General features: G+C 41.3%; 2 protein-coding genes, 1 long non-coding RNA gene and 1 other non-coding gene across 5 annotated transcripts; 3 read left to right on the top strand and 1 right to left on the bottom strand.

Annotated features, from left to right (window-relative positions):
- The first annotated feature begins 2,730 nt into the window (after positions 1–2,730).
- pfdn4 (prefoldin subunit 4) lies at positions 2,731–18,900 on the top strand. The gene is made up of 4 exons (XM_078418983.1): positions 2,731–2,774; positions 12,184–12,291; positions 13,232–13,372; positions 15,607–18,900. Exons 1-4 carry the CDS (start codon positions 2,751–2,753, stop codon positions 15,736–15,738), a joined length of 405 nt encoding a protein of 134 aa, XP_078275109.1. The 5' UTR covers positions 2,731–2,750; the 3' UTR covers positions 15,739–18,900.
- Positions 18,901–223,896: 204,996 nt separating this feature from the next.
- On the top strand, positions 223,897–480,983 carry LOC144604686 (docking protein 5-like). 2 transcript variants are annotated; one of them, XM_078419332.1, is made up of 8 exons: positions 223,897–224,132; positions 350,923–351,030; positions 374,989–375,103; positions 377,567–377,686; positions 381,159–381,348; positions 418,624–418,759; positions 458,622–458,742; positions 477,932–480,983. In XM_078419332.1, exons 1-8 carry the CDS (start codon positions 224,067–224,069, stop codon positions 477,994–477,996), a joined length of 921 nt encoding a protein of 306 aa, XP_078275458.1. In that variant the 5' UTR covers positions 223,897–224,066; the 3' UTR covers positions 477,997–480,983. The 2 variants fall into 2 exon arrangements, with proteins under 2 accessions (XP_078275458.1, XP_078275459.1); XM_078419333.1 differs by lacking the exon at positions 350,923–351,030.
- LOC144604733 (U6 spliceosomal RNA) lies at positions 236,537–236,639 on the top strand. Its single transcript, XR_013548773.1, has one exon. It is a non-coding gene; the product is annotated as a U6 spliceosomal RNA (small nuclear RNA).
- Positions 294,477–325,321, bottom strand: LOC144604687 (uncharacterized). The gene is made up of 3 exons (XR_013548759.1): positions 325,270–325,321; positions 296,553–296,635; positions 294,477–294,505 (listed from the first exon to the last, which is right to left on the bottom strand). It is a non-coding gene; the product is annotated as an uncharacterized LOC144604687 (long non-coding RNA).
- Positions 480,984–576,716: the final 95,733 nt, after the last annotated feature.

Here is a 576,716-nt window from a genome sequence, read left to right as displayed (position 1 = left end):
TTCGCTGTAAGGCAGCAACTCTACCGCTGCGCCACCGTGCCGCCGTTAGGAGACATTCTTTCATAACTGAGTTGAGAAGAAATTTCAACTAGAGGGCAGTGAATTTTTTCAATTGTCTACCCAAGGAGACCAGTTGCTAGGTCAGTTCAACACAGAGATCAAAACATTTAGCAATGAAGGAAATAGGGTTAGTGGAGCAAATGGCCACGAAAGTATACTGTTCGGAGTGTTAAATTATGGATTAGGCATGTGGGGCCAATTGGTCTATTCTTGGTTCTATTTCTTAGGGGAAGATTTTGCGGGCAACCCAGTAAAAGGGGCAATAGCTGGCAATGAATAAGCAGAAATACATACCAATAACTTATCCCTAAGTCTGCCAAATGCACTATTATTTAACATCAGAATGTTATATAAAATGCAGGGTCATTAAATGCAATGGAATGTGCTAGGAGATGCTCATTGTTGAAGCATTATTCAAGATTCAAGATTCAAGATAGCTTTATTTGTCATCCAATATTGGACGGAATTCAGTCACCCACAGTCCAACAATAAAAGCATTAAATAGGCATTAAAATTACACAACCCCAAAAATACACAAAAAAAGAAACATCCATCAAAGAAACATCCATCACAGTGAGTCTCCTCCAGTCCTCTCCTCACTGCGATGGAAGGCCACAATGCCTTTCCCTTCTCCTGTGGGTGCATTTCAAATGTAACATTTGTAAATGTAACAATTCTTGCTCAAAATAATATTCAGGCCAATTTGAGACCCCAGCAGTCCTTCCAGGTGAAATAGAGGTTTGTGTGCACCTCCTCTAACCTCATCTACTGCACCTGGTGTGGCCTCCTGTACATCGGAGAAACCAAGCACAGACTCGGCAACTGTTTCACGGAACACCAGCGCTTGGTCTGCCAAGGCCTACTGGATCTCACCGTTGCTAACCACTTTAACTCCCCCCCCCCTTCCTATTCTCAGACTGACTTTTCTGTCCTTGGCCTCCTCCATTTCCAGAGTGAGGCCACATGCAAACTGGAGGAACAGGACCATATTCTGCTTGGGTACCTTACACCCCAATGATAGGAACATTGAATTCTCCAATTTTAGGTAACCTTTAACCACCCCTCCCTTTTCTCTTCCACATTCACCCATCCCCCTTTTTCTACCCCCGTGTCCCCACCTGGACTCGCACCTATTTCTCCCTCCCCCCCCCCCCCCCCCCCCGATCTACATTCCTTCCTCAGACTTCACAAATCGTAATTATTAAATCCTTTTGTGTCACAAATTCTGTTTTAATCTCTGGTCTTTGTTCAAAGCATGTAATTATCAAAAGGGGTGGGACAATGGCGCAGTGGTAGTCACTGTCTTACAGCACCAGAGACTCAGGTTCAATCCTGACTACAGGTGCTGTCTGTACGGAGTTTATGCGTTCTCCTCGTGATCGTGTGGGTTTTCTTCGGGTGCTCTGGTTTCCTCCCACACTCCAAAGATGAACAGGTTTGTAGGTTAATTGGCTTCTGTAAAAATTGTAAACTGTCCCTAGTGTGCAGGATGGTGCAAGTGCACAGGGTAATGACTGGTCACTGTGGACTTGGTCATCCATAGGGCTTATTTCCATGCTATATCTCTAAAATCTAAAATATAACCCCCCCCCTCTTCCCCCTTTCTTTCTCCCCCCCACCCTACAATCAGCCTGAAATGTTTATTGTCACGTGTATTGAGGTACAGTGAAAAGCTTTTGTTGTATGCTAACCAGTCAGTGGAAAGACAATATATGATTACAATCGAGCTATTCACAGTGTACAGATACATGATAGGGGAATACTTTTTAGTGCAAGATAAAGCCGGTAAAGTCCGATCAAAGATGGTCCGAGGGTCTCCAATGAGTTAGATAGTAGTTCAGGACTGCTCCCTAGTTGTGGTTGGATGGTTTAGTTGCCAGATAACAGCTGGGAAGAAACTGTCCCTGAATCTGGATGTGTGTGTTTTCATACTTGTGTTCCTTTTGCCTGATGGGAGAGGGGAGAAGAGGGAGTGGCCAGGGTACGTTTTGTCCCCGTTGTCACCTATCCATGGTCTCCAGAGATGCTGCCTGACTCATTGAGATACTTTGTGCCCTTTTTTTTGTAAACCAGCATGTGCTGCTCCTTGTTTCTGCTACTTGGATGTCCTGATTGATTATTGCATGGGATTATTTACTCAGCAATGCTATTAAAATGCTGCTCTGCAGCCATCCGATGTCTCAAGGCACTTCTGCTCAAGGGAACCCTGTACCTCCGGGTCCCCTCAAGGTTCTCCTGAAGGGTCGGTCCCCTGTACCTCTAGGAGAGGGTCACCAGGGATCGAGGACAACCAACGATGCTATTGCCGAGGGTGGCCAGCGGCGGCGCTGTGGGGCTTACTTTATGTCGGCATAAAATCCCTTTAAATGGCCATCCTTTTAAACTGGCGTTTAAGTGCCATTATTTACTGAGAACTAAAACTTGATTTTCTGCCTGTTGTCGGTGCAGCTTGTCTCGGGGCAGTTTAAAAAAAAAATCCGACGGTTGATCCGCGAGCAGGGCCGGGGAGCTCGGAGACGGGGCGGCGGCGGTGACGGTGACGGCGGCGGTGACGGTGACGGCGCGACGGCGGTGACGGCGCGACGGCGGTGACGGCGCGACGGCGGTGACGGCGCGACGGCGGTGACGGTGACGGCGGCGGTGACGGCGGTGGTGACGGTGAGGGGGAGGGGGAGGGGGAGAGGCGGGAAATGGCGGCCATCATGAAGAAAACGGTGAGTGGAGGGAGAGGAGAGAGAGCGACAGTGCAGTGAGGGGGGAGAGAGACACGGGGGAGAGAGGGTGCAGTGAGGGGGGAAGGAGAGAGAGAGAGGGTGCAGTGAGGGGGGAGAGATACATGAGGGAGGGGGGGAGAGTGCAGTGAGGGGGAAGGAGAGAGAGAGAGAGGGGGTGCAGTGAGGGGGGAAGGATTGAGAGAGGGTGCAGTGAGGGGGATAGAGAGAGAGAGAGATGGGGAGAGAGAGTGCAGTGAGGGGGAAGGAGAGAGAGAGAGAGAGAGAGAGAGAGAGAGAGTGCAGTGAGGGGGGAAGGAGAGAGAGAGGGTGCAGTGAAGGGGGAAGGAGAGAGAAAGAGAGGGTGCAGTGAGGGGGGGAGGAGAGAGAAAGAGAGGGTGCAGTGAGGGGGGAAGGAGAGAGAGGGTGCAGTGGAGGGGGAAGGAGAGAGAGAGGGTGCAGTGAAGGGGGAAGGAGAGAGAAAGAGAGGGTGCAGTGAGGGGGGAAGGAGAGAGAGAGGGTGCAGTGAGGGGGGAAGGAGAGAGAGAGGGTGCAGTGAAGGGGGAAGGAGAGAGAAAGAGAGGGTGCAGTGAGGGGGGAAGGAGAGAGAAAGAGGGTGCAGTGAGGGGGGAAGGAGAGAGAGGGTGCAGTGGAGGGGGAAGGAGAGAGAGAGGGTGCAGTGAGGGGGAAGGAGAGAGAGAAAGAGGGTGCAGTGAGGGGGGATGGGGAGAGGGTGCAGTGAAGGGGGAAGGAGAGAGGGTTCAGTGAAGGGGAAGGAGAGAGAGAGGGTGCAGTGAAGGGGAAGGAGAGAGAGGGTGTAGTGAAGGGGGAAGGAGAGAGAGAGAGATGGAGAGAGAGAGAGATGGGGGTGGGGGTAAGAGAGAGAGAGAGATGGGGAGAGAGAGAGGGTGCAGTGAAGGGGAAGGAGAGAGAGAGGGGGTGGGGGAAGGAGAGAGAGATGGGGAGAGAGAGGGTGCAGTGGGGGAAGGACAGAGGGGGGGGGGGGGGAGAGAGAGAGAGAGAGAGATAGAGAGATGGGAGGAGAGAGAGAGAGATGGGGGAGAGAGAGGGTGCAGTGATGGGGGAAGGAGAGAGAGAGAGATGGGGAGAGAGAGGGTGCAGTGAAGGGGAAGGAGAGAGAGATGGGGAGAGAGAAAGGGTGCAGTGAGGGGGAGGAGAGAGAGATGGGGGAGAGAGAGGGTGCAGTGAGGGGGGGGAGAAGAGAGAGAGAAGGGAGGAATGGGAAGCAGATGGTGAGAAGGACAGGAAGGGAGGGCCAGAGTGTGAAAGGGAAGGAGGGAGGGGAGGGACAGGAGAGAGGGTGGGGAGATGGAAAGGAAGAGGGGACGGAGGAAGAGAAGGAAGGAGAGTGAGGGGAGAGATGGAGTGGTGTGGAGGGAGAGAAGGAGGAAAAAAATGGGGTAGAGAGGAGAGAGAGAGAGGGGAAAGTGGGGAGATGGGAAGGAGAGGAAGATGGGGGGAGTGAGTGGTATGGGTGGGAGTGAGTGGTGTGGGGGAGAGGGTGGAAAGAAAGTGGTGGAGAGGGTAGGGGAGGAAATAAGGTGGAGGTTGCAGAGGATGGGGAGAGGAAAGGGGGCAAGAGGGGAGACTTGTGGGGGAGGGGACTGCGAGGGGGTGGGTGGGAAAGAAGGAGGGGAGAGAGTAAGAAGGAGGAATGGGACAAGGGATGGAAGCAGAGAGGAAAGGATGAGGGGGCAATGGAGGGGGAGAGTGGAATAGGTGGAAGAGTTGCTAGGGAGTGATAGGGTGGGAGATGGGGTAGGGTAGAGGGTGGGAAAGGGAAGAGAGGGTGAGTGAGGGATGTGGAAGAGGGGGGAGGGGAGATGGGAGTGAGGGATGAAGTGAGAGGAGGGGAAAGAGAGAGGACAAGGGAGTGAATGGGGAAGGGAAGTGAGAAAGAGGTTGTGAGGAAAGGCATTGTACAGCGTGGAAACTGGCCCTTCGGCCCAACTTGAATCATTATCCATAACTCTTTTAAAGTTAATAGATTTGTTTGCTGGTCCCAAAAGGCTTGCCCATGTACACTTCAGTCATTCGCTGTTCCCAATTTCCTAAGAACATATCAAACGTTGTCCTCTCTCTTATAGGACGCTCTACATATTTCCTGAGAAAACTTTCCTGAATGCATTTGACAAATTAAACCCTGTTTAAATGCTGGGACTGTTGAGGCCCAGTCTATATTGGGAAAGTAAAAAAAAAACTATTGTGACAACTTTTATCAGTCTTGCAACTGCCTGCAATCTCTTGGCTTGTTTGGTCTTCTAATTTCTGTTGACTATTTAGTGGCCTATAATACACACCAAACAAGGTAATCATCCCCTTTTTATTTTATTTCTCAGCTCTTCAGATATAGCCTCACTGGGCGAACCATCAGTAAATTGGACGACTGATGTGACATTCGCCATGATCAGTAAAGCAACTTGCCGTCCTCTTTTACCCCCACATCTTATTCATTTGTAGCACCCATACTTGAAACATAAGCTGTCAGTCCTGTCCCTTTCTTATCCAGGTTTCCAGAACAGCTACAATATCCCAGTCACACGTCCCCATCCCGGCCCTGAGTTCATCCACCTTGCCCGTCGACCTTCTTGCATTAAAATAAATGGAATTTAATCCCAACAGTTTTTCCTCACTCCCTTCCACGCTTCTAACTATCCAGTCAATTGAACGTTATAATTGAACGTTATATTGACCTCCAGCCTCCCATCTGTCACGTCGTGCAATGGATCCCATGCAGCACCAGCAAATCTCCCTGCCAGGATATTGGTTCCTCTCCAGTTCAGATGCAACCTGTCTCCCCCTTGTACATGTCACCTCTGCCCCAGAGGAGATTCTAATGGTCCAAAGTCTGCACCAACTCCTCAACCATACATTTGTCTGCCTTATCTTTGTTCTACCTGTAATAGCATATGGCACCGGGAGTAATCTAGAAATCACTACTCTGAAGGTCCTGCTTTTTAACTTTTTGCATAACTCCTTGTATCCATTTTGCAGGACCTCCCTTTTCCTAGCTATGTCATTTTGTGCCAATGTGCACAATGCCTTCTGACTATTTACCCTCCTCATGAGAATGTCGCTTTGAGACAATCTAGACCCTAGTACCGGGGAGGCAGCCAACCAGCCTGGTGTGAAAGAGTGATCACACGCTTAGTTTATGAGAGGACCACTCGGTTGTCCGATAACAGGAGAAGAGGAATGGGGGGAGATAAATGTGAGGGAGGATGGGAATGGGGAGAAGGTAATTGGAGGGAGTTAAGAGAAGGAGGGAGAGGAGGAATTGAGAGGGAGGGGAGAGATTCTGAAAAGTTGAGTCTTCACCATTTTTCAAAAAATCATTTTCAGGTTAGCAATAATCTGGAATGATTGAGCCAAAATTTCCACACCCTTTCTTTTTGGCTGTGTTCAGTATGTCATTAGCAAAGACTGCAACCACATGTTCCTAGATCAGTTCTAAAGTGCTGAACTGGTGCTGGATGTGGAGGGATGGGTAACTTGAATCATAACTTGCACATATCCGTATGTAACTGTACAAGTGAATTCTCTGGATGTTGTTCCCATATTTACTTAATAAAATCTCGTACTTGCAATCAACACAAAATCTGGGCCATTGCTGAAACATGCCAGTTGCTCAGAATTCACAAGGAAAGTTATGTGAATAAAGACCGGCAATCATTGGGAAGAGCACCTTTCCATGTAACTGATTCACAAAGGGTTCTGGAGTCAATAGTGGAGTCACAGTGCAGAAACTGGTCTTTCCGCTGACTAGTTAGCACGCAAAAAAAGCTTTTCACTCGTACCTTGGTACACGTGACAATAAACTAAACTAACTAGCTATCTGTCAGCACCTGGACCAGATTCTACTAGCCCCCAGCAATTCATGGTGCTGATCAGGCCACCAAGCTCAACCTCTCAGTACTGAGCAACTCCAGCCTTTGTCAGCAGCCTCTGTAAATTGCAGTGAAGGTGACTCCACATTAAGTATTTTGGCAGAGTAATCACCATTTCATTCCCACAGGAGCACCAGGTTCCTGGCAACACTAGTACAGGAGTGGATGTCATTTTTTTTTTAAAGCAGTAGAGAAGCATCTACCTGTGAGTCTGCAGACTCCAGGTCCAGGAGCTCTATAATGAATCAGAAGTGTGTCAGTTGACAGTAAATGGTGTGCCAGTGAAAATGATAAAAAGAATTTAAACAAAATGAAAGGTGCAAATTATTGGACAGTCGTAGAGCCAGAGTCACAGTCAACCCTGCAAGTCCACACCAACCATCAAGAGCCCAGTAACATTAACCCTACACTAATTCCATTTTGATCTTCGCACACTTCCATCAATTGCCCCCAGATTCAACCATTTACAATGTTAAATGAAGCATCTGCTGTGGAAAAATTATTTGTGCTGTCAAAATGACAATTTTTGTACTCAGTAGCTGCCGGTGGAAGTGAGAGGTTGAATTTAAAGTAGGACTTCATGGTGTCAATTGCTGATGAGCCTGAAATGGAATGTGAGTCTCAGCATTTTATGAGTAAATGGAAGAGGAGCCACATGCAAAAATTGCAGTCTACAGTCTATGTTGAAATAGTTGTAAAGCATTTAAATACCTCTTGCCCTGATATTGTTGAAAAATAATGACATTTCAGTACAGCTCACTATCATTAGTTGTACTGCTTGAATATTAACTGTGCAGCTGTATAACACTTTGGTTGGGTCAGGTTTTGAGTATGCAGTTTTGGTCGCTGCATTACAGGAAGGATATGGAGGCTTTGGAGAGAGTGCAGGAGAGGTTCACCAGGTTCGATTAGTGGGTATTCGCTAGAAGGAGAGGTTGAGAAAATTTGGATTGTTTTCTCAGGAGCATTAGACTCTGATAGAAGTATGTAAAATGATGTGTGCCATACATAGAATCTCTTTCTTCGGGTTGAATTGTCAAATAGTAAAGAGCATAGTAAGAGACGTGATAATTGAAAGGAAATTAGCAAGGCCAATATTTCAGGTGCCTGGAACTTGCCACCAGATGAGATGGTGGAACCATACAATAGGACCAAGAAAGAGGCATGTAGTCAAACATATGAACGGGCAGAATATGGAGGAATATAGACCATAAGCAGGAAGATGGAATTAGTTTAAACTGGCATCATGGTCTGCACAGATAATGTGGGCTGAAGGACTTGCTCCTGTGCGATATGTTTTAATTCCTGCTGATAGGGATTTCATATTACTGGATCTTGCACTTAACTTTTCTATAAATTTCACAAAGCTGCTGCATTGATGCATTGAACCATTCACAGTGTTCCTGAAGTAATACCCCATTGTTAATGATGGCCAGTGAATTTGGCCTATAAAGTGAGCAAGAACCTGTGGAATCTCAATCCATCTGGTAGTGGATTGGAGAAACAATGAACTACAGATGCTAGTTTACCAAAATAGACAAAGTGCTGGAGTAACTGCGGATCAGACAATGAAGGACATGGATAGGTAACGTTTCGGGTCGGGACTTTTCTTCAGAATCAAAACTTCATCAAAGTAGGCACACCTTGAGCAGATTTTACAGTGGAGCAGTCAAAATGTAGAAACAGGAACTGCAGATGTTGATTTACAAAAGAAGACAAAGTGCTGGAGTAACTTTGGAGAATTTTTAAAAAAAACTTTAAATTGATGTATTTCTTTATTTTTCACGATCCCAACTTAATGTTGACTTCAACTACTCAAATTCTACTTTCATATAGTCATATTCAAAGAGTCGTACAGTGTGGAAACAGGCCCTTCGGCCCAACCTGCTCACATCAACCAACAAGTCCCATCCATACTAGTCCCACCTGCCTGTGTTTGGCTCTTATCTCTCTAAACCTGTCCTTTCCATCTACCTGTGTAAATGTTTCTTAAACATTGCAATATTAAACCTTCAGTTAACCTTCATCATTTTAGTCTTTCAATCTCATTACTTGGAGTGATACACTAAAAATCCTGTTGTTCAATGTACTCTCAGATGTTTTGTTCATTCACCAACCCAGAAACATGAAGCTCAATAGTGTTGTGGAAATGGTATGTCCTAAAACATTGACTTGGAATACAAAATGAAGCGTTGCATTTTACAGTCGACAATTGAGTTTCTGATACTGCATGGTTGTTAAGTAACCGTCTTTATGTATCTAATGTGGGGAAGTTAGATTCACACTCTTTACCATATTCCACAGACATAAAAATGGGGATGCAAGAGACTGCTGATGCAAAATCTTGAGCAAAAATCAAATTGCTAGAGGAACTCGGTAGATCAGGCAGCATTTGTGGAGGGAAATGGATGGCTGACATTTTAATCTGGACTCTTCTTCAACACTGAAGGGTCCTGACCCAAAACATTGTCCATTTCATTCCACAAATGCTGCCCTACCCACTGGATACCTCCAGCAGTTTTATTTTGTTAATAATAATGGGGATGTTTTATTAGAAACATAGAAAATAGGTGCAGGAGTAGGCCATTCGGCCCTTTGAGCCAGCACTGCCAGTCAATATGATTATGTCTGATCATGCAGAATCAGTACCCCATTCCTGCTTTCTCCCCCTATTCCTTTATTCTGTTCGCCCTAAGAGCTATATCCAACTCTCTTGAATACATCCAGTGAATTGGCCTCCACTGCCTTCTGTAGCAGAGAATTCCACAGATTTACAACTCTGGGTGAAAAAGTTCTTCCTCGTCTCAGTCCAAAATGGCCTACCCATGTTCTGTGAGTGAATATGGCAGAGATTTTTTTTTAAATCTGATTTAAATTTGTTCGTAACTAAGGATAAAAACATGAAGTTCATATATCCAATGGGATTCAACTTTAGATGCAATTTTAGCTAGACAAGAATAGGCAACATTTAGATCATTACTTTTGTTAAAGCAAAGGTTTTGCATGGTCTACCTTATAAACTTCCCTTAAGGCTCTTACCAGAGCTGTAACACTTCCTGGCAGGAAGTGTGAAGAGGATCACACAATGTAGCAGTGTGGAGACTTGCGCCTCAACAACTTATGGGGAGGAAAGTAATCGGGGAGGTGTATAATGGTTGGGGTTTAGTTGGGAAGAAGAGAAAATTCACACTGGCAAGATGCAATGAGTGAACAATTTTACCAGACAAAAGGTACAGATAGTTCTCTGAGACTGCTGTCTTGGAAATCGGGATGTAATTTTTCATTTCCAAGTCCCAGATCAATATTATGTAAGCCCTTGGTTCTGAATGTAGTGCTGAATGTTATCACTGGTACTGGCTCAGAGGTATTGACAAGTCTGCATTTGTAAGAATTTTAGCTTATCAACCATTACAGAAGTGATGTATTTAGTGTCTTAATTGAATGCTTTCACGATACATTGTCTGTCTTTTAGAAAGGTCTCCAGTTTTGTGGTAATTATTCCGTTTTAGAATTGTGCAATTTATTTCAATAACTAGGTTTCCTGATGAACTTACTTTTGTTTTAGTTTTTTTGATTTTAGGTTTAGAGATAGGCCCTTTGGCCCACTGTGTCCGTGCTGACCAGTGATCCACCTATACTAACATTATCCTACACACACTAGGGACAATTTACAGTTATACCAAGCCAATTAACCTACAAGCCCATGCGTCTCTGGTGTATGGGAGGAAACGGAAGATTTCGGAGAAAACCTACGAGGTCACGGGAACGTACAAACTCGGTACAGAGAGCACCCCTAGTCGGGATGGAACCCGGGTCTCTGGAGCTGTAAAGCAGCAACTCTACTGTTGCGCCACAGTACTGTTTAACATATATAGATAGAACCTTTGAACCTCAAAATTACTGGCTGTATATATTGGGGTGACACGGTGGCGCAGTGGCAGAGTTGCTGCCTTACAGCACCAGAGAGCTGGGTTTGATCCTGACTATGGGTGCTGTCTACGGAATTTGAACGTTCTCCCTGTGACCGCGTGGGTTTTCCCTGGATGCTCCAGTTTCCTCCCACACTCCAAAGACGTACAGGTTTGCAGGTTAATTTGGCTTTGTTAAAAATTGTAAATTGTCCTCAGTGTTTATAGTGTAGGATAATACTAGTGTATGGGAATTGCTGGTCAGCACAAACTCAGTGGGCCGAATGGCCTGTTTCTTCGCTGTACCTCTAAACTAAATTTCCTAGCTAGTGATACCCTTTTCGTGGCATGGGTTGGTCTTATTAAAATTATAATAAAAGAAGTGTTACGGAGTGATATTGAGATGGCAAAGCTTTAATTTTTAACTGCTTGGCCAAATCTCTGGGTGACAGTGTGGTGCAACAGGTAATGCTGCTATCTCACAACACCAGTGATGCAGGTTTGATCCTGACTGTGGAATTTATTCTCCTTGCAGCTATGTGGGTTTCCTCTCGGTGTTCTGGTTTCTTACCTGTGCCAAAAACGTGCTAGTTAGTAGTTTAATCATCTGTTTTAACCTACCACTAGTGCTGCTGGGGAGGTGGAAGTATCTGCTGGGAGTTGATGGACATCAAAGAAAGAATAAGCTACAGGAAATAAGTGGGCCAACCTTGGGCAAATAGGCACACAAAGTGCTGGAATAACTCAGTGGGTCTGAAGGGCCTGTTTCTGTGCTGCATGACCCAATGACTCTAAATTCAGGAATGGGACTGATAGCCAGCATGGATTGATGACCAAATGGCCTCCTTTGTTGTTAGGCAATAATGAATTATCATTTATCATGTTTCCAATTCTGTAACTTATTGAATATCCATCTCTACTTTCTCTAAGATAAAACCTTGCATAAAACATCACATAATTGTGCAGTTTGCAAACCTTATTCTCATCTTGACTGAAATAATCTAGTCTCTGAGTTAGAAATAGTCAATTGAATTTATACTTCAGGTATTTGTAATTGTATTGCAATTGCTTTTGTCTTCATTACTATGCTGAAACTGTTGCTGTTAGCTGTCTGCAAGACCAAGATTTAAGGATTTCTCCATCATCTGTAAATTTTCTGTTTCCAATAACTGTCCCTTTCATTTGCAGTGAGCAATTGGACATTCCACTGCGCACCAGAAACAATCTCTGTAAAAAGCATGCATATTGGATGTGGAAGTTACTCGGGCTTGAAATATTGAAAGCTTTTGGGACTCCAGTTTTTCAGTAATTAAAAATTTAAAAAAATGTTTTAGTTTTTTAAAACTCTCATTGTGCAGAGCATTTACTAGATATGGTTTCATACAAGCACAAACACAGAGGGATGATATAAGCTATCCAGCATCCTGCAAATGTACACTTTTGTTGATTCATTAGTTTGCCTTGAGATCCAACTTGTCAGATGTTCCCCACTAAATATTGCGTAAAGCAGTTTAGTTGTCTGGGTGCTTAAATCTGCAGCATTGTTTAAGTGAAATGTGTGTATAAATTAACCATGAAAATATATTTTGCTTATAGGCAGTAGAAGATGTTAATGTCACCTTTGAAGATCAACAGAAAATTAACAAATTTGCAAGAAATAATAACAGGCTCATTGAACTTCGGGAAGAAATCGAACTGAAAAAGGTAAAAGCAGACTCATTCTATTCAACAAATTAAAAATGTTTGAAATATTATCCTGTATGCATAAATTGAATCTTTATTAATTGGCACAAATGTACTAACTGAGTAAATAATTTTTGAGAGTTAATGATATTACATTGGTTGCTGTCATTAAAAATTACAGTGAAAAGAACACGACAAGTTGAGGTGGGAATTTTGTATGTTCCATATTTAACTCTATGCCTAGCAGTAAAGGAGGGGGTTGGGGGGTGGGGGGTGGGGGGCAGGGTAGTATTAGAGTATTAGATGTGCTACAATGCCTGGACTTTTGGTTATAGTACAGCAATGTTGAGTTTTATTGAAATGAGCAACCAAATGGCAGTGTCCAATGCACATGCGAGAATCTCATTCATCTTGGTGCTACGTTGAAAGTGGCTCTGTCGGACATCTGTATCCAGCCCCCATTGTCAGTGCTGCTATACAGTGATTTTTGAATAGGAAGGAATTTAAAAATCCTTGTGTTGGTGCTATTTAAAAAAGAATCCTCTGTGATTCTGCCTCTTCTGTACCAGGTTAGGATCACTATTCTCATCTAGGTTGAAAAGATGATTAAATATTCCATGGTTAATAATTCAAAGCATCTTTGACTTTGCATAGAATTTATCATGTAAAGGTGGTGCTTTGTTTTGGAGATAAATGTTCTGGGAGTAAATATCTAGTAATATGGTAATTCAGATGCACAACCTGAGCTGAAGAGTTTTCTAATTGTTTACCACCGCGTTAGTAAGTTTGCAAATAAAAATCGGGTGTGCCTTCCTTAAATGTGAACAAATCATTTTGGGACAAAATTTATTGCAAAGAAACCACCATGGAAATACATTCACACCTTTAGTACTCCAGCTTAAGCGATTATTGTACATGCTTTTTTAAGTGTCATTGATACTCCTTTATGTGATGAAATTAGAAACAGCTACAGAACCTAGAAGATGCATCCGATGATATCATGATGCTTGATGAAGATGCTGTGCTGGTTCCGTACCAAATTGGAGAAGTATTTATTAGTCACTCCCAGGATGAGACACAGGAAATGCTGGAGGCTGCAAAGGTAATAAATACCCTGGCTGCTTGGATCTTACTCTATTTGGACAGAAGTTAAAATAAATATCTGTATGTAATTACTGTAAATTTATGGTCTGATAAAGCTGAACTATGCAAGTGCAGTTAAAATTGTGGGGATGCATTGAAGGATTTTATTTTCTAAATTAATTTTAAAATTTTAGACCACATGGATGCCAGTAAGTTGTTTAATTTAGATTATGGGCTAAGAGTAAGAATGGACATGAGAAAAATTTTAACTAAACTTTTCAAAGTGCTTTGCACTGTCAATTTAGAATGTTACTGCAGTTGTTATGCAGGCAGCCAAGTTTGCTAGGTGGTACATTCAAACAAATAGCAGTGAAATGAATGGAGAACTCCTGCCTCATGCCCCGATTTCGAGTGGAGAGCCAGTGAGATTGCATCCTCAGTTGGCCTGTTGTGGCCATAGGCAAATTGTGCTGGATCCAGCTTCTTGTCAAGGCAGGAGGTGATATGCGCCATAACCAACCTTTCAAAGCATTTCACCACGACGGATGTTAATGATGCTGGTTGGTAATCATTGGGACCCTTTTAAAGTAAGTGTGAACCTCAGACCTCAGTAATAAAAAGTTGAAAATGTCCAGAAAAACTCCAACCAGTAGGTCCGTACAGGTTTTGAAAATGCGGTCAAGTATATCATCAGGTCCAGACGCTTTCCGAGGCTTCACCCTCCTGAAGGATTTTCTGATGTCGGTCTCTGTGACTGAAATTGTAATACCATCGGGACAGATTGTGGTAGGGAGGGGAGAAAGCTGGACTGGGCTGCATCCACAGCTCTGCAATTTATTGTGGTCTTGGACTTTCATCTAACTTTATCATATCGTAATTTATTAGCCAAGTATGTTTTGCAACATATGATGAATTTGGTTTGCCATACAGTCATACCAAAAAAGCAACAAGACACACAACTACATACAAATTTGACATAAACATCCACCACAGCGGCTCCTCCCCATTCCCCCACTGTGATGGAAGGCATTAAAGTCTTATCTTCTTTTCTCCCGCGGTCGGGGGAGTCGAACCATCCACAGTCGGGGCGATTGAAGCTCCTGCGGCCCGCGATCGACACTCTCGCGTCGCGGCGGTCGAAGTTCCCGCGTCGCGGTGGTCGAAGCTCCCGCGTCGGGGAGGTCGAAGCTCCCGCGGCTTGGAGCTCTCGAAGTCGGTCTCTAACCAAGGACCGCGAGCTCCACGTTGTTAATGTAATGCATCACACCCTCATCGCAATCAATCTGAAGAAGGGTCCTCACAGGAAACATGTTCTCCAGAGATGCCGCCTGACCTGCAAAGTTACTCCAGCATTTTGTGTATTTGTTTGTTAACCAGCAACTGCAGTTCATTGTATTCCCATTAGAACAGAGAGGTTAGGCCACAGCTGTTGGACCAAGGACAGTTTGGATCACCACACGATAGGAAGAATGTAATTGCACTGGAGAGGATGTAGAAAGATTCATCGGGATGTTCCTTAACATGGAGGAGTGTCGGTTATGAGGAGAGATTGTACAGGCTGGCTTTGGTTACCTTGAAGTGGTGGAGGTGAGGTTGAACTGACACTATTCAAAATTATGAGGGTCGGAAATAGGGTATATAGTGAGAGATTTTCCCTGTAGCAGATGTATGAGATTTAAAGGGGATATGGGGAAGACATTTTTCACGCAGCGAATGGATAGAATCTGGACAGCATTACCTGAGAAGATGATGGCGGTGGTTACTCTCACTATTTAAGAAGTATCTGGCTGAGTACTTGAATCGCCAAAACATAGAAGGCCGCTGACCAAGTACTGGTAAATGGTATTAGTTTAGATGGATATTTGGTGTTCCGCAAGGTCATGGGAGACCAAAGGCCAGTTTCTGTGCTGTGTAACTCTACAAATCGGTTTTGTTGGTTCTTATTTTTCATGCATAGACAGAGACCATCATCATGCCAAAGGTGGTGCTACCTGACAGTCAGAAGACCTACTTCACCACCATACCCGGCACTCCACCTATCAGCTATAACTGGCAGCATTATATTTTGTTTGCCTTGGTAATAAAGTGACTCAATATTATTAACTCCTCCAGCTTTGTTTCAGACATTGAAATAACTCCCCAATTTCTCTTCACTGCTTTGTGACCCCAAGTAAATGGATCTAGGTTTTCAATTAATATGGCACTTTCATTTCTTAACTGTACCCTGACAAGAGTCTCAACTTCATTTTTCAGCAAAGTCTTCAAGAAGAGATCAAGGCTTTACAGTCTCGTGTGGAAGCCATTCAGAAAGTGTTATCCGATCTTAAAGTTCAGCTCTATGCAAAATTTGGAAACAACATTAACCTTGAAGCAGATGACAACTGAGCTGTTTATTTTTACCAGTCACATCTCATTCAGTTGAATGATTAACTTTTCAGATTGGACAGCTATTGCAGTTTGTTTTAGGAAATGGCAATATTAAAAAAAAAGTCATCATTTTGTTAATTATTATGGGCCTATCTTTTAACATTTTTGATCTACAGCTCCATTTATTTGATAGAAAATCTTTTTATACTTGCTTGCACTCGTTATTTATTTGTTACGGTGATTTCACACTTTTGAAATGTCTGTAAAACATTTAGATTTGAAATCCTTTATTAGAAAAAAAAACCACGTTCATCTACAGCATCACACTCGAGTCTGTTATTTTGAATGCAGTATTATATGCAGACGGTCTCCATTCTAGCCAACCTGCACAATCCACCTTCCCAATAAAATAATTAAGTTGTCACAATGCTAAAGCCTGTGTATTTGAGCATAATTGAATTCCTTGATTTATTATAATATCATAATTTGATGTGGGTACGTTATGATCTTTGAAACTTTTACATTTATGGAGAAGAAGAATTAAAAATCTTGAATATTACTATACCATCCATCCTCGAAGGTATTTATTTCATAAAATGCTGGAGTAACTCAGCAGGTCAGGCAGCATCTCGGGAGAGAAGGAATGGGTGACATTTCGGGTCAAGACCCTTCTTCAGACTGATCATCCATCCTGATTTATCAGTTAGTACTTTGAAGGAGCAGTTGCACAGTTATTCTTAGATTGTACAAACACAAGTTAAAAGCTTAGTTTTCTTGTCTTTTGTTCTATAAACCTGTGACTGGGGAATTGTATACACTGGACAATTGACCTATACATAGTCCAGCTTTCATAAAAAACAAGATATATTTTCATGCACAACTGGAAAATTATAGCCATGGTATTAAAATAACATTGTCATTAGGATACAGAATCAGCAGAGGGATGGAAAGGGCTTAACAGTGTGAGCAGGAGTGGCCACAGACAAGTAGAACTAGCAACTGATTTAAATGAAATTTGCATAAGGAAAATTTAATTGTTTCATTAAAAATGCAATACTGTTTACTTCGATTGCTCCCTTTGGCCAAACTTTTCAGTGGGAATTTCTCAGTAGCCAATAATTCACTTTCTTTGCAACAATATAAGTTAAGTACCTACCCAACTGACCTTCCAACTGGAGGAAGAAGTCCTTCTATATTCTCCCTCTGAGCATTCTTCTCTATTTCAATATATGTACCAGATCTCCTTTCAATGTTCTGTATATCAGCAGGAAATTAAGCTATGTTTTGGAAGGAAAGATTGTCTTCCTGAGTAGCACACTTAACGTGGAAGTGAGAATTCAACACAGAGCATAAAAAAAAACAGCATAGGAATAGGCTCTATAGCTCACAATGTCTGCTGAATATGATGCAAGATAAACTAATCTCATCTGCCTGCACTGGATCCATATTCCTCCATTCTTTGCATATCCATGTGCCCCTTAATCATCACTGTCATATCTGTCTTGACTATCACCTCTGGGGGTGGGTTACACGCACTCACCACCCTTTATGTAAAAATACTGGCCCTGCACATCTTTAAACTTTGCCCTTCTCACCTTAACGCTATGCTCTCTGGTCTTTGATATTTCCAGCCAGCAAGAAAGCTTCTGATCCTATACTCTTATCTATGTCACTTACAATTTTGTTGACTTCTTTCAACCTTCAGCTTTCCATTGAAAATAATTCCACTTTGTCCAACCTCTCCTTGTAGTAAATTCCACTTAATCCGCACAACATTCTGATAAACTTCTGCATCCTCTCCAAAGCCCCTGCTTCCTGTAATAGGTCAACCAGAACTGCATGGAACACCCCAAATGCACCTTATAGAACTGCATCATAACCCCCTGACTCTTATACTTGGTGCTCAGGCTAGTGAAGTGAGCACACCATGCACCTTCTTTACATCTACTTGTGTTACAATGAGATATGGACCTGGACCCCAAGACCCCTCTGTACATCAATGGTATTAATAATCTAGCCATCAACCATATAACTTCCCCTTGCATTTAACTTCCTACAGTTCAACACCTCACATTTGCTTGGATTAATCTCGCTCTGCCATTTCTCTGCCCATTACTGAAGTTGATCTAAATCCTGCTGTAAACTTTGACAGTTGCTTTCGTTGCCTATAATTTCTGCAATCTTGGTGTCTGTAAACTTACTAATTAACCCATCTATATTTACGTCTAAGTCATTTATATATATCACCAACAACCCAGTACATATGTCTGCAGAACTATATTGGTCACAGAATAATACCCTTTCACCACAACAGTCTTTCTTCTATGAGTATGCTGGTTCTGAATCCATATAACCAAGTTACCGTGAATCCCATACATCTTAATCTTAAGGCCTAGATTTAATGCAAGGATCGGAGTGCCTTTGTTCTGTTTTAAGGTGCAGGTGATGATTGATTTTTTTAAATTTCAAACAGGTGAGAAAGTGGTTCCATTCATAATCATTCGTTCTTTGACACCATATGGCTGCTAGGATCTTTTATTTATTAGAGCTGTATACTTTGTAAATAATTAATCTATGGGTTGGTGAACCTCACATTTAATTATGCTGTTCTAGATTCACTTTTTTCCCCAAAATATACCAGTGGTTACTGATAGTCATTTATTTTAAAAGTTCACAGTATGCCACAATGAACTTAAAATGTCTATTTTTTTTATTCACTGTGACGTATTGTGGATATCTTAGATAAATGACCAGTTATATAGAGAAACAGAGTCGGAGTTGGTGTAAGCCATTCAGACTTTCTAGACTGCTCTGCCATTCAATAAGATCACAGTGGATCATCCGAATTCAGTACCCATTCACCTTATACACCTTGATCCCTTGATCCCTAGAACTCTACCCAAGCTATTGAATAACTGATTTGGCCACAACTGCGCCTCTCGTGATAAAGAATTCCACTGCTTCACCAATCCATGAGTGAAGAATCATTTTGGCATCTCAGTCTTATATGCCTTACCTGCTATCCTTCATCCAGAGCAGTCCTGAACTACTATACCTCATTGGTGACCCTCGGACTATCTCTGATCTGACGTTTCTGGCTTTACCTTGCACCAAATGTTATTCCCTTATCATGTATCTGTATGCTGTAAATGGCTCGATTATAATCATGTATTGTCTCCGCTGACTGGTTAACACGCAATAAAAGCTTTTGACTGTACCTCAGTACACGTGACAATAAATAAATTGAAACTATCCCCCCAACCCTCCCCATTACTGGATTCCCCCACCACCTCACTGTATCTATCCTGACAGATCCTGTCAGGGTTTTAGATGTTTTGGTGAAGTACCCTTGCATTTTTCAGAACTCCAATGAACCCATTGTCCCAGGGATCAGGCTAGTGAGCCTTTCCTGCACTACTTCTATTGGTGCTCCAGAAGTGAATCCTGCAGTACTAGCCACCATCTGCTACTTCAAAAAGGAATCTTCATCTCCACTATATGCTTCCTCTCTATCAACTAGTTCTCTGTCCATGCCAGTATACTGCCTTCAATACTATGTGTTCTAATTTTGTTCACTGATCTCTTCTGCAAGACCTTCTAAAAGTCAAAATGCCTTCTTTCCTAACCACTCAACTAGTCACATCCTCAAAGAATTCAAGTAAATTTGTCAAGTCTGATTTTTCTTCCGTGAGTGCACGTACAGTGGCAGAACCTGTCACCGTTTTCCAAATGCTCGACTATTACATCTTTCACAATGGATTCTGCATTTTCCGCTTTATCAATGGCAGGCCAACCAAGCACTGTTTTGTTGCTCTCATTTTTGTTTACATAGTGGGGTTACATTTGACTATCCAATTGTTGAAACAAACCCGGAGTCCAGTGATTGTTGGAAAATAAATTCCTGGAGCCACCTCCTTAAAGTCCCTTTAGACAGCGGTACCTGAAAGATATAGTCCTTCTGTAGCCTCACAAAGCCTGTACAGCAATCTCAGCCTTAGTTGTGAGAGGCTTTGAATGTCATGAGGTTGTAGTCACATACAAATTAAATATACCATACAATGTCGGGGCAAGTGCTCTATCAGGGACCCAATAAGATGTTGAAACCTAATCAATCATGCTGGTATTAAAATATCACTTTGTACACTAGGAGCTTAATTCCTTCCAATAATTACTTCGAAGATTTAGAAAAATACCACCAGGAACATTTCAGCCCATAAGATCTGTACCGAACGATGCCAAGATAAACTAATCTTAACGCCACTATTGCATCTATCTCCTCCACCTGTCAGCACATTCCAGGCGGCCACCACCCTCTGAGTAAAAAATGTGCCCAGAACATCTCCTTTAACCTTTGCCCCTCTCACCTTAAAGCTGTGCCTTCTCATCTTTGATATCTCCACCCTTGGTAAAAGGATATGATTCTTTACCTTTCATTATTTTATATACTTCTTTCAGGTCCACTCTTAACCTCTGATATTCCAGAGAAAACAATCCAAGTCTGTGTAAACTCTTCTTATAGCTAAAACCTTCTAATGCAAGCAGCATTCAGGTAAATCTCCTCTGCACCCTCCCCAAAGCCTCCACATTCTTCATGTAATGGGGTCACAAAAACTGCATGCAATACTCCAAATACAGTCTAAACAAAGTCCTATAATGCTGCATCATGACTTCCTGACTCTTATACTCATGGCCTACCAACAAAGACAAGCATACTATATGCCTCCATTACCATTCTATCTTCACGTGTTGCCACTTTCAGGGAGCTGTGGACTTTACCCCAAGATCCCTCCATACATCAATGCTGTTAAGGGTCTGTAACTTTCTTACATTCAAACTCACAAAGTGTAACATCTTGGATTACTTGCTTGGATTAAACTCTATCTGTTATTTCTCCTACCCATTTCTGTAGCTGATCCACATCCCACTGTATATTTTGCCAGCTTTCCTTATAGTCAGCAACTCCAGCAATTTTGGTGTTAAATTAACTAACCAACCCATCTATATCTATGTCCAAGCCATTTATATACAGTATATCACACACAATAGAGGTCCTAGCACAGATCCCTGCAGAACTCCACTGGTCAGAGACATCCAGCTTCACTAACAACCTCCCACTACAACTCTCGGTCTTCTCTTGGTCAGCCAATTCTATATCCATATGATCAAGTTCCTGTGAATCACTGTAAGCCTACCATGGGGGACGTTATCAGATTACTAAAATCCATGTAGACACCACCCTACTCCACCACCCTACTCTCATCGATTAGCTTCGCCACCTCCTCGTAAACTCGATCGAGTTAATAAGACATGATCTGTTGCGTAGAAAACCCCGTTGACTGTCCCGAATTAGCCTATTCTCTTCCAAAATGGGAGTAAATCGTACCATGAAGAATTCTCTCCAATCAGTTCCCTCCCACTGACGTGAAATTCACCAGCCTAGAATTCCTTGGATTCTCAAAGGTAGTGACAAGGAGAAGAAAATCAAGATAGATCGTCCACTTGGGATGGTCACCAGAGGATAATTGCATTTCTCTGAAATGGGGTCTACCATTCATTCATTGGGGTCTGCCATTATTGACATAGGGATATTTTTGGACCCCCTTCCTGTTTGCTGTTTGTTCATCATTATTCTGGACTGAATGCGGCAGCACTGAAAAGCTGTCATCCAACAATTTGGTTCTGTGGTTACTGTGGGTATTGCATGCTTGCATGTCACCCTTCTTTGCGACTTCACCAAATTTGGCACTCCATTTTTTAATTAAGTATATTTTTTCTGCACCCTGATTTTGTGTATAAAATCATGAGAGGAATAGATCAAGTAACCACAGTCTTTTGCCCAGAGTAGGGGAGTCGAGAACCTGAGGGGTAACTTCTTTACACAAAAGGCGGTGGGTGTATGGAATGAGCTGCTGGAGGTACTATCGCAACGTTAAGTATTATTAAGTAACATTTAGACAGATACTTGGGCAGGGTAGGTTTAGAGGAACATTTGCCTCGTGTAGGCAGGTGAGACTAGTGTAGCTGGGGCATGTTGGTCGGCGTGACCAGGTTAAGCTGAAGGGCCTGTGTTTGGGCTGTTTTACTCTATAACTCTATTCAAAGTACTAATAGGAATAGCTTCTTATGATAATACAGTGGACTTTTTAACTTTTAAACATCAATTTGTTTTCATACTATTTTTTGAATAGGTTGAATGGTGCCATTATGTGAGAGAAATTCAGTACTTTTTATTAAAATTGCTAATTCCAGACTTATTTGTGTCAATTAATGTGAGAATATAGTAGATGAACTCTCATTAACCATGTTAAGATACACCCTAAAATATGCAAAAAATAATTAATCATTGATTCTGTGAAAATTATAGTTCTGATTGTTTTTAGAAAATAAGCAAATTAATTGTTTTAGTTCAAAATAAGAAGCTGTTGGCAAAATGTTTGAAAAAGCCTCATTAATGATAAAGAAAACACAAGAGTCAGTCACTATAGAAATGCAATAATGAACTGTTAGTGTTTCTGAAACATCTAACAAACCACTTAACATATAAATATCGGAAAGCTCATTAACGTAGGCGTGGAACGTGTAGCTTAAATGGGAAAAGACTGAACGCCAGTAAACAGTAAAATAAAGTCATTCTACTAATCAGCTCTATTGACCTCCGACTTGAATGTTTCAGCTACACTTATGATGGGAAATGTCTACATTATCTGCAAAAACTGGGAGGTAACTATAGAACTATGTCAAACTCTGTAACAATCGATGGATACGCTGGATATAAAATAAGAAACACAGTTTAAAGAACAATCAAAAAGTAAAACAAGAGCATTTTTTTTAAAATTGACAGCTCAGGGCAAATGTGAGTACAATGGAGAATTGTAGTTACATGTTTAAAAAATGCTTTACTGTCACAAGCAAATTGAGTCAAGAATGTTGTTTTCAAAGAGGAAAAAAACCAATATTGTATGATTTATTTTATGTACATCATGATGGGGGAAGAAATACATTCTGCATCCCAAAATAAGGTTGTTTCATTCGTATTCATTTAATGAGCAATTTGAGATCTAGCACTTGGATGGTGCTGGGTCCATGGGGATTGTAGGACACGGCAGGATCTGTAGTTTGTTGTATTAAGTTATTAGCATTGGGTACAGTATAGTTTTGTTGTCACGAATGAAGCATGACTAGCCTGTAATTTGTACAGAGTATCCTCCAGTGAGTGAAAACAAGAGAAATGCTGGAAATTATTAGCACAGTCCATTGTAGAGATAGATCAAAATCCTGATTGTAGAGGGCAGGAAGCTGAGGCATCATGTATGAAAATTCTGCCATATAAGGGAATGGTCTTAGGCCTGTAATCCAACATCTATAGCAATATAATATTTCTACAAAGCCAGTATAAATGGGCTGTTCCCCTCAATCCATCTGCACAGATCTGCAATATTTATGTAGTATCAATTCAAATGCTGTGCTAGACAGGACAAAAAATTGTTGATGTGATACTAAAACAGGAAAAGTCCTTCCAGAGTATGTGCCAAGTCATATTGCTGCACATTTCACAATAATAAACATGTTTACCTTACAGTGAGTGTGCTGTATGCATCAATTCTTGTAGGGCATAAGTATGGAGACAATGGAGCCTAAAAAGTATTTTTGTTTATTACAGATATCTATTTCTTTATCACACCAGTTAATTCAGTTCTACAATTTGAAGCCATCAATTCAGTAGAAGGCCCAAGTTGCAAGAACTAAAGGGATAGCATAAATCCTGAGTCTCAAGAGACTTTGAAGCCCAAAATCTAGATTGCAGGCACAACCACTCAAGTTATTGCCTACATTCGTTCTGATTTGTTGTATGGCGGAATTGTTTTCTAGTGTTACAGAGTCATTATATCGATTGCCATTTGCCCTTCTGGCAAATTTAGAACAACCAAACTGATTGATGCATATCTTAAAGAGCATTTGCAAAGTTATTAAAGTTTGATTTTGCAAGCCCATGAAAAGGCTAATCTATAATAAATATAGATCTTACTGCAGAAAGCTAACCAAGCCTGTCTGATGAAAGAAAGCAGCCATGCACATCAGACTAATGATTTTTATCTGCATTTCATTAACTTATCGGATAAAAAGAAAACACCATAGCAAATACATATTGAATGCAAACTGGTTGACATTTAATTTTTATGGTCATGCAGATAAAGGCAAATAAAACGTCAAAGGAAGTTAAATTTATTAGGAGAAATCATACGTTCTAAGAACATTAGAATTAAATATGACCTTGATATTGTTATGCCAGAAAGTATTTTGTTTAATACATTTAATCTGTTCAAGGCAATTAAATTGGCCAGTAACCACATGTACAAAAAATAATTATGTAAGGTCGTGGTGGCATAGTGGCTGAGAGAGCAGTAAACATTTGCCTTTATTTGCTGAGCAGTAGATTTCTATCGTATGTTAAGCTAAATAGAATTTCTGTACTCTAAACCTTGATGAGATTGCATACATAGTCGACAGAAAGCCACAGAAGAGGTGGATTTCTTGTGCAGTTGATTGCTATTAAGAACATCGAGAACAACTTTCCATAAACATTAATGACCAAACCTATTCTTATCAGGATTCCAGTTTTCCACTTTCTGTTGCTGCTTATTATTTAGTGCAAAATGATTTTATAACTCCATGTCATAGTTACCTGACATAGTCTGCATTATATATACATAGACTTTTTAAAACCCATCACCTTGCAAAGTAATTAGCGATGATATTAAGATGCGAATGTAATAGATTATTTAACAACAATAGTTTCTTAGTTTGCTACATTCCTAAAAACAACATTAACCAGCTCTCACGAACATAGGAACATTGGCCACTCGAACTGACCTATGTTGTGGAGCATCATATTTTCCTTCCTGTGCTACATAACATACATAATTTTCTTTCACTGTTATCACTAATCATGCCATTTTTGTTCTGTCATAAAGGAAAATTACTTATTTACACCAATCTGCAAGAATATTAATTACCCTCACAAACGCTCCTTAACATTTAGTTACAATGCATCTGTATTAAAGAGTAGAAAGAAACCAAAATAACTAAGATACAATCAAACTAGAACATCATTTCAGAATTTGAACTCCAAATATAAGATCCCATGGAAACAATTACAATGTGTCCATGAGGACCAGTTGAAGTCCTCCTGCTTTAGCTTTGTCATCTGGAGTTTTTTCATATGGTTCAGTGGCATTAATCCCAAAATCAATACCATGTTGTTACAGGAGTATTTCCGGCTGAATTGCAGCCAAATGAAAACAGCCCACTTTTTAATTAAGAGCACGTACCCCAAAACTCCAAAGCGATAATTAAGCTTTAATTTTCATGTAATTCCAAAGAACTGTGTTTATACTAAATTAAAACTTTAAGAACTTTAATGAATCCTACTAATGAAACTCTTGAAAACTTCCCCTGTGTAATAAAGATGTGATATATCTGAAAGTCAATTGTAACTCTGCCAATGTTTCAACAGATATTAACACATTTAGATCTCCTCATAAATTAAGTAGTCTATTTATTTTATTATCCTTGGCAATTTTCCTTTTTATCCTAATTTTGTGAATCAATAACAATATATCATGTCATATTAAACACCAAGTCTGACCCAATCATCAGACACCCATTTACATTGATCTTACTTTCATCCCATTTTATTCTCCCAATTTACCTTTCAATTCCCAGCAGATTCTAACACCCACCAACACTGGAGGCAATTAATAGTTACCAATTAACCGACCAACCTGCATGTCTTTGGGATATACGAGAAAATTAGAGCACCTGGAGGAAATCGATGTGCTCACAGAAACAAACCAAACTTCTCAGTTAGTCCTGAGATCAGTTTGCACCCAGATCACTGAGATGTGAGCCAAAAGCTCTACTAATGGCACTTCTGTGACACCATGCAGTTACATCCCAAAGTTTTATGATTATTCTGTCTACCTTGATGTTTAATGTTCAATACTATTCCATTCTTCAATTTACAATCTAACGTTGAGATATTATAATTTTTTTCTGAGAAAAGTTCTTCCAGAGTGTTAATAATTCAGAGGAGGCTACATATAATCTCAGAGCTCATACTTTCTTGTTTAATGTTCTCCCATTTACAAATCCATTAATTCAGTGGTCACTCCAACACCAATATGGATATTTGAAGAACCTTTTGGAATGATGGGAATATGTAATTCACAATTGTGTAGATATTTGATTTAGTCTTTTGATTTCAGTGCTAGAAGCTGAAAATGTTTCATGATAAAATGGATCAAAAACGTTGCAAAATCTTGCACACTAATAACTGGCCATTTGTTTTTACATTTTGGCATTTTCCTCTTTTCCTAATTTCAAGGTTAGTTGGGTCTCAATTGGTTTATTAATCCGACAGTAATTGGAAGAACAGATATATGAAATCAGTAATCATGTAAAAAAGGTGAAAGAAAGAGGGTAAAAGTATATAATTTGAAAGGAAAAGAATGGCAAAATGCCTTCAAGACTGCTAAGCCAGTACATTCCCTAGGTATTGCACAATCAGTTCCATTTGTTTCACCATGCTATTCCTCCTCTTAAAAATGAGATAATAAAGAACTTTATACAGTCCCAATCTGCAAAATAAATACAACACAGATTGGAATACTTAGCAGACCAGGACTTTCTGCAGGGTAAGAAATATAGTTAATGTTTCAGGTCAGAGAAGATGCAGAATGCTGGAATAGCTCAATGGATCAGGCAGCATCTCAGGACAACATGGATAAGCGGCATTTCAGGTCAGGAACCTTCGACAGTCTAAAGAAAGAAGCAGTATCTGCAATTCTTGTTTCTTCAATATTTTATCAGAACACTCTAGTTTGGCTTTTAGTTCAGCATGAACATCTCTATTTTCTCCCAGCAGATAGAATCTTTACTTGATAACTTTTCTATTCCAATAAGGCGATATATTTTTGCCTTGTCCGTGATCAAATGGAGAGTGTGTAAAGCAAATGATGGTAGCTGAATTGAAATCTGGAATCTATGCACAACAAAATCAGCATTCTTTAATGTTACTAATGTGCTGATTAACATAGAAACACAGAAAAGAGGTGCAGGAGTAGGGCATTCGGCCCTTCGAGCCAGCACCGCCATTCAATATGATCATGGCTGATCATCCAAAATCAGTACCCCGTTGCGACTTTTTCCCCATATCCCTTGATTCTCAGCCATAAGAGCTAAATCTAAGTCTCATTAAATTGTATATCTTTTGTAAATAAGTTGCAATAAATTTGAGGTTTGCACAGTGCTGCGGCGGTAGAATACCTGCCTTCCAGTGCCAGAGACACGGGTTCAATCCTGATTAGGGGAGCTATCTGTCTGGAGTGTGTACCTTCTCCCTGTGACAATGTTGGTCTTCTCCAGATGCTCTGATTTCCTCCCACATTCCAAAGATGTGCATGTTTGTAGTTTAATTACCTTGTGTAAATTGTCCCGCGTGTGTAGGATAGAACTAGTGTATAGGGCCTGTTTCCATGCTGTGCCTTTAAAAATATATAAAAAACAAAATATGGAAAAGTTTTCTAATGATTGTCACGCACTCTTTGCATTGAAATGGGGCAAATAAATTAACCTTAATCAGTGTACTGCTGAGTGTAGGTACAACGAAGTTGGAGTAGTACAGCATAATTCATTTGATTGGTAATGTCTGTCGATTCTGATGGAAGTCCAAAGGACAAAGGAGTACGGAGCCCCCAGTACAGAATGGATGTGGAGGCTATGGAAAGGGTGCAAAGGAGGTTTAGCAGAATGATGCCTGGTTCTGGGGTATGAGCTACGGTAGACTTTGATTAAACTTGGATTGTTTTCTTCGCTGGAGCACCGACGATTGAGGGGAGACTTGATTGAACTATATACAGTACAGTATAATTATATGAGGGGCATATATAGGGTAGACAGTCAGAACCATTTTCCCAGGGTGAAAAATTAAAGTAAGAGGAGCAAAGTTTAAAGATGTGCAGGGCAATTGTTTTTTAAACAAAGGGTGGTGAGTGCCTGGAACAAGCTGCCAGGGAAGGTAGTGGAGGAAAATAACATAGTGGCATTTTCGAGGCTTTTTGATAGGCACATGGCTGTGCAGGGAAAGGAGGAATATGGATCATGTGCAAGAAGATAGGAATTGATTTTGGCATCATGTCCATAGACATTGTGGGCCAAATGCCATGTTCCCATGCTGTACGTTCTATGAGTCAGGGTGTTTGTATTAATTTCTGAACAGAATGGAAGCAAACAATGTAACTTCAGTCCAGTTAAAACAAACACACAGTGACAGGCTGTGATCGAATGACTATGCTGGTTTGTTGATTGAATAGAAGATGCAAGAGGTCTGATAACATTAACTTGTTTTTTTATACATTGGTTGAAACCACCATCTATACTGAATTAATGATCAAATAATCATAGGATTTAGAACAAGAAAGGGGACAAATGGCTAATTTATGTCTCCTGAGGTGGTGACAGGATTACCTTAAAGATTGCATGGTATTTCATTGTGGGTAATGCAAAACTAAGCAAAAGGTTTTAATCGTTCTATGCTAAAAGTGTTTTGTATATTCCAAAGTACCTCATGCACACAATTTAGTTTAAAAAAACTTGTAGTGAAATCAGTCAAATGATCCATGTTATTAATTTTCCATTCATTGCTATAATTGTATTAATGGTTGCTAAATTTCACTTGAAAATAGCATGCTTTATAACCCAGGCAGTGAAGGCTTTGTTTATTGATATGGACTTGTAGTATTATAATTGTTAGTTGCATTTTATATTGGAATATGAAGTGAAACAGTTCAATAATCAATAAGTATGTTCGTGGGAACATTGGGCAATTTTTCATCTCTGCTTGCTAATGGCAACTCTAACCAAGGTCATTAGAGTTTTTCTTTGCTAGTAGATTGATATTTTTAGTATCCTTTGCCTCGTTCATTTGCTTTTTTTCCTTCCTCTGTCAACATTAGTTCTTGATTTCTGCAAGATTTTCTTTCACAAGCTTTCATGCTTATCACATGTCAGCCAGTATTCCCTAATCAAGAAGGCAGGCTTGTAAATTATTGTCAATCTTATACTTATTCTTTTCATGATCGAACTGCTAAGAGGAGTTTGACAGCTGGGTGAGGTGACTTGGATTTGTTCATCTACCATGATAAAAGTATTTCTTTCATTTCTTTGTGCCACCTTCATACAATTTGGTTGAAAACAGAAACTCTTTATATGAAAATTGTCTGGAATAGTCTATAGCTTAGAAGCCTGGTAAATACACTGGTGCAGAATTTAATATAACAGAACTTTTATTTGTTTAATTTGGTTCCTCTTGGTAGTTGAAGAATATTGGTCAATTCTATGAATTGTGTAGTGACCTAGTTTTTCTCACTGATATTAAGGAGGTCCACTAATTTACTCTTCTTTTTATATTTTATCTCACTTGTCCGATATGGGTGTATTTGCTATACTTGTTTGTGGATAACACACCAGTAGAGTGATGACACAGTGGTGACACAGCAGTTGAGATGGTGCCTTACAGCGCCAGAGACCCAGGTTCACTCCTGACTACAGATTCTGCCTGCATAGAGTTTGTACGCTCTTCCTGTGACCGCATGGGTGCTCCAGCTTTCTCCCACACTCCAAAGATGTACAAGCTTGTAGGTTAATTGCCTTTAGTAAAAATATTATAAATTGTCCCTGGTGTGCAGGATAGTACGAGTGTTTGGGGACCACTTGTCAGCACGGACTCGGTGGACTGAAGGGCCTGTTTCCTGTGCTACATAACATACATAATTTTCTTTCACTGTTATCACTAATCATGCCATTTTTGTTCTGTCATAAAGGAAAATTACTTATTTACACCAATCTGCAAGAATATTAATTACCCTCACAAACGCTCCTTAACATTTAGTTACAATGCATCTGTATTAAAGAGTAGAAAGAAACCAAAATAACTAAGATACAATCAAACTAGAACATCATTTCAGAATTTGAACTCCAAATATAAGATCCCATGGAAACAATTACAATGTGTCCATGAGGACCAGTTGAAGTCCTCCTGCTTTAGCTTTGTCATCTGGAGTTTTTTCATATGGTTCAGTGGCATTAATCCCAAAATCAATACCATGTTGTTACAGGAGTATTTCCGGCTGAATTGCAGCCAAATGAAAACAGCCCACTTTTTAATTAAGAGCACATACCCCAAAACTCCAAAGCGATAATTAAGCTTTAATTTTCATGTAATTCCAAAGAACTGTGTTTATACTAAATTAAAACTTTAAGAACTTTAATGAATCCTACTAATGAAACTCTTGAAAACTTCCCCTGTGTAATAAAGATGTGATATATCCGAAAGTCAATTGTAACTCTGCCAATGTTTCAACAGATATTAACACATTTAGATCTCCTCATAAATTAAGTAGTCTATTTATTTTATTATCCTTGGCAATTTTCCTTTTTATCCTAATTTTGTGAATCAATAACAATATATCATGTCATATTAAACACCAAGTCTGACCCAATCATCAGACACCCATTTACATTGATCTTACTTTCATCCCATTTTATTCTCCCAATTTACCTTTCAATTCCCAGCAGATTCTAACACCCACCAACACTGGGTTGAGGGGAGACTTGATTGAACTATATACAGTACAGTATAATTATATGAGGGGCATATATAGGGTAGTGTAGCGACCATAGAGAATGGTCCAGGTCGTCGAACCCTCGGATTGGCCAGCGAGGTCACGTGTGAACGCGACCATGGGGATTGGTCCAGGGAGCGACATCGCTGATTGGCCAGCGATGTCATGTGCGCTTTTGGCGCCCGAAATAGGAGTTCGGCGAAGTCTTCGAAGAAGACAGTAAGTTTTTGATGGTTGTCCTTTACCTTGTTGTTTAACTCTGTATTCGAATATTGCGGCTGCAATAAACTTCTTCTACAACCAACAAGTTTTCGGACTCGCCATATTGGTGACCCCGACGTGATCTGGACGATCACCGACTAAGCAGGAACCCGACGCCTCGTTGACGATGACCGCGCCGGGCACACCGGAGTTAAGCGCGGCAAGCGTTCACCTTCCGTTGTTTTGGACGCACGCACCGCAAGCTTGGTTTATCCACACCGAAGCTCAATTTCATATAAAGAAGATATCGGACGAATCCACGATGTACTACTACCTCGTCAGCACTCTATCGCCGGACACAACCAAGCGCGTGATGCGGTTCATCGTGAATCCACCTGCGGAAAGCAAGTACGAGGCCATGAAGAAAGTATTACTGCGAATCTTCGGGTTTAATAAGCATGGTGGTGCGGCAAGACTTCTGCACCTACCGGATCTTGGAGACCAACTGCCTTCCGTCCTCATGTCCGAAATGATGATGCTAGCCGGTGAGCATACGGATTGCCCTATGTTCGAACAGGCATTCCGCGAGAGACTTCCTGAGGATGTCCGACTGCTGCTCACGGATTGTTCTTTTAAGGACCCCGAAGCATATGCAGCGAAAGCGGACGCGCTCATAGCGGCAAAAAACAAGGCAAGCGGTTCGATCAACAAGGTCTCGACATCAGTGACCACGCCACAGCGACTGCAAGATGGCGCCACGTCTCCCGCCAATTCTCCGAAAGCCCGCCAAAAAGATCCGCACAAGCGCGGCTGGTGCTATTATCACCTACGATGGGGTAGCGAATCCCGCAACTGCCGCTTGCCTTGTACCTTCGCGGGAAATGCCTCGGCCGATCGTACATAGGGGCAGTTACGATTGGCCAGAACCGGCGCCTCTATGTCCATGATCGATTCACGGACACAGAATTTTTGGTGGACACGGGAGCCATCGTCAGTATAGTGCCGCCGACCGACCTCGAAACCAGATCGGGTAAGACAGGTCCCACCCTCATCGCGGTTAATGGCAGCCCAATTCGCACTTTCGGTATACGGAAGATGTCCCTTGTGTTAGGCCTCCGCACGTACGAATGGCCATTCATCATAGCCGACGTCAAACAAGCGATCCTGGGCGCAGATTTTCTCTGGGCTTTTTCACTGGTCCCTGATGTCCACGGTAACGACCTCCGACCCTCCGCCGAAGATGAGCACGTCGCTCCGACAATCGCCTCCTCGCCCAGCCCTACTGTCCAGGCCGTCGTCGCGGCCCCCGACTCGTATGCTGAGATTCTGGCAGAGTTTCCAGAGCTGCTCATTCAACGTTTTGACACGCCTTCGGCCAAGCACAGCGTGGTCCATTACATCCGCACTGAAGGCCCTCCCGTTTTCGCTCGGGCCAGGAGACTACCGCCAGACAAACTGGTGGTGGCACGGGCGGAGTTCAGGAAGATGGAGGAAATGGGAATTGTCCGTCAGTCTGACAGCCCGTGGGCCTCGCCGTTACATATGGTCTCCAAGGCATCTGGGGGGTGGAGACCATGTGGCGATTATCGGCGTCTCAATGCTGTCACCACGGCTGATCGCTACCCCATACCGCACCTACAGGACTTTTCATCTGGGCTGGAAGGAGCGGTGGTGTTTTCCAAAATCGATTTGGTGCGAGGATACCACCAGATCCCGGTGCGACCGGAGGACATACAGAAAACTGCAACGATTACTCCGTTCGGGTTGTTTGAATGGTTGCGTATGCCTTTCGGTTTAAAGAACGCGGCACAGGCTTTCCAACGACTGATGGACCGCGTGGGCCGGGGTTTACCCTTTTTGTTTATTTATTTAGATGACATCCTGGACGCCAGCCCCTCAGTGCAGGAACACCAGGCCCACTTGCGGACCGTGTTCCAGCGGCTCCAAGACCACGGGCTCATTATCCAACCCTCCAAATGTCAATTCGGCCTTCCTGCTCTTGATTTTCTTGGGCACAGAATTACCCCTGCCGGCGCCTCCCCTTTGTCCGAGAAGGTGGAGGCTATCCGGGCATTTCCCAGGCCCACCACAGTAAAAGGGCTACAGGAGTTCGTAGGCATGGTTAATTTCTACCATAGGTTCGTTCCGGCAGCTGCGCGAGTCATGCGCCCGCTTTTCCAATGCCTTGCAGGGAATCCGGTAGAGTTGATATGGTCCCCGACCGCAGAGTCGGCTTTTACAGCAGCTAAGGCAGCCTTGGCAGACGCCACCATGTTGGTCCATCCGAGCCCCTCCGCCCCCACGGCCCTGACGGTTGACGCCTCTGACGTGGCGGTGGGCGGGGTTCTGGAGCAGCAGGTCGGTGGCCGTTGGCAGCCTTTAGCGTTTTTCAGCCGGCAACTAAATTCGGCCGAGCTGAAGTATAGCGCATTTGACCGAGAGCTTCTGGCTCTCTATTTAGCTGTTCGTCATTTCAGGTACTTCCTCGAGGGCCGCCCATTTGTGGCCTTTACGGACCACAAACCATTAACATTTGCTTTTTTGAAATTGTCTGACCCATGGTCGGCCCGCCAGCAGCGGCACCTGACTGCTATCTCCGAATTTACCTCCGATGTCCGTCATGTCGCGGGTAAGCTTAATGCCGTTGCTGACGCCCTGTCTAGACCCGCTTTTCCCCCTATTTCGGCGGTGGACTGCGAAGTGGATCCCCAGGAGCTTGCGGAGGCACAGCTTCTAGCGGATACCGTTTCGGCATACCGGTCCACCACTTCGGGATTGAAGTTGGCCCAGGTAGCTTGTGGGTCGGAAGGCACAAAAGTCTGGTGCGATGTTTCTCTTCCCCGTCCCAGGCCGGTAGTACCGCCCTCCCTTCAGCGCCGGGTTTTCGATGCCATTCATGGGCTGGCGCACCCGTCCATCCGCTCCACCTCTGCCTTGGTAGCAGCGAGGTTTGTCTGGCATGGCCTACGGAAACAGGTAGCGGGTTGGGCACGTTCCTGCGTTCCCTGTCAGACCGCTAAAGTCCAGCGCCACGTCCAGCCCCCCGTACAGGATTTCGAGGTCCCAGCAGTTCGTTTTTTCCACATCCACGTGGATTTGGTCGGGCCTTTGCCTTCCTCCCGGGGCTACACCCACCTCCTCACGGTGGTGGATCGGTTTACCCGGTGGCCAGAGGCTTTCCCATTGTCTGATATTTCGTCAGCGTCTTGTGCTAGGACTTTGGCCCTTCATTGGGTAGCTCGTTTCGGGGTCCCGGCAGTTATTACCACTGACAGAGGGCCACAGTTCACTTCGTCCCTCTGGGCCGCGCTCGCAGAACTGTACGGTTCCAAGTTACAACCCACTACTGCATATCACCCCCAGGCAAATGGACTCGTAGAAAGGTTCCACCGTCAACTTAAGGCATCCCTCAGTGCAAGGCTTGAAGGCCCGGACTGGGTAGACCAGCTCCCTTGGGTTCTTTTGGGCATCCGGACTGCTCCTAAGCTAGATCTCGGTGCGTCGTCCGCGGAGCTAGTATATGGCTCGACACTTCGAGTACCCGGAGATTTGTTTCCGGACCTTTCAGACCAGCTGCCTACAGTCCCATCGGTGTTAGCATCTCTCCGGGAACGGGTGGGCTCCCTGGCCCCAGTTCCAACTTCACGTCATGGGTGTCCCATGGTACATGAACCGCCTTCCCTGAAGGACTGTGAGTTTGTTTTTCTGCGAAAAGATGCCCATCGCGCCCCGTTGCAGAGGGTCTATCAAGGGCCGTTCCGGGTTTTGCGTAAGGGAACGGCTATCTTCACCTTAGACATGTGTGGCAAGAGTGAGCTCGTCTCGGTGTCCCGGCTCAAACCTGCACATTTGGATCCGGATCAACCAGTCCTGGTCGGTCAAACCCCTAGGAGAGGCCGACCTCCGTTAGTTCCGCTCAGTCCAGGACCCCCCGTTCCGACAGTTCCTCCAGGACCCCCGTTCCGACAGTTCCTCCAGGACCCCCCGTTCCAGTAGTTCCTCCAGGACCTCCCGTTCCGGCTGTTCCGCCAAGTCCGGAACCCCCGGCTCCTGTGGTTCAGGCTGTCCCTCTCCGTACTCGTTATGGTCGCGAAATCCGGCTCCCTGCTAGGTTCCGCACCTCGGGTTCTGGGGGGGTCATGTAGCGACCATAGAGAATGGTCCAGGTCGTCGAACCCTCGGATTGGCCAGCGAGGTCACGTGTGAACGCGACCATGGGGATTGGTCCAGGGAGCGACATCGCTGATTGGCCAGCGATGTCATGTGCGCTTTTGGCGCCCGAAATAGGAGTTCGGCGAAGTCTTCGAAGAAGACAGTAAGTTTTTGATGGTTGTCCTTTACCTTGTTGTTTAACTCTGTATTCGAATATTGCGGCTGCAATAAACTTCTTCTACAACCAACAAGTTTTCGGACTCGCCATAGTAGACAGTCAGAACCATTTTCCCAGGGTGAAAAATTGAAGTAAGAGGAGCAAAGTTTAAAGATGTGCAGGGCAATTGTTTTTTAAACAAAGGGTGGTGAGTGCCTGGAACAAGCTGCCAGGGAAGGTAGTGGAGGAAAATAACATAGTGGCATTTTCGAGGCTTTTTGATAGGCACATGGCTGTGCAGGGAAAGGAGGAATATGGATCATGTGCAAGAAGATAGGAATTGATTTTGGCATCATGTCCATAGACATTGTGGGCCAAATGCCATGTTCCCATGCTGTACGTTCTATGAGTCAGGGTGTTTGTATTAATTTCTGAACAGAATGGAAGCAAACAATGTAACTTCAGTCCAGTTAAAACAAACACACAGTGACAGGCTGTGATCGAATGACTATGCTGGTTTGTTGATTGAATAGAAGATGCAAGAGGTCTGATAACATTAACTTGTTTTTTTACACATTGGTTGAAACCACCATCTATACTGAATTAATGATCAAATAATCATAGGATTTAGAACAAGAAAGGGGACAAATGGCTAATTTATGTCTCCTGAGGTGGTGACAGGATTACCTTAAAGATTGCATGGTATTTCATTGTGGGTAATGCAAAACTAAGCAAAAGGTTTTAATCGTTCTATGCTAAAAGTGTTTTGTATATTCCAAAGTACCTCATGCACACAATTTAGTTAAAAAAAACTTGTAGTGAAATCAGTCAAATGATCCATGTTATTAATTTTCCATTCATTGCTATAATTGTATTAATGGTTGCTAAATTTCACTTGAAAATAGCATGCTTTATAACCCAGGCAGTGAAGGCTTTGTTTATTGATATGGACTTGTAGTATTATAATTGTTAGTTGCATTTTATATTGGAATATGAAGTGAAGCAGTTCAATAATCAATAAGTATGTTCGTGGGAACATTGGGCAATTTTTCATCTCTGCTTGCTAATGGCAACTCTAACCAAGGTCATTAGAGTTTTTCTTTGCTAGTAGATTGATATTTTTAGTATCCTTTGCCTCGTTCATTTGCTTTTTTTCCTTCCTCTGTCAACATTAGTTCTTGATTTCTGCAAGATTTTCTTTCACAAGCTTTCATGCTTATCACATGCCAGCCAGTATTCCCTAATCAAGAAGGCAGGCTTGTAAATTATTGTCAATCTTATACTTATTCTTTTCATGATCGAACTGCTAAGAGGAGTTTGACAGCTGGGTGAGGTGACTTGGATTTGTTCATCTACCATGATAAAAGTATTTCTTTCATTTATTTGTGCCACCTTCATACAATTTGGTTGAAAACAGAAACTCTTTATATGAAAATTGTCTGGAATAGTCTATAGCTTAGAAGCCTGGTAAATACACTGGTGCAGAATTTAATATAACAGAACTTTTATTTGTTTAATTTGGTTCCTCTTGGTAGTTGAAGAATATTGGTCAATTCTATGAATTGTGTAGTGACCTAGTTTTTCTCACTGATATTAAGGAGGTCCACTAATTTACTCTTCTTTTTATATTTTATCTCACTTGTCCGATATGGGTGTATTTGCTATACTTGTTTGTGGATAACACACCAGTAGAGTGATGACACAGTGGTGACACAGCAGTTGAGATGGTGCCTTACAGCGCCAGAGACCCAGGTTCACTCCTGACTACAGATTCTGCCTGCATAGAGTTTGTACGCTCTTCCTGTGACCGCATGGGTGCTCCAGCTTTCTCCCACACTCCAAAGATGTACAAGCTTGTAGGTTAATTGCCTTTAGTAAAAATATTATAAATTGTCCCTGGTGTGCAGAATAGTACGAGTGTTTGGGGACCACTTGTCGGCACGGACTCGGTGGACTGAAGGGCCTGTTTCCGCACTGTATCTCTGAACTAAACTAAACTAAAAACTAAATAAGTGCTTTAATGCTGCTAATCCTTTAAATATTGTCCCATGTGACTAACTGCTCCCTATGCAGCAACGATGTGTTCAGGAAGTTATGAGACAGATAGTTTATTCAAAGAAAGTCGCAATAAGAATTCTGCCATATGTGCTATATGATCCTTCATAAGTACTTCAGTTGATTGCTAGAAATACCTCCTACTTTCCAGTATCTTAGAGAATGAGAGACCCTGGGACACTATTGATTTATAATTGATTAATTTGAACAGGTTCAAAATTCCTATGTGGCATACATGCGAGTTCATTTAAAGTTAAAATTAAAAATTGGACCTGAGGTAAAATGATCTGCTCTCTATTGCAGAGCACACATGCCAATGCTCAGACATCCATGCTTCAGAATGGATCAGCAGTGCAACAGGACAGTCTAACAACTAACAACAGTCGGAGAACATGTTAGAGCTTAAGATGTTTATCTTATTCATCCACAGCACGGTTTAGTTTCACATCGACCTTGTTCATTTCTGGCCCTCATCACTCCTCAAATTCTTATCCATGTTCATCTAACTTCCAGATTTGACTCTTCCAGTTTCCAAGTTGTAGCCATATCAGATTTCACCTCATAAAATGTGTCCGTCTCCAGCAGATGAATTCTGCCCTCAGCCATGTACTGCTCATTTATCAGTGCCTAATCTCAGCCATTAACCATCTGAGAACTAATGCTTTGAATTCAAAATCTTTAACTTTGTTCACAGCCCCCTGTTCAGAATCACCAACAGCAGCTTTAGTCCTTAGTTCAACTTCACACGTATCATTTCATTATTTTGTTTTACATTAGAGATCCCTCAACTATCTTTCCTACACTTTAGAACCTCTTGCTCAAGTATCGTGGTTTAAAGCAAGTAGTGGTTAATTGCTGGGCTAATCTATCCTAATGTAATTATTGTGAAGAAAGGCAAATGTTTTTTTTTTAATAACAGTATAACAGTATAACAGTATAACAGAGCTTTATTTGTCATTCGGTACCGAGGTACCGAACGAAACTACATAGCAGTCATAAAAAAAAGAACACAAGACACATGACCCCAACACAAACGTCCATCACAGTGACTCCAAACACCCCCTCACTGTGATGGAGGTAACAAAACTTCCACTCTCTTCCCCACGCCCACGGACAGACAGCTCGTCCCCGACCGACCTGCACAGTCCCCGCAAGGGGATGGAAGTCCCCGCGGCCGAATCGCACCGGGCACTGAAACGTCTCGCGGCCGAGCCGGGCGATGAAAGGCCTCGCGACCAAGCCTTGCGCAGCTAAGTCCCGTGGCCGAGCCGCACCGGGCGATGTTAAGTCCCGCGGCCGAGCCGCACCAGCGATGAAAAGTCCCGCGGCCGAGCTGCACCGGGCGATGCAAAGTCCCGCGGCCGAGCCGCACCGGGCGATGTTAGGCCCCGCAGCCGAGCTGCACCGGGCACTGTTAAGTCCAGCGGCCGAGCCGCACCAGCGATGTAAAGTCCCACGGCCAAGCCGCACCGGGCGATGAAAAGTCCCGCGGCCGAGCCGCACCGGGCACTGTTAAGTCCAGCGGCCAAGCCGCACCGGGCGATGTAAAGTCCAGCGGCCAAGCCGCACCGGGCGATGTAAAGTCCAGCGGCCGAGCCGCACCGGGCGATGTTAGGCCCCGCAGCCGAGCCGCACCCCGCGCCGTGAGGAAGAGAAAAGTTTCCCCCACCACCCCCCCACCCACACCACCACCCCCCACACATACACAACTAAAAAAAAATACAAAAACCATCCCAACACCGACACACAACAAAAAAAAAAGGAAAAAAGACGAACAGACTGCTAGCGAGCCGCAGCCGTTAGGCGCCGCCACTTCCGCATAAAGACCAGGAACAAGATAAGGCAATGATTACTTTTACTTTAGTTTAGAGATACAGTGTGGAAACAGGCCCTTCTGCCCACCTAGCCTGCGCCAACCAGCGATCACCCCGTGCACTAGCCTACACATTAGGGACAATTTACAATTTTATCAAAGCCAATTAACCTACAAACCTGTACCTCTTTGGAGTGTGGGAGGGAAACGGAGCACCTGGAGAAAACCTACGTGGTCACAGGGAGAAGGTACAAACTCCGCACAGACAGCGCCCATAGTCAGGATCGAACATGGGTCTCTGGCGCTGTAAGGCAGCAGCTCTACCGAGCCACCGTGCCACTGTTACCACCATCAGGTAACCCCTCTCCCATTCTTCTAAAACAACAAAAGCAAGAAGCGTGACTTATCTCGTATCTTTGACTTTGGAAACTGTCCTACAAATATTACTGAAGAATTATCAGATGCAATTTCAATTCCAAAAAATATGACTTTACAGCTCCCGAAGGTACATCTGCCATTGATGGCAAGTTTAGAATTGGATTTGCTCAGGAGGCCAAATTTAGCTGGAGAAAGGTAATCTCATCTTCTGGATGCTGGAAGAAGTCACGGCAATAGGGATGGTCAAGATGCTTAAGTGATTTACAAACAACTTTGAAAATTGAGGCATTGCCTAAGTTGAAACTCATGCAGGCAGTGATGGAGGAATTCAGTTGCTGGATTGATTTTTATCTGAAGACAATGATATAATAATTGGATGATCTTCAAGATCTTTTCTGCAATTCCAGTTTAAGTGTAAAATGTTTGTAATTGTACCATTCTTTGCACTCTGATATATTTTACTCTTTTGCTTTGTCGCATTGTTGTTTTGATATGCTAATGCTACTGTGATCAGCAGTGTCATATTTTATACTACTCACTCCACTTCAACTGCCAATGTATAGTTCAGGAAGCTAAATTGGATGTGCTAGAGGTGGTATTAAAAGCAAATATTTTTAATGCATAACAGCCGACAGAATTAGCCCCACTAGCTCCCCGCCCTTTCCACCCCCTACTTTCAGTCTGAACAAGGATCCTCATCTGAAACATCAGGTACCCCTTTTCTCCAGACCGACCCGCTGAGTTACTCCAGCACTTTGTGTCTATCTTCCCAGTCTGATTTCAGTCTGATTTCAGTTACAAAATAGCGAAAGGTGTGAATGTGAGACAGAAAACTGAAAGAAGGAGCATGCTCATTAGCAAATTAAGAGCGTGTTCAATTAGCAAATTAATTTCAAAGATTCCAATGGAGGTAGAACATGAAAAGCAAAGAAATTGTATGATGTTAAATGAAAACTTATGAATGCCAATGAAGAGGATTATTGAGGGCATCCTCCTGCAACCCAGAGGTGCATAGGTTAACAGGATAATTGGCCACTATATATTGCCCATAGTGTGGAGATGAGTGGTAGAATTTAGACAGAGTTGACGAGAATGTGGGGAGAATAAAAGATGGGATTAATGTAGGATTCATGTAAATTGGGGTTGATATTTGGCACAGACCTGGTGGGCTGAAGGGTCTGAATCTCTCTAAATGTCTTTGATACTTAACTTGCAGGCCATTAATTGGGTTTGGCAGTGTCAGTGCAAGAAGGATAATTAATAATGTCAAATCTATTTCTCAAGTCACAGGTAGATCATTCAATCATTTGTCTCATTTCTCTGTGCAATGTGACACTGATGTGTAAAAATACGCCCCAGGTTCTGTTCCTCGGTGAGATGGTCCTGTGGTTTAGAAGCAATTGTTTGGAATGATATATGTGTCCCTCTGAATTCAATTAAAATCTTCATTCAATTAAAAAGAGCTCACAGATCATGTCCCAACTCTTCTCTCTGGCTGTACTTTGTAAGTGTACCCTGGCTTTGACCTTTTGCAATGTCTCTACTTCCTCAGTCCTTACCATCACACCGTGACACTTTTTAATTTCTTAACACGCTTTATTTTAAGTTTATTCAACATTTTTGTTAAAGACTATTTAGATTTCATCTGGCATATTATACTACACTTTGGGCATTTTGTTTGAAAAGCTATCCAGTGATTGCAAAGATGCAAAAAGCATTTGACAATGTTCCTCATGGTCAGCTGTTCTGGAAGCTTAGATTCCATGGGATAGAGCAGAGCTAGCCGACTGGATAGAAAATTGCTTCATGGAAGGAAGCAGAGTGTCATGGTGGAAGGTCCAGCCTGTGTCCTACATCCTCCCATTATTCACTTGTTTATTTAAAAGCCTCTTAAATGTCTGTGGTTTAGAAACTATTGATTGCAATGATAAATGTATCCCTCTGAAGACTTTCATTCAATTAAAAAGTGCTCTTAAAGGATACTGAAAGTAAAAGTGTGGGTGTCCTGTTAAATTGTGCAGCTGCAGAACAAAGATGGGCTTTGAAAACCTATTCTGTCTGTGAGGCAAATTTTGGAATAATGAGTGAATTTCACCCAGAAAATGGCATTGCTCGAGAATTAATGTTATTGCAAACACGTATAGCTCTGGGAATTGATTTCCACATACGGAACTCACTCTGGAAAGTGCCCTGTTAGATTTTTGGAGAGAAATAAAATGACCTGGAATTAATCATTACAAAAGACACAAAGTGCTGGAGTAACTGAGCGGGTCAGGCAGCATCTTTGGAGAGCATGGATAAGTAATGCTTCAGGTTAGGACACCTTCATCAGACTGATTGTGATGGGGCAGGGAGAAAGCTGAAAGAGAGGAAGGGCAGGACAAAGCCTAATGTGTGATAGATGGTAGATGATAGATGGTGAGGGTTTTTAAAAAATAGTTTAGTTTAGTTTACTCAACCCACGGAGTCCGCACTGACCAGCGATCATCACGCACTCTAACACTATCCTGAGTTAACCAACCGAGAGGCCGATGGGTGGACAAAAATCAGAGATGAAAAGCCAAATGGTATGGGATAAGGATAGAAGAAATGCTAATTTCGAAGGTAGAGGAAGGAATATGAGTGGACAGGGAGGAAGAGGGGAGAAATGGATGCATATCTGGGTTGGGCAGAAGGAAGTGGGGAGGGGGGAGGGAGAAGGAAGGTGGCTCTCTTGAAATAATCATTATTCCATTTCATTCCAAACAAAGAAATCAATCAGCCATGCTGAAAATAGCTAGGAATAAATAAAACAAGAATCCCGGGAAGTGTCGGAGATATAATCTTCGGGCAATACTCAAATAAACTGTGTTCTATTCTGCTCACAAAATGCATCAAATTCAAATGAATGTTAACTTTTTTGCAATATTTCTGTGAATAAGGTGGCCAAGTTGAACTTGCATACAAAAAAAGATTTTTAAGGAAATAAACTGTTCGCCATGAAATTACAACATTGCTAAGGCTACAGAGTGCATGTATTAACCAGGATACAGCATTGAGGACTGATGATGAGAAGGTAGTGGAGAAGGTCCTTTATTGAGAACCAAAGTTGTATTATCTTACACTTATCCTTTGCCTGCGCATCCATTCTTCTCTGGTCGTGTTTCTGTACCTGATCTAGAATCAGTAGGAAGATTCACTGGTGTGTGACTGCCGGGACATTTGCAAAAGTTAAGAGTCTGCCACAGAACCGAACATGTCTTACTGAGAGCTGCTACTTCAGAGCGCCAAAGACCCGGGTTCGACCCTGACCTCAGGTGCTGTCTGTGCGGAATTTGCACATTCTCCCTGTGACCACATGGGTTTCCTTTGGGTGCTTCGGTTTGCTGTCACAGCCCAAAGACATGTGGATTTGTAAGTTAATTGGCCTCTGTAAATCACCTCGAGCGTAGATGGTGGATGCAAGAGTGGGATAACATAGAACTAAGATGAATGGGTGATTGATGGTCTGTCTGGACTTGGTGGGCGGAAGGGCCTGTTTCCATGCTGTATCTTGCAATCAATCAAACATGCAAGTTATCATTGAGAATACATTGCAGAGGCAAGATTGCTGTGCTGAAATATTTTTGTTTGCTCATGAGTAATAAAGATCTGGAAGTCCCTGCCTAAGAAGATGCTGAAAACGTGAACCCTCAGCATATCTACAGTGTCTCTCGAACACAGCATTGTAGGATCAAGGTTAACTTACTGCTTTACTGAGATGGCTGATAAGGCCAATATGGGAACCACAGACTCTCCCACACATGGGCCAAGAGATGGCTGAGGGGCAGGTAGGTGAGTAACATTCATGATTAGTACATGTATCAGAAGTTATGGGGTGAAGGCAGGAGAATGGGGTTAGAGAGATAGATCAGCCACGATTGAATAGCGAAGTAGACTTGATGGTCCGAATGGCCTAATTCTGCTCATATCACATCTGAGCTGCTGCACTCATTTTATGTTAACAATCAGAAATGACCTATTGCGCCTACTCTCTGATTTACATAAACCTGGGTACATAAACTTCAACTCATGACAATTCTTCACTAAAAGCTTTTCACTGTAAGCTTTCACTTTCCACAGTAACCTTCAATGTGACACCTTATCAAAAGTCTTCTGAATATCTACATATAGTGGTTCTAATGGTTCCTCTTCACCTTCACCATATGTTACTTCTTCAAAGAATAGCATGTTGACATTGGATGATTACCATGAATTTGTCCAAGTGTGCTATTTGCTTTCTTGATAACTGCTTGTGACATTTTCCTATCTGAGATGTTTTCTCATCGATAAATGTTGCAGGCTAATTATCCTGTGGTTTCCTGCTGTCTGTCTGTCTGTCTGTCTGTCTGTCTGTCTGTCTGTCTGTCTGTCTGTCTGTCTGTCTGTCTGTCTGTCTGTCTGTCTGTCTGTCTGTCTGTCTGTCTGTCTGTCTGTCTGTCTGTCTGTCTGTGTCTGTCTGTCTGTCTGTCTGTCTGTCTGTCTGTCTGTCTGTCTGTCTGTCTGTCTGTCTGTCTGTCTGTCTGTCTGTCTGCCTGCCTGCCTGCCTGTCTGTCTGTCTGTCTGTCTGTCTGTCTGTCTGTCTGTCTGTCTGTCTGTCTGTCTGTGTCTCTATCTTCCCTATCCCTCTCTCTCTCTCTCCCTTAATAGTCCAGGGTGGACAGGATGACCCAATTGGCCTTGATCTGCGCAGTACACTTTGTACAATTCTGTCTTCCTGTTTCTCATTGGGGTTAAAAGTAGTCAAAAGTGCTGGGCCATCTGATGGATTCATTGGTTACTTATGAGATCTGTAATGGACCAGTGTATGAGCTGACACACTAATGCAAGTCGGGAAAGAGATTGAAGCAAAAGTAACAAGCCGAGGGACAATTAAGTGACAATGACATCAATGGACGTTGTGATGGATTTCCATGCGCACATCTGAAAACGGATTTCTCAAGACAGCTGGCAAGGTTACAGCAACAGGGTGAGAACAGTTCCCCATGGTAAATCTCAGACCATGTCTACTACTGAACAATTATCTTATTGACCTCTACAGTTTAGAAATTTTGTTTAGAAAAGAAGAACTGCAGATACTGTTTTATATCAAAGTGCTGGAGTAACTCAGCAGTCCAGGATTCTCATATCTGAAGAAAAAGGATAGGTGACCTTTCGGGTTGGGACCCTTCTTTAAATTTATTTGTATGATATCCTCTTTGGTTTAATTGTCACATGCCATGGATTTAGTAGTTGATTGCCATTTTTAGTTTAGTTTTAATTTAGAGATACAGTGTGGAAACAGGCCCTTCAGCCCTCTGAGTCCGCGCCAGCCTGTGATCCCTCACACTAACATGATCCTACTCACACTAGGGACAATTTACAATTTTACCAAGCCAATTAGCCTACAAACCTGTACGTCTTTGGAGTGTGGGAGGAAACCAGAGTACCCGGAGAAAACCCACGCAGGTCACGGTGAGAACGTACAAACTCCATACAGACAGCACCCGTAGTCAGGATCAGTTCAGTTTAGTTTATTGTCATGTGTACTGAGGTACAGTGAAAAGCTTTTGTTACGTGCTAACCAGTCTGGGCCACTGGTGCTGGAAGGCTGCAACTCTAACGCTGCGCCTCAATGCGGCCTAAATTTAATTGAACAATTTTTAAAAGTACAGAAGTAATTAAATTTGCCTTCCAGATTTTCTCTCTGCTTGTCCCACCAGCCGGGGCTCCAATCACATTGTGATGCTGCAGCTATTCGTTCCTCCTGTTTGCTCTACTTTATTGACCCATTTTCCACTGAAATTTAAATGACTGACTCACTTACTTGGCACAAAGTGTGTCACTGCAGGAGATATTGCTTTGGTGCCGTGATGGAGCACCAGCACACCCAAAGGCAGATTACAACATCACAGCAATGACAAAAAGCATAAATATAAAATCAACTCCGAAGAGTTATTGCACACACCAAGCACACCAAAGCACCTTTACGTGCCTGACACCTAGTGGAGTGGCTGGGTATTGGCAGATAGGCTCAAACAGGCGTTGAACACATTTTATCTACATTTCAAGACAAAACTCAAATGCTTCATGGATTTTGTGTTTTTATGACTGTTGGCAGATCAATTTCCCTCCCGGGAAATATCGTATTGTATCATTAATAACTTACTTCAATAGTCAATGCAGGATAAACAATAATTTAAACTACCAAGCAGGAAAATAGGCTGATGTGTGAAAGGACTTGTGCTATCCAACACACTAGGAAAAGTTTTGGCCATCGCTGCCGGCTCTGATTTGTTCTGTACCTTTTCATACATCTGATTCCCTCTCCCCTGACTCTCAATCAGAAGAAGGGTCTTGACCCGAACCGTCACTTACTCCTTCTCTCCAGAGATGCTGCCGAACCCACTGAGTTACTCCAGCATTTTGTGTCTATCCTGTAACCTGGCATCTGCAGTTCCGTCCTAGACCCGAAAAAAGTTGGTAATTTAACAGTTTATTGGTAAGCGCAGACCAGAGGTAAAGGAGAGAATGGAAACTGATTAATATCCACTCATGTGATAAAGAAATGGGGAATGTCCTGATCTTTCAGACAGCCCTTTATAGCTTCCAGACCTGTACTAACTTTACATCAAAACCATCACCCTGTTTTCTGCACCAGCTAGTGTTGGATTAACTAACCATATTTCCCCTGGGCCCATCTTTAGGTTTTTTTTTCTCTTAGATTGCCACCCCCTCTTGTCTTTTAATTCTTCCTGATATCCATCTTGACAAAGACCCTCTTTCTTGCTAACCCTCTCCACTCAGCCTGCTTCCACTCTCAATAGACAATAGACATTAGACAATAGACAATAGGTGCAGGAGTAGGCCATTCGGCCCTTCGAGCCAGCACTCTCCCTGCCTCTGTGTTGGCTTAACAAGTATATCAGGTCAGTCAACATCTGTGGAAAGAACAGAGACAATGTTTCGGGTCTGAGATTTTGCCAGAACTGAGAAAAGGTGGAAAAATAGATTTCAGTCGTAAAGGTGCAGGAGAGATGGGTAGAACGAAGGGACTACCTCTGGGAGGATGAGACAAAATTAGTTCATGTGGCAGAATCTGATGTGCTTCTTTGTGTTACATGTTGCTAACAGCAGGGTTGTGAAATAGGCCCTGCATTCTGTCATAGAATGTTTATGCAAAGAGAAACTTTGAGCCACAATTAGGAATGGGTAAATGACAGAAATAGTCAATTCTGATACAGATAGCAAAATAACAGTTACTAAAAGCTGGAGAATTTGAGTCATTAGACTTTATAGATATGGCGCAGAAACAGGCCCTTCGGCCGACCGAGTCCGCGCCGACCAGCGATCACCCCGTACACTAGCACTATCCTACACACTAGGTACAATTTTACAATTTCAATGAAGGCAATTACTTACAAATCTTGTACATTTTTGGAGTGTGGGAGGAAAGTGGAGAGCCCAGAGAAAACCTCTGTGGTCACAGGGAGAATGTATAAACTCCGTACAGAGAGCACCCATAATCAGGATCGAAAGCAGTCTCTGGCATTGTAAGGCAGCAACTGTACCACTGAGCCAATGTGCCACTCCAGTCTGAAGACTGCAACATGCCCAGACAGAAGATGACGCACTGTTTTTCACTCTTATGCTGGGTCTCGTGTTGCCACAAACAGGTCAGGGTTGGGGAATTAACATGTTTCCTCATATGACAGTCCCGCCGTCCCGGGGATTAACCTCGTGAACCTATGCTGCACTGCCTCAAGAGCAAGGATGTCCTTCCTCAAATTAGGAGACAAAACACCACACAATACTCAGATGTGCTCTCACCAGGGCCCTGTACAACTTTAGAAGGACCTCTTTACTCCGATACTCAAATCCTCTCGTTATGAAGGCCAACATGCTATTAGCTTTCTTCACTGCCTGCTGTACCTGCATGTTTACTTTCAGTGACTGGTGTACAAGTACACCCAGGTCTTGTTGCACTTCCCTTTTTCCTAATCTGACACCATTGAGATAATAATCTGGCTCCTTGTTTTTGCCGCCAAAGTGGATAACCTCACATTTATTTACATTATACTGCATCTGCCATGCATCTGCCCACTCACTCAACTTGTCCAAGTCACCCTGCAACCTCCTAGCATCCTCTTCGCAGTTCACACTGCCACCCAGTTTTGTGTCATCTGCAAATTTGCTGGTGTTACTTTTAATTCCATCATCCAAATCATTAATATATATTGTAAATAGTTGCGGCCTCAGCACCGAGCCTTGCGGCACTCCACTCACCACTGCCTGTCATTCTAAAAAGGACCCATTTATTCCTACTCTTTGCTTCCTGTCTGCCAACCAATTATCTATCCATGTCAATAGCCTACCCCCAATACCATGTGCTCTAATTTTGCCCACTAATCTCCTGTGTGGGACCTTATCAAAGGCTTTCTGAAAGTCCAGATGCACTACATCCACTGGCTCTCCTTCATCCATTTTATTTGTCACATAATCAAAAAATTTCAGAAGATTAATCAAGCAGGATTTGCCCTTCATAAATCCATGCTGACTTGGACCAATCCTTTTACTGCTATCCAAATGCGCCATTATTACTTCTTTAATAATTGACTCCAGCATCTCCCCCACCAGTGATGTCAGGCTAACTGGTCTATAATTCCCCGTTTTCTCTCTCGCTCCTTTCTTGAAAAGTGGGAGCTTTGAAAGCCTTTGATAAGGCATTTATGGTTTGCCAGACCAAAAATGAGTGAAATCCAGTTACAAAGCTGTAATTCTTCATGTCATTGTTCTACAAAACTGTGACTCTTCATGTCATTGTTCAATCTTAAATTTTCTTTTCAACTTCAGTGTTATTCATACTATACAAATACATGTGAACAAGCCTTGAAACAAAACAAAAAAATCAGAGTGTCTAGTGAGCAAATGGGAATAGAGCAATGATTTCTAATGTTTCACAGTAATTAACCAGACAGTGGTACTGAAAATGGAAGCTTTAAGCATTTTTCTGCTTACTGGTTTAAACCTTTAAACCATCATTGCATATTTCTTTATTTTATTGAAACAGCTGAAGTCTACTTATCGGATTAGAAAATAAGACACCATATGTATGATTTGTGTATAAGAAGGGTTTTGCTCCTGTTTTGAAGTGTTTTCCCCCATTTCTGGCTGAGGTCCCACACAATGGAAAGATAAACCAGGCATTTCCTGTCATAATTCATCTGAGTCAGGGTTACAGTTTCCTGCTTTATATCATGTACGTGTATTTCTGATTAAACGAAATAAATTGAAAACAAAGGGTATAACCTTTCCATTTTAACTTGCAGTGGAATAAGAAGCATGACATGCAGCAAGTTATGAACCATATGTGATTTGAACTGTATAAGAAAATAACTGCAGATGCTGGTACAAATCGAAGGTATTTATTCACAAAGTGCTGGAGTAACTCAGCAGGTCGGGCAGCATCTCGGGAGAGAAGGAATGGGTGACGTTTCGGGTCGAGACCCTTCTTCAGAAGATGCTGCCCGACCTGCTGAGTTACTCCAGCACTTTGTGATTTGAACTGTGCTCACCTTTCCCTATTGGTTTCACCACCACAGGATAACTGTTAATGATTTCCAAACTGGTGTGAACTGTGGCCCTATTCCTGACTATTTGAATTTTGACCACAGAGTCACTCATTTAATACTCCCCTTTTGCCCCCCTGGATTTCCTCATCTCCGCAATTCCTTCCTCTCTCCAACAACTTTTCCCTTCCAACGCTCTCCACTTTTCCTTAGTTCAATGGCATCCAAATCAGTCCCAATCCATATTCCAGGAGGCAGAAACCAAATGAGATGGAAGCTGCACACAAAAAGCTAGAGTAACGCAGCGGGGCAGGCAGCATCTTTGGAGAGGAGTGGGCGACGTTTCGGATCGAGGCCCTTCTTCAGAAACTGCAAGATGAGCAAGAAGCTGCTATCTGTGAACACACAGGTTGCATTCTATCGTTTGCTAGTGGAAGAAAACGATGATGGTAATTTCTTAAAGTGAGAATATTGCAATTTTTTTTAATTCTTGGCAATTCCTGATTTGGCACAAAAATTGATGCCATTCATTTACCAGGCATGCCTTATGCAGACTGGGCAGGACTAATGCAGACTGCCTTAATCTGGCTTTTATTTACTATGAATACTTGGTACTTTGTTCTCTTGTAAAGAATAGGATCAAAATGCAAGTAGCTGAAAAATTCACTTCACAAGCTTTCCTCCCGCTCCAGACTTTATAAATTATTAAAACTCATATTGGAACATAAAATGGACATGATGCTATTTCCAAGTGGCAATGCAAATCTTAGCAGCATACACAGCACACTTATTCAAGAAACATATTCAAGAAACATTGTAATATAAAATTTACAAATTTAGATAAAGTCTTTTCCTTTTATTTACAGTTGGCCGTCATCTGTTGTGTTACGAAAGACCTCATTCCAGTTTCTGTGACAGAATAATTAATGTTCTACTTTTCTAACAAACTCTGCCTATCTCTGTGTTTCAAATGCAATTTTTTTTTCTCCTGGCATTGGGCATGTGATCTGCTTCAATGTTAATTCACCACAGCATGAAGCACACTGAAACTTAATTGGACGTTCTAAGTGCTCTTTTGACCTTTTTCACAAACTAAGCATGCACATCATCCTTATCCATCCCTTCTTTCCTCAGTGCAAAATAATTGTGCTCTCTGATGACAAATTTCACCTAAGATAAATGTCTTGCTAATAAAAACAAAACGTTAACAAGATGTCAGGAGCCAAATATTCAAAGCTGCTTCATGAATCTGTTTAGTGGCAATTAAGTGCTATCTGGAAACTCAGATGGCCACGGTGTTACAGCAACATTGAAACTATTTTCTCCTCTGCAGGGGAGTTTGCTTTTGCTTTTGCTTTGTGACTCAGATGACAAAGCCACAACTGACAAAAAACTCATGATTCTACATCAGCTTGTCACTGGTGTGAAAATGGAAATACTTCTCCCTACAGCGATGGAAATCAAATGCCAGATCTGATCAAGCTTTCTCAGAGAGGTTGACATTTTATTAGAGGAGCAGAGAGAAAGACTTTTGTAAGACTAAACTACCTCGTGCACAAACACCTTGTAAAAGTAACAGGCTTTGCACTTCAGAGGATTCTCCCTTGTACCATCTCACCACCTCCTCCCACCCAGCATTTCAGCTGATTTGGGCAAGTTGTGACGACATCTCACAGAATGAGAAAGAAATTCTTTCCAACCGTATTGCAAACTTCCCCTGTTCCCAATTCAATTACATTTTCAAGATGATTTACATTACTGCCTTCAAATCTACTACTTTATAACCGAAATCAAGAATAAACCCTTGCCAAAGTAGTTTTTATGGTACATTAGTATTTGGATACATTGACACCAATATACCTTCAAGTATTTTGTTATTTTCATGCAAATTAACCCTACATCCAAATGCATAAAAGCATTATTCTTTTGAGAAGTGGGTACATTTAAAACGGTGGTGCTGGTATGACTGAACAACAAGGCATTCAGATTTTCTTATATGATTTTGATTGTTTATGTTATTCTAACATGCTTATGTTACTCTCATTAACTAAAGGCGTTGCCTGCGATTTCAGTCACAGGATGTCAAGTTTAGCTTAGTTTGTTTAGAGATACAGCATGGAAACAGACCCTTCGGCCTACTGAGTCCGTACCGACCAGCAATCACCCCGTATACTAACACTATCCTACACAACTAAGGACAATTTACAAATTACAGAAGCCAATTCACCTACAAACCTGTACTTCCTTGAGATGTGGGAGAAAACCTGAGCACCTAGAGAAAAACCCACACGGTCACAGAGAGAATGTCCAAACTCTGTACCGACACCACCCACAGTCAGAGTCAAACCCACACATAGTAAGGAATCAAACTTACCCATTGTCAGAATCGAATTTGAGTCTTTGGAGCTGTAAGGCTCTACCACTGTGCCATTGTGCAACCTTTTCGAGTTAAGAATCAATAGTCAGGAGAGCTTAATTGTCTCATATACCGGGATTGGAATAATAAAATTCTTACTTGCCACAGGTTTACAGGCACATTAAAGCATCAAATCAACAAATAAATATACAATTAAAAAAATAATACAATAAATCATAGTTATACTAGATAATCAGACCGTATTAGTGCACAGTATACACTAAATGAGTCCAGGATTTCTGGGTCAGTTAGCCCCAATAGGGGTAAATGGTCTGACTATTTTTCATATCAGACCCTGGTCAGTTATTGTCTCAATACAGAAAAAGATAATTTCTTAAATAAATTGGCCGAGTTTAAAAACGCAATTTTGCAGAAAATTCCCCTTACTATTCATGTGAAATACAGTCCAGTAGAGCTCCAGTGTGTGGTAGGCTCATTTTCTAAATATTAATTTGTTACTCAATAGGGTGTAATGAAAATAGCAATAATGTTTTAAGAAATGAGGGTGAACATTAATATTGGTTTATGGTACTTTGAGAACTTCCATGAAGCCTTCTCTATTATTTTAGTAGATATTTATCAGTTTTATAAGTGCCTTGGGATCAAGGAAAGAGCGGTCACGTCGCGGTCCTGTTTCCACCAATCTATCCACCACTAGGCTCAAGAAGCTCAAGAAGCACAAGACGCCATTGAATGCAGATGCCGAGAAGTGTGTTCAGCTTTGGCTGAACTATTTCTAATCTTGTGATGTGGATTCGATAAGAAGATAAGTGCCTTATACTTACAGTGGTCTTCTTTAGGGTTCCTTTTATGGTATCAATCAAAGATCATAAACCCTGTTCAAACACACAGGAATTAATTAGACAGAAGGAAGCCATGTGGACAATCATCTCCATACTGGGAAAATATAGACTTTAGTTTATCCAGCTTTTCAGCTCTTGGTTCATAGTCCTGCAGCTGACAGCCACACAAATCTTCCTTTCAGTCAGAGAGTTCTAGAATCCCTTCACACAATCTGTGAAATAATTGGTTTTAATTCCTCTCTAATTTTTTAACCAATCTTTAATATCTGAGCTCAAGAGAAAAAGGGAAATGGGTCAGTTCAGTCCACCCAATCTAAGTTTGGTTTCTTTTTCTGGAGCACCTCGTTCAGTCCGTAGGAGCGATCTTGAGCTTCCTGACATTTTAATTCCCCAACCCTGACCTGTTTGTGGCAACAAGAGACCCAGCATAAGAGTGAAGACCAGTCTTCTGCTGGGCATGTTGCAGTCTTCAGACTGGAGTGGCACAATGGCTCAGCGGAAGAATTGCTGCCTTACAATGCCACAGACCCCTTTTGATCCTGATCACGGGTGCTCTCTGTATGTAGTTTATACGTTCTCCCTGTGACCGTGTAGGTTTTCTCCGGGTGCTCCAGTTTCCTCCCTCACTCCAAAAATGTACAGATTTGTCAGTAATTGCCTTCGGTAAAATTGTCCCTGGATGTAGTGTATCTGGACTTTCAGAAAGCCTTTGATAAGGTCCCACACAGGAGATTAGTGGGCAAAATCAGAGCACATGGTATTGGGGGGAGGGTATTGACATGGATAGAGAATTGGTTGGCAGATAGGAAGCAAAGAGTAGGAATAAACGGGTCCTTTTCAGAATAGCAGCGCCGTAAGTCTCGGTGCTGGGGCCGCAACTATTTACAATATAGATTGATGATTTGGATGATGGAATTAAAAGTAACACTAGCAAATTTGTAGATGACACAAAGCTGGGTGGCAGTGTGAACTGCGAAGAGGATGCCAGGAGGCTGCAGGGTGACTTGGACAGGTTGAGTGTGGGCAGATACATGGCAGATGCAGTATAATATAGATAAACGTGAGGTTACAGCTACTCTGTGTGAGGCTTTAGTCAACCTGTCCTCATACTACAAAGAGGATCACCTAAGAGCCAATCCATCTAAAACCCAAGTCTGCGCCTTCCACTTGAGGAACAAGTATGCAAATCGAAGGTTGAAGATCATATGGAATGGAGGCAGATAGGAGCACTGTGACAATCCAGTCTGTCTCGTTGTGACTCTTAATCGATCTCTGACCTACAAAGCACATATCACCAAGCTTAAAGGAAAAATCAGTTCCAGAAATGCACTTCTTAACATGCTGAGAACCTCAAAATGGGGAGCAAATTCTAAAACCAATCGATCAACAGCCCTGGCTCTCTGCTTCTCCACTGCCGAGTATGCCTGCGCAGTATGGGAGCGCTCAGCTCATGCATGGAAGATTGATCCTGTGCTAAACACAAGCAGTCGCTGCATCAGTGGATGCATGAAACCTACCAAGACTGACAACATCTACCTACTCTCTGGCATTGCACCTCCTGGAATCAGAAGAGCTGCAGCCAGTCAAAAAGAACGCCTCAGACAATCAGAGAATGAAAGACACCCCCTACATGACCACCCTTTGCTATCCCAGCGTTTTAAATCACGCAGAAGTTTCCTCTCTTCTGTCCATCCCCTGGACTGCAGTGCATCGGCTAGAAGGCTCAAACTCTGGGAAGAGAGACTAGAGATCTCCGGAAGATATTCACATGGCAATTGATGCATCTGAGAAACTCCTACCAGGTTCCGACCAACCGTGGATAACCTGGCGCAGTCTCAACAGACTGCGGACATGCATGGGGAGGACATGCTGAAGTGGGGATATACTGAAGATGCGGCAGACTGCGAGTGCAGACGGGGCCTCCAGACTATGGAACATCTCCTGAGCTGTGACATGCTGCATGACACACGCACTGTAAAGGATCTTGCAGAGTCCAATGACGTGGCACTAAAACTTGCTCGCTATTGGCAAACTGTTGTGTGATGACACGAATAAAATCGGGATGCATCACAGCATGGTTTGGGATCAAGACCATCCAAGACCACAAGAAATTACAAAGAATTGTAGACGCAGCCCAGGCAATCACGCAAACCAACCTCCCTTCCATTGACTCCCTCCACACGTCACACTGTCTTAGCAAGGCCACCAGCATAGTCAAGGACGAGTCTCACCCCAGACACTCCCTCTTGTCTCCTCTCCCATCAGGCAGAAGGGTAGAAATGTGTACCTCCAACTTCAGGAACAGATGTTCTCCCAGCTATTATTAGGCAACTGAAAAATCTTATTACCAACTAGAGAGCAGTCCTGAGCTATTATCTACCTCATTGGAGACCCTCGGACTATCTTTAATCGGACTTTACTGATCTTTATCTGGCACTTAATGCTATTCCCTTTATCCTGTATCTGTACACTGTGGACGGCTTGATTGTAATCATGCATAGTCTTTCCGCTGACTCGATAGCACGCAGCCAAAAACCTGTACGCTGTACCTCGGTACACGTGACAGTAAACTAAACTAAACAAAACTAAAGCTTTACATGTGGACACAAAATGCTGGAGTAACTCAGAGGGACAGGCAGCATCTCTGGAGAAGTGCGGGTCGAGACCTTTCTTCAGAAAGCTTTATATGTTTGGTTTGTGAAGCCCAAGCTCTGTGGAATCACTTTCTGTAGGGGTACTTAGGCTTACTTTAAATAAAACAATGTCTCACAATTTTACGCTGGTATATGTTAAAGTGCTAACTTATTACACGGTTGGATTTTCTTTCAATATCAATTCCGAATCCAATGTATTGTTTATAGGTTCTACTATTAAGTCAGAACAGGTAGAGAGAGTGGTTGTGTAAGGCACAATTTTTCCCATGTCCCAGCTACACTAGTCCCATCGGCGTGCGCTTGGTCCATATCCCTCCAAACCTGTCCTATGCATGTACCTGTCTAACTGTTTCTAAAACGTTGGGATAGTCCCAGCCTCAACCACCTCCTCTGGCAGCTTGTTCCATACACCCACCACCGTTTGTGTGAAAAAGTTTCCTCTCAGATTCCTATCAAATCTTTTCCCCTTCACCTTGAACCTATGTCCTCTGGTCCTCGATTCCCCTACTCTGGACAAGAGACTCTGTGTATCTACCCGATCTATTCCTCTCATGATTTTATACTCCTCTATAAGATCATCCCTCATCCTCTTGTGCTCCAAGGAATAGAGCCCCTGCCTACTCAACCACTCCCTATAGGTCACTCCCTCTAGTCCTGGCAACATCATCGTAATGTGTCCACTTTCAGGAAACAATACACATGGAAGCTTCTGCAAATGTTAGAAGACCAAGGGTTTAGCCAGAAGATAGGCATGGATTAACTCAGCAGGACAGGCATCATCTCTGCAGAGAAGGAATGAATGACATTTTGAGTCGAGACCCTTAATACAGTTGTCAGAGGTTATGGGAGGGAGAGATAGATCATCCATGATTGAATGGCAGAATAGGCTTGATGGGCTGAATGGCCCAATTCTACTCCTACTCCTTATGACATGACCCTTCTTCAGACTGAGAGTCAGGAGAAAGGGAAACGAGAGATATAAATGGCGATACAGAGAGATATAGAAGAAAGAAATTAAAGATATGCAAAAATGTAATGATGAATGAAACGGTGCATTGTTAGCTATGGGCTAGGTGAAGAGTTATACAGACAATGAAATTCACCAAGATGCCAGTGAAACTAGTACAATGACTGATGTGGGGTGGGACGGAGAGGGAGGGGATGCAAGGGTTATTTGAAGTTAGAGAAATCAATATTCAGACCGTTGGGTTGTAAGCTGCCCAAGTGAAATATGAGGTGGGTTTAGCCAGAATGGGGAACTGAAGCAACTCAGCAATTGTTAAAAAATTGTATTGGAGAAGGTGGTAAGCTTGAAAGCTGATCAATTTTTGGCACCAATTGATTTGTATCCAAGAGTTTTGAAGAAGATAGTTTCTGAAAAACTTGTCCTCTGATTTTTCAAAGTTCTGCAAATAACGTAATTGTTCTGGCGGATTGGAGGGCAGCAAATGTGACCCCATCATTACAGAAATTAGGGAGAGGTAAAACAGAGAAGTGCCAACTTGTTGGTCTAATCGGCAGAAAGAAAAATGCTGGGATCTATAATGGAGGATGTAATATTAGCACACCTCGGAAAGAATAATTTGTATTGAGCAGAGCCAAGAGTAATCAATGAAAGGAAAATCATATGTTACCAATACACAGGAGTTCTGGAAGGATACAACTTGTAGGAAGGTGAAGGGGGACCAGTGGATGAAACCTTTTGAGAAAGTCTGCACAGGAGGTTCATCAACAAAGTTAGAGCACGTGCAATTGGAGTTAATACAGTGACATGAGTTGAGTATTACTTAACAGATAGAAAGGGAAAAGTTGGAATAAATAGATTGTTCTCAAATTGGAAGGCTTCGAATCGTGGGGTACTGCATGTGTTTATGTTTGAGGTCTGGCTTTTCAGAATCTCTTTCAGTGGTTAGGCCGAGGGGGCCAAATGTTGTATTTCTAACTGTTATGATGACACTAAACTCAGGTGGGAGTGTGAGCACAGAGGTGGATGTACAACGGTTTCAAGGGGCATATGGACAAGCTGAATGAGTGGGTGAAAACGTAACAGACATGAATGGAATGTAAAAAGCGTGGGAGCATTCAGTTTGCTGCACACAATGGAAAAGCTGAGTATTTGCTACGTGGTGAGAGATTGACTCATCTGTTTCTTAACTGTACTTTGTTCCTCAATGATGTTATATGAATGCTTCAAAAGGCTATTCATCACAAGGATCTGTAGAATGTGGCAATTATTCCATGAAGTTTTAAGGATTACATATTGAAAACAATTTGTGCCTCAACCTCATAAATGCTAAATATATTTCAAATTGAAATTTATTTTCCAAATAATTAACCAAAGCGTAAAAATTATTTATGGCTCCAAGTTTGGAACCAGTATTTTGATGCTATTTTCATTTCACCCACTAGGTGTCATATGGCAGCAATTTATGAAAGAAAAACACTTTGGACTTTAAGCCTGAACTGTGACTAATGTTATAGAAGAATCAAACCAAAGCAAGGGATTTGCAAAATAAGTGCATAGGTTCACATTAATATAGTTATCATAATCTTTTAATTTGTGTTTCACAACCAATTTTGATTAAAAACTTCATTACAAGTTCATTTTCCATATTGAAATTAATAGCTTTGAGCCAACAATGCCTTTTGGTTTGTAGATTGTTTTCAATATTGATTCACTGAGACTATTGGAATAATATTTCCATTTAGATTGTGTTACAAAAATAATGTTTTATTAATTACAATTTATCGATTGTTCCCAATAAATCTTCTGTTTAAAAGCAACAAGGCCACTTGGATGTCCCAACATTTTCGAACTTAATCAGGCAGAAACGAGGAATTCCCGAGAATAGGCTGAAATGCAGACTTCCGCTTCGAGTAGGTACCAATCTCGGAGGTCTGTGCTGAGCTGATGTGAAACAGTACAGGTTTCCTCAGTTTTTCCAGCATGTGGGATGGCACAGAGGTGCAGCAGTAGAGTTGCTGCCTTACAGCGTGAGAGACCGAGGTTCATAAGATCATAAATGATAGGAGCAGAATTAGGCCAGCCTACTCTTCCATTCAATCATGGCTGATCTATCTCTCTCTCTGAACTCCATTCTCCTGCCTTTTCCCCATAACTTCTGATACCTGTACTAATCAAGAATCTATCTATCTTTGCCTTTAATATATCCACTGACGGCCTCCACAACCTCCTGTTGCAAAGAATTCCACTGATCTGGATATGGGTACTGTCTGTAGGGTACTGACTGAGTAAGGTGGGTCTAAAATTGTTGCGCTATCATGTACCGTTTTGGCTGTAGTTCAGGAACAAACAAATAAACAAACGAGAGTTTTAGTATATAGATAATGTAAAATAATACATGGTATTGAAAATACTATCTTCATAAATAGTAAGCGATCATTCTGCTTTACCTGAATATTGGACCAAGTCATGAATATTGTAACAATGCTTTCGGGAGTATGTTGCTCTTAGAGTCACAGAGCCAGACAGCTCTTCATCCCAACTTGTCCATGCCGACCAAATGCCCATCTAAGTTAGTCCCTTTTTCTCGCGTTTGACCCATGTCCTTCTAAATCTTTCCTATCCACGTAACTATCCAAATATATTTTAATTGCTGTTATGTTGAAATGTGGCCATGCATGTGGTCAGGGTGAGGTTGGTGATTCACCTGCAAATATCAATATAAATATCAATTCAAAATACCATCTCAAAATATCAATGACCGCATTGCCGACGCACATAATAGCAAAATTAATGACCCAGTAAACAGTGTTCTAAATATTACTGGAGACACAAGAGACTGCAAATGCTGGAATCTGGAGCAACAAACAAACTGCTGGAGAAACGCAGCGGATTGAGCAACATCAATTTGTTTTCTGTGCCAAATTTCATTCCTTCCTTGAGGTTGAGTTTCATCTTGATTGCAGAACAACTTCACCTCACAAAGTGATTAAGTACCGGAAGTTTACAATGTTTGATCTTTATTATTCATGATCGTGCTTAGACCCTGAAATATGGTGTAGGAAGGAACTGCAGATGCTGGTTTACACCGAAGATAGACACAGAATGCTGGAGTAACTCAACGGATCAGGCGGCACCTCTGGAGAAAAGGAATTGGTGACATTTCGGGTCAAGACCCTTCTTTAGACTCCTGTAATATTGTTGGATTTAGCGTGAATAGTTTATTATGTATCTATGTATAAGTTTAATTTTATATTTCCATTTAACATTACATTGTTACGATTGATATCATCTAGTGCCAATATATCTAGCAATGAAACGGAAATGTTCTTCCTTTTTTTATGGCCCCACCACCGCCGAGGATCCCATTGCCGTCGAAGCTCAAGCTGTTGCCGAGGCTCCCGCTGCCACCACCGACACTCCCATAAGCACCGCCACTGAGGCTCCTTCGGCCCAGACAGGCCTCTCCGCCTGGCTTCTCCGCAGTTCCCTTGGAGGCCTGTGGGGCGAGTCAGGCCTACTGGGGCGCGTTCCGGTCGTCGGTCGACGCTCCGGTCGTCGGTGTCGCGGTTGTTCGGCGGGTGGATCGGGCCCGCACAGCTCCCTGGGACATTCCTGCCAAGCGCACAGCTTCGCTCACCACACTCATCATCTAAACATCGTTCGGAGCAGATCAGAATGTCAGGATCAGGTATCCTGTCATGAATGAATCATCTTTTGATATCCTGAAGCCTTTTTTTTTAATCATCTGAAAGGTTCAGATGAAGAGTGTGATGGAATACTCTTCACATGCCCTGATGAGTGCAGTTCAATTAACACCCAATATGTTTAACTCTATCCAGGGCAAGCAACCCTTTTCCCTGGCTTCCCATTAATCCAAAACATTAATTCACTGCACCATTATTGCAGTGTGTCTGTAAAGGATCCTCGCTGTTACTTTCCTAAGGCCATTAGAGTTGGACAATAAACAATGGACATGGCAAAGATGCCTACGTGAACAAAAGGTTAATGAAAATAAATGTGGCTAAACCAGCGGGACTCTTAGCTGAAGACCATTAACCCTTGGAACAGTCTGGATTTTGAGATGATGCTTACAGATTGCGGCACCAGTTCAAAAAACAGTTGCTTTATCATATCATATCATATATATACAGCCGGAAACAGGCCTTTTCGGCCCACCAAGTCCGTGCCGCCCAGCGATCCCGGTACATTAACACTATCCTACACCCACTAGGGACAATTTTTACATTTTACCCAGCCAATTAACCTACATACCTGTACGTCTTTGGAGTGTGGGAGGAAACCGAAGATCTCGGAGAAAACCCACGCAGGTCACGGGGAGAACGTACAAACTCCTTACAGTGCAGCACCCGTAGTCAGGATCGAACCCTGAGTCTCCGGCGCTGCATTCGCTGTAAAGCAGCAACTCTACCGCTGCGCTACCGTGCCGCTATTTGAAAAATAGCGGGTAACTTTGTAAATATGCATCATGTTCACTAATCTCTGGATATAGTTTTGATCAATTTTGAAGATAAGGAAGTGGGTGAGAATGAATGGAATTGACCAGATTTATTTTGTTCCCTAAGAGTTACATGACTGTGGAGGGAGGGAACACTGTGGGTCCTGATGCTTATTTGCATCACGACAGTGGGACAGGCTCAATGGACCATCTGCTTTTTTCCCCCTTGTCCATCTATCCATATGCATGTATTTATGCTAGGATATCTGCAGGACATAAACCAGATGTACTTCAATTGTCAGCTGTTATCCTCTGTGCATTGTGTCTCGGAAGACATTTGAAGGCACTCGGCAGAGAGGAGGCGACATGGATCAGACAAATCCATCTGGACCTCCTGCTGCTGATTACGTCAAACCATCTGGCTTAAATTCTCCATCAAGTTAACAAAATCTTCCCATACTTTATAGAACAGAGCACTGGTGCTATTCAATTCAGTCTGACCGGTAAGACCTAGAAAGAGCAAAGCACAATTAAATCTCTATTTTAGAACACACATTGTACAGCTGTCTGCAGCTCAAAAAATGGAAAGTGCAACAATATATACTGAAATCAAATTAGAAACAGGAATAAAAACGAGTGTTGTCGGCAGATCAAACAGCGTCTGAGAAGGAATATTCAGGACACACTGAGCAGGTCAGGCAGTGTGTGTGTGTGGAGGGAGATAGGGTTAAGGTGTCAGGATGATGAGATTTCAATTGGAACTGCAATATGTTGGAACTGAAACAGGTTTTAAGTAGCAGAGGCAGGGGGAGAGGTGAAATGAATAAAATGGAAGTGACTGTGATCGGGAGAGATTGAATGACAAATTGCGTTGAAGCTGGCTGGAAGAAATTGGTAAAGGTTAATGAACAACAAAAGGCGCATCTAGAAGAGTGTGAATAGGAAGGGGTGGGGGTGATTGACATCTGAAGTCAACAAAAGGGAAGGGAGAACCTCCCAGAATGTTGCAAATATGATAGATAATCCAGGAATAGTTGATTAACTGAAATTGTTGAATCCAATATTGTGCGCTGAAGACTGTCATGAGTCCATCTGAGGTGTTCCTAGTTGAGTTTGCATTGAAATTTGTTAGGAGATCAAAGACAGAGGCATTAGAGGGCTGGGTGGTGCATTAAGGTGATGGGTAGCTGGAAGTTTAATTGCATATTGATCCCACTCTGTTATGCGTAAGGCGCAGCATTTACAACCATTCTCAAAATTCACCCAACTCCCTCATGTCATTTCCTCAAACCCACTTTATAAGCACATCCAATGTTTTATTTCCACATACGTGTATCCTCGCATTCCCATTCATACATCTGTTTCTCCAACTCGTTTTGATCCTTGTACAATTTGATTCCTCTCCCTGTTGATGAGCCTCACCCAATGTGTCACAGTCACTGCATAAACACAAGTCATGAAAAGAACATAAATGCACGTTGATTTGCCTGCTGAAAGAGCAATTTTCTTAGCATAATGATGGAATGGGAGTTGGAACATTTCTGATTTTCCTGTGGACATTTGCAGAGGAGAAAGTGATGGGGGTTCATAATGTTTCAGCATAACTTGGCCATCAGAGTTATGGGTCACCCCACAATAACTTGTTGATGGAATTAAATATTAGTAACCCACCTGTCTTATGCTTTAGCATTTTAGCCAAGTGAAATAGGATTAGCTTGATGATACCAACACTGTAGCACTCTACCCAAAACAGTGCTTAGTTTCACTTGCTGATTACTGGTGAGGGACATAGGGTGGGATAAGACTTGTGTAGAAAAGAACTGCAGATGCTGGTTTATGCCGAAGACAGGCACAAAGTGCTGGAGTAACCCAGCAGGTCAGGCAGCATCTCTGAAGAAAAAGGATGGGTGAAGTTTCTTCAGACTGAAGACTGAAGGGTTCCGAGCCGAAACGTCACCCATCCTTTTTCTGCTACCTGACCCGCTGAGTTACTCCATCACTTTGTGTCAGGGGTTAAGGGTAGGTTGGTTATAGAATAGTTTTGTGTCCCTGGAGTTGTAAGGGGATGAAGGGACAGTGGCAATAGAAATGTTTTTTATATGATGAGTGGACCAACTATCCCAGCGTGACCCATGACAGCTTCAGGCTTGGTTTTGGTATTGGTATTGGTTTATCCTTGTCTCATTTACAGAGATACAGTAAGAAGATAAGAGGTCAGCCATTGCTGAGTTATGCTTGGAAATGTTTCTGTACACTGAGAATTCTTAACTCAAATAAAGTCCCATGCAAAATGTGCAGTCGTCCACACACGATTCAAAAGGAGCTAAATCTAGGTTCATTTGCAGATTTAGATTTGTTTTTAGATTTAGAGATGTAGTGCAGAAACAGGCCATTCGGCCCACCAAGACTGCGCTGACCAGCGCTCCCCGCATACTAATGCTATCCTACACACACTAGGGAAAATTTAGAATTTTACCAAGCCAATCAGCCGACAAACCTGTATGTCCTTGGAGTGTGGGAGGAAACCGGAGCTTCTGGAGAAAACCCACGCAGCTTCACGGGGAGAATGTACAAACTCTGTACAGACAGCACCCGTAGTCAGGATCGAACCAGGGTCTCTGGCCCTGTAAGGCAGCAACTCCATCGCTGCACCACAGCGCCGCCCACAGATCTTCAGGAATCTTTGAGCATTGCTTCAATCCAGAGACCGGCTTGTTACATACACAGAATGCATCTGTGTTCATTTTCCATCAAAGGCATGACAGCCTCAAGGTAATGATCATTGTTCATATATAGCGTTACAAATACGTCAATGACTCGCATTATACTCCCCCTTCTCATGGTCTAGAGGTGATGTGCATACAGTTACATTTGTGTCTGTAACTCTGGTCTCTGCTGCTATGCAATGCTATGCAGAAAACAACATTTGATGATAAAAATAGAGACTATGGATGAAAATACCACGGGCGAGGAATTAAGTGGAGACACAAGGAACTGTCGATGCTGGTTTACTAACATGCAGGTTCTCCAGATATGCTGCCTGACCCCGCTAAGATACTCCAGTATCCTGTGTCTTTTTCTGAGGTATTGAATGTTTGCAAAGTGACAAATGTAGTTATTGCATGGCTTTTTCTGTAATTCCCACAATTCATTGGTTGGGTTTATCACAGATGCCATTTGCTTTGAATGAAGGATGATCCCTTTGTTTCCTAGCAACCATGCCTTAACCTGCTTAGCATAATAAATAGAAGCAGGAATCATTCCTTTGTTCCTACCCTGCTATTCCGTGAAGTAATGCCTGACGTTATACCTTGATTCATTTGTCTGCATTAATCAATATCCCTTGATCCCACATTTTATCTGAAACTACTCATCTCAGAATTGAATATTCACAGATATTCACAGATATTGGCTGCATCCGGTCGAGCATTGTAAAGATTCTCCATCTTCTACGGTAAACATTTCTCCTAATCTAAATCCTGAATAGCCAATCCCTGATTTGGAGATTGTGACCACTGGGTTCTAAACAGTCCACCAGGATAAACATTATCCCTGTGTATATATTTTGGACGGTTCGAGGCAAAAAAAAACAAAAAAAAACAGGTGAGACAGAGGTTCACCTGCACCTCCTCCAACCTCATCTATTGCATCCGCTGCTCTAGATGTCAACTTATATCGGCAAAACCAAGCGCAGGCTCGGCGATCGCTTCGCTGAACACCTGCGCTCGGTCCGCATTAACGCAACTGATCTCCCGGTGGCCCAGCACTTTAACTCCCCCTCCCATTCCCAGTCTGACCTCTCTGTCATGGGCCTCCTCCAGTGCCATAGTGAGGCCCGCCGGAAATTGGAGGAGCAGCACCTCATATTTCGCCTGGGCAGTTTGCTGTCCGGTGGTATGAACGTCGACTTCTCCAACTTCAGATAGCTCCTCTGTCCCTCCCTTCCCCTCCTCCTTCCCAGATCTCCCTCTGTCTTCCTGTCTCCACCTATATCCTTCCTTTGTCCCACCCCCGACATCAGTCTGAAGAAGGGTCTCGACCCGAAACGTCACCCATTCCTTCTCTCCCGAGATGCTGCCTGACCTGCTGAGTTACTCCAGCATTTTGTGAATAAATCGATTTGTACCAGCATCTGCAGTTATTTTCTTATATCCCTGTGTATAATCTGTCAAACCCCACAAGAATTGTTCATGACTCAATGACATCAGCCCTCATTCTTTGAAACTGTAAAGAGTATATTCCCAACGTTATTAAAAAAAAAGTTCCTGATGTTGGGGGAGACCAGAACCAGGGGTCACAGTTTAAGAACAAGGCGTAGGAATTTTTGGACTGAGATGAGGAAATACCTTTTCACCCAGAGAGTTGTGAATCTGTGGAATTCACTGCCACAGAAGGCAGTGGAGGCCAATTCACTGGATGTTTTCAAGAGTGAGTTAGATATAGCTTTAAGGGCTAATGGTGTCAAGGGATATAGGGATAAGTCGGGAACGGGTTACTGATTTTGGATGATCAGGCATGATCATATTGAGTGGCAGTGCTGGCTCAGAGTGCCGAATGGCCTACTCCTGCAACTATTTTCCTGTTTCTATGTTTCCAATCTCCCCATTCAAGCAATCAGCTGGTGAACTGTAGTTGGAAGTAAATTCTTCATTAGGTAGGAGAACAGACCAGTAAACAATATTTCTAGTACATGGTACACAGTACACAGTCAGAAGAAGGATCTCGCCCTAAAACGGTATCCATCCCTTTTCTCCAGAGACGCTGTCCGACCCATTGAGTTACTCCTGCTTTTTGTGTCTATCTTTGGTTTAAACCAGCATCTTTAGTTCCTTCTCACACAATATTTTAAATACAGTTTAACCAGGGCTCTATATAATTAAAGCAAATATCTCTACCTTGGTACTCAAAGAGTATTCAGTAATAACAAAATCTCCAGGTCTCTACCCGAAACGTCACCCATTCCTTCTCTCCTGAGGTGCTGCCTGACCTGCTGAGTTACTCCAGCATTTTGTGAATAAATACCTTCGATTTGTACCAGCATCTGCAGTTATATTCTTACACTAAATCTCCAGGCTAAGCTGGCAGCATTTCTTAGTGTTAAGGATAGCAATTTTATAAGCCCCCACCCTTGACAAATAAGCCTTGATGGTGATTCCCCCAAATACACGAGTGGTGGATTCTTCATGGCGTTTCGAGGTGGAGCACACTAGCATGTTGCAATTGCCAGTAACAACTGGTGGGGTTAATGTGCTGACTGGATCTGTGCCACTGGTGGTGAGCTCATTCTTTTTATTTGATAGGAATAGTTGAATCAAAGTGGGGAGGTGCATGGTCTTTTTAGTGTTTTCGAAATAATTGAGTTCTAATCATTCAAAAAACAAAAGGGGCTTTCTGCTGTTTTACAGGAAGGGATTCCTCCCACTCCTAAACAAAGACACTTGTAAACACATAAAAGCCACAAAGTGCTGGAGTAATTCAGCGGATCAGGCAGTATTGCCGGAAAACGTGGGTAGGTGACGTTTTGTGTCGGGACCTTTCTTCAGACTGATACGTGACCTATCCATGTTCTCCAGAGATGCTGCCGAACCCACTGAGTTACTCCAGAACTGTATCTTTTTTTTTTGTAAAGTAGCATCCGCTGTTCCTTATTTCTCCATTTAAACACAAACACACTTGCACTGACACACACATCCACACAAAGAAACACACGGACACACACACATACACACCAAACAGATGTAAATGCCCCAGACAAATGCACATACACTCATATACACACACGCATACAAATACACGCACATATACACATAGTTGCACACATGTGCACACACATGCACACGCCTACACACCCATATGCCCACACACACTTATATACACACCTACGTATACACCCATGCACGCACATATATACACGCACATACATACACCTACACGCAGACAAGAACATGCACATACACACACATACACACACATGTACATGCACATACACACACTCACACACACAAATACACATATACACACACACCAAATTACACGCACAAACACGCATACCCCTATACATACACATACCCACATGCAAGCACATGCACATAGAAACATAGAAAACATAAAAAACACATGCAGTAGTTGGCTATTCGGCCCTTCTAGCCAGCACCGCTATTCAATATGATCATGGCTGATCATCTAAAATCAGTACCCCGTTCCTGCTTTTCCCCCATATCCCTTGACTCCCTTCGCCCTCAGAGCTAAATCTAACTCGCTCTTGAAAACATCCAGTGAATTGGCCTCTACTGCCTTCTGTGGAAGAGAATTCCACAGATTCTCAAATCTCTGGGTGAAGAAGTTTTTCCTCATTTCAGTCCTAAATGGCCTACCCCTTATTCTTGAACTGTGACCCCTGGTTCTGGACTCCCCCAACATCGGAACACTTTTCCTGCATCTCGCCTGTCCAATCCTTTAAGAATTTTATATGTTTCCATAAGATCCCCTCTCATCCTTCTTAATTCCAGTGAATACAAGCCCAGTCGACCCATTCTTTCATCATATGTCAGTCCCGCCATCCCGGGAATTAACCTGGTGAACCTACGCTGCACTCCCTCAATAGCAATAATGTCCTTCCTCAAATTAGGAGACCGAAATTGCACACAATACGCCAGATGCGGTCTCACCAGGGCCCTGTACAACTGCAGTAGGACCTCCTTGCTCCTAAACTCAAATCCTCTCACAATGAAGGCCAACATGCCACTAGCTTTCTTCACTGCCTGCTGCACCTGCATGTTTACTTTCAGTGACTGATGTGCAAGCACACCCAGGTCTCGTTGTACCCCCCCTTTTCCTAATCTGACACCAATCAGATAATAATCTGCCTTCCTGTTCTTGCCACCAAAGTGGATAACCTCACATTTGTCCACATTATACTGCATCTGCCATGCATCTGCCCACTCGCCCAACCTATCCAAGACACCCTGCAGCCTCATAGCATCCTTGCACCTCACACTGCCACCCGGCTTTGTGTCACGTACAAACTTGGAGATGTCACATTTAATTCCCACGCAGGCATGCACGCTTGCACGCACACACCTACACACAGGCGCACGATATGACTGCAATATGCCACTGCAGGCCATGTCTCACAGGAGAACTGTGAACACAGGTAGCTGACCATTAGCACCCAAGTTCCAATGCATTATGTTATTAAGAGAGTCAGGGATTATCTGTATATTTTTATTAAGTTATTTCCATCTGAAGTGTTAAAACCTTTTTATATAAGATATCTTAATTTAGCTGTGGACAGCTGGGTTAAAGTGGGGCCTTGGTTGCAAGATAAGGATTGGCATGATTAATAGTAATGTAAGCAATGCTGTGCGGGATAATTACACAAAAATAAATTATAAGCACGGCAGAAATGGTGAAAATAAATAATGGAGATGAGTAAATGTTGTGAAGATTACAGTAAGTGTCAAACTAGTGGATGAGCACCGGCATATTTCAGCAGTAAGTCATCTCAACTGTTTAAATACTGATAAGGATGGGAATTGTGTTTATAATAGTAGGCTAGGTTAGAAATAGGGAAAAGATGATGCCGGTTAATTTCCTGTAATTACTATGTACTTTGAGGAGAAAGCAATTACGGATGGAGCGAGTTTTCTGAGTGTAAACAGATTAAGTGAAAGTAAGTTTATTAATATGGTAATCAGGTCCTTTGATGTTCATGGAACACAAAAGGATATATATAATCCCCGATTAGTTGCTCTTCATCCATTATCTGTAAGCATTTGTTGAAGCCACATTCATTGTTCCGAACAAGAAGAGTACCGTTGAAATTGCAATGATTCAGACCTTTCCACATATATTGTGATGCACCTCAATGTTTCTTGAGGTGTGTGACCCTTAACTGTGCCGAATGGACACCTTTGAGAATGAGAAATTGTTATTTGGGAAATCATGCAGCAGTAGAGTTGCTGCCTTGCAGTGCCAGAGACCCAGGTTCGATCCTGACTGCGGGCGCTGTCTGTCCGGTGTTTGCACGTTCTCCTTGTGACCGTGTGGGTTTTCTCCGGGTGGTTCCGGTTTCCTCCCACATTCCAAAGACGTGCAGGTTTGTAGAACAATTGGCTTCAGGACGTTGAACCTAGAGTGTAGGATAGAACTAGTGAATGGAGTGATTGATGGTCGGAGCAGACTCGGTGGGCCGCATGGCCCGTTTCCACGCTGTATGTCTGAACTAAACTAAAGTGCAGAAGGTCTTTAGATAGTCCCTCTGTCCCTCCCTCCCCCCCCCCCCCCTTCCCAGATCTCCCTCTATCTTCCTGTCTCCACCTATATCCTTCCTTTGTCCCGCCCCCCTGACATCAGTCTGAAGAAGGGTCTCGACCCGAAACGTCACCCATTCCTTCTCTCCCGAGATGCTGCCTGACCTGCTGAGTTACTCCAGCATTTTGTGAATAAATCGATTTGTACCAGCATCTGCAGTTATTTTCTTATACTAAAGTGCAGATGGTAGTTTGTACCGAAGATAGACACAAAATGCTGGAGTGTAAATGTTGGAGACCTAGCCTGAAGAAGGGTTCTGACCCAAAACGTCACCTATTCCTTTTCTCCAGAGATGCAGCTTGGCCCGCTGAGTAACTCTAGCATTTTGTGTCTACCTTCTTATATCTTTATCTCCTGGCACAAATTGTGATAAGATCAAGAAAAGTGATGTTCAAAATGATGTGAAGCAAATCACATTTCTCAGGTGGAAACGAGAATATTATTTGTGTCAGATCTGGCAGTGACTAAGACAAGGTTATGAGAATATGCTGTCTGAATTGTTGACCTACTTTAGAATTATTTAATGACTTGTTTTCACAACTGTCAGAAGGAAGACCAGGCAAGCAATTTATCTGAATCCTTTGAGTAGGAAGGAACTGCATATGCTCGTTTAAACCTAAAATAGACACAAAAAGCTGGAGTAACTCAGGGGGACAGGCAGCATCTCAAGGGAGAAAAAATGGGTGACTTTTTTGGATCAAGACCCTAGCAGCATCACCCGCTCCTTCAATCCTGACTACGAGTGCTGTCTGTACAGTGTTTGTACTTTCTCCCCGTGATCTTGTGGGTTTTCTGCAGGTGTTCTGGTTTTCCCCCATACTCCAAAGATGTACTGGTTTATAGGTTAGTTGGCTTTGGTAAAAATTGTAAACTGTCCCTAGTGTGTAGAATAGTGTTAGTGTATGGGTGATTGCTGGTCAACACAGACTCAGTGGGCCAAAAGTCTCACACTGTATCTCTAAACTAAACTAAACTAAACTAAACTTAAAGAGTCTGAAGAAGGGTTTCGACCTGAAGCAAAACTCATTCCTTTTCTCCAGAGATGCTGTCTGACCTGTTGAGTTTGTCCAGCTTTTTGTGTCTTTCTTCGGCTTAAACCAGCATTTGCAGTTCCTTCCTACACATAAAATGTCATGCTCTCTGCCCCAGTCTTCCCAGATCACAGGAAAGCCTCTCTCAGCTTGATGGATGTGAGAATTACACCATAGAAGAGGTAAGCGTGCTTTGAACTCTACTTGTGCACCAGGGGTAGCAGTAACACCTTCACCAGGTCACCCAGCTAACCTGATCCCCATACTTGATTTCACTCACATTCCAAGGCAACAGTTCCCCAAACAATTGGACATCCGATCACTCACAATAAAATGCATACACCACACACACTCACACACACGCACACACACACATGTACACATGCATGCACACACTTGGGTGTGCAGGCTTCACTCAACCAAGTGGGATCACAGGAAAATTGAGGGCTCTTTCCAATAGTCTTCATTCTCTGTCCTTGATTTCACTTGAACTCCAGGAATTAGTCTGGTATGACACAGGCCATGTGTATAGGAAGGAACTGTAGATGTTGGTTTAAACTGAAGATAGACACAAAATGCTGGAATAGCTCAGCGGGACAGGCAGCATTTCCGGAGAGAAGGAATGTGTGACATTTCGGGTCGAGGCCCTTCTCCACCCATTCCTTAGAAACATAGAAACATAGAAACATAGAAAATAGAAACATAGAAACATAGAAAATGGCGGTGCAGGAGTAGGCCATTTGGCCCTTCGAGCCTGCACCGCCATTCAATATGATCATGGATGATCATCCAACTCAGTATCCTGTACCAGTCTTCTCTCCATACCCTCTGATCCCTTTAGCCACAAGGGCCACATCTAACTCCCTCTTAAATATAGCCAATGAACTGGCCTCAACTACCATCTGTGGCAGAGAATTCCACAGATTCACCACTCTCTGTGTGAAAAAAACTTTCTCATCTCGTCTTTCTCATCTAAAAGACACCCCCCTTATCCTTAAACTGTGACCCCTTGTTCTGGACTTCCCCAACATCGGGAACAATCTTCCTGCATCTAGCCTGTCCAACCCCTTAAGAATTTTGTAAGTTTCTATAAGATCCCCCTCAATCTTCCTTCTATCCAGACATGCTGCATGTCCCGCTGAATTACTCCAACATTATGTGTTTATATTCCACAAGCTATATTGAGCTCCATTAGACCATTTGCCTTCTATTCCACCTGCTCCGTGGCCGAGTTTCCTGCTGCGGTTTCTTGCCTGGCAGAGGCGTCAAGTCAACCTGATGAAGCTCTGTCAGAGAGTCTATTGGAAAGATGCAGCTAACATCTTATGCACTCCAAAAGGTATGATTCTGACCACATTCTTCTCTCCCAAACATTGGGGTGGTAGTGTCAAATTCAATAGAACAAGCAAGAGAAAGATTTGGTTTCAATTTTTCATTGGTTTCAACATCTGAGTGAGATAGATTAAAACAAAGGGTAATATTTTGATACTTTGTTGTCATTCATATAAAAAATGTGCATATGGCAGGGGTCACAAGGGTGAAGGTTCAAATTCGGCTGCTGACCAAAATTCATCTCCATTTTACATGCTTCATGGGGAATGGATCCGCAACAGAACTAATTCCATGAAAACTAGTGTCAAACAAGGCTGTCATTGCTGCAACACTTTTCTCAATCTTTCTATCACAATGTTGCACCACATCTCCAACAAACCTTTTGTGGGAGTTTTCCACTTGCAGTGACTTCACTCCAGAACAAAGGTCACCTAAGCCTCAGTAGTTGAGCTGCTGTAGGCAGGATATATTTGCTTTCCTGCCTTTTGAGGCAGAACTCTAAGCTACTGTCAACTTGTTCACTGAAGCATACAAGAGGATGGACCTTTCACACCGCAGGACAACGGTCTTTGACTGACCTCCCCAAGTGCACCATCTTGCCCTCTGACAATGAAAATGACATCAATGGTACAATCACCTTCAAAGCACCGCCTTAGATCAATTGAAGTGTAGACCTCGTACTTAACATAGCAGCAGTGATCCCTGCCCTTTGATGTGCTTCTGAGACTGGGACTACGTACAGCAGTCCCTTCAAGACATGGGCAAGATACCATCAACTCTGCCTGCATAACATTCTTCATGTCTACTGGATGAACATGGAATCCAATGCCTCCCAGGCATCCCTAGCACTGAAGCTGCCATTGCACTCAATCAGCTCCATTGGGCAAGTCATGAACTTTGCATACATCTGCGACCAGCCCTCTCTACTAAGACACTTTATGAAGTGAAGATATTACCATGTGGACAGAGGAAGAGTGTTAAAGATATGCACAAAGCCTCACAGAAGAAAGTCGACTTTTCCAATGCTTCCTGGGAATCTCCGGTCCACTTAAAGTAGGGAAGGAGTAGATGGTATTGAGTAGATGGAATAGTATTGAGAACTCTGAGTCCATGCACAAGTGGCAGAAGAGGTCTACCAATTCAAAAACGACCTTAGATGAGGTAAGACACAAGATCAGTTACCCTTGCCTTTTGCCTTTTGCTTCATCGAGAGAAGATCCTCCATATTCCACATTGCCCATTACACAGAAAAAGAGTAATGGTAATAAATCCACCTGGACCCAAAGAAGAAGTGAATCATTATATCAGACAAATGCACAAGGAAAACAAACCTATTTGACAAACTTGGCGTAAGACAGAATGCAGAACGGAAAATTATTTCTGTGAAAGTTTAAAAAACAAAACAAGCCACATATTCTGGACATCTGAAGCAGAAACAGAAAATGCTTGAGACACTCTGCAAATCTGGGACCAGAGGCAAGAGAAACAGGGTTAATATTTCAGATCCACCTCTCATGAAATGTCAATGACCTGAAATATTAATTCTGTTTTCTTCTCAGCAGAAGCTGCCTGAGCTCCTGAGTATTTCCAACATGTTCTATTGATTATAACACTTTATTGAGCCGAACTGGATGCAGAGATAGAGGAACTTTGTTGTATTAATTCTGTATGCTTGTATCACAGAGCAGGCCTTCAATCCAATCTATTATATTGCTCAAAAGGTTTTTTTTTAGATACAGCGTGAAAACAGGCCCTTCGGGCACACCGAATCCAGGCCGACCAGCGATCCCTGCACATTAACACTATCTTACATACACTAGGGACAATTTATACATACATCAAGCCAATTGACCTACATATCCGTACCTCTTTGCAGTGTAGGATGAAACTGAAGATCTTGGAGAAACCCCACACAGTCACGGGGAGAACTCCATACAGACAGCAACCGTAGTCGGGATTGAACGCTGGTCTCTGAAGCTATAAGGACTGTAAGGCAGCAACTCTACCACTATGCCACCGTGCTGCAGTATGTATTGTACATTTATTGAAGATCGACACAAACAGCTGGAGTAACTCAGCGGGACAGGCAGCATCTCTGGAGAGAAGGAATGGGTGATTTTTCGGGTCGAGACCCTTCTTCAGACTCTGAGTCTGAAGAAGGGTCTCGACCCAAAACGTCACCCATTCCTTCTCTCCAGAGACGCTGCCTGTCCCGCTGAGCAGGGCCGTTTTTACAGCATTATGGGCCCCCGGGCAAAGCAGTGTACTGGGGCCCCTACCGTTACTCTCCCCCACCCCCCTTTCCCTACCAGCCCCCCCCCCCCCCCCTGTCGTGCCGGCGAAAAGCACTTACCGAAAAGCACTTAGCGATGGACTTAGGGTGCTACATTGTTGCAAAAAACACTTCCAGATCGCTGTGAGAAGCACTTAGTGACAGAAAATGTTGCGAAAAAAGCACTTATTGAACCTACATTTTTAAAGTAGTATTTATTTATTGCAAGTCACTTAACATACACAGATCAGCATGGGGCCCCTATGCTCGTGGGCCCCCGGGCAAGTGCCCATCAGGCCCATGCGTTAAGACGGCCCTGCCGCCGAGTTACTCCAGCTTGTTGTGTCTATCTTTGGTTTAAACCAGCATCTGCAGTTCCTTCCTGTATTTGGATAGAGGCTTTGACTGTGTGTGGTCTTTTTTATCCCAATCTCAGATCATGGAGAATAATGCAGAAAAACAGCAGCATATTTAACATATCATAATTGGTCAGGAATTAAGGTTCAGAATAATATCAATCGAAGGCACATTTTCAATTGAAAATGCATTTTGGTTTTATTTTAAAGGATACATTTACTTCAATACATATTGTTGAAGAACAGATGTCAAAGGGACTGTTGTACATCAAGCTTATTTTAACATATTTAATGTAATTCCCCAATGCTTTAGGATTGATTCCCTTGAGCCAGCTGGAATGATAACTGTAATTGTGAGCATATTGAATCCTTCGCTGTATCATTGCCTGGGAAAGGAGATTAGGCCATAAATGGACAAGATCCAAGACTACAGGCTGCTCAACCAAGCAATCTGTGAAATGTCTACCTTTTCCAAGTGATAATCCATTTCTGATTATATGGCAGATTACCAGGGTCAATGTTATCAACAATATTAAATGAACATGTCAAATTCCTGTACAACATTCTGTCAAACAGTTCGGATTTTGATTCAATTAAAATGTAAAATATTGGGATTTTTTCCCCCGAGGGGGATAGACAAAAATATTTCACTGCATTATAAAATTGAAAGTGTGATTTTCTAGGAATCCACTCAAAGCCTATTCTAGAGGGGAAAAAAAGGATCATTTTTGAAGGCAGATTATTAAACTTAATGAATTCTATTTTGGTATAACAGGGTATTACAGCTTTAACAAGAGAAAGAAATACTTGTGTTTTTGAGCAAAAATTGATCGTCAGGTCAAACATAGGAAGATACAACAGCAATCTTTATAAATTATTTTCGTCTTTATCGTTCTACCTGTTATTTTTTTCCTATTGGTGGAATTCTCAGCTCTATTACTTGTGAGCATGTTCCTGGACCTTGAGTGAATAGTCCAATTGAAACTTCCCTATTGTAAAGAGGGACTGTTTCAGGAAACATTGGCTCTAATGGAAGATGCAATTAATATGGATGGGTGCCCTTTGGTTGGTGTGGATGTGGTGGGCTGAATGTTACGTTTCCATGCTGAATTGCTACTTGACTCAATGTTCCCAAAATAATTTAACCAGTAAATGTCAGATGCTTTCGTGAAGAATACAAGATGGCTGCCTGGATCTCATCATTAGTTGGGGCATCATGTTCCAGTTGTACAAGATGTCAGTGAGGCTGCACTTGGAATTTTGTGTGCAATTCTGCTCGCAGATGTAATTAAGCTAAAGAGGGTGCAGAACAGCTTCGCAAGGATGTTGCAAAGAATGGATGGCTTGAGTTACAAGGAGGGACTGGACAGGCCCTAGAGCAAAGCAGGCTTATAAAGATTTATAAAATCTCGGTCTCGGTCAGGCATCAACGAACCAAGGTAATGATGAATCTGGCTTTGAATGATCAATGAAGGATTCCATCTATTCCTTGGTGGCACCACTTCCTTGGCACCGAATGACGTCAGTTGAAAGAGACAGTTGTATTGTCTAATATTATTTCTGAACTCGTTTGCTTGCGGTGTGTCATGTGTATACAAATTCATGAGTTCATCAGCGAGTGCCCGCAGAGGAGCAATGTTTACCTTACCCTTCACGCAGCAAATGTTGGCGGTTTCTCCAGAGAAACGGTACGCTCGACACTGAGGGCTAACCTTGGTCAATTCACCAACATCAGCAGAAAGATTTATCCTTGCGAGTCATGCATTTCGCCTTGTTGTATATCTGGCCCACTGTTCAGCCAGTCTTTCAGTTCTTTCATCTCCCGTCTCTTCGTTCCTTCTGTTTTGCGCTCTTTCTCGGAGATCCTCGAGACGTTCAGTTCCTTCTTGTTGCGTCTCTTGTTCCTTTCTGCTCCTTACTGCTTCTCGACGTCTCTTTGCATCATTCTTTGACCATCCTGCAACTCGTAGATCAAAATGGCGATGTTTTTGTGTATATATATATATATGTATGTCCCCGAAATACAGTCAAAATGGTACAGGTTCTCGTTGTGACAGCGGTTGATGAAAAAAAAAGACACACAATTTTGATTTTATTGAGTGGTCAAACTTTAACAAAGAAAATTTGAACATTTACCTCAGGAGTCATCGTTCAACGAAGCACATGGAAGTATTAGATCAAAATGGCGTAATTTTGATCTAATACTTCCATGTGGCGTCAAAGGCGCTTGAACAATTGATGGGGCAGAAAGCAGCCAAAATGGTACATGATAGCGCAACAATTTGAATGTAACTTGATACTGCACACCGCAGGCGAATGGTGAGTAAGGTGCCCCTAAAATTGTTGTGCTATTGTGTACCATTTTGGCTGTATTTCGGGAATATACATATATATATACAAGATGAGATTTTTAGTTATGTACTAGACCAAGTGGACCCACTGGGCCCAAACCTCTCCTGCATTGGTGCAGCACCCTTTAGAAAAAAATCTAAAGAATCCTTTGTGAGAAAGGTATGTGTTTTACTAGCACTACTTGTTTGTTAGGAGAAGGGGTGCTTCCTTCTAGCACAGGTTTCTTGGAGACACAAGAGATGGCAGATGCTTGTATCTTGAGCAAAAAAACAAAGTGCTGGAGATCAGGCAGCATTTATGGAGATGGACAGATGGCGTTTCCGGTTGGGACCGTTCTTCAGACTGAAAGGTTCCTCCAGTACTTTAATTTTTTAACTGCTTGCTTGTTCAGCTTTGTATTTGCTTGATCCTTCAAGATCAAGAATTAGACCTATCTAGATTGAACAATCCACCAACATATGGGTGTCTCAACCAAATCACAAGCCTAGTAAATTTAACTACAGTCTTTGTGCCTATTTCTGCACCCTCTTCCAGAGTATTCCTCATACAAACAAGGGGCACAAATCTGCCAATGTGATTCACTTAAAGGACACAAAGTGCTGGAATAAGTCAATGAGTCAGGCAGCATCTTCGGAAAACATGGATAGGTGTGACGTTTTGGGTTGGGACCCTCCCACCGACTGATTGTGGTTAGGTGGGGTGGTAGCTGGAAGAGAGGAGAGGCAGAACAAAGCCTGGCAAGTAATAGAAAGATAGACACAAAAAGCTGGAGTAAATCAGCATGTCAGGCAGCATCTCTGGAGAAAAGGAATACGTGATGTTTCGGTTTGAGACCCTTCATCAGACTCTGATTTACTCCAGCATTTTGTGTCTATCTTTGGTGTAAACCAACATCTGAGATTGCTTCCTACAAAAGTAATAGGCAGATACAAGTGAGGGGGTGTTTTGATGGGCAAAATGTTGGACAAATGCCAGAGATGAAAAGACAAAAATTTGCGAGTTAAGGATAGAAGTGCGAATTATGAAGCTAGAGTTCGGGATGTAGGCGGGATGGGGAGGGGAGAAATGGGTATGTATCCAGATGGGACTCAGGGTGGATTTTTATACTGAGTCAAACAATGTATAACTGCCAACAAATTTATCTCTGGTTAGCAGCGCTGAAGATGCCATTATGTACCATCGGCAGATTGCACTCCGCCTCAGAATTTATTTTGTTGACATCAATGGAGGAAGGAGAGCCTTGCAGCACACTAAGTGCTAAATAGTTCTTTTCCACAGCACCTTTTACTCATATTTATACCTTACTCATTATCATATTGCAACCTGATAAAGGTGTAATATGTGAGGAGGAAATGTGGACCTGAGAAAAATAGACACATTTAAATTTACAGCAAACAGTTTTGTAACTGAGGTGTATGAATGCGTAAAGCTGATAGTATGAATTTCTCATACTGCAAGTGTTATAATTCAATGAGCAAACAACCAAGTACCATTTAAACTACTGCTATCTAATGGGTTTCAGACAGGAGTTGTGTTTTAGCACAGGCGGTCTCTCTATAATTAGATGACACTAATCTTTATGAAAGAGATCTTTCTTCACTCAGTTTCTGTTCAGATCAGTTTTTACAGAATAGGCTGAAATAATCCCAAAGTAATTGGTAATAGTAACATATAATGGCCTACGAAATCGTGGCATGTGTTAAGAACCCAGCCACTTGATAGTTGTGCAACATAGACCCAAAACTGGGACAAAGTATGTTGGACAAACTGACATTTAGTGGGCCAGAGTTTGGAGCCAAGGCTGATTAGTGAGTTTGGTTGAAGATAGATACAAAACACTGGAGTCATTCAGCAGGACAGGCAGATGCTGCCTGAACTGCTGAGTGACTCCAGCATTTTGTGTCAACCTTCGGTGTGAACTAGCATCTGCAGTTCAATCTTACACAGAGTGAGTTCAGTCAGTGGTTGGTTAGGGGATACTCAAATTCTGGGGGATGGGAACCGGAACAGTAAAGATAGGTAGTGTAGGAGAATAACTGCAGATGCTGGTACAAATCGAAGGTATCACAAAATGCTGGAGTAACTCAGCAGGTCAGGCAGCATCTCAGGAGAGAAGGAATGGGTGACATTTTGGGTCGAGACCCTTCTTCAGACTTCAGAGTAAAGATAGTGTAAGAAAATAACTGCAGATGCTGGTACAAATCGAAGGTATTTATTTCATAAAATGCTGGAGTAACTCAGCAGGTCAGGCAGCATCTCAGGAGAGAAAGATAGGTAATTAGACATGGTCTTAGTTCAATTAAAACCAGGATATTACAAGGTTAATCAATGACAGATGATCCACAGATCAATGTGGTCCAATTTCCATGACAATAATACCAAATGAGTGCAACTGAGAACATTCTGTCATTTGATGTATGAATTTCATGAAAATTGCAAGTGATCTCATGCTGGGAGATGTGCGATTGAATTTCCAGAATTCTGAACCATATGGCATTGATGTGCGTCATTTACAAAACACACCTCTTGTCCACTTGCCGAGACTACTTCATTACTTGTCCAGGCTACCTCACTGCTTATCTAGGCTACTTCAACTGCATTTCCTAAGTGCCTCCACTACCAAGAAGGACAAGAACAACAGGCACATGGAAACACTGCTGGCTGCTGGATTCCCTCCAATCCACAGAATGCCCCGACATGGAAATATATTCCCTTCATTATTGGACCCACATCCCAGAACTTCCCAATGTACAGCTCTGTGGAGACTCTTCACAGAACGTCTGCAGAGGTTTAAAAAGATAAATCACCACCATCTAATGACACTAAAATGCATGGTATTGTTGATAGCTGAGATGGTTGTCAAAGATTGTAGCGCAATTTTAATCGGTCCGGCAGGTGGACTTCAGAATGGTTAATAGAGTTAAATACAGAGAAGTGCAAGGTGTTGTATTTTGGGAACTCACACCAGGGCAGGACCTACACAGTGAGCGGCAAGTTCTAATGAGTGTTGTCGAGCAGAGGGATCTTGGAGTGCAGTTACGTAGTTCCTTGAAAATGGCATTAGAAGTAGATTGGGTGGTCAAGAAGGCTTTCGGCACATTGGCCTTCATCAGTCAGAGTATTGAGTATGGAAGTTGGGAGGTCATGATGCAGTTGTACAAGACATTGGTCAAATCACATTATCCGTTTTGGTCACCATGTTATAGGAAAGATGTTGTTAAGCTGGAAAGAGTGCAGAGATTTACAAGGATGTTGCCAGGACTCAAGGGCCTGAGCTATAGGGAGAGATTTGGCTGTCTATGACTTTATTCCTTAGAGCGTTGGAGGATGAAGGGTGACAGGAGTAAATGCACATTGTTTTTTACCCAGAGTGAATGAATCAAGAACCAGAGGACATAGGTTTAAGGTGAGAAGGGGGGGGGAGGATTTAATAGGAACCAGTGGGGCAACATTTTATACAAAGGGGGCAGGTATATGGAACGAGCTGCCGGAGGAGGTAGTTGAGGCAAGTTTAAGAAACATTTGAACAGGTACATAGATAGGATAGGTTTAGAGGGATATGGGCAAAATGCAGGCAGGTGAGACTAGTGTACATGGGGCATGTTGGTCGGCGTGGGCAATTTGGGACAATGGGCCTGTTTCCACACTGTATGACTCTGATTCTATGACTCCATGACTATCTTCTCAAAGGAAGCTGAGGATGGATAATAAACGTTGGCCTGTTCATCAACAACAAATTCCATAAAATGAATGAGAAAGTAATGCACTGAAGGCCTTGGGCTTTATTAATTCATTTTTCCACATTGTTCCTCTGTTCATTATGGACTGCATAAAGGAAAATACAGAATTGGACCGAAGCCTGGTGTCAGTAAAGTTGAAAGCAATGGAGGTGTAGAAGGCCCAGTCATAATTTGCAGATTTGCCCGATCAGTAATTAATGTGGTGGAGTATAGACCTGGTATATAGAACATAGAACATAGAACAGTATAACACAGGGATGAGCCCTTCGGCCCACAATGTTTATGCCAAACATGATGCCAAGATAAACTGATCTCATCTGCCTAGACATGATTCATATCCCTCTATTCCCTGCAAAATTATAAAAGGACTGGACAAGTTAGATGCAGGAAAAAAATGTTCCCAATGTTGGGCGAGTCCAGAACCAGGGGCCACAGTCTTAGAATAAAGGGGAGGCCATTTAAAACTGAGGTGAGAAGGAACTTTTTCACCCAGAGAGTTGTGAATTTGTGGAATTCTCTGCCACAGAAGGCAGTGGAGGCCAAATCACTGGATGGAGTTAAGAGAGAGTTAGATAGAGCTCTAGGGTCTAGTGGAATCAAGGGATATAGGGAGGGCAGGCATGGGTTATTGATTGTGGATGATCAGCCATGATCACAATGAATGGCGGTGCTGGCTCGAAGGGCCGAATAGCTTCCTCCTGCACCTATTTTCTATGTTTCTATGTATGCCTATCTGAAAGCCTCAACGCCAGTTACGAGCTAGAGGTAAGTTCCATTAGCTTGTGAAGAGGAGTTGGTGCGTTCAGGTGCTAGCCTCCATTGGGGAGTTCATGTATTGGGGAGCAAGTGATGGAGAAGGATATTGAGATTGGGGATATGGGAGCATGAAGCATTAATGATTCTGCATGGTTGGTGCTAATGAGGGAGAGGGCGAGAATTGACCATAGTACACAGTTCCTTTCATTACAAAGGGGATTTTGTACTCCGGATGTCCAAAGGACAGAGGTACTATGATTTATTTTCCATGGTGTCCCAATGTTGGATTGTACCTTTAAAACTTTGTTATTCTGTAAGTGTTTGATGGTGGTTGCTTCTCAGAATCTGCTGGATAATTTTGTTGTGTGACGTGAAAATAGGCTTCTCTCAATCATAGGTCTGCAAACATTACGTGATCCTACTTATATTGCTATAAAGACATATCACATCGCATTCGGTGGGTATAGAAAAGAGTGGATATTGATTACGATATATACTTCAAATAAGATCTTGCGTGTCAAAAAATAATTATCTGCCTTGAAGATATCAATTAAAAATTATCATTCGGATTAATGTAATGACATTCTTTTTGAAGCCATCGTCTCTGAGACTGTTTGATTGAGCTCAATGTCACCAGTAATTGTTTTCTGACATTATTGTATTGAATTCTTGTATTTGTTTATTACTTTCTTGAAATATGATTGCTCACAGCTCCAGAAATAAGGTTGTTGGTAATTGCTTTCTTTCAAATAGATTCTGGATTTACAAAAGCAGGAGAATTGATAAAAGGTTATTATTGGTACAGAAGCTATCAATAGAATCTAAATTACTTTGAGGGATACATAGCACTGTGACATTAGAGTGGTTTTCCTGCAAAGCCATTGCTAACTATTGCTTTGGATAGAGTGTCTACCTCAGTAGGCATGAACTGATTACAATCTCTGCAAAGTCAGTCAGGACAAAGGGTTACCCTCTGGAGTGAAACCATTTTATATACTTTCCTCCAAATGTTTGTGTTAAGTTCATAAGTTCAGACGTTCATAAGTGATAGGAGTCGAATTAGGCCATTTGGCCCATCAAGTCTACTCCGCCATTCATTCATGGTTGATCCATCTCTCCCTCCTAACCCCATTCTCCTGCCTTCTCCCCATAACCTCTGACACCCGTACTAATCAAGTATCTATCTACCTTTGCCTTAAATATATTCACTGACTTTGCCTCCACAGCCTTTTCTGGCAAAGAATACCACAGATTCACTACCCTCTGACTAAAGAAATTCCTCCTCATCTCCTTCCTAAAAGATCGTCCTTTAATTCTGCAGCCATGACCTCTAGTCCTAGACTCTGCCACTAGTGGAAACATCTTCTCCACATCCATATCCGCATTAAGGATAAAACAATTTTTTAAAAGAACATCAGATTCAGGAAAATAAAAGGTGTGCACACAATTCAGATGTTCCAACTTTAGGAGCAGTGCATAAAAACTCTTAAATGCACAAAAATCATGGTGTCTTAGATGATTTATTGGGAGGGTTTGTCCCCTGAGAGTTTACAAATATCAATTAGTTGGATTAGATCAGAAAGGCTTTCAAGTCTGCCCCATTATTCAATAACATCAATGATATTCTTTTATATCAGTTCACCCATATCCTTTACTGTCCTATAATCTATTGGTTTTAACACAAATACACAATCTCCCCCCCCCCCCCCCGGATCAGTGAATTACGAAGATTTTCTATCTTCATTTCTATGCTAGATGGACGACTCGAACCTTTGACCATGTCCTTTAGTGCTGGACCATCCAGGGAAACAACCCCATTAGTATCATCTATTCCATTAGTCCTTACAATGATTTTATTTTTTAATGAGATTGGCCCTCATTTGGTGAATGTGAACTATTCTACTAAATCTTCATATCCCTGGATATTATTGATGCCCTCATTAAAATATTTAACAAAATATTTTTTTTTCTGATAACGCTATTAAATTGTGTTTAATAACCAATTGAAGTACAATCAAGATATATACAGACTTAAGTTAATGAACAATATTTCCACCCATTATCGAGTTACAGAATGGTGTAATTTGGAACCAGTGGCATCTTTCATTTTGTAAACAACCCTTTTCTTCTCTACAAAATAAAATAATACAGTATATAATTTGTCTTCCAAAGCAACCTATCATATTAATTCAGTATTTGAAGCAAGATCTGGATTGGTCAATCAAATATCACGCAAAAGTGAGTGGTTTTGCAGATACTGAAGATAGTTGTGAAAGATTGCAGCAGGGTTTGAATCGATTGGCCAGGTGGGCAGGGGAACGGTTGATGGAATTTAATGCAGAGAAGTGTGAGGTGTTGCATTTTGGGACGTCGAACAAGGGCAGGACTTACACAGTAAATGGTAGGCCTCTGGGTAGTGTTGCAGAGCAGAGGGATCTAGGAGTACTGGTGCATGGTTCCTTGAGGGTCGAGTTGCAGGTAGATAAGGTGGTCAAAAAGGCTTTTGGCACTTTTGCCTTCATCAGTCAGAGTATTGAGTATAGAGGTTGGGAGGTCGTGTTGCAATTGTATAAGATGTTGGTGAGACCGCATTTAGAATATTGTGTTCAGTTCTGGGCACCATGTTATAGGAAAGATATTGTCAAGCTTGAAACGGGTCAGAAAAGATTTACAAGGATGTTGCCAGGACTAGAGGGTGTGAGCTATAGGGAGGGGTTGAGTAGGCTGGGTCTCTATTCCATGGAGTGCAGGAGGATGAGGGGTGATCTTATAGAGGTGTACAAAAACATGAGAGGAATAGATTGGGTAGATGCACAGTCTCTTGCCCAGAGTAGGGGGAATCGAGGACCAGAGGACATAGGTTCAAGGTGAAGGGGAAAAGATTTAATAGGAATCCGAGGAGTAACTTTGTCACACAAAGAGTGGTGGGTATATGGAACAAACTGCCAGAGGAGGTAGTTGAGGCAAGTTTAAGAAACATTTGAACACTGACCCACTGATTTACTCCAGCATTTTGTGTCCATCTTTGGTATAAGCCAGCATCTGCAATTCTTTTTATTACCAATGAAATCAATTTGATTTGAAATTCTTTCCAAGTCTGAGCATAAATGTTATCCCTTTAATAATCATCAAGGTTGGGTTGACTTTCAGATTTACGCCATGCTTTTATGTAGACCCTTGTATCTGTAAACTCATAATGGAATGCAAAGGATGATCTTTTGTCTGATTATTATGTTCCTCGAGTGTTAATACTGCTCTGTTTCTTTTTCTTATCGCTACTCTTTAGCTTTGTAGATTTAGGGATGATTCAACAATGCAGTTGTGAGTGTCCCTCGAGGAGGCAGTTTTATTCTACTGGCAATCACGATGTATCTGTAGTACTGAAGCAGTCTTACATTGCTAATACTAATGTAATTCGTAATTTGAATGCATCCTCACATGCTTTATATCCCAAATATTGTACTTCCAAGGATCTATTACATCAAGGAGTCTACAGCTGTTACATTGCAAGGAACAATGTTGTACTTTGAGTCACATGATACAGACATGACAATGGTCAAGATTAGAGTGTGAATGTGCAGCATTTAAATGGAGTCATAAGCACACCTATAAAACAAGGTGGAAAAACATAATTAGTTTTGTCCTGCATTTAATTTCGTTTATTCAACATGGATAAATTATGCATCATGTACTTTCCCTTAGTATACAGGTTTTAGTTAAGTTTTAGTTTAGAGATACAGGCCTTTCGGCCAACCGAGTTCATGCCAACCAGTGATCCCCACACACTAACACTATCCTACACACACTAGGGGCAATTTACAATTATACCAAGCCAATTAACTTACAAACCTATACGTCTTGGGAGTGTGGGAGGAAACCGGAGCACCTAGAGAAAACCCAGGCAGGTCGCGGGGAGAACATACAAACTCCTTACAGACAGCACCCAGGATCGAACCTGGGTTTCTGTCGCTGTATGGCAGTGACTCTACTGCTGTGCCACCAAGGGTCTAACGGAGAAGCTTCAGAGAAATTGACAATTGTCTACAGTAAGATAGAGTTAAATGTTGTTCTACAAGCTCTCTTGATTATTTGCATGGATAATAGAAGCTACTGATGTAGAGTTAATTTTAAAACTATTTTTCTAGTGTTGAAACCTATTTTGTTTTTGTTCTGAAAAGGGCTGATTCTTTTTTTACCTGGTGAATTAATCATTATAATTAATGTACTGGGAAATCAGCAGAGCTTTAGTCTCTAGATACTCTGATAAGTCTATGGAAGAAGCAGTGTTGGGATTGCTAGCTATTTTGATAACATGATTAAATGGCCAAACCTTACAGAAATCTAATATCCACATTTAAACAAAAGTGCTGTTTACATCTTGTATTCCATTGCTTCAATAAGCTGTAATCAACTTCATTTATCCAGGGATTTAGGATAATTGGTCGAAGAATTTAGGGAAATAAATGTTTACATCCTGATGGTGGTGAAGGTTCTAGAACATTTTGTTAAAAAGAATGGTCAATGCAGAAACATTTATCTAACAGAGGACATATTACAAGTCCACGCTAGACCACAAGAAATTGCAGAGAATTGTGGCCACAGCCCAGACCATCACGCAAACCAACCTCCCTTCCATTGGCTGATTGGTAATAAAAAAGGCATCACAGTGGCACAGCGGTAGAGCTGCTGTTGTACAACGCCAGAGACCCAGGTTCGATACTGACTAAGCTGGCTGTCTGTACGGAGTTTGTACGTTCACCCTGTGACCATGCGTGTTTTCTCCTGTTTCTCTGCTATATGTCTAAAGTCTAAAGTAAAGACATCTTCAGTTCACGCTGCCTTGCAAAAGCCACCGGTATAATCAAGGACGAGTCTCACTCCAGATACTCCCTCTTCTCCCCTCTCCCATCATGCAAGAGATGCAGAAGTGTGAAAACGTACACCTCCCGATTCAGGGACAGTTTCTTCCCTGGTCTTACCAGGCAGCTGAACCATCCCATCACCAACTTGGGAACAATCCACACCTGCCATCTACCTCATTGGAGACACACGGACTATCTTTAATCAGACTCCAATCTTGCACTAAAAGTTATTCTCTTTATGCTGTATCTATACACAGTGGACGGCTTGATTATAATCGTGTATTTTTCTGCTACTTGAATAGTACGCAACAAAAAAGCTTTTCACAGTACCTTGGTACTCGTGACAATAAACTAAACTAAACCAAACTAAACTAAACTAAACTTGCTTTGTTGTAACACACATAAGGACTAAGAGATGAAAGGGGTGTAAAGCATAATAGCTCACTTTGGCCAGTATTACACTGTGAGCTAAATGCTTCTATTTTCCAATCAAAGGATCAAGAGACCTTATAGAACAACATTACTCTGCAGTGCACTGTGGTTAATTGTCAATTTATCTGAAGCTTGCACCTTAGAACCTGAATATGCCATAAATGTTGACCATTCTATGAATTAACTAATTTCCCTTGAACCTAGTGGGAAAATAAACAGCCATTTAAAGCTATAGTAGTGTCATCTTCCCTATTTATAATCACTGGTGTGAAGAATTATCTCAACACCTTAGTATGAAAACTGATGTTTGGAGCCGCTGACAGATATAATTCTCTCTCATGCATTAGAAGTATTAATAAATGTGACTAGTTGTTCAAGATATTTCTTCTGTTATTTGGTATGAACATTGAATTCTCTAATTTTACGTAAGCCGCTTTCCACCCTTCCCCCCCCTCCCCCCCCCCCCCCCCCCCCCCCGCTCATGTGAGACAACCTTCTGGTCTCGTGTCCTGTGCTAACTAGGAATGTCAATGCACTAAAATTTGTTGCCTTGACACAGTGGCACCTGCTAGTACATAAGCATGTGCTGGGTCCTGCACAATGTGTATGATGTCTTTCTGTGTTGGAATGTGTTCTCATCCTGATTTCTATCTTGTTCTTGGAATGGATTAATTTTGGCTGTTTAAAGAAGGGGCTCATGTTAAGAAGACACTCAGGAAGCAGCTGAGTTTGCCTTTGCTTGCCATCTGCATCTTAGTATTGAATTTCATTAGCAGATTCACAATATTTTGGATACAATTTCATATCCTGTATGTGTCAAAGCCAAGCAAATGAGTCATTGCAGGATGCGTAATTGTATCATGTTGTGTAGCGAGATTTGTTTTATTCCAGAGTGCATTTTGAGCTTTCTGGCAAATGAGTCCCACACATGTGCAAATTGAAACAAATTAGGGTGGCACGGTGGCACAGCGGTAGAGTTGCTGCCTTACAGCGCCAGAGACCCATGTTCAATCCTGACTACGGGTGCTGTCTGTACGAAGTTTGTACATTCTCCCCCTGACCTGCGTGGGTTTTCTCAGAGAAAGTTTCCTCTCACTTCACAGACATACAGGTTTGTAGGCTAATTGGCTAATAAAATTGTAAATTGTCTCTAGTGTGTGTAGGAGAGTGTTAGGGTGTAGGGATTGCTGGTCGGCACGAGGTCGGTGAGCTGAAGGGCCTGTTACTGCGCTGCATATCTCAACTAAACTAAATTCAATCAGTGAATTGGGTAAATTCCCTTTCCATTGTTGGCATTGTCCCTTCTACTTAATCCAGGCTTGTCTGTTTGACTGTTGGATACAGTTCTATAATTCTGTAAGTGGCTGTGTCTATTTTGTGTGATAATATACCTATGAAATACATCAGGATGTTTTACAATGTTAAAGACACCATATAAATGCAGAATGTTGTAGAATGCAATATCTTTGGTAGTTTCTTAAATGTAATAGCATTTCTCCACCTTTATGCTTCAGTATCGAGTTTTTAAAAAGTTTCCGGTCACATATATCTCACGTACAAATTGAACTGAGATTCCTTAGTTAGCACCAAAGATGTGATGCCAGTGAATTTAGGACGCACACGCACTTCATTTGCCAGCAATTCAATTGAAACAGAGCTGCAAATATATACATAAATAAAGGTTATAACATTTGAAAACACATAAGGGCGGCACGGTAGCGCAGCGGTAGAGTTGCTGCTTTACAGCGAATGCAGCGCCGGAGACTCAGGTTCGATCCTGACTACGGGTGCTGCACTGTAAGGAGTTTGTACGTTCTCCCCGTGACCTGCGTGGGTTTTCTCCGAGATCTTCGGTTTCCTCCCACACTCCAAAGACGTACAGGTATGTAGGTTAATTGGCTGGGTAAATGTAAAAATTGGCCCTAGTGGGTGTAGGATAGTGTTAATGTACGGGGATCGCTGGGCGGCACGGACTTGGAGGGCCGAATAGGCCTGTTTCCGGCTGTATAGATATGATATGATATGATATGATATGATATGATAAGATCGGCAATAAAATATATCAATCAGTTATTTTATACTCATTATGACACTTTCTGTTAAAGAGATGCAAGTACTTAGAAAAAGCAAGACAATTTGTTCCTAGTTTTCTATCCAAAGTAAAATCTCATTAAAAGCTCCATGCATGTGCACATTTCTGGGGAAGCAATTATTTCTCTCTGTCATACCAGACCTATTGTATAATTTCTATCAATTTTATGGCCCAATGACATTTCTTATTCATTTTATTTACAACTGATTGAGTCTTCCAAATGGTGTGACCTTAATTCAGTTCGGTTTAGTGTATTGTCACGTGTAAGGAGGTAAAGTGAAACGTTTTTTGTCGTGCACTAACCAGTCAGCAGAGAGACAATACACATTTACAATCGATCCATTTACAGTGTACAGTGTATAGATACATAATAAGAAATCATGTTTAGTGCAAGGTAAAGCTAGCAAAGTCTGATCAAGGATAGTCCGAGGGCCATCAAAGAGGTAGATAGTAGTTCAGCACTGCTCTCTGGTTGTGGTAGGATCATTCAGTTGCCTGATAACAGCTGGGAAGAAACTGTCTCCGAATCTGGTGGTGTGAGTTTTCACACTTCTATACCTTTTGCCTGATGGGAGATGGGAGAAGAGGGAGTGGCCTGGGAATGGGACCTTCTGCCCACCATGTCTGTGTCAAACATGATTCCAAATTAAACTAATCCCTTCTGCCTGCATATGATTCACATCCCTCCATTCCCTGCATATACATGTGCCTATCCAAACGCCTCTTAAAATCCATGATTGTTTTTGCTCCGTCACCACACCTGGCAGCATGTTCCAAGTGTGCACCACTCTCTGTGTGGAAATTATTCTCCTTTAATCTTTCCCCCTCTTGCCATAAAGCCAGACCCTCCAGTATTTGATATTTCCACCATGGGAAATAAAAGTTCTGACTGTCTACCATAATTTTACACACTTCTGTCAGGTGTCCCCTCACCCTCCAATGCTCCAAAGAATCCCTCCGAGATGCAGGGAGGCGTGTCCTGTACGGGCTCCTCCTCCACACCCTGCACTTCCTCGCCCTGGTCCATCGTCCGGACACTAAGTGGCGGTCGGTGTTGCCTTCCGGTCGCGAGGTGACCCCGCGGTGGGGGTCCCTCTATGCAGGGATTCTGCCCCTCTCCATCGGGGACCTGGGGTGGAAGATATTGCACCGAGGAGTCCCCTGCAACCTGTTCCTCATGCGGTTCACAGACTCGCCAGCCGCCTGCCACTTTTGCGGGTTGGAAGAGTCTGTGTACCACGTGTACATGGAGTGTGTGAGGTTGCAGCCCCTGTTCCAATATCTAAAGGGGCTGCTCCTTGCTTTTTGGCTGCATTTTTCACCCACCATCCTCATCTTTGGACACCCTGTGCATAGGGGAGAGGGTAGGGCCGAGGATGTCCTGGTTGGGTTGCTCCTGGGCCTGGCCAAGCTGGCCATCCGCGACTCACGGCGCCATGCGGAAGAGGGCTCTGCCCGAGCCAGCTGCCTACCCCTTTTCCGGGGTTACGTCCGTGCCCGGGTGGTGTTGGAGAGGGATACGCGCTATCCACGGGCACCCTGGAGGATTTCCGGGACCGCTGGGCACCGCGGGGGATTGGATGTATCCTGGATGGGGATTGTAATATAATTGTATAATAGTTTCAATTGGTATATTTGTTTGTATAATATTCTGGTGGTGGGTTCTGTTTTGGTTTTATTGTATTGTATATATTATTTTAATATTTGAATAAATATTTTTGATTTAATAAAAAATAAAAATAAAATGCTCCAAAGAAAACAACCCTAGTTTATCAAACACTCCTTACACCTAATACCATTTATAGCGGATGCCCTGACCAATAATGGCAAGTATATCATACACCTTCTTCACCACTCTATCTACATGTTGAACTGTTGAACTGTTGTTGAACTGTTGAACTGTTGAACTGTTGAACACACACTTGGGACAATAATCTAAACTGAAGATGAAAATAGTGCAAATGCTTATAAATTATAAATTATCTTATAAAATAGATTTAGGATTTATTGGTACAATTTTGCAGTTGTCGTTTCAAAGGTAGTCAATGGATATGATGCTGTCTCTTCAGAGAACCAAGCCACATAAACAACACCTGTTTTTGCATCTCTTTCATTCACTTGTTCTATATCTCTCGACGTCACCATTGATATCTCTCATTTCACTTTCCCCTGATTCTATTCTGAAGAAGGGTCTCAGCCCAAAATGTCACCCATTCCTGTGCTCCAGAGATGCTGCCTGTCCCACTGAGTTTTTCCAGCATTTTCTGTCTATCTTCTGTCTAAATAAAAATAATCTTTGGAGCAATGGACATTATTAACAAAAAACAGGGCTACAATGATCAGAACAGGTGGTCAGAGCCAACCTAAACATTAAAAACCAAATGAACAGTGATTAAGTCTATCCAACTGTGCTGTTAAGATGGTTGATATTGGAGGAGTTTTGCAACGTACCCTGAAGCTATTAGCTTAATGAAAGAATTAAAAAGACTATTTCCATTTGGAAATCTTTCATTTGGCCTAAGTCGTAGAGATGGCAATTCACTTGACAGTACACAATATATGCATACGATAATCAAAGAGATAATCTTAGTTGAGTTTGCTAGCCAAGAATTGACAGGTTCAAATTATTAATTGCAATATTGCAATCACTTTCTATACATAACATTCCAACCACGATAAATTACTCTCAAAAGTGGTGACATAAATAAATACCTCGGTGGCCCAAATAAATACTTTGGAAGGTCTTCAATAGATTCTGGTTAAGGAATTATATAATTGTTCAGTGCTTCCATTTTGGATGCAGTTTTTAAATTCAGCACAAATTGCGTCCAAACTGTTGCCTGTTCAAGGGGGTCACTTTTGCATGGGATTCCCCCCTTTAAGTACATTTGCATGTCACTCAAAGTAAATTTTGTTCTGAACCATCAAAATTGGTCAAAGATTTTTCCCTTTAAAAAAGTTTTTATAAGGGCGGCATGGTAGCGCAGCGGTAGAGTAGCTGCCTTACAGTGCTTGCAGGGCCGGAGATCCGGGAGCTTTGTCACAGAATGGATGAATAACTCTGCTGCTAAGCATAAGAGTGAATGTAGAAAGGAACTGCAGATGCTGGTTTAAACCGAAGATAGACACAAAAAGCTGGAGTAACTCAGTGGGACAGGCAGCATCTCTGGAGAGAAGGAATGGGTGATGTTTCGGGTCGAGACCTTTCTTCAGTCTGAAGAAGGGTCTCGACCCAAAAAACATCACCCATTCCTTCTCTCCAGAGATGCTGCCTGTCCCATTGAGTTACTACAGTTTTTTGTGTCTATCTCTGGCAATTTTATTTGTTCCTTCTCAACTTGAATCTCAATTATTTAACACATTTGTTCTATTAGTTTTTACCTGTTATTTACAAACAAATCAGATTTACAAAATGCAAAATCATGCTTCATGTTATGCACATCTTTTTTTTTCTTCTTTTATTCTTATAAACTGTAGATTGTTATCTGTTTCTATGTAGAAATTGAGATTAATTTTAGTTGCTCCAAGTAAGAGATTGTTCGAAAGCTGTTCAGATGATTTATGATAATCCTATATTCCACTGCTTTATTACCGACAACGGAAATTACACATATTTATTGTTTTATATTTCACCCTTAACACTATTAAGTGGCCATATAGTTAACTGATATCTTATCTTTCCTTAACAGGTAATTTCTATCAATACCACTCCTTCATCATTTAATGACTATTAATTGTGAAGTTCTATTCCTAGTCCCTGACTCATTATAAACATTTATTACTAATATGCCACGTGCTAGTCAGAGTAGGAATAGGAGGATATTTCAGATGAATACGTGGCTTGAAAAATGGTGCAAGGGGGAGGGATTCAAATTTTTAGGACATTGGAACCAGTTCTGGGAGAGGTGGGACCAGTACAAACAGGACGGTCTGCACCTGAGCTGGAATGGAACCAATGTCCTAGAGGGAGTGTTGGCTAGTGCTGTCGGGGAGGATTTAAACTAATGTAGCAGGGGGATGGGAGCATGAGCAGAAAGACAGAGGGGTGTAAAATGAGGGTAGAAGCAACAGGTAGCAAGATGAAAAGTAAAAGTGGCAGGCAGACAAATCCAGGGCAAAAATCAAAAAGGGCCACTTTTCAACATAATTGTATAAGGGGTAAGAGAGTTGTAAAAACAAGCCTGAAGGCTTTGTGTCTCAATGCAAGGAGTATACGTAATAAGGTGGATGAATTAAATGTGGAGATAGTTATTAATGATTATGATATAGTTGGGATTACGGAGACATGGCTCCAGGGTGACCAAGGCTGGGAGCTCAACATCCTGGGATATTCTATATTCAGGCGGGATAGACAGAAAAGAAAAGGAGGTAGGGTAGCGTTACTGGTTAGAGAGGAGATTAAAGCAGTGGAAAGGAAGGACATTAGCTTGGAGGAAGTGGAATCGATATGGGTAGAGCTACGAAACACAAAGGGGCAGAAAACGCTAGTGGGAGTTGTGTACAGGCCACCTAACAGCAGTAGTGAGGTTGGGGATGGCATCAAGCAGGAAATTAGAAATGCGTGCACTAAAGGTGCAGCAGTTATAATGGGTGACTTCAATCTACATATAGATTGGGTGAACCAAACTGGCAGGGGTGCTGAGGAAGAGGATTTCTTGGAATGTTTGAGAGATGGTTTTCTAAACCAACATGTCGAGGAACCAACGAGCGAACAGGCCATTCTAGACTGGGTATTGAGTAATGAGGAAGGGTTAGTTAGCAGTCTTGTTGTGCGCGGCCCCTTGGGCAAGAGTGATCATAATATGGTAGAGTTCTTCATTAGGATGGAGAGTGACAAAGTCAATACAGAAACAAGTGTTCTGAACTTAAAGAAAGGTAACTTTGAGGGTATGAGGCGTGAATTGTCCAAGATAGACTGGTGATTGATGCTGAAAGGGTTGACGGTGGACATGCAATGGAAGGCATTTAAAGGCCGCATGGATGAACTACAACAAGTGTTCATCCCAGTTTGGCAAAAGAACAAACCAGGAAAGGTAGTGCATCCGTGGCTAACAAGGGAAATCAAGGATAGTATTAAAACAAAAGATGAAGCATACAGATTAGCCAGAAAAGGTAGCATACCAGAGGACTGGGAGAAATTCAGAGTCCAGCAGAGGAGGACAAAGGGCTTAATTAGGAAAGGGAAAATAGATTATGAGGGAAAACTGGCAAGGAACATAAAAACTGACTGCAAAAGCTTTTATAGATATGTCAGGACAAAAAGATTAGTTAAGACAAATGTAGGTCCCTTGCAGTCGGAAACAGGTGAATTGATCATAGGGAACAAGGAGATGGCAGACCAATTGAACAAATACTTTGGTTCTGTCTTCACTAAGGAAGACATAAACCGTCTGCCGGAAATAGCGGGGGACCGGGGGTCTAATGAGATGGAGGAACTGAGGGAAATCCAGGTCAGTCGGGAAGTGGTGTTAGGTAAATTAAATGGATTAAAGGCAGATAAATCCCCAGGGCCAGATAGGCTGCATCCCAGAGTGCTTGAGGAAGTAGCCTCAGAAATAGTGGATGCATCAGTGATAATTTTTCAAAACTCTTTAGATTCTGGAGTAGTTCCTGAGGACTGGAGGGTAGCTAATGTAACCCCACTTTTTAAAAAGGGAGGGAGAGAGAAAACGGGGAATTTAGACCAGTTAGCCTAACATCGGTAGTGGGGAAAATGCTAGAGTCAGTTATTAAAGATGTGATAGCATCACATTTGGAAAGTGGTGAAATCATCGGACAAAGTCAGCATGGATTTACCAAAGGCAAATCACGTCTGACGAATCTTATAGAATTTTTCGAGGATGTAACTAGTAGAGTGGATAAGGGAGAACCAGTCGATGTGTTATATCTGGACTTTCAGAAGGCCTTCGACAAGGTCCCACATAGGAGATTGGTGTACAAACTTAAAGCACACGGTATTGAGGGTTCAGTGTTGAGGTGGATAGAAAATTGGTTGGCGGACAGGAAGCAAAGAGTAGGAATAAACGGGTCCTTTTCGGAATGGCAGGCAGTGACTAGTGGGGTACCGCAAGGCTCAGTGCTGGGACCCCAGTTATTTACAGTGTATATTAATGATTTGGACGAGGGAATTGAATGCAACATCTCTAAGTTTGCGGATGACACGAAGCTGGGTAGTAGTGTTAGCTGCGAGGAGGATGCTAGGAGGCTGCAGAGTGACTTGGATAGATTAGGCGAGTGGGCAAATGCATGGCAGATGCAATATAATGTGGATAAATGTGAGGTTATCCACTTTGGCGGCAAGAACAGGAAAGCAGAGTATTACCTGAATGGTGACCGATTGGGAGAAGGGGAGATGCAACGTGACCTGGGTGTCATGGTGCACCAGTCATTGAAAGCAAGCATGCAGGTGCAGCAGGCAGTGAAGAAAGCGAATGGTATGTTGGCATTGATAGCAAGAGGGTTTGAGTTTAGGAGCAGGAAGGTTCTGCTGCAGTTGTACAGGGCCTTGGTGAGACCGCACCTGGAGTATTGTGTGCAGTTTTGATCTCCTAACCTGAGGAAAGACGTTCTTGCCTTAGAGGGAGTACAGAGAAGGTTCACCAGATTGATCCCTGGGGTGGCGGGACTTTCATATGAGGAAAGACTGGATAGACTGGGCTTGTACTCGCTGGAATTTAGAAGACTGAGGGGGGATCTTATAGAAACATTTAAAATTCTTAAGGGGTTGGAGAGGCTAGATCCGGGAAGATTGTTCCCGATGTTGGGGGAGTCCAGAACCAGGGGTCACAGCTTAAGGATAAGGGGGAAGTCTTTTAGGACCGAGATGAGAAAACATTTCTTCACACAGAGAGTGGTGAGTCTGTGGAATTCTCTGCCACAGAAGGTAGTTGAGGCCAGTTCATTGGCTATATTTAAGAGGGAGTTAGATGTGGCCCTTTTTGCTAAAGGGATCAGGGGGTATGGAGAGAAGGCAGGTACAGGCTACTGAGCTGAATGATCAGCCATGATCATATTGAATGGCGGTGCAGGTTCGAAGGTCCGAATGGCCTACTCCTGCACCTATTTTCTATGTTTCTAAGTTTCTATGCTGTCCAAGCATATGAAAGATGCTGAACTTTTTGGTGTCAATGAAATTCTTAATAATTTGATATAAACTGCAAGATGTTTTTACAGATTAAGTATGTGTTATATTATCTATATACTAAAACTCTAATTTGTTTGTTTGTTTGTTCCTGAACTACAGCTAAAACAGTACACGATAGCATGACAATTTTAGGCCCACCTTACTCTCCATCATCCCTTTGGTGCTAATGGAAGAAGTTCCATTGAAATCGGTGTTATATTTTTTAAATTATTCACATTTTAAAGTTTAAATCTATCTCCTAGGGAGGGAGGGGGGGAGGGAGGGAGGGAGGAGGGAGGATAAGGGGGATTGAGGGGGATGGAGTGTGGGGAGGGGAAGGGGGGAGTGGGAGGGGAGGGGGAGGGGAGGGGGAAGGGGAGGGGGAGGGAGGGGGAAGAGAGTGAGGGGGAGGAGTGGGGGAGGGAGGGGGATGGAGGAGGAGGGAGGGCGAGGGGAGAGAGGGGGAGGGAGGGGGAGGGGGGAGAGGGAGAGGAGAGGGTGCTGCACCAATGCAGGAGAGGTTTGGGCCCAACAGGTCCATTTGGTCTAGTATCATACTAGTACTGGCCTGAAGAATATCCAGACATTTTATTGTTAATGGCCTTTGTGACTATAGACAAAATTCAAATCCAAATTTCCAATAATTTTCAAAGATATCAAGCTAAGGTTCTTAATACACCTAAGTGATTCTAACATAGCATGCAACCACCAACAAATTAACAGTAGTTAGATTAACATTTTCCAAACCTATAGGCACATGGAATTCAAGCAGAGCAAAGTATTGAGAAAAATCAACAGTGTCTTTGTACTTTACCGAGCACATTAAAACGGTTCATGTATAAATTTGCAGAGGAGATTCTGCATTACGCTAGTCATCTTGGATAAAAGCAGATATTATTTTTGATATCTCTCACATATTTAGCATCTAAATGAGCTCTTTCTGATTTTAGAACAATAAACAGTTCATTGGTGTGATTTAATTTAAATAATATATTTCGAAATGCACAGTTCAGTTTAGTTTTGTTTAGATTAGAGATACAACCGAGTCTGCAACGACCAGCAATCCCGACACACTAACATTGCCCTACACACACTAGGGATAATCTACAATTTTACCAAGCCAATTAACCTACAAATCTGTATGTCTTTGGAGTGTGGGAGGAAACTGGAGCTCCTGGGAATACCCACGCAAGTCATGGGGAGAACGTACAAATTCGATACCATCAGCATCCATAGTCAGGATCGAACCTGGGTCTCTGGCGTTGTGAGGCAGCAACTGTACCGCTGCCCAGCGTTAATAATTATCATTAGAACAGTCTTCATAGGTTCACCAGATTACATTTTGGTGATGGTGGTTTGATATATGAGGAGAGATTAAGTAGTTAACGTCTACAGTCTATCCAACTCAAAGAATGTGTGGTGATCTCAGTGGCACTGGGTGGATTGAGATCTGATGCTTCTCTGGACTGAAAGGTGTTGAATTATTGGCCACAACCATAAAACTGCTCTTATCAAGCAACTGAACCATCCTACCAATAACTAGAGACAGTCCTGAGCTACTATCTACCTCATTGGAGTCCCTTGGACGATCTTTGATTGGACTTTACTGGACTCTATCTTACACTAAATGTTATTTGCATTATTCCTTTCATCATGTATCTGTACACAGCAGATGGCTTGATTGTAATCATGTATTGTCTTTCCACTGAACTGGTTAGCACACAACAAAAGATTTTCGCTATACCTCGTTACACATGACAATAAACTAAACTAAAACAAGGGGTCAACCAATTCAAGACAAAGATCAAAGAGAGTAGTGGGATCTTTGGAATTCTCTGCCCAGTAGGTCTCGAGAAGATTAGTCACTGAATATATTCAAAACAGAAGTTAAGGAAAGGGATATGGGGTTTGAGTGGAGAATTGATGCAGAAATTATTAAAAAAGATTAGCCAAGTATTTATTGAATGGTGGAGAAGACACACAAAGCTCCTATGTCCTTATGATACAGAATTGGGTAAGGACAGAATTAAATGGAAGGGAATGACATTTCCGAAACATTCTGATGGAATGTTTTTTTGGATTTCTACATGCCATCGAGGTCATTGACCGCATGGTAATCTGGCCTAGAAGGTAGATCATTTGGGATCCAAGGTGAGCAAGCCAATTGGAAATAAAATTGGCTTAAAGGTAGGAAACAGAGGGTGCTGGTGGAGGGTTGTTTTTTCAGATTGGAGGCCGATAACAAGTGGCGTGCAACAGGGCTGGCGCTGAATGTAGGTGATGTGGTTAATAAGTTTGCAGGTGTGAATAAAATTGGTGGCAAAGTGGACAGTGAAGAAGGTTATCTATGATTACAATGGGATCTTGATTAACTAGGCCAATGGGCTGAGAATGGTAGATGGAGTTTAATTTAGATAAATGTGATGTGTTACATTTTGATAGGACAAACCAGGGCATGACTTAAATGTTAGAGGCTTAGGGAGAGTTGTAGACCTAGGGGTGCAGGTACATGGTTCTATGAAGGTGGTGACCAAGATGGACAGGGTGTTGAAGAAAGCACTTGGTACAGTTTCCTTTACTGGTCAGGGCATTGAGTACAGGAGTTTTTGACCTCATGTTACAGCTGTCAAAGATATTGCAAAATTACATATAGTTCTGGTCGTCCTGCTACAGGAAGGATGTCCTAACTGAATGTCATTAAACTGGAAAGGGTGTCATTAAACTGAAAAGGGTACAACACAGATTTCCAGGGATGCTACCAGGTCTGGAAGGTTTGAGCTATAAGGAGAGACTGGATGAGCTGAGTCATTTTTCCCTGGTGTGTAGGAGACGAAGAGGTGATCTTGTAGATATAGAGATATAATTATATTGGGCACAGAAAAGGTGAACAGTCGCAGTCTTTTCCCCAGCGTAGGGCAGTCAAAAACTATAGGGCTCAGGTGTAAGGTGAGAGGGGAAAAGTTTAAAAAGGATTGAGGGGCAATTTTCTCATATAAAGCGTGGTACAGACATGGAATGATCTGCCATAAGAAGTAGTAGAGATGGGTATAATTATGACATATAAACTATACTTGCACAAATATATGGATAGGAAAGGTTTCGAGGGATATATGCCAGGCGCAGGCAAGTGGACCAGCTTGGTTAGGCAATTTGGCTGGTGTGGACAAGTTGGCCTGAAGGGTCTGCTTCCATGCTGTGTAGCACTCTGACTATATGACACTAGGAATGAGTATGTATTTATTTTACTTATCGAACTAACATCTTTTGCCCGTATCTGCAAATCTTCTCCAGAATGTCTGTGGGCAGAAAGGATGTAATTTTAATGAGATACTCTGTCATCCTAGTTAACTCAAGGAAAAGAAACATTTATTAAACTTAAAATATTGATGAAAGAATATTCAATGCCTCTGGTTATTGTTGAACATTTTAATTCTCAGTGGAGGAAACCTAAGGGTCTTGAGCTTGCTTACCACAAGTGGTTGGATTGTGAGTAATGTGCAGAAAACAACTCATTTGGTGAGTTTAAGGGAGAACATCTCAGAAAACAAAAGACCATGTGCCCAATCCTTACTGGATTGTTCTACATAGACAGAGAGTTAACTACAACTACTGGAAGCAAAGATGTCCAGAAATCAAGCCACATAGCATTGCAACCCTGCTTTTACATATCTATCACAATTCAAAGATGATTTTAGCTGCAGTAAAGGTTTTGTGATCGTTTTTGGGTGATAAAGCACCGTTAAAAGGTTTAGTTTAGTTTAGTTTAGTTTAGTTTAGTTTAGTTTAGAGATACAGTGTGGAAACAGGCCCTTTGGCCCACCATGTCCATCCCGACCAGCAATCCCCACACATTAACACTATTCTACACAGACGAGAGATAATCTACAATTTTACCAAGCCAATTAACGTACCAACCTCTACGTCTTTGGAGTGTGGAACACCCGGAGAAAACCCTTGTAGTTCATGGGAAGGACATACAAACTTGATGCAGACAGCACCCATGGTCAGGATTGAACCCGGTATCTGGCGCTGTAAGGCAGCAACTCTGCCGCTGCGCCACCGTGCCACCCTTGAACCAGACACTTCTGATCAGAACCTCTGTCAATATGTCTGCCAATTTCACAGTGTCAGATGTGCACCAGGTGACAGCAATCGTTGTGTCATGCACAGTTCTACCACTTTTAGCATTGAATGGAAGCTGTGGAAAATGTGTGTGGTTGAATAGTGACAGGAAAACAAGAAGCATAACATACTAAAGATTGAGGTTAATTTTCCTTGGAAGAGCTGACACTGGAAGAGCGCATGTAGTAGCTGAAGAACTGCTTGCTAATTGTTAGAACACCTCACTAAATGCACAAACCAGCAGGGAGTGTCTGTTGCAGTTCTAAACCCACGTGGTCACAGGAAGAACGTACAAACTCCGTACAGACAGCACCCATAGTCAGGATCGAACCTGGGTCTCTGGCGCTGTAAGGCAGCAACTCTACATTCCTTGATGGTTCCATTTTAGTACTTTAACGAACACAATTAGGTTCCATAGACGTTGCAATGGGAACGTTGACTATTAAGATGCCCAGATGTGCCAGGGTACTTGCTTCCAATCCTTACCATGATAAAATGATGATTTTGGTCGACGGTGCAACACAAAAACTATTGTGCCGTAGTGCTGGACACCACAAGTGATTTGCAAAGTTTTATTGTCACTGGACCTCAGATAACAATTCCTCCTGATGCAATGCTGCAACCTGATAACTGTGCATTGGAACTGTTTAGCCTGCAGTAATTTAGCAGAAAGAGTCCTAGATACAAGCACTTTCAAGCCTGAGCAGTATTCAAATGTGTAATTGTTTAAATGGTAATCCCTTGTCAACTTTTATTCACAACGCAATCTGTGCAGGGATCAGGACTGAAATTACTTGATTGGATTAAATGATGACTCAGGTTCGATCCTGACTACGGGTGCTGCACTGTAAGGAGTTTGTACGTTCTCCCCGTGACCTGCGTGGGTTTTCTCCGAGATGTTCGGTTTCCTCCCACACTCCAAAGACGTACAGGTATGTAGGTTAATTGGCTGGGTAAATGTAAAAATTGTCCCTAGTGGGTGTAGGATAGTGTTAATGTACGGGGATCACTGGGCGGCACGGACTTGGAGGGCCGAAAAGGCCTGTTTCCGGCTGTATTTATATGATGATGATATGATGATGATTCCTCTGGGACTGCTGAGGAATCCCCACAAACACTGTCGGTGATGATGATGAAGTCTGAAGAAGGGTCTCGACCTGAAACGTCGCCCATTCCTTCTCTCCTGAGATGCTGCCTGATCTGCTGAGTTACTCCAGTATTTTGTGGCTAAATACCTTCGATTTGTACCAGCATCTGCAGTTATTTTCTTACACTACATGAAGTTATCTCTGGTATTTTTCATTCATTCAAAAGAATTACGATGAACTGATTAAGGCAAAATCTCCTTTTTGTGATAAAAACAGGAGCTACTCTTTCTTTTTTATATTTGTCACTATGGCACGGTGTAGAATCCACAGTGTTCCTGACTTGGGAACATTAACGTGTTGAAAACTTGGTTACAGATGAAATGTCTGAATATGCCATGGGAGTGAACGGCCTTGTTGTCAGGGAGGAAATCGTATGAAGAGATAAAGAAAAGAAGGATGTTCAACCAGCTTCCTTCACCTTAAACAATGTTTGAAGAAACAAGGGACTGGTTTACAAAAGACACAAAGTGCTGGAGTCAGACAGCATCTTTGGAGAACATGGAGAGGTGATGTTTAAGATTGGGACCTCACTTCCGACTGATTGTGGTGGGGGAAAGAAAGCTGGAAGAGAGGAGAGGCAGGACAATATCTGACGAGCGATAGGTGGATACAGGTGAGCGGGGTTTTGGATAAGCAGATGATTGGACAAAGGGCAGAGATGAAAAGACTAAAGATGTGAGATAAGGGTAGAAGAGTTACTAATTGTGAAGCCAGAGTAAGGAATGTAGGTGGAAAGGGAGGGGGGGCAGGGACAAATGTGTGCAAGTTCAGGTGGTACACAGAGAAGAGAGGGGGATAAAGACAGGGAGAATGGAAGAAGGGGGCTCTAATGGTTATAATTTTCAGAAGCAACTGTAGGTGAGGTCCATTGCAGTTGCAATGCAAAATGAAAGTCTCTCAGTAACTGCTTAATATAGGTGCATACATATACAATACTTATTATTACCTATCGATTCTTACTTTGCAGCTGAAATGTGGGATAATGTTCATTGCTGAGGTTTCCTCCCAGCTTATGGAGGTGAGATGGGGATTCTCCCCCTTAACAAAGTATCAAAGTACAAACATCTGCCATTCAACAAATACTAAATATAAATATATGAATAAGGAGACGGAGTAAGTCACAAGGGCCATGTAACCTCATCCACCTTTCGTGAAAAATATTGGTTGATCCACAAAAACCTGAGGGGTAACATATTCACACAAAGGTCGATGCCAAAGGAGGTGGTTGAGGCAGGTACTATCGCAATGTTTAACCAACATTTAGACAGGTACATGGATAGGACAGCTTTAGAAGGATGTAGGCAAAGCTGGCAGGTGAGATTAATGTAGATGGGACGTATTGGCCAGTGTGGGCTTGAATCTGGCAGGCCACACCATTGATGAGTATCAGGGACTTTCAGCTCTAAGTTTCTGACCACATATCCTGCTTCTTTACAGTGTGTTATCTCCGCTGTTAGTATAGAATTCAACATTACCCATAGTACTGGAACAAGGCAGCCGAGGAGCTGTGACATTGGCCTGTAAAGTCAGCCTCGGAACTCAGCTATGGGACCAGATCTGCTGGAGTTCCAGAGCCTCAACCATAGGGAACAACTTTGACCCGCCGATCGGTGCAGAAGTCTTCAATGAATTTGAGATCAGCTGCCTCAGGTGGGGACATCTGGGGAGGATTTCAAGTGTGGTCTTGTAATTTTGTCTGGATTAAAGGATGTGCCGGACCACCAGTTGCCAGGAAATCGGTGGTGGACCTGTAGCTGTTTTACTGAGAAATAAATGCTTCCCAGGTCAACAGATATTTTTACAGTATTAAGGGCCTGTCCCACTTAGGCGATTTTAAGGCGACTGCCGGCGACTCAGAAGTCAATCCAGTTTAAGCTTGGTTTTTAAGCAAACCGGGAATGATGTTACATTTCAAAACTCTCAAGTAATTACAGACTTGTCAATGATTTCAGCGAAAATGAGGATGCCAGAGAACCATTGAAAGGGGGTGGGAATTTTGCGATGTTTCCGAAGACGGTGTAATCCCGACCTGACTCGGCATTGTTGTGGTCATTGTCGTCGGGTAAAAGAAAATTTTGGCGATCTGCTACGACTTTGACAGTCGCCGGCAGCCGCCTAAAAAATCGCCTAAATGGGACGGGCCCTTTATTTTGCATCAAAGAATGTCACGAACCTCTGACGCATATTAAATGTAATAATGTTTGTAACACCTATTATCAGTAGAGTTTCATCGCTCTAACATGACTAAACTGGAATGATGAGTTTCCATTTTCAAGGATGCCAATTTCAGAGACCGTACGTTGCAATGTCAAGCTCTGCATTAAATCAATGTTAAAATCCCTGCCCATCCTGTCTGTGCTGCCTGTTTCCCGAAGGGCAGGAGATATGAAGGCACTTGTGGAAGATGTTCATTACCAATTAAAGCAAGCAGTTCAACAAGGTTAATTATCATTGACAATCTCGGTATGATATTGAGTTTATATATGTGCAGTTGTTCATGCATATTAGAGGCATATTCCCAATTGTTTTGCAAGGTCCTGAAGCTTATTTAATAATGTAACCAGTTGTCTTTGTCCAAACTTCGTGCACCACATTTTCTGCCACCTGCAGGTTTGTATTGAGGCTCTCTACAGGGTTAAATAAATCCACTGGCAATGTCTACCATGGGTATCCAAGAGACAAAGGTCCTTCAACCAGAAGCATCTCAGCAGGAAAGATAACATAATGAAACATTGCCAGACCCATAATTGGCCACATAATGATTGCTTCGGATGCTGCGAAGATTCTTTAATTCATTGACTCCCCACATCTTCAATAGATTTGTATTTATTTTTCTGCAGATGTGCATGATCTGACCTTTGATATCAGCCAAACCTTAGGCTTACCAAAATCAACTGTTTGGCACATCATTAAGAAGAAAGAGAGCACTGGTGAGCTTACTAATCACAAAGGAAGACCTCCACAGCTGATAACAGAAGAATTCTCTCTCTAATAAAGAAAAATCCCCAAACACCTGTCCGACAGATCAGAAACATGCTCTACACATTTGGAGTCATTTACAGAGGCCAATTAAACTAAAAAGTCACATAGCTTTGGGATGTGGGAGAAAACTGGAGCACCTGGAGGAAACCCATATGATCACAAGGAGAAGACGCAAACTCGAGGCAGAAAGCACCTGAGGTCAGTATGAAACCTGGGTCTCTGACACTGTGAGGCACCAGCACTACTGTAGATGCTAGTTGCCATTTAGTGCTGTTGGTAAAGGCAAGGGATACAGGGTGAATGGTGTCCCAGTCCAGCAAGCTTTTCAGAAAACTTCTCCCAATCTCATGACCTCTACCACCAATAGGACAAGGACAGTAGTCTGTGAATGGTAAGAATGGCTTGCAACGATATGGCCCTGCAGTAATATTTCTGTCAGAACACTTTTGCTTCTCTGGCTATTCTGTGTTTTCTTCCAGACCTCCCATGATGAGGTCTCTTTGTAAGGGATATTTGTTAAAAAGTCAGTATTTGATTTCAATCCATGTGGTATTTAAGCTGGACTATATTGCTTGATCTGCCAAAAACGTTATCAGTCCAATTACTTATGATTCCGCTGGTTGCAGACTGTATCACCGATCTTACACTCAGTCAAAGTCTGGGAAAGCTGCACAGGTGCCATCAACCATGACTGGAAAGGATATCTGTGACCTCCCTGCAAGTATGCTCAGCCATGGATATGACATGATGTCTCAGTGGATTGCCTTCAATTTAGTTCACCGTGGCATCTGCCAAAGAAGCAATCATTCCCTCTCAGGATAAAACTCTGCCGCTCGCTTGATGCCTTAAAAATGAATAAGAATGTTTCCGTTTGTGTAGTTTTTCTGTGCAGTGTATGTATGCTTAATGTATTTTTCCCTCTATCATTCATAACGTGGATGGTGTAAAGTCTCCTGTGAGATAGGGAAATGTGCAGATCCTACACATAAAATTCCCAAGCTCAAAGTGCTTCCTTCATTGAGGGACGTTAAGTAGGTCCCGGCGAGCGGGGCTAAGGCCTCTGACGGTAGGCCCGGCTCGCCCACCACGGACTCTGGACTCGGCACCGACGAGACCCGTGCCGCTGAGAGCGAGGAGAGACCTGTGAGCAACCGTCGGTGAGCAAGGAGGGTCCCGATGTGAGGGATCGCATGGAACAAGGGGGAACCTGACTGGGGGAGAGGCTGCTGTCACGTGTGGCAGCGGGCAGTAGATGGGACTATCGGTGCCAAAACATGGCGATACTTGTCATACGGTCATAAGGTCATAAGGAACAGGAGTAGAATTAGGCCATTCAGTCCATCAAGTCTACTTTGCCATTCAATCATGGCTGATCCCTCCTAACCCCATTCTCCTGTCTTCTCCCCAAAACCTCTGACACCTGTATTAATCAAGGATCTATCTATCTCTGCCTTAAAAATATCCATTGACTTGGCCTCCACGGCCTTCTGTGGCAAATAATTCCACAGATTCACCACCCTCTGACGAAAGAAATTTCTCCTCATCTCCTTCCTAAAAGAGTGTCCTTTAATTCTGAGGATGTGACCTCTAGTCCTAGACTCTCCCACTAGTGGAAACATCTTCTCCACATCCACTCCATCCAAGCCTTTGTGCACTGCCTAGATGAGGTCTGTTATATGATTTTACATGTGCCAATAAAGTATCATTGAATCGTTGAATTAAATTGGTACAGAAAGCACATTAACTACATTTGTAAATGTTATATATGGACCTGCATTAGTCAGGAATTTTCACTAATTTTGTTTCTTTTTGTCACATTCTTTTTGTTACTCGGGTAAATTGAGAAGTAAGAGCAGTTTGGTTCTATCATGGAGATATGGCTGTTCTTGCCCTTCCCCAAGATCTACCATCTACCACTGGAGATGCTCTCCTCAGAACATCCATCGTTGTTTCTATGCATGGAATATGAAAGAATAACTTCCGCTGGTGTCTTCATTCATTCTTCAGATGAGAGCATATCGGAAATATATGTTTCTTGGCATTTGAACTTGTTTAGGGAATAATGAAGATAGACATAAAATGTTGGAGTAACTTAGCGGGACAGGCAGCATCCCTGGAGAGAAGGAATGGGTGATGTTTTGGGTAGAGACCCTTCTTCGGACTGCTGGGAATTACAGACTGCTGCTATTACTGGGAATAATGAAACTGGAGGCTCAGATTCTCAATGGCTGTGAAGGACCGTTATCTATGGGCAGATCTTCAGTTACACATCCATGCTTTGACCACTCTAACTGCAGAGAGGAACATCACCATCACCTTGAACCTCAGTGCCGCATGATTGTTTCTAGGTGGTCGCAGATGGAGATGTTGCCTCTCATGTGTCACAGTCCACAACTCACAATGACATATCACAGAGACTCTCTTTAGACTTAGACTTTAGAGATACAGTGTGCAAACTGGTACTTCGGCCCACCTAGTCTGCATTGACCAGCGATCACTCCCAGTTTGGAGTGTGGGAGGAAACCGGAGCACTCGGAGAAAACCTATGCAGTCACGGGGAGAGCGTTCAAACTCCGTACAGACAACACCTCTAGTCAGGATCAAACCCGGGTCTCCGGCGCTGTAAGGCAGCAGCTCTACCGAAAAGTCCATTTCCTTTTCCTTGAGTAGTGAGCATCAGGAAGTTTGCGGACACAGATTTGCTCAGATTTCAGGCTGCTCAAATGATGATGGAGTTATTCGCTCCACAGAGTTGATGCTCAGGGCTTCTCTTATGAACCTAGACACTAGACAATAGACAATAGATAATAGGTGCAGGAGTAGGCCATTCGGCCCTTCGAGCCAACACCGCCATTCAATGTGATCATGGCTGATCATTCACAATCAGTACCCTGTTCCTGTCTTCTCCCCATACCTCCTGACTCCGCTATCTTTAAGAGCTCTATCTATGTAAATGGTTTCAAAGACGAAGATGATCTGTGACCAATGACATACGCAGTTGTTCAGTGTTTAACTCCTTCACCTCCAGGCAGTTTGCAGTGTCTACTCTTTTAAAGCTGCAGCAACTTCCAGATCGATGGTGATTGGAAGACAAAGACTTCCCATCCAGCTGTGGTTACTCTTTCTAGTTTGTATTCCTTAATGTGCTGGTGTGTTGAATCCCAACTACAAACATCAAGGACCACAATAGCTGTCAGCATTTTTTAAATGTGATTCCATTGCATGGACTACTTCGAGGGTACCCTTGCTATCCCAGCACAGCTCTGCAGATCTCTTACATTGTTGACATTTACTTCATCCTGAACCATCAGCCTTGCGCACTGTGCAGCAAGAGGAGGAGGTAGAGAAGGGGGTGAAGGAGGAAGTGGAGGAGAAGGAAGAAAGTGGATGATGATGAAGAAAGGCAATCAATAGACAAGCTCTCAGGAATAGACAAACTGTACTAAGGATCCGGTTTGAAGCCTCATCCATTACAACGGTGGTAACAGAAGCATTCTCTGCAAAATATTCTCTGCCAGTGAAAATAGTGTTGCTTATGCAATTATGATTTCCAACAGCTGTAGGCCATATTATTTCCACTTGACATTCAATGGCCTAATCATGATCTACTTTACCTTGCAGGCATTAGAAAATAATATGTTCCAGATAAAGACACAAAATGCTGGAGTAACTCAACGGTTCAGGCAGCATCTCTGGAGATCATGGAGAGGTGACATTTTGGGTGGGGATCCTTCTTCTTCGGACTGATTTGTTCCGGATGTTTCATTGCCGTGGGAACATTGGAGACTATGTACGCTGCTGGGAGGTACACTCAACTCCTTACTCCACTATCTTAAGGGCACATCAAGCATTGAAGACTGCTTTTTCTTTCAGTGCAAAACGCCATGCAACATTAGCTATCCAAGTCCATGGCTCGCCGAAAGTAGCAACGCTAATAGACATAGTGACAAAGAAGGTGTACGGTGAGCCTGGCTTCATCGGTCGGGGCATTGAGTATAAGTGTTAGGTAGTCATGTTGCATCTTTATAAAACTATGGTTAGGCCTCATTTTGAGTCTTGTGTGTGTTCTGTTTGCCACATTATAACAAGGATGTGGAGTCTTGAAGAGGATGCAGAAGTTTGTGCAGGATAGAATCATAGTCATATAGACAGAAACAGGCTTTTCAGCCCAACTTGTCCATGCCGACCAAAATGCCCCCTCGTAAGCTTGTCCCACATGCCCCACTTGGCCCAGATCAATCCAAATTTTTCTATCCATGGACATTGTCGGCCAAATGGCCTGTTCCTGTGCTGCACTGTTCTATGTTCATCATGACCACCGTTAAGCTCTTCCTAATATTTTGCGCACTTTTGCATGAATGCGGTACGTGTGCGTCACAGACCAAATGAATGGGAAAAAAATATCAAGCCTATTCTTCATTGCTGTCAGACTTGGCACACACAAACTCAAAAATAATAACCGCTTCAAAAATTACTCAGGGTTATAAAATGTGCAGAAACAATTACACCGTATCCTGATGAGGTGTGAAATCGCTCACATTATTCATCATTCCCTAGCCTGACACATGCATTGATTGAGAACAATAAGAAATAAAACTCTGAAATATTTCCATGATTTATCTCAAATACCCTGAAGGTTAATACATTCCAAATGAATTCAAAAATTAATGACTAGTAAAGATATATGAAAGACATTTTAACCAGGAACCCAGCCTGCATTTAAGCAATTTTATTATCTTTAGGTGGTTTGGATATTCACATGGAGAACGCTGAGAAGAATTGTAATATCACGACGCAAAATAAGAACTATACTGGGATACTTATTGACAAGCTACCATTATTACCATCTCATTTACTCCAACAGTTTTAAAATCTGAATTTCATACTTTTCTTTTTACCACATCATAGTTTTCAAATTATATTAAGTTCCATACCAAACACATTAATTTCAGATAGTCACAAAAACAAAAATAAAGTCATATTTCTATTAAGGATAGTTGAGAGGTTTCTTAAATACCCTTGTCTTTTTATTTGTTTCACAAATTAATTTCTGCCCTGCGTTAATCCAGACATATTCCCACCATCATTTATTACTAAAAGGACAGAATTATTGAATCAACTAAAACACTTGACTTTTCATATGGGCTCAATTCAAATCCGTACATGTAAACAAAAAGCACTAATGTGCATAAATATGAAAAGTGTGTGGAAAATCCTTTTGGCCTGTCACGAATATATTCTTGTTCAGATCAAAGCAAAATTACATCACATTCACCAAAAACACAAAGCAATAGCATCTTGTAACCCTTCGTTAACACGTTCCCAGCCAACAATGGATCATTGTGGGTTCCACCTTTCCTGAGTCACCGATGCAGGCTCCGCTTTGTTCTGTACCATCCCATACCTCTAGTTTCCCCCTCCCTGGCTCTCAGTCAGATGAAAGGTCTTGACCCAAAACGTCACCTTTTCTCCAGAGATGCTGTGTGAACCATTGAGTTACTCCAGCATTTTCTGTCCAACTTTGGTGTAAATTAGCATCTGCAGTTCCTTCTCACTCATTTTGTTTTTGTTTTATTCCACAGACGGGGTTTCCACACGAAGTCCCCAATGCCTTAACAATGAGTAAGATCATTGCTAACTCACTCAAATTCTTCTCATAGGATATGTTGACTTTGCAGTGCAGTCTGGAACTATCCATTGGCTTTACTTTGATGAGAAGGGAGGGAAATGCAATTTTGTCAGTGTGGAAGAGTGAGGAAGAGTGAGAAACAAACTGCAGATAAACTACAAATACATTGGAGGCAGAAAGGCCAGACAATGAATCCCACCCAGTAGCCTAACCCAGGTCTTATTGAGTCTGAAGTAATGTCCTGATCCGAAACGTCACCCATCCTCTTTCTCCACAGATGCTGCCTGACCCGCTGAGTTACTCCAGCACTTTGTGTCTATCTTCGGCATAAACCAACAATTCCTTTCTCCACTCTTATTGTATCTAACCCGAAATGCACAGCTAGGGGTTGTAATGGAGACAGGTATGATAGTAGTATTTAGTTAGGCACATGGATATGCAGGGAATAGAGTGATATGGATCATGGGTAGACAGAAGAGATAAGTTTAATTTGGCATCATGTTTGGCACTGTTATTGTGGGCTGAAGTGCCTGTTCCTATGCGGTACTGTTCCAAGCTCTATGTTTAACATATGCAGGAGTTGCTGTTTGCCAGCATGCAGTTGACAAATGATCTGAAACCATACTATCTCCAAGAGATTAGTTAATGCTCACCAGTTCAATGAGAGTGGCTCACAGCCCACTTCCCAAGAGACTACAACTGGCGACAAGAATAGTTAAAACGCCCGATGCGCATCAGGTCGAGAAGGGAAAAAAAAACCCAAATTTTTAAGAAATCCTTCAAAGAATCTGCCAAGGATTGATGATTGATTACATTGAAAAAAACAAGCTGAAAACTTTGCAGTCACGGAAAAAAAAGAATGGTTGCAATGTCAAAGAGATTCCTTGGAGCATATGGAGCCAGTAAACCTTTATTCTCACACTCAGTCAGTGACAGTTAAAAAATCAGTGATGGAGGGCCGGTGAAAAGTAATGAAAAGTAGCAAAGGACACAAGAGAATTAACTGCAGGAGAATTGAACGTAGTGCAGAGAAGCCTTGAGCGCAGCAATATAAATGTATAATCAAGAGATTGAACAAAATGAAAATTTAAGCTTAACTGGATAATTAAGAGGCTTAGAAGTGTGAAAATTGAGCATACATAAGGGAGAGAATGGAAATGTTTGTTAATGTAAATAACATCTTGGAAGTGGAAGATTCTTTTGTAAAGGTGCCAGCAAGCAGAAGAGAGAATAATCAGATTCATAGTGGCTTGAAGCCTGTCAAGGACAATGTTGATAGAGGCTAGTTCTGAAACCAATCAATGCTGGTAGTCCCACGGAATGCCAAATATGTTCTGTTCACAAACGTATTGCAGGAATTGGGGGGTGGTTTAGATCCTCAACTGTAAAATCAGAAATGGGCATAAAGTGCTAGAGTAACTCATCCGGTCAGGCAGCATCTCTGGAGAAAAACGATGGGTGATGTTTCGGGTCGGGGCCCTGCTTCAGACTGAAAGCAAGGGGTGGGAGTCAATGAAGAGCTGGAAGTGAGAAAAGCCCAGGACCTCGCCTCCAGCTCTTCACCCACCGCTCTCCCCCACCCTCTACTTTCAGTATGAAGAAGGATCCCGACCTAAAATGCCACCCGTCCTTTTTCTCCAGAGAAGCCTGACCCGTTGAGTTACTCCAGCATTTTATGCCTTCCTTTGGTATAAACCAGCATCTGCAGTTCTTTGTTTTAGTGAAATCAGAAAGTTACACATTTGGTACGAAGAATTAAAGAACTGAAAAAATAGTCAGAGCCAATACAGTTACCACAAAGGTTTTGTCTAGACTTTGTAAACTTCGTGAATTCTAAATGGTGCACAGTGCTATAGGAAATACACACAAAATGCTGGAGCAACTCAGCGGGACAGGCAGCATCTCGGGAGAGAAAGAATGGGTGATGTTTCAGGTCGAGACCCTTCTTCGGACCGCTGTGAATTACAGACTGCTGCTATTACTGACAATAATGAAACTGGAGGCTAAAGGGCCTGTCCCACTTAGGCGATTTTTTAGGCGACTGCAGGCGACTGTCAAAGTCGTAGCAGATCACTGAAATTTTCTTTTACCCGACGACAAAGACCACGACAATGCCGAGTCAGGTCGAGATTAAACCTTCTTCGGAAACATCGCAAAATTTCTACGCTGTCAAGTGTCACTGTTGTCCTAATTTTCGCTGAAATCACTGACAAGTTGGTAAGTACTTGAGAGTTTTGAAATATAACATCTTGCCCAGGTTACTTGAAAACCAATAGCAGTATTAAGAAATTTAATTTTAAAAGTGGTTAAATGGATTTTTGTGAAAAGTGTGTAGGCATTCTTTGAAAATGTACGGGAGATGCATATCTGGTTTCTGGGTTGCATATCTGGGTTTGAAGCCCAATTTAAATGTAATCGCTGATGGCCATAAACGTTGCAAAAATTCCCATGCTTACCTGACTGTCAAACTGTTGCCTCCAATCTACCTGCCAAATGTCCTGACGGTAAATAAATTGGTTAAACACAATTATTATATGGTATCTTGAAATGACTTTACTTATTTTAACATTATGTGCTTCTAATTGCATCTAAAAGAAACTAGCAAACCTGGGGACAGCATGTGACAGCGCCCGCAATAAGCAACGATACCTGGCGACAACCCAGCTGTTGCCGAGACATTTCACTCCAGATGATTTCTCAGCGACGCGCTGAGATCTACTACGATTCTTGGAAGACTCCTCACGATCATGCCTGTGACACCCCGGCGAACTGTTGGCGACAGCCTAGTCGCCGGCAGTCGCTTTAAAATCGCCTAAGTGGGACAGGCTCTTAAGATTCTCAATGGCTGTGAAGGACCATTATCTATGGGCAGATCTTCAGTTACACATCCATGCTTTGACCACTCTAACTGTAGAGAGCAACATCACCATCACCATGAACCTCAGTGCTGCATGATTGTTTCAGGTGGTCACAGATGGAGATGTTGCCTCCCATGTGTCACAGTCCACAATTCACCATGACATATCACAGAGACTCTCTTTAGACTTAGACTTTAGAGATACAGTGTGCAAACAGGTACTTCAGCCCAGCCAATTCATGCCGACCATCAATCACTGTTCACTCTCATTCTATGCTATCAGATTTTCTCACCCACTCCCGACACCTTAGGGGATATTTACAGAGGCCAATTAGCCTACACATCCCTAGGTCTTCGGGTCCTGGGAGGAAACGGAAGTACCCGGAGAAAACCATTGCAGTCACAGGGAGAACCTGCAAACTCTACACCGACAGAACGTGAGATCAGGATCAAACCCAGGTCTCTGGTGCTGTGAGACATTTTTCATAGACATTATGTAATCTAACCATCTTCTCAGCTTCAGAACTAAAAATTGCTAATAAAAGCAGCAATGTCAACCCCTTCACAGGATGGAAATGTATCCAATAAATAAGAACAGAGAGAGCATGACATTGAACTTGATTCAGATATTTAAAAACTAGACTTGTAAAGCATCAGTGATTCCCATGGAATAGGTGTTAAACAACAAGACTTTAAGATGAAGGCACTGATAAACAATACATCACTGGAGATGAATATGGATACATGAGCAGGTTGTTTTATCATGAGCGTAAGATACCCACAGCAGGGATTATAACCAATTACCTTTGAAGAAAATCATAATTGGTCTCAAGAGAGAGTGTGTTTAATTGAGTTTTCTACTGACAATAGAACAATGACATTCTTACTTGCTGCAGCTCAACAGGCCTGTTGACGCAACAACACAGATAATATATAATAATCAAAACACAATATATTAATAAGCGTAATACATAGTAACCATAAAAGTGAAGAAAATGAAGCCCATAGTGCAACCAAAGAAGACCATGGTTGCTGAACTTGGTGTTGTGTTGTATTCAATTGCCTGATGGATGCTGGGAAGAAGCTACTCTTGAACCCGACGGTCATGGTTTTTTAAGCTCCCGTACCTTTCCCGATGGCAGTACCAAAATGAGAGGTGGTGTGAGTCTTTGATGATATTGGCTGCCATTTGGGGCGGTGCCTCTTGTAGATCCCTTTGATAGTGACGAAGTTAGTACCTGTGATGGACCAGACAAAGCATACTACTCTCTGTTGCCTCTGTCATTCCTGAGTGTTTGAGTTATCGATCCAAGCCATGATGTAACCAATCAGCATGTGGAGGTTTCATAGTGTATTTGACAACCTATCTAATCTCCTCAATCTTCTATGGAAGTAATGATATTGATGTGTTTCCTTTGTAATTTCATCAACGTGCTGGGCCTAGGACAGATCTTCAGAGATATGCATGACCAGGAGCTTGAGCTTGAAGCTGTCGACTCTCCCCACAGTCATCCCGTGGATGAAGACAGATTCATGGTTTCCTGGCTTTCCCTTCCGAAAGTCAATAATGAGTATCGTGGTCTTGCTAATTTTGAGTTCAAATTGTTGTTCTGCTGCCATTGATTCAGATTATCCATCTCCTTCCTGTGCCCTAACGTATTGCTATTATATGTCCAATGGTGCCCTTCTGTACTGTTCTATGTTGTTCCTATTTCATGGTCATCATTTATTTTCCTGTGTATTTTATCTCTAAGGTCTAAAGTCTAAAGTAGAGTCTGAAGGACTTCAGTTTGGTGGTGGATTTTGAATCAATGTAACAAGAGAGGTATGGTTCCATGCTGCATAGACCCTTTGGTCTGTATGTCAAAGCTGGCATTTTTGCTTTATAAGAAACTCAAACCACCCCTTTTATCTGACTCTATTGAGGAGTGGATATGTTCCCAGTGGGAATATCACCCTGGTCATGTTGGTTTTGCACTATTATGATTCAGTTACATTGTATTATTGCTTATTAATTTATTGTCTTAATGAGAGATGTACATTTAGTTTTTTTAGAGATACAGCGTGGAAACAGGCCCTTCGGCCCACCGGGTCCACGCTGATCAACGATAACCCGTACACTAGTTCTATCCTACACACTAGGAACATTTTGCAGAAGTCAATTCACCTACATACCTGCATGTCTTTGGAATGTGTGAGGAAACTGGAGCACCCACTCAGTCACAGGGAGAACGTGCAAACTCCATACAGACAGCACCGGAGGTCAGGATTGAACTCGAGTGTCTGGCGCTGTGAAGCAGCAAGTCTACCACTGCGGCACTGTGCTGCCCCTCTATGTTTCATGTTAATAGACTTGTAAAGTTACAGAAAGTACGAATGTCATTGTTCCATTGGCAGTACGTACAGTATGACAATAAATACTCTTGATTCTGGACCACAATTCAGTTGATATTGTTTGAATGTTTTATGTGGGAGAACAGTATCAAGCATTCATTAATCATTCTATTCCATCCAGTCTCTAGCAGTTCAGTTAAAAAAATCTGGATTCTTTTGAAGTTTTCAAATGTTTGATGTTTGCATCTAACTGTATATTTTGATTTGGTTCAATTCCTATTTAAGTATTGGATAATGCCACATTCTACCAAGGAATCACTCCAGCAGAGATGTTGCTGTAACACAGCCACAATGCTTACATTTGCTACAGATTGAAATGGAAACCAGAGGGACAGCTGTTAGAATAAAAACAAGATTGTGATTTTCATAATAATAACGCAGAGGGTAAAGACAAAAAAAAGCATTTTAAGCAACATAAGAAAAAGAGTGTTACAAGATGAACAATTTCTCATGCAGATGCACGAAGATGTGTAGGAAAGAACTGCAGATGCTGGTTTACACTGAACATAGACATCTCTGGAAAAAAGGAATGGGTGTCATTTTAGGTCGAGACCCTTCTTCAGACTAAGAGTTGGGAGAGGGAAACTAGAGGTATGAAAAGGCACAAAAAACAAATGAATGAAAGGTATGAAAAGAACAAATCAAAGCCAGCAACGATGATCAAGGAACGATGGAGCCCACAATGGTCTTTTGTTGGCTGTGGAAAAGGTGATAATGAATGGATACAAAAAGTGAAACCAAGCAGGACGGCAGTGAAACTGGGAGGATGACTAGGGTGGGGGAGGGAGAGAGAGGGAATGCAAGAGTTACTTGAAATTGGAGAAATCAATGTTCATACTGCTGGGTTGTAAGCTGATGCAAGTGAGCTAGTAAAATATTACCATATATTGTAAAACCAAATTTATCCAAAAGAAAGAAGAAGCTGAAAGTGTCCATGTTGACCAAATTATCACAACAAACATATACCCAAGCGCATTGGAAAAATATACAATGACGAATTTATTTTTGAATGGATATAAATCAACTACTAAAGGGAAGACATGGATCAACAGTGAGATGAATCAGCTTGTCACATAGTTCTCAGCTGAAGAAGTAATGTAAACATTACTGAGCCAGATAGAGTTAGGAAAGTCTAAGTTCCTGACAGTGCCAGTTTAGAGTGAATGTGGAATTATTTTGCAAATTGGGAAAGCAGAACCCTTTAAAAATAGGAAAGGAGTGTAGTATGTTTGTATGGAATATGAAAAGGAGACATGCATGCAAGTAAAGAAATGACTTAGTTGCAGTGTGATGTAAATGTAAGTTGTGGTTATTGTTACTCTTCCAAAGAAGTGGAAATGTTTGTTCCGGTTTTCCTGGCATTCTCACAGAGTCATGGAGTCATGCAGCGCAGAAACAGCCCTTCTGCCAACTCGTCCATGCTAACCAATATACCCCACCTAAGCTAGTCCCATTTGCCTGTGTTTGGCCCATATTCCAATGAAATCTTTCCTTCCTACGTACCTGTATAACTGCCTTTTAAATTGTGTTATTGCACCCGCTTCACATATTTCCTCTGGCAGCTTGTTCCAAATACCCACCATCCTCTGTGTGCAAGATTTGCTCCTAAGGTGCCTATTAAAACTTTCCTTTTTGATCTTAAACCAAAGCTCTCTAGTTTCTGATTCCCCTACCCTGGGAAAAAAGACTCCAGGTTACCTAATCACCTCAAAATTTTATACACCTCCATGAGATCATCCCTCAGCCACCTGTGATCCAAGGAATAAATTCCTAGTCCATCCAACCTCTCCTTATGTGTCAGGCCCTTGAGTCCTGGCAACATCCTTGTAAATCTTCTCTGCACTCTTTCCAGCTTAATGGCATCTATCCTATAACAGGTTAACCAAAACTGAACACTATACGCCAAGTGGAACCTTGCCAATATCTTGTACAACTGTAATATAATGTCCCAACTTCAATATACAATTCCCTGACTGATGAAGGCCAGCATGCCAAACACATTCTTCACCAACCTATCTACCTGAAAGGCAAATTATCTAAAGTCGGAGAATTTGATATTGACTGTTATCACCAGCATGAATGGCTTACATCTGCATCTATTTATTGGGTTCTTATCTCTGTTGAAGGGGGTTCTAATCTCCTATATTTATCAACTGAACCTCTAGGAATGGAAATGTCTCATTGGGACGGTGAAAATCTTCCGGAGGTTTGATTCTGATAGGAGGTAGTGAAAAAGGTAAGCACAGGCTAAATGGAAAAAAATCCCAGCCGCATGAATACCACAAGAAAATGTAACAGCAGCACTTAAATTCTTAAATTCTCACAAAACCGTCCTGATATCTCTCAGCTGTTGAGTTTACCAATGCACGGGAAATATGGCTGATTTGGGCTTAAGCTCCAAAGAAACTTGAGATTTGAAGCGGCATGGTGGCGCAGCGGTAGAGTTGCTGCCTTACAGCGAATGCAGCGCCGGAGACTCAGGTTCGATCCTGATTACAGGCGCCGTCTGTACGGTGTTTGTACGTTCTCCCCGTGACCTGCGTGGGTTTCCTCCGAGATCTTTGGTTTCCTCCCACACTCCAAAGGCGTGCAGGTATGTAGGTTAATTGGCTGGGCAAATGTAAACATTGTCCCTAGTGGGTGTAGGATAGTGTTATTGTGCGGGGATCGCTGGGCGGCGCGGACCCGGTGTGCCGAAGGGCCTGTTTCTGCGCTGTATCTCTAAAAAAAAATCTAGAAGCCTATCTTGAGAGGGTATTGTTTGCCTTTACTAGTTTGTGTTGATTTGAATTGATTGTCTTCGGGATTTTTAAACCTTTAAACCCTTTGTATCTAAAGCAACCATTATCTTGGTATAATATTACACCCCCCCCCCCCAACTCCCACCCCCCCACCCCCCCACCCCCCCACCCCCCATCCCCCCACACCCCCACACCCCCACCTCCACCACCACAAAGTCTACATTTATATGTTGCTTCTAATCATACAGACGCAAGTTTTTTTTTCTGGAAGAAAGCATTGCAAAGAACTGGGAATTCAATTATTGTATTTAATTATTGTGAATATTTAATCGTGAAGCCTGTACATCGCTTCTGACCAAATTAATCAAAGTACGTGTGCAATAAAGGCACTTGCACTCGTCTCAAGAAATGCAAACAGTGATACAGAACCAATTAATTAACGTGACATTACACATTCTCAGTTGGGTGAAATGATGGATTAGTAGATAGTATTGAATGCCAAGCACAATAAATTTCCATGTGTGGATGGAATAGTAAATGTTGTGCTTCTCTATAGTATATGGCATTGAGCATTCAAGAAGAGACATAGGAAGATGAGAAGTGTTAGAAAATGATGTGCTTTTCCCAAAGGAGTAATCATGTTCTGTCATTATTCTTGAAATTACATTTTTCATTTTTATAGTTTACGGATAAGAAGGTGTGATAATTTCCTTCAAATTAAATGTTGAAAAAAACCTACAATTGCTTGTCAGGCATGATGACAATTATTCTTGGCTTCCACAATTTGAGAACATCTTTAACATAGTACATGGCATCTGAAAATTTATGAACTGAAATATGCAATCTGTTATTTTTCACAGACATCCTTCTTCTTAAGGGCCTGTCCCTCTTAGGCGATTTTTTTGGTGACTGCCGGCGACTGTCAAAGTCGTAGCAGATCACCGAAATTTTCTTTTACCCGATAACAATGACCACGACAATGCCGAATCAGGTCGAGATTACACCGTCTTCGGAAACATCACGAAATTCCCACGCTGTCAATGCTTCTCCGGCGTCCTAATTTTCGCTGAAATCACTGACAAGTCAGTAAGTACTTGAGAGTTTTGAAATATAACATCTTGCCCGGGTTACTTGAAAATCAAGCTTCACTGTAATAAGGCATAAACTGGATTTACTTCCAGTTTACTAATAGCTGTATTAAAAAAAAAAAAATTTTAAAGTGGTTAAGTGGATTTTTGTGAAAATTGTGTGGGCATTCTTTGAAAATGTACGGGAGATGCATATCTAGTTTCTGGGTTGCATATCTGGGTTGGGAGCCCACTTTAAATGTAATGGCTGATGGCCATAAACATCGCAAAAATTCCCACGCTTACCTGACCGTCAAACTGTCGCCTCCAATTAACCTGTCAAATGTCCTGACGGTAAATAAATTGGTTAATCATGAGCATTTTATGGTATTTTGAAATGACTTTACTTATTTTAATATTATGTGCTTCTAAATGCATTTAAGAGAACCTATCAAACCTGGGGACAGCATGCGACAGCGCCCGCAATAAGCAACGATACCTGCCGACAAGCCAGCTGTCGCCGAGAAATTTCAAACCGGATGATTTCTCAGCGACTTGCCGAGATCCACTAAGATTTTCGGAAGACTCCTCACGATCATGCCTGCGACACCCCGGCGAACTGTTGGCGACAGCCTAGTCGCCGGCAGTCGCTTTAAAATCGCCTAAGTGGGACAGGCCCTTTAGGCTTTTCCATGGGATCAATAATGGCTTGTGTCCTTTACCCCAGAACATCAATGGCAACAGGAGCACAGCTGCAAGCTGAACATCATCCGAGGGAACCCACAGAACTGGCTTTTCTCAGGCCCCTGGCCTACAGAAGCTAGAGAACATTCAAGGGCAGCACTATGGTGCAGCAGTAGAGCTGCTGCCTTACAGCGCCAGAGACCTGGGTTCGATCCTGCTGTCTGTTTGGAGTTTGTACATGTGCACTGTGACTGCGTGGGTTTTCTCCGGGTGCTCCGGTTTCCTCCCACACTCCAGAGACGTACAGATTTGCAGGTTAATTGGCCTTTGTAAAAAATGTAAATTGTCCCTAGTGTGTAGGATAGTGTTAGTGTGCGGAGTGATCACTGGTCAGTGTGATCGGTAGGCCAAAGGGCCTGTTTCTGTGTTGTATCTCTAAAGTAAACCAAACTAAACTTAGGGAAAGCCCTACGGTCTGCCATAACTGGCACTTGCAAACAGATCCGTGACTTCTCCATCAAGATGAATCAGGACGAGCTCAATGAGAGTGACGTTGAGATAAACATAAAATGTTTTTGGATTGGAAGCTCAAGGGAAAATAAATAGTTTTACAGGCAACTGAAGGACAAGTTCAGCAGAAAATTAATAGTGTAAACTGTGAGCACAGGAGGCTTCTGGCTTTCTGTAAAAAACCAGCACTTCACAGGCACATTAACAAGTTGTAGTTTTAATTTCTGTGGTAGTTAAACCGAAGCCTACCATGACATGTGTTGGCTCTTCAGTGCTGTCCAGGACACCCGCAGCCAGATACCCATTGCCCCTTCTCATCGAATGAGGTGGAGGTGGTGGAGGGGGGAGGGGCAACCTCATTGAAATGTACAGAATAGTGATATAGTGATAGACTTGGATAGAGTGGATGTGGGGAGGATGTTTCCACTAGTGGGAGAATCTCGGACTAGAGGTCATAGCCTCAGAATTAAAAGACGTTTTTTTAGGAAGGAGATGAGGAGGAATTTCTTTAGTCAGGGGTAGTGAATCTGACTAATTATTTGCCACAGAGGGGCAGGTGTAGGCCAAGTCAGTGGATATATTTAAGGCAGAGATAGATAGATTCTTGATTAGTACAGGTGCTTGAGGTTATGGAGAGAAAGCAGGAGAATGGGGTTAGCATGGGAGAGATAGATCAGCTATGATTGAATGGCGGAGTAGACTTGTTGGACCGAATGGCCTAATTCTGCTCCAATCACTTATGATCTTATGATCTTATGAGAGTCAACAACGGGGTAAATTCATTAGAGACAGAGGGGCAGTCAGAGCACACTCTTTGAATACTTTGAAGACCTCCTCAAATGTCATTCAGTCCTTAATGTGACGTCCGTGAGTCTAGGCCACAACAACCCATCCAGTCGAGCCATATCGCCACTCCTGACCAATAAAAAGTTGAAAAGGCCAATACTCAACTAAAAAAATTAAAATCAGAAGTAAAAAATAGCTTCACATACTACATCTAATCTTGTAAACGGCTTTAATCTGTTGAAAAAAAGTAATCCAAATTGGCCAGATATTTCAGAACAATAATCATGTCATAGTTTTTTGATCTTACGTTTTAAATAGATTAATATCCAATGTTCAATAAATGTGACATCAATGCCAATGAATAGACTATAGCCAGTCTTTGTTTTAATTATATTCACATTTTGTCCAGGTTTTCGAGCCAGACTGTTAATTGATTATTCATCTCTCAGCTTTCTATAAAAGCCCTGAATCATTTCATGGGCGGTAACTTCACAACTGGACTTGGAAAAGGGGCCTCTTTCATGCGAGCTCAGTACATGGTTTCCATGCAGCTGCTGATTGGGGGTGGCATGGTGCAGGAAAATAACTGCAGATGCTGGTACAAATCGAAGGCATCACAAAATGCTGGAGTAACTCAGCAGGTCAGGCACCATCTAGGAGAGAGGGAATGGGTGCGCTTCGGGTCGAGACCCTTCTTCGGCTGATGGTAGAAGATGGAGGCGCAGACAAGTCCCGAGAAAACAGATGTGGCTGTGGTAGCGAATCTGGGTCAAAACGTGGTCGTAGAGTAGTGGTGGCATGGTGGTACTCCACTAGACTTATTTGTTAGAAAAGAATTTCACTGTGCGTTTGCACTTCACACCTGTAACAATAAAAGCACCATTGAACCATTGAAGCATTGAACCATTCCATCATGATGGGAATATGCAGTGAGGTTTCCCCATCCGTCTGTCCAGGCAAGATACAGCTTGCTTCTTAGACAATCATTCCAGACCAAAGATGACTTGCTTCTAGTCCAGTTCTGTGGTTTCTGATGCGGCTGTTGATGCCAGCGTGAGATCTAGAGACTGCCACTGGTGGAGCTGGAGGTGTTGATTGGGCAGGTGGGTGCATAGTTTAAGAGGTGATGAATTCCTTTGTCATTTACATTGTGTGATTGCCAATAAATGTTCTTGAGGTTCTGAATGCCTTTTCTCCATTTTGAGTGGATTCTCACAAATCGAGGCCATGTCATTGATTTTTGGTGAGGCATTTGGAACATCCTTGAATTATCTCTTCTTCCTAGAGTGGATATGGAGCTGTGAGCCTGTCCATTGTGCCTCTGGGTGAAGAGGATTTTCACTAAAAGGTGGCAAAACCAACATAATTGTCCAGTCTTCAGGTTGTTCCAGTTTGCTACTATGAACCATTTAATGGTCTTGCCCAGCATGGCAAGCACATGCCATTTCTTAAACTCCATGTTTCATAAATCAAAACAGATATCCAAAACTAGAAAAGTATAGGGTGCTGATGGCTGACTCTAATCAATGCATCAGATCCTCTGTGATTTCCACTGGAAGATATGAAAATCATTTGTTTTCAATGGGAACTCAACCAATAAAGTCATATGTAATATACAATGAAAGTGCTGAAATTCCCACCAGTTTATCTGGATACTATTGCTTCCTAAATTTGCAACATTGTCAGCTACTAATCTTGCACTATTAATCTAATCATCTATTAATGGCAGGGAGTGTATTAGTATTAATGCTGAGCATGATTGGGCACAAAAGCAGAATAATAACAGTAATCACCCAACAATCTAAGCTGTTGATTGATGGAGGATCATCATTCAAGCAGTGCTTTTATAATTTATGACTCTATCTCTGGCCAATTAAGCGTATTCATTGTAATCACTTCCTTCTACTTATGAATTTCAAATCACTGAGGTGAGCCCATCGACATTTTCAATCAACTTTAAAATTTACCTTTTTTTTGTCAGTAAAATCTTCAAGGAAGAAAATGATATCAGATAAATTTAAAGTAGAATCATTAATAAAGTTTTGTTTGTTTTCTATCCCCCAATCTGTGTTCAAATATGATTTTGTTTGTGTGATGTTTGATGGACTGTGTGGGGTGGGAGGACCCGTTGCTCCTCCCGTGTAGTAGGTGGCACTGCACAGGACAAAGGGAGATGTTTTGTACATAGTTACCTTGGCTGTACACAGTGTGGAGATTGTGAGGTTGCAGCCATTCTAGTTGTCTTGCTGCCAGCATTGAGTTAATGTAATAAAGACTTCTGTTGTACCTTGAAGACTCTCAAGTTTTATACAGACATAGACCAAGAACACAAAAGTGGTGTCAGGAGTGGAAGACAAAGACTGTGTCCAAAGACCCAAATAAGAGCATATTTTCAGTTTTTTTTTTTTAAACATGTCTCTGCAATTCGATCGTTTCGATCCTGAGGGAGAAAGGTGGTCGTCGTATTTAATGCGCGCTGAGTTTTATTTTGAAAGTATGGCAATTACGACTGACCCTGGCAAGTTCATACCGGAACTTTCGACTTTGTACGCACCATTGAACAACCTGCGAAAACAGGACGTCGAATGGCACTGGTCCAAAGAGTGTGACCATGCATTCACCAGGTTGAAGGAGATGGTCGCCCAGAAAACGCATTTGATCCACTATGACCCGTTGAAGCCAATCTCGCTGGCTGCCGATGCATCGCCGTATGGTCTTGGAGTTGTCATCTCAGAAAGGCTTCGAACGCCAAGGAAGAACCAATTGCGTTCGCATCCAAAACGCTGATGAATGCTGAGAAAAACTACAGTCAAGTGGAGAAAGAAGCACTGGCGATCTGTTTGGTGTCCGGAAGTTCCACCAAGTTTTGAGTGGGCGACATTTCCTGCTCATCACCGACCACAAGCTGCTGCTGACTATTTTCAGTCCGGAGAAAAGTTTGCCTGTCATGACGTTGCAGCGTCCACAACGTTGGGCCCTCATCATGATGGGATATGATTACCGCATCATTTACCAACAGTCTGCCAATGCTGATGCACTGTCTCGTCTACCGATTGGACCCGACCTGACATTCGATAAAGAGGAGACAATTATGGAAATTGAGACGGACATGAACTTGCTCAACACGCGGGTCATCACCGATTTCCCCGTCTCCGCAAGGGCGGTTGCCAACTATACGAGCACAGACCCCATTTTGTCGAAGGTACGACATTTTGTCACTCAGGGGTGGCCGAACAGTCCCAAGCTGGACATGGAATTCCGCTCATTCCAGAATGCGCAAACGAAAATCTCCTCAAAGGATGCAATTCTGGTTCGCGGCTGTCGAGTGATCATTCCGACAGAACTGCGATCGCCAATTATGAAAATGGTGCACAAGACACACATTGGAATTGTGCGAATGAAGGCGCTCGCCTGCATGCATGTGTGGTGGGCGAATATCGAGGCCAATATAGCCGACCACTGCAAGGACTGTACACCAAGTGCCGAAACAGCGCCGAATCCTCCGGAAAAGTCCTCCCCATGGCCCGTCCCCGACCAACCATGGCAGCGAATCCATATAGATCTTGCCGGACCGTTCCTGGAGGACATGTGGCTGGTCGTCATGGACGCCCATTCGAAATGGCCACATATTATCCAAATGAATAAATATCCAACCACCAAAACAACCACTTCTGCGCTCAACGATTTGTTCCCCATTTGGGGATTGCCATTAACAATCGTAAGCGACAATGGACCCCAATTTGCCTCGCAAATGTTCAGTGACTGGTGCAAACATCAGTCAATCGTGCATCTGCCATCAGCACCTTTTCATCCACCCTCAAATGGTGAGGCAGAGCGGCCCGTCGGCATTTTCGAGCAAGCCATGAAACGTGCTGTAGAAATTGAAAATAAATCGAAACAATTGGCATAGCGCGATTTCTTACAGCAGTATCGAACCGTTGTAAACTGCACTACCAGTCGAATGCCAGCGGAGATGATGCTCGAACGTCAAGTGCGCTCTCCCCTATCAGTTTTGAACCCGTCCCGTAACTCTTACACGGAGCACACTCAGCCAACGAAGTCTAACAAGTCCTAATATGACATTGGCGACTACGTATATTACCACAATTATACGACCAAGTGAAACAAATAGTGCGCTGGCAGGATCATGGCTCACATTTGAACCAAAATGCACACCGTCCAAGGAAAAGAAGGACAGTGCCGATGGCATGATGACCAATTAGGAAGCCATGTTCCTCCAGCGAAGACTGCGCAGGGCCTGGCCAGAACCAAGCAGTCGGACACCCCGGTGCTGAATCATGAGGGCACTGGAGTGCCTGATTTGCCCCTCCCCTGGCTTGACGAAGTTCTACCAGACAAACTCCCTGCCGATCTGCCTGTGGTCCTTTGTCGATCGACACGTTGCAATCGTGGTCCTCCCCCAAGGCGACTCATCCAGGAATAGAGATGTTCAAACTGGAAAGAGGGAGTGTGATGTTTGATGGACTGTGTGGGGTGGGAGGACCCGTTGCTCCTCTCGTGCAGCAGGTGGCGCTGCACATGACAAAGGGAGATGTTTTGTACATAGTTATCTTGGCTGTACACAGTGTGGAGTGTGAAGTCAGATTGTGGGGTTGCAGTCATTTTAGATGTCTTGCTGCCAGCTTTGAGTTAATGTAATAAAGACTTCTGTTATACCTTGAAGACTCTTGTTTTATACAGAAATAGACCAAGAACACAAAAGTTTGAAAGCACGTTATCAAAACAATACTGTAAGTGGCACAATGATTAAGAACTGGGCTCTTGTTCTAGAAGTGTGAAGCCCAACATTGCAGCTGATGCTCGTAACTGTAGTTTGCATACCTGTGTGGGATGAGGATTGGGGGTATGGTTTTTGTGGAAGTCATTATTGGGGAAGGAAGTGGCCAGCTGTTTACATTGTTGGGTTACTAGGAATGAAAACAGCTTTGGTCAAAAATAATGGAGACCTTAATAATGTATCTTTTTTTTCAAATAATGAAGCCAATTTCTCTGAAAGTTCAAAAATTGCAGTTGTGTTGACATCAATTGACTTTGAGTTATCTGATACTGATGTTTATAGGTTAATTTTACATCACTGCAATATTTAGAAATGGAGGACAAACAGAAGCTTATTCCTTTTGGGGGTATAATAATATCAATAAGCACCAAAGAGCATTAGTAGCTATTCAAAAGAAAAAGGCATATAAATCAATTATTTGAAATTTGCCTTAGCATGATAAAGTAAGCAAAATGCTCCTCTTAGGCTGTAGATAAAGAAAGTTATTCAGGTAAATGTATGCTTATGTTGCTGGCAACATTTAAATTGAATTGTTATTATAAGTCAATGAGACAACAAATATAAATTTTCAACTTGAGTTTAATTCTTTTCATGAGAATAAGCAGAGGACTATTTACTCTGTTCAGCTCAAGGTTTGCCTGATTATGTGTGCTTCTGATGCTTTAAGGCAAATTCCATTTTCCAAAGCAGCACCGGTATTTTGGAAAAGATTATGAGAAATATTGGCAGTCCATATTTTCCACATTACTTAAAGTGTGAAATATTTGCCTGTAATGGACTATCATATTATCATGTTTGTTGTATGTGCTGTGGGTGCTCACTTGATCACTTGAGAGAGGGAGAGCAGAAGTCAGGAGTCTTAGGAGTGGTTCATGCGATCAATATAGAAACCACAGATTGCTATAGAGAAGGGACAGTACATACCTGATGGGCAGATGGGTGGCTAGTTTGTGAGCTGTTATTCATGAAATACTTTTTGTATAAGGATGTGTGTATGCATGTTGAAGTTGAACTAGTGTTAGAGCTGGTCATGTGTTTGAACATGCATGACCAAAACAGATTCTTCATTCCCAGCTCTGTCATGGGAAGAGATTAGCAGATGGACAGAGAAAAGAAAACCGGGAGCACAAGGGATCCCAGAAGGACTTTGCAAACTCATCACCCATCCGCTCCTCAAACACATTCTCCCCCATCTGTGCAAAATTTTATGGTTCACTCATTTTTCTCTTCAGACCCAAAAAGTTGAGTGGAAGTAAGCCATTCCTAACGCCAAGCGACTGAAGAAGATGATGAAGACAAAAAAAAAAAACTGTAGGTAGCATAATATGTAGGCAGGAACAGCACTTTCTAGTTTACACAAAAGGCTGGAGTTATTCAATGGGACAGGCAGCATCTCTGGAGAGAAGGAATGTGTGACGTTTCGGGTCAGGTCTGCAGAAGGGTCTCGACCCGAAACGTCACCCAATCCTTCTCTCCAGAGACGCTGCCTGCCCCGCTGAGTTACTCCAGCATTTTGTGTCTCTCTTCGTAGGTAGCATAAAATAATATGTCAAATTCTCTTTTCACAGAAGGTGCCCGATGTGCTGAACATTTCGAGCATTTTCTGCTTTTCGTTCCCTGGTGCCTTACTTGAAGAGAAAGGCAGCATTTTTTTTTCAATCTTAAATAAATGTTTATACTCGTGAAAGGTTAATTGAATTGCAAAATTACAATGAAGGTGCATTGCTTAAAGCAAGTCAATTAAGTCTAATATTTAACATTCCTTGACAATGCCTGCAGGGGAAATTACATTTTTTCTTTGCTCTGGTGGTAGTAAGACATGTTAGCACTGTGCTTACTGTCAAAAGTGTGCAATCAGAAATGGGGTTTAAAAATGAAGGTCATAGTTTGAAGGAAATAAGAGATTTTGAATGATTTTTGCATTAAGTTATTTTAATTACATTAAGATATTAGCTCTGCTTGAATGGCCCCTGGAAACCCAACTGCTCAGTAGTTCATTCATGACCAACAGGTCTATTAGAGTTGATTAGGGAGTAATTCAAATCATAGTAAACACTGACGAAACTTGCACTGATTCGCCGGATAACCTTAAAATGTCAGATGGCATGTTAACGTAGCTTAAACGTCACAATTCTTTGACAAATGATTAAGCTGCAAAAACATGCAAATAAAATCTCTGCAAAAAATGTATCCACACCATTACCCAAAAGCAGACGATTTTTCATCAGGATCATGAAGTCATTATTATGTCGCTTATCGTACAGGTCAGCGTCATTGTTAAGCTTTCTTGCCATGGATACAAACTTAATCATCCAAGTTGTTTTGTTGAGTACTGAAGTAATTACAGTATAGACTAAATCTTTGACTGCTTTGTCTTCTTACTAAGCCACAATAAACATATTTTTAAAACTTTTTTGTTACCATTTTAATAGGAAAGTGGTAACTTTACAACACAATACCAGTTCCAACCTGCTCCCCTGTTACTTAGATTAGGGGTACTTTAGCCAAGGACAATCAGAAATGGATAACAATTGGGTACTTTGCTGGATTAGTACGATATTGTCCAGTTCTTCCCCATCGTCAGTTGAAACTCTTTTTGTTTTCCTCTTCCTCTTCAGGTCATGGAGGTATTTGTAAATGATGACAGAGAAATATAACTTATTGTGAGGAGGAATTACTTTTTCCCCCGTGGTGGAGCATGTAAACATCTCCCAATGGTCGTCACTGTCGGAACAATCGGAAATAGATTTAGGCAGGGACCAAAATAAATCTACTGGGAAAAATTGGTTTCCAGTTTCACATTCACTGTTGACACACTCTCAATTTCTATTTTGTGTTGCTAGTCCTGGCAAATGCTTTGCCATACAATTCTCAACCTAATTTACAGTGAATGCATAACAATTCCTGAAGCAGGAAATTCATGGTTGTAGCATAACTGGCACTAATTATTCATTCTTAAATCAGTCCCATCAGGAATCCTCAGCTTCGGACATCTTTGGAAAGATCAAAAACAAATAAGTGCATTCAAAGAAATTGGAATAAAAACAGAAAATATTGAAAAACTCAGCAGATCTGGTCTTTGCTTTGAATATTTAAGTCTGCATCCCTATAATCTCAGATGCTGTCTGACTGTTTGTTTCTAGCTTCTAGTTTCTGTTTTTATATCCGATTTCAAGCATCTGCAGTTTTTTTAAGATAATTTCATTCTGAGGAATTGGTTTTGAGATGGAAAACAGTCAAAGCAAAATGCCAACTCACTTAGCTACCTTAACCACTGAACAAATTAAAAGAAAACCTGTATAAAACATGGATTTTTCAGCCACTGAATGCTCCTTCAATATTCCAGGTATAATTACAAACTTTTTCAAGAACCGTAATTAGTTACCTTTCCTGATGTACAAGCAGCACATATTTAATTGAGCAACTCCTTGGAAGGACTTCCTTGTGTCAGTAAACATTATTATTCAGTTGTCACAGCAGCATTGTTGAGAGCTTCCACCACATTTATTTCACTCAGGGTCAGCAGTTGTTGTGAAGTGACAATGTTTGCATTTTACTTCCCATAACAAGTCACGGGGCCCAGCAATCTGGTGTATTAGGACAGATGTCAAATCACAGGTACTACTGTGCATGTGAATTAGAAACCTGGACTTTAGTTTTGATGTTCCCAGAGCTTACTGTATTTTTGTCCTTTGGTGAATATTATTGAGAAGAGTTGAATTAAAAGTAAGATGAATGTCACTGACAGAAGCAACTGTTTAAATTGGTGGAACTACATCATTAATAAACTGTTTCATTGCATATTTTGCAAATAAATGTGATTTTCCCAGTGAATAAGTGGGACACAGTACAAATGATTAATCCTACTTTATAGGTCTGGCAATTCTTAACAGTTGGAGTCCAGGCAAGAGAGCTGCAAAAGTAATCTTTGTAATAACTGTAAGATGGCAATATGGCACAGTCATTAGAATGTGTAGGAAGGAACCACAGATGCTGGTTTACACCGATGGTGGACACAAAATGCTAGAGTAACTCTGCGGGTCAGGCGGCATTGCTGGAGAAAAGGAATAGGTGATGTTCCGGGTTGAGACCCTTCTCCATTAGTTACTGCCTTATAACTTCAGTGACCCATGTTCAATCCTGACTACCAGTGCTGTCTCATGAGTTTGCACATTCTGCCCGTGATGACGTGGTTTTCCTGAGGGTGTTCTGGTTTCCTCTAAAATCCTAAAGATGTGCTGACTAGTAGGTTAATAGATCACTATAAATTGGCTTCAGTTTGCAGTTGACTGGTGGAATCATGGGACACTGTGGGGAGAATAAAACAGGATTAGTACAAGATCAATGTAAAAAATAAATGTAATTGTTGATATTGATTTTGTTGGCCAGTCAACCTGTTTCCACGGGGTATGACTTTATAACATCTGTACAAGCTAGCCAACCTGACAAAAATGCTTCACCATACTGGGAAGATATTTCCATTGGTAAATGGACGCCACTATAAATATTTATAGCAATACTTAAGTATGGCTATAATTCACCATTTTTGAAATATTCCATAAATAGTTTGGAGCATTTTTCGAAAACGACACAACTGAAAATCAACTTTTAATTGCAACATATCATTGCAACTTAAAAATAACAAGAACAGAGGTCAAGGTATCACAAAATGCTGGAGTAACTCAGCTGGTCAGGCAGCATCTCAGGAGAGAAGGAATGGGTGATGTTTCGGGTCGAGACCCTTCTTCAGACTGAAACGTCACCCATTCCTCCTCTCCTGAGATGCTGCCTGACCCGCTGAGTTACTCCAGCATTTTGTGATACCTTCATCAAAGAATGAGGACATCTCGGATGTCCTCGAAAGGAAAGCTTCAGCTTGGGAGCAGATGTGGTGGTGATGAAGGAATTGGGAGTAGGGGGGAGCATCTATGCAAGAGGCACGGTGGAAGGAAGTCTGGTCCAGTTAACTGTAGGAGTCAGTCGGCTTGTAATAGATCCCAGTCTATAGTCTGTCCCATGTTATGAAGACAAAGAAACCTGCTTCTATCCAACAATCTGCCTATCAGGGAACCTTCTCATCTGAGGAAATCAATTGCCTGCCGTGATTTGCCTGGTTCTGTTTTCTCTCTTCCATTGTTTTCCCCCACACCCCTGCAATCAGTCTGAGGACAGGTCCCGACCTGAAATGTCACCTATCCATTTTCTCCAGAGATGCTGCCTGACTTGTTGAATTACTTCAGCACTTTGTGTCTATCAATGGTGTAAAAGTGTTTGATTTTTAAAGAAAGAGTAGAATCCATTCCCTTGTATCCATTGTCAGAAGCTGGCATTGAATGAAGTGCAGTTGGGGTCCGTTGCAGGTGTGGTTAAGTGAGGGCCGGAGCTGCGTGAGAGTAAAGTCTGAAGAAGGGTCTCGACCCGAAAAGTCACCCAATCCTTCACTCCAGTGATGCTGCCTGTTCCGCTGAGTTACTCCAGCATTTTGTGTCTACTCTCGTCTCCATTCCTGAGTTTAATGGAGGGGGTATTTCAATGCTGTTAATAAACCTACTTGGTAAAGTTAGGAATTTTCTTACGAGATGCAGCCAGATAATTAATGGTGCAATTATTTGCAAACTTAATGAGATAGTCTTAAACTATGTTAATTTGCGTCAAATAGTTACTTACGAGAGATGAGTTGCTCTGGATCTTAAAACTGACCAGAGAAAAAACAGTTGATTAGATGAAGATGTCAGATGGATTTTGAAATTTGATATTTATTCATTTGTCCATTATTCCAGGTAACATCTCTGTTTCCTCTTGAAAGTCTGGCAGAACATGTCTATGCAGACACAGTTTTTGAAGTAAATGCTCACATTTCTAAGACCAATTTTTAACAGTGAGAAAAGATGACTTTCTATAGATTGCACAAGTATTTTCATGGCATATTCCAATGTACAAAATAATTGATATTCAAGGCATCAATGATCCACTTACTGATCTTTTTTTTTGCAAATGATAAACTTCTCTGTTTTTCTGAATAATATCTATCTTCCTGACATAATGAATGATTCAACACAATTCTCCATCAGCAATTTTAAAGATTCTGCTTCTCGTCAATTCTCCCATACATCTGAATCTATATCAACGAGCTTTGGAAAACATGTTCTCTTTTGGTCCATTTCTTCCACCACACTCTATTGCACACGCAAGTTTTAAAAATATATATATAAAATAAAACAAATTCTACAAACCAGTCCTGTTTATTCGAAATTGAAGTAATCTATTGGACCCATACCCAATACAAATGAGGTAAGAGTGATTGAAATATTAAGCCAACACAACTACAGCAGCAGAATTGTATTACTAAAGTGTGATCATTTTGCAATTTATATTAGTTTTAATTAACTGGTTATTGATAGTTGAACACAAGTTCAATCCTAACACTAGTCCAGTAATCAGTATGATAAAATAATACAACCCATTTTAATTATTATAAAGTTTAGTGCGGGTTGATACATTTGAATGGTTGGATTTTGTTTCTGGCTTAATGCATAGGAAAGTTAAAGTTCAATTTGTAAATGTATTTGTGTGCCAAATTGCATGTTTTCTTGACAAGGATTTATAATAACATGCCAGAGAAAGAAAGAAGCAAATGTTTTTCTTAACAATTTAAAGAAAAACACAAGAAATTTGACCAATGGAAGGGAGACAGGTAACAATGTGAAACCCATTCTATGCTCTCTGCTACCACCCCCCTTCTTAAACTCCTTCATGTTGCTCCCCTCTCTCCCCCCCCCCCCCCCCACAACAATCACGATGGAAGCCCCACTCTAGTTTTGAATTTCCAATACTCATTTCTCTCATCCATCCTCCTTTCTATAGGTTTAGGTTTATTATTGTCACGTGTACTGAGGTACAGTGATGCCATCTGTACTAAGCTCCAATCACCGAGTAGATTTGCCAGCATCTACCCTGGACAATATTGAAAATGGCTTCCTCTCATTAAATATGAGTCATGTCATCTTTGATACTTGTGATCATGAAATTATCTCTTAATATCCTTATCTGCGCTCAATTACAAATGTTTACACAATATATATTTGCCAGATGTATATAGACATCTTCAACTTCTATAACAACAGTTGAAATGGTTTCCTTCAAGTTAGAGAGGGTCGTAGAGTCATCCAGCACGGAAACAACACCTGTGGTCCAACTTGACCAGGATAGCCCATCTACACTAATCCCATCTGCCCACATTTAACCTTTATTCCTCTAAACATTTCCTATCCATGTACATGTAAAAATATCCTTTAAATGTCTCTATAGTACTTGCCTCAACTACTTCCTCTGGCTGCTCTTCCATATACCGACCAGCCTTTGTGTGAAAACGTTGCCCCTCAGGTTCCTATTAAATTTTTCCTCTGGCTGCCTCGCCAACAGTCTGTCCTTTCTACTGTTTTTTATTATTTTAAGTATGTGTTAAAGTATGTTTTAGTGTTTCTTGGTTTGTGTTATGTAGGGGGTGGGGGGGAGAGAAATTGGGGGAAACTGTTTTTCAATCTCTTACCTCGATGGAGATGTGATTTTTCTCCGTATCGTATCTCCATCCCCACTGCGGCCTAACATCGTGGAGTGGTGCGGCCTTTCCTGGAGACCGTCCCGGCGCTTCAAGCCGCGGGCGCGGCGCAAACTTTAACATCATGGAGCTGCGATCCTTTGCCGAGGATTGACTATGGAGAGCTCCAACCGTGGGGCCTGTGGTTTTTAACATTGTTAAGCCCGCGGTCTCTGGTAAGAAGAGGCCGACTCAGGAGCTCCATGCCGGGGAGAGTTTTCAACCGTCCCGATGCGGGGAATTTCGATCATCCTGACGCGAGGGCTTTGGACAGTCGGCAGCGGCGACAGCGGATGGTTCAACAGCCCCGACCGCGGGTGAACAAAGAGGAAGATGATTGAAATTTATTACCTTCCATCACAGTGAGGAATGGAGAATCTGCTGTGGTGGCTGTTTACGTTAAATTTTTATTTTATGTGGCTGTGTGTCTTGTTGCTTTTTACTTAGTATGGCTGTATGGTAACTCAAATCTCACTGCTCCTTAATTGGTACATGTGACAATAACTTGAATCTTGAATCTTGAATCCCCATCCACACACCCAGACAGAAAAAACACACAAGTATACACACATAAATATGCACACACATACACACGCATGTGCACAAAACACATTCACATACGTACACATAAAACCCCTACACATACGCAGGCAAACACACCGCACACACAAACATGGTACACTATCTGACCTGCATGAAGAATATAAGAAACTAGATCACGTGAACCCATTGGACCCAAACCACTCCTGCATTGGTGCGGCATCCCCTCCTCCCCCTCCCCCTCCTCCTTCCCCCTCCCCCCCCTCCCCCTCCCCCCCCCCTCCCCCCCCTCCCCCTCCCCCCCCTCCCCCTCTCCCCCTCCCCCTCTCCCCCTTTCCCCTCCACTCCCTCCCCTCCCCTCTCCCCTCCCCCCTTCACCCCCTCCCACTCCCTCCCTCCTACCCCCCTCCCTCCTCCCCTCCCCCCTCCTCCACCTCCCTCCCCTTCCCTAATATTAGAGTCATGGAGTCATAAAGTGACACAGAGTGGAAACAGGCCCTTCGGCCCAACTTGCCCACACCGGCCAACATGTCCCAGCTACACTAGTGCCACCTGCCTGCGTTTGGTCCATATCCCTCCAAACCTGTCTTATCCTATTGTGAAAGAAGTTCATAGCTTAGAATATATCTAGAATATATTCTAATCGATAACTATATTCTTACTGGTAAAATATAAGAAAATGAGGGAGATATTTAATAATCTGCTCGAATCAAAGTAGCCAAAAAACAAAAATATCTCTGGCATTTGTGGTGTTTTTTTCGCTTTTTGTTTGTCCCCTTTAAAACATGCAAAACAATGTTTTGCAGCATATTTCAGGACATGACAATAAAATATCAAGAATACCAATACAAATTGTATGTGCACTTTCCTAATAAAATTAATTTTATTGTGAGCATCGGTAGTGTACTGCCACTAATGTATAGGAACTAAAATCATCAAAATATATAGTAATGGCTGAAGTTTCATTTACAGATCGGTTAAAATGACTGTGACATGAATACCTTTGAAGTGGAGGATGACTTATGAATATTTGAGTCTATAAAGTATGTTTTAAAACTTTATAATTAAGTCATGATAGAATTCAAATTTGCACAACGACTGTATAAAATTAAACTCCACTTGATGTCGAATTAAAGCCCATGCTGCATTCCAGGAAGCTTTACATAATTTCACTCTAAAGTATCATTGCATTCTAACTCTAGGTGCATATTTTAACTTCTCAATGACAAGTTCACATCACTCCAAACTTAACATTAATACAGCATCAAAGTCGTCTCTTACCACACAAAAGAATTAAAGCAGAAATGGAGACCAATAATACTAGAGTTGTAAAGCAGACACTAACTATGCAGACACTAACTAGCTAACTAGCACTAACTAGCAGACACCCAGGAAGTTGTGAATCCGTGGAATTCTCTGCCACAGAAGGCTGTGGAGGCCAATTCACTGGATATTTTCAAGAGAGAGTTAGATAGAGCTCTTAGGGCTAACAGAATCAACGGGGATATGGGGAGAAAGCAGGAACGGGGATCTGATTTTGGATGATCAGCCATGATCATCTTGAATGGCGGTACTGGCTCGAAGGGCCGAATGACCTACTCCTGCATCTATTTTCTATTGTTCTATGTTTCTCTGTCTTGTAATGAAATTGTAACCAGGAATTAGAGGCATTGGATAGTGTGTAAGAGATACTTCTGAAAATCTATCTACAAAGGAAAGGATGTGTAGACTGGGCCTTTTTTTAAAATCTTATGAGAATATTTCAAATTCTGTAATGTTTTAATGGCAGTCACACAGAGCAGTTCCATGAGTGAGCTTAAACCATACCAGAGGCCATCAATTAAAATACCTCCAAGAATTCAAATAAGCAATATATGAGGTTTTTTTTGCTCAGAAGTGCAATCTGCTTTGTCATGGGGGAGTTGAGTGAAAATGAATAAATGTGTGCAAGGAAAACTAAATAAGGAAATGATATAAATAAAGACATAGGATTTTGTCTCTGGAATTGTTATGCTGCAATGCTGAGAATTATATTCTAGAAACATAGAAACATAAAAAATAGGTGCAGGTGAAAGGCCATTTAGCCCATTCGAGCCAGCACCACCATTCATTATGATCATGGCTGATCATCCAAACGGCCCTCTGTATCGTTTCGTTCATGCTACCTACTGTACTTGAGTTTAGCTTGATTGTATTTACGTATAGTATTATCTGATTTATTTAGATAGCAGGCAACCCAACGTTTCATTGTACCTTAGTAAATGTGACAATAATAAGCATAAACCTAAAAAGGAGATGAGAGATATTCTGCCAAGAATAGTCATGGAAAGAAGAAGGGAGGCTGGATGACATCATTGTTTTGGGGTAATTTTCTGTGCCATGCCATTAAATTCTTCGTTTAGTTTGTCTGACATAAATTTCAAATTCCTAACACATCCAAATATATTTAATTGCTGATAGCCACATCTGAGATTAAAAGTATCAATTTCTCTGATTTCTTTTCCACAACCAATTGTCTTGTAAACTAACATCATTCTCAAATAATCAATTAATAACCGAGCCATACTAAAGCAACAGTGCCTGAGAGTCATATGAAATATTGAATGCCAGGATGTTTAAAAAGATGCATTAAAAAATTCAATTTAAACTCTATGACACAGAGCTATTCAATCAACATATGTGGAAGATTAAACAGTTTAAGCCTTTAGCTAAAACCTTTCATCAGACCCTGTCAAACCATCCACAATTTTCTAGTTTTTCAAAGTAAGTGACTCTAATCTATTCTATTCTAATCTATATAGTGATCAATCCTGTCATTTTTGTGATCTATTCCCAGAATGCGAATAATGTCTTCCTGTTATTTTAGGGAGCTGTTTCCACGAAGCACGTTGGGCGTGTTTGAAGTATTGCAAATGCGATTCCAAAAGCAAATATCTTTGAGAACAGCCAACATTAGAATGAGGCAACTGTACAAATGGGGTTAAAGGTTTTGATGAGAATTTGGTAACTGATAATTAGCATGAATTGATTTTAGCGTCTGTGTGCTTGATTGACAGTGACTTGAGCTTCACAGCAGTGAGTGTCCTTTTGGTAACTGATCACGATAAATAAATCGGAACTGGAATTCAGATGAATGGCTCCTCCTAAAATGTGCAGAAAGAAGGGGACACGGGAATAAAACTTGATCGGATAAATTGTTGTAGCTCCTTCATGTGACTTCTGACACATCTTTTATTTGTTGGAAAAGTGGTGACAACTTTGTCATTCGCAGTGGTACGTGGGTGTGCATGACTCATGTAAATGTACGGCAATATGATTCACTCTTATTCACACATGAAAGTGATATTTCGATAAGCGGATACTAATTTAGTTCTGACTATACCGTGTAACACTTCTGATGTACACTTTTATGTTAACTTAACCCAGTGCTCTTGGACGCTACTCAATGGAATTTATTATGATTTCTGTTCTATAAAGAGTAAAACTGGCATTTAAAAAGATGCGTGGTAGTGTCTGAATTCACTGAAGGGAGCAATGCATTATCAAAAACACTAATGGCGAACACAGAGCACCATTTTGATCTATCCCAGAGAGTAAAGTATCGGTGAATGACTACATTTTAGATCTTCACCCATTACCAACAGCATCACAATTCAAAAGTGGTATGATTAACAAGATACCTCAGCAAGTCTCTCAAGGTAAAAATGTGTTGGATAAGATGTCCTCTGTGCCATTGAAATCTCTCTGCATCTTCCTTTCACATTTATTTGAGCGATTAAGTTTATCCATTGAGGATACGAAAAACTCAGCAGCATCATCCTTGCTTGCTGTTATCTTTAGGTTGACTTCACTTTCGGACACCAACCTTCTCCAAAAGTACGGATCTCAGTTTAGAGCTGGAGATATAATTAGCCGACACGAATCACTCCTTGGTGTTTGGCCGGGAACTTTCAAACATTTCCTGCCAGTCTCATGTAAAAAAAATCCTGATTTGTAGTTTGCAAAACTAAGGATATTCCAAGATCTATTTGAGCTTTAAAATATTTATATTAATAGGAGAAGATTTAGGCCATTCGGCCCATCCAGTCTGCTCCACCATTCGTTCAAGTGTACTCTGCCATTCAATCATGGCTGATCTATTTTACCCTCTCAACTCCATTCTCCTTCCTTCGCCCCGTAACCCCTGACACCCTTACTAACCCAAGAACCTACCAATTTCCACTTTAAAACTATCCAAAGACTTGACTTCCACAGCCATCGATGGCAATGAATTCCATAAATTCGCAACCATCTGGCTAAAGAAATTCCTCCTCATCTCCATTCTAAAGGTATATCCTTTTATTCTGCGACTTAGATTACATATTATAATTATTCTGAAACTGACATCAACAATGTAAAAATTCATTTACTTTTGTAATTTACTGATAACTTTTGATGTCTTTTCATCTGTATCCACTTTCTGCACTCGGGTAAAGAGATGATTTGTGTTTGCTGCATTTTGTTGAATAATCATTTTCTGAAAGACACTTTTTGAAACCGCTTTATCACTAGCATAAGGAATTACTTGATAGGTGTATCTGTTCAGCTGGATGGTCGTTATTCTTCTGCTTCATGCAAAGTCACGAGAAAGAATTGCCCTGAAATCTTGCTCGTTTTTTTTCTTGCTTCAGAATATATTGCATGGTAAGTTGACCTTACATCGGATTAAAGTGTTTCTAGTTTTGCATGGTTCGGTGCTACTGCTTGGAATGGAAACTGGATTAATTTAAATATTAACATATTTGCATCCTGAGTTCAGGCTCCCATTAAAGTGATTTTATTTAAATGTGAATGATAATAAGTTCCTACAGAGTTCAGCCTCCCGTTAAAAAATCGACCTTGCTAAAATCAGATAATATTACTTAAGAACTGTTTAAACACAAAGTATGCACTATAACACCAGGATAAGTGCTCCACTAAGATAACTAAGCCCAATGCCAAAGTAGTATCTAAATGACCTAAGATAGGCACAAAATTCTGGGGTAACTCGGCGGGACAGGGAGCATCTCTGGATGGAAGGAATGGGTCGAGACCCTTCTTCAGACTGAGTTATGTTCTGTCTTTAGTCTTTTAGTTGCAACTCCAGAGTTTCTTTGTTTTTTTAGTTATGATTTGGCCAATTTTTAGTTAAAGTCTGCAGATATTTTAATTCTTTGCTCCAATGCCGTATAACCATTGTGCCTGAATAAATAGTTTTAAACACTACTACTGGACTCAGATCTTCAAGTGGCACCTTTGTCTATGAAACCATCCCTCAGCTGGTCTACAAAGTCCTGGACAGCATAAGACTTTAGCTGGCATCATGAGGTGATCCTGAAAGAGCCAACACAATTTTTTTTGAAAGCTGGCTAAGCTGTATCTCCTGGTGAACCAGCTGTCAAACAATCTGAATGATTGAGATGTAAGAAAATAACTGCAGATGCTGGTACAAATCCAAGGTATTTATTTCACAAAATGTTGGAGTAACTCAGCAGGTCAGGCAGCATCTCAGGAGAGAAGGAATGGGTGACGTTTCGGATCTCGACCCGAAACGTCACCCATTCCTTCTCTCCTGAAATGCTGCCTGACCTGCTGAGTTACTCCAGCATTTTGTGAAATGAATGATGGAGATAGTCTCTGACTTGAACAAACATTCAAAATCACTCAAAAACTACTAAAATCAATCACTGTCAACAAAAAAAGTTAATTTATGAACTTAGAACACACTTAAAACATTAAGGCATTTATGTTAAATCATTTAATTTTATGAGGCAAATTACCTGAATCTTGCCACGTTTCCTCACAGTTCCCCTTCATTAAGTTTCTGAAAATGCAAGTTCAATGGACAGATTTTTTGGAATTACTGGATAATTACTGGAAAATTGCAGCAACTTTCTGCTCCAGGCCTTGCCTCACAGCTTGGAAATGATTGACAAGTACCTGTAAGAATGTTCGGAGACACAGGAAACTGTAGATGCTGGAATCTTGAGTGTAACACAGTGGGCGGCACGGTGGCGTAGCGGTAGAGTTGCTGCCTTACAACGCTTACAGCGCCAGAGACCCAAGTTCGATCCCGACTACTGGTGCTGTCTGTACGGAGTTTGTTCATTCTCCTCGTGACCACGTGAGTTTTCTCTGACATATTCTGTTTCCTCCCACACTCCAAAGACATACAGGTTTGTAGGTTAATTGGCTTGGTATAAATGTCAAATTGTCCCTAGTGTGTGTTAGTGTGCGGGGATCGCTGGTCGGTGCGGACTCGGTGGGTCGAAGGGCCTGTTTGCATGCTAAACTCAACAGGTCAGGCAGCAACTCTGGAGGGAATGGACAGGCGATGATACTTCTTCAAACTAAAAATGGATTTGCAAATGCAAATGCATTTACAAATAGATACAGGATTCCCAAGTTTCCTGACAGCTATGGAGGCTAAAAAGGTTAATGTATGTGAAATAACATTGCCAAAAAACTAAGATGTGGCTATTAATTTGAAACATGAGCTGCAGTGATAATGCAACTTAAGAATAAACACGGAGAGTCGTCAAACTGTGCATCCAACTTGAGATGTAATGAAACTGCACAGGTTTCCAACAACAGGAACACATAATCTCTGTTTCAAATTGTAAATGGGGGAAAAAATATACCTTAGTATCTAGGACAACCATTAAAGAGTTAAGATAATGCTATGCATTTCAAAGGACTGTTTGACACAATTGATTCAGAGACATGAATTCAAATCCCTCCATGATAGCTGAGGAATATAAATTCAAGTAATCAAATGAATCTGGGATTTATAAAAGAGGCTTATCCTTGCCTTGTGAACAGGGACTGTTGTAATAACTCATTTGATTCATCAATGTTCTCATGGAACGGATATTTGCTGCTCTTACCTGTCCTGGTCAATACATGACCCCAGAGCTATGAGTCTGATTGACTCTCACCTTCTCCTTGGTTCAAGGGCAGTAAGGGATGGACATAAATGCCAACATTCTTGTGATGTTCACATCCTGTGAATGAACAAAACAAAAATCATTCTTCAAGACAGTCTGAATGAGAAACACGTGCATAAGATTTGTTATTCCCTTGTGGAGATTGCAAGTTAAAGTTGTGGAGCCAAAAGTCAGTCAGAAATGAGAGTGGCTGTGACAACAGTCACATAGATTGCTTTCCAAAATAGAGACAGAACAATGCTAATAGTCCAATTGCACATGAAAAGATGTCTGTGGGTTCCCTTCCTCTGACCTTGCACAGACTTCATAGCAGGAATTAGTACACAATGGTGATAATTATGACCCCTTTCCCATTAGCAAACCCTGCCGGTGAGTAATTTCAGGAATGACTATAACAGCTGAAACTCCTCTACTCCTTAAAGTGGAGTTGATGACTAACTTAAAACGGTGCTAAATGTCATTGTTCAACGTGGACATTGTTTGACTCAAGCACAGCTACAAGAACAGTGGGTGGCACAGTGGTACAGCCAGTAGAGCTGCTGCCCCTCTGCTCCAGTGATCTGAGTTCAATCCCAACATCTGCCACTGTCTACGTGGCGTTTGCATGTTCTTGTGACCGTGTGGGCTGGATGCTTCGGTTTCCTCGCATCTCCCAAAGATGTGTAGCTAGTTGGGTAAATGGCATCTGCAAATTACTGTAATCTGTTCTGAATGATTTTGCACCATTTCACTCTTTTGTGTTCCCACCTTGATCTTTGTGTTAAACAATTTTTATGTCATTGTGAAATAGAAATATTCTTGCACTGAAATATAAGTTATTGTGCAACTGTACACAGACATTGTCACCATTCAGGAAAGTAACCTGTCTGATGATGAGAATTTCAGGTTAGATTTATCAAGAATAAATCAGAACAGAGATGCATGCCTAGCTCATTTAAATGGGGAGATTTAAATCTTTTAAAGAGGAAACGTGCATATTTCATAATTGTACAATACCAACATGATCACATTTGTGCATTGATGATTATTGACCCATAGTCGGTGTTAATAGAGGTTCCTTTAGAATTTGAAGAACACAGTGATGATACATCAAAACATCTTAGTCATTACTAAATATCTTGGAATACTGGATTTAACCTTCAAAGATGAGTTTTGTTTAGAGAACTAAAATTCAAAATAAAGCCAGTAGCTCACCAGGTCTTTATTTCCAACAACTCTAATAAATAATCTATGGTGACATTCTGTCTGTTTACAATCATGTTGTAAAGAAAATCCAGAACCCAATAAAAATGATGATTGATTGCAGCCAAAAACAATTAGCTCTCACAACAAGAAAATGCTCTAGTTATATTTTAACTTAATCATGGAAAGTTATCCATTTCACTATTGTCTCATCACTTCATTTCCAAGAAATACTTTCAATAAAAGTATTCTTCGCCGCCACCAAAGTTGCAAAGAGCCAGATTTGGCAAAGATTACTATCATCTTTACATTGTGGTAGCAATTTCTGGAGTATGGGTGTGTATGTGAGATTATCCTAGAAATTCAAATAGTCATTACTGATAATCAGCGTAATTCACCTTCTCCTGTGTAATCTCTAGTAATTAGTGAGTAAGCAAAAGGCACATATCCGATGATGATAATTTGTGAAAACTTCATAAATGTAGGATCAATTTTAATACTTCTGAAAATATCATGCTTTATTTTATGAATATATAATTGTTCATGAAGCCATTCCTTCAAGAGTAAAAGCAGGATCTTAGCTTCATGCAGGATGTGGAGCATCCTGGTATCTTCCACTGTGCCATGTAAAAGTGGACAGATCACTACATCTTTATGCGAGGCTTACATAGTAGTGAATTACTAAATAGTGAAAGGCCTGGATAGAGTGGATGTGGAGAGGGAGTGAGAGATTCTAGGACCAGAGGCCATAGCCTCAGAAGAAAAGGATGTGCCTTTAGAAAAGAGATAAGGAGGAATTTCTTTCATCAGAGGGTGGTGAATCTGTGGAATTCGTTACCTCACTCGCATGTGGAGGCCAAGTCAATGCATATATTTAAGGCAGCAATTGACAGATTGTTGATTGGTACGGGTGTCAGGGGTTATGGGGAGAAGGCAGGAGAATGGGGTTGAGAGGGAAAGATAGATTAGCCATGATTGAATGGTGGAGTAGACTTGATGGACGGAATGGCCTAATTCTGCTCATAGAACATATGAATTTATGAAGGTCAACAGCCAAAGTGCTCTAGACAAGTGCCGACCATCTTCTCCAACTTCATTTTACTTCTAACATTGCCATTGTCTCAGTCACATTAGTCTTGATCTACCATCTATAAATTTGAAGACAAAACCTTGCTGGAGTCAGTGTCAAAGAGCAACTGCACAATAGAAACATCGAACTCATCCCTTTCCATAAAATGTTCAACTTATTAACTATAAAACAGTTTTTTTTTCATCCTAGGATGCTGGTTGAGAGGATTCTATAACTTGAAAGGCTGGTTCACCAGCTTGAAGATATCATTATTACTGGATGGCAAAAAATCTATAAATAACAGTCAGAAAAAGAGAAGTCCAGGCCTCAAACATTGCTAGCCAACTGTAGATAGACTTCTCCAGTGAACGACAGAGACATCTGTGAAAGATGCTGCCTCACCATTGTCATTTAAATGCAGGCCATGATGCCTTATAATTTTATGTATAACATACATACCTCAAATGGAGCCCTTTGTCCAGGGAAGATAGACTATGTGATATTATTCACCCATATGTGCTCTAGCAATCTGAAAATTTAAAGCGATTTCTGGATCTTCCATTACTAATAAAACCTGTCCAATTTTCATGCTTAGTTCCCTTGGGTGTTATGCACAGATGAACCAATTTACCGGACACTGAAACATTACTGAATTGTCTGATACTAGATATGATTGAAATGTCATTTATTCGCACAAACCTGAATTCTGTCTAGTTTTCTTAAGTGTCAAGTGCTCTCCATATACTGGATTTTCTTTTTCAACACAATGCAAAATGAGGCCATTTGTTCCCTAGGTCTATAGAGGCCCTGAAAAAAGCTAATTAGCTCTAATCACCCTTTTCTTCATTTCCTTGCACCCCTTTATTTTCACTATCCTTTGATTCATTTTGCCATTAGCCTACACTGAAAGGTATAGAATCCAATTAACCCATCAGCAGACCTTTGGGATGTGGGAGGAAACCAGAGCACCCTGAGGAAATCCACCAGATCACAGAAAGAGCATACACAATCCACACAGATATCACATGAGGTTCGGATCAAGCCTAGGTCTCTGGATCTGTGAGGCAGCAGCACCTACTGCTGTACCACCATAATATCACTGATTATACATCCCAAGATCAAAGCCTTCAAACATTTTGTCTTTAATGTGTTCCCTCCCAGGGGGTACCAATCTGCCTACTTGTAGATCAGCACTTTGACCTCATTGCCTTCTGTCTCTGGTGGTGATGTTGCCAAGGCCATTGTACCATCATATTTCCTAACTCTGCTGAGGACACTTAAACTGCCAAGAATTCATGCAATGTCAGATAATGTTTATTTTGTAAATTGAAAATCTTCTTTTTAATTTCTTTTAATGAATAATTTCACAGAATATCCTTTCACTGTAATAAAGATCATTTGCAAATACATTCAAAGAGTATTTTATGTATTTTCTTTACAGCAGAACTGTAGAGATGATTTATTTAAATCTGAAGATTTCCAAGAGTAGGCTGGTTCCTAAATATTTGGTACTCATTTAAATTATGCATGGTAAGAAGCAATGGCTCTGTTACTGCTAAAACTTGTCTCCTGGTGTGGACTATTTTTGTTCCATATCCTGAAGTATTTAAATAACTTCAACCTACAGATAATCTTTTCAATGAGCAACACTTCATATTTGCCTATCTAATACTATGATGTTGCCAAATGGTCTGTGACCAGTAAATCCTAGCTTCACCCGCAAGGTTTTCTGCTCTGGCAGTCATTTGGTAATGGGAAGGTTACTTATCCCTTGATCACAACAATGACTTCAATGATTTAGCCACTAAAGAATATGCTGCCTAGTAGCTATGCTGTTAGACTGGTTGTCCACCTAGTGGTGTGAGGTCAAAACCCACCACCCTGGCAGCCAACTTTAAATGTTATCAATAATATTAAAAGTAAATCTAGAATTCAAAAGGGATATCAGTTAAGATCCGATAACTAATAAAAATACAATCGATTTGTGAAATCCGTCTGCTTTGTGAAACTTCTTCCAGAAAGTAAATGCACCATCAATTAGATATGAAACTCATAACAATGTTCTAGGATCTTATCAGCTCTCTGGAATTTCCCAGAAGACTACTTAACGCATCAATTGCAGTTTACATTGGGCAAGTACCTTCATCACATGTACTAAAACTGTTCAGGAAGGTAACTAACTGCACAGTACTCAAGGCCATAAATTATATCTTTCTCAGCAAAGCCATAACCCAGTCATGAATAACAAAAATAGTTTAAAAATTACTCTCATTCTTTAATATATATTTTTTAAAGCCTAATTCTTTGAATACACTTTGAGTCAGATGCCTGAATATTCTCTCAGTAATTTGGTATCATAATGTACTTTGGGGCATTTTGTGGTAAAACACCTTTTGCTATTTTTGTTGTACAAACTGATATTTGCAGTGCGAGAGATGGTGTGTTTGGAGGTCATGTAATCATCAAATTATATCTTCCCTGTTGATGCCACTTAAATTGATTCTTTACAGCAATACTACTTTAGGAGAACAGTATGAATATATTGGAATTAAATTTTACCTCTATTTTATGAGCAGTAATCTGTCAGAGGAGAAATATGAAACTCAATATGCTCAATATGAAACTCAATTGGTGAAAACAACTTAATTAAAATAAAATCATACAGGTTCTAAAATAGACAGGTGAACTGGCTCATTAATTGTCTGCATTAATATGACAAATTACCCAAAGAAAGATTTTAGTTAAGACATTACTTTGGGAATAGAATGGTTTATCAGTCACATTGTGGGAGAACAAGCAACAAGAAACAGCATTGCAATTTAGTCATCCTGCGTTTAGTGATGCAAGGTCAATGTCAATTTAAAAATCATCCAACACATCAAGGAACATTTGTTGGTCTACTGAGACCATAGAACTAAACCTCAGACCAAATGAACATTATTTTAAATATTTTGTTGAAATAATGACATTTTCTTTACGTCTGAAGCAAGTTTGGGTTTGTTTGTTTTCTTTCTTAATATAAGTTCATGCCATTTTGCTTCTTATATATCGCAGTTTAACTTGTATTTCCATACTGTAGCTGCTTCATCAATTCACCAGTTTTTAAGCTGGCATCTTCAATTGGAATGTGGAAAGAGGCGCTCTTGCGTTCAACCTAACCTTGAGATACTGTGAATGAAATTCAGTTAAATATATTCACTCAAGGTCTTATCATTTATCATTTGCTCAGTAAATAAAACCTAGAACTTGTCTTTGTATTTATCCCGTATTTACTCATTCATACAGCAAGGAATTGGAATTATGCATGAGAAAAGAAGTAGAACAAAAAAAAACATGACTCATAACTGTGGAAATTTGGCTCCATTGTTCAACTAAAGATAATTAAAATGTAATTACAAAGATTGACGTGTAGAAGCGTCAGCTTGTAATAGTTGTAATAAATTGAAGATGTCTTCACAATACATCCCCGTTTCAAGATGCAACCTTGTGGGCAGCTATGACAAAGAGAAACTAAATTATTTCTTACATGGAAATATCTTTAAAACATTATTATGATTTGGAGAATAGTAACAAATATATGATTGCACAGTAATGTGGAGTATACAAATATCCATATTATCAAAGTTCAACTTCGTTGTTTCATTTTTAATAAAGCTGCCTGTGTTCCTATTAACCTACTCAAATGCCTTAATTACATTCATTATATTTTGGTCCAGCATTGTTTGAGTGGCTGGTTGAATATTGATTAGTTGAAATAAATCACTAATTTTCAGCTGAGAACAGCACAGCGGGACAGTGGCACAGGGGTGGAGTCGCTATCTTACAGTGCCAGATACGCAGGTTCGAACCTTACTACGGGCGCCGTCAGTATGGAGTTTGTATATTCTCCCTGTGACAATGTGGGTTTTCTCCGTGTGCTCTGGTTTCCTTCCACCACTCCGATGATATGCAGGTTTGTAGGTTTGTTAGCTTTGGTAGAATTGTAAATTGTCCCTCGTGTGTAGGGTAGTGCTAAAGTACGGGGTGATCTCTCGTTGACATGGGCTCGGTGGGCCAAGTGACTTATTCCCGTGCTGTACCTCTAAAGTCTAAAGTTTAATAAAGTCTAAACAGCACGTCTTTTGTGTAGATTATGATAATGCAATGATTATCTTGTAATGTCACAAGAGTGTAATGCATTGAAGTAAATTCTATAATGAGGGAGAGGGAAGGAAACTAGTATGTCAGATGGTTAATACAGAAGGAATATGAACTTTCATTGATATGGATGCTTTTCAAGCTTTGCATGATGACACACAAAACATTCCCAGACACTGGTAAATTGGTTCAAAGTTCAACATTAGATTTTTTTTTTAGATTTAGAGATACAGTGCGGAAACAGGCCCTTCGGCCCACCGAGTCCGCGCCGCCCAGCGATCCCCGCACATTAACACTATCCTACACACACTGGGGACAATTTTTACATTTACCCAGTCAATTAACCTACATACCTGTACGTCTTTGGAGTGTGGGAGGAAACCGAAGATCTCGGAGAAAACCCACGCAGGTCACGGGGAGAACGTACAAACTCCGTACAGACAGCGCCCGTAGTCAGAATCGAACTGAAAGAGCAAACAAACTGAAAGAGTTCTCCTGTTTTTCTCCATAATGTGGTGGAGGATCTTACAGAAATAGCAGCATGTCTTTTCTAAACTAGATAATAGACAAGGAGTCTGACAACCAGATGGAAGGGATAATAAAAGTGGTGGAGTGGATATCATTGAGGATGATGTGAGAACGCCATGCTGGGTTGTTGAGAAAGAAGAGGTCAAGCACAGATCCTTGTGAGACTCTGGGGTGGGAACAAAGTCATTTTAATCACACATTAATGCCCAATACTTCTTTTCTAAGACTTATCACAACACATCACACCAAATACCGCAGTGCTGCATCTCTCATCTCCATTCTCTGTCTACAAAGTATTTTTTAAAAACTATCCTGGCTGATATTCCTTGGTAATGAAAGAATAAAGGAGGACCTGGCGTAGGGGGACCACCATGAGAGAAGGGGGAAGAATAAAGGAGGACCCAGCATGGGGATGCCACCAGGAGGGAGGGGGAGGACGGAGGGAGAGAGAACAAAGAGGGATACTTTGTAACTTTGTCAGCGCCATTTATGTGGCAACTCTTTGCATACCTTGGGTATGCAAAACAAAGAAATTTACTGTGACGTCACGTGACAATAAATTATTCATTCATTCATTCATTCAATCATTCATTCATTCATTCATTCATTCATTCATTCATTCATTCATTTATTCAGTGTTCTGTCTTGGTCCTCTTAATCTCCAAATATACTCTCCCCCAAACCTATATTCTTGGTCGTATAAGAAAATAACTGCAGATGCTGGTACAAATCGATTTATTCACAAAATGCTGGAGTAACTCAGCAGGTCAGGCAGCATCTCGGGAGAGAAGGAATGGGTGACGTTTCGGGTCGAGACCCTTCTTCAGACTGATGTCGGGGGTGGGACAAAGGAAGGATATAGGTGGAGACAGGAAGATAGAGGGAGATCTGGGAAGGAGGAGGGGAAGGGAGGGACAGAGGAGCTATCTGAAGTTGGAGAAGTCAACGTTCATACCACCGGGCCGCAAACTGCCCAGGCGAAATATGAGGTGCTGCTCCTCCAATTTCCGGCGGGCCTCACTATGGCACTGGAGGAGGTCATTAATTGGGGCACATAAAATGGACAATGCAGAACAATACAGCACAAGAGCAGGACCTTTCCCCACAATGTTAGTGCAAAATATGATCTCAAGATAAACTAATCTCTTCTGCCTGCGCATGATCCATATCCTACCATTCTCTGCATATCCATGTGCCAATCTAAAAGCCTCTTAAATGCCACTATCGTAACTGTCTTCTGCACCACCCCTGGTAGCGAGTTTCCAGCACCCATCACCCTCTGTGTAAAACATTTGCACCAAACACCTCCTTTAAATTTTGGCCCTCTCTCCTTAAAGTTATGCCCGATAGTATTTTAACTTTCCCACCATGGAAAAAAGGTTCCGACTGTCTACCTTAGGACAACCCTTTACACTTCATTAGTTTATTTTCCTTCTATAATGTACAATTGTTAAGAATCCAATTTAATAACTATGCTACCAATTGAAAGCAGAGCTGCCAGCTCATATTGTAAGGGATTTCTGCGCCGAGCTTTCGCCCGACCTAAGGTCCCCGTGCCTTGCTCTGATCCCTTGACCAGGCCGTGCACACTGGTTCCCCGTGAGTGGTTCGACCCACTCACCCCTTACGGTTCTAGACACTGGGCTTAGATGCAGGAGCTCTTATAGTGCAGAAAAATTCAACCAGACCAGATTTGAAAACCAGGGTTTAAATGAAAAGGCTTTTATTCAGCGCTTGGGACTATTGTCCACGAATATTTATACATTGCTATATGACATACTTATTAAACACGTACCGAATCACACGAATACTTATACCTATGAATCATTAAACACACACAGTTCCACAGGACATATACCCGAATGCCTTTTTCTCTGAATTCTAAAAACACACAGTTCCACAAAACATATACATGAATACCCTTTTACTTATGAATTCTTAAACACACAGTTCTACAAGACATATACACGACTGTAAGATGGGGAACGTACGACGCATCGCAACATTGACCAACACGTATTTCAATACACACCCAACGTTTATTAACAACCACCCTTCCCTCTACACTAAACTATGTCCAGGATATGTAGGATTTGGAGTACATGCTCACCATGGGGCTATTACTGGGGTTACTGGCTGTTCGTTTTGCAGTATTTCTTCTCGAGTTGCGTGCCTGTTCCTCTCTCTTGCATCCGTTCTTCTTGCCTGTCGTTTCTTCCTCCTGTATTCGTTTGACTTCCTTCTGACTCTCTTCTTGCCTTCAGTTGACTTCTTCCAGTATTTCTTCTTGAGTTTAAAACCCAAAAGTCGTGGCCAGTTATACTATTTCTGACCCGTCCTATCTCCCGCCAGATCTTGGAATCTCTTTGTTCAAAAAGATATGTATGAGGTTTTCTTCTGATCTGCGCTTATGTTCGGGGATACCGGGGATGGCCAGACGGTGTAAATTGGGATTTCATTGTGAGGTGATGGGTGTTAACTGGTTTCCCATCACCTACCAGGTAGTTTTCTATGGGCTATTGTGCCCCCTCACTGAGATGAACTGTTTAGGTCGGCTTGGGGCATTGTGAGTATGCTGATGTCAGCGCCCCAGTGTCTGGACTCCGACCTGGTTTCGTAGGTTTCTGCATGGCCAATACCCATCCTTTGTTCTGGCCGTAGCTTTGCAGAAACCTAGAGACTGGGTTGTAAGGTTTTTACTTTTTGTGGCTGCTCACGAGGTCCTGCGGCCATTTTAGGACCCACGGATTGTGACATCCTTTGTTAATCTGACCGCAGCCTTTCTCCGCTATCAGCCCCAGTCTCTCGTTTAAAATGTCCAAACTGCAGCTCTTTGGTTTGGTGTTGCTTTCCAAATGAGGGAAAACTTCTCAAATCTTACAATATACAAACTTACTGTGAGAGGAACTAACTTTCTGCTTGGGACTGCTCACAGACTGAGTCCCAGATTTGTCATGGATCCCAAGATTGAGTCAGTTCAGCCTTTAACCTGGGGTTAAAATATATGTCAAGGATTTATTTTGATTGGCAAGTTGGCTCAGACAAGCCTTGAGTGAAAGTGTGTTTGCTCCAAAATTACTTCCATAATCTGCTGATATTTTTGCTTTGCAAAGTTGTGAGATTTGAAGGTAATTTCTCTTTGTCATTGATATGGCAAAACCTAAATCTTATGAGATAAGAGGATCATATGATTAAGGAGAGATAAGGGGATGCTGTAAGGTCAGGCAGATAAGGCTGGCTGGAAAAGGTTCAGCTTTACCCCAACCACTGGTGCAGCGGTAGCATTGCGCTCTTACAGCACCAGAGACCCGACTTGATCTTGACTATGAGTGCTATCTGTACAGAGTTTGTACATTCTCCCTGTTACTACTGCGTGGGCTTTCTCCCTGTTCTCCGGTTTCCTCCCTCATTTAAAAGACATACAGGTTTGTTGGTTTATTTGGCTTTGGTAAAAATTATTAATTGTCCGTAGTGTGTAGGATTGTGCTAGTGTATGGGGATCACTGAATAGCACAGATGTGGTGAGCCGAAGGGCCTGTTTCCGCGCTGCATCACTAAACTAAATGAAACACAAGCTGCTGGCTCCAGTTACCTATAGTAACCCCATGCCTGGATATTGCACAGCAGCATTCCCACAATCTTCAGGAGGGGTAGCTGACTCTTGTGCATAGAAGGAAAATGTGGAGATACCAACAACTCATTTGGGCTGCTGGGAATTGGAGCTTGATGCAAGTAGAAAAATCATCTCACTTTACAGAGTTACTGAACACGCGTGAGGGAGATAAGAGAGAATAAAGATGGATAAGCGGGAATAAGAATGTTAGAAATGTTGGACCTGTGAGCAATCATTCCAGGACGAGAGACTCCCTGTTGCAGCCAGCTTGTAATATTTTTGAAGGTAAAGTCCAGGCCCTGTTTCAATTTTTCCATCTACAAGCGCATGGGAAAAATGTTCTCCAAGTTGATGTGTACTAGTAAAATAAATCAGATTTCTTTCGTTTACATTTATCTAAGGTCTGACCAGAGAGTTTTTTATTTCAACCTGCAAAAAGAGAAGCGAAACCATGTAATAGTAAAAAGTGCATGCAATGAGATTGTAACAATGGACCAGATTTCTGTGAGAAATAACAATGGCTATATGTGTAACAGTTGGCAAATCCATACATAGCTGTGAACGTTCCACACAAATGTAGAAGTGCCAGACCTCCTCACTGTGGTCGATGTAGGAGCCTCCATGCGTGTAAAGTGGAGCACCCACTGCCCGGGGGATCTGTTAACTGAACCTCAATTAAGATAGACATGGTGTAGGTTCAGCCATCATGCAGTTCAATGGAGAAGAACAATCGCTAGAGAGAGGGAGGTAAATAGCTGGCAATTCACAGTTAAAAAAAACAAAAAAACGAATTTAAATAATGGTAATTCAATTTTATTTCCATTCTTGAAGAATATTTTTGCATATTTATTTTTTAAATGGTGGGATGTTTTTATTTAATAGCTGTGAATACATGCAAACTGTTTGACAATCTATTCATTCTGGGGTTCAACTTGAAATCAAAGACCTTTTATCTGAATCTGAATTTGAATTACCTTTATTGTCATTCAAAATGAATTGAACAAAAATCATTTGCCACGCAGCCACAACAGTACAGAGTAAAAGACACAAGACACACAATTTTAACACAAACATCCATCACAGTGACTCCTCCAGACACCCCTTCACTGTGATGGAAGGCAAAAAAAAAATCTTCTCTCTTCCCCCATGCTTCTCCCACGGACAGATAGTTCGACTTCTGCCGAGGCGACCGAGGCTTCCGACTCGAGCAGCCCCCACAAGGAGATGGAAGGTCCCGCGGCCGAGCCGTACCGGGCGATGGAAGGCCCCGCCCGTGGCCGAGCCGCGCCAGGTGATGAAAAGTCCCGCGGCTGAGGCGCGCCGATGGAAAGTCCTGCAGCCGAGCCGCGCCGGGCGATGGAAGGCGATCCAATTTATGATTGAAAGGGATCTGTGCTCAAAAATGCCCCAGTGATGATAAAGTTGGAAGAATGTTCAGGAACAACCAAGCTGCTGCTGGAAGATCTATTCTAATTTTATGCTGACCTGCAGGCAAAAAGAATACGAAAACAAAACATATTGTCACTCCTGAGAAATTCAAGCGTATTGTGATCCTGGGCCACACCATCGTTTTTTATTTCTTCATAATATATATGAAACATTATTCAATGCAATATTGATGTTTATGGTATGCACCTTCCTCATCTAACCCCATCAGCAAACCTTACATTTTCCCATTTCACTGTTTAACTCTTAAACGTATTTTTGTATTTCACCTCACCCACTCCATATGGCAGTGAGTTGCACATCCGAAATATTCTTTCTGTAAAAGTGATTTTTTTTTTGAGTTGTCCACTGGATTTCAATTTTATTTATGGCATGTGGTTCATGTCTTGCCTGCAAATGGTATCATTTCCCCTGTGTGTTCCCCATCAAAATTCTTCAGAATCTGAAAGACTGTTATCAGGTCACATCTCAGTGAGTTACTTCTGGATCAATGTTTCATGAAAGGAATTTCTGGTAAATTTCCAGTCTTTTTTTTTTTTTTTTTCCTGCTACCCCCCTTTGCTCTTATGATGTGTCAAACAGAATTATTCATGGCACCCATACTTAACCCAATGCTTATCCAGACTACCTTGCCAATCATACTATGTTTGAACAGGTAAGTTGAAATACATTTAACATTAAAACTTTTTTTTTGTTGTGTATCCCCCACAAAACTTAATCCAGATGCTTAGTCCATCTACTTCACAGATGCTGCCTGACTTGCTGAGTTCCTGTTTTGCTCCATGTACTTTGTCGTTGTTATAATAGCAATAATAATCTCACATTCACATTCAGCACATGAGGACGTTGCAAGTTTTCAGTACAAATCGATCGATTCCATTCTCTCATTTATTTCACTGTAACTTATTATTTCTTACTTGCCCAACAACTGGCCCCATCTACTCCGGAACTAATTTAAGTAGCTAATTAACCAACCAACTAATCTGTGAGTCATTGAGATGCAGAGAAAACCAGAGCACCCAAGGGAAACTTTTAGGATGACAGAGAAGATGTGTGAGCTCCACACAGACAGCACTGGAAGTTAGGGGTGAACCCAGGTCGCTGGAGGTGAGTAGTCGCAACTCAACTAGCCGTACCACTGGGCCACCCTTAATGCACCTATTTTTAGAGAGTGCAGGTTATCAGGTTAATGTGAACTGCTGCTCAAAAGCGAAGATATTGATTATCCCGCCAATGTGTTCAGTTTATCAATAAGTGTAGTTAGTACTGACTGGTTAGAAATGTTACTGTAATGAATAAGCAGTATGCCTGCCTTGTAATCAATGGGTGGTTAATTGTATTTTGTGATCAGCAGTGGTATCCGAGTTATCACAGCCCCCTATTCTTGTATTTTCATTGCTTTCTTTTTCTAATCTCACATCCACCATGCCAATCCCACTTGAAGGTATCACAAAATGCTGGAGTAACTCAGCAGGTCAGGCAGCATCTCAGGAGAGAAGGAATAGATGACTTTTTGGGTCGAGACCCTTCTTCAGATCCCACTGATACATGTCAAGGGAAAACCATTACTCCAGGCATTTTCCCAATTACTGCCTGTGAGCTCTGGTATTTTATTTCATTCTTCACATGTTTAAATTATAATGTTTTATTCTTAATTGTTTACTGTATATCACGTTGTTACTTGTGAGCAGAGCACTAAGGCAAATTCCTCGGATGTATACATACTTGGCTAATAAAATTTATTCAATTATTCAATTCAATTATTCAATATGTGGTGACCACCATAAACACCCTGATATTTTGATCGTTATCTATGTGCCTGAAGAATACCCTATAGGGCCTGTCCCAGTTATGCGACTTTTAAGGTGACTGCCGGCGACTGTCAAAGTCGTAGCAGATCGCCAAAATCTTCTTTTACCCTACGACAATGACCACGACAATGCCGAGTCAGGTCGATACAAGTTACTTTTTTTGTGAAACTAGCACCTGGCTAAGAGATTACACCGTCTTCGGAAACATCGTGAAATTCCCACGCTTACCTGACCGTCAAACTGTCACCTCCAATCTACCTGTCAAATGTCCAGACGGTAAATAAATTGGTTAAACAAAACTATCTTCTGGTATCTTCAAATGGCTTTTCTTAATTTAAAATTACGTGCTTCTAAATGCATCTGCGACAACCTAGCAAACCTGGGGACAGCATGCGACAGCGCCCGCAATAAGCTACGATACCTGGCGACAAGCCAGCTGTCGCCAAGAAATTGCGAGCAGGAAAATCTTTCCACAACGCGCCGAGATCCGCTACGATTCATTGAAGACTCCTCACGATCATGCCCGCGACATCCTGGCGAACATTCGGCGACAGCCTAGTCGCCGGCAGTCGCCTTAAAATCACCTAAGTGGGACAGGCCCTTAGGAAGCACAAGAAGGGTCTTGACCCGAAACATCACCCATTCCTTCTCTCCGGAGATGCTACCTGTAACTCAGCATTTCTCTCCAGAAATGCTGAGTTACTCCAGCATTTTGTGTCTATCTTTGGTGTCCACCAGCCTCTGTAGTATCTTCCTACACATTACTTTTACTTACTTATTGATCGTTTAATTTTGCGGTTTCTCTGCTGTTTTAATATTTTTTTACTTGAACCTTTGATATAATTAATAGTCAGTATGAGGCATCGGTAACACAATACCAGTTTATGAGTGAAGAGGATGGTTCTGAGCAACTAATTAGTTGGCTGCAGATCAGTATTAGAGCTGTGATAGTTTATCTCAGTGCCATAAAACCCTTGGAAGATTTTGTTTAGACATTCATTGTAGATATCAAATATTTCCTCCATATGGCTTCTACCCAACGTTGCGACTAATTGCTATTTTAGAAACCATGTTGATCGTCAGTCTCGAGGCACTCTCCCCATAATAAACCCCTAAAACAGAGGGATTTAAACATTCAAAATAGCAAGTGCGTGTATGAAATACGCCATCCACCACATTGAAAGCCGTCCTCTGAATGGAGCTGAGGGGATTGCTCTTTCACTTGATAAGGATAGTGCCACTCACCAGAAAACCTAGACACATTTAGAGAAATGCCTACAACCAAAGAGTTACTCTGCCACAAGAAAGGCTATACTTCAGTAACTGTTCTGCAAGCTGGACATTTCAGGTAGACACTTCCAGTATTGTCCTGGTGCACAAGTGATTAACTCCTCTTGTTTGGGCCCCGACCATTAGCCACAGTCTGGTCAACAAGTGTAGCAAGAACAGCAAGTACAGTACATCAAGAGGACATCTAGAACATGTCCCTCCCTGACTGTTGACTTGAGCAGCAGTATCTCCAGGTATGCTTCACATTAGCAATTCCTCCCATCACCTATGCACTGGATCCCTATTTTCAGATGTAATCATTTTGCGACACATACCACTTTCAATAATTTTTAATAAAGTGGGATCTATATCCATCCAGATAATTCACTACAAATAGACCAGAATGTGAGGCCAGTGCATTCTATGTTTGGGCTTTAACCATAGCCATAATTGTAACAATTAAATATTCCAATATACTTCATGTAATAGCAACGAACTGCAGATGCTGGTTATACCAAAGAAAGACACAAAATCCTGGAGTTATTGCCTGACCCGCTGAGTTACTCCAGTATTTTGTGTCTCTCTACACCTCAGTAGAGGTTTGATTGGCATAGTGCACAATAAGGGCATCTAACGTAATATCTAATAGGATGCATAGATAGAAATTAAATAACTGCATGGCAAGAAAATAAATTCAACAGTGTGGGGGAAAAATGGAGTAGAACAAACTTTTTAAAAAGCTGTAAAAATCCATGATCTAAATCCCTTACTCTGTGCTCTATTGTATCACTATGGTTGTAAAATGACTTGCACAGGACGGAAGTATTGGTTTAAGATTATACTGACTTTCATTGACTGAGAAACCTATGTGACGTGGAGTAAATGAACTGTGAGCTTTGTAGTGGACACATGATCCTTCCTCACACTACATTTTATTAACCTGAAGCAACAATATTCCTAATTTTGAAAGCTTAAAGCTGCAATCATTTTCAGAATTTTTTTATTACTCTGCTATTTTTAATTTGTGTCCATACTTTTATATTTCTATTATTTATGTTCTACTTGATATTTATAATTGTCTTCCAAGGAAGGCGGTGGCTGGCTGCCTACAGCAGCCTGGGGCTTGCCTGGAACAGCTGGAGTGCGGACAGGAGTTTAAAAATGGCGCCAAACTAGCACGCAGGACCAGCAGACTATTTTGTTACAATTGGCTAATTCGGGATGGCAATATTCAACTGGATGGTTTGGAAGAAAATAAATTCAATGTGCTTTTGGCATATGCGACAACAAAAGCACCACTGAACCATCCATCCCCTTGGCCACATTGAAGTGGCAATAAAATTTAATATATATCTGTGTAATGGGAGCTAATCAACAGAATTGCATCTCACAATGGTACTTACGAACTCCATAACATTCAACTTTTTTTATATGCCTGGAGTTTGAGATAACTATTGAGGGGTTAAAAATGCTACTGCTAATTGTTAGGTTTCTAAAATATGCTATTGCATACCTGTTAAATTTTGAGACACCATTGGTTATTTATTATGGGACTATTTAATAACTGGTGATTGCAGAACATTTAGTCAATTGGTGTCCTGCATTCCTTCCTGAAGAGTAGGCAGGGGTAGGAAACCATGTTTCCTTTGCACCAGTGCTGCAACCAAATGTAATTGTAAGATAATTGAGCCGTTGATTCTAACAGATGGAAACATAAATGGGATTTTGAGGAAACCAGCGCTCACCCAGATATTTTATCCAGAAATTGTCAGTATTTGCAAATATCTGCCTGATACTTAAAGCATACAATCTTATGAATGTGCTCAAGTGTTGTCAAATGATACTTTACCCTGTGCACTTAATCTTTCTTTGTCAAATGAAAGCTATGTTACAATGTTTGAAAGTACTCATCTGCAATATACCACTTGTGTTTTGTTGTATCACAACATTGTTAGTGTACTGGAACTCATCAGGAAAAGAGAGGTTAATGCCTTTAACTGTTAATAAAGACTACAACATTTAAAGAACTCCTGGACTCCCTCAATGGTTACATAAGATGTCAGCTAATCTTTTTCACAGCTGTTTTTTAATCCTAATTGATATAACCTAAATGGGAGCAGATGATATAGGATGAGTTTAAATAATAATGTATTTTTTTATGACTGGTCATGGAGCTACTTTAAACTTTTAAATTAATGGTTAAGTAAAGTAATTGAAAAGATTGAATGGAATTGATTAAATATGAAAGCCAATTTTAATTCCAATAAAATAAGGACACACAGAATATTGGCAATTAAATTTTGATTTGGGTGGATTTGTGCGCTGCCTTAAAAAGAAGGCTTCAGGGCAGGTACATCTTCAACAATTAAACATACATTGTCAACTCTATAGTTTGTAATAATAATAATTTAATTTTCCTATTTGTCAAATACTATATACTGTAAATGTATGTCTTTACCCAATACAATATACATTTTTAACTAAAGATGCTTTTCGGAAGCTGAAGTGGTGGAAATGTACAGGTATGCTGATAAATTAAAGTGCAGGGCAATATATAATGTCTCAGTTTACTAGAATGCGCAATCAAAATTCTTCTGTTATACAAACGCTATGATAAATAATATGAATTAGTGAATTTATGCATCTTCCCTTTGAGAGAAATTATTTTGAGAATAAAAGTGTCTTTTATCATTATAAATCATGAATTAGTTGCAACAACTTTATCAATTGATAAAGGATGTGTAAAAGTGTAAAGAGTCAATTGATATTGTGCAGATAAAAGCTGCTGGACATAAGTTTGATCTGTATATTTTCTATTCTACTCTCTTCATGAATTTTTTGTTTCTTTTTTTACAATAGATATTCATTTTATTTTTGTCTGTTGGATTCAACACTAAATCAAAAGAGAAAAAAAAGTCTTAGAATAATGGCTCAACAACTTTTCTAATCCTGAAACAATTCTGATGATATTTTGTGTTCAACTTCAAAAAATTACAAAGTTTATATTCTCAATCTTTTGTTGCCCCGCCTTTCTCATTCTGCATATTTCACCTTTTCTTTTTCTCTTAAAATTATCTCATCCCTTTTTCATGATACTCAATTTATTGTGTCTTGATATAGGTTTTGTGAGGATTTACCTTTGAAGTCTGTTGGCTTTTCAATAATTGGCTCACATGAAGGAAATGACACTGAGGGCCTTTGCTATTACAAGAACAACATACTGACAATGTTGGATGGTTTACTTCAGAATGATTAGAAATTGTCTTGGACTGTAGTGAAAATGAGTAACTAGTGAACGAAAAAACATTTTCTTATCCATTAAGAGTCCATTAAAGCTGAGAACAAATTATGATAATTTAGCTTAGTTTAGTTTAGAGATACAGCATGGAAACAGGCTCTTCGGCTCACTGTGTCCAGGCCGACCAGCTATCCCGCCATTCAGTAACACTATCCTACACACTAGGGACAATTTACAAATTTTACCTAAGCCAATTAGCCTACAAACGTGTCCGTCTTTGGAGTGTGGGAGGAAACCGAAGTACCCGGAAAAAACCCATGCAGGCCATGGTGAGAAAGTGCAAAGTCTGTACAGACAGCACCCGTAGTCAGGATCGAACCCGAGTCTCTGGCGCTGTAAGGCTGCAACTCTACCGCTGCTCCTCCATGCCGCCCTTTCATTATATGAAAAATTATTTGCAAGTAAAGGTGCTGAAATGATTTAAAAGCCTATTTCAGAATTCTCCTTATTTTCTTCAACACAGGCTTTTCCATAAGCCTGGGGTTGTGCACTGAGTGAAATGCTTTAATCCATTTAGATCTTGCAGGCTCATATAGACTTTGACTACTCCGGCAGAATTTATTTTCTGTTGCATTATTCTATGCCACCCAGTTTGCCACAGGATCTACCTCCTAGGCTGATGCTAATCTGTATTTCAATCTATTACAACAAATGTTGATGCACTTACGCATATTTAAGGGAAGCATAGGTACTCAATTTAAATTGATATGAATTATTGGAATAAATTACATAAAGTACAGTAATAACAGGAAATGATTTCTGTTCACCAGAGGCTATTGGTTATGAAAGTCTATCTTTTCCAAAGAAAACAGATAGCAACTTTCTTTAAAACAACCATATTAATTCAACTTTTTGGTGTGGCACAGGAGTGCAGCTAGAAGATCTGCAGGTCGTTTCCAACAATCTAGGTGCAATCCTAACCCCCAGCTTTGTCTGTACAGAGTTTGTGCATTTTTCCTATGATGACATGGGCTTCCTTTGGGTGCTTTAGTTTCTTTCCATATCACAAAGGTGTCCAGGCTTGTAGGCTAATTGGCCACTGTAAAGCTTCCTTTAGTGTGTCCCCTGGGACAGGGGAAGAATCTGCGGTGAGATGATGGGAATGTGAGGACAATAAAATGGGATTGGTGTACATGAGTTCTTGATGATTGGTGCAGACTTGGTGAATAAAGAGTAGAACATAGAACATAGAAGTATACAGCACAGGAACAGGAGCTTTGGCCCACAATGCCTGTGCAGAACACAATGCCAAGATAAACCCATCTCATCTGTGCACATGGTCCATAACCCTTCATTCCCTGCACATCTATGTGCTTATCTAAAAGCCTCTTGAATATCACTATCGTATCTGCCTCCACCACTACCCTGGCAGCGAGTTCCTGGCACCCACCACTCAATGCAAAAATAAAATTGCCCTGCACATCTTTTTTAAACTTTCCCCCTTTCCACTTCAAAGCTATGCTCTCCAGTCTTGGCACTTCTACCCTGGGGGAAAATGGTTTTGACTCTCCACCCTGTCTATGCTTCTCACTTTTATGTACTTCTGTCAATCTCCGGTATTCCAGAGAAAATAATCCATTTGTCCAACCTCATTTTATAGCTAATACCTTTTAATCCAGGAAGTATTCCCCCTCGACCAATCTATGTGCATATTGTATGAATCCACAACATATTTTTTGTAATGTATTTATAGTTAAATCTTTTGATTCGGATGAGGTGCATGCACATGAGAAGAATTTAGGAATTATAATCTGGAGAAAAGATTTTGGATAAAGTAATTTGGGACACTTTTGCTCCAGAAGTATAACCTACCAGAAATCACTTGAGTACAATTTGGAAGCATCGTAAAATGGGGGAATCATCTTTTACACCACATTATTGTTGCCAGCTGGTGTAAATGGTGCATGAAAATGACCCACATTATTTTCAGTGCCTGCACAAGATAGGAAATTGCCCCACTCAAGATGCCCATTTGCAACAGTCGTATCTAAATGATATGTTCGTTCAAAATTCTGATGTTCGTACATCAATGTAAGCAAGCAACAATATAATGGCTTGTGAGTTAACAACTTTGTTCCAATTCAGTGGCTTTTGTATTAGGGTGATTGCTTGTTATTAGGCAGATTCCATTAAATATAAATGGACGGTTTGTTTTGATGTCATTCATGGGCATCAAAGCTGTTGATATATGAATGGTTTTCCCGGTAAAGAATTGCTTATGATTTGACATTGGGCTGATGTCCAAGAAATTGTTTTTAGCTATATGATACTAAATAAGAAGGTACCTTTAAAGTCATCATTTGACCTGCAGCAACCTTCTTAGTGTATTTGAAATAATTCGTGAGAATGTAGAATTATCCTGCATCGCTGCAGTTCATTACACTTAGTTTAGCTTAGTTTAGAGATACATGAGTGTGAAAACAGGCCCTTCAGCCCACTGAGTCCATGCTGACCAGCAATCCCCGCACATTCTTTGATATATTCAAAGAACGATTGCTCATTGAGAGCTGAAAGGACTTGCCACCGAGCTGTCTCCTGAGAGCAGTCACTGTCTGCAATAATATTCAGCAGCTTGTACTTCAGATATTTGATTGATTTGGACTCGCGTGTAAGTAACACTAAAGAAAAGTCAGGTTTTTGCATTGTTGACAGATGGTTTCCCAAATTATTTTTTTAAATGAAGCAACATAATACAATTGTAATAAAGGCAGCATTAATCTGAGTTATATTTTGCAAGCAATCTGATTTTTAGAGAAGACTGATTTATTTAATGTGACAAATACAGACAAATAGGAAAATTGTTGTCAGGAATTAAAAATTGACAAAGCAATAAAAAATGAGTGGGTGAATTCTAAATGGAAAGGGAAAAATAAAGAGATAGCCAGGACGTTGTTGTATGTTGTTGGAGAGTGACATTTTTCACTTGAACGTTTAAATCTCACAAAGAAACTAAGTGAAAATTCATCCCTACAAATTCTACCTTTTGATTTCACGAGTTCAGATTCATATTCAGATTAGTTTATTGTTATATACACCAGGGTGCAATGACATTTCTTGTTCACATGTAGCCCGCTGAGTAAACAATAGCATACAGGTATGATAAATATAACAATAAATCCAATGAGGAGTGCAAATGAGCAGAACAGTGCAAGATTGTAGTGTAATCCTAAATACAAACATAACATGATCATAAACAAACATAATCATAAAGTGCAATAATAGAATAACCAAATGAGCTAAAGGATGTAAGAGTTAATGGTAGCACCTTTGGGAACGTGGTGTGAAAGAGGAGATTGATTTAGGAGTTTGACAGTAGTGACTAAAAAGCTGTTCCTTGTTGGTTTGGATACTTTCCAAAGGTTTGGATACTTTCTATTTGTACATTTGTCTCGTGGGCATTCTGAATATTTGCCAAAGAGAGTAAATACACGTTTCTGCCTTTGTGATCACTGCATTATCTGCTTGTATTGCTAGTGATATAGATACCAAGGAACATGAAGTAGTCGACCATTTTTACAGCAGCCTAATTGCTGAGGACATCATTGTTGTCACTCCCCCCCCTTCACCTCACTTCTTCAGGTCAATAGCCAACTTTTTGTGTTGCTGACATTGCTGAGCAGGTTGTCCTGATACAAGGTTCTCGGTCTCTTTCATGTACGTTGTCTCATCATTGTTGTTGATCCGGCCAACAACAGTGCTATTATCAGTAAACTTAAAGATTGAGTTGGCATTGTACTTGGCAATGCATTCAGGGCTGTACAGGGAATAGAGTAAGGACCAAGTACACAACTCTGAGGGGCACTAATGTTGGTCAGGATGGAGAAAATGTAATGACCAATTCTAAATGCAGAGGGTTGTCAGTCAGGAAGTCCAAAGCCAGTTGCAAATGGTGGCATCAAGGCCAATGAGCCAATATTTAGGGATGAGGGTATTTGTTATTATGGTGTTGAAAGCTGAGTTGTCAATAAGTAGCATCTTGCCAAAGGTACGCCTATTGTTAAGGTGATCAAGGGCTGAATGTAGAGGAAGGGAGATGGCATCCTCCATAGACTTTAGACTTCAGACTTGAGAGATACAGCACAGAAATAGGCCCTTCGGCCCAACAAGTTCGTGCCAGCCAGTGATCACCCCTACACTAATCTACACACACCAAGGACAATTTTTACAATTTTCCAAGGCCAATTAACCTACAAACATGTATGTCTTTGAAGTGTAGGAGGAAACCAGAGCACCCGGAGAAAACCCATGCCATCACAGGGCGAACATACAAACTCTATACAGAGAGCACCTGCAGTCAGGATCGAACCCGGGTCTCTGATGTTGCAATTCTACCGCGGCGCCACCTAGTCGTTAGGTATAACCAACCATCAATAAGATCAGTTAGTGCAATCTCACATTAACCGAAAAATAATGTGTTTATTTATGTCATTGAAAGCTCTAAGGAAGAAAATATACAGAGAAATGTCTCATACTGTTAACAGCACATCATTTACTGTATTGCCCAATTCCGGAAAATGCCTTAAACAGATCAGACAGGAAATTACAATAACTGGATTGATTACCTTGACATTTCTGGAACAGAACAAACAAAACCAAAAGTCAAGAGTCCGTCCCCTTCCCTTCCCTTCCCATTCAGTGCAATGGCAGTTCTATACTATTCCACTATTTTGGAATATTCCTACCTATTCCTATTTTTTGCCTTCAATGGGGGAAAAAAAATCGATAAATCTTAGTTTTTAAAAATGTACAACCACTGAGTTTCCACACCCTCCCAGGTTAGAGAATTCCAAAGATTGACTGTCCACAGAGTGAAGAGGCTGAATATCAGAGTACTTGTCCTCAGGCTAAGCACATTTTTTTCTGGACTGTCCAGCCAGTGGAAATTTTTTATTTATTTATTACTCTCTCAAGCCCTCATAAACATTTCATATATCTATTCTCAACTCTGTGGAGTATGCACATCACCCTTTGAAACTCTCCTTGTTGGAAGAATATTTGTTGCAGTAAATCATAAATGTACATAGTCTGGACTACTGCAACAGCCTCCTCTATGGTTCACCCTCAAAAATCATCAATAAACTCCAATACATCCAGAACTCCGCTGCCCGTCTACTCACCCACTCCCCGATCCGTGACCATATCATCCAGATACAAGCTCCACTGGCTCCCCATCCCCCAGAGAATCCAGTACAAAATCCTCCTCATGACCTACAAAGCCCTCCATAACCTGGCCCCATCCTACCTGACTGACCTCCTCCACAGACACACTCCCACCCGTACCCTCCGCTCTGCTGCTGCTAACCTCCTGTTCCCCCCATCCGGACCAAACTCAGATCCTGGGGGGACAGGGCTTTCTCCATCGCTGCTCCTACCCTCTGGAACTCACTACCTCAGACCATCAGAGACTCCTCACTCACCACATTCAAAACATCACTGAAGTCTCACCTGTTCAGCACTGCCTTCAACCACTGACCGTCACGTCACCTTCTTTTTCCTTTTCTGTTCGTTTACTTCTTTATTTAAAAATTTTTTTTTTTCTATGTTTTAGTAAACCCTGTAAAGCGTCTTTGAGTGTTTAGAAAAGCGCTATACAAATGTAATGCATTATTATTATTATTACATCTAATATTGTTCCACAAATGCATTATATAATTACAGCTCGTATTCTTATTTTCTAACTCTTTTCCAATAAAAACCTTAGGTTTACTGAAATGCTTGTTGTATTTATCATTGTAAATTTCCGTAATTAATGAAAATCCCTCTAAATACCGATCATGTTTTAGTGTTTCTATAATTACTTATATTTAAACTCCTATTCATTTAAAGAACGAGGAGGAGATAAGACTTTGCCTTCCATCACAGTGAGGGTATGCCTAGAGCAATCACTGTGATGGCTGTTTGTGTAAAAAATTATATCTGTGTGTCTTGTGCTTTTTAATGTCTACTGCCGGACCCTGACGTGGGAGGACGCTGGCGTTGAGTATTCGCCGCTTTTCCGTCAGGATAGTTTGTCTGTTTGTTTCTATGTTAATTGTTTTTGTAAAGCGCTTTGAGCATGTGATAAGGCGCTATATAAAATAAATGAATTATTATTATTATTATTATTATTCTGTCTCAGATGCAATATATTGTATGCAGTAAATTATAGATAACATCAATTAGCCAATGTTCCTTCACTTCTTGGTTTTGCTTTATTTGGCACTGAGTTTACTTTGAAGATTTTGTTTTTTTTGTTCAAACTGAGGAGTTAAGAGAGGACAGACTATTTACAAAGCAAGAATCATTGATCAGATCACACTTGACAAAGACTGTTCCCCATGTCTGCCTCTCACAGGGTACCTGATGTTGTATGAACCTGTTCAGGCTGTGCAACTCCAAAAGCCCTATTTGTATCCTGCTGTAACCTTCAAGAACGCTGGCCATTGATTATAAGGTTCCATTCACAAACTGAGTGGAGAGCCATCTTAAAGCTTGCAGTTAGTAGATCTTTTCTCTTATTTTCTGAACTAAATACATTTTCTGATTAAAAATATTTAGACAAAGATAAAAACCTGCGTCACAGCAAATGGTCTGTTTCTGTGCTGTTAAATCATGTGAAGTGAAATCTCATCTGAGTACACGCAGAGGAGATTAGTTTAATCTGCCATTATGTTCAGCGCAGAATTTGGAGGCAGAAGGTCTTGTTTCTAGAACAGGAACAAGAACATAGAATAGTGCAGCACAGGAAATAGCCCTTTGGCCCACAATCTTTGTGCCGAACATGATGCCAAGTTAAACGGAACTAGTCTGCCTGTACATGATCCATATCCCTCAATTCCCTGCACTTCCATGTGCCTCTTAAACGCAACTATGTTATCTGCCTACACTATCCCGTCTGGCAATGCATTCCAGGCCCCTCTGCTCTTTGTGTAAAAAACCTTGCTCTGCATATCTCCATTAAACTTTCCCCTTCTCACCTTGCACCACCAGTGTTGGGACAATTCCACCCTGGGAAAAAGGGAAAAGTTCTGACTGTCGACCCTATCTTTGCCTCTCATAATTTTATATACTTCTATCAAGTATTTCCTCAACCTCCGTCGTTCCAGAGAACATCTGGAGCTGCACTGTTCTGCGTTATATGTAAAGGTGCAGAACTTCTTAAAAAGAATTAGAGAATTGTATAAGCAAAACTTATCAGTAAGTTAAAACTCACAATAATTATTAGCATGCCTATTTGCCAATGTTGAAAGTAAAACTTTAAGTGCTGTGTGAACTAGTTAGACTTATGTTGAAGGCTAATTACATTGAATTTCAAGATGCATTGATTTCCAAGACGGTGAAGTCCATGGACTTCATGAAGGCCATAGTATGAAGCTACTGATTTAAATTACTTACTTAAACTATTTTAAGGTCTTTGAGAGTATCCGTATCTTTTTTAATTACAATATGGAATTGTTACACTGGTATCATTGATCAGCGATGATATTGTTTTATTAAGGTTACACCACAGTCTTCAGAACTTCTTATTGAAGTTCACGTATTTTTTTCATCAAGTTATTATTTTTTTACCATTGGCATAAACAACAAATACGATCATTCTAGAGCCATAGAATCATGGAGCCATAAAGTTATACAGCATGGAAACAGGTTCTTCTGCCCAACATGCCCACACTGACCAACATGTCCCATCTACACTATCCGCACCTGCCAGCATTTGGGCCATATCGCTCTAAACCTGTCCTATCCATGTACCTGTCTAATTTTTACTGAAACATTGCGATAGTCCCTGCCTCAACTGCCTCCTCTGACAGCTCGTTCCATACAGCTATCACCCTTTGTGTGAAAATGTTCTCCCTCAGATTCCTATTAAATCTTTTCCCCTTCACCTTCATCATTTGGTTCTCGATTCTCCTATTCTGAACAAGGGACTCTATTCCTCTCATGATTTTGTACACCTCTATAAGATCACCCCTCATCTTCCTGCACTTCAAGGAATAGTCACACATTTTAACTGATGCTTGTGGATTGCTGGATAACTTTAGTTGGATTAAAATGTTAAAACTTAGCGAACAGAATAAGGTTACAATAATGTACCATGAAGCCCGCAGCATATGGAGACAAAATAAGGAGCAGAATGGAAGACAGGTTCAGCAAAAATCAGAAAACAAAGCAGAATAATTCCAAATGACATAATTGGAAGATGGAAATTGCTGAGTTTAATGGGTACTATTGTTAACAATAAAAACACTAAGTGCCTTTGATCCTGCAGTTTCTTTGTACCTTTTTTGGTAAATCAGCATCTGCAGTCCCTTCTGGGACTATATTTTAATTTAGTTTAATTTATTGTCACGTGTACCGAGGTACAGTGAAAATATTTTATTTTGTTGCTGCTATCCAGTTAGCGGAAAGTCTATGCCTGATTACAATCAAGCCCAGTGTACAGAAACTGGATAAAGGAGGTATTAAAGGATTTAAACTTTGGAATCAGAATCAAGATTTCTAAGATTGTGAATCATTCCGAATTTGGTGAGGGCAGAGAAATAATCAACACTGAGGGATTCTGCAACATATTACATCACTGAGCCTGCATAATGGATATGATTGCCAAATAAATTTCAACATGAATTAATTTAAGGTATTATAGTTTAGGAAGAAAAATATGAAAATCACTTATTACAGTGTACAGAAATTTAAGTGAGTAAAAGGAATAACAAAATCTCTAAGTACAAGCACATACATCGTTTAAAGATGTTAACGGTAAAATAATAATAAATCAAGCATTAAGGTTAAATTCTCAAGGACAGGCATGGGAGCAAATGAAATGTAACCCTTTTTAGAGGGTACATTAAGTGCACTTAGATACATGTGTAAATGTGCTTCATGTGATTATTGAAGATTTAGTGGAGCTAAGACTCTTTTGACTCCCCTTTGTCAAGGGATAGAATTGAAAGGTAGAGCACTCCAGATGTGTATTAGTTGAACATAATTAACCTTCCCCTTGGGAAATGGTGAATGAGAGATAAAGAAGAGGCCATCTATTGGAAGGCTTTAGAAGTATGAAAAAAACCATGATAACTTGATGTCATCGGTATGTTACCAAAAAATCAAACGGAAAATGCAGAAGTAACTTATTCATCCTGAAACGATATGGAATTTCCTATCACGCTGAACAGTTGCGGTAAATAGTCAGATATAATAATTAGACTGAAGAAGGGTCTCGACCTGAAACGTCGCCCATTCCTTCTCTCCAGAGATGCTGCCTGTCCCGCTGAGTTACTCCAGCTTTTTGTGTCTATCTTCAGTTTAAACCAGCATCTGCAGTTCCTTCCTACATATAATAATCAAATATTTGGACTGGTTTCTTGAGGTCTGGATAAACATCTAGAGACTCAAGTTTAAATTCCTCCATGCTAGCTGAGGAGTTTAAATTTGGTTAATCAACTAAGCTGGAATTTATGTTTTCAATGAGTAGTTTCTATCATGATAGCTTTAAAAGTGCCAGGAGTTGTCAAAACCCCATCTGGATCAATGATGTGGAAGTGGCTGTCATAAGGTCTACATTTAATACTAACTCTGCGTTTTTAAAAATTAATTTATAACATTTCTTTCAAACATGATAAATGAACAATTAACATCACATTGTACCTTCACCAGCAAGATTGCTGCAGCTCATCACCATCTTGTGAGTGCAATTAGTGATGGACTTTTCCAATGACACCTACATCCAATAAGTCAATACAAATCATGGATGCTTATGCAAGGAAGCTAGATAATCATATTATGGAAGATAGACACAACATGCTGGAGCATCTCTGGAGAAAAAAGGAAGGGTGCCGTTTCGGGTCGTGACCCTGCTTTAGAACAGTCCTCTTCAGCTATAGCAGGGTGACCAAAACTAAATACTGATAAAGAGTCCCAACCCGAAATGTCACCCATCCTTTTTCTCCAGAGATGCTGCCTGACCTGCTGAGTTACTTTGTGTCTATCTTCGGTATATATCAGCATCTGCAGTTCCTTTCAACACTTATAATCATGTTATGGGTTGGGACAAGAGTTATGTGGGTAGACATGGAAAGAATAGAAGGTTGAAGTAAAGCCATGTTAGCATAAAGTAGTTGAGCCAAACATCCATTTTGTACAGTAGATTGTTGGAAAATTTATGCAGTTCTTTTTGGACATTGGAAAATAAGTTATATGGAGAACAGAATTACTGCAAAATTATCTTCAAACTTGAAGCCAAATGTTTTTAATAGTTTAGCACCATGTACAATGAGAATTTACCTTACTCTTTTTATCATTCAAATGTCATACTCTACAATAAATGAGTATTTGTGGATGTGAACTGAGTAAGGTATTACATTACAAGGGAAGTGAGATTTAGGTTATTAGCACTCTGAGTAATGGATATCATATACGATTATTCTGTACAAGCTTTTTACAAATTGCATAATCAATCACTGCAAATGGTAAATCATTTATACAGCTTACTTAATTCTAATTAAATGTTGGAGTCCGATGAGGCTTTCAGGACAAATTGTGTTTTAAATTTAAAGTTTCATTTCCTCTAATCTTCATTCATGAACCTTTGGAGAACACACAAGGTATCAGAAAGTGCACCTGTTTGGTTCTGCAAACAGTGAAACCGAGCACAGTTCATGGCCATTGAGTAAACTAAGGATGCTGATTGTTGAGCGAGAGATATTGTGGTTATCCGCCAATCCTTATTTTATGGATAGGCTTTGAACATAATTCATGCAAAAAGGGCTCAATCGCCAGTGTTTGTGAAAGTTACAAATATCCTCAGTTTTTGCGAAATAGCAACTCGGGCACAGTACGTGCCAGATAACATTGACAAAGTCATAAGGTCATAAGGAAGAGGAGTAGAATTAGGCCATTCGGCCCATCAGATCTACTCCGCAATTCAAACATGGCTGATCTATCTCTCCCTCCTAACCCCATTCTCCTGCCTTCTCCCCATAACCTCTGACACCCGTACTAATCAAGAATCGATCCATCTCTGCCTTAAAAATATCCACTGACTTGGCCTCCACAGCCTTCTTTGGCAAAGAATTCCACAGATTCACCACCCTCTGACTAAAGAATTTAGTCAAAGTATGAATATGCATGCAATGATTGTACTCCTATAGTGTTGTGAAGCACAAATATCACTTTGTCAGTCTGTACATACAGGTAGCAATGATTTGACAGCAGTGCATCCATTTTGGAGCTCAGTTGAATCCATGTTTTGCAGCAGCAAGCTTTCTCCATCAGTATGCTTTAAAGGGATTATCAATTACTTAATGATAATGTCTAATTAATTGCCTCCAGGTGTTGCCGTGATTCTATAACCATTTAATATTTTCTGGAGTTACCAGCTGAGAAAAGTCCACAGGATGGGATGTATTGCTCACTTCAGGTTTGTACACTCACCAGATGCTCCTTAATATGGGTGTGTTACTAAGAGCATGACTGAGGAATGAAAAGGGGTGTACACGTCTGAAACGGACATTGTAAAGACAAAGAGGAATAGTTATACAACTGATCCCAGCATAAATCATATATCCCAAATTATATATCCCACATGACCCTCCATTCACTGCATAGCTATATGCATATCTAAACTTCTTTTAAATGCCACTATCTGAATACTGAAAAGCATTGGCTGCTAACTCTGCGAGAAGCACAAGCTGATTCTATATGCTTTAGTGTTCCTTCATACTGAACCTAAACCTTCTGGCTGGCCTCACAATGTATTCTATATTTAATTATGCATTCCCTTCAGACTTCCTCTGTAGATTGCTCCAGGAAAGTTCTGATTGAAACCCTCTGTAACAGAACTCATGTGTGATTTAATCCTCTATCGTATACACTGCTATTCCCTCTGCCATGGCTGCAAATAATCCATGCTCAGTCCCACCAGATGTAGATCCTGTCTCGTTGCTATTCTCTAAGATACATGCAGTGTCCATTTCACAGTTGTTTGTTGCCAGTGTGAAATTGACTAAAGTTATGTCTTCATCATTAATGTCTGGGCTGTTCTTGCACATCCTTGCTAAGCTCTATGCTCTAATTACTAGGAAGCTGACAGACAAAATGCACAAGGGTAAATCTCTGATACCATAAGGGCTGAAAGTAAGGAGGCATGGTGGCGCAGGTGTAGAGTTGGTGCCTTACAGCGATAGAGACCTGGGTTAGATCCTGACTATGGGTGCTCTCTGTACGGAGTTTGCACGTTGTCCCAGTGACTTGCAAGGGTTTTCTCCGAGATCTTTGGTTTCCTCCCACACTCCAAAGACATACTGTCTTGTAGGTTAATTGGCTTGGTATCGATGTAAATTGTCCCTAGTGTGCAGGATTGTGTTAATGTGCGGGGATCGCTGGTCGGTGCAGATGCGGTGGGCTGTAGGATCTGTTCCTGCGCTGTAACTCTAAACTAAACTCAACTAAATTAAAGAGAATCTAGAGATGCTGGAATCTGAAGCAACAAAAGGGAAGACAACAAGTCCATGCCAGCCAGCAATTACCCATGCACTAGTTCTATCCTGCACAATAGGGGCAATTGACAAAAGCCAATTCAACTTTGGAATGAGGGAGAAAAATTGGAGCAACCAGAGCAAATCCACATGGTTACATGGAGAACGTACAAACCCACAGGCAAGATCAAAGTTAGGTCTCTGGTGCTGTAAGCAACTCTAATAAATCTGTTGATTTATTAAGTTCTTCGTTGCCTGGTCTGTTCCATCTTCTGGCCATCTCAGTGATCAAGTGTAAGTGTGTAGGAAGGAACTGCATAAGTGCATAAGTGTGCAGGAAGGATCTGCAGATGCTGGTTTACACCAAAGATAGACACAAAATGCTGGAGTAACTCAGCGGGACAGGACGCATCTCAGGAGAAAAGGAATGGGTGACGTTTCGGATCAAGACTCTTCTCCAGACTGAGAGTCAGGGGAGAGGGGGCGGTCTAGAGATATGGAAGGGCAAGTAAGCTCTTATTATAGAATGATTAGATGGTATAGCAGAAGGCAGGTAGTTAAAATGCAAGTCAATTGAAAGAATTACAGGTACGATGGTTAAGAAAAGCTGCAAAGAGAGAGGGAAAGAGTAAGTCAGTCAGGAGCAGGTTCAGACCAAAATTAAGAAGCATCATGATAACCTTTTTTAGCAAAGAAGTCCCACTAATTGGCAATTTACAACCATTATGCATGAAAAATATTAATGAGAAATCATTTGGGATTTCAAATGTTAACCATCCATTCTTAATCTTCATTACTAAATGGTAATTGATATCTGACAAGAAAATGAAATATTTAGTTGCGTATAATTTGACCATTGTTGACATTATTAGCAAGTGCTAGTGAATCACACAAAACATTTAAAATATGTAAATAAATTTTCCAGAGACAAGGATTGCCTACATATTTGCAGTTGATGACAATAATGACATTGTATCCTTTCACAATATACAAGGAAGACTAACTGTAATGCTGGCTATATATTTTTTTTTAAGTCATTTAATAAATAAAATGTAGATAAGTCATTATGGCAGAAGATGGAAGCTGTAAAACAAACTCATTAAAAGTAAGGAGATAAAAAGAAAAAACAAGGTATGGTGAACGATGATAAAACACATTCTAATTTACAAGCAAATTTGAACAGTGAAGGTCTAATGTGTAAGTGAAATTAAGAAAGTAAGTGGATTCTTCAGAGGAACTGGATTCTCATGAAAGACAGAAAAAGTTAATGAATATCACTCATTATTCATGACAGATTTTACAAGAAACAGATTGCTGATAAACCTATTTATTCACAAAATGCTGGAGTAACTCAGCAGGTCAGGCAGCATCTCAGGAGAGAAGGAATGGGTGACGTTTCGGGTCGAGACCCTTCTTCAGACTGATAAACCTGTAGCTGGTCAAATCAGTTCTGGAAAGCAAACTGCAAGGGTGTTCAAATGTAAAGAATTGAACCCTTTTTTTAGATTTTTTTTAGATTTTTTAGATTTAGAGATACAGCACAGAAACAGGCCCTTCGACCCACCGGGTCCGCGCCGTCCAGCGATCCCCGCACACTAACACTATCCTACACCCACTAGGGACAATCTTTACATTTGCCCAGCCAATTAACCTACAAACCTGTACGTCTTTGGAGTGTGGGAGGAAACCGAAGGTCTCGGAGAAAACCCACTCAGGTCACAGGGAGAACGTACAAACTCTGTACAGTACAGCACCCGTAGTCAGGATCGAACCTGAGTCTCCGGCGCTGCATTCGCTGTAAAGCAGCAACTCTACCGCTGCGCCACCGTGCCGCCCTTTAGCTGAACCCTGCATACATTGAATGCATTTCATCACATTTTCTGTTAGGTAACTCAATGCTTTCATAACCTTATCCTCTCAAAATGGATTATTGCACAATAAATGGCATGTCAATTTAATAGTTCAATGATTTCTAAGGTTTGAAGATAGACACAAAATCCTGGAGTAACTCAGCGGGACAGGCAGCATTCCTGGATAGAAGGAATGGGTGACCTTTCAGGTCAAGACTGACAGTCTCGACCCGAAACATCACCCATTCCTTCTATCCAGAGATGCTGACTGTCCTGCTGAGTTACTCCAACATTTTGTATCTATCTTTGTTGCAAACTAGCATCTGCAGTTCCTTCCTACAGATTTCTTTGGATCATGGGGTAAATGAAAAAACTGTAGGTTTTTTTTTGCTGTCCAAAGCCTTTTCTTTGCCCTCATTTTTTAAAACTACATTTTAATCTTGTTTCTTCAACTAGCAAGCTCAATTATTTTGTGCGGTCCTCAATTCAAAGGCTTAGCATTACAAAGTTGTTGCTCCTACTGCGACATCAGTATTGCAATTCAAAAATTTTAGTCCATATATTTAAATTGTTAGAAATAACTAAAAAATTGGTCAATCACTTCCGTGTGTGTCTTTTGTGGAGAGATAATTGTCAATGGTAATCAGTTGCACTAAATATGTTCAGTCATTTGCCCCTGAAACTCATTTTATTCAGTTCTTTGCAAAAGATTTTCAAGGCATGGTACACGGTATTCATAGCATGCTCAAGAATTAATTTCCAAACGGAGATTACAAATTAATATTGATCTATTTAGTTGTTTGTGAGTTTGTTAAAAGCTTTGAGTGTAACATGTCTGTCGATAGATAACGATGTTATTCTTCATTATTTCTTCAATTTAAAAACTAGACCACATCTCGTGCTTCACATTTCAGCCACAAAACCAAAGAAAAATATACACACCACCTAAGCAGCTTTGAATAACAATTAGGAAAGATCCAAGCTCCTTAAATAGCTGTGTAAAATTACAGTGCGATTGCCCATTATAAAGACTTTCAAGGCAGGTTTACCAACCCCACGATAAGTGATTAAGGAGCAGAGGAACACCGTTTATTGCACTCCTTTACTCAGGCCCTGGATGTGGGAAGTAGTTGTTTAAATTAGGTTACAGCAGTTAATCACATATCATTATTTGAACTGCAAATGTCTTGACATGTTAACCAGAAGGCTGCAACCATGATACAAAATGAAATTCTTCACAGAGCCAATATGTGTGCCCTTTCTGCAAGTGAACCATGAAAGAAGACGGTTTTAAAAGAAAATGTTTGCATTTCTGATATTGTCAGAGATTGAGACTGGGTCTCCATAAATTGTGCAGACCTTTTGGTGATAGAGTTCTCAAGATGCAATTAGCTCAGGAATTTCAGGTTTTTAACTCTAAAGCTATGGCGATAGTGATGATTATTCTCATATACTCTGGATATACATGGTGAAATATTTAGAGATGGTGATAACATTGTTGATTAGGTAGCAGATATTTTGTAACAGCCATGACTGCGTCCAATGACGGGTATAGGAGTACAATGTTCAGCTTGAACTGGTGTGTGTGTAATTCATAAATGAAAAGAAAAATAAAGACTTAAGTTTACAGAGCACATTCAGTAACATCCCAAAGTACTTCACAGGTAAAGTTATTTTGCTGTGGTCACTGTTATAAGACAGGAAGTATGGTAAACAATTTGTGCACAACAATCTATACAGCCAAAAGTGTGATAATGTCCAATCTTTTTTTAGTGATTTTGATTATGCAATGAATATTACCGAGGACATCGGAATTAACTTCACTGCTATTGATCGTCAGAAAGCTGGAACCTCTACTGTGAACTCCATTAGAAAGTTAGCTGAATATTTTGCACTCAGGTGCATGAATGCAGAACCTACAAAAACTAGAAAGGAATAGGAGGAATACGTTATTGTCACATGTGACTAGGCACAGTGAGATTCTTTGCTTGCGTACATAATGTATACAAACAGCAGCCACCTACGGCGCCGACAAAGTTACAAAGCACAGTGGCTCCCCCTTTTGTCCCCCACCCTCCCCCATTCTACATTGCTTTCCCCCCACCTCCCTCATGGAGCCCCCCACCACGCTGGGTCCTCCATTGTTCTCCCCTCCCCCCTACGCCGGGTCCTCCATTGTTCTTCCCCTCCCCCCCACGCCGGGTCCTCCATTGTTCTTCACCTCCCCCCACGCCAGGTCCTCCATTTTTCTTCCCCTCCCCCCCCAGGCCGGGTCCTCCATTGTTCTTCCCCCCACCCCCCCCACACCAGGTCCTCCATTGTTCTTCCCCTCCCCACACACCCCCCACGCCGGGTCCTCCATTGTTCCGCCCCTCACGGTGGTCCTCCACGCTCTAATCAACTGTGGGTCGACCTGTGAGGCATTGCCGCCGCCGCGGCGAGGCTTCAACACCGCCGAGGTGGTGAACTATAAAGTCTATACATGATTACATTTAAGCCGTCCACAGTGTACAGACACAGGATATTGTTTAGTGCAAGATAATTTCCAGTAAAGTCCGATGAAAGATAGTCAAAGGGTCTCCAATGAGGCAGATTGTAGGTCAGGAGTGCTCTCTGGTTGGTTATAGCATGGTTCAGTTGCCTGGTAACAGCTGGGAAGAAAATGTCCCTGAATCTGGAGGTGTGCGTTTTCACACTTCTGTTCCTCTTGTCAAACATCCCAAGCCTTTGAAGGAAGTAGAGAGCATTGCTTGGTTTATTGGCCATTGCTTTGATATGCCTGGTTCAGGACAAGTTGCTGTTGATATTTACTCCTGACAACTTGAAGCTTTCAACTATCTCCTTGTGCAGTTTGCACGTTCTCCCTGTAACTGCTGAGTTTAGCCTGGATGCCGTATCCCAAAGCCAAGCAGTCTGGAAGGTTAATTGGCCACGATAAATTGAAAGAATCTGGGAAGAATAAAATTAGATTAAAGTTGGGCTGGTTAAAACGCTGTTTGATGGTCAGCCTGAACACTGAAGGGCACTGACCTTTCACGGTCTGACTATGTGACTAGTTTATCACTTTTTAGTCAGGGAAGATTTCCACATGGTCATCCTTGAATCAGCCCAAAGGCCTCCGGGAATTCTGCTTCCATTTGGAGAAGAAAAAAACCCATTCTTTCTGTATCCCGAAAATTCAGATGGAGTTTCGAATTTTCTCTTCAAACTGAAATACAGTAATATATCTGTGATATCTCACAAGCCACAGTGCAATGGCAGAAGAAACAAAATCCTGCCACTCATTGAACGATTAATCAACATTATGAATCTGGAATTACCAATCCACGATCAGGCAATGGGTAAGTATTTCCCTTGAAGCATGTACTCAATTTGATTGAAGGACCATTGCTGCAGACTGCCAACCTTTGTGCATTTAGCTCAGAGGCAATCATTAGCACAGTATTTCTGTTTTATAAGGCTAATGAACACATTTTGTACTTCATTTGTATTCAGTAAGGTTATCCTTCACCCCATATATGCGTTGCCATAACAACTGCCTGGAGCAACTCTTTGTAGATTATGTGGGCCATATTCCAGCGTCTACATGACATTGATATAATTTTTAATTCTTTTATCTTTTGTTTAGCATGTTAATGCATATTGCAGTAAGCTCACAATATGATTGCACGTTTTGGAGTGGACTGATTATTATGTCTGAAGAAGGGGTCTCGACCTGAAACGTCATCAGTCTGAAGAAGGGTCTCGACCCAAAACGTCACCATTCCTTCTCTCCAGAGATGCTGCCTGTCCTGCTGAATTACTCCAGCAATTTGTGTCTATTTTCAATTTAAACCAGCATCTGCAGTTCCTTCCTACACATGTTAATTTAAAGAATATGGGCAGATTTGCTAATCATTTGCATTAAGTTCATTGACACAGGAAAGTATTCTCACAGTCAAACTTCTTCCATCTTGTCATCTTCCAGGTCCTCCTTGCAGAGGGATTCCATACAAAAACTTTTCCCTCACATCAGGCGGTATTCATGGAAAATAACAGTTTTTGGTAGTGCCCGATTAAACACATAGAAATTACTGTAAATAAATCTCCCTACAAGTGCAACACCTGCCACTACACCTCTTCCCTAACCTCCATTCAGGTACCTAAAGAGCCTTTCCAGGTGAGAGAGGTTTACATGCACCTTCTCCAACCTAAGTCTATTGTAATACATCAGTGAACTTGTGGACAAGGCGACCACTTTGCCAAACACTTGTGCTCTGTCTGCGAGGGGCATTTGGAGCTTCCAGTTACAAGTCACTTCAATTCCCATTCTCATTCCCATAACGATCTGCCTGTCCTCACCGTCCTACATTGCCAGACTGAAGCCATGCATAAATTGGAAAACACTACCTCATATTCCTCTTGGGTGGCTTAAAACCCAATGGCATGAACATTGAATTCTCCAGTTTTAGGCAAACCATGTGCTCCACCCTTCTCTCTCCTTGTGATCTAGCCAGGTCCTTTCACCTACATCGTTTTTTCCACTCCCCTCACCCTCTGCCCTCCCCTGTTACCTAGTTCTTTTCTCCTCCTCCACCTCCACCTGATCACCGCCCACCCCATCCACTCTGGATCCTCTATTTCCACACCCCCACCTCCATTCCCATTTACCCAATATCCTTCCCTCTGATTCTACATTGCACTCCTTATTTTCCTTTCTTATCAGGTTCCACCATTCGTATCCTTTGTGTTTTCCGCTTAACCTCCAGCCTATGTAACGTATCTGTACCCTTCCCTCACCCATTTGACCTATTTGCCAATCAACCCCACCTTCCCTGTATCCACCTATTATTATTCAGCTCTTGCCATCACCACCTCATGTCTTTTCACCAGCTATTTCTCCACTCTTCCATTCTTGAAGAAGGGTCCTGACCCAAAATGTTTTCTGTCCCTTACCCTCCACGGATACTGCTTGACCTGCTGAACTCCTCCAGTAGTTTGCTATTTTTTTGCTCCGGGAAGTTAACTTGTTGGAGAATTCTACCTCAGAAATATATCATTATAAGTTCATGTTCATAAGTTATAGGAGCAGAATTAGGCCATTCAGCCCATCAAGTTTACTCCACCATTCAACCATGGCTGATCTTCTCAACCATTCTCCTGCCATCTCCCCATAACCCTTGACACGAGTACTCATCGTGAAACTGTCACTCCACCTTAAAAACATTCATTGACTTGGCCTTCTGTGGCAGTGAATTCCATTACTTTTATTCGTTTTGGATTATCATTGATACATTAAGCCTCGTCCACTTTGGCTGCTTGACACCAAATTGTATTTGTTGATCTTGTATTGGGAATCTTGATTGTTTTTGGAGAAACCTGAGATCTTGTAACGTGAGGGCATCGAAGCCAATATTTGTCAGAGTCTAGATCAAGTAATTGCACTTGATCTCGATCTGTTATATTGACAGCTTATGTCCTGGGGCTTGTTCTTTGTGCTGTTAAGGAATTGGTTTTGAAATCTTTGTTTTGTTCACTGGTGGTTTTCAGTTGTAGCTTTAATAATAATAATAATAATAATACATTTTATTTATCTAGCGCTTTTCATATACTCAAAGACGCTTTACAGAGATTTTGAGAACATAGGGGAAATGAATAAATAGATAAATAAGTAAATAAATAAATGAACAGAGAAAGGAGACAGAAGGTGAGGTGACCTTCAGTGGTTGAAGGCAGTACTGAACAGGTGAGACTTCAGCGATGTTTTGAATGTGGTGAGTGTGGGGGAGTCTCTAACGGTTTGGGGTAGTGAGTTCCATAGGGTGGGAGCAGCGATGGAGAAAGCCCTGTCCCCCCAGGATCTGAGTTTAGTCCGGATGTGGGGGGATAGGAGATTGGCAGCGGCAGAGCGGAGGGTGCAGGTGGGAGTGTGCCTGTGGAGGAGGTCGGTCAGGTAGGATGGGGCCAGGTTATGGAGGGCTTTGTAGGTTATGAGGAGGATTTTGTACTGGATTCTCTGGGGGATGGGGAGCCAGTGGAGTTTATAAAGGACGGGGGTGATATGGTCACGGATCGAGGTGTGTGTGAGTAGACGGGCAGCGGAGTTTTGAATGTATTGAAGTTTATTGATGATTTTTGAGGGTGCGCCATAGAGGAGGCTGTTGCAGTAGTCCAGACGGGAGGTGATGAAGGCGTGGATGAGGGTTTCTGCAGCTGTGGAGGAGAGGGATGGACGGAGACGGGCAATGTTTTTGAGGTGGAAGAAGGCTGTCTTTGTGATGTGTTTGATGTGTTTGTCGAAGGAGAGGGTTTGATCAAGGATGATTCCAAGATTCCGGATGTGAGGTGAGGTGGATACTGGGAGACCATCAATGTTGAGGATGAAGTTTTGGGTGGATTTGGTGAGCATTTTTGGACCAATGATGATGATTTCAGATTTGTTGCAATTGAGTTTGAGGAAGTTTGATTGAAGCCAAGATTTTATTTCAGTAATGCAGTTTGTCAGTGTAGAGTGTGTGGTGGAGGAGATTGACTTGGTGGAGATGAGGAGCTGGATATCATCGGCGAAGCAGTGGAAGTTGAGACCATGACGGCGGATTAATTGACCAAGGGGGAACAGGTAGAGGATGAAGAGGAGGGGGCCAAGGACTGAGCCTTGGGGGACACCTTGGGGGAGGGGAGCGGTGGGGGATTTACAGTTGTTAATGGAGATGAACTGGTGTCTGTCAGAGAGGTAAGATTTGAACCAGGATAGGGCTGTGCCGGTGATGTTAAGGGAGGTTTCAAGTCGGGTGAGGAGAATGGAGTGATTTATGGTGTCAAAGGCGGCGCTGAGGTCAAGTAGGATGAGGATGTTGAGGTTGCCAGCATCGGAGGAGAGGAGAATGTCGTTTGTGATTTTGAGGAGCGCAGTTTCAGTACAGTGGTTTGAGCGGAATCCGGATTGGAAAGTTTCATACAGGTTATTGGTAGAGAGGTGGTATTTGAGTTGGGAAGCTACAGCACGTTCCAAAACTTTGGACAGAAAGGGTAGGTTGGAGATTGGTCTGAAGTTGTTTGGGGTGTCAGGGTTTAGACCAGGTTTTTTCAGAATGGGGATGACAGCAGTGATTTTGAGGGATGGCGGGACGATGCCAGTGGACAGGGAGGAGTTTATTGTTGCAGTGATAAGTGGAGAGAGAGCAGGAAGGCAGGCCTTGACAAAGCTGGAGGGGATGGGGTCCAGAGAGCAGGTGGCAGTTTTTATTCCTGTGAAGAGGTATTTAATAATACTAGTTGTGTTATTCCAGCTAAAAGGGTGGGCTGTGGAAAAGCTGTCATTATCCACCTCCAGCGCTTCACTTCATCAACTTCAACACTGATGATAAATGGAATAAATCTTGTAACAAATGGAATAAATTTGGTATAAACACACCACTGAAAACTGAGAACTCATCAAGACTCAACAGCAAGTCTGTTTCAGTTTCACCTGCCTGAAGGGCAGAGTAGGTTCTAAATAGGCAAGATGAGGTAAAAGATGACGGCGCGTCCAGTCGCAGAGGCTTTGTGCTCCCCAGACCGATGCAATTCGGAGCAGCCCAGCATTGAACGCGGCTGCGAGAAAACCCAGGGAAGTACACCCAGAAAACCCCCTGAAACCCCTAAAACTGAAAGAACTCACACTAAAACTCACCTACAGCACGAGGAAATCCAGCACAGGCACTGAAATCCCGACGGTGTTGGCGGAAGCACGTCCGGACACAGCGACATCGCCCTCTCCAAAGCGCTGCAGACCACGCAAGGCGGACCGCTCACAGAGCCGCACGGAGCAGCCCAGCAGGAGACGAGGCGGGAAAACCAGGTCACGGAATCTTCGTTTAAAATCCGCGACACTTAACTCCACCGATATCCAGTCGGAGCCCGTGGCGGCGAGACCGGACTCGGCGGCAGCGCCTCCTCAAGGAACTGCAGCTCACGGAAGGCGGATCGCGCATGGAATCGCATGGAGCAGCTCAACATCGGACGCGGCTGCGAGAGACTGGCTGGTGAGTACGATAAAACCCTCACCAAAATCCCGACGGAGCCGGGCAGAACAGCTCCCTGGATCACCACACCGGAGGGAAGGAGATGGAGCCAGCGCAGGGAGAGGAAGCAAAAATGTGGACGGAGAGCGGGGGTGCAGGCCAGGCTACGGACGGAGAGCGGGGGTGCAGGCCAGGCTACGGAGGGCCCCACAAAGACCATCCCTACCAAGTGTCTTTTTCGCAAATGTCCGGTCACTCTCCAACAAGCTGGATGAGGTAAGGCTATGGATCAACACCCTGCGATCCCTAAAAGACTGCTGCGCGCTGATCTTCACAGAGACGTGGCTCAACGCGATGGTTCCCGACGGGGCTGTGGAGCTAACGAACCGGTCACTATATCGGGCTGATAGAACAAAGGACTCCGGTAAGAGCAAGGGCGGTATACTCTGTATCTACATCAACAATGACTGGTGCACCAACCACTCCGCAATAGAGAGCTGCTGTTCCCCAGACCTGGAGTACCTACTGCTCAAATGTAGGCCGTTCTATCTTCCTCGGGAGTTTACTGTGGTCATCATCATGGCCGCATACATTCCCCCACAGGCTAATGCTAACCTAGCGCTAGCACAGCTGCACTCGGCCATCAGCAAGCAGCAGGATGCCCAACCCAACGGTGCCTTAATTGTTGCCGGGGACTTTAATCAGGTCGACCTACGAGCCGCGCTCCGCAAATTCCACCAGCATGTGCAGTGCCCTACTAAGGCCTCAAACACGCTGGATAAAGTGTATACCAACGTAAAGGACGCCTACAGAGCTCTCCCGTGCCCACCTCTGGGACAATCCGATCACTTCTCACTGCTTCTACTGCCTGCATACAAACCCCTCATCCGCAAGACCAAACCTACAATTAAGACGGTCAAAATATGGCCCGAGGACACCACCCTACAACTCCAGGACTGCTTTGATCGCACCGACTGGGACCTGTTTGCACAATGGGCGACCTACGGTTCAGAGGTAGACTTGGAGGAGTACACATCCACTGTGTTCTCCTACATCAACTGCTGTGTGGAGAATGTCACGGAGGACAAGGAAACAAAGATGTACCCAAACCGGAAACCATGGATGAATAAGGAGGTACAGAACCTGTTGAGGGCACGCAACAATGCCTTTAAATCTGGTGACACTTCAGCATACAGTGTTGCCAGGTCAAACCTGAACAAAGGTATAAAAAGGGCCAAAGACACCCACAGGCAACGGGTGGAAGACCACTTCAATACCACGGACACCAGAAGCATGTGGCAGGGTGTCAGGGACATCACTGGCTACAAGAGCAGCCCTGCCTGCCCCCACAGTGATGCCACACTAACCAACGAGCTTAACACCTTCTTTGCCCGCTTCAAAACTGGCAACATCACCATGAGGGGAAGAACCCCAGCCGAGGCGGAGGGACAGGTCTTAACAGTAAGCACACAGGAAGTACAGCGCGCTCTGCGAAGGGTCAACCTACGCAAGACTGCAGGCCCAGATGGAGTTCAAGGAAGGGTACTTAGGGACTGTGCTGAACAGCTGGCTGAGGTATTCACCAGGATCTTCAACCTGTCGTTTTTTCTGGCTATGGTCCCTAAGTGCCTGAAGTCGGCTACCATAGTGCCGGTGCCGAAAAAAGCAAAAATCACCAACCTGAACGACTGTCGTCCGGTTGCCCTAACTCCTATAATCATGAAGTGCTTTGAAAGGCTGGTCCTCTCACACATCACATCACATCTCACACATCCCTGTCTCACTGGACTTGCATCAATTTGCATACAGGGCAAACAGATCCACAGAGGACGCCATCTCTCTGGCTCTTCACACTGTCCTGACTCACCTGGAGAGACAGGGCACATACGTGAGGATGCTATTCATTGACTATAGCTCTGCCTTCAACACGGTCATCCCCACCAAGCTCATCACCAAACTCCACCAGCTAGGCCTCAGCTCGTCGTTATGTGACTGGATCCTGGACTTCTTGATGGAGCGACCGCAGGCAGTGAGAATGGGTCCGCACCTGTCCTCCACTATCACCCTGAGTACCGGCACACCACAGGGCTGTGTTCTGAGCCCCATGCTCTACTCCCTATTCACACACAACTGTGTTCCTGCATTCAACACCATCACCATTGTCAAGGCATCGTGTGGCTGCGCCTAACGGCTGCGGCTCTCTGGCAGTCTGTTTGTCTTTTTTTCTTTTTTTTGTTTGTGTCGGTGTTGGGATGGTTTTTGTTTCTGTTTTTGGCTGTGTATGTGTGGGGGTGGGGGTGGGGGGGAAACATTTCTTTTATTAGGTCTCTTCCCCGAGGCGCAGCTCGGCCGCGGGACCTTCCATCGGCCGCGGGGCCTTACATCGCCCGGCGCGGCTCGGCCCGGCCGCTGGACTTAACATCGCCGGCGCGGCTCGGCCGCAGGACCTAACAGTGCCTGGCGCGGCTTGGCCGCGGGGCCTTCCATCGCCCGGTACGGCCGCGGGACGGTTCAGCGCTCGGTGCGGGTCGGCCGCGGGACGTTTCAGTGCCCGGTGCGGCTCGGCTGCGGGTCTTAGCAGCGGCCGTGGGGCCTTCCATCGCCCGGTGCGGCTCGGCCGCGGAACGGTTCAGCGCCCGGTGCGGCTCGGCCGCGGGGCCTTCCATCGCCCGGCGCGGCTCGGCTGCGGGACTTAACATCGCCGGCGCGGCTCGGCCGCGTGACATTTCAGTGCCCGGTGCGGCTCGGCCGCAGGACGTTTCAGTGCCCGGTGCGGCTCGGCCGCGGGTCTTAGCAGCGGCCGTGGGGCCTTCCATCGCCCGGCGCGGCTCGGCCGCTGGGCTTAACATCGCCCGGTGCGGCCGTGGGACGTTTCGGTGCCCGGGGCGGCTCGGCCGCGGGGCCTTCCATCCCCTTGCGGGGGCTGTGCGTGTCGTTTGCCTCGGTAGGGGTCGAGCTGCCTGTCCGTGGGTGCGGGGGGAAGAGAGTGGAAGTTTTGTTGCCTCCATCACAGTGAGGGGGTGTTTGGAGTCACTGTGATGGATGTTTGTGTTGGGGTCGTGTGTCCTGTGTTCTTTTCTTTTTTGAAAGTTCTGTTATACTGTTATAAGTTTGCAGATGACACGACGGTGATCGGGCTGATCACCAACAGTGATGAAACAAACTACAGAGCAGAACCTGGCGGACTGGTGCTCAGTTAACAACCTGTCCCTAAACATCTCCAAGACCAAGGAGCTGATCATCATCTTTCGTAGATCACGCAACAGGGAATACACTCCGATCTTTATCAATGGGGACAGCGTGGAGAGAGTGTCCAGCTTCAAGTTTCTGGGCACTCACATTTCGGAGGATTTCACATGGTCCACTAAAACCACTGCGCTGGTCAAGAAGGCACAGCAACGACTGTTCTACCTGAGAACACTGAAAAAGTCCAGTCTGCCCCAACAGCTGCTGACGACCTTCTACCGCTGCATCATAGAGAGCATCCTAACGCATGGCATCCCTGTGTGTTACCTGAGCTGCACGGAGGCAGAGAGGAGAGCTCTTCAGCGGGTAGTCCATAGAGCTCAGAAGACCATCGGAACACAGCTACCAGCCTTGGAGGACATCTACAACACACGACGCCTCAGAAAAGCCACCAGCATTTACAAAGGCTCCTCACACCCCTGCAATAGTCTGTTCGAAATTCTACCATCGAGCAGATGCTACAAGGCCTTCTACGCCCGCACCTCCAGACTCACAATTTTACAATTTTACCAAATCAATTCGCCTGCAAACCTGTAGGTCTTTGGTGTGTGGGAGGAAACTGGAGCTCCCGGAGAAACCTCAAGTAGGTCATGGGGAGAATGTACAAGCTCCGTACAGACAGCACTCGTAATCAGGATTGAACCCGGGTCTCTAGTGCTGTCCGGATTCACTCTACTGATGCGCCACTGTGCCGCCCTAAATGTGGCTGTGTAATGCATAAGTGTGAATCAAAAACTATGTCTATGAATTCAATAACTCAGGTCAACTAATGGACTGAATTATCACAATCTTGACCTTGGTACAAATTCCACGGTGATATTCTTGAGATAAACTGCAAAGACAATCTGTGGTGGTTTATGAACCCTAAACTCAATTTATAAACTTTGTAATAGGCAGATAAAATAACAACATTGTCCTCCTTTCTCAATTAGACATAATATCTGGACTCAGAATAAAAGCGAAATGGACTTGTGATTTATCTCTTCATGCATAGAGAGCTTTCACCTTGCAATTCAATCTATTTTAGTACAGAGATTATGGATTAACTATTCTACCCAATTTATCTCTTTACTAAAATAATTTTACCCATTCGCTCAAAATGATGACTGAGTACACGTTTAATCATTTAAAAAATAGTATATATATTAAATATCCGCCATGCCAAAATCAGGAAAATATTATCCAGCTGAACAGACTCTCTAAAATCCAATGCCAGATCTGGACAAACTTTAGGAAAGACAACCGCTGACTTCTGTGGAGTTTGAACAATTGACTATTTTAAATTTGTTCCAATTCTAAAATGAAAGCATTCTCGGCATCCATTGGGTTCTAAGTTAATGAAAAGGATCTTGTGCTTTCAGGTTTAATCATTTCTTCTCAGAGCTCGGGCTGAGAAAGGCTTCTCTGAGGAACAAACAAAAACAGCCAATGGAGTTTGTATTGATGGTGACAATTTCTAACACCTTTCACAGAAGACAAACTTTGATTTCAGCAATTTCATATCAGAAGCAAAATGGAGCCTTTGGAGTTTCATTTAAAATTGAACTATTAACAGCCCAGAGAAATCAATGTGTCACAGTGAAGACATTATACTGTATATCAGGAGAAAACAGGCAGGCACATTAACTATAACTGTACAGATCCCAGATTAATGGTTTGGCTCTGGCTTTAGGACTGGAAGCAATGATGTTAGAAGTATGAATCACCTCGTGACAGCTGACCTAATGGAGCCATTTGTTGCCTTATAGTAAATGGAGATTTCAAAGGGACACCTATTAGACAGTAAATCATCTTTTCTTTCCGAGCTTGTGCTTCAGATTTTCAAAAAAGATTTAATCAAAATGTGATTATCTGCTTTTACCCCATAATGTGTTGCTCTAAATCAAAGGGGCTGTCAGTCTGCTTTGATTTGAAAAGGAAAGTAAAGGCATGTGATGTTTCTAAATGTTGCAGATGTGAATTTATCTGCAGAACCAGGTATATTAGAGGGGATATGTGATCATTGAATATTTCTACTGCAAAAGCAGGGATATTTTAAGTTCCTGGGATTTTTCTTCAGAATTGAATATCCAAGTGCAGGCTGCATTTGAAATGTACGCAACCTGCTCATTATCATGGCTTTAATAATCAACTCACTGTTCTGGCACTTTAGGTCATCATCATCTTGTTAAATTTATGAATGGCTAGTTTATATTCAATTTGCTAGCTCTGATTAAAGACATTGTTAACTTTGTTCCTGCAATCAGCGCAATGATTAATTCCAAAGTCTTAGCCGTGATTGAACGTGGCCAAGAGTGGGCAAAGTGCTGAGGGCCTTTGTGGCCAGAGTGGAAAATAAAGAGAGTAATCCTGGACAAGATGTTTATGTTCATAATTTTTAGGAGCAGAATTAGGCCATTCAGCCCATCAAATATACTCCACCATTCATTCATGGCTGATCTATCTTTCCTTCTCAATCCATTCTGCTACCTTCTCCCCATAACCCCTGACACCTGACCTGATCAAGAATCTGTCAATCTGCGCCTTAAAATTACCCAATGCCATCTGTGGCAGTGAATTCCACCGATTCACTATCTGATTAAAGAAATTCCTCCTCATCTCAAGTCAAGTCAAGTCAAATTTATTTGTCACATACACATACTCGATGTGCAGTGAAGTGAAAGTGGCAATCTCCATTCTAAAGGTAAGTCCTTTTATTCTGAGGTTATGGTCTCTGGTCCTAGACTCTCTCACAAGTAGAAACATCCGCTCCACATCCACACTATCCAGTCCTTTCACTGTTCGTTGTTTCAATGAGGTCCACCATCATCCTTCTAAACTCCAGCAAGTACAGGCCCAGTGCTGTCAAATGATCATCATTCAATAACCCAATCATTCCTGGGGAACAACCCTTCTTAGCACACCTTAAACAGCGGGAGCAGAAGATGGCTGTTGAAGTCAATGCAAGATTTTAAGCCTGAGGGACCTTGCTGCACACTGATCCAAAGTTTAGTGGCTTAATATGGCCAGTCAAGGTCAGTCAATACATATCCAAGTGTTGTTTCGCATTAATTGCATCATGTGCCTCAAACACTGATCAATGCACCCTCATTAATCAGGACTCTGACTGAGCATTCAGACTCTTACACAACAACATTAAGCTCTTTACTTCCACGACATGTGGATCCAGCCATCCTGTGCAATCTGCTGAGAGTGCAAGTAGATGTTTCTCAACACCTGAACGCTGCAGAAGATGCTGAGATGTCTTCCACTAGCTTGCTGTTCTCATGCAAGGTTAACAAGGTGATCAAAACCTATTATGCAGCTGCAAAGCACATCTTTTACAGGGTAATTTTCTTTCATGTTATTTCTCATTGAGCCACATAAGGAAGGGAGTGTTCTTTAAATCCTTTTCTGGTGATGGGCCTCCCAACAATGTCTTTGTCCTCTTTATCCCTTCACTCATCCGGCAGTTCATCAGCACGACTTGCCCTCTCATCATCCCCCCCTGTTATCCTACAGTTCTAGTGGTAATGTGCCCAGGAAACCATCGTGAGTTATTGAAGCTGAAAATAAACTAATATTATCGGCCATTAAAACCAGCAGAAACTTTGAAAAGGCCGACAGAGCAAATTACTCCATAAGGCATCCCATTAATCAGTGAATAACAAACCCAGAAGAAATGGATCAATCTCTTGAATTGCACAGATATTGAGCAGCTTCCTGCTGCTTAACCCTCAACCCTCTGTGCAAGCTGAACACACAAAGTCGACTGGATTGCAATGTCCCTATGCATGAAATCCCTTTGCAAATTGGTTGACATCAAAATCTACATAACTCATTACATGTGCACAATCCATTTTGCTCTGCCTTATATACAATGGCAATGTTGCCAATACTTAGTCATTTAATGAGCTAAGACAGCTCCTGAATTAATGAGCTTTAAGAAAACCTGTGTGAAATGCAACCATTATTATCAGGTTTTCATGGAGATAAATTGTCACTATCATGCAATAGATAAAGGGATTATTTTATTTTCTACTTCTCTGATTATCATCATTTTTTGTCCCCTTTTCTTTCTTTTAAAAGACAGCTGATATGTCAAGAGTCAAGAGTGTTTTATTGTCATATGTCCTGAAATGGAACAATGAATTTCTCACTTACAGCAGCACAACAGAATTTAAGAAAAATGTTTCAGCTAATTTGAACGTACAAAGTCTGCACAGACAGCATTCAAGGCCAGGATGAAATCCAGGTCTCTGGTGCTGTGAGGCAGCAGCTCCATCAGCCGTACAACCGGTTGATAAGTGAAACCGGATGCAGCGAATGTAATGGGAAATAGAACCAAGTGACAAAGATGGAGGTGATTGGAAAGCTGAAGAAAGGTAGTAGAAACTTAGATGGACAGGAAAGGTTTAAGGTGAAGGAGAAAAGATTTAATAGGAATCTAAGGGGTAACTTTTTCACACAAAGTGTGGTGGATGTATGGAACAAGCTGCCAGAGGAGGTAGTTGAGGCAGCGACTATCCCAACATTTAAGAAACAGTTAGACAGGTACATGGACAGGACTGTTTTGGAGGGATATGGCCCAAATGCGGGCAGGTGGGACTAGTGCAGCTGGAACATGTTGGCTGGTGGGCCTGTTTCCACACTGTATCACTCTATGACTCTATGAGACTGCGTGTGGGAGAGAAACACTGAGGATGCGGGTTACCTGATTTAGGAAACAAATATACATACTGATACAAATTAATTAAATATATTTTGAAAGATTAAGCAATGAATGAGTTTGGTTTGTCAAATATAAGTGAAAATAAAGAAAAATAATAAATCTGTATTCCACCTATAAAACACTTAATATATAAAGTGGTTGTCATCTTTAATATACCCCATGATAATATAGTTGCATTCTGTGATTTATAAATAGACATTTGGAAGTGAGAAGTAAGTTATTGGTTTCTGCAAGAATATAGTGAGTAAATCTAGGTACCACACTTTAGAAATTACATCAGGATTTAGGGAGATTGAATAGAATATACTAGAGATGAAGGACTTCAATTAACACCCAAACAACCTTGGTTCATTCTCCTGAGTGCAAAGTGGCTTCAGAGAGGATTTAAAAGAGATCAGTGTAGTGCTGAGAAATTCCCTTGGCTCAACAGTTCATGACTTGAGTTGAGCGAAGAAATAGGAAAGGTTGGAAAACATTGGTGGGAATTGTTTATTGGCCATTGAAAAGAAGTTGTAATGTTAGACATAGCAAAACTCAATTAGACATACATGCAACAAAGACTCTACAGAAATTGTGACAAACTTTAACGTACGTATAAAAAGAACTGCAGGAGAGAAGGAAAGGGTAAAGTTTCGGGTCAAGATCCTTCTTCAGAAGGGTCTGAAGAAGGGTCTCGACCTGAAACGTCACCCTTTCCTTCTCTCCTGAGATGCTGCCTGACCTGCTGAGTTACTCCAGCACTTTGTGAATAAATACCTTCGATTTGTACCAGCATCTGCAGTTATTTTCTTATAAAAATAACTGATTAAGTATACTGTACAACCAGAGATTAATAATGAAAGTGAGCGGGGTTGAGGTTTAGCCAGATAAACATGCATAATCTGGGAGGAATATGATAAATTAAAACATAAAGCAAGTGAAAGGTACAAGAATGATTCAACAAAAAAGGGTAATGGGGTGAACAGTCACTGCAGCATGTAAAGTAAAATATGCCCTGCATTTGGGCAGAAACATGCTTCCTGAGAGTGCAGCAGCCATTAACAAAACACGACAAAATGGACATAAATTGTACAATCCTTTGTTTCCATAGCAATTGGAACATATTTAAATGGGGAAAGAAGGCTGCACCAAACCTACTGCAAGTTCATGATTAACAATTAAAGATCAGTTGAGCATAAAATGATTAAATTATATGTGGTGAGGAAATTTCTGTGTTGGCCAACATACGATTGAATATATTGCATTGTAACTGTAATGTAATTGTCCACGTGGGTTCTATTGGCACGTCCAAGTGTTCATGGGGAGAGCTCTCTCACCAGATGCAGTATGGTTGGTGGAAGGGCAGTGGGAAAGCCTGCAATAAAGCATTGCAGCACCAACTCTCAGTGTAAGGCAGTTTGACCTCAGTCTCTATCTTCTTTAGTTTAGAGATACCGCATGGAAACAGGCCCTTCAGCCCACCGAGTTCACACCAACCAGCGATCCCTGCTCGTTAATGCTACACTAGGGGCAATTTACACTTATATCAAGCCAATTAACCTACAAATCTGCACCTCTTTGGAGAGGTGGGAGGAAACCGAAGATCTCAGAGAAAACCCACATGGTCATGGGGAGAACGTACAAACTCCATACAGACAGCACCGGTGGTCAGGATCAAACCTGGGTCTCCGGTGCTGCAAGCGCTGTAAGGCAGCTCCTCTACCACTGCACCACTGTGCCGCACTGCTCTTGGTGTAAGTGGTAGCAATGTAGTCTGGGCTGACTGAAAGAGAAACACAAATACCTGGGTTGAAGAGACAGGAGCCGTTACACAAATAGTGTCATCCTGAGAGAGGCAACAAGATGACATTCTCTGCATCAATTGCCCCTTACCCTGCAGGTCATCTCAACAATTTGACTACTCTTATTAATATCTATACAACATAATCAGGAAGTGGATTATGGGACTGCTCCTTTTAACACTAATATCCAGAATTATCAAATCAGATGTCTAAATTCCTCCTGTCGGATTTGGATATTGGGTAGATGGTGCTCATACACCAATGGAAGGTGAAACATCAGCCAACTGACTCTGCAACATGGATAACTCCACACCAACATTGACTGATGCTGCCACTTACTCCATGGTGGAAAGGATAAGCTTCAACCTCTTTCTGAAGATGCGCAGGATCTATCGGGACTCCTTGACATTCAGTGCTGGATTTCTGGTAGGCTTGGCAATGCACACAGCACATCCAGCAACCTTCCTCTGCAACTGGCTTCCTGCTCATCTGAATCCTCTGCAGCAGATCTGGTATGCAACTGGCACCCTCCTTTCCGCAAGTCTGCTTCTGCCTCTTCTACAAATGACCCAGAGCATTTGTTATACCATCGTACAACTTTCTCAGCCTGTAATCACAGAGTGAAATAAAAAAATCTCCAAACAGTCGTGAGCACTTTTTCTTGCTCTTTCCTCAATAGCTCGAAAATTTCCAGTTCTTGAGTACTTAAGGTGAAAAATGGCTTTTCGTGAGGAGAACGGAAATATGAAGTGCATGGTTACAGATCTTGGCATTTGAGTGCTTATTTTCTCCAGTAATTTATTTTTATTTGTATTAAATACTTTAACCTCATTTCCCCTTTCATAAGATCATTGATTTCCTGGTATTTTTGGCTTCATTACATTGTGCTTCAGTGAAGTCAGGATCAAAATATAATATGTATGATTTCTTCTCCCTTGGACTGGAGGGGAACCAATGTCCTGGCAGGATGGTTTGCTACTTGCATGGGTTTAAACTAGATTAGCATGGGGGCAGAACCGAACACAGGTCTGAGGCTGGTGAGAGGCTGGAAGCCGGTATGGAAAGTGATGAACGAAAGTTCAGTGGATACAACTGGCAAGAGCACGGCTGGGATCGAGGAAGGATTGTTGGATTGAATTGCACTCATTCTAATACAAGAGGCCTGATGGGTAAGGCAGATGACCATTGGGCATGGATAAGACTGGGATGCCCAATGAAGTCAAACATTTTAATCAGATCAACATTCTCTTTTCTTTTTTAGCCCTTGATATTAACTTGCTTAAATCGCTATATTTTAATATAGCCTGGTTTCAATTAAAAACCTTTTTTTGTTGGAACATTTAGCTAAAAAAAATTAACTTGAAATAAAATTGAGCCATTTATTATCAGCTTCCAATTGTTTATAATTATCATACTGACAATCCTTGTCATACAGAGATTATCCATTTTAGGGATTAAAACTGAGTGCTCTTAGGTAAATTATCATTTTGGTCTCTCTTTACAATACTTCTGTTTGCATTGCAAAAGAATATTTTGGATTTACATAGAAACATAGAAAATAGGTGCAGGAGTAGGCCATTCGGCCCTTCGAGCCTGCACCGCCATTCAATATGATCATGGCTGATCATCCAGCTCAGTAGCCTGTACCTGCCTTCTCTCCATACCCCCTGATCCCTTTAGCAAAAAGGGCCACATCTAACTCCCTCTTAAATATAGCCAATAAACTGGCCTCAACTACCTTCTGTGGCAGAGAATTCCACAGACTCACCACTCTGTGTGAAGAAATGTTTTCTCATCTCGGTCCTAAAAGACTTCCCCCTTATCCTTAAGCTGTGACCCCTGGTTCTGGACTCCCCCAACATCGGGAACAATCTTCCCGCATCTAGCCTCTCCAACCCCTTAAGAATTTTATATGTTTCTATAAGATCCCCCCTCAGTCTTCTAAATTCCAGCGAGTACAAGCCCAGTCTATCCAGTCTTTCCTCATATGCAAGTCCCGCCATCCCAGGGATTAATCTGGTGAACCTTCTCTGTACTCCCTCTAAGGCAAGAACGTCTTTCCTCGGGTTAGGAGACCAAAACTGCACACAATACTCCAGGTGCGGTCTCACCAAGGCCCTGTACAACTGCAGCAGAACCTCCCTGCTCCTAAACTCAAATCCTCTTGCTATGAATGCCAACATACCATTCGCTTTCTTCACTGCCTGCTGCACCTGCACGCTTGCTTTCAATGACTGGTGCACCATGACACCCAGGTCACGTTGCATCTCCCCTTCTCCCAATCGGTCACCATTCAGGTAATACTCTGCTTTCCTGTTCTTGCCACCAAAGTGGATAACCTCACATTTATCCACATTATATTGCATTATATTGCATCTGCCATGCATCTATGTTTTTATTGCTAGTTTTTCGTAATGTTGTTTTTTTTCTTTTTACTTACTCTTTGAACGTTCTGCAACCAGCTTGGTTTTCATGCGTTAACAGCCTGGCATCTGTAATACCTCCATTTTTTTGCTTCTCTGTTGTACACTTTACTCTCTATTTATCCGGTCTTTGAGAGAGCTCTGACAAATAATTCTCCCACTTCATCCTCATGAATAAAAGTGCGCCAATAAACTGGCCTTTCATGTCTCAGCAACTTTTACCCAATTGTTACGGTATGAATTATTGAAGTATTTGGAAAAAATAGCGTCGTTTTATTCTTCCAACAACGTGTAACAGTTAACTGTGTGTAATGTGTTATTCATGACTTTATGAAACAGAAGACTCATTCACAATTGCTGAATTCCCTCTTTGCAGACAGGCAAAATATGATCAGAATACAGAATTCAAGTTGCCGATCTCCGCACTTCTCAAATGCCATAGATTCATGTCATTGATGGGCCATGTCGAATTTGTATATTATACCAGAAGTAAGAAAAATAAAACCTTTGTAGTTCTAACTGCAAAATATGTGGAAATAAATGGGATGGGTATGGAGTTTGCCTGCGTGGAGTTTGCATGTTCTGCTACTGATTGCGTTGTTTTTTTAACCAGGTTTCTTCCGATAACTCCCGAATATGCAGCTTGGTTGGTTAAATTAACACTATAAACTAAATTGCCTCATTTGGAAGGAGTGTTCAGGATCCCATAGGACATGATATTAGCAGATATACATTCAGTTGCACAGGAAGGTGCTATGACTTTTTGCGAAGATGGATTTAGTTTAACAAAATCCTGCCTGCCCCCACAGTGATATCACACTAACCAACAAGCTAAACACCTTCTTTGCCCACTTCGAAACTGGCAACACCACCTTGAATGGAAGAACCCCAGCCGAGGAGGAGGGACTGGTCTTGCAACTGAGCACACAGGATGTACAACGCACTCTGCAAAGGGTCAACCCACGCAAGGCTGCAGGCCTGGATGGAGTTCAAGGAAGGGACTGCGCTGAACAGGGACTGAGGTATTCACCAGGATCTTTAACCTGTCACTATCTCTGGCTACGGTTCCCAAGTGCCTGAAGTCGGCTACCATAGTGCCGGTGCCGAAAAAAGCAAAGATCACCAACCTGAACGACTACCGCCCGGTTGCCCTAACTTCTAAAGTGATGAAGTGTTTTGAAAGGCTGGTCCTCTCGCACATCAAATCCAGCATCCCTGCCTCACTGGACCCACATCAATTTGCATACAGGGCAAACAGATCCACAGAGGATGCCATCTTGCTGGCTCTTCACACTGTCCTGACTCACCTGGAGAGACAGGGCACGTACGTGAGGATGCTATTCATTGACTATAGCTCTGCCTTCAACATGGTCATCCCCACCAAGCTCATCACCAAACTCCACCAGCTAGGCCTCAGCGAGTCGTTATGTGACTGGATCCTGGACTTCCTGCTGGAGCGACCGCAGGCAGTGAGAATGGGCCCGCACCTGTCCTCCACTATCACCCTGAGTACCGGCACACCACAGGACTGTGTTCTGAGCCCCATGCTCTACTCCCTATTCACACACGACTGTGTTCCTGCATTCGACACCAACACCATTGTCAAGTTTGCAGACGAACCAACGGTGATCGGGTTGATCACCAACGGTGATGAAACAAAATACAGAGCGGAGGTGCAGAACCTGGCGGACTGGTGCTCTGATAACAACCTGTCCCTAAATACCACCAAGACCAAGGAGCTGATCATCAACTTCCGTAGGTCACACAACGGGGAATACGCCCCGATCTTTATCAACGGGGACAGTGTGGAGAGAGCGCCTAGCTTCAAGTTTCTGGGCACTCACATTTCAGAGGACCTAACGTGGTCCAATAACACTGCTGCGCTGGTCAAGAAGGCACAGCAACGACTGTTCTACCTAAGAACACTGAAAAGTCTGGTCTACCCCAACAGCTGCTGATGACCTTCTCCCGCTGCACCATAGAGAGCATCCTAACACATGGCATCCCTGTGTGGTATCTCAGCTGCACGGAGGCAGTGAGGAAAGCTCTTCAGCGGGTAGTCCATAGAGCTCAGAGGACCATCGGAACACAGCTACCAGCCTTGGAGGGCACCTACAACACACGATGCCTCAGAAAAGCCACCAGCATCCACAAAGACTCTTCACACACCTGCAACAGTCTGTTCGAACTTCTACCATTGGGCAGACGATACAAGGCCTTCTACGCCCGCACCTCCAGACTCAGGAACAGCTTCATCCCCAGGGCCATAGCTGCTATGAACCGGTGCTGCTGAGCCGGATGGTCACATCGCACAGTGAACCGGCACAGATCTACTTGCACTTTAATTCTGTTTTAAAACTGTTCTAATTTGTTTCATTGGGTTGTTTAAATTAATACTGACTAGCTAATTAATTTATTGCATCGTATCGGAGGCGCATTCCCAATCTCGTTGTACCCTTGTACAATGACAATAAAGATATATTGTATTGTATTGTATTGTATTGTAAAATAATCATTCCCCTCCGAATGCTGAAACAATGAATAGGACGGCGGGTCTATTGATGGCGTTGTGCTAGAGACAATTGGCAAGCCTTAACCATCACACATATGAACAATTTGTCCAATACAACGAGGCACATGAAAGATTATTTTTATCTTCAGAAAATAAATTACATTAACGATCATATGATCTATTACATTCCCAAATTACAGTGATACTCAAGTAATCAGGATTTTGTCCAGATCATTTGTCATTAGTTTAAAATCCATCCTGTTATAGTTTTCATGGTTTTTCCTGCAGCCTTTAAAAATATCTACTTTCAGAACTGTATTACCTGTGTTATGGTGGCGTGTGAATGGAAATATACTGATGAATCTCTAAGGTAAATAGATTATATTTTATCTACATGCAAGAATAATGAGTGTGAGAAGGCAGCATTCTTTTGAGTAGTAATATCCGGAATTTAATTCAGATTGTATTGCTTAATTTCATCTACTTGTACCAATTAATTAAATTCAATAAATCAATCTTTGAGTGCTTTAATGCATGCCACTAACAATGGGCTGAAAGGGTCAGAGAGCAATGGCTTTTATATCTGTGCTGTGAGTTTCTTTCATGGCAAAACTAGATGCTACTGTACTTTCAACATGGATCTTAAAAATGGTTAAAACGGTTGCAACAGAGATCAATGAGATATTGGAAGACAAATACGAACCCCTGGGTGGAGTTAACAGTTATTATTGAGGATCAATGTTATTAATTGCTTTATTAATTTTAAAGCACAAAGGAGAAAATGTGTCTGTTTTACATGGGAAATAAGCAGTTCTTCAGTTGACTGATATTTACAAGGGCATGAGTAATCTGAGCCTTGCAGATCTGGAGGTGTGAGCTCTCAAGTCCTGCTTTTGCTAACCTCAACTGCCATTTAGGATACTTTCATTAGCCTGAGTTTAGTTTAGTTTGACGGCTTTGGGACTGTACTCGCTGGAGATTAGAAGGATGAGGGGGATTTCATTGAAACTTACCGAATAGTGAAAGGCCTGAATAGAGTGGATGTGGAGAGGATGTTTACACTAGTGTGAGAGTCTAGGACCAGAGGGCACAGCCTCAGAATAAAAGGACGTAACTTTAGACGGGAGATGAGGGGGAACTTCTTTAGCCAGAGGATGGTGAATCTGTAGAATTCATTGCCACATATGGCAGTGGAGGCTGACATTGGGTATTTTTAAAGCAGAGATTGACAGATCAGCCGTGATTGAATGGTGCAGTAAACTCGATGGGCCAAATGGCCTAATTCTACTCATATGACTTAAGAACTTATGAACAGAGCAATTAATTATATTAACCTGTATAAATCAGGCAACAAATGATTGGTTTAGAACAATATATCTACTAGCTTCAATCACTGTTTCATTTTGACTATTTTTCAGTTCATATTATAGATCATAACATTTTACCAGGGTTACCTGATAACATGATAAGAAGGATATTCTGAAAGGTGAGACTATACAAGTGGCATTTCTTTGAGTATACTCAGTATGTTGAAGAACAAGAAGCTGTCATGGAAACTAGAAAAAAATAGGCAGCATCAGAGCAAAACCAGATCTTTGCAGAGATATGCAGCCAAAGGATACAACCCAACACAATATTAATTCTTTATTTGCACTGCGGGATCTTATTTTCATAAACAGAGATTTGGATGACCTATTTATTCACAAAATGCTGGAGTAACTCAGCAGGTCAGGCAGCATCTCAAGAGAGAAGGAATGGGTGACGTTTCGGGTCGAGACCCTTCTTCAGACTGATGTCAGGGGGGCGGGACAAAGGAAGGATATAGGTGGAGACAGGAAGATAGAGGGAGATCTGGGAAGGAGGAGGGGAAGGGAGGGACAGAGGAACTATCTAAAGTTGGAGAAGTCGATGTTCATACCACTGGGCTGCAAGCTGCCCAGGCGAAATATGAGGTGCTGTTCCTCCAATTTCCAGTGGGCCTCACTATGGCACTGGAGGAGGCCCATGACAGAAAGGTCAGACTGGGAATGGGGGGGGGAGTTGAAGTGCTCGTCCACCGGGAGATCAGTTTGGCCAACGCGGACCGAGCGCAGGTTTTGAGCGAAGCGATCGCCGAGCCTGCGTTTGGTTTCGCCGATGTAAATAAGTTGACATCTAGAGCAGCGGATGCAATAGATGAGGTTGGATGACCTATGTACACCAGCTCAGGATGAAATGGAGGTTACATCAGCAAGATGGGCAGAACCTGCAGTGCTCAAAGAAGTAAAAGTTGTGCTACATTCTTCCACCAGATCATTTAAACTGCATATCATTTCCAAAAGTCAAGTTAGTCAATGTGCAGTGCAATGCATCAATGGGCAATGATGCAATGGGCAATGCATTCCAGGAGCTCTGTGTCACCTGGGGCATCAGTTCAATCACATACCGGGCCAGGCAAGTGAGCAGAATACTATTTAATGGGATTATAGATTTTACAAGAGTGCTGGGGAAAGTGTACAATTCGTATACAATCGCCATAGTATAAACCTCCACCACCAAAATTGACCTTCTCAAATCGCATCATTTCTTTAATCATATGGTATTTAATCCCCGTGAATATGAAACTTGAATGTACAACCACAGGCAAATGTTTGTTACATTCACACAAGTCTATAGTGAAGTTGCATCTTGAAAGGATAAGGTCTTCCAGCTTTCTTTCATGTGAAGGCCAAGTCACTGTCTGACTTTATGGTGTCTGGGTTACCCCATATCAACCTGACTTGTGACAATGTGTTACAGGCCAAAAGTTAATTACGATTACATTAATATCTGAGCTAGAATCAACACTAAACAAGTTATTGACAAGTGTCCTGTGAAGTTATGCTTCAAATTCTCAGTCTTGCATTGTTTCAGGCTCAGTACCTCCATTGTCATACAGTTGGAATGGACAAGAACAATAATATCCTCTCATATGCCATATTTTGTTTGATGGTACTATATTTTCTGCATATGCGTTGGGTTCAATTATACGAGACAGATATTATATAATGTAGTATTTATGTGCCTTTGTGCATAACCCCAAGTTTGTATAATTTCATGCACAGGTTAGGATTGATCATTGCGGCAGCAGAAAATGGTTTCCATGGTATTCTATCTCTTATTACAAAATGGCGGCACTGCCCTAGCAGCTGCCGCTCACCTGCGGTCCATTTGTCTTTGTGTTTTTGTTGGTTTTTTTGGTCTTAATTGTAGTTGTGATGTGGTGTTTTTGTGTTTGTGTACTATGTGTGTATGTGGGGGGGAGGGGGAAACTGTAACACTATAAATATGTGTCCCTTCAGAACGGAGACCCGACCTTTGTTTTCTGGGCCGTGTCTCCGTTCCTGCTGCGGCCTACCATCGGCCCAACTCCTGGAGCTGTCGGCCTCCGGGGCTCTGGTTCGCAGAGCCCGCGGATCGGACTTACCACCACCGGAGCCGGCCGTCTTCGGAGGCTGCGGGTGCGGCTGCGACTCGCCTTAGGCTCGGGCTGCGTGGATGCCGACATCGGGAGCTCCAGCAGCGGCAGCGTGTTCGCCCGCCCCGAATCGCGGGGCTTGGGGCGCGGACATTTCACCGTCCGGCGCGGCCTAAGATGGCCGCGGGATATTTCTCTGCTGGGCGGGGGCTTCAATGTCGGGAGCCACGACCGCCCCGACGTGCAACAACAGCGGCAGCGACAGCGACAGCGTGTTCGCCCGCCCCGGATCGGACTTATCATCGGCGGAGCCGGCCGTCTTCGAAGGCTGCGGGAGCGGCTGCGACGCGACGCGCCTTGGGCTTGGCCCGCTGTGGACCGTCCGGTGCGGCCTGCAACCACAACAACCTGGCTGCGGGCGAGGACAGCGGGAGAAGGGAAAGACATTGTGGCCTTCCATCACAGTGAGGAGAGAGAGGACTGGTGGAGACTCACTGTGATGGATGTTTCTTTGATGGATGTTTCTTTTTTGTGTGTTTTTTTTTGGGGTTGGGTGGTTTGAGTGCCTGTTTGATGTTTTTATTGTTGGACTGTGTTTTTGGGGGTTTTAGGGTGTGTGATTTGAGTGCCTATTTAATGCTTCTATTGTTGGACTGTGTTTTGGGGGGTTTTTGGGGTTGGGTAATTTGGGTGCCTGTTTAGTGCTTTTATTGTTGGACTGTGGGTGATTGAATTAACATTTTGTTCAAGATGGCCGCGCCGTTGTGTTTGGCTGCCTGCCACTGTATGTTTCTTTTTTTTTCCTAGTCAGATGTGCAGCACTTTGGTCAACGTGGGTTGTTTTTAAATGTGCTATACAAATAAATTGACTTGACTTGACTTGACTTATTTGCTCTGAATCAACTCTTCCATTACAAGACACCAGGTATCTATAGACATAGATGTTAGCAAAGATTACTGAAGAGCCCATTACGGGATGACACTGTGGTGCAGCTGGTAGACTCACTGCCTCATAGTGCCCAGAGACCTGCGTTTGATCATAACTTTGGGTGATGTCTCACAGTGTGGAGTTTGCAAATTCTCCCTGTGACCTCTGAGTGTTCCGGTTTCCTCTTACATCCCAAATACATGTGGGGTTGTAGGTTAATTGGACATCTGTAAATTGCCCCTAGTGTGTAAGGGATGGATGCAAAAGTGGGATAACATAGAACTTGTGTAAACGGGTGATTGATGGTCATTATGGACTCGGGTGAGTCAAAAGGCCTGTTTCCATGATAATTCTCTAAACTAAACTAAATGAAACTAAAGCCCAATCACTGAGATCTCCAACAGAGTGGAACAAGAGAAATGGATAAACCAGAGGTACAGAAGTGTGAAGGTGCATACCTCCAGTTTCAGGGACATTTTCCTCTCATTGGCTATCAGGCAACTGAACCATCCCATCACCATCTAAAAAGTGGTCCTGAGCTAGCATCTACCTCATTTGAGATCCTCGAACTATCTTTTGTTGGACTTTACTGGACATTGTCTTGCACTAAACGTTATTCTCATTATCCTGTGTCTCTACGCTGTGGACGACTTGACTTTTGCTGACTGGATAGCAAGCAACAAAAAAGCTTTTCACTGTACCTCGGTACACGTGACAACAATAAACTAAACTGAACTAAAATAATAAACTAAGCTAATCTATGTGCAGAACAAAACTTAGACATTCATCTGGTAGCAATTAACAGACATTGGATTCTGGTATACACTGCCCCGATTCATATTCAACAGTCATGTTGAAGAAAACCAATGACTCAGAAATGCTCCTTTGCTGGAGCTAGTATCAGAACAGTAAAATAGAAAGAATGAATTTGGGGAGAGAAGTGATAAACAAAAGTCAGGTATGAAAAAAATACCATTTCAGTCAGATTGTTCCAAAAATCAATGAATAATAATGTTTTATTAACATTTATACAATGCATCCTGACTGCTAAATATTTTCCAAAACACATCCTTGGACAGCATCTCAGCTCGGGAATATATAATGAGAAATAGTAGATTAGTACTGCAATTTTCTCCTTGTCATTTTAATTAACCCTTCATCTACTTATTGGTTGAAATCTTCTCCTCTAATTAAGCTAAGTGCTTTAATAGGAGATGTTTGATGTGAGAGGGGTGATTAATTACAGAAGCAATGCATGTATTCAGAACTCTTCAACTGCCCAGAGACATTTAGTGCTGACAGATGTCAAACTGGAAAGTCAGAGGTCAGTTTTCCTGTGGCTTGATGTTAGATCTATTTTTAACTATTTGTAAGAGTGACTTATTATGTTTGCAGTATGTGATTTACAGCCAGGTCTTCAATGCACAATGTAAGTTATCTCAACATGATAATTAAATCCTAAAGCAAGAACAAAATAATCGCTTTCTTTTGGTTTTCATATTAGTTTAGTTTAGAGATACAGCATGGAAACAGGCACTTTTGGCCCAACCAGTCCAAGCCGATCATCAATCACGTTTGCACTAGTCTTATGTTATCTCACTTTCTCATCCACATGCTACATTTTAGGGACAATTTTACAGAGGACCATTAACCCACAAATTTGCAGGTCTTTGGGATGAGGGAGGAAACTGGAGCATCTGGAGAAAACCCATGCTCTCCCACACAGGGAGAATGTGCACCTGAGGTTGGGATTGAACTTGGGTTTCTGGAACTTTGAGGCAACACCTTGACCAACTGTACCACTGTGCTGCCTTATATTATACAGTATTATGTAATTTGGAAATTCCTAACAAAACATAACTTAACACTATAGAGCGGCAAAGAGAACAGCACAGAAACAGACCCTTTGGCCTATTGACTCCTTGTCAACAATGTGCACCAATCCAGTCTTATTCACCCCTCATTTCCCATCATCCTCTCCCAAATTCTACCACTCACCTCCATACCAGAGGCAATTTACAATGGCCAGTTAACCAACAAACTACAGTTTGATTGGTACAGGTGTCAAAGGTTTTGGGGAGAAGGCAGGAGAATGGGGTGAGGAGGAAAAGATAGATCAGCCATCTGCCTTCTGCGAGTGTGGGGACCCAACACAGACAGTGGAGCACATAGTCACCAGTTGCCCCAAATACCGGCCACAGAATGATGAACGAGGTCTGATTGACCTGGACGATGACACGATGCCTCAATGATATGATAAAATGATAAAAATGATAATAATAAAAAAAGAATTTAATCAATTTTTAAATGCTGTAATGTAACAAAATGTGGAAAAGGTGAAGGGGGTCTGAATACTTTCTGAATGCACTGTATATTGCAAAATCACCCTAAAGGTTGTCAATTTTGGGAAGAATCTCATAAATTCCTCATTAGAAATCCAATAGAATATGGCTTTGATGACCTCTAAACAAATGAATTAATGCCTAGGATTAATTGATGCAACAAATATGCAGGAAATTTGGTTTGTTTGATGTAATTAAAGTAACTATAACCTGATGATTACCCAAGAATTAGTAATCATTTTGTAAAAGAATACAATTATTAGATGTTGTAGATCCCAAGCTAAACTTAATGGGCACAATAGCTGGAGGAACTCATCCAGTTAGGCAGCATCTCTGGCGAAAAAGGATAGGTGACATTTTGGGTCAAGATCCTTCTTTTGACCTGAAACATCATCAATTCCTTTACTCCAGAGATGCTGCCTGACCCGCTGTGTTTCTTCAGCTTTTTGGGTCTTTCTTCAGTTTAAACTGGCATCTGCAGTTCCTTCCGACACATACCAAACCTATTGGAAATTCACCAAGGCAGTTAAGAGGTAAAATTATGAGCTCTAAGTCTTTCACTTTCAAACCTTCAGAACATTGAGCTTTTCTACATTTTGTATTCTGATCATTTTATGCAGATTGATAGATTGTGACCAGTATTGGATTTGCTGATCATGAGAGAGGATATTCTGGCCACTCACCTTTCAATATTAATGATATTTATGCTCAAGATGTCAAGATTGTATTGAAATATTTCCGAATTTTCTCTCTCAACAAAATTTGAAGTAACAAAAATAATTTGACCTTATTTTCTACCCTTCTCACTCCTTCAGGAACATCTGCATGCTTATTATATAAAAGAAACATAATGCATGATACTGGCAACTTACGGGCTCCAGATTTTTGCTTTATGCACTTACTGTTGACGAAGACTGATTATTATCTATTAGGCTTAGCAGTCACAGTTAAAATCCGCAAAGGGAAATTGCTAGCTAGTTATCATGAATGGTAGGTGATTTTCTTTTAACAATACGCACCAGCTAATGGGCATCTAATTAGTGGAAGCATTCATTTAAAAGGAGCATTTGTCCAAGCACTGATTCTTTCCTGATACATCATAATGGAAAAATCTGATGTATGTTAGTAGCTTAAAATGGGAAAGCTCTATTATGGACAGAAGCAAACCAATGTTCAAATACATTCAATTAATAAGTTGATATGCATCTGGGAAACGGCAACTCTTTCCTCCAACTTTTGTGGATCAATTACCACTGGGTGTCCAGAGGTACAGATATACCAAGTCCTTTGTTGGAAGTTAATGGGCATGCAAAGGAGAATTCCCCCCATGAATCCCGTAAGATATTGGCATGCACTGCTTTTGTTTCTGCAAATTGAGGTGTAGACAAGGATTGTGATGCTAATCATGTGCAAGTTTGTGTGAGGCAGCAGGTAGTGTTGCTGTCTCAAAGTTCTAGTGACCCAAGTTCAATCTGACCTCCATTTCTGTCTGTGTGGACTTGTATGGTCGTCCTGTTGCCATGTCATAAGGTCAGAAGTAATAGGAGCAGAATTAGGCCATTTGGCCCATCCAGTCTACGCCATTCATTCATGGCTGATCTATCTTTCCCTCCTAACCACATTCTCCTGTCTTCTCCCCATAACCCCTGCCACCCATACTAATCAAGAATCTATCTATTTCTGCTGTAAAAATGTCCATTGACTTGGCCTCCACAGCCTACTGTGGCAAAGAATTCCACAGATTCACCACCCGTGGTTTCCCTGATCCTCTGCTTTTGTTCCACATCCCAAAATATGCCAGTTGGTGTGTTAATTGCTCATTATGAATTACCCCTAGTATAGGAGGGTGGTAGGTTAATCGAGGTGGAGTTTATGAGCAGTAGATCGCAGTTAAAATAAGTGCAGAAAGCTAATTGATGAGATTCCTCTAAGAATCGGTATAGAATGGATGGGCCAAATGGCTGCCTTCTATGCTATAAGAGACAATGAGTGCTAATGATGGATAGGGACCACCATACTTACCTCATTTTCCCTCCTTGGTGTTCACAATTTTCTGCACATTGTCAAGGATGGGAAGTTTTCAGTAGCATCACCTACCCTGCCATGTCACACTTCTTGTGCCTATCTTCTCCTTCTTTGCCCTTGCTTCCCAATTCTTAATGATTCCAAAATCACACTGTATCATTAAATCACAATGAACAAACATATTTTGCTTGACTCAAAATTGAACCGCCGAAGCTCTAATTCTTGTCAAGCATCCATTTGGACATGACTGGGTTTGGTGTAACAGTATTCTTTTACATAGAGTAAGCTTTTAAAACTGTGGTTTAATACAATTGGTAGATGTACATAACTACAACTCTTATAATTAATTATTCAAAATACTCAAATCACCCTACATACTGTAATCATTTTAGAAACCAATATTTATAGTAGGATATATGTAGGAATGGAGATGCTGGTTGACACTGGAGTAACTCAACGGGTCAGGCAGCATCTCTGGAGAAAAAGAGTAGGTGATGTATCGGGTCGGGAACCTTCCTCACACTGAAAGTAACTGGAATTAACTGGAGGTGAAAAATAATTGGGAATATTTAGTTGAAACGGTATGGTGGAAGTGAACAAAGGGACAGTCTTGATGAATGCAGAAATTTAACAATGCAACACGGTGTGCTTTTTGGAATCTGGATCCTGGAATTCAATATCTGAAGGTTTCTGAGTTCTAAGCAAAAGGCCTTCTAATTATTTGGCACTTGTATTTGTTCTAAGTTTGGATGGGAAGCCAGGATAATTATAAAACCCTCACAGTACCTTACTTAAATTGACGGCTTTGTCACTCGCCTCACATTTATTGCTGTGTTCACCAGCTTGCAAAGACGGAACATAACCTGAAGTGATTGATCTTTTTCAAAGTGCTTTTCCCTATGTAAATGTCAACAGAGAGAAGCTACAGCTGAATAATAGCAATGAAATAGCAGCATCTGCTGTCTGCCGAGTATGAAACCGAAACTGGGTGGAGCCAGCGCTGCCCTCGCAGCTGCGGCTTGCCTGCAGTCCGTTTGTCTTTTGTGTTTTTTGTTCTTTTTGTCTGAATTGTAGTTTTAATATGGTGTAGTGTTTGTATGTTATGTGGGGGAGGGGGGGTGGGAGGGAACGGGAACTGTAAAATTCTCTCTCCCGAATGGAGATGCGACCTTTGTTTCTGTGTCGTGTCTCCGTTCCCGCTGCGGCCTACCACTGGCCATGCACCTGGGACCACCTGGGGCTCTGGTTTGCAGAGCCCACGGCCTGGACTCACCACCTGTGGCGCTGGCTGCCTTCGGATGCTGCGGGAGCGGCTGCGACTCGTCTCTGGAGGCTCCAGCGTGGGCCGCCTGGACGTCGGAAGCCCACAGGCCCCTGGGTGGGGGCCGACATTGGGACCTCCGGCAGCGGCAGCGACAGCATCTTCGCCCGCCCCGAATCGCGGGGCTTGGGTCGGCCCGCCGCGGATCTTTCACCACCCGGTGCGGCCTGAAATAGGCCACGGGTTTTTTTCCGCCCAGTGGGGGCTTCAACGTCGGGAGCCTCGACTGCCCCGACGTGGCAACTCCAACAGCCTGACTGCGGGAGAAGATGGCAGGGGAAGAGAAAAAGTCATTCTGGCCTTCCATCACAGTGAGGAGGGACTGGAGGAGACTCACTGTGATGGATGTTTCTTTTGTTTGGTGTTAGTTTGTGATTGTATGTGTTATTGCATTTTTATTGATTATTCTTATTGGTCTTATTGTTGAACTGCGGGTAATGTTTCATTTCACCACACATTTATGTGTATGTGACAAATAAACGACTATGACTACACTGTGCCATTGATTGTCATTGCAACCATACTAGACTTTGAGTTTTATACCCTCAGTGGCTGCAGTTTAGAGATCACACTTTTGTGTGTTATGTATGAATGCTGAGAAGCTACTGCAGCATCAGAACCAAATGGATGAATTTGAATATCATTGAACCCTTCCTGAAAAAAAATAATGCTAGATTCTTTTGCAGTAGATTAAAAAAAAAAAGATTGCAATGTATCTACTCTATTCTCATAGATGTAGAAACAAGGAACTGCCGATACTGGTTAATGCACTATATATAATATTTAGACTGACACAACTTTACTGAACTTTGCATCAGCAAGATCAAATTACGAGGAAGTTGCAATGCAATCTGACTGACTATAATGTGGCAATCAGTGACATCTCAACCAAATTAATGATTGTCGTGCAGAGCTTCCCTAAGCTAGCTTCAGAAGGGACACTGGAGCTGGAGCTTACCGTTAACGGTGGTGACACAGATAATGGATTGCACAGGTATGTAGCTCCAGAAGTACCACCCATTCCACACTTTACTGCTGATTGGGGAAAAAACAATCCGGGAGGATAAGTGAGTCATTAAGCAATGGGATGCACTGTCAAAAAGTATAATGGACCATGAGAATGGGGCCGATGTCGCCCGCCCTGGGGAATAGGGCGGGCGACATTGCATTGTCACTGAATGACTCAAGTATCCCCATATGGGGGCTTGGGATTTATTACAATGGTGGCAACTGGCAAAGGCTAGGGTCACAACACTTGCATAAGTGAAATAATTGGTTGAGGTCCGAATGCATTGAACGTGTAGGAAGGAACTGCGGAAGCTGGGTTACATTGAAGATAGACACAAAAAGCTTAGCTTCCGGTAAACCCAACCTTGCTTTCTCCCTTCTATATCCAACATATATAATCAGGAAATCCCATTATCTATACACTGTGGATGGCTTGATTGTAAGCTGGCTGGAGAGCACGCAACAAAACAACTTTTCATTATAGCTCCTTACCAGTGACAATAAACTAGACTAAGCTAAATCAAACAAGCTGGAAATTCAAAGTACAATGATAGCAGAACATCCAAACTTTCTGACTTAGTGTTGGCTCAGGGTCAGTTATCATTGCATCTCTCTTGACTCTTCCTATTGCTTGTTCGAGAGAGTGGATAAAAACACTTTTTCTATCCATGCAATTAGTTTGGATAATTGGAGATCATCGTGTTGAGTGAAAGTTGGACCATGGATGATATTGCTTTTTTTCTCTACACTCCCATCACACCCCTAGAGTTATGATAGCCATGTGGATTGTATCAGGAAATCATCTTAGTCTGTTGCCCTTCTCCCCTGATGCTTTCTCTGTCTATGAACATGTTTTTTCTATATGTCACCATTCTTGCCTCTCATTTCAGTTCTTTGTTCTCTACTAACCATTCATAAAATGTAAAAAACAACGCCTAAATATCTTCCTTTACCAGCCTCCATACTTAACCTCTTCACGTCATCAGCCTTACAGTCCATCCACTTTGTCCCTTCAGGGCGGCATGGTGGTGCAGCGGTAGAGTTACTGTCTTACAGCGGCAGAGACCCGGGTTCAATCCTGACTACAGGTGCTGTCTGTATGGCGACCAGCGATTGCCCCATACACTAGCACTATCCTACACATTAGGGACAATTTGCAATTTACAGACGCCAATTAACCTACAAACCTGTACCTCTTTGGAGTGTGGGAGGAAACCGGAGCACACGGATAAAACCCACACAGTCACAGGGAGAACGTGTCAGGATCAGATTCAGATTTCTGGTGCTCTAAGGCCGCAATTCTACTGTTGCGTCACCGTGCCACCTGGGACAGTATCTACAGTGTCTTACACTTATACCTATATCAATAAATACTTATGGTTACCTATATCTATCCAGATCATAAGCACCCTATGCATACACAAAGAAGACTTTCTTCAAATCTCCTTTCTAACTTTTGACTGAAATTCTCTGGACTAGAAAACCATCAACTAATGGGAACAATTTCATAATAATTATAGTATACTTCTTTCATGTGTGCCTTTTTTTATACTATGGAATCGCCTTTCAATATTCCTTGCTCCAAGAAGCTTCTTCAGTCTAAACTTGTGGCTGAATTCATCATCCTTTCAACATTCTACTAAATTCTCTCTGTACCCCCTGTAACGATAATAATCTATAATTATAACATAACTGAAGTTCACTGCCATCAAACACACCTTTCCCTGTATAGATGCCTAAATATTACCTCATGTTAATTTAAACTTGCAACTGATGAATAGAAACAAAAGCAATATAAGTTAATTAAAATGCCATAAACAATAACATGTCTGCTGTATCCTTTGTTGCTTTGATGCTATAATAATTATTCCAATGCTGAATTTTCCTTTTGTGTTCCCATAAGTCATTTTTTAATGGATTTCTGCACTCTGGATAAATCAAGACTTATAACATTCTGTTTTAATTCAACTCATCTGTTAAATTCGTTACCTCTATCAAATTTTTAGCTTGTCTACTAAAATCATGGTTTTCCATCATCATATGTTTCAATCTATCTCCTGTCTTGCCAACGTTAGCTGTTGGCCTCTGCCATCATTAGCTATTTTCCTGAATTTATTTTTTGTGTTGATTTTTTAGAAGAATGTTCATAAGTTCTTAAGTTCATAAGTTATAGGACCAGTATTACGCCCGTCACACCTACTCCGCCATTCAATAATTTAGTTTAGTTTAGTTTAGAGATACAGCGCGGAAACAGGTCCTTCAGCCCCCCGAGTCTGCACTGACCAGTGATCCCCGCACATCAACACTATCCTACACACACTAGGGACAATTTACACTTATACCAAGCCAATTTACCTACATACCTGTACTTCTTTGGGGTGTGGGAGGAAACCGAAGATCTTGGAGAAAACCCACGCAGTCATGGGGAGAATGTACAAACTCCATACAGGCAGTGTCCATAGGCGTGATTGAACGTGAGTCTCCAGAGTTGCAGCACTTGTTGCCTTACAGTGCTGTAAACCCAATTCACTCTCAACCGAATTCACCTGCCTTTTCCCCATAACACCTGACACTTGCAGTACTAATCAAGAATCTATCAATCTCCACCTCAAAAAATATCCGGTGATTTGGCCTCCACAGCATTCTGTGACTTTCAAAATAAACTTATTATGAGACTTCAAATCACATTTTAATGGGAAATGCAGTTATCAAAGGCATGGAATGGATTGTGATCTTCAGAGTGTTTGGGGAAAGTTATGATTATTATCCATCTGAAGGTAATGTTTAGTTTTCTTCCTCATGTGAGCTTTGGTGTTAATAAGATGTTGTGGACAGAATATATTCTTGTTTAAAGACTCGATCAGCATTCTGGATTTCTAGGTCCATTAGACACAATGTCGATGCAATCAAAACAAGTTCTTTTGCAAATGCTTAGCGTATCATAACCTTTCACCTCCACAGGACCTCTGCAACCACAAACCTGTAAGCACCACCTTGATTAATAATCTTTATGGACTGCATTCATGATGAAATTTGATGTAATGTTGTGCATTGTTCTTATTCATTTGCCAAGATTGGAATGCAAAGAAAAAGTGAATAAATTGGTAGAGTAATTTAGCCGAGATTAGTTTGCTACAGAATTTCATGTTCAATAAAATTAACTATGCAATTATTAAACCGTGAGGCCAAAAAAATTGAATTTTGATTTTTTTTTCTTCTGACAGGCATGATATTTAACATGTTCCATTGATCTGAAAGGGTTACATCGCTTTAAGATTACACTCCATTAGTTTTCATGCTTGAACAAATCTGCAAGTGGATTGCACTGAAAATTTTAACTTGCAAATGGTGCCAGGGTTATGGATGACATTTTCACAGTGACATCTGCAACTGTACAATTGATGGTGTGTGAATTCCATTTACACATGTAGACTCCAAACATTCCACTTTAACAAACAACATCTTGACATTTATACCTAGCAAGGGCAAAAACATTTTTTTAACTCAAAATAATTTAATCAAACCTCTGGAAAATCTATGCTCAGATAACATTTTTGTATACATTAACCTCTCCTCGATGCTAGTATGATCAGCATGTGAGAGAGATTACAATGTGTTTTATGACACAAAGAATATAGAAACAGCCAATGGTCAAAACACTAATCTTCCACATTAAGTTAGAAAGCATTTGTTGAAAGGGAGGTGGGTATATATTGTATTTAGTTTGCAAATGGTTACATTTTTATGACACGTAATCATTTTATAATTACTGGATTATTAAGAGTTGGTGATTTTTGAGATGCTAAGTTGAGGGCATGTTGGAAATAATATTCATGGCTACTTTCTCTGAGATGACGGATGCAGGGATTGTGCAGGATCTAGTTCTGATATGAACTGCAACAGCGAAAGAGATTTTAGCTTGCACTGTTTTTACAAATATTTTATTCAGCAAATGTTGGAGGTAAAAGTCACCAAATGCATTCATTTGCATTGCTTTCGGTATCATCTCCACCAACTAGACTTCAAACTGTCAAAAAATGTGTGTGGAACAAAAAAGAATCAGGAGGAGGTAAAGAATTAATAGATTTTTGGTTAAACTTAAAAGGCAACTGGTAAGTATGTCGTATTGTTGACCTGGTCTCTGGTGCTGTAAGGGAGCAACTCTACTGCTGAGCCAATGCGTCGCCCAATTTTCCTCATCCATACACGTTTAAGCCACAGAACACATCGTCAAGAAGTGGTCTGTGAAATTTTCCTTCCAGTAATGATGCTGATTTATCTGCCCCTTTTATATAGTGTGTACGCTATCGTAGATGTTTAAACAAAGTCGCTTCTAGAGTGTTTCTAAAGGCAAGAACAACTGTTGATACTTTCATCTCCAATGATAAACATCGCTATAAAAATACTTCTTTTGGTCTGAAGACTTCTGGAAGCAGACTTGTCCATTAATTCCCCTTCTATTTACCATTAGGCACAAGTGTATTTGGCTGGCCCAGTTGCGTAGCGGTAGAGTTGCTAGCTTACATTGCCAGAGACTCAAGTTTGATCCTAACTCAGGGTGCTGTCTATACGAAATTTATACATCCTCCCCGTGACCGCGTGTGTTTTCCTCGCACACTCTAATGACATACAAGTTTGTAGGTTAATTGGCTTTGGTAAAGATTGTAAATTGTTCCTAGTGTGCAGTATAGTGCTAGTGTACGGGGATTGCTGGTCGGCGCGGACTTGCTGGGCCGAAGAGCTTGTTTCTAATCTAAACTAAACTTCACATGTTTAACAATTGATGTGGAAAAGATATGAGAGAATAGGACATTATTCAAGTTCAGGCAATCTCAGAATAAATAATATAACACAAATTTCGAGAAGGATGAGTTTTCTAGTCTCTATATTATAAAGTTACAAATGTAATAAAGATTTTTGAAAAAGGTAACTGACTCTTTGTGTAAAAATAATGTATATGCTACGATATTTTGTTTTGATAAGTTTAATTTAATTGAGTTTAGTAATATAGAGTGGAAATAGGCCCTTTGGCCCACTAAGTCCGCACCGACCATCGATCCCTGCACATTAACACTACCCCACACACTCTAGGGACAATTTATATTTATACCAAGCCAATTAACCTACAAACCTGAACGTCTTTGAAGTGTGGGACAAAACCAACGATCTCCAAGAAAACCCACGCAAGTCACGGGGAAAATGTACAAACTCCGTGCAGACAAGCACCCCTAGACAGGATTGAACCCGGGTCTCTGGCGCTATAAGGCAGTAGCTCTACTGCTACACCACCGTGATACCCTTAATTTGGACTCTTAATTTGAAATACTACTCTATTTACTTAATAAAATACTACTCAAAATATAGGGGAAAGATTAAATAGGAACCTAAGGGCCAACTTTTTCACAAAGAGGATGGTAGGTATATGGAATGAACTGCCAGAGGAAATAATTGAGGAAGGTATAATAACTAGATTTAAAAGACATTTGGACAGGCACATGGGAGAAAAGGTTCAGAGAGATATAGTGCGAAGGAGGGCAGATAGAACTAACTTCAATGGGGCATCTCAGTTGGCATGCACAAGTTGGGCCGAAGAGCCTGTTTCCATGCTGTATTTCTTTGTGACTCTAGGGATTATCACCTTCCAATTCAATCCCTTGATTTAATAAGAGGGTTGGGAGTTTGAGAGTGTGGAATTGGGTTGGGCAGCAGGTAAAGGAATGATCTGTCAAAAACTCCAATGCAATGGGCCAGAATTCCAAGGCCAGTTTAAAGCAGGATAAAGCAGCATCTTTATTTCAGACCAAACCTCCACCAAAGACAAAAATCTTATTTCCTTCTTACATAGAAAATAGGTGCAGGAGGAGGCCATTCGGCGCTTCGAGCCAGCGCTTGGTTTGCTCCAGTAATTGATGTGGACAATATTATACTCAAGTGAAGGTCCATTAGATAATATTGCTTTCTTGTTGTTTCGTTTATCAATGTTATCACCTATGGAAAGGAAATTGGGTACCCAGATCTTTTGTGTTGAATATGATCCGCAGATAAGCTAATATCTAATTAAGTGATTCTTGGAAATATGCAATGATACATGCATTTGATGGCAAGAATACTGAACATGTTTGTTTTTGTGTAAAGATGAGGACAGCAGATTGATTGAAAGTAAGACTCCTGCCTAAATATGACATCCTCTTAAAGTGCCATGTTATCTCCATTCAGATGCAGTTTTTAAAATGCCTGGGCATTGAACTTGAGCAGCTGTTTGAAGGAAGCACATCTCAGCTGCATTTGGAGTGGAATGCAGAATCTGTAGGAGGTTTAGTTTCCACTGTTACTATGGAGACCCACTGAGCAAATACACAGGATAAGCTTGCAGCATTGACACAATAGGAAGCATTGCTCATCCCAGTGGCAGAATCATATCATTTTAGGTCTCTTATGTTGGCAGTTCCTGACATCTGAACATGTACCAAGAGAAAATTTGACCAGGTCAACGTCAGCTGATTACATATCTCGGAGCTGAATACTTTCCACCCAAAGTAGTCCAAATCAATATGCTCCAGGGTCAAACACATTTCATTAATAGTTTTTTGTTTTGAGTAAACTACAATCTTCAACATTGGTAAATATAGTCATTCTCTGTCACCCTCACAAAACATATCACTGCTACTGATGTGTGGGGAAGGGGTGGCATTCGGAACGAAAACATTGTCAATATTCAAGGGAGGAAAAATTGTTGATTTCATGTAGTTGAAAAAAACGATTCTTCCTTCGTTTAGCATAAAAGAATAAAGATTCTTAATTGCTTCCAAATTAGACATATGGAAGATAATCACAAATTAGACATATGGAAGATAATCTGCAAACCTTTAGTTTAATTTAGTTTAAAGATGCAGCACGGAAACAGGCCCTTCGGCCCACCGAGTCCACGACGACCAGCGATCCCCGCACACTAACACTATCCTACACACACTTGGGACAATTTTTACAATTTACCAAAGCCAACTAACCTACAAACCTGTACATCTTTGGAGTGTGGGAGGAAACCAGAACTGCTGGAGAAAACCCACGCAGGTCATGGGGTGAGCAGATAAACTCCGTACAGGTAGCACCCATTGTCAGGATTGAACCCAGGTCTCTGGCGCTGTCAGGCAGCAACTCTACAGCTGCCCTGCTGTGCAACCTGAAAATGTTACTTACTTTAATTTTATCTCATAATATGGGATAAACATATGTGCAGGTTAATCTGAAGCATGCTGCAAATAAAATATTCTGTTGCCTGGATGGTAGGGTTTCATCTTTCTTTAGTACACTGCTAACATCTACTCCAATATCCCAACTGAAAATTGTGAAATTGGGCAAAATAGTAGATTTCTGCACCTGGAATTATGCACGCAATTCCTGTTGCAAGCTTCCTGCAGGGCTCTCAGTTGCCATGCTGAGTGCTGGGAAGCAAGTCAGAATTTACAAACAGTCTCCGCAGAAGCTACTGTACAGCAGCAAATAATCGCTCCTTGGAGGTAAAAAAAAAGTTGATACATGGCCCACTTTTTTGTCTGGCTATCTACCACAATGATTATCACATTCAACAATACTGAAGCTCAAATTGCTGCCAAGCCAGTGCCAGATATGTCCTGATCAAATAGCCAGTGATCACAGCATGCAACTTAGAAATGACCTGAATAAAATGTCTGCATTCAGTAAATTATTTTATATTAGGTTGAATATATAAGCTTGAATAAGTGAGACTGGGAGTGGCAGTGTGCAAGGCAACAAATGTAACTATGTAGACTTGATAATAGCCATCATGGTTCTGAGCATGGTGTTCTCCTTGTTTTTATGTGAGTGCACTGTGTATATTATAAGTTCTCATTTTGACCGAATGTGCAGGATATGCAGCTGAAGTTGCCTTTAACTATAATATTTGCACATTAATACGGCATGGTGGCGCAATGGTAGAGTTGCTGCCTTTCTGTGCCAGGGTCCCGGGTTTGACTCTGACTTTGGGTGCTTGTCTGTATGGAGTTTGAATGTTATCATATCATATCATATCATATATATACAGCCGGAAACAGGCCTTTTCGGCCCTCCAAGTCCGTGCCGCCCAGTAATCCCCGTACATTAACACTATCCTACACCCACTAGGGACAATTTTTACATTTACCCAGCCAATTAACCTACATACCTGTACGTCTTTGGAGTGTGGGAGGAAACCGAAGATCTCGGAGAAAACCCACGCAGGTCACGGGGAGAACGTACAAACTCCTTACAGTGCAGCACCCGTAGTCAGGATCGAACCTGAGTCTCCGGCGCTGCATTCGCTGTAAAGCAGCAACTCTACCGCTGCGCTACCGTGCCGCCCATACCGTACCGTGACCTGCGTAAGTTTTTTTCTAGGTTCTCCGGTTTCCACCCACCTCCAAAGATGTACAGGTTTGTAGGCTAATTGGCTTGGTATACTTGTCAATTTTCCCTAGTGTGTATAGAACAGCGTTAGTGTGCGGGGATCGCTGGTTGGCATGGACTCGGTGGGCCGAAGGGCCTGTTTCCACGCTGTATCAACAGTAATGTTAATTATCCAAGGTATGACCCAGACCAATCTCTCAAAGGCATCATTTCTTTAGGGCGCTCTTTTAGAAAGGAGATGAGAAGGAACTTTTTAAGTCAGGGGGTAGTTAATCTGTGGAACCCATTGCCACAAGAGGGCTGTGGAGGCCAGGTCAGTGGATATTTTTAAGGCTGAGATAGACAAATTCTCGATTAGAACGGATGTCAAGGGTGATGGGGAGAAGGCAGGAAAATAGGATTAGGAGGCAGAGATCAGCTGTGATTGAATGGCGGAGTAGATTTGATGGGCCGAATGGCCTAATTCTACTCCTATAACTTGTGAACTTGTGAAGTAATTACCAGTGAAATCCATCCCTGGTAAAGCCATCTTTAAGGATGCTTTTCACAGCATAAGTGTGCAGATGGGTGCACAGTCGAAGATGACCATTTTGCAAAATGGCATCATAAACTCAGCTTGATTGGTTGGGTAATTGCGGTGAAACATGAACATAATGCCTTTTAAAATCTTTTATATATGTTGGGTGACTATGAGACATTAAAGTTGTAAAACTGTATCTGGGTTCAGGAACTCAGGAACCCAAAAAATGCTCAGGAACAGCTGATAGCCTCTTTTTAGGATTGTCTCCTCGCCTCCAGGAACCCTTCCATAGAATGTATGTTCACAATAGAAAGACCATATAAATCTATGGTATTATTTTTCAAGCGTCATTGTAAATAATGGAAATGTAGCTAACCCTCAACAACATTGTTCCAATTTGTCATACACAAAACTGGGCATAATCTGTATGGTAAAAATACGAGAAACCACAAAAAGTCCATCATTTCTGCTGCAAACAAAACCCCGCAGATCTGTAATAAAAACGGCCGATATTCAGTAGGTCAGGCGACATCTGTAGAGAGACAGGCATAGTTAATCTTTTATATGAACGACCCTTCATTAGAACATGTAGTTGTCTACTTTACCAAGTCTTTGTGTGTAAAACCTACTCATGAACGGTTTTGCAGTTTTGCAATTTTTGGCCATCTAAAATATCATTTAAAGAAAACATTTAGAACTACAGAGTGTTTTCTTGTTGGCAATGTTCTGCCGGCTAAATATTCCAATCATAAGTGCACACATTTTGATGACGTTTGCATATCTTACAATCTAAATATGACAATTTGAAAATCATCCAAGTAATAAAAGTTTAAGAATTAACATGCGTGATTAAACAGTTTTTTTTTCAACCTGGTGCGCGCATGTCACAGAATATTTGCTGCCTAATAATGATCAAGATTCCATTATTCAACCACTGCTTACTGTACTGTTGCAAACCTTGTTGTAGCAGCTAACTCGTGAAATATTTGTGCCAGTTCAGCCAATGTGCATGTCTTGTAGGGGATATGCACTGAGACAGCAACAGGTGGTAGAGGTGCAAAGAGACTAATATAAAAAATGGAAGAACAAAGGGGATGGCAGGACACTAAACCAGAACAAGATGGCCACACTCTCTTAATCAGAGAAACACAAGGTGAGAATAAGAGAAGGAAGGTCTAGGCAGTGTTGTGTAATGAGTAAAATGCACTTCCTAGATATACACTTCCATGATGAGGAAGAGTAGTTCTTTAAAATCATGGTTTGATGTGGTTTCCTGCTGAGAGCACTACCCTTCCCTCTCTGAAAAGCTCATTCTAAGCTGTACATCCTCTGCTCATTATTTTTTAGACTTTAGAGTTTAACGATACAGGCCCATCGGCCCACCAAGTCCGCACCAACCAGCGATCACCCCGTACACTAGCACTATACTACACACTGATTTACAATTTTACCGAAGCCATTTAACCTACAAACCCGTAGGTCTTTGGAGTGTGAGGAAACTGGAGTACCCGGAGAAAACCCATGCAGTCACGGGGTATACTTCTAGTGGGACTCCTCTTACCCTCCGATGCTCCAGAGAATGCTCCAGAGAAAACAATTCAAGTTCATCCACCCTCTCCTCATAGGTGATACTCTCTAATCCAGACAGCATTCTGCTAAACATCTTCTGCACATTCACCAAATCCTCCACATCCTTTCTATGAAGGGGCGACCACAACTGCAATCAACCCATCATTTAAGTTAACAAGACTCATTCAACATCAGGTTAGTTGTATACAGTGGAAAAAAGAAGTCTATGATTCACTGGGTAACACCACTACCCTGGATCCCACTCTGGTAGATTACTTAATTAAATCTGATTGAGGAATACATGTATAAACAAAGTGGATCTGCTGGCTTGATTATGTTATTGTTCATGTAAAGATAAAGTAACATAATTGATTGTTAGTTCCCTTGTTTATTCATTTATTACGGGATCATGAGTCACGATATGCTGGAATAAATCAGATTTGGCAATCCATTTTACTTATTTTTCAACTCAGATGAAAATCACATGGTCTGATGGTTTAGTTTAGTTTAGAGATACAGCACGGAAACAGGCCCTTTCGGCCCACGCCGACCAGCAATCCCTGCACACTAGCACTATCCTACACCCACTAGGGACATTTTTTACATTTACTAAGCCAATTAACCTACATACCTGTACATCTTTGGAGTGTGGGAGGAAACCGAAGATCTCGGTGAAAACCCACGCAGGTCATGGGGAGAACGTACAAACTCCGTTCAGACAATGTTCGCAACATTTTAATGTTCAGGCACCCTCTCTATCTTGGCTCAATAGCTTTGCCCATCAAAGCTATCCCCACACATAGAGGGTTTTGTATAAAATTACTAATACAGATATCAGACAGCGAGCAGGGAAATGCTTGAAAACAAAAAACTTGCACTTGTTTAACCCTGTGCTCAGAGTGCTTAACAAGCATTCCCTCAGGACAATGCTCATCTGGGAAACCGTGGATAAACACAAGCCACATTATGGAAGATGGCTCAGTGGACATTAACTTGAGAAATGAAGAGCACCAATATCATAACAGAAATGATCTTATGGTTTATGACACAGAGCTCCACACAAGCAAGAGTAGAAGATATTTGACTTCAGTTTTCAAGTCTTCTGTTTTCAGCAATATTCTCAGTGGCACAACTATTAGAGGGTTCATGACCTGAGTTAATTCCTAACGAGAGATGCCGGCTGTGCAGAGTTTGCATGTTCTCACTTTGATCTCCAGGTCCTTTGGTTTCCTCCCACATTCCAAAGACATGTGGGTTGGTAGGGTAAATGGTCATTGTAAAGTGTGTAAGTGGGGCAGAGAATCTGAGGGGGAGTTGATGAAAATGTGGGGAGAATAAGAAGTGGGAATAGTGTAGGATAAGTATAGATGGGTGGTCGATGATAGGCAGCCCGGACACGTTGGGCTGAACACAATTTTTATTTCATAGACTAACAACAGATGTTTTCAATTTCCATCAGGTAACTGCACGTTTGTGTGCTTTGATTCCCCTGCAATTCAAAATGTTTGCAAGTCTGGGATATAAAAGTGTTATTCGTTTTATAACCACCAGGTGGAGTGCTCTGGAAAACCAGCAATTTGTTTTTCTTGGGTGGGAAAATTGTTTGTGTTCATTGTGCTTTTGAGGCAACTTACTTCCTGTCAGAGGATGATGAAGAGTCAATGGTAATATGCCAAGCGAGTACGTGGCTTCAGTTATCTGGCTTTACTGATGAAGGGGAGAGAGTTGACAGTGAAAGTAGATGACTTATTAGAGGAGAATTCAGTAACAAATAATTTTATTGTGTGTTTTGTGTCTGGTGTTAGATTGAGAGAAATTCTGGGTGCAATGGGTGGGCAGATGACAAATGAAATTTAATGTCAAAATATGCAAAGTATATTCGACAAAAGGAACAGAATGATGTATATGATATAAAGGAAACTGTCTGATGGGGTGCTTCTTGTAAATCATTATCCTGTCCCCTATTTTCCACTTCAGACGATAGTCTGTAAAGAGTGTGTTTTAGATAAAATTACTTAAATTCTGGTCTGTTGAATGCTCACATCAGCGAATGCTTGAGACGGACTTTAATTAGAATTTGACATTTATAAAACTGTGAAACCATGTGCTAAATATGTTTAGATGGTATGTAAGCCTTATGAGGAATGTGACAGTATGAAGGCTGAGGTTATTTTAAGGGACAGCGTTGGAATCGAGCCACCCAGTGCATTAATAGACTGCAGTGTGGAAGGAAAGTGGTTTGTGATTCCTGCAGTTCAGAAACAGGCAGGAAATTCTGGAGAAAATGCACTTTCCAAGCATTTAATAAAATGGATGCAAGAAAATGTTAAATTTAATTGTATGTTTATCTATTTTCTTTTCAGTATGTAAATAAATTATGGGTTACAGGCTGTTTTCAGTTCAGGAGTTGCATTAGTGTGGAAAATGATGCAAATGAAGCTTAAATGTTTTGAGATTAACATTTGAACCTGACTGTTTAATCAGATTTTTTTAAACTCTCAGTGATTGTTTATTTTAGGCAAATATACAAAAATAACCTTCATTCTGTTAGTAAAATAATTTGATATAAAATAACTTGTGGAATGACACCAGGATTTGATTTCACGTTATTTTAAAAGGCATAGACTAAAGGAAGTGGAAATTAGGTATTCAGAGCAAACACTTCATCTACATTGGAAGATTATTACCGTTTGTATTTCAAGGCGTGTGGGAATGACACAACGGTAGATGGAAGAAGGAGTGGATTTTGTGCCATTAACATCAATAAGGTAGCCAACATTATTGAGCAGTAGTTGCAAGGAACTGCAGATGCTGGGTTTACAAATAAAGACTGCCTGACCCACTGAGTGGTTCCGACACTTTGTGACACTTTTTACTGAGCAGTAAATTGGACAGTAAAGTTTGGCTAATGTCCATATACAGATAAATGCAGAAATTAGGAACTAACAAGTTGCTCTGATTCCTTCAGTTGGTGTGTAATGCAATGGTTCAATGGTTTAATGGTCCTTTATTGTTATGTGTACCGAGGTACAGTGAAATTTGATTTTGCTGTATGCTGGTATTTAATTGAAAGACATGTGGTCAAGAGTGTGGTTACACTACTTGCATGTTGCTCACTGAAATTGCCATTTTTAATGTTAGGGATTGTCCATTGAGGTGTAAATATTTTTTTTGCGATACTGTATGTAGAGTCTTAAGAAATAGAAGTGTAATTACAAGGAACTGCAGATGCTGGTTAATGCACCAAAGGACACAAAGTACTGGAGTAACTTAGCAGGTCAGGCAGCATTTCTGGACAACATGGATAGGTGACGTTTTGGGTCGAGATTCTTCTTCAGTCTGAAGAAGGTTATTGACCCAAAATGTCACCTATCCTTGTTCTCCAGCGATTCTGTGCTGAGTTACTGCAGCACATTGTGTCCTTAAACAATAGAAGTAGGATTGGACTATATGATCCCTGGAAGTAGAATTCAGATGGTGCATCTATACTGTAGTGAATCAAGGCAAAACAGCCATTCGGGCACTGAAAATTCACTTTTGCATCTCATTCTTGCAGCTTTTAAAGTCATAAATTTAAATGAAAGGAAATAAATTAAATACATCATTTGAACCTTTTTGCCACCTGTCATAAAATTCTCACTCCAAATACTATTTTCTCACTCTGCCAATTTCTAGCCACGGGATCAAATGGGGGCAGGAAGCAGAATGTGGTGGTGAATGGAGCTGTTCCCCAGGGATCAGTGCTTTATTGATTAGTAGGTTGGGCTTGAGTGTGCAGGTCATAAGTTCATAAATTCTAGGAGCCAAATTAGACCATTCAGCCCAAAGATAGGTCAACCATCAATTCAATCATGGCTGATCTATCTTTCCCTTTCAACCCCTTTCTCCTGCCTTTGCCCCATAACCCAAACTGTGTACATGACACAATAAGTATGATGGATCTTGAGGATATTAGGCTTGTATACACTGGAATTTAGAAGGATGAGGGGAGATCTTATTGAAACATATAAGATAATTAGGGGATTGGACACATTAGAGGCAGGAAACATGTTCCCAATGTTGGGGGAGTCCAGAACAAGGGGCCACAGTTTAAGAATAAGGGGTAGGCCATTTAGAACGGAGATGAGGAAGAACTTTTTCAGTCAGAGAGTGGTGAAGGTGTGGAATTATCTGCCTCAGAAGGCAGTGGAGGCCAGTTCGTTGGATGCTTTCAAGAGAGAGCTGGATAGAGCTCTTAAGGATAGCGGAGTGAGGGGGTATGGGGAGAAGGCAGGAACGGGGTACTGATTGAGAGTGATCAGCCATGATCGCATTGAATGGCGGTGCTGGCTCGAAGGGCTGAATGGCCTACTGCACCTATTGTCTATTGTCTATTGTCTATTGATATAGGCTGCTTTGAGCAATGGGTGGACATATAATAAATGGAATTTAATGCTAAAATATGCAAAGTTATATCTTATTAACAAGAAGAGCAGTAAGATGCTCTTCTGATTGTAGGTGTAAAATCAGAGATCAAAGAGTTGTTGTATGCATAAATCTGCAAGACATGTTGAAAAGTGGTTTTACAAATGATATGATATTCTGGGGTCTACGTACAGCCTACAAAGCCAGGAAGTTCACTTGCAACTGGAGTATTTTGTCCAATTATGGCCACTGTATTTTCTGAAGGATATGAAGGCTTAAACAAGAGCTCTCGAGTATTGCCATCAGTGAGGGACTTTGATAAATTTGAGAAGCTGGAGTTGGCCTCCTTAGAAAAGACAACTTTTCGAAATCATGAAAGTTCTGGACAATATGGATAAACATAAACTATTTCCACTGGTAGAAGGGTCCAGAACTAGGTGACGTTTTTAAGGTTGATCAACAAAGCAACCATAGATGTTATAAGGAATGCATTTGTTGCATCAAGAGGTTAGGACCTGCACTTCAATGCACAGCAGGTTACTGGACGCAGATAGAAACATGAAGGGAAAATATTTCATAGCTACAAGATAAAGAAATGGGGATTTATTGAACCACTTACCCAAAGCCATGGAATCGTAGGGTTGATTGACCATGCTCTGAGCAATAACAATTGTATGAGAAAGTCATTGACTCTGAGCAATTTAATTCTCAAGAAACATTGGAAAGTTGTTTTTCAAGCACAATAAAACCGATTCGGTTAAGTATAAAACTGCAATGACAACGTCATGACTGAGGTGTAGACACCAGGAACTGCAGATGCTGATTTACAAAAAAAAAAACAAAGTGCTGGAGAGATCTTCCACCAGAGATACTGCCTGACCCTTTGATTTACTCTAGCAATGTATTTTTTTTATTATCTTGGTCAGCCATCTTGGCATGAGACTGTGGATAGCTGTAAATAGTCTGTATGAGTAGAGTCTATTTTTATGTAATCCATTTCAAAAAGCCAGAATGTATCAAAATGTTTTCTAAGCAATGAATAACGTCTGAATGACGGTCTTTCCGTGGCAATGTGCAAAGGAGAAAAAACGAAAGGACCGGTTTGTGTAGGAAAGAACTGCAGATGCTGGTTTGAACTGAAGATAGACACAAAAAGCTGGAGTAACTCCATAGGTCAGACAGCGTCTCTGGAGAAAAGGAATAGGTGATGTTTCGGGTCGAGACCCTTCTTCGGACTGAGAGTCAGAGGAAAGGGAAACGAGAGATATAGACGGTGATGTGGAGAGATATAGAACAAATGAATGAAAGATATGCAAAAAAATAACGATGATAAAGGAAACAGGCCATCATTAGCTGTGTGCTGGGTGAGAACAAGTACAGACGAGTTCAGTGATTGTTATGATGACAGTTTCCAATGTTTTCCCGAACTTATTGATTGGTTCAATCATTTGTACTGATTTTCCGCTTTATCTTATGTAATGGAGAATAATTGATGTGTCCCAAAGCTTCTGGGTGATCAATAAAACCTCTGAATCTGAAACAATTTTGGTTACACGACCTACCTGCAACCCTTTGCAGGTATTCATAAATTGATGGTCAGGTCTGAGTTTACTATAAGGAACTTGTAGGTATCACAAAATGCTGGAGTAACTCAGCGGGTCAGGCAGCATCTCTGGAGAGAAGGAATGGGTGACGTTTCGGGTCGAGACCCTTCTTCAGACTGATGTCGGGGGGGGGGGGGGGGGCGGGACAAAACAAACTTGTAGCTCGCCAAGGGTGTTAGTCAAGATTGGCATTTGCCACCAGATTATTATTTCTGTTCTCTATTCCTTTCGTGAAATGACGAGGAAATAATAACTGGACCCCAAGGGAGAAAGTGGGCCACATGCACTAAAAAAAAAATCAGGGCAGGGAGATGATGCAAGCAGACTGCAGGCTGATTTTTGCTCTACTCATAAATGAAGGAGCCTCTCAGATCTCCCACTGCTCTGGTGAACCCTATCTATAGAAGGTTTTCAATTCCATTCATTTTAATTAGAGGGGGCTCAAATAGGCTGATCCGCATTCAGTAGGCAACACTTTAAAAAATATATATTAAAACAAGAAAAAAAATCCATCACCTAATACATAAAATGGGGCTTTGTGCATGACCCCATTACCTCTGCACACTACACCCAGAAGTGGCCAAGCAGGGTGTGTATGTGTACCTCCTGACATGCATTCTACACAAAATCTTCCCAACCAGTGCCTGTAAAAGAAAGAAAATGCTAATGATGCACATTATACATTCAAAACCCTGCAGTTTGCACCCACTTTACATGTATGTCTTTGAGCTTTTGGCAGTAAGCAACATTTGTGGAAAAAATGCTGCCTTCCCCTAATTTACATTTTATATGTAAAATCATTTGAACCTCTGAACCCAGCACATTATTTTTTTTTAAAGTCCACTCTATTCTTTAATATACCAGGTGAAATATATATTTTATGCACAGAGTGATTAAATATAGATAAGCACTTCTTATTGGTGATCTTGGAATAAATGAAAAAAAATCTGATATTTTTACATGTGATAGATATTAATTTCATTGCAACAAACCTCTTACTTGCATCAAAGGACAGAGATGCATATGCTTCTGATGAAGTAATTCTGTATTTTTGACAGAAGCAATGATTAATAGATTGGTTTAAACTACAGCAATACTTTATTTGGTACAGTAGCTTTGCAGCAAGCATAATGAATCTCATCTTTAATGCACATTTTTAAAGAAATTCAAATCACAAGGTACAAATCTCTTTTTTTTTTTGCAAAGTCTTTTATAGAAAATAGCTGTTCCTACATTTTTTTTCTGAAGGGTTATTTTAATTTCATGTGTGAGCTTCGCACACAAGTGAAAAATACTGTGAAGGTTTTTTTAAAAGTGGCTAATAATAGATTAATAGCATTTGTTTAGGTCTTTTGACAGAAGCCCAAGTCTTTGGCATAAGAACACTGTGCTTGAGCCAATAACTTCATTCTAATAGACATGAACCCTTTGGCACCAGCCCTTCAGTGAGTGAGAATGGTGGTACATTCCGTGAAGCAGCAATGATAGATTATCAGCTGATGCATTCTCACTCTGACATACTGCCTCACTGTCTCTCCCTCACTTTGTAGGTGGAATAAGCCTTGTTGCGAACCCTTGGGCCGGGAGGTTTAAGCAGATGCTGAGCTCTGGATAAACTGAGAGTGGGACGAACTGCATTCAGAGCTGGAGTACAGTGCTGAAATATTATTCAGTTACCAAGCTGAGCAGAAAAGTAATGGCTTCAAATTTTAATGACATTGTCAAGCAGGGATATGTGAAGATTCGTAGCAGACGTTTAGGGGTAAGTCTTTCTCTTTCATGATTTGTTCTTTAAGCTAAATCATTTTCCTTGTGTCAATATTTACAATGAATGGGGTGTATATCATTAATAATAACTATAGCTTAGGCACTAGCTGCTACTGTAAATTAGCAGCAAGGGATTATATGCAGAGTTCACGAGATTGTAAGCTGTAGTTTTCTGGCTTTTTGTTTCACTTAACTCATACATTGTCTGCAAGGTTTAAAATATAAGAAGCTAAATAATCATGGAGACTTGGTTTAAGGTTCTGAAAAAGTTGTTGTCACCTATTAAATTAAAGCATGGTTGACATAATATGTTATTAATTTATTATCAAAGGGTTCCAAATAGAGGGCAAACTTGGAAAGAAGTGACCAAAACAGATGAATCAAATAGAAAAATAAACTGTGTTGTGAAAGAAAATGTCTTTAAATATTTTGGATCATTCATTAGCAATCAGTTGCATTTGCTTTGATTTTATTTACAATGTGTGTGGAGCAGGGCTCAAATGGGCGAAAGTTACTCTTCAAGATAAATGTGCTTCAGCAGAACATAATTGTGAAATGGTGCAATGAAGTTTAATTCTTTGATTTTCAAAGCATAATGTTTATAATCTCATTATAATGTCCATTGTTTAAAGCAATGTTGCTCATCGATGCGTGGTTATGTTCAAGTAATAAGACTACAGGAGAAATATGGATATTTCCTTATTTTAATCAACATAGGGTAAATGGTTCTATAATTATTGCTGTCTGGAACTATTTCATGTGGCATCAAGTTGGCTTGTGTAAATTGTTGTTGTAATACTGGTCAGTCATTGCCATAATAAACGGATCAAAGATCAGGAGGTAAAAAAAAACCCACAAAAATGTTAAGCAACTCACAGACCAAACTGAAAAGCTGAAAATTAACTAAAGGACTAAAGTGGAGTTGAAGTACATAACAAGTTAAATGGGAGTTACCTTTTTACAAACAAAAAATCATTCTGGCAATTACTGGTTTCCTGACAAGGAATTATTCTGAATCATTTGCCTAAATCAATGCCACAATATACAGTTTTTGCTACAATTTATATGCTTGTGTTGGATGTATTAAATATACATATCACAAGTGTGGTTATATATGTAGATCTATATACCACACTTGTGATTATATATATATATATAAAATTAGTACATGTGCTAAGGACTGCAAAAAACATAGGGTTATTTTAATGTATAACGTGTGAAAGTGGGAGAGTCAGTAGGTGGGAGGTACATAAGGAAGATGTGTATGAAAGAACGTGAAATGGGTAGATACTAGAGATAAGATACTAGAGAGAGAGGTATGTCTTGTGCACAGGTGGCATTACATTTGTCCTTGAGATTGTGATAAATAAAACAAAAGAAATACATAAACCCAGACTATCCCATGGGTTTTGTGTGATGTGATGCTTATCTGGTTACCACCATGCGTTATTAAGTTAGATTTACATCTTTATGACTATACAGTGTGGTGAGAGCACAGACTTGTGGTCAGGAATTAACATCATAAATAGATCATTTGGGATTTTAGCTCCCTATTTTATTTTGCATTTTCAAAAATAAACTGAACTCATATATCACATAACTGAAGCATTATCTCGATGGCATCAATAAATCTACATTTATTTAAAAGTAAAATGATTATATTGAATCATTATATTGAATGGCGGTGCAGGCTCGAAGGGCCGAATGGCCTACTCCTGCACCTATTTTATATGTTTCTATGTTTCTATGATTGCAATCTAATCGTTAAAGCTTTTTAATTTTCATGGAATTTCTGCTTAAACTTCACCTGAATTAAAAGTTCATTTAGTTTCCCTGGCTGGTAGGAAAACAAAACTCTGCCTAACTGGGGCGGCACAGTGGAACAGCAGTAAATTTGCTGCTTTACAGCGTCAGAGACCCAGGTCCGATCCTGACTACAGGTACTGTCTGTACGGAGTACGTACATTCTCCCTGTGACCGCGTGAGGTTATTCCGGGTGCTTCGGCTTCCTCCCACACCCCAAAGATGCAGGTTTGCAGGTTAATTGGCTTTGGTGAAATTATAAATTGTCCCCAGTGTGCAGGATAGTGCAGGTGTACAAGGTGATCGCTGGTCAGTGCGGACTCAGTGGGCCGAAGGGCCTGTTTCCATGCTGTGTTTCTAAAGTCTAAAGTGTTAAGCCTCTGCCTTACTGTTAACAAATGGGTGTACTTGACATTTGATAATGGGAAATCATTCTTTCTACTATCATAGATGAAGTTTAGAAGGATGAGAGGGGATCTTATCGAAACATATAAGATTATTAAGGGGTTGGACACGTTTGAGGCAGGAAACATGTTCCCAATGTTGGGGGAGTCCAGAACCAGGGGCCACAGTTTAAGAATAAGGGGTAGGCCATTTAGAACGGAGATGAGGAAAACCTTTTTCAGTCAGAGAGTTGTGAATCTGTGGAATTCTCTGCCTCAGAAGGCAGTGGAGGCCAATTCTCTGAATGCATTCAAAAGAGAGCTCGATAGAGCTCTTAAGGATAGCGGAGTCAGGGGGTATGGGGAGAAGGCAGGAACGGGGTACTGATTGAGAATGATCAGACATGATCACATTAAATGGCGGTGCTGGCTCGAAGGGCCGAATGGCCTACTCCTGCATCTATTGTCTATTGTCTAAGTGTGCGTTTAAATTCCTGGGGAAGAATATGAGGGACCCAACTTTGTGGGTCAGCGATGATGATTCTTTCAAAATCCCGACCAATTATGTAAAGATTGTGCTTTTTGTTAATCAGCAAGCTTTTGTTGTTAAGTTGATTTCCACGTTGATAAATGAGCATGTTTATGTTGTTCCTTTCGTGGGATCTGAGTTGCTGGCAAGGCTACCGGTTATTGCTCATCCTTAAATTTTGCTGGAATTAGTTGCTTTCCGGGTTACTTCAGGAAATTTGATGGTCTTTCATCACATTGCGAATGGATTTCAGATTATTAATTTATTTTCCGAGTTATTAACTGAAGTTAGTGGTAGGGTTGTCTTTGTGGACTTTGGTAATGCAATTGGCAAGGCTCTGTATGGAAGGCTTGTCAAGAAACTTGGGGCACAAGGGATCCAAGGTGAGCTGGCTTATTGGTCCCAAAATTGGCTCCATGATAGTAGGTAGGAGAGTAATGGTGGAAAGATATTTTTCTCATTGGAAAGCGATGACTGGTGGGTACTGCAGGGGCCAGTGATAAGATACTTGTTATTTGTTTATATGTAATATTGGAAATATGATGAGAAACTTTGCAGAATTTCTAAAGAATACACAATAGTTGGTGGTATCATGGATAGTCAGGAAAAGTACTTATGAGGGCGTGCTTGCTATTGAGGGCATGCAGCGTAGGTTTACTAGGTTAATTCGCGGAATGGCGGGACTGTCATATGTTGAAAGACTGGAGCGACTAGGCTTGTATACACTGGAATTTAGAAGGATGAGAGGGGATCTTATCGAAACGTATAAGATTATTAAGGGGTTGGACACGTTAGAGGCAGGAAACATGTTCCCAATGTTGGGGGAGTCCAGAACCAGGGGCCACAGTTTAAGAATAAGGGGTAAGCCATTTAGAACAGAGATGAGGACAAACTTTTTCAGTCAGAGGAGTTGTGAATCTGTGTAATTCTCTGCCTCAGAGGGCAGTGGAGGCCAATTCTCTGAATACATTCAAGAGAGAGCTAGATAGAGCTCTTAAGGATAGCGGAGTCAGGGGGTATGGGGAGAAGGCAGGAACGGGGTACTGATTGAAAATGATCAGCCATGATCACATTGAATGGCGGTGCTGGCTCGAAGGGCCGAATGGCCTACTCCTGCACCTATTGTCTATTGTATATGGTCTACAGCAGGATATTTAGTTTGGTTCAGACATACAGTATGAAAACAGACCCTTCGGCCCACTGAGTCCACACTGACTATAGATCACCCGTTCATACTAATTCTACATTATCCCATACCTTACAAGCTAGGGGGCAATTTACAGGAGCCAATTGACCTACAAACCCACACATCTTTTTGATGTGGGAGGAGACTGGAGCACCCGGAGGAAACTCACGTAGTCACAGAGGGAGGACATGCCAACTCCCCATAGACAGAACACATATAGAGCAAACAGAAACTTGTGCACAGCTTTGCAGATGGAACTTGATGCTGACAATTGCAAGGTGATGTATTTTGGGAAGTCAGATAAGGTAGGACATATGCAGTAAATGGTAAGAAACTAGGCTGTCACTGTCAATGAACAGAGGAACAGGTACATGGATATGAAAGTTTTAGAGGGATATGGGCCAAACATGGGCAGCAGGGACTAGTGTAGATGGGTCAGCACGGGCAAGTTGAGCCAAAAAGCCTGTTTTCATGCACTATGACTCTATGACTTTGGGGTTCAAGTTAATAGTTCCTTTAAAAATAGCAAGTTGATAGGGTGGTGAAGAAGGTAAATGCCATGCTTGCCTTCATTGGTCAGGATTACAATGTAAAAGTTGGAAAGTTATGTTGTACCTTTACAAAACATTGATTAGAGTGCAGTTCTAGGGAGGATGTGATTGCAGTGGAGAGAGTGCAGAGGAGATTCACCACTTTGTTGCCTGGATTGGTGGGCGTTAGTTATGGAAGAGGTTGGATAGGCTGAGCTTGTTTGCTCTGGAGCCACAGAGACTGAGGGGTGACCTGATAGAGATACATAAAATTCTAAGAACATTGATAATGTATATAGTTACATTATTTTCCCCCATCATAGTGTTATTAAGAACAAGAAGGCATTGGTTTAAGGTGAGAGGAAGGAGTGTTAAAGAGAATTTCAGGGAGTTTTTTGCAGAGTGGTTTATAACTGGAACCCGCTGCCAGCGGAGGTGGTGGAATCAGATAAAACCGCTACATTTAAAAGACATTGAGACACACGCATCTAGGCGAGGCATAGAAGGAACCGAACCTAATGCAGGCAAATGGGATTAATGTAGTCCAGGCCTTTGGGTCACTAATGCAATGAATTTACAGTGTGCTATTACTGTTTTTATTCATAATTCCAAATCCTCTGCTAAAGTTGATCTGAATCTTATGACAATCAACGAAGAATAGGTTTATGTCAAGGTTTCTGGGTGGGCCAAACACACGGAGGTGGGACTAGTGTAGATGGGACATACTGGTCAGTGTGGGCACGTTGGGCCGAAGGGCCTGTTTTCACACTGTATGACTCAATGACTCCATGACTGTATGGCTTAGTAAAGAATTGGGATTTATGTTGTTTATTCCTCATGCCTCAATGAAGAATGTCTTTGAGCCCTTAGGAATCTGATAGTGACAGATAGGAACTTTTGGAAAAAATTTCATCGGCTATTAATCCTGTGCAGTAAAATTAGTAGTACGTACAATGACTGTTTCCCATGGACACCAAAAATGCTGAAATTGCTTAAAATGCAGGTTACTCATCCTTTCTAGGCTGCGGTTTCTGATTAATATCTACCTTACATATCTCCAGGGATACCTTGTTGGTTCACAATCAATTATTTTTATCTACAGTGGCTCATGCAATATATATAAGTATTACAATCAATATATTGGTGTTATCAGAAAACACACATTTGCACAATGTTAGGAAAAAATCTGCATTAAATTTAAAAGCTTCATAAAACTGGGACTTCCAGATTTTAATTTGGCTAAGTTTTATTTTGAGTTACAACACCAATGTATGTGGATGGAATTGATGGGAGAGCCAGGAGCTGTCCTTGTGTTAAAAGGGGAACTGTATAACCTATTGATGTTGGTATTGGTTTATTATTGTCACTTGTATCGAGATACAGAAAAAAGTTGGTTTTGCAAGCTGTCCTGGCAAATCATACCACACATGAGTAAAATAGATAGTGCAAAAGAGAAAATAAACAGAGTGCAGTGTATATAACCACGGAGGGTGTGGAGTAAAATAAATGCAATAGCCACAACAAAGATTGGAAAGTCATAAACTCATCCTTGGCACATGAAAGGTCTGTTGAAGAGCTGAATAACAGCAGCAAAGAAGCTTTTCCTCAATCTGATGATATGTGTTTTAAAGGTTATGTATCTTCTGAGGTAGGGTGGAGATAAAATGACCAGGGCGTAAGTCATTATGTTGTCTACTTTCCCAAGAAAGCATGAAGGAGTAGATTGAGTCTATGGGGGTAGGATGGTTTGCATGATGTTACTGGGCTGCATTCACAACTCTCTGCAATTTCCTGGGATGTTGGGCAGAGCATATGCTATACCAAGCTGTGATGCATCCAGAAATGTGCATCTGTAAAAACTGGTCAGTGTCTTTGGGGGCAGGCTGAACCTCCTTGGTCTTCTGAAGAAATAGAGGCATTGGATTGTTTTCCTGGTCATTGAGGACAAATTGTTGGTGATGTTTACACCTAGAAACTTGAAGCTCTCAGCAATTTCCACTGAAGCATCATTCTGGAGCATGTACTCCACCCCCCTTCCTGAAATCGATGACAAGCTCCTTTGCTTTGCTGACCTTGAAACAGAGATTGTTGTTTTTAAATCGTGCTATTAAGCTCTCTATCTCCTTCTTGTACTTGTTGTCATTTGGAATCCATCCCACTACAGTGGTACCATCTGCAAACTTGGAGTTGGAGCAGAATTTGGCTACACACAGCCGTGAATGTAATGGGAGTGTAGTAATCAGCTGTGAACGCAACTTTGTGGGCTATTGATGTTCAGAATTATTGTGCAGAATGTTTTGTTGCCTATCCTCGCTGATGCGGTCCATGGGTTAGCAAGTCAAGGATTCAGTTCCAATGATGTTCTGTACTGGAGTCTTATGCTTCAGTTTCTGCTTGTAAGCAAGGAGTTGGAGCATATCCTGATGATCAGATTCTCTAATATGCAGACAGAGAATAGAGTTTTTGATGATTGTGCAACAATTCTCCAGGGTTTTGGGGGCTTCTGCTGGGTCAGGAGACATGTTGATAGCATTTTGGTAGTCTTGAGATTGGCTTGATTGAAATCTCTGGCTATGATCCACAAGACCTCGGAGCACATCATTTCAAGGTACATCATTTTCAATGTCAAGGAGTGCACAGCTTTAAAGTGAGAGGGACAACATTTGAAGGAGTTGTTTTTTTACACTGAGAGTGGATCACGTGCGAGCGGAGAAGATTAGTTTGACTTGGCATCATATTCGGAGTGAACATTGTGGACCAAAGGGCCTGTTCCCATACGGTACTATTCTACGTCCCATGTTCAAGTCTCAGAAGAAATTTCAACACAGAAACTGTTGACTCTGAGATAACAGTGTCAGCAATTGAGGCAAATTAGAAAACACAATTTTTAAATTTATTTTTTCATATTTCAGATACAGCGCGGAAACAGGCCTTTTCGGCCCACCAAGCCCGCGCCGCCCAGTGATCCCCGCACACTAACACTATCCTACACACACTAGGGACAATTTTTCCATTTACCCAGTCAATTAACCTACATACCTGTACGTCTTTGGAGTGCGGGAGGAAACCGAAGATCTCAGAGAAAACCCACGCAGGTCACGGGGAGAACGTACAAACTCCTTACAGTACAGCACCCGTAGTCAGGATCGAACCTGAGTCTCCGGCGCTGCATTCGCTGTAAAGCAGCAACTCTACCGCTGCGCCACCGTGGGGGAGCAAGAAGATACACAGAGACACAAATTTAATTAAATGGTCAAAGCAAAAGTAAATGGAGTTTAATGCAAGAAATACTGGGATTTGCAGAGAATTTAAGTATTTTCTAATGTTTCAGGACAGTCGAGTCTGCCATGTATCAACGAGATCTGGAGATTCAGGCATATTGGACACTAAATGAAAATTTGTAAGTGGAGAAAGTAACCAAAAAGTCTGCTGTATTTTCTTTTAACACAAGGATTTTGAACTACAAAGAAAAATAAGTTACACAGTCGTTGTGCAGTGTAATCCATAATTTAGAACCAATGACCATGTTACGTTTTTGGTGCAGCACCTGAGGAAAACTATACTGGACTTAAAGCTTGAACAAAATTCACATTTTGGTAGGTTACCAAGGCTTAGAACCATACAGTCAGATCTGGCCTGCTCAAGGGTGAATTATGGATTCATTAATTTACAATGAAATGCCTGGAGCACGCTCCTCTAAAAGGCTGTGGCTTCGGAATCAATTGATATCTTAAATACTTGCATTGATAGATTTTTGTTAGGTGGAGCATCAAGGGACTTGGTTCATTGCTGGGTAAATGGAAGTAAGGTACAGATCACCGTGATCTAATTGAGTGTCAAGATAAGCTTTTGTGTTAAATGGACCTACTTACTCCAGCTCCTGTGCTCCAAGCTAAAACTCATTTTGAACAGTAAAATGAAACAAGGGGTCAAGCCTTCAGAAGTTCTAACAAACTATATCTTGTCAGTTTATGTTTCATAAATACAGAAGTAAAATCATTTTGACTATTTTGAATTAGTGATTCGTATTTGGAATTTCGGTAGCTCTCTTTGGTAATACATAAATAAGTAACCCACATCTCCATAGCAGGTGCAAAATAAAACTTTTGTCCTTGGTTTACTCCTTCAAATACTGTCAAACTGTGATAACAGAAAAACATCAGTCTCCAGAGAATGCAATGCACTCCAGAAAACTGCATAGCTGTAAGTGTTTATAAGTTTGTGTCAATCAAGTTATGCATATCGCTGTGTTTTTGTGAAATGAACTTTGGGTTGCATTCAATTGTATGAAAAGTGCTATACAAAATAAAGTAATTATTATTGTTATTAATAAAAGTAATCAAGGAAAACAAAGCAACCTTTTGCAACATGCAAAGTACGTTCGATATGAAGGGAGTGCTTTACAGTTAAATTAGCATTAAAAAAAAATTAATCCAGTTTAATGAGCCAAACAAAGCAGACACCTTAAAACACCATTTACAGTCAACAAATGTGCGACCCAGCAATGTGGAACTCTCATCACAGACCACAATATTTCATGAGCTGCTTCTTTAAGCATCCATCACCTGGTGCAGGAAAGTTGTATTTCTCTTTCCGCCTCTCTGCATCTCTCCCACAAGTCCGATGAATCAGCCCTTGCAAAAGCATGACTGCTCTGCACAGAGGGTGCCCACTGCTGGTCAACTGCTGCACCATCTTATGATGCCCTAGGGCACAGGCACGAGAGGTGCCAGGCTAGAGGCTCAATACTGGCAGAGCAAACACAAGGACTGTTTAAGAAGTGGGCAGTTGTTTTGGAATGGAATTTGTTCTGCGGAAGATGTAATGTCATTGGCACCTAGCTGAAAGTGGTGACTCGGGTAGATAGGTTGGGAAATAAGACGTTTGGCATGCTTACCTTTATGGGTCAGGATACTGAGTACAAGGATTGGGACATCATGTTACAGCCATATAAGGCGTTGGTAAGGCCATGTTTAGAGTACTGTGTACATTTCTGGGTGCCTTGCTCTCGGAAGTGTGGCACGCTTGGATACCGCTCTGATCCCAATCACTGGCAAAGAGATGTTAATCCTCAGCAACAATCCTAACAGATTGGCTCCAATTAGCTGGCATCAGATTGACCCACCTGAACGTTGTCAGCCTACTCCTTATAAAACCCAGGCATTGTAGCCAGAGGGAAGAAAGGAGGGAAGAAGCACCAGAAGAAGAGGAAGGAAATAAGAGCAAGAGGAAGATAAAGGAACATGCACCATGGGAACTACACTCGTCCCCCTGCAGGACCTATACATTAGGAGGTGCAGATCCAGAGCAAGCAAGATCATGAGGGACCCCTGCCACCCCAGTATCGGACTGTTCCAGATGTTACGGTCAGGCAAGTTCCTCCGCTGTCACGCTGTGAAAACGGAGAGGATGAGACGGAGTTTCTTCCCACAGGCCATCAGGACTGTCAACTTTTATAACCCCAGAGACAAAATTTTAGTATATATACTATATATAGTATATAGTAACTTATTAACTTGATTTATATGCTGTACCTATAATTATTTTTTGTGCACAATCCGCAGGCATTGCCACTTTCATTTCACTGCACATCGTGTATGTGTATGTGACAAATAAATTTGACTTGACTTGACTTGACTTGGGAGAGATAGTGGAGTGCCTCCTTGCTAGCTGTGTTCCCCTGTTGCAGCTGTGAGGAAGACTGAACCACTGGGACAAACCCGAGAACATCAGGGGCACCTTGTGATAAAGACTGAGCTGCTGGGAAGAAGCCCTGGGCAGGCAGTACCCCTACTGAAGCTAAGACTGAGTGGCCGGGACCGGCTTGAGGCAGCCAGTTCCTCTTCCTGGCTCCTCTTCCTCTTGCAACGAGGGACTATGCCCGCACACAGAGGCAAAAACTGAGCCACCACGATAAGCCTGAGACCACTGGTGCCTCTTTTCGAGGCAAAGGTGAAAGCCTGAGATCACCATACCTCTCTTCCTTGGTGACCAGGACTGAGCTGCTGGGGCAAGCCCAAGATCACCAGCGCCACCTCCCATGCAACTACAAAACAACACCACATGCCAACATGGAATATATGATACATGTTACCAATTAAATCTGTCAGAAAATGAATGCCATATTTATTTCTCTCTAGCATGATCAATTTGCTGGAGTACAATGTCAGGTGTACCTTTCCTTCCAAGTATCAGCTCAAGCTTTGGAAGGCCTATGGGTTAGACAATAATCTAGACATGTCTGGGTTTAGTGAAATAATCCACAACACAGTGCAGAAAGAAATGAGATAGGAGGCTCTGCCCAAACTCTGCGGGTGACAGTAGACATCAATAATTTTCAGGACTCAGACAGGAAATTTTTGAGGAAGTTAGAAGAAATAATGGCATGTTTGCACAGCGGTAGAATTGCTGCCTTACAGTGCCAGAGACACGGGTTTGATCCTGACTACGAGTGTTATCTGTACGGAGTTTGTCTGTTCTCCCTGAGACCTCTGGGTGCATCGGTTTCTTCCCATATTACCAAAGACGTGCGGGTTTGTAGGTTAATTGGCCTCTGTTCCTAGTGTGTAGGACGGAACTAATGTACAGGTGATCGTTGGTCTGTGCGGACTCTGTGGGCGGTTTCTATCTTTAAACTAAACTAAAACTAAATCTACATGCATATCTAAGACCTTCTATTGCTCCACACCATTTAATTTCCTTGCAATGTTGCACATTTCCAAATGCATTACTTCAAATTTCCCTGGATTGAGTTCTATTTGTCAATTTAATCCTAAATGCCTGTAAGGCAGCGACTCTACCGCTGCGCCATTGTGCCACATATCTGACCTTCAAAGGATGCGTGACTGTTCAATAAACTAACAGAATGTGTAATGAGACAAGTAAATATGAACAGGTAATTTACGCAAGAGTTGTATACAACATGTGTTGGAAGAAACTGCAGATACTGGTTTAAACTGAAGGTAGACACAAAATGATGAAGTAACTCAGTGGGACAGATAGCATCTCTGGATAGAAGGAATGGGTGACGTTTCGGGTCGAGACTCTTCTTCAGACTGAAGTCAAGGGAGAGGGAGATAAGGAAATGTTAGGTGTGACAACTGGACAAAGGAGATGGAGATCAAGGAAAATTTTATTCAACACTTTGAATACCATGCATAGTTCTGGTCAGGAAAGATATGAATATATTAGAAACAGGGCAGAGATTTTCAGTGATAGCAAGACTGGATCATTATTCACGAGAAAAGGTAAGGTTAGCATTTTTTACTTTGAAATCCAAAAGACTGAGGGAAAATTAGTTGAGGTACATAAAATTCTGGAAATCCTGGCCTTGATGAAGTAAATATTCAGGGCCATTTTACGTCAGCTGAGGGTTCAAAATCCATGGGCATAGATTGAATTGTCTAAGTATCAGGGGAGAAATTAAAGAAGATATTTCATATAGGTAGACACAAAATGCTGGAGTAACTCAGCGGGTCAGGCAGCATCTCGGGAGAGAAGGAATGGGTGACGTTTCGAGTCGTGACACTTCTTCAGAGGGGTTGGCAGAGGTCAGGAACTCATTGCTTAAAAGATTGGTCGAAGCAGAATCTCTCCATCTTAAAAAAAATACTCCTGGCTGTGTAATTAGAGAGCTATGACCTGCAGTGCACTCGACGAGTGCCAATAGGTGGTATTATACTGGTTACATTTGTTTTAACGGGAAGAAACATGATTGGCTAAATGGCCTTTTGCCAGTGTTGTAAATCTTCTATGATTCTGTTAATATTCATAAGGCACAAGGTCCTTCAGATATCTATCAAGAGTCAAGGATCAGGAGTGTTTGTCATATGCGCTGACAATAGGACAATGACATTCTTACTCGCAGCAGCATAACAGATCTGTGTGTTTATAGAACGGTTATGCTGCTGCAGATATGAATACCATGTCGTCTGGGACAAGGTCGGGCTTGGGAGTGACCACAAATGTGTGCTTCGGTAGCACATGTACTAAAATTGGAATGATACAGAGAAGATTAGCGTGGCCCCTGCGCAAGGATGATACGCAAATTCGCGAAACGTTCCGTATTTTTTGGGGCGGTCACGGTGGCGCAGCGGTAAAGTTGCTGCCTTGCAGCGACTGCAGCGCCGGAGACCCGGGTTCGATCCCAACTACGGGTGCTGTCTGTACGGAGTTTGTACATTCTCCCCGTGACCTGCGTCCTCCAAGATCTTCATTTTCCTCCCACACTCCAAAGATGTACAGGTTTGTAGGTTAATTGGCTTGGTAAATGCAAAAAAATTGTCCCTAGTAAATGTAGTGTTAATGTGCGGGGATCGCTGATTGGTGCGGATCCGGTGGGCCGAAGGGCCTGTTTCCGCGCTGTATCGCTAAACTAAACTAAATCAATAAATTAGTAACCACAATACTAGTGCAATAACCTGTAAACCTTAGTGCAATCAAAGACTGTTCATGGAAATTCATTGTTGAAGATGGTGTTGTGTAGTGTTTAAGAGCATTCGAGAGCCTGATGGTGTTGGGAGGAAGCAATTCTTGAACCTGGTCATCATGGTTTTATAACTCCTATAACGTTCGGGTGGTAGGAGTGACAGGATCCTGTGACTAGGGTCTTTAATAACGTTGGCTGCCATTTGAGGCAAACCTTTCAATAGATCCCTTTGATGGTGGGGAGGTCAGCACCTATGATGGAGCGGGCACTGTCCACCGCTCTCTGCATTCTCCTTCGTTCCTGGACATCTGAGTTATTGAATCAGCCAACTGTAAATATGTAGAAATTCAAGAGAGTATTCATCAAGATCCTGAATCTCCTCAATCTTCTAAGGAAGTAGAGGTGTTTGTGGGCTTTCTTTATGATTGCATGAATGTGCTGAAGTCAGGATAGATCATCAGAGATGTGCATGCCCAGAAACTTGAAGTTGCTGATTCTCTCCAGTACCAACCCATTGATGAAGATGTCTGCATATCCTCTGCTTTCCCTTTCTAAAGTCAAAACTCAGCTACTTGGTCTTGCTGACGTTGAGAGGAAGATTAACGTTCTGACACCATTCAATCGGATTTTCAATTTCCTTCCTAGACTCTGACAACCATGAGTCGTCCAACAATGGTGGTTTGGCGTGTTGGAACTGTGTCTGGCTACTCATGGGTATAGAGAGAGTAGAACAGGGAACTCAGCATACAGCCCTGAGGTGCTCCTATGTTGATGGTTAAATAAGAGGGAGTGTTTCCAAGTCATACTGATTCTAGTCTGCCAAAGAGGAAGTCAAGGATTCACTTGCAGAGAAATGGACAGAGACCCAGTTCCCTGAGATTGATAACAATTATGGAAGTGTCGATGTTGTTGATCACCAAGCTGTAGTCGATGAACCACAGCCTGACAAACATGTCCTTATTGTCCAGTGCAAAGTAGAGAGTCAGCCTGGGATAATAGCCTGGCCTTCCAGGTCTGGTTGTAACTGATTGTTGTTTTCCACAGGGCATGGTCCTTCAGCACTGTAGGGCTCTTCATTGAGGCACTGCTGCTAATTTATACATACTTCTGTCAGACCTTGGTAATCTTCCTGAGAAGGCATCATTTTGCCTCTGATATGAGATGCTTTTCTCTGCTCTAATTTCATACAACCTGGGATATGTTGTGTATCCATTCACTGTTGCTTTCTCTGATATCAGGTGTCAGTCTGACCTCGTCACCATGTCTCCAGCTCTCACTGGTGGCAAATCTTCGATATCATAGAAGCCAGACCTGCAGCAGAAACATATTTACCAGAAAACAAACTAACATGAAACATTAAAAGAGTTAAGCAGCTTTACTACATTTGTGACCTTTTACACTTAAAGGTCAAATAAACTTCATATCCCAGCACGCCACAATGAATTAAGGAGCTACTAAATGAACTATTAAAATGACCCATGAGCTGAAAGAAATGTGGAAGAAATTATTCATGCAGAAACACGAACATGATGGACTTCACCCCAACTCAGGGAAATAGATATTAGACCATACAATGATGTGTGTTAATTTATTTATCACTTTCTGGCTTCTTCTCTGAACTTCTGCGGCAAGGCAGTAGATACAAATCCACAGAAATGTAAACATGATCGATCTACCCATTGATGCTGCCTGACCTGCTGAGTTCCTCCAGCATTTCGCGTCTGTCTTCGGTTCTACTCAAATCTGGATTTATCCCAAAAAGGCCTTTGGAAATGTTAATGCATAAATGATTGTTGGAGAGCAAAACTAATCACCAGCTTTTCAAAATGCTGACAAATCTATAACTTTTCCCGACAAACACCTTTGTGTTATAAAGGTTAAAGCATCAAACAGGATGAAATTCCCTTGAGATCACACCAGGTTAATTCACTGACACAGAAGTGAGAAGAGACCCATTTCACATATCAATATCAAATGGGTGCATCCATAATTTCTAGAGGTGGGCGTTGTATCTTTCAAAGTAATACTGTGTGATTTTAGTACTGCACAACAGGGGTGTTCAGGATGAACGTCAGCAATGTGCATGAGCAATGAGAGACAGCACTGATCACCAGTATTCTTGAGACTAAATTATCATTGGTCACGTTCAAAATAATTTAGCTTTATAGAAAACACTACATGTTAATAATGTTTAAAGTCAAAAGTGAACCAGGCATTAAAGACCAAACATTATTGTTTGTATACTAATTGTAAATTTAAAAAAACTATTAACAGAGTTATGATTTGTGCTGCTTTGGAAGCTTTGTAATGAAAATTCCATGTTGGTTTACATGTGGTTTCGTTTAGTTTATTTTAGTTTAGGGATACCACATGAAAACAGGCCCTTCAGCCCACCGAGTCCACACTGACCAATGATAACGCTTATACCAACGCTATCCTTCACAGTAGGGACAATTTACAGAAGCCAATTAATCTATAAACTTGCACGTCTTGGAATGTGGGAGGAAACCAGAGCACCTGGAGGAAACCCACCCGGTCACAGGAAGAACGTACAAACTCTGTACAGACAGCACCCATAGTCAGGATTAAACCCGGGTCTCTGGTTCTGTGAGGCAGCAACTCTACTGCTGTGGCACAGTGTCGAATTATGGCACCTACACATCTGTGTCCAAGTTTGTCTGTAGACTTCTGGCCGCATCATGCTTTCTTCCTACATGCTTTTGCACTGCAGATTCTAGCAACCTTTCAATACTTGAGAACATTCCATTTTGCCTACATATGTGACTGCAGAGAATTGATGTGATCTCTTAGTATGGAAGAATATCTCTCAAAAAATAATTAACTATCATCAGATACACTTTTACCAACAGGATGAAATCGATCTGAGCGATTATCAGGGGCTTGATGGAAATGCAGTGTTTTCTTTGTTTCATTATTTCCAGATATCAATGGATCTCTCATTTCTGCACATGGTTTGCCATCTCCCCATTTATCCTTGGCTGTTAGATGTTCATGAGGAATGAATTAACTGAATTATACTGCATGTATGTTGGGAACATCTATTCTCATGCCTGAATGTATTTCTATGAAGTTAACTTGGTCTCACATCATAGATATTCCATCAACCTGGACTCTGGGATTCCTTAAATAATCCATTCTCTGGTGAGTGAGTCCTTCAATTCTGCACAGCTGCAATTATCTGCTACTTTCTGAACAGAGGCTGAGAAAATTATCAAAGGATTCTGTCTGCTCTTTGTGTGTTATGAGGCAGTAATAATCAACTGTACCATTTCTAGACCATTTGCAATGTGCTTGTACTGCACCTAATGCATTCTTCAGGGTCTCATTTGAGGGTTTTATGGCATGGAACAATCTTCTCCTTTTGTGTCTAATGTAACAATAGGATATTTACATCCATCTGGTCTGTTTTATTTGCTGAGTGCAGTTCAATGCACAGTGTAGTTATTCTCTCCTTCGTATCCAATTTTTTTAACAAGTTACTTGCCTCAAAAAATCCACCAACTTGACAATCTTTATTTAACCATAGCCTAGACCTGATGTGTAGCAGAGTTCACCGTCTCTCTTGAGATATTGAGAGAGAGTTGGATATAGCTCTTAGGGCTAATGGAATCAAGGGATATGAGGAGAAAGCAGGAACCGGGTACTGATTCTAGATGATTAGCCGTGATCATATTGAATGATGGTTCTGGCTCAAATGGCCAAATGGCCTACCCCTGCACCTATTTTCTCTGTTTGTTTCTCTGTTTCTATGTTTCTCTTTTTCTATGTTTCTCTGTTTCTCTGTCCTCATGTAACCCCATTTGGGAGGAGTTCCACACAGCATTCATTGCTCTAATTCCAGCACAACATCCATAATGTTATAGCTGTGTCAAACAGTACTTCTGATTCTGTATCTCAGTTTCTCTCTCTCTGATTCTGTCTCGCTGTCTCTGTTTCTGTCTTTGTTGCTTTCCCTCTCTTCTGTGTGTGTGTGTGTGTGTGTGTGTGTGTGTGTGTGTGTGTGTGTGTGTGTGTGTGTGTGTGTGTATGTGCATGTGTGTGTGCGTGTCTTTCTAATTTGTCGAAGGATTCCTTAATTTAAACTAAAATTTAGCTTAATTTAAGTTAAATTAACTAGACAAAGGCACTTTTTAAATACCTTACATTTGCAAAGCACAATTTTTCAGTGTTTTTTTCTGCAGATATGGAGAACTTTTAGAAGATGCCATAGTGGCAATGGCAAATAGATTCTCTGGATGCCTCTGTACTGAAGCAACATACCAACGACACAGAGTGTGGTTGTTCTGAGTGATACAGGCCACATTGCCTATCATCACTGATAGTTACCACTCAACTGCTCTTCCAGCTTTATGTATTGGAATCCTTCCTGTTGTGTCTATTCAGTAAAGAGAGCAGGGACTGTGGACTGTGTGAAAAGACCATGCATTTCCACAGTTAATATGTAACTGGCCTTTATTTTGGTAATGAGCACACAATTCCTGAGCCATTCACTTCGGTAATTCAAAATTCGAAACCCCGTAACTCTGAGTTACACGACGTGAACATTGAATCTAAGTGTAATGTTCAGAGCGGGCTTTATTATTGCATCCACCATCTTTTAGAGCCGATGTTAAATAAAATGTCTTCCGTCTACTCAGCTGAATGAAGAAGTTTGTCTGAGAAAAGTTTGAGAATTTCTTTTACTGATGTATTCAAGTTCATCTGTTTTATGTCATGTTCATCTGTTTTATGTCAAGTTCATCTGTTTTAATTAACTCTGTTATTTGTGGGGTATCACTGAGCAGGTTGGCTGCCACATTATTCCCAGCAAATAGTAACAGATATGATTTATTACCTGCAAAATGTTTTGAGATGAGAAAGGTGGTGTTTCTCCTGTTCTTCATGTAACTGGTTCACAATACCAATAATACCATCGTGGTGAAGCACTGGATCATTGTTTAAGCCTCAAAGACACTGTTTAAAATTGCCATTGTCATTGATCTTTGAATTGAATTGAATACTTTATTGTCACATGTGACAAGTCACAGTGAAATTCTTTGCTTGCATACCCAAGGTATGCAAATAGTGGCCCATAAAGGGTGCTTACAAAGTTACAAATTCCCCTACCCCCCTCCCCCGTGCCATGTCCCCCTTTGTTCTCCCCCCCCCCTCCACCACAGTGGTCCCCCATGCTGGGTCCTCCATTGTCCATCGTTCTTTCGCCCTCCCTCGTGCCGGGTCCACCTTTGTCCCTTCCAGTTTAATCTCCAGCTTAATCTCTCTTTGGGTAAATTAATTGTCATTCTGGATCATGAGAGCTCACTGTATTGAATCTCTGATACTAATTACAGGTATATTTTGTCTTCCCATCATGTTTCTTCTTTAAAGAACGACTATCTGCAATTAGATTTGTAATAAGAGTCCTGCCAGTCCATCCTGGTGATTAATTATTCTGGTAAAGAACGGAATTATGTCACATCCACAATTTCTCTCGTGTCTCTGACTCCAAAAGAGTTTAATAGTGGCCCACAATATCTCAATATGTCCAAAAATACCATGAAAGCCATTGCATTATTTTGAAAGTGCAATCTTTGTTGCAGTGTAGGAGACTGGATAGTAAATTGGTGCGTAGCAAGTTCCACAAGTAGTATTCGATTCCGTCCTTGTAGGTGATGGTTGAGGGTTTGCCCAAATAAAAATGAAAACTATTTTTTCAGTAATCACTATGTTAAAATATTTTAGTTTATCTCTAATACACATGTTTTCCCATTGAAAAAGGTGATAGTTCAATGTTATTTCAGTTGATAATATTTTAATATGCAGGGCTGTTAGATAATTGCCCTGTGAGGCAATGGTCTATCACTTTGCTGATTGCTAAATTGCAATTTTTTAATCACAATTATCTGCCATTGCAGAGATTGTTAAGGACAGAACTATTTCATGTTTTTTAAAAAATCCAAAAGCTATTTTAATTCTTAATACTCATTAGAAGATAACTTATTGAATAAAATCCATCAGCTAAAGGTGATAAAGTTCACTACTTTCACCACATTATTCAAACTGCAGGGCAGAATTAGATACAAAATGCTGGAGTAACTCAGCAGGTCAGGCAATATCTCCAATAAAAGGAATAAGTGGCATTTCAGGTTGAGACCCTTCTTCAGACACTGAAGAAGGATCAGGCTAAAGAAGGGTCTCAACCCCAAACGTCACCTATTCCTTTTCACCTGAGATGCTGCCTGACCGGCTTTGTGTCTATAGTCGGTTTAAACCAGCATCTGTAGTTCCTTTTTACACCGCAGGGCAGAATTGTTAGATGAGCAAGGACATACTTTGTGGTGTTAAATATTGGATTTAGTTCAGCTGGACTTTCAGAAATTTCATTTGGAATGACAGAGCAAGGCAAGTTTAAGACTGAAGATAAATATCGATGAAGAAAGGAGGTTATATGAAAATAAATCGTAAAGCCCTTTATTAGTGGATAAAAAGGTAAAAGAATTATTAAGTGAAACTGAACTATTTTGTGGTGAGAGAAGGAGATATTATAGGGAATGAAGATATGATGGGGATTACAAATATTTTAAATTGGTATTTATGCTTTCGCTAAGAGCAAAACTCCATAGGTATTTTCAGGGGGATAGATATGATTGTTGAAACTTCCTATAAAAATGTAATTGAATGTGAAAATATGATCAGATCTTGAAGTATATCAGTTACTGAGCCTTCGGCTGTTGAAAGAACTCTGCAGAGATTTCTGGTGTCAAATTTTCAATCCAGCATTTCCAATTTAAAAGAAACATCTTCATATAAAAAGAGAGGAGAATTATAAGGTGGGGCATGGTAGTGAAATATTGGCAAGAGACTACATTTTAGAAATAATAACTTGGGTAAACTTAACCATCATTAAGAAGTAATGGCACTAAAATGGCAGCAACAGCCATTTGTTAAAAATAAATTTAGTGTTGTTTTTGAAAAAGTAGTCTGTTCTATGATTAAAGTATGTGATTCACTGAAGCTGTTTAATAACGTATCTTGCAAGGTAATTCTTAGAAGACTGATGGACATGGCAAAAAAATACAGTACCTGGATAGGAAATTGTCAGGAAAGGAAATTAAAGGTTAATTAGCCTGGTGAAATTGGAATGGTAAAATACCTGAATGATGCATCCTAGGAATTACTGCTGGCCTCAAATAAAGTGGAACAAACACAGCTGCAAAATTTTAATCAAGTATAAATTGTTTAGGGATTGATAAAGAGAATCATAAAATAATTCCACAAATCTTAGGCTGTTCAAATTTGTAGGTGCAGTATAGTATGAAGTTGGGGAGAAAAACTCTAAATGGGAGTTAGACACGAAATGCTGGAGTAACTCAGCGGGACAGGCAGCATCTCTGGAGAGAAGGAATGGGTGACATTTCGGGTCGAGACCTTTCTTCAGACTTCAGTCTCGACCCAAAACGTCACCCGTTCCTTCTCTCCAGAGATGCTGCCTATCCCGCTGAGTTACTCCAGCATTTTGTGTCTACCTTCGATTTAAACCAGCATCTACAGTTCTTTCCTACACGAAATGGGAGTTTCCATTCAATGATAAATAATCCATTATGGATGTCTCAGGATGGATTTCAGGAGAGGGCTGCAATTGCACAAATGATATTTTTAGATTCTATGCAATGGTTTCCAATACATTGAAAACAATTACAGAATGAGTTACTCCTGTGCGTGGCAGTACTGTTGCTCACGTTATCTGCATGGATGCCCATGTCTGTCCTCCAAGGTTAAATATATGGTACACTTTAGATTCTTCCAACCCCGAATCTGAGGTTCAAGTGCAACTAGAGACAAGTTCCTACATTCAATATGCTTCCAGCCATTGGATATCTAATTTCTCCAACACATTGAGCCTTGATTACCTTGTTAATTGCTTACATTTCAATCAGCATTTGCTGCACTGATTGTATCATCTTTTCATGGAATGTCCTGTACGAGCTGGGTTCCTATTTTCTCCATGTTGCCTTCCTTATTCTTGGGTTAAGGTATCTAATTATAAAATCATTATCTTCATTTGGAAATCCCTCCACAGAATTAAAATTAGTAACTGACCTGACATCAGAAATTGTCATTTGCAAATGAAAGTTCAATACTAAACTTTTACCATTCTTGGAAGGTATCATTCTTATAAATGTTTAATTTCACTCTGAAAACCTTAGACCTATTTTTTTCGTTTGTCTGGCTCCTAGTTCTAAACTTCCCAGCTGATGTGAATATTTTCATTATCCTAAAAGCTTGAAGACTTCTGTGAAATCCCTTCTAAATTCCAGAGTATGATCCCACTTTCAAATTTATTCTTGAGTTCATCAGTGCATTCCAGTAGTTTAGTTTAGTTTAGTTTAGAGATACAGTGTGAAAACAGGCCCTTCGGCCCAATGGGTCCACACCGACCAGCAATCCATGCACATTAACACTATCCTACACACAAACTAGGGACAATTTTTACATTTACCAAGCCAATTAACGTACAAACCTGTACTTCTCTGGAGTGTGGGAGGAAACCGAAGATCTTGGAGAAAATCCACCCAGATAAAGGGGAGAATGTGCAAACTCCGTACAGACTTCACCCGTAGTCAGGATCGAACCTGGGTCTCCGGCATTCCATTTGATGTAAGGCAGTAACTCTACCGCTGCACCACCATGGCTGGCCTAAAAGGATGTTGCAAACTTCCAAGGCTATTACATCCTTCCTGAATTGTGGTGCCTTGAGCTGCTTTTAATACTCCAGGCAGACGATGACTGTAGTTGGTAACCTTGCCCTCTCGGTCTAGAGTCCAACAACTGCTGTGCATGTATACTAGTCCTCTGAATAAAAGCCAACACCCCATGAAGAGATGTTGATCATTTTCTCTATTTTTCAATACTATTTTAGAAATTACATGCCTATTTTAAATCACCTAGACATCCAAGATTCAGAAAATATTCTGTTTTTCGTAACTCAACAAAGATAGCTCCATGGGGTGGCACAGTAACGTAGTACTAAAGTTTCTGCCTTACAGCGCCAGAGACCCAGGCTCGATCCTGACTAAGGGTGGTGACTGTACGGAGTTTGTATGTTCTCCCTTTGACCACGTGGGTTTTCTCCGGGTGCTCCAGTTTCCTCTCACATTCCAAAGGCATGCAGGTTTGTAGGTTAATTGGCTGCTGTAAATCATCCCTAGTGTCTAGTGACTCAATGAATCGAAGGCCCTGTTTCCACGTTGTATCTCTAAAACGAAAACTTAACATTGCCTGGATTAAAATCTAGTTGTTAAGGTCCAGTCCAGCTCATTAATCTATTAATACTCTTCTGTAATTTGATGCTTCAATCCATTCTGATTGCACTGCCACCTAGTTTTGTGAAATCACAAACCCTGATATGCAGCTTTCCACCCACATATTGTGAAATGTGTGATTAAAAACAGCTTGTATTTGCAGTCTTAACACATAATCCTTGCTAAATTGAATATCTGTTTGTTATCTCAACTTTTCTCCTGCCATTCAGACAGTCTCGTAACTAGACCAATAATTGCGTTTGAATTCATGAATTTTAACATTAGCTGATATTCTTGATTGAGACACTTTAATAAATGCTTCCTGAAGGTCTATGTAAATAATATTCACAGACCTCCTCTTACTGATAATTCTAGTCAACTCTTCATTAAAAAAAATTCAAATGTTTGTCCAGCAAACAGTTGACAAATTGTTAGTTGAGAATCTCTTTGCTGTCCTGGATAACTGCACACTTCTAAGGCGTTCAGTATCCTATCTGTAATTGTAAGTTAACTAATGTAATAATTTCCTGATTTTCCTCTGTAAACATTCTTCAGAAAAGGAAAGATGTGCATTTTTCTAATATAAAGGAACGATTCCTGAAATGTAACGTTTGCAAGATGATAGCTGAGTTTCTGGCTCTGCTGTAATTTTTGTTATAAATAGATTTTCTCGTTTGCCAGAAGTTTGTGGTTACAAGCCCCAATGCAGAACATCAGTACGTAACCCAAATTGGCAGTGATGAGAATGTGCTACGTTGTTAGTTGTGGTTTCTCTTGGATGAGACATTAAAACAATTAATTGAGGAGCTGTTCAGCTGGATGTGGTAATCCCGTGGAATATTTTGAAGGAAAAGAGTTTTCAGTTTGAGCATGCTGCCATTTCTTCCCAAGTTATCACTGCCCGTCACCAATAAAATTGATCACACCAACAAGTGTCAACACCGGAACTTCTTAAATTCAGAGGGTGGTTAATCTGTGGAACTCATTGACACAGAGGGCTATGGAGGCCAAGTGAGTGGATATTTTTTAAGGCAGAGATAGACAAATTCTTGATTAGAACGGGTGTCAAGGGTTATGGGGAGAAGGCAGGAAAATGGAATTAGGAGGCAGAGATCAGCCATGATTGAATGGCGGAGTAGACTCGACAGGCCAAATGGCCTAACTTTACTCCTGTAACATGTGAACTTGTGAACCATCATTTTGCTGCATAACAACTGTAACTGTACTGCAGATTAAAGAAATATTCTCCTCCCACCCCCACTCTCCTTTGTTTTTGATGATCAACGTGGGTGGGCAAATATAGGATAGAATACCCCTAGTCATCACTTTCCACACCACCAGCATCCATGATCAATAGGTTATCCTTTTGCAATTTCCATCATCTTAAATGAGATTCTATCACCAGGCACATCTTCCCCACCAGTCCTCTTTCAAAATTTCCAAAGAGGCCATTCTCTTCTTGACTCCACCATCTCCTCTTCCACCTCAAGCAACCACTCCATTTCCATGGCACTTGCACACACAACTGCAGGAGATGCAACACTCTTCTCTCCCCATCATTCAGAGACCCAAACGTTCCTTCCAATGAAGTAGTGATTCACTGGCACTTCTTCCACTCTAGCGAACAGGATTTCGTAATCACAATTTGATCCCCTCTGCAATGGAGAAACCAAATGTACATTTGGTGAGGGCTTTGCAGAGCATTTGCATTCAGCTCATGGGGACAATCCTGGAGTTCCTGTTGCCTGCCATTTTAACTCACCATTCCATTCCATATCTTTCATTAATTTGTTCTATTTATCTATATCTCTCGTTTCCCATTCATAAGGTCATAAGGTCATAAGGTCATTAGGTCATAAGGACATAAGGAATAGGAGTAGAATTAGGCCATTCGGCCCATCAAGTCTACTCTGCCATTCAATCATGGCTGATCTACCTCTCCCTCCTAACCCCATTCTCTTGTCTTCTCCCATAACCTCTGACACCTGTACTAATCAAGAATCTATCTATCTCTGCCTTAAAAATATCCACTGACTTGGCCTCTTCAGCCTTCTGTGGCAAAGAATTACACAGATTCACCACCTATAGAAATTTCTCCTCATCTCCTTCCTAGAAGGACGTCCTTTAATTATGAGGCTATTACCTCTAGTTCTAGACTCTCCCTCTATTGGAAACATCCTCTCCACATCCACTCTATCCAAGCCTCTGACTCTCAGTCTGAAGAAGGGTCTCAACCTGAAACGTCGCCTATTCCTTTTCTCCAGAGATGCTGCCTGACCCATTGAGTTACTCCAGCTTTTGGCACCCACTCTGACCTATATGTCTGTAGCCTCCTGCGTTGTTATAAAAATCTCACTATTTACCCACATATCCTGAAAACATGAATAAATTAAACATGCAAGTAACTCTAATAATCCAATGTAAAGTCCTTTTCTCACGCCTGGATGCCTGAATGTCTACTGAAATGGTTTGTTTGCTTGCAACCTCTAGCATTGGAAAAAGAAACCCAGAGATATTTCTGAAAGCAGGAAATGTGACTGCATTAATGGAATTCATTTTTTGTATTATTTCAAAAATAAGATCTGAATTTACTCCAAAAGGTCATGATTATAAAAAAAATATGTTGACCTTCATGAATACTATCCCTTCTCATGCCCCTGAAATAGTCCAGGAGAGTGACATTATTTGAAGGTTATTTTGCAAAGTGCAAAAGATACCTTTTGCACATGATCTTTAATATCCCCATATGATTTGTCCTATTGCTTCTAAATAAGGATTTAAAATAGTCTGTTCATGTTAATTACTGTAATAACAAATTCAGTGCAGTGAGCAGTGTGGATTGATGAGATGGGATGATTTCATTTGAAACTCGGAGACCATCGGCAAAACCAGACTCTCATTTCCTTGTCCTGGATGACTTTGGTCTGAGATATTGGAGGTGCAAGAACAGTACTGTAACCTCACCTGTCACAAATCACCTTGAATTACCTCTCCAGATCCATCATTCCCATCATCCCACACTGATCTTTTATATTCATAAGTCATAGGGGATAGGAGTAGTATTCGGCCATTCGGCCCCCATCCAGTCTAATCCGCCATTCAATCATGGCTGATCTATCTCTCCCTTCTAATCCCATCCTCCTGCCTCCTCCCCATAACCTCTGACACCCGTACTAACCAAGAATCTATCTATCTCGGCCTTAAAAATATCCATTGATGGCCTCCACAGCCTGCTGTGGCAAAGAATTCCACAGATTCACCACCCTCTGACTAAAAATAGTTCTCCTCATCTCCTTCCTAAAAGAACATCCTTTAGGCTATGACCTCTAGCCCTAGACTCTCCCACTAGTGGAAACATCCTCTCCACATCCAAGCCTTTCATTATTCTGATGATTTGGACCTCATCCTTTGTCATATTGTGAATGCATGAGATGTAATTCTGTGACATTATGTCAATTACATTCAAATCTATTAAAAACTCTTTGCAGATCATAGCGCAATAAGCAAGGCTTAAATCAATGTGGTAATTACTCTGGTGTGTGATAGATGGAACTGACAGAATTGGGGCTTCTCATGGTCCCACGAGAGAAAACTATGTTCGCCATTCGAATTATTGAATTTTTAAAATATCACCCTGGATTTTAATTGACAGCTATTCTATCTCATGTCCTTTGCAATTAATTCTAATAGACTCTTTATGGATTTTGAAACAGATTTATCTTCATATGCTCTATTTGATCAAGGTTATGTCATGTTGTTTAACAGCTGCAGTTATTGTGGAGCCGATCCAAGGATTGACAATACAGTTTGAAGGCAACAAATTGTGTGTGGGTGATTGTCCTGTCATCACTCCAATGCATATGCCGTGATTCATACGCGATGTTACTGCTGCAACAGTATATTGACCAATATTCTTGTCTTTTATATGAAATGAGAGGATTGGCATTCTATTGCACATGGTTTTTACTTCCCTCACTCCGACTGGTGAGTCAAAATATTGTGAGAAATCAGCAGGCCATCTTAGTTGAGTTGCTTAAAGCTTAGATAAAGTTTAAGTAAATTGGAATTCTCATTTGTCTCACAACAATTTAAGCAACTCATTTCTGTAATACACATCTTCAAAGCGTCTGGAAATTATCGCTGATTCCGCAAGCCTCCCGAGAGTCCCGCACATGCGCACACTTCATTCTCCCCTCCTATTTATAAGTTGAGACGGTCAGGAGGTTTAGTATGTCTTGATGACCGTCATAGCACTGGAGCATCTGGAGATAATGTTGTTTCAATAGCTGGTGGAGCATATATTGCTTGGTCATCAAGTTCACTCATATTGTTATTTACATTTTCAATTTTAGAATTACTTATAGAAGTTTTCATTGGGGATGATGGGAGTGTTGAAGGAAGTTCTCGATTAATATTATCAAGGAGTGATGGAGCTGATGGAGAAGATGGACATGGTGCAAGGTCACGAAGTGAGACAGTTGACTGATGTCCATCCTGATACTTGATAGTTGCATAAGAAGGGTTGACATCAGTCAGTTCAACTTCATCAACAAAGGGCTCATTCTTATTTGATCGGACATATCGACGAAGCAACACAGGCCCAGGGCTAGTCAACCATGATGGTAGAGAAGTACCACTAGAAAAATGCCGTTTGATGTTAAAGAACCGCTCATGTGGAGTAGTATTGGTAGCGGTTGACAGTAGAGATCTGATGGAGTGTAATGCATCTGGTAGAACACACTGCTGATCTGGTATGTCATTTGACTTTAAAGCCAGTTTCACTGCTTTCCAAATGATTCCGTTATACCTCTCAACCTGACCATTTCCAATAGGATGATATGGTGTTGTTTTACTTGTTGCAATTCCTCTATTAGAAAGGTAGCCCTTTAAATCTTTTGACATGAATGAGGTGCCTCTATCAGAATGTATGTAACTTGGAAATCCACAGCATGAAAACAGTTGATCTAAACATTTGATAACCATAGCAGCTGACATATTTGGATAAGGAAAGGCAAATGGAAACCTCGAATATTCATCAACTATGGTAAGTATATAAACATTTTGAGAGAGGGATGGTAAAGGCCCTTTGAAGTCAATACACAAACGTTCCATAGGTTGAGTAGCTTTGATCAATCTTCCTTCTTCAGGACGGAAAAACCTTGGTTTTAATTCAGCACAGATTCTACATGAAGCACACATCATCTTCACATCTTCTGTAGAGAAAGGTAAGTTCTTGGAATGAACATAGCGTAACATACGAGTGACTCCAGGATAACACAGCCCATTGTGAAGATCAGTGAGTGCAGAAGAATGAACAGAGGCTCAAAATGCTCGAGTTAATGTACCCAGAGCAACATTATCCTTACCAGGGCGGTACTCAATTGAATAACTATATGCAGATAATTCAATCATTCATGAATTCATGAATTTTACTGTTTTTAATCTTCGTTCGCTTTTGATTATCTAGCATAAAAGCTACTGAACACTGATCTGTTATCAAAGTGAAGTGCTGGCGAGCAAGGAAATGACTCAATTTTCTCACTGCTTCAATAATTGCTGTAGCTTCCTTTTCGACGGGTGGGTAATGCATTTCACTACCTTGGAGAGTACGAGACATGAAAGCCACTGGTCGCCCTCCTTGATTTAATGTTACTGATACTGCTAAATCAGAGGCAACACATTCAACAACAAAGGGGAGATCCTCATCGATGGCGTGTAATGTCGCAGATTCTAATTGTTTCTTTAAAGAAGTAAAGGCACCAATTGCTGTAGAGTCAAGGGGGAAAGATTTTGCTCTAATCAAAGGTTGAATTTTGTCAGAGAAATTTGGTATCCATTTAGCATAATATGCAAACATGCCAAGAACCCTTCGTAGAGAATTTAATGTAGCTGGAACAGGTATCTCTTGGAGTGGGCGGAGTCTTTCTTGATCAGGCTTGATATCATATCATATCATATCATATATATACAGCCGGAAACAGGCCTTTTTTTCGGCCCTCCAAGTCCGTGCCGCCCAGCGATCCCCGTACATTAACACTATCCTACACCCACTAGGGACAATTTTTACATTTACCCAGCCAATTAACCTACATACCTGTACGTCTTTGGAGTGTGGGAGAAAACCCACCCAGGTCACGGGGAGAACGTACAAACTCCTTACAGTGCAGCACCCGTAGTCAGGATCGAACCTGAGTCTCCGGCGCTGCATTCGCTGTAAAGCAGCAACTCTACCGCTGCGCTACCGTGCGATCATATCATTTCCAACCCAATAACCAAGAATATTAATTGATGACACTGATATTATTGACTTAGCCTCAATAAATGTTAAATTTTTAGAATGTACAACTTCTAAAAACCGCTGTACATTTTTGTCATGTTCAGCTTGGTCTTTTCCTGCAATAGTTATATTATCAAGATAAGGGAATGTATCTTTAAGGTTTCCCTGTTCAACAAGTTTGTCCATCTCTCTCTCTCTAATGTCCCTTCTTGCCACAACTATTACAAGTTGCCTCTCGAGCAGGACATTTCTCTCTATTATGAATATTACCCCCGCAAAAGTAACAATTCCTTTTTGGATAATATATGCGGCAGCAAGGGCACATTTATCAGTAGAAATTGTTTCAGCTTGCTCCATATTAGTACTTGGGTGAGATTCTTTTGTATTAGTTGCAGCAGAATATACATTAGATGAGCCATAAGCATCTGAATTTCTCTGAGCCAATTCCAATGAGTAAGCTTGATTGTAAGCTGACTGTAAATCCAAGGTTTTGTTTTCTAATAGTCTCTGTCGTATTAAAGGCAATGCCAAACCATTGATAAACGAGTCTCGAATAAGTTCCTGTCGATATTGATCAGCTGTAACTGCTTTGAAGGCACAGTCTTAACTAAGTCTTTGAAATTCTTGTAAAACTCATCAAGTGACTCACCAGGTTTTTGTTTACGAGTAGCAAGGAGGTGTCGAGCAAATATTACATTGGGCGTCTTAACGAAGAGTCTGCTTAGTACATCAATAGCAGAATCATAAGTTGTACATTCCTCTATGTAATCATATACATCATAAGAGACAGAGCTTATTAATGTCCTGAATTTGTCTGCAGCATTGTCGCCACACTCGTCAAAGAAGTTATTTAGTGTACAAAGCCAGTGCTTCCATTCCTTTGCTGCAGTAGGTGAGTTGGGATCCAGATCCAAGCGTTGTGGTTTCAATAGTTTCTCCATCTCTGCTTAACATCTGAGATTGAGTTGCTTAAATTGTTGTGAGGCAAATGAGAATTCCAATTTACTTAAACTTTATTTAAGCTTGAAGCAACTCATTTCTGTAATGCACATCTTCAAAGCGTCTGGAAATTATCGCTGATTCCGCAGGCCTCGCCCGCCCGAGAGTCCCGCACATGTGCACACTTCAGTCTAGTTTAGTTTAGAGACTCAGCATGGTAAGAGGTCCTTCAGCCCACCAAGTCCATACCGACCAGCGATCCCCGCACACTAACACTATCCTACAAACACACACGAGGGACAATTTACAATTTTACCAAAGTCAACTAACTTACAAACCTAAACATCTTTGGAGTGTGTGAGCACCCAGGCAAAACCCACACAGGTTACAGGGAGAACGTACAGATAGCTTCTGTTGATCATCAAAAAAAGCAAATGCATGATACTTTTGATAAATTGGCCTAGGTTTCGCCGTCACTTGGGAAAGTGTCAGCAATTGCTGCTAATATAGAATCAGCGAGTCATGCAACTGAGAAACAGGTTCTTCGGCCCACCAATGTGGCAAAGGGGTACAGCTGGTAGATCTGCTGCCTCACAACATTAGAGACCCAGGTTTGATCTTGACGTCAGGTGCTGTTTGTGTAGTGTTTCTCCCTGTGACCACATGGGTTTCCTCCAGGTGCTCCGGATTCCTCCCACACCCAATTGATTTTGTACGTCAATTGGCCTCTGTAAATGTGCCCATCAAGTACATACCCGTATTTTTAACCAGCATCTGCACTTCCTTCCTACACATATTTATTAATTCTGTTTACCAGCATTTGGTCCATAGTTTATTATGCTTTTATTGTGGATTTATGTCAAGTCTGTCAGATAGTAGGTTTGTCCAGCAAAAGCCATGGTTAAACAAAGCTGAGTAGATAATCCCATTGAAGACTTCTCAGATAACAAACTGGGAAGTAAACGTTGCGATTTTTAATGCTAAGTGTTCTGTACTGGCATCCGTCCATCTGCGAGAGATGATGGTGTGGCTTAGCATTGTCTTGCTTGGAGAGGGGGATTTTTCACCTGTAATTACATCTCATTGTTTCCAGCAAGGATGAAGTGTCCTCTCCATTTGATTTGGCAACTGAGCCTGGGCAGGTAAATGGGTATACAAACTTGCTCAGCATCTGCATTCCCCTCTCGACCTGATAGGCTGATTCCAGAGGAACGGCGTGGCTGCTACGTGTAAGATTTGAGAAGTTTTCCCTCATTCTGCAATCAACACCAAACCAAAGAGCTGCAGTTTGGACATTTTACACGGGAGACTGGGGCTGATAGCGGAGAAAGGCTGCGGTCAGTTTACCAAGGGATGTCACAATCCGTGGGTCCCAAGATGGCCGCGGGACCTCGTGACCAGCCACAAAAGCAAAAAACCCCACAGCCCAGTCTTTAGGTTTCTGCAAAGCCACGGCCAGAACAACGGATGGATATTGGCCGTGCAGAAACCAGCGAAACCAGGTCGAAGTCCAGACACTGGGGCACTGACATTAGCATACTCACAACGCCCCAAGCCGACCTACACAGTTAATCCCGTTAAGGGGGCACAATAGCCCATAGAAACCTATCTGGCAGGTGATGGGAAACCAGTTAAACCCATCACCTCTCAACGAGAAACAGATTAACAGACCGTCTAGCCATCACCGGTACCCCCCGGACATAACGCAGATCAAAGAGAAATCTCGAAAACCTATCTTTGAAACAAAGAGATCCCGAGATCTGGCGGGAGATAGGACGGGTCAGGATTAGTATAACTGGCCACGACTTTTGGGTTTTAAACTCATGCAAGGCAGAAGTCAGAGGACGCAACAAACGGCACGGAGAACGGAGACTCACCGGGAAGAACGGAAGGAAGAAACTCACGGAACAAGCACGACCCTCACAGAAAACAGCGGAGAAGCAGCACGAACAGCCAGTGACCCCAGTAATAGCCCCATGGTGAGCATGTACCCCAATCCTGCACATCCTGGTCATAGTTTTAGTGTAGAGGGGAGGGTGGCTTAATTAACGTGGGTGTATAAGTAAATATGTGTTGGGTATTCATGTAATTCAGTATATGTCTGATAGAACTGTGTAAAAGCATTCATGTACAATAGTCCCAAGTGCACAATAAAATCCTTTTCCGTTTAAACCCTGGTCTTCAAATCTGGTCTGGTTGAATTTTTCTGCACTATCAACGCTCCTGCATCTAAGTCCAGTGTCTAGAACCGTAGGGGGTGAGTGGGTTGAACCACTCACGGGGAACCAGTGTGCGCGGCCTGGTCGAGGGACCAGAGCAAGGCACGGGGACCTTAGGTCGGGCGAAAGCTCGGTGCAGAAAACCCCTTACATACGTCTGGGGCCTACTCAGTTGCAGGAGATGCAGGAAGGCGAACGCACGAGGGATCAGCTGACCGTCCTTAGGGACTCCAGCTCCAGTGCCTTTGGCTCTCCTGAGCCTTACCCACAAGGCAGCGGGATGCTATATAACCCATAGTTGGGACCTGGTTGATGGATGTCAGGACATGCCCACACGACGGTGGGCCTGCACGTCACATCTCGGGATGTCAGAGTTCCTCCAAGATCTCCACGCAGTTTAGCCTGGAACTGAAGGTGGCCCCAGTTACCATGTGTTGCCACGAGGAGGCACTGCGAGAGTCTTGATGATGCAGAGGTGATGTACTGGCAGGGGGAGGCTTACGCACTCACCTCCCTTTTTCGCAAAATTTGCTAGCCAGCGGCGGCATTTGGATTTATATCAGGGCACTAGACACATGCAACACCCTGTGGCTCACGCCACCAACACACTAAGTGTTCTACAGAACACTGAAAAAGATATTAAAAATAGATTTTGATAGAATTTGGAATATTGAAAATGATCTAAGAATTTATATGTCATTCAATGTGGCCAAACAGCTCTTTGGAATGAGCTGCTGGGAGCAATGGAACAATTAGCCAAACTCACTTTAGGCTAGAATGGGATCCAAATCAATAAATCTAACTAGTTAGGTGATAATATGGCAAGAATAAGTACTAATGACCACAATTCTGATCCATTGATAAATATTCTAGAGAACGAGTAACAAAAGAGAGGGAGATTAAATGGACCCTACATTATGTGCTTGCCCCTCCCTCATTTGAAGAGTTGCTTTCAAAGCTTCTCTTCAAACTCATTAGCCTTTGAAGTGGCTTGGATTGTCCTTCCCACTTTGCTATCCAGATGGCCAAACTTGAGAGAAGTTTCAATCTACATGTACATAAAGTTACTTATTTAGTGTCAATGAGATTGTTAAATCAGTGGTTTGGAATTCAATGAAACATTCATATACCTGATAAAAAGAACAGTTCCAGGATATTTATTTTGGTTGAGAATAGCTCATAAATAAAAAATCTCATTTTCTCACTGAATCTGAAGATTAGAGTTGGAAAAGCCACAAGACACATGTCCTTTAGAAGAATGACTACAAAATCTGACCAATAAGTTACAAATACATCTGTTGGGCCACAGCATGAGTATAAGCAACTCCCATCAGCAAGTTAGAGCAGTGGTAACTCATCCCTGGCGTTCAGTTGTGAAGAACCTTGACCATAGCTGGTGAAGCCAACAAGAACCATGGAAAGTGAAGGACAATGTTGAAGGTTCCCACCAAGGGGGTGACAATGACACTGACACAACCCGATGCAGGAGACCAACCTTTGTGAAGAGCACCCTGGATTCTGGAAGCCCATTGAAAACCCCTGTAATTGACATCTAGCATAATGGATAATGTTTGGGATTTGGACAGATAGTTAGAAGCTAGATATTGCATCTTTAGCCTTATGCTTGTGTGTGTGTGCAGAGCGAATCATGCAATATCCAATTTGAGTCTTTTTGTCTGCCTTTGAAGTGTAAAAAATCCTGGGTAGAACAAACTTAAAGGGATATTAGTCGAAGTGCTCAGAAAATATAGGAGCAACATTTTTTTTTAAACTGAATTGTCAGAGGGCATTTCAATCTACATGTACATAAAGTTTGTTATTTAGTGTCAATGATATTGTTAAATCAGTGGTTTGGAATTCAATGAAACATTCATACACTTCATAAAAAGAACAGTTCCAGGATATTTGTTTTGCGTTGAGAATAGGTCATAAATAAAAAATCTCATTTTCCCACTGAATCTGAAGATTAGACTTGGAAAAGCTACAAGACACATGTCCTTTAGAAGAATGACTACAAAATCTGACCAATAAGTTACAAATACATCTGTTGGGCCACAGCATGAGTATAAGCAACTCCCATCAGCAAGTTAGAGCAGTGGTAACTCATCCCTGGTGTTCAGTTGTGAAGAACCTTGACCATAGCTGGTGAAGCCAACAAGAACCATGGAAAGTGAAGGACAATGTTGAAGGTTCCCACCAAGGGGGTGACAATGACACTGACACAACCCGATGCAGGAGACCAACCTTTGTGAAGAGCACCCTGGATTCTGGAAGCCCATTGAAAACCCCTGTAATTGACATCTAGCATAATGGATAATGTTTGGGATTTGGACAGATAGTTAGAAGCTAGATATTGCATCTTTAGCCTTATGCTTGTGTGTGTGTGCAGAGCGAATCATGCAATATCCAATTTGAGTCTTTTTGTCTGCCTTTGAAGTGTAAAAAACCTGGGTAGAACAGACTTAAAGGGATATTAGTCGAAGTGCTCAGAAAATATAGGAGCAACATTTTTTTTTAAACTGAATTGTCAGAGGGCATTTCAATCTACATGTACATAAAGTTTGTTATTTAGTGTCAATGATATTGTTAAATCAGTGGTTTGGAATTCAATGAAACATTCATATACCTCATAAAAAGAACAGTTCCAGGATATTTGTTTTGCGTTGAGAATAGGTCATAAATAAAAAATCTCATTTTCCCACTGAATCTGAAGATTAGACTTGGAAAAGCCACAAGACACATGTCCTTTAGAAGAATGACTACAAAATCTGACCAATAAGTTACAAATACATCTGTTGGTTGTATGAATGGCCATATTAAAATGTTTGCAATATTTCCGCGCTCTGAATTAACCAAAACAAATACTTCCACTTGGAATTTCAGTATACAAATCTCAATAATCGACAATAATTTTGCCTGTAAGTACGATCTGTTGCACCACCAGTTGGGATTCAAATATAAATTTTCATGTGAATGTAAAGGGCCTGTCCCACTTGGGCGTTATTGTTAGGCAGCTGCCGGTGACTGTCAAAGTCGTAGCAGATCGCCAACATTTTATTTTACCCGACGACAATGACCACGACAATGCCGAGTCAGGTCGAGATGACACCATCTTCGGAAACATCGCGGAATTCCCAGGATGTCAATGCTTCTCCGGCGTCCTAATTTTCACTGAAATCACTGACAAGTCGGTAAGTACTTGAGAGTTTCGAAATATAACATCTTGCCCGGGTTACTTGAAAACCAAGCTTCACGGTTACAAGGCATAAACTGGATTGATTTCCAGTTTACTAATAGCAGTATTAAGAAATTTAATTTTAAAAGTGGTTAAATTGATTTTTGTGCGGAGTGTGGGCATTCTTTGAAAATGTACGGGAGATGCATATCTGGTTTCTGGGTTGCATATCTGGGTTGGGAGCCTACTTTAAATGTAATCGCTGATGGCCATAAACATTGCGAAAATTCCCATGCTTACCTGACCGTCAAACTGTCGCATCCAATCTACCTGCCAAATGTCCTGACGGTAAATAAACTGGTTAAACACAATTATTTTATGGTATCCTGAAATGACTTTACTTATTTTAGTATTATGTGCTTCCAAATGCATCTAAGAGAACCTAGCAAACCTGGGGACAGCATGCGACAGCGCCCGCAATAAGCAACGATACCTGCCGACAAGCCAGCTGTCGCCGAGAAATTTCAAACTGGATGTTTTCTCAGCGACGTGCCGAGATCCACTACGATTTTCGGAAGACTCCTCACGATCATGCCCGTGACACCCCGGCGAACTGTTGGCGACAGCCTAGTCGCCAGCAGTCGCCTTAAAATCGCCTAAGTGGGACAGGCCCTTAACACTTCGGTTCATGTTTTCCACACATAACTAATTTACACTCCTTTTATATTTAAAAAAAAATCATTTTCCCTCAATGGAAACTGAGATTTAATTTATAAACATTTGAAACATTAAAGTAAAAAGATCATCAAATTATTTTTTTCTAGTGTGTCCTTCTTTGTCTTCGTGAAAATCAAGAGTTAAGAGTGTTTCATTGTCATATGTCCCAAAACAGAACATTTACTGGAAGGCTTTAGTTCACCTCAAAAATGTAATTATTTTGACAATATAACAATTAACAGAGTTCTCTGCCTTGTCCATGTGCTTTGAATATATAGATTGTTGACCCCACCAGGATACCAATTGGCATTAAGGAATAGCAAGATTATCTTTGCTGATCCTGAGCACAGGAACCAAATTGTTCTTTTCAGTTAATTTGTGGAATGTATGCCTCTCTGATAAGGCCGACATTTACTGCCCATCCTTAATATCTCTTAGAAATAGGTGGGAAGCTGTCTTTTTGAACTTCCGAGGTCTATGTAATGAGGATAATTCATCATTGATGTCAGTTTGTAAAATGGAGTAATTAAACTCAACAACAATAAAGAAAGAAGCCATTTATTTCTGAATTTGAGACTTGGAGGGGAATGTGAGTTTCTTTATTGGTTTTGCCTTTCCCAATGGAAGGGATATTAGGGATTTTTTTGTGAAGAAACCTTAGTTAATTGCTGCAATGTTTTTTGATCATGAGGCACACCACAGCCATGGAATGAAATGGAATAAATCTTTAGAGCAATGGCTGATGTGCTCTGGATTTTGTTGGACTCTAACGTGCTCTCATTCATGGCAGTGTGGATTTCACTCCATCGCTCCAACAGGCCACACAATAGGTCTAACAGCTTTAGGAATCAGAAAGAGAGTAGTTCTGTAAATACACCATTTTGACCTGCCATTGCAGTTGTAGTATTTATGTTGCTATTGCAATTACATTTCTGATGCCCCTTCCATGCAAATATATCGATGGTGGGGAACTTGTCAGTGGTAATGGTGTTAAATATTACAGGTAGATCGTTAGACTGCCTGGCTGGTCATGATCACTTCCTGACACAAAATTACACGATCCCTTTCTGCCTTTATCTGAATGTTGTCCTGATCTTGTGGCATGTAAGCGTGAACCTTTGCATTATTTGCTGAGGTCGTTGAAGATGATTGTGCTCTATGGTCTTGGATTCGAGTTGATTTACAGCCCCGATTATCTTTACCAATGTGAGGTATGATTCTTACGCGAGGATTTTCTTTTCCTATTCTCCATTAAGTTCAATTACATTAGGATCCCTTGATGTTACGTTTTGTCAATGCTTCCTGTGAAGGGCCGTTACTCTCACCTGACTTCACCTCAGGAGGTTTTCTAAGGTTTTAATGTTTGAACTAAGGCTTCCATCAAATTTGGATGAAAGTAGCTCAAATTAAATTGTAAATGAGGGTATTATTTGTGAGGAAGTGCCATTATTTGTGCCATTCCCTTGCACTGCCAGCCATGCCTTCCATCACCCTGCTGATGACTCGCTGTTAATTAGCTAGTTTGCATTTGACTGCTCCATGTGGATTGGTTATTCATGGGCAACTTTCCAAATTGTCGGGGTGGCTACATATGTTTTAACTGTATTACAACAGCTTGGCAAGAGCAATTGCTAATTCTGATGCAAATCTGCAGCATTGCAGCTGGACTTTGTTGGGTCCCAGAGGTATTGCCATATCCAATGCTGTCAGCCATTTCTTGATATAATGTGGCACAAATTAAATTGGCTGAAAACAGATGTTTGAGATGGTGGGCCTCTCTGGATTGATTCTTTCTACGAGAGCAACATTTATGAGAATTGGTAAAGTTAAAGAAGAACTCATTGCACTTTATAGATGTTACGGAAAATAAATGACGAGCAAAAAAAAGTGACAAAATATAGGGGACTAAAAGCTTTCTTGATATGTTGAGTTTTAAACAGGGGGAGTTAGGTGGATAGGCTTAGGATGTCAATTCAATTGCAAAGGCTGGATAAAGGAGGCATAACTTCTTAAGACACTAGCATTGGAGAACTTTTTCTCTAATACTTCAGCTGTGATCTAAGTGTAAACAACAGTGCACATTTGAATCTCTGTGATGTTATCTATCTATGAATGCACCCAAGGAATCTCTGTTGGAGGTGTTTGAAATACCTCTAAAATCCATAGAAACTATTCCATGAAAAATAAATTCTGTCAAGAGTGCGACAATAATGAAGTTGTTGTCATCATTCTCGCAATGATCAGAAAGGATGTTTCATCTTTTCCATTGTTATGTGTTGATGTTTGGTTTTAGCATTATGAATTATAAATCCAGTCAATTCACTTGCTTCATTGGCTCAAAGCAAAGTTCAAATGAGAATTGGCGGGAGGGAGAGAGAGAGAGAGAGAGCGATGGACAGAGAGAGGGGGAGGAAGAGAGAGAGGAAGAGAGAGAGAGGGAATGACAGAGGGGGAGGGAGAGAGAAGAGGGGAGGGAGAGAGCGGGAGAGAGAGGAGGGAGAGAGGAGGGAGAGAGAAAGGTAAGGGAGGGAGGGAGGGAGGGAGGGAGGGAGAGAAAGAGGGAGGGAGAGGGTGGAGGGATGGGGAGAGGGAGGGGAGGGAGGGGGATCCATCTGATATTTTCTAAATGTTTTCTAAAATGTAAATGTACATTTGCCACATTTAAAAAATAACACAATTGACATTGGGACACTTTTGGAAAAATAAATAAACCATGAATTCAATGATTCAATGATATGTTATTGTCACACGTACCTAGGTATATTGAAATTCCTTGTTTTTGCGTGCAATACACAAAATACGCAAAGAGTCGCCACATATCTGGCGCTGCCAAAGTTGCACTCATTAGAGTCCCAATGATCCCTCTTTGTACTCAGCGATCCTTCCCACCCCCCCCCCCCCCCCCCCCGACCTGGTCCGTTCCTATTCTCAACGGCTCCCCTGCCGGGTCCTTCTTTGTTCTCTTCCTTCTTATCTCCCACCTCCTGCCAGATCGCTCTTTGTTCTCAGCATCCCGACCACCTTTCTGCGGCCCGTCCTCAGCCCACTGTCTCACTGTGGATCGTCCCTGGCCCTACCGCCTCTCCCCCTCTCCTCTCTGGTCCTCCAGCCTTCGTGCCCCGGTGGGTGCCTCCTACAGCCGACCTTGAAGGTGCGGGAGGTTAGACTGCCTGGTCCTCCTCCTACCGGCCCTTTGTCCAGCGTCTGCCAGTTCTTTTGCTCCATGACCTGAGCCAGTAATATTCAGCTGCCCCTTTCCTTCGCTCAACCGAATGTTGTACCCAATTGCATTAAAATCTCTGCTCCATGAGATGTTCTCATCTGATTACATTTCATAACTTGTTTGTTGCAAGTCCATCTAATAAATAAGAGTTGTGTAGGAAGGAACTGGTATGTAGGTTAATTGGCTGGGTAAATGTAAAAATTGTCCCTAGTGGGTGTAGGATAGTGTTAATGTACGGGGATCACTGGGCGGCACGGACTTGGTGGGCCGAAAAGGCCTGTTTCCGGCTGTATATATATGATATGATATGATGATGATGATGATAAACCGAAGATAGACACAAAAATCTGGAGTAACTCAGCGGGACAGGAAGAAATGGGTGACAGTTTGGGTCGAGACCCTTCTTCAGACCTTCTTCAAATTCTTCAAATTCTATTCTTCAAATAAAAGTTGTTGCATTGAGAGGTAAGAATAGAGCATATATAAAATTAATTTAAGGATTTTTTTTTTAATGAGAGAACCTACATCAAAAATGTGAGTTGAATAAGGCAGTGGTAAATTCCATCATGGGTTTCTTCCTTTCTTGAAAGCTACTGAGATATGGGAAGTGGTCCAAGTTTTCGGACATCTTGCCATGAACTTTTATTGCCAAAAGGCAGAGACAGATTGATAGAAGATCTTTGCCTTGCTGATATTGAGTGTTAGGCCCTACATTTCATATGCTTCAGTGAAAGAGTCAACGATGGCTTGGTCCTCTGGATCTGAGCAAGAGCAAATGCAAGCATCATCTGCATGCTCCAGCTCAACAACAATGTGTTGAAAGTGCATTAGTGATGTTGTTTGAACTTTAAACTTTGGCCATGACATGGCAGAGCCATGGAATCTTTTTGATTTACCTGAGAGCAGATGAAGTTTATATTAAGTGGTTCATTTGAAACATGTTCCACCTTTCTGCATTTTATCATTACCACATGGAGGTGTCTGCTCGATTAAGTGTTTAGATTTCTGGAGGAAATCAAATCCAGAATATTTTAACCTGGAGGCAGAAATCTTACTATTGAACCACACACAATGTGGACACACAATGCTTCTACACATGCTTTCAACCTGATAACTAATTTGACAATTAACTTTTGAGCAAAAGTTAACTTTTGAGCACGGTGGTGCAGCGGTAGAGTTGCTGCCTTACAGCAAATGCAGCGCCGGAGACTCAGGTTCGATCCTGACTACGGGCGCCATCTGTATGGAGTTTGTACATTCTCCCTGTGACCTGCGTGGGTTTTCTCCGAGATCTCCGGTTTCCTCCCACACTCCAAAGACGTACAGGTATGTAGGTTAATTGACTGGGTAAAATGTAAAAATTGTCCCTAGTGTGTGTAGGATAGTGTTGGCGGCACGGTAGCGCAGCGGTAGAGTTGCTGCTTTACAGCGAATGCAGCGCCAGAGACTCAGGTTCGATCCTGACTACGGGTGCTGCACTGTAAGGAGTTTGTACGTTCTCCCCGTGACCTGCGTGGGTTTTCTCCGAGATCTTCGGTTTCCTCCCACACTCCAAATACGTACAGGTATGTAGGTTAATTGGCTGGGTAAATGTAAAAATTGTCCCTAGTGGGTGTAGGATAGTGTTAATGTGCGGGGATCGCTGGGCGGCACGGACTTGGAGGGCCGAAAAGGCCTGTTTCCGGCTGTATATATATGATATGATATGATGATAATGTGCGGGGATTGCTGGGCGGCGCGGACTCGGTGGGCCGAAGGGCCTGTTTCCACACTGTATCTCTAAATCAAAAAAAAAAAAATCAAATAAGTTTCCAGAATGTACTTTCTTTAAAAATGTGGTGAACATTTAAGTTGCCATTTAATACACATATGCATTGGCTGTTGTTTCTTTATCCTCTGATATTTTTTCAAGTCGAAATATGTCGCAATTGTCGGGCTGGCATCCCTTTGATGTACATTTGGATCATTTTGAGAATCTTTGTACCAAACTTGCACGAATAGTGAAAAACCTGGATAGAGTGAATATGGAGAGGATGTTTCCACTAGCGGGAGCATCTAAGTCCACAGGCCAAAGTTCTAAAGGAGGTACCTTTAGAAAGGAGATGAGGAGAAATGTCTTTAGTCAAAGTGTAGCAAATCTGTGGAATTCATTGTCACAGTACGCTGTTAAGGCTATGTCAATGGATCATTTTAAGGTGGAGATTGACACATTCTTAATTAGTAAGGGTGTCAGGGGTTATGGGGCAAAGGCAAGAGAAAGGGCTTGAGAGGGAAAGATAGATTAGCTATGATTGAATGGTGGAGTAGACTTGATGGGCCGAATGGCCTAATACTGCTCCTACAATTTATGAACTTATGAACTTAATGCCCCATGAGATACAAACATGGGTAAAAGATAAGGCAATAGAAATCCATGTGATAAAATTAATATCATAGAAGAACACAGGCAAGATACAGGCAAGGTATGTAGGTTAATTGATTGGGTAAATGTAAATGTAAATGTAAATGCAAAAAAATGGTCCCTAGTGTGTGTAGGATAGTGTTAATGTGTGGGGATCGCTGGGTGGACTTGGTGGGCCGAAAAGGCCTGTTTCCGCGCTGTATCTGAAATATGAAATATGAAATACCATATCAGCAGATCAGATAGAAATATATTGGAGAGGCAATGCTGTATTTTTCAGTTCTTCAAACTATTTTATTTACATCAATCCAAACGTCCATTTTGTGCTTCCAGGATTTGACCATTAACATATCCTTCTCCCTTGTGACATTGTTTTAGCTGAAGATAATACTTGCTGTGTTTCCCTTGAAAGGGAAGTGCTGAAAACCAGTCTACATGAATTTTAGCGTCATTTGGAAGTTTGGTGACTTTAGCAAGCAAAAGTAGCATCTACAAATAACATCACGGAAATCAAAGTTTAATTAGAGAGCTCAGAATAAAGTCTAAGGATTAATTGTTACCTCCCCCCCAAAAAAACAGGATGTCCCCAGGCCTCTGACAAAAAACGCACAGGAAGTCCACATGAAATTAGAAACTTTATGCACTGGTTAAAAACACATTATAAAGAATAACAAAAGCAACGTTGTAAAGATTAACAAAAGCAACATTTTATTGAAAGTGTTATAGAAACTGTGTTAAGAAACTATTATTTGAATACGTTCTTTTAAAATTGCACATTTTCGTAAATTACTTTGTTCAGTTATTTTGTCTTTAACTCAATAAATTCAATGATACTTCATTGTCACATGTACCTAGGTACAGTACAATTCTTTGTTTTTGCATACAACCCACAAAGTACGCAAAGAGTCGCCACATAGCTGGCGTCGATAAAGTTACAAGGTACTCATTAAAGTCCTAAAGGTCACTCTTTGTTCCTCCCCCGCCCCCGCCGGGTCCCTCTTTGTTCTTAGCAACCCCCACTAGGGTCTCTCTATGTTCTCGACACCCCCCCCCCCCCCCCACCCCCACCTGGTCTCTCTTTGTTCTTGCCGGCACGACCACCTCTCTGGCTCGTCCTCAGCCCAACCTCTCCCTTTCATATTGTTCGTCAGCGAGCCGTCCCTCTCCTCTTTCCAACTAACTTTCCAACTGAGTTATTTTGACATAATATTATTTTGTTCATTCTAAATACATCCTGGAGACGTACACCGTTCAAATAAGCCGTAGAGTGAGAATACTAATATACACACGGCACGGTAACGCAGCGGTAGAGTTGCTGCTTTACAGCGAATGCAGCGCCGGAGACACAGGTTCGATCCTGACTACGGGTGCTGCACTGTAAGGAGTTTGTACGTTCTCCCCGTGACCTGCGTGGGTTTTCTCCGAGATCTTCGGTTTCCTCCCACACTCCAAAGACGTACAGGTATGTAGGTTAATTGGCTGGGTAAATGTAAAATTTGTCCCTAGTGGGTGTAGGATAGTGTTAATGTACGGGGATCACTGGGCGGCACGGACTTGGAGGGCCGAAAAGGCCTGTTTCCGGCTGTAGATATATGATGATGATGATATGACACACCATTTAGGGGTAACAGCTCAATTCAGGCACACAATAGCACTCAGAACAATACCGTTTACCTAAGTAGATAGTGCTTCTCCTGTGGTACAGCTTTTATTTTGTTTTTATTTTGTTTTGCTTGCAGGCTATATTAACGTGAACTTGTTCAGTCACAAGTGGACTGCAAGGTCATCATTAATCACTGTCACTACCTCTATTCCAGATATGCTGACAGATGTGGCTGCTAGTTATATACTCAGATCAAAATTTTAATTGCCGTGAATTCATAACAATTTACAATTTCTCTGACCCAAGTATAAAGCTTCCTTTCCACATTTCCCAGAAATGTAAACGTAGTTATTATTAGTTGATTTTATTTCAACTGTTATTTTATTATTCTTAGATATTTAAAGAAAAACATTCCTTGTGTTTAAAAGAAGCTAATAGGAGCCTCTCTGTCTACATAAGGTGAATACAAAGTACATCTTCTCCTTTCCAAGTAAATTTATTTCACAAAAACAGTAGCTAAAAAGAAATGCTGTAGGAAGGAACTGCAGATGCTGGTTTACACCGAAGATAAACACAAAATGCTAGAGTAACTTAGTGGGACAGGCAGCATCTTTGGAGAGAAGGAATGTGTGATGTTTTTGGTCGAGACCCTTCTTGAGAAAAAATAAATTATTCAGGACAGCACAAGGCTACAAAACATCTTGATAGCAAGTGTTTTATTGGCGTAACAGGAGCCAAAGTAGTTCCAGTAGGAAATCAGATATCCAAGGACATATTTGTGATTATTGGTGTATTGATGAGAAGGCTAATTGTGGCTAATGTCAGCCACCAATATTCGGTGCAGCCTGATTGTAATTTAATTTGCTATGCAATGCTAATTTGATGCCAAATCATCTATTGCTCAATCACCGTTCACTCTTGGCATAGCTGAACACATGATCAGAGCAAGAATTATTCCCATTGTCAGTATTTTATTAAAAGGATTATCCTGCAGAGCAGTTGATTAATAATTTTTGCTGGTGGTTACTGTAATTCCACAAGAGTTTTTGCTCTCTAAGACTTATTTTAGGTTGCTGAAACCCACGGGGAATGATATGCTGAAGGATAGAGACACAAGAGGCAGCAGATGCAGGAATCTGGAGCAAAAAGCAAACTGCTGAAGGGACTTAGTATGTCAGACAGCATGTTTGCAGGGAAAGGAATGATTGGAATGATTGAGTTTTAAGTGTATTTCTTATTCCTCTTGAAATAAATAACTTGAGAGAATAAGTAAAAGCTGAGCACGATAATGTTAGAAGAGAAAGGAATGGGTGAAGGCTCAAAGCAGGAGGGCAAATATGTCAAGAGGCTTGGGAGAACTATCCTTCCACTTGAATCTGAACAAGGAACAGTGGATGAAATATCATATCATATCATATCATATATATACAGCCGGAAACAGGCCTTTTCGGCCCTCCAAGTCCGTGCCGCCCAGCGATCCCCGTACATTAACACTATCCTACACCCACTAGGGACAATTTTTACATTTACCCAGCCAATTAACCTACATACCTGTACGTCTTTGGAGTGTGGGAGGAAACCGAAGATCTCGGAGAAAACCCACGCAGGTCACGGGGAGAACGTACAAACTCCTTACAGTGCAGCACCCATAGTCAGGATCGAACCTGAGTCTCCGGCGCTGCATTCGCTATAAAGCAGCAACTCTACCGCTGCGCTACCGCATTCGCTGCTTTGGCAAGGACATCTTTGCTGAAACCCATCAGTGCTCCCACATGGCTGCAACATGTCAAGCACCTGATTGCCAGTGACAGTCAAGCTCACAGTGGCCAAGCCAGACTCCATCTGCTAGACCAGAGCTTTAGATTTTATGCACCGACACACAACTTATTGTCACCATCGAAAAGGGTGTCAGCTGCAATTGAACGGAAGAGAGAAAAGGGGGCAAAAGGGGGGAGGGGGAAGGCGGTGTCGAAGAGAAAGGCAAGGAGGGGTGGGAATTGTTGGAGGTTACATAAAATTGGAAGGAGTAACTGGTTGGTCATATATTTAAAATAGGAAAGAAGGCAAGGGTGTGGTGTGAAACGTAATGAGATTTGGATAAGTTATTTAGCTCTTTAGAAGCTCCCATTCAATTAAAATAGTATGCTTCTATAATATGTGATATTGCAACATAGGCCCTATAATGAGAAGCATTCAGTTTTTCTTGATTGGTGAGATAACGCATGTGAAAATATCGTGAAACTGCTTCTGAAAGCAATTCGAGTCTTCCCCTCAGTCTTCGTTTGTTATAGATAACAATCATCTCCCACATACTGTGTAGGAAGCCAAAGGTTAACTGGTGTGTTAGAAATTACTTTGCACTAAATTCTTAGAACAATATCTCACTTCCATCTGTTTAAAATGTATGATCATATTGGCTGCTCCAAGCAGGTTCCATCCAGCAGGGATTGTAAACTGCTTGATAAATTGATCAATAAAACCAAAAAAAACAATTTCAATTTATTAAGTCATGGAAGGAAATAGATGTTGGGCTGTCCAAATGCATTAGTAAATAATATCTCTGTGTGTGCTGTATCAGCACTTGCAAACAGACATATCAATTGGATGCACTCCATGTACACACCTCATGGGCAGCATGGTGGCACAATGGTTGAGTTGCTGTCTTACAGCGCCAGAGACCCGGGTTCGATTCTGACCGCAGGTGCTTATCTGTATGGAATTTATACGTTGCCCCATGTCCTAAGTGGGTTCCCTCTGGGATTTCCGATTTCCTCCCAAACTCGAAAGATGTACAGGTTTGTAGATAAATTGGCCTGGTATAATTGTAAATCGTTCCTCGTGTGTGCGGGGATCACTGGTTGGCGCGGACTCAATGGAACGAGGGGCCTGTTTCTGCGCTGTATCTCTAAACTAAACTAAACTACATTTACAATTAACGGTATTTGGCATTATTGTGTTAAATGTTCACCGAAAGAGAAAATACAGGAATATTTCATTTTATTCAGATCCTGGAAGTCCCTGTTTAGTAAATGGTCTAGATTTAGCTATAGACAATAGATAATAGACAATAGGTGCAGGAGTAGGCCATTCAGCCCTTCGAGCCAGCACCGCCATTCAATGCGATCATGGCTGATCACTCTCAATCAGTACCCCGTTCCTGCCTTCTCCCCATACCCCCTCACTCCACTATCCTTAAGAGCTCTATCCAGCTCTCTCTTGAAAGCATCCAACGAACTGGCCTCCACTGCCTTCTGAGGCAGAGAATTCCACACCTTCACCACTCTCTGACTGAAAAAGTTCTTCCTGATCTCCGTTCTAAATGGCCTACCCCTTATTCTTAAACTGTGGCCCCTTGTTCTGGACTCCCCCAACATTGGGAACATGTTTCCTGCCTCTAATGTGTCCAATCCCCTAATTATCTTATATGTTTCAATAAGATCCCCCCTCATCCTTCTAAATTCCAGTGTATACAAACCTAATTGCTCCAGCCTTTCAACATACGACAGTCCCGCCATTCCGGGAATCAACCTAGTGAACCTACACTGCACGCCCTCAATATGGACGAAGAGAATTTATTTTATTTATATCCTTCCTCTAATGGGGCTTCTGGTGCATGGGTAACCCAAACATTCCAAGAAGATCAGATTGCAGCTAAATTAAGCATCACTTCCAACCTCTTAGTGGTGTGGGAGACTTGGTGTTCATGCTGTGCACTATTCCTCTAGCTAACGTCATCTGAATTTTTCATCGGTAGTTGCATGTGTAATACATTGAATATTAAATTTAGAAAAATCTGGTTGATTTGCAAAATGCATCAAATAATGAATATATTGGTGAGATCTTTACAAAGAATTGCATAAAATGACATAGAAATGCAAGACTAACGGAGAATTTGCTCAACCTGTCCATTCTAGTGTTTACCCTCTTAAACTTCCTCTTGCCCTTCCTTACCCAGTTCAGAATCATCCCCATTCACCTTCCTCTCTTATATACTTATCCATCTTCTTGACTGCATTTATACTCTAAACTATGATCTTGCTTGTGGCAGACTTCTACATTTTTACTATCGTGTATTGAAGTCTTCTCACTTTGACAGGAATAGACCTGTTGGCCCTCAATGACATGCTAAACATGATACCAACTTAAACCAATCCCCTCTGTCTGCATGTGATCCATAACCCTCCATTCTAAAAGTCTCTTGAATGTCAATATCATGTCTGCCTGCACCACGCCCCCTGGCAGTGTGTTAAAGGTTTCCAACCTCTCACTGCTAAAAGCAAAATTGCCCCACACATCCCCTTTAAACTTTGCCCCTTTGACCTTAATGCTTCGGTCTCCAGACTTTGGCATTTTACCCTGGGACAAAGTTCTGGCTGTTTACCCTGTTTATGCCTCTCATGATTTTATATATTTCTATCAGGTTTCCCCTCAACTTCCAAAACATCTGTTCTTTCCTGATTCATAAGGTTGTAAGGAATAGTAGAATTAGGCCATTCAGCCCATCAAGTCCACTCCACCATTCAATCATGGCTGATCTATATCTACCTCTGAACCCCATTTTCCTGCTTTCTCCCCATAACCTCTGGCATCTGTACTAATCAAGAATCTATCAATCGCTACCTTAAAAATATCCACAGCCTTCTGTGGCAAAGAATTCCACAGATTCACATGTTGCAGGATCTTTAGCAGAGAAGATGTGTGTAAGACCATATAACCATATAACCATATAACAACTACAGCACGGAAACAGGCCCGTTCGGCCCTACCAGTCCATGCCGACCACTCTCTCTGACCTAGTCTCATCTACCTGCTCTCAGACCATAACCCTCCAATCCCCTCTTATCCATATACCTATCCAATTTACTCTTAAATAATAAAATCGAGCCTGCCTCCACCACTTCCACCGGAAGCCCATTCCATACAGCCACCACCCTCTGAGTAAAGAAGTTACCCCTCATGTTACCCCTAAACTTTTGTCCCTCAATTCTGAAGCTATGTCCCCTTGTTGGAATCTTCCCCACTCTCAAAGGGAAAAGCCTACCCACGTCAACTCTGTCCGTCCCTCTTAAAATTTTAAAAACCTCTATCAAGTCCCCCTTCAACCTTCTACGCTCCAAAGAATAAAGACCCAACCTGTTCAACCTCTCTCTGTAGCTTAAGTGCTGAAGCCCAGGCAACATTCTAGTAAATCTCCTCTGTACCCTCTCCATTTTGTCGACATCCTTCCTATAATTTGGCGACCAGAACTGCACACCATACTCCAGATTCGGCCTCACCAATGCCTTGTACAATTTTAACATTACATCCCAACTTCTATATTCGATGCTCTGATTTATAAAGGCAAGCATACCAAATGCCTTCTTCACCACCCTATCTACATGAGATTCCACCTTCAGGGAACAATGCACAGTTATTCCCAGATCCCTCTGTTCCACTGCATTCCTCAATTCCCTACCATTTACCCTGTACGTCCTATTTTGATTTGTCCTACCAAATTGCAGCACCTCACACTTATCAGCATTAAACTCCATCTGCCATCTTTCAGCCCACCCTTCCAAAAGGCCCAAATCTCTCTGTAGACTTTGAAACTCTACTTCATTATTAATTACACCACCTATCTTAGTATCATCTGCATATTTACTAATCCAATTTGCCACACCATCATCCAGATCATTAATGTAAATGACAAACAACAGTGGACCCAACACAGATCCTTGGGGTACTCCACTAGACACTGGCCTCCAACCTGACATACAATTGTCAACCATTACCCTCTGGTATCTCCCATTCAGCCATTGTTGAATCCATCTTGCAACCTCACTATTAATACCCAACGATTTAACCTTCTTAATCAACCTTCCATGTGGAACCTTGTCAAATGTCTTACTGAAGTCCATATAGACAACATCCACAGCCTTGCCCTTATCAATTTCCCTGGTAACCTCTTCAAAAAATTCAAGAAGATTAGTCAAACATGACCTTCCAGGCACAAATCCATGTTGACTGTTTCTAATCAGGCCTTGTTTATCCAAATAATTATATATATTGTCCCTAAGTATCTTTTCCATTAATTTTCCCACCACAGACAGCCTATAAACTGATATATGCATGCTAAGCAGTTACACCAATTTATAATCATTGCAGATTAGCGAGGGCAATGGAATGTTCAAATAAATCCCAACAATAATGACGATTACTACATTGAATTTGTGACCCCCCTCACACCATTATAAATGGTGCAGCTATGGCTAATCTCCATCACTGAACTTTGTCATCAATTTTATTTATTTATTTGTTGGATTCTGGACATTGCTGCTGACAAGTCCAGCATTTATTGTCCATCCCTAATTAACATTTTCCCTCCACCTTGTGTGTGCCTTAGATGAAGGAAAATAATGACTCCCGATTGAAACTGGTTACTCCTTTTGGATATAATTGGTTTTGACATTGGTTTAATATCGTCACATGTACTGTGAGGCAGTGAAAATAATTGTTTGGCATACAAACCAAGCTAAACATGCCATTCATGAGTGTAATTAAACCACACACAAGTGCAACAGGTCACATAGATAAAGAAAGGAACCAGAGTGTAGAACATAGTGTTACTGCAACAGACAGTGTGTAGATGAAAATGTACTAAGGTCACAATGAGTTAGTTTGGAATATCTGGACTACATCATTAGCTCATTGAAGCTCTGTTCAATAATCTGATAATGGTGGGGAAGAAATTGTTTGTGAATCTGATGGAATGTGCTTTCAAGAGTTTATATCTGCCTGCTGGGAGAGAGGGTGAAGAAGGAATGACTGGGGGGTAAGTGGTTCTTGATTATGTTGGCTGCTTTCCTGAGGCAGCACAAAGTGCAGATGGAGCCAATGCAGGGAGGCTAGTTTTGTGTGATGGACTGGACTGGGTTCACAATTCTCTGCAATTTCTTGTGGTCTGTGATACATCTTTATAATATGTTTTCTATGGTGCACCTGTAGAAATTCCAATCCATTCAGCATCACTTTAGTTTTCCAGAAGGTCACCCCATTTTCTTGAAATGGCCCAATTCAAGTGTGTTCTATCAAGCAATGGTATTCTCTATGAAGTGTCATTGAAGTGTTGAAAATGATATTATTTATGGAATATTTTATGTTACAAACGGCAGAATTGTTAGCATTAAAGAAATAAAATTTCGAAATCAGTGTGTGTGTTTTGCATATCATGAATTTACATTTACATTTAATTATCGTAAATGATCTTAAATGATCAAAGTGATCATAAATTACCAGAATAAATTAAGGTTTTTGCATAGAGTTGCAGATTTGCATTGGATCTCTTCTGGAGACATTATATGGGCGGCATAGTGGCGCAGAGTTAGAGTTGTTGCCTTACAGCGCCAGAGACCCGGGTTCGATCCTGACTACTGGTACTGTCTGGACGGAGTTTGTACGTTCTCACCGTGACCACATGGGTTTTCTCCGGGTACTCCGGTTTTGTTCCAAACTCCAAAGACATACAGGTTTGTAGGCTAATTGGCTTGGTGAAATTGTAAATTGTCCCAGTGTGGGATAGCATTTGTGTACGAGGATCACTGGTCGGCGTGGACTCCGTGGGTCGAAGGGCCTGTTTCTACGCTGTATCTCTAAACTAAACTAACTGCTAATACAATTCTGCCCTACGTCCTTTTGTAGGGTTAAGAGTAAATAAGTCTGCAGCATAATTGTATTTATATGATTCATTGCAACTTAGAAATTCTTAATGCAATCAAATTCAACTGATGTTTACCTTCATTAAGTCTGTGCCCTGACCTCATCTAGAAATTAAGACAGGTACGACATAGCACTGTTGTAATTTTAACACCAATTTATGACTGATCTAGCATTTCACATTGACTGTGGCATTTAGTTAATGGGACACAATTAAACTGCATTTACTCCTGTTATTTTTTTATGCCTGCACTGATGACAAAGGTAAACAGCCACATCTAGTGTAAACCAATTAATTGTTAGCTTTTGTCTCCATGTAAAATATCTTAAAATAAAATGCATGCAACAAATGATAAGAAACAAAGTGCTAGTTAGTAACTGGGGGAAGTAGATATCGAGGAACAAGTTATCCATAGGTTTGTACATTCCCACCCCCTCAGGTTAAAAAGGAAGATTATGATGGTTAAATCTCAGTTCAGTTTCAGTTTCAGTTTCAATTTGGTTTATTGTCACGTGTACTGAGGTACAGTGAAAAGCTTTTGTTGCGTGCTAACCCCTCAGTGGAAAGACAATACATGATTACAATCAAGCCATTTACAATATATAGATACACAAGGGAATAACGTTCAATGCAAGGTAAAGCCAATAAAGTCCGATCAAAGATAGTCCGAGGTCACCAATTAGGTAGATAGTGGTTCAGGACTGCTCTGTAGTTGTGGCAGGATGATTCAGCTGCCTGATAACAGCAGGGAACAAACTATCTCTGAATCTGGAGGTGTGTGTTTTCACACTTCTATATATTTTTCCCGATGGGAGAGGGGAGGAGAGGGAGTGGCCAGGGCACGATTCACTCTTTATTATGCTGCTGGGGTTACCAAGGCAGCATGAGGTATAAATGGAGTAAATAGAAGGGAGGTTGGTTTGTGTCATGGTCTGGACTGCGTCTACAATTCTCTGCAATTTCTTGTGGTCTAGGATGGAGCTGTTTCTAAACCAAACTATGATGCATCCCAATAAAATGCTTTCTATGGCGCATCTGGAAAGTTCGGTGAGAGTTGTGGAGGACATGCTGAACTTCCTAATCCTTTTAAGGAAGTAGAGGCGTTGGTGTGCTTTCTTGATCGTTGCTTCAATATTGGTGGTCCAGGAGAAGTTGTTGGTGATATTGACTCCTAGGAATTTGAAGTTTTCAACCATCTCTACTTCGGCGCCATCAATGCAAACTGGGGTATGTGTACCTCTTCACACACTGAAGTCCTTTGTCTTGATGACATTGAGAGAAAGGCTGTTGTGTCAACAGCAGGACATGAGGTTCTCAATCTCCTTCCTGTACTCCGTCTCATCATTATTTGATATCTTGCCAATAATGGCGGTATCAACTGCAAATTTGAAGTTTGACGTTTTGTTGTAACAGTGTTGGGCACTATGTTGCGAACAAAACAAAAATTAATTCTAAGAATAGATAATTATTTATTTAGAACAATTTATTCATGCAGATTTTAATCGAGATAAAATTTGGCTCTAGTTAATAGAAGCTTTGGTTTATTTTTTGCAGTTTTAGTCATTTGGGGACTGAGACTGACAAATGATCAAGAGTTAGAGCCAACATTTTAATTTTTGATGTAGGGAATAAGCCTGTAATGGCTTTGGGAGATCTTGAGGATGAAATTTGGGGAAAATAAGACATTTTACTAAGACAACCAAGGGGTTCAGTAAAAGTGAATCATGCTTAGCTTACTTCATGTAGCATTTCAAGAGTAATTGTCATGTGCACCAACAAAAGAACAGTGAAATTCTTATTTGCTGCAACCTATCAATCTCATTAAAAGAATAAAACACAGGTAAATATATAATAAACAATAATACATAAAATTGATAAGTGATATAAGGCGAACATAATAGTGCAAAACCAAAGTCTGCAGGGTAACCAAGACATTGTCCATGGAGATCATTGTTGCTGAAGTAGTTCTCCCAGTGTTTTCTTCAACACTACACTACACAGCCTGATGATTGCTGATGGCTGCTGGGAAGAAGCTGTTCCCGATGGTCGTAGCAAGATAAAAGTAGGCCTTTGATGATACTGGTTGCTTTTTTGGTGCAGCGCCTTCTTTAAAACCCTTTGGTGGCGGAAAGGTTCAATATCTGTGATTAACCAGGCAATGTCTATCACTCTCTGCAGCCTTCTTCATTCCTGGGTGTCCGAGTTGCTGAATAAACCTGTGCTGCAACCAATGCTCTCTAAAGTACACCAGCAGATATCCGCTTACATCCCAAATCTCCTCAATCTTCTAAGTACAAAGTGGGTTTGATAACCTTTCTTTGTGATTGCATAATCAAGGACCAGTCTTGCCCCGGTCACTCCCTCTCTCCTTCCGAGGGTCAATTTCCTTGCAGCTTCTATAGGCAGCTACTCAGACATATTAAAACCCATAAGCGATCTGATCGTAAAAGTAGGCAAGTTACACCTGATGTAACTCATCATGAATGTTGCCAACTTGAGGCATTTTCTCCAGAAATGTGACCATGTAGGGGATGTATATTCTATTTCATATTTCTTTTCTCCTTGGCTGGCACAGCTCTCTGGATATCTGGTAGTGTTATTCTAGCGATAATGTGCAAGCAGTTTCTATTTGTTGGCTCAAGGCACCCAGCAATGATTCCTTAGCTGTCATTCAAGATCTAGTCATTTTAAAATTATATATTATTGTGTCACTTGTGGCTCGATGTGTACCACTTTGCTCAGTCTATTGATATTAGAATAATTTATGCCAGAAATGGTATTCTGAACTAACACATAGATTTTAATAACTACCATTGATAAGCTAATTATTTCTGAAGACAGCTTCTGCAATATTATCCCTAACATTTACCAATAGGCTACCGACGAGGTACAGCCAACTTAACAGCAAGGTTTCTTAACATGAGGTCCATTTCTCAAAAAATAGTTTTAGATTTAGATTTAGATTTAGAGATACAGCGCAGAAACAGGCCCTTCGGCCCACCGGGTCCACGCCGTCCAGCGATCCCCGCACATTAACACTATCCTACACTCACTAGGGACAATTTTTACATTTGCCCATCCAATTAACCTACAAACCTGTACGTCTTTGGAATGTGGGAGGAAACCGAAGATCTCGGAGAAAACCCATGCAGGTCAAGGGGAGAACGTACAAACTCCGTACAGTACAGCACCCGTAGTCAGGATTTAACCTGAGTCTCCGGCGCTGCATTTGCTGTAAGGCAGCAACTCTACCGCTGCGCCACCATGCCGCCCTATTGAACCCATTGCAATGATCACTGGCAATTGGGGCTTAGGAAGCATATGTTTACGGTTGGGTATGGTGGAACAAAAAAGTCAGGTAGGAGGTTTATTGGCGATACAGCCCAAAATGCAAGTTGATGAGTGGAAAGAGGCATGTTTAGGAGGCTGGAGTTTGCAGTAGAAGTGAACTGTGACCAGAGTTGAAGCTGTGTGGAATATGGAGATGACATCAGGGCTCGTGAGTGAGGTGTGTGTTCAAAGCAAGGGCAGAAGTCATCAATTAAGGTGGGATAGAAGCCAACAGTCCTGGCTGGAGAAGAGTGGTGGCTTTGATGGGTTTGGAGAATGTAGAACTCCTTCTGAAGAAGGGTCCTGACCCGAAATGTCGCCTGTCCATGTCCTCCACAGATGCTGCCCGACCCATTGTGTTATTCCAACACTTTGTGCAAATGTAGAACCCATGGTGGGGCTAAAAGGTAACTCCTGTGATGGAGGCCGATGGAAGAATCCTCTGCTCGGGGGCTAGAGGGAAAGAGACCATGATCTGCTGAGAGGATAAAAGGGCAGAAGCTCCCCATTGGGTTTGAGAAATGTCTGTATTCCAGCAGGATGCATGGATATTAAGAGTGACTCAAGGTTTTGCAGTGTAAATAATGTAACATGAGTAGATTAATGATGCTGCACACCACTTAATATAACACTTCAAATTCTACCCTACCAACACTCTACCTGTTTAAGCCCTCTGTCACCTGCTTTGAGGGGAAGGATGGTGTTAATGCTGAGGCCATTGTTTCTGGAGAACGTGGAAAAATTAGGTGAATGTACAATCTGCTATGGCTTGTATCAAATGACAGACTTCCTGTCTATCAGAACAGTCTTTCATTACTCAAGGATATTTTGGTGATTTGACGTTGTGATTTTATAAAAATAGGATGTAACTGGAATGACTCAGCTGATTACTTACGCTGAGTGCAGCATTTAATGCGCACACTGACAAATCCATAGTTTAATAATAACAATTAGAGTTGGTGTGGGGGCTTATTGATTGTAGGACGATTGAAAAACTTGACGGGGATAGATTTTGACAAGGGGCCTTGGTTTAATAGATGGATTCATTTAATGGCAAATTGTATTATATATTGTGACCTTCTGTTTGCAAAAATAAGAATTTGAAATGGAAATGAGATTACTCAACATAGTAAACACTGCCATGCACAAAGGGAAGTTTTGTTATAGTCTTCAAAGCAGATGTGACAGAGACGACTGATGCAGAGGTGAAAACAAATAACAAGGTGCATTTGATGTCAATGCTGAAAGATTTAAGTCCATTTTCTTTGCTGAAGAAACTGCTTAGCCCTCAAGTACAAGATCAGGCAACAATAGAAGGAAGAAGGTCTATGCAAGTCCATCTTTATCTGATCAATTCAAGTCAATCATAGAACATGGAAAAGTACAACATAGGAACAGGCCTTTTGGCCCACAATTCTGCACTGAACATGATGCCATGAAAAACTAATGTCATCTGCCTGTGGTAGGCCCCTTCAGAGTGTTGTACGGGGACCTAGGAGTACAAGCACATAGTTCCCTGAAAGTGGCGTCACAGGTAAACAGTGGTGAAGAGGTTTTTTGGCCTGCAGCCTTCATCAGCGAGACCATTAATTTTAGTTGCAATGTTAGTGAGGCCGCACTTGGAATATTGCCTTCAATTTTGACAATTTTGACAGTGGGAAAAACTGCCATTAAGGTGGAAAGAGCGCAGTAGAGATATACAATGTTGTTAGCAGGACAGAGTTATAGTGAGAGGTTAGGCAGGCTGGGACTTTGGAGTCCAGGAGACTGAATGGTGATCTTCCAGAGATGTATGAAATCATGAAGGGTATAGATAGATAGTGCAGGCAGTCTTTTTCCAGGGATCTCTGGAGATAATAGGCAGGTGATGTTTTAGGTAGCGACCCTTCTTCAGACTTTTTCCAGGGTTGGGAATCAAGAAAAAGGGGGCACAGATGTAAGGAAAGAAGGGAAAGATTTAATAGGAACCTGAGGGGGTAGCCTTTTCATACTGAGGGTGGTACATGTATGGAACAAGCTGCCAGAGGAAGTAGTTGAGGCAGATACATTAACGACATTTAAAAGGCATTTGGGCAGGTACATCAGGTACATTTTGGCAGAGCATCAGATCCCACCCAGGCATAGACGGATACAATACTAAACATATTACAAACAAAATTTCCCTCTATGCAGATGATGTACTATTATACATCACTAACCCCCGAACTAGTATCCCAAATTTACTATCCATTATAGGCCAATTCGGCATCTTCTCTGGCTACAGAATTAATTGGAATAAAAGCAAAATTATGCGAATAAACGAACAAGACGATACCCGGCTCCAACAGTTCCCTTTTAGAATTGTTATCGATAAATTCAGATATCTCGGAGTTTACGTTACCAAGAAATATTCCCTCCTGTTTAAAACAAATTTCCCTCCATTAATTACAAAACTTCATACTTATATTCAATTTTGGAAAACACTGCCTATTTCCCTCCTTGGCAGATTGAATGCCTTAAAGGTGATTTTTCTCCCACAGCTTTTATATTTATTTCAGACAATACCGATATATCTTCCCAAATCTTTCTTTTAAAAAATTGATTCCATTGTTACTAACTTTATATGGGACTACAAAAGTCACCAAATACATAAACGGCACTTGTGCAAATCCAAAGAGAATGGAGGACTAGCTTTACCCAATTTTCTTTCTTACTACTGGGCAACGAATATTAAAACCATAATCTTCTGGTTGGACGATTCATACCAACAGGCCAATTGGCTAAAAATGGAAAGAGAAGATTGTTTGCCTTGTTCCATAGGCTCGATTGTCCTGTCTCCAATAACCCTGAATAAGTCAATGTACGATTATAACCCTATAATTCATGGTACTATTCGTATCTGGAAACAGTTGAAGTTCAGTCTTAAATTGAGAGACATGTCTCTCCTCCTTCCACTTGCAAATAACCCCTCTTTTAAACCCTCTACTTTAGACCGTGTCTTCACCCAATGGAAGAACAAAGGAATTAATACTGTGGGAGACTTATACTGGAAGGGGACTTCTTCCTCCTTCCAAGAGATGCGGGTGAAATACGATTTGAATACGAATAATTTTTTCAGATATCGTCAGGTTAGGGACCGTGTGAAAACATACATGCAAGACTACAACACTGCAAGTCCAGATAAACTTGACGAATGTTTGAATAGACATGCAGATACAGAGAGGTTGATATCCTACATTTACAATGTTCTTCAAAACATCAACTCCCCATCATCTGAGGTTTACAGGCGTGCATGGGAAGATGAGATGGGTCAACACATTTCCAATGATACATGGGATGAAAGCTTACAACATATCCATACTTGCTCCTTAAATGCCAGACATTGCCTGATACAGTTCAAAGTGCTGTACAGGTTATACTATTCAAAAACCAAACTGAACAAAATTTTCCCCTGTGTTTCTCCTCTTTGCGATAAGTGTCAATTCCAAGAAGCCACTTTAATCCATAGTTTCGTACTATGTACAGAAATAGAAAGTTTTTGGATGGAAATATTCAAAGTTTTCTCCAATATACTGAAAATTCCATTAGAGCCAGACTCAAAACTGATAATACTGGGAATATCAGAAGCATGTAGTACATTGACTGTTTTTCATCATCGCTTTGTCGGCTATGGACTAATATTAGCAAAAAAACTCATACTTAAATTCTGGAAAAGTGTTGATGTTCCTCCAGTGAAGATGTGGATTACAGAAATGATGGACACATTACATTTAGAGAGAATTAGGTTTATCTCGAATAACAAACTGAAGCAATTTTTAAAAATATGGTCACCTTTTATTGAACAATACAATACTTGAACACAGCGAAGGGCTTGGTGAGCGGGCACATGGGTGGGTTGTCGGGTATATCTCCCCTTTTTTCTTTTTTCTTTTTTATTTCTCTTTTCCTTCTTTCTTTCTCTATCTTTTTAATTAAATGCCCTTTTTGAAAAGTGTTAAAATTGAAGCTGTTCATAAAGCTACAAAATTGTCATGTTTTCTTTACACAAATGCTTCCAATAAAACATAAATAACATAAAATACATTTGGGCAGGTACATGGATAGGGATGGCTTAGAGGAATTTTGGTTAAATGTAGGTATATCAAACTAACTTAGATGGGCATCTTAGATGGCATGGATGACTTCAGCCAAAGAGTCTGTTCCCCATGATGTGGTTGTCCGAGGAAGGAAAACAAAATCATTTTTAAAATACATTAAAATACACATTAAATACATTTTTGCTTAATTATTGCAACAAATTTGTACTTTAACTTAAGATTGATCTGCAGGTTAAAGTCAGTGCAGATATGGGTGACAAAATATGATCTTGATAGTGCTGAAGTAACTCAATGGGTCAGGCAGCATCCTGAAGAACATTGACAGACGACTTTTTAGATTGGACTGAAGAAGGGCCCCAACCAGAAACATCACGTATCCATGTTCTCCAGGGATGCTGCCTGATTCGCTGAGTCACTGCAGCATTTTGTGTCTTTTTTTTGTAAACAAGCATCTACAGTTCCGTGTTTATAAAAAAATGCTGGCAGTTAAACCAATTACGCTTACATGAGAATTTTAAGTCATTTCCTTGATTTAGGATAATATTATCAGGTTATGGGAGTTACTGAGAAACAACATAGAAAAGCTAATTGCTCGGAAAATACCAGGAAAAAAGTTCTGATCCCATCAACAAATTAAATGGATTGATTTTGAAGGTACAGCAAAGCCAAATACAAAGTGGTTTAGTAAAAAAAAAAGGAAATTTTACATTTATGTGCAATATTAAAGGATTAGTGAGAATATTAAAGAGATAAAGTGATTGAGCTATTAGTAGATTAGAGAAACATATGGGAAAGATTCACAAAATTAAAAAAAACAAGAAGTCATGTAGAGCAAATCCCAGAAAAACAAGAAAAGCAAAAACAAAGTAAATTAAATTTCAAAAAAAGGCAATGATGTCTAATGATTTGGATATTGAGACAGAATTTTCCTTTGTAGGGCATATATTGCATTAGATCCATAATCTACAAATAGCAATATGTAAAGGACATGCATGCTTTTATACATGAGAATTTTCATTCATTTATTTTGATGAGGATTCTTTTGGATTTGGAATTGATGGATATCTTTCCAGTTGATGAACACTAATCTTCCTATTCTGAATTAACTTTTGGAAATGTAACCAGTGTTGTCAGTTATGCTATGATTTTGGTGTTAAATCAGTGCTTATCCCCAGTAAAAGACTACCTGTGAAAAATTTAATTTGACGACAATAGAATTGGCCTGAGTGATTAATCCATTCCTGTCCAACATGGTGAAAACCAGCCAACACATTGATGAAGCATTCTTATTGGAATGATTTTATGCCTGCTGACTTCACAACTGCTCATTGGCTACATGCCTTCTTTGAGTGGTTGCCACCATTGCCCTAAACATTTGCTTCATCTGCAATTTTGCTATCAGTGACAGCTAACCAAGGACACCCAGATCCCTTTGTGCATTACTATTTCCTAATCTACCAACATGTACACAATATACTGCCTTACTGTTTATCCTATGAAAGTGGAGAATTTCATTTATCTACATTAATCCGCATCTGCCACACATTTGCCACTCACTCAATTTATATTAATTGCTTTGGAGCCTCTTTACAATTATCAATCCCATCCAGTTATATGTCGCTAGCAGACTTTTAAATATCTATTAAGTTCCCACAACTAAATCATTGCTGCATATTTTGTATGGCTGGGGTCCAAGTCCTGTTCCTGTTATTGCCCACTATTCATCCTCGGCCATGTGAAATAACCCTTTTATTCCTACTCCTGTTTTCCGTCTGTCAAACTGGTCGGCACATATCATGTCCATTTATTCTGAAGACTTCGTACTCCAAAGAATTCAAGTACTGGACTCAAAATTAACAAGCAATATTAATTGAAATGTTTAACTTGCCTATTACAATCCCAAAGCAGAACAAGATAATGGATACAGAGTGTATAATTTGACAGTTTATAGCTACCAGCAAATCTAAAATCAATTTTTTGTACTGATGGCATTATTGTTATTTGTACTTAGTCCATGAGCCATAAAGTCTTGAATCCAAACGTTGTTGAGGGTGTAAAGATCCAATTCTATAATATGTGATGGAATCACTTGCTGGCTAGAATATATGCAAGTGCCTTCAGGTTGCAATCCTCTATTGAGGACCAGTGTGAGAACTCTGTCATTTATAATCTATGCTCTTGACTGTTATAGACAATAGACAATAGGTGCAGAACTAGGCCATTCAGCCCTTCGAGCCAGCACCACCATTCACCGTGATCATAGCTGACCATGCACCATCGGTACCCCGTTCCTGCCTTCTCCCCATATCCCTTGATTCCGCTATCATTAAGAGCTCTATCTAACTCTCTCTTGAAAGCATCCTGAGAATTGGCCTCCACTGCTTTCTGAGGCAGAGAATTCCACAGCTTCACAACTCTCTGAGTGAAAATGTTTTTCCTTATCTCCATTCTAAATGGCCTACCCCTTATTCTTAAACTGTGGCCCCTGGTTCGGGACTCTCCCAACATCGGGAACATGTTTCCTGCCTTTAGCATGTCCAATCCCTTAATAATCTTATATGTTTCAATAAGATGTTATGTAATAGTAGAGGTAAAAATTAACTGTGTAGAGGGCATAAAACTGATTGCCAAGGAATATAGATAACTCAGGTCAATGACACAAAATGACAGATGGCGTACGAGGGAAAAAGTATGTTTATCTCTGCAGAAAAATAAAAGAACTGTATGACTTAAGTCATGAAAAATGATTGAATATTGGTCTTCAGAGAAATCTAGGTGTGCTCATGCAGGACACAGCAAGTTTTCATGAAGGGATAACAAAAAGGAAAAAAAGATTGGTGGCTTTGATTACAATGGGGATGGGACAAAAAGTAGAAAGGTTTTTGTGTGATCACACCTGAACCGAATAGAGTTTAGCTTTCCTTAGGTAGGGAAATATATACTTGTCTTAAGTGTAGTACAGTGAAGATCCAGTGGATTGATTCTGGAGGTTATCTGTGGAAGGTTATCTGTGGAATTCTCTGCCTCAGAGGGCAGTGGAGGCCAATTCTCTGAATACATTCAAGAGAGAGCTAGATAGAGCTCTTAAGGATAGCAGAGTCAGGTGGTATGGGGAGAAGGCAGGAACGGAGTACTGATTGAGAATGATCAGCCATGATCACATTGAATGGCGGTGCTGGCTCGAAGGGCTGAATGGCCTATTCCTGCACCTATTGTCTATTGTCTATTGTCTATTGTTATGGCTTTGGGTTAGGACGATGCACAGTACAGGAAGTGACTGGTCTTTCTGAGTATAGAATAATGTGCAGCCATCTCATTGAAATAGTTGGGATTTGCAGAGGGCTTGAAAATATACCACAGAAATATTTTGTCCCTCGAAAGAAGCCAAAGGTTTCAGGCACAGTTTCAGGATTTAATTCCTCTTTTCTTTAAGTTCCATTTCTGGAGTCTATTTCATTGTTTCAATGAGAATCTGGCAGCTTTTATGAATTATAGACACAAAATGCTGGAGTAACTCAGCGGGACAGGCAGCATCTCTGGAGAGAAGGAATGGGTGATGTTTCGGGTCGAGACCCTTGCTCAGACGCGTCTGAAGAAAGGTCTCAACCCGAAACGTCACCCATTCCTTCTCTCCAGAAATGCTGCCTGACCCGCTGAGTTACTCCAGCATTTTGTGTCTGTCTTCGGTTTAAACCAGCATCTGCAGTTCCTTCCTACACAGCTTTCATGACTGTTGAGCTGCCTCATGAATAATGTGATTCACTGAAATCTTTTGCTGATCCAGTAGCTTTCCAGAGCAATAATTTCTTCCCTTTGTATTGATGATCACTTTCATTGACAGTATCAATTTTCACAGCAGTGGGTTTTTTCTTGTCCTTTCTGTAGGTGCATCAATAGGCTCCACCAACCCATCTGTAAGTCTTGAGACATCATCATCTGTCCATCAATCTGTTTCAGACAAAACGTCACTTTAAAAAATAAAAGGTTGATAGGTATTTCTTAGAGGATGCCATGTGGTATAACCTGAGAGCATTATGAAATAGCAACATTTGCGGGTTTGACATAAATAAGGACAACTGTAGATTAAAAGATAAGTGAATGCTTAAGGCTAATACAAGACACAAAAGGAACTGGAGAAAACAATAAGATGATTTTGGGTCCAATATTTGGTTGTTAACATATTGGTGAAGGTAATGATGCTCATTACATATCTTCAAATGACAGTACTGCCCCAGGCAAGGCACAGAGATACAGTTACATTTATATTTGCAAGTATTTTTGTTTGATTTGCTCCATACTGTCTATAACTTTGCAGTATATTACGAAGGTGACCGTTTGGTACACTTTTGTAATACATTGACATTGAATGGTCTGACATGGAAACATCTTTTGCTTGATGGGAGAGGGAAGAAATGGGAATATCCCAGATGAAAAAGATCCTTGATTATGTTGAAGATAGACACAAACTGCTGGAGTAAAACAGCAGGACAGGCAGTCAATAGTCAATAGTCGAGTTTATTTATCACATACACATAAATGTGCAGTGAAATGAAAGATTACCCACAGTCCAACAATAAGAGCAATAAAAGTAAGCAATAACACACACAATCATAAACCAACACCAAACAAAAAGAAACATGCATCACAGTGAGTCTCCTCCAGTCACCTCCTCACTGTGATAGAAGGCCAGAATGTCTTTTCTCTTCCCCTGCCGTCCTCTCCCGCGGTCAGGCTGTTGAAGTTGCCACATTCCAGGCCGCGCCAGAAGGTGAAAGGTCCGCAGCGGGCTGACCCATGCCCCGTGATTCAGGGCAGGCGAAGACGCTGCCGCTGCACGTCGGGGCAGTCGTGGCTCCCGACATTGAAGCCCCCGCTGAGCGGAGAAAATCCCGCGGCCTATTTCAGGCGGCGCCGGACGGTGAAAGGTCTGCGGCGGGCCGACCCAAGCCCCACGGGCGGGCGAAGATGCTGCCGCTGCTGGAGCTCCCGATGTCGGCCCCCACCCAGGGGGCTGCAAGCTTCCGACGTCCACGCGGCCGGAGCCTCCACTGGAGAGTCCCAGGTCACCAGCTCTAGGTGTTTGGCTGATGGTAGGCCGCAGCGGGAACGGAGACACGGCCTAGAAACAAAAGGTCGCGTCTCCGCTGGGAAGAGACAATTTTACATTGACAGACCCCCCCCCCCCCCCATAGTACACAACCCCAAAAAACTACATCACATTTACACTACAATCAAGACAAAAAACAACATAAAAACACAAAGACAGATGGACTGCAGGTAAGCCGCAGCTGCTAGGGCTGCGCAGGCGCAGATTGCGCAGATTGCATAGATTGCGCAGATCCAGCATCTCTGGATAGAAGGCATGGGTGATGTTTCGGGTCGAGACCCTTCCTCAGACCAACGTTTCGGGTCGAGACCCTTGATTATGTTGGTTGCTTTCCCAAAGCAGCATGAAGTGTTGATGGTGTTGATGATGGGGAGTCAGGTCTATGTGATAGACTTAGCTCCAAGCACAACTCTCTGGAGTGAAATATACTAATGACCATTGTTCAATTGCTCTATGTTGCTCCCCACAAAATGCGCTGTCCACTATTCTTAGTGTAGCATTGCAGATGAATGTTTTGGAGGCAACCACTGTTTAGTTTATTTTAGTTTTATTTAGAGATACATCGCGGAAACAGGCCCTTCGGCCAACCGAGTCCGTGCCGACCAGCATTTCTACGCAAACTTATGCTATCCTACACACACTTGGAACGATTTACAATTATACCAAAGCAAATGAATCTACAAACCTGTACGTTTGGGCTGTGGGAGAAAACTGGAGCACCCGCTAAAAACCCACACATTCACAGGGAGAACTTACAAACACCATACTGCCAGCACCTGTAGTCAGGATCGAACTCAGGTCTCTAGTGCTGTAAGGCAGCAGCTCTGCCGCTCCAGTATTGTGACGCCCTATTTCACCTTAATTGATTGCTGTTTCCTGCAACCCACTTTAATTCTTCTTTAAGCTATCAGCAATTATATTTAATCTTTTGTATTGAAATGACGACATACGTGGTTAGCAGTTAAATGTTCCCCTCATTTGGCGTGCCAAATGCGGGGAGTATTGCTAATGCCAAGTCAAGAGCTGTACAGAACATTGGGAAAAATTCAGCTTATACATCGAGGATGTCCTTCCTTCTCTTCTGATGAAACAAAATCGTTATCACTGCTGACACCAGCTGTCTGCAAAGATTGTACAGTTGTGGTGAGGATGCCTAGGAAATGGCAGAAGTTTAAAATAGCAATCTTCACAGTGTGCTAGTGGCAGTTTGGGGAATGGGGCAATGAGCAATATGAGACCAGCTAATTATTTCTTGCATTAAATATTCAGTCAGGCACTTGAAGCAGCAAAACATCCATGCCCCAATCAGGACACTTCAGTACATTCTCCGAGCTAACGTTCATTTGCTTTGCTTGGTTTACAGTATGTTTAAAACATGAAGGTTGTAGGATGCAACCTTTTGGTAGATATTTGTCACTGAGACAGATGACATTATGTGTGATGATGATATCAAAATGTGCATGAAAGATTCCAGAGAAATTAAATCCATACCACCCTCAATTGCACCGGAAAATAGCCTGTATAATTTCATAAAAGGCCAGATTTCAACATTAGTACGTTTAGAAGATGTTATGCATAATTCAGACATAAAATATTTTCTAATTTCTGGACCACTTGGTGTTATGTATAATAAGTTACACTGTAGATAAAATATTGAGTGGATTTTTGGGTCGCACACTGGGTGAAGCTCAGTCCTGTAAATGGGTACAGGGCAGTAAAATGAAGCATAGAGACAGTAAATAGTAAACACTGGCAATGGAGTGAAAAGTTTGGTGAAAGACTGGGTGGTAAATAGAGCTATGAGTGAAAGATATGTTGAGAGTATTCCGGATATCATCATGGATGGTGCACTAGATTCATGAGGTGATACACTGTGTTAATCATTGGTACATTGGTTAAAATAATAGGCCATATACTAAGGGAAATATTGATAATATGGTGCTTTAAGTAAAACATTAACGCATTTGACAATGTGGTAAGTGAAATGGTCATACATTGGTTGGAACACTGGCTGTAACATTGGTGCGTTAAATTAAACTTTGTGGCTGATTAGGTTAAATTTAGTATCCTACAATATGTAAATCACAGGGTGAAATAGTGGGTTAGGTATTGACTTTTCAGTTGGATTAAAATTTACATCAAACCCATTAAAAGTCTTCAGGCTGTGAGTGCTGTTTATGTAATTTTAGTTTAGAGATACTGCGCGGAAACAGATCCATCGGCCCCACAGAGCCCCTGCCTACCTGCGATCCCCATCCTACACACTAGGGACAATTTACAGTTTTTACCGAAACCAATTAACCTTCAAACTTGTACATCTTTGGGATGTGGAAGGAAACCATGAGGAGAACGTACAAACTCCGCACAGAGAGCAGAATCAAATCCAGGTCTCTGGCACTGTAAAGCAGCAACACACTACTGTTGTGCCACCTGTAAACTTAAACTTAATGAATTTAAGCAACATTGTTTCAATACTTATTAGCCTCCCCTGTCCCTCAATACCTCTCTTGGTACAGTGAAGAAGGTTCCAAGGATCTTAATTTCCCCTTCAACAACAGCAACAGAGCTTTATTTGTCATTCGGTACCAAGGTACCGAACGAAACTACATGTGAGGCACTCGTATGGAACCGAAAGAATAATCATGTCATTTGCTCTCAATTTCTTCCCTGTTCTAACATTTACATGATTGACCTTTGACTCTTGGTTTCTATTTCTGATGTCCATGACAGGTGATTAGTAAGCAACCAACATGCATTATAAGTCCACAGACTCCAGCAGCCATTGTAACTATTCTACTTTGCACTCTGCCTTCCATCAGGTCTCCACTCTAAGTTCCCAGTTCCCATCTGAGGAAACTGACTGTGGCCTCTTGCACTATCCCATTGAGCCCAATGTGGGCCTGAGGAACAGCATCTTATCTTCCATCTAATTACACTGCAGCCTTTAGGAAATGATAATGAATTCAACAATTGCATACAACTTGCCGTTATCATTTGTATCAGAACTAACATTTATTTCTGCTGCAAAATTATTAATCTAATATTATCTTGGTTTTTCTCTTTCCATGGACTCCTACTGATCAGAACATTTCCACCATTCTTTTTTTTTTCAGGTTTCAGCAATAATTCTAATCTCGATTTCACCGTTTTTATATATCATTTAATTTGTTATCTCTCTCTCCACCTCCTTCACTAATCTATCAAACAGACGTTGCGTAAACATGGAAATTACCTCGGCAACCTCACCCAATCTGGAACATTCCCTATGTCCTCCATATCCCTCTTGCAATCCCTCTGCAACGTAACAGTGACCTGTTTTCTCACTTTCCCAGTTCTGATGAAGGGTTTTGGATTTGAAAGTTTAGGTTTATTTTATTTGAAAACTAAAGTTTATAAATGTAACTATGAACTGTGTATAGTTTATGTAACTATAAACTGACCAGATCACGGGCATTCAGGCCTGGTGACACAGAGGTCTATAAGGAGTCCAGATACGACCTTGGCAAGGCCATCAAAAGGGCCAAAAGGGACTTCCGCTCAAAGCTGGAGGATGAGGCGGATGTTCGGCAACTGTGGCAGGGTTTGAATGCCATCACCTCCTACAAGGTGAAACCAGAAGGCAGCTCAAGTGACAGCGAAGCATCACTCCCTGACAAGCTGAATGCGTTCTATGCATGCTTTGATGGGGAGAACACTGATGTGCCTTCCCGAGCCCCCATACATCCTGATGGTATTATAGCCACAGTCACAGAGATTTGATATGTCATAGAGGATTCTCTTGAACTTCTGCAGGTGTACAGTAGAGAACATATTGACTGGTTGCATCATTGCCTGGTTCGGCAACTCGAACGTCCAGGAGCAGAAAAGACTGCAAAAAGTTGTGAACACTGCCCAATCCATCACTGGCTCCGACCTCCCCATCATCGAAGGGATTTATCGGAGTCGCTGCCTCAAAAAGGCAGCCAGCATCATCAGAGACCCACACCATCCTGGCCACACACTCATTTCACCACTGCCATCAGGAAGAAGGTACAGGAGCCTCAAAACTGTAACATCCAGGTTCAGGAACAGTTTCTTCCCTACAGCCATCAAGCTATTAAACATTGCAACCTCAAATATGCTCTGAACTCCAATAGACTACTACTACTACTACTACTACTACTACTACTATTATTATTATTATTATTATTATTATTATTATTATTATTATTATTATTATTATTATTATTATTATTATTATTATTATTATTATTATTATTATTATTATTATTATTATTATTATTATTATTATTATTATTATTATTATTATTATTATTATTATTATTATTATTATTATTATTATTATTATTATTCTACTATTGTTTGTTTTTCCAAGTGTATGTGTATGTACATATATATATGTATACCTGTATGTGTATATATACATACTGAACTTTTTTTTCTCTCGCATTTAGTATCTCAATGGGTCAGGCAGCCTCTCTGAAGAAAAAGGATGGGTGACATTTTGGGTCGGTCCCAGGATCTGAAGTAGGAACCCAACCCAAAACGTAACCCATCCTTTTTCTGCAGAGATGCTGCCTGACCCGCTGAGTTATTCTCGCACTTTGTGTCTATCTTAGGTTTATATGTTGGTTGCTTGAAAGCTCTATTCCCATGCAGAAGTCCTTCACATTGAGGAGTAATATTTATTTTTGTTGATGTCTTGCTTTCCTTACTTTTCCCCCAATTCCCATTCCCTACATACAAAATATGTCTTGTTCTTTGTTGCTTTCCTGCGCTTCCTATCACTGACGACCAGTGAGTAATGGTAAGGTGGAGTTGGCCTGCTAGCAGTACCTAACATCTCCCAAGAGGTGAGCTCTTGAATAACCCAGCAATCTTCCTGTTCTGATTAAAATCCAATTTATGCAAATTGCTCACTTCATTAGTGTTGGTACATTAGGTGGTAAGTGGCACTCTGAGGTGAAGTAGAGATTTCCTAATTAATCCATTTCCAGTAATGCCATTTGCAGTTGCAAACAGCGTGGCTGTTTGGTGTGTTTATTGCAGCTCGTTTCCTCAGAAACAAAGTGCTGGATAAGTTCCAGCTGTTCCCACTGCATGCCCACTTCTTGAATCCAAACCCCCGCTAATCTAATAACTGAAAATATTCAATTCAGAAAGTTTTCTTTGGCAGAACTTTATATTATTATTCCTAATTGTAATTCTCGTAGTTCCCAGTTTGGATTATTTTTAGCATCTATGGTATGTACAATAAATTAAATAAACGGCCTCTTAAATATGCATGGCCTTTGAAGCATATTTAAGGTGTGAATTCAGTAGGCATGTTAATTTATTGTTCTGCTGAGACTCTGCAGAGAGCAGCAAAGGTTTCTCAGCAAGTTGGTCTTGCGGTGTGTTTATATAATTGGCCTTTGGCCAATGGTGCCATTTGAAAATGTATCATAGTAACGCACACAGGTCGCTGAGTGTGAATCCATCAAAAATAATTTATAACGACAGTCGCCATCAAGAGAATAGATCATTTGCTTATTATCTCATTGATTTATATGACTTTGCTTCATGCAAATCACTTGTCACGTTTACTGCATTGCAGCAACAAATGCATTTTATAAGTATTTTTCTGGTGGTAAAAGACTTTGTGCCTTAAAGCTGTGAAAGATGCTAAACAGATGCATGACCAGTCTTTCTTTCACCAAACAATGTAAATAATATCTTAATGATCTCTAACTTAATTTACGCAATGCAAATTAGTCTTCATGAAGGGAAACAAAAGCTGATCGCCCAGGCAATAATGGCACATATTCACATTCTCTGCTTTCCATAATTTTATGTGAACCAACAAATGGAAAAGGCTTCACGGTAAACAAAGTAACATTGTTGCTGTTGGCTTTGGGTAATGTACTGAGATGTGGCATTAGCTGGTGTCCAAATGCTAATCCAATGCTAGAGGAAATGGCACTGGTTAGGGCAAAAAGCTTGCAAGTTATGAATTTGAAACAATTGGCCAATCATATGCTCACCATTACAGAATAGGACTTTCTGAAATATTTTTGCAATCTAAGCGCATCCACACCTTTCATTGTTTCAATGTGTGTCGTCTTAATGTGAACATTTGGAGAACAGATTCAGCATTATATTTAAGTTCAAATGGAGCTTTTACTCAGAAGGTTTCCTGCATTTCCATTCAGCTGACTGCCTTTCAAAGCAGGAATGTAGTACTTCAGTGGGCAACTCGTTAACTGGCACCTGGGTTGCCCGTGCAAGAAGTGCAAGTTGCATGGTAAATTTAATTTGCATTTAATTTGTTTTACTTAAGTTTCCAGCAGCCCTTAGTGTTTGAAAGATACATGAGGGGTATAATTAATGGGTCAGAGGTGTGTTGTTGAATTATTATTATTACATGACCTCTGTTGGTCTGGCAAAATGGATAATCCATAAATGGTCTGGAACCAAGGGTACTAGAAAAATCTGTAATTTAAAAAAAAAAATTCCAAGAGTAGGATTTGTATAAATGGGTGGTCACTGGTCAGAAGATAGACACAAAGTACTGGAGTAACTCAACAGGTCAGGCAGCATCTCTAAAGAAAAAGGATATGTGACGTTTTGGGTCAGGAACCTTCATCAGACTGGGTCATTGGTCAGGATGGACTCAGTGGGCCGAAGGGCCAGTTTCCATGCTGTATCTCTGAACAAAACAAAAACTAATTCTCTATTCACATTGCACGCCATCTTTCCTCTTTGCTAGGCAATTATTTATTGGGCTTTCATGTTGCTGTTCGTGATACTTGCAGCATTAAGACCATATTAGTTGTACTTTTCCGATGATATCTTTTATTTTGAGATTCACCACTCATGCTTCCTACTGTTGTGCACCCAGGTTTTTTTTAAAGTTGGCTACAGGTATCACAGCTACCTCCCAGGTCTTCACACAATTTCTTTGAATTAACAATGGGTCACCTATTCCTCATTGTTCCAGGCTGGACTGTCAGATTCCATATATAATCCATTCTCTGATGAGTGAATCTTTGAAATCTGCAAAACTGCAATTATTTATTGAGCCTCGACTTTGTTAATATGGTATTAAAATTTCTCCCTGCTCCTGGTTACAACTAAAGAAGCAGTAATGGCCAAGTATTGTATGCCTATTCTGATTGCAATGTGTTGGCAATGTATCACATGCTTTGCCTCGGATCACATTTAAGAACTTTAAAGAACTGGTACAACATTCTCTGTTTTTGTCCAATTCAATAATGTTAGCATTTTGTGTTTTACCTTATTTTAAGAATGAAGTATAATAATAATAATAATTTCCGGGTCATTTCACCAGGCATGTTCATTGCGAGTTATGTTCTCATTCCTGATCCAATATTCCCATCTGTATTGTGGGAGATGGTGTAACAACACCAAGAGGTGTGGAGACACAGGCGCAGCAAAGACACAGGAGCTAGTTAAACGCAAAAAGATTTAAACCAGAATCATGATAATCATGATGAACAAGAGTACAAGAGTCTGCATGAGAAAATCCAAGACTGAGCCAAGACTGAGATAAACATCAGCCATTAAATCGGGAATTCAACAGGTAAAACAAATGATAATAACACACAGGTGGAAGTACTTATATAGAATAGAACAAAAAATAACCCAGTCTATGCCACCCTTGGTGGTCATCAGAGGGATCAAGCACTGTGACTGATGGTGTCTCTTCCATATGTTCCATTCTTCTGTCCCACCCTATATCACCCTTCCCACCCTAAAGCAACACTCCCTACAAATCTGCACCAAAGCCAGAGAGAGGTAGAACACCTGGTTAACTGATGCTGCAATAATAATCTCTCACTTGTACGCTAACTCATCGCCATTGGTGATTCGGGCAAGCACATGCTGACATCAGCAAATTTATAGATGGCATTGGAGCTGTGCTTAGTAACACAGTCATGGGTGTAAAGGGAGTGGAGCAGAGAGCTAAACATTCAGCCTTGAGGTGCATGTGTATTGATGGTCAATGAGGAAGAGATTCTGATCATAAATACCACCCAGTTATAAATGTCAATTGAATGTTTATGTGCCAGTGTTTAAGGTTTCACCATTAATTCACTTTAGTTTAGCGATGCAGCATGGAAACAGACCCTTCAACCTACTGAATCTGCGCTAACCAACAATCACCCCATACACTGGCACTATCCTACACATTAGGGAGAATTTTACAATTACTAAATTACCAAAGCCAATCAACCTACCAACCTGTACGTCTTTGGAGTGTGGGAGGAAACCAGGACACTCAGGGCAAACCCATGCAGGTTTCAGGGAGAACGTCCAAACTCCATACAGAACAGCACTCACAGTCAGGATTACTGTGCCGCCCAATACTTTTGATTTTAAATACACAATATTCAATGTTGATCCACAGTAGTGACCATGATCCTATCTTTTTCAGTACAAGTGAGATTGCACATTATAGTTTGTCAGTTTCTCATGGAGCACTGTGGTCTGTTTATCACCAGTTGTGCCTTGTCTAGTATCAACAGTCCCAACTAGATCACTGATGACTCTTACTTTGCAAGTCTGTACTTGTCTCTCTTCGGTTTTCATTTTCTCTCAAAGTATGTTGGTTGGATGGTACCAATCAAAAGGCCCGAGTTCTTTCCCCTCTTCGAGGTTGGGTTGTTATCACTCATGACAAACAAATGCAAGAGCTTCTGTCACTGGTTTTATTCACTCCACTGCACATTACAGTCAATGGTCCAAGGCATTTGTTTCCCAGGTGGATATCAGTAAAAAATCATTAGCATTGGGTCTTGTAAATATTACAGACTTGTCCTGCTAAAAATTTGCTGCAGTTTGCTAAAGTTGGTATGCCTGAAATCAACAGTATTTTTCAGGCATGGGTTGATAGTAAATGAAGATTTAGAGCAATAACAAATGATTAATCAGGTGATTAAAACAAATTATGCAGTTAATTGCACTTTTAACTGTGCTCTGAAAGAATAACAGAATATCAATACTTTTAAATGTTCTGTATTTTCAAATATTGATTTCCTTTTCAACATTGTGTACTCTGCCTCATTTTATTTATTTCTTACGATTGCAACCATTTGCAATCTTAAAAAAGCTAGTGTATATATTAATGCCTATCAATTAACTGTTCTTAATATCTACAATCAATACACATGATTTTTTTGTCCCAATTTTCTTTCTAAACAAATTAATCACACACCATGGCTTTTAAAGGAAAAATTGTGTGTCACAATATTTCAAACAAAAGCCATGGATTCTGTCTATGGGCCACGTCAAGCCAGTCACAATGTTTCCACGTCCCTCTGGTGATAATTGTGGATTAGAGACAATTTATCTGGAGTTATTAGTTGAGGAGGTAGCTGTACATGGCAACGTCACTCGCTGCTTAATAATGGACAGGGGTCCCATACAGTCCTTAAATTCACATCCAAAGTATAGGTGCAGTTTGAAGTTTTTCCATTGTGGTAATCCCTTACCTGTGATAGTTAGCTGGTCACTATAGTCCTGAATAATCCAGGAATTCGAGTAGTCACAAATACTTGGATCTAACCAGAAGACACTGAAAACAAATCAGACAGCATTGTGGAGAGAAAGAACGTTTACGTTGCAAACAATGATCTTTTGTCAGTTTCTGGAGAACAATTTAGTTGGATTAAATTTGTTCATGTTCAGTCATTCAACTGAATGACTGAATGTAAAACAAGTAATGTACGACAAAGAGCATTATTAGTGTTTTTGAGAATAATCGTGTATTGAATTATTCAGATTGGTTCTGATTTAAGGTGTACAATGTTCTAAAATCTACTGAGGACCCATCTGGAAGATTTAATTCTTGAAAAAGAAAACTTTATTTTCAAAGTGAGGAGTTGTTCCCACTAGAACTGTTTTGTATCTTTGCTGATGTTGGTGCCAAGCATTGATTAACCTGAACAAAACCAGAAAATATTGAAGATAGCTCAGGTAGTTTCTACTGTACATCTTCTGCTTGTTCTCTTTCTGTTTCAGTTTTCAGATCTGCAGGGATTTCCTTTTTATTCATGTTAACTTCTTGCAAAATGGTAACTCCTAAAAAAATCCATCTTTTGAATATGAGAGAAAAGCATACAGAAATATTCCACTTTTATAAAGCAAATATCATTTTTTTCTCTTTCTCTAACCATTTATGATTCTACTGAAGCAAAAAGATCCCTTTTTCCCTTATAACCAAGTAACCATTTTTTTAATATCAACTGCAAATTCCCTTTATACAGTCCTCAACATTTCGTCTGACTCATTAATAAAAGCAAGGGATTGCGATTGACTAGTGGAACTCTGCTGGTAATAGATTTTCGGTCACAAAAACACACACATTTCAGTAAATTGAGGTATCATATTTGATATACATTTCAACTTTTATCAATTTTAAAGGACCAGATGCATAAAACAAAATATGAATTTGCTAAAATATGTCATTTGTTCCTATTAACTTTGCGAACATTTGTTGAGCTGAATTTCTAATCTAATAATAGCAAGTCCTGTTGTACTGTTCTCTAATATCTTTGGCGTTCAAGTGATTAAAATGTACAGATGATAACATCCTGACAGTCCATCTAACAAGTGCACATCTTGCTACCTGGAACTGACCACTGTGGTCCCTCCATAATCTTAGATACCTAGGCTAGATCAGAAAACCAGTCTCTCTAGTCCTGAGCACAGCCACGTTAAGCCCTTGGGTCCAGATGACAATTGAGCTATGGACTGCAGAGTGTGAGGGCTCTACATCTGGAATATCTTGATCAACATTGGCCAAAGGTAAAGCTGGGGCAGAACTTAATTTCCTGTCAAAACTACGTGATTTTAACAGTTTTAAATATACCTAACACTAAAAAAAAAACATGAATTGTAGTAAATAATTAGTTTAAATGTGCATATAATTGTTTGTAAAATCAAAATAATAGAAGGAAAAGCTATCCTCTCTTTTTGCCTTTTGTTCATTTGGGCATAGAAACATAGTTGAAATGGATGAGATTCCGATGCTACGCCATGCATACCAGGCACAGGGATTGGTGGTGATTTCACCACTGTAGTGCTGGGGAATCCCAGCAAAACTGGGCTCTGTTCATGCTGAGTTCATTGAAAGAGGGCAGTGACAGATGTGGCAGCATCTGCCGCTCAGTGAGTGCCTCAATGGTTCAATGGTGTTTTTTATTGTCACTTGTGTGAAATGCAAACACATAGTGAAATTATTTTCTTACATACAGTCCAGTAGAGTATTCCCAGCACATTCCCAATTAGCAAGCGTACATAAATAGTCTGCTGATCCCACAAGTAACAAGCACCATGTTTTGGCACAATTATTAGAGTCCAGCCCACGCTCGAGTTGTTATGAGCACTTCCCATTCCAAACAAGCTCCAGGCTGCTGCGGGCCTCCAGCCATCGCCTTCCTTGGACATGTGGATCAACCGGTGAACCCATGTCCCTCTCCTCGCCCATCCATCATTGTTACCTGGGGGCGCCTCCTGTAGCTGACCTCAAGGGAGAGGTGGGCCAGACCTAGGTTCGCTCTCCCACTGGACTTGCTCCTCGCTGGTCGCGTCCGTCGACGTCGGTGGCTCTATCCTCCTGGTCTCCGGTCTTCAGGGGACAAGCAGGGGCTGGCTCGGCAGGCTTCCCCTTTCAGGTCACGGTTCACCAGGTCCTATGTGCAGGAAACCGGCTCGGTGGATACCCCCTGAAGGCCTCAGCCCTCTGGGAACTTCAGCCCAGGACTTCCATTTGAATGGCCGATTGCTGGCAATTCCTAATGGTATCATCGGATACAGTTAGTTAGATTCAGTCCAACAATGTGATGATTCTATCTCACTGTCCCTGTAACAGTGAAAGGTAAAATTGGTTTATTATTCAGTAAAAGACTTTAAAGTGTATTGCATTGATGCCTTTCCAGGCCAACACTAATTCCGTGATGAGAAAGCCTTCTAAGTAAAATAAATTCTCAATCTTGAATGGATTAGTCTATTTTACAATGCCCAGGTGAGACGGATAGTGACAATAAACTAAACTATACTCAAATATGGGAGTTCATAGTGGACTAGTATATAACAGAAAAGAAAATGCTATTTGATGATTTAAAAGCATTCAGTGTAACTATCTAAAGGACTAAAACGATATGAAGTGAGGAATTCAATATGGAGGCAATAATCAACTGAATTATGACAATTGTCAGCAGCTCTTGAAACTGAGGATGACTTTTCTGTAACTTGCTTTTGTCTGATTTATAGTAATGAACTGGCCAGTTGTTAGGCATGTTCTCAGCCATTTCTCAAAAGGGCAGTAACTGCAGGAACTGTAGCTTGCCTGGGAACAGCTGATGGGTTTTAAATGAAGGAGATAGCTAATTACTTTAACAAAAAGAAGAATCAGGAATGTATTGAGGTTTTATAATCTGTTGTTTTGAAATAAGTTTACAAGGCTGACTGCCAGAACAGCAGGCTCAAAAACAGGTTCATAACTTTGGCTGAAAATGGTGTGATTGTACTGTAGGCTCTTATCAGGGAACTACATTAGGGAGAAGGTTATAATAAAGATTAACTTCTGCAAAAAATATCTACATTGAAGACATTTTATTCTGGTAATTGTATCCAATTTGACACTATCCTAAAATTATTATCGATTATTTGATTTCTTGGATATTATTTATACTTTGCATGCTCCCCCCCCCCCAAAATCTAATGGGCAGGTAATTCTTCCTGAGTTAGCATTACATGTTCCAATTCTTTGATTCCCATATTTTTATTTTGAGCAGCAGTTACTAGGTAGAAGTTCTCACGGTTCTGCCTGGGGATGAGGGGTTTGTTGTACGAAGAAATACTGAGCAGATTTGGCTATCATCAATGGAGCAGAGAGAGTGAGTGGTACTTTAATTGAAACATGCAAGGTTCCCAGGGTTTTGACATGTTAGATGCTGAGGGGAAACCTCCTCTTCTGAGAGAATTGGAATGAGGGAGTATAATTTCAGGGATGCCATTACCTTTTTAAACTGGAGTTCAAATCAAGAGCCCCAGCATTACCTCCTAATCTGATGTTTTCAATGTAATATCTCTTGCTTTTTAAAACTATTTTTGCCTACCCTACCACTTCATTTTTACTTTTGTAGCCCAAATTTGCCATTGTCTCAATGTCGATGCAATACTAGTTTTTGCATTGATATGAAGTGGCATCCATTGTGCATAGATTTAAAAATAAAATGATAATTTGTGTTATATTTTCCAATTGTCACATGCACTCAGTGAAGTTGGGAGATGCGAGACTGCACATATAGAGATCTCTTACAGGTCACGGGACTTGAGCTTCATGCTGAATAAAAAGAAGAGGGTTATAATAAGTGTCATGAACTTAAAAAATATTTAGGCCTAGAAATGCATTTGCATAACTCCAAAAAAATAATATGATGCAGTTGGAAATTGGCAGAACCATATTTTGCACCATTTTGGACCATTTCAGTGCCTTGAAGAGTCTTTTGGGATCTTTACCTTGTGACTTCCCTGAGGAATTCTTGTTTGTACATCACCCCCACACTGCCATAATATTCACTAAAATGAAATCAATAGTTGTTCATAAGTGATAAGAGCTGAATTAGGCCATTCAGCCAACAAGTCTACACCATTCATTCATGGCTGATCTATCTCTCACTCCTAACCCCATTTTCCTACTTCTCCCCATAACCCTTGACACCCGTATTAATCAAGAATTTATCGATCTCTGCCTTAAAAATGTCCATTGACGGCCTCCACAGCCTTCTGTGGCAATTAATTTCACAGATTCACCATCCTCTGATTAAAGAAATTACTCCTCATCTCTTTCCCAAAGGAGCGTCCTTTAATTCTGTGGTTATGACGTCTGGTCCTGGACTCTCCCGCTAGTGGGAACATCCCCTCCACATCCACTCTATCCAGACCTTTCACTATTCGAGTGTAACAAGTAAGATTCTTCTGCAAAGGGGCCTTCAGCCTCATTGTGAACAGCAACAGTTTTTATTTACTCAAAGGACAACTACATTTTACTGACTCCATTTCCCCAGAGCCATCATTCAAATGTTGTCCTAACGAAGATCGGCATTCTCAAATGTAACCTAACGTGACAGCCTTTATTGTTTTGCCCACATAGGTCAAGGTCACTTAGCTGCCGAGGCTCAGGGTCGTTCTTTGTTGATGATCTCTGCCTCATCTTGCAGTCTGCAGGGTTGTGATATTCACTTTATTCATTTAAGAGCCAATTTTCCCCATAGTTTCTCACAATATCAACGGAAGCTATTCAAGTCCACCCTGCCACTCAGACTATTCGCATCAGACCCACCTTGGTGAATATCTTCTCACATACCCATCAACACCCCCAATGTTCATGCTACCACCTGTTAATTTACACTGCCTAACTAACCAATGTAAAAATACAAATAGTAAAATTATATTTGGTAGCCTCTCAAGAATGTATTCTTAAAAATTTGCCAATCGTATACTCGACATCCTTCCGAACATCCTTCTTTATGATATTTAACATATCAATATTAATAGAGTGTAATGACACCTTCTGAGAATATCTTTCTAGCAGATGGCATCTAGGCCTTTACTGACACCACCATATGCCAAAGCGCCTAAGCACAAAGGGAAGAAAAAACTGAATTCAAACATTACTTCAGAACCAACTTGGATAATTTTCGGAAACTCAGAATTAACCTTATGGGGACTGTAGTAGCATTTCCGCATCACCATTTAAGCAGTAATTAAAGATGCAGGTTGAAACTGGTATAGAATATTGATCTGTCACACAATCTTAAATGTCTGCATGTTTATCAGTGCCTCACCGATGTTCTTTCTTTCCCCCTTATAACTTACATTTGTAAAAGCTTGACCAAAGTCAATGCTACGAACCATTACTCCAATTGGAATACCTTTTAGTTTAGTTTAGTTTAGAGATACAGCGCAGAAACAGGCTCTTCGGCCCACCGAGTCCACGCCGACCAGCGATCCACGTTTGCTAGCATGACACTATTCACTAGGGACAATTTACAATCTTTTCCAAAGTTAATTAACCTACAAACCTGCACGTCCTTGGAGTGTGGGGGAGAACTGGAGCACCCGGGGAAAATGCTTGCGGTCATGGGGAGAACGTACAAATTCCGTACAGACAGCAGCCATAGTCAGGATCAAATCCGAGTCTCTGGCACCTGAGTTCTACTACTGAGCCACCATGCCACTCCAAATTGAGAATACCGTTGATCTCTGTCATTGTTCATGCTGAATAAAGAATTCAGCACAAAACATCAGTATAAGAAGAACCATATGAGGGACTATAGAAAAAAACAATATGTTTACAATTACATTGGATCCAGGTTACTTGAGAAAGTTTATTTTGTGTTGATTGTGTAACAAAACCAGTTTAAAGTTTTATTATAATAGGGGACAAAATAAACATGTGATACGTTGTGCTGGCTTTATCCAATTGTTTGATTAATCTGCAAAGCTTGCTCTCTGGTACTTGTGTATTTCAGTATGAAAGTGGCTATTACCAGTTGCAAAACACTATATAACCTCGGAGAAATCTTGGCAGGTATTAACTGTTCCCCTGTGCATTTTGTTTCCCGTCTTCCTCCCTTACTGTTGCAGTATGACAAGGAATCACATGTGTTGTCGCTTAAAAGGGATTCATGAGGGTACAAAAAGCAATTGATGCAGAAAAGGTTAAAAAAGTAAGGAAGACTTAATTTGATCACATCACGGATATGAGGTTAAAGTTTAACATCAAACATTTGTATTATAAACTGACTCATGCTGTTATTATTGGGAGAATCTAGCTGAATCTGTTCGACAAAGTTAACTCAGTTATTAAATGGTCCCAAATCACTTGGATTGGTATGCAAAAAAAGATGTTTACCAGTTTCTGCATCTGACATTTCTGATGCATTTTCGTATTAATGGTTGTGTTCTAAGGCCCAGTTATTCAGAACTTAAATATTATGAACTGACAGCATTCCCTTGGTTTGAAGGAGCCACTTTTTAAAAATGGGATTTTGGCACGCTGTTCAAAGTAGCTCGGTTAACTTGTCAAAGAAAAAAAGTAAGATATTTGACAGCAGTGTCCACATTTATTATTAGAATGAGTCTTTTAATGTACAATCAAAAGGATCTTGATAAATTGATGCATCACATGAATGTTTTAGACAGGATAAACCTCTGCCCTTTGATAAACAATGTATATTCCTCAGCTGAATTCAGATTGATGCCCCATAAACTGGCCTATCCCAACTTTCAACCTGTGTCTGTTACTAAGGGCTAGAAGAACTATGTTCTAACAATGTTTTAGCTCTATGATCATTATATGTTCCCTTTAGATTAACTCCCCGACTTAACGCATATGATTACGGAATCAATCTAATTAAAAACAAAATGTGTCTGGAATGTTTGTAGCAAGCCCATTTTTTTTATCATAGAATGTGAAAATCAAACAAAAAAAACTGCAGATGTAGAAAAGCTGAAATAAAAACAAAAAATGCCAGAAATAATCAGCAGATCAGACCTCCACATTTATGGAGTGAGAAACAGACTTAACATTTCAGGCCAACCAATAGCCCTTCATCAGAACTGAAAATGCCGTCTGCTGAGTGTTTTCCATATTTATTTGCCAGAGTTTTACTTTTCTGAAATGCAATTAGTTAATGCAAAAGGTGATCCGTATTACATGTGTTTATCATGGAGTCAGGAGCAGAGAGACTATTCAATGTCTTTATCTGAATCCCATCTACCCACCGTGCTTCTCAAACTCCGATCTTTGTATTCATTATCTGCCACAGTTTCCTCACTTAAATCTGTCATTGTCTATTTGCAACTTTTATCATATGTCAGCATTGGCCAACTTGTTATTGATAAAAGGTTTAGCAAACAATTCCCTAATCCCTCCTAGTTGTATATAAATGTGGTGAAAAGCTAAGGCTCTGATCACAGGTTTTGGAAATTGTATGGATTACATCCCTCTGTTTGACTCACTTAGGAGATAATTATCATCGCTCTTCATAAGGTCATAAGTGATAGTAGTAGAATTAGGCCATTCGGCCCATCAAGTCTACTCTGCCATTCAATCATAGCTGATCCATCTTTCCCTCCTAACCCCATTCTACTGCCTTCTCCCCATTACCTCTGACACCTGTACTAATCAAGAATCTATCTATCTCAGCCTTAAAAATATCCACAGCCTTCTGTGGCAAATAATTACACAGATTCACCGCCCTCTGACTAAAGAAATTCCTCCTCATCTCCTTCCTAAAAGAACGTCCTTTAATTCTGAGGCTATGACCTCTAGCCCTAGACTTCTCCCACAAGTGAAAACATCCTCTCCACATCCAATCAAGCCTTTCACTATTCTGTATGTTTCAATGAGGTCCCCCCCTCATTTTTCTAAACTCCATCGAGTACAGGCCCACTCCCAACAAATGCTCATCATATATTAACCTACTCATTCCTAGGATAATTCTTGTAAACCTCTTCTGGTGCCTCTCCAGATCCAGCGCATCCTTCCTCAGATATAGTGCCCCAAAATTGCTCACAATATTCCAAATGTGGCCTTACCAGCCCCTATTAGAGCCTCAGCATTCCATCCCTGTTTTTGTATACAAGCCCTCTTAAAATAAATGCTAGCATTGTGTTTGCTTTCTTTACTACCTTTCTTCCTAGCAACATTTCTCACCAATTCCATTTCCATGCCAATAGCTTGCCTTGAACTCAACATGGATTCATGACATTTATCTGAGACATTTTTGTGCCTTCTGGAAGTCTGTATACAGAACATGCACAGACATTAATCCAACATGTTTGCTTCCTCCTCAAATACAAGTTAATTAGGTGACCCTGGACTGTTGACCTGATGCAGTTGGGTTATTCCAAGTAACTCACGACTGCCAAATTTTCAGGGAGATTAATGAAACACCAATTTACTAGCTTTTCTTTCCTTTAAATAATTGAGTGACATTGAAAACTTCCAATCTAATTTTCAGAATTGATCAAATATCCTGGGGTGAAAGTCAAATATAAGGAACAGAAACAAAAAAACAGGAGCTATTGAAAATATTGAGCCATTAATAGTGTGTCCAATTTTCTGGCGTTATTTTGTGCTGCCAACATTTATTAACATTCAATCCTTATTCTTCTCTTGTGTACCACTTCCAGACTAGAAAATGCTAGATACTTTATTTCCCATCGTGTGTTATCATTTCTTTTGAATGAGATGACAAAAGGCACATAAAACTGAAGTAGGTGAGCTAATTCTCCAAGTGATTTCTATTTACAGTGAGTTCAGTTCCCAGTTCAGTTCAAGAGCTTATAATGGAAAGAAAAGTAAAAAAGGATTGCAACCTTGAATCATCCTGTGGCTGAAGCACTCATTTGTCATCAGAATCAGTAAAAGCAGTAAGTTTTTCCCTTTTCTTAACCCAATCTGATAAAAGTTAACACAGCACAAAAGAAGATTCAAAATGAAGATATCCATCTTGTGCGTCAGTGGAATGCCACAACAAACATTTAATTCCTTTAACATCAATAAACTTGCAATAAGTGTTCAAGATTTTTATTTAACTACACATTTTGCATGACTAATAATTGTGCTGTAATCTTACTTTATATTTAAAGCTTACTAATTGAATCTCGCAGATGTCATTGAGCACAGATTGCAAAACATTTAACTTCTTCATAGCAGACTGAAGGGCATTTTGGAGCGATTGAAGATTAAATCTGTGTAAGATCATTCCCTAAACTATTGTAAGAGAATAAGAAAATAGCTGCAGATGCTGGTACAAATCGAAGGTATTTATTCACAAAATGCTGGAGTAACTCAGCAGGTCAGGCAGCATCTCGGGAGAGAAGGAATGGGTGACGTTTCGGGTCGAGACCCTTCTTCAGTCTGAAGAAGGGTCTCGACCCAAAACATCACCCATCCCTAAACTATTGTGATTGATGGACCAGAGATAAATCTTGTTGGTAGACAATGACCGAATGCAGATGGAGATTATCCCTCTCCTCATACATAACATGAATGCTGAGAGTGTGAACAGACTGTAACACTGAGAATTGTGGGGAAATCAATGACTTGGACAAGCTCAGTCTGTGAATGAAAGACTGTGTGGTGGAAACTGTATTAAGGCAAATTAATTGCATATTTATGAGTCTTGATATTGGTTGAATTCAACACTGGTTTAATTTATTTGGACAGTCATCTCCTCAAAATGGTTCCTGCTACACTATTATAACTGTCAAAGATCGGCAGAACTTGTTTGAATATATGATACATGAGATATTTTGATAGATTAGCCATTTGGAGTTTAAATGGCAAACTTCCCATTGGCATAGAAATGAAAGATATATTTCCTGGAAAGGTTTTCTGGCCAAATCTGATGAACAAATTAAAAATTGCAACTTCTCTCTGTAAAGAACAATCTGTACTCCAAAGACGTACAGGTATGTAGGTTAATTGGCTGGGTAAATGTAAAAATTGTCCCTAGTGGGTGTAGGATAGTGTTAATGTATGGGGATCGCTGGGCGGCACGGACTTGGAGGGCCGAAAAGGCCTGTTTCCGGCTGTATATATATGATATGATATGATATGAAACTCATTGCTTGATAGCATCATTATATTTACCAGCTGGTTTTCTCCCCACTTTTTTGGTATGTACTAATTAATGATGGGTTGATTTTTTTTATTCATCACTGGAATGTGAATGTAACTGACAAAGTTATCATTTATTACCTATATCCAATCGTGTAATATTTCGGTAAACAGACCAATAGTTATATGCTAGCCACGAAAACAAGCATTTAAGGGTAATTTAACTGTGCAAATGTCTCTGAACTTAACCGACTTTTGCCTTCTTCCATGTTCCAAGTACATACCTCGAATTTAAAATATAATTGCCAATACCACCTTTTCTATTCCAGTGTAACTTTTGTACCCTCTCTCCCCCCTCCCCCCCCCCACCCCTTTTGATCAGTGTATATGCTATGTAGGCAACCTGCTTCTCACATTCACTGCCCACAAACTGATTTATCACTACCCCAAATCCATATTCAGAAATATTGCAGGGAGCTTTAGCTATTGATTGGCATAATAATCCACCAAAAAATACACCCAGTGTACCCTGGGGATGACCTGTAGTGTAAGGTTTCTTTGTCTACTCTAAGCTAGGCATAAACATGAAAAAGGTTTAACTTATTGAAAGCCTTCAGTATATAAATACAGTATATACGTATACTGAGAAACACGAGCAGAGGATACTGTTAATCGTCCACTAACTTTTTATAAACCGAGCAGAGTTATCAGCTTTCAGTTCTCGCACAATGTGTGATGTCCATTCACTCTCTGACAATTTTACCAAATGTTTGAAGTAATGTGTTTAGTAACTTGGACTGGATGGATGTTTTGTTTAGTTTAGTTTAGTTTAGTTTAGTTTAGTTTAGTTTAGTTTTGCTTTGTTTCATTTTGTTTGTCATGTGTACCAAGATACTGTAAAAAGCTATTGTTGTGTGCTAACCAGTCAGCGGAAAGACAATACATGATTACAATCGAGCCATCCAGTGTACAGCTACAGAATATGTGCCCATCAGTCAATCTACACACAAACTTACTTCACAACACAAGAGCATGCTGAAGTTGCAATACTGAGACATTGTTTAGAATGACTGTTGTCACTAATCATCTCTCCTGACAGCATGTTATGGGTTCCAAATTTATAATTATCCATAATCTCTAACACTCTGGAACGGAATGGTTTCACACCTTTTACTTTGTTGAAGGGGTTATCGACCATAAGTAAGTTTGCCAATATTACCGAACCATTGGACCTAATTTGTATAATTCGAACAATGTTCTTGTTTTTGTGTTCTTTACAATCTCAATCTTTACTTTTATTTATTCTTTAAAACAAAAACATGTCCATCTATTCAAAGGGATGGGTCCTATGCCTTCAGATGAATGTTAAACATTTCAGTGTAACTGGTTTGGGATTTAACTCCCATTTAGGATAGTCTACCAGGTGAACAGTTTTTTTAGACTTTTCATTCACAACAAAATTACTGGAGCTTAACTACTTTTCTCTCGTGCTTGGCATCAAATGTGTTATGATCAGTCCCTAACCGGCATACTCTGCCAATGTAGTTAAGTCGTCGCTTGATGTTACTGATAATATTATCATGACTCTTCATTGTCCCATCCTCATCGCCAATGGACAGAATAGGTGTTTAATAGCTTTTTGTCCTTTAACATAATCCAATGCAGAGTGTTTGGATTGGATATTCAGGACACTAATGGTGAGTGATGTTAACTCAACGCCTGACTGTCCGAACCTTTCCATCAAGCAAGGAATATCAGTTGTGTAATGGAATACTCTCCTTTTACCTGAAAGAGTAAGTTCCAACAAGAGTAAGGTCCTCCCCTCCTTTCCCCCTCCCCCTCCCCCTCCCCCTCCTCCTCCCCCTCCCCCTCCCCCTCCCCCTCCCCCTCCCCCTCCCCCTCCCCCTCCCCCTCCCCCTCCCCCTCCCCCTCCCCCTCCCCCTCCCCCTCCCCCTCCCCCTCCCCCTCCCCCTCCCCCTCCCCCTCCCCCTCCCCCTCCCCCTCCCCCTCCCCCTCTAAGTGTAGCGTTCCCTCCAAGTCAAACATCACCCTTTCTTCGAAATGCATTATTTTTAACCTTACTCGGGCACACTGTGGCACTATCTTCATCAAAAGGACTGCAACCAGTTTAAGAAGGCTACTTCACCTGCAGCAAGGACACTTATCGATAGGAAATAAATGTGATCTTTAACTGCTTCCCATAAAAGAACAAAAAAGGCTTTTTTTGTGATTCATTATATTCTTAGGTTACCTATTGCTCAGGAGATTGCAATGCTTAGTTCAGTAGCAGTGAATTGTCAGATATTTGATTATTATTCAGCTGAGGCCTATGTAAAAATTCTTTAAATGTGTTTAATTGATGCCACATGTTTCAAGTTCAAGTGTGTTGGTCAAATACAAGCTTGTTACACAAATACTGTTTGTTATGGTTTGCATTAGCTCCTACAACTGTGTTTCCTGCAGATGTTATGTGGCCAAGCTTGGCGTCTTTAGTGCTGGACTTCCAACTTCCTCCAAAGGCAACACCTTGTTCTAAAGAAACCCCTGCTTCTCCTTCCCTCTAAGGTTCAAAGCCATCACCATTGATGTCAAGCCTTGCCACAGGATGAATGAAATGGGATTACTGCCGACCAAAGCTCTAATGTGGTTATCTTGATATATTACACAGGAACACAGGACATCCTGACTCCTGTAAGACAAATGATATGTTTACTTAACTGAGCTAACTATAAGATCAACTGTTCCCCATTATAGAAAGCACACTGTGATACTCATAACTTTTCAGTTTGTTTCAAAGTTGTAAATTTAAATCGGAAACTTGACACAACTCAGAAAATGCTTTAATTGGGATATGTAAGAAATTATAACAGCCTCCTACATTTTTGAGGTGAGAGTCATGGGTATGTCAATCCTCCCTTACTGATACCATGATCTTTAAATAATTGCTTTTTCCCCTGACCCATCCTGGAGATCAACTTCAAGTCACTGAACTGCTTACAAAGGGTGGCAGGGTGGCGCAGCGGTAGAGCTGCTGCCTTACAGTACCAGCGACCGGGTTCGATCCTGACCACGGGTGCCGTCTGCATTGAGTTTGTATGTTCTCCCTACGACCGCATGGGTTTTCACCGGGTGCTCCGGTTTCCTCCCACAGTCCAAAGACATACAGGTTTGTAGGTTAATAGAGTTTGGTAAAATTGTAAAATTGTCTCGAGTGCGTAGGATAATAATGCTAGCGTATGGGGTGATCGTTAGTCAGTGCAGATTCAGTGGGCCGAAGAGCCTGTTCCCGCACTGTATCACTAAATTAAACTAAACTTAACTAAAGTTGTCACAGTTAGTTGATATGGATAAATTTGGCCAAAGGGGAAGTTTCCTTGCTGTATGAGTCTTTGACAGCTGTTCCATTAAGAAATCCACCATATGGAGAAATAGTTTGTGTTTGTTTATGGTTCATAAATAACATTACTCATAACTAATTGCACAAATTGTCACATTTGTGGGCATGAAGGCTTGCACAATGCTTGTGCACAAAACCTATACCCTATCATCAATCGAACAAAACAATGCACACCACCCACCTGGAAACTTTTTAACACATTTTTTCACAAAATGCTGGAGTAACTCAGCAGGTCAGGCTTTTTAACACAGATCTTTAAGTTGATTTTCTAGGTCAAAAACTATAACTATATTTTTATATGTGGCAATGTCTTTGGTTTCAAAGATAATTTGAAATAAATGGCTGAATAATAATATCGAGTCACAGCCATACAGTGGAAACAGGCCCTTCGGTCCATCTTGCCCACACTGACTATGGCAGAAGCCTATTGGAAAAAATCCAATGTTATAGTCAAACATGTTATAGTTATGCTGCAGGTTTTCAGTGTCTAGCAGTTTTTCAGCAGAGAATCCAGCTAGAAAATCTGCACCCCTTGTATCAGACAGAGAACAAAGCCCAGAGAACATAGAGAATATGTAAATACAGAAAATCAGATGAAGGTTGGACTTTCTCACCGCCAGGCCCCAAGTGGTCAGGATGGGGGAACACACATCTAGCTCCCTCACCCTGAACATAGGATCCCCCCAGGGCTGCGTCCTTAGCCCCTTACTGTACTCCCTGTACACACATGACTGTGGGGCCAGGTTCAGCTCAAACTCCATCATCAAGTTTGCTGATGACACTGTGGTGGTGGGCCGGATCTCCAACAACGATGAGAAGGCCTACCGGGAGGAGGTGGCTGATCTGGCACTCTGGTGTCAGGACAATAACCTCCTCTTGAATGTCATTAAAACGAAGGAGCTGATTGTGGACTTCAGAAGGGCCAAACATCCAAGGACGTACACTCCACTGGAGATAAATAGGTCTACTGTGGATAGGGTGTGCAGTTTTAAATACTTGGGAGTCCGCATCACAGAGGATCTGACGTGGGCAACGCACATTGCCGCACTGGTGGGTAAGGCAAAGCAGCGCCTTTGCCATCTTAGACAACTGAGGAAATTCAGAGTGTCTCTGAGGATCCTTCATTGCTTCTACTCTGGGGCTGTAGAGAGCATCCTGTCCGGTAACATTACAGTCTGGTTTGGGAACAGCTCTGCCCAGGACAGGATGGCCCTGCAGAGAGTAGTGCGTTCGGCAGAACGCACCATGGGAACTACACTCGTCCCCCTGCAGGACCTATAAATCAGGAGGTGCAGCTCCAGAGCAAGCAAGATCATGAGGGACCCCTGCCACCCCAGTAATGGACTGTTCCAGATGCTACGATCAGGCAAACGCCTCCGCTGTCACGCTGTGAAAACGGAGAGGATGAGACGGAGTTTCTTCCCACAGGCCATCAGGACTGTCAACTTTTATAATCCCAGAGACTAAATTCTTGTCTACACTATAGTAACTTATTAACCTTATTTATATGCTGTAACTGTAATTCTTTTTTGTGCACAATCCGCAGGCATTGCCACTTTCATTTCACTGCACAACGTGTATGTGTATGTGACAAATAAATTTGACTTGACTTGACTTGACTTGAGGTTAAGGTCATGTGATAGGAGTAGAATTAGGCCATTCGGCCCATCAAGTTTACTCCACCATTCAATCATAACTGATCTATCTCTCCCTCCAAACCCCATTCTCCTGCGTTCTACCCATAACCTCTGACACCTGTACTAATCAAGAACCTATCTATCTCTGCCTTAAAAATATCCGCAAAGAATTCCACAGATTCACCACCCTCTGACTAAAGACATTTCTCCTCATCTCCTTCCTAAAAGAACAGCCTTTAATTCTGGGGCCATGACCTCTAGTCCTAGACTCTTCCACTAGTGGAAACATCCACTCTATCCAAACTTTTCATAATTCTGTATGTTTCAATGAGGTCCCCCCTCATTGTTCAAACTCTAAATGAAATACCAACAAGCAGGGAAGACGAACTGAAACAGTTCAATTATTAATGCAGTAGAGACTGGCTTTTCTTAAATGCAGCAAAGAGGATTAAGGTAAAAGGAATATTTCTTCAGGAGTCTTCTGTGGAGTTCTTCCCCCTGAAGATCAAACGCCTTGCAGAGTGTGTCATTTGTACGAAAATTAGATGGCTTTCTCAAAGTAAATTGCCACTTTTGTAAACAGTTTTGCAGCCTGCAGCATGTTTTTTGTTTCACGCATTGTCTGGTAGATTAGAAGGAATTAAAATATGCGTTAAACCCCTGAAAATCTTTTCTAATACTATTTCTGATAATTGTCCAGTCGTTTGTAATGTTAAAAGCAAAGCGCCAACTTTAAGGACTATTCGATACCCAGTTTTGTCATATTAGATATGTTATTCATTTGTTTTTTCTCTTTGGGGCAAGTTCTTTTCTAAAGGCTAACAGAATATTAAAGATATAGTGTAACCAGAAAGCATCCTGGAACAGATTGCAATCCCTTATTAGTCTGGCTGATGGAAACCAGAAATCATATCTCATGACTAAGTATAGCCAAGTCTCTAAATTGTACCTGCAAATTTTGAGACTGATTATCATTTCTTCCTGCTCCTTATCTTTCTTCAGAGAATCTTCTTTGTGAGGATTTCTAGGAACCTCTCTGAGCATCAGCCTTTGCCCTGTAACTACTACTGATGTGTGACTCATCTGATGTATGTTCTGCTTGCTAATTTTCTGAAGGATATTGGTTGGTCTCTGTTCAGTGAACCCGCTGTGATTAATAATTTAATTCAAGTTGAATATTGGGCACAAACAACACATCCTATGACCGGTGTAGGCTCGAAGGGCCGAATGGCCTACTCCTGCACCTATTTTCTATGTTTCTAAACTGCAGATGCTGGTTTACAACGAAGATAGATACAAAATGCTCGAGTAAATCAGCGGGTCAAACAGCATCTCTGGAGAAAAGGATTGATGAAGGGTTTCAACCTGGAACGTCACCTATTCCTTGAGTCTGATGAAGGGTCTTGACCCAAAACGCCACCTGTGTCTAACATCTTATGACCTATCAGTATGGCACTTCGCCATGCCTGCTCTTCCCCAGACTTTTATTTCTGAAGCATAATTCAGCAATATGTAAAATATTTCTAAAAAACAAAAGATTTATTTGAGATCAACAACACTTAATGAGTGAGACTATTTCCTTGGACTATTCCCACACTCCAAAGATGTGCAGGTTTGTAGGTTAATTGGCTTCTGTAAATTGTTCCCTCTGTGTAGGATAGAACTAGTGTATGGGTGATCGCTGGTTGGTGCAGACTCGATGGGCCAAAGGGCCTGTTTCCACGCTGTATCTCTAAATTAAACTAAACTAAACTAAACTAAAAGTGTAGGAAGGAATTGCAGATTCTGGTTCAAACCGAAGATAGACACAAAATGCTGGAGTAACTCAGCGGGACAGGGAGCATCTCTGGGGAAAGGAATGGGTGATGTTTCGGGTCGAGATCCTTCTTCAGACTAAACGTGGTCTAGTTATGATGAGGGAGTCAGGGTATAAGATGGGCAAATCAGGTTTATGGTGTCACAAGAGATTGCATCTGCTGCATCTGGGGAGATTGGACTGGTGATGTTTCGGGTCAGGATTATTCTTCAGAATGATGAAGGGTCCCGACCAGAAACATTGCCTGACCATTCCCTTCCCAGAAGCTGGCTGACCTGCTGAGTTCCTCCAATACTGTTTATTTGGCTCAAGCAGCTTTATGTGTTGTGAGCTATTTGTGAAATGGGTCTCCCTGCTTAGTTACCGATGTGCATGAGATTCGTAATGCAACTGAGCTGAATTCCGCCAAGTCTTGAGGGAGAAGTGGAAGGGAAGCAGTTGGCACAGAAATGAAATCAGTGTGGTGGGACATGTTTCAAATACAAGATGGAATTTAAACACCCAACAAAATCTGGCATAATGGTTAAAGGCAATTCTGAAAACTGATACCTCGTGAAAAGAATTAGGAGTGTGCATACAAATCATTTCTCACCAACAAAGAATAAATAAGGAAATATTCTGTGATGATAAGTGCATTCCAGAGGTTAATCCCATGGAGTGTGAAAGGAGATAATACAAGCTTTGACTGGCCTGACATAATGGGACACCTTCTACATATCAAGAACTGGATAAAGTTTGTTCCCTTGAGAAGACTCAAAAAATGTGAACCACGTTTTTCAAAAGCGAAAGCTGTGTCTTTTGTGTCAATGCGTGACATTTATCTGTGACATTTGTGTAGGGTTAGATAGCATGTTGAATGAACAAGGGCAAAATGCTTTAGCAGCTCTCTCTGTGATGGTCTGTACTTTACATTCATACCAGCAGCACCACAGTTAAAGCAAGGCACGTACTTTCGAGCATATACATCACAAAAAACCTGTTTGATTCTGGTTGCACAATGCAACTATGCTATGAGCAGGCAACTCTTAGTTGGTGTGCTGCCTGGATCAATGCCTGAACAGTGCAGGGTAATCATGTGTTGCAGTCCTTGGACTGCTTTGATGACCATCCACAATGATGGCCATCCAAAATTGGAGCTCAATTCTGTTCTGATGATGGGAAATAATGTGGATATATTCATAATTCAAAAATGTGCTCACATTTTTTAAACCCTGTCTTGCTCCAGTTAAATATCTGCATTACAAAATCATTTGTAATTACAAAGATAACAAAGAAAGATTCAGCGGGGGGCGCCACCGAGAACAAGTAGGGACCTGGTGTGGTGGAGGCCGCTGAGAACAGGGATGGCCCAGGTAGGTGGGGGGGTAGATGGGGGGGAATAAAGTGGGACCATTGGGACTCTAATGATTACTGTTTTTACTTTGCTAGCACCAGATACTCTTTGCGTACTATGTGTACTGTATGAAAAACCAAAGAATTTCAATGTACCTATGTACATGTGACAATGAATTATCATTGGTAGACATAAAACACTGGAGTAACTCAGCGGGTCAGGTAGCATCTATGGAGAGAAGGAATGGGTGACATTTCGGGTCAAGACACTTCTTCAGACATGAAGTATCATTGAATCATTGAATGTTTCAAAGATATATCAGTTACTTAAATGAGAAGAGATTAAAAGAGGCTCAGAAGGAAAATAAAGCCAGCAATTAATTTGAAGTGCAGGGGGCAGCTGTGATTAACAACTGTTAGAGCAACTTCAATGTCTTCCTGTGGTGAATAGCATGTTGTCGTACAAATCTTCATGTGGGGATGAGTCACAAAATGAAAGCTCTTGCATGTCTAAAACCAACTGATATTGGGGTAAGGTTTTATGAACTCCCACAGACCAACACTGGGCGAAGGGTCAGAAGGTTGTCGGCCTTGACTCTTAGCATCACCATCCTAGCGAATCCCAATATCAAAGCCCGAATTTGGGTCTTCATTGATGGGGAGTGCTTGGAGCAATATTCAAACGTAGCATTTACTCTCCCTGAGATGGGAATGCAGCTATAATCCATAATTACCATTAAACTGTACTTTAATTCTATTACATCATAGCATTATTGAACATTAAGTAGGAGTCTATGAATGGACCTTATGTGCAAGATGTGAGATAGATGGTTAAAGTATTAACTTTTGCTTCATGCTTTCTCATGTTAAGCATCAGTTTGGAACAGATAACAGCGGAACAATTTGTCGGCACAAGTACCATCAAGGACTTTATTTGGTTTATCAGTGGTGCTTCCTCCTTGTTCAATTCAAGCTGACAATTGGTACCATTTAAAAAGAGCAAGAAATAATTCTAGTTCACAACAGTCTTTGCTTTAAACTTCCAAGCAAGCAGTTATAAATCTGTTCCCTGTGAGGCGTTGGAGGCATTTCGATAAACAATGACTTCATTAGTCTTGCCCAGTATCTATTGTTCCGTCACATTAAATAAAACTGCGGCACGGTGGCGCAGTGGTAGGGTTGCTGCCTTACAGCAAATGCAGCGCCTGAGACTCGGGTTCGATCCCGACTACGGGCACCGTCTGTACGGAGTTTGTACGTTCTCCCCGTGACCTGCATGGGTTTTCTCCGAGATCTTCGGTTTCCTCCCACACTCCAAAGACGTACAGGTATGTAGGTTAATTGACTGGGTAAAATGTAAAAATTGTCCCTAGTGTGTGCAGGATAGTGTTAATGTGCGGGGATCGCTGGGCGGCACGGACTCGGTGGGCCAAAGGGCCTGTTTCCGCGCTGTATCTCTAAATCTAAAATCTAAAAAACAGTACACAAAGTGCTAGAGGAACTAATGATTCAGGCTGCATCTGTGGAGAGAATGGACAGATGATATTTTGGATAGACATTTTGGGTTGGGAGCCTTCTTCAGATTAAAGAAGAAGAAGGGTCCTAACCCAAAACACCATCTACCCAGTGCTTCCACAGATGCTGCCTGACCCATTGAGTTCCTCCAGCACTTTATCTTTTGCTCAGGCTTTGAGCATTTGTAGTTCCTTGTGTCTCTCTTAAGTAAAGCATTGCCTGGTCATTGACATGGTTCTGTTTGTATGCAAATTGTCAATCCTATTTCCTATATTTTAACAGTATCTACCTTTCAAAGCACTGAATTTCCTCAAAGGCACTCTGTTCATGAAAGGGATGCAATAAACACAATTGCTTCTTTTTATAAGAAGTCTCTTGTTTGTAAAATACTTTAAAATATCATGAGGATTTCATTGAGAACTGATATTTATAAACTGTTGCCTTCTCAGACAGCAATGTTGATAGTTGTGTAATCAGTGCCCTACCCTTTGGAGCTTCAGCAATGCTCAGTGACCCTGGTGAAAGTTGTAGCGGAGATCAGAGATCTCACGTTTCAGGCATTACTGAAAAAGGCCAAGAACGGCAGCTTCACATTCCTAACTGCAATGGATTTAGACAAGATGGGGGTGGCAAGAATATTAGTGTAGAAAACAAGAATGGGGGCTGTCTGGTTTACGAAAGACCTGACTTCCCATAAAGGTGGGCTGTAGAGGCTTTGCAGGATTCTCACTCTGCAAAGTCCTCAATCAATCGGGCATTACGGGGCTGGCAAAGAAGAGGGCCATTCAATCCGCAAGCGAAGCTGCAGAGAAAGCCACTAGATGGCGTTGGATTAAGAGGGCTGATCCGTGGGCGGTTGCTGCTGGGAAGCAAGTCGGGGCTTGATCAACCCCGGCTGGACCGCCTGGGCAAGGTTGTCTGATGTTGTGAGACCCGAAACACCCAATGACCCCAGGTGTCACATCACTGAGGATGCGTCCCAGCGCATCCAAAAGATGTATCTTTCACACCTGGAAAATTAACTACACAAATCCTTTCATCATTCTTAAAGAATGTTTCAAGATAGTCATAATAATAATAATAAAATGTTTTGTGGTATTCATTAAATGGTATATGTTCCGTTAGTTTAACAATAGGTATTGTTAGGGTGAATATAGAAGATATTTGGTAAAATGAAAGTATTATAGAAAGTATATGTAGAGCAACATGAAATGGGTAGCTATAGAAAACGGACATTTCTGACTTATGTTTACGGTCAGTTTTCAGGAACAGAGCCCAAACTTAACCCAGGGACTGCCTATGCAACTGTTCTTTACTTTCTTTCACATAATTCCTGTCATATTTCTCTCCATTGGTTAACATGTTGTTCAACACCTTAAAGATGCCTTGGTACCATGTTGTGGCCATCTTTGGGCAGTGGATTGATCAAGAGGTTCTGAATGTTTTGATGTCTCAGATCTGGTAGAATAGAACTATCTTTTCACAGTGGCTCTCAACTCAACGATTTGGCCAATTAGGCAGGTTTTGCCTGTCCAAGTTGTCCATCCCTGATTTTCAAAGGGAGGCTGCACACTCGCCCTGACTGATTCCAACATTGGCCTGACTTCCATCTTCAGTTTGGGTCTGCCACATCTCTTCATGTGCTGTCGTCATGTGGCAACGTTTTCTTGTTTAAACCCACAATGTTTTTACAATGTGTCCACTCTGCACTCTCAGCCTGTTGTTAATTGTTAATAAGCCCTTATTAATTGGGATTCAAATAGGCACTGACTAATCAAAGAAGGTCAACTTCTTGGCCAAGGTCATGCATGGCTCGTTGGTCAGTTAAGGGCGGCACGGTGGCACAGCGGTGGAGTGGCTGCCTTAGAGCATCATAGACCCGGGTTTGATGCTGACTACGGGTGCTGTCTGTACTGAGTTTGTACATTCTCCCTGTGACCACATTGGTTTTCTCCGAGTGCTCCAGTTTCCTCTCACAGTATAAGACGTACAGGTTTTGTAGGTTAATTGGCTTCTGTAAATTGTAAATTGTCTTTAGTGAATAGGATAGCGCTAGTGTATGGACTGATTGCTGGTCAGCATGGTCTCGGTGGGCCAAAGGGCTTGTTTCCATGCTGTATGTCTAAAGTCAAAAATAAAGTCTAAAGTAAAAACCTGTGGCAAAGTAATAAAATGTCTCCAAACTTTGGCTGACTGGATCTAAAGCCAAACTTGACTGGCAGTTTTGTGACTGGAATACAATCTGAATGGCTCAGCACAAGGCTGCTTACTTTTTGAGGTGCATTCAATAATTAAGCCAGATCTGTGAAGATGAAAATAACGTTTGTGGGTGGAAAATGCTGCCTCACAGTTTCAATGATGCGGGTTCAATCCTGACCTCCAGGGTTGTCTGTGCGGAGTTTTCTCTCATCATCCGTGTAACAACGTGAGTTTTCTCTGGGTGCTTTGGTTTTCTCCCATATCCCAATGTCATGCAGGTTGGTAGGTTAATCAAACACTGTAAACTCCTTTGAATGCATAGGCGAGGGGTAGAAACTGTGAGCAGTTGATGTGAATGTGGGCGAAATAAAAGTGGAATAAATATAGGGTCTGGGTAATTGGGTGCTTAAAGAGTGGTGTAGACTTGGCGGTCAAAATACCTGTTTCCATTCTGTATGATTCCAAAAATATATATATATAGGTGTAGTGAAAAAGAAAATTTAAGATGTAAAGCAAGAAATAAATAATAAAAACAGAACAAGCTGGAAACACTCAGCAGGTCAGCCAGTGTGCGTATGGTATGACTAGGTGTGTTGAGTGGGTAGGTAATTGGCTAATGGTATTCAATTGGGGAAAAAAGTGTGCGGTAATGTACCTGTGGAGGGCTAACAAGGAGATGAGGTAAAAAGGATAACAATAAACCTAAGTGATACGTGTGGAAGAATAGAGTGCATGACTGCACATCCTGCACATTCACAGTTGTCAAGAAAACAAGTGACTTTTTAAAAAGTTCTCTGCAGGTTCTTCCAGAACTCTGTAAAAGCTCTATACAGGACTCAGCGAGAGAATTGAGCATAGCTTGGTCACAACACCACAATAAAGGATGTCACTGACTCAAGACACAGGAAATTGTCAAGGTTTTAGCTCAAATCAAAGAATTCAGAAACTTTAGAATTGATCAATTTGCCATCCTGATAGCTGAAGGGATTTAGCTGAGGTACACATAGCTACGAGATGCCTGCGTTCCATTAACAAATGGGTCAAAAACTGGTAAAACTGATTTAAAGAAGAAGGCAAAACATCCAGTGTTTTTAAAAGTTCACGAGTATACTTTTGAAATCCTGGACTAAGTTAGACGTGAGATTAGGTCAATTGGATTTCAATAGTCCAATAGCACTTTATTGTCACATACAGAGAAATACACTTGAATACAGTTCAGTAAAAATCTTGCTCTACATGGGCACAATCATACTTAAGTACAATAGTGTAGGAATGGTAGATTACACTGAGAAAATACACAAGAATCACCACATTTCCGGCATCAATTTATGTGATTCAAGTCCAAATCTGTTAATAATGTAGTCTTGACTTTACCATAAATGTCTGTTGGCCTGGTGGTGATACTGGACTGGAGTTGCAAGGGCGGCCTGGCCAGCGATGTTGTTGGTGTCTTCCAACACTGCAGGCTGTGTCCGATCCATGTGCTCGGCAACTTAGACAATAGACAATAGACAATAGGTGCAGGAGTAGGCCATTCAGCCCTTCGAGCCAGCACCGCCATTCAATGCGATCATGGCTGATCACTCTCAATCAGTACCCCGTTCCTGCCTTCTCCCCATACCCCCTCACTCCGCTACCCTTAAGAGCTCTATCCAGCTCTCTCTTGAAAGCATCCAACGAACTGGCCTCCACTGCCTTCTAAGGCAGCGAATTCCACACCTTCACCACTCTCTGACTGAAAAAGTTCTTCCTCATCTCCGTTCTAAATGGCCTACCCCTTATTCTTAAACTGTGGCCCCTTGTTCTGGACTCCCCCAACATTGGGAACATGTTTCCTGCCTCTAATGTGTCCAATTCCCTAATTATCTTATATGTTTCAATAAGATCCCCCCTCGTCCTTCTAAATTCAGTGTATACAAGCCTAATTGCTCCAGCCGTTCAACATACGACAGTCCCGCCATTCCTGGAATTAACCTAGTGAACCTACGCTGCACGCCCTCAATAGCAAGAATATCCTTCCTCAAATTTGGAGACCAAAATTGCACACAGTACTCCAGGTGCGGTCTCACCAGGGCCCGGTACAACTGTAGAAGGACCTCTTTGCTCCTATACTCAACTCCTCTTGTTATGAAGGCCAACATTCCATTGGCTTTCTTCACTGCCTGCTGTACCTGCATGCTTCCTTTCAGTGACTGATACACTAGGACACCCAGATCTCGTTGAACATCCTCTCTTCCTAACTTGACACCATTCAGATAATAATCTGCCTTTCTATTCTTACTTCCAAAGTGAATAACCTCACACTTATCTACATTAAACTTGGAGCGGGCACCTGATCTGATCGAGCCCCAGGCTGCTGCAGGGCCTCTAACAGTACACATCACTGGCGCCTCGATCCAGACACATCAACCCACAAATGCGTCATCTGTCACCTCACGTGGCCGCTGCCCGACTCCATGCTCCAGGCACCTCCCACATTCGGAGTACCTCCCAGGAGATAAGCCCACAGCTCGCTTACTGGCACAGTTGTTTCCTGTGTCCACCACTGCTGCCATTTTGAATTGGTCTTCAGTACCAATGAATTTTGCGAAGAAGCCTTTTATCTCCCGTGCTTTCTTTAGATCTTTCGGTTGATTGACAATCTTTCTGGGCCAAGGCGGATACCGATCCAACTTCCCTGAAAACAGGTTTGCGCCCTGTAAACTCACTGTCATCATATTACTCACTGTCCATCACCCACCAGGAAGGATTTTGTTTGTCTTGCAAAGGCACAATGGAACAAATGGTCTCCTTCTCTGGTATGAATTCAGATTCTAGACAGAGGTGACAGAGTGGCGCAGCAGTAGAGTTGCTGCCTTACAGCGCCAGAGACCCGCGTTCGATCCTGACTATGGGTGCTGCCTGTGTGGAGTTTGTATGTTCTCCCTGTGACCACGTGGGCTTTCTCCCACGCTCCACAGACGCATAAGTTTGGAGGTTAACTGGCTTTGGTGAAGTTGTAAATTGTCCGTAGTGCGTAGAATAGTGCTAGTGCCTGGGGTTTGCTGGAGGGCATGCACTCAGTGGGCCAAAGGGCCTGGTTTCCACGCTGCATCTCCAAACTAAACTAAACTTCAAACATAAAAGATATCAGCCCAATGCCTTATTTTATATTAACACACTGCTTATTATTATTTTGATTTTAAAAGCTCAAACCAAACAATAATATACATTCTGAGTTACTTTTAGCAATGGGCTCTCTCTTGTAGATGTATAAAATGTGTAACTCCCTTTCTCATTCTAGAAATTCAGGACACAATCAGGTTCATCGGTAAGCAACATTGAGTGCTACTCTCTGATGTGCTATATTTTGGAATTGAAGCAGAGGTCAATAGTCAGGATACCCTACATATCATTTCACTGTATTTTTATACCATCTCTCTCCCAGCTTTTAAGATGACATACGATCTTAAAAATAAAGTAGATTTTGTTACAAGTTTGAAAATAGAACAAGCTGGTAAGTAAATATAAACCAGCTGGTAATCTTTTTCCTAGACTTAAACTAAAATATTTATTTCTAATTATATTGATGCGACAGTGAGGTATTTCACTCATTTAAAACTTGGTTACAAAATTAGTCAGGATTAGGTGTGACATTTTATGCATCCCTCTAGTTACCTGTGCAAGCCCATTACCACTTAATTCTCATCATTATGGTTAGACGACAGTAGAAAATAGGTAAAGAAAAGCAATCAAATGTTCAGTATTACCACTATTTTGGAGTAATTGAGCAGTATTAGTAACAATCATCTGTTGCTCTTTCCAACAAAGATTGGCCAGTTATCACAGTGTGGAATTTATTCTGTGTGCATTGGCAGATTCTCCAAAGCAAAGCCTTGTCTCGTAACACCAATTCGAGAGCCTTTCATCTCAATCATGTTGCACGTATGATCTTTGACGGTGTCATTACCTTGAACATTTATTTGGTTGCCAAGCTGGCTCATTCAACATTTGCAATGATATAACATCCAAGGTCTTGGAATAGGGATCACAAATGGCAATCAGTACTTTCTTTACAATGAATTATTTCACCTAAAAATGCTCTGCCTTACCGTCGCATCTCTCATGCTTGGTGAACCAAGAATGAGTAAAACAAACACAGGACCAAAACCCAAATGTGAAATATTCCAGGCTAACTAGCCCATTTAAAATGTGTTTTTATCAAATATCTTATGCTTGTAAGGCATATGATCCAGATATTTGCATAACAACTGATATGGATCACCCTTTTCTACTTATAAGTAGATCATGTCTGATCTGTATCTTAAAATAATCCACCTGCTTTGGTTACATTATTCATACCTTGAAACAATCTACCACTTTCAATTTTCGAATTGGGAAACAAGTTTTATTTGACAACAAGATTTCCAGACATCTTATCAGCTTCATTGCAAAGATTTGCACTTCGGTATCATTTCCGAACAAATGCCAAGATTAGCTATCCTTATTCTGGAATATACTTCCCCTCCTCCCTGCTGCCTTATACTCCATTTTCAACTCCCCCCCATGAGAGTATCTTTTTTCTCTTTTAGTGTGTTTGATCATCTAAACCTCTGCATTTAGATCGCTCCTTAATCTTTCATGTTCAAGGGAATATAAACCTAGTCCATGGAATAATTTAACTGCTTTAACCCTAGATAAAACCAATAATATGCTAATGTCATATTCATGCTAATTAGATTTACGAACTTGCTGTACTATTTCAGAATATATATTTCCATGGCAACATATCCCTTCAAGTTTAATTAAAATGTTCATTCAATTTATTAAGGTTATTAATAATGCACTTGTAAAATCTCCGTACATATTGATTTAAAAGTTACTTTTGGTTTCTTCTCCAAGTTAAGTGTCCATAGTTTATTTATTGAATAACTTCTCATTTTACATCTATATTGTTTAAATTCTCAACATATCTAAAATGTAAAATCTAGCGTTTTGGATTGTCTCTACGGAATAATTTTCAGGTTGTATGTGCAAATGAACTGTGTCAATGATGACAATTATGTACACAATTAGGTAAATTGGGCTTGACTTGACTGGGAAATTGACATCATTTCATAATAAATTATGAGAACACTGTTTTTAGGATAATACGCATGTGGAACCAAAGCTCGTCCTTAGATAATGCTTTCTTAACGGTAATGATTTCTGAAAGCTGTTAAAATGCATCAATATACTCTAAAGATTAATATCTAGGATATGCTCAATTGGTTCTGTTCCAATGGGACTACACCTTTTCCATAGCATCTGAAATGGGAAAGAAATTCACAGGGGCGTTTGAACATGTTTTACAGGAATAAGGGAAATCACATCGAAATATTTTGTAACTGCACAATCGTATTGGTCACATTGCACTTACAAGGCTGTTTTACATTTTAGGAGCCACCTGTTAAATAATTCATATTTTATGACAGAATTGATGTGGTCTGCCTTGCCTGCACAGATTAAGCTCATTAAAACGAGCAAAGCATGCCTGGAAGCAATTATTCATTTGTTTTCATATGAAGAGAAAAATTAAATATTACCTTTGATTTCATATATGAAGAAACATTAAACATTGCAGTAAAATATGCAGACTTAGTACAGAAGACACTGACGTGGAGACCTGATTGAAAATTGTCATTGCGTGGTGGACAAAATAGCTTTTGGCATTGGTCATTTATTGGGGAAAAAAATGTTTTAAGGATGAAAACCATAAAAATGCTATAAATTATCCAGGAGGGTATTAATAATTTTCCACTCTGAAGCAGAAGCAAGCACGTTAAATGCACTAAGTGTATGTACAAAGACCAACCTAATTCTTCCTTTGTTTGTAATCTGCATGAATCGCTTTTTCCTGCTTTAAAAGGCACACTCAACACTTTCTGGAAGTGCAATTAAAGGACTTAAAGATACCCAAGACAAGGTTATAATTGAGGTGTAAAGCTGATATTTGATGTTTCTCATTAAATATAAAACAATATAAATTTGCTGCATTTAGTTGACAATTTAATTTTGGCTCGTTTTAGTGCCTAATTTGTGATAGCCTGACAAGCTGCCCATTTGCGTTAAAGTATCACCATAAATGTAAGAGAGTCTCTGAGACATCCAGTAAGGATTCCAGCAGAAAGTACTTTACCCGGTGACTGCTAGGAATATAAAACACTATCAAAGAAAGAGCAATATTCCATAATTGTATGTCAAATTGATGTTCAAGATCAGATTTTCTAATATAATGAAACCATAAATCTGATATTTAGTTTAGTGATACAGCATGGAAACAGGCCCTTCGGCCCACCGAGCCCATGCTGAACAGCGATCAGCTCGTACACTAGCACTATCCTACACACTAAGGACAATTTCCAATTTACCAAAGCCAATTAACCTGCAAGCCAATAGGGTAGGAAACCAGAGCACCCAGAAACAACCCACACAGATCACGGGGAGAACATACAAGCTCTACAGACAGTACTCATGGTCAGGATCAAACCCAGGTCCCTGGTGCTGTAAGGCAGCAACTCCATTGCTGCGTCACCATGCCATCTGTGATGTTATTTGCTAGTCTTGTTACATTAAGGTCACACTGTCACTGAGGTGGGTGCACTGCTATTTCCCCACATTAAAACTTTGTCACCAATACTTTTGTCATGAATACCTGAAAGGTGGTTTCCATTGATGAGCTGTATGAGGTGGAGCTGTGGGATAGACATCGGTGGCAGAGCAGATGATCCTGTAAATCCCAAGGAAGCAAGGGAACATGAGATCATGTCAACAAAATGTATATCCAGCTCCAGAAAGAACAATTTATTCAGGGGTGAAGGATATCTAAGTCAGTGTTGACAGAGATCTGTGACTGTGGTAGAAGTACAGACACACTCATATGCCCGACCAAACCCAGGTGCATTGAGCTGACAGTCATGTCCGTCTTGCAACCACATTTCCATAATGGCCACAACATCATCATTCCAAACACTGATCCAAGCTCTAAATTCATCAGCTTTACCCACAATACTCCTTAATTAATTACAAAATTGCAGGTATCTCAGTTTGGAACTTGAAAAAAAATAATAAGGGTAAGAAATTCCCAGCGGAAAAATAAATTCCCTTTATACGTATGGAGCTGTTTGTCTGAACTCATAATTGACGAAGCTCCCATGACTAATGAACTTATGAACGTATCTATATGACACCTATTTTTTAACTGTTAAAACTTTGCATTAACAGTAACGGAAATATGCATCACTGCAATATATAACATGATGGCCTGGCATATCCCTCAGTTTTGCATTGTTGTCGGCCCTGCGTCCATGAGGAGTGCAGAAAGGCCTGTCGGGAATAGGGCCAGGAATACCGAAAGATTAAAGTGCTGGAGTGGCTCAGTGAACTGAGTGAAGCTGCAAAGTGGGACTACTTGTGTACCAAATACCAAAAGCAGCATTCAACTTATCAACCTCACACACCACAGATCGGATTGTAGTACTGCAGTCCCACCACATCTAGTGGTGAACACTGGTGAACAATTAAATTGCTCATTTGAAGGCAGGCCCAAGAATATCCTGAAGATAGACACAAAGTGCTGGTGCAACTCAGCGGTCAAGCAGCATCTCTAGGGGAAAAAAAGCTGAGTGACATTTTGGGTCTGGACCCTTCTTCAGTCTGAAGAAGGGTCCCGACCCCAAACGTCACCCATCCTTTTTTTCCAGAGACGCTGCCTGACCGCGGAGCTACTCCAGCACTTTGTGTCTATCTTCGGTATATATCAGCATCTGTAGTTCCTTTCTACACATCCAAGAATATCCTCACCCTTAAAGAAACTGGGGCCCAGCGAGAAAGTGCTGGAGTAAGTCTGAAGCTTGTGCAACCGGGTTCATTCAACTTGATTTACTCCAGCTGAAAGTAAGAAATAACTAAGAGCAATGGATACAGCACAGACAATAGGACCAGTCAACATCCAAGCTATAGTATGAAGGTATGCTTCCGAACTGGCTGCACCTCTGGTCAAGCTGTTCCTGTGCAGTTACAACACTGGCATCTAGCCAACAAAGTGGAAACTTGCTCAGATGTGTCCTGTTCATAAAAAGTAGGACAAATCCAATTTAGCTAATTACTGCCCAACCAGTCTTCTCTCAATCATTAGCAAAGTGATGAATGGTGTTGTCAACTGTGCTATGAAGCAATACTTACTCATCACTAACTTAGCACATTTGACTGAACATAGAACATAAAAAAGTATCTTCCGTCAGCTCAAAATCTCCATGCTCAACATAATGCCAAAAATAAGCTAATCTCATCTGCCTGCCAATGTCTTCAGCAGTTCGCGGTATAGCCGCCGAATCTTCAGGCGGGTACCGCCATCCACCAAACTTTCAGGCAGGCACCGCGGCCGTGGCTCCTCAGGAAGGCCTCTGCCGCATGACACCCCGGCTACACTTATACGACAGTTATGTATCTTATGTAACTTGCTTGGTCTGAGAACAGCTTGCAAAACAACATACATTGCAGACACGAAGGGCAGGAGTGGCACGTGCATGGGAACAGTCACTTCAAGGTTCCTCTCAAGCAACATACCCTTGAAAATATATCACAGCATCTAAATCCTGAAACTTGTCACCCACTTGCTATGTATTATTTTGATGAAAATAATACATAGCACCAGAATGACTAGTTTGTCACAATGTCACAATCTTCTCAAGGTTTAAGTAGGGGTGGTCATTAAATACTGGCCTTGCCAGGAATGCCCAGTCTGAAACATGAATTAATGTTTAAAAACTGTCAGTAGAAGAGAAAGTGGAAGGTTTAACCAGCTGCCTTGGCGGTGGCATTTTTCCATTTACAATTGGATTAAACTTTGGCTGAAAAAGGATGTATGTTAGCTATTGCCAATGTGCTGGCAGATGTGCACAGTTGGAATAGACTAATTTTCTTTTCCTCACATGCACTTTTATGACTAGGTTTATGCAGCATATGGTTAATAGCTTTATAAACATTATGGGCTGTAGCAAATAAAACAAGTCATAATGCTCCAGTATTTGAGTTCTCATGAATTTCCACATACACAGAATCAGCTGATCTGCTTCTGATACACCATCTGGATTAAGAGTGTTAGAACGACGACTGATGAAGTTCTGACAGCTTGCGCTCTTTCTTAACACGAGTGCTAAGACTATACAGATACATTTAACATGTGTTTCAGTAGACAGACATAAAATGCCAGCTCCCTATGATGCTAATGTAGGGAAATTTATGTTGACTGTTATTAAAGGCCACCAATAAAAGTAAATGACAGAAGAAATAGAGGCACAAGAAACTGCAAATGGTGGAATCGTTAGCCAGAACCTATGTTCTGTAGGAACAGCAGGTCATGCAGAATCTGTGGAGGGATAGGACAGATGATATTTTGGATCAGGACCCTTACTCAGACTGAGGGAGTAGAGGGGGAGAAAGCTGGAAGAGAGCGGTGGGGTTAGGGCAGATGGATGGAGAAAGTGACAAAGGCTAGTGATGAAAATAATACAAAAGAGTTTTGGATAAGGAGAGAAGAGGAAGGGTGAAATGTCAAGCCAGAGGGGGAGATTTGCTATCCTGAAGTCCCTTTTTATCCCTCTCTTCCCCTTCCACCAATATTTCTTCCTCAAGCTTCACATTTCATTCCATCTGTTCTTTCCTTATCTGACAACCTTATGTCTTCTTTTCACCTCCACCCTTTGTCACTTACACCACCTATCTGCCAATCATGCTCACCGCCACCCCAACCTGTATCCACCTATCACTTCCGGGCTTTGCCTCACACGCACCTCTCTTTTTCAGTTTTTTACCCCCCCCCCCCCACCATCAGTCTGAAGAAAGGTTCCAACTTGAAACATCATCTGTCCACCTATCCATTCCCTCCATGGATGCTGCTTGACCCACTGAGTTCCTTCAGCACTTTGATTTTTGACAGAAAAAGTAAATGAATTGGCTCAAAATCAGACAGATTCACATTTATTCAAAATAACCTACATAAAGACGGTCTATATTTGTTGTTTCTGCTTCTATAACAGGTGCATTATTCTTTTGAGAAGTTGTGTCCATAAACACAAGACTGTTATCTATCATGCTAATATCTTCAAACCTACGTTCATTGTTAGCATTGCTTGCAGCTGTAATAGAGAGAAAAAAACGTATCCTTGGTTACAAATCTATGCCAAAGTACCGACCCTTGGTTCTACTCAGCTTTTCCCATTCATGTCTTTTGACTTCACTGACAACTGAAGACAAATATCTCCTTTAGGCTCTAAGTAACTCTTGCATCCCCTCTCTCACCATCCCTCCCCCACCTTATTCATCGTACTAGTTTCACTATCGTCCTGTTGAATTTCATTGTCTGTGTAACTCTATATCACCTAGCACACAGCCAGCAATGGACCATTATGGGTTCTATCTTTCCTTGATCATCATTACTTTTTACATTTTTTGCTTATCTTATTTGTTCTATATCTCTTTCTATATCACCGTTTATATCTCTTGTTTCCCTTTTCCCTGGCTCTCTGAAGAAGGGTCTCGACTGAAAACATCACTGATTCCTTTTCTCCAGACATAGCCTGCTGAGTTACTCCAGCTTTTTGTGTCTATCTTCGGTTTAAACCAGCATCTGTAGCTCCTTCCTATACATAAATATCTCCTTGTTTGTTTCCGTAACATGTGCTTTCTCCAGTACTTTTAATCAGTGGTACTTTAATGATGACTGTTCATCTAATGAATCTGGGTCAAGGTGGAGATTTTGCATCAGAATCTCAAGCAGCATCAAAGGTTGCCAGTTTAAAGATCTAATGTCATAAATTCAAAAGTTGTAGGAGCAGATATAGGCCATTCGGCCCATCAAGTAACCTAATGGTGGTAATTGGACTGTATTCTCGATATTTTGTTCAAATAATTAAGAATGCCATACAAATGCCCAATTTATATTTTGCCTAATTTACAGAAATTACGTTTTTTTTCCATGTTCCATTTCCATGAGCTGCCAGAGGAGGTAGTTGAGGCACATACTATCACAACGTTTAAGAAACATTTGGATAGGTACATGGATAGGACATGTATCCTATATTGGTCAAATGTGGGCAAGTGGGACTTGTGTAGACTGAACATGTTGGTTGGTGTGGGCAAGTTGGGCCGAAGCGCCTTTTTCCACAATGTATGACTCTAACACTATGATTCTATGTTACCCTCACATACTCAGAGAGCCAAAGGGAGATACAGTACAGAAACAGGGCCTTCAGCCCACTGAGTTCATACTGTCAATTCACCACCTATATACACTTATCCTACATTAATCCCATAATTTTATTCTCCCCACTTTCTCGTCGGTTCCCTCTAGAATCTTCCACTCATCTTCGTACTTTGGAGAGTTAATAATGGCCAATTAACCTACTGACCCATGCGTCTTTGGGATGTGGAATGAAACCAGAGCTGCCAGAGAAATCCCACAAGGCTATTGGGAGAACATGATGGCTCGATACAGAGAGCACCCAATGTCACAATTCATCCCAGATCTCTGGCACTGATAGGCAGTATTTCTGCAAGCTGCATCACTATACTGCCCACTCCGACGCTCCAACAGTAACATGTTCCTGGGAATATTCAGGAATGTACATAATCAGTATCTCAGACATTCTTTCATTTATTTGTTATCAGAACTGCCCCCACTCCAATAACATTCCCATTAATAGTCATACTACCTAAAGTTGCTTGCTATTTCCTCACATTGGTGCAATGAATCTTCACAGCCTTCTAAATCTCCCGGCTTACCTCCTCTGCTTTGCTGTGTTTCTTGCAGCCATTCTCTGTATCACTCCTAGTGATTGCAACTCCTCCCCTTCAATCTTCCAGTCACTTACTCGTTTATGTTTTGCGCACTATTACCCAATTGTTTATTTTCTACTTTCTATTCTCACTCTATTACCCTGTTTGGGCCATGCCTGTGCCATTCCTTGTAGGATGGTTATTACGCAGATTAATTACACGGATCAATAATCCTAAATACATTCCAGAAGTTTGATCGCAAACTTTTGTTTTCTTGTAGTCTAACCCTTTTGTTGCAATTCTGAAATGTTTAGTATGCATGTGGCAGGGGAGGGAGATAGAAAATGGAAGCAAAATGATGTGTAGAGACAGTGTCTTGTTGAAAACAACATTATTTAAAATAGAAACTAAAGTATCCAGAAACAAGAGAACATTAAAAAAAGTGTCCTATTGGATGTGCAAGTTGAACTTAAGCATTCATGGTTTAGTCATGGTTGTCATATTTCCCCCCAAAATTTTATTCAAGGGAAATGTGTACAAAATAAACAGGATGCCACATGAGAGCAACTTTGGTTAAAAAGTAGTTAAGGGAACTAAAGGCAGGAGATGCTGACAAAAAGTCCATTGATAGATGAGGTGAGGAAGCAAGCAATAGCAACAACATATGCCAGGAAGTCCACATGAGCAAATACCTGAAGAAACAACCGATTATAAGAAAAAAAGGTAATTCTTGCTAACAGATCGTGGAAGTCACAGCACGATATAAAGGGGAAGAGAAAATGATCTGGAGAAATATTAGGTGTAATATTTAACAGGGAACAAAAAACAGTGCGTTGCAAAGCTAAATGAAAAATTTGAAACATGTAACTCTGAGTAAAAATTACGACAACTCTACTCAAACTTGAAGGGGTTGAGGTCAGACCACCTTAACAACTGTGTTCAGTAAAATATAATGGAAGCATTTAAGCAGGGAAGGAAATGGAGGGCAGAACCACATGGCCAATATCAAATGACAAATAATTGGACTAAAAGAAAATGCAATTGCCTGCATTTGATATATTTATTTATGATATCCATTTCCACCTTTCCTTGCTACACTATCAAACTGTCGAGAAAATTCCAATTAACTCAGATTTGAGAGCATTATATGTGATTGAATTTGTAATTTATATCCCTTCCAATGTAGACTAGCTCTAATTTAAAGATTGTGCCCATTTTGTTCTGCTTTTCATTAGTGGTAATAGATTTGTGTTTGAGGAAAAATTGATATTTTTAAATAGCTGTAAGATTGCATTAGAGACAATATTTCGTTTTTGATTTATACATCGTACGTTGTACAAATACCATCAGAGTTGAACTTCTGTTGTGATCTGTAATGGATCTAAAGGGACACAATCCTGCACTAGGCTATTCCTGGATGGCGTCAATGGTACTAAGCAGAGCCCAATTCTTAGGCTGGGAAACCTGCCCCACTGAATCTGAGCCAATGTAGATTGGTTCTGGGAACATGGGGGAAATCAACTGCTGAAGAAGTAGAGCTTTGTTCTAAATTAAGTGACTTTAAACATTATTAATTATTACCTATTTATCCGTGTCACCAGTGGTGTTTATATTTGTAAGATAAATTAAAATGTTTAAACGCTCTAATTTTTTTTTAAACAGGTCCAAAGTGAATTCCATGGACATTCAACAGCAGATTTGACAACCCGTGAGCCTGATGCCAGAGCCCACCATATGTCAATTGTGTTGAATGCCAAAGCCCAGGGAGATGTTCATGGTATATGGCATCTGTGACCATGTTGTAAGATACAGCCTGGTCCTGCAACCAATAACCAAAGACCTTCGGGCCTTGAAACATCTGCTACAAGGGTTCAGGATTGTGTCCTATGCCAAGATTCAGGTTTATTTAATTAATTCCTCCCCAAATTTTATGGGAACCAGACATCAAAACAAAAGTAGACACCAAAAGCTGGACAGGCAGCATCTCTGGAGAGAAGGAATGGGAGACATTTCGGCTGGAGACCTTTCTTCAGACTGAGGGTCTGAAGAAGGGTCTCAACTCGAAACATTACCCAGGTACCTTTTGGGTACCACTGCCTGTACCCAAACGCTGCCGCTGAGTTACTCCAGCATTTTGTGTCTATCTTCGGTGTAAACCAGTATCTGTAGTTCCTTTCTACACATCAAAAAGAATGTTACTGTTTCAAGTAAAACAATTACCCCAAATAAATGGCAAAATTATTTAAAAGTAGCTATTTCAACACCATAGGAGACAGCCTTCACTGACAGTAGAGTAGAAAGTAAAGAGTAGCGTCAAGGAAGGCCATTGACAGAGAACCAACGTAAATGGTTGGGTCAAGAACACTGCTCTAGAATTCCTGAACCAATATCTGAGGTCTGTGGAGATTGCTCAATGAGCAACAAGTAGAGATTCAACAACTTTGACCATCTTCCTTTGTTTGGCTCTTACTGAGACTTCAGATTGTAAGAGATTTAACCATAAGACATATTGTTGTCTATTTTATGTAGACACTTACACTGTGATGATAAGTAAGATGAAGCACTACTCTGCCCATGTGTATGTTGATTAACTGTGTACCAGATGTGGAGGATCTCAACTCACTAGTCAGTGAAGGCTACCTCCTATCGTGCTAAAAAAACAACTTGTAAAAAACCTCTTGTCATTTCTTTAGCATAATTGTTTTCCTTTGAAAAGCGACTTTCTTTTTGAAGTCAATTTCCCATAAAATGTTAATAAATAAATCTGAATTTTGGCAAGGACACAATCCTAAGCCCTTTTGGCAGATGTTTCAAGAACTGATCTGGTTGCTTTTGCTGGATTTGGGAGATTTGGGGGATCTTGCGTGAGATATATGTTTCAATTAGCACAGTCACTTAATTTCTATTCATTTATATGACTAATATCATGGCAAGCTAATACGTTCATTTATGAACATGTTGAAGAAAGAAAGAGATCCCCTTGACCCCATTGGATACCCTATCACACACCATATTTAACAGATTCTACTCTATAAATGTAGAAGGCATGGTTAGGGAACAGCTCCATCCAAGACTGCAAGAAATTGCAGATAATTGTGGATGCAGCCCAGACCATCACACAAACCAACCTCCCTTCAATTGACTCCATTTACACCTCACTCTGCCTCGGCAAGGCCACCAACATAATCAAGGACAAGTTGCATCCCGGCTACTCCCTCTTCCCTCGTCCATTGATATAAAATTATGAAAACACAAACCTCCAGATTTAGGGAGAGTCTCTTCTCAGCTGTTATCAGGCAATTGAACAATCCAACCAAAAACTAGAGAACGGTCCAAGACTATTATTTACCTCATTGGAGACCCTGGGACTGTCTTTGATTGGACTTTACTGGCTTTATATTGCACTGAACGTTATTTATATTATTTATCATGTATCTGTACATTGTAGATGGCTCGATTGTAATCATGTATCATCTTTCCGCAGACCTATTAACACACAGCATAAGCTTTTCACTGTACCTCGGTACACGTGACAATAAATTAACTCAATGAACTGAAATCAACTATCACCTCCCTCAACAAGATGCCACCATAGGATTTCCACTCCGTTCCTCTTCAGCCTGCTATAAGGACCGTTTCCACCATGGCTCCTTAATCTACCTTTCCATGTCACTTAACAACTCCCTTTGCACAATGCTATTCCGTACAACCACAGGAAATGCAACATTTGCCTTTTAACTCGTTTCTTCCCACCATTCAAGAATCTAAAGCATCCTTCCAGATAAAGCAATGATGCACTTGATCTTCCATCTTAGTGCAGAGCCTTTGATAATCACAGTAGTATTCCCTAGATGGGGGAAACCAAATATAGATGTGATGATTGCTGTGCATTATGCCTCAATTTAAGATGCAAGGATGATCCTCGGCTTCCTGCACTTTAATTCTCCATCCCACTCCCACATTGTCCTTTTTTTGTTTATGTTCCTCTAAACTGTTCCAATTTAAGCCCAAAGAACAGTACATCTATATAAGCATATTGAAGTATTAAACTCACAAATTTCAGATAACCAGCCTTTCCCGTTTGAGTCAGAACTTGCCCCTTCTGATGTAAGGTCATGTCACTCATCCCGTTTTTTTCGGCCTTCACAGATCCATCCTGTTCTGTGAGTATTTCCAAAATTCCCTTTTACTTTGGATTTACAGAAAATGTGTTCTGCATTTTACAAAACAATCTTTTTGTTTGTCTCTCGTATCCCCATTCTATGTGTACTCCTCTAGATAGACTGCTTTATAAGATGGCAATGAAAACAATTGTTTCACTGGGACAATGTCAGTATTCATTCTGCCCTCACCGTCCCTCTCCCCTCTCTGCAAATGAGAACACACCTACTTCCTCTCCTTGTCAGTTCTGATGAAGCATCATTGAACTGAAATGATTTCTTCTCCACGGATGTTGCCTGTCCCGCTGCATATCCCCAGCGTTACTATTTTATTAATCAAAGTCAAAAAAAAAAGTCAAAAGTCAACTTTATTGTCAATTTTCAGTTAGTTTACGCAGACAGAAGATCGAAATACCATTTCCCACAATCCCGAGGAATAAAGTGCATTAAATTAAGTTAAAATTAAAAGGGCACAGCAAACAACAGTCAATATATACAGTTTAATAAAATATAGTCACTTCAATGAAAAAAGATGAAGATGAATATATTACAATAAAAAATAATGAACAGTAGTGCAAAGCCTGTCCATAGCAGCGTTAAAAAAAAGTGTCTGGTGCTGGATGTGCGTGTGTGTGGGGTGTTAAAGTCCAGGTCCAATGGGGGCAGGGGAGAGAGGAGGGAGGGAGGGGAGAGAGTTCAGCATCCTGACAGCCTGGTGGAAAAAACTGTTCTTTAGTCGGGTGGTGCTCGACCTCAGGCTGCGAAACCTTCTCCCTGAAGGCAGGAGGGTGAAGAGGCTGTTGGAGGGGTGGGAGGGGTGCTCTGTGCTTTGCGGGTGAGGCGGGTGGTGTAAAAGACCTGGAGTGTTGGGAGTGAGGCGTCAGTGATCCTCTCAGCAGTGTTCACTATGCGCTGCAGGGTCTTGCGGCTGGAGGCTGTGCAGCTTCCGAACCATACAGTGATGCAGCTGCTGAGGATGCTCTCGATGGCGCCTCGGTAAAAAGTGTACATGATGGGTGTGGGGGCTCCCGCTCTCTTCAGTTTGCGGAGGAAGTAGAGGCGCTGCTGGGCTTTCTTGGCGATGGACGTGGTGTTGTTGCTCCAGGAGAGATCCTCGGTGATGTTCACCCCCAGGAATTTGGTGCTGCTCACCTGCTCCACAGCAGCACCATTGATGGTCAGTGGGTGGGGGTGTTGGGTGTGCGTTCTCCTGAAGTCGACAACAATCTCCTTTGTTTTCTCCACATTCAGGAAGAGATTGTTGTCTGTGCACCACGCGGCCAGCTGGTTCACCTCCTTCCTGTAGTGGGTCTCGTCGTTGTTGCTGATGAGACCCACCACGGTTGTGTCGTCCGCAAACTTGACGAAGTGGTTGGAGCTGTGGGTGGGTGTGCAGTCGTGGGTCAGCAACGTGAAGAGCAGGGGGCTTAGCACACATCCTTGTGGGGCCCCCGTACTCAGCGTGATAGTGTCCGATGTGTTACTGCCGACCCGTACAGACTGGGGTCTGGCAGTGAGGAAGTCCAGCAGCCAGTTGCAGAGAAGGGGGCTGAGGCCCAGGTTTGTTAGTTTATAAACCAGCTGCTGGAGGATGATGGTGTTGAATGCTGAGCTAAAGTCTATGAACAGCATCCTAACATATGAGTTTTTAGTGTCCAAGTGGGTGAGGGCTGAGTGTAGAGCAGAGGAGATGGCATCCTCAGTGGACCGCTTAGCTCGATATGCAAACTGAAACGGGTCCAGGGAGGGGGGGAGGTTGGATCTGATCTGCTTCATGCCTAGCCTCTCGAAGCACTTCATGATGGTTGAAGTCAGCGCTACAGGGCGGTAGTCGTTGAAGCAGGATGGAGAGGACTTCTTGGGCACAGGTATGATGGTGGTTTCTTTGAAGCACGAGGGAACAACAGCCTGGCTCAGGGAGATGTTGAAGATGTCTGTGAGGACATCTGTGAGCTCAGCTGCGCAGTCTTTTAGCACACGACCAGGAATGTTGTCAGGTCCAGAAGCTTTTCGGGTGTTAATCCTTAACAGTGTGCTCCTCACACTGCCTGGAGACAGACAAATAGCCTGGTCGTTGGGGGGGGGAGTTGTTTTCTGCGCAGGTGTGTTGCTCTGTGCTTCAAAGCGTGCGAAGAAGCCGCTGAGGTCGTTCAGGAGAGAGGTGTCACTGTCACAGGTCTGTGGTAGGGGTTTGTAGTCTGTGATAGTCCTAATACCTTTCCACAGGCTCCGTGTGTCTCTGCTGTCACTGAAGTGGGCTGTGATGCGCCGGGTATAGTGTTGTTTGGCTTTCCTGATGCCACTGGAAAGGTTGGCCCTGGCTGCTCTGAGTCCGGCTGGATTGCCCTCTCTGAAGGCAACGTTGCGGACCCTCAGCAGCCCATGGACCTCCCCGGTCAGCCATGGCTTCTGGTTAGCCCGGATGGTGATGGCTCTGGTATGGGTCACATCATCAATGCATTTGTCTTCCTCTGTGTATTCCTGAATGTTGGTTGTGTTGTTGTATGTTGCTGCCTGCTTGAACATGTCCCAGTCTGTAGTCTCAAAGCAGTTTTGGAGTGCAGCTGTGCTATCCTCTGACCACACACGTACCTCTTTTGAAACCGGTTTGGTGACTTTCACCCGGGGTCTGTATGCCGGTTTCAGCAGAATGGTGAGGTGATCAGAGAGGCCGATATGGGGGAGGGGGGAAGCCTTGTATGCTCCTTTGATGGTCGTGTAAACAAGGTCCAAGGTGTTGTTTTCTCGTGTTGAGAAATCAACATGCTGGTATATTTTAGGCATGACAGTTTTTAGGTTAGTATGGTTGAAGTCCCCAGCTACGATGAGAAAGCCATCTGGGTGTGCTGTCTGCTGCTCAGAGATGGCCCGGTACAGTTCACAGAGTGCCTCCTCTCTGTCCTTGTTGTTGGAACTGGGAGGGATGTAAACAGCGACTAACAGGATAGCTGTTAGCTCCCTCGGGAGGTAGAAAGGCCGGCACTTCACAAACATAAACTCCGCCAGCGGTGAACAGTGTTTGTAGACCAACACAGCATCCCGACACCAAGCATCACTGATGTAAACAATCACACCGCCGCCGCGAGTCTTCCCCCCGCTAACCGTAGCTCTGTCCGATCGGTAGCATGTTAGCCGGTCGAGCTGAACAGCGGAGTCCGGGATGTTGTCATTAAGCCATGTTTCCGTGAAAACGTAAACACAGCATTCCCTCACCTCACGCTGGGTCGACCGGAGAAGTCTTATAGTGTCCATTTTATTGTCCAGTGAGCGTACATTAGCCATTAGCATGCTCGGAATAGCCAGTCTGTGTGGGCTAGCCGCTAGCCTAGCCCAGATGCCTCCGCGCTTACCCCTCTTCTGCTTCCTCTCACACCGCCTGCGGCGTCTCCTTTCCAGCCGGGGGGCAGCACTCGAGGCCGAGGTCAGGCAGAGTATTCCGAGGCCACTAAGTTCCTCTGCAAGCGTAGCGTCCAGTGTTGTTGATGTTGTTGTTTTCTTGTCCAGCAAGAACTCACGACTATACTGTCTACTGCTGACTGTACTGTCGGTCCGGAGTTGTTGAAGTGAACTTAACAAACTTGACGAACTTGACGAACATGACGAGAAAACATTAAAAACACTCGAAAAATCGGTAGAGCGTGGGGCCGCTGCGTCTGCACGCGCCGCCATCTTGCTGATTATCATGAAATAATTAAGTTGCCTCTTTATCATGTCTATGTTTAGCAATCCCAGATGCGATGTTTAAAACTCACAAATGTTTGCTTATAAACTCCATGTAATTATTGGTTATCATTTGAGGATATTATTAATGTTTCTGCACCAAAAGCAAATGACACCTCATGCAGGTCAAAAGCATTTCACTAAGAATGATGCAGAATAATATCAGAGTAAGGGCTGTATTTCTATTTCTATTTTCAGATAAAACAACCTGGTGCATTCTTAGTAATTGCTGGCAAAAAGCTACTTTTCCAAATCTAGATGAGAAAATTACAGCCACAAAACGATTCCTTTCAATCAAATTTGTATTAAAATTTCAGTTGTTCTGAGGCTGAAACTGCTGTCAGTGTAATCTTTGACATCAATGTGTGCAAGTAATTCACACAATATGATTTTTTTTGGTATTATTCATTTATTGCCATATGGACATTAGTGTCAAGGGCATTGTTCACTGCCAGTGTGTCGGTGCCTTTGAAAAGATGGTGGTGGGATAGGTTCTTGAATGATAGGTTGTTGATGTACCTCTAATGGAGATACTCCAACAGTCCTGTTGGATAGAGAGTTAGACAACAAAGAGACTATTCTAAGTCAGGATGGTGCCCAACTTGCATGAAAACCTGCAAGTGCTGGTGCTTCCATGTACATGCCGATGGTAGTGATTATATGTTTGGGAGGTGCTGTTCGAGAAGCTATAGCAAGTAACAGGAGTGCATTTTGTCGATGGTATGGAGTGCAGCAACAACGTGCCAGTAATGGGGAGAATGCAAATATAGTGTGGAGGTTGGAATGCCAATCCAAGGGTGTCCCGTCCTGAATAGTGCTAAACATTTGGAGTATTGTAAGAATGGCACTCATCCAGGCAACAGTAGACTATTTTATCGCATTCCAAACCTGTGCCTTTTAGACGGTGAAAAGGATTTGGGATCAGAGTCATAGAGTCAAAGAGTGATGTGGTGTGGAAACAGGCCCTTCGGCCCAACTTGCCCATACCAGCCAACATGTCCCAGCTGCACTAGTCCCACCTGGTCCATATCCCTCCAAACCTATCCTATCCATGTACCTGTCCAACTGTTTCTTAAACGTTGGGATAGTCCCAGCCTCAACTATCTCCTCTGGCAGCCTGTTCCATACATCCACTGCCCATTGTCTGAAAAAAAGATATAAGTCACTTTGCAGCAGGATATGTAGAGACAGACCTGCTCTTGCAGCCACAGTATTTATGTAGTCAGTTCGGTTGAGTGTCTGCTTAGTGGATAACCCCAGGATATTGATAGAGAGATACTTGATGATGGTAATAATGTATGGGAACCAGAACTGAACGCAATCCTCCAAGTTCTAACTAAACTATGTTTTGTACAGTTGTAACTTAATATCAAACTTTTATATTCTGTGGCCTGACCTATGAAGACACATGTTTTTCACCCCCGTATCTAGCTTTGTTGTCACTTTCAAGTGAACTATGGACTTGAACGTCAAAGTCCCTTTGTTTGTCAATATTCCTGAGCACCTTACCATATATTTCCTGCTTCTATTTGACTTCCTAAGGTATCAACTCATACCTGTTGAGATTGAGCTCGACTTGCCAATTCTCCACCCAACTTCCCATTTGATCTGTAACCTGCTTGAGCCTTAAACAGCCTTCCTTGTTCTCAACAATTTTTGAGTAATCTATGAACTTACCAATCAACCCTTTTATATTCATATCCAAGCCATCGATATCACAAACATTATTGGACTCAGTACCGATCACTGCAGAACACCACTGGTCACGGATCTTCAATCAGAAGAGCATCCTTTCACCAGAACCATCTATCTCCTATCACTAAGCCTACCTTGGACCCAATTAGCCAGCTTGACTTGGATCCCACATTCCTTAAATGGACTCCAAAAAACACACTCCAAAGATGTGCCAGTTTGAAGGTTAATTAGCTTGGTGTATGTGCAAAGTTGTCCCTAGTGTGGTAGGATAGTGTTGATGTACGGGGATCACTGGTCGGGGTGGACTTGATGGGCAAAGGGCCTGTTTCTGCGCTGTATCTCTAAACTAAACTAAAAAAAAATGTGACTAATCTACCATGTGGGACATTGTCAGATGTCCTACTACAGTCCACATAGACAACATCTACCCATTCCTTCTCTCCCGAGATGCTGCCTGACCTGCTGAGTTACTCCAGCATTTTGTGAATAAATCTACCAGCCTGCCTTCATTACATTGGCTGCTCAAAAACTCAATCAAAATGGTGAAGCAGGAATTTCCCTGCACAATCCTTCTGATTATTTACTATCTTTCCAAACATACATGAGTCTTAACCCTTCAGATTTCCTCTAATAATTTCCCTGCCATTGATGTAAATCTCTTCAGTTTTAGTTACCTGGTTTATCCCTGCAGCCCTTCTTAAATGATGGAACATTAGCAATCCTCTGGTCATTAGAGGAAGAAATCAGGTAGATGCACCGAGTCTCTTGCCCACAGTAGGTGAATCGAGGACCAGAGGACATAAGTTTAAGGTGAAGGGGAAAACACTTAATAGGAATCTGAGGGGTAACATTTTCACACAAAGGGTGGTGGGTGTATGGAACAAGCTGCCAGAAGAGGTAGTTGAGTTTGGGACTATCCCAACATGCAAGAAACAGTTAAACAGGTACATGAATAGGACATGTTTGGAGGTATAGGGACCAAACGCAGGCAGGTGGGACTAGTGTAGCTGGGACATGTCGGTCGGTGTAGGCAAGTTGGGCCAAAGGGCCTGTTTCCACACTGTTTGCATACAGATGAGGTATTCATTTAGGGCCTTACCTATTTGCCTGGCTCCACACATATATTACACCTTTGGTGGCTTAGAGTTGTTTTTTCTTCTTGGCTACACTCTTGTTCCTGAAGAACATATAGAATGTCTTCGGATTCTGTTGATATGAATGAAAATGATGATTAGGAAGAAGGTTAAGTCACAGGTGACCCCCTGGAAGGCATCAGAAAGGAAATCAAAATGGACAGATTTACATAACCTTTAGGTGATTTAAATATTTCAGTAAATGGAAAACAATTTGAAAAATATTTAGCTGCCTGTCTGAGCAGGTGAAAATGGAAGAAAATAAAAGTGTCTTTTATTCATATTCAAAATTTAGAAGATAAACCAGTATTAGATTTAACAAATAAAAATGGAAGAGACAGGAATCTGCTGCAGAAGGTGACTTGTATAAGATAAGACTAAAGAAAGATCTCTATTTGACGCTGAAAGAGATTTGATGACATTATCACTAATGGAGGTATTAAGCATTGGAATACAAGCAAGAGTACCAGCAATAAACTTCTAAGTGGTGACAAACAACAGCATAGGCCTGATGCGTACCTTTCTGAAACAGTATTAACCATAACTGTGCAGAAGGATGAAGATAGAAGAGTGGAAGGAATTTCCAGTGCTGTGATCCTCAAAAATCAGTAGACAGTTTAATGTTGGATTAGGGACATCAATATCTATGGAAGTGCAATGATTGATAACACATTGATTGAACTTACTAAAATTCAGTTGGAGATGGTATGTGTTGTTTGTTCGTGATCCTTGGAGCCTAACAAATCACTTACCATCCATTATGTCCATCTGTATTAGAAGTGTTGAAATAGGCATAAATCAATAATTGCAGTATTGGTAAGTTGTTTATGTGATTATCCTTAAGGCTGGGTCCATTCTAAAGGTACTCTGGATTACTGACAGGATTCTTTCCAATGCAAATGTATAGTTAAATACTAATTGAAAAAAAACAAAGAATAACATTTGCAAATTTATATTTTTGATTTATTGTAGCTGTGCAAGAGGACTATGGACTTGAACCTCAAGGTCCCTTTGTCTATCATAAGCATAAAATCTTAGAGCAGGTTGTGGCCCAATAGCTTCAAAGAAATAGGCCAAAAAAGGAAAGTGCTGGAGTAACTCAGCGGGTCAGGCAGCATCTCTGGAGAACATGGATAGTGACCGTTCCGGTCGATCCAAAACATCACTTATCCATATTCTCCAGAGATGTTGCCTGACCCGTTGAGTTACTCAAGCACTTTGTGGCTTTCTTTTGTAAACCAGCATCTGCAGTTCTTTGTGTGTCTTTGAAAAGGCCGATCTTGGTAACCACACTGTAGGAAGGATGTGATTGCATTGAAGAGAGTGCAGAGGAGATCTATCAGGGTGCTGCAATAGAGTAACCATGCCAATGACATTGTGACCAACTCTGACACTCAGCAGGGAAAGGTGGAATCAGACAGAGCGATAGTGATTAGAAACGTAACAGTTAGTCAAGTCAAGTCAATTTTATTTGTATAGCACATTTAAAAACAACCCACGTTGACCAAAGTGCTGTACATCTGATTAGGTTCCAATGGAAAAAAAAAAGAAACATACAGTAGCACGCAAACAGTTCACAGCGCCTCCTCAATGAGCCTCAAACGCTAGGGAGTAGAAATAAGTTTTGAGCCTGGACTTAAAGGAGTCGATGGAGGGGACAGTTCTGATGGGGAGAGGGATGCTGTTCCACAGTCTAGGAGCTGCAACCGCAAAAGCGTGGTCACCCCTGAGCTTAAGCCTAGACCGCGGGATAGTGAGTAGCCCCAAGTCGGCCGACCTGAGGGACCTGGAGTTAGAGAGGGGGGTTAGAAGATTTTTGATGTGGGGGGGGGGAGTGTCCATTTAGGGCTTTATACGTGAATAGGAGGAGCTTGAAGTTGATTCTGTACCGTACAGGGAGCCAGTGGAGAGAGGCCAGAATCGGGGTGATGTGGTCCCTTTTACGAGTACCCGTCAGGAGTCTCGCTGCGGCGTTTTGGACCAGTTGCAGGCGGGACAGGGAAGATTGGCTGATCCCAGTGTATAGGGAGTTGCAGTAGTCTAGGCGGGAGGAACTGAAAGCGTGAATGATTTTTTCTGTGTCGTCGAATTGGAGGAAAGGTTTGATTTTAGCTATGGTTCGAAGTTGGAAGAAGCTGGCTTTTACCACAGCGTTGACTTGCTTATCAAATTTTAATGCAGAGTCAAATATCATGCCGAGGTTTTTGACATGCGGTTTGACTAGGCAGGATAGACTTCCAAGACTGCCTGTTATCAATTTGATGGAGTCGGGGGGGCCGAATAGGATGACCTCAGACTTGCTCTCATTTAATTGGAGGAAGTTCTGTGCCATCCAACATTTTATGTCCTCAAGGCAGTGTAAGAGGCTGTTTAAATTTGACTGGTTGTTGGGTTTCAGGGGGAGGTAAAGCTGAGTGTCATCGGCATGATATTTAGGGGGACAGGCAGGAGATTCTGGGGCTGCAGACGAGATGCCAGGATCAAGGATGCCTCCGAACAGTTGCAGAGCATTCTCAAGTCAAGTCAAGTCAAGTTTATTTGTCACATACACATACAAGATGTGCAGTGAAATGAAAGGTCACCCTCAGTCCAGCAATAGAGCAATAAAAATAAACAATTTCACACACAATCATAACCAACACAAAACAGAAAAAAATAAACATCCAAATGTCCATCATCGTTCAACTTCTACCTAAATTGTAACTTCCACTTTTTTATCAAAATGCACCACCTCATGTTAACTGGCATAGGATTCCATCTGTCTGTCCAACATATTGTCAGCATCCCACTTGCAGCTTGCTGTGTTTTCTGAATTATTTATGCCTTCTACTTTACTATTAACTGTAAATTTATGCAGTGATTTCTTCAGCTCTCTGTCCCAATCATTTACATGCATGAAGAACAGAAGTAGCCCCAGAATATCACCACATGGTATATTACTACTGGATGTCGATTAGTTTGGGGGTGGGCAGGACATCCCTTTGATTTTTTTTTTTCATTATTTCCTCACCTTAAGTCTGATTTTAATCTAATTTCCCTTTCCTAAATTCAATACTGAAATAAATGTTTTTGCAGTGGTCTACTTTGATAAATGCTTTTTGAAACTCCATCTGCACTCCATTTATGTCCATCTACAATGTCATTGTCTTCTCAGACAGTTTCCATTCCAATTTAAATAATGCATAGGCAAAGTATGTCATGGTGTCCAAAACCAACGGGATAGAATAGGACTTGAGATTAAAGATCTGCTATGATCTTGATGTATGGTGAAGAGGTATGAGTGGCTATTTACCTTGTATCTGCTAATGTTACAGTATGTTCTTATATCCTCTTGGTTTATCAGTTTAGGTCAGTGATATTAGGTAATTTTGCATAAAACATGTGCGTGGAAATGACCTCATTGAAATAAGTTTGCTCCCCAGACATCATCTGCAACATATTAGAAAGAAGATCAAAACTTAAAAGCTTCTGCCAAAACATGCATCAGTCTAGTGACCAAAAAATGTCCATGAACATGAAGACACAAAATGCTGGAGTAGCCCCACAGGTCGGGCAACAAGATGATGCCTGACCCACTGAGTTACTCCAGCAGTTTGTGCCTTCTTTGGTAAGCCATCATCTGCAATTCCTTGTTTCTTCATAAACAAGAAGTTGATTGTGAATTGAGATGGAATCACTAACCATTAAAAAAAATAAGGATTTGCGTGGTGCCCAGTGTAAATATAGATGTTGATGCCAAATTGCCTATGTTAGTTATAATGCAGGCTTAAACCTTTGAAGTTTTGTGGAAATCTCACATCATATTAATTAAAGCATTGGGAGGGTGTCTGGTTTAGTAGCAAACTGATACAAAGTTCCTGCTTCAAGTTTAAATCACTGTTCAATTTATCAAAACGTTGCACAGTATATAACACTCTCTGTGAATAACGAATGCAGACAACTTGCCACAGAATGTAATTTCTGTCATACACCAACTCTGAATTATTCAGCAAGAGGTCAGTTCAGCCTGTAAAGAATTTGATTAGTTCATGTGTCTGTGGGTATAATTAGTGTGAGTGGCTGCTAGTTTACTACAGAATTATTAAAAGGCTTGCTCTCATCATTGCAAATGATAATAGGGTGACTTGCTGAATAATAGTAGCTCAGAAATCGACCAGCAAGAGTGCCGGAAAACAGACAAGGTCTCTGGTTTGAAGAAGGGTCTCGACCAGTAACATCTTCTCCAAAGATGCTGCCTGACCCCTGAGTTACTCCAGCATTTTGTATCTATGTTTGATGTAAACCAGCATCTGCAGTTCCTTCCTAAACAGATAGGGTGAGTTTCGTTAATGGTCCTTGTGCTGCATTTCATAAAACAAAGGCCTCGTGAAAACGTAAGGTATACCGCAAACTTCCATTCACTGAAGTTGAAAACTTATCTCATAGTTCACCAGCACTGATAATTACCGGTGTCTTTGAAAGATCCATTAAAGTGGCTGCTAAAAGACTGTAGAGGTTAGATTAAACATCGAGTAAAATGCCTGGAGTAAGGTGATCTATGAAATTAAATTACAAGAAAGATTTACAGAATGTCATTAAAAAGGCTCAAGCATCATGATTCAACAATGTAAACATAGTGGATTCAGTACATGACACGGAAACAGTCCCCTCAGTCCACAATATCTGTGCTGAACATGATGACCCTCTATTCCATTCATATCATTGTGCTTATCTAAAAGTCCTTTAAATGCTCCTTATCCTGATTCTACCACCACCCTTGGCAGCTCTTGTTTATCGCCTACATATAAAAAAAACGGGATTTTCATTCATTCTTCTCGCCAGTCACAATCTATGGCCTCTTTTGGCCCTACTAATTTTCCATTGAGTTATTTTCTGCTTGCTTTATATTCATCAAAGACCCTGTCTGATTTTATTTTTCTAAACCTCATATGTGCTTCCATTTTCTTTTTGATCAAATTTGTAACCTCTTTGGCTATCCAAGGTTTCCTTACAGTGGCATCCTAATCCTTCCTCCTTACTGGAACATGCAGCATCCTGAGCTCTGATCAGCTGGCCTTTAAATGACTCCTACATGTCATATGTGGACTTACCCATTAGCAACTGCTCCCAGTTTACTCTCCCTAGATCCTGTCTAATAATTCAGTAATCTGTTTTATCCCAGTTTAATATCTTCCCCCAAGTTCCAGTTTTGTCTTTATACATATCTAACTTAAAAATTGTGGATATGTGTAGGAAGGAACTGCAGATGATGGTTTACACTGAAGATAGACACAAAATGCTGGAGTAACTCAGCGGCACAGGCAGCATTTCTGGAGAGAAGGGATGGATGATGTTTTGTGTCAAGGCCCTTCTTCAGATTGAGAAACAGGGGAAAGGGAAACTAGAGATAGCTAGAGAGCAGGAGGAATCAGAGAGGCAGAGCAGCGAGAGAGGCTGTTGCAGAACTCTCGTCGGAGAGAGGAGGAGAACTTCTTCAAAGTAGGCATACCTTGAGGAGATTTTGCAGTGGGAGCAAGCTAAAGGTGTAGGAAGGAACTGCAGATGCTTATGGAGCTATAAAACTTATGGAGTTGTTAAAATGTATACAAAGATACTTTGTATCATAATACTTTCAGATCATGGTGTATAATTACTAATAATATAAGATTTCCCCTGAATATCAGCAGCACTTTTAAAATAATTGCAATATTAATTCAAATAGGATATATTTCAGTTTCTTTAAATGGTAAACATACCAGACAGAAGAGATGATAATATCAGGTTTGGGTCTTCAAATGTACGTATGACTATTAATAAATGTGGGAAGCTAAACAGAAATACTGCATATTTCGAAGCCTGCAACATAATATCACTTTTTTTTAAGAGATGTTTCCACATAGTGTTTGAGGCCCTCTGAGGGGGCGCTGTAAACTGTTTATGTATGTGCTGTTATGTTTGTGTGCCATTGTATGTTCGGTACTTAGTACCTGAACTGATGTGCAGCACTTTGGTCAACGTGGGTTGTTTTTAAATGTGCTGTAAAAATAAAATTGACTTGACTTGACTTGACATAGTTGCAAACTGGGGCAGTGGATAAGTGTTAAAGTTGCCATTCTGTAGATAGGGTGATTAAGATTTCTAAGTTTAAGAGTTAATTATGAACGTGAAAGGCTGTTAAGAATCCTCCAGTTCATCCACACAGTAAAATGTGCCCCTTGCCATTGCAGTGAAAACCGTAAAGGTTATCACAGATATTTTGTCTGGACCATTGTCTCTGGTAATAAAAGTCATAAAAGCAGAGTTCAAGCTGGTAGGATGGCTGAGCATTATGCAGGAGACAAGAGCAATGAACATGATTTGCTGCAAATTGACAGAAACATTGATATGTTCAGTCACTTTTATTGAGTGTAAACTGGAGAAGTGGACCATGGTGGCGACGACCAGCCATAGATAACAGTGTACTTATGTTTTTTTTATTCTTTACTCCTTTACTATGAACTTTAAAAATGTTGAACATTGGAATTTTTATTATCCCCTAAAATGAAGGGAATGTAAACCCCTCCCTTCCCCTCCCCTCCCCTCCCCTCCCTTCCCCTCCCCTCCCCTCCCTTCCCCTCCCCTCCCCTCCCCAGCTTGAGGATCGGGAAATTAGAAAAGTATTTTCTATTCTCCCCAACATCCAAATAAATTTGCTCTTTCACATGCATGGTAGCAATCCCTGACACATACAAGCTACACTTGTGCACTTCATTCATAAAGAAGAGAAAATAAAACGGAATTTTCTAAATGCATTATTGTTCAAGCCCTTCCTGACCTACATAAGTGCTATGTTCTGTGAACCTGTACGCATTAAGCAAGTCAGAATCACCATCCCCATCCCCTGCCCGAAATAACTCACTGAATGAATTAACTGTCTCAGTGACGTCTGGCTGCGTCCAGGGCACTTTCTGCGGCGTGCGGCTTTCTGGGAAACACCACCACCATTACCAGCTTGAGTTCCGTCTTGCCATTGGGGCACTTTCTACGGGACTTTTGTTTCCGATGTTAATTTGAATGATCGGGCCGTGTTGTGAAAATTACAAACTGCCTTGATTGCACTCGGGATTGAATACATAATTATTTACGTAAGTGCGAGTTTACGTAAATTGCCTATTTTGTAAGTCGGGGAGTGTCTGATTTCATGGGAATGATACTTTGTATCATAATACTTTCAGATCATGGTGTATAATTACTAATAATGTAAGGTTTCCCCTGAATATCAGCAGCACTTTAAAAATAATTGCGATATTAATTCAAAAAAGATATATCTTTATATCCTATAAAAAGGATATTAAATGGTGAGAGGTTGAAAATCGCCAGATATCTAAACATGCCTTTTATGATATTTTTGGGATATTCTAAACTTCTTTACAACCTGTGAATCACCTTTGGAAATACTGCAGAAACAATGAACTGCAGATGATGGTTTACAAAGAAAGACACAAAATGCTGGAGTAACATAAAGGGGTCGGCCAGGCAGCATCTCTGAAGAACTTTATTGTGAAGAAGAGTCCTGACCCGAAACATCACCTATCCATGCGCTCCAGGGATGCTGCCTGACCCACTGACTTACTCCAGCACTGTCTTTTTTTTAAAATGCAGTGATTGTTACTAGTTGGTGAATGTGACAGCAAATTTTCATTCAGCAGGTCTTCAACAAACAGCAAATGAATAAATAATTCAGAGAGGAATCTGAACCAGATAATTGAAAGAAATTGAAGTAGAAAATTTGTAAGAAATTGAAGTAGAAATACTGTAAACCTTTTGGCTCCTTGTGACTGTTTCATTATTCAATAAAATCATTACTGCCCTGATACCTCAGTGCTTCTTTCTTTCAGTGTTCCTATATCCCAATTTCCTAATAGCTAAAACCTATCGATCTTTCTGTACCTTCAGAAACTGAGCCTCCACTACCTTCTTTAGTGGAGAATTATGAAGGCTCACTGTGCTGTGTTTGAAAAAACCCAAATTATTTCATCTATGTCCTGAATGGCCACTGAATAGTTCTGAATGCTGCTCTAGAATTCCAAACCAACCTACTTGCATGTTCATTTTTGGTGATTCCTGTGCACGTATCCCCTCAGAATACAAACACATTTCAATCTCTCAGTAAACAGTTAGGCCCAGGAGAATGTTGTACAGCAGAGGGATCTAGGAATAAAAATCCATCATTCCCTGAAAGGGTGTCACAGGAAAGTAGGGTGTTAAAGAAGGCTTTTGACACATTGGCCTTCATCAGTATGGGAATTGACTATAGATGTTAGGATGTTATGTACAACTTCAGTTGTACAAGATGCTAATGAAGCCGCACTTGAAGTATTATGTTGTTTTAGTCACCCTGCTATAGAAATGATGCTATTAAGCCATAAGATGTGTAGATTCATGAGAATGTTGCCAGGACTCTAGGGAGAGGTTGGGAAGGCTAAGACTTTATTCCTTGGACCACAGGAGCTGAGGGGTGATCTAATAAAGGTATGAGGAGAATCATGAGGAGAATAGATAGGGTGAACACACACAGTCTTTATCCAAGGATCAAGAACTAGAGGGCATAGATTTAAGGTGAGAGGGGAAGGGTTTAATAGGAATAGGAGGGTCAACATTTTCATACAGACGGTGGTGGGTATATGGAACAAGCTGCCAGAAGAAATAGCTGAGGCAGGAACAATAATAACAATTAAAACATTTGGGAGAGGTGCATGGATAGGAAAGAGTTAGGGGATACTGGTGATGGGGATATGGGCCAAACATGGGCAAATGTGACTGGCTTAGATGAGACATGGTTAGGTTGGGCTGTACCGTGCCATGCTGCCTGACTCTATGACTCTCAGTATTTAAAAAATACTCTGCTTTTTATTTTGAATGGCCATGTGCTACATCTTCTCCATTTTCTTTGCTTGTCTATATCCTCATAAAATCCCCTGCATCCTCCACACACTGCGTACTGCTACCCTGTATTGCAGCATATGCAGACTTAAATGTAGGTTGTGAATGACTGAGGCCCAATCACCGGTATCTGCAGTAACCCACTGGTCACAGTCCCCCAACTTGAAAATAATCTGACTAACTATATTTTTGACCTGATCATCATTCCTCAGTCTGCACCAGTGTATTACTCAAAGCCTTAATTTTGTTACGTATCTTTTGCATAGACCTTATCAAGTACTCCAGCAAGTATATCAAGTACACAAAAATTATTAGTTTACCCTTATCTGGTCTGCTTTGTCTAACATGATTTCCCATTTATAAATCCACATTGTCTCCACCAATTCTATTATTATTTTATAAGTTCATGGGTTCACAAGTTACCGGAACAGAATTAGGCCATTTGGCCCATCAATTGTACTTCGCCACTCAGCCATGACTGATCTATCTTTCCCTCTCAACCCCATTCTCCTGCCTGCTCCCCATAACCCCTGACACCCTTACTAATCAAAAATCTGTCCATCTGCGCTTTATAACCCATCTGTGGCAATGAATTCCACCGATTCACCACCCTCTGACTAATGAAATTCCTTCTCAACCCCTTTCTAGAGGTACGTCCTTTCAATTTGAGGCTATTTCTCAGTGCCCTGTTAATTTGTGTTCAACGGTACATGTCAGTACTTTTTCGATTACCTGGTTTACAGGTCCTCTAAATTTCCATTTGTAGCACTTCCAATAATAGACATAATTTTACTGCAACCCTGTATCACATTTAATTTGCCGCGGCTACGTATGCATTTTTGTTTTCTCTTGGGGACAGCATTGTCACAAACCAAAATAGAAACATTTGATGTGTTTTGTTTTTACTTTTATACATTGTAGATATACCAGAGGTGCTGGCTTGTGCTAAAGAAGGCATCTAGCAAAGGTCCTAAACGACTGGAGAAGTTTTCAGATGAGCGAGCTGCATATTTCCGATGCTATCATAAGGTAAACAATCTGTTGACAAAAGAAGAACCAAAAGAATAGGTTTTCTTTTGATAACTATTTTGATTTCATGATGTCTCCCTTGGATACAGATGTTGCAACAAATTCCTTGTAGGAAAACGAAAATGACGAGACACAATCCAAACATATATATTTTATTTTCCAAATAGCTCTTATTTGTTGGAGCAGAGGTTTATTATTGAGTTTAGAGCTATCAGTTGCTGGACATTTTTTCATCCAAGAAGTCATCCTCAACATGTAAATGTGTTTGCCACATATTGGAAGGTCAATTCTTCTGTGATCCAAAAAACAAAATTGAGTCAGTCCAACCATCATCTTGATGAGTATCAACATGCAGACATTTCCACTTAAGACAATATAATAAAAATAGTGGAGATTTGTGGAGTTCCATGTAGTCATCCCGACACTTGTTGGAGTATTTATTTACTGAGCATCCTACCATGAAGAAAAAGTGGATGAATTAATCTAGGTTACACTGCTTTTATATTACTGATTTGAAGTATATTGTATGGAGGGAGCAGATGATAAGAATTCAATAAAAAAAATATTTGCAATTATATTCTAACTACAAAGCAATTCACAAGCAATAAATACATTTTGAAGAAAGGTGACTGGCAGTTAGTGGGAGCACATGGCCTCAGAGGCTGAGTATATGGAATAAGTTGCCAGATGAGATAGTTGAGGCAAGTACAATAACAACATGTTCTTGGACAGGTTTAGAGGGATATGGGCCAAATGCAAGCAAATAGGACTAGTTTGACGGGCCATCTTGGTCAGCGCAGAAGAATGGGGCCGAAGGGCCTATTTCCATGTCATATGACTCTATGGATCCCTGTTCTATAAGCTTGCAGAAACAGCAATGTGATTATGAACAGGTCATCTGTCTTAGTAAAATCAAGTGAGAAATAAATATTGGCCCAGTTGCAGGGATAACTGGAATTACTTAGCAAATCAGACATTATCTGTGGAGATTCTGCACAGTGGCACAACAGGTTAGGTAATGTTAACTCTGGCAGCTTCTCTGGATAGATGGAATGGGTGACATTTCGGGTCAAGACCCTTCTTCAGATTGAGAGAGGGGAGAGGGAGATACAGAGATAAGGAAGTGTAAGGTTTGAAAACGAGACATCAAAGGGGATGGAGCTCAAGGAAAATGTAGAATAGATCATTGTTCACTAGGAGAAGGTGACAACGAAGCATACAGAGATAACATTTAATCAGGGGGACAGTCAGACTGGTCAGAAAAGTGGGAAGTGGGAGGGATGGAGAGAGAGGGAAAGCAAGGGTTATATGAAGTTTGAGAAGTCAATATTCATACCACTGGGTGCAGCTGCCCAAGCAAAATATGAGGTGCTGTTCTTCCAATTTGCACTGGGCCTCACTCTGACAGTGGAGGAGGCCCAGGACAGAAAGGTCAGTATGAGAATGGGAAGGAGAGTTAAAGTGTTGAGAAACTAGGAGATCTGGTAGGTTTAGGTGGACTGAGCAGACGTGTTCAGCAAAACAATCGCTGAGCCTGCGCTTGGTCTCGCTAATATATAGTAGTCCACACCTGGAAAAGTGGATACAGTAGATAAGGTTGGAGGAGGTGCAAGTGAACCTCTGCCTCACCTGGTCCCCCTCCCCCCCGTCCTCACCTTTCACCCCATCAGCCATCACATACAGCACATAATCCTCCAACATTTTTGCCACCTCCAACAGGATCCCATCACTAGCCACATCTTCCCATCTCCACCCCTTTCTGCTTTCCGCAGAAACCGTTCCCTCTGCAACTCCCTTCCCACCCAAACCATCCCCTCCCCAGGTACTTTCCTCTGCAACTACAGGAGTTGCAACACCTGTCCCTATACCTCCTCACTCGACTCAGTCCATGGACCAAGACAGACTTTTCAGGGGAGGCAGAGGTTCACATCTCCGTTAAACGTTTCCTCTCTCACCTAATTGCAATGCCCTCTAGTTTTGGACATTTCCACCCTGTGTGAAAGTTTCTCAAATCGACCTCTTTAAACCCCCTTCCTCTCACATTAAACCTATCCCCTCTGCTGTTCCTTCCATTATTGCCTGCATTATGTAATTGGCAATACTTCCTATCAATCCTCTGGCGTGGAGAGTGGAATTGCCATCCCATATGCTTTCCTTTGGCTGATATCTACATAACAAACAGGGATACGATCTGCATCCAGCGATGGCCATTGCTGTGCCAGAACACTCTCAAAATTGAACCTGGTATTTGATCAGGGGAAAGAATGAACAAAAACACGCGAGAACAGTAAAATCAAAATCTCCAGGGTTTATTGCATGCTCCAGCGATCCTGTTTGAACAAGAATCAGCCAACTCTCCACTCAAGCTTCTGCATTCAATAAGCAGTCCTATTATGCTAGGTGATGTCTGGGGAGGAGGGAGCATGTTAGGTTTTACTGCTGGCATTGCATGTTGACATAGTGAATTAACACAGCATGCCAAGGTGCAGCTTCAGTGGCTCTAATGTGGTATTGCTGAAGGAACTGTGGAGGTCTGGTGTAGGCAACAACGCCTTCATTACTGCTTTGAATATGATCTTGAAGAGAACCGGAAACCAACCTGGACTTAGCTGCTCAAGCAGACACACTCTGGCCAGTGGTGGACACAAAATGCTGGAGTAACTTAGCAGGCCAGACAGCATCTCTGGTGAAAAGGAATAGAAGCATAGAAATATAGAAACATAGAAAATAGGTGCAAGAGTAGGCCATTCGGCCCTTCGAGCCAGCACCGGCATTCAATATGATCATGGGTGATCATCAAAAATCAGTACCCCGATCCTGCTTTCTCCCCATATCCCTTGATTCGGTTAGCAGTAAGAGCTATATCTAACTCTCTTGAAAACATCCAGTGAATAGGTGACTTTTCGGGTTGAGACCCTTCCCCAGACCCACCCTGGCTTGTGGTATCCTTACTCACTCCATTGGTACTGGGGTTTCTGGGTTTACATTGAATCCAGAGCAAGATATGACTTCATACAACCTGCTTATTTTTGCACCAGCACGTATAGATTTTATAGACCAATGAGGCTGTAAAATGCACCGAGCTTACTTTAGAATGAATACTTTACGAATACTTTTTCTCAGTGAGGAGAAACAGCCTGTACGAGTTATAGAAAAGAAAATTGTAATGAGAAAATGCTTCCAACTGCGAACAAAAGAGTCAAATATTGGATTTACTTTGGTCATCCAACATGCTCACACCTATAACATTGTAAGCTGTATGATGGGATGGCGGGATGTGATAAGAGAATTGTCTTTTTTATTATTGCAGCTCATTCTAGTAGTGGTTGCAATAAAATGAAACTGCCTCCATGTATGGTTTCTGATGACTAATTGGGATGAGAACGTCAATTTTATGGCTACTTTATTTGCACTTGAGAAAATAATGGTGCACTGTCTCCTTAAACTGCTGCAATTGGTATGCCAAGGCACTCCCACTTAGGATAGATATGGTGCTTGAAATTTCTAACCCAACAACAATGAACAGCAAAATACTTCCAAGACAGGCTTAAATGTAACTCGAAGAAGGGCTTGCAGCTGATGATGTTCTTACATAAGTTCATAAGTACATAATTTCTTGAAGCAGAATTAGGTCCTTTGGCACACCAAGTCTACTCTGCCATTCAATCATGGCTGATCTATCTTTCCCTCTCAATCCCATTCTCCTGCCTTCTCCCCATAACCCCTGACACCCTTACTAATCAAGAATCTGTCAATCTCCAACTTAAAAATATTCATTGACGGTCTCCACAGCTGCCTGTGGCAATGAATTCCACAGATTCATCACCCTCTGACTAAAGAAATTCCTCCTCGTCTCTTTTCTAAAGATACGTCCTTTTATTCTGAAGCTATGTCCTCTGGTCCTAGACTCTCCTACTAATGGAAACATTCTCTCCACATTCACTCTATCCAGGCCTTTCACTATTTGATAAGTTTCAATTAGATCCCCCCTCATCTTTCGTACTTGCTTTCCCTATCTTTCTTAGCAGTAGAGGTTGCAGGTTTATGTGTTGTTGTCAAATAAGCTTTGGTGAGGTTCTGCAGTGTATTGTATTGTATTGTATTGTAATTAATATATTAGCCAGGTATGTAAAAAAATACAAGGAATTTGATTTGCCATACAGTCATTGAAGATATCTTGCAGTTAGTACACAATGGAGCTGTGGTGCACTGGTCTGGAGAGAATGGATGTTTAGGATGGTAGATGGACATCAATCAGATGGACAACATTGCCCTTAATTGGTGTTGTGTTATTGAAGCTGCATCCTCTAAGACATTTTAAAGACACATTTAGTATTAATTGAATGATTCTTTTGAGTTTAGCTTCAAGCTTGTTGTTCAAAATACATTGCTCAAACATGAGCAATTCAGTATCTCTTGTTCTTTTTAATACAATAAACACATGCAACATACATCCTTTTAGATTCAAGCAAATCAAGCTGGGCCTCTGTAGGTGTTTGATTTCCAACTGCCTTGTTTGAGGGAGTCTTCTATGTTCGAAGAATCTATCCCTTTTACTCCAGCTAAGATCTGGGATCACATCATAGACCATTTTAAGTCACATTCTCAGAAATATGATTTCAGTCCCCAACTCCAAGATTTGATGTGATCTGCTATAGAGGAAGAGCAAATATAAATTTTAAGGAATAAAAAATTGAGGAGGGGTGTTGTTTGTAGTTTAGTTATCTGAAATTGGAGATGTCTATGTTCATACCATTCGGTTGAATGCTACCCATGTGGTATATGAGGTGCTGTTCCTCCAGTTTGTGTGTGGCTTCACTCTGGCAATGAAGGAGACCCAGGAATAAAGGTCAGTATGGGAATGGGTGGGGAAGTTAAAATGGGTAGCAACAAGATGATCCTCCAAGCCAGAGGCCTTGGTGGATCAAGCACAATTTTTCAGTGAAGCGGTTGCGGTATGATTGTAGTAGACTAGTAGTTAGTTGGAGGAGGTGCACGTGAACCTCTGTCTCACCGGGAAAGGCTGGGGTCCCTGGATGGGTGTGAGGAAGGAGATATAGCACCAGGGGTTACACCCCCTGCAATTGCAGAAGGGAAGTACCAGGGAGGGAGTGGTGAGGATGAACAAGTACAGGATGAACAAAATTGAATTAACATTTCAGATCAATGAGCTTTTTCAGAACCTCACTGGCAGAGATCCCCATTACATGTTTATTAATCAGCTACCTAATTCCACCACCCGTTGCCTTCCTCCCACTCTCTGTTCTCCGCATTGTTTGAATAAACTGTGATGTTCACACTTATTCAAGCTCGGCCAAGTTTTAACAACTCTAAATGGAAGAATTGACACATAGCTGAGAGTCTCTCAATTTAGAAGTGTAACAAAAACAGACTCTAACATACCCCTCCAGGCAAGTGGAGGGTATTTTATCACACTCCTGTTGTGCTCTGTAGATAGTAAAAATTGTGCGTCAACTTGGTATCATTTAGAACTCTCACTCAGAATCTATTGGAACTAAGTGCTATAAACATAAGTGCTGTAAGTAACACACTGTGCAGTGTTGCATTTTGAGCATAACGTCAGGATGTATTTTGCATGGTTATATTGTTTGTACTGCATTTGACTTGAAACATAGCAACATAAAAAATAGGTGTAGGAGTAGGCCATTTGGCCCTTCTAGCCAGCACTACCATTCGATATGATCATGGCTGATCATCTGAAATCAGTACCCCGGTCCTGCTTTTTCCCCATATCCCTTGATTCCTTTAGCCCTGAGAGCTAAATCTAACTCTCCCTTGAAAACATCCAGTGAATTGGCCTCCACAGCCTTCTGTGGCAGAGAATTCCACAGATTCACAACTCTCTGGGTGAAAAAGTTTTTCCTCATCTCAGTCCTAAATGGCCTACCCCTTATTCTTAAACTGTGACCCCTGGTTCTGGACTCCCCCAACATCGGGAACATTTTTCCTGCAGGCTTGTAGCATAATGCCACCAAATACCTGAAAATAATTCTGTCAAAACACAGATCACCCTGTGGGTTCTGCAAATGGTGCACAGATATATTTACAAAGACATACTGAAATTGATTTTTTAAGTTCAAGACATTAGAAATGAAAAAATGAACAAAATCTGCTTTCTAATTTTGCACCAGGAAAGGTCAGGAGCAATCTAGGTCTGAAGAAGGGAAGAAGGGTCTCTACCTGAAATGTTACCCCCTTTCTCCGGAGATGCTGCCTGACCCGCTGAGTTACTCCAGCATTTTGTGTCCAACTTCAGCATTCTTAATCTCGGTGGACAACCAAGTTCAGGTTAATGAGTTATCCTTCTCATTCAAATTTTGTTTCCGAGGATTGTCTTTATTAATTTTTGGAATTAAATTGAAAGAAATGGCCGATTGTAAAATTAATTCAGTAATTACATATAAGTTATCGTGATGAAAATAAATTGGAAAGACAGAATCCTACAGCTCAGAAATTAATGATTTACTCCAATGGATCTTTGGCATCATTTGTACAATACTCATCCCATTACATTTTACCAAAGAGAGACGCAAAATGCTGGAGGGTTAGGCAGCATCTGTAGAGAATGTGAATAGGTGACATTTCGGGTCGGGACCCTTCTTCAGACAATACATTTTACCATCTCAGCCCATACTCAGTCACTTTCTACTTTTGCAAACTTCACTGTAAATGCATCTTATATTAATTTATTTAACCTCTCCACGTGTGAGAGTTCTCACTGCTCTTTGAAGAATGTAGTTTACCTGCTGAGTTCATTATTGGATCTAATCGTGACAATCATATATTAATTGTCCCAAATGTTTGTGTTTGAGTTGAAAACATGACTATATTTATCCCCCCCCTCATGGGTTTAAAGAGCTTCAAAGCAACAATAACAAAACCATAAGATTACCAACTGTGTAAAGTTATGTACATTGATTTTAAAAGAATGAATAACAAGACAACAAATGAAATTTAATGTTGATATATAACATGTCATGCAGCAGCTTTACAGGAATTTGGTTTGGCCAAATTCAGAGTACTGGATACAATTATTTTCCCGCACTACAGAAAGGATGTGGAGGCTTTCGAGAGGGTGCAGAAGCAGATTGCCACAATCCTGCATGGATTGGAAGATATTAGTTAGAAGATATTAGCTTTAAGGAGAGGTTGGACAAACTTGAATTATTTTCTCTGGAGCGTCAGAGGCTGAGGTGGGAACCGATAGAAGTATTAAAAATTATGAGAGGCAGGGATAGGGTAAAAAGTCAGAACCTTTACCCTAGGGTGGAATATCAAAGACGAGACTTAGCTTTAAGGTGAAAAGGGCAAAGTTTAAAGAAGATGTCTGGGGCAAGTTTTTTGCACAAACAGTTTTGGGTGTCTCAAACGTGCTATGTAGAGTAGCGGTGGACGCAGATATGAAAGTAGTATGTAAGAATTCTAGTAGATAGGCACATGGATATGCAGGAAATTGAGAGAAAGGGATCACCTGTAGGCAAAGGGGATTAGTTTAACGGCATCATGTTCGGCATGGACATTGTGGGCAAAAGTGACTCATTCCTATTCTGTGACATATTAATTAATTTACATTCATATTAATTATGCGCTGAAAATAGTGGCAAAATCATTGCTTATTTCATCTTAACACATCATCAACTTCCATAGTAAGCCTGATTTCGATGGACTGGTGGAAAATCACACTGATAATTTTAGCTGTATCCAACGTTGAATTCCCTGAAAATATGATGAATAAAAATGTGTTAACATTTCCCTATTTCTATTGCATAACATAATATTGTTTATGAAAACACAGTAAAAACATTTATCTAAAATTTATTAACCTCTTTTAAGATTGTGATGCATAAGGAAGATTTATTTTTAAGAAAATTACAGCTCTCTGGTAAAGGTTTTGCAAGGTATATCATATCACCTCATGTAAACAAGGCAAACAAGTGCAGTTTAATAAATCATCACTTTCATTTTTGGTTGAATTCACATTAAGAAGCATGGACAGTGACTTTCCCTTTGCGACTGATTTACTTAATACTGTACGAAGTCCCCTGAAATCCTTTGGTTAATCATTGAGGTGTAGGCGGACAAGTTTGTCTGACTCGATCTAGAATTTATACATTTTTTTGGTGTCCTTTGTAACATTTTGCGATTCGTTCGACAATTTTGGTTACTGAGGTAGTGCATCCAAAGGGTCAGGAAATGCAGCTTGCATTGATGAACGATCATTTTACCTTGTTGCGATTCTCCTGGGCTGTAATTGGTCTGTCACTGTGTTTCATTCTGAAATGTCACGAGGAGCTGTAAAATTGATGTAGTGTCCAAAAATGAATAAATATATCAAGATCACATTCTATTGTAGTGACATTGTTGATATTGATGCACTTGATATTGCTAACCTTGCTTGTTTTTATTGGTGTTGGACTTTTATGTCAAAATATGTCGATATACAGCTACTTTAATTCTTTTTAAATATTGCCAGTTTTTACATATGGGAAGCAAATCACTTTGGCCCATGAAGTCTGCACCATCAAGCATTCATTATTGCCAATCTTATTTTATTGTCCCCTTATTCCTCAAAGCTCCCTCCAAATTCTATCACTCACTTATACACTACAGCATCTGAAGAAGAAGAATAAGTTACCTTTTTGATTTGATAAATACTTACCAGTTTGGTAAGTTCTATCTCTTTGGAAGCCGCCTAACCTGCTGAGGATCGAATGTGCAGGAAGGAACTGCAGAACACACACAAGTCCATTGCACAATTAACCTCAGTTCAGTTTCAGTTCCGTTTACTTTATTGTCACGTATACTGAGGTACAGTGAAAAGCTTTTGTTGCGTGCTAACCAGTCAGCGGAAAGACAATACATGATTACAATCGAGCCGTTCACAGTGTACAGTTGAATGTTAAGCGAATAACGTTTAGTGCAATCAAAGATAGTCCGAGGGTCACCAATGAGGTAGATAGTAGTTCAACTTGCATTTCTTTGACTTGTGGGAGGAAACCCAGAATACGTGTTGGAAATCCTTATATGTCGTCGTCGTGGCTAACCCTCGAGGTCAAGGATGATGGTCTACGTTCCTATGTCAAAATGAAGGCGCCTGTGCATTTAACATGTACTTAACGTTGCACTCCAAGAAGCACACGGTCCTTCACAATCAATCAACTAATTCCAATGGCAAGGGAACCAAGACGATTGGAGCTGATAGATTTGTTGCAGCCTTCATCTGCCTTCACAGCCATAGAGTTCAAGATAACTTCATCCGCCTGGTCTGCCGTTGAGGTCTTGTATGTTGGATCGTTCATAGTCTGGACCCTCATCCTCAAACTTACCGCGTTGGGTGGCCCTACCAGAAGCTAGTGCTTTCCGACGGCATCGCTCTTGGAATCATGGGGGCACGCAAGCCTCTTCACCACAACAAGGTGAATGATCCGAAGAGGAAATCCCTATAGTCACATGGTGAATGCATGAATTTCACACAGACAGCACTGGAGAACCGGGTCACTGATAGCTCTGTTCATTCACAGTGCTGCCTAGTCATTCACATTTTGTATTTTCTTGCAACATAGAAGGAGGCCATACAGCCCAGTGATTCTAAGCCTGACACTGATAATATTCCCATTCATCACATTCCCCTATTAATCGGCCTGTAATTCATTCCCTTCACAAGCCCATTAGCTCTCCTGCGATTCTAACACCCAAATTCTCCAAGGATGTTTTACAGGGGCGAATTAACCTGCCAACCAGCCAATCTTAGGGATATGGCAGGAAACAGGAGTGTTTGGTGGAAACCATGCAGTCATAGGAAGAACTCCACACAGATAGTACCCCAGATCAGGATCGAACCTGCATGGCTGGTACTGTGGGGCAGCAGGAGCATGGCTGTGCCACTGTGCCAGCCCTATTAATGTGCTATTCATTAGGACAACCATTGAGCCTTTGGAATTGAGCAGGAAGTCGTTGGCTTATAATAATTATCACATGGAGAAAAAACACAGCTGCCAGATCAGTTTTCAATTTTTTTGTGAAAACTCAGCCAAAAACTGTGGCTTCATTACTTTGTAAGGGGCAGGCTTATATTTGTACTTATTTGGCCAGTTAAATGTATTTTATACTTATAAAACTGTTGTGCATTTATATGTGCCATCAGACCTTGTCAAAAAAGGTGGGGTGCCATAAACAACCAACTTCTCAGCCATAATTCATGCAGTATCGCTTTCCCTTAAACCTTTATCTTTCCAGTAGCATGAGTTAATTGTAATGTAGGAAGAAACTGTAGTAACAAGACGATGGAGTATCTCAGCGGGTCAGGCAGCATTTCTGGAGAGAAGGAATAGGTGATGTTTCAGGTCGAGACCTTTCTTCAGACTATGTCTCCCTCTCCCCTGACTCTCAGTCTGAAGAAGGGTCTCGACCCGAAACATTACCCATTCTTTCTCTCCGGAGATGTTACCTGTCCCGCTGAGTTACTCCAGCATCTTGTGTCTATCTTAATTGTAAAATTTTCCTCTGCCATTATTTTTAATCTTTTAAAGTTATGTGAGTTTAAAGTTGTGAAACCGTGTTGTGCAGGGTCATTGATATTTGTGAGCCTGCTTCCTCTTGTATCGCTGGTCATTATTAATGTGATCGTCATGTGTTAATGAGATCTATTCAGGAATGTTATAAAAATAGCTCTGCCTGAGATCCAGAGCAGAACAAAAGTCATTAAAAGCCAGAGGAAAGTGGTGTCATTTGCATGTGCCAGAAAAATTGCTCTCATGATTTCTGTACATCTCAGGAGGATAGGAAAATAATGAGAGCAGAGTAAAGGATACAGTGGGGGGAAATTGACTGCTTGTAAAATTCAGAAGCAAAATGTAAATAAGTAAACACTTACAAACAACATAAAAATCTGTGCTACTGTGAATGTGCATGGCTGTTTTAACTGAGCAAAACCAATGAATATGACTGACAAAGCCCTGACTAATTACATTAGTGAAAAATAATTATTTGGAAGGGGTAGACGTGAAAGCATTCTTGAAGGATCAGATTTAAGGTATCACAAAATGCTGGAGTAACTCAGCATCTCTGGAGAGAAGGAATGAGTGACGTTTCGGGTTGAGACCCTTCTTCAGACTGAACAAAACGTGATCGTAGAGTAGGAGGGCAGGAGGAATCACAGAGGGGGAGCAGCGAGAGAGCATGTTGCTAAACTCTCATCGAAGAGAGGAGGAGAACTTCTTCAAAGTAGACATACCTTGAGGAGAAATCGCAGTGGAGCGGCAAGATGTGTAGGAAAATAACTGCAGATGTTGCTTACTTTGTTTCTGACAATAGGAGTGGGAAAGTTGTCTGTCCAAATCCACAGGACCCTGCTGAAATCAAATATTTAATTTTGGAACAGTTTTTGAGAAAGAGAATTTACAAAATGTTGAATGAAATTATCTTGGTGGGGGCAAGTATTTAAAAAATGAATCAAGATGTTAACAACCTGATGTGATCAATCTTTACAATAATAATAGAGATGATTCTCCAGAAGTGTTGAAGTGGTTGAGGAGGGAATGATGTCTGCTTGATGATTTTGTACATTCCTCTAAGCTTCTGTTTCAAGGACACTGTGGAAGAGAGGTTTTCCATCAACATAGCCGTCCAGTCAATTCACATTCCACTTTCAAATCTCCTCGCATCAATCTCTCCACAAACCCATCCCTTCATCTTTCTGATGGACTCAAAATGCTGGAGTAACTCAGCGGGGCAGGTAGCATCTCTGGGGAGAAGGAATGGGTGACATTTCGGGTCGAGACCCGTCTTCAGACTGACCCTTCTTCAGAAGGGTCTCGACCTGAAACGTCACCCATTCCTTCTCTCCAGAGATGCTGCCTGTCCCGCTGAGTTACTCCAGCATTTTGTGTCTATCTTCAGTTTAAACCAGCATCTGCAGTTCCTTCCCACACCCTTCATCCTTCTGTCCTTGCAAAGTCACCGATGACATCCTATGTAATTGTCAGAGTCAATCCCTCTTGGTGCATCTGGAAGCCACCCAAATTCTTCGACATAGTTGACCACATCACCCTTCTCTCACATCTCTCCATCCTCAGTGGAGTGGGACCCCATTGTCAGATTTCATTCTTATCTATCGTCACAGCTGGAGAAACACCTACAATAGCCTTTCTTTCACTCCAACCCCAGTTGTCTTTGCCTCTTCCATTTCCCATCCATGTCTACAAGGCTGTTCGAAAATGTGGTGCCACTTCCCACTTCTAACTCATTATCACTTCTCTTGACCCTTCCATCCCCTAAATTGTCAAATTGCTTGTCCAACACACACCACGAGATGAGCAGAAATGTTCCACAACTAAATACGCAGGTGAATCTTACACTCAACCAAAAATACTCTGCCAACTCCCCCTCCGACAATAAAGGTTCAAGATGGGACTCTGGAAAACGTGGATTGTATCCCATGTCTTGTGAGTCACCGCTTAGTAATGGCAGACATCAAATTCACCATCATTTTCAGTATGCCAATACAGCTCTTCGTCCTTTAAAGGAAAGGGGATTTGACAATCAAGACTGGAAATCCAGCATGTGCTTTTGAAATTCTAATTACTTACAAGATAATCAAAAAGCACCACCACAACTATCACCACAAAATCCTGCACATTTACTTGAAGAACAAGCAAAGTAATATTAGTATCCTCTCCCAAGTCTAAATTCCTAGTGCTAGTGCCTTGATTACACTCGAGTAGCCTTTTTAAGGGCATGCCACATTTGTTGTATTTAATATATCAGATTCAGGAAAAATACACTTTCTTCTAAGTGGTGTCACAGGAAGAGATTACCAGGTAGCCATAGAAAATGATTCTAAATTACTGCTTGGTAAATGCTACATCTCCACAGATTCTTGGGAATTCACGAATATTAGCGTTTCAGCATTACAGCAAATATAGCATTACAGTGTTTCAGCTACAGAAAGCAAAAGAACGTGCAAGGGCCACAGTGAGGTAGTTTGGGAGATTGGGACCATGCCCCTAGTTTATGAGAGGTCCATTCAGTAGGGTTAATAGTGGCGAAGTTGTTCCTAAATCAGATGTATTGAGTTTTGATGCCTATGTGTCTTCTGTCTAATGAGAGAAGGGAGAAGAGGGAAAGACCAGGATGTGAGTGGTCCTTGATTATATTGTTTCCTTATCTGAGGCAGCGTGAAATCTAAATGGAGTCGATTAAGGGAGGGAGGCTGTTTTATGTGATATCCAGCAAGAACATATAGACAGCACAATTTGTCATTCTTGGACGTAGTGATCCAGTAAATCCAGGCATGACTTCCACTGAATGCATGAATGCTGGAAGTCTCTTTGGAAGTAGCGACTACACCAAATGATTCATTGTCATTGATGAATCTCCTGTGAATTGCCTTGGAACATTTGCTAAGGTAAAGTACGCACATAAATATTTGTTTCACAATTGTTGGAGAATACCTTTAGTTATTCAGTTTGTTCGCCAGAGAGCTCACACACTCTGGAACTCATTCCCATTCGAAGTGGGTTCATTAAGAAGAAGAAGGGATTTGCTCTGCATTCAGCGCGATGGCCAATTGTGCATCTGAGCATAACTGACGTGCTGCAGAAATGGAAGAATACAATTACCCTGCTGACAGCGGTTCATTGAGAATAGAATTGAGAATTTTGTTTAATAGGAACGCCACAATTATAGTCTCAAAAGGCCTATTGAGGTGCACAGCAGGCTGAGCTAAGCGCTCAAGTGACCAATGTCACACATTATCAGAATAGTAAGGATTGCATTTTACAGTATTTGAAATGGGTGCTCCATAAACTGAGATTTAGAATAACAAGATGCAGATAAAGTTAGATCCTCGCTGATGTCGATGTTTGGACTGTCTTTACTCAACATTTTTATAGTTGGATTTTAACTGCTTTCACAGGAATGATCCTTATAAGTAAGGTAAGTATTTTAATTCGCATTATGCAAAATATACCCACTGATCAGCCAAAACATTATGACCACTTGCCTATTATGCTGTTGGTCCTCCGTGTGCAGCCCCATATGCAGCAGGGTGCAATGCACTGTGTATTGTGACACATTCCTCCCGTGACCACCATTAACATTTTCTGTGACTTGTGCCACATAGACCTTCTGTCGGTTCAGACTAGACGGGATATCCTTTGTTGCCCTCGCGCATCGATGAGCCTTGGGCGCCCAACACCCTGTCTCCGGTTTGTGGTTTGACCCTCCTCAGACCACTGTCGGTAGGTACTCACCACTGCTGACCGGGAGCATCCCACAAGCCTTGCCGTTTTAGAGATGCTCTGACCCAGTCATCCGGCCATAACAACTTGCCCCTTGTCAAAGTCGCTCACGTTCCTGCCCATTTCTCCTGCATCCAACACATCAACTTCAAGAACTGACTGTTCACTTGCTGCCTCACATATCCCACCCCGTTACAGGTGTCATTGTAACAAGATAATCAATGTTATTCACTTTACCTGTCAGTGGTCAGAATGTTTTGGCAGATCGGTGTATTCTGCTGCTGCTGTGCACATATATTTTTGCATGTAAGGATAGGTTATAATCTTGTTTTATTTCAATATATATTAGTTCTACTATGTTCTGCTCATTGAAATTAGTGTTAAATGCATAAATGCATTCAGGCATGCTGTTTTTAACTTTGCAAATATTCCACTATCTATGACAATCAGATTTGTCTGCTAAATTATCAAAAAAAGGTATTTAGATTTATCCTTTACAAAAGGCTGTCAATTTATGAATGTTAAATGCAGTAAAGTGTATATGGATAAAGTCAGCAGTAATTTTCAATGGCCATGTATCCATTAGCATTATTGATTGTGAAACGATCTTGGAAAAATGTAATCATGAAATTATTGAACCCAAGGAAAATGTTAATCTCCCTCTAGATTTTAACAAACCAAAAAAACACATACAAATGTCCAGATCTTGTTGCATTTCATATTTCTTATGACAAAGAAGAAGCACATTTAGTTTAAGATGGCTATTTAATCGATCCCACCAACTGTTTCTGACCAATCTTTTTTTTTCACATTCCTGTCAATTCCCCCAATCTTCCCATCACCAATCATACTGGGGATATTTTACAGTAATCAATTAATCTACCTTACCTTTAGGATGTGGGAAGAAACCAGAGAACCCAGGGGAAACCTTTGCACTCAGAGGGAGAAACTTCACACAAACAGTTCTCAAGGTCAGGAACCTGAATCCCTGGAGCTATAAGGCAGTGCTAAGCTGTGGGATCTGATCTACATTTTGCACTTGTTTTCAACGGGACATTTTGGGATCACTCTTGCATTTTGCGGCAGTGATCCCTCAATCTCCTACTACCCTTGCTGCTGCGGTTGCTTCACACTACAGAGTGCGTTGCAAGCTGTGACTCGGTCTTTAACTCTGTTTCTAAATGTCTCCAATAATCAAAGGTGTTTAGAACAAATTAAAAAAATATTTTTTAACATAATGGATTCACTGAAAACCACTTTCAACTTTAGTAAATTTGTTTAAATATTATTTTAAATAAAATTTTGAACAAAAACTTACCCCAACTTATCTTTTCAGTGAAGATCGACACCTGAAAACATCACAGAGTAAGTCCTGAACAGTGGATTACTGGATCCAGCAGTAGAACAGGAGGTCAACCAGTTTGCTGTCTCACTTCTAACACGTTCTATACCTCAGGGCTGCACTGTATAGGCACAGAAATGAAGAGCATACTGACATATAGACTGCAGTCCTGTAGGAACCGCCAGCTTGATTTGGCCTATTATTGATCAAGGAAGCTATCAGGGGTTATGAGGAGAAGGCAGGAGAATGGGATGGGGAAGGGAAGATAAATCAGCCATGATTGAATGGCTAAGTAGACTTGATGGACCGAATGGTCTAATTCTGCTCCTAGAACTTATGAACTTATGAAGGATCAGTTCATAGTTTTAGGCCCTTACCGTATTATTCTTTAAGTGTGATTAATAATTTTTCTTTTTTTTACTTTAAGAAACCTTGCATTGCATTTCAGGGAGTTTGAAGAAAAATAGTACAGAGCTTACCAACCATCAAAGCACCACACACAATGAATCCTCTTTAATATAACTCAGCTAAGTACATTTTACACAGACATAAATCTCACACTATTGGTGAGATGATTACCAGGTAAACTCCTTTGATTGCTACACATTTACCAGTGCCAAAAGGCTGTAGTTATAGCACAGCTATTCCTCTGAAAAGTACAGCTGCAAGAAGAAAAAAGCAAAGGAAGGAAGAAACAAAATCCATTAAGTTACTCATTACTGTTATGGCTGCCAATGGATGATTTCTCCGGTTGAGTGGGTATTGGGTGAAGATTAGATTGGGATAAACAGTGAGGTCCCACTCAAAGCCCACTGAAAGTTACAATGCAGATAAAATTAAAATGCATTTGGACATAACATCAGGAAAACTAAACCACCTTCTTGGAATGAAACCCTAGCATGAGCCTGTGTTAATAACATGTTAAAAGTGGGAGGAGGAGGTGTGTGTGCAGAAAATCCTGTGATATAATTCAAATTAAAATATAACATCCTTAACAAATTGGATTTTTACTTTGCACCCTTCCTTTTATTTGATAAACAGTAAGAAATTATTGCAGACCATTTAAAAATAAATATAGACCAAATGAATAATGAAAAGTAGATATTGTCCCCATTTTTTCAGTAACTTAATGTCACCCATATGTTTATGTTCATTTGTGTCTGTCAAAATTAATAATATGAATTAAAGGAAAAAGCTGACACTGTTATTTAACTCTCAGACATTAGTCATGCTTTACACAGTTACATTAATCTGTAACAAATGTCTTCCTATTGGGATGTATCTTCTGAAGATAACAGAAACAACATTGGTCTCAAGTGGATAATTATAGACTATGTGAAAGTGACAGGGCATGAAAATTTGACAAAGGAAAAAAAAATGTAGTAGTCTAAGTCATTCTGAAGATTTTTTTTAAATCCCTACATATCACCTCTAAAGCATCGCCCTGATATGGTTATTTTCCTGAGAGTGTATTTTACTATGTGAGACATTAAAGAATAGCTAATATTATCTATAAAAGTATGTGTGATCCTACTCCTAACCTTAATCCTTCCATGTGTAGAAAGGAACTACAGATGCTGGTAAAAGTTTCTTTAGGTATGTAAAAAGGAAAAGATTAGTGAAGACAAATGTAGTTCCCTTACAGTCAGAGACAGGTGAATTTATAATGGGAAACAAGGAAATGGCATAACAGTTAAACAAGTACTTTGGCTCTGTCTTCACTAATGAAGACACAAACAATCTTTGAGGGGACCCAGCATCGAGTGGGAGGGAGGAACTGAAGGGAATCCACATTTGTCAGGAAATGCCGTTGGGTAAACTATTGGGACTGAAGGCAGATAAATCCCTAGGGCCAGATGGTCTGCACCCCAGAGTACTCAAGGAGGTGGCCCTAGAAATTGTGGATGCATTGGTGATCATTTTCCAATGTTCTATAGAATCTGGATCAGTTCCTGTGGACTGGAGGGCAGCTAACATAGTTCCACTTTTTAAAAAAGGAGGGAGAGAAAAAACGGGGAATTATAGACCAGTTAGCCTTACATCGGTAGTGGGGAAGATGCTTGAGTCGATTATTAAAGATGTAATAGCAGCATATTTGGAAAGCAGTGACAGGATCTGTCAAAGTCGGCATAGATTTATGAAGGGGAAATCATGTTTGAGTAATCTTCTGGAATTTTTTGAGGATGTAACAAATAGAATGGATAAGGGAGACCCAGTGGATGTGGTGTATCTGGAATTTCAAAAAGCCTTTGACAAGGTCCCATTAGTTTGCAAAATTAGAGCGCATGGTATTGGGGATAGGGTATTGTCATGGTTGGCAGAAAGGAAGCAAAGAGTAGGAATTAACAGGTCTTTTTCAGAATGGCAGGCAGTGACTAGTGGGGTGCCGCAAGGCTCGGTGCTGGGACCCAGTTATTTTAAGGTTGCAAAGGCCTTTTATTGTCACATGTACCAATTAAGGTACAGTGATATGTAAATTACCATTCAGCCATATGGAAAAAAATGCAACAAGGCACACAATTTCATAAAAGTTAACATAAACATCCACCACAGTGGATTCCCCACATTCCTCACTGTGATGGAAGGCAAAAAAGTCCAATCTTCTGCATCATTATTCTCCCGCGGTCGGGGCAGTCGAAACATCCGTCGGGGCGATCGAAGCTCCCGCATCCGGCGGTCGAAGCTCCCGCGTCGGGGCGGTCGAAGCTCCCGCAGCCAGCGGTCGAAGCTCCCGCGTCGGGTCGATCAAAGCTCCCGTGTTGGTGCGATCGAAGCTCCCACGTCGGGGCGATCGAAGCTCCTGCGGCTTGGAGTTTCCGAAGTCGGTCTCTGAATAAGAGATCACGAGCTCCGTGATCTTAAGTCCGCAAGCACCTATGGTTAGAGCTCCGAGGTGGATCCTTGGCAAAAGGATCGTGGGCTCCGCGATGTTAAAGTCTCGTAGGCTCCCCGCAGTGGAGCTCTCAAAGGTCGGTCTCCAGCAAAGGCCACCAACTCCTCGATGTTAGGCCGCAGTGAGGACGGAGATACGATACGGGAAAAAATCGCAACTCCGTCGAGGTAAGAGATTAGAAAAAGTTTCCCCCAACCCCCTCCCACCACCCCCCACATAAAACAAGCTAAAGAACACTAAAAACATACATTTAACACATACTATTAAAACACAAAAGAAAGAAGGGATAGACAGACTGTTTGGCAAGGCAGCCATTGCTGGCGCCACCCAGTGGTCATTTACAATATATATTAACAATTTAGATGAGGGAATTAAATGGGACATCTCTAAGTTTGCGGATGACACTAAGCTGGGTGGCAGTGTGAGCTGCGAGGAGGTTTCAGTGCAGCAGTGCACAATGAAACCCAACTATGCTACTCTTTGAAGCTTACAATGCTCTCTGAGTGACTACCGCAAAGTGTGCTGGGGTGATCAGCAACGCCTTTTGACAAAGTGAAGCAATTTCAAGACAGGAATCACAACTTTCCACCATGAGTGTATTTTGGTACTCAGTTATCCTTCCTTCCATCTCGTTTTGCCATAGTAAGCAAAACATTAGACAGATGTATATTTTGAAAGAAGTAAAGAACCATTCCAAAATAAAACAGTGCCAATTCAGTCTGTTGATATTGAATAGCCAGAGACCCAACATGGGGGATCATGTGATACCATACATTTTTAGTAAAAATTACAAACTGATTCTGTAAAGTCTGAATTTTCTTCCGGCTTCTCTGGGCCCCTCACCTGCTTGAGCTGCTACATCTCAGGGTATTCTTGAAACACACAGTGCAGTCCTGTGGCATAACGACATATCTGCATTGGTGGTCCAATGAAATAAGTCCATCCTTGAGTGGTTTGCTAGTGATATCTGCTTCTTCTTTACTTGAAAAAGGATCTTCGCAGATCATAAGATTTGGAATCTGGTGCACCTAATATAAAACAAGAAGAACATCTTTAGATAACACAAAATGTTGGAGTAATTCAACAGGTCAGGCAGCATGTCTGGAGAAAAGGAATAGATAACATTTCTGGTCAAGACCCTTCTTCAGACTGAAGAACGTTACCCATTCCGAAATGTTACCCATTCCATTTCTCTGGAGATGCTGCCTGACCCGTTGAGTTACTCCAGCATTTTGTGTCTATCTTCGATGTTAACCAGCATCTGCAGTTCCTTCCTACACATCTTTAGATAACATGCTTATCCATCCAAGGACATTCCCTCAGTACATTTCACAAGTCACAGCCATGTCTCCAACAATTTTCAGCTTGACTCTTCCCTGAAATAATCTTTCCCCCAGCACCCCACCACTTATCTTCAAGCTGACACATCTCCAGCCCAAATAAGCCTTTCCCTCAACTATCTCCAGTCCAACCCCATCTTACAGCTTCCCCAGCCAACTTGCTTCACCAGCAAACGGTCATATCTTTCTCCAGCACCAATAGAGTAATCATAACCGCAAGGTATCACAAAATGTTGGAGTAACTTGGCGGATCAGGCAGCATCTCTGGAGAGAAGGAATGGGTGACGTTTCGGGTTGAGACCCTTCTTCAGACCCAATCATAACCTCAATGTCCTGATTACCCTCCTGTTGTTCTATAAAGGTCTCAGCTGCATGACTGAAGCACTGAGTTTTCATTCTTAGTGAACTTTTTCATAAGAATGTTAAAGGCCACCTCGAATATGTGTTTAATTTAAGAAATACTTCCTTTACCTGGGAACAGTCCTCTCCAGCTGATCTGCCAGCTGTCTATTAGTGATCTAATTTGCTCTGGTAACTCACACTGAATATCATAACCTAGAGGCCTGCACTAAGTGAAGTCAGCTTAGGGACAGACTCAATGTTATTACCTCTGAGTCAAGACAGGAATTGAAATCCCACTCCTGAAAGTTGAGACTTGGGGAGGATCCAGTCCAAGTCAAGTCAAGTCAAGTCAAATTTATTTGTCACATACACATACTCGATGTGCAGTGAAATGAAAGTGGCAATGCCTGCGGGTTGTGCACAAAAAGAATTACAGTTACAGCATATAAATAAAGTTAATAAGTTACTAAACATAGCACAAAAAGTGTCGACAAAAATTTAGTCTCTGGGGTTATAAAAGTTGACAGTCCTGATGGCCTGTGGGAAGAAGCTCCGTCTCATCCTCTCCGTTTTCACAGCGTGACAGCGGAGGCGTTTGCCTGACCGTAGCGTCTGGAACAGTCCGTTACTGGGGTGGCAGGGGTCCCTCATGATCTTGCTTGCTCTGGATCTGCACCTCCTGATGTATAGGTCCTGCAGGGGGACGAGTGTAGTTCCCATGGTGCGTTCTGCCGAACGCACTACTCTCTGCAGGGCCATCCTGTCCTGGGCAGAGCTGTTCCCAAACCAGACTGTAATGTTGCCGGACAGGATGCTCTCTACAGCCCCAGAGTAGAAGCAATGAAGGATCTTCAGCGACACTCTGAATTTCCTCAGTTGTCTAAGGTGGTAAAGGCGCTGCTTAGCCTTACCCACCAGTGCGGCAATGTGCGTTGCCCACGTCAGATCCTCTGCGATGCGGACTCCCAAGTATTTGAAACTGCTCACCCTATCCACAATAGACCCATTTATCTCCAGTGGCGTGTACGTCCTTGGATGTTTTGCCCTTCTGAAGTCCACAATCAGCTCCTTTGTTTTAGTGACATTCAAGAGGAGGCTATTGTCCTGACACCAGAGTGCCAGATCAGCCACCTCCTCCCGGTAGGCCTTCTCATCGTTGTTGGAGATCCGGCCCACCACCACAGTGTCATCAGCAAACTTGATGATGGAGTTTGAGCTGAACCTGGCCCTACAGTCATGTGTGTACAGGGAGTACAGTAGGGGGCTAAGGGCACAGCCCTGGGGGGATCCTATGTTCAGGGTGAGGGAGCTAGATGTGTGTTCCCCCATCCTGACCACTTGGGGCCTGGCAGTGAGAAAGTCCAGGACCCAGGCACTGAGGTGGTTAAGATCAGGTGTGGTCACCTTTGCCCTCTCAAGTGGACTTAAGAGGTTCATAAAAACCTCTGATGACATGTTAAGAAATTTCCTGGTGTTATTTTGAAAAGGAGAGCAGAGTTTTGCTTGACATTGTACTCCAATATTCCTCCATCAATGAACATTACTAACAATGTGGATAAACCGTTCATTCTTATATATTTTTGTTTATGGAAGGAAATTGAGGTCCTTTTTCTTATAATGCTTTGGGGCAATGACCAGACATCAAATGGACACTCTTGTCCCCATCAATATACAGAGGTCGATCCTAGTACGTCAACTGATCGTATTATTCTTGGCCAAATGATCCAACAAAGGAAATAAAATGGAGATTAATAAAATAATGTATCAATGCTATAACCATTTTAGTGAAATATTGCATAATGAATCAGTTTAATGGTTCCTTCCACAGCATGATTCAGAAATTATATATTAAACTGATCATTCTATGTACTTAGAGGAATAATTTTGAGAATACTTTTGTTAATGATCCATCACATAATAATATAACATAGAACAGGTGTGAACTGAATGGTCGACATGGACCCAATGGACCAAAGCGCCTGTTTCAATGCTGTGTCTCTAAACTTAAACTAAATAAAACTAATACGACCTCACACGTTTTAACCAGAAATTGAACCATACACACCAGAATCTCCGATATATTCAGAATATTTAGTTTACCTGATAATTGATCTCATGTTCAGCTATTATTATTTTTGCTTGTCTCTGTAGATTGAATCATATTTCATTGGTGTGAGCTATTTTGGAGGGACTGTGTAACATATTACCTGTGGTGTGTAACATATTACCTGGCCAAATGGAAGTGGAGCTAATGAGTAGCTGTCAAACGCAGCAAACCACGATCGAAAGTGAAAAAAAATGAAGAACTTGCAATTATATCCTTTGCTGAAGTCAAAGGTTTCTATTCTTACTGAAAACTCACGACAGCATCACCTGAATAAGGACTATAAATTCAAGTTTATTCCAGGATAACACTTTATTTTCGTGGAAGTTAAATAGCGCAATGAATTTAAGTATTCATGCATACAGTGGAAATAAAGCACCTGATGTACTCTGGATGAATGGTATACCTTCTCCGGAAAAGTAATTTATGTGGCAAAGAATTTATTAACACATGATTTATGCATTCCTCTCCTTTCCAATATGAACTTTTAAGTGCAAATAAACTCAGCTACATTGGATATGATAATTATACATAACCTTTTCATTTTGTCTTCAGTGGTACCATTCTGCGATGTTCTGTCTCACTAAAGAATTAGTATCTGAAAAGAAGAAATACTACAATAGATTTAAATGCATCCTCCCTTTCTGAAATAAGATATAAATAGAACACATGACGTTGATTTATAACAGCTCTGCGGCTTGTGATGCATATCTCAGAACACTGATGAACAATGATATATGTAGCCTCCCAATATCATCACTTATATTAACCATGCATTCTCTTGCACATTCTCATAGATCAGTAGGCTTCAGACAGTTTTTCCAAACATTTCCTATTTTAAATAGAATTTTGTATAAGTAATGATCATGCAATGTTTGCTGGTAACCCCAACAAAAGTCATGTCATTTTGTGACTTCAGCTTTCTGAATTAGACTACTTTGGACATGTTAGGTTTTAATGTAAAACTTATTCCTGACAATAGATTACACCGGCCGGCAAATTGCTTGGTTCTTTGATATTCCTTTACCCCGGATGTATCCAATTATCTGTGTAAAAAGATAGACACAAAATGCTGGAGTAACTCAGTGGAACAAACAGTATCTCTGGAGAGAAGGAATGGGTGAAGTTTTGGGTCGAATCCCTTTTTTCAAAGGTATGGATGATGTTTCAGATCGAGACCATTCTTGTAAATAATATGTGCACAATATTTATGTCATCCCACTTACAATACTCTGGAAAATAAGGAAAACGTTTGAGAAAATTTTGTATAAACAAATCTACTATCCTGCTAGCATAATAACCTCACTGCAGATTCTTACTTGAGCCATTCTGTCTTGCCCACAAAATAATGATGAAAAATATCATGAAATAGGTATTTTTAAATTATTATCTGATACAACATAGAATAGATGTAGTCTGAATTGCTAATATATTCAGCATATGAGTGTTATGTTCTCTATCATCTATTATAATATTTTACTCATAGCAGACTTCCCTAAGGCAAACATTTGATGGTTTGCAAATGTGTCAGATTTGTTCCCCTACAGAAATTGTTGCAAAAGCTTTTTAAGTGCTTTTAATATCTCTTGCACTACAGTTCTGAAAAAATATGGAATAAAGAAAATTGCTTCTCAGTAACAATTGGTAATCAGAACCGACAAACGTTGATCTTTCAGGTTACAGACCTCAGCAATATAAAGAATGTAACAAGGATACCAAAAGGCACTAAGCGGCATGCTGTACTAATCATTTTCAGCGATGAAACATCAAAAACCTTTGCATGTGAATCAGGTAGGTGCTGCATACTTTACTCAACTAATTGTGAGCTATCTAAATTGTACACTACCCACTTAATTCCTTCCATTACATTTGTTCGGAGTTGTAAATTTGATTTCATATTTGTCATGAATGTAACTTCAAATGTAACCAAAATTAATCTAACATACAGCAACCATTGTTGTCAGACATCTTTCCTCCAGCAACTAGAGCCAATTTTCCATGTTTCATTTATGGACTACTTCCACATAAAATATATATATTTATGCATATTAGATTGCTTTCGTAATAATTTTTGAGTCAGTTAGCAATCTTTGGGGAATTGGCCTAGAACCATCGCTTCAGTGGTCTAGTCACAAAAAAAAATACTTTACCCAAGTTATGTATAAAATTCACATTTGGGCCAAGTAGTGAAGCAGGATCTGCATTGTTGCATTACAGAAACAAAGAACTTCAGATGGTGGTTTACTCAGCGGGTCAGGAGGGTCCCTGGAGAACACGGATAGTTGACGTTTCGGGTTAGGATTGCCCCTTCAGTTAAGTTAGTGTCCCTTGCAGCATGATGACCAGTCCGGCCAATATGTCGTGTGAGGCCACGGGTTGGAGAAATATCACTGCATTCCCCTCTTCTCCCATGATTGTCCCCATCTCTTTGTCAGCTTTGTGTAGGAAAGAATTGCAGATGCTGGTTTATACTGAAGATAGACACAAAATGCTGGTGTAACTCAGTGGTTCAGGCAGCATTTCCGGAGAAAAATAATAGGGTTGGAATCCTTCTTCAGACTGAAAAAAATGGAGGGGTGGGGTGTGGATTAAACTGGAGGCAAGAAAAGGCCAGAACAAATCATGGCCAGCAACAGATGACCACTTGAAGCGTGGAGCCTATAATGGTCCATGGTTCACATCCCTGTTCCCCTTTTATTATCACACCTTCTCCAGCCAACCATGGGCCATCTATTGCATCCGCTGCTCTAGATGTCAACTTATTTATATCGGCGAAACCAAGCGCAGGCTCGGCGATCGCTTCGCTGAACACCTGCGCTCGGTCTGCATTAACGCAACTGATCTCCCGGTGGCCCAGCACTTTAACTCCCCCTCCCATTCCCAGTCTGACCTCTCTGTCATGGGCCTCCTCCAGTGCCATAGTGAGGCCCGCCGGAAATTGGAGGAGCAGCACCTCATATTTCGCCTGGGCAGTTTGCAGCCCGGTGGTATGAGCATCGACTTCTCCAACTTCAGATAGCTCCTCTGTCCCTCCCTTCCCCTCCTCCTTCCCAGATCTCCCTCTATCTTCCTGTCTCCACCTATATCCTTCCTTTGTCCCACCCCCGACATCAGTCTGAAGGGTCTAGACCCGAAACGTCACCCATTCCTTCTCTCCCGAGATGCTGCCTGACCTGCTGAGTTACTCCAGCATTTTGTGAATAAATGGGCCATTATAGGTTCCGCTCTACCTGAGGTCATCTTTAGCTGGCCCTGATTTGTTCTGGGCTTTTCTTGCCTCCAGTTTCCACTTGCCCCCCACCCCACAACATCTACTTCAGTCTGAAGAAGGGTTAATTCGTTTCTTCCCAGCTATTCTCAGGCAACTGAATCACCCTACCACAACCAGAGATCAGTCCTGAACTACTATCTACCTCATTGGTCACCCTCAGACTATCCTTGATCAGACTTTGCTGGCTTTACCTTACAGTAAACGTTATTCCCTTATCGTGTATCTAAACGTTATAACCCTTATTGTAATCATGTATTGTCTTTCCGCTGACTGGTTTCAACTGAAGATAGAAACAAAAAGCTGGAGTAACTCAACGGGTCAGGCAACATTTCTGGAGAAAAGGAATAGGTGACATTTTGGGTCGAGAAGAAGGGTCACGACCTGAAACGTCTCCTGTTCCATTTCTCCAGAGTTGCGGTCTGGCCCACTGAGTTACTCCAACTTTTTGTGTCTATTTTTGTAACTTGGTCAGCATGCTTTATGTGGTGATTATCAGCTTACCTTGGAAATGCAAGCAAAGAATTTCACTGTGACTTGTTACATGTGACAATCAAGTATTCATTCATTCATTCATTCATTCATTCATTCATTCATTCATTCAGTACTGTTTTATGTTCTACAGTAATTCCTAAAATTGAGCTCCAATTTGAAGTCAATTGTTTAATGTTTCCAAATGTCTCCTGCATGCATGCTGGGACCAGGTTTCCAGCATGACCTAGCTGTAGAGGATATATCCCAGGACTGATCACCCTGCGGTGGGCCTGCTTCGACTGAGGGTGTCTTGTGATAAAAGGCCGAAACACCCAGTGACGTTGAGGTACACAACTGACGATGTGTCTGAATGGTAGCAACATCACCTAGTGGTCACCCCCAAGAACAACACCATGCAAGTCAATTTTAGTGCAAAACTTCAGGGATTGTAACGGCCAGTCCTACTAAACAATCTCTAAGTCACTTCACATTAATTCTGTGTGCCTTCACAGAGCTTGAGGCAGAGGAATGGTGTAAACTCTTGCGTATCGAGTGCCTAGGAAGTCGAGTCAATGACATTACCCTGGGGGAGCCGGATTTGCTGACTGCTGGAGTTCAAAGAGAGCAAACAGGTAGGCATCATTTGCTTGTGACATCCGCTATATTTAGCCAAATTATCCAGTGGAATTTTTAAAATGGTGTAAGGTTTAGGATCCTGGATTTGTGATACAAGGAGTAATACTGCATCAGAATAAGGAAACTGACCACAGGTAATATCGAAAGGATCTTATGATCTGGCTTTATTGTGGAAAAAAGCTTGCATATTGCTTGCATAAAGCTTGCAATTGAGAGGAGTAGGAGAAAAACTGCAGATGCTGGTTTAAATTGACACAAAAAGCTGGAGTAATTCAATGGGTTAAGGCAGCATCTCGGGAGAGAAGGAAAGTGTTATGCTTCAGGTCGAGACCCTTCTTCAGATTGAGAGGAAATCTTTTGCTTGAAGCATAAAGATGGGAATCTGTGGATGGTGGGGGGAGGTGCTGAGGATGATGTCTAGTTTAGTGATAGTTTCTAGGTGTCAGAAGGAAGTGGAAGAATGGCTCTTCCAAAAGGTAATTCGAGGTAAGGGCAAACGAGATCTGGAAGCTGCATTTATTATATTTGTAAGAGAATTCAGCTAACATTAAATTTAGCTTCTATCTCAGCCTACCTGTCTTTCTCTCTTTCTCTCAAAAATATGTCAGCAAAATCCCCTTGCAATATTTCTAAGGAAATTTGAAAAAAATATGTACTTTAAATTTTAATTAAATAACTTAAAATAAGTTCATAACTTAAAATAAGTTCATAAATTCATATGACATAGGAGCAGAATTAGGTCATTTGGCTCCTCGAGTCTACTCCACCATTCAATCATGGCAGATCGATCTCTCCCCTATCAACCCCATTCTCCAGCCTGCTCCCTTTATGCTTTGACATCCTTACCAATCACCTATCAAAGAACCTTACCAAACAACTATCAATCTCCACTTTAAAAATACCCAATGACTTGGCCTCCACAGCCGTATGTGGCAATACCAAACAACTACCAAACACCTCCCTCCGGCTAAAGAAATTCCTACTCGACTCCTTTCTAAAGTACGTCCTTTTATTCTAAATTCAAAATATATTTCAATTATAGGAGGCTGATTTACATCTTGAGCCTCTCTCATCTTCAAATGGCTTCATGCATTCAAACATAATTTATATTTGAAATCAGTTTTTTATAATTATTAATGTGCATAGCTAGAATGCTCCCTATACTTTTACTCGCACCAATACACATATAAAATTGTTGCATAAATATTATTGCCATATTTATTTGAATATAATTCTCTGGATTTGCATTTTTTGTTAAAGACAAGCAAATAATTGTGAATTGTGACACAGTATAGAGCTGAAGGTAAAGAGAAGCTCATAATATCACAAGAGAGGATAAACTTTTAAATTCACAGTAGATAAGTTAAATTGTTCTGATCTCTTCCATTTCAGACTTCAGAAGGAATTGCTTCAAACAATACGAGAACTTTAGAATAGCTTCAGCTTTCAATGGACTGAGACCAAATCCTATAAATGTAGTTTCCATCTTTGTAACGGATGAAGAACAAAATTATAAATAGTAGGGCTTCTATACTGTTTGAAATAGCCATTCTGATTTGGAAATATGCGATCAATTTATGGGATTTATGATTAGAAATGGAATTGCATAGGATATTATGCAAGGCCAACGAACAGAGAGATGTACCAAAATAGACTGAGAGAAGACATGTCAGATTATTGAGTGATGATCTTGGACAGGTTATCGGCTGCAGGCCAAATTTCAGTAGACTACCATAAGAATTGGTGATGATTTAGAAAAAAAGTGTCCATATTTTAAAAAGATATGTGATTGGGTGCTATAAAAAAATAATCAATGCCAATGTATAAAAATCCAAAAGAAATGTTACAAGTTCCATCAGGCGTTGTTGAAGCAGGGAATGCAATATTTTACAGGGGTATTATAAGCTAACAAGAATTGACAAAAGGAAGACTGATATAGGTTATGGACTTTGTGAGAATATTCTTGGAGGTAGGAAGAGAAATAAATCATCAACATTTTGAAGTCATTAAAATACTGAAATGAAGGCTGAGATACAAATTCGAGGATACAGCGGATAAATCTGAAGTTAGCAATTTTAAAAAGAATGTTCCTTTTGAGGTCACTTCTGGAATATTGGATGCAGCTTTGGTCTTTGAATCTTCAAAAAGAGAATATATGGTAACTGAATAGTGTACAGAAATGAAATTGTACCCCAAATATGAGAGATGTTTGTCTACCATGAGTTTTCCCCATAAAAACAATAGGACATTTTATAGTGGCATATAAAGTTAGATAGAGGGTTTAAAAAAAAATCTAACATAAGTAAAGAATTAAAGATCAAATTGGCAAATTGACTAAATATTTGAAATCCAGAGCAGAAGATGTTATTAAAAGGACAATAATTATGTAGAAGATGTCATTGACATGTATGGTGGCTCAGACAATCTTAGGTTCTAACAACATATTTGAGGTGTCCTGACCAACAAGTGTGTTTGGTCCCATTAAAATGTAAGGAAATTCCCTAGATAGTTAAACTCTAGTCTACTGGTCTTCTCCTTAAAATTGCTAACTAATCTTTGTTAGATATGGAGAGAGAAATAAATTGTATTATTTCACCAATTCTACACTGCAATTATAGGTTATGCTTGGTATGATAACATAGAATCCAACTCACCTTATCACAAAAATCAATCAACATATAAATAAGATCATGTTTTTTTTTTACTTTCCCATTCTAAATAATAACATTGATGTTTCAATTTTAAATACTCATAAGAAATGCAGCAGTGATCTTTCAGAGAAGGTCGATTTCATAGGCATTTAATCTAAAGTTTGGTCACATTACTTGCCTTTCAAGCCAGTAATTAATATATTTATCTCAAGAAATTACATTTTGTATCATGTTTACAACTTTTTCAAAAAATTACGTTTAGTCAAGATATAAGCTTTCAGTTTCCAGGGACCTTGTAACCAGCTCTGAAGTGGTCTACAGGTACTACTTTAATAGAAAGAAATAAAAATGGAAAGCTATTAAGTTGCAGCACAGTGGCACAGCAGTAGAGTTGCTGCCAGTAGAGTTGATCCCATTGGACTTCAAGTCACTAAACTGCTTACAAAGGGCGACGCAGTGGCACAGCCGTAGAGCTGTTACCTTGCAGTGACAGGCTCGATCCTGACTACAGCTGCTGTCCGTACTGAGTTTGTACGTTCACCCTGTGACTGCATGGGTTCTCTCCAAGTGCTCCGGTTTTATCCCACGTTCTAAAGTTGTACAGGTTTGTAGGTTAATTGGTTTCAGCAAAATTGCTAAATTGTCTCTATTGTGTCGGATAGTGATTGTGTACGGAGTGATCGCTGGTCGGTGCAGACACGGTACTGTATCTCTAAAGTCTAAAGAGTCTAGAGCATGGATTATATTTAAATGTAATAGAATTCTCACAGAAGGCAGATATCATGGTGTCTCTAAATTATTTGATTTACGTTTTCAGAAAGGTTCAATGTATATTTGATGCCATCTCCTAATCTGGATGTACATGGAGAATGCACTTTACAAATAACATATGAGAACATCTGTCTTTGGGACATCCACAATCCTAGACTAAAGCTGGTCTCTTGGCCTCTTAGTGCCCTCAGGCGGTATGGACGTGACCCCACGTGGTTCACATTTGAAGCAGGCAGGTAAGTGGACTTTGTTATTATTTTTATTCCTTGTTCTTATTGATGGGGGATGCTTTACCTAGTTTCTCCAGTGGTTATTTTATATAAAGTGGTTATCACTGTTCATAGTCAAGTTATTGAAATACCGTGAAAATACATAAGCAATGAATTTTAGGTCATAATAAATTAATGTTAACTTTGAGCTAATATAACTTTTTAATATTAGTTTTTTTATTATTGCTCTTTGATAACAATAGTATCAAATGGCGAAAATCACCTGAGATGCTGCTTTATTAATGGGAATTTACCTCAGAATGTGTCTATTTTGATGTAAATGGTATCCTTTTGTTTACTAGTGTCTATCTTAAGCCAGCAATTTATCCTTGTCTTTAAAGGCATAGGAACATTTTTTAGTTTGAATAGCTGGTATTACACAGCAGAATCCAACCTTACCGTTGTATCTTATTTCCCCATACTTAGTGCTAATTTTGATAAGTTTGAACCAAATTCATGATTTTGTTAACTGCAGTCTTGATATTTCAAAATTCCCTTCCAACAAGCTCCTGGGATAAGTTTTGAGGATGAAGATTTGAAGCCAAGATCACCGGATATCTTCTGCCTGAGCTGTCAGGATAGATTGAAACCGTATTTCAAATTGGCATGTACAAGTGGTTGTGGATAATCTGTGTAGGAAGGATCTGCAGACGCTGGTTTACCAAGAAAATAGACACAAAATGCTGGAGTAACTCAGCGGGACAGGCAGGATCTCTGGATAGAAAGAATGGGTGACGTTTCGGGTCGAGACCCTTCTGATTGCTATGTATTTAAATTTTGCAACTCATTTTAAAAATGTTTAAATTATGTTACATTTATAATTTGTAGTATGTGCATTGTCAGTGAGTGCATATGAGAGTACATGTGAAAGAAAGAGCAACATTAATTATTGATGATCTGGGAACGCATGCATCCATTTCTAGTAGTCTACAGATTACCTGGCGCGTCTGTGGGACTTGAGAAGTTCAGAGTAGAGAAGCACAATTCAAATTTCCAGAAGGTAAATAAAGTTTTCGAAAAAAAGTTAGACAGCGTATGAATGTGGTTTCTGAAAGGACATTCTGAAAGAAGATTCAGTGATAACTTCCAGGAGGGAATGGGATGTATACATGAAAAAAAGAGAGAATTGCAGGGTTGTGATGAAAGAGCAAGGGAGTACAAATAATTGAACAGCTCTTTCAATGCCCCAGCTCAGACTTCATGGACTAACTGATGTTCTCCTATGCTCAGGAGCTAGCAATCTTGCCTCTGAATTAGAAGGTTGTTTGTTCAATTCCCTCTCCAGAGGCTTATGTGTAAAAAAACTAGGCTGATGGTCCAGTACAATAGTGAAGAAGAGTTATACTTCTGTCGGTTCTATTTCTTGTATTAGATATCAAGCTGTAGAAGGTCCCATGGTACACTTTTAACAAAGAGCCAGGGAGTTCTAGGTCAAGCCTTAGTCAATATTTATCACTCAAATGACACTTAAAAAATATATCTCATTATTCTGAATGTTCTTTGAGGAAGCTGGCTGTTTTATTTCCATGCATAACTTTATTGCCAACGTACATTTTGGCTTGCATTGCGAGTATGAAAGTTATATGAATCTTTTCTTTTCCTGCTAGAGACATTTAGGTGAAGAAGGGTCTCGACCCAAAACATCACCTACTCCTTTTCTCCAGAGATGCTGCCTGACCCACTGAGTTACTCCAGTGTTTTGTGTCTATATAGCAAGGAAACTGGCCTTTCAGCTCAACTCATCCGTGCCGACTGAGTTGCCTAACCGAGCTAGTCCAAATAGTCTGTGCATGGCCCATAAACCTTCAATTTTATCCTATCCATGTATTTGTTCAAATGTCTTTATATATCGTAACCGTACATGCCTCAACCACTTCCTCCAGCAGGTACTCCAGCACTTTATTTCTTTTTTTTGCTGGAGGAAGTGGTTGAAGCATGTACGGTTATGATATATAAAGACACTTGAACAAATACATGGCTAGGAAAGCAGTCAAGCAGTAACTCTGGAGAACGAACAGGTTTTGGGTCAGAACCCTTCTTCAAACTAATAGTTGTGGCAGGAGAGAATGCTGAAAGAGAGGTGGGTGCAGGGCAACCCTTGGCAAGTGATAAGTGCATAGAGGTGAAGAGAGGGGAGGAGGGGGGGGGGGGGGGGCAATTAGCAGATGCTTGGACAAAGGCCAGAGATGAAAAGACAAAAGTGTGTCATCAGGATAGAAGAAGTGCAAATTGACCTTTTCTATTTTCTCTGAATTTAATCCTCCTCTACTAGTTGCGGATGCCCTGATATCAAGTTCAAATGTTCCCTGTCTAATATTCTTCACCCTTCTATTCCCCGAATGGCCAAACACATCTGAATTATTATTGCCTCAGCATTATCTTTTTATTGATAACACTCTTATGCAGCGTCGTGGGATATTCTTGACATGGTTCCTATTCAAATTACATCTCCTGTTGGTTTTAATGCTCTGGTTATGTGTAGATTTTAACAATGAAGTAAAATAAATCTATATATTATTTGGATAACATAATTGGGCTTAATATTAATTGGGAAACAGCATCCAAAATATTGCTATGGTTCAAAGTTGAAACTACAGTCCGAACCTTTTTTCCCAGGATAGAAAAATCAAATATTTGAGGGCATAATTTTAAGATGAGAGGGGCAAAGTTTAAAGTAGATTTGCGAAGCAAGTTTTTTTACACAGAGGGTGGTGAGTATCTGAAGCATGCTGCCGGGGATTGTGATTGAAGAAAATATGTTAGTAATATTTAAAAGACATTTGGATAGGCAAATGGATGTGCAGGGAATGGAGGGATATAGGTTATGTGTAGATAGTTAAAGTTATGGTTTAGCATTGTGCTCAGCACAGACATTGTGGGCCAAAAGCCTGTTCTTGTATGTTGACATGATGAAACTGCAAAGTATTATTTCCAAGAAACGTGAACATTAATTTGTGCTCCTCTGGAATTAATTTTAATTTAGCATTTAACTTGGTTCTTGGTTCTTGGTCCTCCAAAATATTCCAAATTGAATTTAAACTGGAGGTGACAAAAATATAATATGAACGTTCAATTCTTGAACTTCTGTTCAAAATCTACATTGGCCATTGGAAGACAAAAATAACTCATTGTTATTTTCTTTCCCATATCTGCTCTGTGCTTGGAGACTGAGCCAATTGAGATTGTAGTTACAGCAAATAGAATAATTTGTCAAGCATGAAAATCTGCTGGATTGCATCCTTGTCGATAGAATGATCAAAAGTATTTTTATTTTGCGCAATACACTCGAGTACCTCGGAAATTGGGGATATCTGAAAAGAACCAAACATTATCACATCAGGGAGGGAGATTCTTGTCTCAATCAGCATACTGTGTGCAGTTTCATTTCAAAAGTATTCTAATTTACTTACCTGTCGTTTGTGATTTTTATTTTCTGAATCTCATCTTTTGGCATTCTAGGAGGGAATCGGCTATAAATTCTGAGCTGCTCCATAAGTAGGATCTTATAGCAGTGTAGACAGGTTGTATTTTCAGTAGCTGTGTTTTACGAGCATGTGACACACGTACAGCACATTTTAAAGCTCACTCTGCAGAATGTCGTCATTCCCACCATGAGCTCCTGCCAGTCTAAGTGATAAATTGCTCATTGCTTTGCAAATGAGTGTTAAAATATCAGTCTGTCATTTTGAAGTTATACTCTGCATTGCTGCAGCTCCAGAAATGATGCATCCGAATCAAGGGAAAGTGAGTCACTCCAATATTACACTGACTCCAGTATTAAAGTCCATCATTATGTACTAAACACATGTTGTTGCTTCTGGTAAAATGCCCTGCCAACTTAATTTAGTTATTATTTTGTTCCATTATTTTAAACTGTGGAACAAGTAAAAAATATCCCAATTAACGAAAATCACACCAGACTTTAAAAACATCGAACCTGAACACCTACATGAGAAAATTAGGCGGTCACATTGGCACAGTGGTAGAGTTTCTGCCTTACAGCACCAGAGACTAGGTTCGATCCTGACTATGGGTGCTGTCTGTACAGAGTTTGCACGTTCTCCCTGCCATTGTGTGCGTTTCCTCCCACATCCCAAAGACTTGTAGGTTTGTAGGTTCATTGGCTTCAGTAAAAATTGTACATTGTCCCTCGTGTGCAGGACAGTGCCAGTGTATGGGGTGATAACTGGTTGGTGCAGACTCGGTGGGCCAAAGGGACTGTTTCCATGCAGTATCTCTAAAGTAAAGTCTAAAATAATGAATAAGAGTGAGGCCAATTTATCCCATTGAATGAAAAGGTAGACAACGGTAGGTAACATTTGATTTATATCTGCAAGTCGGAGGTACATTTTTTAATTGTTGACAACCAAAACATTTTCACCAAGAGAGGTGGAGTTTTAAGCTTCAAGAGTAAATTGTAAATGTAGAATATTCCATGTTATTATTGACAAGAAACTAACAGCATTTTAGATCTAAAATCAACCTACTTGCATTAGATGCCTCAGGGAAATTCAGTTTTATTGGTAAGGAGCATGAGGGAATGTTAAAATGTCAGCTTTTTTGCAGAAATTATTGCATATTTGCTTGAGAGAGAAATGAAATTTAATTTGAAATGCAACCTTTTATTATGAGCAGGCATTCATGTTTTGTTTTTAACGTGTCCTACGTAGTCCATGGGGCAGGAAGAGACCACTTGGCTCTTGGAGTATGCTCTGCCATTTATCAAGTTCATGACTGATCATCCAGCTCATGATTATGTTCCCTCTCCATCTTCTATAACCCTTAGTTCCCTTCATATTTTGACATCTTTTGACTTTGAATGAAATGAATTCAACAATTGATCATTCACAACCCTCTGGATTAAAAAAATCCCAAGTTACACCAAATTCTGGGTGTGCAATTTTCTTACCATATCAATACCGAATACTCTTCCCTTATTCTGGGATTGTGAGCCTTGGTGCTAAACTCCTCAATCGGACATAACATCCTCCCAACATCCAGTCTGTCAACTCTGTAAGAATTTTGTAAGTTTCAATGTGATCTTCCAAATTCCAAAGGATAAAGACCGAGCTTCGGTAATCTTTCTTCATACTCAAGCCCACTATCCCTGGAACTGTTCCAGTGAATCTTTTCTAAGGAGACTAACCTGTACACCATTGCTCCTAATCCAGTCTTACCAAGACCAATGATTTCAATGATTTGAATTATACCTTATTGTCACTTGTACACAGTGAAATGCTTTGTTTTTGCATACTAGTTATATAGCATACTTTACCTTGGCAGTGCACAAAGGTTGCCATCTTTCTGGCGTCGACAATGTTTCAAAGGTTCTGAGTATAGTCTTATCTTCAATGGTGAACCAGGCCTGCCACCGGGCGGTCCCTTTATGTTCTCACCGACATGGCCCACTGGCTCCCTCTTTGTTCTTGACAGCTCCCCACTGGGTCCCTTATTTTCAGCGGCCCCTTGCTGAGACCTTCTTTATTCTCGCTGGCCCCCCTCCAGGTCCCTCGTTCTCAGTGGCCCGGCCTGCCGGATTGCTCTCGGCAGAACAAATGCAACTGAATGCAACTGAAGTCTGAGGAAAGCTTTCGACCTAAAATGCCACCTATTCCATTTCTCTAGAGATGCTGACTAACCTGCTGAGTTACTCCAGCATTTTGTCTAAATTAATTTGCAGTCGGACTTTCTTGGTTCTGCCTCCAATCCCTTCATCATAGATGAAAAATGAAATATCCACCTGCTACATTCTGCAGACTGTATAGTTGAAAAAAGAATTGGCTGTACATTTTCCAGAAGACTGCAGCAAAAGCAACAGATTGTTGAAAGTTCAGCAATTTCTGGTAAATTCAACTGATATCTCCGGAAAATGCAGTGAATGGAGAATAGTTGTACACAAATTGTGTAGTTTGTCCCCATCATTTGTAGCTGTGTGCAGTCTCCAAATGTGTTGAAGGAGAGTTACCAAATTATCGCCATTTTGGTAATTATAACTAGAAATTGCCTTCGGCCAATTTGTTCAGGATCCAATTCATGATAAACTCTAAACAGGATGACAATTTCACTCCATTCAAATTTATCATGGACCACAAATTAGGAAATGTTTAAGAATAGGGTACAATTGCTGGAGTAACTTAACGGATCTGGCAGCATTTCTGGAGAAAAAAGATGGGTGACGTTTCAGGTCAGAACCTTTCTTCAGCCTGAAAGTAGGGGGGGGGGGGGGTTATCTAGATCTGTTTTTTTCCTATCTCTTGTCAACCCCTCCCCTACTCTGTGTAAAAAAAAGGGTTCAATCCTGACTACGGGTGCGTCTGAACGGGGTTTGTACATTCGCCCTGTGACCACATGGGTTTTCTCAGGGTGCCCCGGTTTCCTGTGACACGCCAAAGACATATAAGTTTGTAGGTTAATTGTAAATTGTGCCTGGTGTGTAGGATAGTGCTAGTGTACAGGGTGATCGTTGATCACTGTGGACGGAGGGCCGAAGAGCCTGTTTCTGCTGCGCTCTAAACTAAACTAAACAAAACTAAACGAAACAACTTGGTGCTATTTGCATATCCCAGTGCCTTATGCAGTTGTGCTACTCAAGTTTGTTACTTCAAATCAACAAGCTTGTTTCCAATACATTTATATCTATCCAGGGACAGGCCCCTCGGTGGTGGTGAAAGGACTGGTTAATAACATTGGAAGTAGACTCTTGGGTGAAATTAATCATTTTTAATAGTTAATATATGGTGTAGGAGCCATTTTGCATTTATTAGTTATTTTCGCTCATTGATATCATTACCTTGTATTCTGCTGTAGTTTGGACACGATAAAGTTAATGCAATACTTACGTAGGGGCTGGGCGGAGCCAGAGTACGGGCAGTTGGGTACGTGCTGGCGGAGAGTGTGTAAGCTGGGAGGTGCTGACAGAGGGTCAGCTAGAAGCTCCGCCAAAAGGTTTATCAGCCATGATATAATCGCCTGTAAGTTTTATTAACAAGAAGTTAATACAAACTGTGTCGAAGTTATATCTAGCAATTCGTAACAATCGCATAGACTGTGGTAAGATATGGAATTTTACCTAGCAATTAATAAACAGTCGATGACAAGAGATATGCCAATATGTTTATTGCACCTTCAAATAAAGAAGACTAACTATTAAACGTCTAGGAGGATCTCTGTTATTATTGTTCGAGTTATTACGTTTATCGCTGACCCGGTCCATGCAAGTGGCAGCTTGGGAGCTAATTGAGATAGATGAGAAGCTGGCCGCTAATATGGAGAATGGGGCAAGGGAGAACTGGTAGAACAAATTTCTTTGCATTTGGTTTCAGCAGAAGAAGTTTGTGAACCATGGTTCTTTAGTTTAGTTGAGTTTATTATTGTCACGTGCACCGAGGGACAGTGAAAAGTTTCTGTTGTGTGCTATCCAGGACTGCACTCTAGCTGGTGAGAGGATGGTTCAGTTGCCTGATTACAGCTGAATAGCAGAAAAAACTCTCTGAATCTGGAGTTATGCGTTTTCAAACTTCTGTTCCTGATGGGAGAGGGGAGAAGAGGGAGTGACCAGGGTGAGAGATAGTTCCTTGATTATGCTGGTGGTCTTACCAGGCAGCGTGAAGTGTAGATGGTCAGTGGAAATGAGGTTGGTTCGCGTGATAGTCTGGCCTACGTCCACAACTCTCTGTGGTCTTGGATGGGCCTGTTCCCAAATCATTCTGTGATGCATCCCGATAAAATGCTTTCAACGGCATATCTGTAGATGTTGGTGAGGTTTGTTGGGGACATGCCAAACTTCCTAAGCCTTCCATGGAATTAGAGGCTTTGGTGTGCTTTCTTGGCCGTTGTTTCGATGTGGCTGATCCAGGGCAAATTGTTGGTGATATTTATTTCTAAGAACATGAATCTTTCAATCTAATTCTGTGTACTGCTTCGCTCCTTGAAGTCAATCATAATCTCCTTTGTATTGCTGGTATTGAGGAAAAGGTCGTTGTCTTGGCAACAGGTTATGAGGTTCTCAATCTCCTCCCTGCACTCTGTCTCGACATTAGTTGATATCTGGTTCAGCAACGATCCCTGTCCCAAAATCTAAAAAAAGCAACCTTCCACTTCCAACCTCTGTCTCCTTCTCATCAAACCAATTTTCTATCCGATTGACTAGCTCATCCTGGATCCCATGTGACCTAATCTTCCGAGCCAGCCTGCCATGCGCGACCTTGTCCAAACCCTTCTAAGAATTTCTCTCATCCTCTCCACCTCTTTAAATAATACGTTGAGAATAAAAGTGTCTGCTCCCATGCTTGACTTGCCACTGTTTGATTAAATGTTCCCAATCTTTACTTTAGACTTTAGAAATACAGCGTGGAAACAGGTCCAGTCCACGCCAACCAGCGATCACCCTGTACATTAGCACTATCCTACACACTAGGGATGATATACAATTTTACCAAAGCCAATTAACCTACAAACCTGTATGTCTTTGCAGTGTGGGAGGAAACAGGAGCACCTGGAGAAAACCCATGCGGTCACAGGGAGAACATACAAACGTTGTATGGACAGCACCCATAGTTAGGATAGAACCCAGATCTCTAGTGCTGCAAGGCAGCAACTCTACTGTTGCACCACTTTGTCACTCTGTTGTGCAAAGCAGTTGGATTGATTCCAGCAATGAGGGCAGGCAATCAGCACATCCCATCTAAAATAAATGCAGTGGGGAGGAACTGTAGATGCTGGTTTAAGCCGAAGATAGACACAAAAAGCTGGAGTAACTCAGCGGGACAGGCAGCATCTTTGGAGAGAAGGAATGGGTGACATTTCGTGTCGAGACCCTTCTTCAGACTGAAAGTCTGGGGAAAATTAGAAGACGATGTAGAGAGATATAGAACAAAGAATGAAAGATATGCAAAAATGTAACGATGATAAAGAAACAGGCCATTGTTAGCTGTTTGTTGGGTGAAAATGAGAACCTGGTGTGACTTGGGTGGGGGAGGGATGGAGAGAGAGGAAATGCTGGGGTTACTTGAAGATAGAGAAATTAATATTCATACCACGGGTTGTAGGCTGCCCAAGCGAAATGTGAGATGCTGTTCCTCCAATTTGCATTTACCCTCACTCTGACAATGGAGGAGACCTAGGACAGAAAGGTCATTGTGGGAATGGAAAGGAGAATTAAAGTGTTTAGTAACCGGGAGCAGGTGGACTGGGTGAAACAATCGCCCAGTCTACATTTGGTCTCGCTGATGTATATGAGTCCACATCTTGAACAATGGATACAGTAGATGAGGTTGTAGAAGGTGCAAGTGTACCTCTGCCTAACCTGAAAGGACTGATGAGGTCCCTGGACAGAATCGAGGGACAGGTGTATAGGGACAGGTGTAGCATCTTCTGCAGTTGCAGGGGAAGGTACCTGGGGATGGGGTGTTTTGGGTGGGAAGGGATGCGTTAACCATGGAGTTGCGGAGGGAATGGTCTCTGCAGAAGGCAGTAAGAGGAGGAGATGGGAAGATGTGACTAGTGGTGGGATCCCGTTGGAGGTGGCAAAAATTTTGGAGGATTATGTGTTATATGCGACGGCTAATGGGGTGAAAGATAAGGACTAGGTGGAGGGGGAGCAAGGACGGAACTGCAGTGTACCGAGGAAACACAAGTGAGGGCCTCATCTATGATAGGAGAGGGGAACCCCCATTCCCTAAAGAATGAGGTCATCTCGGATGTCCTGTTATGGAACACCTCATCTTGGGCGCAGATGTGGTGTGGACGGAGGAATTGGGAGTAGGGGATAGAGTCTTTGCATAATAAATGCAATGTGACTTTAATAGAGACTGGTAACATTCAATTGAAGACAGATGGGAATAGAGACAGCTGAAAATGTGCAGGGTAAACACTGCAGAGGTTATGAGGGTTTCCCATGATTTTGAGCTACTCGTGGCAGAGGATCAAACTAGCATGGGCCTCTTGGAAACATCCTCTCCACGCCCACTCTATCCAGGCTTTTCGTTATTCGGTATTTCATTGAGATCCCCCTTATCCTTCTTAACTCCAGCAAGAACAGGCACAGAGCCATTAAACACTCCTCCTACATTAACACAATCCTCCTTGGCAGTGGTATGAGGGGTTTGATCTTATTGCCCGAGTGGGTAGGGGGCAAATGTTGTCCTCTTGGACAAAACTCTTTTGATGCATATTTTCCGCTTCCATCCAATGTCACTATTATTTGTTATTTGCTTTAAGGATATTACAGGCACATCCGTACATACTGCCTGCTGCTGGTAGCCGGCTTACATTCACAAAACATTACCTGAGGAGGTTGGATCGCGTGAGAATGCCCAATGTCCCTGGTCAGGGAATGAGACAAGTGCACAGTCACACTATCTGATCAAAGAAAGGTCACCATCGTTCTTGCTCAAACCATCTGCTGCCAATGTCACTGGCTTTTTGGACAGCTCTCTCTTTCACTTGATTCTTCATCATTTATGTTTCAGCAGTTGGCTGGCAGAACCGGGTGTTAAAATAGCCCAGGATTCGATTGAAGATTGTAAGCGGATTTGATGTTCAGAATCGTTCCCTTCGAATCTGTGCTTGATCTGTTGTTTCTATAGTAACCCACTCACCCAGCAGTAGTAGGGCAACTAATGTGATAAGGATATTTGAATGATCTCAAATGTTATTCTTTGTTATCTGATATGAGCCAGAGGCATTGAACGCTGACTTTTATACACACAGGCAGAAAATAGCACGAGGTTTAAGATTTCTCTTGAGCTCGGGGTCAGCAACTCTATTCTGGCTTCACTTAATTTGCATCTTTTGCTGATCAGTCTTTGTCCAAGCAAAGACAGGATCATGTTGATGGGCAAGGAAATACTCTCGCAGGCAGGTATCATTGTATCTTCACTGGGTCCCCTTCTGTTCTCAGCAGCCACCCCCCTCTCCTTCCCCCCCCCCCCTCCCCCACCCCACACCGGGCGTCCTCTTTGTTCTTGGCAGCCCCACGCTGGTGCGGGAGGAAACCAAAGATCTCGGAGAAAAACCCACACAGGGCACTTACAAACTCTGTACTGACAGAGCCCATAGTCAGGATCGAACCCAGGACCCAGGACTCTGGCGCTGAAAGGCAGCAACTCTACTGCTGCACCACTGTGCCGCCACTTTTTTTCTCTCAGTAGATGCTGCCTGATTTGCTGTGTTTCCCCAGGATTCTCCTTTATTTCAGATTTTCAGCAACTGCTGTATTCCGTATATCCCACAGCTCCGGTGTGATGTTTTTTATTTCCACTTCTCTACTTCATCCACTTACCCCTCCGTCAGTCGCTTGAGCTGTATCAACAAACCTTAGCCTCTAGCACTCCCTCCTAGTGAACTCCAGCCAACATCTTTTGTGTTCCTTTCCACCCTATTGTGGCCATTCTCTTTAATCTCTCTCACCCTCTCCTTTCTTTGCAAGTTTAAATCTGCATATTTTCTCACTTTTCCAAACTCTAAAGATTGCCAATCTGAAACATTAACTCTCTTCCCCCTCCACAAATGGTACCGGAGCTGTAACATTTCTAACATTTTCTGATATTATCCATATTAAACCCTGTGTATTTTTGAATGAGAAACCCTGCATTTATTGTCCAACCCTTTTCTTGAGCTTTGATTCTTATCTCTTAGCAACCATTCACTTTGTGCTTTGCTCTGCTCTGCTCTTCCACCTATTTAGTGCCATCTGCTCATTTTTTGTGTACTGAATTTTTCTCCTATTTACTTTCAAAATTAATATACGAGCTAAGCTAGATCTAATGATGAATCGCTGAATTTAAGACCAATTCATAGATTTAGTCTAAACCAAACACTTCACTCTCAGTTTACCTGTGCACAATTCCTAATAAATATTTTAGGATCTTGCCAGTGATGTGAAAATATATTCTCACCCACCTGACCCATTGCATGTCCATAAAATATACATTACAAATATGAATTTTTACATGCACATCTTTTTTTTCTCTTATTCTGTATCAAGGAATGATTTCTAGCAATTGAGTGTTAAGTGCCAATATTTTGAGTCAAAAACTACTAGCTTGGCACATTTAGTTGCTGGCTTAAAATATTCTTTTTTTTCTCACGATCTTTCTCATTAAAATGCTAATTATCAGAAATTATCATGTCTTGTGTTAAAGCTATTATTGCAATGTTTTTTTTCTTCCTGTCAGTAGCTTAGTTTTTAATCCTCAGGATCCAAAACTGCTTCTTAATAATATAATTTAAATATAATGCATTTAATACTACTTTGAACCTCCATTCAAGTTTTCTTCATTTATGCAATGACGTCCCGGAAAATGCACCATTACAAATGTAAAATACAAAGTCTAACACAATTAAGTACATGTGAGCATGAACATAAAATTGCATTGTGTACAAAGATGATTTAAAACTCAACAAATGGCAATGTAGAATTTACTTAAGATAGATACAAAATGCTGGAATAACACAGCGGGTCAGGCAGCATCTCTGGAGAAAAGGAATTAGTCACGTTTCAGGTCGAGACCCCTCTTCAGGGTCACCTATTCCTTTTCTCCAAAGATGCTGCCTGACGCGCAGAGTTACTCCAGCTTTTTGTGTCTATCTTCGGTTTAAACCAGCATTGGCAGTTCCTCCCTACTCTACTAGAATTTACTTAAAGTAGCTTTGGGACAGCCCGTCTGAAAACCATTAGATTCAAATATTACTTGCGGAAAATTCTATTAATCTATGAGGAAGTATGCAATATCTTTTCCATTAAGTTTCTCATAAGGAGTTAGAGTTTATACATTTCAACCACTTGAAGTTAATTGGGCATTTAAAATTATTAACCTGTACATCCTGTACTAATTGTCAGTGACACAAAATCTGATATCAAGTTCAAGTTTTATTCAACTCAAGGGAATTAATAACACTAAAATGTAAAGGGCATGTTTCAAGTGCTTCAGTGATTTTGTTCAGACTTTGTTGCTGCCAATTCAGTCTTTCATCTTTTTTTTCCTATTACATGGCATAGGGTCAGAGCTCTCTTACTGGCAAAGAAATATCCACAGTTTAATTATAGTAGAGATACTCCTTATTTGTATTGGACAGAAATATTTTATGTAACCTCTAGCCTGACATACCTCTTTGAAGTTGTGGCCAACGTGGCTTCAAACAGAGGGCGAGTGTTTATTTTAAAGCAAACTGATTTGAAAATATATTACATGCAATAAATTATTTATGGAGTAGGAATTGCATGGCATCAGTTCCGTTCATGAGTTAAGCCTTGTGAGTCTCCAATACTTGAGCTGCAGGAGCTGTGAAAGATCGAACCACATTCCTCTTCCCTTTGAGAATTAAAGATGAATCCAAATAGATGCTCAGTTGTAGTCAGCTGCAGTACGTTCACAGGTGCTCATGGATTAACAGGCACACACAGATTAATGGGTGGACATACATATGCACATATACATGTGCATGGGTACACACACACGCACAAACATACACACATGCAAACAGACAGTCAGACAGGCAGACACAGATGCAGACACACACATATACACACGCACAGACACACACACACACACACCCTTCAAGCCACTTACACAACTTCACTTGTAATTGATCCAATTTCTTACTGGTTATTTGTCTTTCATTGGGTAAATTTAACATTGTAAAGATACCGATATTTTACTCTCATGCATAACCCTAGGCGTGTTTTGATATTCTCTCAATTTTCATAAGATTCTGCTATTTTTGAGCAGTTTATGTCAGCCGTCAACAACACTTGTGGGTAATTGTGGGGCTTATGAACAGTTTAGTAAATCCAAGAGGTGCTTTATACAATGCAATTTACTTTGATTTCAAGTATTAAATGCTGCTTTCTCATTCCTACTTGGCAAAGTATATTTATCCAACTATAAGCTGAAAAGAAGCAATAAGTATTTACGAAAAATATGCAAATTAAGGCTTCCCCTATGCTCCATGTCTTAACAAAATTATGAAGCTCTTTTAATTATAAATCAAAATTATATGAATACGCATGAGATTTAGTAACACATAGCTGGCAGTTCTTTCCCCTGTATTATCAGAAAGCTCACCGCACAACACAAAAATCCCTGTGGGATATATATTAATACAGAAGAATGTTGCTAGCCTAGGTTGCCTGCATCCAATCTCTGTAAGATGTCTCCTTCTTTCTGAGGCGCCATTTTGTCTCCTTACTCACTAAAATCTGTCTTCCAGTTGAAATTGCTAACTAGCAACCGAGTGTAAAATTTGAGTATATGGTGGAAACGCAAAGTGAGCAGCATCTAACAGTTTCTCTGAAAGAGATAGAGTTTATAATTCTAAACAGGCGATCGTCAATGAGCAGGTCACAGCCCTTCATCTCTGAAGCTCCATAGATATTGCTTTCACTTTCCCCTCTTTCCCATTTTACATTGTGATCCTTAAGCTTGTGTGAATCAACATTGTTTAGTTTTACTCCTTTACAAAGGACAAAGGACAAAGGACACTCAATTGAAGTCTGTATGTTATCTATAAAAAAAGTCTAGTTAGTCATCATCTCAAAAAGCCCCAAAATGCCACGGATAATAAAGATGACCCCAGGTGACATTTAAGCTCCACAAAGATAACCACTGGATTTGTAGTTCAGCCATTCTTTACCATGATCTTCCTCTCATAGCCTTTACCAATCTGAACCAGTCTGATAAAGGGACCCGACCTGAAACTTCACTTATCCATATCCTTCAGAGATGCTGCCTGATCCGTTGAGTTACTCCAACACTTTGTGTTCTGTGTACCCATTACCATGATTACTCAAACCCATTCCTGTCGGCACCCTTTATGTGGCAACTATTTGCATACCTTGGAAGCAAAGAATTTCACTGTGACTTGTCACATGTGACAAGAAAGTATTCATTCATTCATTCATTCACCTCACGTGTTTCCCAATCTCCAATCTCGTGAATGATTTCTCATACAACTTTGCCTACACCATGTAATTGTACATACCGTTTTGATCTGACTCGTTTTTGCTGACAATCTTTCCACATATCTAACAGGCAACGACCATTAACAGTTACTGAACAGAAAGGCTTATCAAACCAGTATTTACATATTGCCTCAGTTCTGCAGCAGGAAGATATAAACCCAAAGCTTATTGCAGTTAATAGAAATATCAGCAATATATGATTTACAAATTAGTTGCACAGTTTTTATTCAGGCATTATGCCTTATGATTCAAATTTTAGAACTGTTCACAAATATTAGATCAGGAGAGTTTAATTCAATGCTGCAAGGCAATGCATAGATGCAACCAGATTTCTATTACAAGCACTAATTTTTACAAAAAATATGGGGAAAATAAATGTATTCTACATTTTCCCAAACTAAAATATTGAACATTGCCACTTTCATTATTTCTCTGGTGTGAATGTTGTGTTATGTATTACAACTAGATCAGTGCATTTGCCTTCGATGCCTCCCTTTTAAAATCTGTGTAAAATAGCATTCAAGACCACAAATATCTTCACTCCAGTTTAACAATTGCCCGTGGCAACGAAAAACACATAAAACCAAATAACAATGGCTGCTGCACAATTTCAACATTCGAATTGTCTCCACTTCAATTATCACATCAATACAATTTAAAGAACTTGTTCATGTTCACGAGGTTTTAAATCATTCAATGTGAAAGTTCTTGCCAACTCCTCCTGATATTTCTAACATTCCAACATTCCATTCCTGAAACCACATACATTTCTAAAAGATGTATTTCTTATTCTGTTTTTGGTTATTCAAAAATAAGGCCTGCACTATCTCACATCGTCAGTCAGAATGGCTTGGAGCCAGCACTTCACTTGAGCATGTACATTCAAATTCAAGATTCTGTGCATTGGACCCATCTCAGTTTGTTCCAATCGTATTAGTACACAGATGTCATATCAAAGAGTCAATGTGTCATACAGTACTGAAACAGGGCCTTCAGCCCAACTCGTCCATGCCGACCAAGATGCCCCATCTAAACTAATCTCATTTACCTGCATTTGGCACATATCCCTCCATACCTTTCCTATCCATGAGAAATTTGTGAACCACGATCTCCCACCTGCAAAACCACGCTAACTATCCCTCATTAAACTCTGTCGATCCATTGTGACCCATTTAAAGTCAGAGCAATGGCAGGGTGCAGCCCCTGATGTTGACTTAAGCTGGAGAGGGGATAAAATAAAATCATTTGCACCTAGCCCTGTGCAGTAACTGGGCAAGGCTGGGTTGTCCTTTATAGCCAAATTGCACACCAACATATGGCATCACAAAGTGCAGATGAAGCGCTTAACTTTGGAGTTAAATCTATCCGCACCCTGAACAGGACTTATGTAATTAAGAGGTACAATGGGATGCTTGGGGGGGGGGGGGGGAGGGGGGAAAGGGGGGGGAGGGAGGGAAGGGGGAAGAAGGGAGGGGGGAGAGAGGGGAGGGGTGGAGAGGGGAGGGGGGGAGAAGATGCTGCACCAATGCAGGAGAGGTTTGGGTCTAACAGGTCCACTTGGTCTAGTCTTGTTTAAATTTCCCCCCTCTCACCTTAAATCTATGCCCTCTAGTTTTGGACAATTTCATGCTAGGATAAAGATTCTAATTGTCTACTCTATCTATGCCTCTCATCATTTTATATACTTCAATCAGATCTCCCCACAACCTCTGACATTCCAGAGAAAACAATCCAAGTTTGTGCAATCTCTTTTATAGGTAATCCCCTTTAATCCAGGTGACATTTTATTTAACCTCTCCTGCATGCTCTCCAAACCCTCCACATTTTTCCTTTAATGGGACAACCAGACTAGTGATGGGGTAGTGATGAAAAGGTTGTTGCCGTTGCCATGTGAATGGATTTACCCATTCACTGCAACAGACCATCGAGAGATTGTTAACTGGTGAGATATCTTGCATGCTTGAAACCCTGGAACCCAAAATTCAATAACAGTGGGAAGATGTGACCAGAAAAACAAATTTGGATACAAATAATGACACATTTCCCTAAAACCCCCATCCATCCAGTTGCATAACAGGAAAAAACTTTCTCCCAGTAAACTAGTCAAAATTATCCATGTTAACTACATACAAACATACCACGACTCCAACAATGAGACACACTCAGCTGTTCAAGAAATCAGGCTAGGCTAAAACACACACACACACACACACACACACACACACACACACACACGCACACACGCACACACGCACACGCACACAAACACACACACACAAACACACGCACGCACACGCACACACACACACACACACACACACACACACACACACACACACACACACATGCACACTCACACACACACACACACACACACACACAGTAACGTTCAGGTTCAGGAACAGCTTCTTCCCCACCGCCATCAGGCTATTAAACATTACAACCTCTAAATAGGCTCCGAACTATATCGACTTGAGGACATTGGTTTTGTCTTTTTGCACTATTATTGTATGTTTTTAATGTGTATGTATGTTTGCATATATTTAGGTATATATATGTCTATGTATATGTACATATACAAACATATAGACATATGTACATACACCAAAAAAAAATTCTCGTTTATTATATTGTTTACAAAATGCTATGTTTCCATATTCTGCTTTGCTGCTGCAAGTAAAAATGTCATTGTTCTAACTGGGACATAAGACAATAAAACACTCTTCACACACACATATGCACACACACGCACACACACACGCACACACATATGCACACACACGCGCGCACACACACACGCGCACACATATGCACACACAAACACACACACACACACACGCGCACACACACACACACACACACACACACACACACACACACACACACACACACACTTACACACAGACACACTTACACACACACACACACACACACACACAGACACACTTACACACACACACACACACACACACACACACACACACACACACACACACACACACACTTACACACAAACAAATAGAAGGCAGAGTGATCTTGAGGAAAGGATGATTGCAATCCCGATGGCCACACATCCTATGGCCTGTGAAGCTGGAATCTTTGATGATGATGATGCAGTGCACATATCTAATTCATCTCCTCACATTCTATTTCTCCTTCATCTTGTATGTCTTCTGATTTTCGACAATCTCTTGGCTTAATCATGCTTGGTTCCAGCTTTCGTTATTTGTGCAGAAAGGGACACTGAGATGATTTGATCAATTACAAAAAGATGGATATTTGGGAATTGTGTTATCATGGAGTTTTGGGATTCTCTTCTTTCATAGCTGGTAGGTGCCACTGGGTCAACAGTATTTATTAATCACTCCTGTTTCCAATCAACACTGATATGGAGCCAACTTTATGACTTGTTGCAGTGCTTGTGGTCACAAAATTCTAACATTTCTGTTAAGGGTCAGCTTCAACTTAAAGAACATGTGAGCACTTACAACATGGAAGATATATTTCCAAGTGAGATTGCAGATTTGTTATTCCATGCAAGACCTCACTTCATCCTTAAGGCTATTGTGATGGATACATGGGCTTTTATGTGGTGCTGGTAAACGACGCATACTGCAAGGATTTTGCTGATACAGAAGTGCACTCAATGCTCAAGCTGGTTAATGGGGGGAGCAATAGCATCTTGAACATGAATAAGTACATCAATTACCCACATGGGACAGCACATTGGCTTCTGTAGAGTTGCTGCCTTACTGCGACAGAGACCCGGGTTTGATCCTGACTACGGATTCTGTCTGTACGGAGTTTGTACCTTCTGCCTGCGACCACGTGGGTTTTTCTCCATGTCCTCTAGTTTCCTCCCACACTACAAATATGTACAGGTTTGTATGTTAATTGGCTTCAGTAAGTTGAAAACATTGTCCCTAGTGTGTAGGTTAATGTACGGGCCGATTGCCAATCAGGGAAGACTCGGTGGGTCGAAGGGCTTGTTTCCACACTGTATCTCTGAAGTCTAAAGTCTAAAAGCAGCTTTTGAATATTTGGTATGGCTTCCTCAATGATGTTAAATCAAATATTAGCAAATATTTGAAGCAAATTGAAGCAAATATTAGCATTTCTCTAAGTAATTGGAACAGCAATCAGAGGAATAAGAATAAATATTTATCATTGTCTATGAAGCACAACATTCAGAAGGAAAGTAGAGGAGATGTTGGAGCAAGTTTTTTACACTGATAGACAATAGACAATAGACAATAGGTGCAGGAGGAGGTCATTCGGCCCTTCGAGCCAGCACCGCCATTCAATGTAATCATGGCTGATCATTCTCAATCAGTACCCCGTTCCTGCCTTCTCCCCATACCCCCTGACTCCGCTATCCTTAAGAGCTCTATCCAGCTCTCTCTTGAATGCATTCAGAGAATTGGCCTCCACTGCCTTCTGATGGTGGGAAGTGATTGGATATGCTGGCACAGTTGGTGGTCGAGGCAGATATGATCGTGGCATTAAGAGTTTTTTAGATAAGCACATTGATATGCAGGGAATGAAGAGATATGGATCATGTACAGGTAAATGAGATTAGTTTATCTTGGCATCATGTTCAGTACAGATATTGTGGGCTGAAGGGTCTATACCAATGCTGTACTGTTTTATCTTCTCAAAAATGTAGAGCATTTTCCATCATATTTGATCTGTAAGCCTTCAAGCCTGATCTATCTTGCAGATGGTGGTATACCATTATGATCTCGAAGTGGAAAAATGCTTTGACTGTGATTAAGTGCCTGGTCGCTTTCTGATCAGTGATGGGCCCCAGAATGCTTTTGGATGAATGGACAATGATGCCCATTCAAAGTTGAGGATAAATTATGAGTTATTGCCAGGTACTAATCTTTTCACATGGCGGCTCATTTATGTTGTGGTTGGACAAGGACTACTTCACTGGTAATGCTGGTGGAATGGAGTTCTCATGTGAAGCTCAGGACTATAAAGTAAACGCTCACACTACAATCCGTTACTGCCTGTCACAGTCTATTTCCTCCTCCTCCTCTTTCTCTACCACAAACAGAAGCCAAATTTTGTGTTTGCCAAGGGCTACTTGCATGTCAGTCATGATGGGTGAATTATCGCAGGCACAATCAAATGCCTCATAATGATCACGTCACATTAACCTCCTCGATGGACATGTTGATCACAAACACAATATGAAAGTTCATGTGAAGCTTGGAGCATCTAACATGTGCAGTCTATCATATCCTGAATCTTTGGGAGTCTCCCTAACCTGGAGAAATCCAAGTTCTCCCAGAGCCTGTTGTTCTCCACTCAAGAAATTCCCTTTCAGTGAGTGAGACCATCTGTGAAGTCCCATGTTCAGTGGTGTATACATCTAGATAGCGATGGACAATATACATGATAGGCTCCTCATAGGAGTGATCTAGAGGATAAGTAATTCAGGGTTACAGTGTCCTCTCTTCGATGAAGTGTTCCTCCTCTAGGTCAATGTAGGAGCTTTGTGCCTGGATGACACTTGCATTAGCCATGAGCCTTCCTTGCTTTCTCCTTAGACCTTCTCATACCATTGGTCTCCATCTTCCTCAATACTCTCCAGGACAAGCAGCCATTTCTATTTAGGTTATGTTGACCATGGCAATGTTCAGAATGCAGCCATATTTTTCATGCTCCAATCTCTGACGATCTATCTTGAACAAGTTCAATTCCAACTAACTATGGCGGCACGGTGGCGCAGCGGTAGAGTTGCTGCCTTTCAGCGAATGCAGCGCCGGAGACTCAGGTTCGATCCTGACTATGGGCGTCGTCTGTACGGAGTTTGTACGTTCTCCCCGTGACCTGCATGGGTTTTCTCCGAGATCTTCGGTTTCCTCCCACACTCCAAAGACGTGCAGGTTTGTAGGTTAATTGGCTGGGAAAATGTAAAAATTGTCCCAAGTGGGTGTAGGGTAGTGTTAGTGTGCGGGGATCGCTGGGCGGCGCGGACCCGGGGGGCCGAAGGGCCTGTTTCTGCGCTGTATCTCTAAATCTAAATCTAAATCTAATTGCCAGATAAACCTGCCAGTGATTGATGGGTTCTTTAAATGGCACAGGTACAAGGCTTGCTTCTGTACTTCAGATATGTTTTCCTCTTCAATGCATGGTTATCCCCTTATGGAATCATTTCCATTACATGTGCATTAGCCAAGGATTAATATCACCTCCGCATGTTCCACGAGCTTTCCACTAATGCAGGTAATGTGCGCACAGCCATTCATTTTAAATTTGCACATGATATTTTTTTGATTACTTTTAATAATCAATTGTATGTCACTATTCAATTGTATTAGGACATATATGATCCTATTGCATTTTTTGGTCTTTATAATCATAGAACTTAGTTTTACTAAGTTTTACAAAGCATTTCACAGTACCTAGGTACATGTAACAATAAAGTATAATTGAATCATTGAATACTTTCCACAGTTTTTACAACAAGTTGTGCAAAAAAAAACCATCAAGCTAGCAATTGGACAGGTAATTTTATTAACACTTCAGCAGAATGTTTGCAGCAAATTAACAAAAACTGTGCTAGATTTGCATTGATAAAATTATCAATGTACGAGAAATATGTGTGGTTGGGCCGGAACCACAGATGGTGAGACCTCATTGTGATCTAGAAGATGCAGTCTAATATTATACATGACACAAAATTAATTATTGGCCCTTTAACTTGCAAGATGTGCATATAAGATTACAAATACAAGAACGAGAACTCAAATAAGCTTAGCTATCATCCATTAAAACTCTCGAACAAAGATGCTATTGAAGCAAATACTGTTTCAACTAATTGGATTCTTCCAGTAATTAAAAAATACCGCTTATGTCACCAAGAGGCTTCTGAATGTACAAATACTAGATAATAAACAAATGAAGTAGTGCAGGCCACTAATTGGAGCATAAATGTACTGGAAGCCATAACCTTTCAATAAACATTTTTTAAATAATGAGTTATTCAAGGTTGCTATGATTTCTATAACATAATTTGAAAATGGTATATGCATTGCTAAAGTGTATTTAATGAGAAATATGAAAGTTGCATATTTTTAGCCACCAGCTGAATTCATTTGTCTATGTGTACACTGGTGGTGATCAAGATGAAATCATGCTGATATGTTCAGGTTTATTGTGGACCAAAGTCACATTACTTATTAAGTTAATGGAAGAGCATCAGACTGGATAGAGTTCCTAGCCTCTTTGACATTTTATCTGGATATTGAGAGAAACGACCTTTGAAATTTTTAAACACACATTTTTCTTGCAGTGATTTGTGTTGTGTTTAACCAAGTCATTGTTCTCTCAGTATAACTGAACTTCTTCTAAGATGGAGAGTCTTCAGGATGGAAATTGGAACCGGTTCTGAGATACAGGAATATGACATCCTGTATGCAGAATTGAAGGGAATCCTGCACACAACTTCTACTTGTGAGCCTGATTTAAGAAAATTACCTTTGTCACTTGCTTTGAGGTTTGCCTGAAGTGACATTTTTTAAGCACAGGATTTTAGGTTCTGATGTATCATCAGCAAACATTGACATGCATTACTCTTGACATGAAAATGATAAATTCCAGCCTCATTTCCAAATGAGTGGCCCAGCATCATGTTGGAAGAGACAAATTTGAGACATGGATAATTTGAAGGCTACAGAGCAGACCCGCTTTCTTGCACCTTAAGCAGGTTTTGTGGAGTGGTTAGTAGGGTTTACTTGTCAACAAGTCATAGAGAGTCTTCAATAGAAATCCTCCATTGTCAGAGTGAGTGAGGCCCAGCGCAAATTGGAGGAACAGCACCTCATATTTCTCTTGGGTAGTTCACACCCCAGTGGTATGAACATTAACTTCTCTAACTTCAGATAGTCCCTGCTTTCCCTCTCTATCCCCTCCCCCTTTCCCAGTTCTCCCACTAGTCTTCCCATCTCCGACTACATCCTATCTTTGTCCTGCCCCCTCCACTGACATCAGTCTGAAGAAGGTCTCGACCCAAAACGTCACCCATTCCTTCTCTCCAGAGATGCTGCCTGACCCGCTAAGTTACTCCAGCATTTTATGTCTACCTTCAATAGAAATAAACTGAGCACAGGGTACTCCACACCTGTTACAAAACAGGTAAGCACCATTATTGGAGATGTGTGCTTCAATAAAACATTTTGTTGAGTGTATACAGCTTTTCTAAAAACTAATCACAATTATTTATTCTACAGATTATTTATATAGTTGCAACATAATTAAAAATAAGGAAAATAAGATAACTCAGTATATAAAATATATTTTAGTCAATAATTGCGCACAGATTAATGATATTTAGCCTACCTCTACGTTAAATGTTCATCAGGATTTCATTGCAAATAAATTATAATTGATTATATTTAGCTCATGATTGGTGGGAAAAAATATTTTCCTAAGTCAACATTTAATTTCAAATGTACACGTAACACAGAAATATGTGCTATCTATTTCTATTGCCTTGCTTTACTTATTAGAAAGGAATTACCTTTAAACAAGCCAAGAAAATATGGCTCATTGCACTTGCCAGCCCACAAAACCTGCAAATAAAAATTCAACAGATTGCATGAAAATAAATTTATTACTTCATGGTTATTTGCACAGTGGATTATATATCTAAGAACCTTAGATAAAAACGACCAAGAAACCGGAACAATTTCAACCAGATAAAAATTTTGAAATGGCTTGACAGAATGTCAATCAGTGCCTTGAATGTTCGAGACTTAGCTCATTCTGTAAGGGTGGAAATATGTTGTTCGGCTACGTAATGTTGTCTCCCAAGCACATTCTAATTTTGTACATTTACTACTCACTGTAAAATGTGGCATTTAACCTCATGTTCACACCTAACAGGATGCAATAACTTTCATATGTCTATGAAGATCTGAGATAAACAATTTGGAATAACATGAGTCCTCAGCCTAAACAACGTACAAAGAAACCTCCCCAATATTTAGGATGTTAAATTTGTAGATATATCATAGATGGCTGCCTTAACAGTGATCACAATGTTAGGGTGGTGTTGAGTGGAGTCTAATTCTTTGTGGTTTAGTTTAGAGATAGTGTGGAAACAGGCCTTTCAGCCCACCGAGCCGTGCATATGTCTGCTTCTTTAACAATGAAGAAGTAAATTGCCTTTCTGATCTAACTGAACTTAACACACACACCAATATCACAACTCAAGACAGACACAAAAGGCTGGAGTAACTCGGTGGGTCAGGCAGCATCTCTGGAGAAAATGAGTAAGTGACGTTTCGGGTCGAGACCCTTCTTCAGTCTGAAGAAGGGTCTCGACCTGAAACGTCACCTATTCCTTTTCTCCAGAGTTGCTACCTGACTCATCGAGTTACTGCAGCCTTTTGTGTCTGTCTTCGGTTTAAACCAGCATCTGCAGTTCCTCTCATCACAACGCAAATGTGTTCAATTGTCATAAGCACTGGGGTCAGAACAATCAAATTCTTATTTCTCCAGCTTGACAAGCGCAGTAACTAAAACAATATATAATAAACAATAATAAAGTAAATTATGGTTTTACTAGGTAACCAGTCCATAAAGGTGCAAGCCGAAGTACAAGGTGCTACCTTTTACAAACTCCATAGAATTTCAGTGCTGAGAGAGCGTTGCGGTTTGAGTTGTGAAGTGTGGTTCAAGCGCCAAATGGTTGATGGAAAGAAACTATTCTTAAACCTGGAGGTAATGGCTTTCAGGCTCCTGCACCTTTATCCAATGGTAGCAGTGAGATGGGAGCATGGTCAGGGTGATGTGGGTCTATGACGATATTAGCTTCCTTCATGAGTCCCTTCGATGGTGTGGAGGTCAACATTCACTTGCTCATCCTCCAATTGTACAAAAGAAACACTGCTTAATTGCTAATATTTTCCACTTGGAGTGGAAATTGAACTCCTAGCTATTAAGTATTAATTAAAAAGTTTTAATTTTAAATATCGCAGCTGTTTCGGTTGATCAATATACAAAACCACCAGTCCATAATAGAGGCGGTATCTTCTCCATCATATACTGTGACAACCCCACCCCAGGAAGAACCTATGATAAAGTGAACATATTGTTAAACACGATAGACATAAAAAGCTGGAGTAACTCAGTGGGTCTGACAACATCTCTGGAGAAAATGAATAGGTGAAGAAGACTCTCAGTCTGAAGAAGGATCTCGACCCGAAACATTACCACTTCCTTTTCTCCAGAGATGCTGTTTGACCCGCTGAGTTACTTCAGCTTTTTGTTTCTATCTTCGGTTTAAACCAGCATCTGCAGTTCCTTCATATATGTATTGTTAAACAAGGTCTTTATCTGCAATTGTTTTGATCACAGTTATCATCATTCATTAGCATTTATACTTAATACTTTTAATAAATATGTTGGCACTTTTTCAAAGCTACGGAAACAATGAGAAAATAAAGTGAAGTAGAACAGTCATAAATCACAGAATGACAGAGGTGAATGAATGACCCTTGGGTGAATTTATTTTGATTTAGTCTGAAAAATGAAGTCTGTCAAAGAGTGAGAGCTTATGGTTTTTGCACAAGGCTAATTAATCATCTTTCATTCAAACACTGAAATATGATTGTCTGCAGAATTAGCTGCCAATCAATTGAAACCAGAACTCAACCAGGAATACTTTCATGAGGTAATAACGTGGGAGTGATGTCACTTTGTTTGATTCTTTGTAAGGGAAACAATTATTGAAACAGGAATATAAAAATCACCTGGTGACTTTTAATAAACCTTGTGTGTAATTATTTTTGCACACCGCTGAGATAATTTGGTTGATTGATGAAGCAAACTTGTCTTTTTCTATCTGCACACCCTGTACTGGATTTAGCAAGATATATTTCCAAATTGCTTCACATTTAAAATCATGTCGTTTGAACAGTACAACAGTACTGAAAAATTGAATCCCGACTAGATAGCGAGATAAAAAGTAGAGTGAAGGTGAGACATGCCAGCTTGGAAAATGTTCTACTATATTTCAGCTGCATTAAAATGAAGTTGTTTGTCTCTCTAAACCCTTGTTCTGAAAAGTCCCATAAACATTGTGGTTTTGATTTACACGAACAGCCCCATAATTGGTTTTCCCCTTGCAACGCCATGCTAATTTGTTGATTTATTTCAAGATCTCACAATTATGGCACCCACGTTTGCAACTCCAACTCTTAACACAGGCTGTGAAAGGGGCTTATGCACATTTTATAAGTGGCTTCCTTCCAGCCACGGTAAACTGCTGCTGCTTCAATAATGAATGTTGCAATGATGGGACTAGGGAAAGGAGTACAGACGGGCCTGGGCAGGCTGGTGAAGAGTAGCGCCCACCATATGCATGCCCTGTCAGCAAAGGGACCACAGACATGCTCCAGTGAAGTCTCTCCTTGAGTATGGAGCTGTAGTGACTTTCCTAATACAGCAGTGTGCAGCGAACTGTATGATGTGGCAGAGATCACCAGCATCACTCTGAAGCCAGGATATTGGGAATGAGGGTGACCGTAGCCTTCATGGACAAATGGAATACTTTAGTGTCACATGTGACAACTCACTGTGAAATTCTTTGCTTGCCTACACAAGGTATGCAAATAGCAGCCACCTGCGGAGCTGACAAAGTTACAAAGTGTGCCAGGTCCCTCTTTGTTCTCCTCGTCCTCGCCCTCCCCAAACGCGGTCCCCCCATGCCGGGTCCTCATTGTCCATTGTTCTTCCCCCTCCCCCACGGCAGTCCTCCCACGCCGGGTCCTCATTGTCCATTGTTCTTCCCCCTCCCCCACGGCAGTCCTCCCACGCCAGGTCCTCATTGTCCATTGTTCTTCCCCCTCCCCCACGGCAGTCCTCCCACGCCAGGTCCTCCATTGTTCTGGATAAAGCATTATGGATAAAGCACTCTGTGGCCAGTGTGAGCCTGTATTTGAGGTCTCAGGGGGTCACTAATCTCCGTCAGGAGCAAGAATGTAGTTTAAATATCATGGCTTGAGAGGATATTGGGTTTGGTAAAGCTGTTTATTTAGTGAGCTAATAAGATCTGTTATTCTTCAGACCTCTGAAGTTAGCTAGATATAATTTTTCTGAGATACACATTTTTTGATGTTGGTTGGATTTTGTGTTTGCAACTCACTTTTCAATTGCACTCCCTGCACTCCCTTATTGAAAGATAACTGTTGCCCTGTAATCCTAACAACTACTTCAATAAAGCCTTGACTTGTGACCTGTCCACCCCTCTCTCTTGCCTGCCAAGAGAAGGAGGTGTTTCCACTTATTCTGCCAGGTCCCCTATCATTTTACAGATTGCAATAACGTCTTCAATCAGGCTCTTCAATTGAAATCTAAATGACCCCAGTCCTGATTGTTCCAAATTTAGAATCCTGGCAACTCCCTCATAAGACCCCTCTGCTTCCTCAGCAGCACAAGTTGCTATACAATATTGTGGTGACCAGATCTGTACATAGAACTCAAAGTATGATCTAATTAATGTTGTATACAGTTGTAACATAACCTCACACCTCATTACTCTTATATTTGCTGCCTCAGCTAATAAAATAGAGGTATGATGGCGCGGTCCAGTCCAGTCGCTGTCGTGGTAGCTCTGCGAGAACTGTGCGTTTTAAACTGGTATGTTTACTTTAAAATTATCCCTAAGTGCTCTAGCGTGTGCTAGCACTTAGCATTAACCAATGTACGACCGGGAAACGCTCGTAAAGTTAAACTCGAGTGCTACAGGAGCACTATTAAACAGAAATCTACTCACCGATATACCGATAGAGATCATCAAAGGAGCGCACCGCGGCAGCAGCAGTGGGAGCGCAGGTCAGTGGGAAAGTCGGAAAAAACACCGAGGGAAGCGAGGGGGGATTCGGAACAGGCTGAGAACCCAAGCCTTACGTCCACCTCTGCCCAGCACACTTCTGGCCAACGTCCAGTCCCTGGAGAACAAGCTGGATGACCTCAGGGCAAGGATCAGATTCCAGAGGGACATAAGGAACTGCAACATCCTTTGTCTGACCGAAACATGGCTGACCCCGCTGGTGCCTGACCAGGTGATCTGCCCATCCGAGTCCTTCACTGTTTTCCGGGCGGACAGAACGGAAGAATCCGGGAAATCCAAGGGCGGAGGAGTCTGCTTCTTGACCAATAATAACTGGTGTAATCCTGGGAATATTAAGACGCTTTCCCGTTCCTGCTCGCCGGACCTGGAACATCTAACTATCTTATGCCGACCATTCTACCTACCCCGGGAGTTCAGCTCGGTGATCATCACAGCCGTCTATATCCCACCGCATGCGGACACCGACGTGGCACTGTCCACCCTACACGATGTGTTGTGTCAACACCAAAACAAGAACCCTGATGCGGCTGTTCTGGTGGCTGGAGACTTCAATAGGGGAAATCTCAAAAAGGTCATGCCCAACTTCTACCAACACATCACATGTGTCACCAGGGGGGAAAGAACTTTGGACCACTGCTACACGCCGTTCAGGAAAGGCTACAAGGCCGTTTCTCTCCCTCCTTTTGGGAAATCTGACCACGCTGCCATTTTCCTGCTGCCGGAGTACAAACAACGGATAGTACGGGAAGCGACAGTGACGAGGGACGTAAAGCGGTGGGCTGACCATTCAGAGGCCATGCTGCAGGATGCACTGAGCGAAGTCGACTGGAACATGTTCCAAGCAAGTTCCAGAGACATAAATGAGTTTGCGGAAGCGGTTACGGACTTCATTGCCAGATTAGCCGATACCATCATCCCCACGGTAAGGGTCAGTATCTTCCCTAACCAAAATCCCTGGGTGGACAGGTCTATTCGCGTGGCCTTGAATGCTCGCACCGCTGCTTACAACTCCGGCCTGGCATCCGGCAACATGGACGACTACAAGGGAGAGTCCTACCGACTGCGAAGGGCAGTGAAGGATGCAAAAAAGAGGTACCGGGACAAGATGGAGTCACAGAATGAGCAGCAGGACACCAGGCGCCTTTGGCAGGGGCTACGGACTATAACTAGCTACAGGTCCAGCACCCCCTCAACCGGAAGTGCCGGCTCCTCCTTAGCTGATGACCTGAACTCTTTTTACGCACGGTTTGAGACGGGTAACACCACCAGCTCGCCGTCTAAAAACAGCACCGAAGGGGCGCTGGCTTGCGAGGCTGGAGGGGGATCCACCGCCGGGGATGTGCACACATTCTCGGTGTCCGAGCATGAGGTGAGGTGGGCTCTGACGCGTGTGAACACGAGGAAAGCTGGAGGCCCAGATGGTATATCTGGGCGAGTACTAAAGTCTTGTGCTACTCAGCTTGCTCCAGTGCTCACCACAATATTCAACCTCTCCTTGGCAAAGTCCGTGGTCCCTGCATGCTTCAAAAGATCCATCATTGTACCGGTGCCAAAGAATGCCTCTCCAGCGTGTTTAAATGACTACCGACCAGTGGCCCTCACCTCGGTTGTCATGAAATGCTTTGAGAGGCTAGTCAAGAAGCACATCTGCGCCCTCCTTCCTCGCAACATGGACCCACTACAGTTCGCATACCGTCCGAACAGGTCCACGGATGATGCGGTCTCCCAGGTTCTACACACCGCTCTCTCTCATCTGGACAGCCAGGGGGGCTATGTGAGGATGCTGTTCATTGACTTTAGTTCAGCATTCAACACAATAGTCCCCAGCAGACTGGTTGAGAAGCTGCTGGAACTGGGGCTTAGCACCTCTCTGTGTGCCTGGGTCCTGGACTTTCTCACTGCCAGGCCCCAAGTGGTCAGGATGGGGGAACACACATCTAGCTCCCTCACCCTGAACATAGGATCCCCCCAGGGCTGCGTCCTTAGTCCCCTACTGTATTCCCTGTACACACATGACTGTGGGGCCAGGTTCAGCTCAAACTCCATCAAACACTGCTGAGACGATCACTGGCGCCTCACTCCCAACACTCCTGGTCCTTTACACCACCCGCCTCACCCGCAAAGCATTGAGCATTGTGGGTGACCCCTCCCACCCCTCCAACAGCCTCTTCACCCTCCTGCCTTCAGGGAGAAGGTTTCGCAGCCTGAGGTCAAGCACCACCCGACTAAAGAACAGTTTTTTCCACCAGGCTGTCAGGATGCTGAACTCTCTCCCCTCCCTTCCTCCTCTCTCCCCTGCCCCTATGGGACCTGGACTTTAACACCCCACACACACGCACATCCAGCACCAGACACTTTAAAAAAAAAAAAAATTTGAAGTGACTATATTTTATATTTTATATTTTATGTTGATTGTTGTTTGCTGTGCCTTTTGTTTTATGCACTTTGTTCCTCGGGATTGTGGGAAACGGTATTTCGATTTTCTGTCTGTGTAAACTGGCTGAGGATTGACAATAAAATTGACTTTGACTTGACTTGACTTTGACAAGTTTGCTGATGACACTGTGGTGGTGGGCCGGATCTCCAACAACGATGAGAAGGCCTACCGGGAGGAGGTGGCTGATCTGGCACTCTGGTGTCAGGACAATAGCCTCCTCTTGAATGTCACTAAAACAAAGGAGCTGATTGTGGACTTCAGAAGGGCTAAACATCCAAGGACGTACACGCCACTCGAGATAAATGGGTCTATTGTGGATAGGGTGAGCAGTTTCAAATACTTGGGAGTCCGCATCGCAGAGGATCTGACGTGGGCAACGCACATTGCCGCACTGGTGGGTAAGGCTAAGCAGCGCCTTTACCACCTTAGACAACTGAGGAAATTCAGAGTGTCGCTGAGGATCCTTCATTGCTTCTACTCTGGGGCTGTAGAGAGCATCCTGTCCGGCAACATTACAGTCTGGTTTGGGAACAGCTCTGCCCAGGACAGGATAGCCCTGCAGAGAGTAGTGCGTTCGGCAGAACGCACCATGGGAACTACACTTGTCCCCCTGCAGGACCTATACATCAGGAGGTGCAGATCCAGAGCAAGCAAGATCATGAGGGACCCCTGCCACCCCAGTAACGGACTGTTCCAGATGCTACGATCAGGCAAACGCCTCCGCTGTCACGCTGTGAAAACGGAGAGGATGAGACGAAGCTTCTTCCCACAGGCCATCAGGACTGTCAACTTTTTAACCCCAGAGACTAAATTTTTGTCGACACTTTTTGTGCTATGTTTAGTAACTTATTAACTTTATTTATATGCTGTAACTGTAATTCTTTTTGTGCATAACCCGCAGGCATTGCCACTTTCATTTCACTGCACATCGAGTATGTGTATGTGACAAATAAATTTGACTTGACTTGACTTGACTTGTTTGCGTGTTTTAACTACTATTCACCAGCCTGCCCACATAGCCCTGCTCCATTTGGAGACCATTAAGAATACTCTCATTTACTTTTTCTTCCTTTATTTTGTTGCACCTTTCTGAGTGTATTACTTTAGTATGTTGTCTGAAAGCTACATGAGTGTTGTTAATGCTAACGTTGGAAAAGATTTCAACTGACTTAACCTTCAGCTCATTTCCAAGGGTAATTTCCAGCTGGCTTTCCAGATCAAGGCACAAAGGCATGAGAAGCACAAACCTTATCAAACCAAAATCACTACTCCAACTTAACCTTTCTCTTAAACGTGAAAGCAGAACATGCCTTCTGCGCCAAATAGGACACTTTATTTTAAATAGTAAATCGAAAGAAGTACAACACATACTGTGACGTTTGCAATATTTGAGGGGTTACAGTTTTTCAAACATCAAGTAATTTAATTTCTTGGTTCAGTTTCACATATACTGTACATTACAAACGAACATTTGCATTTTTGCTGAAAGCAATTCTACAGTCCAGTATAAGAAAGCATAAAGTATTAAATAATACAACAGTGAAACAGGCCCTTTGGGGCAGCAATCATCAACCATCTAGTTAATCCCTGTTTTAAAATTCTCCCCACATTCTCCCCATCAACTCCCCCCAGATTCTGCCATTGACTTACACTCTCGGTGCAAATTATCATGGCCAATTATCCTGCAATCCATACGTCTGGGATATGGTTAGAAACCAGAGCATCTGGCGGAAACCCACACAGTCTCATGGTGAGCGCGTAAAACTCCACGCAGGCAGCATTCAGCGTCAGAACTGAACCCAAGCCTCTGGCACTGCGAGGCAGTGGAGCTATTTTCTACACCACTCTGCCACTTCCGGCCAAAGCAGCAAGATTTCAGAAATCATGAGATGAATTTAAATTGAAAGATTTCTCTGCTTTACTGTCGTCTTCGTCTTAATAAATCATTTCAACTTGCCACTGTCAGTTCTGATTATTTTTTTAACCCATACACTTTATCAGCTTCACAATCAATTGTTATTTTTATGAAGTAAAAATGTGTGAATTTCCATTGTGACAAATAACAAAACATAAAATAACTCTGGGTTAGATGTTCTCTAGATATAACGACATTCATAAGTGTCTTCCTGTTTTTTATTTCATGGATAAGCTCATAAATGATCTTTCGAGGTTGAATAGCAGGTTCTGCTTTATGATTTAAACAATTAAAAGTGAAAAATATTGCACTAATAAAAGTTAGATAAAGTATCTAATTGATAGCACTCGTAAATTTCAGTGGCCTTAATTCAGTGAGTGATATTGTCTTTGGAAAGTATGTGTTACTGAGAGGATTTACAAGGATCTTCATGTAGAAATTCAGAGAAAGTTATAAAAATTCCAATGAACATTTTTAGGATCAGCAACCACTTTATTATTCCAGCAGAAACCAAATGGGATTAGAATTAGCTGGTTATTGATGTCAGGAAAGGGGGTGGTGGACTCAGCATCAATGGTGCTGAAGTGGAGATGGAAGTAGTGCTGAAGTCAGAGCTTCAAGTTCCAAGGTATAAATATCACCAACAATTTGTCCTGGTACAACCACATTAACATGCAGCGCATGTCACAGCATTATCATTGTCGCCTTACAGCGCTTACAGCGACAGAGAACTGCGTTCCATTCCAACTACCGGTGCTATCTGTATGGAGTTTGTACGTTCTCCCCGTGACCGCATGGGTTTTCTCCAAGAACTTTGGTTTCCTCCCACACTCCAAAGATGTACAGGTTTGTAATTTAATTGGCTTGGTAAAAATATGAAATTGTCCCTAGTGTGTGTAGGATAATGTTAATGTGCGGGGATCGCCGGTCGGTAAGGACTCGGTGGGCCGAAGGGCCTGTTACGTGCTGTATCTCTAAGCTAAACTAAACTAAAACTAGACACCACAGCCACAAAAGCACACTACTGCACCTACTTATTTAGAAGATTAAGAACATTTGGGATGTCTGCACACTCTTACTAATTTCTACTGTTGCACAGTAGAAGGCAATCTATTGGAACACATTGCCACATTGGTTTGGTAACTGGCCTTGTCCAAGATCACAAGAAATTGCAGAGTTGAAGATGTTGCGCAGTCTATCATGCAACCCACCCTCTCTGACATCGAGTCCATCAACACTTCATACGATCTTGGGAAAGCAGTCGACATAATCAACGCTCAAGACCTTATCAATTCTCCCTTTTCCCATCAGGCAGCAAACACAAATTTTGAAAGAACGTACCACCAGATTCAGGGAAAGCTTCTTCCCCACTATTCTCAGACTATTGAATGGACCACACATAAGAGGTGGGTTGGGTGATCTCCCAACCTACTTCCTTGTGGCCCTGCACATTTTTTAATCTGCACTTTCTCTGTAGCTGTAATACTATATTCTGCATTCTGTTTATTTTTCTCTTTGCACTATTGTACTTTTGCATGGTTTGATTGCACTCATGTAGGGTAAAAAAATTGACTGGGTAGTGCACAAAACAAACTTTTAAAACTGTGCCTTGGTGTACATTGTTAAAATAAACCAATACCAATGACTACCGGAAATAAACGCAAGGATCGGTTTTGTCAATTTATAATTTGAGTCTGCAACTTTACATTCAGGAACGCTAACATGGATTTTATTTCCGAAAATCATCTAAATTACTATACTGTAACTTTTACTGAGCTCAAGGGCCGGTGTGCCTAAGCTGCCTGTGCGCACTTGTTTGAAACAGAATACAGATTTATGAAACCTAACCCACTTAGTCACAAAACAAAATATGCATGGACTGATCTGAATGGGATTATCTTTGATACACTCCGTAACTGGAGTCACGAGTGAATCCTCCAAAAGGAGCAAACGGTCATAGTAAGTGGAAGGTAAGGAGGGATAGAAGCTGCCACTTTGTGAAGGCAGGAAAATGGGATTAGGAGGCAGAGATCAGCCATGATTGAATTTCGGAGTAGACTCGATAGGCCGAATGGCCTAATTCTACTCCTATAATTTGTGAAATTGTGACAGTTTACAAGATTACCTTGCCTGTCACATGCCATCCCAAACACCACTTCACAAACTCTCACATGCTTTGATGTTAAATCTCTGGTTACAGTCTCTAGTAGATTCCCATCTGAAAACTTGTTAAATTTGTGCATGTTGGACAACCTAATCTTTTCTCCCACGGGCTGATTGTTCTATTCAAATTTTTGTTTTAATGTTTTGAGGATTGGGCTTGGTTCAGTGGTTACAAATGTTGTACATTCCATGGTCTTCCTAACCTACCTAGTGTATATGCTCTGTACACAGTGAGGGCAGTCTTGGCTGTTCATTATGTTGAAAGTGTACCTGAGCTCTAACATCCTCATAAGTGACCCAACTTTTTAATCAAATTGAAAATGGCATTTATTTTCAAGAAATTAATTAGCTTCTCCTGATGAGTGGGAAAAGCACAGCAGTTTTGATGTCAAGCCACAGAGGAGCCATACCTTAGCTTTATCCCCACTCTATCAACTAATTCATTTGGAGTAATATTTGGAATCTTACACATTACCTTACCTGCCTGAGACTAGGAAAGGTAAATACAAATTTCAAAGCAGACACTAATCTCATGACTGGTAGCTGAGGATTTGGTGCTGATAGATGTATTTTATGGCCAGATATTGGATAATGCTGTCCCATACCTGCCACAATTTTACACCAGTAAATACAAAATGTGAGGATGGTGACTAACAATACTCAGATTATGTGTCTCCAGAGATACTGCCTTCTCGAAGGAGCGAAACAGAAAAAGAAAACAGAATTGTGAGATACAGCTTCCCTATGTATTAAAACATCAAAATGTATGATTTTCAAACATATTCAAACATGTCATTATTATTATTTTTGTAGGAAAATTATATTAATCTCATTCACACTGCTGCATATTGTTTGGATGTGTATGATATTTGCCTATTATTAACTGAACATTAATGGCCTCAGAAATAAGCGCATTGTGGTAATTACACCTTATCAATTCCTTTATTATTCTTTAACAAAACATATTTTTAATGTCTGGGAATCTATTGTATTTAGTACAAAATGTAGTTATTGCCAAACAGAGTTTTGCTGGACAAAATGGATGATAATAATTAAGTCAAAATGCTTACAGTATGATGAGTTGTCTAAGCTGAGTTGAATCTTCTGCACAAGCCCCATAAAGCCTAAATCCTACGATTAATAACTGCCTATTACCAATAGCTCTAAGGCGAGTAAAATAAGTAGCTGCCAGGCTAATCCCAATGGACAGGAATTCAAAGGATGAAGCAACCCGTCAAACATAGATTATGGCATTTATATGGATGGGATTTACAACTACATAGTGTTTTGGCATAAGATCTTCCAGGAGCAAACCTACATAATTATAATATTGTCATGTGTCTTTGGATCAACTTCTTGGAGATAGAGCATGGAAACTGCATGAATCATTGAACTCTTTATGTTTAATATATAACTACTCATCAAAGGGGAATAGAATAATGGAAATGTTACCAGGGAGTATTTTGATGTTCCATCTAATTTATGTTAACAGGTTGATATCTCTTGATATCAACAGGTCAAAGGCAAGTGTCATCTTCAAGGGTAGTGTTAACAGCAGGGGATAATTGATCTGGGGCATGCAGGCAGAACTTTTATAGACAGTAATGAATTATTCAATTATTTCCAAGAAATGGTGCAACTATGACTTTTGTCCTTGGAGTTTTGCATTAACCCTGAGCACCATCACTATGACATCAGCAGGAGCAATGCACCCAATGATGAAAGTTAAAGAATTTGACCATCAAAGCACAGAAAGTCATAATCTTCCTGAAATTGCTTGTTTATTTAGAATGTATTGTCAGCTAGAAATCAGAGGAAAGTGGAAGTATAACATTTTGCTGTGTAATGATGCTAATATTACTGCACAAGTGAGCAGATTTGCAAGGAAAAAACATCCTGGTTTAGCATTGCTTTCTTTGGCTATATAACGAAGAATTCTGCATGTATATAATTTGAAAGTACAAACAAAGAAAGGACAATTTAACCCACCCATAAAGGCACAGGGACAGAGGATCAAATATCTGACCTTCTCCTCTGCCTCTGAATAACCATTGAGTCTGGGGACATTTCCTAACTTACTGGTCTGAAGGAGCCAGTTCCCAAATTCTGTGTGGCAGTGCACACATCAAGATAGTTAGGTAAAATGTTTGCAGTATTGAAATGGTTATGTTAAACTAGTTTAAAGAAGATTTATCACAAATATTGCTTGTAGTTCCTGTAAGTTCATTGAGGACAGCAGCCTTGGAAAGTGTAAAATGTCTCATCTATTTTCTCTGTATACGGAACAAGTGGAGAACAAACGGTGTCATCAGATTGCTGGGCCACAATGTAGAATGAACAAATGCTAGCAGAGAAAGTCAAATTGTTCCTGTAATAAGGCTGGAGATTTAGTTTTTAGTTTAGTTTAGAGATATAACGTGGACACAGGCCCTTTGGCCCTTCGGCTCCACACCAACCTGTTCCCACAAGGTCTATGTTATCCCACTGTCCCAACACACTCGGGTCAATTTTATAATGCCAATTAACCTACAAAACTGCACATCTTTGAGATGTGGGAGGAAACCAGATTACCCAGGGGAAACCCATGCAGTCACAGGAAGATCTCCTCACAGGCAGCACCCGAGTTGAGGATTGAACCCGAGTCTCCAGCACTGTGAGCCAGCAGCTCTACCAACTGTGCTGCCTTGGGAACTGTGCAGCCCGGTGCAACCTTAGTGTCTTCTTAGCACCAGGAGATACATAAGAGCCACAATGTCCCTCAAGGACATTTTAAAATCCAATACCTTCGGAAGTTTTAGAAAGTGAAGTGTTGTGGCGTTTCCGATATCCAACCGTGTCGATGCTTTTTTAAAACTAAACTACGCTGAATGGACATTTGTTTTAATTTTTGGCAGAATGTGTGACACGGGAGAAGGACTATTTACGTTTCAAACGAGAGAAGGCGAGGCAATTTATCTGAAGGTTCATTCTGCTGCTCTGGCCATCGCTGAGCAACACGAGCAGATGCTACAGAAGGAGAAAAGCTCACAGGTATGTACAACTATTAACGACTATTCACTGGTTAATGAGGGTGAACAAGGAATACTTAGGATACTTCTTGTCTCCTTTCATTTACATCGTATATCTTTCTGTTTTTGCACGGTTGATGGTGATGCCAAAGCATGTTTTACAAGCTGGTGTTTAGTGCACTAATGTGCATATCCCAATATTTCTGTCCATTGAAATTACTCCCTCTTATTAAACCACACAACATTTTAAGGCAGATTTAAGTCTGAAAACCATCCTGCGTAAAACGCTATCAGTCTTCTGAAAGACCATTCAGTAAATTTTTTATATATGCTTAGAAATTCTAGTCAGTTGTGAGTCAGGAACAACTCATCTAAAATTCAAGTATTTCCTTTGTTTCTATGGTTTCGATGTATTTTATTCAAACTGATATTATGACCTGATTGATGTTCTTCGCTTTGTGCCTATTTTGGAATCAGTATTATGTTAGCTGGATCCCTCAAAAGCATGCTCTGCATTTATATATCCCCTTGCAATTATTATCCAGATCTCAGGATATCTCTTGACTGATGTCCCTGAGAATTTTAGTGAATCTTCTAGCTTAGGTTCTTTTAAAATATTTCCACTCTTTTTCTTAGTAACATGTATTATATAATTCAAAATTTAAACTACTTACTGGGGTCCTTTAGTCTCAGCTGGAGAGACTTGTGAACTCACAAGTGAGGAAGTGGCTTGGGCTACCGAGATGCCTCAGCAGTATAGGACTCTATGGGAATGGAGCCCTCTCACTGCCAGTCTCAAGCCTGGTGGAGGAATTCAAATGCGCCAAAGTAAGGCTGGACATGACACTAACAGAATCCCGGGATCCAATAGTTAGAGGTGTCGCTCCAACCCTAGCAACAGGGAAGAAATGGACTCCAGCAGCAGTGGTACAGGATGCAAAATCTGCCCTCCGACACCGGGACATAGTGGGCCATGTCCAACAAGGCCGAGGGGGCTTTGGCCTGAGAGTAATGAAACCTACCTGGCAAAAGGCAACTCCAGCTGAACGTCGGCACCTGGTGGTGGAGGAGGTGCGCCACCAAGAAGAAGCAGCCAGGTGTGCCAAAGCCATATCTCAAGCCAAGCAAGGCCGCTGGATGAGGTGGGATAGCATTGAGAGGAGGAAGATCACATGGAGTGAGCTGTGGAACATGGAGTCAAGTATGTTGAGCTTTATTATCAGAGCCACATATGACATCCTTCCCTCTCCCATAAACTTAAATCTTTGGCTGGGAGAGGATCCAGCCTGCCCCCTGTGTGCAGTTCCAGCAAACCTCAAGCACATCCTGGTCGGTTGTAAGACCAGCCTAACACACGGCAGATACACCTGGCGACACAACCAGGTGCTGAGGTGTTTGGCAGCTGCACTCGAGTGCAAGAGAGTTACCACCAACGCTATGCCTATCAATGCCCAGCTACCATTCCCGCAAATCCAATCGTTCATCCGGGAAGGAGAGAAACGGAAGACTACCACCTCGCCTCTCAACTCATGCCCACTGAGCGCAGCCAGAGACTGGGAAATGCGGGTTGACCTAGGCCAGAGGCTTTCCTTCCCAGTTGAAATCGCAGCTACCAACCTGTGACCAGACCTCGTCCTCTGGTCCAGCTCCTGTCGGCGTGTTTACATCATTGAGCTGACGGTGCCCTGGGAGGAGGCTGTGGACGAGGCATTTGAAAGGAAAAGGCTGAGATATTCCAACCTTGCAGTAGAGGCAGGGGAGCGAGGTTGGAGTGTAAGGGTGCGTCCAGTGGAGGTGGGGTGCAGGGGCTTTGTAGCCAGTTCCACTGCAAGGCTCCTGAGGGAAGTTGGAGTCAGAGGGCAGGCCCAAAGGAGGGCAATCAAAGAACTTGCAAATGCCGCTGAACGGAGCAGTCACTGGCTGTGGCTGAAAAGAAAAGATACTGTCTGGGCTGCCACGTGACCATCTAGAGGCTAACCATAAGACACACACCCAGGTCTGATCACCCTGCGGTGGGCCTGCCTCGACTGAGTGTGTCTTGTGATAAAAGGCCGAAACACCCAGTGACGTTGAGGTACACAACTGAAGATGTGTCGGAATGGTAGCAACATCACCTAGTGGTCACCCCCAAGAACAACACCAGTCAATTGTAGTGCAAACCTTAGGGATTGTAACATCTAGTCCTACTAATCAATCAAGACTCATGAAAAAAAATGAAAACCTGCTATTTAAAAAATATATATTTGCCTTACCTTGTGCAACTTGCATAATAAAGCAAGTTTTATTTTTAACGTTTTATCTGTATCATGATAATTGTGCTCTTTCCTGTGCTCTTTTTACCACTATGGTTGCGATTTTGCAATTTTTTTTTAACAGTTTTTGAATTAATCACAAGGATTTATTTTTTCTCCATGTTATAAAGAAAGCTCAAATCTGTCACTATTGTTCTCTTAATTTTTTCTTTAATATGTGGTTGCATAATTATGGCAACTAGGTGTATGAAAATTCAGGCAGAATTGTGTTTAATATAAAGGCAACACATGGTTAGCTGTTGCGTTTACGTTTATTATTGTCACATTTAACGAGACAAAGTGAAAAGCTTTGTTTTGTGTGATTTTTAATCAAATCTTTTAACATGTTCATGAATACAATCAAGCCAAACATAAATACAATAGGGAAGAGAAAGATACGGTATGTAGAATATAGCTCTCTGCATTGTAAAGAATGGAACTACCATGTAGACAATAGGAGAATACAGACTACAGCAAACCCTTGCTTTAACAGACCACATGGGGGGAAAGATGGTGTCCGTTATTACCGATTGTCCGCTATAACTGAACAAGGGGGTAATAATATGTACTGTACTATTGGAAAAACAGCCAATAAACATACATCACACAATAAAGAGTAAATGACACAATATAAACAATACTTTGGGATGGCACAGTGGTGCCATGGTAGAGTTGCTACCTTACAGCACTGGAGACCCGAGTTTGATCCTAACCTCCGGAGCTCAGGTTTATTCACATGTTGTGGAGATGTGCAGGTTTGAGGTTTTGTTGGCCTCTACCTCTATTGGGTTGTGCAGGTTCCGTGGGTCACTGGTAGAGCCGCTGCCTCGCTGGGCTTGGGTTCGACTCTGGCCTCGGGTACTCCCTGTGGCCATGTGTGCTTCCTCCAGTGCATTGGCGCAATACACACGTTGTCCCTGGTGTGTGGGGTGGAGCTGGTGTGCCCAGGGAAGTGGGGGCCCTTGCGGTCGCGATGGTTGCCCGGGATGGGGGTCAGGCCTGGGCCTCTGGTGCTGTGTGGCGGCGGCTCTGCCTGGGGATTGCGCAGGCCAGTTGTGCTCCACCAACTCCCTATATTCTACACACACTATCTTTCTCTTCCCTCTACCTATTGTATTTATATTTTGGGTACCCACCAGTCTCTATGTTAAAAAACGTGCCCTGTACATCTCCCTTAAACTTTACGCATCTCACCTTAAAGGTATGCTGCCTAGTCTTTGAACTATCCACTCTGGAAAAAAGGCACTGACTATCTACCCTATCTGTGCCTCTCATAATTTTGTATAATGTTGAATGCAACATCTCTAAGTTTGCGGATGACATGAAGCTGGGTGGCAGTGTTAGCTGCGAGGAGGATGCTAGGAGGCTGCAGAGTGACTTGGATAGATTAGGCGAGTGGGCAAATGCATGGCAGATGCAATATAATGTGGATAAATGTGAGGTTATCCACTTTGGCGGCAAGAACAGGAAAGCAGAGTATTACCTGAATGGTGAACGATTAGGAGAAGGGGAGATGCAACGTGACCTGGGTGTCATGGTGCACCAGTCATTGAAAGCAAGCGTGCAGGTGCAGCAGGCAGTGAAGAAAGCGAATGGTATGTTGGCATTCATAGCAAGAGGATTTGAGTTTAGGAGCAGTGAGGTTCTACTGCAGTTGTACAGGGCCTTGGTGAGACCGCACCTGGAGTATTGTGTGCAGTTTTGGGCTCCTAATCTGAGGAAAGACGTTCTTGCCTTAGAGGGAGTACAGAGAAGGTTCACCAGATTGATCCCTGGGATGGCGGGACTTTCATATCAAGAAAGACTGGATAGACTAGGCTTGTACTCGCTGGAATTTAGAAGACTGAGGGGGGATCTTATAGAAACATATAAAATTCTTAAGGGGTTAGAGAGGCTAGATGCGGGAAGATTGTTCCCGATGTTGGGGGAGTCCAGAACCAGGGGTCACAGCTTAAGGATAAGGGGGAAGTCTTTTAGGACCGAGATGAGAAAACATTTCTTCACACAGAGAGTGGTGAGTCTGTGGAATTCTCTGCCACAGAAGGTAGTTGAGGCCAGTTCATTGGCTATATTTAAGAGGAAGTTAGATTTGGCCCTTTTTGCTAAAGGGATCAGGGGGTATGGAGAGAAGGCAGGTACAGGTTACTGAGCTGGATGATCAGCCATGATCATATTGAATGGCGGTGCAGGCTCGAAGGGCCGAATGGCCTACTCCTGCACCTATTTTCTATGTTTCTATGTTTCTATGGCATTTTCCTAGAATATGGAAAACTCTACCATAAGTAGTTGCCAGGCATAGATATATTTAAGGGGTGCATCTTAAATGAGGGGCAAGAAAGTATAAGGACAAGTCAAAGAGTTTAGATGAATCCCACAATAAAATTGCTCATATGGATCAAAACCGCTGGTACCGAACTGCTAGGCTAAATGGCTTGTATCTGCTCTAGGCTCTTAGTAACACATTGTATAATGAAAACTATTCATGTTTATTAAATGAAGCGGAAGCCACCGAATTTTACCCAAGTTGATGCTTATATTTTCTTCTCAGGCTGTTCCTCAGAATTGAGGGTGATTATTTCCTCTTCAGTTTTGTGGGTTTTGAGGTGGCTTATGATGCTACTGCTGTTCTACAGAAGAGGAAGAAGGTTCCTGCTGGGGTGAGCATGCGGGATGTTTATGAGATGCTTCACTGCCTCTGCCACCTATCCTGAGTTACGGAGTATACCGGTGTACCTCCTCTACTTCAAACCGTTAAGGGCCAAAGATTCCTATATGTTAGCGAGGGAGTTGCATTTCTTCAGGATGCAGCACATCCTTGAATCATTGCCTCTGCCTGCCCGCTAATCACTCCCTTTAGTAGAGCTTGCAGTAAAATGTCTGCTTTGGTCATCAGGAGCTGAGCACATGAACAGTGTGGCCTGCCCAATGCAGTTGACTGAGAATGACTGGGGCCACAACACTGGGGAGAGAACATTGAAGGTCGGGCACTTATCGATTTGGTAAATTTTGTGGAGACAGTGTGGATGGTATCTTTCCAGTACTTTAAGATCCAGCTTTAGGTAGTCCAGGAATCAGTGGCATACAGGAGGGCAGGGATTAGTGCTGCATGGTAGACCATGAGTTTTTTCTCCAGGCATGAATTCTTGATCGACAAATATCCTTTTATTTAATTGATCAATGGCTGTGCCGGTGCATTGAACACTGTGGTCAATGTCTTCCTTTGCATTTCTCATACTTCCCGAGATATGGGAAATTGTCCACATTTTCCATGGTCTTGCAGTGATCCTTTATTGTAGGAGTGCAATGTGGTGCAGCCTGGGCAAGTTGGTGGAGGATTTTTGTCCTCTGGTCATTCAGTGCAAAGCCCTTCCCCTCATTTGATTCAGTGGAAGCATCAACAATGGCTTGGAGCTCGGACTGAACCAGTACAAAATCTCGACTACTGCGCCTTGGTTAACCTTGGTTTTGTTGTCAGCATTGGTTGAACATCTTCTCTTTAGCTCTGCCACAGGAGGTTTGTGGGAGATATAAAATTGTAGCACGTAGGATTGAGAAAAATGTTCGAGCAAGGATGACGCAATCTTGTTTGCCACTGATCTTCACTGAGAATGGTTCTATTGTAGATTTATTGGTTACTAGGCCAAGTAATCCAAGTTAGGCCCGTCCTCGTAGGGTTCCCAGGAGATCCGGGGGGGGGCGCATTAGTGAAAGGTCCGGAGGGGGGAGGGGTGGAGGGAGGAGGGGGGGGGAGGGAGGGAGGCAGGGGGGGAGGGAGGGAGGGAGGGGAGGGAGGGAGGGGCGGATGGGGGTGAGGGGGTTGAGGGCATTCCCACACCCCCATTCTCTCCTCCCCCAGCCCCACTCTTACTCTCCCCACACCTCCCCTTTCCCCATGACCTCCCTTTTCCCAGTACCCCTCTGTCCCCCACCACCAAGCCCCATCCGCACGACCCCTGTTGTCCCCCTCCTCAGTTCCCATTCTCAGACCCCCCCCATTCTCTCTCCCCCAGATACACTCTTACTCACCCCCACCCCCCCTTTCCCCAGCACACCCCTTTCCCCTACTCTCTCTTGCCCCCAGCACCAAACCCCCACCCCCGCTGTCCCTCTCCCCAGTCCCACTCTGCCCCCTCCCACCCTCACTCTATCCTCCTCCCACCCTCCCCGTCGCCCCCACCGTTACTCTCCCCCACCCCCCTTTCCCTACCAGCCCCCCCCCCCCTGTGGTCCCGGCGAAAAGCACTTACGGATCGTGCAGGGAGGAGGAGTGAGCTGCGGAGCGCGGCCGTTACTGTGGCCGAGCCCGGACTACTGGAGACGAATAGGGCGGCGGCGCGCTGGGTCCGAGCGATAGCGGGGAGAGGGTCTCCCGGGTGTGGGAGAGAGGAGAGAAGCAAGGGGAGAGAGGAGAGGTGAGCCGGTGATCGCGGGCGGGCGGCTCCGCTAACGGCGTCCATGTCGTTGGTGCGAGTGAGGAGAGGCCGCGCGTGCGCACAGACGCACAGCAGGGCAACGCTGAAAACCTTCAATAAATCAGTAGGAGGGGGGCAGCGCGAGCTCATCTCACAGGGGCCCATTCCCACACCCCCCATTCTCTCCTCCCCCAGCCACACTCTTACTCTCCCCACACACCCCCTTTCCCCACGACCTCCCCTTTTCCCAGTATCCCTCTTTCCCCCACCACCTCCGTGCGATAGCATAGGGGCCCTATGCTGATCTGTGTATGTTAAGTGACTTGCAATAAAAAACACTACTTTAAAACAATAAGCGCTTTTTTGGCAACATTTCCGGTCACTAAGTGCTTCTCACAGCGATCGGTAAGTGCTTTTCGCAACAATGTAGCACCCTAAGTCCATCGCTAAGTGCTTCGCGAGCTCATCTCACAGGGGCATTGTGACGTCACACGCTGAAGGCCTTCAATAAAAGGCTTAGGAAAAAAAAGTTTTAACTTTAAATCCTCTGTAACTTAAAAAATACACGACCGAATTAAATAAAAATATCATTTTCCACCAGCGTTCAGCGTGGTGATTAAGGCGGTGCAAAAATTGTGGCGCTACGGTTCACTGTTTTGCCGAAATTTGACGTAGGATTGAGAAAAAGGTTCGAGCAATGATGACGCAATCTTGTTTGCCACTGATCTTCACTGAGAATGGTACTATTGTAGATTTATTGGTTACTAGGCCAAGTGGGCCCGTTGGGCCCGTCCTCGTAGGGTTTCCATGAGATCCGGGGGGGGGGGGGAATTAGTGAAAGGTCCGGAGGGGGGAGGGGTGGAGGGAGGAGGGGAGGGAGGGAGGGAGGGGGGGGAGGGAGGGAGGGGGGAGGGAGGGAGGGGAGGGAGGGAGGGGAGGGAGGGAGGGAGGGAGGGGGGGGAGGGAGGGGAGGATGGGGGTGAGGGGGTTGAGGGCATTCCCACACCCCCATTCTCTCCTCCCCCAGCCCCACTCTTACTCTCCCCACACCCCCTTTCCCCACGACCTCCCCTTTTCCCAGTACCCTCTTTCCCCCACCACCAAGCCCCATCCGCACGACCCCTGTTGTCCCCCTCCTCAGTCCCCATTCTCAGACCCCCCCCATTCTCTCTCTCCCAGATACACTCTTACTCTCCCCCACCCCCCCTTTCCCCAGCACACCTCTTGCCCCCAGCACCAAACCCCCACCCCCGCTGTCCCCCTCCCCAGTCCCACTCTGCCCCCTCCCACCCCCACTCTATCCTCCTCCCACCCTCCCCGTCGCCCCCACCGTTACTCTCCCCCACCCCCCTTTCCCTACCAGCCCCCCCCCCCCTGTGGTCCCGGCAAAAAGCACTTACGGATCGTGCAGGGAGGAGGAGTGAGCTGCGGAGCGCAGCCGTTACTGTGGCCGAGCCCGGACTACTGGAGACGAATAGGGCGGCAGCGCGCTGGGTCCGTGCGATAGCGGGGAGAGGGTCTCCCGGGTGTGGGAGAGAGGAGAGAAGCAAGGGGAGAGAGGAGAGGTGAGCCGGTGATCGCGGGCGGGCGGCTCCGCTAACGGCGTCCATGTCGTTGGTGCGAGTGAGGAGAGGCCGCGCGTGCGCACAGACGCACAGCAGCGCAACGCTGAAAATCTTCAATAAATCAGTAGGAGGGGGGCAGCGCGAGCTCATCTCACAGGGGCCCATTCCCACACCCCCCATTCTCTCCTCCCCCAGCCCCACTCTTACTCTCCCCACACCCCCTCTTTCCCCACGACCTCCCCTTTTCCCAGTATCCCTCTTTCCCCCACCACCTCCGTGCGATAGCATAGGGGCCCCATGCTGATCTGTGTATGTTAAGTGACTTGCAATAAAAAACACTACTTTAAAACAATAAGCGCTTTTTTGGCAACATTTCCGGTCTCTAAGTGCTTCTCACAGCGATCTGTAAGTGCTTTTCGCAACAATGTAGCACCCTAAGTCCATCGCTAAGTGCTTCGCGAGCTCATCTCACAGGGGCATTGTGACATCACACGCTGAAGGCCTTCAATAAAAGGCTTAGGAAAAAAAAGTTTTAACTTTAAAACCTCTGTAACTTAAAAAATACACGACCGAATTAAATAAAAATATAATTTTCCACCAGCGTTCAGCGTGGTGATTAAGGCGGTGCAAAAATTGTGGCGCTACGGTTCACTGTTTTGCCGAAATCAGCCGAAATCACAGAGATATATATAGGGATTCATATATATATTCATGTACATGATCTTAGTTTTAGTGGTATAAAGAGAGATAGATTATTTGCTTGCATGCCCTCACAGAGCAGGCACAGGATGGGGGAATATTTCTGTGGGTAGTCACATTTGATGAGGGTGTTCCAAAGTCCTTACTTGTTACAATTTTATATCTCCCTTCCAAACGATGGAGTCAACGGGTTTGTTAAGGTTAAAAAAAGTATTTTTTTCCTTGGATTTTTCTTCAAATTGGCATATGGTACAGATCTTGGTCGACATGGATGAATTGGGCCAAAGGCCCTGTTTCCATGTTGCATGACTCATGTCGATTGTGCTTCTTGAGGGGAATAATTCACACTGTAATTTGGAGAAGAGCTCTTCAGCCACTGTGATGAGGCAGTTGAAGAAGAATTTGGGAAGCATTTTCCTTGAAGTCAACAGCGGGGAGATCGCTTTTTATAGTTACTAGGGCCGAGCACATTTTCATGGTTACAACATCAGTAAGGTCCTCAAGTATATCTTTCCCTTCCTAGATATGGACAAAAAGACGATGGATTTCTGATTGAAGCTCTCACTGCCGAGTTGTTGAATTTCTGTGGCCATACTGTCTGCTTTCAAGGCATTTGTTGTATTTGTATTTGGGGCTTTCTTGAGTCCTTGTAACTCAGCAGTGCAGTAAGACTGGCCAGCAAAGGCTGTTGTGAGATGGATTGAAGGGAGCTCATGTCAAGGACAGAGATGCAGTTGAAGAGGTTTTTGAAGCAACTTTCCCGAATGGTTTTCATGTTGCAAAGCTTTGTACAATTTATTCTGTTCTTTTTACATTGGCACACAGCAGAAACCATTGTGGGAGTATTACTGCTCTCCCAGTCCCAATCAAAAGCTCATTCTGGACTTTAATAGGAAATGAAACAAGTAGCCTTTTAAACTTGATAATCTCAAAACAACAAAATAATCGTATCCTCTGCAAAAATCCATCTTGGGAAATGCAGTCAGGCATGGACATAAACAAAACATGTATTTCAAACTCTAACTTGTAATTAAGAGCATACTGAGATTTTCAAGACACGTTGCTTTGATAATTTAAGTTAATAGGATAGGGAAGATGCCAACAGGGATTGCCTAAGAATCATTAGGATTAACGGGTACAGTTTCACAATTTTCCCCTTCTCCCTCTTTTCCCTGTGCCCCATCGGGATTCACACATCCTGAGTTGGATGATCAGCCATGATCATATTGAATGGCGGTGCAGGCTTGAAGGGCCGAATGGCCTACTCCTGCACCTATTTTCTATATTTCTATGTTTCTACACCCATCTCTCCCCTTTCTGCTTCCACCTACATCCCTTCCTCTGACCACAATTCGCGCTTCTATCCTTAGCTTAAACTTTGGCCTTTGTCCAACCATCTGTCCTCTCCTGTATCCACCCATCACAAACCAGACTTTGTCCTGCCCCCCACCTCTTCCTGCTTTCTCCCCCACCACCACAAACAGTCTGAAGAAGGGTTCTGACCTGAAACATCATCCATCCATGTTCTCCAGAGATGCTGCCTGATACTCCAGAAAGTATGTTTTTTTTTCATGTAAATCAGCATCTGTAGTTCCTTGTATCTACATATTCACCGACTGGTGAATACTACACTGTGGCTCTATAACATGGAAACAAACCTATTGCAACAATAGTAAGAAATGAATAAAGCATGTCCTCAGATCAGATTTCATTCTGCAGGATATGCTAATTAGAAAATAAAATTCCTCATATATCAAAAGTATGTGAACTTGCTGTGTACATTCTATGCCATAATTTCAGTGGAACTGCATATTAATACAATATGCTGATTAGTTTATCTTGCACAAATTAAGTTAATAAATCAAATGCACTATCTATTTATCATATGGTTTAATTTATCCTGCCTGAACTGCTTAATGTTTGCAGTGTTTTTTATTTTTATTTCTGATTTCAAGCATTTACTGCTTTTTGATTTGTAGTAAAATCGCCATCTGGTTTTTAAGTAGTGTCGGCACCAAAATAAGAAATACACTCTTTTCTGTTAATCCATTTCATAATATTACAAAAGTATTTACACAAGTGTTCCACCTTCTGGATGAATGATCCATTACAATAAAGTACCTACAGATGATGCTATTAAATCCAAAACATTAATACAAACAGAATGGCTGAGGAATGGGGTCCTTGAGACGTAGAAGTAATTGTAATGGAACAGTTGAGGGAATGGGCATGGAGATATGGCGAGGACAGAACTGCAGATACTGGTTCACACCAAAGATAGACACAAAATGCTGGAGTAACTCAGTGGGTCAGGCAGCATCTCTGGAGGAAAGGAATAGGTGACGTTTCTGAAGAAGGGTCATGACCCGAAACATCACCTATTCCTTTTCTCCAGAGATGCTACCTGACACGCTGAGTTCCTCTGGCATTTTTTGCCTATCTTTGCAAATATGGCTTTCTGTTCTAGAAATATTACTAGTGGCACAGTAACACATCTCGTAGCTCCAGTGGCCCCAAGTGAATCCTGACCTCTGGTTCTGTTGGTGTTTAGCTTTCACGTTCTCCTTGTGAGTAGATAGTTTGTCCTAGCAGACATTACAGTTTCTTCTCATATTCCAAAGGCATAAGGGTTTATAGCTTAATTGGCTATCACAAATCACCCTATAGTAGTGTATAATAGATTGGTAGAATCTGGGAGGATTGATGGGATGTAAGGAGAATAGATTAAAAGAACAATTAGTGGGGAATGGGATTACTTTGAGCTGGCCTAGACTCATCGGGCTGACTCTTCTTCTATGCAATAAGGGAACCAGTAAAAGCATAAGTTCATAAGTTTGAGGAGCCAAATTAGGCCATTCGTCCCATCAAGTCTACTCTGCCATTCATTCATGGCTGTTCTATCTTTCCCTCTCAACCCCATTCTCCTGCTTTCTCCCCGTAACCCCTGACACCTTACTAATCAAGAAATCAAGAATGCATTTAGATGCAAAGGCAATCTGAACACTGATTATTAAGCAATAAGCAACATTTCTCACCAAATGCTGCACTGGAATGCTAAGCATTAATTACATCCTTCCTGGCAGAGTTGTTGAGAAAAATATTTTTACATATATATTTTACATAGTCTTAACTCATATTAATCGCAAGAGGAGTTAGTTTATGCCTCCAGTTTCTTGGCCTGGTTATACCTACTTGTAAGGCAAAGGCTGAGGCAGGTTATTTTTTTCTTTCTGAAGGTTAATGAGGCATGGCATTGGGAGACTGTAAATAGGCTTGCTCACTGGTGTACAGAGAGAACATTTTGTGTCCTATGAACCTTCAAGTGCAAATCACAGCCTGATTGGTATTGCTCCACCTTTACATCAATAAGTTTCAACGACATTTCTTTGATGAAAGTTTCTAGTTTAGTTTAAAGATACAGCAAGGAAACCGGCTCTTCGGCCCACCAAGTCCGCGCCGACCAGCGATCCCCATACACTACCACTATCCTACACACTAGGGACAGTTTACAATCCTTACTGAAACCAAATAACAGATAAACCTGTACGTCTTTGGAGTGCGTGAGGAAACCAGAGCGCCTGGGAAAAACCCACGTGGTCACGGGGAGAACGTATAGACTCCACACAGACAGCACCCATCGTCAGGATCGAACCCGGGTCTCTAGAGCTGTAAGGCAGCGACTCTACCACTGCGTCACCATGGCGTCCTGCTAAAGGGATAGCATGTAAATGCAGATGGCTGAGGAAAGGTGTTGGATGCAATGAGTGGGAAAACGAATGTTTCTTTTAAATTAGCAACAGTAATCTCCTTAGATATGAAACAAAACCATTAAATTGGCTGCAAATTCAGTCTAAAGAAGGGTCCTGATCCAAAACATTACCTGTCCATTTCCCTCTACAGATGTGGCCTGCCCTCCTTTCCTCCACGTTTTGTTTTTTCGTATTCAAATGGAAATATTTGCATTGGAATAATTTTCATTCTATTACAACTTTATTGAATTTCCTCAAGTATTTCCAGATTATGGGTTAGTTTGCGATCAACTGATGAAAGGACCTGCTGACTAGTAGCACAGTGTCCCTGGTTACTTTTGAAAAGGTCTATCAGATAGCAACTCAAATGAAGAGTACAACATGAAGTACAAAAGAGCTACATATATCCCAAATGGCTCATGCTGCATGAAGTCTCTGCACAACAGAGCAGATGGCTGAGTCAGAGAGAAGGGAGTCTACCGAGACAATCTGCATTTGGGAGTTGCAACTATAATCGTCCATAGCAAATACAGTATTAATATTCCAAACAATCATCTTTTATAGATACCACTTTAGACTTTAGAGATACAGCGTGGAAGCACGCCCTTCGCCCACCAAGTCTGCACCGACCAGCGTACACTAGCACCATCCTATACTCTCATGACATGTTACAATTTTTACCGAAGCCAAGTAACCTACAAACCTGTACGTTGTAGGAATGTGGGAGGAAACCAGAGCACCCAAAAAAAAAACCCATACGGTCACAGCAGTCAGGATGGAACCTGGGTCTCTGGCGCTGTAAGACAGCAAATCTACTAATGTGCCGCCCTGAACCTAACAATTATATTGCAACAACATCCCTTTCTGCTTTCGGCAGAGACCGTTCCCTCCGAAACTCCCTGGTCCACTCATCCCTTCCCACCCAAACCACCCCCTCCCCAGGTACTTTCCCTTACAACCACAGGAGATGCAACACCTGTCCCTTTACCTCCCCCCTCAACTCCATTCAAGGACCCAAACAGTCTTTCCAGGTGAGGCAGAGGTTCAATTTAAACCAGCATCTGCAGTTTTCTTTCCTAAACATTATCGGCATGTTTATTTGGTTGGTTGTCATCCCCTGACAAAGAGCAGACTGCATATTAATGTCAATTAACTTCATCGTCACCTGTAAATATTTCTGTGTAGCCAAGTAATATTAATATCATGCGTTGCAAATGTAAGCATGCATCATGATTACTTGTTAATATGTTGAGAATGTTCTTGTTTATCTGTCCCTTGGCACCCCTCCACAGCTGTAAAATCCAAAGCTACTTTAATTAAAAGAAGATATGCAATAGAATGGAGGCACACTATTTTCTTGTTTAATTTATTTTCCTTTGAGACAGCCAGTAATGAATGCTTCTCGTGATTAATAATCAGCTAAATTAGTGATCTAATTTGATTACTCTATTTGCCAGCTTCTGCTGTTGACATTTACCTGAGGTGAGTCAGCCAACAAATGTAAACGTAATTTGAGACTGATTCTGATTATAACATTTCTACTAAATTATCCATGGATATGCATTATACTTTGCTTTGTTTCAGTGAAAGCTTCCCAGAAAGCTTTGGTTATCAAAATTTAGGTGGAAAGTATATTGTTTATTATTTCTACTGCGGCACGGTGGCACAGCGGTAGAGTTGCTGCCTTACAGCGAATGCAGCGCCGGAGACTCAGGTTCGATCCTGACTACGGGCGCCGGAGTTTGTACGTTCTCCCCGTGACCTGCGTGGGTTTTCTCCGAGATCTTCGGTTTCCTCCCACATTCCAAAGACGTACAGGTATGTAGGTTAATTGGCTGGGCAAATGTAAAAATTGTCCCTAGTGGGTGTAGGATAGTGTTGGTGTGCGGGGATCGCTGGGTGGCGCGGACTCGGTGGGCCGAAGGGCCTGTTTCTGCGCTGTATCTCTAAATCTAAAATCAAAAAGAAATCTAAAAATAATTATCACCACTGGAATAAATAGCTCACTTTCAGACTTCTATCCATCTAGTGAAAATACTTAATTTATTAAATATATTTTAGTACTGACAGCATTAATTTAAAACCAAATATAACTATTTATTATAGATACAAAGTGCTGGAGTAACTCAGTGCGACAGGCATCATCTCTGGAGAGAAGGAATGGGTGACGTTTTGACCCATTCCTTCTCTCCAGAGATGCTGCCTGTCTCGCTGAGTTACTCCAGCACGTTGTGTCTATTTTCGGTTTAAACCAGCATCTGCAGTTCCTGTCTACATGTAAATATTTATTATATTAAACGTATTCTTTTCTCTCCAATTGTCCGACAAAATTATTTATATTCATGCTGATTTATTTTCAAAATAAATGATTGTGAGAGGTTGGAATTTGTATGTAAATCTATTTGTTGCCTAAATTCGTTTTGGTTTTATATTCTTCTTGCTTATTTGCTCTAGTTTATTCATTTTCATTTTATTCATCTTCATTCCGATAAGCTTCTAAGCCAATAAATTATGAAATGTTTATTGTATCTTTCTGTCAAAATAATTGAGTAAATATTTGCACTATAAAGTCATGTATCTCCATAATCCAAGTCCAAATAATCAAGATATTAGTTGGCAAGAGTAAAGGTTTATTGGCCAGCAACTTCAGAGTTAATGACAATTGAACAAAACCAAACTGCACATCATACTGGTATAGTAAACAGACAAAACTACAACTGTTTTAGCAGCAATCCAGCAGTCTAAATATTAGATTGTTGAGTTAGTGGGATTCTTGTGAGAGAAATGCCAACTTTAAATATCCCCCCCAAAAATGTTTTGAATTTGATTATGGTGGACATTTATCATATCATATCATATCATATATATACAGCCGGAAACAGGCCTTTTCGGCCCACCAAGTCCATGCCGCCCAGCGATCCCCGTACATTAACACTATCCTACACCCACTAGGGACAATTTTTACATTTACCCAGCCAATTAACCTACATACCTGTACGTCTTTGGAGTGTGGGAGGAAACCGAAGATCTCGGAGAAAACCCACGCAGGTCACGGGGAGAACGTACAAACTCCTTACAGTACAGCACCCGTAGTCAGTCTACCTATTCCATTCTCCTTTCTTTATAATGAATGGGATTTTTAAAATTCCCAATGATTTCAAACAGGAACTCCAAGAAAGGGTGGAAAAATGGCCAAACACAGAATTAAATTTTGTTCTCATTGGTCACAAAATGTACTTGAACATCACCTTTGTGAAAAATCCCAAATTATGTTGTTTTTAATTTCCATATTGAGAATTATATTAGATAGTTTAGTGTCATTTTTTCATCTTCCGTTGACAAGGAATTAGACTTCCATAGTATTTTTATAAGACATAAGCAAGACTAAAGGCGAGACCACTTCAAAAGTAGTTTCAGTGCTTAATGTGCAGTGTATAACTTACCATTCCATCCAATTATCTCTAGCTGATGATCATCTTAACCATGTGTAGGAAGGAACTGCAGATGCTGGTTTACACCAAAGATAGATACAAAATGCTGGAGTAACTCAACAAGACAGGCAGCACCTTGGGATAGACTCACCTTCAGACTGAAGAAGGGTCTCGACCCGAAACGTCACCCATTCCTTCTATCCAGAAGTACTGCCTGTCCCAGGTGCTGTTACTCCAACATTTTGTGTCTTTCATCTTAACCATGCTTCGTCCAGTGGAGCAACCCCAATCAATTTTGATTTGAACTTTCTGCAGGATTGCCATTTATTTGCCCGTTTTCCAGAAAACTGTAAGAATCTCAATGGTCAATATTTTAGAGTAAGCTTTCAATATTCCTGCACCGGGCAGAGTTTGATGTAAAAATAATGAACAAAAAGAAGCACTGGACAAAGCCGAAAACAAGCCCTTGAAGCCGTAACAAATACTAACAAGGCAAGAAACAGTTAGAAGATGAGAAGCATGGGAAGAAGCATTGATATATTGTAGATCACTATTATTGAACTCTGTGTGCTCTGGGGCTTCAAAAGACAATGTCAATCCCTCCAGCAAGGTGGGTCTTTGCTTTTTAGATACACCAGTTAATTGATATCGAGATGAATTCCAGAGGCATGAGAATTAATCATGTAGTTGTGAAAAGCCATAGTATTTTTTTGCTATCCAGTTGTCCTGTTTATTGTTTGGAACTTTTGAATGTAAGAAGCTGATCTACTTTGTTGCAAAAAACTTAACTATTGTGAGCTGGATATTGGCCACTTGACAAAAAAAACCACAATCAAATGAGACCATTTGTACACGTCTATGTTACAAACTATTTTGACAAGATGTTTAACCACAGGAGGGATGCTACTGCAGGAAGATCATGCCAGCTGGCTTTTTCTTTTGTCTCTTTCTGTTTCTTTCATTGAGTTTAGCAATAAAAAGAATGAAAAAAATCTTCTGCTTAAAATACTAGAGTGCTGATTCCTTCGAACAGTCTGCTGGTAATAAAAGTCAGTGTCAAATGGAACCAAATGCAACTGTGGCAAAGTGTCATCCGTTTCTGGTTTAGAGCAATTCCCTTGAAGTATAAGCCTGACATTGCTTGATTACCCATTCAATGGGTAAAGATCCGCGAGCAAGATTGCATTCTGAATCATTTCAATTTGACTGAGAAGCATTCAAATACAATATAATTGACAAAATCTCCGTTTGTTGATAAGCGTGAACACCTGGAGTGAACCTTTCCCCTTTTAACCAAGTAAGAAATGTCAAACCTTACACTAAGGTTACAGTTGATTCAGTTTAAATATATATTTTGCGCTATGCATTTGAGTGATTAAAAAGTTAGGATGTCACAGATAATCAGATGCAGTTTCATGGAGTCCATTCGGATTATGTGCTTCTGGCTGCCAAGCCTATTATTTCCACATGATTGCAAAGCCATGCATTAAATGCGATGTGCAGCTACTTGGATATTATTTTCTTCCTGTTTGAACTCTCAGAAAATGAAAAATAATTCTTGCTCTCACATTGAACTTAGAAATTTTCCACATGAAATATGTGTGCGCATCTATTGAGCACTCAGCAGGGCGGGATCAATGGAACATTTCCTAAAAGAATACAATGTTTTGATCAAGTGTCTGTTAATGGACAAGATTTTGGTGTTTTTGCAGCAATGATTCAAATAGTGCTCAACATTAATTATGATTAAATAAGACAGTGACTTCAGCCATGGAGCAGATATGTGGCGAAGTTGGAATATCCAAGTGTTGCTATCCATGTTGTAGGCTTCCCCATTAGCATCATGTCAACAGTAGCTGCCCACACTGACCAACATGCCCCATCTACACTCGTCTAACCTGGCCCATATCCCTCTAAACCTTTCCTATCCATGGAAACTTCACCAATGATGAGCGTAGCATGCCATGACATTGCCAAGTAAATGCAAACTAAATACCCCCTCGAAAGTTTTACTATGTTAGTGCAATCAAGAATATCCTTTCAATAACTTATTAATTACAATCCTTGACACCAAAGATTTACTACTTCAAGTGCAAAGTCTCAATCCTTTAGGTATGGTTTATTTGAAATTTAAAAAATAAGCTTGTTTGTAATTTTTGTTTCTTTTTATTTTCTGTCTGTGGGCTTCTTTCTCTTACTTTTTGTTATTTTTTGGCCGGATCTGGCATTAATTTCAGCCACTCTACTGTTCCTTTTCATTCTTTGCTAATTTCACAATCCTTCAGGTGATTGCTCAAGTGTTTGCTCATATCTCAAATGATTTGAATACGAGAATTATTCAATAGGTGCCATTGTGCCATCACAGTCCTCATTTTAGACAATAGACAATAGACAATAGGTGCAGGAGTAGGCCATTCAGCCCTTCGAGCCAGCACCGCCATTCAATGCGATCATGGCTGATCACTCTCAATCAGTACCCCGTTCCTGCCTTCTCCCCATACCCCCTCACTCCGCTATCCTTAAGAGCTCTATCCAGCTCTCTCTTGAAAGCATCCAACGAACTGGCCTCCACTGCCTTCTGAGGCAGAGAATTCCACACCTTCACCACCCTCTGACTGAAAAAGTTCTTCCTCATCTCCGTTCTAAATGGCCTACCCCTTATTCTTAAACTGTGGCCCCTTGTTCTGGACTCCCCCAACATTGGGAACATGTTATCTGCCTCTAATGTGTCCAATCCCCTAATTATCTTATATGTTTCAATAAGATCCCCCCTCATCCTTCTAAATTCCAGTGTATACAAGCCCAATCGCTCCAGCCTTTCAACATACGACAGCCCCGCCATTCCGGGAATTAACCTAGTGAACCTACGCTGCACGCCCTCCATAGCAAGAATATCCTTCCTCAAATTTGGAGACCAAAACTGCACACAGTACTCCAGGTGCGGTCTCACCAGGGCCCGGTACAACTGTAGAAGGACCTCTTTGCTCCTATACTCAACTCCTCTTGTTACGAAGGCCAACATTCCATTGGCTTTCTTCACTGCCTGCTGTACCTGCATGCTTCCTTTCATTGACTGATGCACTAGGACACCCAGATCTCGTTGAACTCCCCCTCCTCCTAACTTTTAAGAAATTTGTGACAGAAAACCTATATTATACAAACTTGCCTAAATCTTGCTATTGAGGGCGTGCAGCGTAGGTTTATTAGGTTAATTCCCGGAATGGCGGGACTATCATATGCTGAAAGACTGGAGCGACTAGGCTTGTATACACTGGAATTTAGAAGGATGAGAGGAGATCTTATCGAAACGTATAAGATTATTAAGGGGTTTGACACGTTAGAGGCAGGAAACATGTTCCCAATGTCGGGGGAGTCCAGAACAAGGGGCCACAGTTTACGAATAAGGGGTAGGCCATTTGGAACTGAGATAAGGAAAAACCTTTTCAGTCAGAGAGTTGTGAATCTGTGGAATTCTCTGCCTCAGAAGGCAGTGGAGGCCAATTCTCTGAATGCATTCAAGAGAGAGCTGGATAGAGCTCTTAAGGATAACAGAGTCAGGGGGTATGGGGAGAAAGCAGGAACGGGGTACTGATTGAGAATGATCAGCCATGATCACATTGAATGGCGGTGCTGGCTCAAAGGGCCGAATGGCCTCCTCCTGCACCTATTGTCTATTGTTTATTGTCCATAAATCACAGAAATTGTCATCAGATTCTATTCAATGTGATATTTTGGGCCAATTTATCCCCCCAAAAAAACAATGCTTTACACAAAAATTGGTAAACACTGCCCAGTCCATCACAGATACTGACCTCCCCACCATCGAAAGGATCTACAAGAGTCGCTGCCTCAAAAATGCAGCCAGCATCATCAGAGACCCACACCACCTTGGCCACACTCTCATTCCACTCCTCCCATTGGGAAGAAGTTATAGGAGCCTGAAAACTGTAATGTCCAGGTTCAGGAACAGCTACTTCCCTACAACCATCAGGTTATTACACACTACAACCTCCAAATAGGCACCAACCTATATAGACTTGGGGGCATTCTTTTTGACTTTGCACTGTTATTATTTTATATATATACTAGACCAAGTGGACCTGTTGGGCCCAAACTTCTCCTGCATTGGTACAGCACCCTCTCCTCCCCCCTCCCCTATCCCCCCTCTCCCTTCCCCCTCCCCCTCCCTCCTCCCCCCACTCCATCCCCCACAACCCCCCTTATCCTCCGTCCACCCCCTTCCTCCCTCCCTCCCCCATCCCTCCCTAGGAGATAAATTTAAACTTTAAAATGTGAATAACTTTAAATATATAACTTTAAAAATATAATGAAACTTCTTCCATTCGCCCCAAAGGGATGACGGTGAGTAAGGAGGGCCTAGAATTGTCGTGCTATCGTGTACCGTTTTGGCTGTAGTTCAGGAACAAACAAACAAACAAACGAGAGTTTTAGTATATAGATATATATATGAATGCACATGCACGTGTGTCTACATATACTGAACTTTTTTGATGTTTAATATAGGTTTTACAGAACACTTTGTTTACACATCTGCTGTACTGCTGCAAGTAAGAATCTCATTGCTCCGTTTTGGGACATACTGTAGGTCAATAAAACACTCTTCACGCTTGACTCTTGACTTAAAAGGTTGTATCTATGACCTGATGATAGTTCATTTTCAATCTTAGTCTGCAGTTCAAAATGTGTCATGGTTTCATTGCAAATAAATGAAAGGTCCTTTCAAACAGGCTGCAGATGGGTATTTGTTGCAGTAATAAACAAGACAATAGTAAGAGGAGAAAAGTAATTGCAGTCGTTTGAAATTCAGAGTAAAACACTCAATTAGCTGATCAAACCATAGCTGTGGAGAAAAGAGTCCAATTCAATTTTAAGCAGGTATTATTTGTCAAATCTGAAGTCAAACTGTGGTAGACTTAAAGCTTATAACTCGCAGTGACATTGATTGGTGAGGAACAGTGAAAGCTACATTCCCTCATGTGATTTCTCTCAATCAACTATTTCATCCAAGAGTGAACCACAATTTAAAAATGTTTGAATATCTGTCAGAATAAGAATGGTGTTTTGGATGTGGTCCAGATATTTCCCAAAATGTGGCAGACGAACAGTGTATAAAAAGGAATGTAACAAAATTGTTGGGCGGCACTGTGGCACAATGATAGAGTTGCAGTTCCAGAGACCCGTGTTCGATCCTGACTACAGGTGCTTGTCTGTAGGGAGTTTGTATGTTCTCCCAGTGACCTGCGTAGGTTTTCTCCGGGATCTCAGGTTTCCTCACACGCTCCAAAGACATACAGGTTTGTAGGTTAATTGGCCCGGTTTAATTGTAAATTGTCCTTCGTGTGTGTAGGTTAGTGTTAGTGTGCAGGGATCGTTGGTCAGCGTGGACTCGGTGGGCCGTAGGGCGTGTTTCCGCACTGTATCTCTAAACTGAACTAAGCTAAGAGAAAGATGAAGGGAAACGAGGGGAGTTTGCATTTTCTCTGAGAAGCTCACTGCTAGTAATTGGCATTTGTCTGTACCTGTATTTGAGTTCATCCCTGGTGTGCCCTCAATGAAAATGAAGGAGACTCCGTGGTGATGAGTAGAGTCCTGGACAATCCAACTATCACGGAAATGTTTTATCCACACCTCAGTTATATCAGACCTTAGCATTGTCAGTGTTTGGAATCATCAAAGCCTTAAAAATGTATGTGAACAAAAATAAGTTATTTTTGATATTAATATAATGTAAAATGAAAAAAAAGTACATAACTACACTGGGAAGCACCTCAAACAATTGACTTATGTAACTGCAAGCGATTTGCTTGTGCTTCTTCCAATTGAGTGTTGACAATGTCATCTCGTCCACAGTGGGGAGATTGGGATGCGGTCTAACAGTGCAACCCCCCCTCAAACTACGGAGGTGAACCAGAGTGTGTAGTTGCCTGCCGCTTTACTCCAACCTCTCTACCTTGGCTCCCCTTCACCATGTCAATGCTCATTAAAGTAACAGCTCCTCATCTTCAAACCAGTCATTTTACCGCCTTCTCGATTCAATGTTCAAGTAAACAATTTCAGATTATTATTCAATCCTGGCATCTCACATTTCCATTTAAACTTCAACCAGTTACAATCCTTGTTAGCCATTAGCCTTTACAACTTCTGTCAGCCAGTTCCACCACCACTTGAATTATTCCACACATCTAGTCTCTGACCTACACACACTTTCCCTTTTATTCTCTCTCTCTCTAAAACAGCTAAGATCCTTTATTTCTAACTTTTCTCAGCTCTGGGGAAAAATCACTCACCTGAAACATTGACTCTGTTTCTTTCCGCCCAAAGACAGTCTCATTCACTGAGATGTTTCAACGTTTCCAAAAAAATGTCCTTCCTCAACATATTTTGTTTTTATTATTTAAAATAATCAAAAACCTTTGAATTATCCTACTAAATCATCTTAGTCATTTCGCTTGATTCTTTTTTTTCTGCTCCATTCAGATGAACCATCTGGTTCTAGAACAACCCTAACAACAATCCTACCTCAGCCCTGAACCATTGAGGTCTACAATACTATGGTGACTCTGAGTCCTTTGACATTTGCACTATCATTGACCACTTTATTTTGAATTACTAATAATTTATTGATATAGATATATATTTGCTGTTGTTGCGTCCGATGTAACTGCAAAGCTGGAGCAAGTAAGAATGTAATTGTTGCAGTTCATATCCACTGCACTTGACAACTGAACTCTCTCGATTTTGATTTCCTGAGTCACTGAAGCTGCACCTGATATAACCTTGCTCAGATTCAGAGAGAGTTTTGCCAATGTAATTTATAGGAAAACTGTCCAAGTACATGTTCCACATTGCCCAAAGTCCAATTGAAATGACAGAGGTAATATGAACATTCTGGATTTCTACTGTATATAGACACAGAATGATGGAGTATCTCAGCGGGTCAGGCAGCATCTCCGGAGAAAAGGAATATGTGACATTTTGGGTCGAGACCCTTCTTCAGACTTAGACTAAGAGAAACTAGAGGCATGAAATGGTTCAGAGCAAATCAGAGCCAGCACCGATGACCAAGGAAAGGTGGTGCTCACAATGGTCCATTGTTTGTGAATGAAGCCACAGCCGCTACTTTGTGTAGGAGGGAACTACAGATGCTGGTTTACACCGAAGAAAGACTCTAAATGCTGAGTAACTCAGCGGGTCAGGCAACCTCTCTGGAGAAGAGTAATAGTTGACGTTTCGGGTCGAGACCATTCTTTCTTCAGACTGAGACTCTTTTGCAGAGGACACCTAGATTTCCAAGCAAACTGCTGACTTTTTTGCATACATTTTAGATTAATACATTAATGTATAGAGGAAAAGAAGTTGTGGCCTATGTCTTTTAGCAGTTATGGAAAGTCCTGCCTTAAAGTTGGTGGATTGCTGCTATCTTAAGCAACTTGTGTGCTTATGTCTTTGCAACATCATTGAAGTATGCTTGCATCTCAATTGAAGACTGAGTGCCGACAAACAGTTGTGTTTGCGTGATGTCTAAGCGAGTGGATGAGTGACAGTGATGATTCTGTTCTAAAACCCAATTCATGAGAACTCTCAAGACAGTACAGAATTAAATAACTTGTAAAACGCTTGCGTGGCAAACAAGATACGATTAGATGGCATTCACAGGAGACAACATCAAGAAATTTAGAGAAAAAGAGGAAAAACTTGGGAGATTGTGAACAGATCAAGGACAGTGAAAAAAAACCTTGCACTTCATATTATATTTTATCCCCATCTGTGGGAAGCCCAAAGAACTGTCACAGCAAATTGTATTTTCTTTTTAATTGTAAACATGTATGCAATGTGAAAAAGACACAGTGTCCATCACAGAAACCCATAAGCCATGGGGGCATAGAGTGCAGCGGTAGAGTTGCCGCCTTACAGCACGAGAGACCCAGGATCGATCCTGACGATGGGTGTTGTCCGTACAGAGTTTGTACGTTCTCCCCGTGACAAGCATGGGTTTTATCTGGAAGCTCAGGTTTCCTCCCACACTCCAAAGGTTTGTAGGTTAATTGGCTAGGCTAAATTGTTAATTGTCTCTAGTGTGTGTAGGATAGTGTTAGTGTGCAGGGATCGCTGGTTGATGCGGACAGAGTGGGCCTAAGGGCCTGTTTCCAAGCTGTATCTCTAAATTAAACTAAACTAAATTAAATTTGGTTTCCAGAATTTTTTGATTTTATGAATAGGTCCTGAATATCATATTTAGCAGGGGAGAATCGCCTAGATGAGTCCCATGCTATCTTCAACTGTCCAATTCCAATATGAGTCACTCAAACAGCAAATAGCAACGGAAGATTGGCTGTTTTTTTTTGTTGCTTCACTAAGGCTGGAGAAGTGAGGTTGCTGAAAGCAATTTTGCTTCCAACAGAGCGAAGGTCATTTAAATCAACAGCCATCGCAGCTTGAATGTTAAATCATCGGCATGGGTCAGCTCCACATGCCACAGTGTCTACTTTTGAACCTAAAATTGACTGTTTTTTCTGGTCTATCTTAATAAGAACATTTGAATTAGGAGCATGAGTTGGCCATTGCCCTTTGAGCCTGCTCTGCCATTCATCAAGATCATGATTGATCTTTGACCTTGATTCAATTTTTCTGCACTATTCCATATCCCTTGATTCTCTTCATATCCAGCTACCTATTGATCTCTGGTTTGAATGAAATCAATGACGGAGCTTCTACAGCCCTCCAGGGCCGTGAGTTTCAAAGACTCAATACGCCCTGAGTGAAAGATATCCTCATCACCTTTGCCCTTTATTCTGAGATTGTGACCCCTGGTTATGTAAACTTATTAGCCAGGGAAGCATCCTCCCTGCTTCCTGTCTGCCAAGTCGTCTAAGAATTTTCTAAGTTTTAAAGAGACTTCCTCTCATTCGTCTCATCTCCTGAGAACACAACCCGCGGTCCACTCACTCTCCTCATATGGCAAGCTCGTCTTAGTCATATAAACACAGCATGGAACAATGGATCATCATGAATTATTTGTATAGTGCCCAGAGAACAACAGAATCAGAATCTTGCTGATTTTCTTTTGATGTCGGTTTGAACAAAAAAGGCAAGCTGTTATGGAATCAGCAATAGTGATATTTCCTCTGGTTTTAATTGCACAGAACAAAAAAACTGTACATCACAAGAACAGGCCCTTCGGCACACAATGTCTGTGCCAAACACATTGGCAAGAACACCACTTATATATCTGCACAAAACCCACATCCCTGCCGATCCTTATGCCTATCCAAGTCTTTTAACTTATCAGCTTCACCCACCACCCCCGGCAGCGAGTTCCAGCATTCACCACCTCTGTAAAAAACTTCCCCCACACGTCTCCTTTAAACTTTGCCCCAATAATGTTAAAGCTATGTCCTCTAGTATTTGATTTTTCCACCCCGGGAAAAAAAATTCTGATTGTCTACCCTGTCAGCGTTTTCAATCTGAGGCTGGTGACTTTGATTTTCCTGGATTTCATTTAAATTGAACCATTGAACTATGTGCCCACATGGATGACCAGGTGTAGCAGCAAGATTCATACCAGTGCTTGAGTGGCCTGCAAGGTCTGGCTTTCAGCACATTAATTATTTGGAGGAAGAGGAGATGTTCATATCTATAAAATTGCTTTTGCAGGAGATGAGATGGCAGCAGCTTAATTCTTCCAAAGGATCTGAAGGATCAAAATGCCCTTCTAGTCCTCACAACATTTACATACATTTTGTAATTTTGATCCTGCTTAGATTGTATTATCAAAACATATGGTTAATATGTCCACAACAGATCTCCCACCAGTTGTCTCCCAAAGTTGTAGAAATGAATGGCATATAATGAAGGACCAGGATTTGCTAACTGAATGGGCCTTAAACCAAAAAAGGCAAACCAACAGACTACTATACAAATGTATTACAAATACTGATGAACAGAATGGTGGATTTAACTAAGTTGCTATTCGTGGACTCGATTTAGAAGGGGGGTTTTTCTGTGTCATTAATACCAATCTTATATTAAAATTGTTCAGATTCACCTGCATTTTTTAAATGATTAATTGATAAATCGTTTTTTTCAAACAAACCATGTGATGACTTGGAGGCACAAGAGATTGTAGATGACGGAATCTGGAACAAAAAAACAAACTGCTGACCAGAACTCAATTGGTCAATCGGCCTCTGAGGTGGCAATGGGATCATTGATGTTCCAGGTTGGCAATATCCTGAATTGAAACTTCGATCAAATAATGCCTTATCTTGAGATAACTTAGTCTACCTTTATGATATAGAGTACCTGCCAGCCTATTAATTGCTTTAAGAAATGTAGCTTTATAATGTAGGAAAATGCCATCCAACTTGTACATCACAAGCTCCCACAATGTGCAAGCTCCCACAATAGCAATGTGATAATGACTTTTTTAAAGGTGTTACTGAGGGTAACACCTTGACTTGGACACCTGGTATAATCCCCTGATTTTATTCCAAATGGTTCCAGGAGCTACCTTACACCCACTTCAAAGCAGATGGGGGTCCAGCTTTAACTTCTCATCTGAGAGATGACAGTTCGTTTGAGTAAAACAGAACCTTAGCTAACCAGATGGCTTAAAGGAGTGACCACCTGCACAGAACTTGAGTAGATTCCTGTGACAGATCCAAATTCATAGCAGCAGCTTTCAAGCAAAAGGATTTATGTGGATAAATACTGGTGATTTCTGCGTTCAGATGAGTGAAGCTTTTGCATGCATATAAATTCAAAGATCAGTGGAACCAAGGTCCTCGCTAATTAAGTGAGAAATTTCAGAGAGGTTATTTTATTCTTTATTGAACTGGAGTATTTATCTTGTGGGGTAGTACAGTGATAAATTGATTAATTCAGTTGCACACTAGAGTAAGGTCTAATGCAGATTGATGAATATCCCTCTACTATTCAGCTGGGACTAGCAGTGATTAATTGCAATCCATATTTATTTTAGCACTGTAAACAACTTCTTATAAATGGTTACTAAATATATGCAACATTCAGATGTTATCTCTTTTTAGACCATCTTTGCATCTGCAATTTGTAGAAGTGAATGAACAGCGACAGAGAAATCAATGTGCACTTTTTACTTGATGGATTGTAGTTTAGTCTGTTGGTGTTTGAGCTCATTGAGGCGAGAAATTATAGTCCTGACAATTGAAGTGCTGCCTGTGCTCAGTGACGTTGTAAAGCAGTCTCAGGCTGGGAATATCAGCGGCTTACTCTTTCCTTGAGCTCGAACAACGTACATGGATTTTAGAATGAGGCCTGGCATTTCCATTCCTCATTTACTGCCCTCATAATTAAATTACAGCTTGTGACAAATTTACACCAAGCTTGCAACAAATCCACAATGCAGGAGCAGTTTTACCCTAATTTCAGTTTACTTTTTTTCATCTTTCAATTGGAAGTCAACTTACCAAACCCGGACATAAGTGTGTGGCTCTCAGAGTTGTGCCATTAACATTGTGCTCTTGCCATTATCATACTTTGCCATTTTTTGATTATATTCCACAGAAAGGATTTGAGAAATCCAGCATTAGGAAGTAGCATTCTGGAAAATTGATGCATTGCACCATTTCTTTGTCGCTGTCCCAGACAGCTTGCATGCATTTATTGCATGCAGTGGAAAGCAATAGCGACCATTCCTAGGATGAATTGCGTGTCTGAAAATGTGGACATTTATAATTCATCCCCATTGTTTCAAAAATCTGTTGCCCTGCAAACCTGTCTGAAAATCAATGGGGCTTCAGATACAGTGCCAGGGATTAGCAGGTCTGAATGGTGACTCCCCAACATGTTGCAAGGGATTTCCAGCAAGAATTGGTGTATTGTTGGATTCCATATGGAGACAGATGGTGTGACCTGACAGCTACTTGCACCTCTCCCTCCCCTCCCCCACTAACTCATACCTGGTATCTGTCTGAAGGGTCTCAACCCGAAACATCACGCATTCCCTCTCTCTAGAGATGCTGCTTGTACCACTGAGTTACTCCAGCATGTTGTGTCTATTTGGTACCTGTTGGTCGGTTCCACATTTCAGGATCTTTGTTTATGGGGATCTGGCCAGGAAGTGTAGCACTAAATCTCCAGGAATCACCAGAACTTATGCCCAGGGCTGCCTTTTTTGCATTCCATCATGTTTGGGTGGCACAGTGGCGCAATGGTAGAGTTGCAGCCTTGCAGCACCAGAGACCTGGCTTTGATCCTGACTGTGGGTGCTGTCTGTTTGGAGTTTCTATGCTCTCCCTGTGACTGCATAGGTTTTCTCCAGGTGTTCTGGTTTCCTCCCACACGCCAAAGACGCACAGATTTGTAGGATAATTAGCTTCTGCAAATTGTAAATTGTCCTTATTGTGTGGGATAGTGCTAGTGTACAGGGTGATCGCTGGTCGGTGCGGAATCAGTTGGCCCGAAGGGCCTGTTTCCATGCTGTAAATTCTAATAAGTTGTGGCCTACTTCTGAAATTGCAGATTTTCGTTTTGCTTTGATGGAGTTCTTGTTCCTTAACCGTATAAACAAACTGAGCACTGATTTCTTTGTTGTGCAGACCGAATTATCTTTTATCACTCTGCAGTTTTGACTAGCTAGTTGTGAACAGTTTCATTCCAATGCAGATGAATCAGGAAAATGAATAGCTATTTCATTTATCTCCCTTTCAAGTTGTACGCTAATCTTCATCATATAATGATCACTATTAGATAGCGGTTCACAGATCATTAGGCTGTTAACTGATTCCAACTGATGATACATTACTAATTACAAATCTATCCTGGCCTGCTCCATATTAATTATGGATATCTTGCTGCATAAACTATTCTGGATACACAAGATATTCAACATCGTAAGGACATTGGTTGCTTTTCCCACTCAATATTTCCCACTCAAGACCCCTTAGTAAAAAATTTTTTTCCCACTCAATATTTCCCACCATTGTCTAATCTTTCACTAATGCATTCTTCCACTTCACAGCTGTAACCAAGGGGACAATGCACAACTCGCACTGCAGGTTAAAATTTGTTTGTGTGTCTTGTATCCATTCACAAACTGCTGGCCTGTGTTATGTGTACTGAACTACAATAAAAAGCTTTTTTTTTGCATGCTACTCAATCAAATCAGATAACACTCTGCATGAATACAATCAAGCCAAATTACAACCAAACTTGAAGAAGGGTCTCGACCCGAAACGTCGCTCGTTCCTCTCTCCAGAGTTGCTGCCTGTCCCGCTGAGTTACTCCAGCATTTTGTGTCTATTAACACTCCAAAAACCCTTGTTGATTACTCACCTGATTTTTACCCTCAATATTTGAAGCAACCTCTTCCTTCCACCATTTTCCCTGACATTCCTCCCAAATTTATAAAATGGATATTTTGTTTTCCTACCATGTATTGCCACATTGAATTCATAGAATTCATCCAGATTATTTCAAGTATTAGTATAAAGAATTATTTTGTCCACAGGATCTAATCTGTCCTCATCTCTAATATTTTACTGACAGCTTAGTTGCTCCATCATTTAGTGCCTTTGGTAAGCCAGCATCTGTAGTTCCTTGTTTCCACAGCCTTACAACACTCTCCTGTGAACCTCGCAAGTAAAGGTTTTGATCTTACTGTGCCATTGGGGTAATATACGCACCACCTTGTACAACAACCAAAAATAAAGCAGAGTATCTTCAAGGTTTAAGACTGGCAACTTTGTAGGCGGCCCTAGTGAAATTGCGCGATAGTTAATCTGTTTTGGTGAATGCAAATAACTGCTGGTTTTATAACGTTAGAGTCAATACAACAGTTTCAAACTTACATAATGATTCTCAACTCTTGTTAGTTTTCCAAAGAGAACAGAGAACAATGCAAAAGAAGCTCATGTTCTCATTGAAGTTTCAGTTCAAGGCATTCTGCCTTTGTCTTAACTCTTTAGACTTTAGACTTCAGAGATAAAGTGCAGAAACAGGCCCTTCAGCCCACCGAGTCCACGACGACCAGCGATCACCCGCACATGAACATCATCCTATGCACACGAGGGGCAATTTACTATTTTAACAAAGCCTATTAACCTACAAACGTGTACGTCTTTGGAGCGGGGGAGGAAACCGGAGCACCCAGAAAAAACCCATGCGGTCACAGGGAAAACATACCAACAGCACCCGCTGGTAGTCTGGCTCTGTAAGGCAGCAAATCTACCACTGTGCCACTGTGCAATCTATATTCTCCTCAATGCATATTTTGTTATTTTCCCAAACAACTGATTGCCTTTCTCCCAGCCTCAAGGTGAGCTGGATCTAGATTAATCGGGCATGGCAGAGAGTTAAAAAAAAAAATCATGACTTTCTTTCCTATCTTTCATGTTGATTGATGGAGTAATTGAACTATTTAAATGAAACATTTGCACACTTAACCTTTCTGTTTTGTGATGGTCTCGGCATTCATCCCTATGTCTCTCCACTGTCTGTTTACATCATGCCTCCATTAATTGGGTGCTGTCTGCCTCATCTCATGCATTAAAGTGAGTCATCAATGCTCTTCCTCTGGTGTCTCTCTTCAGCATCCACTGCTGATACAACATGACTCTAACACCTTCTGATGAAACAATGTACTCTTGCCACCATCTGAACGGTGGCACAGTGGTAGAGTTGCTGCCTTACAGTGCTTGCAGTGCCGGAGACCGGATTCGATCCCGACTACGGGTGCTCTCTGTATGGAGTTTGTACATTCTCCCCATGACCGCGTGGGTTTTCTCCGAGATCTTTGGTTTCCTCCCACACTCCAAAGACGTATAGGCTTGTAGGTTGTATAAGAAAATAACTGCAGATGCTGGTACAAATTGAAGGTATTTATTCACAAAATGCTGGAGTAACTCAGCAGGTCAGGCAGCATCTCAGGAGAGAAGGAATGGGCGACGTTTCGGGTCGAGACCTTTCTTCAAACTGATGTCAGGGAGGCGTGACAAATGAAGGATATAGATGGAGACAGGAAGATAGAGGGAGATCTGGGAAGGGGGAGGGGAAGAGAGGGACAGAGGAACTATCTAAAGTTGGAGAAGTCGATGTTCATACCACTGGGCTGCAAGCTGCCCAGGCGAAATATGAGGTGCTGTTTCCGCGCTGTATCTCTAAACTAAACTAAACTCTTTGGCTATTAGTGATCTTATGAGAGGCAAATGATTTCAACCCTATCATTCTCCAAACCACCCCAACAATATTTCAGCATTCCTGTTCTTATTTTTTTTAACATTGGCCAAAAAATTCCTTATTTTATCTTATTTTACTTTTTTAATTGAAATTCTTAATATTTGTACAATCTGTATTTACACGTGCAAGCATTAACCTAATTAAATGAATTGCGGATTTGTCGAACTCCACATGCACAATAAATACAGGTGCTCCTCGACTTACGATGGGGTTATGTTCCGATAAACCCATCGTAAATCGAAAATATCATAAGTCGAAAATGCATTTAATACAGCCAACCCACCAAACATCATAGCTGTAGCAGCTCCCTGTAGTGGCTGACTGGGAGCTGTGGCTCGCTGCCGTTGCTCAGCATCACAAGAGAGTATCGTACCGCGTAAGACCCTACCAGTCTGACCAGCGGACAGGTCTGCAAGTCTGGGAAAACCCCGGGAAAAGATCAAAATTCAAAATTCGAAGTACGGTTTCTACTGAATGTGTATCGCTTTTGCACCATCGTAAAGTTGAAATATCGTAAGTCGAAGCATCGTAAGTCGAGGAGCATCTGTATCAGTGCCAATATATTTGAAATAAATATTTCACTTAGCACATTCAATCATTCTGAAGGATAGAAAAGAAGTTTGTGACTTCATTATATTATCAAGAACCCAGAGCCTCTACCTTACAATTGATTCATGATATCCGTTCATGACATTGTTGTAACAGTTACTATTTTTACGTAACTTTGGCTAAGTAATGATATGTCTTAAATTGTGTTTGTTGGTTTCTGAGACCTTATAGAGGTGTATAAAATCATGAGAGGTATAGATCAGGTAGACGCACAGAGTCTCTTGCCCAGAGTAGAGTAAATCAAGAACCAAAGGGGATAGGTTTAAAGTGAAGGGAGAAAAAAATGATTGGAATCCGAGAGGTAATCTTTTCACATAAAGGGTGGTGGGTGTATGGAACAAGCTGCCGGAGGAGTTAGTTGAGGCAGGGACTATCGCAACATTTAAGAAGCAATTAGATAGGTACGTGGATAGGACAGGTTTAGAGGGATGTGGGCCAAATGCAGGCAAGTGGGCTTAGTGTAGATGGGATATGTTGGTCGGGGTGGGCAAGTTGGACCGAAGGGCCAGTTTCCACAATGTATGACTATGACTATTAAATCAAACCTTTTCAACCTTGAATGTCAATCTTTGTAGCAAATAGTACTTGTTTCAGTGGATTTAAAGAGCCACAGATTGAGCATTGTTTTGCTCTTTATGCAGAAATACTTATAGCCAGGTCCTATCAAAAACTGTTAAAATAAGTTCAACTCAAATTCACATTCTACTGTGCTCAAGAATCCAGCATTTGCATTTCCTCTTGTCTCCAAATTAAATTTAATCCTGCATTGTCATCCATGTGAGATGAGTTCTATTAACTAATGTACAGTAAGTAATAATAAAATTATATAATTTGCATGGTTCAAATAGCTAGTCACAAGTATTACATTCTGTTGATATTGCTTCTAGTGACAGGAATATAGTTTTATATTACATATCGCCTCCACGCCTTGACATAGCAATTCAATTTATTCAAGGTTGAAAGCCTTTTCAAGTGACGGGGACATTGGTAAAAACTTCTCAGCCTGGTTTCCAGATCAGAGAACATATTTCTCATCTTTTAACAGTTTAGGGACAAAACAGCCCCAATGATTGGCAACCTATCCAGAATGCTGAATATTCACTCCCTCAGCCATTGGCACACCATTGTGCAGCACGGTGGCGCAGCGGTAAATTTGCTGCCTTACAGCGCCAGAGTCCCAGTTTCAATCCTGACTACGGATGCTGTCTGTATGAAATTTGTACATTCTACCCGTGACCTGCTTGGGTTTTTTTTTTCCTGCTGCACTCCAAAGACGTACAGGTTTGTAGGTTAATTGGATTGGTAAATTGTTCCTGGTGTGTGTAGGAGAGTGTGGGTGTGTGGGAATTACTGGTTGGTGTGCCTAAGTGTCTGTTTCCGCACTGTATCTCTAAACTAAACTAAACCATTGCTGCAGTATGTACTGCCTATGCCACTGAAACACCTTGGACAGACTCCTTGAAAACAATCTCCAGCATCTGCAGGGACAAGAGCAACAGGTGTATGGAACAATACCCCTTTACAGTCTCTTGTCCAAGCCTTAACACCATCCTGACCTGGAAAAATATCACCAGGGGTGATATTTCTTCAAGTCAAAATCTTCAAGTCAAAATCTTGGAAGACCCTCCCTCATAGTGTTGTGTGAGGAACCCATTTCCAGCACTGCATCTGTTCAAGGCAGCTCACCACTATCTAATCAAGTGCAATTAAGGACAGATATTAAATGACAGCTTTGCCAGAAATGCCAGGAAAAGTCACTACACATGTTTTTTGTGCTATTCTAAGGAAACATATACTCATAATACGACTCACATGATCTGCCACATGCTTCTTGGATTGAACCCCTGCATGGGTTTTCCCCGGGAGCTCCAGTTTCCTCCCACGCTCCAAAGACACACAGGTCTGCAGGCAAATTGTAGTACAATTGTAAACTGTCCCTAGTGTGTGAAGGATAGTGTTAGTGTGCGGGGAGCATAGGTCGGCGCGGATTCGGTGGGCAGAAAGCCCTGTTTCCGCTCTGTATCTCTAAACTAAACTAAACTAAACATTGGGGAAAATTTTGAGATTTTTCTCAAATTTTACTGGTCCAGTCTGCATTGGCATTGCATATAACACTGCTAGATTTACAATTTATTAGCTAATTGCAAGATTTGAAAGAATCATCGCCAATTTGTAATGTGAATTACTCTGTTCTGTACTCCCTGCCATTGGAAAGTATGCTCTCAGGAATTCTGCATTTCAAAACTGCACTTCCCTATATTATTGTCCATAATCTCTTTACGCAGCAGAGAGAAAGCTTTGCTCCTCATTCAGATCGAAGTGAATTTAATTAGGTTGTGCAGCTCAGATGTCTTAAGGCTTTGGCTGTCACTTTCTTGCTGCTTCAGTGAAGAACAATATCAGATTTCACAACTCTAAAACTGGAAGCTGCATTAAAGAAATTGAAGCTCGATATCTGCAAAATAGGATCCAGGATCCTAATCCAGATTTAAGCATTGATTTATCCAAATACATTCATCTCTATTAACTAGGGCTTTATCTAATTCTATAGGAGCTTTGGGGGAAAAATACTATTTAACCCTTTCAATAGCAAGTTGCACTTATCAAACATAAGGTAATGAAAATATTATTTAAAATGTTTCAATTTGCACCTGAAAATTAGATTTTATTTTTACATGCTTTTCATAGAATTCTCTATCGTCATGGAATGAGCGCTATCATGCAATATTTGTACAATTAAGCTGATTTGAAATGCATGGATCCATGCAGTGAACCTATCTGTGGAAGAGAAAATAAATCTATAATAGTCAATGTTGGAGTGATTTTGCCTCAGATGGATGATAGCTTAGATTCTTCCTTATAAATAACATTGTACTCATTATTATATTTGATGGTCACAGAAAATATATATTATGTTGTAGTACACCATAAAAAGCATAAGATGTTAAACCCCAGAGGGAAAAAAACGCATGTTTCAATGGCAAATAATAAATTATTATCTTTTTTATAAATTGCCCATGTGTTCCAGATATGACCACCATTTTATATTTATCCCTAATGGCAATTAAAAAGATGGTGAACTGTTATAGTACCGAGTGAAGTTGCTTCCATGGCATAAAAGAGGTAGAGTTCCAAGATATTTACTAAGAGCTGATGAAGGAGACTGTTGTTTTTTCCAAGTCAGGATGATGTTTGATTTAGAACAAAGCATGGAAGTGATGGCGTACCCAAGGTGATGACCTTACAGCTAGGTCTGAACTGTATGAATGAGAAGTGGCTGGGCACTCCCTGCAAAAACAAACCTGTTTAAACATTTGACCATCAGTCAGTCAATTATACCTTTCTTCACGGTGTAAAGACTTAAAATATGCCTGCCAGTGTCTGTGCAAAAGAAAAAGCTCGATTTGAAGACCTTCGTCAAATGACCTTTAAAAAGGCTCATCAGTTGACATTTGGCATGCTCATTATTTTGAACAGGCGTGGCTGCCTTTCTTATTATAGGATTAGAAGTCATAGAAATTGACTTAACTACTAATATAATTGCACTTAAAATTCCTCAGTTTTTTTTTTAACAGAGGCTAGATCATTTTCATGCGAGTTGCCTCGGTGAAACTGATGCACATTAACACAGATTCTGGATCAAAATTTTCAGTCCCCCAAATAAGTCAGAATTGTTTTGTGATATATGCACTCATGTCCTCATATACTGTTCAAGACTAACCTGTAAAACCAGGGGTGAACAATTCCTTCTAGACTAGAAAGAATTTTTAAAGCAATAAATCTGTTAAGATGGAAAATGAAAATAATCACAGTTTCAGACTATTTTGTTTATACACAATTAAGACAAAGTACATTTGCAGTGAAATCAGCAAAGAGAGATGATTTCCTTTCACAAAGAATCTGCAAAATGTTGTTTCGCAACTTGTTACATTGCGTCCTTCTCAGTTTTGCTCTATTCCTCCATCTTAGATCTTTAAGTATGTATTAAGCATACATTTCTCACACACAGTCAGCTCCTTAGATAATTCAAGTCTGTTGTTGCTGTGAATTCCTGAACAAAGATGACAGCGATATCTTCTGCACTTTGAAAGTGCAGCAGCCAGTTCTTTGTTTAAACAATCCCACTCTAGTGTGGCCATAAATTTGCATCGGTAAAATTCTCTTGAAAATTTAAAAGCTTCAGCCTGAACCATTTGGTGATGTGCAAAATTCTGTGTTAGTTTAGGATTGATATCAGAAGGTCCACTTCTCAAAAAATAATCATGGTATGAATTGCTGAATGGAGGCCTGGGGGTGAATTTACTGGACAAGCAGCCAGTGTTCTAGGTTACTGTGTGAGAGGATTCAGTTTGAAACTAACCAAGGGAACAGGTGTATTTTAATGTGAATAAATAAATAAAACTGTCATTAAAAACAAAACAAGTCTCAGTAACTATATCATGAAAATGCCAAATGGCCGTACACTCCCATCTGATTCACTAATCTATCGGGAAAGGAAATTTGCTATCCCTACCTTTCCTCCAATGCAGCTCTCAAAATTCTTGCGCTGAAACATTGCTTCATGCTCATTGCATCTTTTGTAACTTTATCTGTCTGGCCTTACACTCTCAACATATCGTTCAATTCCACTCTTAAGATTCCTTTTCTCGTTCGTATATGTTATTCAATACATCACCTTATTTTTCTCCAAATTAAAGTGTAATTGTCACCATCTACAATGCACGCTTTGCATGCTCTTCTGAGATCTTCACTGGTGAATAACTTTGCTCAAACACTTGCTATTGTGCCAGCCACAAATTCCACATTAGAAAAGACAACTTGCTTGTATAGAAATTGGAGTTCACCTTTGGTGTGCTAAACATGTATTGTGTGTAGTATGGATGCATTCTGCAAGTTTCTACCCTGGAAGAATAATCCAGGTACTTAAAGAGGAGGTTAATACATTTTTGAAAGTTCAAGGAATTGGCTACTGGGAACTTGTATCGAAGAGAAGATAGACACAAAAAAGCTGGAGTAACTCAACGGGTCAGGCGGCATCTCTGGAGAAAAGGAATAGGTAACATTTTGGGTCAAGACCTTTCTTGAGCAATGGGGCAAACCTGCCTTGATTATAATAAAAGGTGAGGCAGGCGTGGGGAACTAGGTCCCCCTATTATTTTAATGACACAATCATGCATACAGACCATGCTGACTATTCTTAATCAGTCCCTGTCTATCCAAATGCATTTACACCTTAGATTCCTCTCCAGTAACACCTACCACAGATGTCAGACACACTAAGTCGATAGTTCCCATGCATTACGTTGCAGCCCTTCTTAAATAGATGCACAGCATTAGCCACCCTCCATTCATCCGATGCTGAACCACTTCCATGCTGAACATGGGCTGTGGGGAAAACCTATTTATTCCGTAAGGGATCCCTTTAAATCCCATTTATTTGCTGCCTTGCGGCAGGGTTCTCTCTTAGTCTCACTGTGAGTGAAAACTGCAGGTTGTAGGTATTTTCTTTAGGTAAACTTCCGTTTGTAAACATGAGAATGGCTACTGTCTGATGCAGGACAAAGACATCTCCAGGTGAATTAACCCCAGATGACATCAGTCAGTTTTCCAATGGCTGTTAACCAATGCGGAAATTATTGCATAGTCAATTAAATGTGCAGAAAATGCCCTTTATATGCAACAAGCACAATTAATAAATTCTCATATAGTTACAGTTTTCATGCACCTACATCTAAATCAAATGATATCCATTTTCTCATAGAAACAGTCACAGGAGTATAAATGAATGCAGCATTGAAAATGGGTGCCTTGTAAGTCTCCTCCAATCTGAATAAAACCCAATAACCCCATCTTGTTATTGACAACTCAGTTAACAACAAAAAAAGGATTCTACTACTGCTGCTTTATTCCATTATAGTTTTGTATCATGCTTCCTGGTGAACAATATTTTTGACAGCTTTCTGATAAGGCTTACAGACAGCAGCTTCAACATGTCTTGTATTTATACAGTTAATTACTTGCTAATTTATCCAGTCGTCTGAATTTCACTAGTTACTTCAGAATCAATTCCCTTTTCAGACTTACTGTTAACTGACGCACTAGATTTCTGCCTTCCGCACTTTACTTGTACCTTCATTTGATGAAATTACAATAGGCACTAGTCTTTAACTGAATGCCTTCTCTTTTGTCAACCATCTCCAACGAAGCACGAAATCTATTTTTCTCCACATGCACATTCCATTCATGAGGACAATGGATGACAGAATCATGATCTGCATCACTGTTTTTGCTCCCTCTGTCCAAGCTGTGAAAGGATTGATATTGATTTCTGCCAGTAATGTCTTTCAGACAAATCTTCCTTGGCAAGCACCATTCCTTAGAAAACAGAATAACTCCACCAGAGCACCATTAAACACAAACAGATTTCCCCTTTTTCTTGAATAGTTCCTTTCTCTTTTAATCTGTCTTTTTGCTTTTAATATGCCAGTTAAGGGCCTTATTATATATCATTTTAGTTGTTAGTTTAGTTTAGTTTAGAGATACAGTGGGGAAACAGGCTCTTCAGCCACCGAGTCTGCTCCGACCAGCGATCCCCGTACACTAACACTGTCCTACACACACTAAGGACAATTTACAATTTTACCAAGCCAATTAGCCTACAAACCTGTATTTTTGTGGAGTGTGTGAGGAAACCGGAACACCCGAAGAAAACCCATGCAGGTCACTGGGAAAATGTACAAACTCTGTACAGACAGCACCTTTAGTCAGGATCGAACCCGGGACTCTGACACTGCAAGGCAGCAACTCTACCGCTGCACCACCATGCCACATGCAATATTTTATACTATCTGAATTATTTATCAGATTTGCATTTTGTTCATTATCATTTTTTGAAACATTTCTGACACTCTCACCTGGATTATTCTCATATTGAACCCTGAAGCTCTCAAATGTTTTAAGGCTGTCATTACTGCAACAAGACAGATTTCAGTAACGTTCCAGAAAAGTTCATAAGTGCTTGCTAATTAATTTTAATAGGGGTATTTTTCAGCCACTGAGAGTTGGCAGCCACCAGAATAATGCAGAGATTCAAAATTAATTTTAAATTTCCTTTCGCAAGAGCAATATGCTCCTATTACATTCTTCACAATGTTTTATGGATCCTTCTGCATTTTTCAAATGATTATAAGAAAGGTCATTCAAAAAGATATAGATAGAGAGGTAGACTTTTTTACCTGTATGGGATATTGGATTGAGACTGTGCAAATTAATGTTACGTCTTTAAAATGTAGTCACCGGGTGAATAAATTTGTCTATATTTGAGTAACGTTAAACTACATTTGCTAGATAACTTTAAATCATCTTTGTGAAACAAAATAAAATCAGAAGTTGCCAGAAAAACTAAGCAGGTCAAACAGCAACTGTGGAAAGAGGAATAACCTTAATATTAGAGCTGGCTGATGTTACAAGCTTAAGCTGACACCACCAACATCTGTGTTATCCAGTCTCTTTTAGTCTTCATCTCTTCACAAATATTCCCTTCTTTTCTCAGCGTCTTCTCAGCAATTTACAACATGTTTGATTTCTAACTAATCTTAGGTCTGGTGAATGGTTATCAATTGATTTAACTTTTCTCTCTGTACAGGTACTGCCTGACCTTCTGAGGTTTCCCACCACTTTCTTATCTGTTCCCCTCTTTTGATTTTCTGCCTTCTGTTATTTTTTTTAGTTTTTGCTTTTTATCATCAGGAGCCCGTTTGATTGTTATTCATTTGACAGCAGGTTAATTTATTTTAAAGCCAAGCCAAGCTGACAAGCCAATTAAGTTCAAACTATTTTTTGTACAGTACCTTTGCAAAAATGTAAGTCTTTCAATGTATTTCTCTTCCAGCATCAGATCAAAGGGAATGAAAGGACGGCTTCATTGGGCTCAATAATGCCTCTTCCTCGTAGTGCCTACTGGCAACATATTGCAAGACAACACAGTGTAAACCAGCTTCACATCTTTGAAGGTAGGTGCCAAGAAATTGGAAGCAGGGTGAAAAGTGAATAACTCTCTCGGCATGTCATGTGTGCTGCTCACAAAGGATTTGATGCTCAGTAATGAGGGGAAATTTGATACTAATTATTTAGCAACATTTATAGATTCTAATGGAGAAAGTTGTTTTGTTTATTTGTTGCATTGGGGGTGTTTTGAGGTGATGCAGTTCCCCGGAGTGAATTATAAAACTGCCAATGTTTGAGAGGAATTGCTTGAGGCTTAATGAATCCCTTGTTTCATCAGCAGAGCATTTGATTCTCAGCCTGGCAGGTGCAATGAGCAGTTGGAAAACTTCATCCCTAACTCTTAGTTCCATGAAAAAAAGCAGCATCCTAGTTTGTAAACACCTACTGCACTTAGGGGGGGAGGTGAGTCAGAAGGGAGAGGAGTTGATCGCCACAGGGAAAAAGGATCTCCTGTGGCGTTCTGTCCTGCATCTTGGTGGAACCAGTCTGTTGCTGAAGGTGTCATGGAGGAGGTGAGCTGTATTATCCAAGGTGCGCCGCAGTTTGAGGAGCATCCTCCCCTCCAAGACCACCTCCCATGAATCCAACTCCACCCCAGGACAGAGTTAGCCTTCCTGATAAGCTTATTAATCCTGTTGGCGTCTACAGCCTTCGCCCTACTGCACAAGCACATGACAGCAAAGAAGATGGCGCTGGCTACCACCGATTGGTAGAACACCTGCAGCATCTTACTGCGTACATTGAAGGAGCGGAGCCTTCTCAAAAAGTACAGCCGTCTCTGTCCCTTCCTGTACAGGGCCTCAGCATTCCTGGACCAGTCCAGCTTACTGTTGAGGTAAACGCCAAGGTACTTATACTCCTTGGTAAACTGCACATCCACACCATTGATGGAGTTAGGGGTCAGGGGTGTTCCTCTCCTCCTAAAGTCCACCACTAACTCCTTAGTCTTGTCGGTGTTGAGCTGCAGGTGATTCAGCCCACACCACTCAACAAAGTCGTTGACTACACCTCTGTATTTAGCTTCCCTCCCTTCACTGATGCAGCCCACAATTGCAGAGTCATCCGAGAACTTCTGCAGGTGGCAAGAGTCCGAGTTATATCTGAAGTCCAAGGTGTAGATGGTGAACAGGAAGGGAGAGAGGAGAGGAAGGGAGAGAGTTGGTGATCCAGGTCACCAATGGAACATCCACCTGCATCTTTGTCAGTTTGCTCCCTAGCAGTGCAGGCCAGATGGTGTAAAAAGCACTGGAGGTAAAAAAAACATGACTCTCACATTGCTTCCCAGCTTATCCAGGTGAGCATAGGAATGATGGAGCAAGTGGATGATAGCGTCCTCAACCCCCATCTTGCTTGGTAAATGAACTGCAGGGTGTCCAGGTAGGGCTTAACCATGGATCACAGGTTAGTGAGCACCAGCCTCTCCAGGGACTTCATGTTGTGTGAAATCAGCGCCACTGATCTGTGATCATTGGAGGAGCTGGGACGCATCGTCTTTGATACAGGAACCAGGCAGGATTTCCACCACATCACAGGAACCCTCTCCAGGCTCAGGCTTAGGTTGAAGAGATGCTGTAGTACTCCGCACAACTGGCTGGCGCACACCTTGAGTACCCTAGGGCTGACACCATCGGGACCCGTGGCTTTGCCTGGGCGGTGTCTGCTCAGCTCGTTCCTCACTTGCACAGCCTTGAAGGTCAGGTGCGACAAAGAAAGGCAGAGGAAGTGGACCGGGGGGATTGAGGGGGAGAGTACAAACTCCGTACAGACAGCACCTGTGATCGATCCTGACAACAGGTGCTGTCTGTACGGAGTTTGTACGTTCTCCCTGCGTTGCGAAGGTTTCCTCCGGGTGCTCCGATTTCCTCCCATACTCCAAAACCGTACAGATTTGTAAGTTAATTGGCTTCAGTACATTGTAAATAGTCCCTAGTTTGTAGGATACTGTTAGTGTACTGGTCGGTGATCACTGGTCGGTGCGGACTTGATGAGCTGAAGGACCTGTTTCCATTCTGTATCTCTAAAGTCAAAGTCTTTTCGTAGCTTACTGGCAGTCTCCTCACGGAGTTCAACAAAAAGTGGTGATTTCTTCAGATTTCCGAGCTGGGAAATCTGTCTTATTGGGTTCTTGCCAGTTAAATCCATGGGCTGTTGTGGTTGTCCACAGCATGGTATGTAGACGTTACTTGTTTGTTCCAATCCAGTGAAATAATTTAATTGAGTTGCTTTTAACAGGGCTTCAGTTTTTTTGTGTGGATTACACAAAATTAAAAGTTTTGAAATGTTATTTTCATTCCTAGTGCCAAAGAGTCACTATAGGTCCCATAGAATTCCTGGAAGTCTCATTCACTGACAAAAACCCTTTTTTAAATTTTTTATTTTTTTATTTTTTAATAAACGACAAACTGGTTATAGAATTCTTACATAGCTTCAATTTTTAAATTTTTTAAGAAAAAATAAAGATGAAAAGAGGCTGGAAAAAAAGACTATAAACTAATAGAGAGAGAGCAAAGAAAAAAGAGAATTATTAACATAAAGATTATGGGGATAGATCCAGGAGTTAATGAGTATAATTGTACATCCAACCCTAAACTCAAGTTTTAACTTTAGTTTTAAATTTTAGTTTTGTGACAAACCCATTTACTTTTTTAAAAATTCAATAAATGGAGACCATATTTTTAAAAATAGATCTGGTTTGTCGATTAAGGCAAACCTTATTTTTGCCAAATGCAAGGTCTCGGTCATTTCCATAATCCACATTTTAATTGTGGGGGTTACTGTTTTTTTCCAAAATTTAAGTATTAATTTTTTCGCAGTTATTAAACTGTAGTCAAGAAAGCGTCTCTGACTTAGCATAAAGTTTGTAATGTGTTCTGATAATCCTAAAATGATAACTTTAGAAATGATTTTTAAAATATCGATCCAAAAATTTTGCGACAAAAACCCTTTTGAGGGTAAAGTTAACCTCTCGCATTTGGAGGCGATCAGTGTTGCAGTGTTAATTTTTTAGTTGCTGGAGCTGTCACTGTTGCCGGAGCGGCCGCTGTTAAATTCCCCACTAGTTAAAATTCCCCGCTGTTTATTTTGGCTTTTTTTAATACAGCAGTACCAGAGTGGTGCTCTGGCAACACTGAACCCCTGGAGGCGATCTGCATTGTACTGGGCCTCGGTTATCAGCTGGGAACCTGCCTTCTAATGGAATACTGTAGACAAGAAGCTGACAGTTTGCTAGTCAGTGGAAGATACCCATGTATCTGTTTTCATGTTCCACACATAAAATGGCTGACGATACATAATATGGTCTAAGCTCTGCACTAAATCTATTTGCCGTAGCACAAAATGTAAACAGTTATCCCCATCATTCCATTGCTATTCACTGAGGACTGACGATACCACCAGACATTTGATCTGACCTCTCAGCAGCTCATGTACAGTATTTGTAGTTGGCAAAGGATGATGGAGCTCATATCAAAGACTTGGCAAGTATCCTGACTTAGACAAGATTTATATTTAGTCTTGCTGGCCAGCTGGAAGCTTGTAGGATAGACTCAAAGGAGAGGTGACAATCACTTTCACTGCTTGCTGTTGAGATAGCACGGGGTGGAATTTCAACCTTGGGGACATTTTATAAATGTGTAAAGTAACACATGCGTGTAAGATTCTCCTTACACACATGAAATTCTATTTCATTGAAGTCAGGGCAATGAATTTTGGAAGTGGAGTTCAATGCGCTGAGGTTATTTTATAAATGTAAATTATAATGTATGTGACACAGAATAATCCCCGTGGGGAGAAATAAATCAGATGCAATTAACATAAAACAGTAAAAAACGTAACTTGACTGGAACATCAATTGTGACCAAAGGTTGGTGTGGAAGATAGTGGATATGTTGTTCTTGTTTTGGGTAACAATATCTGATATTCATAACATCATTTTTGCAGTTGTATTTATCCAAATACAAAATACAGTCAACCAGCCTAAAGATGGGTCCAAAGCATCTGAAGAAGGGACTCAATGTGAAACATCGTCTATCTTTGTCCTCTATAATGGTCTATAATGCTACCTGACCCATTGAGTTACTTGGTATCTTTTTTAATAAACCAGCATCTGCAGATCCTTGTGTCTACAATCAACCTTGACCTTTAATGCAGCAAGTTCCCATTTTGTTTTTGCGCTGGAACTGTTAAAAGAGCCGGAGAACCCATTAAGGATTAGGAAGTCGAAATGAATTAAAATATAATCCAGATCTCCTTCAACTTTAAACTCATCAACACTGCTGAAAGCCTAGTGTTCTACTTATATGTACGTTGAAAAAGACTATTTACATTTTTGCGTGACTCATTAGGTTACAATGAAAGACAGTTTTCATTGAAGAGTTTGGATGTTTATAAATGCAGGGTCAATGGTGTTCAGATAACCAAATACATTTGGCTGTGTCTAAAGAATAATGAGTTTACGATAGTCAAGATTAAACTGAAACTTGCCATTATTTTGGGGAGCTATCAGCTTCAGCTAAAAAGGCCATGATAAATTTAGCTGTAAGTCAAAGCTAAATGTGCCTTGTTAAAATTAGTTCTGGACAACAAAACACTCACAAAGATGGTTCTAAATTATTTTGCACCATTGCATATGAGCTTTACAGCAGCAGATGGGTCAAGGAAAATGTGTATCGGACTCATCTGAATGGAATGGTTACGCTTCAGTGGGGCAAGGTCTCAAAATTGTGGTTCAGAAACCACATAATTCCTCTGCTATAGAGATCCAGCCATTAAAACAGTGTTTTCAGTGTAGTCCAGCCTTTAAAACCTATGTTCAAATGCAAGCCCCCGAGTGCAAGTGCCAGTACAACCCGTGTTTGTTCTTTCTAATGTAGGCACCATGCATCTACTTAACTTTCTTATAGCGGGCAGACAGTGGCAGCCACTGAGGGCTTACACTCCATGGCAAGAAAGTGTGAGCCAAACATCACAAAGAGCCAGATTTGATTATCCCAGCAGCATGTGCATGTTTATGCGAACATGGATTTTGATTTTAGATGTGGTTTTGGGCACTGTTGTCTACAGGCATACATCGCCTGAGGGCAGGATGAAAGTGTCCTGTGGAAATTCTAGATAGTGGTATAAAAAAATAACACATTTTTATGAGATAATTTTAGAATTTGTATTTCCCATGGGCTAAATGACTGTGCCAAATCGTATTCCGAAAAATACCGACTTTTATTCTGAACGAAAATCTTGTTGTGATGGTGTGTAATGCAAAGGTTGCATGGTTAAATTAGGCTGCACCTCCTTTCACATGAAGGAAAGGAAGAGATGGAGAATAATACCGTCATCGGTATATACAGTCTCCCTCATCGAGTAACCTTCTGTCCAATGCTAGTATATGCTACCGTGTGACATTTTGATGTTGTTGACATCTGCCAACTTTTATGTATTCTTTTGAGTAATAAGAGTTGAATTGTGGCAGTTTTATCTCTTGGGATGTGTTGGTGACTTGTAAACCTTGCAGATATCCTGCTAATCACATCTGTTTGGCCTTGATTCAAAGGCAGCTGACAGAGTTGATGTATGCTGTGCATGTGTGTCAAATCCAGTTCACTGTTTCTGCTATTTTGTTTACACACTGAAATACAGATTTTCCGCTGCATCTCCAGTGTTCCTTGTGGCTACATATTAATTAACAACCTGCAAACCATGGATAATAAATTCAACGGCCTGGTGAAATGTTTATGCCCGCTGCATGATTGAAATTTATCCATAACCATGGTGTGTTGGCTTCACTCATCCTTAAATTAGATGCAGGTCCTCAATACATGTGACTCGAACTTGGCCAGACAGACTTGGTGATATCAAAGAACATGCAACACTTTCAGATCACTTGCAATTTGAAGTCACTTGGAAGGTTCTTCTGTCTGCAAGCAACCTTGGACAGTAATCCAGGTTTTAGCTGGACTAGAAGGTCAGGGCTATGCTGGCATTACTTAAATGGAGAATAATCTTACATGGATTGTTGCTATCGCACAGACTAAATGTCATACAGCACAGAAACAGGCCCTCAGCCCAACGTGTCCATGCCGGCCAAGATGTCTCATCTAAGCTGGTCCCATTTGCCTTTGTTCGGTCCATATCCTTTCCTATCCAGTTACCTTGTCAAACGTGTTTTAAATAGTTTTATTGTGCCTGCCTCAAATACACCCTCCGGCAGCTTGCTCTATATACCTTCTACCCTCTGTATAGAAAGTTTGATCCTCAAGTTCCAATTAAATCTTTCCCCTCTCACCTTAAACCTATGCCCTCTAGTTCTTGATTTCCTATCTCTGGGGAAAAAAGCTGTGCATTCCCCCGATCTATTCCACTCATGATTTTATACACCTCCATAAGATTATACTTCAGCTTCCCACACTCCAAGTTGTCACCTGCCCAAACTCTTCTGATGTCTTAAGCCCTCAAGTCCTGGCAATGTCCTTGGTAAATCTTCTCTGCACTCTTCCCAGCTTAATGGAATCTTTCCTGTAGCAGAGCGACCAAACCTGAACCCAATGCTCATGCTCCTGGTGCGGCCTCACCAATGTCTCTGACAATTACAGCATAACGTCCCAACTCAGTTCCCTGACTGATGAAGGCAATCATGCCAAAAGCCTTCTTCATCTCCCTATCTACCAGCAATATCACAGGATCAAACCTGGGTCTCTGGTGCGATGAGGCAGCAGCTCCACTAGCTACCGTACCATGTTGCCTGTCTTTCTCCACAATAACAAAAAGTATAAAAGTTTTTTGAAGACCTTGCCCATCCCCTGCGGCTCCACATAAAGATGTCATTGGTGTATTGTTCACTCTCAACAAGCAACTACGCACCGCCCTGTATTGCACACAATAATTCCACTTCAGCTTGGCCTAGGAGTTCACGGTTCATACAGTACATATAGTTTATACAGCCAAATGAAATATTTATGTAAATTTTTCTAAAATAAGTTTTCTTTTACTTAAATGTTTTGAATCTCAAAACAAAGTATCTAGAAGCATTGGGGAACACATCTGGCAAACTAGTAAAGTTTTAGTGAAGTTTCACATACAGTAATTACTGATTACTAATAAGCCTGCAGCAATCTTCGTTCCTAATTAACATTCATAACACAATTACACAACCAGTAGCCCATGGCTACGCATAAGATGTTAGTGTATATTAAGAAAATCCTTAGAAAACATTATTATTTTTTTTACATTGTGTCATTTTGGGTACAATTTGTTCTTCAAAACCTTCAAATTTGTTCCCTGTCCAGCTGAAATGTTAGTCGGCTTAGAATTCTGTTAACCATTCTTATTCTCCTATGAGCAACCAAACATCTTTTGGGTTCTTTCAGTTAAATTCAAATTTCTCAACCTCATGCATATGTAAAGACATTTGGCATCTACAAAGGTGGAGAAAAACAATATACTTTTTGTGATAGTTAAAATTATGACACCAATCGGCCTTGATCAATACCTCCATGACCAAGAAAATTGGCTCCAGGCTTTCTGGTTTCATACCATATCCCAAAGATGTACAAATAGGTTAACTGAATTCGGTAAATAACAACCAAAGTATGATATCAACAGAATAAAAGAAGAGTTAATGGGCACGCAGGTTGTACATATGTACAGTAAGTTGGAGGGCTGTAAAAAAATAAAGAAGGGAGAACGGAACAGATAGAATTGCTCTGTTGGGAGCCAACATGGGCTGATTGGGCCAAATGGCCTCTTTCTGTGTCATTATCAATGTGAATTTTTGTTTCTCAACCTAAAACATGACCCATTCCTCTCTCCAGATATGCTGCCTGTCCCCGCTGAGTTACTCCAGCAATTTGTGTCTGTCTTTCTCATATAACATTTACTTTCAAAATCTTAAAGCACATTCATTCATAATTACTGCCTCAAACTCGGAAAAAAAAATTACATTAGGTCACAACACTTTTGTTTGATAAAAAATCAAACTTTACCTCAGAATAGATTTCAATTATTTACGGGTTCTGAGAATTAAAAATAAAGGAAAGTTAAATAGGAAAATAAAGTTAAAGTTTCACAGCAATGGTGGATATAAAAGTTCCTTTTCCAATTCATAATTGCATATATATAAAACAGATTTCCTTGAAAAGAAATTCAACCTGTTTCAAAGAAAGAGTTGAATGATTCGTGCAGAATAAACATGGCTGCAAGTGCATGAATACAATTTGGAGATACCAGTATAGAAAGAACTTCAGGGAAACTTCTTTTTCCAATGAAAGTAAGCAATCACACCTTAATAAATATACTTTGAAATGCAGCTCAGATCAAAATCCCAGGGCATTATTAAATCTCCACAACTGGAAAAACTTTCAAAGTTAATTTTAAAAAGAACAATAAAAACACCAGCCTTTCTAGTCATGGAAATTCAATAAGACTCCGGGATTTTGCTATATTTTAAACATGTTCATTATTGGCTGCTTGTTGTTTGGTAAAAAACCTGAATAAAAAGTAGGGTTTTAATAAACTTTCAAATTTATCTCTTCTTGAACATGTCTACATGTTCCAAAATGTGGTAACACTCGAGTCTTGGGTTCAGCCATTTTAATTCAGGATCACTCTGGCTACAGCCCCATGGGTAATATATCCCCGGTACTGCACCACCGGGTGCGCTATTCCCATAACAGTGAGGCTTGTTTAGATTAACACTCACTACTCATTTGAGAGACCCTCAGAAGTGAATTGCATTCCCTGTTGCGACCTACCCCACCAAAATGCTCTACACCAGCGCTGCAGTTACTCAGCCACCCTGCCCTCAATGGGATATGTCACTGGGGAACCATAGTCCTCACTGCAGATAAACTGGTGTGTTGCAACCAGCATTGCTCCTGTGCTTCTGAAGCTGCCAGACATTTTGCTGAATGTTTTGGGCGGAATTTGTGCCTAGTGATAAGTTCCATCAATTACCATTAAAATCTGAAAAGAACATATTTATTGGAGGCAATCGTCCAAGTGGGGACTTACCCTTGTGAAAATTATTTTTGCAGTGAGCAGCACAGTGGCACAGTTGGTAGAGCTGCTACCTTAGCGCCAGAGGTCCAGGTTTGATCCTGACCTGTTCCTCTGCTGTACTATTCCATCTTTTGTGTTCATAATCTATGTGTCTGGCATGTCACTGCCATCCTATCTTTCATAAACACCATAGGAAGGCATAGTTGGGCTTCCAGTTAAACAATTCTTTGATCTTAAAATTCCTAAACTTGTTTTCCGAGAACCTTTCTCTCTCTTGTCGCATCCAACATAACCGCCGTCTGCTTCCTGCATTCTTACTTGCTCAGCTTCCTGATTATTCTCAAATGTACTCATTCTACCGAATGCAGCTGTGTTTTCTATCGCCAAGGCCTTGACTATTCCCATTGCCACTTTTTTTTCTGCTTTTAAAATACTCCTTAAAAAATTGCCTCATTGACCAAGCTGCTGGCGAACACATCAAATATCTCCTTGTGGCTCAATGTCATTTTGTCCACTGTTGCTCTTTTGAAACATCTCTGAATATTTTGCTCTGTAAAAATAGCACACAAAAGGGTCTCCACCCATAACGTCACCTATTCCTTTTCTCCAGAGATGCTGTCTGACCCGCTGAGTTACTCCAGTTTTTTGTGTCTTTCTTCGGTTTAAACCAGCATCTGCATTTCCTTCCTTCACATTAATTAAAGTGGTTGTTATTCCCCCATTCTTTCATTACGGTCTACATTTTCTGCTTACTGTACGTCACATGGGAAGTTGTTCTGATCCAATATGGCAGTAGAATATTGACCAGCCTCCTATCTGCTCCTGTCAATGAAAGACATTTTTTTGGGAGTTTACATTTGTGAGTGCTCAGACAGCATAAGATCATTAAATATTTCCAGGCAAGACTGTGAGGACAGTAGAAATGTATTCAATGTCCTGGGTGGGGGGGTGGGAAGGGAACGGGAACTGTAAAATTCTCTCTCCCGAACGGAGACGCGACCTTTGTTTCTGTGTCGTGTCTCCGTTCCCGTTGCGGCCTACCACCGGCCATGCACCTGGGACCACCTGGGGCTCTGGTTCGCAGAGCCTGCGGCCCGGACTCACCACCTGCGGCGCTGGCTGCCTGCGGATGCTGCGGGAGCGGCTGCGATTCGTCTCCGGAGGCTCCGGCGCGGGCCGCGTGGATGTCGGAAGCCCGCAGGCCCCTGGGTGGGGGCCGACATCGGGAGCTCCGGCAGCGGCAGAGGCAGCGTGTTCGCCCGCCCCGAATCGCGGGGCTTGGGTCAGCCCGCTGAGGACCTTTCACCATCCGGCGCGGCCTGGAATAGGCCGTGGACCTTTCACCGTCCAGCGGGGGCTTCAATATCGGGAGCCCCGACCGCCCCGACGTGGCAACTCCAACAGCCTGACCGCGGGAGAAGACGGCAGGGAAGAGAAAAATACATTTTGGCCTTCCATCACAGTGAGGAGGGACTGGAGGAGACTCACTGTGATGGATGTTTCTTTTTGTTTGGTGTTAGTTGTGATTGTATGTGTTATTGCATTTTTATTGATTATTCTTATTGGTCTTATTGTTCAACTGCGGGTAATGTTTCATTTCACTACACATTTATGTGTATGTGACAAATAAACGACTATTGACTATTGAATGAAACCTGGCAATAATATGGAAGACATTTGTCCATTCTACATCCAGACCAGTCTGGAGAATGTCTGGTATACCAAGATGCCTCATCTCTTGAGCTTAGATAATGCGCAATTTCACACAGTGTTATGGCCCATTCTCCCAAGATCAAAATACTGTTCATGACACTGTGATTTTTGATCAGAAAGAATCAGTGCTTTTTGCTGAGAAACTGGATGGAGACTGAGAATGAGGCACCAGCAAAGGAATCCAGTGGAAGAGTTTTGATTAGATTGTTCTCTATCTACATCCCTTGGATTAGACATGAATTCTTTACAAATGCATTAAAAAAATCAGTTAATTTATGGTATGTAGTCTTTCTTGGAATTAAATTAAATGTATTCTATTTGGCTGTCAATTCACAGTGCAATCTAAAGCTGCATTAAAAGGAATACAATTCTCTTTCAGGAATGATGCATGCAGCTTTAACTTAAATGGCATCAAAATAGAAATTAAATATTGGAAGGGAAATTACAATAAATTTCAGATAATATAACCTCTCCTGTTGTTCAATAAAGATGGACTATTTTACATTATCCGTTAATGAAAGCATAAAATTGACTATTTACTTGTAAAGCAATTTGTGCATTGGATCGTGCTGAGTTTAATTTGGTTGACATTTGGTCTTTTGCAATGGTTTGCTTTTTATTGTATAAATAAATCCATGCAACACATTTCTTAGATGGGAAACTTTGCTTAATCTTGTATTGTGGCAATGTTCCAGTGCTTGGATTTGGTGAAATCCTTGTTTGATCATAAGGTCATCAGGTGATAGGAGTAGAATTAGGCCATTTGGCCCATCAAGTCTACACCGCCATTCAATCATGGCTGATCTATCTCTCCATCCTAACCCCATTCCCCTGCCTTCTCCTGCATCTGTACTAATCAAAAATCTATCTCTGCCTTAAAAATATCCACTGACTTGGACTCCACACCCTTCTGTGACAAAGAATTCCACAGATTCACCACCCTCTGACTAAAGAAATTTCTCCTCATCTCCTTTCTAAAAGAACATCCTTTAATTCTGAGGCTATGACCTCCAGTCCTAGACTCTCCCTCTAGTGGAAACATCCTCTCAACATCCACTCTATCCAAGCCTTTCACTGTTTTGTATGTTTCAATGAGGTCCCCCTTCATTCTTCTAAACTCCAGCGAGTACAGGCCCAGTGCTGACAACTGCTCATCATAGGTTAACCTACTCATTCCTGGGATCATTCTTGTTTGCTTTACAAATAAGTGGTAAAGAAAGAAATTCAAGTGTCGGATCGATGTATTATTTAGAGGGGAGAGAGGGAAGATCTGCTGTTCTGAGGCTGTTGCCGGCCTGGTTCAGGGTCACCTAGATTCCTCCAGCATTGCCTCTGGCACGATTGATGCAATGGAGTGCAGCACAGGAGTGGCCTTAGTGTACGCTGACTCGATGAACTGGTTGGCTACTTGATGAGCCTGTTCCACGATTCCCCTCCTATCCTCACCCCATTTACTTCTCACCCCCTGGGCTCACTGGCCGATGTGCCCCTATTATTGAATGGTGGATGAATATCTCAGTTTTAACTTTGTTTAATTTAGATTCACAGTGTAGAACAGAGCCTTCGGCCCACCGAGTCCGCACAGACCAGTGATCCCCACACACTTACACTATCCGACACACACTCAGGCCAATTTATAATTACAGTATTTCTCGAAGCCAATTAGCCTATAAACCTGTACGTCTTTGGAGTGTGGGAGGAAACTGGAGATTCCGGAGAAAACCCACGCAAGTCACGGGGGGAACGTACAATCTACAATGCTTAAAGGCAGTAACTCTACTGCTGCGCCATCTTTGACAATTACAAACGTTCAAAAATACCAGGGACTTGTCGGAATGTGAGAATTCCTTTTAAACTGCACAGGGAGATAGCCTGTAGAACTGCTGCCTATAACGCAGAGAAAGGGTTCGACTTTGACCTTAGGTGCTGTCAATGTGGAGTTTACACTTCACTTATGAATGCGAGTGTTTTTTCCAGGTGCTCCAGTTTCCTCCCATGTCCTGAGAACGAGCGGTTTTGTACGTTAACTGGCCACTGCAAACTGCCTCTAGTGTGGAAGTGATTGATGTAATTGCTGGAGGAAGTCAGTGAGAATATGGGGGAATTAAAACTTGGAATTAACAAAAGACCAGTATAAACAGTTGGTTGATCAATGATAAACTACCCTGAATCTGAATCTGAACACCATTATTTGTTGTATGGTTCCTATGCCACAGGGGAGGTACAACATTAAGGCTTTCCCGAAACTCATCCCAGTCTGTAGCAGTAAACATGCTGACCAGTGCTGTTGCATTGCTGCACAGTGATTCATTTCATTGAAAACTTGGGCCTAAGCCAGCAGTAGTGACTTCAGCTACTCCTGGACTTGATGTGAACTACGTCGGTTGTGGGCTCTATTTCCATATTTTATCTCCCTGTGACTATGATTCTCATCTTTGTAAGGTGGATACTGTAAAACACTCAATAGCTCAAAAATATTTTAAGGGATGTAAACAATTTCATTTTGAAAGAATGTTTTGGTCGGAACTGCAGATGCTGGTTTACACCTGAAGATAGACACACTAAAGATAGGGCAGCACGGTGGCATGGTGGTAGAGCTACTGTCTTACAGGGCCAGACACCCGGATTCGATCCTGGCTACAGGTGCTGTCTGTATGGAGTTTATATGTTCTCCCCATGACCTGCATGGGTTTTCTCTGCTTTCCTCCCACACTCCAAAGACGTACAGGTTTGTAGATTAATTAGCCTTGCTAAAATTGTAAATTGTCCTTAGTGTATGTAGGATAGTGTTAGTGCACGGGGATCGCTGGTCGATGCGGACTCGGTGGGCCAAAGGGCCTGTTCCGGCTTTGTACCTCTAAACTAAACTAAACTAAAATGCTGGAGTAACTCAGAACTGTAGAAGTCTGAAGAAGGGACTCGACCCAAAAGGTCACCTATTCCTTTTCTGTAGAGATGCTGCCTGACCCACTGAGTTACTCCAGCATTTTGTGTCGCATTTTGAAAGAAGTTCCGTTTGCATCTGATCTCTCTTGTTCCTTTTAAGTGAGGCTGCATTACCTGGCATGCACTCTGGGCAGATTTCCCAGCCTGAGGAAGTTTGTGCTGCACAGGTTGTCTCCTGGTGGAGTCCTGCTGGCTAAGACCCAGGTTTTCAATGAAAGGAATCGCCCTACAACAACGTAACACCACTGGTTCGCAAGTTTACTGCTACAGACTGGGATAAGTTTCTAAGAATGCCTTCCATTTTACCTCCACACTTGCACTAAAGCATTAGATAGTTGTATTATGAGATTCAGATTCAGTCATATACACCAAGCAGCAATGAAATTATTTGTTCACGTGAAACTCATACAGTACACGGTATACATGATAATAATAAATACATGACAAATGTAAAACAGTAGAAGGATGCAAAGATTGTAGTGAAACAGCAAAATGGTGCAAAGATTGTAGTCATAGTTTGGAAAATAATATAGATATAAATCAAAGTTCAAGACATGCATACTCAATGCGGAGATCACATTATAAGATGCGAGTCTGCATCTTTGTTTGATAGCAAATATTCTCAATGTGTATTATGCTCACAACATGTCTAAAATGTGTCAGTTTTAGGAACCAAATTCCACATACTTTCTCATGCAGAAATTCTGTTTTGATTCTCAACCGTATTTCTGATCAGTTGTTACACTAGGCAAAGTGGAACAAATAAACTGTACTAAATATCATAAATCTTCCCAACAAAGGCAAGATTACTGTCCGAAAGGGCAGGTATTTTCAGTTTGCTTCTAGTTCTGATGTAAATGTGGAATTGGAAATGTCCCAGTGCCGGTAGATCTATTACATCAGAGCTCCAGCAACCCAGATTCAATCCCAGCCTCCATTGATATCTCTGTGGAGTCTGTACTTTCCCACTATAACGCCATGGATTTCCCGAATGTGTTCTAGTTTCCTCCCATGTCCCAAATACATGCAAGTTGGTCGGGTCTGCAGAAGAAGCTTGGGGAAGTTGTTGGGAATGGGAAGAGAAAACATATGATTGGTGTAGGATCATTGCAAAAGGGTATTTGACGGTTGACTTAGACTAGTTGGATCCCTGGACCTGTATCTGTGCTGTACGACACAATGACTGAATGAGTAAAACTGAAGCATCTTTCCATGTGCATTCTGACTGATGGGGACACCTTGTGGCTATGGAGTGAAAGATAGTTATAAATGGAGATTGAAGACTCTATTATGTATATATTGACTATTCCTACAGGAAAGCTGGTATGGTTTAAAACTTCTCAAATGAGTTTATAAATAGTACAATATTTCATCATAATAAAGGAGAAATCCAGAAGGAAAGGTAGGAAAGTGATGGGGATTATGAGATTCGGGGGCATAGATGATAGTGAGTGTTTGATATGCAGAAACAATAAATAGTTTGTAGTTGCTGCATTGAAATTCTAACACAGTAAGTGTCCATGTGTACGCAGATCCGGTATTATTAAAGAATACGATTTAGAAGAGACTTTGTTTGCATTTAGAACTAAAATATTTTCCATTGTTGAAAACTGAATTGATCTTTTGTATAAGAAAATAACTGCAGATGCTGGTACAAATTGAAGGTATTTATTCACAAAATGCTGGAGTAACTCAGCAGGTCAGGCAGCATCTCAGGAGAGAAGGAATGGGTGACGTTTCGGGTCGAGACCCTTCTTCAGACTGATATCGGGGGGCGGGACAAAGGAAGGATATAGGTGGAGACAGGAAGATAGAGGGAGATCTGGGAAGGAGGAGGCGAAGAGAGGGACAGAGGAACTATCTAAAGTTGGAGAAGTCGATGTTCATACCACTGGGCTGCAAGCTGTGTTAATATCAGATCCAAGCGTAAGAGAGACTGTTAACTGAACAGCTTGAAGCTGCTCTTTAACTTCTTTTATAAGCAGAAATTTCCTTTAATAAATAAGTTCCATGATTTAAAATTTAGTATGGAAGAAATAAATATTTTCTTATGCAAATATCGTTGAAATCCAGAAAACTGAATTTCGCTGATAACCTTTACGCAGAATGAACAAAATTCACAAATTTGCCTCTGACAAGATTATTGGAGGTTGAAACCCTGTTTTAAGAATATCATAAAGCTTTAGCTTTCACGATTTTTAGCAATTATAATGAAACTTATCAACAGCCTTACTTTCTTAGAAGATTGATGAAATTCATGATTTCAACGAATATTCTATTGAATTTCGACAGGTGTACAACAGAGAGTGACACAAAATGCTGGAGTAACTCAGCGGGACAGGCAGCATCTCTGGAGAGAAGGAATGGGTGACGTTTTGGGTCGAGACCCTTCTTCAGACCTGAAACTCTGCTTGTCCCGCTGAGTTACTCCAGCATTTTGTGTCTATCTTCGATTTAAACCAGCATCTGCAGTTCTTTCTTATACAATAGAGAAGGTACTGACTGGTTTGATCACAGCCTGCTTTGCTAATAAGAAAATCCAAGAATGATGGAGGCTGCAGAGATTGCTAGATATTACCCAGTCCGTCATGAGTACTGATCTCCCCACCATCAAAGGGATCTACAGGAGGCTTTGCCTCAAAAAGGCAGCTATTATCATCCAAGACCCACCCTAGCGATGCTCTAATTTCACCACTACCTTTGAATACAAGGTACAGGAGCTCAGAAACTGACCTCCAGGTTCAAGAACAGCTTCTTCCAAGCAACCAACACTGCAAAATACTAACTGTGATGTTTGGTGGACCGTGTGGGGTAGGAGGACCCATTGCTCCTCCGGTGCAGCAGGTGGCGCTGCACAGGACAAAGGGAGATGTTTTGTACATGGTTATCTCTGTCTGTACACAGTGTGTGAGTGTGCGGTCAGATCGTGTGGTTGCAGCCATTTTTAGTTGTCTTGCTGTCAGCATTGAGTTAATGTAATAAAGACTTCTGTTCACAAAATGCTGGAGTAACTCAGCAGGTCAGGCAGCATCTCGGGAGAGAAGGAATGGGTGACGTTTCGGGTCGAGACCCTTCTTCAGACTGATGTCAGGGGGGGCGGGACAAAGGACAAAGCTTCCTTTGTCCCGCCCCCCTGACATCAGTCTGAAGAAGGGTCTCGACCCGAAACGTCACCCATTCCTTCTCTCCCGAGATGCTGCCTGACCTGCTGAGTTACTCCAGCATTTTGTGAATAAATACCTTTGATTTGTACCAGCATCTGCAGTTATTTTCTTATAAAGACTTCTGTTGTACCTTGAAGACTCTCAAGTTTTATACAGACATAGAACAAGAACACAAAACTAACCATTACCTCAACAATTATTATCCACTAAGGACTTTGTTTAAGTTTCACTACAGACTTCCATTTTGCATTATTGTGGTCTGGTTACCTAGTATCACTAATTATGAATTAATTTTATTACTGGTTATTGTATATTTATCTGTGTGTTATTGCATTAACAGGCCTGTTAAGCTGCAGTAAATAAGAATTTCATAGTTTTTTATGCCAGTACATATGGCAATTAAACACTGTTGACTCTAGACTATGAAGTTAGAGAACAAGAAAATTAAACCAGTCATCTGTTTGGCTTGTCAAATTAAGCTGACCCACAAAACTACCACAATATTCCTTGAGAGTATGAGCCTTCATTTGTAATTGGTAAAAATAATTATATTTTGCAAAACAAAATAAAGTACAAGCTGCAATATTCCACATTTTCTTCAGAATTGTGACAGAATTACAAGCAAACCTCCATAAATGTTGTCATATTGGTGAAAATCTAATGAAGAGAATGCATCTTTGTTGCCTGAAGCTTCGTCGTGTGTGATTATTAATTTGCCTTCTCTGAACTATCTCACAGTGTTAATTATAGCAATGGCACAACTGCCTTCAAATATATTACTTTTCTATCATTTTGATCTGCAGTGTGATATTGGCCAGTTCCCATTGTACTAATGTGCTCAATCCATAATATCAGTGTCGGTCCAAGTACTTTAAGTGTTATCCCATGATCAGAGATATTCCCTTTGTTTCCCCGCTCACTCTACCATTTAAAACTAACTTGATTTTCATCTATTTATCTATATATTACTAAAACTCTCATCTTGTATATTTGTCTGTTAGTTTGATTGTTTGTACCCGAAACATAGCCAAAAGGGTACACGATAGCGCAACAATTTTAGGCCAACCCTACTCACCATTCGTCTGCGGTCTCGATTGATCGTACATTTTAAAAGCAATTAACTTAATAAACTTTAATAAATGTGCTCCCTCCCCCTCCCCCTCCCCCTCCCCTCTTGATGGGAGGACCAGCACCCGTCCCGGCATAGGCCCCGCGCCTGACCTTCTTCCCGTGGTGCAGCACGGCGGCAGAGGGTCAAAGAAGATGGCCGTTGCCGTCGAACTGCCGCTGCAGGACAGGTTTGCACCCAATGGGTCCACGGCTCGCTCTGGGCGCCGCGATGGTCGCCCGGGGCTGGGGTGAGTGGCTCCCTCTCCCCTTTCCTCTTCCCCCTCGCTCGCCCCCAGCCCCGGGAGAGACTCCCTGGCCGGCAATGGTTCCACAGGTCGTCAGTTGGGGAGGGTTGCCGGGCCCGCAGGAGAGGTTTGGTCGGAGGGTTGCTCAGCCCACAGGAGAGGCTAGAAACTGTGACAAAGGTGAACATCTGAAAGAAGTATTGATCAGTTTTACCCTTTCATTCACAGCCTATATGTTCATTATGGATTCGAAAGTTTAAAGAAAAAATGCAAATGTTAGAAAAATGAAATGAAAAGAGAAAATACTCAGATAACACCTGAGGAGAAAGAAACAGGGTTAATGTTTCAGAAACATGGTATTTGACCTGAATCTTTAAATCTGTCTTTACAGTCGTAACACATCCTGCTGAGTATTTCTGTATTGATCGTGTTATTACAGTTGTCGTTATTTCCCAGATACATTTGGAATGATTTAAAATAAAATTCCATTGAAAATACCTTATGATGAGATTGTGGCCTGGTCACCCCTTATGTTCTTTTGCCAACAAGAATTTTTTATTCACCTTTTAAAAAGTTCTTTCAAGTGTTTCAAATGGAGGTACGATGAACACCTAAAGTTGAAACGTGCCTTGAAAATTGATTGGACCATTAATGTGCAAGTTACTGCTTTGGTCCAACACAAACGAATGTGAATGTTCAATATTTTTGCAAAGTTATTCTGTCAATAGGAGCCGGCAAACAAATTGTGATTGCCGCAAAAAAACATACTGGACATTCACATTTTAACCTGTGGATGGCTTGATTGTAATCATGTATAGTCTTTCCACTGTCTGGATAGCACGCAACAAAACGTCAGCACATGTGACAATAATAAACTTAACTAAACTGTCAAGGAAACTTGATGTAAAAGAGATTTATTTGACTATCATGTTTACCTGAAATTAAATTTTAATACTTAATTTCTTTCGGTTGCTGGTATTTAAAGTTATAACTTTTTTTTAACCTATTTTCCCTGTTTCTTTATTCAGATGATTCTTACCCATTGAGGATTCCACGTACAGAAACCATCCCCAGTTACCACTCTCAACATTGACATAAACTTCCAAAGGGTGGAACATTTTCTGATGGCTTTGCTTCAAACTGTAGCACTGAATACGCCCAATGAATCAACCAGGAGGATTTCAGGGCAAAATGGATTGGTGTTTTGAATGATATTTGCAATATCTTTTGTTTTGTAAATCCACACTTCCTCTTCAAGTGTTGGGGTGAATGAACACAAGGCTGAATGATTGACTTAAATGTGGACTGAAAAGAGAGGCTGCTTTTACAAAAGCAGATTGTGAGCTCATGTTCCAGGATGTACAACGTAATTTCTTACCAGCGAAAGCAAAAGTATTTTCTTTGTAAAGCACTGTTTCAAGAAAAAGCTATTAATCTGTGTCAAATTCAGTAGAAAAATTAGCTGCATCTTTGGAATTAACAAACAGTTAAAGCCAAGACATTGTACGGACCTGTGTTTGGTTTTTGAGGTGCTAATTACAGATGACTTTTTTCCAGTAACTCATAATTTCACTTTTAGACTTCAGTAAAGTAGATTGTAAAATTTTGACATTTAAAAAAATTATTTGCAGCACAATAAAATAACCAATCCAACAATGAAAACTCAGTTAGAGAAAACAAAATCTTGAGGTCCATGACTTAATCAGGTGAATAGAATACTTGTAAATTGCAGAAGGAAATGTGTGAAAGCATTTTTGGTGCATTTGACCATAACCTTATGTGATTACACCAAAATGAATCGGCAATGGGATCACGTCTACTTACATCTTCCTGATTTCAGTTGTTGTCTGGGCAATCGACACAGGTGTGATTGGTGAAACAAGACACAAAGCACTGAATGTGGCCTCAGTAACTCAAAGTACTAACAGCAGATTAAGAGTATATATAGAGTATGTTCTAAAGATGGCAGCCGCATTGAAAGGATGACTGACTAAACTCATTTGCAAAGCAGGCATGAATAGTTATTCATTATGAAGGCGGATTTATTGCCAAAAGAACATGGGGCAAAATCAGAGGTGAAACAACTGTAATTGCTTATTGTGCTAACAAAAGCTACAAAGAGTGGAAATGTGAAATTTAAATATTCTAGACATGCACAGCACACCTGATAGCAAAAAAGGTCATCTTAATGTTTGGATGACAATCATTTTTTTCAAAAAGGTGGCTAAGTACTTTATGTGTATAATTTCTCTTCCTATGATTTTTGTCCCTGTGACATGTCAGAAAGTCCTAAAGCTGAATAGAATTAAAAAAATAATTATCAGCAGCTGCAAATGGAATAAGTTGTATTATTGTACGTCTGAAGGACTGAGTGAATATTATGTTCTGTGGGGTTAATTAAATAACTATCACTAGTTCTCATTAACAACATTTCTGCCACTGAACCTGGTAGTTTTTAGTTGATAGCTTCATCTCTGACGACAGTACATTTAAAGAAAAGTACAAATAAATTGTACTTTGGTAAAGTGAACATGCAAGAAAACCACCGTGAATTTTAGTTGTATTATCATAGGACTATTTTATGAACCTCATGAAAAATGAATTATTCTAGTTCCCCATTGACACATATATTCCGGTTTTAAAGATTTTCATTATTCATTATCAGATGGTCTAGCTGTATTAACCTCATTCAATCTAATTATTTTTTGCAGAGGTCATTGCTCAAATTTCAATGCCAGCATTATCATTGCGATCTCAGAGTGGATAATCCCTCATTAACCTCACAGGATGGGACTATACAGGGTTTGGCATTCATTTACAAGCTGCCCAATCTGTTAGGTGGCTAATAAATGCTTGTCTGTTTATCATTTGATATGTAGAAGCAAAGAACAATATATGCTGGTTTATACACACAAGGGCACAACGTGCTGGAGTAACTCAGCAGGTTGGGCAGGTATTCTCCAGAGGTGCTGCCTGACCTGTGGGGTGACTCATATGATATCATTTGATTTGTTAAACTCAAAAGTACAACGTAGAAACTTGTCTATTTTTGGTAGTGTTGAATGGTTATGTCAGTACATTATTTCCTGCCTCCAAAATGTATTCCATTGTTTGTATAGATTCAGAAGTAGACTCCCATACAGTAACATTATTAGATAGTGTGTGGCCATCAATGACCAGGGCTGAATTTCTCAGTTTACTGCAATTTATCAGTTTCAACGCACAGTTGGCATTTAAGGCGTTCTTTAACAGATAATGTAACCTCTAGAATGAAATATAACTGAGCAGCAATCAGAGAAGAACTGATAAGAGACAGGTATGTAGGCACAAAGTAATTGGTAATGAAAGATTGTTGTATCCAAAAACAATCTGGCATTTGCGATTGGGGTAAAAAGTCTGGCAAAGTCTGTGAAAAGTTGCCTCAGCCTTTCCTGTTCTTGAAACAGAACAGTTCAGGAGGGTTTCTCCATTTATTCGAAGACACGAGGAACTACAGATACTGGAATTTTGCATTGAGCACAAAGTGCTGGGCTAAATTAGCGAGTCAGGCTACATCTGAGACACTATCTCTGCCGGACATGGATATTCACTGAATAGTCTTCAATGAGGAGATTAATTTGGATAGGCAGCAAACTGAACTTCCCAATATTTGTTAAATGGGTTCTGACATAATTCGGGCAAATGAGATTGTGATCATTGTTTTCCCATTTCCATTCCTTCAAACCCTCCCCTATTTCTTCATCTGTCATTGTTGCTCAAAGCTTGATTCTACTTCTGTGTGAAGGAAGGAACAGCAGATGCCGGTTTACACCAAAGAAAGACACAGAATGCTGGAGTAACTCAGCAGGTCAGGCAGCATTTCTGGAAAAACAGAGTAGATGATGTTTTGGGTTGGAACACTTCTTCAGACTGAAAGCAGAGGTGGGGGAGGTCGGGTGGAAATAAACTGGAGCCGAGAAAAGGCCAGAACAAATCAGGGCTGGCAACAGATGACCTCAAGAAGGGTGGAATCCATAATGGCCCATTGTTGGCTGGGGAAAGTGTGATAACAAGGATGCAACCGGTGGAACCGGTAGGACAACTAGGGTGGGGGAAAGGGGAGAGAGAGAGAGAGAGAGGGGGGGGGTGCAGGAGTTACTTGAAACTTCTACTTCTGATTCTGCAGAATCTTCTACTTGGAGTTACTTCTGCTTGAACATAGCATCCATATTCATATTTGTCCATGTATCAGCAGAACCCATTGCTATGTGGACTCAACCGCAAACTGAATGGTGATTACAGTCAATGACAGATTACTCTGCAGTAGCAGAATTAAGCCTTGGAGAATTCCAAGTGCTTTGGTTACAGTACAAAGATGGTCAGATAAGTGAGACAAATGTTTATCAGACAGAGAAATGAAAATGAACAATGAGTTAATTCCCAGAGGAAATTTGCAAAGAAAAATCTAATAATATTTGATTAAAAAATCAGCATTTCTGTTGTACTGTTTTTAGGATTGGCATGCTAAAAACATGAAATGAATAATTGATTGTTCAGACCAGTGAGGTTTAGAGCAAAGCATAATTAATTATTAACACTTTAAAAGTGTTCTATGATGTGATGATAATTCAGTTTTTGAACCAGATTTTTAAAAAAAATCCTTTTAAGCATCTTCCATGCAGGAGAGCTTAAAAAAAGTAACACATTAATTGTTCAAAAAAATTTAGTTCAGATACACAATGTATTTAAGCACTAATAGTTGGTGGGATTTTGCTTAGGGTAAATGGGTGTTTTGTACTCCACGAGTTTCAGTGCTCTGCCATTGTTGGGCTGAGTCAAATTTCCATGACTTTCTGAGCTCCACAATAGTGGAGGTTTTGGGTAGGAGATTACACAAACTGGAGAGAGTGTAAAAATCTACCCAACGTGTCGTAGTCCTGCATTATAGCCTACCCAATCATAGACATGTCACACTCTAAACCCTATAGATCTGAAAATAAATACAAGTTTGTGACAGATGCTATACTTTGAAATCATACTCGTCATTGAAGTGAAGCTCTGTCTTATCCTTATTTGAAATAACAATTTTGAAACTATTTTTAGTTCCCCTTCTTCAATGCAGATCAATGAACATTTTCAAATTATCATTAACTTATCTGGTCACTTTCAAACGTTTTTGTCTAATCTGAATCCACCTCCACCTTGAATGATAACGTGATGTCAATAATACCTTGAGATTTATTCACGTAGTTGTTTAATGTTACAATCGGATCGTGGAGTACAAAAGATAAAGGAATTATTTGGATGTCCGTTACTGATGTTGCTCTAATTTCAAGTTAATGTTTAGCTAAGTTCCCAGATGAACACTGAAAATACACAAGCAAACTAGCTACAACACCACAATGCACATATCTGTGCATACAATTTTTATAATGTATTGTTGCTGATTGGTAAAATTTACCAATCACGGGGCTTCCTGAATGTTTTTAGTCCATTTTGTTTCAATTAAAAACCATGAAGGAAAAGCTCCCAGCCTCTGCCCAAGGAAAATATTTTTGGGTTGTAAAATAAAATTGATTATTTTGTATAAAGTATTAAATTGAAAGAAAACAAAATGAGTTTCATCTTTTCCCAGAGGTAAATTTCCACCAAAAAATACTATCTAGTTTGTTATATTCATGGGGTTTGCTGCAAACCAGTTAAGTGTGTAATATATGAAATGTTTAACAATAAAACATTTCAAAATGGAGTCTTTATATTGTATAATCAATTCTAAATGGTAATAGACTTTCTTATGTTGTACATACTGAGAACTCAAAACTCATCTTCAAAGATAAAAAGCAGCAATTTCTAAAATGACTGTGTCATTATTCAAATTTGGAAAGGCTCTGAATAAGCATTCTGAATTTAATCTGCTTTGTCAACACTGATCTATGTCAGTGCAGTTTTAGGCATTTAATAGTGAGAGGAAAGTTTGCATTTATATGACATATTTCAAGACTGGGATGAAGCAAAGCACTTTCTGACAATTTAATAGTCATTATTGTAATACAGGATAGAGAGGGAAAATGATAATTAAGCTGTAGTTTGGATATTTCCCATTAAAATGCCAAGGCCTAAAATGGCCAGTATAATTTGGTTACCTTGTGTAGAGTAAGAAATGTGCTTATATATTTAGAGTATTTAGCGGGCTACTTGAAGTGAAAGAGGAAATCATGGACTTTTGGTATCTTACGAAAGGAACAAATGCCTCATGTCTCTGGGACAATTGTTGGCAGGCTGCTTCTAAATTAGTTTATTGGTGATAACTGCATCCTTGCGTGGGCCACCACATAATCATGGACCCCTCACAAGCAGTGGTAGTTTGAGATTTGCCTACATTTATAATAAACAAACCATCAGTGCACCACATCCTGTGTTTCACACTGCAGGCAACACACTTCCTGTGTTACGTGTGATTTGTGCAGTATTCACCAGGGTGTCTGCATTGTAAGAAAATAACTGCAGATGCTGGTACAAATCAAAGGTATTTATTCACAAAATGCTGGAGTAACTCAGCGGGTCAGGCAGCATTTCAGGAGAGGAATGGGTGACGTTTCAGGTCGAGACCCGACCCGAAAAGTCACCCATTCCTTCTCTCCTGAAATGCTGCCTGACCCGCTGAGTTACTCCAGCATTTTGTGAATAAATACCTTCGAAGGGTTTCGACCCAAAACGTCACCCATTCCTTCTCTCCTGAGATGCTGCCTGACCCGCTGAGTTACTCCAGCATTTTGTGAATAAATACCTTCGAAGGGTGTCTGCATTGGCTGGTTTAAATTCTACTTTCATGTAATAAGGTCAAATTATAATAACACAGGTTTGTCACCAGATCAGTTGAATTTTGAGGTAGTTGAAATGACTGTAAAAACTGAAGGTTTCCAATCATAATCAATGACCAACAAACAGAATGAAAAAGGTGGAAAAATAAAACTGATAAAAATAATTAAAGCAATGGTGTAATCTCTGATCCTGCCAGAAAAAGGGACTCAAAATATGGCATAGAGCATTGACATATTTTATCTATAACATTGTTCCACTGAACTTTAATTAATACTTTTATAGAGTGATTGTACCTTCCATCCAAATCCAAGGTTTGAGAATGACAACCTTTTCCATAATTAGCAAAATTTCATCTCAAGAGTTAAACTGAATGTATCTCATAGGCAGTCTGAAGTTGATCAGGCAATGAGAATCTCTTTATTTGATGGCAATTTCTTAGAGTTCTGCACCAACTTTTATCCATTTGCATTTAAAAAATAACTTTAAGTAATCTGGATGAAGTATTTCCATGCTCTTGAGATAAATGCATTTTCATGAATGCAATTAGAGAGATTTTATATTTAACTCAAGGTGGGAAGACAGTGTAACTGAGAATACATAGAGGTAAAGAGTATAATTAACACCTGTGTTCTGTTTATGTACACAAATTCAAAATTATGGTTATTTAAAGATATTGAGAATGTGAAAAAAATATATATTACAGAAATGACAATACTTCCTCAGTGTTAAATTATTCCTCCTATTATAACTGGATTCATTACTTTTGTTTTCACAAATATCAATGACCAGACAAGACAAATTTAGGTTGACAGGTAAACGTGAAATTATTATTACCAATATCTGTCCACACACAGAAATGTTGGTGGTAATTTTCAATTCACTTAAACATTCTGGCAGTGCTTTATTATAAAACAAAAAAGTTATTTTGATTAAACTAGTGTTTCAAACTTTAGATTTTTTAAAAATCGGATAATTGAAGATATATTACATTTGGATTTACATAAAAAGTTCAGGGAAAGATTAATGTGTTCCAGAGAGAAAAAGGGGAAGGAAAAATCGTCTGGTGCTTTCATTTTTATGGCACTTCGAATTCCAAAGCATTGCTTAATTAAAAGATATTTGCCAATGGGTCCATCTGGGTGTATGAAATGAAAATGTTTATTTTTCAGCAGTTTGTTTCACATGACTTGCTGAATCTGTTGCTGTGATTCCCAAAGCCCAAGGCACATACTTCCCTAATCACCACAAGATTTCTCACCTGCTACTGCCTGACACTTGCCCGATTCCAAAACAAACTAGTTGTAATAAAATGGACCCCCTGTGCAGAATCTGAACGTTGCATAACCCCTAATCCTATCAAATCTCAGGTCTTCTCTTTGCGGCAAGGCTAAAGTACACATAAGAGGAATGAATTAGCATTTAAATAATGCCTTTCTGTTCTTTTGGATAATATACGGTGATTTATAGCCAGTAAAGTACTTTTGGTTATGTTGAAAAGCCACACTGACTTGTACACCTCTTCATCCCAGATCATTTAGAGTTGGGGTGAGAAGAGAAACTGTTAATGTTCACCCGTTTCAAATTCCAGTTGCACCGTGATGACAGTGAGGTGGTCAGGTAGTGTGTGGTCAGATGGAGCCTAGGATATTGGTGTCAAGGTTAGCATCTCAGTTAATTACGAGTGCTCTTGTTTGTGGGTGCATTCTACCTCCCTATCTTGATAACCTCTCCTCTTTTCTTGGTTTTCAGCAGGATAGATGTTTGAGGTGTAGATAGTTTTAACTGCAGTGAATAATCCAGGCATGTTAAGACAATTGACAAGTTGGTGGGACCACCAGCCACTATTAATCTACCATAAACCATCTGCTGTCTAGGTCGCAGCTTTTCAGTTGTGTTTCGTCCATTGTGTGCCTGTGGCTCAGTTCCTTCCACTTGAGTTATGGTGAGAGTTTCAAGTCTTTGTGCTTGTGATGTTGTAGCTCTAGAATATCCTGGTTGTTACCATTCACCCAGTCCTGCAGGGGCTATGGTGGAGAATCCATGAGTTTATTCTTATGCCCTGATAACAATGAACTTCAGGACAGTCCAGATGCTGAGGACATTCTGAAACTCATGTTGGTTTGGAGTTTCCAGGCTGTCTGTGAGGTGCTCTCTGAAGATGCTCAATGTCAAGGGTCCTTCGGAACATTGACATTGATTTTCCTTAGTTGCTGGTGATTTGGAGGAAGGTTGTGCAGATAACAGAGCGAATTAAATAAGTATTGATCATTGGTACTTGTCATGTTGTGCTGACATGAACATCCTTGAAGTATCCAGCTCAGTTATTGGTATAATTTAATAGATGTCAATGCTGGAACGTGTTGTGACAAGCTGATAAAGTCAGGTGATGGTTATGACAGGATCATATTTAAAGAATTTTATCTGAAGGAGGATTCCATTAAAGTTACAATTCTCTATTTCCTCCAGAGGTTTGTATCTTCTCTGAGCGTGTATAAAGGAACCGCAGATGCTGGTATAAACCAAAGATAAACACAAAATGCTGGACTGACTCAGCAAGTCAAGCAGCATCTTTGGAGAAAAGGAATAGGTGATGTTTCAGGTCACCATCTTGAATTAATTCTTCAGTCAGACACAAAATGGCGGCATGGTAGCGCAGCAGTAGCATTGCTGCCTTACAGCGCCAGAGACCCAAGTTCGATCCTGACCACGGGTGCTGTCTGTACGGAGTTTGTACATTCTCCCCATGACGTGGGTGGGTTGTCCCCGATATCTTCGATTTCCTCCCACACTCCCAAGACGTAGTTTATTGGCTTGATGTAAATGTAAATTGTCCCTAGCATGTTAGGATAGAGTCGGTGTACGGACATTGCTGGTCGGTGCGGACTCGGTGGGCTGAAAGGCCTGCTTCCACGCTGTATCTCTAAACTAAACTAAACTAAACTGAATGTCATTGCTTGGGATTTTCAGAGCTGATTTGAGAAATCCCCCTTCCAATATCTGATAAAATGCTAGCTGCTTTTGACACTTAACCTACCACCTAATATTTAGTATTTCATATCAGAACAGAGCTTGGGGCAGCACAGTGGTGCAGCGGTAGAATTGCTGCCTTACAGCACCAGAGACCTAGGTTTGATCCTAACTATGGGTGCTGTCTGTGTGGAGTTTGTACGTTCTTCCTGCGACTGTGTGGGTTTTCTCCGGGTGCTCCAGTTTTCTCCCACACTCCAAAGATGTACAGATTTGTAGGGTAATTGGCTTTGGTAACATTGTAAATTGTCCCTAATGTGCCAGATAGTGCAACGGTATGGGATCATCGCTGATTGGTGTGGACTCCATGGGCTGAAGGGCCTGTTTCAGCACTGTATCTCGGTCAAAAATGTAAAACTGTATAGCCACCACGATCGTAGTTCAATATTGATTTGTAAACATTCTTCCCTGGCTAACCATCGTGCATGTGTTAATACCGAGAAGGGTGGCATTATGTCCAACTATTTCCTTTGTTAGTTCATAATGCCTTTTACATAAAGTTGATTGATCTATCGATAAAACAATAAGCACATTCTCTCGCATGAAGACTTTAACAGGAGATGAAAATATGAATACAATTTATGGAAAAAAATCTGCTTTAACTATTTGATTTCAGTTTTATAGATGATTATTTGTTTTTTTTAAAGTTATGTATTCAGAGTGGTTTGAAGTTTGGTGAATTTGAAGAAAGCTGGTATCATGTGGTGACCATTTGATACCTTGGATAAATAGACTTTATGGGAGGTTTGACGTTTATATTATACTAGACGGCCCATGGACCCGTTGGGTTCCTGTTGTGATGCCAGCGATCTCAAAATAACGATCTCATCTTGTATATGTGTATATACATATATGTGTGTGTATGTTCCCGAAATACAGCCAAACGGTACACGATAGCGCAACAATTTGAACTAAACTCGATACTGTACGCCGCAGGTGAATGGTAAGTAAGGTGCCCCTAAAGTTGTTGTGCTATCGTGTACCATTTTGGCTATATTTTGGGAATATACATACATACAAGATGAGACTTTTAGTTCTATGTAGATTGGATGTCAAATGCATATTTTTTAGAGGAATGCAGTAGTTGTTTATATTTCAATGACTGGCTGGTTTATTATTTTCCTCTATTTCATTGAAATCTAACATAATGGGATTCAACATTCTTTTAATCCTTGTCAAATGTTACACGGATCCATAGCTCCAGGATCCTTAGATAGCACCAGTTAAAAGTGAATTAATCCACCTGAAATTTCAAGAGATTATTCCGAAATGTGAAATAAATCCGATTCAAGGTATGGAGAAGAACTTTATCATTTTTGTGGTTCCATCCAATTAATTCAGCAACATGAAAGTTCCATTTTCAATACTTTTGACAATAGACAATAGACAATAGGTGCAGGAGTAGGCCATTCAGCCCTTCGAGCCAGCACCGCCATTCAATGCGATCATGGCTGATCACTCTCAATCAGTACCCCGTTCCTGCCTTCTCCCCATAACCCCTCACTCCGCTATCCTTAAGAGCTCTATCCAGCTCTCTCTTGAAAGCATCCAACGAACTGGCCTCCACTGCCTTCTGAGGCAGAGAATTCCACACCTTCACCACTCTCTGACTGAGTTCTTCCTCATCTCCATTCTAAATGGCCTACCCCTTATTCTTAAACTGTGGCCCCTTGTTCTGGACTCCCCCAACATTGGGAACATGTTTCCTGCCTCTAATGTATCCAATCCCCTAATTATCTTATATGTTTCAATAAGATCCCCCCTCATCCTTCTAAATTCCAGTGTATACAAGCCTAATTGCTCCAGCCTTTCAACATACGACAGTCCCGCCATTCCGGGAATTAAACTAGTGAACCTACGCTGCACGCCCTCAATAGCAAGAATATCCTTCCTCAAATTTGGAGACCAAAACTGCACACAGTACTCCAGGTGCGGTCTCACCAGGGCCCGGTACAACTGTAGAAGGACCTCTTTGCTCCTATACTCAACTCCTCTTGTTATGAAGGCCAACATTCCATTGGCTTTCTTCACTGCCTGCTGTACCTGCATGCTTCCTTTCAGTGACTGATGCACTAGGACACCCAGATCTCGTTGAACATCCCCTCTTCCTAACTTGACACCATTCAGATAATAATCTGCCTTAAGGTCGTAAGGTTGACCTGCCCAACAAAGACATTTCTTTCTATTCTCCAGTAGCTTCAGGCTCTAATGGAGCACTATTGAAGGGGAATGAATGAATTTGAGGCAGCACAAAAGTTGATGTCTTACAGCAGCAGAGACCCAGGTTTGACCATGATCACAGGTGCTGTCTATACAGAGTTTGTACGTTCTCCCTGTGATCACTTGGGTTTCCTCGGGATGCTTCGCTTTCCTCCGACATTTCAAAGGCATGCAGGTTTGTAGGTTTATAGGTTAATTGGCCTCTGTAAATTGCCCCTAGTGTGTAGCATGTGAAAGTAAGATGTAAGGGTGATCATTGGTTGGTGCACACTTGATGGGCCGAAGTGTCTAATTTCACCCTGTATACTAAAACTCATGTTTGTTTGTTTGTTTGTTCCTGAACTACAGCCAAAAACGATACATGATAGCGCGACAATTTTAGGCCCACCTTACTCGTCCCTTTGGTGCTAATGGAAGAAGTTTCATTGAAACCGGTGTTATATTTTTTAAGTTATTCACATTTTAAAGGTTAAATCTATCTCCGAGGGAGGGAGGGAGGGAGGGAGGGAGGGAGGGAAGGGAAGCAGGGAGGATAAGGGGTTGAGGGAGATGGAGTGGGGGGGAGGGAAGGGAGGTTGGGGGGGAGAGAGGGGGAGGGGAGAGGGGAGGGGTGGGGGGAGAGGACAGGTGGAGGGGGTAGAGGGGAGGGAGTGTGGGGGAGGAGAGAGGGAGGGGGAGACGGGGAGGGGATGGGGGAGATGGAGAGGGAAGGGGAGGGAGGGGGGAGGGAGGGGGGAGGGAGGGAGGGTGGGAGGGGGAGAGGGGGGAGAGGGGAGGGGGAGGAGAGGGTGCTGCACCAATGCAGGAGAGGTTTGGGCCCAACGGGTCCACTTGGTCTAGTAATAAACTAAACATGAACAACTGTTTAATGAAGCATGTCAAGTTCTGTCAACTATGACATTTATTTTAAGTTGTTACACCATAGATCTTGATTAGACTGTTAGTATAAGAAGATAACTGCAGATGCTGGTACAAATCGAAGGTATTTATTCACAAAATGCTGGAGTAACTCAGCAGGTCAGTCTGAAGAAGGGTCTCGACCCGAAACTTCACCCATTCCTTCTCTCCCGAGATGCTGCCTGACCTGCTGAGTTACTCCAGCATTTTGTGAATAAATACCTTTGATTAGATTGTTGTTCGGACAGTGAATTAGAAGCAGTGCTTTATCAGTACATGCTAGCACTAGTTGGCTCAACTAAAATGCCATTAACTGAACAAACCAGTTAAGAATGAAATGCTGAGTGGTACTTAGTAATAACATCAAATGTTGTTCATTTGGCAGTATTGGGAAGGAGTGGAAATTATATTTCCATATTAAATCCCACAAAATGACTTTCATGAGAGAGGTACTCATTAACTCAGATACACGGTACCTCCAAACATTGCTCCGGATTTCTCTCATTGGCTGGATTATTTGGACATACTTGTCGGCTGGGCTATGGCTGTGTTCAAGGTCTTGAGATGGGAGACGACCCGGGGGAAGTGATCTGGAGCACTCGCCTGACTCCGGCGACGAGGATTACGCACACCGCTCGGTCACTGCAACTCTACGTTCTCTCAACAACAAAGTGGACGAACTGAAACTCCTGTGCCAAACAAACAAGGCCTTCTCTCGAGCCGCTGCCCCGTGCTTCACCGAGACCTGGCTGTGTGAGTCGACCCCGGACAATGCGCTGCAATTGGCCGGCTTTCAACTACACAGGGCGGACCGCGAAGCAGAAGCAGCTGGGATATTAAGAGGCGGTGGAATATGCTTCTATACTAACCAGGGCTGGTGCAGCGACATCACGGTACTGTCTGATATATAGTATAAGAAAATAACTGCAGATGCTGGTACAAATCGAAGGTATTTATTCACAAAATGCTGGAGTAACTCAGCAGGTCAGGCAGCATCTCGGGAGAGAAGGAATGGGTGACGTTTTGGGTCGAGACCCTTCTTCAGACTGAAGAAGGGTCTCGACCCAAAACGTCACCCATTCCTTCTCTCCCGAGGTGCTGCCTGACCTGCTGAGTTACTCCAGCATTCTGTGAATAAAAACCTTCACGGTACTGTCTAACTTCTGTTCTCCTAATCTGGAATCTTTTTTTATAAATTGCTAACCCTTTTAATCTCCGAAGGAATTTATCTCTTTTATTCTCGCTGGAGTTTACACCCCCCCCCCCCCAAGCCTGCGTACGTGAAGCGCAAACGCAACTCGCTGACCAGGCAATGAGAGTAGAGGGTGACTCTATGCTTCACCCATGGAGAGGGACTTTAACAAGGCTAACCTCAGCCGAGAGCTTCCAAAATACAGACATCACGTTACCTGCCCCACCAGAGGGGAGAGAACACTCGATCATTGTTACACTACAATCAGGAACGCATATCGCTCTGTTCCCCGTGCGGGTCTGGGACTCTCTGATCATAATAAGTTCACCTTATTCCGACCTACAGGCAGAAACTAAAATCTGCTAAGCCTGTGGTCAGAACAATGAAAAAGTGGACAAGTGAGGGCATTGAAAACCTACAGTCCTGCTTTGACTGCACTGATTGGAATGTGTTCGGGGAAGCAACCCCAAGCCTCAATGAATATGCAGACACTGTGACATCCTATGTCAGCTTTTGTGAGGACAGTTGCATTCCCACTAAGACCCGGAACTGGTTCAACAGCGACAAGCCCTGGTTCACAGTAGAACTCAGACAGCTCTGCCAGTCTAAAGTTGAGGCCTACAGGAGCGGAGATGCAGGCCACTACAGGCAGGCCAAGTACAAACTGAAAAGATGAATCAGAGCTGCCAAGGAATGGTACACAGAGAAGTTGAGGAGCAAGTTCTCAGATAATGACTCATCTTCAGTGTGGAAGGGCTTGCAAGAAATCTCCAGCTACAAGAAGAAAATCCCCATGCTCCTTGGAAAATCGTCAGCTAACCAACAACCTGAACGAGTTCTACGGCAGGTTTGATGGACAGAAACATAACCCCGGTTCCTCCTCCCCTACCCACTCCTCCCCAATCACAACTTCACACCTACTCACAGCCTGACTCCAGTCTGCAAAGACTGGACCTTTCCCATCCACTCCTCCCCAATCACTACTTCACACCAACTTCACACCTACTTCACGCCTGACATTGCCATTATTACTGTTAGAAGTTCTGGAACCTGTAATAGCATCTATGTAGCCAGAGATTATTGCTGATTGATTGACTCTATTGAATGGGCACTTTGCACATATGATGACTGACTCACTTATGCTGATTTACTAATACATTTAAAAAAAGGCCTATCCAAAAGGACCCAAAATATAAGCTGAATTTATTTTTTGTTAAATATATGACATCATTTAAAATCCACTGTCAGTTAATGCAGATTTCAACTATTGTATTGCTGCAGAAACGACACAGAAAACAACTCTAATGATTTCCGAAATCTCAGTGAGAAGTTTGCAAATTTTGTAATTGCAAAGCATGTTCTACTTAAAAGCTATTTTGTTTTTTCTTCATTAAAATAGTTACTTTTGTCAACATGCTGTTTGAAGTGTCATGACTTTAGTTGCTTATGCAATGGATAAACAGAAAGGATTAGATTATCCAAACCAACAGTTCAGCCAAAGACTTTATAATGACGATGACATGTGGAGAGATTTATTGAAGCACATTTGAGGCTTTGATGCAGACCCTTGTGATTTTAAATCGTGTGATAATGCTCTCAGCGTGCCTCTTATGAGTCAGTAATATCCTCAGCAGATCCTTCGAGGCACAGGGAGAAAAATGCCAAAGCTGTCTCCTCCAAATCCTCCAAATTCATTGTAAAGTTATGTGAATGGACTTGGGAGTTCTGTTACAGGTTAACTTCCCCAGCACGTGGGGTTTAGTTACACTCAGTCAGATGTAGTGGGCAGGCTACATCACTCACACGTTCAAGTCCAGATTCCAGAAACATTCTCTGATCTGCTCTCTGTCATTAGGAATCGAGAATCAGAGGACATAGTTTTAAGGTGGGGGAAGATTTAATAGGAACCTGAGGAGTAAACTTTTATACAAAAAAGGGTGGCGGGTGTATGGAATGAACTTTGGTAGATGAGACAGGTACTTTCGCAATGTTTAAGAAACATTTAGTCAGGTACAAGGATAGGATAAATTTAGAAGGGTATGGGCCAAACGCAAGTAGTCGGGACTCGTGTAAATATACAAAGATAGATACATAGACAATAGGTGCAGGAGTAGGCCATTCGGCATTTCGAGCCAGCACCACCATTCAATGTGATCATGGCTCATCATCCATAATCGGTACCCTGTTCCTGCCTTCTCCCCATACCCCTTGATTCCGCTAGCCCTAAGAGCTCTATCTAACTCTCTTTTGAATGCACCCAGTGAATCGGCCTCCACTGCCTTCTGAGGCAGAGAATTCCACATTCACAACTCTGTGTGAAAAAGTTTTGCCTCATCCCAGTTCTAAATGGCCTACCCCTTATTCTTAAACTGTGGCCCCTGGTTCTGGTGCTGTATTGTTCTATGTTCCATGAAGAGAAAAAGATTAGTTAAGACAAATGTAGGTCCCTTGCAGTCGGAAACAGGTGAATTGATCATAGGGAACAAGGAGATGGCAGACCAATTGAACAAATACTTTGGTTCTGTCTTTACTAAGGAAGACATAAACAGTCTGCCGGAAATAGTGGGGGACCGGGGGTCTAATGAGATGGAGGAACTGAGGGAAATCCAGGTTAGTCGGGAAGTGGTGTTAGGTAAATTAAATGGATTAAAGGCAGATAAATCCCCAGGGCCAGATAGGCTGCATCCCAGAGTGCTTAAGGAAGTAGCCTCAGAAATAGTGGATGCATTAGTGATAATTTTTCAAACTCTTTAGATTCTGGAGTAGTTCCTGAGGACTGGAGTGTAGCTAATGTAACCCCACCTTTTAAAAAGGGAAGGAGAGAGAAAACGGGGAATTATAGACCAGTTAGTCTAACATCGGTAGTGGGGAAAATGCTAGAGTCAGTTATTAAAGATGTGATAGCATCACATTTGGAAAGTGGTGAAATCATCGGACAAAGTCAGCATGGATTTACAAAAGGCAAATCATGTCTGACGAATCTTATAGAATTTTTCGAGGATGTAACTAGTAGAGTGGATAAGGGAGAACCAGTCGATGTGTTGTATCTGGACTTTCAGAAGGCCTTCGACAAGGTCCCACATAGGAGATTGGTGTACAAACTTAAAGCACACGGTATTGAGGGTCCAGTGTTGAGGTGGATAGAAAATTGGTTGGCGGACAGGAAGCAAAGAGTAGGAATAAACGGGTGCTTTTCGGAATGGCAGGCAGTGACTAGTGGGGTACCGCAAGGCTCAGTGCTGGGACGAGGGAATTGAATGCAACATCTCTAAGTTTGCGGATGACACGAAGCTGGGTGGCAGTGTTAGCTGCGAGGAGGATGCTAGGAGGCTGCCGAGTGCCGGATAGATTAGGCGAGTGGGCAAATGCATGGCAGATGCAATATAATGTGGATAAATGTGATGTTATCCACTTTGGCGGCAAGAACAGGAAAGCAGAGTATTACCTGAATGGTGACCGATTAGGAGAAGGGGAGATGCAACGTGACCTGGGTGTCATGGTGCACCAGTCATTGAAAGCAAGCGTGCAGGTGCAGCAAGCAGTGAAGAAAGCGAATGGTATGTTGGCATTCATAGCAAGAGGATTTGAGTTTAGGAGCAGGGAGGTTCTACTGCAGTTGTACAGGGCATTGGTGAGACCGCACCTGGAGTATTGTGTGCAGTTTTGGTCTCCTAATCTGAGGAAAGACGTTCTTGCCTTAGAGGGAGTACAGAGAAGGTTCACCAGATTAATCCCTGGGATGGCGGGACTTTCATATGAAGAAAGACTGGATAGACTAGGCTTGTACTCGCTGGAATTTAGAAGACTGAGGGGGGATCTTATAGAAACATATAAAATTCTTAAGGGGTTGGAGAGGCTAGATGCGGGAAGATTGTTCCCGATGTTGGGGGAGTCCAGAACCAGGGGTCACAGCTTAAGGATAAGGGGGAAGTCTTTTAGGACCGAGATGAGAAAACATTTCTTCACACAGAGAGTGGTGAGTCTGTGGAATTCTCTGCCACAGAAGGTAGTTGAGGCCAGTTCATTGGCTATATTTAAGAGGGAGTTAGATGTGGCCCTTGTGGCTAAAGTGATCAGGGGGTATGGAGAGAAGGCAGGTACAGGTTACTGAGCTGGATGATCAGCCATGATCATATTGAATGGCGGTGCAGGCTCGAAGGGCCGAATGGCCTACTCCTGCACCTATTTTCTATGTTTCTATGTTTCTATGTTCATTTAAATAATCTGCTGAGCTATTTATGTAATACAAGCTATTGGATCTTTCAAATATTTAATATGTAGTCATTTATTTTGCGGGGGAGGGGGAGGGGGAGGGGGAGGGGGAGGGGGAGGGGGAGGGGGAGGGGGAGGGGGAGGGGGAGGGGGAGAGAGGGATTAAAGGATTTATACATGCAGCCAAAACAGGCCAACCTTAGATTTTGACTTTAACCACAACCATGATGGAAAGGGGAAAGTGTTTCAACAAACTAAATTCATGGTTTAGTCTATTAGTTCAAATTCATGGTTTAGTCAATCTATTCATCCTTTAATCTATTAATGATGTATATTTTAATGCTTCCAAATGCATATATTTGCTTCAAGGGAGCAGGGATTTGTGCTTTCTGCTGTACCACTTTTCTAACAGCAGATGTCATCTGCGTTCTATACTTTCACGAGCAGGTGAGCAAATGCACAATCATTGAAATTATTTGTCTTTGAAATCATCAAAGAAAATGAGAAACCCATTGTGAATACTAAATGCCTTTGCAACACATAATCTCTGATGTGATTGCCATAATTTGAATTAACTACAGAGGGAATCATGATCTCACTAATTGCAATATGCTCCAAATGTGTTTGTAAAGATGTTTTGTTCACTACCTGGAGTGGAATTGTGATCATTTCTTTAGAAAGGGATATCACCAGGTATATCAAAGATCTTTACATTTATGTTAATAATGTTACAAAATATAGCAATCACCAGGAATGTTGCTCCATACTACACAACTAACCGTAATAAAATATCTTTGGAAAATATCTCAGAAAAGTCACCAGCATCCACAAAGACTCTTCACACCCCTGCAACAGTCTGTTCGAACTCCTTCCATCGGGCAGACGATACAAGGCCTTCTACGCCCGCACCTCCAGACTCAGGAACAGCTTCATCGCCAGGGCCATAGCTGCTATGAACCGGTCCTGCTGAGCCGGATGGTCACATCGCACAGTAATCCGGCACAGATCTACTTGCACTTTATTCTGTTTTAAAACTGTTACAATTGTTTCATTGGGTTGTTGTTGGTTAAATTAATTAAATTATTGCATCGTATGGGAGGCGCATTCCCAATCTCGTTGTACCCCTGGGTACAATGACAATAAAGATATATTGTATCGTTTTGTATTGTATTCATTTTCACTGAACATTCCGATGGCTATTAATCCATCAACAACATTCAAGAAAAGACACATTGGTGTAACACAACAGGTCAGACAGCATCTCTAGAGAACATGGATAAGTGACATTTGCATTACCTATCCATGTTCTCCAGAGAGACTGCCTGACCCACTGTTACTCCAACACCTTGTGTCCTTTTCTGTAAACCACTATCAGCAGTTCTTCGTTTCAACAATATTCAAGGTCTGCCCTTACTTTGCCTAAAGACTTGAATGTGAAATCCTATTATAAAACCAATGAACCTGAGTTGAAAGTCAAATGAATTGACAATTTAAAGTACAGTTGCCCAAAAATCGAATATAATTTCTATTTACACGACATTTTTAACTTTGAATTTCGTACCAAGCAGTAATAGTTTTTTTGGTAAACAAATGAAACACAAAATTAATAGGTTGCAAAGGCAGAAGGAGAAATAAATAAAATATAAAAGAAATATCAATTCTAGGAATGAATGAATGAATGAATGAATGAATGAATGAATAAGTTTATTGGCCAAGTATGTGCATATACAAGGAATTTGCCTTGGTGCAATTTGATTACAATTCAAGGTAATTCAAGGTGGTTGAATTGACCAAATGCACTTTTTAATCTGGAACCAACTAGAGAGTAGAGAAGATTTATGAGGATGTTGCCAGGACGAAAGTGCAGAGTAAACTTACAAGGATGTTGCCAGGACTTGAGGACCTTTTCTATATGGAGAAGCAGAAATAACACCTGTCCCTACACCTCCTCCCTCGACTCTGTCAAGGAACCCCAAAAGTCCTTTCAGGTGACACAGAGGTTCACTTGCACCTCCTCCAACCTGATCTACTGTATCCACTGGGTCCAGGAGTGGTCTCCTATATATCAGCAAGACCAAGCGCAGACTGGGCGATCATTTCATTGAACACCTTCGCTCAGTCCGCCTTGGTCTAAGTGATCTCCCGGTTGCCAAACACTTTAATTCCCCTTCCCATTCCCATACTGACCTTTCTGTCCTGGGTCTAATTGTTGGATTGGCAATCATTATGTGTTGGTTTGTGACAGGGATCAGTGCTCACGTATCACTATTTATACTCTCTGTTAGTGACTTGGATCAAGGGACAGCTTCTGCTGTACCACTTTTCTAACAGCAGAAAGCACAAATCCCTGCTCCCTTGAAGCAAATATATGCATTTGGAAGCATTCAAATACACATCATTAATAGATTAAAGAATGAATAGATTGACTAAACCATGAATTTGAACTAATAGACTAAACCATGAATGTGGACCAGGAGTACGTTAGCCAAATTTGCTGATGATACCAAAATAGTGGGGAGGAGGTGACAAAGAATGGGATATGGGCAGGTTACAGGAGTCGTTGACAACTGGCAACTTCAGGATAATGTGAGAAAACTTAACGTGATCTGCATTGCGAGGAATTTGAAAAAAAAATCTACTTTAATCAAGACTACAGTATAGTGCAAAAAGATCTGAGAGTAATTACATGAAACATTAAAAGTTATCATGCAGTGAAGATTAGGAAGTCTAATGGAACGTGCTCCTTTATTGCAAGAGATTTGTAAAAAATGTTGATTCAACTTTATAGGATACTGCTGTGACTGCACCTGGAGTTAATGATATTAATTGGACTCATTTCAGTCTTCATATTTAAGGATGGATGTGTTTACATTGGAAGCAATGCAGGGAAGGAACACTAGATTGATCCCTGGGGCGAAAGATTTATGCATGAAGATTAGGCCTCTATTCATTGTATCGAAGAATGACAAGTGATATTATTGAAATATGTAAGCTCCTGAAGCAGATTGACAGTGTGGATGTTGAGAGATGATTGCTCTCATATGGTTATTAAGAACCAGAGGCTCCAGTTCAGAATGAATGGTTGCCTATTTAAGACAAATATGAGGAAGAACCTCTTCTCTCAGGGAGTCATAAATCTTTGAAATTCTTTACCTTTATTGAAATGTGGAGGTTGAGTTGTTGAATAAATTGAAGACTGACGGAAAGTTAAGCTGCAAAGTAGCCAAGAGGGCAAAAAGGCTGCAGATGATGGAATCCGTCACAAAAAATGCAAACTGCTGGAGAAAGTCAGCAGGTCAAGGAGCTTCTGCAGAGGCAAAGAAACGGTTGACATTGTGGGTTGAGTCCCTGCATTAGGATCAGAAAGGTAGTCAAGAGGTATGGGGAGAGAGGTAGTTGGAGAATACTACATTGAATGTGATGTGCTTGTACTATTTTCATCAACTATACTGTTAATAATTGAATGTGGTTTAAGTGATTGATGCCCTTTCTCCCTGAATTATTTATGGCTTTTATAAAGGAGTGAAACCGGTTCAAATGAAGAAAGAAAACAAAGTGAGCAGAAAGTACCAATCTTACAATGAGAAACTAAAAAAATACAGTCTTCATTATAGGGTATATTATTTTTCACTGCTTGGCACTGTTATATTACATATTTATATTCCCTTACATATGCACTTTTTTTTATTCAGTAGAAAATGGATGTTCTAGTCATTATTTGTTTATGTATTGAGCCATAAGATTGGAAAAAATAAATAAGGTCAATCATTTATGAATTTTGTTCCATCTTCGATAAAGTTCTGTTTATCCTGATGATGTTACAAAGAATCCAAGGGCAGTTGCAGCATCATATTTTTCCTGAACTTTGTTTCATTCCCAACTTCAGGAGAGAATGCCTTCCTGCATGGCAGAGATTTGTTATGGCTATTTTATGCTTCTCGGTGTGCCTACAGGAACTAGGTTAAGAGCCTGTAACTTCCTATTGTCAACAGCATTGGCCGGTTCACAATAAGTTATTTCTAAAAAAAATGTATTGATGCAAAGTAAATTCAGTACTTTTCCCTCTGTACAGAAAATCCTTGTCAGAATCTATTCTGATAATCACTATCAAATATCCAGAAGATTTGCACCTCCTTTTCCAGGCAATTGCACTTCTAATGGTGAAAATGAAGGACCCTACTGTACTGAAGATAATCTTCCTACAAAGAAGTATGGTTCATTCCTCGAATACCAACACATAATTTATTAACCTAGAGGTATCTGCCAGTGACGAGCCATGATACTTGCCCCTTCTATACTGGCTGGAGTACCCCCTTACTTACCTCCACCATTCATGAGGTTTGACAGCCCACCATGTCATAGTTCTTCTTTACCAGCTGTCAAAAGTGTCAAAGATCTTGAACATCTCTAATATTTGAAAATAATTCAATGAATTAAATCTAAACAAATGAGAAATTTAAGAATAATTAAATATATTTTACATTATAGGCACCAATTAAAAACTCAAGATTTATGTATTGCTGAATCCTTTCAAAACAGTTTATTTATGTGAATGATGGTAAATTGCTTAATTTAAAAGGTACAATTGTTGTCCCCTTTATCATTTATCTGTGCATTGCGGACGGCCTGATTGTATTCATTTGTAGTCTTTTCATCGGATGGATAGCACGCAAATAAAAGCTTTTCACTGTACCTTGACACACGTAACAATACTTAACTAAGCTAAACAAAACTATTTTTCTAATGAGCCTTCCTGAATTTGTATTCCTAAATCTTTTGTAGAGTAGACTTTATTAACTGTCATTTTTCTACAGTTAAGAGGTCCTTAAACCGTAGTTAATAAAGTTGTACCATAATTTCTCATTGTTGAAGTCATTACTGACAGGTATTTCTTTGAATTGTCACATCTTTAGTGGAAACTCGCAGAGTATAAGTAGAAATGGTTTCCTGCCACGTCAAAGCCATTCTTAAAGTTTTTATCTTCGAAGATGAGTGAGAATTTTACTATTAACACTTATTTCCCTGAATAACTCAACATAACCACCACTTCTTTTTTTTCCCCTTTTAATACAGATATTATGTTGATGATGTTATACGAATCTTTAAACTATTTTAAGCTTTGAGTGGCTGTGAATTTTCTATGGCAGCATCAAAATATTTTTTACAAATTAACAGATGAATCAAGTTAGTTACCTTTAATAATGGTGCCCCACATCTCCCACCACTCTTGCCCTCACCCTAGATATGGGTTGGATACTGTGGGGTTTGCAGGACTGGTGATGGTGCTTTAAATTCTCCCTTCAGAATCATAATCAATCAAGTTACCTTTCACTTTCACCACTCTTATCCGGGAATCTCTTAAGTTCCACATACATGTGCCAGCCTCTAACCGCAGTGGAATAGGGAGGGGAAGTTGGGGCAAGGATGTCAATTTGAAGAACCTTGCATCCTAATGGCTTTAAAGGGCCTCTTTGAAATTACAGAGAGAGCTAGTGAGAGATTTACCGACCGCTACCGGTCCCTGATGTCCAGACCAAAACTGCTTCTTGGTGCCCAGGGCCAATCACAGGTGGAACATGGCCCCAGTGTAACATTAGCGAGACTCCCACTAATTTGTGCACAGCAAAACCTTACAAGCATCAAGGCAATCATAACTAGAGAGGTGGTCCATGGATAAATATTGCCCAAGATATCAGAAGATTACTCTTCGCTACTCCCTAATTGGAATATCAGACTGGATTGTTTTGTTGAAGTGAGGAGTTCCTGGGGCTATTTGCCTTCTAAAAGGGTATTTGGAGGTCCCACCAAAATCACGAGGCAAGAAAAGAGAGGAGACTGTGGGGGGGGGGGAAATTATTTGTGGTCTCATTGAATTCAGATTGTGAAATTTGACGACGCAAAGTGCTGAAGTAACTCAGCGGGTCAGGCACCGTCTCTAGAGATTGTGGATAGGTAACGTTTCGGGTCAGGACCCTTCTTCAGATGAAGGTTCCCGACCCAAAACATCACTTAACCATGTTCTCCAGACATGCTGCCTGTCCAGTTTGTGAGTTACTCCAGCACTTTGTGTCCTTCCGTGTAGACCAGCATCTGAGGTTTCTTGTTTCTGCATTGCAAAATTCGAGTTCTTCTGAATTCATTACAACCAGATATCAAAAGTATTTGCAATACCGGTGCATTCATCAAAAGAAGATGGATCTCAGCAGCTGTGTGGGTTGATTTTGTGGGCTGATTTTGTTTTTACTTTGATGGGAGGATATGAGAATCTCTAATATTCAAGGAGCCTAGAACCAAAGCGTTAGAAAGGTATGCAAATTTCTTATGTTCATGGTTCGTACGAAATTCTTTCCAAAGGGAGTTTCGGAACGCCATGATCTAATTAAATGTAGTAGTTCAGGTGTTCAGCGGTCTCTTAGTGTTCTTATGATCCTGTGAGTGAAATGTAACCATTGATGTAAGAACTGTTTCTCAATTAAAATATAATTAATTAGAGATTACCTAGTTCCTTTACAATAGTTTAATACAAAATGAAAATTACGCCTTTGGGGTAAAGCAATTACTCACTGTAATTGTTATTTAATGTTTCAGTTGAGTTTTGCTTCCACCAGTCCATTTAAATATCCTATAGGCACATTTACAATAAAACTTCTTGGCCCAAATTTGTGTTATTTTTTCCTTCTTTCCCAATAACAATTTATATATAGTGATATAATTGAAAATGAACAGAATCTTTTTCAGCAAACCAAAAATCCTATAAAGGAACTTATCTTGGAATAGAGTTACACTTTCCTTCTGCAGGTATTGATGTTTGGGTAAATTAATGTTTGACAAAATCAATTTTTGTGCATTGATCTTTTCTTTCATCTGTCGCCATTGTTTTCATCATTGGTTGAGAGCTTCAAGTTCCTAGATGTAAATATCACTTACTATCTGTCCTGGACCAGACACACCATAGCTATGGTCAGTAAAGCACACCTGTGCCTCTACTTCCTCAGGAGACTAAGGAAGTATTCCCTGTCTCCAATGGCTCTTACCAATTTCTATAGATGCATCACACAAAGCTTTCTCTCAGGTAACATCGCAGCTAGGTGTGGGGACAGTTCTGCCCAACACAGCAAGAAATTGCAAAGAGTTATGGATGTAACCCAGGCCATCACAAAGACCACCCTCCCCACCATTGGCTTTGTCTGCATTCCATGCAGCCTCAGGAAAGCAGCCAACATAATCAATGACCTATTTTTACCATGATCATTCCCTCTTCTCCCTTCTGCCTGGTTGGTGAAACCGTGGAATGTAATGCCATGGTTTCGCTATGGAGGTCAAGTCTTTGGGTATTTTTAAAATGGAGATTAATAGGTCGTTGATTAGTAAGAGTGTCAAAGGTTATGAGAAAAAGCCAGGACAATGGGGCTGAGAGGGAAAGATAGATCAGCCATGATTGAATGACAGAGTAGACTCGATGAGCCGAATGACCTAATTTTGGTACAATGTCTTATGAATTTATGAATCCCAATTTTCGGCTAATTTTCCCTGTAACTTATTTACCCCAAATTCCCATCAATTCTCCCACCCATCTACAGTGATCAATTAATCTACCAACCCGTATATCACTGCGATTTAAGATGTGGGGAGTGCCTGGAAGAAATGCACATGATGAGAGGGAGATGTAGAGAGCATTGTGATATCCTCTGCACCACTGACAGAGCTGCTAATCTGCTGATAGCACAACATTGCACTGTTGGTGGCACATCAACATTATAGATTGATATATATATATCTAGGGGCTTTTATTCGCTGGAATTTAGAAGGATGGGAGGGGATCTTATAGAAACATAAAATTCTTAAGGTATCGGACAGGCAAGATGCAGGAAAAATGTTCCCGATGTTGGGAAAGTCCAGAAACAGGGGCCATAGTTTAAGGCCATTTAGGACTGAGATAAGGAAAACTTTTTCAGTTGTGAATCTGTGAAATTCTCTGCCACAGAAGGCAGTGGGGGCCAATTTACTGGATGTATTCAAGACCGAGTTAGATTTAGCTCTTAGGACCAATGGAATCAAGGGATATGGGGAAAAAAGCAGGAACAGGGTACTGATTCTGAATGATCAGCCATGATCATTTTGAATGGTGATGCTGGCTCGAAGGGCCGAATGGCCTACTCCTGCACCTACTTTCTAAGTTTCTGTGTTTATTTTCTATAATGTCATTAGGTTCAAAACCTAATGAAGTACAGCCAAGCAGGCACAAACTCTTCAATGTTTAAAAGGTTGTGCTGAACTTTGTGTACTTCTCCCTGTCTAATTCTCTCAGATAAGCAGCGGAACGTGAATATTTATTTAACTGAACGTGGGAGAAATGTGGCCACGTGAGCATTTCACTTTAAAAATGTCCCCAGAAACTCATATATCAAAGTTAAGAACATTTCACCATTGAAAATAATTGAAAGCAAATCTAAACTCCAATATTGCTTAAAAGGAGATAATGATTTCCCTCCAAAAGCCCTTATAGATCAAAACGACTGCTCCATTTAGACTTTCTCCTGTTGTTCAATTGTATCCTATCTTTTGGCTGACACTGCCCTTAAAGAGGCAGCTTAATTGCTGTATCCGTGCAGGAATTGTCATTATTTTTAGTTTTATTGCACAGTTTTTGAAAGAAGGAGGATGAGGAGGAGTAGGAGCATTGGCTTCAAGGTTCTTTTTATCATTATGTTGAACATTTTGAAATACATTTTGCACTGATCTTGAGCCTACTGCCTGAGAGGGCAATGGAAGCTGATTCAATTTTGAGCATCAAAAGAAATTGAATGCATTGTTACTGGCACTTATTTTATCCATAATGGATATCCAAATATCCAAATCCATATTTTATCCATTATTTTATCCTAGCACTTGTTCCATGCCTATGTTACCTGTTGGCAATTTTTATACTTAGTAATTAATTTTTATTCATTCATATCAGCACAGGAGTCCCTTTCAAAGAAGTTCACAAATGGTAAAATTAATACTTATTTTGGGCATTATAAAATATTCCATACCTTCCTTACTAGAATTTTTTTTTTTAGATTTAGAGAAACAGGCCCTTCGGCCCACCAAGTCCGCACCGCCCAGCACATTAACACTATCCTACACACACTAGGGACAATTTTTTACATTTTACCCAGTCAATTAACCTAGATACCTGTACGTCTTTGGAGTGTGGGAGGAAACCGAGGGTCTTGGAGAAAACCCACGCAGGTCACGGGGAGAACGTACAAACTCCGTACAGACAGCGCCCGTAGTCAGGATCGAACCTGAGTCTCCGGCGCTGCATTCGCTGTAAGGCAGCAACTCTACCGCTGCGCCACCGTGCCGCCCAATACTAATGACAAGCATTTGAACTTTTTGAAAGTGCGCAGACATTTTACTAGTAAAATTAATTAAGCAATGCAGTGGAAACTCTATACACTTGCTATCTACCTCATTGGAGATCCTCGGACTATCTATGATCGGACTTTACTGGCTTTATCCTGCACTAAATGTTATTCCCTGATTGTGTATCTGTACACTGTGAATGGCTTGATTTTAATAGACAATAGGTGCAGGAGTAGGCCATTTGGCCCTACGAGCCAGCACCACCACACAATGTGATCATGGCTGATCATTCTCAATCAGTACCCCATTCCTGCCTTCTCCCCATACCCCCTGACTCCGCTATCCTTAAGAACTCTATCTAGCTCTCTCTTGAATGCATTCAGAGAATTGGCCTCCACTGCCTTCTGAGGCAGAGAATTCCACAGATTTACAACTCTCTGAGTGAAAAAGTCATGTATTGTCTCTCCATTGAATGGTTAGCATGCAACAAAAGCTTTTCACTTTACCTCGGTACACGTGGCAATAAACAAAACTAAATTAAACTAACCTAAACTAAACTAAACTAGAGTAAAATAAGTTAAAAGCTAACAAATAATGGTGTATTCAATTTCAAAGATCCCAGATCAGCAGTACTGCATTTGTACGTACTTTTCAAAACCCCGTCTTTATTAAAAATTGTATTATTATATACATTTTAGTGACCCTCTTTGTAAGTTTTAATGAAATGGAGAGCTTGAAGTAAGGATAGCAGAGTGAGGGGGTATGGGGAGAAGGCAGGAACGGGGTACTGATTGAGAGTGATCAGCCATGATCGCATTGAATGGCGGTGCTGGCTCGAAGGGCTGAATGGCCTACTCCTGCACCTATTGTCTATTGTCTATTGTGTATTGTCTATCTCTCACAGCAAGAGAATCGGAATGATACCGGTGCCAAAACCATGAGTGGTGCTGGAAGAGACAGTGCTTACATATACAGATTTAACTAAAATTTGATGTACCAGCAGTATTGGGGAATTTTAAATACTCAAAGCAAGCAATTTGTACAGAAAAATTTATACAATTTATTCGGGAAAAAAAAAAGCTGAAAGCATTCACGTGAAGTAAATTTGAAGTTGATTAATGAGAAGATCTTGTTCATTGTTTATTATCAAGGGTGATTAAAAAACAGTGTATTGGAGACTAAAGTTTTTCCTGAGTCCTAACAAAGTATTTACGATGTGTTTGCAGATATTTAAAAATAAAGAATGAACACCTTATTACAAAGTCATTACCAGAGTGCTTTGGATGTAGGATATTGTATGGGCGATCACTGGTCAGTGGGAACTCGGTGGGCCAAAGGGCTAAATAAACTGTACTAAACTTCCACAACTTTGAGGCCCAAATCGCATACACTTAGCTCCAATGAGCAGGACTTGTCATTTGCCCAACCACTGCCAAATTCTTAAAGCCGGCAGTTTATTCCAAGTTCCATCATGGTCAGATTTTACCAGGTGAACAAAGGAAACAGTTCAAGAATGTTCTCAAGGGCTCCTTGAGAAAAGTGTATCAGCTCCCATCTCTTTTTGGGATTCCTAGCCGCTGGCTGCTCAAAATAGAGAAGACACATTTAGATTGGGCAGAGAACCTCGTGTCCCTTTGCTGGGAGTACTCCGAAACCCAGTGGAAAAGATAGAAAATGTACACCACATCCCAAGCCAACCAACCACTCAATCAATCAACATTTCCTTCCTCAATTGCTGCAGAGTCTGCTGGTTCCTCACTCGTATCCTCAACCACAATAGATCCCACAGGCAAGTCATTCTCAAACTTGATGAACTACCTAAGAAGAATACTGTGATATTGATGTTTTATGTAAAAAAAAAGTTTAGTTATGTACAAGCGTGTAAACAGGCCCTTCAGCCCAACTTGCTCAAACCAACCAACATGGACCATCTGCGCTTGGTCCGCGTTGGTCAAACTGGTCTCCCGGTGGCAGAGCACTTCAACTCCCCCTCCCATTCCCAGTCTGACCTTTCTGTCATGGGCCTCCTCCAGTGCCATAGTGAGGCCCACCGGAAATTGGAGGAACAGCGCCTCATATTTCGCCTGGGCAGCTTGCAGCCCAGTGGTATGAACATCGACTTCTCCCACTTTAGATAGTTCCTCTGTCCCTCTCTTCCCCTCCCCCTTCCCAGATCTCCCTCTATCTTCCTGTCTCCACCTATATCCTTCCTTTGTCCCACCCCCCGACATCAGTCTGAAGAAGGGTCTCGACCCGAAACGTCACCCATTCCTTCTCTCCTGAGATGCTGCCTGACCTGCTGAGTTACTCCAGCATTTTGTGAATATGTCCCAACTACACTAGTCACACCTGCCTGCATTTGGCTCACATCCTTCTAAACCTATCCAATGTTTATTTTCCAACGAGATATTAACAAATCACACTTGTGCAGCCAAAGTGTTTGTCTCCAGTGCATTCATTTTCACAATTGTTTCCCAAGGCTGCCGTTGCCTATATGAGGTGCAGGCAGGTTTTAATTTGTGGAGACTAGCTTTAAGTGGCACTAAACTAATATTTTTACATGATAAACAAATATTGGGCACTCCACTGAGGCATGCAGAGAGTGAAGTGAGAATGAGGCTACAATGTAAAATCATTTTAATTTTCAGACACCTTGAAATTTGAATGCTGGCCGATTTGCAATGTATAAGCAAATGTTATCTCCAGGCTATTAATGCTGTGTTTGCTTTTTAGGGGGTAATCCAAATGTGTCCTGTTGGATATTAAGTGGTGAGATTAAAACTAGACTGCTATCTTCATAACTGTAGATATAGCATCCAATTTGTTGTTTCATTAATCAAACTTACTGTCACCCTGTGATTTGGAGATCTTATTGTTTTACAGACAATTTTCAGACAAAAGAGTTCTCCTTCCAGCCAGTGGTATTATACTTCTTTCAGATAAGTTATTAACATTACTGGATTCAATGATGATCTTGGATATTGAAAGAGGTTGGGGTGTACTGACTGAAAAATAATGCTGCATGGCATTTGACATTAATATATGATCATATTGCATGATACGTTAAAATGCTTTTATTTAGCATAAATGAATGGATAGGGGGCAGCATTGTCTTGGATTTTGCTCTTTACACATCATATTGAATGTATGTGACCGTAAACTGAATTTATTAATTTGTTTCTAAGACAAGATACTTCATTGGCTTGTTTTCACAATCTGCATAGAATTGTCTGTAATGCAAGTGATAAATGTACATTTTCAATATCTCAGCAAGTCGTGTATAAATGAATGCATCCTAGTTATATTTATATTACTTCATGTTGAAGTATTTTTTAATCATGCTGGTGAAAAAAATAATTGCCATAAATGCTTTCTAATGTGTGATTTCTCATCACATAAAATCAGTGGATAATCAGACATTTGTCTTGGTACAGAGAAATTTTGGCAGATTATTTCAGCAAATCTATTGAAGACAGAAGATCATTAGTCAACTTTTGTGTAATGGGACACTAAAAGAGGTTTACGCTTTTGTGTGGGTTTCATTTGTGTTTCCTTTGAGTCGTTTGTCTTCTGGATTCAGTGTCAGATCGTATTCTCTTGTTCACCAAAGTTTAGATTTTACTCAACAGTACAATGTCATCATTGGCATTCCTTCACGACAGGTTCGAAAAATAGAAACAAACTGAAAAAAAAAAACCCAGCAGGCAGGTCTGGCTTCCTATGCGGGAAGAGAAACAGAGTTGATCGTTCGGGTTGAAGAGGAATGACTGGCGACCTGAAACATTAACTCTGTTTCTCTTTGAAATGTCAAAGACTAGAAAGTCAAGTCAAGTCAAGTCAAATTTATTTGTCACATACACATACACGATGTGCAGTGAAATGAAAGTGGCAATGCCTGCGGATTGTGCACAAAAAAAGAATTACAGTTGCAGCATGTAAGTAAAGTTATTAAGTTACTATAGTGTAGACAAAAAATGTAGTCTCTGGGGTTATAAAAGTTGACAGTCCTGATGGCCTGTGGGAAGAAACTCCGTCTCATCCTCTCCGTTTTTACAGCGTGACAGCGGAGGCGTTTGCCTGATCATAGCATCTGGAACAGTCCGTTACTGGGGTGGTAGGGGTCCCTCATGTTCTTGCTTGCTCTGGATCTGCACCTCCTGATGTATAGGTCCTGCAGGGGGACGAGTGTAGTTCCCATGGTGTGTTCTGCCGAACGCACTACTCTCTGCAGGGCCATCCTGTAGTGGGCAGAGCTGTTCCCAAACCAGACTGTAATGTTGCCGGACAGGATGCTCTCTACAGCCCCAGAGCCCCAGAGTAGAAGCATAGCATTCAGGTTGGAGAGACAAAGTTTAAAGGAGATGTGCAAGGGAAGTTGTTTACACAGAGAGTGCTGGGTCCTGGAAAGTGCTGTTGATAGTGGAGGCAGTTTAAGAGGCTTTTAGGGAGGCACATGGATATACATGAAATGCATTATGTGCAGGCAGAGGAGATTAGTTTAACTTGGCATCATGTTCAGCATGGACAATATGGATCTAAGGGTCTATTCCTGTGCTGTACTGTTTTATGTTTTATATCCTACCCACCAATATGGTCTGACCTTCTGAGTACAGCATTTTCCATTTTCATTTTAGATTTTTAGCATCTGCAGATCGTTTGATTTTCCAATCTAATATTTTAATTAGGGACGATTCTCTTCCAAACAATTAGATAACAAATTGCACTGAGAGAAGCAATTTTGCATGAAAATCAAAATAGTATTTTCCACTGATTGTCATCACATTTGTCTTCACGGGTCTCTAACATTTGGTGTTAATGTGCCAATATGCTCAGCAAGATGGAGTTCAGTGAAATGTGCCCGGAATATGGATGTCATTTTGAAACTAAAACTACTTCCATAGTTCTAAAGCAATAAATGTTGCTGGTCTGACTTTTGCATGCACTCTACTGATAATGCAAAGGGACTGCACACTGCAAACTTCACTTCAAGGACTGAAGCCTGGACTATAATAATTCTGAATCCATTTTGACTTATTCTCGTGCAAATGGAGGTCAATGATTTCATTCTGTCTGTGTCTGCTCCTTGAAAGAAGTCTCCAATTGTCCCATTCCTAAACCATTTCCCCATTGTCCTAGGACAGAGGAGGCTGAGAGAAAATTTAATTAAGGTGCATAAAATGTGGTCAAAGTGAGTAGGAAAAAAACCATGTTTCCTTGAGTCAATAACTTCAGAAAACAGAAGGTTCAGTTCAGGCTAGGTTGGGTTTATTATCATATGCACAAGTACAGTGTGGTACAGGTACAACGTAAATCTTGCCTGCAGCAGCATTAGGCATATATCTTCCCTGCACCACTATGCCTCCCCAATTCAATGCCATTATTTCAAAGAGTAGGTGTTATCCGTGGTTTGCTGCTGAATTTCTACCTCTCGATCAATATTTCTAAAATATTGGTTGCTATCACTTTGTTCTTTCTGAGAAGCTGAGAGGAAATTGGTTGCCATCTTTCTGCACCGTCACAGTGACTACACACCAAGATGTATGGAGCACACTGCAATGCTGAGCAGATGAGCATGTTTTATAATTCCACGCCTGTTTTCTCTTAAATGTTAGCAATGTATAAATTTCCTTATAATTACAATTAAGAATAATTGCGCAGATGGCTTTTTCAATTACATATTTTCATACTTTGCTAAAGATGGCAATTATATCGTTATTCTGCTTGTAATTAAACAAGCTCTATTTAAAATTAGCAATAGAAAATAATATCTAATGTCTTGAGTCAACAGGGATTTGCAGAACATTTTAAGTTCTGTCAAACATTTTCTTTCTTCCTTAGATGCAGTAAAAGTGAAGGGTGCCCTGAAATTGACAGTGATCAACATCAAAGTCTGTGAAAACATTTTTAAAAAGCAGAGGAGAAAAGATGTGGAAATGCTCTGGTGGACAGCCATGGGTGGATCGAATGGCCTCCTTCTGTATTGTAACCATTCTATAATTCTATGAACACACAAAAAGAGAAAAAAAAGCCGCTGTGAACTTTTTATGCCCTGATATATTATCCATCCATAAGCTGAGATCCATGCTGAGGAATAGTGGACATGAGCTTGTAACTGTTTGCTACAGAAGTTAGATAACTTGATCTAACAAAGAAAGAGTGAAATCAATTTTCTTAACATGTTACGAAGCTGAGTATTGGCTTCCGTGCAGTGGAAAATGTTGAATGTGATTTTTAACCAGAACAATTAGCTCTTGATGAAAACACACAAGCAGTTCCCAGTATATTTCAGGCTCTGCATGAAAGACTGTCTATAAATTTCACACTGTCTCATATTTCTTTCATTATGATTTGTGGCACATGAGGATGGATTTATGCTGGCATTTCCTGGATTAATTCTTTTAGATTAGAGTGATGATTGGTATAAATATTAATAACCCATTTCGCTTTGATCTTCCACTTCTGCAGGTGGTGAGTGCCAGATTAATCATTGCTCCCCCCCCCCCCCCCCCCCCCCCCCCCCGGTTACTTTAGAACATGTGCTATTTTTAGATAGATACAAAATGCTGGAGTAATTCAGCGGGTTAGGCAGCATCTCTGGAGAAAAGGAATAGGTGATATTTCGGGTAGAGACCTCTTTTCAGACGTCTCGACCTGAAATATCTCCTATTCCCTTTCTCCAGGGATGCTGCCTGACCTGTTGAGTTACTCCAGCATTTTGTGTCTATCTTTGGTGTAAGCGAACACCTGCAGTCCTCCCTACTCGTGCTATTTTTAGTTGCTTTATCTTGAAATTGACAACATTTCTTGGAGTTTACAAAATTGGTAAATAGCTGAGGCTTCAGTTTAACGTCTCATCCAAAGCCTGACACTTCAGTGGTGTAGCATTCCCTTCTCCTTGATCCACTAGGGAGGGGTTCAGCCTGGACTTTGCGCTCAAATTTCTGGAATGGGGCCATTCTTTCTCGAAGATAAGAGTCGGGCACCCGCAGGCATCAAGAGAACGGAGCATTAACCTGCTGTACATTGGTCAAGTGTCATGAGTTGAGAGTGCTAATTACCAAAAGTACCAACAACCAGCAACGACACCAGTATAAATGAAAGACCAATCTTGTCACTCCCTCTTCTCGCCTTCCCCATTAGGCAAGAGATACAGAAGTTTGAAAACGCATACTTCCAGATTCAGGGACAGTTTCTTCCCAGCTGTTATTAGACAAGTGAACTACCCTTTCCCCAGCTAAGGTGCAGTCCTGACCTCCCATCTACCTCACTGGAGATCTTTAAACTGTCTATTGGACTTGATCGGAGTTAATCTTACACTAAATGTGGTACCCTTTATCCTTTATCTGTACACTGTGCATTGTAATCATACTCTCTTCTTTGACTGGATAGCACACAACTAAAGCTTATCACTGTACCTCAGTACACATGACACGAAACGAAACTGAAATAAACCAAATGGAACAATGACATTTTTATGTGCAATGACAAACAGTTCTATAAACACCATACAACTAGATAATACATAATAAACAAAAATTCAATAGGTTAATAATCCCTCTACTACTGCAAACACCCCAAGTCCTTAATCCAACCAAAGACAGTCCATAGTTCATAAATTTAGTGTTGCGAAGTGTTCAAGAGCCTGATAGCTGTTGGGAAGAAATCAATACATTTCCATCATTTCTTGAAGTTTCAAAGCAAATTAAAACAGTCAAAGGCATCTACATAATTTGGAAAAATGTTTCCCCAAGCAAATGCTTCACATACCTTATTTCCAGCTTGTCCTAGTGGCTAGGTTAGGTACTGTGGATTCCACTTCTCAATTCACCTGAAAAGTGTATTGAGGTCTTACGATTTAACTTGCAACCTGATGCTGGGGCTTTTGCTTATTTCACGAAAACCACACAAGTGGGAGTAATAAGAAAAGCATAAACATTTTTAAGGCAGAGATAGATAGATTCTTGATTAGTAGAAGTGTCATAGGTTATGGGGAGAAGGCAGGAAAATGGGGTTAGGAGGGAGAGATAGATCAGCCACGATTGAATGGCAGCATAGATTTGATGGGCCGAATGGCCTCATTCTACTTCTATTCCTTATGAGCTTATGACGTAAGAAGAGGTTTTCAGGTTGCACCGTAATTTTCTACGTGCTACCAATGTGCTTATTGAAAAGCAGGGGCTAAAAAATCTTCTGTGGTATTTCAGAATTGGTTGATGAAGTAACAGCCACCTGGTGGCACCAGTCGGATGCACAACAATCCGTGTTTTGCAGCGAAATAAAAAACTACGATTCCAACAATCAAGAAGCATCAGGGCAAATCACTTAGTGCTCATGACAACAAATTAAATATATATTAATGTTCACTCACTCTTCAAAGATTGAAAAGACCATTGAAGATCTCAGAAAATCTGATTTTTTGCAGGGAACAGAAAGATATATATTTATAGACTTTTAACATGGTAAATTTCCCACGGCGCTTCACAGAGAAAGATCAAATTAAAAGAAAGATAGAGTCTGACGTCTTTAGATTGGCATTTATTCCATTCCCATTAACCACGTCTCTTCAGAACCTTGTCCTTTGTGCAAATTGTCCCATTAACTTATTTACATCGGCGAAACCAAGCGCAGGCTCGGCGATCGCTTCGCTGAACACCTGCGCTCGGTCCGCATTAACAAAACTGATCTCCCGGTGGCCGAGCACTTCAACTCCCCCTTCCATTCCCAATCTGACCTTTCTGTCATGGGCCTCCTCCAGTGCCATAGTGAGGCCCACCGGAAATTGGAGGAACAGCACCTCATATTTCGCCTGGGCAGTTTGCAGCCCAGTGGTATGAACGTCGACTTCTCCAACTTTAGATAGTCCCTCTGTCCCTCCCTTCCCCTCCCCCTTCCCAGATCTCCCTCTATCTTCCTGTCTCCACCTATATCCTTCCTTTGTCCCGCCCCCCTGACATCAGTCTGAAGAAGGGTCTCAACCCGAAACGTCACCCATTCCTTCTCTCCTGAGATGCTGCCTGACCTGCTGAGTTACTCCAGCATTTTGTGAATAAATCGAAATGTCCCATTATTGAGATGCGCAGAGATTAATTGGCCAATGTTCCTGCCAATTTCTATGCCACCACTAATTTGCGAGGCACTACTTCCATGTTCCCATAAACTACATCCTTGCCCATGTCTGATTCCCTCAGGTATAGACATGACATTTTAGTTGTGGTGAGTATAGTGGTGTGGTGGCGCAGCGGTAGAGTTGCTGCCTGACAGCGCTTACAGAGCCGGAGACCCAGGTTCGATCCCGACTACGGGTGCTGTCTGTACGGAGTTTTTATGTTCTCCCCGTGACCGCGTGGGTTTGCTCCGAGATCTTCGGTTTTCTTCCACACTTCAAAGACGTATAGGTTTGTAGGTTAATTGACTTGGGTTTGTATACATGGTACAAGTGTAAATTGTCCCTAGTGTGTGTAGGTTTGTGTTAATGTGCGGCGATCGCTGGTCAGGGCGGACTAGGTGGGCCAAAGGGCCTGTTTCCACATTGTATCTCTAAACTAAACTAAACTTCTAGTGGATCACTGGAAATTAAACCATCTGCACACTGTGTCTGATAATATCATTGTATGGCTATCTTAAGCTCTGCCCAAGAATGCCCAAACATAATTCCCAAGAATTAATTCATCCCTTGTTACACACAGATTTGTTGTTCCCAGAATTGGCTATCCATAAAACATGAAGGAAAATATATAAGATTCCCAAAGCTTCCAAAAGCTTTGCAGAAATGTGCATCATGAGTTTACCCACCATACCTGGGAGCCTATCTCTCTCAGTTTTTGTTTTGTTATCTCTTGAAAACACATTTATCATTGATGAATATTTCTTGTACACCTTGGCTCCAGATAGAGAAGTGCTAATGTAAATCTAGTATTGTAACAGGAAAAAAAAACAGGTGCTGGATCCAGCAATGGAAAGGGTATGAGCACCTCAATTGGCAATTAATCTGCACCAGCATAGTATCTGTAAATTTCCTTTTGTTTTCTTTGTGGGAGACTGTGAAATAAGCAGTGAGCTAGCAAGAGTAGCTGCTAAACAAAGAACAGAGTACAAAAAAATGATTCAAGTTCCTGAAATTTGGTTCTGTCCCTCTCCAAGGGATTTTACTTTTCTTTGTTATTTTCTCTTTCTTATTATGGTTGCTTGTTTTGCTGCTTGTGTACCCATGAGAGGAAACAGGTGAAGAGTTTGTTTGTTTTATCCTGATACCTGTGAAGTGTGCTCGATCTGCTATTAATAATAGCAGGCCACAGACATGGTTAACCAAATTACACCTCCTGACTATTTGTTTCTGAACCTGCATGCACACAGCATAGTAAATGGCCAAACATGTAAATGTGACATCCTGATTATTGATGTTTTGTTACAATAATGAACACCAGATGGAGACTTATTGGTATACATTATTGGCCACTTGTAAGGTTGCAATTGAAATAGTCAATACAGGTCTGGTTTCCTCCCCTAATGAAGACTATACTGATGACCGAGGGAATGCTGTAAAGGTGAAGTGATTTAATTGCTAGGAGAGAAGATTTGCCTTAAAGAGAAAATGACAGAATCCTACGGCACAGAAACGTATCCTTTTGGCCTGCTTCATCCAAGCCAACCACGATGCCTATCTACGCTAATCCCAAATGTCTGCCTTGGGGCTAAATCTATCCTCTTCTTCTTAAGTATAAGAAAATAACTGCAGATGCTGGTACAAATCGAAGGTATTTATTTCACAAAAGGCTGGAGTAACTCAGCAGGTCAGGCAGCATCTCAGGAGAGAAGGAATGGGTGACGTTTCGGGTCGAGACCCTTCTTCAGACCCTTCTTCTTCTTCTTCTTAAGCCCGTGGCTCCTCTAGGGAGCATAGACCACTGATAAATGTCCTCCACCTCATTCGGTTGTTGGCGGTTCTTTCAAGATCTCCCCAGTTGAACCCACTCCCAGACATTTCTGCCTGGACACCTCTTCTCCAGCTGTTCCTGGGGTGACCTCTTTTCCTTTTTCCTTGGGGGATCCATTTCAGGGCTTACCGGGTGATGTTTGTGGCAGGTTTTCTGAGGGTGTGTTCAATCTAACTCCATTTTCTCTTTCGAATTTGTAAGTCAATGGGATCCTGGCTTGTTCTTTTCCACAGGTCTACATTGCTTACTTTGTCTCTGCTCCAGATGTTTAGTATTCTCCTGAGGCAGGTGTTAATGAATGTTTGCTAAATCCATCTACGTCGGTCCAAATTAAAAAATATATATATTGCCATTGTATCCGTCTCCACCACCTCTTCTGGCAGCTCATTCCAGATCACCACCATTTCCATGTGAAAAAGTTACTCCTCAGATCTCCTTTAAATTTCTCCTCTCTCACCTTAAACCTGTGCCCTCTAGTTCTCGACTCCACTGCTCTGGGAAAAACACTGGCCATCTATCCTATTCATGCCATTCATGATTTTATAAAAATCTATCATGACATTTCCAGTGAGCATAAACCCAGCCTATCCAACCTATCTTTGTAAGTATGGCCCACTATTCCAGCCAACATCCTGGTGAAGAGATTAAGAGAAGTGAATAAGCAGGTGACATATTTATTTTCCAGAGTTCAGTAAATTGGAATTGAACTCATTGAAACCTACATAATTTTTTATAGGGCTTTATAAGGCGGATGTGGTATTGATTTTTGTTTACAATGAAGCAGAGAGAAATATCAGGAGTTACAGATTAAAAATGAGGAGTGTCATTCAGGAATCAAATGAGATGGGATTCCTACACAGGAAGGGAAGTGGAATCCTTGGAATTCTCCACCATTGAGAACTGTGGCTTTGCAGTCACTCAAAGTAGAGATTGATACATTTTTAGTTTATCAAGAAAGATAGGACTGTGGAGGGAAATGGCACGAATCCAGCTATTGTTATTGCTCAAGCCAAAATATTATTTGATTAAAGAGATGTGCAAAATGCTGGAGCGACTCAACGGGTTGGGCAGCAACTCTGGAAAAAATAGATACGCAACATTTTGGTACGGGACCCTTCTTCAGACTGATTGTGGGGGGAGGGGAGGGGAGCTGGAAACAGGAAAAGACCAGAACAAATCAGCTGATCTTAGATGACCTCAGGCAAGGTGGTTCCCTGAAAGACCAATTGTAGGCTAGGGCCACTATGATCCCAAGACGGACTGTGGAGCTGGTTAAGGGTTAGAAAGAGCTCTTAGGGCTAGCGGAATCAAGGGGTATAGGGAGAAGGCAGGAACCGGGTACTGATTGTGGATGATCAGCCATGATCACATTGAATGGTGATGCTGGCTCGATGGGCCGAATGGCCTACTCCTGCACTTATTGTCTATGTATCTATGTAACCCACTTTTAGTGGAGGATAGGGCACGGGGGGGGGGGGGGGGGGGGGGTGGAGAGTGAGGGAAGGGGGAGGAAAGTTTATGCAGAAGTTATCTAAAATTAGGAAATTCAACGTCCATACCGTTGGGTTGTATGAGTACCCAAGCAAAATATACGGTGCTGTTCCTCCAATTTGTTTGTGGCTCCGCTCAGGCAATGGAGGAGGCCCAGGACAGAAAGATCAGTATGGGAATGGAAGGGAAATTAACAACCGAGAAATTGAATAGACAATAGACAATAGGTGCAGGAGGAGGCCATTCGGCCCTTCGAGCCAGTACCGCCATTCAATGTGATCATGGCTGATCATTCTCAATCAGTACCCCATTCCTGCCTTCTCCCCATACCCCGTGACTCTGCTATCCTTAAGAGCTCTATTTAGCTCTCTCTTGAATGCATTCAGAGAATTGACCTCCACTGCCCTCTGAGGCAGAGAATTCCACAGATTTACAACTCTCTGACTGAAAAAGTTTTTCCTCATCTCAGTTCTAAATGGCCTACCCCTTATTCTTAAACTGTGGCCCATTGTTCTGGACTCCCCCAACATTGGGAACATGCTTCCTGCCTCTAACGTGTCCAACCCCTTAATAATCTTATACGTTTCGATAAGATCTCCTCTCATTCTTTCACATGAGTAGACTAGTAGGTCTCGGTCGTCGAGTCTACGCTTGGTTTTGTTGATGTACAGGAGCCCACATCTATCTTTTGGTATAAACCAGCATCTGCGATTCCTTTTTATTACAAGTTATTTGACTAATTCAATTCAATTTCACAATTCGCCTTTGGCAGATTTGGCCATACAACCTGTTAGCCTTCTCTGTTGTGATATTGATGCCGTTAATAACTTCTTTTCACCTACATGTAATATTATGTACTCTCAGATAAGCTTCTATCATTGGTGAGATAGGAAAATAAATCCTTCACTGACATTTGCATTGCCTTCAACCAAACCATAATCTTCTTTGAATATGGAGACCAAAATTGGTTGCATTATTCGGTGTGCAGTACCCTGTGAAGATTCATCAAAATCTTTTGATATTTATACTCCACTCCTGTTACAATGAAGGCCAATATTCATTGGCCTTTCCTAATTACTGATTTATCTCAATTCTCACGTTTTTCTGTTTCATGTGAATGAATGAATGAATGAATGAATGAATGAATGAGTGAATGAATCAATGAATGAATGAATGAGTGAATGCTTTATTGTCACTTTATTGTCACATGTGACAGGTCACAGTTAAATTCTTTGTTTTGCATACCCAAAGTATGTAAAGAGTCGCCATATAAAGGGTGCCGACAAAGTCACAAAGTATCCTGTGCCAGGTCCTCCTTTGTTTCCACCCCCCCTCCCCCCCCCCCCTCCCTCTCCTTCCCGGAGATTCACCCATGCTGGATGCTCCTTTGTCCCCCACGCCTGGTTGAAAAACAAGATTTTGTAGTCTCACCCCATTTGGATAATGTTCTACTTTGTCAGTCTTCCTTCCTATTTTACCTGCTTATACTTCGTCTGTCAATTTACGGTTCATTCATTTAATCCATCTACATTCCATTACAGTCTCTTTGTATCCTCATAACTTTTTTTAATTGTTTAGCTATAATGCGTCCAAATCCTTTCATCCAAATCATTATAAATAATTGAGACCCTACACTGATTCCTGTGGCAAACTAATTGTTACTAAATGTCAATCTGAACATGACCTATTATCCAAATTCTATATTTTCTCTTAGTTACCCAGTTCTCTTAGTGTGTGCAACCCCCTTTTACACTGCATCTCACTGAATGCCAACTACAAATCTAATTAAAGGACATCCACTCGTTCTCTTTTATCCACCTCATTTGTTACATTCTCAAAGAAATCTAACAGGATTTTGTCAAACTCAATTTTCCTTAAATAAAACCATCTTGACTCTGTTTGATTCTCGAATTTAAAGAAAATGTCCTTCTATCGCCACTGTAAAAATAGATACTAGCAATTTATCAATGAGAGATCTTAGAGGAACTGTCTTTACTTTCCTGCTATTTATCTCACTCCTTCCTTGAATAGGAGACTTACATTTACCATTTTCCTTGCATTATACTATTTTCCTAGTGAAAGAATTGTTTTTAAGTTTCTCCCTCCCTGCTGCCCCTTGATTTTCCATTATTATCGAGATGTTTTGTGTCTTCTACCATGAAACAATAATCAAAATTATTATAGTCTATATTACTTTTCATTCTCCCACAATTAATTTCCCTGTCCAATTTCCAATGCAACCAACCTTGTATGCTTTTTGGTATTAGTATCGGTAACATAATTGTCACATGTACCGAGGTACAGTGAAAAGCTTTATTTGCGTGATATTCAGTCAACTCATGCCATTAACCTGGAGAGAGAAGAAAATTTAATTACAACTGAATTTAAAATGAAGGGGTTGCTGAGTACATGAGGAAATTATGATGAATGTAATGGTCAATGAAAGTGTACAAAAGTGAGAGAATATGTGATTTTAGATGTGAACCAGTTGAGTAAAGTGTGACAGATTTACATGTAAATAGTGTATTAATACACAAAGATATAGATTTTCATATTTATCTTGAAATTTGCTCGAGCTGCATAATTGAATAAGTTTGACAATTTCACAAATCATTTTGATATCGTGGCAGACATAGATTAGTACAGATTATCCATTAAAATAGCAAAGGAAAACAAGCAAGAAGCATAATCAGTAATGGCTTCATTATCCTCATTGCCGTTTTAGTTTGCATTCGATGTCTTAATAACCATGCTTCAGTATCTGAGCATAAAGGTTGTTTGTGAACTATGTTCTTCAAAGTGCTGTTGGCAATATTCACAAATTTGATTTCTGATTCATTGCTTATTGCTTCAGCAGTTGCCACTTGCACATGGAGTTTCTTGTGAAAGTTCCAATTTATGTTTGAAATAAGCTCAGGAAGGCATTCTCCTTTCTGTTTAGCCTGTGCCAAAATTCTTTAAAATGGGCTGCTGTATATAACAAGTAGTAAATCAATCAATCAATCAATCAATCAATCAATCAATCAATCAATCACACACACAAGCACACACACGCATATAAGCACGTTCTATGTGTCATTTATCCTAATAATATCAAAAACTGTTGGGGTTGTGTTCCCATTGCAATAAAGCCAGTATTGTCATGAGGAATTATGATGTAACAGATACTGGGAATGGTGCTTCATGAGGATGTACTTGGAGTACTGTGTTCATTTTTGGGTCACCCTATTGAAGGAAACATACCAATAACCTGGAAAGGTTGGCAAGGGTATTGGCAAGATATGAGGGACAGAATTATAGGGAGCAATTGGGCAGGCTAGAATATTCCTTGGAAGGACTACTGAAGATTGATCTTATAAAGGTATATTAAATCACGAGGGGCATGGCTAGGGTGAATGCACACACCTTATTTGCCAGGTTTGGGGAAACAAGAACTAGAGGGAAAATCTTTCCCTTCTCACCTTAGATTTAAGACCCACAGTGATAACCAAGGAACAATAATAAATAATTAAAATCATATCATATCATATCATATATCATAGGATGTGCCAAAGTGCGGAAGTGGCGGCGCCTAACGGCTGCAGCTCGCTAGCAGTCTGTTCGTCTTTTTTCCTTTTTTTTATTGTTGTGTGTCGGTGTTGGGATGGTTTTTGTATTTTTTTGGTTGTGTATGTGTGGGGGGTGGTGGTGTGGGTGGGGGGGATGGGGGAAACTTTTCTCTTTTAGGTCTCTTCCTCACGGCGCGGGGTGCGGCTCGGCCGCGCGGCCTAACATCGCCCAGTGCGGCTCGGCCGCTGGACTTTTCATCGCTGGTGCGGCTCGGCCGCGGGACCTAACATCGCCCGGTGCGGCTCGGCCACGGGACTTAGCTGCGCAAGGCTTGGTCGCGGGGCCTTCCATCGCCTGGCTCGGCCGCGAGACGTTTCAGCGCCCGGTGCGACTCGGCCGCGGGGACTTCCATCCCCTTGCGGGGACTGTGCGGGTCGTTCGGGGACGAGCTGTCTGTCCGTGGGCGTGGGGAAGAGAGTGGAAGTTTTGTTGCCTCCATCACAGTGAGGGGGTGTTTGGAGTCACTGTGATGGACGTTTGTGTTGGGGTTATGTGTCTTGTGTTCTTTTTTGTATGACTGCTATGTAGTTTCGTTCGGTACCTTGGTACCGAATGACAAATAAAGCTCTGTTATACTCTGTTATACTGTTATACAGCGCGGAAACAGGCCCTTTCGGCCCACCAAGTCCGCGCCGCCCAGCGATCCCCGCACATTAACACTATCCTACACACACTAGGGACAATTTTTTACATTTACCCAGTCAAATTAACCTACATACCCGTACGTCATATTTCATAACAAAATGGTTCTTTTGCTTAGCTTCAGAATATTTGTAATTGCATGTGATATTTTCATAATCATCACTGCTGCAACTCAATCCTGATGTTAGCACAATTTTTAAATTAAAAAAAAAATTCTATTGCACTTCCAAGTTACTTCATCTAAATTGGACTCATCAAAATCAAAGAGAACATCGTATCTCCACTTTCTTCTTTTATTGCTTTATCTAGAGCTGGTTCACAGCAATAAATCCGCAAAATGCAAAGGAACGATTGAGGAAAATATACTTGGTGAAATTAAACAAACTATCCACAATTTCAAATTTATCAAATCCTTTTCAGAAGCTCTGACAATCATGACACAGTGCATTCAAATGTAACTATCTGAGACGGAGATTAAAATATAACTGCCTGGGTTTATTTATGCTTTACCTTTTCTGTCATGCATTTGTGTCAAAATAGATGTACACCCTTACAATATGATGCACTAAAAGCAGCATGAATAAATTAGGTGAAAGAATTTATTACACTATCTCTGATGCTCAGAGGACATTTTCTTCTGAGAAACTAATGATACATGCGTCATGCACCATTTACACTTAATATAGCAGAATTAAGACAAGATTATGTAAAGTACAATCTGTTTGAGGAACACTATTAGTGTTTGTGATATAAGAAGCTTCAACCTAATGGGTTTTTAAAAAATATTTCACTGTTGGCCAACTGTTATATTTATAACCAATGCAATGATCCATTATTTTAATCCCATTTTTACCTTCACTTCCCTCCTGTGGTGTTGGGTCCAGTGCCTACCATCCATCATAGTCTGACTGCAGGTCACTTTGTGCCTTCCTGCTCTCTAACTAGACACAGAAGTACCTTTGGTGCAAGAACAACAAATCATCTGATTGCTAAAATTATTACCAAATAAATTGTATGTTTGGATTTTATTCAGACATTAAAAAAAACCAAATGAGTGCTTGGATCATCTATATGTTCTTGCAGTCCCAAGTTTAGTTTAAGACATGATTTTCACTTTTAAGTCACTAAGAATTCTTTATCCACACACAACGAAAATTGGCATTTTCTTACTGCTATTTGAAAGTCAATGAAACAATTCAGTTTATATCCCAACTTTTACATACCTTAGCTCACAATGTATTTGTGGTGAGTGTGATGTAATTAAAGTGAAGGGGAGATGTAATGTAACTAAAGTAAAGGGGGAGATGTGATGTATATGTAATATAAATGCCAGTGCCCCCTTGAGGCCAAAAGCAGAACCATGTAATGTCCACTGTAAGACCCTGTTGTGACTAGCATAATGAATATATGTCCGACATCTTGTAAGAAGATTTTAATAATGCTTCACCAGGAAACTTCTAGAAAATCACCTGACCTCAGTCACGAGGCAAAAGCACATTTACCACCTTCTGCTTTTGTCCTCAAGGGGGCACTGGCATTTATATTACATATACATCACAGTGAGTTTGAGCTATTTTCTGTCTCCATTGTGAATGTATTCAACAAGACTACAATTAAATGAAATAGGATAATTGGTTCAATTGATTGAAAGATACAACATGGAAATAGGCCCTTTGGCTCACTGTGTTCACACTAACCATCGATCACCCATTCACCCAAGTTCTGTTATCCCACTTCCATATCCATTACATAGAGACGAGGGGCAATTTACAGAGGGCCAATTAATCTACAAGCCTGTATACCTTTGTGATATGGGAGGAAACTGGACTCATGCAGTCAGAGGAAGAACGTGCAAACTCCCCACAGACAGCACCCAAGGTCAGGATTGAACCTGATTCTTTGGTGCTGTGAGCCAGCAGCTCTACCAATAGTACCATTGTGCTGAGCTGTAAGCGAAAAACAAGAACAGAGCAAAACATTTTGTGATATTTGCCATAAGCCTCCCATCACCACCGGGAGCAAGTTGACATTTGGCACTTTGGATTTCTAACATCTTGTCCTGTGTATTTGGAAACAGGAATTGCAATTGAACAATAAATATCATTTTACAAAGCTAAGCAGCAAAATATCCAGATAACCATCATTTGACACGCTAACAACAATTTGCAGGACATTTTGCCCTATTTAGACAATTTGGCTATTGGTACTTCCATTTGTTAGTTACCCTTGTGTCCTCTATATAGATAAAATTTTAAAAGTATAGCACTGAGTTGATTTCCCAGTTTGGCCAGTAAACCGTTTACCTATATCCTTCCTTAGAGAATTATTTGGTCTAATTATGTACTTTCCCATTAGTTGCTGCATTTGCTGACATGCTGGTCTGGTTCCCAGTACCCCAACTCCTCTCTCCATCTTGCCACACTCTCTTAAACCCTCCTGAGTAGCACTAGCAAACCTCAAGGCAAGGATAATGGTGCCCTTTCAATGTAGGTGCACCCCATTCTTCTTGTACAAGTCCCACCAGTCATGGAAGAGAGCACAATGATCCATATACCTGGACTCCTCCTTGCTGCACCGAGATCCTTAGCCACACATTTATCTGTATTATCTTCTTATTTCTTGGCTTGTTAGTACATGGCACAGGGAGTAATCCTGCAAATACAACCCTGCTTTTTAACTGACTGCCAAGCTCCCTACATTCTCTTCACAGAACCTCGTCTCTCTTCCTACCTATGTCATCAGTATGGATATAGATCATGACGCCCGGCTGTTCACCCCCCATGCCACAATACCCTGCATCTGCTGTGAGATATCCTTAATCCTGGCATCTGGAGGCTCGCTTGCTTTCACAGAAACACATGTCTGGGCTCCTAGTCCTCATCACTATTGCTCACCTGGATTTTCTCCTATCCTGCTAAACAGCAATAAAGGCCAACATACCATTTGCCTTCCTAATTGTCTATTCCCTTGCATGTTAGTTTTCAATGGCCTGTTTACAAGAATACCCAGATCCAGTTGAAAGCTAACATTTCGCACTCTCACTCATTATAAAATACTCAGCATTTCTGTTTTATCTGATGTGGATAGTCAAACTTTTTTTCCACGCCTGTTCTCTCTGCCATGTTGCTTCTCACTCACTTAGCACATCGAAATCCTGTTGAAGTCTCTGCCTCCTCATCATGACTCATTATTCCACTTAGTTTAATGTGATTACCAAACCTGGATTTTACTCAGCCGAATCATTAGTACAGATTGTGAAGTATAGAGGCTCAAGCACTGATCCCTTTGGTGTACCAGTAGTCACAGCCTGATAATCTGAAAGGGCTGTTTTTATTGTGTAAAAAGGAACTGCAGATGCTGGAAAATCCCAAAGATAGACACAAAGTGCTGGAGTAACTCAGCGGGTCAGGCAGCATCTCTGAAGAAAAAGGACGGGTGACATTTGGATCAGGACCCTTCTTCAGACTGCTTTTATTCTATTCTTTGAGTTTTATCTGTTAACCAACTTCCAATCCATGCTTCAATGGTTCTTTAGTACCGAGGTACAGTAAAATTCTCTTTTTGCATACAACTCAGTAAATTATTACCATGCATAAGCACAATCCCAAATTAAGTACAATATGTATAGAAATAGCCCACTGAGATGATATTCAAGAGTCGCCAGGTTTCAACTTCCAAGCTGCAGATGGCCATAAAGATCCATTGCAGCCGTCGCCTCCATCCAAATCATCCAGTGAACCATCGTCCCTCTCCTCGCCCGGCTACTATTCAGCCTTTTGGTGCGTCCCGCAGACGACTTTGAGGGCGCGGAAGGTAAGACCCCGGTTCCTCTTATTGGACCTTTGTTTTTGCATCCGCCGTTGCCGACTCCCTCCGCCCTCCCCTCCACTTCTCTGATTCTCTGATTCTTAGGGGTGCGCAGGGACCGGGCTCAGCGGCTTCACTCCTCAGGCTTCACTCCTCAGGCTTCACTCCTCAGGCTTCACTCCTCAGGCTTCACTCCTCAGGCTTCACTCCTCAAGCTTCACTCCTCAGGCTTCACTCCTCAGGCTTCACTCCTCAGGCTTCACTCCTCAGGTTTCACTCCTCAGTCTTCACTCCTCAGGCTTCACTCCTCAGGCAGGTTACCCGATCCTGAACAGTGTAAAATTCTTTCAAATTAGACTCATTCTTTTCCAGTGTGCCCTTCAGAACATTATTACCCTTTTCATTGCATAGGGCTGGATCTACATTTGTCTCATCTCTTGTTAGCTCCTGAACAGCCTTCTAATAGCCAGTACTAATTTGTTTTTCCTGGTTTATACGCGGATTAATGCCTCCAACAATTAGTGTCTTTTCCCTGTTACATGCACTTCTAATCTCCTGCTTTGTACCACACTCATAAAGTATTCCAACTGGCTTCCCTCCTCTAGGCATAAATAGCCTTGTTAGTCTCCAAATGTGCAGGAAGGAACTGGCGATACTGGTTTAAACCAAAGATAGACACAAAGAGCTGGAGTAACTCAGCAGGACAGGCAGCATTTCTGGAGAGAAGGAATGGGTGACGTTTCGGGTCAAGACCCTTCTTCAGACTAGTTAGGGAAAAGGGAAACGAGAGATAGAGACGTTAGTCTCGAATTGGCTCTTAGTATTCACAAGCCAATAGGTTCAATGATTCAATAATTCAATTCAATGATTCAATGATACTTTATTGTCACATGTACCTAGGCACAGTGAAAAGCTTTCTTTTGCATACAACCCGGTAAAATCATATAGCAGACCTCACCTAGGCAGTACACAAGTGTCACCACGTTTCTGGCACCGACAAAGTTACGACAGTTCACCGAACAGTCCCTCCCTATCTTCCCTCCCTATCTTCTGCCTGCCATTGCCACTGCCATTGCTGTGACAGCAGCCCCTACCCCCCCCCCCCTTTGTTCTTGGCAGCGCCCCCTGCCGGGTCCCTGGGTTCCATTTTATGCTAACTGACATCTCATTGTCATATTGTCCGTACTGATTTTATTTTGTTTCCATCTCCTGAGTCACCTTTCATTTTCACAGATGCACAGCTGGAGGAGCCACTCTCACACAGTGCCAGAGATGCTGGTTTGATCCTGACATTGGGTGCTGTCCGTGTGGAGTTTGCACGTTTTCCCTGTGACTGTGAGGGTTTCCTCCAGGTGCTCAGGTCTCCTCCCACATTCCCAAAGACTTGGCTGTTTGTAGCTTAAATGGCTCTTGTAAATTACCCCGAGTATGTACGAAATGGATGTAAACGTGGGATAACATATAACTAGAGTGAACAGATGATCAATGGTTGCCATGGACTTGGTGAGCCCAAGGGCTCATTTTTCTGCTGTATCTTGCAATCAATCAATCAAAACCTGATTCTTATTTGAATTGTCAAGTATCATACTCCTTTTTTTTGTTTCTTTTCATTTCCTATCTCCTTTGACAAGCCCTGAGATCTGATATTTCTCTCATCCGTGTTATGGAAATGTATCCACCTGTGTATTGAAGTATCTCTAAAGATAGACGCAAGATGCTAGAGTAACTCAGCTGGACAAGCAGCATCTCTGGAGACAAGGAACAGGTGATGTTTTGGGTCAAGACCCTTCTTCAGACTTGTTAGGGAAAAGGGAAATGAGAGATATGGACGATGATGTAGAGAGATAAAGAATGATGAACGAAAGATATGGAAAAAAGTAACGATGCTAAAGGAAACAGGAAATTGTTAGCTGTTTGTTAGGTGAGAAGGAGAAGCTGGTGCGACTTGGGTGGGGGAGGGATAGAGAGAGAGGGAATGCCGGGGTTACTTGAAGTTCGAGAAATCAATATTCATACCATTATTGAAGTATCTCCTCCTTATTCCAGGCAGATTCCTCTCTCACACAAGTAAAATCTGCTCCATGCAATGCAAAGAATTATGTTGGATATTGCTTCTTATTCATCTCTACTACAGACATAAACTTTATTGATAACTACACTCCAGATGTCCCCCTACTGATTCCTTGTTTACCTGGACTATCTTATTCCACTGAACCTCATCTGAATCTTAATTGGTCATATAAACATATTTGAAAGATTTTAGAATATATATTTTAATGCATTTAGTTTTTGTTGGAATTAGATTCAATTTCTGTTCCTCTGCAGGGCACTCCTGAAAATATAACAGTCTCCATAGCCAACGGTGCACCATTACTTCACTGATGAAGGTCTAGAACCTTTCAATTCTATGTCTCACTAGTATATAGTATAATCCTTTTGCCAACAAGTGTTCCTTTGTCATCGGCTCAATTTACCTGATAAAAAGATGGACTGCGAATTTGTATTAATGTTCGTACACAATTTATATTACAGAAGTTGACCATGCAAATCATTACCCTGATGTGACTGTAATATTGTTACATTGCAACTTTTCATCAAACATACATTACAGCAATGTCAATCCTTCCTCCATCTCTCTGGGCTTCAAGGATACATCAAACACATTAATATTTGCCAAGGTTTTGGCTGGTGGCCACAATTTACAGGGCCATCATCAACAAGCATACAATTTGTCAGACTGAGGATCGACACACCATCTAGGGAGAACTCAGTAACAAGATATGGTGGTGTTGAATTGCATTATGGAAGGACTACAGTAATAAAAGAACAATCGTGAGCACTCACTTGTCACATCAGACCCGATTTGCTTAATTACACAAATTGCTCTGCAAAAGCAACAAAATTAAAATCATACCACACAAACAAAGATATAGGAACGGAAGTGTGAATGTGAGAGAGACTGAGTGAAAGCCAAAAAGAACAGCAGTGCTTTCAATCAATGAAGACTAAAATCATGTCTTTGGGTTATTCATTCAAAATCGTTGGCAACACTGCTGACTATTTGCTATAGAGCAGAAAAGAACACTTTTGAGGAATAGACCATTCAGCATTTATAACTACTCTGTTATTAAATAGGTTCATGACTGATAATTAATAGGTTTACAACGGCTAATTAATCTCAGCACCACCTTCCTGCACCTCAGCACCGCGAAACAGCATCCCTGCACCTACTCTGCCAACACTTGCAAGAAATTTGTGTATCTCAAAGAGATCTCATTGTCAGTTGGAGTGTATAAGCCAAGTGTCCTTTCCACTAGCCAAGCCAACCATCTCAGGAAGCCATCTGATGAACCTGCATTGCACTAGGGAACCTTCTTCATGCATTTGCAGCACTCACACAGTAATGCACACCTAAATTACACATGCAGTTCAACAAATACCATAAGATATCCAATATTTTACTTCAGCTGAAATGCTGTCTCATATAATAAAATATAAATTAACAAGGGAAGTTTACATTTGACATACTCTGTACATGCAGCATGCACTCTGGCTGCTTTGCATCTTTCACAATAATTTTGAAATGCAACAAGTAGTAGCATTTCTGCAGTGAATGGAAGAATGCATCAAATTCAAATAATCTCATCTTCCTTCCTATCATACTAATGTCTTTCAAGTAAACAAAAAATAATTGCTGTATAAAAGAAAGACCGCCAGTTTTTCCACTTTCAGAATACTAGTGTTGCTCAGTTTTGATCAGGTTGCCGTAGATTAGGATGTAGACTACATCGGCGAGACCAAACGCAGGCTCGGCAATCGTTTCGCTCAACACCTTCGCTCAGTGCGCCTTAACCAACCTGATCTCCCAGTCTGACCTCTCTGTCATGGGCCTCCTCCAGTGCCATAGTGAGGCCCACCGGAAATTGGAGGAACAGCACCTCATATTTCGCTTGGGCAGCGTACAGCCCAGCGGTATGAACATTGACTTCTCTAACTTTAGATAGTTCCTCTGTCCATCTCTTCCCCTCCCCTTCTGTAAGTGGAACATGCAGGCATGAGGTCATGCTTGCTATGTAGTTAATAAAGTTTATTAACTACATAGCAAGCACGACCTCATGCCTGCACGTTCCACTTACACCTTCCCAGTTCTCCCACTGTCTTCCTGTCTCCACCTATATCCTTTCTTTGTCCCGCCCCCCTGACATCAGTTTGAAGAAGGGTCTCGACCCGAAAAGTCACCCATTCCCTCTTTCCTAGATGCTGCCTGACCTGCTGAGTTACTCCAGCATTTTGTGATACCTTCGATTTGTACCAGCATCTGCAGTTATTTTCCTACACGCCTCACACTTAACTGCAGTAAACTCCATAAATCATTCCTCAACCCACTTGTCCAACTGAGCACCATCTTACTTTAATTTTTGATAACCATATTTGTTATCTACAATATTACCCAGTTTAGTGACATCTGCAAATCATGCCTTGAACATTCTCATCCGTATCATTGATATAAACCACAAACAGCAATAGGCCCAGCACCATCCCTGAAGCACACCATTAGGTGTGCAGTACATTGTGTGTTGGGTAGTGTTAATGTGCGAGAATTGCTGGTCAGTGCGGACTCGGTGGGCCGCACTGAATCTCTAAGCTTAACTAAACTAAACTAAACACAGGCCACCAATCCGAGAAACAACTTTGCACCATTACCCTCTGCTTCCTTCCATGAAACCAATTCTCTATCCAGTCAGCTTCCACTCCCTGGATCCCTGGGTCATGTGCATATGATGGGTCATGTGAATATGATGGAAAACTATGGAGGTGACTCCTGAACAATGGTTTGCCCCGCACTTGTCAAATGTCCTGTGTGCATTGTGCATTAGATGTACAAAGAAATCTTAAATGAAATTGCAAACTTCTGCAGTAATTTAAAAATGTTACATCCAATCCTGAAAATTAAAATCATCTTTTGGAATGTAACTGCACCAACTAGTTCAACAAATAGATTCTGAGATGTTCCCAAAAACTGCAGAGGGAGCTGTTGAGTCTAATTTCACCCAGATTATCAAAAGTTCGCTTTAACAAAGTTATATTATTGGAAGAGACGTATAACAATTTGACCAATGTACCAAGTGCTGGCTCGAAGGGCCGAATGGCCTACTCCTGCACCTATTGTCTATTGTCTATATGTTTTCACACAAGCAATTCCAAGCAAGTAGGTGCATTATTGGTTTCACCCAGCATCAGCTTCTCCACATGATTATCCTATATCTTGAAGATCTCTGGTCAATATTTACATGGTCTCGTAAGAAGTATTGATTTAATCAATTAATTAAGAGCCACTTTCTTCAGAGTTCATTTGTACTTAACCAACCTATTATTACAAGCCACCTCTGGCGACTATGTGTGTTAACAAATTTGCTGTTTTAATGCATTAGTGTAGAGACAGTATATATCAGCAAAAACATGACCTCTTTTCTGCATCTTTTTAAGAATTTTCTATCCTGGAAAGATACCATTTAATCAAAGTCTGTGTATTCTGAAAAACCATGGCATAAACTATTAATTCCATTTATGTCAATCATGGCTTTATCCATTTTGCCGTCATGGCATCTTCAGTAATGGGAGTTTATCTTTAAGAGAACATGCAATGGACTGCCTTTTGGGTATTTGTACCTTTAGCTCAGCCATATAAATCTGCCTACCTTTTGTGAATCAGAAATACATTTTGTTTCACAATGTTCTGGATAGAGTGAATGTGGAGAGGATGTTTCCACCAGTGGGAGACTCTAGGACCAGAGGCCGTTGCCTCAGAATAAAAAGACGTACCTTTAGAAAGGAGGTGAGGAGGAATTTAATTAGTCAGAGGGGATGAATCTGTGGTTCATTGCCACAGAAGGCTGTGGAGGCCAAGTCAATGGATATTTTTAAGGCAGAGATTGATAGATTCTTGATTAGTAAGGGTGTCCGTGGTTATGGGGAGAAGGCAGGAGAATGGGGTTGAGGGGGAAAAATAGATCAGCCATGATTGAATGGCGGAGTAGACTTAATGATGCAAATGGCCTAATTCTACTCCCAGAACTTATGAACTTATAAATGTGTTTCTTTGCAATATGATAAACAAGATAATTTTACACACTGATACAACATCATCCAGTTGTAGCACCTACCAGTGGAAATATGGCTTGGACCATTGAGGTTCCATTGCCAGAAACAACTGTTCTACTCCATTGTGTGAGTTAATTGACTGTGGTTTCAAATGCTGTTAAAAATTGTGGCTCTATTATAGGACAAAATAACTTAAATTGTCCACATCTGTACAGATGGTTAACAAATAGACCAGCTGTTTACCAAAGAATCCCTTCATGTTTAAATGTTAACAAAATAAATCGGTGAATTAATTCTCAAAAAAGTAGTTGGAGAATGTTTGTTTCTTTTTTCAGTAGCAAGATCAATTAGAATGGATTCTGCATAATCCCAAAATTTTGCTGATCATAATGTTTCAACGTATTTTCAAAATTAAGTAACATCTGTTCATCAGTCCCATTTACCCTTTGAATTGAATTGAATTGAATTGAATAAGTTTATTGGCCAAGTTTGTACACATACAAGGAACGTGCCTTGGTGCTCCACTCACAAGTAACAACACAAACATGCAGTAAACAATTAAGACTAAAGCATAAAACATTAAAGCATTAAGAATAAAACATTATAGTTTAAACATGTGAATGAAATAAAATACCAGAGCAAATGAAGGCTACAGACTTTTGGTTATTGAGTAGAGCTACTACTCGAGGGGAAAAAGCTGTTTTTATGTCTGGCTGTGGCGGCTTTGACAGTCCGGAGTCGCTTTCCAGAGGGGAGTGCTACAAAGAGTTTGTGGCCAGGGTGAGAGGGGTCAGAGATGATCTTACCCGCTCACTTCCTGGCCCTTGCAGTGTACAGTTCGTCTATTTGTTTTAGAATGTTAGAATGTTACTTCCACCATAGGTTTTATGAAGTTTACAAGAGCTGCTTCACCACATAATAAATGTCAGATAAACAAGTTTACTTGGAGAATGAGTCAATTGTAATCCCTCACTTTCTGTTTCTGTTGTCTGAACAAAAGCTTTTCACCTTGGGATCACAATTTTTAATTAACATATTTCAGCAATTACAACATGACTTAAAAGGCAAGAATAAAAAAAACACAAAATGCTGGAGTAACTCAGCAGGTCAGCATTTTGTTAATATGACCTGCTGAGTTACTCCAGCATTTTGTGAATATGACCTGCTGAGTTACTCCAGCATTTTGTGAATATGACCTGCTGAGTTACTCCAGCATTTTGTGAATAAATCGATTTGTACCAGCATCTGCAGTTATTTTCTTATAATAAAAAAAACACAACTGTTTAAATGATATTTGGAAATTATACCAATTCACTTTTACAAATGAAAGTATTTAGTGTAATTTCCTACCAGTTAGAAGCTTTGGTATTTTAATTATTAACTGTTAACGTCCACTTTAACATTATCTACTTTGTGGTGCCACACAATGTGAGGTCCTAACCTACAGGGTGAATCGAAATTAGAAATGCATATCTGATTGAATGGTGGAGGGAAGAAAATGTAAAGGTCAGCCAGAGGTACCAATGAAGCTGGTAAATGTGGGATTGGTGACGTAACAGATGCCTTTCTGTATATCCGCAAAACCATCCACAGCCATAAATTTCTTAAGTGTCTACTCGATCTCTGTTGAGAGTCATTGGCCTGAGTGATATAATGCTATAATTACTAACAATGCGAATGCTACTTCTCCATATTGTGCTTTCACTACCAATGTTTTTGAACGCGTATGTGCTGAGCAAACCGAATCAGTCCAGTTAATCTACGGTTTATTTTGCATTGGAGTGTCGCTGAATGTGTCACTTGGTGGTGATCTCATCAGTCTTGTAATGCTAGTTCTTCTCACAGTGAGTTCTTTCACGACTGGAAGTGTTGGAGGCAGATGGTTGGGTACACTCAGATGCCTACTAGCACCATAGGTTTTTGTTTAATGTTTATAGAAGCTACTTCACCTGATAGTAAATACCAGTTCAACATATTCACAGAATATATCACAAAATGCTGGAGTAACTCAGCGGGTCAGGCAGCATCTCAGGAGAGAAGGAATGGGTGACGTTTCCCATTCCTTCTCTCCTGAGATGCTGCCTGACCCGCTGAGTTACTCCAGCATTTTGTGATACCTTCGATTTGTACCAGCATCTGCAGTTATTTTCCTACACTATTCACAGAATATAAATGAATATTGGTCATTATGCATTCTTTTATTGTTCACTTAACAATTTTTTTTCATACTGACAGCATATTTCTCCCTGTCGAAGAGCAAGGGTACCAACATTTACATCAGCCACTTCAGAATATGAATCAATTGTTTTCAAGTAAACAACAGAATGCTGTAGCTCAAAAGGAATCAATGGATTTCTACATTTAGAACATAAGAAATAGAAGCAGTTACAGCCTCTTGAGCCTTCCTGCCTGTTCTCTGCATGTTCGTGTTGCTTTAATATCTCTTACTCCATCAATTTTTATTTTGAGTTTGCTAAGCTCATGAACATTTGCAGCCCTTTAACTGAAAACTGAACTTACAACAGGATTTACAGCATGAAGAACATGCTCATGAGCAGGAATTTCTTTAATCTGTGGAATACATTTATTTTTTTAAAGTAGAGATTGATAGGTTCTTGATTTGCAAGGGTGCCAAAGTTATGGGAAGAAGGAAGGAGAATGGGGTTGAGAGGGAAAATGGATTAGCCATGATCGAATGGCAAAGTAGACTTGTTGGGCTTAGTTCTTTTCCTATGTCATATGGTCTTATTGTATTTCTCCACAGTACCAAATGCCTTATCACATCCCTTTTCTATGTCTGAGATCTGAAGGCATAGAAACAGGAATCGGAAGACCCAAATGGTCACCTATTTCCTAGAGAAGCTCCCTGACCTGCTGAGTTACTCCAGTGTGTTTTTTGTGTAAACCAGCATCTGTAGTTCTGTGTGTCTACACCTCTCTGTTTCTGCCCCTGCAAAAGGAAACACCCAGTGAATCTCTCTCTGAATCTTGCATGTCCCAAAGTAGCTCTCGCTCATTCGTCTAAGCTTCAGTGAGTAAAGGTCTCCATTTCTTAACTTTGCCCAAACTGATGAAGCTACAGTACAGTAAACGGATTCAAGGCAGTAAAATATCCTTCTGCTGACCTGGAGACCTACCCACACATATTTCATATAAGGTCTCACAGCTCCTTACCTCCTCAGTAATGCTTGTACTCCAACTCACTTGCAAACAAGTCATTTGGTTCCCAGAGCAAAACACGAAATGTTGGAGAAACCTAGCAGGTCAGGTGGCATCTGGAGAGGGAATGGACAGGCAATCATATCATATATCATATATATACAGCCGGAAACAGGCCTTTTCGGCCCTCCAAGTCCGTGCCGCCCAGTGATCCCCGTACACTAACACTATCCTACACCCACTAGGGACAATTTTTTTTACATTTACCCAGCCAATTAACCTACATACCTGTACGTCTTTGGAGTGTGGGAGGAAACCGAAGATCTCGGAGAAAACCCACGCAGGTCACGGGGAGAACGTACAAACTCCTTACAGTGCAGCACCCGTAGTCAGGATCGAACCTGAGTCTCCGGCGCTGCATTCGCTGTAAAGCAGCAACTCTACCGCTGCGCTACCGTGCCGCCCATGCAATGTTTCATGTTGGAACCATTCTTAAAGCATTGAGTTTGCGTTTTGCTCAAGATTCCACTATCTGCAGTCTCTTGTGTCTTCATTTACCTTAATTGATTGTTGTAAGAAGTCACCTCACTTATTGCTTCTCAGGTCGGCTGAAATTTCTCTTTCTGCCAATGTTTACTAGTTACTCAGTTCTAAAACAAAACATTCAGTTTTTCTATTCATCCTTCTAAGGTGGCACAGCGGTGTCAGTGGCCAAGTTGCTGCCTTACAGCACCAGAGACCTGGGTTTGATCCAGTGTTTGCACATTTTCCCTGTGACCACGTGGGTTTTCTCCAGGTGCTCCGGTTTCCTCCCACGTTCCAAAGCCATGCAGATTTGTAGGTTAATTGGCTTCTATAAATTGTCCCCACTATGTAGATTAAAATTCATGTACGGGCGATTGCTGGTCAATGCAGATTCGGTGGGCCGAAGGGCCTGTTTCCACGTGGTATCTCTTAACTTATTTTCAATTTATTCCAGAATTGCCAACCGTTTTATTCTAATACTCAGACAACAGATTTCAAATACCATAGCAAGCCATATTGACCTTGTCAAATCCAAATAAATCCAAATAAATTTCATGTATTTTTTATGAGATTATCTCTCAGACTTTAAAATTCAAAACTACAAACTCAATCTACTTAAACTCTATTCATAGGAGAGATAGGATTAACCTCTCATGCTAGGAATCAATCCAGTGAGCCTTTAGTGCGCTCCCTCAAATGCAAGCATATTCTTTCTTAAATAAGGTGACACGATCTGCACATAGTATACCAGGTGTATCTCATCAGGACTGGTATAATGGCAGTCAGATGAATCGAGAGTCAAGAGTTTCTAATTGTCATTTAACTGAGCCAAAACAATGAAGTTCTTACTTGTTGCAGCTTTACAGGCATATTGCATGCAACATGTAATAAATATACAATAAATTATCAGTTACCAGTCCATGATCATAAAAATACATAAAATGCTGGAGCAACTCAGCAGGTCAGTCAGGCATCATCTCTGGAGAACGTGGATAGGTGATGTTTTGTGTTGTGACTTTTCTTCAAACTGATTGAACTTGGTGGTAATGATTTTAATATTTTAATCGGTTACTTTTCCTGATGGTAACAGTGAGTTGAGAGCATGGCTCTCATGGATATTAGTTGACTTCCTAACGATCGCATCGACGGAGGAGAAGTAAATTCCCATGATGGACTGGGCAAAGTCCCTCACTTTCTGCAGTATCCTTCATTCTTAAATGTTAAATGACCAAATTAGGCAATGAAACAGCCAGTCCGATGCTCTGAAACGTACACCAATAGATGCTTGGTAGAGTATTCAGTGATGTGCCAAATCTCCTCAAATTTCTACAGCATTGGTGATCTTTTTTTGTAATTGTGTCAATAGGCTGGGCTCAGGACAGATCATCAGATATATGTTGTCAGGGATTTTTTTAGCTGTTGACTCTCTCCACTGTCACCCTGCTGATGAAGCCAGGTGCATGCCCCTTAGCTTTCCCTTACTGAAGTCAACAATCAATCTGAAGAAGCGACCTGATTCGAAATAGTGGAAGGCAATGGAGAGGAAGAACGTTAAGAACAACTTTCTTCATCTCAAGTTAAGAACAACTTTCTTCCTCTCAACGGCCTTTCAATACTTTTTTAGCAAGGCTACCCCACCACCTCTTCCATTTTGCCCAATTCTTCCAAAAGTTAAGTGCACTGGAACGTTTAATTCCCAAACTTAGTCACCTTACATTCGTGTATCTGCAAAGATTATTAGATTATGTCCAAGTATTTCTCTTTGTGCTTTTACTTCATCTAGCTTGTTCTGAATGCTACCTGTTTTTCAGACAAAGAGCTTTTAGTTTTGCCATTTCATCAATTACTCTAATTTGAAGTATTTTTGTATGTTTGTCCCTCTTGACAGATTCAAGTTATTGTTACACATTTTGCTAATCTGCACTATTGGTTAACTTTCTAAAAATCCTTTCATCAGGAACCTCTCTCCGCCATCATTTAGTTTAAATAAATTGTATTTTTTTAAAGACTGCACCAATCATTCCATTCCATGGAACACTGGTCCCAGCCCAATTCCAGTGATGCTCATTCCAATAAAATTGCTCCCCTTTTCCACAGTCACGTGTGTCCCGTAAATTGAAACACGTTTCTCCCACATCAATCTTGGTTATTGTTTCCACATGCAACATGACAACTTGCCCTTTTTCCTTCTCACATTAAAGTGCTCCTGTTGTGTATATAATTTATATAATAGTGTATATAATGATAACCGCAAATTTAAGAACTGAGTACCAGAATGGTGTGATATGTGCCATGTGATATATTCATCATCTTATCATTCTTGTGAATATGTGTGAGTTTGCGCAGTGTACTTTTGTAAAATAAAGAAGACCCACACTGCCAATGGCATGTACTGAAAACCTGTGATTGTTTCTATCTACATGCTAAAGCCGTAATATCTTACAGCTCCCGAGCCAAAAGGAGATGTCTTCAACTTTGACACTAGGTGACAAAAGCAATCTTCAGGAGCCTCACTCATGTCCACAGAGAACAGTATCTGTCCCCCTAACTCCAGAATAAAGTATTTGGGTAAGTGGAACATCTGTTTCCTGTGCTCCTTTTAATCATTGCTTCATTAAAACAATACTTATAAGTCCACATTAGTTAGTGGTGGAAGAAGAGTTCCAAAGAGTACACTGTCATGATGGCCAAATGGACTCCTTCACACCCACATATACACTGGGCTAGATTATAGATTGTGGTCCTTGCAAGTTTCAAAAATGTAAAAAACAACTGTAATCTGAGTCTTAGTTACAAAGCAAGGTTACAGGCCTTTTAGCCAACATCCAAATTAACCAAGGTGCCCTTTCCCTGCATTTGACATCTATAATACTAAAACTTGTTTGTTTGTTCCTGAACTACAGCCAAAACGGTACACGATAGCGCGACAAGTTTAGGCCCACCTTATTCACCCTCTTCCTTTTGGTGATAATGGAAGAAGTTTCATTGAAATCGATTATATTTTTAAAGTTATTCACATTTAAAATTTTAAATCTATTTCCTAGGAAGGGAGGGGGAGGGAGGGAGGGGAGGATAGGGGGGTTGAGGGGGATGGAGTAGGGGAGGGGTAGCGGTAGGGGAAGGGGAGGGAGGGAGGGGGAGGGAGGGAGAGAGGGGGGTTGAAGGGGATGGAGTGGGGGGGAGGGGTAGCGGAAGGGGGAGGGGGAGGGATGGAGGGTGGGGGAGGTGGAGGGGAGGGGAGGGAGGAGGGGAGGGAGGGGGGAGGGGGAGGGAGGGAGGAGAGAGGGGGAGGGGAGGGAGAGGAGAGGGTGCTGCACCAATGCAGGAGAGGTTTGGGCCCAACGGGTCCACTTGGTCTAGTATTTATATAAACCTTTCCTATCCATGTATTTGTTTAAATGTTTATTTTTATATCGTAATTGTACCTGCTACTGCCATTTTCTCTGGCAGCTCACTCCATGTTCCTACCATTCTCCATTAGAAAACCTTGCCCCTCAGATCCCCTTTAAATCTTTCCCCACTTATTTTAAGCCTATGCCCTCTAGATGTAGATACCCCCCCCCCCCGCCTTGGAAAGATGACCATGATTATCCACCCCATCTATGCCCATCTCAATTTGATAAATGTTTATAAGGTCACCTGTCAGCCTCCTTCGCTCCAGGGAAATTAGCTCCAGCCTATACAGTCTTTCCTTATAATTCAAAACCTCCAGCCCCAGTGGGGAAGTCTTTCCGAATAATGGTGTTATATATTCCTTTGTATTGCTCACTGATACTGGACGTTTAAATAGAATTGGTACAATGTCCTTAAAACATCAATCTGAAATCCTGAGATGCTACCTGCAAAATTGATATTGATCAATTTTTGAAATGATCACATTCATCATTCATCCGACTTTGAATCAGAACAATTGTTAAGTGACAAATCAATGAAAATCTGTGCAGGGAAATTGCAGGAAAGAGTTTGCGAGTCCCAGTGTAACACTAGCAATAGCTTAAAGTGTTCATTATATCCAGAGCCAGTTGTTAGAACACCTCACACGTCAGAGACTAGATGGGAATAGAAAGGGAGTAAAAAAGAAAAATAAAAGAGCCTTGCGTACTTCTTCAGATTTCAGTCTCTAAACAGTGGTCAACAATAGTTTTCTTTTAATAAAAAAAACAGGTAAAGCAAATTTAATACTTTTTATTTGCCGTTTCATTTATATTTGTGGAAAATTATCAAGTGAATAAACTGTAAGTTTGTGAATAGAGAAGGTTACATGGAATTTTATAATTTTATAACAAAAATATGATTTTTCCTTGAGTAAATAAGAAGAAACTACTCTCATTGATAAGAGGTTCAGTAGTCAAACATTTTTTAAATATAATAATTTACATATGATTTGGAGGGGACGTATACAGTTATGGCAAGACCCTTAACAGCATTGAAGTGCAGAGGGGTCTTGGAGTCCAAGTTCATAGACGATAGAAAATAGACAATAGGTGCAGGAGTAGGCCATTCGGCCCTTCGTGCCAGCACCGCCGTTCAATGTGATCATGGCTGATCATTCTCAATCAGTACCCCGTTCCTGCCTTCTCCCCATACCTCCTGACTCCGCTATCCTTAAGAGCTCTATCTAGCTCTCTCTTGAATGCATTCAGAGAATTGGCCTCCACTACCTTCTGAGGCAGAGAATTCCACAGATTCACAACTCTCTGACTGAAAAAGTTTTTCCTCATCTCCGTTCTAAATGGCCTACCCCTTATTCTTAAACTGTGGCCCCTTGTTCTGGACTCCCCCAACATTGGGAACATGTTTCCTGTCTCTAACGTGTCCAACCCCTTAATAATCTTATATGTTTCGATAAGATCCCCTCTCATCCTTCTAAATTCCAGTGTATACAAGCCTAGTCGCTCCAGTCTTTCAATATATGACAGTCCCACCATTCCGGGAATTAACCTAGTAAACCTACTCTGCATGCCCTCAATAGCAAGAATATCCTTCCTCAAATTTGGAGACCAAAACTGCACACAGTACTCCAGGTGCTGTCTCACTAGGGCCCTGTACAACTGCAGAAGGACCTCTTTGCTCCTATACTCAACTCCTCTTGTTATGAAGGCCAACATTCCATTGGCTTTTTTCACTGCCTGCTGTACCTGCATGCTTCCTTTCAGTGACTGATGCATTAGGACACCCAGATCTCGTTGTACGTCCCCTTTTCCTAACTTGACACCATTCAGATAATATTCTGCCTTCCTATTCTTACCACCAAAGTGGATAACCTCACACTTATCCACATTAAACTGCATCTGCCATGCATCCGTCCACTCACACAACCTGTCCAAGTCACCCTGCAACCTCATAGCATCTTCCTCACAGTTCACACTACCACCCAGCTTTGTATCATCTGCAATCATGTGTCAGTACAAGTAGACAGGGTGGTAAAGAAGTCATAGGGAATGCTTGCCTTTGTTGCTTGGAGCATTGAATGTAAGGATGAGGAAGTCATAATGCAGCTCGATAGGATAGTTGTGAATTTGTGGAATTCTCTGCCACAGAGGGCAGTGGAGGTCAAATCACTGGATAGATTTAAGAGAGAGTTAGATAGAGCTCGAGGGGCTAGTGGAATCAAGGGATATGGGGAGAAGGCAGGCACGGGTTATTGATTGTGGACGATCAGCCATGATCACAATGAATGGCGGTGCTGGCTCGAAGGGCCGAATGGCCTGCTCCTGCACATATTTTCTATGTTTCTATGACTCTGGTTAGGCCACATTTGAAGTATTGCGTGGAGTTGTGGGTGCCCCATTGCAGGAAAGATGTCAAGATGAGAGGGTGCAGAGGCACTTTACCCGAATGCTGCCTGGATTAGAGGGTTTCAGCTACAAGGAGAGGTTGGGCAGACTTGGATTGTTTTCTCTGGAGTGTCGGAAGTTGAGGGGAAATTTGATAGAAGTATATAATTATAAAATTATGAGAGGCATTGATAGAATAGACAGTCAGAAGTTTTTTGTCAGGGTGGAAATATCCAACACTAGAGGGCATAGCTGCAAGGTGAGAGGGGGAAAGTTTAATGGAGATGTGTGGGATGAGATTTTCCCACAGAGAGTAGTGGGGGCCAGGAACACATTGCCTGGGGTGGTGGTGGTGGTGTCAGATCCAACAGTGGCATTTAAAAGCCTTTTGGATAGGTACATGGAAATGTAAGGAATAGAGGGATATGGATTATGTACAGGTAGAGGAAATCAGTTTAAATTGTCATCATGCTCAGCACAGACACAGCACAGAGAGAGTTAGATTTAGCTCTTAGGGCTAAAGGAATCAAGGGATATGGGGAGAAAGCAGGAATGGGGTACTGATTTTAGATGATTAGCCATGATCATATTGAATGGCGGTGCTGGCTCGGAGGGCCGAATGGTCTACTCCTGCAGCTTTCCTGTGGCTGTACTGCGTTATGTTCTATATTTAAATATGAAAAATTGAATACAGAACAATTGAAAAGGACAGCTCTTATGAAGAGCTGGTAAACCATGACAGGATGAAAGACCTTCTCTGACCCACATGGATATATGGTTTATCAATTACGATTATGAACGCTAACCCTGTAGGTTTCCTGCAAAAGTTGAAATCTAACAAAAGCAAAAATCATCTGAATAGATTGCTTTGCTATAATTGTCCAGTAGGGGGCAGCAGTAGAAAAACAGTGGAAAGATTGTTGATCAACACCAAGAATTGTAGATGCTTGTTTAGACCAAAGATAGATACAAAGTGCTGGAATAACTCAGCGGATCAGGCAGTATCTCGGGAGAAAAAGGATCGGTGACGTTTTGGGTCAGACTGAAAGTAGGAGGTGGGATGGGGTGCGGTGGTGGGTGAAGACCGGGAGGTGATAAAAGACCAATAATCAAGGCTGGCCACAAAGGATTTTGATTGGTCCTAGTCAGTTCTTGCCTCCAGTTTTTCACACCCCCTACCCACCACTTTCAGTCTGAAGAAGGGTCCCGACCCAAAATGTCACCCATCCTTTTTCATCGGAAGATTGTTGATGTCTGACATCACTTAGGCCACTAAGTTTTAAAGCTGAATAGATTGCTGTCAAAATGACAAAGGCGACTTCCACTACCTACCCACTGCAAGTAACATGGAATGCACTGGTCATTATTTGCAAACACATCGAGGAGCAGCTTTTAAATTTACTGTTAGCCCCAGGCCCATTTGAGACCGTATATATTTTCTGCCTACTCAATTGAAATGAATAGATAGGAAAATCAGATTTTTAAATAATGGCTGGAAATTTAAGTCCTGTTCTTTTATCTGCTGAGTATCAATAGTTGTAACATGTTTATTGCCAAATTCTCTGCCTTGTGTCACTTGACCTCCTTGATCTCTTCCACCAGGTAACCACTTATGTATCCTCCACTCCTGTGACCAGTTTACTCTACACACTCATCCTCGGTCTACTATCAGGAATGGGGTTCCACTCACAATCTCACCTTTCTCCAGAGCTCCTTCACCAAATTACGCCCACTCCCCACCCTGCTCTTCATGATCTATTTTCCAACCTTGCTTTTACTCAACTACTGAACTTTTCCCCTCTCATTTTATCTGCGTCTGTGGTTTCTTTGAGGCACTTTCTGTGTTTGGTGAAAGGCCACAGAACTAGTCTAGTTTCATTATTGATGGCTTTTCATCTTCACCCTTTATTGAGACAACCCAGATGAGCTTTGACTCAGCACATTGTTAACAGTCATGTTCGATGTGTTAGATGCACATGAAGTAGTCATCTATCGTGCGACAACCTCTGGAGAGCTTGCAGCCTTCTTCTCAAGAACATGACAAGCTACTTACTGAGAACTGTTTTTTCACAACCCTTAGTTTACCGTAGCTGTATTCTTTACACGCTCCTCAGTCACTGACACTGGTTTCTGCAGGTAGCTGCACTCCTGTTCCAGACTACCTGGGCACTCAAGAGTCAAGAATATTTAATTGTCATATGCACCAGGAATGGAGCAATGCAATTCTTACATTCTGCAGGTTTACCAGGTATCAATATAACAATATTATAAATAAGCATACAATAATATAATCAATTATCAGTAATACTAAGTAAACTAGCTGTATAGGGAACGGTCCGCTCTCCCTTCTTGTTTACCATCTGCACCTCAGACTTTAAACACAACTCCGTCTCCTGCCACCAGCAGAAGTTTTTAGATAACTCTGCAATTGTGGGCTGCATCAGAGAGGGGAGGAAAGCTGAATACAGAGGTGTAGTCAACGACTTTGTTGAGTGGTGTGGATTAAATCACCTGCAGCTCAACACCGACAAGACTAAGGAGTTGGTGGTGGACTTTAGGAGGAGAGGAACACCCCTGTCCACTGTCCCCTGTCTCCATCTATGGTGTGAATGTGCAATTTACCAGGGAGTACAAATACCTTTGAGTGTACCTGGACAGTAAACTGGACTGGTTCAGGAGCGCTGAGGCCCTGTACAAGAAGGGATAGAGCTGGCTGTACTTTTTGAGAAGGCTCCACTCCTTCAATGTCTGTAGAAAGATGCTGCAGATGTTCTACCAAACGGTGGTAGCCAGTGGCATCTTCGCTGCCGTGTCCTGCAGCAGCAGGGTGAAAGCTTGCCAATAGGATCAACAAACTCATCAGGAAGGCTGGCTCCGTCCTGGGGACAGAGTTGGATTCATGGGAGGTGGTCTTGGAGGGGAGGATGCTCCTCAAACTGCGGAGCATCCTGGACAATACAGCTCACACCCTCCATGACCCACTCTGGTCAACCTGAGGAGTACCTTCAGCAACAGACTAGTTCCGCCAAGATGCAGGCAGAACACCACGGGAGATCCTTCTTCCCTGTGGCTATCAAATTTTACAACTCCCCCGCCCCTTCTGGCGCGGGTTAGACTGAGATGAGACTGACTCCCCTCCCCCCCCCCCCCCCCCCCACAACTCCCCAATCTTTGCACATCCCACAAGCCTTTCCACTCAATTTAATTTCATGTTTCATGTATTTTGTCTTTTTTTGTGACTGTTGGCAGATCAATTTCCCTCCTGGGATAAATAAAGTTCTATCGTATCGTATCGTAAAAGCACATAATGCAATCAAAACAAAGTCCAGAATAGATCTTTGCTGATGTAGATCCACTTTGTAGGGTTGTTAGTAGATCCACTTTGTAGGGTTGTTAGTAGATCCACTTTGTAGGGTTGTTAGTAGATCCACTTTGTAGGGTTGTGGTTAGGGTTGTGTAGTGTGGCTCAAGAGACTGACGGTTGATGGGAGGAAGCTATCCTTGAACCTGGAGACCATGTTTCTCTGACTTCTCTACCTTCTTACCAGTAGGTTTCATCGCAAGGAGCTACATTGTCTATAGACCACTTTCCAAACAGATGGTCATTCACTATTCTCTGGGTCTGTGTGATTGACCCTGACCACAGTGTACAAGGTCAACATGATAGCACCTTGGAAACAGCCCCAATGGTCCCAGTGTTAACATTAACTCCAATCAATGAAAACAATAACAGCCTTATCTGAAAGAGCACACATAACATAATTGCATGTAATTGCTTAATTACATAAATGCCGAAAATAAATGTATTTTTACAGAGGATCTGGCACTTGACTCTTCAGTTTCATATCCTGGTTGGTTTTCATGTGACTTAAGTATTGTAGTTCAATCAGAGGAAGTGAACATTGGAACCTGGAGATCAAATCACTCCTCAGGTAGGAGTATTGAACATTCTCTGTGCAATTAACCCAGGTCTCTACATGCTGGTGCCTTTAACAGAAAATTGTCTGTGTGTGTTTTGAGCATATAAAAGTGCCTGCAAGTCCTTATTAAATGGTTCATGATCGTTGGTGACTCATTACCATATACTTGCCAATCCGTTCTTACACTAGCTGGTATTAAGACTATCATCTCAGAAGGAAACTCTCCACTGCAAATGGAAGTAACCTTGCTGCTGTTCCCTGGTGAAATGGCTGCAAGGGATGCTGCACAAGGGAGGGACTGTGCTCGTCACTTTGTTCATTCTCAGTTGAATCTCCTGGCAAATGAAGAAAGTGGATGGAGAGTGGGTGGAAAGTGGTTGCCAGGACTTGGGGGCCTGAGCTATAGGGAGAGGTTGAGTGGGCTAGGACTTTATACCTTGGAGGATGAGGGGTGATCTTACAACATCATCAGAGGAATACCTGTAGATCATGTAGATGCACAGAGTCCCTTGCCCAGAGTAGGGGAATCAAGAATCAGAGGACATAGGTTTAAGGAGAGGAGGGGGGGGGGAGATTTAATCGGAATCTGAAGGGTAACTTTTTCACACAAATGGTGGTGAGAGCATGGAATGAGCTGCTGGAGGAGTTAGTTGAGATAGGTACTATTGCAACATTTAAGAGACATTTAGACAGGTACATATGATAGGTTTGGAGGGAAATTAACCAAATGCAGGCAAGTGGGATTTGTGTAGATGGGATACGTTGGTCGGTGTGGGCAAGTTGGGCCGAAGGGCCTGTTTATGACACTATGACTTTATGAGATATAAGAGCCTGACCCACTGAGCTCCTCCGGGCTTTTTGTTTATTGCTCAAGGAATTGGATGTCCTGAATGTCATCTGTCCCATGGGTGGCAGGAGAGTAATCAGAACACAAATGAACAGTTGTCAGGAAATGGCTGTGGAGATTACTGCCCAATTGATTCATCATACATTTGGAAAGAGAGCAGGAAGGAATTTTATGACCTCACAAAATAAATTAAGGTTAATACTCTGAAATTTATAGCACACTTGATTCTCACACAATGCAAAACCTACAAATCTCAGAGAAAGGTGCTTTGATAAATCCATTATTGCATTTCTAGTCAATAGGGCCTGTGCAATCTTAAATATTTCATCAAATAGAGTCATGGAAAAGATATTATTTAATTATATCTTTGTTGCAATTTTTTGTAGAATTCTCCAGGTTGTGGTTTTAGTTTTTTTGTGGTAGATAGACACAAAAAGCTGGATTAACTCAGCGGGACAGGCAGCATCTCAGGAGAGAAGGAATGGGTTACGTTTCAGGTCGAGCCCCTTCTTCAGTGGTATTTTGCTAGCTTTACTAAAGCTTTGTTATGATCATTTTGAACAAACTATCCAATTAATTGTATGTGATTGTGCATGGAAACATTCCAAGCCCCTTGATTTTTGACATTGGCCTTAAAGCTCTTTTCGGGCCACTCACAAATCGAATCAGATACCGCATGAATTATATTATCCATTTATCTCCCCGATTGAAATGGAAGCTGAAAGATATACAAGCCTCTGTAAAAATGGACAATTGTCTGCATCATTGAGGTCTGCTCCTTTATATCCTACTAAATTATAAACAAGGTCAGTGTTATCAGCCTATAACGGAAGACTGTTGCTTGAGGCTTCAACTTATTTTGTTGCTCATTTTTACATTTCAAAATTAATGCCTGATTTCATACTATAGTGACCAACTGTACTCCACTACATGACTGTGAAAGGCAAGATTAATCTGATGATTGTTTCAATGAAGTTTTAAAATTGGATTTATCTATCCTCTTGCAACTTGGATTATACAAACTCAAAATTTTAGTTTAGTTTAGTTTTTGTTTAGTTTAGTTTAGTGATACAGCACGGAAATAGGCCCTTCGGCCCATTGAGTCCGCACCGACCAACTTTCCCCGCACATTAACACTCTCCTACACACACTAGGGACAATTTTTACATTTATACAAAGAAAATTAACCTCCAAACCCGTACGTCTTTGGAGTGTGGGAGTAAACTGAAGATCTCGGAGAAAACCCATGCAGTCACGGGGAGAATGTACAAACTCCGTACAGAGAGACCCATAGTTGGGATTGAATCTGGGTGTCTGATGCTGCAAGCGCTGTAAGGCAGCAACTCTACCGCTGCTCCACCGAGCTGCCCTAATGCATTACATGTTTCATGATCAGTGGTGTGCACTTGCTAGTTTTGTATTTATTGATGCTCCAAGAATTTAGTCTTAAAGGGAATTCTAATTAAATAAATGGTTGCTGAATATCTAACATTATATGGAAATGCTCAGTAGGTCAGGTGGTATCTACAGACAAAGAAACTAAGATAGCCTTTCAGGTTGGTGGCCTATTCACAGAACTGATTAGTTTCTCTCTCCGCAGATGCTCCCTGACATAATGGGTATTCCAGTAATTTCAGCTTTATGGATATGTGGATCAGCACTGGATGGGAAATAAAGGCAACATCTCTGTAGATCACTTGACAAAGTCAGATTTGACCTCATAACTCATGGTATGGAGCTGTGAGGTGACAATAATGAAGTGATTGTTAATTGATATGCTTTGCAAACCTGGTGAAACCTATACTCCCCCTTAGTTCCAGAGCAATCAATTACTTATATTGAGAGACGTCGGCAGGACTGGGAACTTGCCCAAAGGCTCGTCGGTCAGAGGGACCGGTAACCCACCCGAAGGCTCGTCAATTGGCGGGACCGGGAGGGAGCTGGAGACATTAGGCGCGAGAAGCCAGGGCTGGTAGGAGGGTGAACCGGAGTAATACTTCCAGCGCTTTCAAGGTCAGCTGCCGGAGGCACCCCCAGGACACAAGGATGGCCAGGCGAGGTAAGGAGACGGACGTTGGTTCACAGGAACTACTCCAGTACATGGAGCCTGCAGGCCGGCCAGACTTTGGAATTTGGATAATGGCATCAAAAATGGCAGCAGCAGCATGTGTACCTTATGCAAAAGGAATTTCACTGTGCAGTTAGTTGTATATGTGACAATGTGACTGTGCAGTTAGTTGCATATGTGACAAAAACACCATTGAACCATTGAACCATCGAGTTACTTTTCAAAGTTGATTGCCTCTCAAACACAAGAATTTTGAGTGGAGCAAATGCAAGTCCCATGAGACTGAATTTGAAGAAGGATCTCAAACCAGGCTCATGGGGGATGAAGCATTATGGTCATTAATGAAGAGAGAGACAGAAGAGACTGTCGAGGCTGGAATCTTGATCTAAATACAGAGTGCTGGAGGGAGTCAGCTAGTCAGACAGTATCAGGGGAGGGATACTGCCTGATCCATTGAGTCCCCCTGCACCTTGTGTTTTCCTCATGGTTACTAATAACATCCAATTTCTACCATTCGGATATCGTGGTTTTCAAAAATAGATTTTGATAAATAAATGACCTGCAGAATAATGTTGCTGCACATCAATCTTCATACAAAATATCACCATATCTTGTGTTTCCACAAACAACTTATTTTAAAATGGCAGAATTGGCAATCACCAGGAGAAATATTAAAACTGAACAGGTTTTTTTTTTGTTGCAAACATATATTGCTGAGTAAAATGTTTGTTGAGTTTGCAGTATTGGAGTTGCTGCCTTCATCAATTCAATTTACAGTTTGCAATGCAGTTTAACAGATAAGTTTAAGTTTATTCAATCTGCACTCTGGTGTTATTTGAAATCAATTATTAATTTTTCCTATGTTAAAACTCCTTCATGAGATTTGCATTATTTCCCCGACAGATTTGTGTGTCACCTGTTAAAGGATGAGGTCACCTCAGGATCAATCTTCTCACACATATACAGTTTTGGTGGCAGCTAGGAATTAGGAAATAGGAATTAGGAATACTTTATTGTCACATGTGACTAGGCACAGTGAGATTCTTTGCTTGCATACGCAATGTATACAAATAGCAGCCACCTGCGGCGCTGACAAAGTTACAAAGCACGGCGGTTCCTCCTTTTGTCATCGTTCCCCCCCCCCAACAGTCCCCTCACGCCGAGTCCCCATTGTCCTTCCCCTCCCCCCTCACGGTGGTCCTCCACGCTCTCATCGACCTTCGACCGTGGGTAGACTCACGAGGCATTGCCGCCGCCAAGAGGATTCACAGTCACCGAGGCCCCATCGTCGCGAGGCCTAACCGCTGTCGACGCCCAACTTCACGCCGCAGGCTCCGTCAGCCGCTTCGCCCGACCCAGGCTTCTACCCGCGAGGCCCTGGCCTGGCCCCTACATGGGCTTCTACGCGGCGATCCGGGAGGCATCGAAACCGCGGTGTCTTGATAAAGGCCTCCGGCCTTGTTCCGGGAGGCCTTCTGGCCACGCAGCCTGTCGTGAAGCCTTACTGGATAGATGTCTGGGTAAGGTTCCCCAACTATTTTCTTTCTGTTTTTTAAGACACTATGCAGAGGAAAATCTTTAAAACTATTATAATATTTTATGCTTTTGAAAGAATAATATGGGGAAATATCTCCAAAAATTGACCTAAACATACAAAATATCCAAAATAAATATTCAAAACATAGTCCTGGCTTTTAAGTGTCACAATTATTCAATGCAAAGCTCTGGAGAACTTTGACAACTTCACCAAGAAATTTGAACTACAGCCTTCCCATGCATAATTATGTTTTTCATTAATAAAACTAATATACCATCTGTTCCAAATAATAAAACCACAAGAACGTGTTAAAACAAACACTTCACCCATTTATTAAATGAGCAACAAACCCATGAATCATCACATTTGCATGCATTTTTAATTCAACACAGCAGTTTTTTTAACCTTGTTAAATTTCAGCATCATCGACAGTTTCATGTTGTTCCAGGGCTGGGTGTTGCAGCAAGTTAGCACACTACACATTCACCCCATAATCTGGTTTGGAAATGAGCCCACAGTGGGAAACTGAATCTTTCTGCTCTTACTGGAAGTGAAGAGCTCACAGAAAACTTTCAGTGTATTGATAATTTTACTCGCAAACAAAGCAGCAAAGATGTGTTTCTTCACTGGTTGGGTATTGTCCATTTTTTCTATAAAGCAAAATATTTATCTAATTTCCATTTTGAATTGTTTGTGAGAATTGACCAGCTGATATTTCAGTGCAGTATTAAATGATTAACGCATTGTCAAAGGTACTATCTTTTGTTAGATTAAAATTTAACTTTTATCCTCGCTGAAAATCAAAGGAGAGGATGTTTCATCTAAAATTGCTTTAAATTTATACCACTGCACACAGGTTAACTGGCTGTTCAAAAAACAAACTGCAGGGTGAACTTACTGGGCAAGGCAGCATCTGTGGAGGCAAATGTTCAGGTGCCGATTTGTGGCGGTTTCTCTTCTTCTGACTGATGATCTGATGAACTGGTTGTTTATTTTGCTTTTAGTTTGTGGTAACTTATTGCATGGTAATTGGCTGTTCTTCCCCTCAACTTAACAGTTCTTATTCTCAATTATGAAAGACGTGGTAAAGGATTTCATCAAAGGAAATTCTTTCTTCTGTGGATTCTGGGTTGATGAACAAAAGGTTTTTTTTCTTTGCGTTAGAAGGAATGGCAGATGTTTATTTACACAGTGAATAGACACAAAATGCTGGGGTAACTCAGCAGGTTAGACAGCATCTCTGGATAAAAGTAGTAGGTGACGTTTCAGCTCCAGACCCTTCATTAGACTCTCTCTGGAAAAAAGGAATAGGTGACGTTTTGGGTTGAGACCCTTCATCAGTCTGATGAAGGACCTCGACGCTAAACGACACCTATTCCTCATCTTTTTCTTGCTTTATCTCTCGTTGCTTCTGAATGGACATCATCACACACCGGGTTTGTATGGCCCGTAACTTTCTCATTGGCAGACCTTAATCAATGCCGGCCAGTAAAAACATCTCGTTCACCTTGACCATCAACACGGGTGCAACTGAGGCTGCATGCTTAGCCCACTCCACCATGCATCCCAAGAATAAGTTTTTGATTCTTCTGGGATTTTATTTGCTACCTGTGGCTCAGTAATTGCACATACAGCTCCGATCTAGCACATTATGTTTACTTTAGAGATACAGTGCGGAAACAGGCTCTTTCGGCCCACTGGGTCTGCGCCGACCAGCGATCCCCACACATTAGCCCTATCCTATACCCACTAGGGACAATTTTTACATTTACCAAGCCAATTAACCTACAAACCTGTACGTCTTTGGAGTTTGGGAGGAAACCAGAGCACCCGGAGAAAACTCACGCAGGTCACGGGGAGAACGCACAAACTCCGTACAGACGGCACCCGTAGTCAGGATCGAACCCAGGTTGCATTCGCTGTAAGGCAGCAATTCTACCGCTGCACCACCGGGGTGCCTTGAATTATGGATTCAATTCCCACTAAGGAGACGAGCCCATATTGCCAGCAGACAGTGACAGCATTTCAACAGCACTTCATTGAAGAAAAGCACTTTGGGAAGGTGGGAAAGGTATTACACAAACGAGTTCTTTTATCTTTTCAATTTTATGACAGAATTTGTTTAGGGTTTGTTTAGAAGAATGAATGCTGTGCATAAAGGAATTGGAGACTTTTTTTTAAAAAAAGCAAGCCCTATGAGATGCCAAACAGCCCTGCATTTTCCAACTTAATCACATGTCCACCTGTTTTTAAGTAAACTTCCTGATTTTAAATAAAGCTCAAAGTGCTGGAGTAACTCAGCTGATCAGGCAGTACATGTGGAAGGAATAACATTTCGGACAATGGACATAACATTTCGAGTCAGGGCCCTCCTGCACACGGGGAATGTTTAAGCTAAAATGGTTTTCATGCCACTCTAAGTTTGCTCAAATTGAGAATAACTGCAGCTCCAACTTTTAAATGTCAGGACAGTCCTTTGAACCTCTTAATAGCATGGCAATCAAATATGTTTTGACTTCTTAAAGTTAGCCTCATTATTTACTCGAAGAAAGGTGGGGATAAAGATGTGGGAAGGGCACGCTAAAGCTCTGTGATGGAGAATGTTTATCATTCACAGAGCATTGAAAGAGCTTGTGTTAATAGCCTGTTCTAATCTCCATGTCCATTTTCAAGGGCTAAACAATGTAACCTTCATCATCTGTGCATATGGCCAAGGTGAACTTTTTACCTTATTTTATTCTTGGGCTCTCCACAATTTTGAACTGATTATATCATCATCCTTCCAACATCCTATCACTGTTTAAGAAGATGTATCACAATCTAACGTGATTATTTTGGAAGTTTTTTAGTCATTTTAACTCAATCACTGTGAGAAATATCCAGCTTTCTGCCACCTACTCTAATCAATCTGAAGAATGTTTACAACCCGAAACATCACCTGTTCAATCCCTCCAAATATACGGTCTGAACCATTGACTTTCTCCAGCTCTCTTTGTGCTCATGATTCCAGCATTTGCAATTTCACATCTATCCAGGCAAAGGATAAGGTTAACTGGTAAACTAGATTATACAAAGTGGAAAGGGTAAAGGTGGAAGGGTAGACCAGAGAACAGGGCAGTTTGTAAGATCTAGCAGCAGAACGCTAAAATACTTCATAGGAAAGATGAAAATGAATTTTGGGAGAACATTTTCATGTAGTATAAAAATAAACAGTAAATGTTTCTCTGGATATATAAATAGAAAGACTGTGGCTAAGGAAAATAAGGGGCCACAAGATAATGATGCTGGTGAATTAATAACAGCAAACAAAGAAATGGCAGATATTTAGTTTATTTGAGTTGAGTTGAGTTGAGTTGAGTTGAGTTGAGTTGAGTTGAGTTGAGTTGAGTTGAGTTGAGTTGAGTTGAGTTGAGAGATGCAGCATGGAAACAGGCCCTTCGGCCCACTGAGTCCACACCGACCAGCAATCCCCGCACATTAACACTATCCTACACACACCAAGGACAATTTTCTTTTACATTTATACCAAGCCAATTAACCTACAAACCAATACATCTTTGGAGTGTGGAAGGAAACCAAAGATCTCGTAGAAAGCCCACACATGTCACGGGGAGAAAGAACAAACTCCATACAGAGAACACTTGTAGTCAGGTTCAAACCCAGATCTCTGACGCTATAGGCCGTAGCTCTACCGCTATGCCCACCATGCCGCCCTTGGCATGGAATAGGCTCTTTGGCCCACCAAGTCCATGCCAACCAGCAATCACCCATACATTAGTTCTATCCTATACACTAAGGACAATTTATAGAAGCCAATTAACCTACAAACCTGCACACCTTTGGAATGTGGGAAGAATACCCAGAGAAAAGCCACATGGTCACAGGGAGAATGTACAAATCCCGTACAGACAGCACCCATAGTCAGGATCAAGCTTGAGTCTAGGGCACTGTAAGGCAGTAACGCTACTGCTGCACCATCGTGCTGCATTGTATGGCATGGAATCAGTTCCTCATCCGAACCTGTCCAAACCACCAAGGAACCTTCCAGAGCTATGTCCACTTGCCTGCAGATGGCTCATATTGCTCTAAACTTTTCCTGTCCACAAACCTGTCCAAATGTTTTTAAACATTGTAATTATACCCACCTCTACCACCTCCTCTGGCAGCTCCTTCCATCTGTCCACCTGTGTGGAAAACCTGCCTCTCAGGATCTCTTTAAATCTTTCCTCTCTAACAATAAACCTATGTATTCTAGTTTTAAATTCCCCAACTATGGGAAAACAAGACTGTGACCGTCCATCTTTCTATAGATTTTATAAACATCAATAAAGCTACTCCTCTGACATTCCAGACATAAGATCCCAGCCTGAAGAGCCTCTCTTTATAATTCAAGCCCCTTTTAGCCCAGGCAACATCCCTGTGAACCTTTTCTGTGCCCTCTCCGGCTTAATCAAGTTCTTCGTGTAGTAGAAATGCACACGATATTCCAGATACAGTCTTACTAATGTTCTAAGCAGCTGTAATTATATAGAACAAATTGCCAAAGGAAGTGGTAGGGACAGGCACAATTACAATGCTTAAAAGGCATTTGGACACCAACTTTAAAGGTGCCAATCGATATGGGCCTAACATGGTCCAATAACACTGCTGCGCTGGTCAAGAAGGCACAGCAACGACTGTTCTACCTAAGAACACTGAAGAAGTCTGGTCTACCCCAACAGCTGCTGACGACATTCTACCGCTGCACCATAGAGAGCATCCTTACTCATGGCATCCCTGTGTGGTACCTCAGCTGCACGGAGGCAGAAAGGAAAGCTCTTCAGCGGGTAGTCCATAGAGCTCAGAGGACCATCGGAACACAGCTACCAGACTTGGAGGGCATCTACAACACACGATGCCTCAGAAAAACCACCAGCATCCACAAAGACTCTTCACACCCCTGCAACAGTCTGTTCGAACTCCTTCCATCGGGCAGACGATACAAGGCCTTCTACGCCCGCACCTCCAGACTCAGGAACAGCTTCATCCCCAGGGCCATAGCTGCTATGAACCGGTCCTGCTGAGCCGGATGGTCACATCGCACAGTGATCCGGCACAGATCTACTTGCACTTTATTCTGTCTTAAAACTGTTACAATTTGTTTCGTCGGGTTGCTGCTGTTTAAATTAACTTAATTATTGCATCGTATGGGAGGCGCATTCCCAAACTCGTTGTACCCCTGTACAATGACAATAAAGATATATTGTATTGTATTGTATTGTATTGTATTGTATTGTATTGTATTGTATTGTATGTGGACAAACAGGATTAGCATAGATTGACAACATGGCTGGAATGGACAAGAAGAGCCAAAAGTACATGATTCTTTAGTTTAGTTTATTGTCACATGTGCCGAGGTACAGCGAAAAGCTTTTTGTTGCATGGTATCCAGTCAGCAGAAAGACTATACATGATTGCAACCACTGTGTACAGATGCAGGACAAAAGGAATCACATTCAAGCACAAGATAAAGTCCAGTAAAGTCCGATTAAAGATAGTCTATACAACTCTATGATTCTATGACTATTAGAGACAAAATAGCTCTCTTGATAGGTACCACATGCACTGCACTAAATATTAATGAATTCTCTCCATCACAAACATACAGACACCCGCAATAATAATGTGCATCAGTTGCAAATTGCAATGCAGTTTCTTGCCTATGCTACTCTGAAAATGGCACCCAAACCTATGACCTGCTGTCCAGAAGGCCAAGGGTGACAGACAAATGTCCATACACCCACTTTCAATCTCCCCTCAGTGCACCATTTTGACACCGTGGTTGCATTATTTTCTCTGGGTCTAAATCTTAGAACTTTCTTCCCAAGAAAATCATGAGAGCAATTTCACCAAAAGGATAGCAACAATTTAAGAAAAGAGTTCACCATTGCCTTCCCAATGACTTGCCAGCATTGTCCAGATTAGGAAAAAAAATAAAAATACATGTCCGTCTTTTAGTTAAGTAATAAACTGTTACCTTAAACTCAAGCTCAAAACATGCTGAGTAGACGTTCCTCTATCTGTGCACAGTGGAATGCCCTGATTGTAATCATGTGCAGTCTTTCTGCTGGCTGGGAATTGTATCCAGATTTCCACACACCCAGTTTTCACCAATGCTACTTTGCACTGTGAGTTGCAGGAAATAATGGATGGAAAAATGGCGTCACCTTTTACAGGCGATCCAAAACCTGAATGAACAGGGCAAGAAGCGGTAGCTTTCCTTAATCATTCACAGCCAAGCAATGACATTTGCTATTGCCAAGCCAGATGCAGACGGAGAGATCGGGAGAAAGAAGTAAAATTCAGATGAAGAATGAGGCGAAAAGACAGAAGAAAAAGTTTTTAAAAGGTTATGAAATAAATCTTCAAGAATTCTTGAAATCCAAAGAAATGAGCTGTTAATCTTCAAAGCCAGAGGTTACCTGACAAGCAGGAAGGTGACACAATGGACCAGAGTGTCGCACAGTAACGCAGCAGGTAGTGCTGATGCTCCCCAGTGCCGGTGACCCGAGTTCGATTCTGACCTTGGGTGCTGTCTACATGGAGTTTGCACATTCTGCCTCTGACCCTGTGGGTTCCTCTGGGTGCACCATTTTCCTCTCACATTCCCCAGACGTGTGGGTTTATACATGAATTGGCCTCTGTAAATTGCCCCTAGCGTGTTGGGAGTGGATGCAAAAGTAAGATAACATAGAACTAATGGGAACAGGTGATTGATGGTTGGCATGGACTCAGTGGTCCAAAAGTCCTGTTTCCATTTTGGATCTCCAAACGAAACAAAACTAAACAAATAGTACCAAGTGCAGCATTAAAAAAATACTTAGTCTGAAATCTATAACTTTCTATGATAAGCTAACTTTGTGCCCACTATTCAAGAAAGGAAATACAAAAAATCCTAGATATAATTGGTCAAAGCACATCTGTGGGAAGAGAAATTGAGTTAAGGTTCCAGGCCCAAAACCCAGAGAATTCCCAACATTTTTTTTGTTTAGTTTAGATTTCCAGCAACTGTGATTTTTTTTTCCTCTTGATTTACTATACGATAGAAATGTATTTATCCCAGGAGGGAAATTGATCTGCCAACAGTCATAAAACACAAGATACATGAAACATGAAATTAAATTGACGAGTGGAAAGGATTGGGAATGTGCAAAGATTGGGGAGGGGGTGGTGGTGGGGAGAGGGGAATCAGTCTACCCCACGACAGAAGGGGGACGAGTTGTACAGTTTGATAGCCACCGGGAAAAAGGATCTCCTGTGGCGTTCTGTACTACCTCTTGGTGGAACCAGTCTGTCGCTAAAGGTACTCCTCAGATTGACCAGTGTGTCATGGAGGGGGTGGAGCTGTATTGTCCAAGATGCTCTGCAGTATGAGGAGCATCCTCCCCTCCAAAACCACCTCCCATGAATCCAACACCGCCCCCAGGATAGAGCCATCCATCCTGATGAGCTTGTAAATCCTGTTGCCGTCCGCGGCCTTCGCCCTACAACACAAAGGAGAAGATGACACTGACTACCACCAATTGGTAGAACACTATAAAATGCTTTTAACAAGGAAATAAGAAAATTGTTTTAGAAATAATTAACTATTGTTATAAACTACAGTGGTGTGGAACATTTCAGTCATTCACTTTGGGCTTCTGAGATCTGTTGCATATCTGCTCTCACCTGATGTTTCTGTACCACTTGACCATAAATAATGAGAGCTAATGGTGTAGCCACTATTTTGTTAGAAATTAATTAGCTTCATTAAAATAAAACAATGGGCTGTACTTTCACAGTTTCTCAAAATCAAAGTACTAATCTTCAAACATTTTAGTTTGAAATGTTAAAATTTCAGTTCTCCATTGGATTATTTTGTTCAATGGTATTTACTTTGTAGATGTACATAAGTCAGAGAAATAAATGTTCACCTATAATTAAGCTTGTTATATGCCCCTTAATTAGTTTAAAGCCACTTAACATTCAATAATGGTAAGTAATGTTAATTAGTTTCTAGAGGAGAAGAAAATTCCAAAGGATTATCCAGGTCCCAATTTTCTGCTGGACACAAAGTGAAATACTCCTCTTAGTTTAGTTTAGTTTAGAGGTACAGCACAGAAACAGGCCCTTTGGCCCGCCGAATCCGCACCGACCAGCAATCCCCGCACATTAACACTATTCTACACACACTAGGGACAATTTTTAATTTAACCTACACACCTCTACTTCTTTGGAATGTGGGAGGAAACCGAAGATCGCAGAGAAAACCCAAGCAGGTCACGGGAAGAATGTACAAACTCCGTAAAGACAAGCACCCATAATCAGGATTGAACCAGGGTCTCTGGCACTGTAAGGCAGTAACCCTATTGCAGAAATTTAAAATTAAAAAACATTTTTTTTGCGCAGTAACTGGAAATGGCATCATGCTGCCATTCTCAGCAAGCATTATGGCTTAAGATTGCTTTTAACAAACAAATGTAGCAATTGCGATGCTGAAAGAATAAAGTATAATTAATAAATTCATGCAATAAACTACAAGAGTAAATTGGATAGGTATATGGATAGGAGGGGATTGGAGGGTTATGGTCTGAGTGCAGGTAGATGAGACTAGGTCAGGGAGAATGGTCGGCGTGGACTGGTAGGGCCGGACAGGCCTGTTTCCATGCTGTAGTTGTTATATGTTATATATAACAGTATTGAACAGTCATTTTTATCTGAAATAGTACCATTTTCTCCCTGTCTTCGCAATGCTGTTTGAATTTCTGACAAATAAACTTATTGAAATGTATTGATGATCTTTTCTGGGTTCACTATAAACCGGCAGATTTGTGGTGTGGTTGTTTCCTCTGTAAACCAACATTGAAGACTGAGGCAGTCAAAAGAAAACAAAAAAAACAGTTCAATTTTCTAAATTGATTTTCATCGTTAAATTGGTTAGGTTTGAATACCTTTTTAAAATTTCCTAATTAATTATTACTTTAGTCATTTGTACTTGAATAAACATGGTTATTATTAATTATAGCAGATAAACAAACCCACAGGGGTTGCAATGCCTCTGAATCTAAATACCTTAAGTGAGCTGCTGTGAAAACCTGCATTGGGAACAATAAATTATAATATTTACTTCCTAATTAATTGAGGAATTCCAAGAGAAATTAAAGGTACAGCGAGTCTTTTGGTCAAGTGATTGGAGATAAACACATAAATTGCCATCTTTATTAAATTCAATCTCACAGCCTGCCTTGGTGAAATTTGAATTTACAACCATTGGGCTGTTCTGGTCCCACAGCAGAAAAGAAATACATGGTTAGAATCAGTTTATGCCTGAGTACCACTAGAGTTAATGGCTTCATTGCTGCTGCTCTCAATCAAATAATTTAAACGATACTTGTATACCCACTGAATTAAAATACACTTTTTTTTTGCACAGAAGGAATTAAACAATTTTGTTTTAAAATTGGTAGGCAAGGCCTTTAGTAATCCAACTATGTCTCTATTATACTTGTCAGTGAAGTTATGGTTAATGTAGGTTATGTTATAAATTTATTAGCATTATTCATAGTGTTGGATAAAGATTCATTTTTAGTTTGTGCCAGTAACTGACAGGTATAACACCAGTCGAAAGTATTTATTCACAAAATGCTGGAGTAACTCAGCAGGTCAGGCAGCATCTCGGGAGAGAAAGAATTGGCGACGTTTCGGGTCGATACCCTTCTTCAGACTGAGGATCAGTCTGATCAGTCTGATCACCCAGATCAGTCTGAAGAAGGGTCTCGACCTGAAACGTCACCCATTCCTTCTCTCCTGAGATGCTGCCTGACCTGCTGAGTTACTCCAGCATTTTGTGAATAAATACCCTGTGAGTAAAACCACTTGCCCACAAATCTTTAAACTTTTCCCATCTCATCTTAAACCTATGCCCTCTAGTATTTGATATTTCCATCCTGCGACAAAGGTTCTGACTGTCTACCCTCTCTACGACTCCCATAATTTAATGTACCCATCAAACTTTGGCATTCCTCGTCTTACACAAAAATATAAAATGGTTTAAAATACGTTTAATTAATCACGACTAGATAATATTACGTACACAATGAAAAAATTGAATATAAAGAAGCCATACCTCTTATGGCTGCATGTGATAGTTTTGTTTTTCTGTAGGTTGATAAATGTCTTATCACTGAAGGCTACAAATGAGAATTGGCAAATAACAACATTTTATCTGGCCATCAATCAGTGGGTGCAGCTGATTAAATATTAATTCTATGAGGTAGCTGATAAGACAATCTCCAGATAGAGTGATGGAGATTGAACAAATAAACAATAACAAAGTATACTGACCTCATTTTCAAGACATGAAAACCGTTTGCAAAATACTAAAAAAGAACAATTTAAATCAGTTGAAAGTGTTTCTCCTGCAAGTCAAATAGATTACTCAGAAAAATCCCAAGTAGAAATAAATTATCTTTTGCAGGGTTTGATGGACCCAAACATTTATTTGAATAACACCTCTAATTGTCAATTGTGTGATGTATGAAGTGCTGCAATAAAAAATTATGTTGCATAGATGCCTCCGAGTCTTCCAGAATAACAATGAATGGAGAAAGAAAGGAGGAAGGGCTGTCCAGGTCAAATGGAGGTGGATAGATTTTGAAACCCTGTTCTAAAGGTTATGATATGTTGATTGAGGCAGATCTATTGCTCAGGCACCAGTGATTTTGTTGGACTTATCTAGGTTTCTTCATGGAAGTTCTGGAGTTCAGCACCAGCATGGCTTTATACCACTTTACTACATTTTAGACTTTTGTGATATAGTGCGGAAACAGGCCCTTCAACCCACACTGACCAGCAATCACCTCCATACGTTAGCACTATCATACAGACTAGGAACAATTTATAGAAGAAAATTAACCTACAAACATGTATGTCTTTGGAATGTGGGAAGAGAGCCAGAGCACCCGGAATAAACCACAAGGTCACAGGGAGAACGTACAAACTCCGTACAGACGGCACCCGTAATCAGGATCGAACCCGGGTCTTTGGTGCTGTAAGGCCTCAACTTTACCGCTGTCCCACTGTGCCACCCACAAACAACCACAATATATAACCACAAAAACAACGGTTATTTATGTATCACCTTAAATCAACGTCTCGAGGCACTTCACAGGAATCAGACAAGGTTTGGCACTCAGCTACAGTATTTAAGAAAATATCAGAGCATGTGACAGAAAGCTTGGTCAAAGAGGAGTGTTTTAATGAAGGGAAGAGAGTAGAAAGATTCAAAGTGATTTAAGGAAGGAATTCCAGAATTGGACCCTTGGCACCGAATGCATGTCTGTCAATGTTTGGAAAAAAATGCCACTGTTAAATTTAGTGCTTTGCAAAGCAGTTTGAGGGACTGTTCAAATGCAGAACATTGTTTGTCAATTATATCTCTGAAGCATTGACATTTGGGGGAAGGTTTTGCAAATAATGAATACATGCTAAAATCAGGAAATCAAACAGTTTATGGGCAATCTTTTTCACTTTCTTAACGCTGCAAGCATGATGGATTCCACAAAGACTGGTTTTTCAATGCTTTGTTCATACCTTTGTCATTAGATTAAATGATGTTTGGTGAAGGATGTAAATTAAGTACATTTCAGTTTGCAGGAGTGCGTTGTTTAGGAAAGAACTGTAGATGGTCATCTGAAGAAGGGTCTCGGCCTGAAAGGTCACCCATTCCTTCTCTCCAGAGATGCTGCCTGACCCGCTGAGTTACTCCAGCACTTTGTGTCTACCTTCAATTTAAACCAGCATCCGCAGTTCTTTCCTACACAACTGAAGAAGGGTCTTGACCCGAAATGTCAGCCATTCCTTCTCTCCAGAGATGCTGCCTGACCCGCTGAGTTACTCCAGAATTGGTGTGTCTACCTGCAGGAATGAGTTGGTTGTTCCTTCTAACAGCTCTAATATATTATTAGCATTACAAACACGCATACACAGTTCAATTGGGAATTGAGTAGCAAGTACTTTGAATTCCTAATATTCTTTCTCCTTTACTATTTTCAATTGAAAATTAAGCTCTGGAGAGCTGAAAGAAAATGTATGTTTCAGTTTCTATTTCCTCATGAATAACCACCTCACTAAAGTACCATTTGTGTTGTGCATTGTTGCTGTTCAAAATGATTTAATCCTTTTTGAAACAATCAGGAGGGTTGATTTTGTTCATTGTACTACATCTACATTTGTAAGTTATGTTGCTATCCTTTTGTTGCAAGGTAATCAAAGTCTGTTCTTTTCATTTGATGATAATGTTGATGGAATGATGCATCACATATGTAATCTGTCTCTTAAATAACATTGACCTGTCCATGTTATGACCTTCATTATTTTAATAATTTAACCATTCTGTCGACACAAATGTCAGTTCCCTTAATTTTTCAATGTAAAATCTGCAAAAACCACCTTGCCATCATTCACCGATCTCCACCGGCCTTCATTTCTCTGAAATATCAATTTCAAAATCTGGGTCATTGTGTTCTCTCTCGAATCTTTCAAAAAACTCCATAAACCACCAAACATTGTGCTTTCAATTGTGTTCTTTACCATCTTTCCTTGCACGTGATACACAATGTGCAAATTGTCACAAGCCATCAATGTGATGGGTAAAGACATAGAGAAATCCAAGTGTAAAATTGTGTCCACACCCAATTTAATGATATCTGAACAGAATCTTTCAACATATACAAATGTTGCTTGAAGCTATTCAAAATCAAATGAAAATCAAACAGTGCAAATGTACAAATCTGAAATATAAACAGAAAACATTTGAGCTATTCAGTAGGTCAGAGACACCGATGGAAAAAGAAAGTTAACCTTTTAGGCCAAAGACTCTATGAGAAAAAACTTGTCAGTTTTAAATTGCAGAGAAAGTTAGGGAGTGAGTGACGATGTTAAAGTTCTCTGAAAGACAACAGTACACATTAGTCATGAGTAGATATTTATTACGCATGCGGGTGTGGGAGAGCCACTATCAGTATGCTCGCATGCTGGCAGTCCCACTCACTTACAGAGTATTTTAGCAGCATATTTATACACCTCGAAAGGAGCCTTACATGTCATCACGAGTTCAGTTTCCCAAGACCAACGGCCTTACAGATGGTCAGAAGATTGGGTATAAGAAAATAACTGCAGATGCTGGTACAAATCGAAGGTATTTATTCAAAAATGTCATTGTGTTCTCTCTCGAATCTTTCAAAAAACTCCATAAACCATCGAACATTGTACTTTCAATTGTGTTCTTTATCATCTTTCCTTGCACGTGATACATAATGTGCAAATTGTCACAAGCCATCAATGTGATGGGTAAAGACACAATGTGCAAATTTCAACTTTAGATAGTTCCTCTGTCCCTCTTTTCCCATCCTCCTTCCCAGATCTCCCTCTATCTTCCTGTCTCCACCTATATCCTTCCTTTGTCCCGCCCCCCTGACATCAGTCTGAAGCAGGGTCTCGACCCGAAACGTCACCCATTCCTTCTCTCCTGAGATGCTGCCTGACCTGCTGAGTTACTCCAGCATTTCTGAATAAATACCTTCGGTCAGAAGATTGGGTGATCATTACCTAATACAATCGGTCCCGCATGTAGTCACAAGATCGGTTACTTACATAATCATCATTATACCCAGCTTCGACATGGCCGTATATAGATATGGGCCCCCCCGTGTCAATTCCCTATTTCAATATCAGTTCCTTATCCCTTGTCTAGCTGCTATCCCTTTGTGGTCATCAGTGCCTCTTTGTTAGCCAATAGTTGACAACACGAGATGAGCCTTGCAAGCTTTTGCGGTAAGCGGTCTATTTACGCCATGTTTCGACCGTTAGCTCTCAGCCACCAACGCATTAACCCTTGGATCCCCTTACACCTTTACATTCCCTCCTTTTATCATATTGTGATAACTACTATATCCTCCGTGTAGCACAGTATGACCGGGCGCATTTAACCATGCACAACAGGGACAACAACCAACAACAGAATCGCGCCATAATGTACAATAGTTCCCCAGATGTTTCCTAAGAAGTTGAGTGGCCACACACCCCGGGGGGGGGGGGGGGGGGGGGGGGAAGCCTTGTCATGGTAGTGGTGAGTATTGAGTATCTGTCAACACTTCAGCCGTGGCATTTGCCAATTTCTCCATTGCCGAGGCTATGTTAATTAATTCGCGCGGTAGACGGGCCCTACCGTAGAGGGGATGGGCAATCATTCTTGTCCCACCACAGCACAGGTCCCTGGAGGGGGATCCAAGTGTTAATGTGTATGTGGCTGAGAGCTAACGGTCCAAACATGGCGTAACTAGACCGCTTACCGCAAAGGCTTGCAAAGCGTATCTCGTGTTAACCCTTGGATCCCCTTACACCTTCACAACGAGATAAAGGGAATATCTCTGAAAGGTGAGGGCAGAGTTGCCGGGGGGGGAATATGTTGCAGTAATCATCTGGTCAATGAAATAAAGAGAGCAGTTAGAGAGAGAAAACAATGGAATTAAATCAATGAGGTAAGGGCAGTTAAAGAGTGAGAATACACACAAAGGAATGTAAAAGGTTGTGCAATGCAGAGCAGGAGAAAGAAGAAACTGAACCAATATCACAGGTGACATTGACCATTTCTTTCCTTCTCCAGATACTGCACAACCCGTTATGTTGCTCCAGCATATCTTTTTGTTATTTGAGAAGAACACATTGTGAGAACCAAATGCAGTACACTGGAATGGAAGGTGTGCAGGTCCATCAGCACAAAACCTTGAATGCTAACTATTTGGTAATCGTCAGAATCTTTTCCCCACGGTGGAAATGTCGAGGACTAAAGGGCACAGCTTTACTCTGAGAAGGGCACAGATTAAAGTAGATGAATGGGGCAGGATTTTTACAGAGAATGGTGGGTGCCTGGAATGTGCTGCCATGGGTGACGGTGGAGACAGATACGATAGTGGCATTTAAGAGGGTTTTGGAGTGGCACAGAACATAGGTTTGAGGTGAGGGGGGGAAAGGTTTAATAAGAACCTGAGGAGTAACTTTTTTATACAAAAGGTGGTGGGTGTATGGAGGAGGTAGTTGAGGCAGGTACTATCGCAACGATTAAGAAACATTTTGACAGGTGTGTGAATAGAATAGGTTTAAAGGGATGTGGGCCAAATGCAGACAGGTGGGACTAGTGTAGATGGGACATATTGGTTAGCATGGGTAAGTTGCACTGAAGGGCCTGTTTCCACGCTGTATGAATCTATGAAATGGACATGGAGGGAATGGAGGGATATGAATCACATGCAGGCAGATGAGATTACTTCAACTTGGCATCATGTTCGACAAGGACATTGTGGGTCACAGGGCCTGTTCCTGTGCTGTACTGTTCTATGGAAACGTTATGTTTATTTTCTGTTCACTCACCCACGGGAGGGTGTGGATAATTGAATTAGTGCAACACAGCATTTCCACCCTGTCATATTATTAAGCGTGTAAATGATATCTGTAATGTCGAGTGTGCAATGAATTACAGATGCAGAAATCATTGGGTTTTTTTCACAAAAGGTTAATGATTGATTGACCTATGAAGTAAGATAAAGGTAGCTTTATCATCACAGCTGCAGAGAGCTGAAGGGTTCATTGGAAGAGGATGTCATTCAGTTCTTCTGTCTTGTTCCATCTATCAAATAGATCACGGTTGATCTGTTTTCATGCATTTGACTCAATCGTCACTCTTGTCTCGCTGAAATCTTATGAATTATTAGGGATTGGTAGGCCTGGAACATCCTTCAGAATTTATGTAGATGGCAGCCATTAATGCAAATGTGAACCAGTATTCAATCTCGGACAAGGATATCTGCATGAATACACAATATTGGCTGTGGAGAGAGTAATCTCTCAAAACTGTGGTAAAAAAAAGCAAATTGGGGTGTCTGGATTCCCAACTAAACTGTATGTACTTGTACCTGCATGTCTCCAAATGAAAATCAAGTTTGGCCAAATTCCTAGTATTTATTCTTCAAAAGTTTACTGGGTTAAATTGATAACGACAAGAGACACCCGAAAAATAAAAGTATTAAAAAATCCATGGTACGTCTGTAAAATAAATGCAAATTTTGAAATAAAGTGAATGTATTCTTGTGAAAAAGAACTATAATTAACTTGATGAGCACTGTGTGAGTTTCCCTCACTATATTTTAATAGGAAGGAATTAACACATCATTATTGCAGAAGGGAGAGAAAAGTAAGTTGCAAATTAATCTTTAAAACATATTTAATCCTGTAACAATTGACTTTGAGACACTGAGTTGTCCAAACAACTGAGAAACTACTAAAAATAAGTGTCTTTATTGAGTGGTAATAGCTTTCCTGAACTTAGAAACATAGAAACACAGAAAATAGGTGCAGGAGTAGACCATTTGGCCTTTCGAGCCAGCATCGCCATTCAATCTGATCATGACTGATCATCCAAAATCAGTATCCCGTTCCTGCTTTCTCCCCATATCCCATGATTACGTTAGCCCTTAAGAGCTATATCTAACTCTCTCTTGAACACATCCAGTGAATTGGCCTCCACTGCCTTCTGTGGCAGCAAATTCCACAGATTCACAACTCTCTGGATGAAAACATTTTTCCTCATCTCAGTCCTAAATGGCCTACCCTTTATTCTTAAACGGTGACCCCTGGTTCGGGACTGCCCCCAACATTGAGAACATTTTTCCTGCATCTAGCCTGTCCAATACCTTTAGAATTGTGTATGTTTCGTTAAGAATCCCTCTCATCTTTCTAAATTCCAGTGAATATAAGCCCAGTCGATCCATTCTTTAAGTTGCAAGTTGTCCAATCACCCACACGTTTCCTGGGCTGAATCTTTATTTAATATGGACAAATTCAGTTGAGTAGGCATTATTCTTTACAATGCAGTAATGTGTTCTTGATTATTCAAGCATTTAATCAACTGCATTTGGTTTGAATGAGTAAAAGGCCTCTTATCGAAACGTATACGATTATTAAGGGGTTGGACATATTAGAGGCAGGAAACATGTTCCCAATGTTGGGGGAGTTCAGAACAAGGGGCCACAGTTTAAGAATAAGGAGTAGGCCATTTAGAACTGAGATGAGGAAAAACTTTTTCAGTCAGAAAGTTGTGAATCTGTGGAATTCTCTGCCTCAGAAGGCAGTGGAGACCAATTCTCAGAATGCATTCAAGCTAGATAGAGCTCTTAAGGATAGCAGAGTCAGGGGGTATGGGGAGAAGGCAGGAACGGGGTAATGATTGAGAATGATCAGCTATGATCACATTGATTGGCGGTGCTGGCTCGAAGGGCTGAATGGCCTCCTCCTGCACCTATTGTCTATAGTCTATTGCCTCATTTTGAGATACATACGGCTGTGTGCAGTACTGAGGCATGGAAAATGATGGCTAACTGATGGATTCAGCTACACTGCTCTTTATCCTCCCTCAGGACGACTTCTATGAAGAGGGGGATGTTGCCAACTTCTTTGGAGATTACAGATTTGCGAAGAAGGACTGGAGAAGGATGCAGGAGTCCTGGTCACGCTTCATCTCGAGCAGCTGCACAACAGCGTATGTTTATGGGTTGTTCCCTGAGACACGCTCAGATTCAAATAGCAAACGCTGCTGGAAGATTTCCGGCACTCAATTGGGCGAAATAGGCTCTTGCTCTGGCCGAACCTTGCTGGTCTTCAAGCACAGAAAGATATCTGTAAGACAATCTGGCCCATTCCACACTGCAGGAGTAGTTTAGTTTAGAGATACAGTTAGCAAACAGGCCCTTTGGCTCACCGGGTCCACACCGACCAGCAATCCCCACACATTAACACTATCCTACACACACTCAAGGGACAATCTACAACTTACTCTTATACCAGCCAATTAACCGACAAACTTGTACATCTTTGGAGTGTGGGAGGAAACCAAAGATCTCGGAGAAAACCCATGCGGTCACGGGGAGAACGTACAAACTCCGTATTCGTAGTCAGGATTGAAGTGGGTCTCGGGCACTGCAAGTGCTGTAAGGCAGCAACTCTACCTATATGCCACAGTGCTGCATACTTTCTTAGGGATACACCGAAGCTTAGGTGCAGCCAATGCAACGTGGGGAAGGACCACAGTCTAGAGTCCTTCTGCTGCCAGACATTGAAAGACTGAGTCAAGCAAGAGAAGGGTTATCATCCCAGTGAGGCCACAGGAGTGTTCTGTGTAAAGAGGGATGCTAACATTACAGGTTATTACACTAGCAATATTGATCAGATGGACACTAAGAATATATTGTATGGTTTTGTATGGTTAATTTTTGTATATATCTTTTATTATGAATAAAGCGAATTTCTGAACTTAAAAAATATTGAAATCTCTGATGGCATCACACCTCTCAGGGATACTATCGCCTACTTGTAGAACGAGGGAGTGCACACTTGCCTGGACAGTTTGGACCAACAGAAGGCCCTTGACAGAACATTCTACAGCATTTTGTGCTCCCCAAAATGGACTTTAGGAAGTAATCAGGAATTGGACCCAAGTACTTGACCCAGACGTCAATAATGCAATCCAACTTACAGGAGGCAAATAGGTAGCTTCCCTATCAATCTGGAGACAGGCAAGATTGCCAACTGTACACTGTTTTGTTTGTCTGCATGGTACATAAAATCCTTTGTTGAATCAATCAGGAAGGACATGGGCATTAGAGGGGTAACAGTGATAGTCAGTGAAGACTCAGGTCAAGACCTCCCTGCTCAAAGATGTCACCTTCTTCCAGGATTCCTGGTTGATCTGAGGATTGATCAGCATCTACGACCATTTAGAGATTGGCTTGGAAGAGCAAGGCCATGTTCTTCAGCAACTGGCCCGGTCAACTTTCCAGTCCTTTCATCAAATCTGATGACCTGAAGAAGGGTCTCAACCAGAAATATCACCCATTCCTATCCAGAGATGCTGCCTGTCCTGCTGAGTTACTCCAGCAATTTGTGTCTATCAAGGGTTTAGGAAATATGCGTATCCAACCCCACCATCATCCTGATGATCGCCTTTGTGTGTGGCTACACCAAGCTGTGCGTGGAACTCAAACACCAAGGTCACTATGTGCTGAGGTTCTACCTGTCCCCAGCATTGTGAAGGATAGGTTACCTGGCAATATTTCATCCAGTTGGACATCGCCAACTACCAAGGTATCTACCCAAGATGGAGTCAGATTGCGTGACTCTCTACGTGCTACGAATCTACATACATCTATTACATCCATTCCACACTTTCAAATCTCTGTAGTACTATATTCAGTACTCTATTTGGATCTTCAGCTGTAGATGAAGGCACAGGCAAGCACCGAGGAGAGCCGGAAAGCAGGAGGAGTCACAGAGTGACAGGGTGTTGAAGAACTTCCGTCGGTGAGATGAGGGGAACCTGTTCAAAGTAGGCAAACCTTGAGCAGATTTTGCAGTGGAGCAGACAAAATGTGCAGGAAGGAACTGCAGATGCTGGTTTACACCGAAGATAGACACAAAATGCTAGAGTAACTCAGCAGGGCAGGCAGCATCTCTGGAGAATCCGGATTGGATCCAAACTGGGAGGTCTGGAACCGGAGTTGGAACCCCCGAGGCAGTAGATGGAGGCGCAGGTAAACCTCTTCTGCATCCTCTCCAAAACTTCCACATCCTTCCCATCATGGGGCGACCGGAATTGCACACAAAACTCCAAATAAGATCTAACCTAAACCCAATAAATCTGCAACATGACTTGCCGACTGTTATACTCAATGCCCTTCTTCTTCTTGCGTTTGAGGCAGCAGAAGTTATGAAGCTGCTTCTGCTTCTGCTGTCTCTGTTTGTTGTCGTTCGCCTGACTGAGGTCAGTTGACAGGGCTCACCACGGGGAGGTCGACAACGTGAGCCCCACTCAATGCCCTTCACAATCAGTCTACCCTGGGGGACCTTATAAATTCATAGTATTCTCCAGTAGAAAACAGCTCAGTGCTGTTTCTGTGCGAACTGGATTTACATCAGAGTTATTAGCAAACCTGTGACTTCATAAAGATCGATGTTATAGAAAAGTGAAAGATCCATAACCAAAATAATTGCATTCTGCACATGGAATTTATTCTATTTTTAAATTTTACATCTCATTTAGCAATCAATGGATCAAAGCGGGCCATACAATTTAGACAAGAAAATCACAGAAGGACTAGGCTAGGCAGTCACCTTCAGAGAGAAAAATCAAAAGCTTCACAATTTTCAGATTAATCTTCAAATAATTGCAGCGAATGTACAGGTCACAAGGTTAGAAGTTTTCCCAACAGGCAGTTTTACTATCTGGAGTGCAGAGCTCACTGAAAGCACAATTTAGAAATTCACAATCACAAACCTGAGATATCTATTAGTAACGACAGGTGGTGAAGTTCCACTGCCTTCCCTCAAGGGGGAAGCAGATCACATTCCCGGCATTCCCACAGCCAGGAAGCTTGCATTGAACCTGGCTGGAACAATGTAGGGGGCTAAAAGTGTCGGAAGGAACAGCAGATGCTGGTTTAAACCGAAGATAGACACAAAATGCTGGAGTAATTCAGTGTGACAGGCAGCATCTCCGGAGAGAAGGAATGGGTGATGTTTCAGGTCAAGATCCTACTTCAGACTGAGTCGGCGGAGAGGGAGAAACAAAGATAAGGAAGTGTAAGGTGTGAAAACGAGACAGAGGGGATGGAGATCAAGGAAAATGTAGAAAAGATCATTGTTAGCTAGGAGAAGGTAACAACAAAGCAAACAGAGATAAAATGTAATCGAGGACAGTCAGACTGGTTGGAGAACTGGGAAGGGGGGAGGGATGGAGAGAGAGGGAAAGGAAGGATTACTTGAAGTTAGAGAAGTCAATATTCATACCGCTGAGGTGTAAGCTGCCCCCAGCGAAATATGAGGTGCTGTTCCTCCAATTTGCTCTGGGCCTCACTCTGACAATGGAGGAGGCCCAGGACAGGAAGGTCAGTGTGGGAATGGGAGGGGGAGTTAAAGTGTTTAGCAACCAGGAGATCAGGTATGTTTAGGCGGACTGAGCGGATACATTATGTTGAGGGAGAATTTACTGAAGTTACACAAGAAATGGAAACGGATAAGCAGACAATCTGCACCTCTGCTCCCAGACACGATAGGAAGGATGTTGTTAAGCTGGAAAATGTGCAGAGAAGACCTTTGAGGATATTGCCAGCACTTGAGAGCCTGAGCTACAGGGAGAGGTTGGGCAAGCTAGGACTTTATTCCTTGGAGCGCAGGAGGATGAGGGGTGATCTTATAGAAATGTATAAATTCATGAGGAGTATAGAAAGGGTGATTGCACAGACCCTTTTACCCAGAGTAGGGCAATCCCGGAGGACATGGTTTAAGTTGAGAAAAGAAACATAGAAAATAGGCGCAGGAGGAGGCCATTCGGCCCTACGAGCCATTCGGCCCTTTGAGCCCAATGCAAGGCAAAGATGTAATAGTAACTGGAGGGCCAGCTTTATCACACAGTGGGTGGTGGGTAGAAAGACCCAAGCTGCCAGAGGAGGCAGTTGAGACAGATACTCTAACAGCACTTAAAAGACACTTGGATAGGTACATGATAGGAAAGGTTTAGAGGGATATGTGCCAAATTCAGGCAAATGGGACTAGCTTAGAATCATCTTGGTTGGCATGGGTTAGTTGGGCTGAATGACCTCTTTCCATGATATATGTCTATGATTCTATGACATTCCAAAGGGTCACTTTACCTACATTTTAACAATCTTTAAATTGCTCGAACAGAAACATTAAAAGAACTGTTAAATTGAATTTAAACAATTTGAACAAATTATCAAAATAATTAAAATAAATAAAAATACTTATTTTTAATTAAAAGCTATTAGGGATATATTTCCCCAGAGCTTTGCATTGATCTACAGGCTGATATCCCAACAGCTGAGCTTTGCCAAAATGGAGACTTCAGTGCATCCCATGGCAGTCCAAATGTCCATGGAGTTCATGGCCTCCAGGCAGGGAACCTGAGTCCAGGGCAGACGTCCATGTTACAAGCAGAGCAAGCCCATTGAAAGGAATAGAAAAACTTGACTGCTGGTAGCAAGTGGAGCTTTTTAATGATGTATCCTTTTAATTTATGTGGTTGTAATTGCTTTTAAATGTGCATGCATTTTTAGTGTTTAAGCGTTATAATATTCTATTTATTCTACTATTAGTTTTATTTTTTTAATGGATTCTGAGTGAATGTTAAAGGTATTAAGAGCAGGTTTAACCACTGAGCCAGGAGACGGGCCCCCACTACTGGCCATGAATCTGTGTGGAGACCCTGCATTTCAATAGACTTTACTTTAGAGATAAAGTGTGGAAACAGGCCCTTCGGTCCACCGAGTCCACCCTGACCAGCGATCGCCCTGTACACAAGCATAATCCTACACAATTTACAATTTACTGATTAACCTACAAACCTGGACGTCTATGGAGTGTGGGAGGAAAGCACCAGGAGAAAACCCACGTGATCGCGGGAAGAACGTATAATCTCCATACAGACAGCACCCAGAGTCAGGATTGAACCCAGGTCTCTGGCACTGTGAGGCGGCAACTCTACCGCTGCACCACCATGCTGCCCACCTTGGGGCCACATGGGACCATGTTGAAAAGCAATGTAGCAAGGGCTCAAATGATCAATGCTCTCAGGTTAATTGACGGTATCCCAAGAAACACAGAGGGAAAATGGAAGCATGAAAATGAAGTAAAACGAGTAAAGAACTTAATCTTTTTCAGCAGCGTGGTTGGCACCAGTCAAATGAACGTGAATTCCATTACTATATTTGTCCTACCTGGTTGTAGTTAAGGTACTGTCTTAAAATGTGATGTTTAATCAATGTTCAAGTCATCCTAAGGTTTGAATAGTAATTCCCTCCAAAGAAGCTACCATCACCTGTCTTGATCATGAAAAATACTTTACAATGATGCTGACTTTCTTAGCCATCATTCACAATTACAAGAAATATACCCACACAGATAGTTTGGGTTCCTAAGTTTATTTTTTACTTTTTAGTAAGAGGGATTGAACAAACAAAAACTAATCCAGAATTACAATTTAGCCAGTTGTATTTCAATAAGACAATACATTATCTCTTCGCATTTGCCATGAAACTAATAATGTTTCCTTATAATGGTTGGTGAATTTGTTCATTTAAAACTTTAGGCATGCTGAATACATTGTGTACAGATTGTTATGAGCTCATTGTAAGATTAATTCTTCAGAAAACACTATCTTAAATCTGTGCAGGTTCTGCCTCCTTGGCTTGGAACTTGGCTTCTGACAGTTCATGTGTTGTTTTCTCTCAACAGTTAACTGTTTTTCACTGAACTCAATGCTGAATTTGTGTTCATTATCTCTGGAGATAGAAACTGATGGTTGTACATGCCTGTCAGAAGAACAGTAGTAGGTACAGAGGCCTTTAACTCTGCTTCACCATCAAAAAAAAAGTAGATTTTTAATTTTAATTCCATCTTTTTGCCTAATTCCCATATCCTTTGATTCCTTTCAAATTCAAAAATATATCAACCTAACCTTTAGTTTTTTCAGCAAATGAACATTAGCATCTCCCGTGGGGAATTCCAAGGATTCACAACCTTCTAAGATATCCACTCCTGTTCATCTTGGTCTAAAATAAGCACCGGTAATCCTGAGTTCATGCTTCTTAGTTCTAAACTGTTCTGCTCAATGAAACACCTTCTCAGCGTTAACCCCATTTAATCTTACATGTTTCAGTTCAATCACACTTCATTCCTTGAAACGAGAGAGAAGTCCTTCTCTATTCAATGGGTCCTCATAGGTCAGCCTTTTCATCCCAAGAATCAATTTGGTGAACCACAGTTGCAGTTTCAAGGCAAGAAAATCCTTTCTTTTGTACAGAGACTAAAATGGCATTTGACGGGTGATCTCTGAAGATTGTATATCATATCATATCATATATATACAGCCGGAAACAGGCCTTTTCGGCCCACCAAGTCCGTGCCGCCCAACGATCCCCGTACAGTAACACTATCCTACACACACTAGGGACAATTTTTACATTTACCCAGCCAATTAACCTACATACCTGTACGTCTTTGGAGTGTGGGAGGAAACCGAAGATCTCGGAGAAAACCCACGCAGGTCACGGGGAGAACGTACAAACTCCTTACAGTGCAGCACCCGTAGTCAGGATCGAACCTGAGTCTCCGGCGCTGCATACGCTGTAAAGCAGCAACTCTACCGCTGCGCTACCGTACCGCTACCAATCTCCTACTTTCGTATTCCGACCTTGTTACATTAGAAGCCAATATATAATTTGTCTCGCTAATGTATTGTTCTACTAGCTTGTCAATGTTTTTGGTTTTGTGAATAAAAACAGCTAAATCCTTCTGAACAACTTTGACAAAGTCAATGGCCACACTTTTTTTCCCCACAGTATCCGGTATCTGCCGCCTTTTCCCTTTGTAGATATTTTGTAGCTCCTTTCCCTTTGTAAATACAGTAAACCCTCATTATAACAGACCATTGGAAAGGGAAAATGGTGTCCGATATTCCAGATTGTCTGCTCTAACTAAGTAAAGTATTATTGCTGTGTAAGTAGTCGAAACAAACAACTGCAGTTACTGGTTAATACACAGAAGGTCGCAAAGTGCTAGAGTAACTCAGCAGGTCACACAGCATCTTTGGAGAACATAAATAGGTGATGTTTGGGGTCAAGACACATCTGCAGACTCTTGGTCTGGAACTGGGTTCAGAATCCAGGTGAGTTGGTGGCCCCGGCCTGAGAGCTGCCGGGGGAGAGGCGATGAACGGCGGAGTCAATGGTAGCGGCCCGTGAACGGCCGACGAGCAGATAAAGGTCGGCAGCGGTGGCAGGAAAGGTGCTGTGGGCAGCCAGGATGGTAAGTGGCAAGGGAGGCGCAGTGGGCTGGGGGTGGTGTGGGCAGCCTGGGCTGTGTGAGCCAGGGGCGGCGGTGGAAACAGTCGGTAAGTGCAAAATTTGTTATACAGAGGTCCATTAAAACAATGGTTTAGTGTGTTTAGAGTAAATCTATGATATGGTAGAATTTAACTGTACAAATGTTTCTTCCCAGATTCATAGAATCATATTGATGTGCACCATTGACACAGGCCCTGCACCCCATTTCCCTATGTCGACCAAGGTGCTTTGCTGAGCTTGTCGCGTTTGCCTTCATTTAGCCTTTATCTCTCTAAACCTTTCTTATCCATGAATGTGTCCACATGCCTTTTAAACATTATAATTGAATCCACCTCTGATAATTTGTTCCATATACACACCAGTCTCTGTGTGGAAAACGTGCCCCTTCGGACCTCTTTGTATGTTTCCTTTCTCACCTTAAACCTCTAATTTTAGACTTCCTATCTGGGGGAAAAAAAACTTATCAATGCTCATCATGATTTTATATATCTTTGAGATTCCCCCTTAGCCTCTTTGACTCCAGAGAAAATACAGGCTCCCCTTACAAGCCTACCAGTCCTCTGACATTTTTTTATTACACCCTCTCTAGCTTCAGCACATATTTCCATCAGTTTGTGGATTAATGGATCTTTAGTTACAGTTGCCAATTTGGAAAAGGTCACAAACATAATAGTTAGCAAGTTGATTATGAACTGTGTTTTTTCCTTGTTTTTCTTTTTTCCTTCCTTTAACCAGAGCTCTTTCTATGTGATTATGTGGTTGCAATCATGAAAGGACTTTTCTGTGGTGAGTTATTAAATGTCTTTTGAAAACTCAAATACATTATATCCATGACCATCCCTTTATCAATTTTATTATTTATATCCTCATAATACTATCTGTTAGATTTAGCAAACACAATTACTCTTCTATAAAGACGCATTGACTTTGCCTAACCACTTTATTAGTTTTAAATTGACCTGTTGCTTGGTTCTTAATCTTTGCTGTTAGATCTGTTAGGTCCTAACGATGCAGTCTTAACTGTTTTAACTGTTAGGTCCTAACAATGAGTTGTCAGTCCCATTACACTCTCCAGTACATTTTCTGTACTGATACTAATTTATATTAAGTTCCACACATGCATTGGACCATGTATTTGATATAACTGGTGTGATTTATGCATACAGGTTAAAAATATTTGTTTAATATTAGTTATTTCTTTATGGCTCATTATAATTTCTCTTAACATTGCCTCTGATGGACCATTTAAACTTTTTTTAAACTTTCCATCATTCACTGGCAGAATCAATTGCAATCTGTTTTATATGACAGTTTAACTTCACATCTGATTTTCTTACTCTTGTTAATGCATTACTTCCTAAAATTCAGCCACTCTTCAGGTTTATTAATAATTTTGGCAATATAATGACAATGCCACTCTCATTAGCTGTAAGTGAGCTGTGAAAGAATCATTTTCTGTAGAGTATTATCGCAAAATTTATATATCCCTGAAAAATTACAAAGCTGTTTCCCACTGATTATCTACTCTTATATCTTTTAATTCATTTTCTAAATTGCCTTAGCCAGTATATCTACCATACTTCTAATACTCATTTAGATATTGAAGTTTAAATCTCGACTTTCCGATAGTCACCATCATATTATTATTACTCTTCCCTTGAGGATTCCTTACTATCAGATTACAAATGTATCTTTCATTACATGACACAATCTAAAATATTTTGCTCCCTGCCAGGCCTCAAGAACAAAAAAATCGTCTTGAACATGGTTATCAACTCATCCCCCGAAAATGCCTTTACAAATTTGATTTGAAATTGAAGTTCCCCATTAATATTGTATTACCTTCATAATAAATACTTGCTCTGAGCTTCATATTCTCATTTAATTCCTCTAACAGTTGAGGGGCATACTGTATCTTGCAATTAGTTATTTCCACAAATACTTATTCTTGTACTAATGTTTGGAGGCAATGTCATTCTTAACCTTCATACCTCCATCGTAATAACTATCAAGTGTGCCTCCATTCCTCTCTTTGTTTGTCTACGTTTCATGGTATCAAATTTGTTGGAAAATTTAGTTTAAATTTTAACCACAATGGAACCATGTTAGGCTGTTAATATGCATTGCACATCAAAATTATTGAACATACTAGAATAACAATAATGTTTATTGGCCTATAGAAAGGGTTGCAAATTAATTTGTGTCTTTGCTGACAGTGTATTTAAAAATGTACAAAATTATGAGCACAGGTAGGAAGCAGTTTCATTAATGATGTTTTTACAGAGTTATAAATTGCAATAATGTTGTTATCTATGAACCTTGAAGTGTAATGAAAAGGCAGAATAATTATTATTGTTATGTTTGCAATGTAGGCAATAAGGTATGAACAGAAGCTGTATCTTTGCAGCATGAAAGTAGTATATAGTATTAAAAATATTCCTTCTTGAGAAGTTTCAATTCTCAGAACAACTCTGTTTGGCCATTACCATATGTAAATTAAGAAAAAAACTCTGAGTGCAAACTTTTCACCAAGATTTTTTTTAACCAGTGCAGTGATTTATAACAATTCATAAATAGTCATGGAGTCACACAGCATAGAGACTTGCTCTTCAGTCCAACTTGACCATGCTGTCCAAGATGCTCCATTTAAGCTAGTACCATTTATAACCCTATTTTCTTTTAAATGGCCTGATTCCATAAAAATTCTTC

The sequence above is a fragment of the Rhinoraja longicauda genome, chromosome 22 (assembly GCF_053455715.1).
Source record: "Rhinoraja longicauda isolate Sanriku21f chromosome 22, sRhiLon1.1, whole genome shotgun sequence".
NCBI lineage: Eukaryota > Metazoa > Chordata > Chondrichthyes > Rajiformes > Arhynchobatidae > Rhinoraja > Rhinoraja longicauda.
This window is presented reverse-complemented; position numbering and strand designations above follow the sequence as displayed.

Excerpts from the sequence above, each read along its gene's own strand:
- pfdn4 (XM_078418983.1), top strand. The coding sequence starts at position 2,751 with ATGGCGGCCATCATGAAGAAAACG. Across the intron at positions 2,775-12,183 it reads CGGCCATCATGAAGAAAACG|GCAGTAGAAGATGTTAATGT; the intron begins GTGAGTGGAGGG and ends TTTTGCTTATAG. Across the intron at positions 12,292-13,231 it reads AAGAAATCGAACTGAAAAAG|AAACAGCTACAGAACCTAGA; the intron begins GTAAAAGCAGAC and ends TGATGAAATTAG.
- LOC144604686 (XM_078419332.1), top strand. The coding sequence starts at position 224,067 with ATGGCTTCAAATTTTAATGACATTGTCAAGCAGGGATATGTGAAGATT. Across the intron at positions 381,349-418,623 it reads TTCACATTTGAAGCAGGCAG|AATGTGTGACACGGGAGAAG; the intron begins GTAAGTGGACTT and ends AATTTTTGGCAG. Across the intron at positions 418,760-458,621 it reads AGAAGGAGAAAAGCTCACAG|CATCAGATCAAAGGGAATGA; the intron begins GTATGTACAACT and ends TTTCTCTTCCAG.